The sequence below is a fragment of the Xenopus laevis genome, chromosome 1S (assembly GCF_017654675.1).
Source record: "Xenopus laevis strain J_2021 chromosome 1S, Xenopus_laevis_v10.1, whole genome shotgun sequence".
Classification (NCBI taxonomy): domain Eukaryota; kingdom Metazoa; phylum Chordata; class Amphibia; order Anura; family Pipidae; genus Xenopus; species Xenopus laevis.
The window spans coordinates 71,498,576-71,927,839 of NC_054372.1; the positions used below are offsets into that span (position 1 = coordinate 71,498,576).

The 429,264-nt window shown below is 38.7% G+C and overlaps 3 protein-coding genes across 4 annotated transcripts in view; 2 read left to right on the plus strand and 1 right to left on the minus strand.

The window, feature by feature from the left end:
• Positions 1-44,409: 44,409 nt before the first annotated feature.
• On the plus strand, positions 44,410-373,759 carry fras1.S (Fraser extracellular matrix complex subunit 1 S homeolog; the record flags this gene model as incomplete). Its single annotated transcript, XM_041578095.1, has 72 exons — positions 44,410-44,566; positions 63,238-63,269; positions 133,738-133,845; positions 136,166-136,258; positions 144,108-144,267; positions 147,783-147,916; positions 150,100-150,183; positions 158,036-158,137; positions 167,472-167,663; positions 171,534-171,623; positions 172,352-172,390; positions 176,634-176,781; positions 183,092-183,235; positions 183,700-183,834; positions 195,512-195,655; positions 197,163-197,297; positions 209,606-209,746; positions 211,585-211,758; positions 220,074-220,214; positions 222,281-222,424; positions 230,258-230,410; positions 232,121-232,264; positions 236,860-237,006; positions 241,280-241,420; positions 256,157-256,297; positions 256,609-256,749; positions 260,422-260,692; positions 263,979-264,063; positions 264,779-265,099; positions 278,537-278,690; positions 279,859-280,040; positions 284,956-285,069; positions 286,898-287,012; positions 288,706-288,843; positions 291,096-291,128; positions 292,711-292,842; positions 295,613-295,738; positions 296,973-297,220; positions 298,428-298,579; positions 299,031-299,193; positions 301,157-301,310; positions 304,028-304,291; positions 304,417-304,617; positions 305,525-305,644; positions 305,907-306,086; positions 308,330-308,454; positions 309,575-309,715; positions 312,057-312,284; positions 313,815-313,928; positions 315,391-315,541; positions 317,203-317,362; positions 328,726-328,894; positions 331,727-331,973; positions 334,678-335,022; positions 335,409-335,569; positions 335,849-335,996; positions 338,480-338,685; positions 339,318-339,474; positions 341,605-341,805; positions 342,642-342,829; positions 345,449-345,724; positions 348,248-348,480; positions 349,432-349,592; positions 350,931-351,145; positions 352,608-352,758; positions 353,708-353,815; positions 361,530-361,689; positions 362,612-362,728; positions 366,502-366,668; positions 367,331-367,536; positions 368,813-368,959; positions 370,912-373,759. Coding segments are annotated over 72 exons (11,787 nt in total), but the record flags the coding sequence as incomplete, so codon positions are not given.
• Positions 373,760-385,461: 11,702 nt separating this feature from the next.
• Positions 385,462-410,419, plus strand: anxa3.S (annexin A3 S homeolog). Its single transcript, XM_018243465.2, has 13 exons — positions 385,462-385,608; positions 390,389-390,420; positions 396,916-397,003; positions 397,267-397,361; positions 398,747-398,860; positions 400,902-400,992; positions 403,213-403,292; positions 405,955-406,011; positions 406,615-406,708; positions 406,839-406,934; positions 408,056-408,114; positions 408,196-408,318; positions 409,176-410,419. Exons 2-13 carry the CDS (start codon positions 390,406-390,408, stop codon positions 409,233-409,235), a joined length of 972 nt encoding a protein of 323 aa, XP_018098954.1. The 5' UTR covers positions 385,462-385,608; positions 390,389-390,405; the 3' UTR covers positions 409,236-410,419.
• Positions 410,420-413,743: 3,324 nt separating this feature from the next.
• Positions 413,744-429,264, minus strand: part of ptpn9l.S (protein tyrosine phosphatase non-receptor type 9-like S homeolog) — a 40,702-nt gene continuing 25,181 nt past the window's right edge. Inside the window, exons 5-14 of one of the 2 annotated variants that reach the window (XM_018234060.2) lie at positions 428,603-428,708; positions 426,067-426,177; positions 424,629-424,817; positions 424,165-424,337; positions 423,302-423,392; positions 422,400-422,469; positions 421,074-421,152; positions 418,701-418,851; positions 418,143-418,350; positions 413,744-415,266 (exon numbers count right to left, since the gene is read on the minus strand). In XM_018234060.2, coding sequence (XP_018089549.1) covers positions 415,043-415,266; positions 418,143-418,350; positions 418,701-418,851; positions 421,074-421,152; positions 422,400-422,469; positions 423,302-423,392; positions 424,165-424,337; positions 424,629-424,817; positions 426,067-426,177; positions 428,603-428,708 — 1,402 coding nt within the window. In that variant the 3' untranslated portion in view covers positions 413,744-415,042. Of the gene's footprint in view, positions 415,267-418,142; positions 418,351-418,700; positions 418,852-421,073; positions 421,153-422,399; positions 422,470-423,301; positions 423,393-424,164; positions 424,818-426,066; positions 426,178-428,602; positions 428,709-429,264 lie in introns of both variants that reach the window. The other variant, NM_001087734.1, reaches the window with a different exon arrangement.

A 429,264-nucleotide genomic window follows, 5' to 3' on the forward strand; every position in this document is an offset into this window, starting at 1 on the left:
GTTGTGAACATGTTTCAGGAAGAAGTTAAAGTTTTTATAAACAGAAAGCTTGAAGAGTATGAAAGCAGGGCATAAAGTGCAAAAAAACAGGTTCAAGGCAGTGTGTATTCTGCACACTTTGTCCTGGCATGAGCACCTATGTTTTTGTCACTTAATGCAACACTGTCTGCATTGCTGTATTCAGAAGGGGCAAGCTGGGGGATTCACATAGGCATTCTTCCTTTTTCTTTCTTGTATTGGATTATAAATATAATACAAAAATATTAGAAGCTGGAAACAGTAATATTTTTACAGAAGCTTGGAAGAAAAGAAGCAAAAACAACCATGACTATGCTGTTCCACATATGACAATCTTTAGACTGAAGACATGTCTAATGACTTTTTAAACTATTCACTAGTTATTCAGTATCTCTGGTTACTGGGGGCCTTCTAGTTTATATCAACAATTTTCTAGGTTGTTTCAAAGTAGATGACCAGTATTATTGTGTGCTTATTTCACTTGGTTTCTATGGTATCTCTTTGAGTGTTTGTCCCATTAAAGCCCTCCACACACTTTGAACTTGAAGTGGACTCTTAGCAGATTATCAAAAATCCACTTGACCAGCATTTGGCAAATGGTTCAAGGACAGTAACATAAAGTAATTAAAGTAATTAAAATATAATATTCTGTTGTCATGCACTGGTACAACCGGTGTGTCTGCTTCAGAAAGACTACTATAGTTTAAATAAACAAGCTTATGTATAGCTATGGGGGCAGCCATTCAAGCTGGAGAAAGGGCACAGGATACAAAGCATGTTTCCTTAAATATTTTTTGTCACAAAAAATCCATTGAGATTGCAAAATGTTAATAACATACACTGCACATGTATGCACAAAACCATTTGTTCGCAAACTTTTAGAGATTGTTGAGGTCTCAAATTGGTCATAAAGGATGTAGAGAAAAAGGAAATAATTTTTTAAAATTTGGGTAAAATGGAGTCTATGGGAAATGGCCATTCAGTGATTTGGCATTTTTTGTATATCGGTTTTCCAGATAACAGATCCCATATCTGTACCAGAAATGAATTCTACTAGGCTAGCACAAAAAGTACCATTGACGTTGTCAGCACTAAGATAAAGCCATATTTGCATTGAGCAGTTAAAACATTCATACAGCAATTCCTACAACCACAAGGGGGCTTGGGTCTTCATTCCACCATCTTGTCCATATCTTCCAGCACCATCTACCATAAGTGAGAGCACGGGATGATTAGGGTGCTGGTCATTGGCAGTTATAAAAAGTGGAAGGAGCTCCTGAAAATGTTTTTGCTGCGTGCCTGGCTGCCTTGTGTTATGCCACTGGTTAAACACATTCAAATCTTTGCTACAAATCAGATAAGAGAATTGGCATTTAGCATTGAGCAGTGCTAAATTGCTTGTAGAAATCAGGTGTACTGTCAAATAGAGCTTTCTGTAGGCTGCCAATCCACATAGGGGCTACCAAACAGCTAATCACACCACTAATTTGGCATCTAGCTCAGCAAATCTATTCACCCGACTCTCCTGAACTGAGCTTCAGGCTGGGCAAAAAGAATATAATGTTATATATAAAATAAGCTGATGCTCCATTTACAAAATGCCCAATATCCTCAGCAGTTTCATGATCAAATCTGGAATTTAACATTAGCCTAATTGCGTTTATTTTTTAAAATGGAAAGTCTTTTATCCTGTTCTCTTAATCAGGACGTTTCAAAACAAACGTAGAGTTCTTTAGTTAAAGCATGCTGTAAACACTTGAGCCCACGCTTTAGATGAAAAAAAGCATGTCCCTGCTTATACTTCTCAGAATAATTTGCTCAGGAAATGAGCTGGGGAGATTGAAAGAATAAAGAACATAACAAAGGGAAATAACAGGAGTCCAGCGAGTGAGAGGGAACATGAAAAGTGCTCATACGATTTTTGAAAATTTCATTTACAAAGGATTCACAATGGGGAAATTGTACTTTTCTTAATGACATGGAAAAAATGTGCACAAGAACCCCAGCACATAGAATATTCTGGAAACACTAGAGTTTCATATTTTTCCTTATTTTGCATAACACTTTCTTTTCCAAAGCTTAACATGGTACATAAAATAAAGCAAATGATGGGAAAGATCTTGCACAGAGTAGCACTATTTGTTTATCCACAATTAACACATACAGGTATAGAATCTATTATCCAGAATTCTTGGAATCTGGGGTTTTAGAGAAAAAGGGATTTTCTGTAATTTGGATCAGCATACTATGCTGTAGATCTGCTAAAATCATTTAGACTGAATAAACCCGTGGATTAGTTTGCCACCAATTTGGATGTATGCAGTGTAGTTATCATCAAGTACAAGGTATTGTTTAAATTATTACAGAGAAAAATGAAACAAATAATTGAAATTATAATTATTTACTTAGACTGGACTCTATGGGAGATGGCCTTTCTGCAATTCAGAGCTTTTTGTATAATGGGTGTACACGTAATGGTAGGAGAATACACAGGTCAGAACAGATCACATAGTATGAGTGAGTTCTAAATGTGTAAAGTGCCACATATAAAAGGTATTTGAAGTGGTAATGGAGCACTCAAAGTTAAGCAAGATCTTTGCACTTACAGTATATCTGTGCACTCACCTTAAAGGAACAGTAACACCAAAAAATGAAAGAGTTTTAAATTAATGAAAATATCATGTAGTGCTGCCCTGCACTGCTAAAACTGATCTGTTTGCTTCAGACACACTACTATAGTTCATATAAACAAGCTGCTGAGTAGTAATGGTGGAAATTGTAAAAAGGCTATATGGCACAGGATAAATAATAGATAACAGATAACATTATGCTCTACTGAGCTTATTTGCTATCTGCTGTGTAACTTGAGCTTTTTCTCCTTTCAATAGCTGCCCCATGGCTACACAGCAGCAGCAGTTTTACTTGTGCAGGGCAACACTGCATTTTATTTTTATTACTTTAAAACAATTTCATCTTTTGATGTCAGTGGTTCTTTAAATAAAATCCAACTTTGGTCAAAACACAGGTCAGGTCATTTCTTACTTTCAGATACATAGTTATATTTTCTGTTGGATGCCTTGGCCTAATTCAGCATTCAAGCTGAGGCTTATTCTTCTGTTAGGTGTGTGTTGGTTGCTTTAAAATTGGACCTAGCTACAGTTAGCACATGCCTCCCACTGCTACTCCGTGTTGCTTTCATATACAAGCTGTACATGCATCCTTTTTCTTAAAGTACAGCAGTAGTTTACACCCCCCACACCCTTGATGTATAGTGCACATTGAAAGTTTAAGGACAGATGTATCATAAAAATCATTGACAATGGTTCATTATAGTAAGGCATTTCAGATTTAACAATTTTATTTTAATTTAAAGTGCTGCATGTGCATTAACAAGCTAGGACGCTTGTCATTGTTCATATGCTTCTTAGGCCCCTGAATTGTAGATTCTCTGGGGTTTTATGTGTACTGTGTATTCATTTATATTGTGCACAGAAGTTAACTTATGACGTGCAGAGTATAGAGTAAATTTTATGTCTCCCAGTATATATATATATATATATTATATATATAATCCTCCTCGGACTGGAGCACTCATACAACAAAGGCCAACTGCCTGGGTGCAGGTTAAGAAAAATGTGTACAAACGAGTATTGGAAAAACCGCACACACAGGACTTGTATGAATGAGAAAAAACAAAATTTTATTACGACGTTTCGGCTCTGATACTAGAGCCTTCCTCAGGTGAAATACACAGTGCAAATAACAATCTATTTAAACATAAAATGGTGCCAAACATCAGCTTGTGATGTCATCAGAGCCTGGGTGCGTCACTAATTAGTGGTGCATAAATCAGTAGCACTAAGCAGCCGCTATTCCTATGTAGGTGAGTATCCCAAGTGTATGTGCAGCATACTATGCGGCAGTGAAGGTGCTGTGTGTGCTACAGCCGTGCTGTGATGGGACCCATATACTGGTGCTGTTTTAAAATCAATCGCCACTTACCCAGGAGGACCGCGAGGAGCAGAGGGAGAGGAGCGCTCGTCATGTCGCCTCTGTAGACAGGAGGCGTGTTCCATAAGGAGATGCTGCAACCCCTTTACCTATCCTTCCAATGCGCAACTTAGAAAAGGCGTGAGCTTACTGCCGGTGTGTACCGGTCTCCCCGTTCCTGCCCTTAGTAGGCCCCGCCTCCAAGCGGTGAAGATGTCACTCACAGGACCGTGAGTACTGCAGCCACAGGGTTTGCTTAGCCACTGTATACCCATGTATACTTTCAGCGCCCAGATGCCAGAGAAGAAGCGAGACCAAAGGCCCACCCCACTCGCACCTATTTGCGCTGTTCTAAATGCCATCTAATAGACCGACTTATGCCCCCATGGCTCCACCTTTTGAGCCACTCATATACAATGGAGGTAGGGGAGAGAGCTAGCGCCTGTATATACATATATTGATTTGTAAAAGGTTTATTCTGGGTGTGCAGTATCTGGATAGCGTCTTCCCTGTCAGAGGCCTACCTGTCAAATCTGCTACTCGTTCGGTACCTCCAGGTAATCAGGGCCTATCCACACAGTAACATAGGCCCTTGTAGGCAGAATGTGATGTGATTCTGTGAAAATAAAAACAAAAGCAACCATATGTTAACAGCCCATTAGAACATTTGCAACATATTATCAAGCAATAGTATCCTTAAGGCACACAATGTCTAATGGATATATGATAACCATATTGTCCTCTTATGGCAAAATGTTACTCTTTTTTTTTAAAAAAACAATTTCTGTGTGAATACATTGTATTTCCTTCTATGGAGTGGTCTATTTGTAACTACATAACACAGTAAGGATGTTAGCAGTGGATCCCTGGGTGTTAGTAGAAGGGAGACATAGGTAAGGTCTCATTTAACCCCTTGGGGGCTATTGTGTCCAAAGTGAAAATCCACATACTCTCCTTTTTCAATAGTAATACGTCTCTGTTGCCTCCTCTTTTAGGGGCAGGCACATGATCTATTATCATGTGCCTGAATTGAGGGAGTGTGTGTCCCATCTTCAGCCAATGTCTCGGAACAGGTTGTTCAGCCTTTCCTGTAGCAAGAGCGCTTCTGATTGCACTACGATGATTGTTCATTCGCTCCCGGTACGTAGTCGAAGTTTTGCCTACGTAATGCAATCCACAAGGACACCAAGCCATGTATACAATGTGGTCCGTGGTGCAGGTCACTCTGTGTTGTAACTTATACTTTACCCCAGTCCTGGGGTGTGTAAAATGAGTGCCTTGGGACATACCTCCACATGTCAAACAGCTGGCACATTTATAGCATCCAGGCTTTAGTGGTCGATCCAGCCAAGTGGCCCCTGTTTTAGATGTCTTGGTCAGGTTCTTTACCACCAACATATCGCTTAAGTTTCGTCCCCTCCTGTAAGCTACCATAGGTTCCTTCTTCCCAATGGTAGGTCTGCTTCTGTCTTGACTATTTCCCATCGATCCCTCAGAGCTTTCTTGATCTGTGGACTGGCATCCGTCCATTCTGTAACAAAAATAGAATCCAAGCCCTCTTTGGGCGTTTTCACCTGTTTCTGTAGGAGATCCTTCTGAGTGCCCTCTCCAATTGATCATTAATCATGGTATCGTCATAGCCCCTGGAGGCAAACTGCCTGGCTAAGTCCATCAGCTGGAGTTCTGCCGTTTCCCGATTGGAATTGTTCCTAATAACTCTTAGGAATTGTGAATGTAGAACCCCCCGGGACATATGCGGTGGATGGTGGGACCGCATACAAGTCCTGTGTGTGCGGTTTTTCCAATACTCGTTTATATATATATATACACTCTAGCTATAGATATGAGTTGTGTTCAGAATAATAACAGTATGTTTAAAATGCAGTGCTTTCAAAGTGTGCACGAGTCTGACTTTCTGAAAGTCAGCACGCAAAGCCTCAAGGGAAAAAATATGAATCTCGTGAGATTTCACCTCCCACCCGTTTGAATCATTGGGAGAAGGAGAACAGAAGAAGGAGGAGATCAGAAGACCATAGAAGCAATCTGAACAGCAGTAGCTAAGCATGTCAGTTTTACTCTGCTTCCATGATAGATTTACTGCCACTGCTAGCACCACTCTATTCTGCTCTAGTTTACGGAATGCATTTTAGGACATCCTGCAGAGAAATACCCTTCCTTCCTGCGATGTCCTATGCCTTCTGAATGGAGCATTGGGTGCTTTTACCGTCACTCATCGTCCAAATCTGCCGTCGCACCTCCATCGTCGTCCCTTCCTTCTCAGCCGTCAGTCATGCTAACTCCGCCGTCAGCCTTCAACCCTCAGCCTTCAGTCCTCAGCCCTGAGAAGAGGCAGGTGACTGAGGGAGAAGGATGAAGGGCTGAGGGCAGAAGACTGAGGTCGGAAGTCTGAGGGCAGAAGGGTGAGGGCGGAGTTCATATTCAGAATGCATAGGACATCGCAGGAAGGAAGGGTATTTCGCCACAGGATGTCCTAAAATGCGTTCCGTACTAGTTAATCTCTGTTCAGTGTCCCTGCATCCTCTTCATGTGCCTTCTGATAAGAGTTTTTAAAATATGTGTATGGGTTCAATTACCAGCCCGCATGCCCATCGCTTTCCCCTTGCATCCCCCCTCCCTATGCCTTCCAAAGTGAAGTTCAAGGCTCCGTGTTCCTTCCTACATAACTCTCTCTGACCCTTGCTAACGCAGCTGCAATCTCTCCTTTCCCATCCCTGTCCCTTCCGAACAGAGTATTAGTGAGAAAAGTTGAAAGCTCCAATACCCACCTGCATATTATATTAAATAATGTGGAAGGCAGTTGTGGGGGGGGAGCACAAGCATGGAGAAAGGAGATTCTGCATGTGCTTGGATTGACATTGTGGAGGGAGAGGTTTGGAAGGTAAAGGAGCATGGAAGCACATAAGGATAAAGGGGCATTGAGGGCTCATGGAAAACAGTGTTTTGCCTAATAGGACATAAATAATTGTACTTTGAAGGAGGGGGGCATTGTAACATTATCTTCCCGCTGTTTTCCTTTTGAATTGCTGCATTTCTTACTGAGGTCCTACTCCCCTCTCCATTTTTGACTATGCTTTTAACCCCCGGCATCACACAATCTACCTAGCCGCACATAATACTACAACACTGCTGAGGAAACACATATCCTTTTATGTGATAAACACTAAAAATACGATCCCCCGATATAATAGTCCTGCCAGAAAAGACTAGTCACCCTGCAATTTCTTTCCTTTTTGCCAGGGTTGGTTCACCTTTAAGTTAATTTGAATATGCTATAGAATGGCTAATTCTAAGCAACTTTTCAATTATTTGCCTTCTTAAGCTTACCAGCGTTTACTTTGTACGGCTACACATTTATTACACTTGAGACCCGTTTTTTCACAGAATAAAGGACCTCACTAATTGAACTTCACACTGCTATTAGTAGCAGGCCGAAGTGGCTGCACAGTAATTAATCAATAAAAACTATTCACATTGAAATACTACAGTGTGCTGGTCCATCCTGAAAGTTTATATGATTAATAATAGAACCAATCACTCGCTAGCAATTATATGGAGAGAATGCTGACACTTTTTTAACTATTTTAGTGTCCTTCAGTGTAGGACACATAAAACTCCAAGATCCAAGTAATTTTAGAGCCCAGCACCAACAATGAAGAGCGACCCTGTAGGAGAGCTGCCCCACAGAAAGAATTCGAGTGTCTGTAGCTGGAAGAGTGGTCCAACATGTACAGGAGCCCCACTGGTACCTTGTATAGAGAAGTAGAATCAGTATGCTACACAGTAGAAAAAAAATGCTCTTTGCAGCGCCAGGTGCAAGCTGAACCCTCTGCCAGGGTAAGATAGTTCAAATCCGTATGAAACAGCAGCACTCTGGTAATGTTTGGCTTCACAAAGGGCTGGGGTAAAGCCAAAAACATTGTGCCACTTAATTAAAGTTTTTTTTTCACTTTTTTGAAACCGGAGTGCTGCTGTTTTTTACTGATTTGCTGTATAGAGAAGTTTTTACTGGACATAATAACCTATATTCTCTTAGCAAATCCACACATTGTTATTCATTCCCCACTAGGTGGAGGCGGTGACAATTAAAGGTACCATCTATTCAATCATTCTTGTGGAAACACTTAGATCTGGTTTGTGCCAACAGATGAGCACAATACCAAATTTTGGAAGCCGGAAGCCTCTTTAATCATACAAGCAATAATAGCAGTCAGGAACCAAACTTGCAATTTTTATATTCAGCACTAGGTGTCATAATAAGCAAAGCTATAATCTCACCACATCCGTGCATAAACAGCTTTACAAGAACATTAATGGTCAGAATGCAAAGGAATAACATATTTGCTTTAACATAAGAAAGTAAATAGTCAGAAATGGATTGTACAACTTGAAAACTAATAAAAGTAATTGAGAAAACAACTTTCTTCAGTCATTTCTGGTATAACATTTGAATACATAAACAAAATGACATACAGTATGAAATAATCGCAGTCCTGAAAATGGTTGAATTAGCACATGTTAGTACATGCGAGCAGTAACGCTACGTCAAGGCTTCGACCTTGTTACTGGCCATTCACACACCATTCACTCCGGGCGTAACATGGCTCAGGGGATATACATTAAGATGTAAGATTATTCTAATGATAGAATATGATAGAATATTAGAGGCACATGTTCGAATAAAATATTAGAAAAGGCACATGTCTTTGAAGTTCACCCTTTGCTCATGTAGTAGTGGTTATAGTTCTAACTAATCCAATTGAAGGGAAAAAACCTTATCTAAAGCCATCGCCAATTTGCTCCAGAAAAGGGAAAAAAATCCTCCATGGATCACCATTGTACTATAAGCAGTAATACTAGGGGAAGGGTTCTATAGGCATATGCACGCAGGCAAAGCATGCTGTGATCTTACTCTCTGCTACCTTGTTGTTACGCCCTTGGTCTTTTCATATCTCACATTTACTCACACATTCACTCACCATTCGCTCAAAATAATAAAGACAATACTTACCCCCCTCAATGTTCTTAGTCAGTTAGCCAGATGTCTGATTGAACTAAGCAAGATGATGGTATGACCAGGCTTTGCAGATGATGGTGTTGCCTCCATGCAGCAGGTGGTGTTATATGGAAGTCCATGGATGATGGCTGCAGATCTCATGAGCCTAAGAAACTTACCTTTGCCAGGTGGAGCTCATGTATGAAAAACCTGGATTGTTTCTATCCCCCATGGTCTCATTTTTCTGGGGTTCCAGGAATGATAGTTTTCTGTCAGATGGCTCCAAATGCTGCTTTGATGGCTGCATTAAAGTGGAATATCACTTTTGTCAGGTTGATACAGAACATGGAGTATGGACAAATGGAAAGCTGCAATATGTACATTTAAATCATTTTTCACCAGGTCCACAGATCCTGAATAAATTATAAATGAAAACACTGCATTCTATGTATTTTGAGTAATTCAGTAATATTTGCTTTTAAAATATATCCAATAGCTCCATGAAATTAACTTAAAATGGTTTATTGCATAGAAAAAAATAAATACTACTTTGTAAATATATTTACACTTTTACATTACATTATGCAAAAAAACTGTTTTTTGGCAAAGGATCTCTTAAGGCCCAAAATGTTAACTTATATTTTAAACCTTAGCAATTCTGGAGCTGGAACTGCCCAATTGTTTTAGGTTTTAGGTTTGCTAAAGATCCAATGCTACAGAACCCCTTAAGATGTTTGGTTTCTTATGCATTAAGAATTCCATTACAAATACAAGCAATAACCTATAAAAGCAGATTTGAAAATTATGAATATTCTGTGAATATTTTTTTTAAATACATAAATGGGGTGCCAAATATTGGAAGTGAAAGGTTTGTATCAAATACAGCAAAACATTCCAGGTTGTGTCTGTTGTTAAAGCTTTGTATCTGTAATCTTAAATACTAACTGTATATAGTAAGATATAATCAGGTGATGTGGATTTGGTATAAATCTGGGGTTGATTTAATTTTTTATATGGATATAACCATAACCATATATAACCATAATTCTGGGAAAAAAAAACAGAACATACTGTGCAAGTACAAAATAAATGGCCAGTTATATACAGTAGTTACACAGTAAGTAAGTTCAAAAGCAATACATGTTCATCAAGTTCAACCTTTTTAAGGGGATTGTTCACCTTTCAGGTAACTTTTAGTATGTTATAGAATGGCCAATGTTAAGCAACTTTTCAATTGGTCTTCATTATTTCTTTTTTACAGTTGTTTAATTATTTGCCCTTTTCTTCTGATTCTTTCCAGCTCTCAAATGGGGGTCACTGACCCCACCTAAAAATAAACATTCTGTAAAACTACACATTTATTGTTATTGTTACTTTTTATCACATATCTTTCTATTCAGGCCTCTCCTATTCATATTCCAGTCTCTTAATTCAAATCAATACATGGTTACTAGGGTAATTTGGACCTTAGCAACCAGATGGCTGAAATTGCAAACTGGGCTGAATAAAAAGCTAAATAACTGAAAAACTACAAACAATAAAATGAAAACCAATTGCAAATTGTCTCAGAATATTACTCTCTACATCATACTAACAGTTAATTTAAAGGTGAACAACCCCTTTAAGTCTATACATAACCTGCCTAGCTGCTAGTTGATCCAGAGGAAAGTAAAACATCCCATTTGAAACCTCTCCAGTTTGCCTCAGAGGTGGAAAAATTGACCCCAAATATCTCCATCATCTTGGTTCTCCAATGACATTTAGTGATGTATATAATAGGGTTACATAACTAGGTGCTATATCATCTTCTTGTTACCTGCAGCTATGAGTATTGAACTGTTTAGCTATGATGTACTTACTCTCTCTAGCTTAATTGGAAGTGCTACTTTTGTGGTCTCTAGCTCCTCCCAATCAATTGACGAGTAAAATGCACCGAGGTGCTGGTGTGGCTTCTTCTTCAGGATCTAAAGATGAAATAAACCAATAGAAACAATCAACAAAAACAATTGTGAGCCTCAATTCTTGCAGGGTTGTGATACATCTCCTGGAAACTACACAATAAACTGTCCACAGAAATATAGACCACATTGTTTTATACATTTTTCCTGTGTTACAGCATAAACATAAACTGAATGTATTTGTTTAGGGATTACATTTCCCATGGTAACCCCTCAGGTTCAGCATAACGTTAGTAAATCTAGGTCAAGGTGAAAATATCATAATTGTTAATAAAGTGCACATTCACTTCCATTTGTCAACTGTGAATAATACCATTGCCTTCTACCACTAGCCATACTCATCATTTGCAGAAGCTGTTTCAGATCTCTGTCTTAAATATATTGATAATGGGTCAAACGCCCACCAATCCACTGCTGAGTCATATTCCTTGTCTTCTAAGATCTTCAATAGAAAAGAGAAAGATCCTATTATGACTGACAATTTAAACAATCTTGTCTAAGATGTACCTTTTCTATTGAAGTTTAGACTCCAACAGTTGTTTTTTATACATTTAATAGAATAATGGAATACTTTTGTTCCACTAAGACAGGGGTCCCCAACTGCCCTATTCTTAAAGGCAGAGCACACCTCCTAAGGCATACCTCACAACTGTGCCATTTTTCGTGGGACAGTCCCGATTATGAGAGCTCACACAACAGTCCTGTATTGTTACTGAAATGTCCCAACTTTCTCTTTGGTCTCCTGCACAGAACAGCCAAAAAAAGATACAAAGGTGCTAAAACCTTGTGGCAGTTGTACTCAGATACTTTTGTAACAATTTAAGATAACAAAGAAACAATTGTAACAATTTAAGATAAGCAGGTTTCTTGGGGAACTGTGACTTGCAGCTTAAAGGGTAATTCACATAATAATAATTATATGTAATAACACATAAAAACCACAGACGTATTCAAACTTTTATAACCTGAGAATTTTGTAAAATGAACATGGTAATTAGGATGTTTGGCCACAAAATGGGCATGGTCAAAAAAATTCCCAGTGTTCCATGCAACAAATCTTTTTGTCCCTCTTTCCATTCCCAAAATGTTGGAAGATATGCTAAGGCACCCAAGTGACTGGTGGGATAATAATTGCCCCCCTTGGGGAAAGGGCCCCTGATAACTAAGTAATATGGGGCCCCAGTTTAGGCTGTATTACATAAGGAAATGACAACTGCTTTGGCATATGGGCAGGGAATAGTTGCAAGGCTAAAGTATTTATCAAACAAGAAGTCATTTGAGTTCACATAACTCTTTGCTGACATTTCTCTGAAGTGCTAACTATATTAAAAACGGATTTTACAATAAAGGGGAGTTATTATTATGACATTGGCCCACCAAACACTGCCATATTTTCACAAGGGGATGATTTATGTAGCCTCAGGTACTATCTAAGATAGTTTTCTTGTTTTCATTAATTTCCTTATACTTACTGTTTGCTATAACTATGTACAAAATAGGAGGTGTGGAAGCACTCTAAAGGCTAATTAATAGCATATTTAAGTATAATGGAAGTGCTCGTTTTAATGCACATTCCCTGGTCCCCTGTCTCAAAAGTTTATAAAACAGGGGTTTTTAGTTACAAAGTTATGATCATAAAGTTGAAAAGCCACCATACCACGTCAAGGTAAACCCCATATGGCGGTCCCTAACTTATTTGCCTTTCGGCCATGGTATAAAAAGTCTTACTGCATAGTAGCAGTCTGTGTAATCAGTGTCTGTTGAACTTTGGTTTCAATGTAAAGGATCTATCCTCCCCCGCCAGTATGTGGCTTTTAAGGGAGAGGAATTGTCCAAACCAACGGCCATTTTTAAAAGTATAGGGCCCCATTAGTTTAAGGGGGGGTATGGGGTGCTATTAAAAACCACTTGAAGCTCAGCCACAGCTTCTACAATGTACAAAATAGGAGGTGTGGAAGCACACTAAAGGCTAAGTAATAGTATATATATATATATATATATATATATATATATATATATATATATATATATATATATATATATATATATATATATATATATATATATATTTGCTATAACTATACCATAAACTGGAAGTGATTGACTTACAGCCAATAGGCATCCAAAACTGCCCCTTTTACCTCACATTGAATGTAACATTGAGTTCTTGTATTAAATTGAGTTATAGAATTGTTAAGCATATTATAAGGGTAATGTTAAAGAGAACAGTGTGTAAATGCAAATCTGAAAACAAGAAAAAAATAAAGATCAAAACAAATAGATTTATACTGAACGATGAACAATGCCCTTCATGTGCAGGAAATCCAGGCAGCACATCATTTCTGCTTAGCAAAACCTTTTAAACGGGAGAAAATAATAATCAACTCCATAAAGATTATCAACCACTCTTCTCTTACTTTAGGAATGCTCTCTTTTTTAAACTTACATGCTTATTTATCACACATTCACCTAGAATTATTACTTAACCTAACGGTTGCATAGCCAGTATCTGACACTTCACATGTACAGAATATGGCAATTTACTAAATCCCCCCAGTGCCACTCCGTCCTCTGTTGCATTGTTGTGCAGGGAGATTTGGTTTGCCGACTTAGATGAGGGCTGAATCTAGGGCAATGTAGGCAAGAGGTACCTGCCAGTGTCTTCCCTAGTGTTGGGTCCCATGCATGTGCTTCTTCTGCTTACCCCTAGTTGAACCCTGGTTTCCCCATGTGTTACTTACAATACTCTGGTCATGTCCAGGCTTTCATATTTGTCCAGCTCCCTCTCAAGGTTAACCCCGCTGATCAGCTCCACTACAAGGAAGACATTCCGCTGGTTACATAGACAAATGAATGAGATTAAAAAATGGAAAGTGATGGTGCTAACAAGTTAAACAACACAATTATGGAAGGACATCAATGTTATTTAAAGGACGGTAGGATAAAAAGAATGGTTCCTGTATAACATCAGCTACCTGTGTCTGTATGAAAGGCATGAATACAGGTTCATAATATTAAGAGTACACCTTTATGAATTAACACCACATCCATTCCACCCCTAACAGTCTGCTCCATCATTTAATTTAAGTATTTGTAGTTAACAGCAGTACTTTTTTGTATGAACACAGTTTTAATTACATTTAAAGGGCCTTTTAACACATTTACAAAGAACATTTGTAATTAACGTATATCATGTATTTAGGTAATTTGTGGGTGGAGTAAACCATTAATAACACTCTGTACCTAAAACGTCACCATGTTGTTGCAGATGTATCTTGATTTCTTCCTTAGGTTTCTTATTGCCGTAGATGGCCAACATAACCAATGATTAAAAAAACAATAAGTATATATTGTAGGTGTAGTTCATCTTTAACTTGTTTAACTTGTTCATCTTTAATTTGTTATAGAATGTCTGATTCCTAGCAACTTTTCAATTGGTCTTAATTTTTCTTATAGTTTATTCATTATTTGCCTTCTTCTGAGTGTTTTAAGCCTTCAAATTGGGGCCACTGACCAAACAACCCATAAATAATTGATCTGAGAGGTTAAAGTTTTATTGTTATTTTTTATTACTTGGCTTTCTATTCGCCAGTGCGGTCCAACTGGCAGCCCTTGGGCCCCCATTGTGTGCCCCCCACATCAAAGTCTGGCTGCTATGATTGCTTACCATGTGTAAGCATTAAAAAGTTAAAATTAAAATCTGTACTGACATTAATTGGTCCCTGCATTATTTGTCCCTCTTACTTAGAAGATTCTGCTTTATTCACACCTGTAATTTGCATTGTTCACCCCTGTAAGACCCTGGATTGGTCACTCAGACTAACAATGTATAAGTGTATACGATGTTCAACTGTTCATACCTCTTTAAATGTCCTACTATATGTAGCCTGTGTGTGCCATACTCTGTCTGCCCTATATTACCTGTGTGGTCCATAATTTGCCTGCTCCACTCTGCTTGTGTGTGTGTGCCATACTCTGCCTGCCCCAATCTGCCTCTTAGTGCCATACTCTGCCTATGGGAGGTAACCCTGGTGGAGGTTTGCTCAATTACCGTCAATTCCGCCACTTCACCCAGAAAAAGTCCAGCCCTCGGTACCAGAGAATTTGGACAGCACTGCACTACATCCTTTTAAAGTTGTAGTTCAGCTTTAAATTCATTTTAGTATGATGTAGGCAGTGATATTCTGAGACAATGCACAACTGGACACATTTCTGCTACTTTTGCTTTAGCTCTCTTTTAGCAGCTATTTTATTGCTAGGGTCCATTGCACCATAGCAACAGTGTTTAGAGGCTGGAATATGAAAGTACCCCAGTCACAGATCTCCCTCAGTGTTTACTGTTTCCTTAATAACTGTGGTTATACCAATAACAAAACTCCTGCCAAAGAATTCATATTTAACTCTTCCTGTCTCCACCATGATTTTTTTTATTGTGGGTCGTCAGGTGTTGCTGGGTATTGTAGACCTTTACCCACAAGAGATTGATGATCTATTCTGACATGTACACACATGAGCATAGAACAGCTCTATGAAGAAGAACATGACTTCCATTTCCTGTGTGCAAATATCTATGACCTTATTGTCCCTCCATTCTGTTTTTATGGAATACTATGCAAATATAAATCTGGGTATTTGCTTAGCTTATAGATTACATTAATATAATCTTGAATCATTATTTCAAGATTTACATTTTATACATTCTACAGCAGTATGTACTGCTGTATATACTGTACTAGCATGGTTGCTATGGTAGTTGGACCCTGACAATCTAAAACCTCGAACTAGAGAGGTGAATAAAAAGCTAAATGACTCAAAAACCACAAATGATAAGAAATGAAAACCAATTATAAATTGTCTCAGAATATCACTCTCCACATCATGCAAATATTCATACAACTATACTGATATCACCAATTAAACACCTGCGGCACTCTTGAAGATGAGTTTAATAGGGATCACTGCTTGTTTCAAAAATATTAACTTTTCCGCTCTGTAGCTTTTAGTAATGGAGTAATCTCACTCCAAATATATAGAAATCTGTAGTAAAAAATAAAAGCGCAAAGAGACAAGGGATCTTTTCTAAGTGCAGTATTTAGTTATAGTTCAACATATCCCCCGCATACAAAGTTACACTCCCAGGATAAAAAAAATAGTAGACGCATATAAGTTTCTTATCTGTCCATATGTTTCACTCTCTGTCCCACTCTGTGTGTGTTTAGTGCTCAGAACCAGTCTTATATGCGATTACTATTTTTTTATCCTGTAAGTGTAAACTCTTTATTTCTTTTAATTTTTGTAACAATACAGGCAATTAACATTTGTGTTTAAAATTAAATTTGTCTCTGGTTTTGTTTACTCAGTGGCAACAACAGGTACACAACTTTGCAAGCTTTGGTAGATAATATAGATTTGTATATGCAATACATCATAACCTACCTTCAGTTTAGCTTGCCCAGGCCCTGACTCCCATCAGGAACTCCATATTTTTCCAAATTTAGTTGCGCTGCCTCTGGCTTCATAGGTAAGTTTAGGTTAATTCAGAAGTTTCTTGTGGGTGTGTTCGACACCATGCAATGCATTATTGCACATTTTTTAGCATAAAAGAGCAAGACCCACATTGCCCACATAAGTGGGCAATGGTGTTTTTGCTCAAAGTTTTACCCTACCTACCTGCTTGCCCATGTCACCATTTCTCTGCGGTGTCATTGATACGGAAGTCACATAAATTAAATTTTTTTTTTAAAAAAAGTTACATAAATTGGGTAAGTTTGGGGGCTCAATTATCTTGGTTTGGATCCCAATAACTACTCAGTAGTAATTCATATAAATAATAAAAATAATTAATTAATGTGCTAATTAAGTCACATACTTCATTGGTGATCAGTGTAATCTAGAACCCTGGAATGTGTTAATTTACCATCTCCAGTCCCAGTGTACTGCTGACCGCATAAAAATAAAATATTACTTTTTAATTTTTACAGGGATTACCTGAAAAAAAATAATTTAGTCAAAAACTCAGAAAACTTGGGAAGTCACATTTGTTCAAACTAATTTTACAGTATGCAGAAGTAGGGGGCTAGAGAGAAAGAATTTTGCATAAAGATCTGCCTAAATTATGTCTTATGTGGCAATTTACTTTGATTTATTATAGCAGTTTTTGGCAGTAAATTAACATATGCAGTACCATATTGATTTCTGTACTGGCTTAAGGAAAAAATGTCTTGACAGAGTGAAAATACAGAGCACCAACTATAATTACCAATGCACACATTTATATTTGTCTTAAAGGTAAACATTAAACTACAAATGTAATGAAACGATGACTTCATGAAGACAAAAACATCCATCAGAAATCATGACAACTTTCTGTCCCCCCCTCCAGCTCTAGGCTCCGCCCCAGACATATTGGTGGGCAGGGCCGCCATTAGAAATCACGGGGCCCCGTACAACAAAATTTTTGGGGCCCCGCCCACACTGACGACCAAGCTCCGCCCCATATCCCGCCCACATCGCAGTTAAAAGACCACACAGACATCAGCGCTAAAAAAGTAACCCCCCCCCACACAAGTTGTAAAAAGCTATTGATGGTCAGGGCCCCCTTATAAAAAAAATTGGGGCCCCAAAAAAAAAAAAATTAAAATTTTTTTTTTTAAAAACATTGGTGGCAGGGGCCCCCTGTTAAAAAAAACTTGGGGCCCCAACAAAAAAAATGTAAAAAAAACTAAAAAATAAACAAACATTGGTGGCAGGGGCCCCCTTCTAAGTTAAAAACAAATTGGGGCCCCAAAAAAAAATTTGAAAAAAAATTAATTTTTTTTGAAAAAAAAAAAAACATTGGCGGCAGGGGCCCCCTTATAAGTTAAAAACAAATTGGGGCCCCAAAAAAAATTTAAAAAAAAAATAATTTTTTTGAAAAAAAAAAAAAACTGGTGGCAGGGGCCCCCTTACAAGTTAAAAAAATTTGGGGCCACCAAAAAGAAAATTTATTTTTTTTTTAAAAAAAAAACCCAAAAAAAAACAATGGTGGCAAGGGGCCCCTTACGAGTTAAAAAAAAAATTGGGGCCCCAAAAACAAAAGTTTTAAAAAAAAGATTGGTGGCAGGGGCCTATAGAATATTAAAATAATACATTGGTGGCCAGGGGATTAAAAAAAAAAAAAACACAAACTGGTGTTCAGTAGAATTGAACTCATGGCTTCAGTACTTCAACTTCGCCTCCTTTCGTGACTTCGGGTCTTTTCACCGCTTCAGGACTTCGGCTTCGGCTGTTTTCGGGTCTTTGCGCTGCTTCAGGACTTCGGCTTCGGCTGTTTTCGTGACTTCGGGTCTTTTCGGCGCTTCGTGACTTCGGGACTTCGGCTTTTTCCGTGACTTCGGGTCTTTTCGTCGCATCGGCTTCGGCTTTTCGGCACTTCCGCATTCGGCACTGAAGAGGCAAGACGTACGGCTCGGGCGCTCGAAAGGGGGGCCCGGATCTTCAAAAAAATGCAGCGCTGCCGGGCCCCCCTTCATGCCCGGGCCCGGTACGCTTGTCCCCCCTGTCCCCCCCTGATGGCGGCCCTGTTGGTGGGCAATGCCCCCTACAAGTTAAAAAAAACAGGGCCCATACCCACAAGATAAAAAATAAAATGATTGGTGGTCAGCCCCCCCATCAAGTTAAAAAAAATATTAATGCCCAGCCCCCCCTCACAAGTTTAAAAATCGAAATATTGGTGGTAGGGACCCACCTACAGGTTAAAAAAAAACATTGGTGACCAGGGCCCTCCTTCAAGTTAAAAAAATGAATGGTGGCCAGGGTGAAAGTTTTTTCACTTACTTGATTCCCAGCCCCTACACTACCTGTGTGTACCATACTCTGTCTGCCCTGTGCTCCCTGTGTGTGCTGTACTCTGCCTGCCCTATGCTCCCTGTGTGTGCCATACTTTATCTGCTCCATGCACCCTGTGTGTGCCATACTCTGTCTTCCCTATGCTTCTTGTGTGTATGCCATACTCTGCCTGCCCTAAGCTACTTGTGTGTGTCATACTCTACCTGCCCTATGCTCCCTGCGTGCCATACTCTGCCTGCCCTATGCTCCCTGTGTGTGCCATACTGTGCCTGCCCTATACTCCCTGTGTGTGCTGTACTCTGCCTGCCTTATGCTCCCTGTGTGTGCCATACTTTATCTGCTCCATGCACCCTGTGTGTGCCATACTCTGTCTTCCCTATGCTTCTTGTGTGTATGCCATACTCTGCCTGCCCTAAGCTACTTGTGTGTGTCGTACTCTACCTGCCCTATGCTCCCTGTGTGTGCCATACTCTGCCTGCCCTATGCTCCCTGTGTGTGCCATACTCTGCCTGCCCTATACTCCCTGTGTGTGCCATACTCTGCCTGCCCTATGCTACCTGTGGGAAAAGATCCTTGTAGGCTTTGAGGGTGTGTTAGCATTTGGATATTGCTCTTAGGGGGCCCTAAGGTGTTTAATTATGTGCTGGGGTGCTGTGCTAAGGGTATGTTTTAACATGACTTAATGAGGACATGGTCTTGTGGCAACATGGGTGTTGTTTAAAGTGGGTGTGCCTTAAAAATAGGAAGTGTTTAACACTAGCTTCCATTATAGGCCCTCCACCACATAGGCCAGAAAAATTCCAACCCTCGTAACCACAAAAGTTGGACAGCACTGGTATAAATGATGCCACACTTGAGCCCTCCTTTACGAAGTCTGCAGCTTTCTGACAGCAGAGGGGCCTGGGTAATCAAGTAAGTGCAGCAAAGCAGATAGTCCACCTGTCCCCCCGATTGCAGCCCTGCAGACATCTGAATGATTGTTCTATACATTATGTACTTTATTATTATCCTTTGTGAACATGTTGATGCTATATAAAATATAATATATAATAAATAAAACATTGCAAAATTGCACATTATATTACGTATTCAATTAACCAGATTTACAGTATCTACAGAAGAGCAGTTTATTGCTGTCTTTGTTTCACCCAGTAAGCTGCTCTAAATTTCTAAAGCTGACCATAGATGCAAAGATCTGATCATTCGAATCCTCAAACGACTTCCCCATCTCTCGACATGCCACTAACCATTCAGATCAAATAAAGTAGTAAAAGAACAGATCAGCCGATGTTCTGCCCCTGACAGCAATCGTATTAAAGTTATGTCCGACAAAGCTGGGGACAGTCTCCCACTGGAAATCGTCCGATCAGCAATACATGCAGAAAAATTATCAGCAGTTTTTTTTAACCTGTCCGATCAACTGAACGTCAGATCTCCGTGGGACGAAAAATGTCGGGACTCTCCACACACGTTGAATCAGTAATATTTTTTGTAAAAGATTACATTTGTAAAGTAATGATATACTAGCCTTCATTTAATCAAGTGTCTTATAATAGCACAATCTGCGTTAAATGCTGATGGTGTTGATAAATGAAAGGAAATTACATTACATTGTCTACACTGTAACATATTTGCAAAAAGGCATATCACATAGTTTAATAGTATCTTTTTCAAATTGAACGCCGGCGCGCCCAAATTGGACGCCAGCGCACCCAATTTGGACACCGGCGACCAGAATTGGACGCTGAACCCCCTCCCAACATTTCACACAAAATGTCGATTATAATGCATAATGTACCCCCTACTGAAATTTATAAAGATATTAGAAGTGACCTCGGAGTTATGTGACCTGTATAAAAGCACTCGGCCTTCGGCCTTGTGTTTTTATATAGTCACATAACTCCTCGGTGACATAATATCTTTATAAATTACAGTAGGGGGGTAGATTATCCACTATATATACAAATGGCATTGAAAGTGCTTTAATAGTATTGAATCACCTACAGCATGTTAGTTTTAAAATGAATTAATATATTTATGGCTTATGATGAGGGATATTTTAGTATTGGGTATTTAGACCATTAGACAATTTATTCAATCTGCTTAATCAATTATATATATATATATATATATAATATATATATATATATATATATATATATTATTCAATCTGCTTAATCAATTATATATATATATATATATATATATATATATATATTGTTCAGATATTGTTTTCTTATTTTGTACCAGTACCATGTTGATTTTCAAGCCTTAGCAGTATCCGTATAGAATTGAGCTTCTGAGTACATCACTATTTATTTATTTTCTATAAAGCACATTCAATGCCATTTGTACATATATGTTTTTTGAATGGTTTTAAATGAATGTTTTTAGGGTTAAATGGTTTTAACAGGTGCGGGACGTTCTTCACTATTTGAGGGGTGGAGTGAGAGCTTGTAGCCTATGCTTTTGAGGAAGTGGGGTGAGGCCACGAAACGCGTCAATGTGGGGGGTTTTGATAAACTGTTTGCGGGAATTTCTATGATTTTTATGTAATTCATTCTTCAATAAACTTCATCTTTTAAGACCAGACACTGCCTGGTGCTCTGTGGAAAAAGATACTATTTGACACATAATTTCAGCGTGCGTTCTGGAGACGATTCTATGTGTCAGCACAGCGAGTCGTACTTTGACGTGGAGTGGGTGAGTGCTCTCCTTTTTGTGCTTTTCAAATCACATAGTTTAGACTGGAGGCTAGAGATGCAAAGATTACCATGAATGGAGATGTAGACACAGCTTTGTCCTTTAAAAGGACTGCAGGAAGGGTTTAATAAATGTAGATCTACTTTAAAATTCTGTTTGGATTTCCCATTATTATTATTACAAAAGAATGCAGAACACAGCAGCAGGACACTGACCTTTCCGGAATTTTCCCTATCAGTAGTTTCCTTCAGAAACGTAGGAACTATACCTAAGTTAAGTTTTCAAAACAATTGTACTTAAAGAATTTGATCAATGCACACTGCGTGACTAATGGGCATAACTGTCCCTGTGAAGCTTTCCAGTTCAAAAATAGTGTTGAATGTTTTATTAAAAGGGTACCTATCATAAGAAAAATCTTCCCCATTGGAGGTGCAGGCTAATAGAACCCATAGGATCGGAAACAAAAGGTAAAGGACCGCTACTGCTCATCGCATACACTTATCCAGGTGCTCTGTCAAGCAGTGTCCCCACTGCTAACATTCGATAGACTCAAGACAGGCAGACGCCACTTCTGGAAAAGGTTTATTGGGGTTGCTGCTGTGAAACCTAACGCGTTTCGGGAATAGATCCCTTTATCATAGGTCCTATGATTAAGGATCTATTCCCGAAACGCGTTAGGTTTCACAGCAGCAACCCCAATAAACCTTTTCCAGAAGTGCCGTCTGCCTGTCTTGAGTCTATTTAATAGAACCCATACTCCAGTTAAGGTAAACAATATTATACAGTATATATATATTTGGTCTAACAAATGCTTGTAGGGAGAATTATACTGCCCATACCAGGAGCTAACAGTTTAGGTGGGCTTGCTTATTATGCACATCATTATGCACAGTGCTTGCTATGTGTATTTTTTGTGGGCAAAATAGTATTGTTTCCTCTAAGGTTCTATTAGGCTGCACGTTTTGTAGGGGAAATAAGTTTCCTATGTTAGAGCCCTTTAGGCGGCTTTTGAATTTTTTCAACACAAATTAACAAGACACATGGTGAAGAAGTGTTGTATGTGTGCCCTTCACTCAAAGACTTGTTTGTACTGCAAAAGAAAATGTAATGCTAAGCAACATTCCAATATAAAAATGTTCAGTGGTTTTAAAGTTATTTGTAAATGTATATCTGGTGTATATAGACTGTAACCTGCTTAACTGCTGCCTAATATGGCTCTGACTCCTCAAGCACTTTTGCAGCCTACCAAACCTGAAGGAGAACTATTATATTGTTTTAAGAGAACAGCAAGGTATAAACAAATAATGCTTTTATTTGCAATTATATTTACAAATAATTAAAGAAAAAAGAAAAAAAAAGAAATAAAGTGAAAAGTATGTGTACAATGAGCTTGTAAATTCACCACAATCATAAGTGCTCATAGAAATTCACCATGAGTTCTAAAAATTTATGACCAAAATGATATTCGGATTAGGGTGTATCTATTCCACTAATAACATTTCAACCAGTAAATAATGACTATTCCATGCTGCTCACCAGATATCTAAAATGCTCTTGCATGTAGATCAATCAATGAACATGTGTAAAACATGTCTCTTAATTAGTAATAGGCAAATCTGACCCGTTTCACAAAAAATTCACGAAACGGCGAAAATCCGCCCAAATTCATTGAAGTGTATGGGTGACAATTTTTTTTTATGCACAACAAATTGTGCAACAAATTTTTTCACTCATTAGATTCTATGGTTATTTTTACGGTGAAATGTGGCAAAAAATTATGTTCAATACTACTCTTAATGACTTCATATTCACATATTTTGTGCTATACATGCTAATGAATGCAAATTGATGCCACTCCTCATGCCCAGGGCTTGTGGCTGCCACCTCTCTGTCTCAGCAAAAGTTGTACTTGCACTCTAGTGCAAGTCCTGGAGGCTGTGGGAGAGGAAAGCTGGTTCCAGTCTGCCCCTGTGAACCTGGTACAGGTTGTTGTATAAATGTTTTCCTTTATGTATTGCATTTAGTGTGTCATGCCTACTACCTACAACAAAGGCCTGCATGGTGCCCATGCTGGGAGTGTACCAACCACTGGTGCCCATTTACAAACTCAGAAGTGGAACGGTGCATTATGGGAAAGAAACATGTCCTTTTGGTTCTGTTTTTTATGCTTTGCTGCTCACAGGGCTGCACTACAGCCAAAATACAGCCTGTATAATAGCACAACCTATCCCATACTTTCAAGACTATTCCTTGAAATTAGAGGAAAGGACCTTTTATTTTTAGCTGCAGAATTTGTTAGCTGAGGAAAAAAAGTACCAACTATAGAAAGCAGTAAAAGCTGTGGAAAGCATTTAAGTAGATGCACCAATGAGGTAAAAACACATATTTGGTTTATTTTGGGATTGCTAAATTTGACATACAGAATGTATTTAGGAACAGTGACACCAAAAATGAACGTGTTTTAAAGGAGAACTAAACTCTAAAAATGAATATTGGTAAAAATACCATATTTTATATACTGAACTTATTGCACCAGTCTAAAGTTTCAGCTTGTCAATAGCAGCAATGATCCAGGACTTCAAACTTGTCACAGGGGGTCACCATCTTGGAAAGTGTCTGTGACACTCACATGCTCAGTGGGCTCTGAGCAGCTGTTGAGAAGCTAAGCTTAGGGGTCGTCACAAATTGTCCAGCAGAAAATGAGGTTGGCTTAATATAAGCTGATGTTACAGGGCTGATTATTAAATTCTGTGCTAGTTGCACTGGTTTCTGCGCTGCCATTTAGTAATTATCTGTATTAATTACTAATCATCCTTATATTGTGACATTTCTATTCTATGTGTACTGTATATTGTGAGTGGGTCCCTAAGCTTAGCAAGTGACAGCAGCACAGAGCATGTGCAGTGAATCAGCAGAAAATAAGATGGGGAGCTACTGGGACATCTTTGGAGACACAGATCTTTACTGCTAAAGAGCTGTGGTTGCCTTGGGCTGGTACAGAAGCACAAAACATAAATCTACAACATTTCTAGCTGCTTCTTTAGTTAAGCTTTAGTTCTCCTTTAAAGGAAAGACACTATAATAAAGTGGTGTCCTGCAGTGGCAAAACAGGTGTGTTTGCTTCAGAAAAAAACTATATTATATATAAACAAGCTGCTGTGTAGCCATGGGGTAGCCATTCAAACACAGGACACAGTGTAGATAGCAGATAAAGTCTGAAAAATCCCATTGTATGCTACAAAGTTTATCTGTTATCTGCTGTGTATCATGTGCCTTTTCTCCTTTAAATCTTTAAATGGCTGCCCCCATGGCTACACAGCAGCTTGTTTATGTAAACTATAGTTATGTTTCTGAAGCAAACACACCAGTTTTACCAGTGCAGCACAACTGTACATTATATTTTCATAGGTTTAGGACACTTCCATTTTTTGGTGTTCCTTGAAAGCTTTATTGGATTTTGCTTAGGATTTTTGTGCTTTTCTCCAGAGCTTCTAGAAACTGAAAATGCATAATTTGCTTTTTTCCAGGCACATTAACTATGTTTGTATTGTAACTCTTTTGACACCACTTCTGTTGGTGTTATACTCCACATGTGGCGCTTACCTAATGGCACGGGACAAACAAAGAAAGGAAGGCAGAAGTGCGGATTGTGGGCACGCAGGTCGGTTGCGGGTTGAGTTTTCTCAACCCGCACATCACTACTGCTGACCAGACAATACATTTGTCTGTATTACATTCTTATGCCAATCACACTTTTCTATGTGTCAATAAGTCTCCCCCTATGTAAAGAGGGTGACTATAAACTTGATTAAGACTCCTCTTTCCTTGAGGAGAAATAATCCACATAGGACAGCAATTCTTCCTAAGAGCTGTTCATTATTATATGCCCTTACTTGCTTAATAAAGCCTTGGAAAGCAAAATCAATTATACTAGAAAAGTTGTTAAAACATCCCTGCTTCCATTTAATTAAATTACTTACCACATTATTGCAAACATCTCTGAGCAGGTATTTTAAAATGTGATGCAAATTAAAGATTAATTCAATCATTGTGTTTGAACTTCCCAAACTAATCTATCTTCCTTGGTTGGGTCAACATGAAACAGCTTATAGGAAAAATGTTGTTTTCGTTGGGCTTAGAGAAAAGTTTCCAACTCATCTGAACTATTGAAAGTTGTAAAAAGCATGTTTCTTGCTAGATTGGTGCTTTGGAATGGAAATAATTTCTCTCTCCTACTTTTTAGAATTTGATAGTGACAGTAACAAGGGGCCCGCTCCACCCTCTCATGACATAATAACAACCATGAGCCTCCACTGTGCCTTGCCCCACAACTAGTTAAATGTATTTTAATAAACCACCCTCCTATTTAGGGGTATCACAGGAGGTTCATTGCGTGGCCTGCTTCCTACCCATTATGGCCTTCATAGTAAATAATGTTTTTTCTAAGAAAGCAGTGTTGGGTTTGTCATTATTATAACTAGATAAAGGTATTATTATTATGCCACATAATTATGTATATATTATTAAGCAGATGATCTCTCTTACTGCTACTGTCTGAAGATCATAGATGAGCGAGTTCACTAATAAGAAACCCTGATGAAGCACCTTGCCTCCTGCAACGTCTCATGAAAACTATACACACACATACAACAAGCCCTATTATTAGACTCATGTTGATCACAAGTATTTATTGAGCAGGCATATATACAGTATATTAATGCTTACACTCATTATTGCTTTTATTTCTTGCTTATTGAAACGTTTATTTAGGGTAGGATTTATCTGATTCAACATTAGTATGGGATTTATTATCTGCAAACATATTACCTAGAAAGTACTGTAAATAACTTATGTCCTATTCATACAGTTATTCATCATTTTAACAGGTTTATTATAAATGATAATGATGTTTCCAGAACAATTAACTATCTGAAGTGCTCTGACATAAAGTACAGCTCAGAGCAATCAAGTACCAGTGGTAAATGTTACAAATGCACTTTATTTATGAGTAGACCATTATTTTATGCATAAATGAACCGAATTTTTTTTTAATTTACATGTTATTTTTTACTTCTGAAAACAAAATGTTGCTACCATATGGGAAGAAAAGCTAACAAGAACCTTACTTTGTAAATGGAGCCTGTTAAATTCACTGTGCAGCTTTCTTAAAGCGGTGGTTCACTTTAAAGTTAACCTTTAGTATGTTATAGAATGGCTAATTCTAAGTAACTTTTCACATCTTCATTTTTTTTATAGTTTTTGAAGTATTTCAAAACTATTAAATCATGCTAAGCAGTTATTTAAAGGGATTCTGCCATGATATGACATGATATATCATATTTAAAAAATAAATATGCACTATTAACTGATGCATTTTGAAAAAAAAAAATTCCCCATGGCAGTATCCCTTTAACTCGAATACCTGACCGACTTAACTGGACATCCTGTCCCGTGCCCAAGGCAAACACATGCATAGATGAATTATTGAGACCTCCATCGCCGTGCCTTCCATGAGTCATGTGGCCAGTGTGAATGGTCTCTGAGTCCTGCATGAGTTCCTGAAGCCTTCCAATTACTAAATTAACTCATAAATCACTAAATAAACTGGGCATATTTTGGTCTATAATTTTCATAGGCCCAGGCCTAGGACAACATGATCTAGATTCCAAGACTACCTCCTTGTTGCGAGAAACCAGATAACATTTAAAATTTTAATTTTTTTCCCCTTCAGTGTATATTTTATCCTGCTGATGAGGTAACCAAAATCACCCAGTATGGTAGTTCTCTAAATTTGTAGTTGATACAGGGGCAGAACCAGCACCAGGGGAGTATTAATGCACAGGCTACCCTAACATATAGCTCAGGGGCCCAGTGTGATCAGGAGCCCATCTAGAGAGTTTGGGGGCACATGTGCACACATCCGGACCAGTGCCGGGCCAGTTGCCAGGGGCCGTCAATTTGGTCGGTGGCGGCCCCTAATAGGCGCATTCAATAATAGCCAAAAGCACACTGTCCCTCACAGCTGTGCGAGAAGAGAGAGGGGACTGGACTAGGGGTAGAAGGCAGAGAAGGATGTAGCCTAGGGGCTCCACATATCATTAATCTGCCACTAACCAGCAGACCCAGTCACACTCAGCTTTGCTACATTTAAAATTTAAATTACATTATTTTTCTTGCTTCATTTGAATACAAAAAGCCAATAGTTTTAGCTAATCTGTCAATATCTAGAAACGTAAAATTAGGATTTGACTTTAATTTGTATTGTATGGGTTTTTATACTTGGTTTACAGGTGACACTACTCTAATATTTTTGTTTAATCTTCGGTTTCTGAAAAACAAAAACGTCTCCCCTTATTGTAGAACCAACATATTTTGTCTTTGTTTACCAAGGGGTAACAAAGTGCAAATGCAGGTGCAAAGCTCACTCTTTTTGGTCCACAATGCACCTTGATTCTCATGAGTCTGAACTTGCATCCTGAGACTCAGATTTGTGAGCATGTAATTAGTGGCACTCTGGAATGCTAGCTAGCTTGTATGTGAAAGGCAGGAGCATCATGGGAAGCAAGTTGTTATGGTGCTTACAAGGTTGTGGTGTATATGAGCCATATCAAAAATGTTTTAGACACCAAAAAAAAAAATTTGCAGGAGTAGTGGTAGATATATATAATGTGATTTTTATTTACATGTGCATGCATTTACAAGTCAGAATCAAACCTTAGTTTGCATTTATTCCATGGCAGAAAAGTTACATTCACAGGCCTTTAACTAATTTAAAGTGCAATTCCCAACTTTGACCAGTAGATAAGAGCCATTGTGGTCAGTGTCGGACTGGCCCACAGGGATACCAGGAAAACTCCCGCTGGGCCCAGGTGTCAGTAGGCCCTCCTGCTTCAAAACATTTGGCATATTTCATGGCCATCACCTATTTCTATGAGACCAAAGAGACTAAATAGATTGAATAATAGATTATAATATGTAAAGAAAAGAGACTAGTAGAATAGAGGTTGCGTGAGGAGAGGAATTATAATTGTAGAGAGTGGGCCCCTGATCTAAGGTCGTTTGGTGGGCCCCTGGTCTAAGAATTTTTGGGTGGGCCCCTGGTGTCCCAGTCCGATACTGATTGTGGTGCAAAAAATGATGCTCTCTTTAATACAGATGACCCCCCCCCCAACCCTCTGGCACAGTAAAAGGTAAGCGTTGAGGGACAAGGGGGGGCATTGCAGGGGCCACCTCAGGCAACTCCTGCATTAAAATCGACCCATATGCCATTAGCCAAGGGTGTGTCTTGAATTTGAAGATACAGTCTCTTTCAACAGGGAGTCCTCGAGTTACACCTGACTTACATACAACTCAGACTTACAAACGGAGGCTATAATAATAATATACTATGGTTTGCTTGACTTTTATTAGCATTTAGCATCCGAAAAAAATTTGAAAATCGAATGAAAAATCCAAAAAAATCTTGAAAATCTGATTTTTTTTTCCCACAAAGCAAATTATCAGGAATATGTTATAATAAATAAGTGTAAAAAACCTAAGCGGATTTGATCTGAATTTGTAGCAGAAATATTGAGATAAATTCAGACTTTGATAAATATCCCCCTGTTTGGGGGGCCTATGGTTCCCAGCGGGAGAGTCGGGACCATGGAGGAAGCCTATAGGGGTCAAAGTTCAGGTTCAAGGTACCGACAAGGGTTAGGCAGAGATTCAAAGGCAGGCAGAAAGGATCAGAATCAGAGTCCAGGCAGGGGTTCAAAGTCCAAAATGTAACAACAAATAAGTACCCAGGAACGCAGTATAACAATTCCTATACTTGGGCAGTGTCTAGATGGCCAGGGCGCCCCTTTTATATATTCAAATTTGGCGCCATTGGTGATGTCACCGCATCAGTGTCAATGTGTCGGTGTCCACGCCGTCGTCATCGCGATGACGTCATTGCGCCGGCGCAGCTACCCACATGGCGGCCATGGGTGCCTCCATTTTGGGAGCGACGCCGGCCGGGAAGGGTGTGTTCCTGACAGTACCCCCCTCCCCACAGGGGGCCACTGGACCACTAAGTCTTGGTTTTTGAGGAAACTTAGTATAGAATTCCTTCACAAGACGGGGAGCATGAACATCAGAGTGTCCCTCCCAAGAGCATTCTTCTGGACCAAAGCCCTTCCACTTGATGAGGTACTGAAGAGATCCCCTGGAGACTCTGGAATCCAAGATCTTCTCCACTTCATACTCTAGTTGGCCGTCCACGGAGATGGCAGTAGGAGGAGACAGATCAGAAGAGAAGCGGTTGGAAATAACTGGTTTCACCAGGGAGACATGAAACACATTAGGAATCCGCATCTCTGGAGGAAGTTGAAGCCGAACAGCCACAGGGTTGATAATCTCAGAGATGAGAAAAGGACAAATGAACTTTGGACCCAGCTTGGGAGAAGGGATCTTCAGACGAATGTTCCTAGAAGAAAGCTATACTTTATCTCCAACTTTATAAGGTGGAGAGGGCTTCCTTCTGCGATCCGCAAAGGTTTTATGTACTAGAGAACTCTTTTCAAGATTCAATTTGGTTGCCGCCCAAATAGCAGACATATGAGCCGCGTGATCATCAGCGGCGGGAACGTCAGATAGTAGGAAGTCCAGTGGGAATGCTTGTGGATGCCGACAATACACCGACAGGAAAGGAGATCTTCCAGTGGAAGTGTGACAAGCATTATTGTGAGCGAATTCCGCCCACGGGAGGAGGTTAGACCAGTCGTCTTGACAGAGAGAAACATGATTCCTTAGGAATTGCTCAAGGGCTTGGTTCACTCGCTCTGCTGCCCCATTAGTTTGAGGGTGATAGGCAGAGGAAAATTGGAGAGAAATGCCCAACACTTTGCATAAAGAGCGCCAGAACCTGGATACGAACTGGGATCCTCTGTCAGAGACAATCTCCACTGGAAAGCCATGTAGGCGGAAAATATACTGAATGAAGAGCTGGGATAATTCCACCGCAGAGGGAAGTTTTCGCAGGGGGATGAAATGGGCCATTTTACTAAATCGGTCAATAACTACCCAGATCACAGTGTTCCCTCTTGAGGGTGGTAACTCAACAATAAAGTCCATTGCTAAGTGAGTCCATGGGCGAGAGGGGATGGGAAGAGGTTGTAATAGTCCACTAGGGCGAGAATGGCTTGCCTTGGAAGTGGCACAAATGGTGCAGGCAGCAACAAAGTCTTTGACATCCTTACAAATAGTCGGCCACCAAACGAGGTGTCTTAATAACGCCAGGGAAAGGGCATCAGCTTTACGATTCTTGGAGCCAGGGCGATAAGTCAGGATAAAGTTGAAGCGGGAAAAGAAGAGAGCCCACCTAGCCTGTCGAGGATTCAATCTCTTGAGAGCCTGTATGAACTCTAAATTTTTATGGTCAGTATAGATCGTGACCGGGATTAAAGATCCTTCCAGGAGGTGTCGCCACTCCTCGAGAGCAAGCTTGACTGCCAAGAGTTCACGATTCACCACATCGTAATTCCTTCTGGGGAGATGATGTAACCTAGGAAAGGGATCTTGGACACCTGGAAGACACATTTCTCCAGCTTGGCGAAGAGAGAGTTCTTCCTCAAACGAGAGAGTACTTCCTTTACCTGGGAGTGATGACTTTCTAGGTCCTTGGAGAAGATCAGGATGTCATCTAGGTACACGACCACAGACTTTCCCAAGAGATCCCGAAAGATGTCGTTCACAAATTCCTGAAAGACGGTGGGGGGCATTACAAAGGCCAAAGGGCATTATGAGATATTCATAGTGCCCATCTCGAGTGTTGAAGGCCGTCTTCCATTCATCACCCTCAGGAATGCGGATGAGGTTGTATGCCCCACGTAGATCCAACTTCGTGAAGATCTTAGCCCCTTTCAGTTGGTCAAAGAGTTCTGCAATCAGAGGCAAGGGTTACCGGTTCTTAACAGTGATTTTTTAAGTCCTCGGTTATCAATACAGGGACTTAGACCACCATCCTTCTTCTCCTTCTAGCTTTCCAAATCTATTTTCCTTGGTTGGGTCAACAGAAAGCATTTTACAGGATAAATGTTTTAGATAGGCTTATTAATTGAAGGTTATGAAAAAATAATGTTTCTTGCTGACTTAGTGCTTGGAGAATTCAAATTCTTCTCCTTTTTTCTACCTATAGACTTTAAGGGTAATTTAATAAATGGAAGTCAGTGTGCATAGTGGAAAAAAATGGGCCCAGTCGGCACACTACCTACAGTACTTTTTTTAAAGAATTGCTGCAGGTCTCTACACTCTGTTTTGGAGCACAAATACCTGCTCCCCTCCATGAATACAGCACTGCCTGCTTTCAGCAGCAAAATATTTAAAAGGTAAGTTTTCCTTTGAATTTTTGGTTAAAAAACTGACAGAAATGTTGACTTTGTTATTTATACCAGTGGCAAGATCAAATGTAAAATAAAACAAGAACAGTTCTTTTATTCTATTGCTCTGCAGTGAAAGAAAAATAAAAGGAAGAATGCATGTCCTACACAAGACCTCTATTGGGATATACAGGCCCTGCAACAATTCCTCTGAATAACCAAAAGTTGGGATGCAGTGTCACATGAGCCCATGAAACCATTCTTCTTATTATCAATGGATCCATGAGCCCCAAATAGATTACTTGTAAAAAAAAAGTCTTCTCTAGAGAGCATTTAATACCCTGTTATAAATCTTCTTCAAGCAATTAACTTGGACAATTTTAATCAAGTCCAAGGATTTTAGCTGTGAACTTCATTTTTGCTGGCTTTTCTACAGTAGCCAATTTATATAAATAAATGCTGATGTCTATAAAGCCCAAGTCTATTATACAAATACATATGCTAATTTCTTTTTCTGAAATCTAAAATGTTACTTTATTTGTCAGTTACCATATGGGCAATTTGAAAACTGAATCTATCTACATATGTTTTAACTAAATTGGAACACTGAATCACTAAATAAGTTGGGTATGTTTTGTTCTCTACTTTGCAGTTTTTTCTGGTCTATTTTTCTTCATTATGAGGTATACCTTCCATGGATTATTTCCACAGCAATTATCAATGTATTACAAAATGTTCAACCAAAAAAAAATGAATATTTCATAACTGGGGATGTATTAAAGGAACAATTCAGTGTAAAAATAAAAACTGGGTAAATAGATAGGCTGTGCAAAATAAAAAATGTTTCTTATATAGTTAGTTAGCCAAAAAGGCAATCTATAAAGCTTGGAGTGATCGGATGTCGTATATAACAGGACAGAACACAACTTCCTGCTTTTAAGCTCTCAGTGACTTTAAGGGGGGCAACATGGGACATACAAGTTCAGTGAGTTTGCTTTTGATCCTCAGCATGCAGATCAGGTTCAAAAGCAAACGGTTATCACCCATTTGCCCCCCCCTCAAGTCACTGATTGGTTACTGCCAGGTAACCATCAGTGGAAACGAAGAGAGCAGAAAAGTAGGAAGTATTGTTCTGGCTATTATGTTACACATCCACTCCAGCCTTTATACATTACATTTTTGGCTAACTAACTGTATTGAACAGATTTTTTTATTTTGCACAGTCTATCTATTTATCCAGTTTTTATTTTCATACTGAACAATTCCTTTAAGAAAAAGTGTAAGTAACACTAACCTACATGTAGTTGACAGGGAGACAGAACGAACAGGTGTAATTACATAAGAGCTAACTGTGCATAACAAAGCCTGGAGTCGGCACTGGTCATTCTTCTCAGTATCTAGATCTTTACACAATTATCCCTTATATCACTATAGACTGGCTATAATCTTAAAGCAGCTAATTTTCTCTGCAAGTTATTTTGTGTGTATGTTTTTACAACTTGTGTCTCGTGTACACAGTTCATGTTATTGACCCTCAATGCATTAAAATTATTCCATAATTCCAGTGCAGGCACTGGCAAGTGCAGATATAAGTTTTTATCACGATCTCCTACAAGTTGTTTTTGTATTTGATTGTAGTAATATGGGTGCAAGTGCCTCATACAAGCTGCAGCAATGGTGGCAGGGTTGGCAACACTGTTAGCATGTGATTTCTTAAATATAAATCAGATGTGTGTGTAGGGGCAACATGCACAGGCATCCCTGGAATTAACACCTTCTCAAAGCAGGACTCATGTGCATCAATTACCCTGTACTTTGAACCACGTGCCTTATTTAGCCAAGCAGACATAAGTAGTAGTTGAAACTATAGCTGAGCATGTATTTATGCAAAAATATTAAAGTATCTTTGTAAACAGCATTAAAAATCTTTTGTGTGCAATATCACCCTGTACCTTGCAGATAGATCTGGATATGTGGAAAAGCCACAAATGACCAGGCCTAAGGAAACACAATTTTTGGGCAGCATCTGAACTGTGGTGCAAGTAGGATTGGTGTCCATTGAATGAACACCTACAATGAACACCTAGAAGTGCCAGGGTGGGGCAAAGTGGCTAGCCGAGTATGCAACCAGTGGGTGGGGCACATGATTTTGAAATCCAGGGCTGCTAGTTCATAGCCTAACTAGTGAGATGGAACTAGTAGAGGTTGCTTGAGACCAGAAAATAGAGAATGCGAAGCCTATGAAGGAACCACATATGAAAAAAGAATATAAAAAATATGAGAATATGAAAAAAGCATATCATTCTTGCACATCCTTTCTTGGAAGGAGGGAAAATAAAATATTTTTTCTCCACGTGGTTTCCATCATGGATAAAGTCTCTGGACAGGTCATTAGTGGAATCATTGATATCTGGACAAGTCATCATCTTACTTAAGTAAAGGACGATGAGTAATGGGAACAATGAAAAAAAAGTGCCTATTGAGTTTGTTTAGCATACTGTCTTTTCAGAATTTGCATGTATTAATGTTTTATTAGTCTGTAAATATTGTTATAGTTGCCTCCAAGAGATGACACTTCATTAAGGCCAATATGATATCACGCAATTCTCAGATGAGTATACCGTATACATAGTTTTGACAAATAGGCACATGGATATTATTTTCCATGACCAGATAATAATAATAATAATTATTATTATTATTATTATTATTAAACGATCATGCATTCTAGATTTTAGCAGTAGACCCTGAAATGTTCCTGAATGTAGTGTAATTGAATACACATAAAACAATACATACTCTAAATATCATTAAACTCTAATAACATTACATTTTCCTGTCTGTAGTTAGCATCTTAAATTTTATACAGTACTGCAGCTTTGAAAAGACCAGTTCTCCATTTTTTTCATTACACCCTTTTGTTTACACAAGAGTATAATATAATGTAAAAACTCTGTATCTCTTATGTAGGTCCAGACGGTGACTGCTGTGCCAGGTGTAGCCAGGTTAGTATTATGTATATGACAAATTATCATAATTTATTTAGATAGCACCAACAAATTACAAAGTGCTGTACAATTAAGTTAAATTGCACTATCCCTTTTTAGATACCAGCCAGTTAAACTCAAGTCATATTTTACATGGTACAGTGGCGTAAAGAGTGGGCATCTTAGGAGGGGCCAAGCAAGCACTTTAAACTATCTGCCCCAACTCCTCTCACTGCCCACGAGTGCAAGTCTGTGTGCCTGCCTATGCAGTGAAAAGAGTGGCTATAGAGTGACTCCATGGTCCTGTCCCCTGGACCCCCTGCAGCCACAGTCTCTGCTTCCTCTATAGTTATGCCACTGATATGGTGAACAAAAAGAGCATACGCTAGGAGAAGCACAATACAGTAGTTCAGGTTTAGGTCTGTTATGCGGAATTCTTGGGACAAGGTGTTTTCCAGATAAGGGATCTTATAATTGGATCGCCATACCAAGTCTGCTAAAAATAATTTAAACATTAAATAAACCCAAAACGATTGTTTTGCCGCCAATACAGTTCCATGCAGTTAGGATCAAGTTCAATGTACTGCTATATTATTAAAGGATTTGATCACCTTCAAACACTTTTTCAGTTCAGTTGGTTTCAGATTGTTCACCTGAAATAAAGACTTTTATCCAATTACTGTCTATTTTTTATTTGTAACCATTTTTCTCATAAGTGTAAATTTTCACTTTTCACCTTCTTGGTGGTGGGGGAGGTGGACATAGGGTGCTTGCTGCTGGGGTGGGGGGCCCAGGAGGTGACGGGGGTGGGAGGCCTCTGGGGGGTGTGGGTCCCTGATGAGGCAGCCCTGGTGGGCCCGGACCAGCCCCAGTCTTATGTATTAATATTTCATTTAGTTTTTGATTCCAGTCTAAACTGTAGATCATCAGTCCATGTGTTTAATCCCATAATAAGCAATTAGGCCCATGACTAATGGATTAATTCCTAAACTCATTTTTGTTAAAAACGGACAATAAATTAATGAATTATGCTTTTCTACTGTAATGTAATGACATTCTCTTGTGCTTCATTCTTTGAAATGTATGAAAAAAAGATTGTCTGTTTTTCAGTAAGCTGTGTTGATAAATGTCAAAGTTTCTTGTAACACTCCCCTAAAGCCTAACTCTATTAAGCACAACATATAATGCAGACAAGAAAAGAATTGCAAAAATAATTATTTTCAGGCAAATGGAACTGTTACAACAGTTCTGTCATTGTTCATTATTTGCTCCCTCAAGACATTATAAAATTGAACTTTTTCCCTGAGAATGTAATCAAAAGTATATTGCAATGAAACACTTCTAAGCAAATTAACAACTTTTCACTGTTTTGAATGTAATTTCAAAGAATGTAAGAACAATGCTTTTTAAAGTTCCCAGAAAAAAAGAGAGATTGTGGTTGTACTTCTGTTTATATAAGAAACACATTTTTAAACAATTGTTGCATTTTCTTTACCTGGGAGATTGGCATTTTTTAGTCTTGTTTTTATAATACACCAAAATAAAAAAATTTTTTTACTATTTTTTACATAAACCAGGATAAGCCTTTCAAACTATTACTTGTAATTTTATAATAAGTAGTAAGGAGTAAACTCCATATAAAAATAAATAGGAATAATAGTGGAGATCATACTCTTGCCAATGCTATTTGATGATGTATTGATTCATGTATGGGGAATTTTTAGTTTATTAATTTTTCGTACTTCACATCCTGTTCTGCACTAAATAAATAACCCACTCTTTTCCATCCATTTGCAAAGCATGAAGATTTCAGACTGATTTGCAAGTTCCTCCGACTATTGACTCAGGGTCACCGTCGTGGGGAGGAGCTTCTTGTGTATTCATTCATGTTAAGGACACTGTCAGAGCTGAGCTGGACACATGCCTTTGTCACCCACAAGCAACTCACACTGACTGGAGGCTCATCTGAGATTTTTGAACAGGAAGCTCAATAGTGGAGAGAGGCTGGAGGGCCGAAATATCGAAAGTACAGGGAGTAAACAGAAGAATTGTCAAACTGGCCGGGGTCTAGGGCAGACGGCAGAGGTTCAGAAATGAAGGGGCAAAAAGTCACAACAGTTAGCAGTAGTAGAAGAACGCCAGGTAGGCTTGGGTGAATTCGACCCATTTCGTTTCCCAAAAATTCACCGGCGCCGGCGCCCATTAAAGTCTAAGGGCATCAACAAAATGTTGAAGCGCGGCAATTTTTTTTTGACACGCATCATTTTTTTGGCACGCAACGCCATACAAGTCTATGGGCATAATTTCCGCAGCGAAAAAGGCAAAATAATTCACCCATCCCTAACACCAGGTACAAGGAGCAAGCTTGAAAACCGAGCACTGTGGTTAAAGTGTCAAGAATTGCACCAAACGTGGTGACGCAACCACTGTTGCTCCCACTCCAGCTCCTGTTCTGGGAAGCAGACAGCTACCAATACACCCGAGTAACACTATGGTGGAACCTAAGATCCCCTTCCCTGAAAAATTCACTATAGTATAGAATAGTAATTTTTTTCCTTTTAGGAGGCCTGGGTTTCTAACCGGCTCTTCTCCCACAAGAAGTCCAATTATTAAACAACATTTTTTGTTATATGTAGTGGTGTATCTAGATGATACTCATGATATTCTGATTTACTCTTCTAGTTTACCTGACCATTGTGCCTATGTTCAGGAGGTATTACGAAGGTTAAGTCAGAAGCGGCTATATGATAAGATTGAAAATGCAATTTTGAAGTACCCTCTATTCATTTTCTAAGGTATATTATTTTACAGAAGGGTTTGAAATGGAGCCAACCAATGTGGATGCTTCTGAGTTTGGTGCAGGAACAGTTTTATATAGCAAAACCCTGTTACCAGTAAAATTCATCTTTGTGTCTTATTTTCTCCTACAGAGGTTAATTATGGTATTGGTAACAGTGCATTGCTAGCCATTAAATGGCATTGAAGAGTGGAGACATCTTTTGAAGGGCACTAAGCATATGGCTACAGTGTTTACCGATCATAAAAATCTCTTGCTGCTAAGTCTCTTGCTGAATTCTTCCTACCAAATATATTTAAGCTTCATGGGGCTCCATTGAACATTGTTTCTGATAGGGGGGTTCAATTGTTTCCAGATTTTGGTGGCCTTTTGTTATGGGAACTGATTTGTCTTTTTTTTTTCAGACTCAATCATTGGAGCAATATCTCAGGTGTTGTGTTTCCAGTAATTAATCATAATGGGCAGATTTCCTTTTCTGGACTGAGTTTGCATTCAATAATGGTACTCACTGTTAGGTGGAGATGCCCCTAACTTGAACAATATTGTCCTGTATCGCCGTTTTATCGACGATTTGTTGTTTGTATGGAAGGGGACTGGAGAGGCCTTTGGAGAGTTTGTGAAGGAGTTAGAAAGTGTGGAACTCAATTTGAAATTTACTAGCACCTTCAGTACCAATAGTATCGTATATTTGGACCTAGTAATATACATCAAAGATGGGGGAATAGCTACCACAGTCCACACAAAACCATGCTCAGGGAATTCCCTATTGAGGGCAGATTCCTGCCATCCTCGGCATCTCAACAAAGGAATACCTAGGGGTCAATTTTTACGATTGCGCAGGAACTGTAGCACTGAGGAGAATTTCATTGCGGAGGCTTGTAAGTTACGAGATAGATTTTTGGAGAAGGGTTATACTCTTGTTGTGCTACAGGATGCCTTTAGATCCGCCTTAAGTGCGGATAGAAAGGAATTGATTGAGAACAAAAGGAATAGGAGATGGAATAGCGGGTGTCAATCTGCGCAACCAGTCACTCTAAGTCTGAAGTTTAGTCGGCAGTTTGGCCAAGTAAGGGGCATTATTAACAAATATATGCCGATATTACATGCAGATAGAGACTTTAAGGAGATACTTCAGACAGGACACAGGATAGTGGCAAGGAGGGCCCCTACGTTGGGGTCTATCCTGGCACCGAGTCTCTATACTAAAAACCCACAGCCGGGTACATGGCTGCAGAGTAAGGGAATGTTTAAATGCGGAGCAAAGAGGTGTATAACTTGTTCCATTGTGCAGGTTACAGACAGCTTTGAATCGAGCATCACACAAGAGAAATATAGAGTCAAAGAATTTGTGAATTGTAACACTAAATCTGTAGTATATTTGTTAACATGTGATGCCTGTTCAAAGCAGTATGTAGGCTGCACGATTAGGCCATTGAAAGAGAGACTGAGAGAGCACATAAACTCCATAAAATCAGGAAGCGAAACCACGGTGGTGGCAAGACATTTTAAGGAGTGTAATAATAGCAACATAAGGAAACTTAAGGCACAAGGGATAGAACATGTAACTATGGGACAAAGGGGTGGAAACCTGCAGGCAAAACTGTTGCGAACGGAAGTGAAATGGATTCACAGATTACACACCAGGCAGCCGCAGGGGTTAAACTCCATTTTTGATGTTAGTTGCTTTATAGAATGAGCTCTGTGGAATGAAATAGGGATCGCAAAAAATAATTTTTAATCAAATGGAATAGAATAAAACTTAAAAAGGACATCCTTTAAATTAATAGAATATATTAATAATCATATTAAAACTTTATATCCACATATAACTGGAAGTGGTATCTTAAAAGTGAAACATACTAATATAAGAAAAATGTTTAAATGTATGCAACAATGTATCAAAGTGATGGGAATTTGTTTGCAGAATTAGAAATGTTAAACTGATTATTTTATGAATTTTTTCTTCTCTTTTTTTTTCTTATATTTTTTTCTCTTTAAATTTTGATTGTCTGCATGTGGTGTTAACCAATGCATAGTTTTAATTAGTTCACCTATGTGTAAGGGGAGGGGGAAGTCCCCATGTGGGTATAAATAGTGGTATGGAACTGAGCATGCTCAGGTCTCTGATGAAGTACATAGTTACGAAACGCGTCAGACCATGTGTTAGCATTTCTTCTTTTTAAACTGATGTAACCAATAAAGGATGAATTTTTAACCAACAACCCATGAGCGATCCTTTGACTTTGGAGTGCGCCGCAACGACTTGGATGTGCATTCAATAATGGTACTCACTCTACTCACTCACTGCTACTCACTGGGAAATCTCCTTTCTACTGTTTTTGGCTATTATCCTAGAGCCTTTTCATTTTTTGGACATTCCTGAGATGTTCCTGCTGTCAACTCTTTGGGGCAGATTTACTAAAGGGCGAAGTGGCCATCACTAGCGAAAATTTGCCAGAAATCCAATCTGCAGGGATTTCACCAATTCTCAAACAGGCGCAGACGACAATTGGCTAGCGTTCATTCGCACCCTATCGCCAGGCGACTTTTCACTCAGGCGAATGGTTGTTGCTCAGCAAATTCACTAATGTGTGGATTTTACTGAACGTTACTTATTTCGCCAGAGTTGATTTTGCCACCTCAGACCAGGCAAACTGCTAAAATGAAGCTAGATCTTTCTCAACCTTAAGCCACTTACATCATCTCCTGCCTGCCAAAAATGCATTAAAGTTGAAAAAACGCTGGCAACTTTTTCTTTGTTTAAGCTGGTTTGCCTGCAAAAGTCCTAACAAACATTTTTCCGCAGACATTTGAGGGCCATGGTACAGTGGGCTCATGTCTAGAGCATTATATGATCTCTTTTGTCTTTATTAAGGTTCCTTGGACATTTGTAATAAAAAGCCGCCACTTCAAGCATTTGCACCAACATCTCTAATAAAGATGTCTATACGACATATATGTACCCGCCCTATTCAAATTGACCTAAGCGTTAGATCACTTGCGACTTTTCGCTAGGCATAAACGAACGCTAGCGAATCTTCACTATGAAATGCTCGCACTGAAGAAGTATCACCAGCGAAAAGTCACCAGCATTCATCACCCAGGACGCAACTTCGCATTTTAGTGAATTAGAGTAGTGGTAACAAATTTGCGTCTGACGAAGTGGTGCAAAATGTGCGAACTCCCATTAAGACAAGGCTGGGTGCAGCCTTCTGTGTGTGTGTGCGTTTTGAACTACACATACACAAAGGATGCACCCACCAATCTCTCTACCTCATTCCAAATCTTAAATGGACAACACTTCGAATCAAACAGCTACTGTGTGAAAGATATATGCAATGTAATGCAAATGTTCCTTTACATTTTCATTTTCTGTTAATGACCAGGAGAAAAAAACTAAGGAACGTTTCACCTGCCCTAGTCTTATGGCTGCTTTCCCTTGCCATTAATGACCAGGAAAACAGAACTATGCTTCTTGTATTCATTATTAGGCTAGTTAAGGTATATTACTATAAGTCATGGTCACAACAGCCTTATAGGCATTAGATATACCCCTGGCTGGTGCAGTTTTTAAGCAAACAGGATCACCAGCTCAGGGTATTAAGTAAACAGTTATACTGTAATCACTTGTGGGTGCCTATGATTTGGCACCCCCACAGTGATTATACTTCCTTCTCATTTAACAGGTACTTGAGCCCATACACGGACCTTGCACTTAAAAGTACTACTGGTGAGCATGATGAGCACCACCAGCCTCCTCTGAAGGATAGTCTGCCAGTGAATGCACTGATGCTGCATCCATATGTTGTTATCCAAGCTGTTGCCAAAAGGGTTCCACTAGAAAGATGCTTCATTTGTCACCGGTGACCTCGCCAAACTGCACTGTTTAAATGCAGTAGCAAAGTCAGCTGGCAGATGGCCCTTGTGCAGAAATAATGCATACTTCCCAACTGTCCTGTTTTTCGCACGACATTCCCAATTTTCACAGCTCAACTCGCAGTCCCGGATTTTTACTTAAATGTCCTGACTTTCTGTTTGATCTCCTGCACTAAACAGCCAGAAAAAGATACAACGTTTCTGAAACTTAATTGGCTTTTGGCAGAGAGCCCATAATACGTGGCAGGTGCACTTAGATACATTTGTAATAATTTAAGATAAGCAAAGAAACAATTGTAACTATTTAAGATAAGCAGGTCTCTTGGGGAAACTGTGACTTGCAGCTCAAAGGGCCATTCACCTTCATTAGCAAAACTGTAATAACACATAAAACCCACAGAACTGTGTTCAAACTTTCATAACCTACCAAATTTTACAAAATGAACTTGGTAATTAGGAGGTGTGGTCACAAAAAATGGGCGTGGCCAAAAGTGTTTTTATCCCTCTTTCTATTTTCAAAATGTTGGGAGGTATGATAACGTAAAGCCATTTTAATGTTGTGTACAGTGGAAATGCCACCCTTATGTGCATGGTAATTAACCAGATTTGGCACATCAAGTGCAATTGTGCTAGAAGCAACTAAACATGTGCTCAAATTCTAGCAAAGAACACTGTATTGTAAGAAATGAACAGCAATTTTCATCTAAAAAGTGAATTTTGCATCATGCACTGTGTCCATCAATGAACCTTTTAATCTAATCAAATATGCAGTAGAAAATGCAGCCAGCAGATGGCCCTTGTGCAGGAATAATGTAAAGCCTCCTCGCATTGGTGCTACAGAACTAAAATACAAATTTTAAATACATTTTCATTTATTTTAAAAAAATTGTAACATTGGCTTTTGTACCAGCTGCAAAGGCTATATAGCTGCCTCTGGTTTGTGTATGTAGGTATGCTTTAAATGCTGTATTATATTTTGGTGGTATTAATACAGCTAGCAGTTAGGCAGGTTATATATAGACATTAAAGATTGAACTTAATGGACATGTGTGTTTTTTCAAATAACTTACTATGTTACTTTGGTGTATGCTACTTTACCTCAGGGCACATTGAATGACTTACTGTATATACAGATTGCATTTATAGAGGATATAGGGCACAGTATATAAAAGGACTTTCAACTGCTATATAGTAGCTTTAATTTTCCCAGCAGCAACCTGTAACTATTTTTGCAACTGCATTTGTGGTATGTTTTAGCTCCAGAAATCACCACAATAAATCAGTGGGAAAACATCCTGAAATCACCTAAAGTTGCCTTATGAGGAACGAGTGCCTAATCTCCTTGTGTGCCAGTACCTTAGTTTGGTGAGAAAGGTCTGGGGTTAATGCAGTGCTCATTAACCATTTTCTACAGTAATCATGAAAGTATATGTCTGAATATAGGAGAGGAACTCATTTTGCCCTAACCCACTACAACCACTGGACACACACCCCTGAGTTCTGCTACATATTCTGATATGCTGAGTGATATGCACACTATTTGCCAATAACTTTATTTGTTCCTCCTTCCCTTTGAGTAAAATCTCTTCACCCCTCCTGCTGGATTTACTCTTGCTGCCTGTCCATTCTCCGCCAGTATCCCCCCTCTCTGCAAGAAGTAAAACCTCCATAATTATTCTGCCAGGAACAGCAGTTCTCCCTCCCCTCCTCTGCAAATAGCTCACTCCTGTGTCCTGCTGCCGGACAAAAGAAACAGAATCTTTACAAGCTTTCTGACAGGAGAAAAGGTTGCACACAGTGTACACGTTTGCTTTGCAAAAGTACCATTCATTGGTAACCATAAGTGGGGGGGGGGGGGGTGATTTTTTTGGTTTGGGGAGCCTGAGGCAATGTCATGCGCAATGGCATCTGCACCAGAATGTTTCCACCCAGTACCATTCAAAATACTGTTAAATAAAACTATAATTCGTCAGTCAGTGAGCACAAAGGTGCACTGGAATGGTTAACGAGCACTGTATTAACCCCAGACATGACTGTAAGGTTAGCGCATTTTTGCCTTGTCTCACTCACCAAATTAAATCATGCCAAAAATAAATGGTACCTTTGTGCAACCTTCCCTCCAATTAGAAATCTTCTAAATATTCTTCTTCCTTTGTCCAGCTTCATTTGTGGCAGCAGGAGACAGGGTAGGGGATTTTTGCTATTGCAAAGGGGGGTGGAGAACTGTAACGTTACTTGCAGCAGAGAGTTTCTAAGATCAAGTTGTGGTGGACACTGCCTTGGAGACTGGACAGGTAGCAAGAGTAAACCCAGCACGAGGGCTGAGGAGATTTCTGTATTATACGAAGGGAAGGAGGAACAAATGAAGTTATCTGCAGTCAGTCACTCAGTACAGCAGTACCCAGGAGTATATGTCCACGTTTCCCCTGCAGGGGGCTCTCTACTGCCTCCTACCTCAGGATAATACAGCTGCAGGGCAAAGCGAGTTCCTCTTCTGTAGCCAGGCGCACTCCCCCTGCCCAACAGAGGTGAGCTGTCCCAGTGTCCCAATGGCAAGGAGTTAGGATACTGCGCGCCAGTCTGTCCCAGGAGAGGGAGGGGAGAACCTGGAAAGTTGCGAGCAAGAGGTAGAATTGCTCGACGATCCCGGTCAGCCCTGAGCGGCAGCTGTTGTTGCCATGGGTCTGGGAGTGAGGGCAACCTTGCAGTAGCACAGCCGTCAGCCATCTGATCTAGGAACTTTAGGGCGGGCTTGTTCACTGCCATTCTGTGAATGAGTCGGGGGGAAAGCCGAGGATCTGTATGGTCTGTATGGGCATAATTCACTTTCGTGCTGTGCTGAGGCTACTGTGAGTGAGCTGCACAATTTCTGCCACCCTGGATTCTAGCACCTGACTAAATATCAGCAGCTGTCTGGATCCGATGTCCTTGTGTAACTGAGCAGGTCCCTCCAGTGATCTGTGGCCACACTTGTACCATGATGGATTATAGGATACCGGGATTTCACATGATTGTAATTTTCTTTGGATTTACACAGTTCATTCTTCATTCAGAAGGTCAGTCTCAATGTTTTCTGTTTAGCATTGTTTCCTTTAGTGGAACTTTAACTGGGAATCACTTCCTAACTTTAGGTGCAAAGGGTTGGTAAGTATTCTCCAGCTGTAACCCAGAATAGCCATAACTGCAGCATTCCATCCTGAATCATACAGAACATAAGCCTATGTGAGCAGGTCTAGTTCACTAACTCCAGCCATTCATTAGAATCAGCATACTCTAAAATCCCTAGCATGCTCTTTGTATATCTTCTTCAAAGTTACTAAGCCCTGTGCCAGTTCCAAAATAGTACTACAGGTATGGGACCTGTTATCCAGACCTGGGTTTTCCAGATAAAAGGTATTTCCTTAATTTGGATCACCAGGGTCAGAGGGGGGGGGGTCAGGGCCCCACCGAGGCTACATCAGGGCCCCGTATCCCCCCCCTATGGGCCCCAAGGTCCCCACTCCAAAGTTGCAGAAATCTCCTACCCAGCTGGGCAACTAATCTCCCCAAATCTGTCTGTGTGTCTCTGCCCTAAGGGATCTGGCGTCACAAACATCCCCTACCCAATCGGACCCCCCCATTGTAAACCCCCTCCCCAGTCGCAAACTTCCCTTTGTCCATCCATTTGTCCCTGCCTGCACGTAAATACATAATGCGCTTCATCTTTGAACGATTGATGAGGCAGGCTGAGGTCAGGAGCGCAGGGTCTGCGGAAAGAGTCTGGGCCAATGGGGCCCACTGGGTTTTTTCCAGGCGTCCCGCCGGGCCAGTCCGACTCTGTGGATCACCATACTTGAACTCTACTAAAAAATCAATTAAACCCAATAGGATGGTAATTTAGGCTTAAATACAAGGTACTTTTTTATTATTAAAGAGAAAAAGGAAATCATTTTAAATATGTTAATTATTTGATTAAAATGGAGTCTACAGGAGATGGCCTTCTCGTAATTCAGAGCTTTAAAGTGGACCTGTCACCCAGACACAAAAATCTGTATAATAAAAGTCCTTTTCAAATTAAACATGAAATCCAATTTCTATTTTTTATTTAAGCATTCATAGCTGTTGTAAGCTCATTTAAAAATCTCAGCTGTCAATCAAATATTGTCTGCCCCTCCTCTATGCCCCTGGCATAGAGGCGGGGCAGACAATTACTTTCACTTTCAATTCAGCACTTCTTAGATGTCACTGCTCTCCCCACATTCCCCCGTTCTCTTTACCATCTAATTGTGTAGCCAGGGGATCGGGATGGACATCAGGTCCCCCATTCTGGTGCACAAACAAGATTCTGAGATGATACAAGGCTTGTCTTAATAACAGTCTCCACAAAATGGCTGCTGCCTGCTTGTTATAATTTTGAAATCCCAGAGTGAAGGAAACAAGATTCAAATAATTTATATAGTGTAATTAAAGTTCATTTTCCTTGACTAATCTGATAAAATAGGATTTGGAATAATTTTTTTTGGGTGACGGGTCCCCTTTAAGGAGAAAAAGGTTTCTGGATAACAGATCCTGTACTATAATAGAAAAATGTATAGTTATTATGGTGCACTTTAAACTCTTGATACCACCTGCCCTGAAAACACATGAAGGCTCCTGCTGATATGTCCTATGTCTGTGCGTGTACGTGGATTTTTCTTCAGTGTTTACTTTTAGCCAGTACTATTTAACCTATTTCTCCCCCAGCTGTAGAACTGAAGCTTTCAGCATCCACCTGTTGGGGCTGGTTGGGAATTGTAGTTTGACAGTAGCTGCAGGGATGGAGGTTGCTTATTGTTGCTGAAAATGCTGTAAATATGTGTCTCCAGCTTCTCAGAAATTAGTTAATTTTTAACCATTTGCTCCAGTCCTTTTAATCTCGTCTTCTCAACTCAACTTTGTGTTTTTGTAGGCAAGTCTAGTTATTTACCTTTTTTGTATTTTTTCAACAAAATCATTAATTTATAAAGGTTAATAGATGAAAAGATTAAAGATCAATTTATAATGATTGTTCATCTAGAAACATGAGCATATCATTTGATTTTAAACATAAAAATATGCACTTTAAATTGAACTAACATTATGTACAAGAGTCCTGCAGCATAACAGGTACCTGTACTGCAGTGTGGGTTGGGTATGTAGAGGTATGGGTTGAGTCTAGAATGGTAACACATTTTGCTCTAATTATCTCAAATCACTTGCCTCATTTACAGCCTTCTCCCCTTTAACAGATGTATGTCTGTGATTTCAGGGGGAACAGTGGTTCAGGTTGTGGGTAAAGACTATTGTGATTTGGCAGATTTAAAAATACATGTGCTAGGTGCTGTAGGTGCTGTCAGAATACAATTGTATGATTTTAAAAGTGCTGCATGATATTTCTGTGTAGATGAGTTATGTTTTGGCAGGGGCAATTCTAAAGCAGGAGCTGCTTATGTACTCAATTATGTGTTCAATGAACTTATGAAACTGGTGACGGGAGAATGTAAAAAAATAAGCAGTGGTAGTGTAAACACAGTTTCACAACATATTGGGTGAATGCTTGTGTGTTCAGCACTATAGATCAACATGTGAAATAGATTTAGGTGCATCTCTGTGTTTTATATGCTGTTTCTTAGTCGTGTGTTAGAGAGAACAGAACAGGGGAAAATTCCACTTATACCTGTTTAAATTTAGGTGTAGGCTTCCCTCCAAATAATTGATGAATGAAATGAATCAATTACTTCTGGATTTACCCAAATAATGAATCCTCCACAAACTATTTGACTGAATGTTGAGTCTAATCCTAATTTCCATATTCAGGTTCGGTCAAAAAAACTTTGCAAAAGGTCAAGTTCAGTTATCTAAAGCATTAAAGTCACACACACATGGCCTCTTACAGACGAGTGGTTGAAGCTGCGCTCCCCTGCGTTCCGTTATTCTGCTTTCAGCCGCAGGGGAGCGCAGGAATAGACGCATTTAGCTTTTTTCAATGGGGCTGTACTCACACAGTCGTGTGTAGGCGCCGAACGCAGGAAAAATGCAGCATGTTGCGTCTCAACCTGGGTTCAGTGCTTACACGCACCTGTGTGAGTACAGCCCCATTTAAAAAAGCTAAATGTGTCTATTCCTGTGCTCCCCTGCAGCTGAACGCAGAAAAACGGAATGCAGGGGAGCGCAGCTTCAACCGCTCGTCAGTAAGAGCCCTAAGAGTTTGGATTTGGCTATGCTAAACACAAAGTTCTGGAATTCAGCCAAATCCTATAATGAGGCATACCCATTTGGGTAGGTATAAGAGGCACCTGCCTAAGGTGCAACTATGGGGGACGCTGGGCAGGTACCTGTTAAAGGGTCACCAAACCCTAGTCAATGTTCACTCCCCTTTGCTGCTCTCTCCTCCCACCCCTGCCATCCCCTCTGCTGCTCTCTGCCCTCTGCTAGGCCGTGCCCTCTTCTTAACTACAGGCCATGCGTGTCCGAATTGTTGCTCACATGTGCTTGCATACAGTGGGGGGAGAGTGGGGTGCAATGTGGCCGGCCAGGTTGCCTATGGAAGCCCGTCGGCTTGGCCTGGCCCTGGGTATAGGTATTCAAGGCCAAATAGTTGGTTGACCAGAAGAGCCCACTTGACTCCTGGGCAATTTTTCCTGGTACCCAGTTTGGCTAGATCTAGAATCTGTGCTGAAAAAGTTCTGATTTATGTAGACAAAACTTTTACTTTTGGCCTGATTTTCAGGTCTTATTGGTATATTCACTCTGATGAAATATAAAATTAAAATTTTCCATATTTTTTTTCTTACCTACAGCTAGTTTGTACATCATTCATGAAGTGTCTTTGTTCAAATCTGGCAGTCCAACGGCAGAATTTGGAAGTGTGCTGAGCTTTTGTGTGTCTACAGAATATGTTAATTCTGCTTTTTGATTCCTGAAGCTCAAATGAAAACACAAATAACTAAATGCTGGGTCTAAAACCAAAAAGATTGCACTTTAATAGTGTTGCTATACATTTGGTTAAGAATTTCTCCTAAATTGTTGGGTTTGATAACAGTGCTTGTAATCTGACAACTGCAGCTCTTCAGCTCCATAATATAATTACGTTTATAGTACTTTGGTTTTAACACAGATGTAAATGTGAGGATTGGTAATTAGTGTTCTGTATTTCCACTCTGTTAAGTCAATTGTTCCTTCTGCCAGATAAAGAGATTAATATGATAATATACTGTATATATATATATATATATATATATATATATATATATATATATATATATATATATATATATATATATATATATATATATATATATATATATATATATATATATATATATATATATATATATATATATATATAATACACAAAAGCCATGAATATCTTGTAAATTATATCCTTAGTAGTGATGTAATTTCTGTCACAAGACTCACTGAAACCTCAGGTTGGTGAACAGTCTTATTCATGTGAAAATTTTTTTTTTTCACATGAATAAGAATGTTCACCAACCTGAACTTTATAGAACTAAATAACCAATCAATGGAAGATTGGACACCAGGGCACGGATTGGCTTGTTATGAAACACATATTTAATGTTTGGTTTTATCACATTTTGTATCATCCTTGAATACTATGCAACAATAAAAGATAAAAAATCTTCACTAAAGGGAGTGCTGGTCTGGAAACTATTGGTGTATACATGATTACCGTGCACCCCTCCTTCTATTAAAATTGGCCTTGGAGTGCGGATACTCATTCAAAAGTCATATATATATATATATATATATATATATATATATATATATATATATATAGTATTTATGTTTATATTTATACTGAAATGTAGCAGAAAATGTTATAATAACTCAAAGTATACTGTCACAAGAAAATGATTAGGCAAAACCATATATCTCAATCCCCCTGCACTGTAAAATTATGTTTAAAATATTTAATTTTCCCAGGTTTTTTTTTTTTTTCTGACTAAAGGTGATCTCAGTTTACCTGTAATGTGATGTGCTTACACTGTCAGCAGGACACTGGCATGGAGATGGTGAAGGAAGACATTCCAGGACCCTTGTGAATTTGCTTCTTGAAAAAAAATCTGAATTTCCAGATTAATGGTTTTGATATTTGAAATTCCTAGAAAGATTGTAAAGGGGAATGGACTTTAAGTTTGTTCAGGAATGGAAAACACATCCTGTGTGAGTTTTGCCTCAATACTTTACAACCATATGGCATACATTTTTTTTGCTTTAAAAATTTAAGTGACAGGAGTTAACACATAATTGTAGTCGATTATTTTCTCGACTAAGAAATGTTCAAGAGGTAGGAGTGTTACAAAAAGGATGGCGGTGGTGAGAATGGGAAAAAAAAAAAAATGGGGCGGTATGTAGGGTATTCACTTTCTCCACAGTACTAAGACTGTTGTATATTGATTAGACAATCACTATTATATTCTGGAACTTAGAAAACTTAGGGGCAAATTTACTAAAGGGCGAAGTGACCAACGCTGGCGCTCATTCGCACTCAATCGCCAGGTGAAGTTGGAGTCTTTTCCTTTTTTCAGGGTGATAGGCTGCAAAAACGTATGGCACATAAACTATACAGTGGGCTCATGTGTAGGACAATATAACAACTCTATTTTCTTTTATTAAGCTTCCCTAGGCTTGTGTAATGTATTTGCTGCAACATATACGTCCATTCAATTTTAACTTCCCGCTGTACGCTCTGCTTGCCGAATTAACGCTAGCGCAACTTCGCCAGCATTCGGCACACTGGACGCAACTTCGTTAGTGAATTAATGTTGTCTGAGCGAATTTTCGCCTGAAGAAGTGTAGCGCTGCCTGCGAAGCCATCGCTGGCGAATTTTCGCCGCTTAGTAAATTTGCCCCATAGCTGTTTAGATACATGCCAAATATGGCAGTGTGACTTCCTTTCCTCTTTAAACAAATGTTTCTTCATTATGATTACATATTTTCTATCTGTAATTAAAGGGCAAGTCAACCCCAAAATCAAAATGTGCATAATAATAGAAAACATAATTATAAGCATATCTAGTATAGTTAAATCTAAAAACAACTGGACTTGCTGAGTAATTATTGAAGACGTTTCACTACTTATCTGAGCAGCTTCTTCAGAACTGAAGAATAAGATGTAGTGAAAGGTCTTCAATGATTACTCAGCAAGTCCAGTTGTTTTTAGATTTACCTATACTAGATATACCATGACCTGTATGAATGAAAATCTTCATAGTCATAACTCTAAAAAACTATGCAAAATACATTTATTACAAATGTTCATTAATTTTAAAGTTATTTGTAAAAACACTTGGTTTTGAAAGTAGCATTTGCTTAACTCCTGCTTGTTACTTTTTAAACAATGTTGCAACAGTCTTGGTTCCCCAACAAAGACAGGTCTATTAATCAGCTGCCTTATCTTACAATGTATCAACAGCTGGCCATAGACGCAAAGATCCAATAGTACGAATCGAGGATTCGTATGATTTTCGGACTATGTGTGGAGAGTCGCGACATTTTTCGTCCGGCGGAGATCAGTCGTTTGGTCGATCGGACAGGTTAAAAGATTTCTGTCGGCTGCCGATAATATCTCTGCATGTATTGCCAATTGTACAATTTTCAGAGGGAGACTGTCACTAGCTTTTGTCCGACATAACTTTCTTACGATTGCTGTCAGGGGCAGAACATCGGCTGATCTGTTCTTTTGTACTTTATTTGATCGGAATGGTTAGTGGCAGGTCGGGAGATGGGAAAGTCCGATGATTCGTAGGATCGCATCTTTGCATCTATGGCCAGCTTTAGACATCAGGGCAGAGAAAAGAAAGAGACAGAGAAACACTGCTTTCAATAGCAATACATATACAAATAACTTAACAATAGAAAATTTGCAAAGGTCCTTAGAATTATATTTTCTTTTATTATTTTGGGGTTGACTTGCCCTTTAAAACTCATTACGTAACGGAATTAACTGGGTTAACCAAAAAGCCACTTTTTTCCTTTTTTTGTGTTCACATGTTATGGCAGCCTTGTGCTCCAAATTGCAGAAATGTTGCGTATTTGGAGAACCCCATGCCCCAAGTATCCTGGACAATAACACCCATAACTGTGTGCCTTAAAGCATGTAATTATTGTCTTTTTACCTATGAATTGAAACCAGTATAAAGCCTCATACAGTTGAAATATGGTAAACAAAAATATAAAAACTATAAGGCTACAGTTTACCCATTAGCATGCTAAAGTATATCCTCACTCAGTTCAAATATCAGATGAATAACAAATGCAAATATGTGTATCAACATTAGGCTTCTTCACGGTAGGTGCTATTCTGGTCATGAAAGAGAAGCTGGCATTAGGTGGAGAAAAACAAAGAAGGACAATAGAAAGGTGAACAAGCCATTGAAGAAGTTTGGTTGACTTGCAGTGTGTTTTAGGTTGAGGGCACATGGAGCATTGGCACTGACAAAAAACACAGGCTGAGAGCATGAGAGACATTATTCCTTGTGCATAATAGAATCATTATCATGGCTTTTGAATGTTGCGTGGTAAACTTCTAATGGTGACCACAATGTTGCCATAATTAACACTGTATAGCTGTCTCATTTACAAAAATAAATATTGATGTTTTTAGTGATTAAAGGCTGGGCCAGGGAAAGCAAGGTCAGAGGCAAATGAGGTTATATAAAAAAAAGTTTTTTTCAGTTCTAGTCACCCATAGTAATGAATGAATACCTAGCATGTATTGGTAACCTGTTTTAAGTAAAATATAGCAATGCATGTAGCACATTATTAAGAATTTTACATTGTAGGTTAAAAAAGTGTATAATTAGCTTTTGACACTTTATACTTCCACTGTAACCCTGCTTTTTCCCTATATCTCACTTTTATCTTGTTTGGTAGACCACACAATTCAACAACTGCCACACGGCTTTCTCTTTTGTACGCATTTTTAACTTTATTTATAAAGAACTCCTGTTATAAATAGCACTGTGCAATTTAACATAAAGTTGCACTCCTTTTGGTTACTATACTTTACTAAAATAGAATGGAGAGCTTAATAGAGATTGTTCATCGTTCATGTTGGTCCTTGCCTTAGTAAAGTTTATAAGAGCCATACCGTGCATTTACTATTGATAATTTTTTCAGAATTTAACTAGCATGTATTATTTTGGAGTGTGGGAGAAAATTTGTTTCTAAAAGAGGTCCACACAGACATGAGGAGTACAAGCTTTGGGAGCATCATTGCTAATTATTGAACCACTAGTTAATGTTTAAGTTTGTTTACACAATTAAAATCGTCGTAGCTAAATATATTTACAGTCATAGGAAAAAGTTTGGGAAGCCCTCTCAGTCTGCATAATAATTTACTCCACTTTCAACAAAAAAGATAACAGTGGTATTTCTTTCATTTCCCAGTGTCTCTGAGTACTGGGGTGTTTTCTGAACAAAGGTTTTTAGTGAAGCAGTATTCAGTTGTATGAAATTAAATCAAATGTGAAAAACTGGCTATGCAAAAAATTTGGGTACCCTTGTAATTTTGCTGAATGCTCAATACTGATTACTAGCAACACCAAATTGGTTGGATTAGCTTGTTAAGACTAGAACTAGGCAGATGTGTCCAATCATGAGAAAAGGTATTTAAGGTGGCCAATTGCAAGTTGTGCTTCTGTTTGACTCTCCTCTAAAGAGTGACAGCATCCTCAAAGCAACAAAGATTGTTCAGTATCAAGGTTAAAGCTGGCCATAGACTCAAAGATCCGCTCGTTTGGTGACATCGCCAAACGAGCGGATCTTTCCCAGATATGCCACTAACGGCATGGCTATATGGGGGGTAATACGAAGTTTCGGCCGTATGTACGATACGATACGCCAAGGGGCTCCGGCGGGTCGGTCGGGTAAAAATCAAACCTTCCCGATCAATATCGTGGCCAGATATCGATTGGGAAGAACCGTTGGAAGCCCCCATACACAGGCAGATAATCTGTCAAATTGGTCTAAATGACTGATATCAGCAGCTTTATCTGCCCATGTATGGCCACCCTTTGGCGGAAGGCTAAAAAAAGCGCTTTGCATGGCGGTACACCACATTCCAAGAAAAACACCTGCTACCTACTGTCAAATTTGGTGGAGGTTCCATCGTGCTGTGGGGCTGTGTGGCTAGTTCAGCGACTGGGGCCCTTGTTAAAGTTAAGATTTGGATGAATTCACCCCAATATCAACAAATTCTTCAGGATAATGTTCAAGCATCAGTCACAAAGTTGAAGTTACGCAGGGGTTGGATATTCTAACAAGACAATGACCCTAAACACACTTGGAAATCTACAAAGGCATTTATGCAGAGGGAGAAGTACAATATTCTGGAATGGCCGTCACAGTCCCCTGATTTGAATATCATCGAAAATCTATGGGATGCTTTGAAGCAGGCTGTCCATGCTCAGCAGCCATCAAATTTAACTGAATTTTGTATGGACAAATGGTCAAAAATAACACCATCCCGAATCCAGACACTCATCAAAGGCTATAGGAGGCTTCTAGAGGCTGTTACATGTGCAAAAGGAGGCTGAACTAAGTATTGATGGAATATCTCTGTTAGGGTGCCCAAATTTGCGCACCTGTCTAATTTTGTTATGATGTATGCATGCATGTTATATATTAAAAGGAAGTTGCTACTTTGAAAGCTCAGCCAATGATAAACAAAACTCCAAAGAATTAAGAGGGGTTCCCAAACTTTTTCATATGACTGTATATATATATATATATATATATATATATATATATATATATATATATATATATATATATATATATATATATATATATGCATTTTAATCAAATAATTTAATAAATCAGTAGACTTAAATGGTCCAGAACATTGTGTATAGCAGGTCCCATACCTATATACTAATTGCAAAGATTAGGTACAGTTTTCCGAATTCACTTTATCAGATGACTTGCAGCATAGCTTTGGGAGTCAGAGACATGAGTGCAGAGAATGCAAACCAGGCAGAACTACATTTACTAATAATTTTAAAACCTTAAAATTTGCTTAGAATGATATTTTCTTTAATTGTGCAAAAATAGTTTTTGGGTGGAGGACCTCTTTAATTTTTTTTAATACTTTGATCTACTTTACCTTTAAGCCCTTTTCATTTTAGCCTTAATTTATTTAGTGCATTAAAAGACTGAAACCTGTTGTATGTAGCTACTTAGGCTGGAGTCAGAATGGAATGCAGATCTGTTCATCTGCACTGCATGATCCTGCATAAGGCTTTTTGCTATGGTTTGCATGCTGCACAGAAATTTCATTAATATAGCTGTATATTAGGCACTGCACAGTGTATGTTTTACTGCAGTTTTCCACCTCCAGACAAAGAGGAGGGGGATGATAAGGTCAGACTCAGACTGTGCTGATTTTTCTCTTTTTGTTGTTTACTTTTTTTGAGCAGAGAGAGGGAGAGAGTGTGGTTGTTTGTCTTGCCTGGATACTAAGGTAGTTATATGAAAAAAGTCTTTAGTAGAGAGAAATGCAAATAATTATTTTCTCTTGTTATGTTATTGTACAGTGCTGTAATATGCAGCAGAAATTAAAATGTATTGTTTTAAACAATTATTACTGTAGTAGAAATGTAACTGATACAGTGCTGATAGAGTTACCAGAATAGGAAGGTTTTGTAGTATTCACTGCTATACATTCTCAAATTTGATTGGGATGTTTGGCTGATTTCAACAATTCTGCCTGACCATCTGTGTATGTGCATGTATGGACTGTAGGAGGGCAGTCTGAAGTCTTCACTTTTTGCTTTTCCAGTCATTTGGCCAACTCAATCTAACTAAACAATGTGCATGTGTATGTACAGTGTCTCCTACAGTATCCATCCACTCAATCCAAGTATCACAGTACCGTATGGTTCGGCATGTGCATAGCCACCTTAAAATCTTTCTTTACATATTGCAGTGCTAATAATGGCCACCAGGCAGAGGATCCATGAGAATCACTGCTGGCTGTGAAGAATAAAGTAGTCCTGCTCAATTCCTTAAATAAAGTAAGGGGTTAGTGATGATTAGTTTGGGCCAATTTGGGTGGGTTTGGCTTGAACTCATCCTTATGCTCTCCCTGCCCACAATCTTACACTGCTGGCTTCCTCTTCTAGCAGCCTCTATTTATAGATGAGCCTGCCCTCCTATGTGATGTCAAAGATTGGTGGGCTAGGCACAGGTCTGTAAATAGAGGGGACTTGCTGGGTCTGGTTGGGAGCAGGTGGGTTAGGGTTGGGTGTAGGTTGACTTTTTGTTGACCCACACATCACTATTGGGGATGTAGGCCACATGTACGCTGGAAACTAGTCTTATTTTGGTTGGAATGAATGTGTGTAATGTAAAATGCATTTGGGTGTTTGGTCCCATATCTACATAAAAACACTTGTATTCTCTAGCTTCTGGGTGTTGGTGTGTGTGCAGTACAACCCCGTCTGATTTGACTAGTCCAGCTGACAACACACCCAACATTTACTTTTTTCTTCAAATTAAATGTTCAGGTCACTCCATAGATTTAATCCCTACTTCACCCTTTCCTTTGTGAATTTAAGGATTCCGGGACGTAAAGGCCCTCTGCTTTCCAGAGAATCTGTGTACTACCCAATATGGAAAACAAATGGAATTTGAGTCCCAGAATCCATCCCTTTCCAATGAAAGATGAAAGAGAGGTTAAATGACTGTGTGCGTAAAGGAATTGGGAAATGGTTCATGTGAGTCAAAGAGGGAGATTATCATGTCATGTTTTTTTTCTTCTTCTTATGTCAGCGTCGGACTGGGATGCCAGGGGCCCACCAGAAAACCTTAGGCTGAGAGCCCCTATTCTAAACTATTGGAATCTCACTCAACTTCTTTATTCTCCTCGTCTCTTTTCTCTACATACTATACTCAATTCTTCTATTATCAAACCTCTCTATTCCCATAAAGAAATGAAGGAATGACCATGAAATTGGCCAAATGGTTAGAAGCAAGAGGCCCACTGACACCTGGGCCCACCGGGAGTTTTCCTGGTATCCCGGTGGGCCAGTCCAACACTGTTCTGTGGAATCAGGTATGTCTGTGTAAAATAGCTATGTGCTTTTTTTTCTTATATAAGCCCAACTGAATGAGTTTATGCCATAAAAAGGGCATTCATTTTCTTAATAGAATATGTTCCAGTATAATATAGATATCACCTATGGTCCAGAGCATAGAAACATTGTCTACCATGACTGAAGGTCACAAATCAATTAATGGAAGTGTCCTTCCCGAGACAAGGACTTTAGGGTAGCACATATATGGCAGCTATCTGCATAGACAAAGTCAATTCCTTTCGTTTGTGGGGTCAGAAAGGAACTTGTATGACCTTACCTTAAAGCAATGATTCTAGTGTTAAGCTGCAGCAAATTTCTGTACATCAATTTATGTTCAGCATTCTTTGGCATTAGGCTTGTGGCAGACCTTATTATCATTACTTAAGAAAACTTATTCTGCCTTTACAACTATCTAATGTTCTCTATGTATGATGCATTATCATAACGCCCAATCTCTAACAATGTTTTCTCTGAGATGATTGCGCTATTGAACACTGCATTTTTTCCTATGTTTTATTTTTTAAGTAGCTCCTCAGGGTGTGCAATCAGTGCAGATTAGGATATACCCACGTGATCATATACAGATCAATCACTCACAGTCATTTTAAACTGCAATTATAACTAAAGGAAGAATGGGGCCTCTACAGGGGAAGCGTATTCTCAGCATATAGTTTGAGTATACAGCTCCCAAACAATTCTGTCTGCAGGCATTTAGTGCACTTCATAGAGTTATTGCAGATGGTTAAAGGGGCTGTTCACCTTCAAACACTTTTTTCCATTCAGTTGGTTTCAGATTGAAATAAAGACTGTTTTCTATTATTCTCTATTTGTGACCATTTTTCTAATATTGAAGTGTAAAGTTTTCACCTTATAAACAGCTCTGGAAGGGGAGTTCGCTGACTCTGATAATGACCGATTGATACATTTAGGTGATACATTTTTTATCTTGCCCTGTTGAGCAAAATTCCTGAGTTTCATTAAAGGCAGCTGTTAGAATTGATACAAATAGTTGCTAATATTCCAACTACGTGTTGCAAATTGTAGCAGTTCAGAATCTGGAATACTGAGCTGCCAGAGGAAACCCCAAACTTTAAACTTAAATTTTGGGAAAACTGTAAAAAAATATAAGATGGAAAGTAATTTCTCAAAAGAGCTAATAGATTTTTTTTTTAATATTTAATTTTAAAATCTGACATGGGGCTACACATATTGTCATTTTCCCATCTGCTCCCAGTAATGTGACAGTCACTCTTTACTGCTGTACTGCAAGTAGGAGTGATATCACCCCCAGCATCAGAACAATGGGAAGGTAACAAGATAGCAGCTTCCTAACACAAGATAGATCTAAGCTGTCTGGTAGATCTAAGAACAGCACTCAATAGTAAAAATCCAGGTCCCACTGTGACACATTGAGTTACATTGAGTAGGAGAAACAACAGTCTGCCAGAAAGCAGTTCCATCCTAAAGTGCTGGCTCTTTCTGAAAGCACATGACCAGGCAAAAGGACCTGAGATGGCCGTCTACACACCAATATTACACTTGCTGGTTCTGGAATTAAATTTTATATTGTAGAGTGAATTATTTGCAGTGTAAAAAGTAATAAAAACAACATCATAAACATCATGACAGAATACCTTTAAGGTATCCAAATTACGGAAAGATCCGTTACCCAGCATTCTGGTTAACAGTTCCTATATCTATACAAGAGCAGTGATCTGATTCATTGTTATGGGTAAATATTTAGAAACTAGATTAGTCTTTAAACAATCAATTCTCCATTAACATAGGCAACTATTTTCTGCAGGGATAATTCCTATATGTATATGTATAGTTTTATTTATAAAACAAATTCTCCATTACTACAGGCAACTATGTGCCTAGGGCAGCACGGTTTTGGGGGTGGCCCTCAGGGTGCCTATTTTTTTAGGTTTTTTTTAAACTCTCCCCACCCTCCGCCACAGATTTCCATAAACACACCCTTAGGGGTATGTTAAGGTTCGATGCCCTGCCCTGGAAAATAATATAATGCTACTGTACATGCAGCAATTTTAACACTACAGTAATATTAAAAAAATGTGGAAATGTCTGTAATAAAACATGGATCCACATAGTGTGGATATAGTGGATATAGTGTGGATACACATAGTGTGGATATTCCTTAGCTGGCCAGGTCAAAGCCTGAAAATATATATTTTGTTAGTTTAGTGTTTGCGTTGGTTCCTTTTGGGTACTCCCATTTCCTCCCACACTCCAAACTCACATAAAAAGGGAGAGTTAGTTTGAAAACCACTGTATAACATTTTGTTTTGTGCAAAGCCACTTTTTACAGAACTTTTCATAACATTTTTCACCCCAGACTGCAGATTTTCTAAAATGTAACTGTTTCATTGTCCATAACAGTTTCATCGTCCATACATACAGTAGTAAGATCTGTTCATTTAGCGAGTTTGCCAAACAAGCGTAGCTCAGTGGCGGAACTACTGGGGGAGCAGGGAGTGCGAGCGGGCCAGGGATTGATTCATTGAGTGAAACAGGTGTTTGGTGAGGGTTCTACCACAGCACATGCATTTCAGGAATGGAGATTTGAAGATAAATCACAATTGTGATCAATAACAATCCACATGGCATTAATATATTTCAGTTATAAGACCAACTGACCTTCTGCTTAGGGAGAGAATACACACACTAACATACAGTACTATACACCAAATAAATTACAAATGATACAATCATGCAGTTGGCAATAAGTGTTTGGTAGACTAAAGAGAGAGAAAGGATTCAAGTGTTAATGACTTCAATATCGTAGGAAATAGGTCAGACTTAAATGCTCATTTATAAACATAAGTGCAAAAAATGCAAGCAAGCAAAATTGAGAAATCAATCATAAAGAATCCTTATTTGAATTTGCCTATTTTATTTTCTTCTTAAATGAGCCCAGTAGGGTAAAAGCACTTTACATGAGATATTGCAGTTTACTCTTGGCAGTGTGTAACCCAACATACAAAAAAATTGCACTGCACACAGACTTTGCTATACATTTTTTAGTTACCAGTGTACTGTATATACAAGATATATAGAATATACACTATAGCATTGATTTGCATGTGGTTGGAGAGGGTAGTTGATGGGGGAGGTGATTTCTTCAGGTGTTAATGATAAAATGAGTGTGTTATATATATTCTTTACATATGGGATTCCTATGTCTTTGTGCATGAAATGACCATTTTGTATTACCATTCATAAAGTAATATTAACTCATTTTAAAACTCACTGGAAAGTGAGAAAAGAGTAACCATCTATGGAGATTAGAACCATAATTATTTCTCTGAAGCTGTCTTGGTTAGCACAAGTTCTCTTTTCCCAATAGTTATCTGTGCTGTTTGATAGGAAGAAGCAGTAAATAATTCAGAGGATTTCAGGCAAAAATGTATTGCTGGACAGACACAGGTATATATAGCAGGGGATCCAAAGGGCATATTTATTGCCTGCCAAACATTGAGCATTGATTGTTTTTTTTGTCTTTTTATTTAAATTCCACAATCTGAAAGGTACATATGAATTTTACTCATTCTGCTAAAAGATAGCTTATAGAGCTAAAAGCATATAAAACAAAATATATGAATTTTAACATTCATATGTAACATTTGTAAATGCTCCATTACTTAGCAGGAGTTCTTTTTTTTTTCATTTACTGCTTTTGGTAGTAGATTGGTGTGTTGGGCAATTAAATGTTATTGCAGTCTATGAAGTTACTTTGCTTTACACAGCTTTTTTCACAGCTTTTATGTTCTCTCAGGAACAAATGCCTATTTTTTATCATTATAGATTATTTGTAGAATTCCTGCTTAGTTTATATTCCTTGGAGAGGGTACTCTGTGCAAAAAATGCTAATACACTAAATATCACTTACTTGTTGCTATGGTGAGACTAGACTGAAAAAAATGTATGGCAAAAATCTACAACTTAACATCTAAATTACTTCAGTATTCAAATGGATTTCTGATTTATGGGGTCTGTTGCATTTAGGATCTGAGGTTTTACAGATAAGGAGTTTTTCCATAATGTGGATCACCATGCTGTAACGCAGTGGTTTCCAAACTGTGGGGCTGCCATAGATCAGTCAGTTTGAAGACCAAGTAGGTTTTGAGGAAAATGCCTCCTGGAATATTAAATAATTAATTCAACTTGAAGATATTGTTGAATGGCTGAAACAGTAAATGTCATACATATAAAGGCTTTTTATGAGCTAAGGGCAGTTTTTGATTTAATGTTGACTTTCCAAGTGGTACTTGAACAAAAAAAAGTCTGAAAACCACTGACTTAAAGAGGCAGTATAATCCTTTGCTTAATATGATCACAATGAATAGGGTTTGTGCTGAACTATTGATTAATCAAATCTATGTAATAGCTTCAAGTTGTTTACCCTGTTTAACTTGAATTTTTACCCTGCTTAGCTCAAGAAAGGCTACCAAAAACATTTAAACATTGCAGAAATTCAAACCCAATAGGGTTGTTTTGCCATAAGTATGGATCAACATCAGTGAAAAAATCAGCCCCATACCCATTAGCAGTCGGAGACCTGTGGATAAATCTTTGCAACTGTAGGCAAATAATCACCTGCAACTGCTTTCCCACCGCGAATAGTCTATATTTTCTTTGGGAAAACATGTGTGGTGCTTTTCCAAAGTTACCTGCAATTGCCTCACAAGGAGATTTTGGGCAACTTTGAAAAAACAAAGGACTGCATATGCTTTACCAGTGGTGATCTACTTGTGGTTTTTGAGTTATTTAGCTTTGTATGCATCAGCTCTTCAGTTTGCAGTTTTAGCAATCACACACCTCCCACCATTAGAAAAACGGAAGAAGGACAAAAAGATTAGCTGCATGTATTGTGGAGAATTTTTGACCATGACATTTTATGGCCACATTCCTAATTACCAGGTCAATTTTACAAAACTTGGCAGGTTATGAACGTTTGTAAACAGTTCATGGAGTTTTAGGGCTATTCCACACGGGGAGATAGCCTTGCGTTTGCGGTCGCGGCGACAAAGCGCCGCGACCGGCGCAGGCGACAGTTTTGTATGGGCGCCTATGTAAAAACGCCTGTGCTAACCACACGAGGCGATGCGCTTTTCAACAGTCGCCTGAAAATGCCTCGCCAGGCTTTTTCAGGCGACTGTTGAAAAGCGCATCGCCTCGTGTGGTTAGCACAGGGGTTTTTACATAGGCGCCCATACAAAACTGTCGCCTGCGCCGGTCGCGGCGACTGGCGCGGCGCTTTGTCGCCGCGACCGCAAACGCAGGGCTATCTCCCCGTGTGGACTAGCCCTTAGGGCATTGTTATAACAGTTTTTCTAATGATGGTGAAATTGCCCTTTAGGCTAGGGCCACACGGCGCGATTTTGCCGCGATTCTGCGCTGGGCGAGTTGCGAGTTGCGAGTCGCTGCGGTTTTTAAGCCGAAATAGCTTTGTTAACTTTGGCGCTGGCGTCAATGCAAATCGCGGCGAAATCGCTGCGCTAATTCACACGCGGCGATTCGTTTTCTATTGTCGCCCGAAGTTGCCTCGCTGGGCGTTTCCGGGCGACAGTAGAAAAAGAATCGCCGCGTGTGAATTAGCGCAGCGATTTCGCCGCGATTTGCATTGACGCCAGCGCCAAAGTTAACAAAGCTATTTCGGCTTAAAAACCGCAGCGACTCGCAACTCGCCCAGCGCAGAATCGCGGCGAAATCGCGCCGTGTGGCCTTAGCCTTAAGCTGTGAGCTCAGTTTCCCCAAGAGACTTGTTTCTTGAATAGAGACTGTTTCTTAAATTCTTGTTACATTTGTGTCTTTGCTTATCTTAAATTGTTTTTTTTCTGGCGTTAGTGCAGGAGATCAAAGAGAAATTCAGAACTTTTCAGTAAAAATCCAGGGCTGCGGGCCGAACTGTCAAAATTGGGACTGTCCTGCAGATAACAAGGCAGTTGGGAGGTATGCAGTCTGGTTGCTAAGGTCCAAATTACCCTAGCAACCATGCACTAATTTGAATATGAAACTGAAATGTAAATAGTAGAGGGCCTGAGTAGAAACATGAGTAAGACAAAGTAGCAATAAAAATAAATGCCTTACAGAGTATTTGTTTTTTATATGGGAGAAAAAAGCAAATAATTCAAAAAATAAACCTGGCTCCCTGTAATGTGGCAGACATATGTTATAAAATAGTCACAGAGCCTTTGTACAGTACATGACAAAATGCCTGGGTTGCAAGACAGACCAGTAAGTTACCAAGCTCTGTAATATGATCACAGCATTTTAAGATTCTTGTCCATACCAGGATACTCCATGAAGGTAAAGTCTTGGCAGGGCTTGAGTATCTTGGTGTTGTGGGCAAAACCCCATATTTGCTCTTTATCTATCCTATAAGAAATGTTTAAAGGTGGTTGATGTTACTAATATATATGTATCAATAATCTATATTAAAATTGCCATTTTGGTCAGATTAGTTGCTGTCCATCCGTGTTCGTATGATTTCCTACAAACTTGCTGCTATCAAATTTAATGTATTTATGCTTCATGGTATTGTTTTTTTTTTAGTTGTTATTTATTCACAACCTCAGGATTTATTTATTTATTTTTTTGTATAGGTGCCTGTATCTATCAAGGTTCCCTGTTTGCGGTAGGTCATTTTTTTTTCATTTTTAATATATGACCCTTCCCTATATTTATTAATTGCAATGTCACTTAAGAATCTGCAGATTTGGTTTGCAAAGGAAAAAGTACATTTAAAATTATGCAAAGATTCTTTTCATATTTCAATATTTTAAAGTTTTATTTAAGAAGGATTTATGTCCTTAACATATTTTAAATACACAATGTGTGACAGGTCAGTATTTTAGAAAGTAAGCATTTTCCTGTATACCAGAACATGATACTGTATGTGCAACCAGGTCAGGACAAACATAAAAAAAAGAAAAAGAAAAATCAAGCCTGCCGATAAGCAAATGCAGTGATGTAATCCCTTCTCAGCTCAAGTTGAAGATTAAAGCAAATCTACTTGCTATAGAATTCAGAGCACAAGGTGAATTTCTGTATTCAAGCTTTCTTTTTTTTATCTTTTTGAATTTCATAAAATATATATCCTTTTTAGCATTTGATTTTACAGTTTTATTCCTATTCAGCTCATATTACATTTCTCTTAGTTTACTGATCCTTTGCACCAGGGAAATTCAGCAGTTCGCCCACATGCTTGTTGCAGAGCAGACTATTGCTTTGGACAGAATTAGTAGCTATATAATGATGCCTCATTGTATCCAAAGAAGACAGTTTGGCTGATTTACTTATGAGGAATAAGGTTACATTTGTTACATTATTAAAATAATGAATGATATATTAAAATGTTGTATCAAAAATAAAATTCAGGTATTCTAAATTAATAATATAACATTTGTGTTTATTGGTACAGAAATTTATTGTTCTGGACACTCAAAACACTCAAAACCAAATTCTGGTTAGTTTTAAGGGCAGGAATAGAACAAGAAATAAATAACAAGCTCAGTGGTGAAAATACAGTGAAGACGTTTGTGCCTTAAAGGGCATGTAAAGGCAAAAAAATAAAATCCCATTTTTACTTTCTTAATGAAAAAGAAACCTCCAATATACTTTAATTAAAAAATGTGTATTCTATTTTAGACTTTACATGCCCTTTAAGGACCACACACAAGCCAACAAATGCTGCAGACAGACCAAGAATTTAGCAGCTTATTGGGCAGAATATGGAACCCTCCAACAGGCTTTTCTGATTGATATCTGGACAAAAATCAGGCAGATGTCATTTGGGTAGGTTTAAAATGTTTGTGTTCCTTGCTCTAACCCTTGCATTCCAAGCATTGAGATCCGATTGTTGGGCCTACAATCAGATCAGCCTAATATTGCTCACCTCCACCAAAATAGTGGATCCTAGCGTTTATGGTTACCTTAAGTCAAAGTATTATTTTTCACTGATCAGAATGCAATTAAACTGATTCTATCAGACTGTTAATTACTTCTGAATGTGTGAGAAGTATACAGTAGGTTCAGAGGCATATGTTTTTAGGGAGGTTCATATGAACAATGGTGTTAAAATTTTTAGTTTTCTCTGTGCTATTGCCCCAAGAACATCTACATCAGCTGTTTTATTACTTCTACAGTGGAAGCGACTTCCTGGGCCTGCTGAAGGCAATTGGATAGTGGTCTATGTTATGTTTTCTGCCAGGGTTATCCAGGTCTGTTTTTGACAGCCATGACCATATTTATAGCTGTAGAAGATCTTTATGTCATGTTTGACTGATTCAAAGGAACATTAAAATGACAACACCAAAAGACAGATTATATATGCAAAATTGTTGTTCTGAGTAAGACAGACCAGACAGAATTTCAGGAATTATAAAACACTAAATCAAATTGTAAGTCTTTAAAGTCTGTTTGATTCCACAGGAAATGTCCCGCTCATTTGGACAACAAAAAAGATTTCACTGAGCATTAGTGGATTTTTTTTTGGAAAAGTTATGACCTTATGCTAACTATTACAATTAAGTCATTTGAGTTACATGACTGGTTTAAATCTCATATTTGAGATGTCACATTTATTTCAACATTATAGTTAGAAGAAAATTTACACTATAACATTTGAACATGTCTCTTGTCCCATTCATAGATACTTTTTCTGTGAGGAACTTAGGGTTATGGAACATATAGGTCAGAACTCACACATTGCTACCTTCATCTCTCTACATGTTGGGTATGTGTCAGGGAGCCGGGAGCTCCCTCCAGGGAGGTTGTCAGGATCAAGGAGGAAGCCCTCTTGAGGGAACAAGGTCGCGGTGTCCAAAGGGTTAAACGAAGAATAGTCAGGATCAGGCAAGAGTTCACAGGCAGGCAGAATACAAACAAAGTCCAAAGTCCAGGCAAAGGGTCAAGAAACAGATCAGGAACAAGATTTGGCAATAAGGCACACAGGAAACCCAGGATACACTTTAGGGAAAGTATTCCTATTCTTGGGCGCCATTCTGGCGTCTAGCTGGCGCTTTTATTTTCAAATTTGGCGCCATTCTGACGTCATTGACGCTCTTGCGCCGACGTCGACGCGCTGACGTCATCGCGCCGGCGCCGCTACCCACGTGGCGGCCATGGGCGCCGCCATTTTGGGAGCGACGCCGGCAAGGAGGGACGCGCCGCCCGGAGCTCCGGGCGGCGATCGTGACAGTACCCCCCCCCTCACGGGGGGCCTCCGGACCACCAGGACTTGGCTTCTGGGGAAATTTGGAGTGGAACTCCCTCACCAGACGAGGAGCGTGAACATCACGGTGTCCTTCCCAGGAGCATTCTTCAGGGCCAAAGCCCCTCCACTGAATGAGGTACTGAAGGGACCCTCTGGAGATCCTGGAGTCTAGGATTTTCTCCACCTCGTACTCGAGTTGACCCTCCACAGAGATGGCAGGAGGAGGAGATTGACCGCCAGAGAACCGGTTGGTGATGGCGGGTTTCACCAGAGACACGTGGAACACGTTGGGGATTCTCATCTCTGGTGGAAGCTGGAGTCTGACAGCCACAGGGTTGATTATCTCCAAGATGGGAAATGGACCCACGAATTTTGGACCCAACTTGGGAGATGGTATCTTCAACCGGATATTTCTGGAAGAGAGCCAGACATTATCACCCACCTTGTAGGGAGGAGAGGATCTTCGACGACGATCCGCGAAAGTCTTGTGAACAAGAGCGCTCTTCTCTAGGTTCAACTTGGTAGCAGCCCAAATAGCAGACATATGGGCTGCGGAATCGTCAGCAGCCGGGACGTCAGATAGCACAAAGTCTTGGGGAAAAGCTTGAGGATGCTGACCATACACCGACATGAACGGAGACCTCCCTATAGAGGAATGACAAGCATTATTATGAGCGAATTCCGCCCATGGGAGGAGATCAGACCAGTCATCCTGGCAGAGGGATACGTGGTTCCTCAGGAACTGTTCCAGGGCTTGGTTCACACGTTCAGCTGCCCCATTCGTCTGCGGGTGGTAGGCAGACGAAAATTGAAGTGTTATTCCCAAGTCTTTACATAGGGAACGCCAGAACTTGGCGGTAAACTGGGTGCCTCTGTCGGAGACGATCTCCACCGGGAAACCATGCAGGCGGAAAATGTACTTAATAAAGAGTTGGGATAATTCCACCGCAGAGGGTAACTTCTTCAAAGGGATGAAATGGGCCATTTTGCTGAAGCGGTCTATGACAACCCAGATCACAGTATTCCCACCGGAGGGAGGAAGTTCGACAATAAAGTCCATAGAGAGGTGCGTCCACGGACCAGAGGGAACCGGCAAAGGCTGTAACAACCCGCTGGGGCGGGAATGGCTAGGCTTAGAAGTGGCACAGACATTACAAGCAGCCACAAAGTCCTTTACATCCTTGCGGATATCAGGCCACCAGACTAGGCGCCTCAAGAGTTCAAGGGTCTTGGCCGGACCAGGATGTCCAGCTTGCCTGGAGCAGTGGGTCTGTTGCAGGATGGCCAGGCGAAGTTCTGGAGGGACGAAGGCCATGCCAATCGGAGTATCTTGAGGAGCCGAGGACTGCCCAGCCAAGATCTGGTCGGCAAATTGGGGATACAGAGAGGCAATGATCTTGACTGGTGGAATGATTGGTTCCTGCCTCTCAGGGTCACGGTCCACCGGAGTGAAGCTACGAGACAAGGCGTCGGCCTTCAGATTCTTGGAACCTGGGCGATAAGTCAAAACAAAGTTAAATCGAGAAAAGAAAAGGGCCCACCTGGCTTGTCTGGGATTTAGCCTCTTGAGGGACTGTATAAACTCCAGATTCTTGTGATCTGTGTAAATCTGGACAGGAATTTCAGAGCCCTCCAGGAGGTGACGCCATTCTTCAAGGGCAAGCTTGACTGCCAAGAGTTCCCGATTTCCGACATCATAGTTCTGCTCTGCGGATGAGAACTTCTTGGAGAAATACGCACAGGGGTGCAATTTTCCATCAGTGGAGTGTCTCTGAGAAAGGATAGCTCCGGCTCCGACTTCTGAAGCATCAACCTCGATGCAGAAGGGTAGTGCGGGATTGGGATGTCGGAGAACAGGAGCGGACGTGAAGGCCTCTTTCAAGGACTGAAAGGCTTCTAAGGCAGATGGAGGCCACAGGCTTGGTTTACCCCCTTTCCGGATGAGGGCCAGGATAGGTGCAATGCGGGAAGAGAACCCCCGGATGAACTGTCGATAATAATTAGCAAATCCGATGAATCTCTGGATTGCCTTGGTACTCAGTGGGAGAGGCCACTCCTGGATGGCCGACACTTTCACGGGGTCCATCTCAAATCCCTCTGGAGAGATAATGTACCCTAGGAAGGGGATCTTGGATACCTCGAAGACACACTTCTCCAACTTGGCGAAGAGAGAGTTCTTCCTCAGACGAGAGAGTACCTCCTTCACCTGGGAGCGATGACTTTCAAGGTCCTTGGAGAAGATCAGGATGTCGTCCAAGTATACGACTACGAACCTTCCTAGGAGATCTCGGAACACATCATTAACAAACTCCTGGAAGACGGCAGGAGCATTGCATAGGCCGAAGGGCATGACAAGATATTCATAGTGCCCATCCCGAGTGTTGAATGCCGTCTTCCATTCGTCACCCTCCCGGATGCGAATGAGGTTGTAGGCCCCCCGGAGATCCAACTTGGAGAAAATCTTTGCTCCTTTCAGCTGGTCAAAGAGCTCGGCAATCAGGGGCAGGGGGTATCTGTTTTTCACGGTGATCTTATTCAGGCCCCGATAGTCTATACAAGGCCGAAGGCCTCCGTCCTTCTTCTCCACGAAGAAGAACCCAGCCCCTGCAGGAGAGGTAGAAGGGCGGATAAACCCTCGCTGGAGATTTTCTTGGATGTACTCCTTCATAGCGGTAGTCTCAGCAGGAGAGAGAGGGTAAGTGCGCCCTCTGGGGGGCATGGCTCCTGGCAGGAGTTCAACCGGACAGTCATAGGAGCGATGTGGGGGAAGGAACTCTGCAGACTTTTTACAAAACACATCGGAAAATCCCTTGTAAGTGGAGGGCAAAGTCTTTAGTTCCGCAGTGGAGACATTCACCTTCTCGAGGGGTTTTGGCGGAAGGCAATGTTGCAGGCAAAATAAACTCCAACGAGAGATCTGCCCAGTGGACCAGTCTATGGTGGGGTTATGCAGACGTAACCATGGAAGACCCAATATTACTGGAGTAGAAGGACAGGGAATGATGAAGAAAGAAAGTTTTTCTTGATGCAGCGCCCCAAATTGTACAGATAGTTCCGCCGTGAACATTGTGACGAATTCAAACTCCAGGGGTTTGTCATCTATGGCGGTAATTCGCAGGGGTGAAGACAATGGAAGCAGGGGAATCTTCATGCGTTCGGCAAAGAAGGCGTCCATGAAATTGCCATCCGCACCGGAGTCGAGGAAGGCCCTTTCGAAGATAGACTTACTTGCCAGATGAATCTGCAAAGGAAGGAGAAGTCTGCGTGAATTTTCTTGATACTTCTCCTGAGGACCTCGAGTGATGCCCCCTACATGAGAAACCTGAGACATACCTCGGGGTACAAAACTCTTGGCTTTGGCAGGACAGGCGTTGGCAAAATGGGAATGCCCACCACAGTACAAACAGAGCCCTGCCATACGTCTTCGGAGTCTTTCCTGCTCGGAGAGGCGAGCTTTTCCTACTTGCATAGGTTCCTCCAGGGGAGACGTGGACACATGAGTCACAGGGACAGCGGGTGCTTGCAGAATCGGCCTTTGAAAGCGAGGGGCCAACATGGGAGAAAATCGTCTGCTGCGCTCTCTCTCCACCTGGTGTTCTCTGAGGCGGGTGTCCACCTTAATAGATAGAGCGATCAGTCCTTCCAGGGTGTCAGGAGTCTCTCTGGAGACGAGATCATCTTTGATGCGGATGGATAGGCCTTGGTAGTATACGGCCTTGTAAGCGTCATCACACCAGGAAGTCTCCGCCATCAGTGTTCGGAAGTCTATAGCGTACTCATTGACACTGCGGCTTCCCTGCCGGAGCTGCAAGAGACGGGCAGGGGCGTTCGTGACCTGACCTGGAGCATCAAAGACTATGCGAAAAGCTTGGAGAAAGTCTTTAACATCATAAGTCACCGGGGAATTCTTCTCCCAAAGAGACGTTGCCCACTCCAGTGGCTTGCCTTCCAATCGAGACATCACATACCCCACCTTGGAACGTTCACTTGGAAACTGTGTGGGTTGGAACTCAAATTGAATTTGGCACTGTGTGGCAAATCCCCTGCAGGCTTGTGGATCCCCACTAAAGCGAAGGGGAGGTGGAATGCGAGGCTCACCTGTCGGGTAGCGTGCGTTCATAGAGGCTGCCGCCATGGGGGGATCTCCAGTAGGTGGAGCAGCGGAGGGCGCAGAAGGCACTCGAGCAAGCAGGACATCGAGTGCTTGCCCAATGCGAACCTGCTGGTTTTCGTAGTCCTCCATGCGGGATGCCAGTCCGCGGAGTGCTCGTCCGACATCAGGTGTGGCTTCCTCAGAAGGATCCATGGCCCAAGAATAATGTCAGGGAGCCGGGAGCTCCCTCCAGGGAGGTTGTCAGGATCAAGGAGGAAGCCCTCTTGAGGGAACAAGGTCGCAGTGTCCAAAGGGTTAAACGAAGAATAGTCAGGATCAGGCAAGAGTTCACAGGCAGGCAGAATACAAACAAAGTCCAAAGTCCAGGCAAAGGGTCAAGAAACAGATCAGGAACAAGATTTGGCAATAAGGCACACAGGAAACCCAGGATACACTTTAGGGAAAGTATTCCTATTCTTGGGCGCCATTCTGGCGTCTAGCTGGCGCTTTTATTTTCAAATTTGGCGCCATTCTGACGTCATTGACGCTCTTGCGCCGACGTCGACGCGCTGACGTCATCGCGCCGGCGCCGCTACCCACGTGGCGGCCATGGGCGCCGCCATTTTGGGAGCGACGCCGGCAAGGAGGGACGCGCCGCCCGGAGCTCCGGGCGGCGATCGTGACAGTATGACTTTATTAACCTTGCCTATGTATTTGAATTTTGGTTCCCTCTGTAAGAAAGAACCAGGAAAAAACTTGGGTCCTGTCAAGTAAATTGGCCCCAGTCAATGAATAACAGAATACTAGCCAGTTAAAGTAACCTGCCAAACATTATTAATGGAGCCCGATCGCTGTAATTGGATTCCAGGAGTATATTTTCATATCACTAGGTATTTAAAATTAAAGTTTCCCTTGCTAAATCCTGCTGTCTAGAAATCATCCATTCCTGATGTTTAACTAAAACGTTATTTCTGTTCATCTCTCAATGTTTTATGTGCAGCAAACAGCAAAATATGATGCTGTGGTACTGCAACCACTGGATTGCTAAATCAACCCTGCTTAATGAAGACTGTACAGTAGCAATTCAAAGAATTTTTGTTTTAAAACAGTGTGAATGCATATTAAAATGAATTCTTGAGCCTAATGTGTGAGCCTATGATTAAGAAAAAGTATAGGGAGTAATAATAATGCTTGGATGGATAAAGCTGATCATAAAGTAAGGCATAATGAAACATTGATAAGATAATTGCTACAGGATCACTAATGCAGCAATAAAACAATTAAACTCCTTTGTGTGCTCTTATTATGCTTTTGATTGCAGTTTTTAGAAAGACATTCTTTAGAGATTGAAATCTAAAAATGTGTAGCCTGCTGCCTTTAGGGTAAGGCCAGACGAGGAGATTCGAATCTCCTCGTCTGGCCTTACCCTTAAGGGTAAATTTCTAACAAGGGACATTGGTGTCGCTTAATAGAAACATAAGAAACATTTTTTGATCAATAGCTTTAAAAAGCAATCTCAGTGAATAAGTAACTATTAATAAAATAATGGCTTTAGAAACACTACTAGAGTTTATATAAGTAAGCTGCTGTCTTGCCATTGAGCCATTCAAGCTGACTAGGGAAATATCTATGGTTTTTGGTTTTTTTTGCAAAAAAATCTGAATAAAAGTTACATTCTGTTTCATGACTTGTATAAACAAAATCAGCACTCCACAGAGAAGCCACTGTATAATGATTTGTTTTGATTATGCTTGTAGGGAACAGGAAATAGAATGCAATGTTAGTTTCAGTTTCAGATTTTGTTCTGTTTAGTGCAAGAAGTTAAACTTGTGGATACTCAAAGCTGTCTTTCTTAGGATTGCATTTGTAGTCCTTCACATATTCAGGGAAACAGAGCCAAGCCTTGCATTCTTCCGCACACATGCTTAATTGGCCTCCATTTTTCTCCCTTGCATAAACTGAACTGGAAAATGTATCTGCAGTGTAGTTTTGTCCTTGCTTTTTCAGTGGTGTGAAGAACAACCACACTTACTTGCTTATGCATGAGTGCCTCAGTCCATTCGAATCAATGCCTTAAAGGAACAGTTCAGTATAAAAATAAAAACTGGGTAAATAGATAGGGTAACCAGTCAGTGTAAACCAAGAGAGCTGAAAAGCAGGAAGTAGTGTTCTGGCTATTATGTTAGACATCCAGTTACTCCAGCCTTTACACATTACATTTTTGCCTAACTAACTATATTAGAAAATGTTTTTTATTTTGCACGGCCTATCTATTTACCCAGTTTTATTTTTTCACTGAACAATTCCTTTAAGGTCCATTCATTCTCAGTCCCCTTAACCTGCTGCTGTTATGTTAATATGTAACTGGTAGACATTGGTCTACCAGCCACCAATTATTGTTTGTGAGGAAGTTTTATTTTTTTTAATCACACTTTTTTTTTGCAATGGCAGCTTTTTTCACCCGCAATCTTTTTTTTTTTTGAAATTCTGTTAGATCAGTGAAAGGTATTCATGGGCAATAAATTAGGACGTTACAGATAGAGATCAAATGTAGAGATAATACAATGAATTAGGGTGGTTTGTAAATAGTCCAGGAGTCTGGATTTAGTCAGGTCACTCCTGTCTTTGCCCATGAATACCTTTCACTGATCTAACAGAATATATGCTGTGCCTTTCTAGCTTTCATTTGTATTTTGCCTGACGAAGGGGCCTTGGTGCTCCGAAAGCTTGCAATGGATTTTTTTTATTGTTAGCCAATATAGGTATCACTTCTACAATACTTTTGTATTTGTTTTTTTATTTGTTATAACTGTAAGGAATGTAATCTGGAAATGGAAGGCCACGGGCACAGTTGCTGTAAAACCCAGGTCTGGCAGGCCAAAAAAAATACAGGAGTGGCATATTCGGAGGATTGTGAGAATGGTTACAGACAATCCAAAGACCTGCAAGAACATCTTGCTGCAGATGGTGTATCTGTACATCGTTCTACAATCCAGCACAATTTGCACAAAGAACATCTGTATGGCAGGGTAATGAGAAAGAAGCCCTTTCTGCACTCACGCCACAATCAGAGTCGCTTGTTGTATGCAAAAGCTCATTTAGACAAGCCACAGTCATTTTGGAGACAAACATGTAGTTATTTGGTCATAACAAAAAGAGCTTTGCATTCTGGAAGAAGAACACCGCATTACAAGAAAAACACCTGCTACCTACTGTCAAATTTGGTGGAGGTTCCATCATGCTGTGGGCTATGTGGCTAGTTTAGGGCTGGGGCCCTTGTTAAAGTCGAAAAAGGTTGGATGAATTCAACCCAATATCAACAAATTCTTTAGGATAATCTTCATGCAACAGCCACAAAGTTGAAGTTATGCAGGGGTTGGATATTCCAACAAGACAATGACCCTTAACACACTTCGAAATCTACAAAGGCATTTATGCAGAGGAAGAAGTACAATGTTCTGGAATGGCCGTCACAGTCCCCTGATCATGTGATGATATTCAATTGTGGGGTATGTCTAATTCCTGCTAATTGAACTTACTGCTCCTAGCTTTTTGCATCTCACCATCCAACTCTGCTGCAAATCTTTGTATTACCATTGCCAATTATTCAATTGTGGGGTATTTCTAATTCCTGCTAATTGAACTTACTGCTCCTAGCTTTCTGCATCTCACCATCCAACTCTGCTGCAAATCTTTGTATTACCATTGCCAATTACAGTATTCAATTGTGGGGTATGTGTTAATATGCATCAGTTTTCATTTATCTAGCAATTTGTTGCTTGCTTTAGTGAATAGTTTGGTATGTCCATTTTATTGCTATTGATGTCTGTTAGATGACCAGACTCAGAGATTCTTCTGTCTTTAACTTGTCTTAATTAATCAATTGCTGGCCCTCACCCATGTGACCCTCTTGCTGTATATCAGGACATTCACTCTAGGGGAAGCATAGCAGGGGTGAGCATGGCAGGAGAGCTATGGCAGTCCATCAAGTTAAAGTACAGAAAGTTTAAGTACAACATATAGAGTTAGACAGCAGTTGGATAAGAGTTTGATTAGAATCTCCAAGCAAACATTGGACATCACTGCTTAACAATTCTTCTATCAACAAGATTAGACGGATTATACTGTTTAACTATGTTTAATTTGATTGCCTTCTTTTTCTCTCTCTCCTCTATACTTCAGCATATTTCCTCTGCACTCCAACATCCATCAAACTATCCTGAAATTGTAATCTCCTCTTCACTGCTCCCATCACCCTCTCTCAATCTAAGCACACTATCTTGTATTGTTAAATCTATTATCCCCTCTCATCCCATCAAACAATACAATACTCACACTGTCAAATCTAGGTCACACCTTGTCTCACTCTCATTATTACTGTTACTTGCAGCTGGGGACATCTCCCCAAACCCTGGTCCGACTCACTCATTTGTCTTTTCCAGTCTCTCAGACTTACGCACTTCTAATCCTGCAAACCTAATGCACGTTCAATCTGCAATAAACTAACAGCAGTCCATGACCTCTTTATATCTAAATCCCTTCAACTTCTTGCAATCACTGAAACATGGCTCTCCCCCTCAGACACTGCTTCACCTGCTGCCCTCTGCTATGGAGGCTTCTCACTTAGTCACACTCCTAGACCGGATGGCCGTCATGGCCGTGGGGTGGGATTTCTTCTCTCCCCCAAATGTAGGTTTCAAAATCTAACTACACCGACTTCTCTCTCCTTCACTTCTTTTGAAGTCCACAGCATACGTTTGTTTTCTCCAATCTCTCTGCGTGTTGCTGTCATATATCGCCCCCCTGGTCTCTACTCCACCTTCTTGGATCACTTTGCTGCCTGGCTTCCATACTTTCTCTCCAGTGAGACACCTGCTCTCATTTTAGGGGACTTCAACATCCCCATTGACAACTCTGCTTCTGCTGCCACTTCTAAACTTCTCTCTCTAACAGCTTCATTTGGTCTCTCTCAGTGGACCGACTCACCTACCCACATCGAGGGTCATGCTCTTGACCTTATATTCTGCCACTCATGCTGCCCATCCAACCTAATTAACTCTCCCTACCCTCTGTCTTACCATCATCTACTCTCCTTTCAGATACTGCTTTCATCTGCACCTTCACAACCATCTCTCTCTACCCAAATGTAGAGAAACCTTAATGCCTTTGAACCACAACAATTATCAACAGTATCAGCACAATCCATATCTCATATTAATACTCTCTCCTGTCCCAATATGGCAGCTTCTCTCTACAACGATGCCCTTTCAACATCACTTGACTCCCTTGCACCTTCTACCACCCGTCACAGCGGCCAGCTAAACCCCAACCCTGGCACACTAGTGTAACACGGTACCTCAGAAGATGTAGTAGATCAGCTGAGCGACGGTGGAGAAAGTCACAAACTGATCCTGACTTCATCCACTTCAAATTCATGCTCTCCTGCTATAACCAAGCTCTATCATTAGCCAAAGAACAATACTTCTCTTATCTAATATCTACTATGTCCTCCAAACCACAGCAGCTGTTTTCCACATTTAACTCACTCCTATGCCCCCCTCCACCCCCTCCACCTATTAATGTTACCGCCCAAGACCTTGCTCATTTCTTTAATGAAAAAATTGATCTCATTAGGCTGAGCATACCGTCCGACAACAATCTCAGACCAACGTGCAGTCCACTCACATCTACTTTGCACTCCTTCACCCCTGCAACTCTAGATGAAGTTGGCAAACTTCTAGCCTGCTCAAAACCCACCACCTGCTCCCTTGACCCCATACCCTCTCTCCTCCTCCACCCAATCTCTGATACACTCTCTCCTGCACTTACCCACCTATTTAATCTTTCACTCTCTACTGGTACCTTTCCATCATTATACAAACAAGCACTAATCACTCCTATCCTCAAAAAACCTTCCCTTGATCACAGCTCTCCCACTAACTATCGACCGGTCTCCCTTCTTCCATTCGCATCCAAATTACTAGAAAGGCTTGTTTACAAATGCCTGATCCAGCATCTCACTCACAACTCCCTCCTCGACCCCTTGCAATCTGGCTTCCGCCCATTACACTCGACTGAAACTGCACTCACCAAAGTAACCAATGATCTTCTATTGACAAAGTCTAAAGGTCACTATTCCATTCTAATCCTTCTAGATCTCTCTGCAGCCTTTGACACAGTTGACCACACACTCCTCCTTGACATTCTACACTCATCTGGCATTCGTGACACTGCTCTTGCATGGTTTACATCTTATCTGTCTGACCGTTCCTTTAACGTTTCCTTCTCTAACTCTACTTCTACTACTTTCCCACTCTCTGTTGGAGTTCCTCAAGGCTCTGTTCTTGGCCCACTGCTGTTCTCGCTCTATACAACTTCACTAGGAAAACGTATTCAGTCATTTGGACTTCAGTATCACCTTTATGCTGATGACACCCAACTCTACTTGTCTACTCCTGATCTTTCTAATTCTGTCCTTTCCCAAGTCACAGACTGTCTCTCTGCTGTCTCCTCCTGGATGTCACAGCGCCAACTGAACCTTTCTTAAACAGAACTCATTATATTTCCTCCAAGATCTTCCCCTGTCCCTCAGATATTGCTCACCTTAATCAACACCACCTTTAATTCCACCACACAGGCACACTGCCTAGGAGTTATTTTAGACTCACATCTGTCTTTTTCACCACACATTCAAACACTTGCAAAATCTTGCCATATTCAACTGCGCAACATTGCTCGAATACGACCATATCTCAGTTCAGAATCAACTAAAACACTGATTCAGTCTCTCATCATCTCCCGCCTTGATTACTGCAACTTACTCCTCACAGGTATTCCAACAAGTCACCTTTTTCAACTCCAATCTGTTCTAAACGCGGTCGCTAGACTCATTCATCTAGCTCGCCGCTCAACATCAGCTGCTCCCATATGCATGTCCCTTCACTGGCTCCCAATCTCTTCTAGAATCAAATTCAAATTACTTACACTCACATTCAAGGCCCTTAATAATGAAACCCCTCCCTATATTTCATCTCTAATCTCCAAATACACTCCTTCACGAAACCTTCGCTCTGCTTCTGATTTTCGCCTCACTTCTCCTCTGATCACTTCTGCCCATTCTCGTCTACAAGACTTCTCTCGGGCTTCTGCTTTTCTCTGGAACTCTCTGCCACAAGCTGTCAGACTTTCTCCTTCTTTCCAAACTTTCAAGTGCTCCTTAAAGACCCATCTGTTTAAAGAGGCTTATTCGATGTACTTTAATTAATCATTGCTGTATCAAAAATGACAAAATGTTTATATAATCCTAATGTCTCAATTGTACCCTAACCTTTTAGTTTGTAAACTCTAATCTCTTGGTCCTTCTAACACTATTGTATTCTGTAATCCTTGTTTGTTATCTACCATTTATTCCCTGTTTGCTATAACTGCAGTAAAGCACTGCGTATCTTGACAGCGCTATATAAATAAATGATGATGATGATGATGATGATATGAAGCAGGCTTTCCATGCTCGTCAGCCATCAAATTTAACTGAACTGGAGAGATTTTGTATGGACGAATGGTCAAAAATACTGCCATTCAAAATCTAGACACTTATCATAGGCTATAGGGGGCGCCTAGAGGCTGTTCGAAAAAGGTAGCTGAACTAAATATTGATGTAATATCTCTGTTGTGGTGCCCAAATGTATGCACCTGTCTAATTTTGTTATGATGCATATTGCATATTTGCTGCTTTATGTCACTGCTGAACTATTACTCTTTCCATAAGGCATGCTATATATTTAAAGGAAGTTGCTACTTTGAAAGCTCAGCCAATGATAAACAAAACTCCAAAGAATTAAGAGAAAAACTTTTTCATATGACTGTACTTGCTAATTTTTTCTGGCAAATTTTCGCAGGATTTTTCTTTAATAAATACTGACTATACAGGGTTCTGAAGAAGATTCTCGAGTATATTTGTGCTCATACAATTATCTGACTACTTTTAAATGTTGACTTTTTTCATTTACATTGACCTTTTTGCTGCCAGATAAATGAGAAAACCTCTGTGACTCAAAAAAACTAATTTCACAAATTAAAATAACAAAACCAAAAAGAAAACATTGTTCTATATTTATGTTTTGATTATTTCACAGCTTGAATGAATAAAACTTTTTCTCAGCAGTTTCTCCCCTGGAAAGCACCTCAAATTTCTCTTCTATGGAAATGTAGTACATTAAAGAATAGATTTACACACAAGTAAAACAGAATAATTTAGCCCGTGGAGCTGTGAAAAATATTTCCTGCCAGTTATATCAACAACTCACAAGAAACATTGCAAACATTTTCCTTTTTTAATTTATAGTATCATACATGTTTCAAAATTTCAGCTACTTTTGGCATTTACTTTTTCGAGGAATATGTTTTGTGAATGCACATAAAGCTGTTTTCAGTACTTAATATGTACAGCAAGGATGCATACTAATATCACTCAAGTGTCATTTGGGACCACTTTGGAGAAAGAGATCTCCCCTATTTGCTGAAAATTGTGTTTTGGTTTTCTATTGATAAATAATGGTAAATCATGGATTTTAGTTTGGCCGGACATTTTTTATTTAAAAAATCAAAATAAAATAAATCCATATACAGTATATAATGCACAAGAGCCATTGATTTCCTGTAAATAATAGCCTTATAAGTTTTCAAAAAATGAGGAGAGCACTTCTCAATAGCAAAAACGCTGTGGTTGTATTTATTTAAAGGCTACTACACGACATGTTTCGGGTTATTACATACCCTTTCTCAAGTGAGAAAGGGTATGTAATAACCCGAAACATGTCGTGTAGTAGCCTTTAAATAAATACAACCACAGCGTTTTTGCTATTGAGAAGTGCTCTCCTCATTTTTTGAAATTTTGTCACTGGTTGGGATAGCGGTTTACCCAAGCGAGGATCGATGCATTCCTAAAAAAAGATTGAAAAGGCAGTGCGGAGGACATCATTCGTTTATTCTGCAATAGCCTTATAAGTGTAATGATGTAGTTTGCGTCACATGCCTCACTGAAATTTATTAGGAGACATATTAGAAGTTAATTCTGTGTTCCAACTTTTGGCCATGTACTATATGGTCATGGAACTCCTCAGCAACGTATAACATCCTTATATTTCCAAAGGTGGTATATCATTGCCTATATAATAAGAAACATTGGGTTCAAGCCCAATCAACACAATGATTATAAGCAAAGACATGAGGTCGGAGGGCCCTGCCCTTGAGATCATTCGTCTCTAGAACACTACTTTACAACCTTTCAGCTTTTTCCTGTACCAGGCTGATTAATTTTAATAAAATAAGCCTTCTTGTGTCTTTCAAAATAGGTTAATTGATTTTGCTGTGATTGTTTAATGACTTGTGCCTTTTATTATGTTGATATTAGGTATTGCACTTATAAAACGTGACTGATTTGTATTTGCAGGTTTTTCGTCAGGAAGGAAGTAAAATTACTGGATACTTATTATAAGAAGTCAAGCTTTTGCATGTAAAAATAACAGTGATTATGCATTAAAATATAAAACTAAAGGAAATCATATTTTTCTGATGCTGCCATCTGTTGTTATTACCCATTAAAAAAGTAATGAATGGCTTTCTGTATCAGTAAATGGTTTATCATTTTGATTTGTCAGGAAATGTTTTCTGTTTTAATAGATATAGTAATTAATTTGTTCAGAGCTTTTGAGACCTCCTTATTGTAATCTTTTGAAAATGCTTATAATAGTTTTCAATAAAAAAAATATATGATTCGGGTCAATTAATTTCTAAAGAGTTTGTGCAGGTAATATATGTTTTGCTCCATTACTGATTTTAGAGCTTTAACTAAACAAAACTAGATTAATTGTATAGAAAATGCCTATGTTTGGTCTAAGTATGCACACAGGGACATCACTACTAGTATGTAAAATAAAGAGTTCTATAATTTCTGGAAATAAAAAACACATTAAAAGCTGCAGTACAGTTTTCCCTGAGTAATCCCTCATCTGCCCCTCATGAATAAAGCACTGTGGAACACAGACAGCACAGGGGGGAAATAAAGGTCTTCTGTGACAGCTAGCTAGATAAGCTGTTAAGTAAATGTGTGTGTGTGTGGGTGGGGGGGGGCTGCGAGACAGGGGGACAAGCTGTAGGATGGGAAATAAGCTTTGTCTCTAATATGGCATTGACGGCTCAGTTTATGTGAACTGTCTTCGTAAGTGTAAATATGTATGATGTTGCCTTTGAATTCTGGTGGATTTGTAATCATGGGGATGATGATGAAGGGTTTTGGAAGTTCTACAGGTGGAATCAGGACACCTTGTAACACAAATAGCAACAGTCCTTTAATCTCTATTGACATAACAATCCATACTCCAGTCTGCAACAGCTGGAAACTGACCATAGTGACTCAAGCATAGGAAAAACTAAACACTACAAAAGCTGGGAATACAAGGAATGACAAAGGGATGCCTTCATGCTTCAAGCTCCTGCCTGATATTATGTCTTGATTATACGTTAAAGCGATACTGACATGTTCCTATAAAAATCATAGGAACGTGTCAGTATCAAGTAAATGCTGCATCCAGAATAGTTCCCCTCAAAGCCCCCTTGCAAAGCCGCCCCCAATGAAATGCATTGTAAAATGATTCAGATGTATGAACCTATTAACAAAATTCTGTGCATCTGGATGCCCATAGAACTGATGTTTCTTTGCAGAGTATATCTGTGGCCCCAGTCTGACACAACTTGTTTATATTACATTGCCGTTTTAATGTTGGATAACTGTGGCACAGTGTAGATTATGGTAAAGAAGAGCTATTTTAGGTGGTCATTTTGTAACCTACTACTTATAGCTTATTTCTACTAAATGTTGCACATAGGAATGTAGAATTCACATTATTGGAATCACAAAAAAAAACTAATACCAGTAACACAAATAAAGACTAGTATAATATATGTAACCGAATAGTGAAGAGCATGGTCATCCACTAGCCTTTCTGGGTCACAAGAGGATTCCTATGCCTCAAGATCAGCAGTTATCACTATGAAGCAGAAAATATTAATATTGAGGGAAAACTCAAAAGAGTATAGACTCATTTTTCTACAGATTCATCAAGTGCAAAGGGCAATTTCAGATGCAAGTCACGGTGTTTTTTATCAATAATGTAGCTTCTCAGATAGTTCCGCATAATTCCAGCGTGCTTGCATTTGTGAGTGACTGATGCGTTAAAAGGACATCCGCCTACAATTCTTAAGGAGCAAGTGGTGGTAGCTTGAGGGTTCCCCTGCATCAATAGTCAATTGATACAGGATATTGTGGGAACCCAATAGCTATATCAAGGTTAGCATCAGTAGTCATACTTGTGCCACAGTGTTCTCCCCAGGTGGTTTTGGGCAAGAGCATTGCCCAGTTGATTTCCCCCACATGCCTGCTCCCCACATCGCATGCATAGCTCAAGTGCACTTATTTAAGCCGGAAGGCCTATCTGTTGTGTTTGCTAAAGTGCACAGTCCTATTGTCATATATAAACACCAGTTAATTTTGTACGGGTGGAGGGGTTTGGAGGCACATTTTTATTTTTCCCTCACCTTGGTGACTTTAAAGTATCTTTAATGAATAGCATTTTTTTTGTTGCCATTTTGTGCTCCAGCAACTGCCTTTCAGGTTGTAAATGTCCTCTTGTGACTCAAACAATGTTTTATATAATTAATGTCGTAATAATGATAACTGATATTTATATAGCACTGCAGTGTATAAGAACAAAAGTACTTGTGAATAAATCATCTAGCATAGTTCTCTTGGCTTTTGAAATATGTTGTATATCCCATATTTACTAGAGTAATAATTCAAGGTTTGGACTCGTGAGCTACTTGTGAATGCCTATTGCATGACCAGTGGCTCACCTGTTGTCCAAAAGTTGATCTACAGGGATGCTATCACCTAGTGTTTCCCTGCCAGCCAATATAAAGTGTTTTCCTTATGATTTCATGCAAAGAAACAAATGCTTTGTTTTTTTATGGTTTTCGCTGGCTGCATATCTATATAAAGGGCAAACCCCTAACTAACCACAAAAGCACAAGGGAATGCATCATAAAAACATGAAATATGAGTTTTTAGAAACAGGCTTATACTGCAAGTAGTATCTTGCAGTATGTGCTCAATTCTAGGTAGGCATTACATTTTTTAATATATTTTTTCCCCTTAAATTGCTTAAACATAGCTTAACATACTATTAAGCAAACCTCAGATCCTTATGCACAGTATTTCTCTTTCCCCTGAGCCTTACAGGTAAGGGGCCCATTTTATGAAACAGCAAATTTTTCTAGTCGAGTTTTTAAAGAAAAAAAAAACTTGAATACTTGCAAAATAATATTTATTATGCTATGAAACTGCTAAAAAATAGGATCTGGAAAAACTCCAGCTGTGGAAATCATGTAGAAGTCTATGGCAGGTGGTCCCTTTAACAATTGGAACATGTTTTTTACCTTCAAGATTCTCAATAGTTTTGGGCTGTTTGCGCTGGTTTTCGTTTGGTAATCCAAAAATTCAAGTTGTCAAGTTCTCTGGAGGACAATTCAAAACAGTAGCATATTCAAATTGACACTCGATTTTGTTCTTGTACCGATTTTTTTCAAGAAGTTTTATTGGTAATTGTTAAAGGGAATTCGGGTTTGGGAGTTTGGTTGAAATGTTATTTTAATATAGTGAGAAAAAGGCCAAGTTTTAGTAAATACCCTCCTTAATATTAACATTGCACAATGGGGTTTGATGCACTATTCTTTGCTAGAGAATGTCAAGGAGAATTACTTATGGACTAACCAGGCTATGATGCTAAGGCTATGATGCTTTGATATATGAGCAGCCATGGGGATGCATTTTTGCAAAAAAAAGCTTTACTTATATAAAACAATGTTTAAACTATTTTCAATTGTATGTGCTTTATTTGCATAGAGACCTACAGTGTTCAAGGGTTTCACTTTAAATTCTAAGCTCCCCTTTCTCCCTACTTAGCCAGTGAAATCTTCCACTAACAAGATCACATAGATAATAGCCTGTGTATATGAGTTAACAAGGAAAGAAAATTGTTCTTCCTTGCCATGTCACATGCACCACCAAGGACTGAAAATTTAATATGTGCTTACTACATAATCCTCATACAAGACCACAGTTTACATTATGTTAGTAATTATTTCAGTTTTCATCTCTTGATGGTATTATCAGTTGCAGTAGATATATTTACACTAGATATAAAGTTGATTTTAGTTTGCTTTTATTTCTGTTTCTTTGGATTTATATTTCTTGTAGACTGACCTTTGTAAGAGATTGTGTTAGGCACCACACTGCTTATTTTATAATAATTTTTAAGCATCTCAGTGTGATAGTAATCAAAACATATCTTTGGAATCTAAAACATAAAATAAAATACTTATAGTACATATAAAAAGCTGGAATGAAGGCAGAGATAGGCAGACTTAGCTGGCGAGTGAATTTGCAAGCTGTAGTTTTGCAGTGACTAGAGTGGCTTGGGATTTATATGAACTTGTAAATTTGAATTTCTGAAAAGACTCTGGTTTCAGACTACACTACACAATTTATGTGAGCAGTACACTAAACCTCTAGTAAAATGAATAGCTGAATATGGATTTTTGTAAATGGCTCTCAATTGCCTTCCTGCACTAAATTTTTGTGGATGGGGTTGTGAGTATTAGGGGGCTATAAGCAAGTTATTTTTGTTCATTTATTTGAGACACAGATAAGGTTGGATTTGCACCATTAAATACAAATACATAGGCCAATACAAATGAAATATAAAAGACAATTAAATTAAAAATCACCAAGAATATATGACAAAGGCACATAGTTGCAGGTTGTAGCTTTTAAGCAAGTCCTGCAACACCATAGGCATTGTCTATGTATATCTTCTTGTTTTACAGTAGCGGGTACAGGTATAGGATTTCTAATATGGAAATCCCATCTGTACCCTTCATTTGAATTTTCCTCTTTTACCCCATTAGATAATGCTATTTGGCTCCATACAACCTATACAATCTATTTCTGGGAAGAGTGAGAAGCAAATTGCACTTAGGGTTAGTCCACACGAGGAGATTCGTGGAGATTTAGTCGCCTGGCGACTAATCACATATTCTTTTGGGTGACAATCTCCCCGAACTGCCTTTGCGTGTCTTCCCATCCGCTATAATGAAAAGTCACCTGCGCTAAAGCACACGCAGCGCAGTGTTTTCCGAAGTCCCCCAAAGTTGCTTCACGAGGAAACTGTCTCTACTATCCCAAAAGCAAGTTCAGGCTTCTATTGTAACAATAACTGTACACTATGACAAAATAATAAAAAATCAGCAATTGATGCATTCAACAATTGTATTTGTTATCAGGGCATCAACCTACTGGAGAATACACAGGGTGTGTGTACACCAATGGGCCACACCATGAGTAAGTCTACAGGAGTAAAAGTCTTAGGTTTAGTCATTTGTATCACACTGTAAAAAAAATGTTCTCTAAGACTTACGGCCCTATTTTAGAGCTACCATTATATTTTTTCAAGCAGCACTGATGCATATCACCCATAAAACATAACAATTTAACATGCAATTTGTCCCAAGGATTAACGTTTTGGACCAGTATTAGTGCCGAGCATTACTGAGCTGCACTGAGCATTAATACCCCAGTAGAAATGGAATTGTTAGAGGAACACATTCTGACAAATTGACAAATATGCGAAAATGTTCCTAACAGTCAGGAAAATTTTAAGAAATCGGGAGTTCTTTAGTTTGGCCTTTAATAAATCTAAACATTCTTAAAGTTAATTTAAAGGAGGAATTGCAAAGAAATAGTGAAGGCAATAGTAATGGCAAACTGTCGTCACATAATCACTGCCTTTTGTTATAATACCTTTTCATTTTTTTTCTTTAAGCTTTGATAATGATTATATATATCCAGAGCCTTTGACAGTGACTGTAACCTTTTTGAAAATAAATTAAAAGAATGTTTTCCACAGAAGTACCCTGTTTGACACAAAGAACAACGATTTTTGCCCGTGACTCTCACCCTCAAAATATATATAATAATGTTGGCATTACTAGATCTTTATTACATACTGCATCATTATGAGTAGTTGTCCACTCCTGCCTCCCAGAATGATTACAAACAATGTCTGCCATGTGACCTATCACCTTCAAGTTAGGGCAGGAAACTTCTGGTAGGGACCAAGACATTCTATCACTCTTTTAGCCCATATCTCTGGCGGGGGAGACACTTTGCTATGATAGGTGCCCTTTAAGTTAACATATTCTTTAGGCATTTGAAAATTAATTTTCCTCTTATTTTTTAGGAAGCCAAGTACAGGATGAACAATTTTATTCACATTTTTCTAATTACAGCAGATAGAAGAGAAAGTATTTCTCTGCTTCTAGCAGCACTGAGCCATTAGGAAAAGTTGATGACTAAAAATCCTTTTAGGCAAGGCACAAGGTCAGTTATATATCATTATGAAAAGGACTTTAATGCCTTAGCATATTCCAGATATAATAATAGATAAACAGAAGCAGGCTTTCTCCTGCTATAATAAAAGTAAAATGTGGTCATTGTAAAAAAGTGGTTGCAAAGGTCACTACTAATCGGAATAATTCCCCTCTGACCTCTTTTCCTTAGAGAGACAATAGCTGGATTGTGGTTTTCAGCATGCCACCATTTCAGTATCCACTACAACTGTTTTAATGGCAATTAGAATGGAGCCTCATTTACATGCATTTTATTGCGAAGGGAACATATAAAACAATGCAATTCTTACAGACTAATTCATACATCATTTTGGAAAAAAAAACAGTGAAAGGTATGGGGTTGTCAAACAATTTGGGGCATGCGTGTGGAAATGTAGGATAACAGTTTAATAAAATTTAATTACATAGGTCAATAACATTAGCATATCAAATTAAAGGGGACTTTTTACCCACATATTAAGGGGGTTATTTATTTTATATAGTCGGATATTTAAAAGGAAAAATAAAATTGTTTGGAGAAAAAAAAACTCAATGGTGTTAAAAGTCAAATGATAAAAGTACACCAACTCAGACCTGCCAAGAACAGGCAGATGTCCCGTTAACAATTGGAAGATTTTCTGAGTTGTGCTGGGTTTCCTCACATTGCCCTCCTTCCTCTCTGTTTATAATGTGTAGCATGGGCATGGGCACCGAGTTTGTAGGCTCTGTCCATTTGAACTTAAAAATGCAGATTACTTTCTCTAATTGTTGCTTTGTTAAAACCGTAAAGGTAATCCGCTGATCCGATCGTGGGCCCTAGGGCCGGAATGGAGGCCGAATGGGCGGTTGATCACGGGACTGCATCAACGAAAAGATGCGGCCACGATCCGACGGGATTTTTTACCCTGCAGGATTGGCATCTGCCCAACTTATGGCCAGATATCGATCGGGAAAGCCCGTCGAAGGGCTCTACACACAGTCCGACTGTGTGACGACTTGGTTTGTCGGCAACTTTTATCGGCCCATGTATGCGAGCCTTAACCCTTTGTTTGGGTGCTGAGTTTATTAACTAGGATGAGCTTTGCAAGCATTCTTAGAGGCTGCTATTTGACTGGAGTCTATGGGGCAAATTTACTAAAGGGTGAAGTTGGCATCGCTAGTGAAAATGCGCCAAAACGACACTTCGCAGGGACATCACCAATTTATTAAAAGGCGTAGAGGACAATTCACTAGCGAAATAGCCTAGGGCTAAATTTCACACCCCTTCCCCAGGATAATCTAAGTTATCCTTTTCACCATAGTCTGCACCATAAAACAAAATCTTATTTGAGGAAACAGTATTTAAGGTTAAGTCAAAGACAATATTGTCCATATGCATTTATTATCAGGATCCCTATATATGGTATGGTTAAAGTCCTTCAGCTCAGCAGGTCTATCCATTGTTTTTTTTTTTGCATGTAATCTGTATGTTCAGTGTATGCACCAATTCATCGTAAGGTACTGTGGAATATTTTGGTGCTTTAAAACTAATAGCAGCATTGCAAAGTAGCATAACAAGAACATTCTGATACAAAAATGTAAGATGAACTTGTTCATAGTTATGGCCATGTTGCTGTAAATATATGAATAGATGAATGAAAGAATTTAGCAGTAGGACAAAATGGAGAGGGGATAAATAATAGCCCCATAGAAAATGTTTTCCAGTTCTCCATGGTGTGATTAGAAGTTAGCTTAGTAGAGAAGGTTAATGAAGACAATAGTTCACTACAGTTAGCGATTAGGTTGTTCCATGTGTCTCATGAATTGCTATTGATTGCACAGGATATCATTAGGGCAGTACTACTTTGACTAGGTGATTAATGTGGCTTATTAGTTGGAGGAAGTTGAGGAGGATATGCATGATGCGTCTGTAAGTGAGATGTTTCATGCTTCAAGGCAAGCACACCAAGATTGTGACACCGATCAGCTTCTTCACTGCATGTTTCGTTTGCTGCAGAATTCTCATCCATAAGTAAAGGTGGCCATAGATGTTAAGATTTTTCTCTCTAATTTGAAAAAAAGATAATAAAAATTAAAAAAAAAAGATTTTTCTCTCCCTAGCGAATTAGTGTGATCCGACGGATCAGTCAAATTATCTGAGACATAGAGGAGAGGCAGGCAATATATGATTGAGCAGAAACTTTTAAATGAGTTTATAAAAGGTATGGATGCTTTAAAGAAAAAAAGAGTTTTGGGTGACAGGTCCACTTTAAAAGCAGTTACAATATATGTACAGTATATAAAAATTGCCTTGTTCCCAAAGTTTAGGGGCCAATTAACTGCTCTTTCAACTGCTGAAAAGTTGGTGTAGGAGATGATATACAATTCAGTAAATAGATCCCAGTAAAACCAGCTGATGTTACTCTAATACTTAGTTCACATAACTTGTTACTTATTAATGTTCTAATAATTGAGTCAATTCAATGGCAGTCAGTGGAATTAATTCATTAGTGAACAGGGGACTGACCAATGACATATGCTTGAAATGTGTTTGACTGCTCAGAGCAGCAACGAGCCAGGCCCGCAATGTGCTCTAGGCAACCCAGTTGGTTGTGTTGCGTCCCACCCCTGATGCACGAGCAAAATTATACGCATACGCATGAGGAACAGCACAGCACCAGTGAGGAGAGTGGAGACAGGAGATCAGACATGGGGTAGGTGGCAGTCAAGGTATGTACCTGGCACCCCCCCCCCAGCTTTGTGCCCTAGGCACGTGCCTCTTCTGCCTAACCCTAGTTCCAGCCCTGGCTCAGAGAATTGAAGTAACCCCTTCATTAGCTTTAATAAATGTGTCAATTCATTAACACATTCCAACACTTTTAAGGAAAGTTTGCAAATCTTTCTGTATTCAACAATTCAATCTTTAATATACTGTATCTGCCCCTGGGTCTAATGTCGAAATATATCTAATCTATATATTCATTGTATACCTTTTAACACAAGATATAATTTTTTTCTGTCAATACCTCACGGGTGACTTGGTTGTCCAAAAATAAACTACTTACCTTATTTAATTTATTCTTGCCAGGCTCATTGCACTTAAAAATTAATTGTACCAGATGTATATTTCATTTGTAATATTTCCCTGACTTGGCCAAATAAATATTTGATGGAGCAAATACAATTAAATTCTATTAATATACAAGCATTATTACATTTGCTAACACCATTAAGAAGCTAGCTCATAACCAGTGATGTTACATAATTTATGTGTTAATATTTCAGCAGGCTACAAGAACATACTATGTCTTCAACATTCACCTCAGTAGGAATTTTACCAAGATAAATACAGAATGTTAAAATATAAAGAGATAAAGCAAGTGCGGCAGTTCAACCTTTAATTTAAACAGGGTTGGAAATCTCACTCTCTTTCCATTAACTTGAGAAAAGGAGGTCTTAAATCTGTCTTATAAGTCATTGTGGCAGTAGATCTTTTTTTAGGACATTAAAAAGGCATTAAAAAAAAGTGAAAACATGGTTTTGTGACATCTGGGGAAGCTTGCAGCAGTTGTGGGGCGATCAGCCTAAAGACTATTTAGGTGAATACTGGTCACTTGCTTTCCTATACACTCAAATACAGCTTGATGTTTAGGTAGGGATAGATTTGGGGTGAATATGTATTTGTTCTTGAAACTGTGGCTAAGTGACTGAGAAATATATATTTTCCTGTGTCTGTACCCTTTAATGAGCAATTGGAAGTCCTGATCACATGATGGATGTTCATTGTGTGACAAACACTGTACTAGATGGTTTGCTTGCTTTGGTGATCTTTACCTTATGAGGACTCCTGTTGCAGGGGGGATTTAGAAAGGGCTTGTCAGGAAAGGACCATGTCCACAACCCATTGCTGTCATGCACAATGGTATTTTCCAGTTAGCCAAATATGAGGTTGTTGTTTTATACTTATAAGTGGGCCAATAATATGCAGTGACCAATAATAATATGGAGTGACCAAATTGACAGGCTCCACAAGCCTATGTATGACTATTGAACCCCAACCAGTGGCTTGCGAGCAACGTGTTGCTCCCAGTGGCCTCAAATCAAATGCTTATTTGTGAATCCCTGCTTTAGATGCAAATAAACCATGTTTAATGCCAAATCAAACCTCCTTTAGGCTGCCAGGTCACATAGGGTCTGCCAATTGCCAACCAATAGAAACACGAGAGCTGTGCAAAAAAAATGGAAATGTGAAAAATTAAGAAGATTTGCCAATCATCTTAGAATACAACAGTCTACACCAGTGATCCCCAACCAGTAGCTCATGAGCAACATGTTACTCTCCAACTCCTTGGATGTTGCTCCCAGTGGCCACAAAGTGGGAGCTTATTCTTGAATTCCTGGCTTGGAGGCAAGTTTTAGTTGTATAAAAACCAGGTGGACTGCCAAACAGAGTCTGAAACTAGGTTGACAATCCACATAGGGGCTACCAAATGGCCAATCACAGTGATTATTTGGCACCCCAAGAAAATTTTTCATGCTAGTGTTGCTCCCCAACTCCTTTTACTTCTGAATGTTGCTCACGGGTTCAAAAGGTTGGGGATCCCTGGTCTACACTATACTAAAAGTACATTTAAGGTCACCTAGCCCTTACATTACTGACTGGTTACTGAAGGTTTCAATTCTGGTGCAGTTTAGGTGATATGTTAGTGAATGAACCACAATAACTAGCTCTGCAGAAGTGAGTGGTCTCTATTACCTGCCATTTACCTTTCATCTAGAATGTGGGATCCTAGTCAAACAAAAAGGGTATAATATAACATACCATTTACATATAATTTACTCTTTATTTTTTCTAATAAATTACTTTCTAGACTTTATTGGTATGGCAAGTATATTACACAAGATATTTAAAATGTTTAATTTTTCTAGAGCTTCCCTAGTGTAGGAATTGGTGCACAACATACAAATTAAAACTTTTACAGAGCCTCAAAAAGTTTTACACAGAGTTTTTTTTAAAGAATAAAGGCAAACTTGCCTTCTTTTGTGTTGTTGTTGGCAAAATAATGAAAGGATTATATTAAAAGAGATTACAGATATGTTTTATAAGGTATGCAGAGCATGTAGTTACTATGGTAAAAGCAACAAAAGATTACAGATTTAAAAGTACTTTTATACTTTGGCTTAATTTTAAAGGGCAGTACACTTACATTGTTCACCTAAATGTAATTTTTATTATAATATTTTCACTACACTGCATTTTAATTCACCTTCAACTTTAACAATACTCGTGTATTAGTATACCTATATATTAGTAGTCCAGGGACTTGACATATTGAAAATGCCATCTGCTGATTCACCATTTTGGCACAGTGCATAGGCAGACAAGGAAGCGAAGAGGAGCTGTATCTGTATTATCTGCACAAATTATTGTAGCAGTGGAAAGGCAGCCATATTGTGTGTCTATCCTCATATCATACACTTTGTAGTTGTTTGGTCAATGTATTGGCACTGGCTGCCTTTAGAAAGCAGAAAAGCCTTATACTCCTTAAGGCTGGATAGGGCTGTTGCACACCTCCCAACTGTCCCGTTTTGGAGGGACAATCCCTCTTTTGACATCTCAACCCGCAGTCCCTCATTTGTACTGGAAAGTCCCAAATTTCTCTGCACTGAACAGCCAGAAAAAGAAACAAAGTTTCTAGCTTAATTGGCAGAGAGCACAGAACAGCCACAGCAGCAAATAAGATACTTTTGTAACAGTTTCAAAACAAATACGTAATTGTAACAATATAAGATAACAGGTCCCTTGGGAGAAGTTAGACTCACAGTTTAAAGGGCAATTCACCTTCATTAGCAAAACTGTAATAACTGAAAAAAAACACAGAAATATGTTCAAATTTTCATAACCTGCCAAATTTTGTAAAATGAACATGGTAATTAGGGGGTGTGGCCACAAAAACTGCTCTGTGCAGTAACTTTTTTGTCCCTCTTTTTATTTCCAAAATGTTGGGAAGTGTGGCTGTTGTAACACACAGGGGCAGATTTACTAAAGGGTGAAGTGACTGACACTGGTGATTCGCCAGCGTTACCGCTTATAGGCACTTTGCCGATTTACTAACGGGTGCAGGCTTAACTTCACTAGGGAAAGAGACAGACGCTAGTGTTCATTCGCACTGTATTGCCAGGCAAATTTTCGCTCTGGCAAATGGACGTTACTCCTCAAATTCACTAAGATGCAGATTTACTGAAAGTTGCCTCTTTTGCCAGACTTGCCTTCGCCAGCTCAGACCAAGTGAAAGGCATTGGAGTGCATAGATCATCCTCAATCTTTTAGTGGAAATGGTTTCCCAAAAAACACTGCCATATTTTCCTTTTTTCAGAGTGATAGCCTGCAAAAGTGCTTACATTTTTTTTTGGGTAACCTGGTTCCCCATACATTTTCTAACATATGGAACACAAACTATGCAGTGGGCTCACGTGTAGTTCATTATAACAACTATATTTTCCTTATTAAGGTTCCCTGGACTTTTGTAATGTAATTTATTTGCTGCAACATATACGTGCATTAAACTTTATAATTTCCTGCCGTATGCAAATTAACCTGACCTCTAACGAAGTTGCAATAATTGAACGCTGGCGCATCTTCACTTTCATTGCAGACGTAACGATAGCGAAAATTCACCAGCGTTCGGCACCCTGAACGCAACTTCGCCTTTTAGTAAATTACCTCTGTCCGAGCGAATTTTCACCTGGCGAAGTGTGGCGACGGGTGTGAAGCTGTCGCTGGCAAATTTTCGCAGGTTAGTAAATTTCTCCCACAGTTTATAATCAGTTTTCTTGTAGAGCTGCTTGATGAGTTAAGATCATATTTTTATAGAAGTTGTTACAAAGACTGGAATTTTTAGATACATTATATATGAAATCTAGAAATGTGCATTGGGAAGGGAGAAACTGTTAGGTTAGTGTCATAGAAATTCAGGCACATAAAATACAAATCTGCTGACTTCTGCTCCTTGTTATGTAGACACAGTTTCGGCCTGTCAACACACATACAGGGTGGATTTTGTTTTGGAAATGTGAATGTATAGGTATGCATACATAAAAGGAAGCAGAATTCAGTGGACCTGCCTTTTATCCATGTGGGTTTCTATGCAGGTAGGGAAAATGCATAGCCTGCATCTAGCTTTAATTGCAAATCCTATATACTAACCGAAGGCCTATCTATGTCCCGAGTGGAGGGGAGGCAGATGCGCACGCAACTTCGGTTAGGATCTATGAGATGCGCGCGCAACTTCAGCCGAAAGACATAGATGCGGCCTTCGATTAGCAGATGTGCTGGAAGGTTAGGATCAGAACAGGTTAGGATTGGGGAGGCAGATGCGCTGGAAGGTTAGGATCTAGGGAGGCAGATGCGCTCACCGTCTCCTTCTGCCTCCCGCCGCCTCTTCTTTCCTGCTCACTCAGGCGGCGACCGCTGGAAGGTTAGGATCTAGGGAGGCAGATGCGCTCACCGTCACACTAGGGGAACCGGTTGCGTACCTGCACGAAAGTCTGTATAAGCGTCGGCCATCTTGCTACTCCTCTGCGACTTTGTCATCCGCCCACTGCCAAATCCGCCCACTAAAGTCTGTATAAGCGTCGGCCATCTTGCTACTCCTCTGCGAGTTTGTCATCCGCCCACTAAAGTCTGTATAAGCATCGGCCATCTTGCTACTCCTTTGCAAGTTTGTCTAATGGCGGCGCTAGCGTCACTCTAGGAGGGGAACCGGTTGCGTACCTGCACGAAAGTCTGTATAAGCGTCGGCCATCTTGCTACTCCTCTGCGACTTTGTCATCCGCCCACTGCCAAATCCGCCCACTAAAGTCTGTATAAGCGTCGGCCATCTTGCTACTCCTCTGCGAGTTTGTCATCCGCCCACTAAAGTCTGTATAAGCGTCGGCCATCTTGCTACTCCTTTGCAAGTTTGTCTAATGGCGGCGCTAGCGTCACTCTAGGAGGGGAACCGGTTGCGTACCTGCGTGGGTGGCCATTTTTAGCAAAACGGGCTATATTATCTCCAAAAAATATTGATGTTGACATGATAAACCACCAAGTGATTGCATTACTTCCTGGACAAAGCTGTGTCTTTCTGAGTACTGACTGTATTGATTCTGAAGACGAAAGTGAGAAACTTAACTTCCCATTAGAATATTTAAACACTATCAACAATGCTGGATTACCACAACACAATCTTATACTCAAAGTAGGAACAATAGTCATGCTGTTAAGAAACCTTAAGGGTAGGGGCACACGGCGCGATTTCGCCGCGATTCTGCGCTAAGCGAGTTGTCGCTGCGTTTTTTAAGCCGAAATAGCTTTGCTAACTTTGGCGCTGGCGTCAATGCAAATCGCGGCGAAATCGCTGCGCTAATTCACACGCGGCGATTCGTTTTCTATTGTCGTCCGAAGTTGCCTCGCTGAGCGTTTCCGGGCGACAGTAGAAAAAGAATCGCCGCGTGTGAATTAGCGCAGCGATTTCGCCGCGATTTGCATTGACGCCAGCGCCAAAGTTAGCAAAGCTATTTCGGCTTAAAAAACGCAGCGACAACTCGCCCAGCGCAGAATCGCGGCGAAATCGCGCCGTGTGCCCCTACCCTAACACTAAGCAAGGTTTATGTAACGGTACACGGTTGGTTGTGAAGAGCATGAGACAAAATGTTATCAAGGCAGAAGTGCTTACAGGATCCCATAGCGGTGATACTGTTTTGATTCCCAGAATTGACCTTACCAGTTCTGACCAGGAATTACCTTTTAAACTTAAACGACGACAATTCCCCATTAAGGCTGCATTTGCCATGACAATCAACAAATCACAAGGACAAACATTGGATAAAGTCGGCATTTACCTATCTGAGCCTGTGTTTGGTCATGGTCAACTTTATGTTGCATTTTCAAGAGTGCAGCGTTCATCTGATGTTAAAGTCAAGATTTTAAGTACAGCTCACCAGGGAGAACTCATTCAAGGACAGGAGAACATTTTCACAAAAAATGTTGTTTATAAAGAAATTTTTCAGTAACACTTTACTACCAATAAACTCAAAATTTAAGAATTCTAATAGCAGATAGGTAATAACAAGCAATAGGCACAGATTCACTCTACATCCCCACAAATTAGCGTCGCCAGTTGCTGCCTGGGGATGCCGAGTGAATCAGCACCCATCGCATTTTGCTGCCTCACTGTTGTTACCATTCTTTCATTAACGATTCTTTAGAGAATCGGGGGTTTACTGGTACTCTCTAAGGCAGAGCTACATAAGGATGTATGTTCTCTTTATTGACCACAGCTGTGAATTCATACTTATTAATTCAGGTATGACATTTATATTGCTGTGATACATCATAAGCATGCCCTATTGCTATTGTTTATTTAGACTTAATAACAACACAAATTGAAATTGCTTATATGCCTTTCAGTGTGTGTATGTATATATATATATATATATATATATATATATATATATATATATATATAATATAAGTATAAATTATCTTATTATTTAAAGATACTACTTAATTTTGCTCACAAGAACTTGTCTTGCAATTTGTCTTTATCTTGTAACATCCACAGTAAACGAAGTATAAAATAAACTCTTTAATAGTCCATTAATTCTGAAATTGCCTTGGTTTCATATGAGAATGCCTAATTTTTTCTTTCCTGCAGGATAAAATTGTCACACATTTAACTCAGCTAAAATTATTCAGAGCAGATGGAGTAATGGACCATTCACTGACATTGGGTAATATATCTGTAGCTAATGAGAGACCTACTGTAACTGTGTACAGTATCATTTTCAAGGAATACACACACATATTTATAGAAATTGCAATTTAAGGAAGTTTAAATGTCAACTGATCATACCAAAACTTTCTATTTGATTTTAGAGTATTCACGGTGTTAGTTATCCTGTGTTAGTGCAGGGTACTGGTAATTAAACATACTTGTTTTAGCAGTCTCCTGTGTTAAAATTTTAACTTTCCCAGATTATTGTCACTTTCTGGCTCTTATATTATTCTTTATATGGATTGGTACAAATCTCTTTTTGTCTGCTTATGAAAAGCTTCCTAGTAGAATGTTTTATTGAAGTCATGGAATGTATTAAATGTACAAATCTCAGAAATTTGATCCCAACTAGTTGTTTCATGGTTTTCTGGCTGTGAGCTTTAATTTGAGTCTTGTGCCTCAAATGATGAACTTTATACATTATAAAATGTAAACATTGTAAACCATTTGTTTTCAGGAGAACAGATTTGTTAATCTGGCAAGCAGTATAGACAAGGCTTTTAGTGCAAATGGTATATTTTAAAATGAATTGCGTTCAAGATTTGTGATGTGCATGGTTTAACTATGCAAATAGGCCTGTCAGGTGTAACTATTTAGCAAAGGGCCCTACTAATTAATCATTCCTCGCTTCAGTGATGCTCCCTCATTCTATGGACTCAATGAATCAGCATTCATTCTGCTTTATTTATGGCAGCAAAATGTTACAGATTGCCTTTGCATCATCGAATACTGATTAATATGTTGCACTTTAGCAATTTCTCAGATGACAGGGGAAACATACCATTAATAAGTACAAAGTTATACAGTTTGGTCGAAGTAATATTAATGTGAGTAATACACTAAATTGTATTGTGTTGGGGCATCTTTAATTGAAAAGGATTTGGGGATTTTTGTAGATAACACGATGTCTGATTCCAGACAGTGTCATTCTGTGGCTACTATTGAAAATAAAGTACTGTCTTGCATAAAAAAGGCATTAAATCAAGTGATAACAACATAATTTTACCTCTTTATAGGTCCCTGTTAAGGCCTCACTTCTAGTGAATTAAAAAACATTTTCAAAACACACCTGCCATAGAGTAATAGCAAAGATGTTCCAAATATGATTTTCATAAATTGTTTCTTATCACTTCTGTGTACATATCATCATTCAGACCAGTAAAACATTTTTTTTACTTTTTTTCTTATCCTTAAAATTGGTAAGAAGCTGTCCTAGGATCCTCAGCCTGCTAGTTGCCATCCATAGACTAGCTGCCATTATCAAAGATCTAAATGGAAAAATGCTGATATTTGCAGACCAAGCATAAAGAGAAGCCTTTTAAAATTACAAGCTATATATATCTAAAACCAAACATATTTTCCATATAGCCCTAACTGTCTTTTGGAATTCTGAATTATTGAACATTTTAAAAAATATGTACACCTTATTAATTACTGTGAACTGTGTATGTGTAGCCTGTATTTAAAAGTTGTATGGGTGAATGTATTAAAAGCCGCAAATAGCAAAACAATTTGCACAGATAAGAATAAAAATCCAAATTTTGCAATGTAATATTCTTCCTTAAACTGTTATTGCGTTACAAATTTTAATTGCGCATTTGTGAAATTGCCCACCTTCAAGAAGTGCTTGAAGGTGTCTTACCCCCATATGTAATAAAAGGCACTAGTTTTCCCAGCAGCAGTGATACTTTCCAATCAATAAGATGTTTGCTTTAAAATAGGTGACCGTTACCTGCTGATTGACAAACCTTCTTCCACTGTCAGAAGTGGTCACTAAACAGTTTCTGGATTCACAAAAGTTATACTAATTTTACTCAAAGGAAAATGTGTTAGCACAAAGGCATAACTTTTTGTATTGCGAATATTTTTTCTGTTACCAACTTTTATAACATCCCCCTAAATGTTTGTCAAAAGTATCCATACACCTGTCCAACATTTAATTCTCTAATGGGGAATCTAATAATAGTCACAAAAAGCTAAACAATTAGCACAAATAAGAATAAAAAGTCTAATTTCGCAATGTAATACTCTTCCTTAAACTGTCGCATTGTCAACTTTTAAGAAGTGCTTGAAGGTGTAGTAATCTTTTGGAGCAAACATAACTTTTTCACTAAGAAGTTCTATTACATTCACTGCGCACTGGCGCAAACTATAAAATTCGCAAACTTTATTCCACTGTCGGAAGAGGTTGCTAAACAGTTTCTGGGTTCGCAAAAGATATATTAAATTTGCACAAAGAAAAATTTGTTTGCACAAAGGCATAACTTTTTGCATTGCATTGTACATATTTTTTCCATTACAGACTTTTATTACATTCCCGCTAAGGGTATTAATATCAATGGTATTAATATGTATTTGGTTCTCCCTTTGCTTCTCTTTTCGGAAGGCTTTTTAATTTGGAACATTGATGTGAGATTTGCTTTTATTCAACATGATCAGTAATGTTGTTGGGGATCAGGGCTAGTTCACATTCCCATCTCAGAAAACGTACTTTATGCTTGCTACCAATATTATGCTGAAACGGGAAAGAGCTTTCCCCAAATCAGGAGGAACAAAATTGGCAATAATTGTATGTTGTATTGTTTAATGTTTGCTGTTAATAAGATTAGTGGTTTTTAGCTCAAAGTATTGAAAACAGGCCCAGACCATTATTACTCTTCCACTAAACTTTACTCTATTCAGACAGGTAGTGTTCTCTTGGCAAACCAGACTTTTTAAAGCAGACTGTCAAGTGGTGAAATGCCATTTATCACCCCAAAGTCCAGTGGTGTTGACCTTTAAAGAACTCCAGCTGATGCTTAACATTGCACATGGCCATGTTAGGTGTGTTTCCCTCTGATCAACCCCTACTAATAGTACTTATGCTGACATTGCTTGCAGAGACAGTTTGGAACTCAGCAGCGAGTATTCCAAATAAGGACATGTAATTTTAGACAGAGTGTTTGAATACTTTGGTTAAAAATGTGTCCAGATACTTTTACCCATATAGTTTATTTTAACTGCATTAACTTAAAAATCCTTATACATATAGATAACATATACATTTAAGCCTAATGTAGTTGTTTGCATTCACACTGCAGCAACCTATTACAGTATATGGCTAAAAATGCCATATTTTATATACTGAACTTATTGCACTAGCCTAAAGTTTCAGCTTCTCAATAACAGCAATTATCCAGAACTTCAAACTTGTCACAGGGGATCATCATCTTGGAAAGTGTCTGAGACACTCACATGCTCAGTGGGCTCTGAGCAGCTGTTGAGAAGCTGAGCTTAGGGGTTGTCGCAAATTATCAAGCAGAAAATGAGGTTGGCCTGTAATATAAGTTGATGCTACAAGGCTGATTAAATTCTAATATTTTCACTGGTTGCTGTGTTGCCATGTAGCACTTAGCTGTATTAATTGCTAATATTATGATATTTATATTCTATGTGCACTGTATATTTTGAGTCAGCCTCTAAGCTCAGTAACTGACAGCAGCAGAGAGCATGTGCAGTGAATCAGCAGAAAAGAAGGTGGGGAGCTACTGGGGCATTTTCAGAGACACAGATCTTCCCTACTAAAGGGCTGAGGTTGCCTTGGGCTGGTACAGAAGCCCAAAACATAATGTACAACATTTCTAGCCTACTTCATTAGTCAAGCTTTAGTTCTCCTTTAAGTGCTGCAGCCATTCTATATATATATATATATATATATATATATATATATATATATATATATATATATATAATATCAAAACAGGGGGGTTGTGGGAGCACTCTAAAGGCTTTAAAGTATATATATAAGTATAATAAATGCTATTGCATATGTACCCAAAATAGGGGTTATTTTGTTACAAAGTTATGATCATAAAATTGATAAGCCACCATACCACGTCAAGGTAAACCCCGAATGGCGGTCCCTAACTTGTTTTATTTTTTATGTGCATTCTAGCATTACCTGTAATCAATGTCCATTGAACGCTGTTTTTTCACTGAGGGCTAAATCCTCCCCAGCCAGCAATCAGGCTTTTAAAGGAGAGATATTATATATATATAATATGTAATTCACCTAGTTGTGAATTACATATGGCTACTCACTGAAATATACATAAATTCAATTGTTTAAATTAAAAAACAGAAAAGTTATCCCCCCCCTTCAAGTCACCAGCAGAGAAACAGGTAAGAGGGCTGAAAAGAAGGTGTTCTAAATATTGCATAAGGCATCTTTTTCCCCACATTTTGGCTAATCGACTATATACAAACCATTTTTTTGTTGAACCCATTTTTTTTCTTATGCACAGGCATCTTTTAACCCAGTTTTTTCACTGAACTATGCCATTTTTAGCCACATTAGTTTTTAAGGTTGATCCTTTAATGATGACTGTAACACTGAAAATGTGATCTTGTTAGTAAGTCTAAATATGTGTTATTACTCCTTTATAAATTGTATTAACCTGTTATGTATTTAAAGTGGACATGTCACCCAATCATGAAAAGCTGTATAATAAAAGTCCTTTTCAAATTAAACATGAAATCCAAATTCTTTTTTTATTAGAGTTTATAGCTGTTGTAAACACATTTAAAAATCTCAGCTGTCAATCAAATATTGCCTGCTCCTCCTCCATGCCTTAGGCATAGAGGCGGAGCAGACAATTACGTTCACTGTCCATTCCGCACTTCCTAGATGTCACTGCTCTCCCCACATTCCCCCACTTCTCTTAACATCAGGTCCCTCATTCTGGTGCACAAACAAGATTCTGAGATGATGGAAGGCTTGCCTTAATAACCATGTCCACAAAATGGCTGCTGCCTGCTTGCTATAATTATGAATTTCCAGACTAATGGAAAAAAGATCCAAGTAATTTATACAGTTTAATTAAAGTTCGTTTTGCTTGACTAACATGATGAAATAGGATTTGGAATAATTTTTTGAGTGACTGGTCCCCTTTAACAAGGACTTGCATTTATCCCTTGTCCACGGTAGAAATTGCTGTATTTGTCCTTAGACGGTTAATCAGAAGATCTCAGTTCATGGTAATTTGACAGTGACCTTAGGATAATCACAATATGCCTGAAAACACATCATGTTTCCTAGTTTTCATCAATCTTCTGACTTTGTGCTGAGCTGCACAGTTTATCACTGAGTTGCTGAGCTGTCCTAATCTATCGCTGACAGAAAGTAAACACAGCACTGGAACACTGTATCATTACATTAATATATGGCATTATTTTATGGCTGCTTTGAAATTTCATTTTCCAGGAATATCCTTCGTGGAAGCCATTATCCCGAAACCCATTATCCAGAATGACCTGAAATACATCAGTAGCATTTCCCATGGCATCCTGTTTAAAGTAGGAACTGGACAATTTTATTGATGCTTAAGAGGATAATGTGACCTATTTCTCATATGGCTGTGTTGTCTTACTTTGAAAATCTACAAACCTGAAATACTTTATGGCTGAGAATCTGCCCATGTTTATAACAGAGCATTCTATTATAGAGATTATAGACACAGATCCTTACTGAAAACCAGTGCATGCTACAATGTAGCCAGGACTGTATTTAGGTCTGACACTCTCCTAGGCACCGTCCCAAACATGGGCCTACTTGATGGTCGTTGCGAAGTGCTATGTTAGCCTACGGGGACCTTTTAGAGCAGTTTTCTAATTTTTTCATCGATCGATGAAATCCTTCGAATCATTCGATTTTACTTAGCTGAAAAAACTTCGAATTCAATATACGAATTCTAAGTATTTTAATTCGATGGTCGAATTTCGAAGTATTTTTATCTTTGAAATTCGACCCTTGATAAATCTGCCCCTAAGTGTTGAGTTGTTGAAATAAAAGTAGCAAAGGAAGTGAAACATCTGCAGCAGTTTTCATATATATCATTTGTGTATATATAAAAACACATAAACAAGGTGTTAAAGATAACTTATGAAGTAATGGTATACATTTAAGTATTTTAACATTATTATACATTGAGACAATATTTACACACCCATTTTAATACAATTTCTGTCTGTCATTCACAAACATAAACACACATAGCACTGGCTTGTCTACTGCAGCAGCTGCAAGTAAGCGTTTGTGTCAATAGGTGTATAGAGAAATACACAATTGAGCTTGGAGCTGCCTGGAAACAAGTCATTTTGCATAGCTGAGCAGGATGCCATAAATCACACATCATTGGATGTCCTTGGGCTATAAACTTTTACAATTCCTTTTTCTTCCCTCAACAGTATTTGCACCTCTCTCCTGTGATGGTTAGTGATGGAATGCTCAGATTTATTTTGTGCTTTTCTCTTGTAAATTACAATATTCTTTTCTTTATCCATCTCAGGATGGAGTTCATTTGATTTTTTTACTAGCCCATTATAAGAAAAAGAAAGTAAGAGACTTTTTGACACTGTTGTCTCTTGGCTTAATTCAAATAAAGCAACATTTACTGGATTGCAAAAGTTACCTTCTGTTATTAAAATATGATAAACTCTTGTTTTCTTGCGTCTCATAAATAAAAAATCCTTATATATTATAGTGCAGCTGATTTACGCAGCAGTCCGAAAAGTTATTCTGTTTTTGACCAGAATAAGTAAAACTGTTTCTCTGTAAGAGAACTGGTCATTGAGTCAAAGCTGTCATACAGAGCAATATAAAGCCTACCTAACCACCCACTGGCCAAATTGATGGGTATTTTGTATTTTTGGTTTATCTCTAGTAGAAGTAAATTCAGAGCAATGGACTGGCAGAGTAATCATTGAAGATGTTTCACTACTCATCCGAGCACCTTCTTCAGTTCAACTGACTGGTATGGGAAGTGCTCTGCATATAAACTCTTCCAGTAATCCAATCACAATGCTGAAATGTAACTATCCAGAGAGGTGGCAGTTGAAACTCACAGAGGTTGTGAATGCTTGTGAGCAGGACCGCCATCAGAAATCGCAGGGCCCTGTACGACAAAATTTCCTGGGCCCCCTGGGCTGCACCCTCCGCAAGCCCCACCTACAGGTCTGCCCTCCCCACCACACAGTAAAAAAACAAAAAAATATTGGTGGCTAGGGTTCCCACATGTTAATAAAAGATATAAAGATATTGGTGGTCAGGGCCCCCCATAAAAAACATTTGTGGCCAGGGCCCCTCCATTAAAAAATATTGGTGGCTAGGACCCCACATGAGAAAAAAAAATTGGTGGCCAAAATTGGTGGCCAGCTCCCCCCCCCCCACGTTATAAGAAAATTGGTGGCCAGGGACCCTTAAACGTCCATGCCTTCCCGAAGTCAGCAGCTCTTAGAAAGATGGGGGGCCCGGCTATTCAAGTAAGTGTGGTGTGGCCGGGCCCCCCTTACCCTCGGGGCCCCCTACAACTCTCCCCCTGTCCCCCCCTGATGGCTGCCCTGCTTGTGAGATTACTGTGATATAATTGCCAAGGTGTCTCTACAGGGCAAGACTCAGCTGTCTTTTTACACCTAAAAGACAAGGGACACTCCATTGAATGTAGCAATGTTCACATTTTGGTCAGAGAAGACCTCTTGTTTGAATGATGCATAAAAGAGGCTATTCATGTAAAGGTAGAGAAACCATCCCTGGACAGTCGGGAACCTCCTACCTGTCTGCTACATACAATGCTGTTCTAACATGTTTTACCTTTTGCAGTTTCACAAAACTTCACACCTCCATTCATGCAAATCTCACACCTGTCACTGTAATTCTATCACAGTAACCTTACAAGCCTTCACAAACTCTGTTGAACTGAAAAAGGTTCTGGGATGAGTAGTGGAACATCTTCAATGATTACTCAGCATGTTCAATTGCTCTAGATTTACTTCTACTAGATACTGTATACCATGACTTGGATGAATGAAAACTTTCATAGACTTTTTGATTTATCCATCCACATGCATAATCGAATGGCCTTTATATGTTTGCTTAGGCCAATGGTGCGAATAAGTGAAGCTTGAAAAAAACCAAAAACTATTGAAATCTGGGGAAGCTCAGTGGCAGTTATGCTTGTTATAAAATGTAGTGTGTAAATTAATTGTGATGAATATATAAATGATGAGGATGATAATGATAATTGACACTGATTCTTCATACAGAACAGCAACAACCGTCCCACTGAAAGAATGAAAAGCATTTCTGTCATATTTTACTAGACATAAGTTTGAAGGTGTAATAAATGTTTAAACATTAAACATTACCAGTATATTGTTTTCAGGCTTTTGTTTCCTTCTATGTAACTAGAGTAAAAGACAGTCATAAATTAGTAACACTATAGAAGAGCATCCCATACTGGGAAAGAAAGAATAAGATGCAAGACAGGGACCTCCTAAAAGGCTTTAACATAAAATTGCAGAGATGTTTTACTAAAGCATAATATAAAGATATCTACAGATATCTTTATTAAATTGAAAACAGAAGTGTAATCTGCCGAAATGAAAAGTGAATTTATTTTCAAACTGCACATATCACCAAAACAACAATCATTGTTATATTTGATGTTTTATTTTATAATAAGCGTATGTTGGATGAAATATAAATGATTCCCCATGAGCCTGTTTGAATCAAAATCTCCCAGCAAAACATAATCTGCAATATCCTATCATGTCAATCTTCCACTGTTATTATCTGTTGAAATACATCTGCAACATATGCTTATAATTTATTTAACAATATGCCTGACTCGTTTTTATTTGAAGACCCATTATATGAAACATGAAGAATTGCATTATCTTGCTGTGTGAAAGCAACTGGGGAAAAATAGAGAATTTGGATCAGAATTGGGTGGGTAAAGTTAATGTAGCCACCTGCTTCTACCCGATATATGACATGTAATCAAAGGTGCACAGAGCAAAATACTTTAGAGACTAGTTCTAAAAGGAGAAGTACACCCTAAAAAGGAATATGGCTAAACATGCCATATTTTAGATACTGAACTTATTGCACCAGCCTAAAGTTTTAGTTTCTCAATAGCAGCAATGATCCAGGACTTCAAACTTGTCACAGGGGGTCACGATCTTATGAAGTATCGCAGACACTCACATGCTCAGTGGGCTCTGAACAGGTTATTTGGAAGCTAAGATTAGGGTCATCGCAAATTATCAAGCAGAAAATGAAGTTGGCCTGTAAAATAAGCTGATGCTTCAATGCTGATTATTAAATTCTGATGCTAGTTGCACTTGTTTCTGTGCTGCCATGTAGTAATTATCTGTATTAATTACTAATCAGCCTTATATTGTGACATTTATATTGTATGTGTACTGTATATTGTGAGTTGGTCCCTAAGCTCAGTAAGTGACAGCAGCACAGAGCATGTGCAGTGAATCAACAGAAAAGAAAATGGGGAGCTACTGGGGCATCTTTGGGATCTGTGGTTGCCTTGGGCTGGTACAGAAGCCAAAAACATAATGTACACAATTTTTAGGCTTCTTCTTTGGTTAAGCTTTAGTTCTCCTTAAATCCTTAAAATGAAAGTTCTAGTTTATCAGGTATATATGATGTACCAGTGCACATAATAAAAGCAATTTGATTCAACACGAATTAGAATGCAGGTCCTTGTGAAGATTCTTTCGGCCTGCACCCGCAGTTGTTGAACGGTCCCGATTTACACTTGGTATCTAATATATATATATATATATATATATATATATATATATATACATATATATATATATATACATATATATATATATATATATATATATATATATATATATATATATATATATATATATATATATATATATTTGTGTGTGTGTATGTATATAAGAAAGGGCCATGTTTTAGTGCAGGGGTCTCCAAACTTTTTTACTCGTTAACCACATTCAAATGTAAAAAAGAGTTCTAGGGGGGTGCCAAATATGGGCACTATGTGGACTTGCAGTACACCTATTTTTTATGCAACCAAAGTTTGCCACCAAGCCAAGAATTCAAAAATAAGCACCTGCTTTAAGGCAACTGGGAGAAACATCTGAGGGGTCGGAGGGCAAAGTGTTGCTCATGAGCCACTAGTCGGGAATCACTGTTTTAGTGAGTAAGGCAAAATTATCTCCAAACAGTTGGGTATGATATCACTAATGGATCAGTTGAAGTTCAGTGACTTGGACACAATAGTATAAGACCCTTAGACTGAATAAAACCTTAGCTGGAACCTGTAAATTAAAATGCCTTGCATGTTCAGTGATTACCAGACCTGTAAGTAAGGAAATGATAGGTGTGCAAAGCATTGTGGATTGGGGATCTGATTATTGCAACTGTGTTTGAGTTTTTGGGGCGATCCTATTCACCCAAGTTTAAAAAATTTGATTTTCTAATAAATTTTGATTGGTCGAGATGGCAAAAGTATACTCGAAAGGCTGTAGCACAATGGAAAGAAGGCAGCTCTAGCAAGGAAGGTGTAACCTGTCAGCTCTTTCCCAGTTATTTCTGCCACTGCAGAGGGAATTATCACTGAAACAAGATTTCTTCAGAAAAGCTTTGTCAGACTTTTATTTCATTGCTGCAGTACTTAATATAAAAATACTTGGAAATCTTGTGGATGTTAACTGTCATGGAAGTTACTGTGTGATCAAGCAGAAGAAGAATTCAATGATCAATAAACCAGCATGGCAAATTAAAATAATGTACACTTTTGCAAAAAAGTTTTACTGCCATTTTACCATTCCAAATTAGTTTGGCCACCAATTAGGTTGTCAAGATTTTGAAATCATTTGTCGTGTAGTCACTTTGACTTTGTGACATCTTACAACTTTTTATCACATTTTAAAATACAATGGTTAAGGTTCCCACGTGGGACTGAATCATTGGAATGAAAAATTAGAATTTTTGATTATATGAGAATGCTGGCCCACATGGCACACTATGCTATGGTACTTCTTGAAAATGTGCAAAATCTCCCTTTGACTTGGCAAATGCCCGAAAAAGCCAGTGCTTACACTTTTAGGCCAAAACTATTTTCTGGAACATTTTGAGGCTTAAAATAAGCCAGTATTAACTCTTTAACACCATTTTTAGTGCATCCAAAACACTTTCCAGCCTGCATGTGCAAGATAGTATACTTTTGCCATCTGCTATTTTTGTAAATAAGCTCTTTGATAGCAATGTCCAATATTGCTATGGCTCTTTACACATCTATATGCTAATTCAGAACTGGGCCAAGAAAAGGTTTGCCCAGGGCAAGCTATTAATTGCATCCCATAGGGTGGTGTGACAAGAAGTCCATCCAGCGAGCCTCCAGGACCCTGAAGTGGGGACAGGCAGACAGAAGAGGTACAGTATATGCTTAAAGCCCCTCCAGCACAACACCCTAGAGTGACAATATGCCTTTTTTGGTTACCTCTAGTTCCGGCCCTGTGCTAATGTCTGTCAGGAGTGGCAGTGCCCAGTGCCGCACGCTGACATTGCAAATGGTGTGAAAATTTTAAATAAGAGAACACCAAGGTCAAGAGTTCAATGCCCGATCCTCCATGACTTCCTGGGTGCTCTATAATTATTGACTATTGGATTTTTGACCCCTGCCTTGTTCATACTACGCTAATCGATGCCTGCCTTACGGACTCCTGCCTGAATTCTGATTACGATTTTTCTGCATCACTATGGTACCACGTATTGGACTTTCACCTTTTTTTCAGTTATTACAGCCGGCAACCAATCGGCAGGCGGGAAGGCGTTGGCGTCACAGCGCTGCAACCAGCAGGATCCGCATGGAGAGACAGGGAGTCGCCATCTTGGACGTGAGTGCCAATTTCCATTACAGTACCCCCTTCCTTAAGGGGGGCCTCAGGACCACCACGGTTAGGGCTGGATGGAAACTGCTTGTGAAATTTTCAGATGAGAAGGGGAGCATGGATGTCAGAACTTCTCACCCAGGAGCATTCTTTGGGACCGAACCCCTTCTACTCAATCAGGTACTGCAAAGCGCCTCTGGAGATCTGGGAATCCATAATTCTTTTAACTTCAAACTCCTGGTGCCCATCAACAAGAACAGGAGTGGGAGTGGGGGAAGAAGAAGGCGTTGCAGGCTTGAGAAGAGACACATGGAAGACATTTGGAACCCGCATCTCTGGGGGAAGCTGCAGACGCCCCCAGAGACCGCCACAGGATTAATGATTTCGACAATTGGAAAAGGGCCGATGAACTTGGGACCAAGTTTGTGAGTATGCACTCTAAGACGAATGTTTTTTGTAGATAACCAGACTTTGTCACCAAGATTATATTGAGGGGAAGAAACTCTTCTCTTGTCGGCAAACTTCTTTTAAGAAAGAGAACTCTTTTCCAAGTTGGCTTTTGTGGCTTACCAGATAGCTAACATGTGAGTGGCTTGGTCATTGGCAGCAGGAACGTTCATGAGAAGGAGATCTTGAGGGAACACTAGAGGATTCTGACCGTAGACACAAAAGAATAGTTATCTCTCGGAAGAAGCGTGCATAGCATTGTTGTGAGCAAACTCAGCCCAAGGGAGGAGATCTACCCAGTCATCCTGACACAAAGACACATGGCCACAAAGAAATTGCTCTAATGCTTGATTGACTCTCTCTGCAGCTCCATTGGACTGAGGATGTTAGGCAGAAGAAAACTGAAGAGAGATGTGAAGCGCTTTACACAAAGATCTACAAAACTTAGAAACAAACTGGGAACCTCTGTCGGACACAGCTTCAGCCGGAAATCCATGAAGCTGGAAGATATGTTGAATAAACAGTTTTGAAAGTTTTTGAGCAGAAGGCAACTTGCAAAGAGTTATGAAATGGGCCATCTTACTGAACCTGTCGATCACAACCCATATGAGCGTATGCCCATGGGAGACAGGTAAATCCACAATGAAATCCATCGAGTCCAAGGTCGAGAGGGAATGGGTAAAGGAAAAAGCAACCCCTTGGGAGGGGAATGTCCAGACTTGGAGGTTGCACAAGTGGAACAAGAAGAAACAAAGTCCTTAACATCCCTTCGAAGAGAAGGCCACCAAACAAGGTGAGATAAAAGTTCAGTTGTCTTTCTAATTCCAGGATGGCCAGCTTGTTTGGAGCTATGGAACTAAGACAGAATGGTGTGACGGAGTTCAGGAGGGACAAATGCAACTCCCAAGGGAGTATCATAAGGAGCAGAAGATTGTGCTGATAACAACTGGGAAGCCATGGAGGGAAACAAAGCAGCATACAATCTTAGTAGGGGCACAATGGGTTCAGGATCCTCAGAACAAGAGTCTTCAGGAATGAAGCTTCTGGAAAGTGCATCCGCCTTCTTGTTTCTGGAACCAGGAAGGAAAGTGATGACAAAGTTGAAACGTGAGAAGAAGAGTGCCCATCTAGCTTGCCTAGGAATAAGGCGCTTGAGTGTTTGGATATATTCAAGGTTTTTGTGATCTGTGAAGATAGACACTGGCATAGAGGAACTTTCCAACAGATGTCTCCACTCTTCTAGAGCCAATTTGACTGCTAACAACTCACGGTTTCCCACCTCATAGTTCTGCTCAGGAGATGAGAATTTTTTAGAAAAGAAAGCGCAAGGATGCAATTTCCCATCACACGGAGATCTTTTTGATAATACAGCTCTAGCCCCGACATCAGAAGCATCAACCTCGATGAAGAACGGCAGAAGAGGATCAGGGTGTCTGAAAATTGGAGCAGAAGAGAAGGATTCTTTGAGAGTCTTGAAAGCTTCCAAAGCTTGAGAGGACCAGCATTGAGGTTTTCCCCCTTTTTGGATGAGGGACAGGATCGGAGAAATCTTAGACTAAAAACCTTTGATGAACTGTCTGTAATAATTGGCAAAACCAATAAACCACTGTATAGCTTTGGTGCTGGTGGGGAGAGGCCAATCTTGGATTGCCAAAACTTTTGAAGCCTTGTTGGGAAATAATGTACCCCAGGAAGAGAATAGAAGAAACTTCAAAGGAGCATTTTTCAAGTTTGGCGAAAAGATTATTCTTCCTCAACCGGGATAGGACCTCCCGTACCTGGAGCCGATTTTCAACTAGATTCGAGGAAAAGATTAAAACATCATCCAAAAACCGCAGGGGCGTTACAAAGTCCAAAGGGCATTACGAGATACTCGTAGTGCCCGTCACGAGTATTGAACGCAATCTTCCATTCATCACCCTCTCTGATCTGGATGCGATTATAGGCTCCACGAAGGTCTAGCTTGGTGAAGATTCTGGTACCCTTGAGCTGATCAAATAACTCGGATATGAGGGGAAGAGGGTAGCATTTTTTCACGGTTATTTTGTTTAAGCCTCGGTAGTCGATGCAAAGTCATAGACTGCCATCCTTCTTTTCGACAAAGAAGAACCCCGCTCCAGCAGGAGAAGAAAATTGGCGGATGAAGCTTTGGAGATTTTCCTGGATGTACTTTTTTATCGCTGTAGTTTCAGAAGGAGAGAGTGTATAAGTACGTCCTCGAGGAGGCATAGTGACAGGAAGAAGTTCAACAGGGCAGTCATAACACAGATGAGGTGGAAGTGTTTCTGCAGATTTTTTGTTGAAGACATCAGAAAAGGCTTGGTATAGAGAAGGTAGGGAGGAATTCGGGACAACGGAAGATATCTTGACAAGGGAATTTGCTGGAAGACAGTTCCGTTGACAAAAGAAACTCCAACGCGAAATTTGAGCTGCAGACAGGATTATGGATGCGCAACCAAGGAAGTCCTAGCACTACAGGAGTCGACGGGCAATCAATGAAGAAACAAAAGTCTTCCTGTATGCATGGTGCCCACTTTGAAGGATAATTCAAGAGATGTCTTAGAGATGAGGGCAGAAGAAAGTGGTTCATCAATGTCTAGGACTCGGAGTGGTACAGCCAAGGTTTGTAGAGGAATGGAGTGACATTCCGCATGTGCTTTGTCCAAGAAATTCCCAGCAGCTGGATCTGTACTGGAAGAAGAAAACGATGAACAGAGGGATGGGGAAGATGATTAATTCCGCCCAGGTAAGTTTCCCCAAACTTACCTAGTTGTTGGCATTTCCCGGGTTCGCAGGGCACTCATGGGCAAAATGTGATTTGCCCCCCGCAATAAAGGCAAATTCCAGCAGCCCTCCTCCGCAATTTCTCCTGTTCAGAGAGACGGGCACGTCCAATCTGCATTGGCTCTTCTGTGGGAGTGGGAGGAGAAACTGGAACAGAAGCAGAAGAAGGAGAAGCTGCAGCACTGGGGAGCAAAGGTCTCTGGAAGCAGGGAGCCAGGATAGGTTGGAACTTCCTCACCTGCTCCTTATCAGCTTGGTGCTCCCGTTGTCGAGTATCCACCTTGACAGCCAGGGCAATAAGATCCTCCCAGCGTGTAGGCAGCTCAAAGGAGATTAAATCATCCTTGAGGCGCATAGAGAGCCCGTTGTAGAAAGCGGCATGTTAGCTCTCATTGTTCCAACCAGTTTCTGCAACCAACTGTCTTGCTACAAGTTCCCTTGGCAGACTTATCACAAACTAAATGTCTAACTGAGCACTTCCCCCAGCAGACTTATCAAATATAGAGGTGGAAATAAAACACACACACATTGATCATCATTAAACAAGAATAATATATTGTAGAAAAGTAATACAATACCGATTGAAGACAACGCAACGTCTAGCCGAGCTTCCCTTGGCAGACTTCTGAGAGGAACATCAGCTGGGGGACCCCGGGCCCAAATCAAATACAGCGACTCCCAGAGCGCATCAATCGGCCAATGGTCCTTACAAGACCAATTATTCTACACAACACGTCTGCTTGTAGATGAAGTCCGGAAGCCCCCCCAGCTGAGCTCCTTTTTATATTGGTACAATAACAACGTAATAGATCATTACACATAGACATATAAAATAATAATAATGGCTACATGCCCAGGACATGGCCATGAGAATGACCATGAAAATGGAAATAACCATGTGAATGAAAATAATTGCTGTGTATAATTACTGTGTATGAGAATGACCATGAAAATGGAAATAACTATGTGAATGAAAATAATTGCTGTGTATAATTACTGTGTATTTTGATTATAACTATGTGAATAAGATATGAGCTTCCTCCTTAATAAACATATTTATATGTTTATGAGTCTATTACCTTAACTCCTACTATTCCCTGTTCTCCTGCTAATGACTGAATAACTCAACTCCAGTTGTTCCCTGGTCTCCTATTAATACTACTCCGGTTGTTCCTTGGTCTCCTGCTAATATCAGTACATCCATTTTACAACTAAGGAGCCATATTGAATGCACTTGATCACACTCACATTCATACATGGCCTGCCATGTCACATTTGTATCACACCAACTTGCGAAACTCTATGGCATATTCTGGCACAGTACGCGTTCCCTGACAAATCTGGAACAGGTGTAAGGAAGCGGATTCTGCCTGGCCGGAAGCATCAAACACTGTGCGCAGATCTCAGATAAAGGCCTTAGAGTCGTAGATTAAAGGATCCTCTTTCTCCCACAGAGGGGATGCCCATTCCAAAGCTTTTCCAGTCAGGCGGGTAATGATGTACCCCACCTTAGCGGGTTCCGAGATATATTGATTGGGAAGCAGCGTGAACTGGATCTCACATTGGTTTATGAAAGCCACAGGATCACCACTGAAGAGAGGAGGTGCCGGGATACGAGGCTCAGAGGCGTGAGCAGGAGCCACAGGAATAGGAGCAGATGCAGAGACCAGTCGCCGATGTGAGGGCGGACAATTTTCCATGATGGAAAAGCTTGACCAAAGTGGGTGTGCTGGGCTTCGTAGACCTCCATTCGTGAGTCTATTCCACGGAAGGCTCTTCCGAAATCGGGCTGGACTGGAGCCTCCTCAGAAGGGTCCATGGCCCAAGTATAATGTAAGGGCCCGAAGGCACAGTTGGAGTGTGGACCAAGGAGGAGGCAGGTAGTTTGACCAGGGTTCGAGGTAACAGAAGGTTTAGGCAAAACAGTTGTCAAAAGTCCAGGCAACAGTTCAATCCAGGCAGAGAAAGGTCAATACGTTTAAACAGGCAAGGTTGGTACACAGGAATCAATGAATATAAGCAATAATCGCACCCAGGAATACACAAAGCGAAACAGTGTCCAGGCTGCTTTAAATAGGCCTGTCTTGGCGCCAAAATTTGGGACGCAATGACGTAATGACACTGACATTCTGACACCGGCACACATACTCACGCCGGCATCCATTCCGACGCCGGCGAACAATCGGCAGGCGGGAAGGCACTGGCGTCACAGCGATGCGACCAGCAGGATCCGCATGGAGAGACAGGGAGTCACCATCTTGGACGCTATCTTGGATGTGAGTGCCGAAATCCATTACAGAACACCAGTGATTTTCTATTAATCAATTTGTCATTTGCATTGTACAACTGAATTTTTTAAATAAGCTATTGCCCAGATATCTGGAAGCACCAGTTCTCTTAAGCATTATACTCCTCATACTCACATCATAGAGCTTTATATTATTATTATTATTATTATTATTATTATTATTAACATCTATTTATATTTTGCATAGCTGTCTATATGTATTTGTAAAATATATCAGTTTCTGCTTTATTGTGGCATAATTTTTTCCTTTAAAATTCTGTGATATAAACCACTTGTTCCATTAAATTTTGTTCCAAGTGATGACCCAACCCAATGATGTTTTGCTTTTAGTGAAATGTGCCTACATAGAACTTTGGAGAGTAATTGGGAAACTGAAAAATGAGGTTGTGCTATATCATCTTACAAATGCTGGCACTGCATCAATTAAACATGTATCTATAAATCCCAATTACACAAAGGAGGATGAATGTTTTTTTATTAAGAATTGTGAATGCAATCTGGTTTAAGCACTCTCATTATGGAGAATAGATTCCTAAAAGCTTTTTTGTAACCATATTGTTATTAATCAGCAGGTTGGTCTGTTTTATTTCAGATCATTATTGTATCAGTCCTGAAAATGTATTCTGTTTAAGCTTTCTGATATAATGTGATTTTGAGAGGAAATAAGTGGCTGCATTAGCAGGTAGAAAATGTAAATCTGCCTTAGAAATAGAAGTCACATTTTATTTCTGAAGTTATGCCAAGTGTTCATCTCTTTGTTAATGCAATGTGCTAGGTCTTGTAAATACTTATTACAATATTGTTTCTGGCAAACTCCTTAGGCATTAAATAACAGCAAATACACAATAATGGTTTTGGGGAGGGTGTGATTTTGACTTAATACACTTTGGCTGTAAGGAGTTGCTGGGAGTGTTAATTACACTTTCTCTAATTTGGGACCCCCCCAAATGCACAGCAGCCACTATGTACTATCAATCAACATGTACTATGCGCCATAGTCCTGACATTTTCTGAAGCTAAAAAAAAGAGATACAGATACTCTGTTAACTGTTATTGTGGTTAAAAAAAGGATCTAGAGAAAAAGTAACTACTTAAAAATACTATGAAAAAATGAGTAGTCAGCCAAATGACCCTTATCTGCTCTCAATTGTTTGCCTTCATAAATTACATTTAGGAAAGACTACAGCCTTCAAGAAAGATACTAACGTTTGTCATCTAGCAGCAGATTATGGAGAAATATTTATGTAACATCAGACGTGAGGAAGATTGAGCATTTAAACTAGAGCATTTAAAAAGCTGAATGTAATATGTGCTTATTTACAACAAAAAAGAGTTGCAAAGCCATAAGGATATTTGCATGTTGAGCATTGTTGCCAGTGTTTAGTAGAACTATATAGAAGAGGGGCAAGAGGTGGGAGGCAAATGGGGGCCCCTGGAACACCCCTAGATTGCACCATATTCAAAATGTGCAAGCTAGGGTGTTACTGTGGAACTACATCCTAGATGCACCAAAACAGGAATTTGGTTTGTTGCTAGTTCACCAAATAACCAAGAGCTCAGGTTTTATTTAGCAAAAGCGATACAATGTGTATCGTAGTTTGCTCTGGGCATGTGGTTAGGTCACTGAAGTGAAAAATGGCTTTCTGAGCCAAAACACAATTTACAGTCTCAAGACTAATTGCAGGAATGCATAAAAATGTTTTGAAGTGACAAAACTGTAATGTCAAAGTAACTTTATTGGCTTGCCCGGTTGCCCCAAAGCTGGGTTCTTGAAGATTGATTTTCAGTAGATGCATCGACTTACGTATTAAAGTACTGTTTGTAGTGATGTTCAATCATAAAACATCATGTTGATGACTCAATAAAAGGTATTTCCAGAATAGCAGTCCAAGGGCGAATCGAAAAGTTTGAAAAAAGAAAAATTAATAGATTTGAATAAATTAAATGCAAGTATAATGTGCAATTTCTTTTTATGTCTTGGGAATATATATTGCTTTCAGAATCATTTACATTGAAAATGTGAAGGAAATAACATTAATGTTTGCTAACTGAGTTATTTTACCCACTGCTAAGATCTGACATATACAGTATACTGACTATTAAGAGTATAGATGGGTTAGAATTAGGTTTATTAGGTTAAAATTATTAATTGATTAATGTATTATTCTAAAAAGGAAATGTAATAGCCTGCAAAATTTGCTCCAAGCCTAATAACCTACAGCTTCTGATAAGATGATGGCCTTTGTGTGATTTTCTAGAGCTGGAGCAAAGATAGCATCATTTTTCTGGGAAGCTCCCTCTGCTTGCTGTACATCCAAGCCCTGTTTGGACCTCTGACACATATTAGCTGTGCCATTCATTTCCTTTGTAAACACCGTTATATTATGTCGATTCATAACAACCAATTGACTTTAAATAGCCATTTTAAAATCAATTAGTTTCCAAATTCATTGACTAACAGGGTATCTAGCAGTTCAGAAGAGGAGAATAGGGAGAAAAGTGTTTGGCCACATCTACTAATCCATAGCAACCAATAAGACGATCGGTTAATGCTACTTGTTGTCTAAAAAGACTGCTTATTACATTCCCCTAATTAACACCACAACTCCATGGACGTTTTTCGGTGGATCAGCACACAGCTGTTAACTAAATCTAAAAAAAAATTTGTTTTTTTCCCCAAAATAAATGTGTTTTGGTATACCTTTGAAGAGCCAAGAATCTTTATATCCAAGAAATGATAGGCCTGTAGCTGTTAAACTTCAGCTTGTCTCACTCTTAGCCATCTTCCCCTGCTACTGACATCTGTGAAGACCCGTCACACATCACCTAGGAATATCCGTGTGGTCCAAGGCTTTGCTTGGTCTTGTTCTGCTCTTTTCGTAATTGAGAAGCAAAATTTTAATGTCTTGCTAAAGCCTTTGTTTGTTAAGTTATATGCAGACAAATGCAGGTGTTCCGGCTAATTAGTAGCCATAGAAGAAAGAGAGGACATTCAATACTGCTCTTACACAGGAGAGCATTGGCTGAAATTGCTGAATAGCTCTAAATATACCCCTTTACATAGTGACAACAATGAAAATATGCAGAGCATATCTGCTGAAATCTGTCAACCATCCTTCTCTTTAGAGTAAATTGTAGATGGAACAGATCTGTGAGTTGCAGATATTGTAGTCAAATTGCTTCAGTGTTTATGTTCTAGCTTTTAAAATATTCAAAAGAGACTTTTTTTATTAACCACAGAATATATTTAAACCATGATGTCATACAAATACATCTTTGCAGGGTAGGCTTGGGGCCATGACATCCAATGAAGGGCAGTCTGTGGAACTTCTTTTAGACAATTATTCTTATCAAAGTTAAATAAAAGCTATAGGGAAAAAATATCCCCTTTTTTTATTAAGCTTGTTCTTTTGGGCTTATGTAAAAAGAAAAATGTACCAAAATGAATTCTGTACTGTCAGAAATAAATTTATATTTAAATAGATAGAGATTGAAAGGAAACCATTATAGTTTGCATCCGACTTGGAAGGACCATTTATCAATTTCCATCCCCTGTAAGAGTCATTCAAATCCTCTGTCATCTTGTTTCATGTTTAACATTTTGGTACATGAACTGCAAGTCTCAGAATCCTTGTTTTGGGCTTATGGCACATGTTGTGCCATTTTTACCACTTTTGAAACGTGGATTTAAAAATCCTTATTACATCCACACACACTACTGACAATTTTATCTGGAGACAACATTATAAACTACTTGTATGTTTATGGAGGGCGGAAAGCAGAGTACTAGGGCAAACTCATTCAGTCGCAGGGAGAACATACAAGTTCCTTTGCAGATAGTGCCTTAACTGAAAGTCAAGGCAACAATGCAAATTACAAATCATAAAATAGCTAATTATGCCCTATGATCAGTAAACAAAACCAGTTTTGTCTAAATTTACTAAAGCTAGTTGATAACATAACTGGCCTGAGGGTGCCAGTTAAAACCTATGTTTTTTTTTCATGCAGTTGGTATTAGCATATCAAGTTTGAAATATCGATTTACTGAAAACCAGTGGACACCTATAGCTACGATTAGTTAATTGCAACACTGATCACTCATTAATGTTGAGCAGTAATTTCCAATTCAAGTCCTTGAGATTATCTAACTGTATTAAAGGATATATGTGCTTAAGCAGACGTGAGTTACTGACAGTCTTTGCTGATCTGTTAGATCTACAAGCCATTAACGAGAGCTGCACTGAAACTTGCCCAAATGGATCAGATTTGGATGTCATCATAGTTGATGAAGTTTGACTAGACGTTGTTCTGTTTATTCTCTGTATCCTGTCAAGATTGTATAAAGGCACAAGGCCAAAGGTAGAGTGCTAAACAAAGGTCATGGAACTCCAAGGTGACTTCTAATTTCCCCATTGTTTACAATATGAGGTACATGTATGGGACCTATTATCCAGAATGCTCAGAACCTGGGGCTTTCCAGATAACAGATATTTCTGTAATTTGGATCTTCATAACTTAAGTCGACTAGAAAATCATGAAAACTTTAAATAAACCCAATGGGCTGGTTCTGCTTTTAGTAAGGATAAATTATATCTTAGTTTGAATCATGTACAAGGTACTTAAAAAGGAAATAATTATTTAAAATTTTAATTATTTGGATAAAATGGAGTCTATGGGAGATGGCCTTTTCGTAATTTGGAACTTTCTGGATAACGGGTTTTCAGATAACGGATCCTATACCTGTTCACTATACAGTGAATGATGCATCACAAGTTATATCACTAAGCATTGATTATAACTGATGACATCACTAAGAACCTTTATATAGGTCAAGTAACTCTGAGGTGAATTAAATATCATTATAAATTTTAGCAGGGGGAACATTATTCATTATAATTTACAGTTAAATTTAAAGGGATACTGTCATGAGAAAACATGTTTTTTTCAAAACGCATCAGTTAAACGCATCAGTCCAGCAGAATTCTGCACTGAAATCCATTTTTCAAAAGAGCAAACAGATTATGTTATATTCAGTTTTGAAATCTGACATGGGGCTAGACATATTGTCAGTTTCCCAGCTGCCCCCAGTCATGTGACTTATTATAAATGTATTTATGTCACTCATGGTTTGCAGGAGAAAGTAAACATGCACTTATGTACAGTATCTCCCCTGATAAAGGAGATTATACAAAATTTCTCATAAACAATATGCATGCCCTTACTATGCCCTTACTATGATTCATGCCATACTGTATCATTCATGTCTGTATTTTCTGCATACTGTGATGTCTGCCTTTGACATACAGTATATTAATGACTTAAGCCCAACTGTATTAAAGCCTGTCCAGGCAGCTAAAGCCTGTGTGTCAACAAAAAGTGCAAAGCTTAGGTAATGGGATGTTTCCTAGCATGCTGTCAAATATTTATTAAGTGTCGTCTGGCTGTAGAACTAAAGAGCATTCTACACCAGTCAGTGCATCTCTATTATTCCATTTTATACCAAACACAGGAAACTGAATTTTTTATGAATACTGCTGCGTGTCTGTACTACTACTACTAAGATGCTGTAGGTTAAGTATTATATTTTGTATATGTTTTTTTGTGAGAATGGAATCTGTGTACTTTCCTATCCTTGCACACTTCTATAGGTTATGTTGACCTTATACTAAATTTATATTGTGCGCTAAGGCAGAAGCCAGTGGCAAATTAGGAAATTGTTGACCAGTCTTCTAATTCTGAGATCTTTTTGGGCCTTCTTGCATGTTCTAAGACCTACTCACAGATTTTAAATGGTGGTAAGTTAGAGGACTGTGAGGGCCATTCCAAAACTTTCAGCTTACTTTTCTTGTAAAAAGGTGTGGGTTCCGTTATCCAGAAACCTGTAAGTGGACTCCATTCTTCCCCCTACACATACAAGTTTCCAGTGCCACTGGCTACCACACAACCCAAAAACATAATAGATCCAAATGCTGCTACCTCTTTACATACTTTTGGTGGTTGTGGCAGAGAGTTCCTTTCTCTCCTTGTATGCATCAATTAGCTTTGTTTTCAGATCCCAATTTAGTTGTTTAGCGAAGCCCATGGTTAATGAGTGGCAGCCCAAAGTTTGGTGTGCCAGGGATTTTATTAAAGAGATACCGACACCAGAAAATAACTTTTTTTATATTCATCATAACATTATCTTTGAATGCTATATATAATTTTGCCAAAAAAGTATTAACTGATGTTTTTGCATTACCTTTCAGAAATTTTAATGTAGAACCAATTAATAACAAATCTTGACCTAACAGGCAAACTATTATTCAGTGATATTTTTTTATTTCACATTGAACAAAGTTCAACATTACTTTTAATGAGGCCATGAATTAGTTATAACTATATGAATGTCTTCCTCTCCAGCAGATATTATACTGCTCCTACCTCTGTTGCACATGTATAATGGCTTGAAACCTATGTAAGATTTACAGTATAGATACATTTAAAGGGATACTGTCATGGGAAAAAAAATTCAAAACACATCAGTTAATAGTGTGGCTCCAGCAGAATTCTGCACTGAAATCTGTTTTTCAAAAGAGCAAACAGATTTTTTTATATTTCATTTTGACATGGGATAGACATATTGTCAGTTTTTCCAGCTGCCCCCAGTCATGTGACTTGTAAGAGTAAAACTTCATTTACTCTTTACTGCTGTACTGTAAGTTGGAGTGATATTATTTGCAGTAATTTAGAAATAAAAATGACATCATAAAAATCATGAGAGAATCCCTTTAAGGTGAAACCAAATCATTACAAAATTGTAGCCCGTGTATCTAGAGTAACCGCAACAAATACCAAAGATGATATGATGCAAAGGTTTATGTTAGCAGATTGGACACAAATAGGCTTTACTTGCACCTGTAGAGAATACATGGGTATTCATTCACCATCATTTCAACTGCGTGTGATTCTGTTGGTACAACATCAAAGTGCTTTAGGTGGAAAACCCTGTGCTTACTGTTTACACTTTAGCTACAAGCCTTTATTGCACCTTGTACCTCATGCACCATACTAGCTACAATTGGCAGATTGGCACATTGCTCATCAAAAGGGGAGTGCTAGAGGTATATATTAGCAATTCTATACCCACCCTTGCACCTAGCAGATATAAAGACTTCCAGATTAAAATATAGGATGGCCACTATAACAACCTGCTCTCAAATTTTGCCTGTCTTTTTGCAGTTTAGATGATATATTGTTTGCATTTTGTGGAAAATTTAAAAAAACAGACACAATGTTTGTGTATCTGTGCTCTGCAGAGCTGCTAAGCTTGCAACTTTCTCTCTTGGCCTTCTTTCAAATCTATAATCTGCCCTTTTAAAGGAAAGTAATCTCTAGATGACAAATAGCTCAGGGGAAGAGATTTTTGTCATGGAACAATTTCTTGCAAAACATTTGTTAGATTAAGAGCCTCAGATTATATTTTGGGGTATTTTATTTAATGTGCTATAAAAATGTCACCCAAGCAACTGATGCTAAGGATGCTAAGGAGGGGTGGGAGAATAGGGTATTTTATTTTATCTACTTAAGAATTCCAGTGCATGTTTTAATGATATAGCAGCCATAACATTTTCTGAAAACCTGTATTTTAAAGGGGTGGTTCACCTTTAAATTAACTTTTGGTATGTTTGGAAGGGTTAATTCTAAGAAACTTTTCAATTTATTTTTTTTATAGTTGTTTAAACTCCTTCTTCTTCTGACTCTTTTCAGCTTTCAATGGGGGTCACTGATCCCATAAAAAAAACCAAATTCTCTGTAAGGCTACAAATGCAAACTGAGGAACTGCTGAATAAAAAGCTAAATAACTCATAAACCACAAATAAGAAAAAAAATAAAATCAATTGCAAATTGTCTCAGAATATCTTTATCATACTTTGGTTAACTCAAAGGTGGACAACCCCTTTAATATGTGAGTTTAACAAAGCATACTATAACTTGTGTATATGTTAATGGGAGCTGCATCAGAGTATTGGCAAGTTTAAACTGAACAATAGGGGCAGAGGGACATTAACGAAAACTCTTGAGTGAATAGTAACAGGGTTTAGCTTTTATAGATTAAGTAACATTGGAGATAGTTACCAAAAGCTCATATTGATCTTTATAATAAATACATAGTTTAAAGATAAATCATGATTGTATTTATGGATTTTATTCTGTTGCTGCAAAAACTAACATCTGGATGAATTAAATGATTTTTTGTCAAAGCTCTCAGTTGATTACCAAATGGTTAACAGAGCCAAATTTAATTAAAACAATAGTTATGGTATGCAGCAGAGGCTCTACACTCTGTTGCCAACTCACAACAGTGTAGTGGAGGCCCTCAGTCTAAAAGGCTTCCTCTCCAATGAAAGTGCCAAAACCCTGGCATTGCCATATAATGCTAAAGGGAAATTAAAAAAAAGATCTAAAATGGTAGATACATCTATACAGTGCATAATTAGCTCTCAATCTTCTTATGTGTATCTTGCCTACTGCAATCGTCATGTTTATGTCAGTTCACAGTTCCTTTATATATTGTGTAAAATCTCAGTCAATGCAGAGAACAATCTGACACCTGCACAGAGCCATTGAACAGTCTAGCCAGACATCTAATTAGCAGGACAGAATGATGCACCTATAAATGTCTTTTACTGTGTCACAGAGTAAAGTAATGATTCTTCTCTCACACTCCTTTTATCAGAGCATAAACAGGAAAAGTAGAGCATGTCTGACAGATAATTTCAATTCACTATGAATACAAAAAAAATGTTTAGTGGTTGAATGTATGGTATAAAAATGCTAACCCATCACTAATTCTCAAAAGAACTTACAATCATTTTGTTTTGTGTTGCCTTTAGACTTTACAGTGTAGTCTTCCTTCGAGACACCTGATCTGTACCTTTGCTTTTGTTCTAATCTGGCAAGAGTTTCATCTTGAAATGCATCCAATAATTCTTTGCTGGGTTATAAAAGAGCATAGTCACTGTGTCCCTCTGCATGCGCAAGTGGATAGACCACTTTGTCAATATGTCATTCGGACAAAAATTGGCAGCTGATTTCTTCAAGTGTATGAAGAATACTCATTCCCTCAAGGTAAAGTCACGTGCTGCTTGTGGATGGTATCCAGGAATGCCTGGGAAAAAAGATGATGTGAAAAAAGGAGTAGCATATTTGATGAAGCAACTGAAGAGAACATCTGGCAAAGAGCTAGCTAATTCACATCCCTGACAGTAATTACTTGTATATAATAAAACACAGCCAAGGAATTTAATTTACTGAAACCTACAGTTCTGCAAAAGATGTGGCAAAGCCAAATATAATAAAATAACATAAATTTGACATTTCTAAAGTGTTTTTTTTTTTTAAAAACTTCAGTTTTATTTGCAATTTTTGAAAAAGAGAAATGGTCATGCAATGACATATATGATATCATAGTGTTATGGTTTCTCGCACGTAGTTGACATCTCAATTCGAAAAGTACAATTGCATATAAAACCAACATCAAACAGGTAAACATGTCAGCTATCAGTTACAGTATAGAAAAAAAATGGGAAAGAAAAAACACAATGTGTTAGTTTATATCCTCAAGAGTCTATTAAGGTTGGGTATAGGGGGCAGATTCACTAAGGGTCGAATTTCGAAGTAAAAAATACTTCGAAATTCGACCCTCGAATTGAAATCCTTCGACTTCGAATATCGAAGTCGAAGGATTTAGCGCTAAACGTTCGTTCGATCGATCGAACGATTTTTCGTTCGATCGAACAATTAAATCCTTCGAATCGAACGATTCGAAGGATTTTAATCCAACGATCGAAGGAAAATCCTTCGATCAAAAAAAGGTTAGCAAACCTATGGGGACCTTCCCCATAGGCTAACATTGACTTCGGTAGGTTTTACCTGCCGAAGTAGGGGTCGAAGTTTTTTTTAAAGGGAAAGTACTTCGACTATCGAATGGTCGAATAGTCGAACGATTTTTCGTTCGATTCGTTCGATTTCGTTCGTATTCGAACGAATTTAACCAATTCGATGGTCGAAGTACCAAAAAAATACTTCGAAATTCGAATTTTTTTCATTCGAATCCTTCACTCGAGCTTAGTGAATCGGCCCCTATGTGTCCATAAAAGTGTACCATTCACTCCAAATTTCATGAAGTAGATCCAAAGTGCTATCTCTCTCTGCCGCCCCTCTCTCCATGTTACCTCTAAGATTGTTTTGGGCTATGCATTCTTGCAACGTTGGAGTTGTGGCAGTCTTCCAGTATTTGGCTATGAGGGTGCTAGCCGAATTGAAAATATGAAACATCAATTTCCTAGTGCTTTTGGCTATTCGTATCGGGTAAATTTGTAGCAGGGCTACTTCCGGGACCATAGGAAGATGTTGTTTGAGCAGTTGAGAAAGCAACTGAAAGATGTGTTGCCAAAAGGTTGAGATTATGCGGCAGTTCCACCACATGTGTAGTAAAGTGCCCTCTTGTCCGCACCCTCTCCAGCAATTCTTAGGGTAAGTCGGTACAATTCTTGCCAAGCCTATCTGGGGTTAGATGCCACCTATAAATCAGCTTGATGTGGGCCTCTCTGTGATTGGTGCATTTGGTTGCTCCTTGTGGGGCAGTCAGTACTTTCTGCCATTGCTATATAGACTAGCCAACGATATAATAATATAGTGAATGTTTAGATAAACAATAATAGTAATTGATACTTGGTTGTTAGAGCTGGTGATCTATATTTTGATATTTACTATTTATATATACCAATCAATATATATTGTATTATTAAGTGCTATGCGCTGGTAGTTCCAGATCAAGTGATACAATCTGTTCCTTTAATTATTATATATGTAACTCTTTTAGCATACTGTTTCCACTAACATTTGTTTCGTGATTCTGTTACAGTGAATAGGAAATATATATGGATGATGACATTTCTTTTATGGGACCACGAAGTGAACGAAAAAACAGAATAAATGTATATAATAAATGTATAAGAATATGTGGGATGTTGTTATGTATATTAACAGTTGTGAAGAGATGATACTATATTTTGTATTAATATATTGGATATAGTATAGATATATGACACATGGTTTTGCACATTTAATACACACTATAGAAACACGGTATTTTATAAACGCATAATACTGATATTAATATAACTTGCACGATTTATGTTTAGCGTGTATTTAATACATGCACGATTGGAGTGTTTTTAAGGATTGGTTTTTTAATGATTGGGACTTAGCTCACATAGTGGTAGAGTCACACATAATACATATTTGTATAGGTGTATTTTAAAGACATATTTGTATAGGTGTATTTTAAAGGTGTATTTTATTCATTTTATGCAAGTGTATCATTAATTGCATCCATATGTGTAGGGGGTGGATACATTACAGTATTTAAAGGGGAGTTCACTCACTACGAATTTAGCTCTGAAGAAGTGCCGTCTGTTTTGGGCACGAAACGCGTAGGCTTAACTGCACTATGATTGCCACAGTTTGTCACATTGTTTGCGTGAATAAAAGCCACATTTGATCAAGATAATACGTGCCTTAATTCCTCCGGCTGAGCGCCTGCAGTTGCTGAGCTCATCTTGTATCGTAAGAGTTGGGATTGTTTGCGCCTGTGGAGCTCTCGCGGGATGCCGCTGGAGGGGAGACGTGATTTTTGGACGCCGAGTTGGTGAGCTCCGCTTGTTTTTTCCCTACAAACTTACTTTGTTCACGCCATTGCTGTATAGTATAAGATTTTTGGAGGTCTTGCTCCCATCTGACCATATATGGCAACTTATTATCTAGGTCTTGGGCCAACACTTGTTTATAACACTCTGAAATAAGTCCTCTCCCATTCCATGCTTTGTTGCATAGGTATTCCATATTAGTTTTGAGTCGACTCTTTTTATAGTCCTTAGTTTGGTAAAGGAGCCAGTGTGTAATCTGAAGGTAAGTATAGTTGTCTCGCGAATTTAAAGAATATTTTTCTGAAATGTTTCCAGGGAATTAGCAAAATAAAAGTCTTGGAGTTGTATGATGCCTGCTTCAATCCAAGATGATATCCGAGTCTGTGGAATAACTTTAGGCAGAGGTGAAATTGGAAACAGCGGAGAGGGGAATGACCCAAAATTAAGTCTGGTAGCCATATGGTGCCATATTTGCAAGGTATAACTGGTGGTAGGCAGGAGTAGGTTGATGGAGGGCCTAGAAGGTTTGTTGAGCCAGAAATATTGCGTAAACTGGTGGTTGTCAGCATACCCTAGCTCCAGATCAACCCATTTTCTGTGCCCTGATGGGGCATGCATTCGGATTGCCGATTCCAGTGCCGTAGCTGTGTGATAAGCCTTAATGTTAGGTATACCAAGACCCCCGGAAGTTCTAGGGTACTGGGTGATTTGGTATTTGATCCTGGGGTTTTTTTCTTGCCATATAAACCTATTAATCGTTTGTTGCAAGGTTTGGAGGTAAGTGGGGGGCAGAGAGATTTGAAGAGTCCTGAATAGGTATAAAATTTGTGGGAGAAGATCCATTTTGGTTGCCACTATGTGGCCAAGCCGTGAGATATGGTCATTTCGCCACTTAGTACAGTCCTGGATTACCTTGTGCAACAGTGGCTCGTAGTTCAACCTGTAAATAGCATCAGGATTTTTCGGCAACTTAACCCCTAAATAGGTAACATAAAAATCACGCCATTCAAAGTTAAGTGATTGTTTGAGAGCATCTAGGTCTGGTTGTGGTATGTTTATGGGTAGTGCCTGCGTCTTAGAAGTATTTATTTTGTACCAGGAGACCTGTTGGAACATTTGAAGGCAGCGCAGAACATTTGGAATGGTTACTGTTGGGTTGGTTAATGCCAGTAAAATATCATCCGCAAAGAGTCCAATTTTCTGGACTCCTGCTTGGGTAGCTAGGCCATTAATATCTGGGTTTGATCTGATTATATGTGCCAGTGGCTCAACCATAAGCGCAAATATAAGAGGCGAAAGTGGGCACCTCTGGCGAGTGCCGTTAGTGATGTGGAAGGCGTCCGAGACGGCCCCTGAAATATTAACTTTGGCAGATGGTGTAGAGAAGAGGGGTTGAATTTCCTGGATGAATTCTGGGCTTAAAGCAAAGTGGTTCAGAGTCTCCCTCATATATAACCAGTGGACCCTGTCGAACGCCTTCTCAGCATCCAAAGAAAGAAGGACTGTGGGTTGTTTGGTCCGTTTAATTATATGCAACAAAGTTTGAAACCTTCTCATGTTGTCTGATCCCTGCCTCCCCAGAATAAAACCCACCTGGTCATTGTCGATTAAGGATGGAAGCACATTAGCAAGTCTGGATGCTAGAATCTTGGCATAGAGTTTCAGGTCAGTATTCAATAGTCGAATAGGGCGATAGTTTTGGCATAAGTCTGGAGATTTGCCCGGTTTCGGGATTGTCACTATGTGTGCCAAGAGAAACTCAGGTTTAATGTAACCAGTGTCCTTGATATTATTGAACAGCTTGGCTAAGTGGGGTACCAAAACCTGCTTGAATTGCTTATAATATAAGTTGGAGTATCCATCTTCCCCCGTGGATTTAGCAGTTTTAAGGCCTAGAATGGTTTGTTCAATTTCCTCTTGGGTAATATCCTTATTCAGGGTTTCCAATTGTAGGGGAGTGGGACGTGGAAGTTGGACGGCTTTGAGATATTGGCGGATTGTCTCTTTTGTGGGTTGGGATTCTGAGGGGTCGTTTTTTAAATTATATAATTTAGAATAATAGGATGCAATTTGGTCAGCTATATTCTTAGGGTCCGTTAATTTGGCCTGGGGGGTCGAAATAGAAGCTATCCGTGCCTTAGCTTGTCTATGTTTTAATTGCAAGACTAGAAGTTTATTAGCCTTATTGCCTATAGTGTAGTAGTATTGTTTCAATAATTTCAATCTATGTTGTGTTTTGGCAAATGAAAGATCATTAAGCTTGGTTCTGGTCTCAGATAGCTGTTGAGTCAGAAATTGATGTTCCAATTTCCGAAGTTGCTGCTCTAGATGGATTTGCTGATTGGTTCCCTGGGATTTATAACTTTTGGCTAAGGAGATTATTTCACCTCGAATGACCACTTTATGTGCCAACCATAGGTTTTGGGGGTCCATATCAGGATGTGTATTCTCTTGGAAGTATTGCTTAATTTTATCTTCTATCGTTTGTTTAAATTCTGCCTTATTAAGTAGTGATTTGTTAAGTCTCCAGGAACTATTACACCGTTTATTATAGGATGGCCAAAGCTCCACACACACAGGGGCATGATCTGACTAGGATCTGAGGCCTATCCAGGATTTGGAAATTTGAGCTGTTTGGGGATCTGCTAGAATAAGATCTATTCTCGTGTGGGTGGCATGTCTAGGGGAATAATAGGTAAATTCTCCCGGGTTTTTAGCTCTCCAAACATCTATAAGGGCATGATACTGCAGGGTTTCTCTAAACTTCTTTGCCTGGGTATCTGAAGACGTGGGAGTCGAGAATGTGGCGGTTCTAAGGACATCTATAGTGGGGTCTGGCGTTGCATTGAAATCCCCTGCTACTATACACCTGCCCTTCTTGTGCTGCGCTAATTTCGTTAGAGTGGCTGATAGAAAATGGTTTTGGTGTTCATTCAGGGCATAAATGTTAATTAACGTGAAATCTGTGTTACCCAGTGGATACTGTAATAGCAAGTAACGGCCCGAGGGGTTGGCGACCACCTTAGACACCCGTGATGGCACTTTAGTGCTTATGAGGAGACTCCCTTGGTTTTGTTGGGCGAGTAGGCATGAAAACTGTGGGGAAATCTCTTATTGAGAAATGATGGTGGTTTAAGTTTGCAAAAATGTGTTTCTTGATAAAACAGAACATCAGCTTTCACGCGGAAGGCATCGTGCAATGCCTGGTTACGTTTGTGAGGGGAGTTCAATCCTCTGGCATTTAATGAATAGAAGCGTACCATTGTGAGTGTCGAGGTAGTCGCTTATGCCCCTGGGTATTGACAAACAGCAAAGAACATGTACATTTTACAAACACATTGTGATAAATTTTGAGTGATAGCTGAATAAAACAAATTAACCTAGACTTAAACTTCAAATAACCATGACAATGAAAAAGACCTTTGTCTAACTGTTGCTGGTTGTAGGTGGTATCCATAGGAGGGACCACAGAAAGTGACTCCTCGATCCTTGTCGTTGGAGTCTTGGGGGTGGCTAACTTAGAATGAATAATAGGGTAATGTAACCAAGTGTTCTCCTATTGAGAACCCATTTTTGGGTTGTATTACCAGATATCATCGTCGAATAGACAGGACTTTGATCCATACTTGTACTAGCCATTAGTATTGTAATCTCCTGGAATGCCTTGCGTTTCAAAAGTGTGGCTTTGGAAAGATCTGAATAGATCTCAATCTGTTGATAAGTTGGCGGACAATTCTCTTTTTGTCTGTCTGGCAGAGGCCAATAATTTATCCTTGGTTTGGAAAAACAGAAGTCTCACAATAACATCTCTGGGAGCCTTCTCTGGCGCTGCCCTTGGTTTGGGGATTCTATGTATGCGGTCTATAGAGAGTTCCAATGCGTGAGTGTCTGGCATTATCGCCTTGAGCAGGCCTGTAAGGTAAGTCTCTAGGTCAGTAGCCTGAACTGCCTCCGGTACACCTCTCAGTCGCAAGTTATTTCTACGCGATCTGTCTTCGAGGTCATTTACCTTGTCGCGGAGTGCGTCGGCTTCAGTTTGCACATTTGTACAGGATTCAAGGAGATCGTTGTGGGCCTCGGCAAACTCTCCCAACTTTTCCTCGATGTGGGCCGTACGCTCGCCAATATCGTGAATTTCTCGTCTGAGATCTGTCGCCAGTTGTTTTAGGTCTCCCTCGAGTGTTGTTCTCAACTCTGTCAGCTTTTATTTTATTTGTTGCGCTGAAGCAGGAGCCGCATCGACCTCTGAGGAGGACATGGCCGTCTGTGTAGACGAAGGATCTCGCGGCCTCTGTTCCAAAATGGCGGGGGGTGAGCCCCATGGAGGAGAACGTGATCGCTTTCCTTTTTCGGGTTCTTTTTCTGTCCCATGCCTTAACGCCTCGACACCATGGGTTTTGCTCACCCCTGTGCTAATGTGCCTGCTGTCGTAGCTAGCAGGAGATGGTCTCGGTTAGTCGGAGCATATTTAATCTGCATCCATCTTCTGAGCTGTCAAGCTCCGCCCCCCTTCTAAAGTGTATTTTTATTTTGTACTGGGTGTATGATCAAATTCTGAGAGTTTTCATTTTTTTTAAAGTGTCTCACACAGTGAGTCTACTGAAGGGTGCTCTAAAACTTTTTCTCCAGGGCTTCTGAAGAAGGGCCAGTTTGGAGGGCACGAAATGCGTTACTTCTATTAATCTCACCCACTGTTAATGTCACAAAGTGTTACTAAAAGCCGTCAAATCAATACAGTAGCAAATCAGACCTTTTGTCAGCGCCGGACTGCGGGTAATTCTGAGAGTTAATTTTATGTCTGACTCTGTTCGTGATGGAATATATGTGTGAGATATTTTGTATCACTTGTATAAAGTTTGTGTGTATCTTACTTGTTGGAAGGGGAACTGACTTGTGACATGCAAGGAATCTTGTCTGGGCATCAGGACGTGGATATTGATTGATCATTTTAAGCGAAAGTTATTCATGAAAACCATTTTAATGCCAGTAAACTTTATTTTGTTTATATGATTTTGTGACTGTACATTTGCTAAGGCTCTGTTAAAAATATAAAAATATTAATCCAGGCTTCCCGTCTTAAACCATTTTCTGTTTCAACATGTTCATTGTTTCCTTGCCTAGCATTAGAATAAGCATTCAGCACTGTATCCTTAATGCCTCGCTATTTGTTACCCTCTGTTGTATAAAGAAGGGAACAGCTGCAGCAAACTGTAAATCTTGCCACTTGAGCCAGATATCTACATAATTTCAAAAAGCCTAACATTATACATCAAAGAGAGTTGTTGGTACCCTAGTGCATGATGGAATGTATGTAGAGCCTGACCCTTGAAGCGGGAATTCTCAGGCTATTTTTGTACAGTATAGATGACTGACATAACCACAGCTTTCAGAGCATTATCTTTTATCACACAGAAGAAAAGATGTCTAAAGCCTGTCTTTATCGCCCCTTCCATTCATATGTTTGGTGCTTCTAAGAATAATGCATATAACAGCACTGTAAAATAGTGTTATTTATCCAATGACTTACATGTACAATATTGTTAGGCTCAGATGTTTGCAACTGAAATTATTTATCTTTGGTGCAGCTCAGTTTTTTCACCTAAAAATGAGAAGGCCAGGTCTTTTTGTAAAGGGGATAAAGAGTTATTCAGATGGGTTTCATTAGAAATTTGAAAGATTGGTTCTTAAACCCTTCCCATAGCCAACCATTTATTTTTAGGTAGTTTATTTTTAAGAAAGCGAATATACTGTATCACAGCATATAATCCTATAAAAGAGAACAATATGTCAGATGCCATGCTAGTTATCCTGCTACAAAAGCAAGCTATTTATAACATACCACAACACCAGTCAGCTCCAAAATAGAGCTTGTGTGTTGATAGATGAAATGCTATAATACCATTTTACTACAAAAGAGAGCCATGTGTAGCTCTAATGCAATGCTAGAAAAAAGCAGCAATTTGAGCCTAGTTATACTGTATATAAATAGCGTCAGCCTACTACTAGGCATTTTTTCTACACAAGGTGGCAGAAACAATGCTACCAAACTTTCTCATCTGCACCTTCTTCTTCTTCTTCTTCTGCACCTCTCTTCTGTGCTCATACAGAAGTTGAATGGCAAGATTCTTAGTGCATACATCCCAGTGGTCCCAATTTTTGTGGGTCAGCCTTGAAATGGGTGGGGCTTCATTAAAAAGTAGGCATGGGTATAGTACATCGTAGGGGTATAACTGGGCGTGATCGGGGTGGAATGGGGCATAGTCTAAACTGAAAATGTTGAGGTGTGTTAGTGTAGTGAGGTTACTTATTCCTATGTAAAATAAGCAGAATTCCTAGCAATCCTCCGCCATGTGCTAACTTCCTATGTATTTTTTGCCTTTATACCTAGAAATGCTAACATCTCCTGACAGATGAGTATATATGACATTTGCAGGAAAGCTACATCTCTTCCTGCCCTCCATCAGTCATTTATGTACATGTATTGACAGTGAAATATTGTTGTTTGTAATTCCTTTCATTAAATACTAACATTATATTTCATTGATAAAGTTTCTGTTTCTCTGTTCCCATTCTAGTAAGGGGGAAATTCCTGGTACAGGTATGGGACCTGTTATCCAGAATGCTCGGACCTGGGGTTTTTGGATCTTCATACCTTAAGTCTACTAGAAAATAATTAAATAAACCCAATAGGCCGATTTTGCCTCCAAAAAGGATTGATTATATCTTAGTTTGGATCAAACTTTCTGTAATTCAGAACTTTCTGGATAAGGGGTTTCCTGATAATGGATTCCATACCTAAATATAAATTGCTGATGTCATGCTGAGCCAATTGCTCTCTAGTGGTCTGTAACTTGCATGTCTAAATAACTTGTAAGTTAGATGTTGAGTGAGAGTAATATAATATTTTTTTAATAAATATGTAACTATGTCCCTAGTGTTTGGTGCTCTGTTCAGTTTGTATTAGTGTGTCCTCATCTCTAGTTATGCTGTTAGAAGCAACTCATGTCATTTTAGATGCTACACAATGGCATTTTTGATAATGGAGCCCTTAAAGGGCACATGTTGGCAAAAAATATCGTCCCGACCAAAGATACGAGCTAATAAAACCTGCCCTCCGGTTGGGGTAATAGTTTTTTTTTAATTTCCCCCATGAGCGATAGGACACTTGCGCTGAGAACTATCATTACCTCCAACCGGAGTGTGGGCTGTTAGTCCGCACCTTTGGTTGTTTGATTGGGGATGGTATTTTTTGGGCAACAGATGCCCTTTAAAGCAACATTCATATCATAGAAGATGTTCATTTTTTCACTGGTCCATTTTTAGATCCATCGCTGTAGCAAGATATCTGATGATTCTTATTGCTTTATTGAGGCACACCTAGTAAGACTGTAAACTATACGGTTCAAGGACTAAATTTCTCTCCTCACAAATACCATTGCTAGGACAATAGAGCCATGTTTCTATCATGCATTGGTTTCACATTGTGGAATTCACATTAGTGAGGTTCATTTCTCTCCCCAAAAACTTATTTAGATCAGTCATTATTGTATCCATTGTATTAAATCCTTGAATCTAAGAGATTTTATGTTATTTGTTGGAAAACTTTTTACATTGTTTGCATTGTGACAGTAGAGTAACATTTAAATTTAAAAGGGTTGTTCAAATTTTAGAATGATGTAGAGCTTGACACAATTTGCAGTTAGTCTTCAATTTTGATATTTTGTGTTTTTGAATTATTTAGCTTTTTGTTCAGCAGCTCTTCAGTTTGGAATTTCAGAAGGTATCTAGTTGCTGGGTTTCAAATTGATTGAATGATAATTAATAATCTTTTTTTTTATTGCTTTTAACAAAAGTACAAAAAAACCAAAAAAGACAAAGTAAAAAGGGAAATCAGTACTTAGTGCCATTAGACATTGGATATTTTGATTCCACGTTATAGGTCTAAGCATATTTGTATAAGAAAAACAAGTAAGCATTATATACAGCAGGAATTTTAAGAAGAACTGTCTTTTAAACTCAGATGGTCTAAACAGCATTGCCATACCAGATCAAATTTATTTGGCGCATTTCTTTGAATATATACTAGATGAGTCAGTGTAAAGTAGGATATTTTTCCACATGCTAACAGTAGGATATTCCCTAAAAGCCATTTAAGGGTAATATTTTTTTTTTCCAAGATCATTGATTCCCTCATGGATGCTAATATATAATGTGATTTCACAAGGTGTGTGATAATACAAAGAAGACTTGTTTTTTGGGAGACAGGGACCTGTATTGTGGTAATTCCACACACCTCTGTCCAAAATAAAGCAATCGCAGCTCAGCTCTACATTGGGGCGGGGGGGGGGTATTTACTCTAAAAATGCATCACTATTTTGTTAAAACAACATCATAAATAAAACAGTACCTTGTACTGATTCTAACAAAGATATTAATCCTTATTGGAGGCAAAACAATCCTATTGGGTTTATTTAATGTTTAAATTACTTTTTAATAGACTTAAAGAAGAACTAAAGCTTAACTTAAGAAGTAGGTTAGAAATGTTGTACATTATGTTTTGGGCTTCTGCAGCAGCCCAAGGCAACCACATTCCTTTAGCAGAGATCTGTGTCTCCAGAAATTCCCCAGTAGCTCCCCATCTTCTTTTCTTCTGATTCACTGCACATGCTCTGTGCTGCTGTCACTTACTGAGCTTAGGGACAGGATCACAACATACAGTACACATTGAATATAAATGCCACAACTTAAGGCTGATAAATATTTAATGCTGATAACTATGACATGGCAGCACAGAAACCAGTGCAACTAGCATCATAATTTAATAATCAGCCTTGTAGCATCCGTTTATATTACAGACAAATCTCATTTTCTGCTTGATAATTTGCAACAATCCCTAAGCTTAGCTTCTCAACAGCTGCTCAGAGCCCACTGAGCACGTGAGTTTCGTAGACAATATCTAAGATGGTGAGCCCCTGTGACAAGTTTGAACTCCTGGATCATTGCTGCTTTGGAGACGCTGAAACTTTAGGCTGCAAATAAGTTCAGTATATAAAATATGGCATTTTTAGCAAAATTCTTTTTTTCAGGTTTAGTGCTCCTGAATTATGGAGAGACCCCTTATCTGAAAAACATCTGGTTCCAAGCATTCTGGATAACGGGATAACTGGTTCCATACCTGTGTATAGAAAGGGATATCATTAAAAGAGAAAATTAAACAGAACTTTATGGGAAAGGACATTCTCATATTTTGGGTCTCTGTGGATAATGGCTTTCTAAGTGTCCCTTTAACACTATAGGACCCTTTTACTATAAGCAGGGCACAAGTGCTAGATCACTAAAGGGTGGAAATTTGTGAACATTTATCTAATGCACTCCTGCAAATAGTTGGTTTTGAGCAAAGCACTTTTTTGACAATCGCAAGTGTATCTTTATACTTAACACCTGCCCTTTCTTTGCTGGAACATACTCTGCTTTAAATTAAACAGCTTGTGCAAGAAATGGTGGAGGCCGATGCTTTGCAGATTTGCATTTAAACTTTTGTTTGCTTTCTTTTGTATTTCAGAATAACACAGAATGGAAACCCGATTCATGTCAAGACTGCATGTGCCATGATGATATTGTTGTATGTGAGACCACCTCTTGCCGAGACCCCCAGTGTGACTCCTCAAAGGTATTTTAAAAAATGTATTTGAGATATGGCCGGAAGAAATTTGAATGTTCTCTGCCTAGGTGTTCTCCTAGTATGCTTATAGGGGAGAGGCCCTGATATAACAAACTGGTAAGTATACAAAAAATTTGTGGTATAAGTCGGACACAAGAACTCTTCAGAACAAATATCATTCGATTGCTACCTTTTCTGGAAATAAATTCCAGCCTTCCTATATTATTATTTTTTTTCCCATTTAATAACATTGGTTTCTGTCATCAGTTTTAATGGCAACTCTAAGCCCGCCCCATGAACTCGGCTTACTGTAATCCCTGTCCTTTTACTTTTTCACAATTTCAAAGAAATTTTGGTATAAGTCGGACACAAGAACTCTTCAGAACAAATATCATTGGATTGCTACCTTTTCTGTAAATAAATACCGCCTTTCCTATATTTTTATCTTTTTTCCTATTTAATAATATTGGTATCAGTCATCAGTTTTAATGGCAACTCTAAGCCCGCCCCATGAACTCAGCTTACTGTAATCCCTGTCCTTTTACTTTTTCACAATTTCATGTTCCTCGGCAACCTGCTCTATGTACACTGCAGGCTGTAAATATTGATATGCAGTCACAAAGTAAATCTGTCTGGAGGGTCTTTTTTTTGCTCTATACCTTAGCACTGAAAGTTGCTAGTAACACACTACTGGAACTGTAAAATCCTCATAACTGAATTGGATGTTTAAAAATAATATGTTTTACCAATAGGCTTTATGTGTGACTTCCTCAACCTATTTTTTTTCATGGCTCCAGCCAACAAACTCAAGCTATGAATCACTGAAAGATTTCACTTGCTCAGATTTATTGATCCCAACATGAGTCAGCACTTTGCAACGCACTCCCAATTAACTGCATGGATCAGTTGTTTGCAGTAGAGAAAAATAGTGAGGAAGTGCCCTAATAAATCATTTATATATCAAATGTGAGAAAAAAGTAAAACCTATTTGTAAAAAAAGAATCATTAAAGTAGAATGAAAGGTTAAAGGGGATGCTACTGGTGATTATAATCACTTACCTGATACCTCAGGCCTTGGGTACTTCCAAAAGAGCACAAATGACAAGTGATTGTCTTCTTTCCCTTGTTTGTGCTTCGATGCTTTAGAGCCAACACATGAGCAATAGAGTGAAAAAGTATTTTTGCTAAAAGTTCAGCTTTTTACTCTACTGCCTATCTATGCCACATTACCTTATTCAACTTCAAAATGCAGACTCTGTTAAAAAATATTAGTATTACAAAATATAGGTTAAACTAAAATATAGAAAAAGTATGAAAGTATAAAATATGAAAAAAACAACTTTTCATAGCATAAATCATTTAAATATGTGGTAGTGACAATTTAAAAGAAACATGTCTTGTAATAGACAATATTATACAAGAGCAAATGCTTACTTGATTTTTGCTTTTGCTTTAAGGAAAAGCAATAGCTAGATCACAAATTGCAACCACATAAATAAGAACATCTTGCATAATAAGATAAATGTTCTTTTGTGAAGAACATTGCTTTCTTCCTCTTCTGATATAATTTTGCTTGCTTCTTAGAAACAGCAGTTAGAGTTCAAACATCTTTAAAAAGTGTATTTTATCATTGTCACTTTGTTTTTATATTGAAACAATTTATATTATCCTTCATTTACCTTAAGGTGGAATTTTTTATGCCCAACTTTTCACAATTTATAGCCTCTAATGCTGACATATGCAAATCTTTGCACTTCCTGTAGGAAGTTATGTCTGACAGTGAATAGCCCACTAGCAGTTGCAGCTTTTGCCTGTCATGTAAGGGGTGTACAGGTGAGTGGCCCATGGGCATCAGCTTGCATGCACACACAAGATGGAATTCCCTAAGGTGTTTTAAGAGCCATGTACTTAACACCTGCTTAAGTCAGGCATTAAGTAAAAGGCACACTTATGTCGCTGAGCACTGCATTCTGTACCTTGTGAATCCACGAGTCTCCCTGTATGGATCCTTATTGTTAAAATGTCTACCCATATTAACTGCGCTCTTAAATCTTTCCCACTGATTAGTTGTATGGGGCATATGAGCTGATTGCCAAGTTATTTGTCCAAAAACAGCTGCATTAGTCATCTGTCATCAGCATCTGTTTAGTGCAGTTGACGTAATGGAAGCACAAGCCTAACTGGTTGCTGTAGGCTACTACTGCAATGGCAGCATTTGCACTCAAAAGATTCCTAATTTCAATAGGATTTGCATGATACTTAAAAATTGTAGTATGCGAGTAACTACACTACATACTCAAGACATTTATCTGCAAAATGTTTTTCTTAGGGAGAAGGTTTACAGATTGAACCCAGCAAGTGTTGTCCTGAATGTGGATCAAGAACGCAAGGATTTTGTCAACATAATGGAACAACCCATGCTGTAAGTACTGTACAAGGACGCTGTGCTTGAAAAACTGTAGATGGGTGAATACTACATTTCCCTGTTTTGACTGTAATCTAATCATCCAATATTTGTTATTCACTCTGGTCTAGTCAAAGCAAATACCTCTGCAGTGATAACATGGATACCTTCTATCTAGTTACTGGCACAAAATGGAAACTGCTAAAATATTCTAAGCATTTCAATTAGTTAGTGTAGAACATTTTTTAGGGCATGGAATAATAACATGCCAGCCTTATGTAAACTAAGAGTATTTGCAGGGATTTACAGAGGCACGATTGCATAGGCAGTTGTAAGTTTCTCTTTATGCTATAAACTGGATTCCTTAATATAATAGGTTTACAGTTTATTTTAGTATTACACTTTAATGAAATGAAACTGTGCTTTCCCATTTGCTCAGCAGCAGGTTATTTTGAGTAAATAAAGCATAACAATGTCTTTTTGTTACTTGGAAGATCAGAACAAGCAGCTTTACTGGATCCAGGCCCGCTCCTGCCATGAGGCAAGGTGAGAACCTTGCCTCAGGCGGCAGCGAGCGGCTGGTTACAAGGGGCGGCAAAAAGCCGCCTCTAGTAACTTTAAGAACAGAACTTCCTGGTTTTAACGCTCAATGAAACCCCCTTAGACCCGCTCCGATGCTAATTTTTAAGTGCAGAGCAGGAAAGGAGGGGTGCGGCATCTTGGCTGCTGCCTAAGGCTCAGGATCAATAGCATGTAATGCTAAGGGGGTTATTTACTAAACCGGAATCGGAATTTATTAAACCCCGAGGATGGAGAAGTCCAAATTGGAAAAAAACGGCATCTCAGACTTGTCGAGATTGCATTTTAAATTTTTTCATATGCGCTGGGTTTCATGCAATATCCTGAAGTTTTCAGAGTTTGTAGCAGAAAATATCTGGCTTTCCTCATGTTCTCTTTTATACAAGAGATGGTGATCTATACAGAATTTACTAAAATAAGCATCACCAAAGGTAGATAAACCGAACATTCCATGAGTAATAGTAGAGTCTCTCTAGAAAAGCCTTATTTATATTAATTTGGAGTGAAAAGAAGAAGAAGAATTTTTTGTATTTATTGTCCCATTAGAGGGTTTCTTAAAAAATTACCGTATATACTCGCGTATAAGCCGAGTTTTTCAGCACCCAAAATGTGCTGAAAAACTCTACCTCGGCTTATACGCGGGTCAGACACCTAAACCTATTCATCCTGACAGACAGGCACGCTAATGGGCTGCTATTGGGGGTCCTTGTTCAGTGCTGAAACTACAGTGGTATATATATAAAGTTGCCGGGAGCGGGAATCAGTTCAGCGCCGCCCCCTGCTCATAAACGAGATCTCCTGTACCTCTGAGCCTGCTCTCCGATTCCAGGGCATCCATTCTGAGCTACCAGTAGTGCCTGTGTCCCGGCCGAACAGGCAGTGAAGACGGAAGCGCTAAGCGAAAATGAGTCACGCGTTCAGGAAATAGTTTGTGAAGTGAGTCGTTGCGACTATTTCAATCTTGCGCATTTCTTCCATTATAAGTACCGTAATAATGGTAATATCTGTTCAGGGCTGCTGTGAACCCAACAGGGCAAAGCAGGTGTCTGTAGGAGGTGGCAATGGAAGCCGCATGGTGATCCATGCTTCTGGGAAAGTGCATTGTCAACAAGCAACAGGTGTCTGCTATTGGAAGGCAATGTATTGTAAATACAATAGTATGTAAACTCGAGTGGGGTACAGCTGAGATTCTAGCTATTTGTATAACAGAGCATTCTGTCCCAGTGGCTGCACAGGTCCTAGCTGATCCCCATTGTAAGCAGCAGTCCTGTCCTGCTTTATGGCAGCTGAGATTCTAGCTATCTGTTATTTAGAGAAATTTTGGGAAACTTACCAGTTGCTGCTGCATTTCTCACCCTAGGCTTATACTTGAGTCAATAAGTTTTCCCAGTTTTTGTAGGTAAAATTAGGTACCTCGGCTTATACTCGGGTTGGCTTATACACGAGTATATACGGTAACAGAGCTTTCTATGTGAAGAAATGAACAACAATTAGATGTAAACAATTTTATCAGCAAAAATTTGCAACGAGGGCAGTTACCCATAGCAATCTATCACTGATACGCTTTTTTTCAGTAACCTGCAGGTAAAACTATAACTATAACTCCCACATACTGAGACACAACATGAACAATTACTAGCTAATGCACGTTATCTGGACATCATTTGTGGGTGTCTGGAATGGACATATTATGAAAAATGAACTAATTTAATTGCAGTTAAGATTATTTGAACCAGCTACTATAATAGAAGCTTAATGTGCTTATATATTATTTGTTGTAACTGCACGGAAAGCAATTGTTTGAGGGACCAGTTGGAATAATTGTATGTTTGGATTTAATTGGTTGCAACTACAACTCCTACATACTTAGATGAGCACAACGTGCACAATTACTAGCTACTGCATGTTGTCTGGACTTCATTTGATTGTTGGTGTTGGGACTGCACATATTATAAAAATGATCAAATCTATAAAGTGCAGTTAATGTAAGCTTACCTGTTAAAAAGTAAAATTTATTCTATTGGATTTCCAGCCTTAGCAGCACCTAGATTTGGGTTATCCAGCCTTTAAATGAATTGGCAGTGCATTTAGCCACCATTATTTATTTGATACTAATGTAACGCTTTCTTGGGCTATACTGCCAATTAGGAGTTAAGGGTGTCCAGCTAGGGAGTGAGCATGGGTTACATTGCGAATCTACACCCAGGGCAGAGCCTTTGCCAAATGGAAGCTTCCCCTTTAAGATGTTGTAAAACTACAACCCGCAGGCTAGTTAGTGCAAAAGTAGATGAATTGGACGCCAGGAGGTTCTTGGATGGTAAAACAGGTTAACAGATTTATTATGCACGAAAGCAAATGACCTCAGGTTTACGCACAATACTTGTAGGATACAGCAGATGGAACCACAATGGACAAAGTGGCCCACACAGTCAGATCAGAGCATAAGGTATCATCAGACAGGGGTAATAACTTCTCCTTTAACCGACGTTGCCAGTGAGGGGATCAGGATCAATCAGGTAGGGTACAGGCAGTCCTGAGTTCCCTGCTCTAAAGGCAAACAGGCCTTGTGGGAAGCTACTCCCTTCTACAAATCCTTGTTGGAGCGCCAACTGCTCTTACTGCTAAACCTCTCTGTCTCACTCTCCTAGAGAGTCTATTACAGGAGCTTACTATGCTAGCTGTTCCTCGTTCACGGGTTGCCTGGTCCCAACTTAGATCTCCAAAGGTACAGGTCCCTTTGGGGTAGATGGCTTTACTGGGCCTATGGTGATCCCAGGCTCAATGGGAATCACCTAGAAGCACAGAATCAAGAGCCAAAGAGGAAGAGGCCACTCCCTATACAGCACTATATAGCAGTGTGGCAGGGGAGTGTCATTACACTCTTTGTTCAATAGGCGAGGTGGTTACACTTAAACTGTTGCTAGGGTTTGTGCCCAATAACAAAGGATAAGAGAACTACATAGAAAAGGTAGGGGATTAACGCTATAGGGAATGTAGATCCTATAGGTCCCTACACTAATACAAAACCTGCAGATAGAACAATGAAAACAAACATCTGAATGGTTGTCACAAGTTACTGCCCGCGTGTAAAGTTGTCCTGTTTTGACTAATGAATTACTTTGTCTTTGTCTATTTTACCTTGTGATAATGATAATTGTCCAAATCAGATGGGTAGTAGAGCTCAGGTAAGCTAAGTACTAATAACCATCAAATTCAGACAATTATTTTCTGCACTGGAAAAAAAGTATGTATGTATGTTTTCATTTATATAGTGCTACTCGTATAAACGCAGTGCTGTATAGTAATACGTTTAAAGATGCTTTCTAAATCAACCCCACAGAATTACAGCTCTGAATAGCTCCAAGCAGGTTTGATCTGTTAATAAGTGCCAAGAGTCAAGACTGAGCTTATTGTCATTTCATCCATATACGTTTGTACAGTACACAGTGAAACGAAACAACGTTCCTCTAGGACCATGGTGCTACACACAACATAGATGCACTGGACAACAGACAAAAAGTGCAAAAATATGCAACTCCTGCAAGACAGGACAGCATAGTGCAGGGACAGGACAATACAGTGAACACTCAGCAGATGTAATATGTTAAGTAAATAATGCTAAACATCAGACATGATGGGTGTATCATTGTGACATGACAGTAGCAAGAACTGAGTACTCAGGAGCCTTATGGCTTGGGGGAAGAAACTGTTACACAGTCTGGTAGTGAGGGCCCTAATGCTTCGGTACCTTTTTCCAGATGGCAGGAGTGTGAACAGTGAGTGTGAGGGGTGTATTGGATCAGCCACAATGCTGGTGGCTTTACGGATGTAGCGAGTGGTGTAAATGTCCATGATGGAAAAAGAGAGACACCTATGATCTTGTCTATGAAATGTGTCAATTTGTTAAAACTTTTCTGACTGTCAGGAAAATAGTGAAGAAAGTTGTGATAGATATGAAAAAAGACTGAACTGGCGGAAAACCATCTGGCTTCCACAGTTCAGTACTAATAAAGTTACCTCTCTATTTATACAGGCCATGTGAAATACAATTCTTTTTTCTATTTAATCATCACAGTTATGTAAAAAGCTATATACTGTTTGTTTTTATTTATAACAAAAATAACAAAGAAACATGGTAATTGTTTCTGGAGCATAAGAGTGAAACCAATAGAGGCTGGGCAGCACCTTCATTCCTGATTAGCTTAGTGACTGTATCTTGGTTGGGAGTTCCGCAGAGACATAACATCTGGCCAGTTCCCAACTACATTTCCTATTATACCACATTAGTTATGTGCCATCATGCACAGGCAATATGCACTTTTGTATAAAGAACAACTTGTGTTTACAATTTGTAAGATATTCTTCTGCAGTCTATCAGCAGGACTTGACATCTGTTAACAATTTGTTATTTGCTCAGGAGGAATTATTGTGAAAAAGATGAAACTGTAGCAATAGCAGGGACTTTGCATTATACATCTGTGCCTCAGGCAGGTGCAAAAAAAAGGATCTGACATGACAGATTAGTACATTTCTGTGATTCTAGCTGAGAAAACACATAAGGGTTATCAGCATGTGATCAGAGTTCTAGCTGAAAAAAAAAAACATTTATTCATTCCATTTTTAAAATGTGTTTATGAATGTGCACATTGCCATAATGCTTGCCTTCTCCATGGACACCAGCCATATAGGTCTGTATGTTTGCAACCAGTTGATGATGTAGTTTAGTTGATGTCAGTGGAAACATAGTAAGCATTATGGACTAGAAATGAAACTTATTTCTTGTTTGATATTGGTTTTAGTAATCACACAATAAATTTGCTTTAACTATATTAGATGTTAGCAGATAATATTTTGTTTTGCACCTTACACCAGGAAATTAAAATGCTCTTTAAAATGTAATGTTCTCTTACTTTCTTACTGTGACGAATCATTATAATTAAATGCTTGCAGATTTTTGTTTTGTTAAAACTGGTCCTTTTATTTGTATAAAATGAGTTGGTTTCTCATGTAGTTGCCCACCTGAATTACACATGGCTATGTGCTACAAGGCAAAACATTAGTTTAATAAATAAATGTAATCAGATTTTACACTTTTTGTGTACACTTTTTAGTGTATTTTTTTGATTCTTTTCAATTGATTTTTAATTGAAGAAATATCAGTACCTTGAAAATATGTTCATGATTTTCTTTTAGCTATTACCCACAAAAAAAAACAAATAAAAAAAGTAGCTGGAAACACAATCTAGCTCTGTTTCACTGCTTATAGCTTTTCCTGTCTCTTATGAATGTAGTGTTAATTGAAGCTTCATTTTTGTTACCACACCGAGAAACTGTGTCTGAGCAGGTTATCTTTATGATTTCTGTTTGACCGGTCTTCAACTGAATGTTTTGGCCCATAAGCTGTGAACCTAGAATCTTAACATAGTGTGTGTGCAGCTGCCACATTCAGCTCAGGTAGATGGGCCTTATCACCTCTGTGGGGGCTCTATCTGTGTGTTCCTACAGTCCCTATGTTACAGTTTGAGGGCCATTAATTCTCCTGCTAGGAAAAAACAGTATAGTAAATGTAATGAAAGGTTATGCAACAGTACAAGCTTGAATGATCATGGTGCTCTTTTACTCTCTAGTCAGGTGAAATGCGCCTAATTGTTGATTGAAAATATTATTGGGTATACTGAGATGCCTGATTTTGTTTTGACAAATGGTTTGCAGGTTTTACTACTAAATGCATGTTCACTTGACTGTTTTAAATACAATTGAGTCCAACCATACCACATCATTAGAATGAGATTGCATGATAGAAAACCATGCTGAATTGCTCTGATCCACTTCCCCTCCCGCTTCCCTATACTCTCCCACATGGGACAAGACAATTGTGTAAGCAGTTCATGTTTTTTTTTTGCTCATTGCCATAATAATGTTCAAATAAGACCATTGTTACTAACCATCGTAACTATTGGACAATGCCGGGGAGAACTCCTCCTCTTCTTGCTTTTCTTTCTGTATTTTTTAATATGTTATGTTGGAAAAAGGAAATAAATAAATAATATGCAAAAAAAATAAATACAATTGAGGTTTATAAAAATAAGTTATATTTCAACCACTGGAAACTTTTTAGGTCTTAAGATGACCTTGCGTAAATAGGTCCACAGTGATCCATTCTAGCATAATTGACATTTTTAAAAATATCAATGGTTTTAAGGAAAGAAATATCTGTTTATCTCTTTCTATTTTCTGAACTGCTTGACATGACTCTTGAAAGATTGTTGTAAAATCCAGTTATGCTCCAGCCATTTCAGGTATCATAGGGGGCCCATTTACTTAGCTCGAGTGAAGGAATAGAATAAAAAAAACTTCGAATTACGAAAGATTTTTTTGGCTACTTCGATCATCGAATGGGCTACTTCGAGCTTAAACTACGACTTTGAATTGAACGATTCGAATTAAAAATCGTTCGACTATTCGACCATTCGATATCTTTTTTTGGTCGAAGAAAAATCGTTCGATCGATGGATTAAAATCGAGCGATTAAATCCTTCGAATCGAATGAATTGCGGTAAATCCTTCGACTTCGATATTCGAAGTCCAAGGATTTAACTTCGAAAGTCGAATATCGAGGGTAAATTAACGCTCAATATTCAACCATAAGTAAATTTGCCCCTTAATGTCTTGCATGTTCTGTGAACTATTCAAATCATTTGAGTTTTGACTGCAGTTGACATTTGACAAATTTTGTAGGGATGCACAAAATAAAGCATTTTTTTCTGTAAGAAAAGGCTAGTTCAACCTAATCTAAACCCTCAACACATGGCCTATTCAATCATCAAGTGACTTTAGACTGGATGACAGTTTATAATATGGAGGTCCGGTCTTTTATGGTGGGTTTAGTATACACCCCAATCCTAAAATTGTGATTGCGACAGACATGGTTTTCTAAAAACGACAGCCAGATTATATGATGACTTTAACTGGGCATCTTTGCAATATTACAGATATAATTAACTGAGCTTATGTGCACACTGGACAATATAGGAAGTTTGCATTAATCTTTAGCCAAATAAAATGTCTACAGCCCATCTCAATAATTAACATTGCACAAATGTGTTGCCATTGCTATGTCTCATAATGTAGTTTGTTAATAATGTTCATAGGTGTGTAGCCGACTGGGTTGGAACCATATCTTTTTAGGGACCAAGTGAACATCAATCATTCACATGGATTCTCTTCTGTCCCAAAGAAATTGCATAAAAACTCTTTTGATTATATAGTAAATATCCTTATTTTATAGCATGGAACCCAGTGGAAAGACTCTGAATGCACAATATGCTCATGTTGGAACAGCAAGTTTACATGTACTTCGAAGCCTTGTCCTAACCTGAGATGTAGAAAGGGGGAAAGTGAGCATGTTGCACTGGGAGAGTGCTGCCCAGTGTGTGTAGGAACTGGAGGTGAGTACCTATAAACTATTTTATCATTGTCAAGTCAATAACACACTCAAACACTTCTGCATTTTTAGTACCAGATTGCCCTTGTCTTATGCACCAAAAAGCACAACAGTAAAACAGTAAAATAACATAAGTCAGGGCTGATCTAGGGCGTTTCACAATGATTTTAGAGGAGACAAAGGGTAAGCACGAGGAAGTTGGAGGAAAATCACTAAAACTATACTTTTAAAGGGGATAAACACCCTAAAAAATTTTTTAGGAAAGGTGTAGCATATATAGATATTATACTAAATCTTCATGGTTCTGGTTGGCCAAGGCTTAGAATGGCAATAGCAATGGGCAAAGGTAACTGACTAGGGTCAATCCAGGAAGTTGTGCAGCAAAGTTAACAGGCTCCAATCACAGCATCCTAGATAATAAAGTTAGGCTTATTTTTGCCTCACCTTTTCCTCTAAATTATTTTTAATGTAATTGTTGATAGCATTATTCATCTGGCTCATTATATTCTCTGCTGTCTCTGACTACAGAAACAATATAGCAGAAGCCAGTTGATTTACAGAAATAAAGGTAAAATGACTTCTGTTACATGTGTTTTAAGAGGGAGAATAATAGAAATATTAGAAAGGGATATACAAAACTTCAATTGCAATTAAACTTAAACACTGATGAGTATTTAATTGATGTACACTGGAAAGGTTCTTTGAATTTTCTTTCACTGTCAAGCAGGGTGATTTATATTTTTACTGTTAGTAGCCATGCACAGAAGGAGAGATGAAAGTAGCAGTAGCAGGGTCGCCCCCTATAAAAGTCTTTTTAAAAAAAGATTGGCGCCAGGGCCCCCCTTACAAGTTAAAAAGGAATATTGGGGCCCCAGAGAATATTTTAAAAAAACCATTGGTGTCATGGGCCTATAGAGTATTAAAATACAGTCGAACCCGCATTTTACATTTTTCAGGGGACCAGGAAAAAATTATGTAAAATCCAGGAAAATGGAAAATCAGGGAAATGTATTAAAGTAACTTTTTCTTCAAGTAATGAAAGGATATAAGCACAGTTGTCCGTTTTACTTTGAGATAAATATTTACTGTGTTAATAACAAGGGTTAAGCATTGCAACAGTCATGTTACACTATGGGGGACATGTGCAAGGCCTCCTAAAGCAATAAGTGATTGGAGCAGGACTTTATAAGGGGCAGACTAATTATAATAATAACATTCATAGTGGGAAAAAAGCAGTTTTTGGGAACATCGGGACAAAATTTTTTTAAAATCCGGGGGAACATTAATTAAAATCAGGGAAATACACCCATTGAAATACCTTATAAATTGGTGGGACCACAAAAAAAAAATTAAAATGCAGGAAAACTTAAAATCAGGGTACTTAAAATCGAGGTTTCACTGTAATACATTGGTGGCCAAGGATTTAATAAAATAAAAAAAAAAACACATTGGTGTTCAGTGGAACTGAACTCGTGGCTTCAGGACTTCAGCTTCTGCTCCTTTCGTGGCTTTTTGTCTTTCGCGGCTTCAGGACTTGAGCTTCGGCTCTTTTCGTGGCTTCGGGTCTTTTCACGGCATCGGGACTTCAACTCCTTTCATGGCTTTGGGTCTTTTCATGGCATCTGGACTTCAACTTCGGCTCCTTTCATGGCTTCAAGTCTTTTAGGCCCAGGCCCAGTACAACAGTACCCCCTGAGTTGTAGTACCAGCCTGATGTGATCTGTGCCCACAATGCAACCTTACATTTGCTTTAACTGAGGCATTCTCCAGAAAAATACATAGAATAGAAAAAAAAACATGTAATTATGCTTATGTAAGGTACATGTTATATTGATTGTCTTGGCAGCCTTTAGTAGATATCTATCCTAAAGATGGTCAAATGACTATTCTCTGGCTTTCTGTGGAGAAAGAGTTTATTGAGGCAAGCAGTATAGTACTGTTTTTGTATAAATGCAACTATAGATATGGGATCACTTATCCGGAAACCTATTATTCAGAAAGCTCTAAATTATTCCATTATAAACATATATTTACAATTTTGAATTCCTTTTTAAAAAAGGATTTCCTTTCTCTTTGTAATAATACAACAGTACCCTTTATTTGATCCTAACTAAGGTATAATTAAGCCTTATTAATACAAAACAATCATATTGGGTTTATTTAATGTTTAAATTATATTTATTAACTTAAGGTATTGGGATTCAAAGCATGAAAATACACTTTATCCGGAAAAACCCCAGTTATTCAGCATTCTGGATAACAGGTCCCATACCTGTACATTATTAAGAAAAGAAATGTCCATTGTACATTTTGCATTCATTCTTTCCTGCTAAAGGAAGCATTAATGAATATTAAACCTACTTACTGTTGCTAAAATAAATGCACTTTAAAGTAACATAATGCTAGCAACCAAATGAAGAGGAAATGTTACTTTGAATGATAACATGAATTAACGTATCTATCTCTATAACCCTGAATAAGGTAATTCAGTACTCTGTGTGGGCAATTTGAGCAGTTGCAGAGCTATGGAAAACATTTCCCATGGGTGAAATTGAAGCAATTTAGAATTATGCTGACCACTCAGAGTACTTTATATACTTCAAAGATGTTAATCATAAAAAAATGAAAGTAATCATATTATTTCTTTGAACTGTGCCTGTAAGTGGCATAATTGTCAACATAAATGCTATCTTCTAGTTCAGACGCAGCCTTAGGCATATCTACGAGATTCATATGACTTCTTGCAATAAAAATCTATATTTTATGTATTTGAACAGATGAGATGCCTGGCTTAGCCCAATGCATGCCACAAAAAATATATTGTTAATTGAACAGGCAAACTCATTAATTTTCTCACCTATTTTCTCTGGCCATGTACTCAGTTGTGTTGACAGGTCTATCTAATTAGTAACACAGGAAATAAACCAATTGTTCAAATGAGATCCTGAATCCAATCAGGCACACTTAGGTTCTCAATGACATTTTCTATCAACACAAAAGGCAGTGTATTAAATGAAAAGGGTTGACTATGCATTATTTCAAGTTACTTAATAAAATGTTGATTAGAGCACTTTGTTTCAGGGGTCCATTGGGTGTTCACAATTAATTGGCCAATTGATGTTGAGGGGAAAATTATGGTATAAGAGTCAAATTGCTACTGATTGAAGCCATAGCGCTTATGTAGATAGCACTTCTGCTGAGGTCTGGGGGCACTCTGCAGCTTATCCAGGGTGAGGTGCAGAGGGGAGGGCATAAGTCAGGCCTGTCCTTACTGTCTCACATCCATTTTCTTTTCTACTACTGTTCATATAGATCATATCAGCAGAGCACCTGCATATGTTGTCCCATATTTAGTGGACTGCCTGATTATACACATTTTTGAATACTGTCAAGAGTTAAAAAATGCTCAGTAGGTCCCACTGATTCCATCAGATCACAGATTCCCTGATTTCTTTCAAAATAAAAAAGCTATAATTCGGGAATGGAGTGGTGATTATTATTTTTTCCCCTCTCATGCAGAGCCTTGTTCTTTTAATGGCAGCCAGGTACTGGATGGATTGGAGTGGAAGCTGAGCCATTGTTCTAGGTGTTCTTGCAAGAATGGTGTTATGAAATGCTTAACTGCAGATTGTCTTCCTAAAGTGTGTGAAAAGGTAAGGTTGGCAATGCTTTAAGTTTGACTTGTCTGTCAGTCCATTCATCAACTCTGATTGCACCTGTAAAATCTGTGTGACACAGTGATGCCAGATTTCTTAACAGAGTAGCTATCAAGGGTATGCAACAGTGCAACTTGATTGAGCTTGTCATTCCTTGTTCCTTGAAATGCAGGATTACATTATTCTTAAACTGTCAGTGTTTTAATGACTTGATTTTGTTTTCAACCAATAAAACAAGCATACATACTGTACATGGCTAAGAAACCTAAAAGCAATAGGGCCTTATTAACTGCACACAGTGCCTTTTTTCACATTATTGATTCGATATTAGACCTCTGCGTTCAGCCAGTGCATGTTTATATGACACTTTCTAAGGACCAAGGCATACGGGCTGTCATATGCTAAAAATATTGCCCAAAGCAGTGGGCTCTGAAGCAGAAATGTGTAACCCTAAAAAAGTCTACCTGGTTCTTATTTATTGTGAGTTGTATTGTTGCACACATAAGTAATTTATGATAATGTTATATTACTGTAAATTTCATACAGTATATAAATGTTTTTTAGAAAGTTCAGTGTTTTTTCTTGTTCAGCCTCACTTGAGTTTTTTCTATGTTCCACTTTTGTGTATAAATGTAAATAAAATCTGCCTTTCAGATTAAAGGGGTAGTTCAACTTTTTTTTTTTTCAAATCTTTATTTGTGATTTTTCAGGTATAGCTGGGGGTACAGAAAAAAGGGGGGCAACATTAAAGTGAACTTTTAGTATGTTATAGAATAGCCATTTCTAAACAGCTTTTCAAGCTTTCAACCGCTTCTGACTTTTCCAGCTGTCAAATGGGGGTCACTGACCCCACCTAAAAAAGAAATGCTCTGTAAGGCTACACATTTATTTTTATTGCTAGTTTTTATTACTCGTCTTTCTATTTAGGCCAACTCCTGTTCATATCCAAGTCTCTTATTCAAATCAATGCATGGTTGCTAGGGGAATTCGGAACCTAGCAATCAGATTGCTGAAAATGGTAACTGGAGAACTGCTGAATAAAGTGAAATAACTCAAAATCCACAAATAATAAAAAAATTAAAACCAATATCTCAGATAAAAGATAACTGAAAGGTGAACAACCCCTTTATAGATCTGGCACATGTCTTGCTGTAGATCATGGAGTCTTACTTATTAAAGGTGGGATTTTGGTGGTTTTAGAGGTTTTTGAAACCACTACTAAACTCACAAACTCTAAAACCACTTTTGACAAATTTATAAAAAGACCTGAATTTAAAAAGTGTGAACAGAAAAAAGAGCTGAATGATGTGGTAAAAAATAAGAAAACCTCAAAAACCTCAAGTCAGATTTGATTTAAAGCAGTCCAATAGGATCAGTGCAGCTCCCATTGACTTGTGTAGCACCTCGACAATGTATATTTGATAAAGTTTTGCATAAGAGGTTTTCGTGGTTTTTACACTTAATAAATATCAAATTTTGACCACAAACTGTTCCAGATTTGTGCAAAAAAATATTCCCCTGTGTTCATTTCCTACAAAACAGAGTACCAGACATAAGTAACCTCTCTGATGATAGTATCCCTTTAAAATGTAGCCTATTATAAACAGAGCACACTTTTATAGTATGGGGAGGAGCTGGCAATAAATTATGTTCACACGTTTACTGCCTTTAAAAAAAATAGAACCTGGTTCTATTTTGCTCTTAATATTTTAGGTTAATATATTTAGATTGTATGTAAAAAACTACTCAAAACATTTATATTTTAAGACACTAGAATGTATCCAGACAGTTCATTAACTTCTCTGAGGATAACAAAGCAAGGACATGTCTAGCTACAGCCCCATGTTAATTAAAGAAACAGAATAAATGTAACTCCATACACTGGCCGTCTTATAATACATGAATACAGAGACCTAATAGAATAAAGATGAGATGGTAATGAAGATGCACTGGTTTAATACAGTATTTCACCCAGGAGACATTTGTATTGCTATTTCAGGATGGCCTTAGGTAAAGTCTGTGACATATTAAGGTTGGAATTTTTAGTGCCTTAAAAAGTTTAGTCTTATATGCCTGTCTGAAGTAGCCATCTAATCATTTGTTGACGTGAAAAAAAATAGCTTTTTTTGCTCTCTATTCTTTCTAAATCCTTTTGACAACTAAAACGTAATATTTGTCAGGATGAAACATTGGCTGTTGTTCCAGGAAAGTGTTGTCCTGAGTGCCTTTCAAAATCCTGTCATGCTGGAGGAAAAACATATGAGGTAATGTCTTTGTCTTAGTCATTATAGCAACTTTGTTTTGTATGCCTGGCTTGTCTGATGTTACAGCTACAAAACTTCCTATACTTATAGGGGTTTCGCCCATTACTATTCTCCCTCTATACTTCCTCTCTCGGCAAATTAATCAACTCGTATGGTTTCCACTACCACCTCTATGCTGACAATACTCAGATCTATCTCTCATCTCCTGATCTCAACCCAGAACTCCTAACTCGCGTCTCCTCCTGCCTGTCCGCTATCTCTACCTGGATGTCGCAACGCTACTTAAATGAAACCTCTCTAAAACTGAAATAGTTCTCTTTCCTCCAACTTACACCAGTATCATCCCAGAAGTATCCATCATAGCTAACAATTCAACTATAACCCCCTTTTCCCAGGCCTTGGGATTATCCTAGATTCTGCCCTGTCATTCACTCCTCATATCCAGTCACTTATTAAATCATGTCACTTCACTTAAGGAACATATCCAAAATACGATCATTTATCACCCAAGATGCTGCCAAAATTCTTATTCACTCTCTCGTCATATCACATCTAGACTACTGTAACTCACTTTTGATTGGCCTCCAGAGACTGTCACCTCTCCAGTCCATAATGAACACTACTGTGAGGCTCATACACTACTCAACTCTTCTCTCATTACCTCCTCACATGTTCGCATTCAAGACTTTGCAAGGGCTGCACCCCTCCTCTGGAACTCTCTCCCATGGTCTGTCCGACTTTCTCCCAACCTTTCTGCTTTCAAGAAATCTCTTAAAACACACTTCTTTCTAGAAGCCTAACCTCACTCTGCTTAACTACCAAATGCAACACCACATACAGTACCACATTTCTCACCCACTTAAATCAATCTTGCCCACTCCCACACCTTGTGTATTACTCCCTTCCCTTTAGCGTGCATGCTCTTTTGCATAGGGCCTTCCTCACCTTTTGTACCGGTATTGATTGTGATGTATGTAACTCCATATGTTCTATGTATATAATTCATGTGATTTAGTTGTATAATCACATTTACTTTACATTGCTACGCAATATGTTGGCGCTATATAAATACATGTTAATAATAATAATAATAATACTTTTCCCAGCTCATCGGAATGTACAATTCTGTTGTAAAATGATTCAGAAGTTTTTTTTTACTACTGCAGTATTTTTATTTTTTAGTGTTCCTTCCTACAGTGGCTTGGATTTGCCATATCCAACACTGTTTATCATGAAAATAACAAAATTCACTGGAGAGCAATGCAAGTACAATTCTTGTGTTGGTTAATTAGAGATGCATCACCTTTATCAGAAGAAGAACCTACTGTATGTGGCCGTAAAAATGTAGCACTATGCATCTCTTAATAAACCAACACAAGAATTGCACTTGCATTGCTATTGTTATATTCAGCTGCGTCCTTTGCATATAACAAATAAGCACAAGGTACAGAAACAGTCAGTTATGGCCCATTCTGCACCTGTATCTTGTGGTGCGTAGGCCATAAAATGCATAGTTCAGAGATTTTCAACCAGCCCTTTTACAACAACTCCCAGCATGCTTTCAGCAAACACTTCACAGGTGGAGCATAATAGTTTCCTTTGCTTTACATTTTCTCTTGTAATGTAGCTAAATGTAAAAGGACTTTGAAAGAATGTGGATTTGTTGGCAATATGCTTTATATGAGACAGGAATGTAGTCGGGGTATAGGAAATCTAGAGTGCCCGTACATCTCTGGATGCCTCTCCACATTTTGCTGATAAAGGTCATATTTTCCACTGCTTCTCTTCCTATGAAAACCTTTAATAAATGCATGTTTCTGTTCCACTGAATGCTTTGTGTGCACTACCAACATTGTATATTAAGAACTCCACCAGATTAGTTGTTGGCAATAAAATTAACGTTGCATGAATAACAGGTTATTAGGAAGACATTCAGGGGAAGTCATTACATTGTGTTGCATTGCTTGACAACATAAATTGACAAATACAGTCATCCAACAAATTTTCCACGGGGGGGCAAGGAAGAAAATATATTACAAAATATATTACATAAATTACTTGTACCAATATCAACAGCTTTTCTATAAATATATAAAGTAGTAACTATTGCTCATGTACAGAATTGTCATTATTAGTGACACAAACTCATTGTTTGCCAGGACAGCACTTGGAGCAGCAGGACAATGAATTGTAGGGGTTAATGTGCTTTGTTGCAAATGCAAATGAGAGAATGATTGTAGGCAATATCCACAGCCAACCTGTACCTATACAATTAAATACTGAATGTAGTTACACACAGAGCCGACCCAAGGTAGTTTGGCACCTTAGGCAAGGGATCCAATCAACTCCCCCCCCTAGCATTTCTCACCTTACCATTACGCAGAGATGTAACTAGAGGGGGGCGGGCCCTGGGGCGTGATGCGCAGCCGGGCACCCGCCCCCCTCTGTACAAGATTTTTGGCCCAAATTTTCATGGCGTGCGGGCTGCCGGGGGGCCCTGAGGGGGTGCGGGCCCTGGCAGGTGAAAGTGCGCCCCCCGTTATTGCGCCCTAGGCGGCTGCCTACCCTGCCTACCCCTTGTTCCGGCCCTGGTTACACAGCTATTCACAGGTTCATTATAGTCTCTATATCACACACACAGTTTATCAGACCTTCTTGAACACAGTTGCACACAAAGAAACACACATACATATACACTGGCATTCACACTTTTTCACATAAGCTTAGCACACCTGACAGATTCACACTCCTCTGCTCTGGGAAAGAAGCTGGTTCATCAGGAATAGACACACACACACACACACACAGTACAGCGTCTCACAGAGGAAAGAGTTGGAGCTAAATCCGGACTGAGGCTTTGAGCAGTAGAATAAGCATTGGAATGGTCCATTATTTGAAGGGGTGCTGACCATAAGATGTAAGCCTTTTTTAAACTTATTGCTGGTTCTTAATGGTCATTTTAAGAAATGTGTTCATATAAAAAAAACAATGTATATATACATATGGCAAGAGAATATCCTTTATTATAAAGTACAAGTTCGTAAAGTACAAATTGGGTGGCAAGTACCTTCAAATGAAACCTCTGGGTCTAGTTGACCCAGACTTGACTCTTCAGCAGGTTTAACAACTGTCAGGGGCCCTATCGGTTCTCAGCTGGAGAAGTCCGGACCAAGGAGGAAGCTTAGTGTTAAAGTCCAAGTTCGTGGTACAAAATAGGGATCAGGAGTAAACATAGTCCCTGGATCAACTTGTATTATTATTTCCCATAACCCTGTATAACCCTGCTAAAAAGCAAAAGAGAGAGTACCTCCTTCAGTTGAGAACGATGACTTTCCAAGTCTTTGAAGAAGATGTCGTCTAGGTATACGACTACCGATTTCCCCAGACGGTCTCGGAAAATTCCATTCACAAACTCCTGGAAGACATCGGGGGCATTGCAGAGGCCGAAGCGCATTATGAGATATTCGTCATGCCGATCCTGGGTGTTGAATGCCTTTTCCATTAGTCTCCTTCACGTATGCGGATGAGGTTATACGCCCCACGTAGATCCAACTTGGTAAAAATTCTAGCCCCTTTCAGTTAGTCAAAAAGTTCAGAGATGAGAGGCAAGGGGTATTGGTTTTTAACAGTAATTTTATTAAGTCCTCGACATTCAATGCAGGGACACAGACCACCATCCTTCTTTTCTAGGAAGAAGAAACCAGTCCCCGCCGGAGAGGTAGAGGTACGAATAAACCCCCGCTGGAGATTTTCCTGGATATAGTCCTTCATAGCGGAGGTTTCCACAGGAGACAGGGGATAAGTGCGACCTCTGGATGCTATGGTTCTGGGAAGAAGATCAGCAGGTCAGTCGTAGGAACGATGAGGAGGAAGGAATTCTGTGGATCATTTACAGAAGACATCAGCGAAATCCCCGTAGACTGCCGGCAGAGGTCGAAGATCGGTAGAGAAAACAAATACCCGCTGGATGGGAGTAACTGGTAGGCAATGGGTTTGACAGTATAAACTCTAATAGGAGATCTGATTTGAAGACCAATCAATGGAGGGGTTGTGCAGACAAAGTCATGTTAACCCTAACACCACAGGAACGGAGGGGCAGGTAATAATCAGGAACGATAGTCTCTCTTTATCCAAAGTCCCAACCTGCACAGGTAATTCTCATGTCATCATGGAGATAATCGCAGAGGAGAGTGGTCTGTCATCAATGGCCGTAACCCGCAAGGGAGTAGACAAGGGGTACAGGGGAACACCCATGTATTTGGCAAAGGTGGGGTTCATAAAATTCCCTGCAGCCCTGGAATCAAGGAAGGCAGAACCGTCAATAGTCTTAGCTGTGAGATGAATCTGTAGAGGTAGCAGAAACCGGTGAGGATTTCCTTGGGGAACAGGTGCAACACTCCCCATATGAAAGTAATTGAGTTGCACTTGCACACCCTGGCCTTCAATTAGGATAATCCCTGGTGCACAGCAATGGAGGAATCGGCGTCCCACCTTGTAACAACGGATCAGAAGAAAATTCACTGGCACACAGGTACTGCTTGCAGGGTAAACCCTTGCTGATTTATTAAATGGTTTGCAGCAGGCACCCCGGTTTTACCTTGACGAGAGGAACCTCCTGGCTTCAATGGGCACAAGTTGGCAAAGTGGGTCTGGCCACCACAGTACAGACACATGCCAGCCGAGCATCTCCGAAGTTTCTCCTGCTCAGAGAGACGTGCTCTTCTGATCTGTATAGGTTCTTCTGGAGAAATGACAGGAGGTTGCTGGGATGGAAGGACTGGAATGGAGCAGGCTGAGATGGAGCAGGCAAGAGGGGTCGTTGGAAGTGTGCCGCTAATATTGGCTGGAACCTCTTGCTGCGTTCCTTGTCGGCTTGGTGCTCTCTAAGTTGCGTGTCGACCTTGATCGCAATAGCAATCAGATCTTCCAATTGCTCGGGGAGGTCTCTCGAGACCAAATCATCTTTGAGTCTGCTCAAAAGGCCCTGATAGAAAATTGCCCCATAAGCCTCATTATTCCAACTAGTTTCTTCCATCAAAGTTTATTGTGTACTCACTGGCACTGCAGCACCCTTGTCGGATGTGCAGGAGACTGGAAGAGACATTAGCGAACCGACCTGGAACATCGAAGACAGTTCGAAATGACTGCAGGAAATTCTTGGCATCAAAGGTCAAGGGCGAATTCTTCTCCCAGAGAGCAGTCGCCCGCTCTAGTGGTTTACCCTCCAATCTATTCATCACATACCCCACCTTAGCCCGCTCGTTCGAGAACTGTGAGGGGTGGAACTCGAATTGGATGATGCACTGAGTCACAAAGCCTCTACAGGCCTGAGGATCCCCATTATAGCAGGCGGTGGTGGAATGCGGGGTTCACCAGCCAACGAGTCCGCAGAAGGAGGAGTCGCTGCAGTAGGATGATTTCCTGCAACCAAAGAAGCGGATGGCATCCGAGAAAGGAGAGTGTCCAGTACTTGCCCAATGCGGATCTGTTGACCTTCATAAGCTTCCATGCGGGATGCCAGTCCCCGGAGAGCTCTTCCAACATCAGGCGTAGCTTCCTCAGTGGGGTCCATGGCCAGATTATAATGTCAGAGGCTCTATCTGCTCCCAGCGGGAGAAGTCCTGACCAAGGGGGAAGCTTAGTGTTAAAGTCCAAGTTTGCGGTACAAAATAGGGATCAGGAGTAAACGTAGTCAATATTCATGCAGAGTTCAACAGGCAGGCAGAACAGTAGCAAGGTCAAGGTTCAGGCAGGGTCAGAAGTCCAGGAATCAATATTACACAAATTATAAAGCACCCAGGAATGCTCCAAACAAATCCTATAATCAGGCATTGAACGCGTGACCTAGAAGTCTTTTTATTTTGAATTGTCTCACTGACTGCATGACATCATCAATGGCGCTGCGCCGTTACCCACGTGGTAGCTATAGGCGCCGCCATCTAGGATGCGGCGACGAAGAAAGCGGACGAGTCTACTGGCGCTCCTGACAATGACAAACTATCTGTTACCAGCTGCTCACAATAAACACAGAAGTAGGCAGAGAGAAGTCTGTGATTAGAGAAGAATCCCTCAGTGAGCCACAGATCCACTAACCTGTATCCTCTCTATACTTTCTAATGTAGTCAAATAATAATAATAATAATAAAAAAAAAAAAAATATATATATATATATATATATAGGTACGGGATCCGTTATCCAGAAAGCTCCGAATTACAGAAAGGTTGTCTCTCAGACAACCCAAGGTTTATACATCCAAAATGTGCTGAAAAAAAGTCTACCTCGGCTTATACTCGAGTCAGTGGGCAGTAGCTGAGATTGCAGTCACTTTTAATCATTCCTATACCAAAAGTTCGCTTGGGGAGAGACTGCAATATCACACAGCACCCTCTGTTGGTTATATGAAAGAATAACAGTGCGCCCTCTGTTGGTTATATGAAAGAATAACAGTGACTGCAATATCACACAGCGCCATCTGTTGGTTATATGAAAGAATAACAGTGCGCCCTCTGTTGGTTATATGAAAGAATAACAGTGACTGCAATATCACACAGCGCCATCTGTTGGTTATATGAAAGAATAATAGTGCGCCCTCTGTTGGTTATATGAAAGATTAACAGTGACTGCAATATCACACAGCGCCCTCTGTTGGTTATATGAAAGAACAGTGACTGCAATATCACACAGCGCCCTCTGTTGGTTATATGAAAGAATAACAGTGACTGCAATATCACACAGCGCCCTCTGTTGGTTAAATGAAAGAATAACAGTGCGCCCTCTGTTGGTTATATGAAAGATTAACAGTGACTGCAATATCACACAGCGCCCTCTGTTGTTTATATGAATGAATAACAGTGACTGCAATATCACACAGCGCCCTCTGTTGGTTATATGAAGGATTAACAGTGATGGCAATATCACACAGCGCCCTCTGTTGGTTATACGAAAGATTAACAGTGATGGCAATATCCCACAGCACCCTCTGCACATGGTAGTGGGACAATGCACACAGTAATCCGTTTGGCAATTCTCTGTCACCATCAACTTTGCAAAGAAGTCCAGTTGGTCGCTGGGGGGGTCGCTTTGGCGGAATGTGCGCTGCTGGGAGACAGGGCTGTAGTTGTGTCTAGGCTTATACTCGAGTCAATAAGTTTTCCCAGTTTTCGTAGGTAAAATTAGGTACCTCGGCTTATACTCTGGTCGGCTTATACTCGAGTATATACGGTATATTTATTTCATAACTGTTTAAGGTAGTAATGTGATACTTTATACTTTTATCATCAAGGGAGAAACCTGATCATTAACATGATCTTCTTCAAAAGCTTGATGACACACAAGCATTGTTTTTATTTGATTGAAATATTTACCAATGCCATAAATATCGAAATGCAAACTTTCTATAAATCGTGGAATTGTTTTATGACATCTTTTATAAAATATGTGTTCTGGCCTCCAGTACTATTTGTGTACAGAAAATCCTCCCTGGAGTCCAGATGGCTCAGTCTCAGTGAATATGCTGACCTGACACATGCACCTGTCCTGCTGATTAATCCATCTGTGCCCTTGTGTGGATAGAAACTGTTTTCTTTAGGTTGATTTAAAATTTATTATGGATTCTATTAGAGTCAAAATAGCACAGGACATGTTGGATTTAGTGGGGAACTATGTGGACCTGTTTATTGATTAATGTAATTTAAAATCTGCTCTGGACACAAGATCAACAGTGATTTTAAGGAGCTATACAGTTAATTGTTCATAAGTTGAATTAGGCAGGCATTTATTGGGAAGAGCAATGAAATATTTCTACACTTTTTAAAGGGTATATTTTACAAATTTTTTGTTTTCTTTGAGCAGCATGGGGTGCAGTGGAAAAGAAATCTTTGCACTACTTGTAAATGCGACAAAGGACTTGTGAATTGCCACACAAAAACCTGCTACCCTGTTACATGCGACAAGGTAATGTATTTTTGTGCACTTAACAACCAAGGGGCCCAGGTTGGTGGGATAGTAAGCAGTTTGATCAACTGCTTCCGGAACATTTATGCCAGTCCTGCTGTCCTCCAGCAAAAATAGTAAATGAATGCTTTTTCACCAATTCCCAGCACCCAGCTTAGTGAACAGAGGTTGTAGCTGGGAGAAGGTCTGCCATGGTACTTACTTGCATGTTTCAGAATACTTCTCCAAAAATATTTTTTTCCTCAAGGTATCTCTGATTAAAGTTGTCTTTACCTCTGAGGGAAGAATTAAATTATTATAGAAGTATACTAAAGGATGATATCCTTCAGGAGGAATTTGCCTCAAGAAAGCAATGCTTTTACATAGCGTCCATTTCTAGACACTATTGTTAAACTGTTAAATATAAGCTCTTAAGTTACTTGTAGCATTTAATGTGCAAAGAGTGATTTATGTAGCCATACAGACATTAGTGTTCTACCACTTCCACCATCTCCAACAGCAGAAGTCTTTATGAAGTTGTGGTTCACAAAAATCTGGGATGATGCAAGTCTTCCATTGCTTACTGTGTACCATGGTCAAATAACAGCAAACATAGTATAATCTATAATATATATATATATATATATATATATATAGCCTCCCAATAAGCTCGCACACGTCGATAAATAACTCATGCGGGTGCAGTGTGTAGATTGTCTTGTATACGGATCCAAAGTTCCACGCACACCGTTTCAAGGAGTAAAAATACTTATTTATTTAGCATACTTGATGCACAAACATCAACGTTTCGGTTCCTGGACTTGAACCTTTCTCAAGATGTCTTTCCATATAAAAATGCAATAAAGTTGCAAATATTTAAAACCAATTAAATCCCACCCCCCATGACATCACAACACTCAATAGGTTAATTATAACATGTATCAATATGTTTCACATTTAACATCCCCAAAGTAGCATTTAGAAAATACAATGTGATTCAAAACACTTACCTAAAACCTAAGGTCGTGATACACTCAAATGAAGGACAGATGTATAATTTACAAAACTTAACGCTGATCTAAAAAACAAGTGAAAGAACAATATTCATTGAGACCGTTTGGTGTAAGAGTACCGAGAGTTTTTATCCAAAAGGATTCTCGTTGTAGTAAAATCTTAGAACGGTCACCACCTCTTCGAGGTAAAGGAACATGATCAATTGCCAAATATTTAAAAGTAGGCAACCCATGTCCTGTCAGGCTTACCGTCTGATCCAACGAGGAAGGAGCCGGAACTTGTAGCGTACGAACCCACAAGCGCCTCGCACAACACTAACCCACCTGGAGTGGAACAGGGAGAAGTGAAGTGACGAGTAGCCAATGAGACTAACCGAAGCGAAGTACAGAGGGTTCAGGCAAAGCGAAGTCAGACAGGCCGAGGTCGGGGCAGGCAGCGAAGAGTCATAACGAAGTCAGGCAAGAAGATCAAGGCAGGCGGCAATAGACAATCCGGGAACAAGCTGAGGTCAAACACAAAAGATCAGTAGAATTCAATGCTAGGGTTTCAGTCAAACAACCTAATAACCAGGCAAAGAGTCACAGTTCAATTTAGGATTAAATAGCGCTTATTTGGCGCCAAACTGGCGTCATCACGCTGGCGTCGCACAGCTGACGTCAGTGCGTCCGTCATCGGCGTCCGTCGCTGACGCCCTTGCGTCGGCGACCGTCGCCGGCGTCCAACGCTGCGCACCGACGCGCATCGGTTCCCCGATGGGCGCGCCTGCGCCTGCGCCGGAAAGGACGTGACAGCAGATCCTTACATTGCCCCCCGTCAAGGAGCGGCCTCAGGACGCAACTGGCAGAAGGTTTATCAGGGTAGCTCTTGTGAAAATTCTTCAATAGCTCAGCAGCATGAATGTTCGAAACAGGTTCCCAAGAATTCTCTTCCGGACCAAAGCCCTTCCAACTGACCAGATATTGCAGATGCTTGCCCCTAACACGGGAATCCAGGATCTTCTCAACCTCGAATTCCTCTTGACCGTCCACAACAACAGGAAGAGGAGGTGGAGTTGTACGGCCAGGAAAGTGAAATGTGGAGGCTGGTTTTAGTAGAGCAGAATGAAAAACTGGATGAATACGCCAGGTAGCCGGGAGTTTGAGTTGAAAGGCCACAGGATTAATCTGCCGAGTAATAAGAAAAGGACCCAAGAACCGTTGGCCCAACTTCTTACTGGGGCAAGACAACTTGAGATTAATAGTAGATAACCAAACGCGGTCCCCCACCTTAAACTCTGGATCACTTCTTCGCTTCTTGTCTGCATAGCTCTTGAAATTCTGTTGCGCTCTCCTCATGTTCCTCTGGAGTTTCAAAAAATTATCCGCCAGGAAGTTTAACCGATCCTTGACTGCAGGAACAAGAATATCGGAAACAATGGAAGAAGGGAAGGTGACAGGATGTAGACCGTAATTTGCGAAGAAGGGAGACTGATTGATTGAGGAATGTTGGGCATTATTATAGGCAAATTCCGCAAGAGGAAGGAGATTAACCCAATCATCCTGGAGATACGATGAGTAACATCTCAGATACTGCTCAAGAGTCTGATTTGTTCGCTCCGTCTGGCCATTGGTTTGAGGATGAAAAGCCGATGAAAGTGACACAGAAATTTTAAGAGCACCACATAAAGCTTTCCAAAATTGAGATGTAAACTGTGGACCACGATCGGATACTACCTCATCGGGAAGGCCATGAAGTCTTACTACTTCCTTGATAAAACAATCAGCTGTCTCAGGGGCAGAAGGAAGTCCAGGCAGGGATTTAAAATGAGCCATCTTGGTCAGGCGGTCAACGAAAACAACAACAGCGGAGCAATCAGAGGAGGGTGGTAAGTCAGAAATAAAGTCCATAGACACTGAGCCCCAAGGACGAGAAGGAACTGGAAGGGGTTGCAGGAGGCCAATAGGACGAACATGAGAATCCTTGGACCTGGTACAAACTTCACAGGAAGAGACAAATTTCGAACAGTCCTTAGTCATCCCAGGCCACCAAAACAGTCTTTTAGCAGAAATAATAGTCTTCTTAATACCTGGGTGACCTGCCAGTTTAGAATCGTGAATGCTCTTAAGAACCTCCAACCGCATCTGTTCAGGAACAAAGATTTTCCCTTCGTGAAGAAGAAACCCTTCTTTGGGCACGAGAGAGGGTTCACAAACAGTTCTAGATGCATCTTTAATTTGATCCACAAGAACAGACTGTAATAAAAGAAAGTTATTTGAGTTTAGAATTGTGTCAGGAGAAGAGAGAATCTCATCGTCAGAGGAGAACATGCGGGAAAGAGCATCTGCCTTGACATTCTTTGACCCGGGCCGGTAGGTGAGGTGGAAGTTAAATCGCATGAAGAAAAGGGCCCATCTTGCTTGTCTAGGTCTTAGTCTCTTGGCGGAACGCAGGTACTCCAAATTCCTGTGATCAGTAAAGATGAGAATTGGGTGTTTGGACCCTTCGAGGAGATACCTCCACTCTTCTAATGCCAGTTTAATAGCAAGTAATTCACGATCTGCCACATCATAGTTACATTCACACTTAGTCAATTTACGTGAAAAGAAAGCAACTGGATGGAGTTCTTCTTGAATCCCAGACCTCTGTGATAAGACAGCGCCCACAGCATTTTCCGAGGCATCGACCTCTAACGTAAATGGAAGAGCCAAGTCTGGATGACGAAGAATTGGAGCCGACGTGAAGAGTTTCTTCGAATTCTCTCAAAAGCCAACTGAGCCTCTGGTGACCAAGAGAATCTTTGATTACAACGTGTGAGTTCCGTTATTGGTAAAATAATTCGAGAAAAATTCTTAATAAATTTCCTATAAAAGTTTGCGAATCCAATGAAGCGTTGAACAGCTTTCTTAGAGGAGGGAATCGGCCAATCAATAATTGCAGAGATCTTAGAATCCATTTGAATTCCTAAAGGGGAAATAAAAAATCCTAAAAAGTCCACAGATGTCTGTTCAAAAACACATTTCTCAACCTTGGCATAGAGCTGGTGAGTACGGAGGCGGGCAAGAACTTTCTTCACATGTAATCTATGCTCTTCCAAAGAATTAGAAAAAATTAGAATATCGTCCAGATAAATGATGACGAAAATATCAAGAAAGTCTCGAAAGACATCGTTGACAAAATGCTGGAACGTTGCGGGGGCATTACAAAGTCCGAATGGCATGACGAGATATTCGAAGTGACCATAACGGGTACGGAACGCCGTCTTCCATTCGTCCCCTTCCCGAATTCTAACTAAGTTATAGGCCCCTCGAAGATCAAGCTTAGAGAAAATCTTGGCCTCCTTAAATCGTTGGAACAACTCTGGAATAAGAGGAAGAGGGTAACGATTCTTGACCGTGATCTTATTTAAGTCTCTATAATCGATAAACGGTCTCAAAGAACGATCTTTCTTTTCAACGAAGAATATCCCAGCTCCGGCAGGAGAAGAAGATTGTCGGATAAATCCCTTGGCTAAATTTTCATCTAAATAACTGCGTAATTCCAAGAGTTCAGGCTCAGTTAAAGGGTAAATACGTCCAAAGGGAATTTGAGCTCCTGGAAGAAGATTAATGGGACAATCATAAATGCGATGGGGTGGAAGCCTATCGGCCCCTCTCTTGTTGAAGACATCAGAGAATTCCCAATACGCCAGAGGAAGTAGATCATGAATTTCAGAAGAAGGAGAAAGGGAACAAACCTTGATTGAAGAAGACGCATTCTCTAACGTACATTTAGAAAGGCACAATTCAGAAGAAAATGTTACACCGCCCGTGGCCCAATTGATAAAAGGATTATGTCTCTGTAGCCAGGGTAACCCCAAAATGATAGGGAATAATGGAGACGTCACCACATCAAAATTCATCATTTCACCATGAATTTTATTAATTACAACAAAAAGTGCAGCAGTCTCTTGAACCACAGGACCCGAGGTGATTAGTGAACCATCCGCCACACGAAGTGCTATGGGGTTCTTCTTGGATTGGAGAGGAATTTGGAACTGAAGAGCAACTTCTCGGTCCAAGAAGCACCCACTTGCCCCGGAATCAAGTATTGCCTGGAGATCCACCACCTTGTCTCCCCACTGCAAGGATAGAGAAATTGTGAGTAGAGGCACAGAAAAGTTGCAACTATTAGAGTCTTTTTCATAAGTCTCCTTACCCGAGGGACGGGTCGGACAATTCCGAAGAAGATGGCCCGCTTGACCACAGTATAGGCAAAGATTAAGCCTGCGGCGTCGGAGACGTTCTTCAGGGGTTAAAGCAGACCTAATGGCTCCAATCTGCATCGGCTCTGGGGCAGTAGTAATAGTGGCAGTAGGGACTGTAGATGACATCATAGGAGGCATACGGATCGGAGGTGGAGCAGAAGGTAAGAGCCAAGTAGGAGACACAAGACCAGCCTTTTCAGCCTTTTCCTCCTCCCTACGTTCTCTCAGTCTTTGATCCAACTGAATGGATATAAGGATAAGCTCTTCCAAGGTGTCAGGAATGCCTATACGGGCCAACTCATTCTTTAATTCAGCCGAAAGGCCCAGACGATAGCGGTTCTTCAGAGCTGCAGGATTCCACTCCGTATCCTCAGCCCACTGGCGAAACTCCAGAGTGTAGTCCTCGACAGGACGGGTACCTTGCTTCAGGGCATGCAAGGCGGCTTCGGCAGTAGAGGTTCTGTGTGGGTCATCATAGACCACTGCCATGGCATCAAAGAAAGAGTCCACTGTGGCCAAAACAGTACTTTGCCGATCCAACAGACGGAAGGCCCACGTCTGGGGCTCGCCAGTCAGGAAGGAAATGACAACCCCCACTCGTGTCTGTTCATTTGGATAGGTGTGGGGTTTAAGCGAAAATAACAACTTGCAGCTGCTCCTGAAATTGCGAAATAACTTCCGGTCTCCAGCAAACTTTTCAGGAAAAGCGACTTTCGGCTCCGAAATTTCGGAAGTGATCACCTGTACTTCAGCTGGAGCAGAAGAAGAGGATGCTGCATCGGAGGAAGGAGTTGCAGCCGGAGGAAGTGCTCTGACGTGTTCCTGAAGCTGGGCGTAACCGCTCTGTAGCTCTCGAACGGCTTGAGTTAAAGATGACAGTTGTTGCGTCAGGACAGCAAATGGAGAAGGCCCTTCGGTTGGATCCATGGCCTGGTTATACTGTCAGGCTTACCGTCTGATCCAACGAGGAAGGAGCCGGAACTTGTAGCGTACGAACCCACAAGCGCCTCGCACAACACTAACCCACCTGGAGTGGAACAGGGAGAAGTGAAGTGACGAGTAGCCAATGAGACTAACCGAAGCGAAGTACAGAGGGTTCAGGCAAAGCGAAGTCAGACAGGCCGAGGTCGGGGCAGGCAGCGAAGAGTCGTAACGAAGTCAGGCAAGAAGATCAAGGCAGGCGGCAATAGACAATCCGGGAACAAGCTGAGCTCAAACACAAAAGATCAGTAGAATTCAATGCTAGGGTTTCAGTCAAACAACCTAATAACCAGGCAAAGAGTCACAGTTCAATTTAGGATTAAATAGCGCTTATTTGGCGCCAAACTGGCGTCATCACGCTGGCGTCGCACAGCTGACGTCAGTGCGTCCGTCATCGGCGTCCGTCGCTGACGCCCTTGCGTCGGCGACCGAAGGCGCCGGCGTCCGTCGCCGGCGTCCAACGCTGCGCACCGACGCGCATCGGTTCCCCGATGGGCGCGCCTGCGCCTGCGCCGGAAAGGACGTGACAGCAGATCCTTACATGTCCCTTTTCAAGATAATGTTTGGCAACAGGTTTGGTAGTTTTATTGTCCCTAAACGCAGTCTTGATGGCCGATCTGTGTCCATCAATGCGTAATCTGAGCATCATGTCTGTCTTGCCGACATATGACAACCCACAAGGACAAGTAATTAAATAAATGACATGTGTAGTAGTACACGTTATATGATGTCGTATCAGAAAACGATGTCCAGTATGTGGGTGCACAAAACTTGTGCTTGGAGTCATATATCGGCAAGACAGACACGTTGGGCACCTAAAGCAACCCTGTTTGCTGGAAGATAACCATGATGGTTCTGGCTTTGGGGGTAGATAGCACTGCACTGGATCACCCACTACTAATAAATCCCTAAGATTACGACCCCTTCTGTAACCAAACATAGGGGGATTGGGAGAGATCTTATCTAGTTGTGGGTCTGCTTTTATAATTTTCCAATTTGATCGTACTGCCTGGCATATTGCAGGAGAGATGTTATTGAATTGTGTAGAGAGAATTAATGAATTAGTATTACGTTTAAGTTCACTTGATTGCTGGATCTTTTTAATTGCCATATCGAGTGCTCTATCTAGATCATTTTTACTATAACCCCTTTCCATAAAACGTTCAGTCATTTGTGATAATTGTAAATCACAATTGGACGAAATTGAATTATTTCTGAGAACTCTACAATATTGTGATATAGGTAATGAACGTTTGAGGGCAGGGGCATGGCAACTCGATGCATGCAAAAGAGTATTTCGGTCTGTTTTTTTGCGGAACAAAGAATATTCCACAACAGACTCTCGAATGGTTAAAAATAAATCAAGAAATTCCACCTCCCTGCCACATTTAGAAGTAAATTTGGTGGAAGCAGAGCAGTTATTTAGTTCTGTCATCATATCTTTGAAACCTGCCTCACCCCCTCTCCAGATCAATACAATATCATCGATGAATCTTTTATACATCACTATATGTTGGTAAAATTTGGGAAAAATGTTGGTTATCTCAAACTGGTGCATATAAAGATTTGCATATGAGGGGGCCATCGGGGCCCCCATTGCCGTCCCTGAGATCTGTTGAAAAAAATCCCCCTCAAATCGGAAATAGTTAAAATTTAGGCACATGGTCAGCAGTTCCATTATGAAACCAATCGGGGGACCATCATAATCATTAAATTCCCTAAGGGATTTCTCCACCGCCTTTAAACCTTCACCATGTGGAATGCTGACCACATCTATAGTGACCAGCAACAAAGTATCATCCTTGGGTAAAACAAGATTCTTGATACACTCTAAAAAATGTGGAGTGTCGCGTATATAGGATAAGGTTGTTTGAACCACCGGCTGTAGCATCTGATCTAAATATGTACCCAAAGGATGTAATAGACCATTTCTTGCTGACATAATAGGTCGCCCTGGGGGTGAAGTTAAGCTTTTATGGATTTTCGGCAAGGCATATAGAATCGGACAAATAGGAAAATCCTGGCGTAAAAAATCGTGAAGCGTTTGATTAATCCACCCCTCATCAAGGGCAGCTCGCAGTATTGCATCAATTTGATTTTTAAATATAGTTACAGGATCTTCCTTGAGCCGTTTATATACCTTACCATCTGCCAGTTGAGATAAAAGTTCCCTTCTGTAGTCACTGTAATTTAAAATAACAATTCCCCCACCTTTATCCGCAGGGCGGATGACTATGGAGGTATCCTGTTGCAGGGATTCAATTGCTAAGGTTTCTGCCCTTGTCAGATTCTTATGCATTTTTTTGGGGTTAATACAAAGTTTATCAACCTCATGATCCATTGCTTGCTTAAACAATTTAATTGCCACATTCTGTGTAGGGGGACAATAAGTGCTTTTCAATCTCAAATCATTAACAACATTAGAGTTATCCCGATTATCACCATAGAAATGTTCTTTCAAATTTAAAGTCCGAATAAATCTGAACAAGTCAATGTCCCATTTGAATCGGTCAAATTTCGTTGAGGGTACAAAGGTTAACCTTTTTTGTAAAAGAGATAACTCCGCATCAGTCAAAGTATGTGCCGAAAGGTTGAATACTGACGTGGTCAATGTTGACGCGACCTGCCTCTTCTTACCCCTCCTCGTTGGATACCTTTTCCTCGGTTTGTAATGGGGGGTAATGGAGGACGCGCTTCTAGCGTATCCGACTCTAAAAAAGTAGGGGCCGGGACCTGTGTGTCTATATATTATATATTATAGTTATTAAGTTTTTTATTAAGTTAAAAAAAGACACACGTCCATCAAGTTCAACCTTTTTAACTCTATTTTAACCTGCCTAACTGCTAGTTGATCCGTTGGAAGGCAAAAAAAGAATCGGATTAGTCCCTGGATCAACTCGACTAGTACTATGAGCTATCTTCCATAACCCTGTATTCTCTCACTTGCTAAGAAGCCATCCAACCCCTTCTTAAAGCTATCTAATGTATCAGCCCGTACAACTGAACCCCACAATTCAGAACCCCTTCCGAATATTTATGCGGAACCTCCTTTATTGTGTATAAAGTGTTATGTCATATAATCTGTAATGTAAATGTGGGTGCCAGTGGAGCCACAGATTTTTCTTTTTCTCTTATCAGGGCCAGACAAAGGTAAAGCGTGCTGGCAAGTGCTGTGAGCAATGTCTGCCATCTAAAGGAAGCTGTCTGTATGAGGGCTCAATGCGGTATCATGGAGATCTCTGGAATGGAAGTTCCTGTGATTTCTGCTTGTGTGATCGAGGGAAAGTCACCTGCCAGAAAGCCCAGTGTGCCAAAGTGGAATGCTCATGGGTAAGGGAGCTGATTAAATTAGCAGCACAGCTAATTCCATTATTTTAGCACTGACTTGCATGTCCTGCAACTAATTGATAAAGAAAGATGTTATAAATGTAATTTTTTTCATTGGTTATTTGTGGCCAGTGCAGAGGAATGCATAAATTAATAAAGAATTTAGTTCTCTCAGTTGGAGAACAGGCTGTAGGCAAATTAGGTGGATTTGTCTGTCCTTGCTTTCATTTTCCAACTTGTAGTAAACTAGTGGTTGCCATGGGTAACTGCACTTGTGCGATATAATACTGAAATGTGTAAATCTGCTCTCAATCCCTCAATCAAGTCTGTTTTTAGAAGTCCATACAAAGAAGGTGCATTTCATACAGTGGTTGAATTAAATGCACCTTAGGGCACATCACACTTCTGATACTACTGCTGTGGTTGATATATGTAAATGAGGCACCAAATATCATCATGATTGATGTTATGCTCTCCAAGTAAATGAATACGAGTATAAAAAGAATATTATACTGAGAATGTTCTTACACAAGTTCATTATATTAGAAAAGTCAAATAGCCTTATCAGGCAAGCTATCATGCAATTATCCCAGTTACTGCTGTATTTGTCTAATATCAAGTCTATTAGACAAACAGAGCTATTCCTTCATTTACACAGTCCAGAAGCCTATTTATTTCTTTGACTGTGTAACTGGACAAACGACAGCATACCAAATGAGCATACTGTAGCTTTGCTTTGCTGCACAAATTCTGTCCACTAAATACTGCATAGCTAGGATAACACGGCACCCGTTCTTTTTCTGTAACACTTAAATAAGAACTTTGATTTCACAAAGATTTATTATGATAATAATGTTTTCATCCAGCTGTCAGTATTACTGTTCTATTAATATTCAGCGAATAAACCAAACTTCAGTGTGCGACAGGTAGTGCTCACTTTGTCATCTGCATTTATGTCACACGGTGAAAGAGTTATTCATCTTGCTCTTACTTTCTTCATGGATGTATCACAACTGTTATTCATCTTTTTAACATTGCTTTTTATATTAAAGGAACTAATTGTCACTTTTCCAGCTTTGCAAATATATAATATACGAACGAAGACCATTTGTCGATCAAGCTACTGAATACACGTGGCTATTATACTAAAAATTCTCAGCAGATTAATTTTAACCCAGGTATAAAGTTTAATTCATGATTAAAAATACAAAGCAATGCATGAATTTAAAGTGCTATTTTTCCTCCAAAAAAGTTTTCCTAAAATTCCAGAATTAAAAAGTAGCTGCCTTAACTTGCTTGTTGGGCAGCAATACATATTCTAATAAGCGTGCATATTTTTGAAATATATTCTTGGAATCACTTTTGTTCAGCGTTAGAAACGTGCTTATCTCATGTCAGTAGCATTTGTAACACAAACTGCTAGCGGAATGCTGGAATTTCTATTATGGCCAAGCTTTTGGTTCCCACTAGTCACTTGTAAATAATCGCCTCTGAATTTGCCCCATGTGCAGTTGCCCATGCAGTCCTAATGTTTCTGCATTGAGAGATGGGAAAATGATTGTGATTACAGCTATAAATTTGCAGGAAACATCTTACTCCATTAGAAGTATGTGTTTTTGCCTGCACACATCCACAGAATACCATAAGCATTAATCATTACACATGTACTGTAAATATGCCATATCGATATATAGTGAAAGAGCCTTCCGAATGCTAAAAGGTTCAGGATGTATTTATGATGGAAGGTTTGTTTTCTCTACTCCTCCAAACATTCTTCAATAGTAACGTGGAAATACATTACAGAGGCTCATTAACTTAATTTTGTGTCTCCTCCCTTCTTTTAACGTGCATTCCACTCAGGGGCGGCTAAGCCTCCCCAAACCAACAGTGTCAAACTTCCAGAACAGATTGACAATGTAGAAGACGTTTCCCTGGTTCACACGTCACACAGACTCATTGCGAATCTCCATAATGGAAAGCTGTCAGTGCAGCTGGAGACACTGCATTTGCGAAGACTGAACCTCCTTCTACCTTTCTATTGGATAATAAGCAGATGGAACGCTGAGCATCCGCCTACTTTGCGATTGGTTAGCTTGCATCATGAACAGCTAGTTACTGTTGCCTGTCCAATAAGAATGTAGTAGGAGGGGCCAAGTTGCTACCTGCTTCCAAATAGAAAATTGCTTTGCTTCTCTACTTAGGTAAGCCAGCTACCACTTGTTTTGTTGTAGTCACAGTAAACTACTAGAAAGTTTAGGAAGTTTAGGGAAGCTTGTATTGACCACCAGTAGTTTGTTATGTTTGGTTACCCACAATTCATCTGTGACAAATAGTCAGCAGGGCAATGCCATATGCATTAGTGGCCAGATGCATTTCACAGAACAGAGCACCATCCACTTCAATTCTGCTTCTTTCACTCACCATTGATCTGAGGCTTATGAATCTGCTTGAGAAATGTGCTGATATGACCCCTCTCCGCGAAACATCTCTGCCTTTCCCTAGGACAGCTGATCCAAACTTCACCAATTATTTTGTTTTATTATTTTATCTGGATTTGCTTTGTTAGAGTAATTTCAACAGCTGTTCTGGGGATCCTATTACTGCAGCCAAGTTTAAAAGGCAAAATTACACTCTCCAAATAATGTTGCTCTAGAACTCCCACCTGTGGCTAAAAGTAGGCTGCAGCATTTTGAGAGTTATAGATCAACAATACCTGGAAAGCTTTTCCCAATTGCTGTAATAAGACAATGTAAAGTGAACAAAAACAAAGTGAAAGACAGATCAGAGAGAGGAGAGGGAATTGCCAAACATCTCTGAAAAATAGCATTTTGATTTATGTATTTTATTGTTGTTTTAGGTGTATTATATGTAAGATTCACAGTATTTTCTTCAGTGTGTGCTCCAAGTGGCACTATATCTATAACTGGCTCTGTATTTATTTGGACATATTCTGGGGGTATGACACATTGAATTGACACTTTATTTCTCATATGTTGTATTGCCATTATGCATGGAATTGGTATTGTAATTTTTCTCCTATGTGACCTGGGTTTAATTTTCAGTATATGGTTATGTTGGTCATATTCCCAAAGTTCAAGGGGCTTTAATATGATTTTGCTTTGAGGCCCAGTGTCTTCTAGCACTAGCACTAACACTGTATTCTGCCAAATGTTCTCAGGGCATTATCCATTAATATGGCAATTTATATATCCTGCAGTGTGTTCAGGTGGCATTCTATATGGCAATGGTACTGCATATATTCTGCCACATGTTTAAGGGGTAATACACATGATATTGGCACTGCATTTATGAAGCATTCTGGGTAGTGATTTGACCCGTTTCATCAAAAATTCACGGAACGGCAGAAATTTACCAAAATATATAGAAGTAAATGGGCGAAAAAATTTTTTTGATGCACAAATGGAGTCTATGGACTTCATTTTCACAGTGAAACTTGGCAAAAAAATTCGCTCCTCACTAATTCTGGGGTACTATGCATTTGAAGAACAATGTGTTTTTTTTGCTTGGGTGAATTTGCATGCAGTTTGACTATAAAACCAATAGTAGAGGACATGCCTTTAATTAGCCTCCCCAAACAAAAAAATGACCCTCCACCTATGATTCTACTCCTGATCTCTTTTTGACCTAATTTCCATGCTGCTAACCACTGCGTCTAACTATAACAGATTTGTAAAGGTGTCCATGGGAACTGTCATGCAAATGATAACCAACAAGTAAAATAATATATATTTGCATTTATATATATATATATATATATATATATATATATATACACACCACAGTCTGGCTGCTGTTTATGGTAGCTGCATTTATACAGCACATTGCTTTTACATAGGACATTTTCTCTCTTAGGGGAAAGAACTAGTTCATTTGGATGGCAAATGTTGTCCAGAATGTAAGCCAAGTACAAGCTACTGTATTTATGAAGAACGTGGCAGTCAGGTAAGAAATGAAATAATTAAACATTCTCAAAGTGGGAATATTTGTTGTTTTATTTTAAGGGATCACCATCCAAAATATGTTTTGCATAATTAAAGAAAATGTTATTTTAAGCAACTATTCAGTCTACATTGATCAAACTTTTTAATTTTCTTAAGTTATTTGGAAATGTAGTTCTTTTCTAGTGGCTTTGAATCGTGAATAATTTTGCAAGCAAGCTGATTAATAGACCTAACCGTTACATTACTTAAGAGTCAGATCTAGAACGCAGAAAAGGATAAGCACATAGCTTTCAATTGCAATTTCTATTTTCATGTAACTTTGAAACCACTGAATTAGAAAGTTGCTTAGAATTTTATTATGAAAGTAACTTTTTTGATTGGAGACAACCCTTGCTTTATAATTGCCTGAAGTTCAGCTGACATTTTAATCTTCTAGTTCGGTCAGATCTGCATTATTATTTTTATATTCTACTGCAGTCCAACCTAAATTAACCTGGGCAAACTTACTATTCATGTACAGTGTAATTGCAGGGTAGCTTTGCACAAATGGGTTGACAATGTGCAGCTTGTGGCACAGCATTACTGGAAATCTATCTTCAAATTTTCATGATAAAGTTTGGAGACTAATCTGTATTTTCAAATAGCTGAGCCATAAACCTTATTCAAATATTTGCCATTAATGTGCAAAGTATTATTTTTTCACCAAATAATTTTTTTTCTGATTTTCAGAATTCTGATTCAGATTTGAGTGGCATTAAACATTTGGTGGTAAGAAACTTATATATGTACTTATATCAACAGTTGGCCTAACATGGTAATACTATGGTGTATTATTATTTCTATTCTGAAAAATTATTCTTTAGTACATTTCAAAGCATTTCTCATTATTATACTATTCCTAAGAAAGAGTGTAATTGTGGGAGCATAAACCATTTAGAGAATCAATGGTGGTGTGCAGGGTGTATAATATGTATAATATGAAATATTAACCATTCATCTAGTCATTCCTGGTGTCATGGTTAATTTTGGGTACAGAAGTAATGCTTTTTTATTACTAGGACTAATAGTTTACATACATTTTTGCTTTTATATGTATGTATATGTAGAGCAACAGTGATGTGGTAAAGTAGCATACCACATCTACTCTAATTTTCTGGCCTGTTGTCTGCATCTGACACAATTTTTCATGTGCATCATTAATCTTGTTAGCTGCACTCCTGTCAGTGTACTAACTTTCATATAGTAAGCAGGCATTTCCTATGCACTATTTGTAAGTGTATACATGCACGTTATATTGCATGTCATAATGAAGAAAACTGCAACTGCAATACACATTGCCTGTTAACACCAGAGGCAAATAGAAGGGCCATCCAAGGGTAAATCGATCCGGGAGCAATTAGGAAGCTTGCACAAATGAATGTGGGCAGTGCTGTCATTCCTTCCTTGACCTTCTTCTGATTTACCACAGGATCCAGAGGAGTATATACCAGAGCAAGCACATCTCCTGTGCCTGCATACTATACATTCTCATTTCCTTAGAGATTAACCCCCAATTTAAACCTGGAAACATCATGCTGTGTGCATTGTGGGAGAGCACAGTTTACTGTTTGTTGGTGTGCGACTCCAGTGCAGATGTGTTTAGGGATGCACTGAATCCACTATTTTGCAACCCCCGAATCCTTTGTGAAAGATTCGGCCAAATACCGAACCGAATCCGAACCATAATTTGCATATGCAAATCAGTGAGGGGAAGGGATATTTTTCAACTTCCTTGTTTTGTGACGAAGTCACATGATTTTAAGGATTCGGGTCGGCCAGGAACAAGGATTCGGCCAAATCGGAATCCTGCTTAAAATGGCCAAATCCTGGCCGTATACCGAACCGAATCCTGGATTCGGTGCATCCCTAGATGTATTACATGAGGTCAGGGTCTCACCTTGCCTCATCTGTGCTGTGCCCACTTGCTTTACTAAAATTAAAAAAATATTACTAGTCATACATATTAGGGTCCAGCAGTATGCACTCTCAAGCTGCCAGATCATTATATAAGGGCACATGTACCATTAGTTGAACGTTTCAAATGGAGATCTTTTTTTGTCCATAATCTGAATTAGGTAGCTTATTCTCCATTGTGATGAATAAGGGACCGGCACATTTTCTGCCCGATCCAGCAACCGAAAAACACTCCTTTCTTGCTTCTCTTTTTTCCTTCAGAACACATGAGGTAATTGTCCCAAATCCACTTTTCCCTAAGCTTCTTACAAAATAATAGAATGATTTGGCAAAGGAGAGCAGAATTAATTAATGTAGTTAGATATCATAGAGCGTACAGGGCAACCAGAGACCCAGAAAAACATGCAGCGACACTTTCCCCCAATAGCAGTTTTAGTTTAATGTATGGTACAGATCAATTCACATGAAAGTTTTCATTAGAAAGACATAAATATGCAGACGGGCTGCTAGGCTCTTATATATCATAAAATTAGTCCATGAAGAGAGATGTTTAAATGTACTGTAACTTGCAAAACATTGAGAATATATAACTATGCAGTCACTGATCTAATTTTCACTGATCTAATTATTCTCCAGGTACAAAAATATTTAACCCTTGTTCATTTAACATTTGTGGCAGAGGCCATGTCTCAGTGGAAATAAACCGTATAATTTGTAGTTATTTACATTCTACATATATTCTAGTACTGGGAACACCTTAGGTGTATTATTCATTAGGCACAACTTGGGAAAATCATGCTGTTAATGAATTCATTGAATTTTCTAGAAACCAGGGGCATTTTTTATGCTAATTATTAAAAATTGCACAAACGTGTCATGTGCTTTCTTTTACCTAAATGTGTACAGAGTTACTTATTATTTTACATATGACTTCATTCTTTTTATAGCTATATTACACCACATATGATGTGTCAGTTGCTGTCATTCTGGTTGTAGATGTCTGTCTATATATAAAAAAGTAATGAGGTACAATGAATCAGCTACCCAATCAAGAGAATTGTAATAGTCTTCAGCTCCTATGAGGCATGTTAGCCATTTTGAATGCAGACAGTTATGGTACAGTTACAGTAGCCAGTCAGCAAATGCATATACTATAGTATTTGATTAAGTTAAGGTGAGGGAAGATATCTACTGCATATAGAACAGAGAGTTGTAAAAAAAAATGCTTTGTAAAGGAACATGCTAGAATTGATTCAGCTTTAAGCATTTTAATATTTTTTACATTTGTGTGATTGGTTTATGCTAACAATAATAATAAGCATGTATAATACCTGCTGCTGTATGTTACTTAAATCTAAGAACATATTAATAAGCTGGTTATGTAAATAGAGTAATCGGGCAAGTTCAATAGCATACCAGGAACAGCTAGAAAAAGAGCTACTTCCCAGCGGGAGTAGTCAGGACCGAGGAGGAAGCCCAAAAAGAGTTAAAGTCCGAGTATGCAGTACAAATAGGAATCAGGCACAATTGTTAGTTAAAGTCCAGGCAAGAGTTCAAACAGGCAGACAGATAAGGATCAGAGTCAGGATCACAGCAGGAATCAAAACCAGGAATCAGACAGACAATAATACACCCAGATACTCACAGGATTGAAGACCTATAATTCGGCAGGGTTTCAGCGTCCAGGGCGCCATTTTATTACAAAATCCCGGCACCAGCGATGACGTCATCATGCAGCGACGCCGCACACATGTGTTCAGCATGGGCACTGCTATCTTGGATTTTCAGCGCGACCGCCGGGAAGGTAAGCAGCGCCGTCGGGTGCTTCCGGCAGTCCTGACATTGGCATTTGCTGTTCAGCCACAGCTTGCGTCATACACCAGTTACAGGTTAGAAATTAGAATTCATTTCAAACCATAATAATTTGCATTCCATTAACCACTTTACTCACTACTCAAGCTTTAGGTGGCTGTACAGTATGGTATCCAAAAAAAACTAAGAGATGTTTCCCTTTTTATCTTACAGTATAATCAGTCATACAGAGGAAGACAGGTTCAATTTTTTACATCAAGAGGAAATGTAGTAAACCAGAATGATTAGGTTTTCTTTTAAATTTATTCAAAGGCTATCCTCAGTACATGCAATGAATGTGTGTTTTTAGTAGGATACAAAGGTATAATTGCAGAATATGCTTTAGATCAGTATAAGGGATGTGTTGTTTAGAGTTTTAAATGTGACTCACCTCTAGTTTTCTCAATAGATACAGGTTCATTAAATAGTGCTCTGACGATATATACTGATACATATATATAGTCATAGGAAAAATGTACAAGGGACTGGTCTTTTTTTCAGACAGCTGCCAGACAATTGAATCAAGGTCTATACTGACAAACTTGACTATCAGAATTTGTGACATTGTTTGAATTACCATTAGAAAATATAAAAGTTATGTATGTAGCTAATAGATGGTATTTAATCTGATTGCTTTCCCTTATATAGACAGCAGAGTTATGGAGTTATGGAGTTTTAATAGTTGTTTTTTACTAGATTTTACTAGATTTCAAAAATAGTATTCAATTAATACAACTGTATGTCTATGTGTGTTTCTGTTGACTTTCATTGAAGCCAGCTGATCTGCTACACTTATACGGTAATGGAATGGAATCAAGTGTGGCCTTTGTTAATTTCCGATCTTGTTGTGGACACTTGAAAATAGAAATACAGACTTGTCCTATTACCCTGATGAGTAATTAGCAAAATACAGTGGTTGCAAAATGCAGTATATAGAAAACTTGACTGAGAAATGTTGAATCTCACACTTACACATATTACTGCAAATCTACCATCATGTTTTAAGTGATATATCGGCCTTGTATGTTTGGGCATTAAAATAGGGGTGTTTACAGTGGCAAATCCTTGGATGCTTGAACATATCTGTTTATCCTGGCATAATTTGTTAGTCTGATGTAGCTGACATATTTGCTATAAAGCTCCAAGGTCATGGGAAAATGTGCTATGTAAATAATTAATAATTAACAGATTTATGCTTCAATTTCAGAATGGGGAGAAATGGACAGAAGGGGCATGCAGACAGTGTGAGTGCCAGCAAGGCCAGGTTGTTTGCTTCTCACAATCGTGTCCCTCATGTCCTCTTGGAACCCTTGCTTTGCGAGTGGAGGGAGAGTGCTGCCCGCAATGCAGAACAGGTAGCAATTTATCCTATTTCTCTCTCCACTTTCTCCCAGTGGACTCAAAGCAGGTGCTTATTTTTTAATTGGAGGCAGGTTTTAGTTGCAGAAAAAAACAGGTGTACTGCCAAACAGAGTCTCCTGTAGGCTAACAGTCAGCATAGGGCCTACCCAATCACAGCATTTGGCATCCCCATGGAATTTTTTATGCTTGTCTTGCTCCACAACTCTTTTTACAATTGAATGTGACTCATGAGTAAAAATGTTATGGGGATTTGATTATGTAGCCAGTTACAAGCCAGACATACTCCTACTGCAAGAGATGCATCTGGTAGGGCAAAAATTGCTGGCACTTAAGAAACGGTGGGTTGGGTATGCCTATCACTCCCACTATTCCACTCACTCCAGAGGAGTTTCTGTACTGATCCGTAAAACTTTACAATTTGAGCTCCTAGACCTAACCACTGACCACTATGGGCGATTCATAGTTCTCCACTGCAGGATAAATAACCAAGAAATGGTACTGGTTAACTTATATATGCCACCCCCCTTCAGTAGGGAGACACTAGACCTAGTATTTACCAAGGTGTCACTATGCCTCCCCAACCCGCTCTGTATTATTGGAGACTGGAATACGGTAATGGACCTTCAAAATGACAGGCACACCACTGCAACACACCAACCTGGCCCACTAAAACAATGGAATGAAGCTCTAGGGCTATTAGACATCTGGAGGCTTAAAAACTGCCTGGGAAGGCAATTCTCCTGTCATACGGTGGGGAAACATACCTTGTCACGGTTAGATATGGCCATCGCATCTTCAGACTTTACACAATGGGTAAAAGACACCAATTACCTCCCAAGAGCCTTGTCAGACCACGCCCCCCTGCAACTGCTGATTAGCACTACACCAAGGCAGGGACACTCTCTTTGGAGACTATCCCCCCTGTGGCTCAACAGCACAGAGGTGATGGAGGCATGTAAATCTGAATACACTGCATATTGGGGTGTTTATGCAGGAACCAGTAGCTCTAATTTGGTCTGGGAGGCGTCCAAGGCAGCCGCTAGGGGCACACTCATCTCGGCAATTGCTGGGGTACGCAAATTGGCTAAACAGGCTGTCGCTGAGGCAGAGGAGAGGGTCTGGGAAGCAGAACGTGCATACGGTGATAGGGAGGAGGATGCTAACCACCAGGCACTAGTACTTGCCCAAAGAAACTTAGAACTAGCACAAACGGTTATTACCAGGAAAAAATGACTGTATGCAGCCCGAGATCCTTTGACCAAGGAGATAAAAATGGGAAGACTTTAGCATACCTAGCAAAAGCGGTCCAACCATCTACACTGATTCCCAGGATCAAAACAAATGCAGGCATAAATACCTCTGACCCAACAGACAGGGCAAAAATATTTGCATGCCACTTTGCCGATCTATACACCTCATGAGTCAACACCGACACCGAACTAGAACAGTTCTTACAAGAAATCCCCTTTCCTAACCTTTCCAGAGCAGAATCCTCCTATCTAGACAGCCCAATTACACTAGGAGAGGTAGTATACGCCATTGGCAGTCTCCCATCAGGGAAGACCCCCAAGCCTTGAAGGGCTTCCGGTAGCCTGGTACAGACTCCTTAGTGAAACACTTGCCCCGCAACTTCATACCACTCTTCTAGAGGCTCACAATACAGGCTCCCTCCCTCAGTCCTTCTACTCCGCACTGATTGTGCTTATACCAAAGGAGGGGAAGGACCCGGACCTCTGCGACTCCTACCGTCCCATTTCACTTATAAACACAGACGTCAAAATTCTCTCCAAACGCCTTAACAAAGTTATAACCTCGATTATCCACCCAGACCAAACAGGCTTCATGCCCAATAAAAGTACGGCTATAAACTTACGCAGATTACATACCCATATGCAAGCCACTAATACGAACGGAGGTATCAGACTTATAGCGGCATTAGACGCCACTAAAGCCTTCGACTCGGTTGAATGGCCCTGCCTATTGAAAACCCTAGAGAAGTTTGGCATAGGCCCTACCTTCATAGCTTGGCTTAAACTCCTCTACCTAAACCCAGTTGCACATTTCAGAGTCAATAACACTCTCTCCAGAGTCTTCCCTCTTACCCGAGGCACCAGACAGGGCTGCCCCCTCTCTCCCCTCCTTTTTGCCTTAGTGATCGAGCCCTATGCCATTATGGTCCGACAAACCCCTGAAATTAATGGACTCAAATATGGGAAATTAGAGGGAAAAATTGCACTTTATGCAGATGATCTTCTACTACTCCTAGCAGACCCACATGACTCACTCACACTGGCGCTCTGCCTAGCTGACAAGTTTGGCACATACAGCGGTCTGGTTATAAATAAAGGGAAGTCAATCTTATTTACTCTAGAAACTGCGCAGAGAACAGGTGCAATTCAGGGGCTGCGGTGGGTATCCAGCTTTAAATACCTTGGGGTGATTATCTCGCCAAGCACACAAAACTATGTTACAGACAACATTGATCCAGTGATACAAGGTTTCAAAACCACTGTCAGCCAATGGGCCGGCTTACCTCTAATGATCTGGGGCAGGGTCAACCTATTCAAAATGGTATACCTACCCAAATTCCTATACTTCCTGCAGAATGGCCCAATATGGATACCCCCGCAGTTCTTTAAACGCATTGATGCTATTCTCTTCCCCTTTATTTGGGCAAACAAACCCCCTAAAGTCAACAGGCTAACACTCCAGGCTCCATTGGATAAGGGGGGATTACCCCTTCCGCATCTGCAAATGTATTACTATGCAAGCCAACATAACTGGTTTAACCCCGACCCGAAAACACACTCACAGCTTTACACGCCACGCTGGCAGGCTCTCTCGAAGCAATTAGAAATACGCCTTACAGGAAAGCCAAAGACACCCCTGAACTGCCACCCACACTAAGCTGCCCACAAAGAGCCTGGATGCTTGCCACTAAAGTTCTTTCAAAAGCTGCAAGCCTTCCATCCCCCTATACTATGGAGAAACTCCAATCTGCAGCACCTACTTCATCTACCGGACTGTAAGTTCTGGCCAAAATTAGGGGTCAGACACCTATCAGATCTCTTAGTTAACAGCACCTTCCCAACCCTTACCCAGCTAGCGACTAAACTGAACCACCCAAACATAGCTTGGCAACGATATTTGCAACTCAGACATGCATTTGTGGCCCAATTTGGTAGCCTGGGACTCTGTACAAACACCCAACCGCATGAAGACAGGCTTTGGGACCCAAATCCACAAAGCTTGTCTCTGGGCTGTACAAGATGCTAATATCCACCATCAATAGTCCATTTAACAAAGCAAAAAACAAGTGGAATGACCTTGTCCCTGCTCTAGATGATGGTATGTGGGAAGATGCAATAGGGTAACTTTCTAATCTCTACAAAAGATAGGATAGTGCAATTCCATATCATACATTGTACATATATTACTCCAATTAGGCTCAAAGCCATGGGCAAAAGTCCCGATGGAAACTGTCCCAAATGCCAGCACCCGGACGCTGACTTCTTTCATTTGCTTTGGTCATGTCTACTGGTACAAAGATTCTGGGCCAAGGTGATAGCCTACCTGACTAATGAAATTCTGCTCCCTGGAGCACTAACACCAGAGGTGTGCCTACTGGGACTGGTGGACAAATTGGCACCTCTAAATAAAACGCGGTATTTACTAAAAACCCTTCTATTTTACGCCAAAAAGCAAATTGCCAAGACATGGATGAGCCCACAACCCCCTACAGTAAAGCAATGGGTAAAACTGATCAATACTAGGCTCCTGATGATAAAACTAACATACATAGCCAGAGTGCCCAGAAAAATTTGGGAAAATCTGGGAACCCTGGTTAGAGCTCTGTCCCGAAGTAGACCCAGAGTCTCAATAAATGCATGTATATGAGAGAACATATATGTAATATAACTATTGCTTTTTCAGCAAATTGAGTCCTATATAAGCACGCTCATGTGAGAATTGGAAGTAACATGTAATATTCACATTAACCTAATACGTGGCAGACTTTATGCTCCGATTGTGTACCTTATTGCCTTAATCTGATATGTTGTGGTCCTGCGTGACCAACTGCACTTTTCATCATCAATGCCTACATTGTCTGTTATTAAGTATGTTGTTTGTTCAAAACGCAAAATAAAAACCTTTTAAAAAAAAAAAAAAGTTATGGGGACCCCTGTTAACCTATACACATTAAAGTGGACCCGTCAAACACACATAAAGTTTTATAAGTCCTTTGTAAATTAAACATGGAACCCAAATTATTTTCTTGATTAAAGCATCCATACTTATTATAAAGATGTTAAATATCTGAGCTGTTTATCAAGATTTTTAGGGGGATACAAAATTTGACAATTTCAACAAAATGGCTGCTGCTGTGTGATTTTGTAATTCCAAGACTGAAGAAAACAAAATTTAAATAACAAATATAGTTTACATAAAGTTTATTGACTAACTAACTTTATGGAAAGGAATTTGGAATTATTTCTTAGGGTGTCAGGGTGTCAGGTCCCTTTTAACATAACTTTATTCAAGTTGTCCCTTCCCTTGTAGAAGTACACACAGGGGCAAATTCATTAAGCAGCGAAAAATGCACTAGCGATGCCTTCGCTACACTCCGCCGCACTTCGCCAGGTGTAGTTTTGCCAGCGCTACGCAAATTCACTAAAATGCGAAGTTGCACTAGTGTTAGTTCGTCATGCAAAGCGAAGTTACGCTAGCGATGCCTAATTTGCATACGGTGCCAAGTTAAAGTACAATGGACGTATGTGTAGCACCAAATACATTACATTACACAAGCTGAGAAAGCTTCATAAAATAAAATAGAGTTGTTATTTTGCCCTATACATGTGCCCATTGTATAGTTTAGGTGCCATATGTTAGGAAATGTAGGGGGGAAGGAGGGTACCCCCAAAAAAATGTATGATCTTTTTCAGCCTATCACCCTTAAAAAAGGAAAAGACGCCAGCGTTTTTTGGGACTTAGAAAAAATTTCTACTTTTTTTGAAGTAAGCCCTATCTACTCTATTGCACTTCGCCTGGTCTCAGTTGGCGAAGGCAAGTCTGGCGCAAGAGTTAACGTTTATGAAAATCCGCAAGTTAGTGAATTAGCGTAGTTACGTCCCTTCGCCATAGCGCAACTTCGTCTGGCTTAAGGGTGCGAAGTAGCGCTAGAGTAGGTCCACTTCGCTAGCGATTTTACGCCAGTGCCTGTAAGTAACGAAATGACGTCACGCTGGCGAATGTGCGCTAGCGTTAGCCACTTCGCGCTTTAGTGAATTTGCCCCATAAAGCTGTACTCCTGTTAAATAATTTAATGTAGAAATAGTGTAATGGTAGCATAAGAAATAGTTGGTTTGTCTGTAACTCCATGGGGCAGAATTATTAAAGGGTAAAGTGCTAGCCGTCACTAGTGAAAATTCACCAGAAATGTCATCCGCAGGGACATCACCAATTTACTAACAGGCATAGACGACAATTCATTGAAAGAGACTGGCGCTAGCTCAGTTTCGTGCCCTATCGACTGGTAAATTTTCACTCAAACTATTGTTACGCGGCAAAGTCACTATGTGCGAATTTTACAGAGCGTTACCTCTTTCGCCAGAGTTTCCTTTGCCACCTAAGATCAGGCGAACTGATGAAGCTTCATCCTCCTCAATATTAAGTCAATGACGTCATATCCTGTATGCCGGAAACTCATAAAAGTTGTAAAAAAAAATGTTATTGTCAAAACAGTCAAATTTGACTAGGGAATTATCCAAACTTTTTTAAAAAATCAAATTTGATTTTCGAGATTTATCATAGTCAGGCCCATTAATAATTCAAATTCATTGTAGCATTCCTGGCATTTGAATAGAGTTTGGTCAAATTTGATTCAAGTTTTCTGTCGGTAATAATTATTAATACATTTCCCCCAATCGAATTTAGATTAAAACCGAATTCACGTGAGTTAAAAAAACTCACATGAATTTGAAATTCGAATCTTGATAAATGTGCCTCCCCAAGTGCCATCAATTTCTAAAGGGTGCTTAGAAATTAAACTCTAGATTCATTGTTCATAATCTTGGTCTTTGCACCTTCTGACATAGACTAATACATCTAATTGCCTCTTACAAACCTATCTTATTTTCAGCAGCTGTATATAAATGCTATCAGCAATGAAAGAGAAAAAAAACAAGAGCTATATATTTTATTATGCTGCCCTCATAGTTATGTATTTTTTCCACAGAGAAGAATATGAATCTTAACATTAACATCTCACTCTTTTATCACTCACTCTTTTATATTTTGTGCTAGATCACTGCAACCCAGACTGCTTAACCTGCTCTCAGTCTGTTGAAAACTGTGACATCTGCCGTGATGAGGCTCATTTGCTCCAGAAGGGACACTGTGTGGTCAACTGTGACCCAGGCTTCTATCAAAATAGCAAAACATGTCAAGGTACAGTAGAGAAACTACTGAAGTCTTCTTCACTGTACCTTCACTTTTAATTTTCTTTAATGGAGAATGTTACGACTTGACTGTATTATTACTGTACAGGTATGGGATCCGTTATCTGGAAACCCGTTATCCAGAAAGTTCCGAATTACAGAAAGGCCGACTCCATTATAATCAAATAATCCAAAATTTCCTTTTTCTCTGTAGTAAGAAAACAGTTGCTTGTACTAAGATAACTAAGATATAATTAATACTTATTGGAAGTAAAACCAGCCTATTGGGTTTATTTAATGTTTACATGATTTTCTAGTAGTCTTAAGGTGTGAAGATCCAAATTACGGAAAGACCCGTTATCCGGAAAGCCCCAGGTCCCGATGATTCCGGATAATAGGTCCAATACCTGTACTCCTTTTCAACCTCCCTATTACCATCCAATTGTGTTATGTTAGTTTGTGCTGTTTTGACAGAATGTACAAAGTCCTGTTCCAGCTGTAACAATGGATTAGAATGTACGTCCTGCGTGGGTTCCCTGCTGCTGAAACATGGCCAGTGTGTCCCCACCTGTGGAGATGGCTACTTTCAGCAACATCATAGCTGTAAAGGTAAAATGGCAGAGAGCACAAATGATTTTAAGTGTATGTGTATTTCTTACGATTATAAATTATGTATTTCATTTTAGTATTTTTAGTATTCATCCGATGAGGTGTTAACCCCAGACAACAGGCCGAAAAAGTATTTTCTTGATAATCAGCATTTCTCTTTAGAGTTTGGTTGGCTTTTGCCCTGATGAAATTTGGTCACGTCTTTGCTTGGCCACAGACAGACACATGTAGCATGCTGATAAAGCTTAGCAGGATTTTTAGTGGTAGGGCTGTTGACCCCTTAAAAATACTTCCATAATGTATTTTCCACTGGTACAGATATAATTTAGGAAGGTTAATTACATTTAGCTCTTATTGTTATTGTTATACTTTATTTATGTAGAGTATGCATCTTTTTGTGCATCTGTTCATGTTTCTTAAAATTCTTCTTTTATGTGGTATCAGCATGTGAGACAATAGACTACATTTCTGTAGATTATGTATCTGAATCTTACACACTTTGAAAAGATTAAAGGATTGCACAGATATTCTACTTGTTTTACATTATCTACAGTACATTTTGGAATGAATTCACTCTTTCATATACAGTACATTATAAACAAGGCCCTTGATTCAGTCCCAGTTTCTAGTATAATATCTCATAGAGGGGGCAAATTACATTATTTGACTTTATATTCCTGCTAGTAGATACTGAAGGCAATGTTTGTAGCTTATATCTTGTCTGTGATTGTGTAAGCAAACCTACCATTGCTGAAAGTCTTTGGGAAATTTTGTTTTTTGGTTCTCATGGGAATAAATCCAATTTGCTTTAGTTCAGCTTGGTTGATCTAATTGCATAATATAAAGCTGGTAGAGGATGCTTTGAGTTCCAGAGTGCTTATAATTCATTGTCAACAACCTGTACAGGAATACAAATAGTATTATACAGAATTCTGTTTTCCTTAAGTGTTGGCTTTTGATGTGACCAAAGCAATTACAAGCATATAACATTTACATAGTAGGATTGTTTATTATTGGCAGTTTTGTTGCTGCAACTTATTTCAGCTTACATCAATATTTAAACTTCAATTTTATTCAAAAATAAAGATCATCTTTAATAAAACTAGGGATGCACCGAATCCACTATATTGGATTCGGCCGAACCCCCGAATCCTTTGCAAAAGATTCGGCCGAATACCCAACCGAATCCGAACCCTAATTTGCATATGCTAATTCGGAGTGGGAATGGCAAAACATTTTTACTTCCTTGTTTTGTGAAAAAAGTCACGCGATCTCCCTCCCTGCCCCTAATTTGCATATGCAAATTAGGATTTGGATTCGATTCAGCTGGGCAGAAGGATATGGCCGAATCCTGCTGAAAAAGGCAGAATCCTGACTGAATCCCAAACCGAATCCTGGATTCAGTGCATCCCTAAATAAAACTTTTACAGACCAGGAATTTCAACAGCTGACAAACAATGGTGATAGGCCAAAGGGGTATACTTATGAAAAAGTGAAGTTAGAGGTTGCCACAGTCCTCTAGAGTGAAATTCTGCCACTCTTCATTCATTTCTATGGGATTTTTAAAAGAGTATTTATCAATGGGTGAAAGTGAAAATCCCATAGAAATTAATGGAGAGTGGTGGAATTTCACTCTAGAGGACAGTGGCGACCTCTAACTTCACTCTTTCATATGTATACCCCTTTGGCCTATCACCATTGTTTGTCAGCTGTTGAAACTCTTTGACCCCATAAAATTAAAAAAAACTATAAATAATAATTATTATCATTTCTTTTTTCTAGTGCCAGTGCTTTGCAATAATATTATGCAAGGTGCAATGACTATTGACCACAAGAAAGAGAAGTGAAATTGATACAAGTAACTATTAGTCTAAGAACACACACTTCAAACAAACCAGTTCAGTGTGATGCCTGTATATTGGAAACATAATTTTTTTAAAAACGTAACCTTTAATGAAAAATTGCAAGGGGCAATGACTATATATTCAGAAAGTATATAGAGGGATTAGGACCCCGTTCACATAAACTATTATTGCCATTGTGAGCCCTGGAGTTACCACGATCTAGAATGCTACTTAAAGGCATGCTGCAAACTCCATTTGTGCTCATAAATGAGCCCTTATATGTAATAAGGCAAAGGGAATAGTTTTAACTACAGAATTACTCTGTATGCCTTTAACTAATCATTTGAGTTATTTAAGACAAACAAAAGAATGCTATTTTGCGAGTCCAGGTCAAAAAAAAAAAGACACAGGGCGTGGCTATGTAGGGCGAGCGGGAAGACGTGTTCGGCTAGAGCTCCGTGTGGAATTCATCCTGACTGACTACCCTGTCACATTCTTGACCCGCATCTCGCCCTCCAGACCCTAGGAACTTTTGCCAAGACTGTCTTATGAGTACCCGCAGCCGCAACCGCCGCTCAAAATCCCTCCACACTGCCCCTAAGCAACATCACAGGGGCGAGGGTGACGCCATTTTGACGAGACGCGCGGCCTGCACCCGCATGGACACACACGCAGGTATGTCGGAACCATCCGGCGCAGACACAAACAGCCCAGCCGATATCTCCCCTGAATCCAGCATGCTGCTGGGGGCCATTAAAGAATCCCAGACGGCGATAGCGGCCAAGATGGACGACCTGCGTGTCGAGATCCAAACGGAGATCGCCCTGTTCCGGGCCGACATGGCTAAAATCCGCAGCCGGGTTACAGAGACTGAGCACCACATCAGTGAGGCAGAGGACACTCTGCACCAGCAACAGCCGGTCATCGTGGAGTTACAGCGCCAGGTCAAGCTGCTATCGCAGAGGGCAGAAGACGCTGAAAACAGAACGCGTCGCAACAATGTCCGCATTATAGGCCTACCGGAAGGTGCTGAAGGCCTAAGCCCGGCCGACTTCACTGAACAGCTGCTTAAAGAGCTCCTGGCACCAATTGCCCTGTCTACGGCCTACACGGTGGAACGGGCCCATAGAATTCCCACGAGGCAAGTTCCAGGGGCTATGCCCAGACCTTTCATCCTACGCCTCTTGAACTACCGTGACAGAGACGCCATCCTGCTGGCTGCGCGGAAGAAAGGGGAAGTCAAGTACCTCAACGCCACTCTACAATTCTACCCCGACTTCTCTGCGGAAGTCCAAAGGCAACGCCGCACGTTCCAGGACGTGAAGAAGAGGCTCCGCGACAAAGGCATCAAATACAGTATGATGTACCCTAGCAGGCTCCGGGTCGTTGATGGCCAGCAGGTCCGGTTCTTCACAGACCCTGAAGAGGTCGGGCAGTGGCTCGACAAGCGCTAAGACCGACATGGTGTGGCACGGTAATTTCCCAGGATGCTGCCATCGGCCTTGGCGGCCATCACGAGGCAACCCAAGCGCCAAGAAACACTACTTTCTGAAGGGTGAAGTTGATTATTTGGCTCTAGCCGTTCACTGTTGCTAAGTGACAGTCAAACTAACTTTCTAGATAGTTACGGGGTGCCTCCCGCTTCGGCAGTTAGTTTAGGGTATCGGGACTCTTCGTGTTCCAGAAGGGTCAGGGAGGGGGGATTCTTGGTAGAAGCCAAGAGGATTGGGACTCACAGGACACGGGATAATCTCTACTGTTTTGATACGTGTCCATGTATTATTTTATGTTCTTTGATATGTCTTTCACTACATGTTTCTCTTTCTACTCTTTTTTCCTTCTTTTTCAACTCTTTTCTCTCTTTGCACTCTTGAGGGGAGGGTCGAACTCCAGGCAGGGGAATGGGACTGAGCGGCTCCGACCATATATCCACCACACACATGACGGACCTAAGGATCGTTAGCTGGAATGTTAGAGGGCTAGGTGACAAACTGAAACGCACCCTTGTCTTTGATTTCGTCAAGAGGTATAAACCTGATATACTCCTTTTGCAGGAGACCCATTTAACTGGGCAGAAAATTTTGGCATTAAAACGGGCTTGGGTAGGCAGAACCTATCAATCCACATACTCAACTTACTCCAGAGGGGTGGCTATCCTGGTCCACAAAAAACTAAACTTTCAGGTGATGCAGGTCAAACAGGACCCCAACGGACGATATGTCATAGTGCAAGCCCAGATTAATGGGCTCCTTCTTACGTTAGCCTCTATCTATCTACCCCCTGCATCCGACAATCTACTTCTGACCCAAATCACTACTGCCTTAACGGGATTCACCCCTGCTCCAACTCTGCTCTTTGGGGACTTCAATGCGGTACTGCAACCGACAACTGACACACTCTCAGGAGCACATTACAGCAAGCTTCCCCTAGACACCTGGGCCAGCACTAACAGCCTCACGGAGCTTTGGAGGTGGAAACACCCTTTTAAAAAAGAATTTTCCTGCTACTCGGCCTCTCACAAAACCCACTCCTGCATTGATTTGGTATTTGCCCTCCCTGATTCCCTGCCGCTCATACAAGAGGTAGAATACCTGCCGAGAGGCATATCTGACCATGCCCCGCTTACTCTAACACTTAGATTACACCCAGATCCGCCAGATAGGATATGGAGGCTTCCCCCTCACTGGGTGGGACACACAACTGTGGAAGCTATAGTACACCCCGCAGTTTCTCAATACTGGCACGTAAACCCAGATACAGCGGATCTCTTTACGGTATGGGATGCCTTTAAGGCCACTGCTCGGGGAGCCTATATTTCGGGGATTAGCAAGGCTAAAAAATCCCGTGCCCAAAAGATAGACTCCCTGGAAGCGGAGACTGCCGAAAAAGAACAGGCTTACCTAGGGGACCCCACTGAAGGGTCAAGGAATGAGTGGCTCCAGGCAGCCCGTCTCCTGTCATTGGCCTCCATAGAACGTGCTCAGGCACACATACTTAGACAACAATACACGATTTTTGAGACCGGAGACAAGGCGGGGAAACTCCTAGCAATGCTAGCCAGGGAAGACAGACCCACAGCCACGATTCCCATTATCAAAGATGCCAATGGCACCTTGATTACGCACCCCCGCGGTGTCTTAGATGCTTTTAAACAGTTTTACCAAGACTTATATTCATCCAAATCTGTGCAAACTGAAGAGGACATTCTTACATACTTGGGAGCCGCTCAGTTGCCATACCTCTCTGACAACAGCCAGGGACTTTTGGAAGCGCCCATAACTCTTGAGGAGGTGGAGGAGGCTGTGAAAGCTTCCGCCACTGGCAAGGCTCCTGGTCCAGATGGGCTTCCAGCCGAGTTTTACAAACATCACATACAACTGTTGGGACCCCACCTAACTGACCTACTGAACGAAATAGCCAGCAGGGGTACCACACCTATGTCAATGTCGCAGGCCTTTATATCCTTAATACCCAAAAAAGGGAAAAACGCACTTCAGTGCTCCGCTTATCGCCCGATTTCCCTTATAAACTACGACGCTAAATTGTTAGCTAAGATACTGGCCAACAGGCTCAAGCCGTATATGAAAGATCTAGTACACTCTGATCAGACGGGGTTCATACCCACTAGAGCTACTGACGTAAACATCAGGAGGCTCTTTACCCACCTCCAATTGCAGCATGATAACGCAGGAACTCGGGCGATAGCAGCTCTGGACGCGGAGAAGGCGTTCGACTCGGTCGAATGGCCATTCCTTTGGCAGACATTAAAACGCTTTGGTTTCGGTCCACGGTACCTCTGCTGGCTCCAGGTGCTGTATAATTCCCCCACAGCACAAATTAGAGCGAACAATATGCTATCCCCCACCTTTGCACTGAACAGGGGCACCAGGCAAGGTTGCCCGCTTTCACCCTTCCTGTTTTGCCTAGCGGTGGAGCCTTTGGCAGAAATTATAAGAACTAAGTCGGACATTGGCGGCCTGATTAGGGGCAACCTAATTGAAAAACTTGCGCTTTACGCAGACGACCTCCTTCTCTTCTTAGACAGTCCCAACCACTCACTGTCCAACCTACTCAGTGTTATTAATGAGAACGGTAAATTCTCGGGCTTAAAAGTAAACTGGGGAAAATCCGACTGCCCTCTCCAGTGGGTGGACAAATTCACATATCTTGGGATTCAGGTTACACGAGACGTTACCCAATATAGGAAACTCAACATTGACCCTATTCTTACTGACATGAAAACTAAATTCTCAAGTTGGGCTTCGCTTCCTCTCTCGCTGTATGGCAGACTCAACCTGGTCAAAATTAAATTTCTCACTAAATTCTTATATGTTTTCAGAAATACACCGGTTTGCCTTCCTAAATATTTTTTTTCCCAGGTGAATTCACAGTTCCGCTCTTTCATATGGGGCAACAAAAACCCGAGGATAAGTCTCACCACCTTGCAACGATCGCCCCAGGCAGGCGGCCTGGCATTGCCCAATCTATACCACTATTACTTGGCGGCAGTTCTGGTGACAGGCAGATGGTGGTTTGAGTCAGACTGCTCCAATTCGGCGGTGACGCTGGAAGCTGCCATCTTGGGGTCAAGGGAGGCCCTGCGGCTCTTGGTATACAGGGGACGGGAGGCACACCCAATGGTAACCAGGTCCATGACCACCACTATCACAGCCTGGAAGATGGCACAATCTATTTTCACCCCCAAGGGATTGACTGTGTACTCCCCTCATGCCCCACTGTGGCGCAATGTGAACTTCCCTCTTATGCTAGACATCCCCGACTATCATATCTGGGCCATGGCCGGCTTAAGATTTGTGAAAGATTTGTTCCCCCAGGGCCAATTACTCGACCGAGACCAAATACACACCTCTTTTCCAGTTAATCAAGCGGCATATTTCCGGAGCTGCTTACTCCAACATGCGAAAAAGCAATTTGTCGGTCCTCAGACGCTGATTCAAGCTTCTGAACTGGAAACTAAGCTACAACTCCAGGATGTGCCCAAACCTCTCTCCACCATTTACCAAACCCTCCAATCACAGCAAGAGAGACAGGAGCTCTGCACTTATGGCAAATGGCTTCAGGACATAGGGGATTTAGACCCTGATAAATGGTCAGAAATTCTCAGATTACTGACTCAACCCATGATAGCCAGCAGAGACAAGCTGATTCAGGTGAAATTCCTCCACCGATCCTATCTAACTCCTGAGCGCCTCCACCACATCACTCCAACCAGAGACGACAGTTGTACTCGAGGCTGCGGCCACCCGGGTACTTGGATACATATGATATGGTCTTGCCCCAAACTAGTGACCTACTGGACACAGCTGATTGCCTTTATATCTAAAATAATGGTCCTCGAGATACCCCTGGACCCAGCATTGGCGCTGTTGGGTCTGACAAAGGGTATTGTTGATAATGGGTCCGACAGAACATTGCTACAATTGCTACTGTACTATGCACGCAAACAGATAGTCTTGAAATGGAACAGGCCTGACCCACCAACTCTTGCAATCTGGAAAGAATTAGTTAACAAGGCACTGCCTTGCTATAAGGCCGCCTACCTTGCTAGAGGCTGCGTGGACAAGTTCATCGCAATTTGGATGATCTGGGTGCTCAACCCTGAAACTAACAGCCCGAATGTTTTTTAAGGTCTAGCTTATATGCATTGCATTATTGTATATGATTACTCTGTACGTTCGACCCCTCCCTCCACTCCCCTCAGCCTCACTTTCTTTTCTTCTACCTTTCCTTTCCTTTTCTTTCTTCTCTTGTGATAAGTATCTCTTCTTGTGGATACACTGTTGTTAAACTCAATAAAAAGAAGTTTAAAAAAAAAAAAAAAAAGACACAAAGATTTGATTTACCCTTTACATATTGTTACTAAAACACAAAATTAGTAAACCAAAGAAGTGTACGCAGCACTAACAAAATACATCCAGAATGCTTGTGACTTAAAGTGGGAAATATGCCCATGGCAGTTAAGTCATAAAATAATACACTCTATAATGAGTCCAGAGCACTTAAAAATAGATAAAGATTATTGCTTGGGTGAACAAACTGATGCTTTTCCATTTCCTGATAACCATGCGTGTACTGTGCTTTTCTTATTAAAAGACCATTACACAGTTACATAGTTCAACCCCTACACATCAAGTTCAATCCCTCAAAAGTATTACTATCATGTATTTATAAAGCACAAATTCCACAGCCCTACACATTCTGCATCGCTCTCCGAAATGATCCCCAGCGCATATATTAATTAATACAGACTAATCAATATATATTTACAAATATATACATACATATTACATACGTGTTTATTCAACTAATTGTAAATCTAGAGATTATTGAAGCCTTGCACATTATGCAGCTCAGTCATCTCAGCAACCCACCCTTGACTTGAATCTGCCATTCCAACATCACCCAGCAGGGCATTCCATAACCTCACGGCTGTCATTGTTAAGAACCATTTCTGTAAAAGTCTCTCAAGCCTAACATGGTGGCTTCTTGTTTTTGGTCTGTTGTATGTGAAAAATAATACCCTGCTATCTGTCTTTAATGTCCTCTAATTTAATTATGTACCATACTCAATGGAAGGATTTACCAGGAGTTAACAGAAATTACTTTTTCATCCCTTGAGTCAAGAAAGAAAGTTTGCAAGAAAGTTCTTTATTTAATTTAGTAGCTGCTGAAAGACAGTATCTAGAGTTGTACTGTTTGTTATCCACAAAAGCCACCTAATCATTAAGGAGGCCTCCAACAAAATAACATAAAGGGACCAATTTATTATGCTGTGTGAAAAAAGGTGACAAAACTTAGCGCACATTACCAGGCATTGTGCATTTATCAGGTTTTGTACTACTGAGGTCAATGCCTATAGTTTTCAGGCTGAGAACAGAATAATGGCACCACATTAAAAGTTTGCACATCTCTTGGTACATGCCAGACAGCAAAAAATCCTGTGAAATAAGTGGTTTGGCAATAACGGTGCTTAGCTCTTTTGAACTTCCTCCTTAGTCAACCAGCCATGAATACCTAAATTGTTACAAAGGAAACCTTTGCCAAAACAATGGAAAATCTTAGAGAGAGGTGCTAAGTTCAATAGTAAGCAGAGGTGCAACTATGGTATGCAAATATGCCATAGTATGTCATATAAGTAAGCAAAAATATGCAGACAAAAAGTGCTTCCTGGTGGGAATGACCTATGATTTTCAGTAGAAAAATAAACACGGTGAGGTGGTTTTTAACACAAGGGTTTTGATGTAAATAAGCACTAGCTCAGTGAATTTTATGGGAATAACCTACAATGTGTTCAGAATAAAAGCAGTCCAATATAACTAACTGGATCAATTGCTGTTTTTGGTTGATATTATATTTCTACATGGGGAATAATATAATAGTAGGTGTAGTAGAGTAATAGAAAACCATCAGACCCAACAGTCATGGCATGCATGCTGCTGATTCTGTGTAACTGAATCATTTATTGAGGCTTGTTCCAAATAATAGCAGTGCTCAAAATAATAATAGCTGGTTCTAAATAATATCAGTGTGGAGTTCAATTAGTGAGATTATTCATTCTGTGCAAAAAACAGTTATCAATTATGGCCCTTTTTCAAGGAATTGTTCAGAAGAACAGCATACTTAGATTAAAAAGTTGTGCGTATAAAGAAATGCAGAAAATGATTGGCTGCTCAGCAAAAATGATCTCAAATGTTTAAAAATGGCAACCAAAACTGAAAGATGTGAAGGAAAAAGGAAAACTACTATTAGAATAGATTAACGAATAGCTAAAATGGCAAAGACTCAGCCAATGATTCATTTTCTTCACTTTCTGTAAAGGAACAACACAATTTTTCCTTCATGTTTTGTTTTGGAATTAGAATAGATAGATGAATAGCTAAAATGGCAAAGCCTCAGCCAATGATCAGCTTCAGGATGATCAAATAAGGTTTAAAGTTACCTTTGAGTATTGTTACAATTAACATTGAATTCAAGCCACGGTACACTGTACAGACAATGAAGTATGGTGGTGCAAGCATCATGGTGGGGATGTTTCTTATACTATCGTGTTGGGCCCATTTATCGCATAACAGGGATCATGGATCAGTTTCAATACATCAAAATACTTGAAGAGGTCATGTTGCTTTGTTGTCCTTGAAATGGATGTTTCAACAAGACAATGACCCTAAACACACCAGTAAACAAGCAACATCTTGGTTCCAGACCAACAAGATTGACATTATGGAGTGGCCAGCCCAATCCTCTGACCTTAATCCAGTAGAAAATTTGTGGGTGACATAAAGAATGAGAGGTTCTGAGTCAAAACCAAGAAATGCAGAAGAATTGTGGAATGTGACAGATGCCAGAAATTGGTTGACTCCATGCAACACAGATATGCAGCAGTTCTCTCCAAAACAAAGAGCAGAGATCTGCAGTATTCCAGATAGAGCAGATGGTGGGGTGCCAAGTGGGAATGAAATGGCAGAAGGCACCCTGCCTTCCATGTTGAGCCCAAATATATTTGTTCATACACATACACATTTCATAGGACCCAATATTATATTGCAAGATATAAATAGAATGTATTTTATGTGATTGTCTGTTTATGCAACTATTAAAAGTCAACTAAGGGCACACAGGATATATTTACTGGTGTTAAAGTTTTTTTTCCCCAGGGGCTGATAATTAAAATAGCACAATAATTCTATAAAGAGCTGGCTACAGACTCAGCAGTCACAGCATGGATTTGTGATCTTGGCATATGAAGCTATTTTCTAACATGCCAATTAGTTTTACAGTTTATAGTTTAGTTTGCCTCTAGGTTGCACAATTTTTTAACGTCCTATCTGTTTAAATTGTGTAAAATAATTGCTCTTTATTTAAGTATTACTATTTTAATATGTATAGAAACCCAGATCCCACTTGTTAAGTTACAACTTTCACTTTCCGGTTTGCTAAGGATGATGGGAAATGTGTGTAAGGCAACATTATTCTATAATAATTAATTATAATTAATTGTATGTCATTTTAGATAAGAAATAAATCGAAAGATTTTTTTTCTTGTCAATAGTAACCATTGTAACCATTTACCATTTATCTGTGATAAATCAGCAGCACCTATCTATTTCTCTTAGGTGCAGATTTATCAAGGGTTGAAGTGAATTCGAAATTCAAAGTAATTTTTTGGATACTTCGACCATCGAATAAGATACTACAACTTCGACTATGAAGTAAAATAGTTAGAATATTCAACAATCGAAGTACTGTCTCTTTAAAAAAAAACTTTGACTTCAATACTTCGCCAAATTAAACCTGCCGAAGTACTATGTTATCCTAGGAGGACCTTCTACAGCAGTTTTTTGAAGTCGAAGAAAAATCATTAGATTTGAAGGATTTCATCGTTCGATCGAACGATTTTACTTCAACCGCAAAATGGTCTAATTCGGTGAAAAAAAAACTTTGACTTCGATATTCAAAGTCTAAGTAAAGCCATTCGATGGTAGAATTTCGAAGTATTTATCACTACGAAATTTGACCCTTGATAAATCTGCCCCTCAATGTCAGAGGACATTGCTATAACAAAGTATTTCAAATGCTTATCTTTTTAAATGAAAGAAGATACGAGGAAGCTTGTGCCAGTGAACAGCCAACAAGACCTTGATGCAGTCAGCTGTTTCAACTATCGCGTGAAGCAGCCTAGAGATATACATGTTGTTAGATGTTTATGTGGATTCAGGTCATGTTCCCAATGTATTATACGCTTACTTGCACCTAATGTAGATGTTGTTCAGCTTGGGATAAAAATAGTATCTTTCTAACTTTTCCTCATTCAGCATGCCATGCATGCTGTTTAGTGTGCCATGGTGCCTCAGAAGGTGATTGCATTATGTGCAGGGACCCCTCACAGGTGATTCAAGGTGGCAAGTGTATAAGCAGCTGTGGCAATGGATTCTACAAATGGAATGGAACCTGTGCAGGTATATATGCTGTTTTATATTAATATATTACCCTATGTGAACCTTGTAAGGTGAAACGGGTATAACTGTGCTGATAGCACCTTCCAAAAATAAATTCCTCTATTAATATAGCATGAGTAATATAGTTAGAGTTGTTGATATACTTATCTGGCATCACTTAAGTGTTTTGTCCTTGTATACCGTGCTAGCATTTTTTTTTCTTGCAATTCACGGACCAGCTGTAGGGTAATAGGAGATCTAAGTTATATGTAATATGTAATAATGTGTATTAAATTGCACAATTATAATTTGTGCATTTTATCAACTAGCAATCTAGATCTGGCATATCTAAGTACTGCCTTAGCAGTCTCAGCCGTTACCATTGAGTTTCTTTCATTTGTAAATTGTGGGGGGTTGAAGTTTTTAACTGAGAACAAAAAATTAACAAAACAGAAAATGAAACTAACAAATGATGCAGAAAGAGAAGAGCTGGATTTCAGCATAGAAAATGGCATTTATTCATACTTTTTGAAGAAACAGGTAACTGTGATGGGTATATTAGGGGTTGCTGTGTTATGTGGGCCTCTTTATCAAATTTTGGTTTGGAAGCCAGAGTTCCCCTTTTAAGATAGGTGGGTTTGATGGAATTATTGCAAATAGCTTGTGTGCATTCTTCGTAACAGTTTGCTTTTATTTTTACAAGGATTTTTTTGACAGGAGGCAAAGTAGTGTTTAATTCATATTCAGGCATCTTAGGGTGAAAGTGAAAGTTCACCCTTGGATAAATACACCTTTAAGAAATGAATGGAGAGAGGCAGTATTTCTTTCTAACGGACTGTGGTGATCTCTAACTTCACTTTTTGATAAATATAGCCCCTGGAATGCCCTTGCTTGTGTACCCTATCTGTTTCTTAGGCTTCAAATGCCTAGGGCAGGCATAGTTACATAGTTAAATCGGGTTGAAAAAAGACAAAGTCCATCAAGTTCAACCCCTCTAAATGAAAACCCAGCATCCATACACACACCCCTCCCTACTTTTAATTAAATTCTATATACCCATACCTATACTAACTATAGAGCTTAGTATCACAATAGCCTTTGATATTATGTCTGTCCAAAAAATCATCCAAGCCATTCTTAAAGGCATTAACTGAATCAGGAATTACAACATCACTCGGCAGTGCATTCCACAACCTCACTGTCCTGACTGTGAAGAACCCCCTATGTTGCTTCAAATGAAAGTTCTGGCAGACATGAAAGAAAGCAGAGCATCACAACCTTTATATTTCACACATACATTACATTACATTATGCAAACTTATTCTGCTTTTTTTTTTTTAAAAGGTTATATGACATAAAAATAAAAAAATAAAAACTGGGTAAATAGATAGGCTGTGCAAAATAAAAAAATGTTTCTAATATAGTTTGCCAAAAATGTAATGTATACAGGCTGTATGTCTAACATAACCTTTTTTTAAAGGTTATTAATATATATATATATCTATGTGTTTTGTGTTTTTTGGTAAAGCCTGTGACTCTAAGTGCCAGACATGTTCACCTGACGGCAGATGCTTTACTTGTGCCAAAGGCAGAAAGTTTCACAGAGGTACCTGTGTTTTGGAATGCCCTGGTGGCTATGCAGATTCTTCTGGATTGTGTATAGGTAAGACTCCATTTGTCACGGATACTGTCAATTGGATAGTAAAACAAACACTGATTGAAGGACCTTGAGTGCATTCTGAAAAGAGTATTTGTATGGATATCATATTTGTAAAAAAAATGATCTGTAGATTCTTTTTGTTTGTTATATGAATGGCATCTATATCTGTATATGTACTGTATGTATAATATTTATTGTATAGTGCTACTTGAGAAAAAGCACAAATATGGGGTCATCACAATAATAAATACAAATGAGTACAAAATACAATAAATAGTTATAATAAAGATTAATATCTTAAAATCAAGGAGGCAAGAAGATGGTGGTCCCTGCCCCGTAGAGATTACAATCTAATGTCATCACGACAGACAGACAGAGAGATTTAGATTAGTGATGTGCGGTGCCAGCCCGATACCCACACCCCCATTTGCACTGCTGGCTTCCGACTTTATAGCTGCGTGCCTGCTCACCCCGCCCTTTTTGTGATGTCATCAGCGGGGCGGGTCTATAAAAGGAATTTGGAAGTCGTGTGCAGGCAGGCTCGGGTGGAGGGAAGGCGGGGTCGGTCCGACCCATACATCCAGGGCCGCCATCAGGGGGGGACAGGGGGGACAAGCGTACCGGGCCCGGGCATGAAGGGGGGCCCGGCAGCGCTGCATTTTTTGAAGATCCGGGCCCCCCTTACGAGCGCCCGAGCCGTACGTCTTGCCTCTTGCGTGCCGAATGCGGAAGTGCCGAAAAGCCGAAGCCGATGCGCTGAAAAGACCCGAAGTCACGGAAAAACCCGAAGTCACGAAGCGCCGAAAAGACCCGAAGTCACGAAAACAGCCGAAGCCGAAGTACTGAAGCAGCGCAAAGACCCGAAGTCACGAAAACAGCCGAAATTGAAGTCCTGAAGCGGTGAAAAGACCCGAAGTCACGAAAGGAGGCGAAGTTGAAGTACTGAAGCCATGAGTTCAATCCTACTGAACACCAGTTTGTGTTTTTTGTTTTTTTTTAGTCCCCTGGCCACCAATGTATTATTTTAATATTCTACCACCAATCTTTTTTTTAAAACTTTTTTTTTGGGGCCCCAATTTTTTTTTTAACTCGTAAGGGGCCCCTTGCCACCATTGTTTTTTTTGGGGTTTTTTAAAAAAAAAAAAATAATAATTTTCTTTTTGGTGGCCCCAAATTTTTTTAACTTGTAAGGGGGCCCCTGCCACCAGTTTTTTTTAAAAAAAAAAAAATTTTTTTTTGAAATTTTTTTTTGGGGCCCAATTTGTTTTTAACTTGTAAGGGGGCCCCTGCACCAGTTTTTTTTTTTTTTTTTTTTTCAAAAAAAATGTTTTTTTTTCAAATTTTTTTTTGGGGCCCCAATTTGTTTTTAACTTATAAGGGGGCCCCTGCCGCCAATGTTTTTTTTTTTTCCAAAAAAAATTATTTTTTTTCAAATTTTTTTTGGGGCCCCAATTTGTTTTTAACTTGTAAGGGGGCCCCTGCCACCAGTTTTTTTTTTTTTTTTTCAAAAAAAAATTTTTTTTTTTTTTCAATTTTTTTTTTGGGGCCCCAATTTGTTTTTAACTTATAAGGGGGCCCCTGCCACCAATGTTTGTTTAATTTTTAGTTTTTTTTACATTTTTTTTTGTTGGGGCCCCAAGTTTTTTTTAACTTATAAGGGGGCCCCTGCCACCAATGTTTTTTTTTTTTTTTTAAAAAAAAATTTTTTTTTGGGGCCCCAATTTTTTATAAGGGGGCCCTGACCATCAATAGCTTTTTACAACTTGTGTGTGGGGGGGTTACTTTTTTAGCGCTGATGTCTGTGTGGTCTTTTAACTGCGATGTGGAGTGGGCGGGATATGGGGTGGAGCTTGGTCGTCAGTGTGGGCGGGGCCCAGGGGGCCCCAAAAATTTTGTTGTACGGGGCCCCGTGATTTCTAATGGCGGCCCTGCATACATCACTAGTTTAGATTTTATTTAGAAAAAAACTTTTCCCCCAGAATTCTGTTTGTGTAAATTGCAACAGAGCTTTACATAACCTTTTACATTTCTAGCACTTTTTTCACTGGTCTGATATAAATAAATGCCATTTTAATAATTATATTTGTACTAAATTATGCTTACTTTGCTTTAGACATATGCCCATGCACATTTTGCATTGATAGAAATTAGCAATCACTACCCAGTGTTCATTACAAATTTTTTTACTTAGTGAATAAATGTCACTCCAGCCGTAGAAGGCTTTATAATGTTAGATTAGGCATTAACCACAAGATACTGACACATAGCATGTTCTTTCATTATGGAGTAGCTGATAGCTCAGCACTTCAGCAATTCATTTGCTTGCAGCCAGATCCTCAGTTGTCAGTTGTCTTATGTTGCCCGTATCTATCTGGAAGATCTCCAAAGCTATTTGTTTCAGATTTACAAACCATGTTTGGCTGGCAAGCTAAAATGCCTTCATACTACTTTACTCTTCTTAAAGGAATTGTTCAGTGTAAAAATAAAAAACTAGGTAAATAGGCTGTGCAAAATAAAAAAAATGTTTCTAATATAGTTAGCCAAAAATGTAATGTATACAGGCTGCATGTCTAACATAATAGCCAGAACATTACTTCCTACTTTTCAGCTCTCTTGGTTTCCACTGACTGTTACCCTGGTTACCAGGCAATAACCAAGCAGAGACTTGAGGGGGGTCACATGGGTCATATATGTTGCTTTTGAACCTGAGCTGAATGATGAGTATCTGTCAGGCTTACCAGTATGATCCAGACGTAGAAGGAGTAGGAACAGAAGACAATGAACCACAAGCGCCTCACACACCCACTAACTCACCCGAGGTTGGAAACGGGGAGCAGGGGTGTGGAGAGTAGCCAGTGAGACTAAACGAGGTACAGAAGGATCAGGCAAGGCGTAGTCAGGATATCCGGGTCAAGGCAGGCAGCGAGAATCGTCAACGGTAAACAAGCAGAAGGTCAAGGCAACAAGCAAGAATCGGAGTCCAGGTACAGGCAGGGTCAAACACAATATCGTCAGGAAAGTATCAACGCTAGGGTTTCAGTTATAAACCTAATAACCAGGCACAGAGCAGAGACTGGAGCAGGTTTAAATAGCGCTAGTTTGGCGCCAACTGACGTCATCAGACCGCGTCCGTTACGTGCGTCCGTCGCGCGCGTCCGTTACGTCGCGCGCGTCCGCTACGACGCGCGCGTCCGTTGCGTCGCGCACGCCCCGGCGCCCGCGACCGTCGCCCGCGCCTCCGCGCCGGCGTCCGTCGCCCGCATTCGATGCGGCGCGCAGGCGCACATCAGTTGCCTGATTACTGCACCTGCGACCACACCGACCAGGGCGCAACGCTGACACAGCAGGGACCTTACATTGCCCCCCATCAAGGAGTGGCCTCAGGACACGACAACCAGCGGTCTTGTTAGGATGCTCTTCGTGAAATTTTTTCAACAGATCTGGAGCGTGAATGTTCTTGACTGGCTCCCAGGAATTCTCTTCAGGGCCATAGCCCTTCCATCCCACCAAGTATTGTACTTGCTTGCCTCTAGTACGAGAGTCCAGAATTTTTTCGACCTCGAATTCCTCTTGATTATCCACTAGAACTGGGAGAGGAGGAGGAGTCGTACGACCTGGAAACTGGAAGGTGGAAGCAGATTTCAGGAGAGCCGAATGGAACACCGGATGAATACGCCAAGAAGCAGGAAGCTTTAACTGAAAGGCCACAGGATTAATTTGACGAACAATAGAAAAAGGACCCAGGAAACGTTGGCCGAGCTTCCTGCTGGGAGAAGATAACTTAAGATTAATAGTAGACAACCAGACTCGATCACCCACCTTGAACTCAGGGTCTTTATTCCGTCTCCGATCAGCGTAAAACTTGAAATTCTTCTGGGCCTTGGACATGTTCTCTTGCAGTTTCCGAAAATTGTCAGTTAGGAAGTTGAGGCGGTCTTGAACTGCGGGAACCAGAATATCAGCCACTATAGAAGAAGGAAAGGTTAAAGGGTGGAGACCATAATTAGCAAAGAAAGGAGACTGGTTAATGGATGAATGGTGGGCATTATTGTAAGCGAATTCAGCAAGAGGTAGAAGGTTTGCCCAGTTGTCTTGAAGATGAGAAGAGTAACACCTCAGATATTGTTCTAAAGTCTGGTTGGTTCGTTCCGTCTGGCCGTTGGATTGAGGGTGAAAGGCTGAAGAAAGGGAAACAGAAATTTGAAGGGCGCCACACAAGGTTTTCCAGAACTGAGATGTGAATTGTGGCCCTCGATCCGATATCACCTCCTGTGGAAGACCATGGAGCCTAACAACTTCCTTGATGAAAACGTCTGCAGTTTCGGAAGCGGAAGGGAGCTTGGGCAAGGACTTGAAATGAGCCATCTTGGTCAAACGGTCAATAAATACCACTATGGTAGAACATCCATCAGACTGTGGTAATTCCGAGATAAAGTCCAACGAAACAGAGCTCCAGGGGCGGGAAGGGACAGGAAGGGGTTGAAGAAGGCCAAAGGGTTTAGAATGAGAGTCTTTAGATCTGGCACAAATTCCACATGAAGAAACGAATTGGAAGCAATCTTTGGCTAATCCTGGCCAAGAGAACGATCTTTTAGCTGCGATAATAGTCTTCTTGACCCCTGGATGTCCGGCCAATTTGGAGTCGTGTATACTTTTAAGAACCTCCAACCGCATCTCCTCAGGAACAAAAATCTTGTCTTTTAGAAGAAGAAATCCTCCCTTAGGAACGAGGGCTGGTTCCATGATGGACTTGGAAGCGTTCTGGATTTGTTTAAGAAGGGTCGGCTGTAGTAAAAGGAAATTGTTGGATTTCAGGATGGTTTCAGGAGAAGAAGGTATTTCGTCATCGAGGGTAAACATACGGGATAAGGCGTCGGCTTTAGTATTCTTAGATCCAGGCCGATAGGTAAGGTGGAAATTAAACCTCATGAAGAAAAGAGCCCACCTCGCTTGTCTTGGTCTCAGTCTCTTGGCGGAACGAAGGTACTCCAAGTTTCTGTGGTCGGTGAAGATAAGAATAGGGTGCTTGGAACCTTCCAGAAGATACCGCCACTCCTCCAGTGCCAGTTTAATGGCGAGTAGTTCCCGATCGGCCACATCGTAATTGCACTCACATTTTGCCATTTTACGGGAAAAAAAAGCTACTGGATGGAGCTCCTCTTGGATCCCAGATCTTTGGGACAAAACAGCGCCCACCGCAACTTCAGAGGCATCGACTTCCAGAACAAATGGTAAGGATAAATCAGGATGACAAAGGATAGGAGCTGATGTGAAAAGTTTCTTTAAGTTTTCGAAAGATACTTGGGCTTGAGAGGACCAAAAAAATTTCTTATTCATGCGAGTCAGCTCTGTTATTGGTAGAATAGTCTGAGAGAAACCTCTAATAAACTTCCTGTAGAAGTTTGCGAAACCAATAAAGCGTTGAACTGCCTTCCTGGATGTGGGAGCTGGCCAGTCGAGGATTGCCGAGATCTTCTTTGAATCCATCTGGATGCCTAGAGGAGAAATAAAGAATCCTAGAAATTCAACAGAGGACTGCTCAAAAATGCACTTTTCAATTTTGGCATAGAGTTGGTGAGTGCGAAGGCGAGCAAGAACCCTCCTCATATGGATCCTGTGTTCATCTAAGGAACTAGAAAAAATTAAAATGTCATCCAGATAAATTATAACAAAAATGTCAAGAAAGTCCCGAAAAATGTCATTGACAAAATGCTGGAATGTTGCGGGAGCGTTGCAAAGGCCGAACGGCATCACCAGATATTCGAAGTGGCCGTAGCGAGTACGAAACGCCGTCTTCCACTCGTCTCCCTCACGTATCCTGACCAGATTATATGCTCCCCTCAGATCCAACTTAGAAAAAATCTTGGCCTCCGTTAAGCGTTGGAATAACTCTGGAATTAAAGGAAGAGGATATCGGTTTTTGATCGTTATTTTGTTCAAGTCTCTATAATCAATACAGGGTCTTAATGAGTGATCTTTCTTTTCGACAAAGAATATCCCTGCCCCGGCTGGAGAAGAGGATTGACGAATAAAACCTTTGGCCAAATTTTCATCGAGATATGAGCGAAGTTCAGCTAGTTCTGGTTCGGACAACGGGTAAATACGACCAAAGGGTACTTGGGAACCGGGCAAAAGATTAATTGGGCAATCATAGATGCGATGAGGGGGTAGAGAATCGGCACCTTTCTTGTTGAACACATCTGCGAACTCCCAATAGCTTTGAGGAAGAATTTGAAGAACTTCGGATGAGGAGGATAACGAACAAACTTGACTAGAAGAAGGATAACTTTCGAATCTACATTTAGATTGACAAAATTGCGAAAGAAAGGTTATTTCCCCTGTGGCCCAATTGATGGATGGATTGTGTTTTTGTAACCATGGCAACCCCAAAATGACAGGAAAAAGAGGAGACGTGACCACATCTAAATTCATCATTTCCGAATGCTTTTTATTGAGGGAAACAAAAAGAGGAATGGTTTCTTGCACCACTGGGCCCGAAGTAATTAAGGAACCATCAGCCACCCGAAGGGAAATGGGATTCTTCTTAGGTTGGAGAGGAATCTGGAGTTGGGAAACGATCATACTGTCCATGAAACAGCCACTTGCTCCGGAATCAAGGATGGCTTGGAGTTTTGCTGTTTGACTTCCCCACTGCAGAAAGAGAGAGACTGTCAGTAAAGGTACTGGTTTGTTACAACATTTTAAGTCTTTACTAAAAAAGTCTTTACCCGTAGGACGGGTTGGGCAGCTCCTTAGTAAGTGACCGGCCTGGCCACAGTAGAGGCAAAGGTTTAACCTGCGGCGACGAAGGCGTTCTTCCGCAGTGAGGGCAGACCTGATGGCTCCAATTTGCATTGGTTCCGAGGACGAATCTGAAGCAGAGGAAGGCAAGGGAAAAGGTACTTGGACTGGAGGAGGGGCGGTAGGTACAACCCAGGTATGAGGTATCAGGCCAGCCTTTTCAGCTTTCTCCTCTTCTCTGCGCTCTCTGAGTCTCTGGTCGAGCTGAATGGCAAGAGTGATGAGACCCTCCAACGTATCTGGAATTCCTGTACGAGCGAGCTCGTTTTTCAGTTCAGGGGAAAGACCCAAACGATATTGGTGTTTAAGGGCCGCAGGATTCCAATCCGTATCTTCGGACCATTGCCGGAACTCAAGCGTATAGTCCTCCGCAGGACGAGTTCCCTGTTTGAGAGCATGAAGGGCGGCTTCAGCGGTGGAGACTCTATGAGGGTCGTCATAGAGAATCGCCATGGCATCAAAAAAAGTGTCCACAGACGCTAATACAGGGCTCCGTCGATCCATTAAACGAAAGGCCCAGGTCTGGGGTTCTCCGGACAGAAAGGTAATAATAACCCCTACTCGTGTGTTCTCATCGGGGTATGTGTGAGGTTTCAGAGAAAAAAGGAGTTTGCAGCTGCTCCTGAAATTACGGAAGGCTTTCCGATCCCCAGAGAACTTTTCGGGAAAAGCAACTCTTGGTTCCGAGATTTCGGAGGTGAGAACTTGTACCTCAGTGGGACCAACGGAAGCGGTAGCAGCTACAGTGGATTGGCTTGCGGTGGATGGTTGGGCCCTCAGCTGGGATTGCATCTGGGTATATCCGCTCTGAAGCTCCCTCACTGCTTGTGTCAATTCCGACATCTGTTGGATGAGTACGGTAAGCGGTGAAGCCCCTTCAGCTGGATCCATGGCCTGGTTATAATGTCAGGCTTACCAGTATGATCCAGACGTAGAAGGAGTAGGAACAGAAGACAATGAACCACAAGCGCCTCACACACCCACTAACTCACCCGAGGTTGGAAACGGGGAGCAGGGGTGTGGAGAGTAGCCAGTGAGACTAAACGAGGTACAGAAGGATCAGGCAAGGCGTAGTCAGGATATCCGGGTCAAGGCAGGCAGCGAGAATCGTCAACGGTAAACAAGCAGAAGGTCAAGGCAACAAGCAAGAATCGGAGTCCAGGTACAGGCAGGGTCAAACACAATATCGTCAGGAAAGTATCAACGCTAGGGTTTCAGTTATAAACCTAATAACCAGGCACAGAGCAGAGACTGGAGCAGGTTTAAATAGCGCTAGTTTGGCGCCAACTGACGTCATCAGACCGCGTCCGTTACGTGCGTCCGTCGCGCGCGTCCGTTACGTCGCGCGCGTCCGCTACGACGCGCGCGTCCGTTGCGTCGCGCACGCCCCGGCGCCCGCGACCGTCGCCCGCGCCTCCGCGCCGGCGTCCGTCGCCCGCATTCGATGCGGCGCGCAGGCGCACATCAGTTGCCTGATTACTGCACCTGCGACCACACCGACCAGGGCGCAACGCTGACACAGCAGGGACCTTACAGTATCAGTTGCAAACTCACTGAACAGATATGTACCAAGTGGCCCCCTTTCAAGTCGTTGACTAGCTCAGAGTTATAGAGCTGAAAAGCAGGAAGTATTGCTCTGGCTGTAATTTTAGACATCCAGTCACTTCAGCCTTTATACATTACATTTTTGACTAACTATATTAGAAACATGTTTTATTTTGCACAGTCTATCTATTTACACAGTTTTTATTTCAATACTGAACTGTTCCATTAAAAGGGTCATCAATATCCCTTAAAATAGCCACATTGCAGGCTGATCTCATAGATGCTGTAGGTAGTGTCACCTCTGCTATAGTAATATTGCAAGTGGAATCCAGTGCTTTTTATTAGCAGGGATAAAAATAGTATCATTATTTCCCTAACCTGTAACTTTTATATGTGTATAACTATAAACGTACATACAAACAAAACTGTGTGATGTCAGCCTTCTTGGAAAATAAGATAATTCTTTCTTTCATTTGGGAGATGGGAAATTTAGCAGAAACCTTTAAATTATTGCTATGCCAATTACAGCAGACAGCCAAGCTTGTACATGGAAATGATTTAACAATTTTTTCAGAATATGAGATATTTTTCAGACAGCTTTTTAGGTTAAAATGCGTTTACATTAAGCCCCTTTTGTTTTTAGCAAATAAAAACCAAAAATGAAGTTAGGAGGGACATGATTCACAATGACAAGCAGTAAGTATAAGCTGCTGCCACTAATTTAGTGTCATTATTTGCAGTACAAGTGACAAGCCACTGCTTTGAGCTCATTCATTAATCTATAAAATTCATTTTCTCATAGTTTCAGTGTCTTGAAAGCTCCTGTGCTAATGTTTATTTACAATTTTACCTTACCCAGGAAATAACACCAACAAAGCACAGCACAGTGCATTTACTAAACCTGGACAAATTTGCGCCTGGTTAATAACCCATTGCAACCAGACAGTGCTTTCTTAAAACAACTGCAGAAGAAACAGTGAAAGCCAAATTTTGATTGGAGTCACTGCTCTAATTCAAATTTGCCTGTTGTATGCAAAGTCCCATTTTGAAGTTCAGTGCGATATTAACATAACTAGTGTATACAAATAATAAAATTATGACATGACCTTTACAAAATAACAGTTTCGTCTTGATTTAACGATAAGAACGTTAAAATTACAAGCATTTACTCTGCTGGTTGTATACATTCTGAAAGGGGTAGTTTAGCTTTAAGTTCACTTTTATGGGGAAATGTAATAAAAGTTAGTAAAATATTCGCAATGGGAAAAGTTATGCCTCTGTGCAAACAAATTTTTCTTTGCACGAATATAATATACCTTTTGCAAACCCAGAAACTGTTCAGTTACTACTTCCGACAGTGGAAGAAGGTTTGCGAATTTTATAGTTAGTGCCAGTGCGCAGTGAATGTAATAAAACTTCTTTCTGAAACAGTTGTTACATTTGCTCCAAAAGATTACGACACCTTCAAGCTCTTCTTAAAAGTAGACAATGCACAATGAAAATTCACAATGCGCAATGAAAATTCGCAATGCAATAACAGTTTAATAAAGAATATTACATTGCAAAATGCACATTTTTATTCTTATTCGTGCAAATAGTTTTGCTCTTTGCAAATTTATTACATTCCCCCAGTAGTATGTTATATAATGTCTTATTCCTTGCAACTTTGCATTTAGTCTTCATTATTTATTTTTTTATAGTTTTTGCATAATTTGCCTTTCTCTTCTGCCTCTTGACAGCTTTCAAATGTGTGTGACTGACACTAGCAATCAAAAAAACCCAATTGCTACATGAGGCTACAATGTTATTATTGCTGGAAATTTTTATTATTCATCATTCTTTGCAAATTTATTACATTCCCCCAGTAGTATGTTATATAATGTCTTATTCCTTGCAACTTTGCATTTAGTCTTCATTATTTATTTTTTTATAGTTTTTGCATAATTTGCCTTTCTCTTCTGCCTCTTGACAGCTTTCAAATGTGTGTGACTGACACTAGCAATCAAAAAAACCCAATTGCTACATGAGGCTACAATGTTATTATTGCTGGAAATTTTTATTATTCATCATTCTATTCAGTCCCTCTATGATTCATATTCCAGTCTTTCATTTAGACAACTGCCTGGTTGCTAGGGTAAAAAAACACCTAACAAATCAGGTAGACCAAGTAGTGCCGATCGGGCCCAGAATATCAATGTATATCATATTAAATGTTCATTTAAAGGTGAACTACTCCTTTAAACCGAAGGCTGAGACTGAGGGCACATGAGACGCAGGCTCAGTTTCTCTTTGCCTGGTTTTTCCCTCAGGCAGAGAGGCCCCTCAGTTGTTCCTCTGCAAATACAGGCACAACATTGGCATGAAAAGACACACTGAGCTGATATTGGTGTGAAAATGCAGTTTCCCATTTCTGCACTAATATCTGCGAAATGTGTCCTCACACAGGTCAGTACTGTGAAATCCAGATTCACTGCATGCTTTCTCATAGAATCCATGTGGTGTTCTGCTAGGAATTTATTAAATTGCTTGATTAAGTGCTAAAAGCCTGTATTGGGAATTTTTAACCTAGGCCTCACAATCAGCTGATACTATTAACCTAGAGGAATGTCTTCCTTTAGCTGATAAAAATGAGATTTATTGTTTAATCAACTACGCAAATTCACTAACGCGTGCATTGTTCTGAACGCTACCTTTTACGCTAGACTTCCTTCGCCACCTCAGACCAGGCGAAGCGCAATAGAGTACATAGGGATTTCTTCAAAAAAAGTTGAAATTTTTTCTAAGTCCCAAAAAACGCTGGCGTTTTTTCTATATTATGGGTGATAGGCTGAAAAAGATCGCAACCTTACGCTACCGCTGAGCGCAACTTCGGATTTTAGTGAATTTGCGAAGCGCTGGCGAAACTACACCTGGCGAAGTGCAGCGAAGTTACGCCTGGCGCAACTACAAATCTTAGTGAATGTCCCACAAATAGTTTTATGTCATAAAAGTCTTGTTTTCAGTTTGGTCAGCTACAGTAACCTATAGCAACCAGTCAGCAGCTGGCATTTATTGGTCATCTGTTGAAAAGCAAACATCTTTTGTTTGCTTTGGGATACTGCACCTAGGCAAATTTAGTAGTGCCTTGTAATATTGGTCCCCAATAAAAAAAAACAAATCTATCAAGAAATAGTAAATGAAAATGCAAGTAAACGTGTTTCTCCCACTGTACTGAGAACAAAATCAGCAATACTATATATATATATATATATATATATATATATATATATATATATATATAAATATATATATATAGTGAATAAAGTACCCCCTCTTGTAAAATATAAGGATATTATTAACAAAATCAGCAATACTATATATATATATATATATATATATATATATATATATATATATATATATAGTGAATAAAGTACCCCCTCTTGTAAAATATAAGGATATTATAAGTTACCGAGGAGTTTCATGACCATATAAAAACACGAGGCCGAAGGCCGAGTGTTTTAACACAGGTCATGGAACTCCGAGGTAACTTCTAATATCCTCATATTTTGCAACTGGGGGTACTTTATTTATTATAATACACAAGTTTCAGTGAGTCATGTGACAGAAATGACATCAGAACTCACCGTTTATAACTGATTACATCACTAGTCACCGTTTATAAGGATATAATTTACAAGATATTCATGGCTTTTGTGTATTATACTGTATATATATATATATATATATATATATATAGCTAATCAAGCAAAACTATTTCATTATTCAGCATACTTGTTTATGTTTGTTTCTGTCTCTTGTCGAAGATGCATCAATTCAGTAGTAAAATAAGCACTGTTAAGTTAAAACTAGTTATGGTCCACATGGGGCTTCTATCTGTGTTTTCTCTTTTGAATTTTTATTTGATCTCAATGAACCATGTTTAATTTCCAAAGTAAAGGGTATGTTCTACTTTTTTTCCCCAGCCTGTCACAGAGAGTGTGCATCCTGTTTTGGTCCACTAGCCAACCAATGTACTTCCTGTTTGCCTCCTCTTGCCTTATTAAAAGGGCAGTGCCTTCTTGACTGTGGTGAAGGATTTTTTTCTGATAAAAGTGTCTGCTATGGTAATAAATATATACATTTTAATAACAGTTATATATGTTTGTAAATATGTATATTTTAAAGTGCAGATATGGGGTCCCTTATTCAGGATCCCATTATACAGAAAGCAAAATTACGGGAATGCCATCTCCCATAGGGTCCAGTTAAATCAAATAATTCAAAATATAAAACTTATGCAGTACCCCCTTGTAGTAACAATTACAATCGAATTATTTTGAAAATACTGCATTAGGTAAAAACATGCTGAATAACATCCATATTTGCACTTTGCACACTGCACTTGAGATCGTATATGACCCTTTATGTTTCAGAAATACACTTAAGTGCATAATTAACATTATCACTGCATCAATGCTCAATGTTAAAAAAAAAAAAATCCTGACCGAATTCCAGCAATAAATAGTTGCAATATAGTGATGTGCAGGTAGACAAAAAGTCAACCTGCACCCTACCCTAAACCGCACGTTTGTTACCTTCATACGACCCTAGCTTCCATATATATAGGCCCCCTCCTGCCCCAATGTGAAGTCACAGAAGGGGCACAGCAAGCTCACAGCGTGGGATGAGCACATGGGAAGGTTCAGCCTGCATCCCCCCCCCCTCATGGCCACTAAAAGTCGTGTGGAAATCAGCCTGAACTTGGTTGGCCTGCACATCACTACTGCAATATTTCATAGCAATCCAAACTTAACTACAAATATGACACATAAAAAGAACTCCTGCTCCATAGGTTATGATACAAAAGCAACAATAATTTGCTAAATAGAGTTTAGTATTTTTGCTGATATGGATACACACTTGTGATACTGTACAATTTACATCTTTTCTCATAAACTGTGCTTAATAAGTCTATATGAAGCAGGGTGACCACAACCAAGGTCCCCTTTATTCCCAGGTGTAAGCGGGTAGGGTCATTTTACACTATGATGTTGTCAGTTAAATATAGTCTGGTCCATGAACATGTGCTCTAAGATTATATGCTAACTAAATCCAAAACAGTTAGACAGAACAGTAGATGAATGTAAACATGATTCCAGCTAATGTAGCTATTTTGGCCCCTTGGTGTGCTGATCAGCACCAAGTAAACTTATAAACATCATGTTAAAATATTCATTAAAGCAAACACATCTAATTATTTCATGTTGTACTTCCTAAAACCTTTATCATACCAGTGTTACCAAGCTAGGACAAATAATACTCCCCTGAGCTTTCTTATCTTATGTTCTTTATTTACCATTTGATTATGGATAGGCAAATTATGCCTCCTTGGCTGCACATCCTTAATAAATTTCCATAAAAATCATTTGCAGCACCGCTCCTGCCATGAGGCAAGGTGATATTTTTCAGGTTTTAACCCAGAAATTCTGCTCCGCTAGTGCAGAGAGCACTATTGCACTAGCGATGTGCCCCCTTTTGACCTGCTCTGATGCTTATTTTTCATTTTCATTATTAGAATCAATCAGTTCTGCTAGGGGCCCTTGAAGACTCAAGCTAGTGATGGCTTTTGCTTCATATACATCTGGAGATGTATGGTTTTCAAAGTTAATTAACAAGGAATAAAAGTGGAGGGTTATTTTAGTGTTTATAAAATATTAAAGTGTTAATGTGTTCTGTATAAATAACTTCGTGAAATACCTATGCAGCCATTTGTGGCAGTCAAAGATCAGCACAGACTAATTTGTATAGCACCTTGAGCCTAAAGGGCTTATATTCACTTTACAAAAAAAACAAAGAAAGCTGTTTGTATTAACAATTTTTCTTGCAGTGACATAGGTTAGCTTTAATACTTTTTGTGTTTGTTTTTCCATTGAAATTATGTTAAAACATCTTGCATCTCTAGCCTGCCATCCATCTTGTCGTGCCTGCCTGGGCCCAGAACACTTACATTGCACAAAATGCATAAAGCCAGAGCAAGGGCTGCAGACAGTACAAGAATATGGAAGAAAGCCTTATGGGACATGTCAGGCTCATTGCAATCTCAATTTCTATATGGACAGTGTTGGCATCTGTCAAGGTAAGGTTAATTCAGCGCTACTGTACTTCTGGAATTTGTATTATCCATCTTCCATTTATATTCCATTAAAGACACAAATGCTTTTGCAATCACTATGTTTTTAACACATTTCACTGGTTTATAGGGCAGACATAGATAGTATATACAGTAAATACACGGTAAATGGCTGTAGTTTCAATTGAAGCTTCCCTTATTTATGGGAATTGTGTTATTTGCATGTCCTTTGTATATGATGTGTATTTATAGGAGATGCTTTTACACTCTTATAACTTTTATAGGCCAGAGCAGTTAAACTCAAGGTCTAATGGCTAACGACTGGATTGCATAAATAGCATTGGCCAGGACACTCAACTAAAATAGTTTTTTTCCTATAAATAAAAGGTAAAAGCTGATTTGTCTGGCCAGATGAATCTGCTCTCATCTCAACAAAATATGTTAGCGTGCCTTGCAAATCGAAACTACTACAAAGAGAAAATAAATGTAAATAGCAAAAGTAAGTTTACATCAAGTCTGACTAATATGCTCCTTGCTGTATTAAAACCACAGTATTTAGTACATCATGAATGAGTGATGGCAAAGCACTCTTACCAGGATCTAAGGTTTTAGTTCTTAAAGGAGAACTAAACCCTAAAAATGAATGTCTAAAAATGCACCAGCCTAAAGTTTCAGCTTCTCCATAGCAGCAATGATCCAGGATTCCAAACTTGTCACAGGGGGTCACCATCTTGGAAAGTGTCTACCCAGTGCACCGCGTGATGTATCAAGGCCCGGCGAGCAGTCTTCAGTGCTAAGAGATGTGCTAGTTCCGTGCTAGTTCCGAGTCTGGCTGCCACAGTCGGCTACAGTCGGATGCAGAACTGGGTTTATTAAGTGAAAGAAAGCTTTAAGGAGAAAACAGTCAGCATGACATATAGGTAACTTCAAATGAAGAATCATTTTTTTAAAAGAAGTTGTTTTGGTGTCAGCTTCCCTTTAAGGCAAGCCTTGCATCATCTTGTTTGTGCACCAGAATAGGGGACCTGATGTCCATCTCCATGCACAGGTTACACAATTACATGGTAAAGAGAGCGGGGGAAATGTGGGGAGAGCAGTGACATCTAGTAGGTGCTAAATTGAAAGTGAAACAAATTGCCTGCCGTGCCTCTATACCTAAGGCATAGAGGAGGGGCAGGCAATATTTGATTGACAGCTGAGATTTTTAAATGAGTTTACAACTATTGAATTAAAAAAATTATTTTGATTTCATGTTTAATATGAAAAGAACTTTTATTGTACAGCTTTTTATGTCTAGGTGACAGGTTCACTTTTACAAAAGTTGACAGGTTATGAAAGTCTGAACACATTTCTGTGGTTTTTATGTGTTATTACAGTTTTGCTAATGAAGGTGAATTGCCCTTTAAGCTGCAAGTCTCAGTTTCCCAAAGAGACCTGCTTATCTTAAATTGTTACAATTGTTTCATTGCTTATCTTAAATAGTTACAATTGTTTCATTGCTTATCTTAAATTGTTACAAAAGTATCTAAGTGCACTTGCCATGTATTCTGGGCTCTCTGCCAAAGCCAATTAAGTTTAAGAAACATTGTATCTTTTTCTGGCTGTTCAGTGCAGGAGATCACAGAGAAACTCTGAACATTTCAGTATCAACCCAGGACTGCGGGTTTAGCTGTCAAAATCAGGACTGTCCAGCGAAAAACGGGACAGTTGGGAGGTATAAAGATCCCATGCCTATATTTTGGTTAGAAATGTAGAAATTAGATTATATTTGCTAAATCCACTGAATCCTGGGTCTGTGTTTCCTTCAAACACACTTGTAAACACAAGTGAACTGCACATATTTCAAGTGACAGGGATTATTTACTGAGGAGGGACCAAGGTACAAAAATAGTGCCATGTTTACATAACAGACCATTTTGAAATAATTGTGCCTGACAGTAAATGATGCTCTAGAATAGAACAACTTTCACCCAGCATGTCAGAGGAATTCATGGGGTAGCCCATGGGCCTTGATATGTACACATCTTTACTTGTAAGTCATAAAAGAGGTGCAAGTGGTGCAAGTGCAAGGTGCTTACAAAGCAAAAGAACAAAGGGAACAAGATGTAATATGCTCTTTGCACTGCATAACACTCACAGGTACAATGTTTATGCTGGTCTAAGGGCCAAATTTTGCTTCTCCTACAGTCTCCCCTTTTTTCGCCTCATTTACAGTTGTGTTCTGAATAATAAAAGTCTGACATCACTAACCTGATCAATCACTGTTTTTGGTAGAAATTGTATTTTTACATGGCAAATAATATATAATGTATAGGTGTAGTAGAGTAATAGAAAAGCAACAGACCCAACAGTCATGCATGCTGCTGATTCTGTGTAATTGAATCATTAATTGAGGCTTGTTCAAAATAATAGCAGTGTTCAAACTAATAGAAGCTTGTTCCAAATAATAGCAGTGTGGAGTTCATAGTGAAAAAACAGGTTTCAATCATGGCCCTATTTAAGGAAGGAAGGCAGCAAATGTGGTGCATTCTGGTTATAGTGCATTTCTATCAGAAATGGATTGTCCGATTGTTCAGAAGAACAGCAGTAGAAGAACAGCATACTTAAAAGTTGAATGGAGAGGGGAAACATACAAAGAAGTGCAGAAAATTATAGGCTGCTCGGCTAAAATAATTCTTTTTAAATGCTTTAAAATGGCAACCAAAACCTGAAACCCTAACCTGAACTTTAAAGACGTGGAAGAAAAAGTAAAACTACCATTCGAATGGATATAAGAAAAGACAAAATGGCAAGGACTCAGCCAATGATCAGCTTCAGGAAGATCAAAGAAGGTCTAAAGTTACCTGTGAGTGCTGTTACAATTAGACGACACCTATGTGAAGCTAAGCTTTCTGCAAGAAGGCCCCTCAAAGTCCTATTGTTGAAAAAAGAAGTGCTGAAAAGGTCACAATTTGCCAAAGAACACATTGACTGACATAAAGAAAAATGGCGCAACATTTTGTGGAATGATGAAAGCAAGATTGTTCTTTTTCGGTCTAGGGGTCGCAGCCAATTTGTCAGACGACCCCCAAACAGTGAATTCAAGTCACAGTACAGTGTGAAGACCGTGAAGCATGGTGGTGCAAGCATCATGATATGGGGATGTTTCCCATGCTATGATTTTGGGCCTATTTATCGCATACCAGGGATCTTTCAATAAATCAAAATACTTGAAGAGTTCATGTTGCCTTAGGCCGAAGAGGAAATGCCCTTGAAATGGATATTTCAACAAGACAATGACCCCAAACACACCAGTAAAAGCAACATCTTGGTTCCAGACCAGCAAGACTGACGTTATAGAGTGGCCAGCCCAATTCCTGGACCTTAATCCTATAGAAAACTTGTGGGGTGACATCAAAATCAAGAAATGCATAAGAATTGTGGAATGTAAAAGGTGTCCGGTAACAGAAGTCGACTCCATGCAACACAGATGTGCAGCAGTTGGTAATATAAATAAATATTAGTTCAGTGATTCAAAGGAAAGTAAAATCTTGAAATATTTTTCAGTTTATACAGTGAATGTTTAAGTTTGTAAAGAAGAATACAGACACTGTTATTTTTTGGAACAACCTAATATTCCCTTTTCTTCACTTTCTGTAATGGAATAACACAAATCCTATCCATTTTTGTGGTGCAGTGTTCCAAATGCATTTGTGTGTATGGAAATAAAAACTATTATAAGGATTTTGAGCTATATTCACTTTTTTAAAACACACTGCTATTATTCTGAACACAACTGTATGTACTCGTGGACGCAAGAGCTGGAGCACTAAAGGGCATTATAGCTATAAAAATATTGTGCATGTAATTCTTGAACCATGACACTAAGGGGCACATTTACTTAGCTCGAGTGAAGGAATAGAATAAAAAATACTTTGAATTTCGAAGTATTTTTTTGGCTACTTCGACCATCGAATTGGCTACTTCGAATTGAACGATTCAAACTAAAAATCTTTCGACTATTCGACCATTCGTTAGTCGAAGTATAGTCTCTTTAAAAAAACTTCGACCACCTACTTTGCCACCTAAAACCTACCGAGCATCAATGTTAGCCTATGGGGAAGGTCCCCATAGGCTTTCCTAGCTTTTTTTGATCGAAGCAAAATCATTCGATCGATGTATTAAAATCCTTCTTAGGAACGAAGGAAATGCGGTAAATCCTTCGACTTCGATATTAATTAATTTACTCTCGATATTCGACCCTAAGTAAATGTGCCCCTAGATGCACATGCAGTTGCATACAGATCTATATCCTCAAAACAGCATGTTGAGTGAATCATTCACTTGTGTTTTTATTCTACTCAGCAAAACAAAGCAAAACAGTCTATATAAATGTATTTGTGAATATTACCTAACATTACCTAAATTCCTTACCCTTGTGCATCTTGTAACATGTAAATTACAAGAACTTTGCTGCAGAACATTGTTTATTTATTACCCACTGGTCAGAGAGATAGACCAAACATCAAGAATAAAAGCAAATTATTCATAGTCTGAGATGATATCAGTACATTTTGTTATTTCAAATTAACAATGTTTAAAATGTTGAAATCTGGTCCTGCTTTTAAACTGCATTTTTTTCTGGTTGTGGCACATAATGCTGTTCTGAAATGGTAGTGATTAAATGAAGACATATGGTAAATGTCCAGATTTGTTCAGACAATATTACTGGTTTTTACCATAAAGACAATGCCATCTCACCGGGGGGCTCTTACTGCATTAAAATAATACAAATAGAAAATGCATTTGCTGATGTCTCATATCTGTGAGTGAATGGAACATCAACAGTAGAAGAGAATACAAATCCCAAACTTATGCTCAGAATTTTTTTTTTTTTTTGTGAGTCTGCTGGTGGTGATGTACGATACAGAATATCAAATGAATAATTACCCTTTAAAAGTAAAATCAGGATTTAAAATATTTTGCTCATAAAGAAAGCTTGATAAATAGTATCTCTATTGGGTACTAGAAAGTTATCAAAGCACCATTTTATTAAAAAAATATAATTGTAAAAAAATCTTATCTAATTAGTCAGCCTTACTGAACCCATGTAATAAGCAATAATTTGTTCTCATAATGACTGTCTCAGTGTGAGATCATTTCAGTCATTATATTACAACTCATAATTTGTACAATAAAATACAGATTAGACTAAACAGGGTGAGGCAGGAATGACCAGCAAATTATTTCTTTAATTGTTCTTAAGCAAGTAAAAAATAATGTTTCAATTTGTAATTTTAGTGCCAAACAAATGGATTTTAAAGTTTGCTCCTATACAGAATTAAACCCTCTGCGGTATTTGATTATTTAATTTTGATTCAGTGTTAAATTCATCATTATCCCATGCTGTACTGTATGTACATAAAACTGAAAGTGTTTGTAGAGGGAAGAAAACGGTCATGTCAGCAGATTTCCTCCTTTGTGCTATGTTTTTTTGATCTTTGCATGTTAGAGCAGCCATGTGTTCTCATTAATCCAAGCTTTTCTAATCTGCCTCTGAAGTTAAAGGAAATTTCAAGAGAAAGCCACTTTAAAACCCCCAGCACAATTGATAGGGCACAATGCCATAAGAGTTCTTACTTTAACAAGACCCTACAAGCCCATGGGTTGGCAGCAACCATCAATAAGATTTTAATGGTCCCTAGCTTGCCAAACACTCCTCTGACTTCCTTTTAAACATCGTTATTTTATTATAATCCACTCCAAACCATTAAACATATATATCGAAACTTGAACCTGCTCCAAAGTTTTGATTTGAAAAAAGGCATCCTGAGAATTTATATCCACAGAATTTACAATGATCCATAAGTCTGTGCCATGTTCCAACATTTGTCTTCCCATATAAGTAAAATAATAGAGAATCCATATTACTATTTGCAGAAGAGCCTTGCAGTCTATAGAAAGCCAATTCATCCGTATAGTGCTTTTCTTGCTTTGTTGCTGAATTAGATATTGAACTATTTCCTGTAGTTCCCCTTGCCAGATAGTCTTTGATAAATGTTGTTCAGCTGAGTTCATGGCCTAGCCGTTTTATAAATGCAAAAAGTAGCAACTGTCCCAAATTTCTCAAGCTTAACAAAACACACAGTTGGTGCACAGTAAAAATGATAGGATGGAAATAAGATGATGACAAACACGTTGTGTGCTGTAATGTTAGATGAGCCAAGATAATAACACCCTGAATGGCTCATTGAATTTCAGTAAATGCATTAAAATCATTGAATTGTGTATAAGCACACATCTGTGTATGCCTGCACAAAAACTACCACTTATATTTCCAAATATTTTGTTTGTATTATAAAGTTTGTTTGTATAATTGAATAGATGATTGCCATATGATAATGATTTCTCAACTGGGCAGGAAATAATTGTTAATGTTACATATTTGTACTAACTAGTAGCATAAGTTCCTCTGACATTCCATGTCATGCACAGGTGCCTCCTTCTAACCACGCAGGCTCTGATCTATGGTGACATCTATGTTTTCTCTTAAGAATTCCCAAGGTTTTCAGCAATATTGCAGGGTACAGGTCCACCTACCTCTGACATTGTAGCCTTATTTGCATTGAAGAACTACTCACTACTATTTTGTAAGCGGGGGTGCTTTTAAAAAAATTGAATTCATTTATTTTAAAGATGTAGCATCACATTTCCCAATGGCTGATATGTTTGCTAGTATGATATACCAAAAACATTATAATGTTATAATACCCTTCACTTATTCGGTTATCCCTATATTTTACAATAAGAGCACATTATTCCTTAACTATAAAATGTGATTATTTCAATTATTATCAATGCAGAGCCATACTAATTTATGTAGCAATATTTTTAATAGAATTATTGAGAAGTGGTTGTGAAAAAGGCATCACTGTATTATGAAGATGATTTCAAATGTTTGCTAGAATTGTAGGCCAAGGTAACATGCTCTGACATGCAACCTGTGATTGCAATCTCTAGTTACAATGCTATACTATCCTTTGTGTGAAGGATTTAGGGCTTACACTTTAAGAAAAAAACAGGGGCATGTTTATAATAAAGGGTTTGCTAAAGTTGTTGAAAGAAAGATCATGCAATTACTCAAGCCCTTTTAAGCAAATTATATCAGTCCATATCGATAATAAAAAATGTTCAGTTTAATGGCTCTTGACTGAAAAGTGCTTTAATTTTCTAATTAAAGGATACAGATCAGTGTAACTGGGGACAGTGCAACTATAAATAGCTTACCGATTGATTAAATTGACATTGATAATATATAAATATTTTAATTGTATTCTTATATGAAATATTTACATGTAACACAAATATGGAGATGTCATGTTAGATGTTAGTCAAGGATAATGCATGAATATATAAATGACAGACATCAGTAACAGATTACAAACTACAACCAGAAAAGGGTAAGTATGGATAGAGGTAAAGTGAGATTAGGAATTGGGGGCACTAGGTATTATCTTGTATTATCATCAGGTATTTTCAAGCTATTCTTAATGTTATAAGAAGAGTCCCTTAGGAGTGGGTATGTTTCCAGTGCAGTGGACTCAATGTTTTTAATTTTTTTTAAAGATACAAAAATATAGTTTGAATCAAAATATAACAATAAACATGACTGTTGAGTCAAGAAGGGTCACTGGTTTTGTTCAAACTTCAGAAGTTTACAGCAGTATATTAAGATTAACAGGTGAGCAATAAATGTTACGGATACAGGAGATATGTCTGATACACTAGTTTCAACATCCGTAAGATACACACATGGGTTTGATTCCCTGTCAGTCCCACTGCATAAATTCCAGGATCCCAAAAGTATATTGGTAAATAGCAGTATTGGCAGGGGATTCAGTTAAGCCTATTCACTAATTATCCATAGTTTATAGTTTACAGATTGTTATCTTTTTAAAGAGACCTAAATTGTATCCAAATAAGAAATATCCCTTACCCTGAAACCCCCAGGTCCTGAATTATGGATAACGTACCTGTGTGTATATATATATATATACATATATACATATATATATGTATAATAATATATATGTATAATATATATATACATATATATTTATATTGTAGGTGCTGTTCAGGAAGAGAAGATATCTCTTTTAAGGCTAAGATAAAAAGGTATATATATATATATACATATATATATATATATATATATATATATATATATATATATTTATATTGTAGGTGCTGTTCAGGAAGAGAAGATATATCTTTTAAGGCAAAGATAAAAAGGTATATATGCTTGAGAAGATGACCTAATAAGCCTTTGTTTTCTTTTTAAGAATGCCACCTTTCCTGTAAAAGTTGCTCTGGTGGAGATAATAAGAACTGTACATCCTGTCCCTCACAATATGTGCTACACAGAGGAGTCTGTTTGCAAAGATGCCCTGATGGATATTACAACAAGGAGTCAACTTGCTACAGTAAGTAGTCCTGGAAGTCATATTATAGTATTATATAATATAATCATTTGAATTGAGACTCTCACCATATACTCTCATGTCTTTGTTGCACACACAAACTTATTAGGTCCATTTTCATTGTACGCCAGTTAACCTGTCAGTATTTGGCTGTGTACAGCCAAATCAACTGGATTAAAACATGCAGACTATGGTAGCATATTAATATAGATACGTAGATAATGTTTTCTCACAATCAAACCCATAAGAGAAACGCTGCACAGATATGGGATCCGCTATCCAGAAACATTTCCAGAAACCTTTTTGAGAAAACTACAAATTACAGCAAGGCTAACTTCTATACACACTATTTTATCCAAATAATGCAAATGCAAAAAATGATTTCCCTTTTCACTGTTATATTAAAACAACACCTAGTTCAAAGATACTGTATAATTAATCCTTACGGAGGAAAAAACTGCCTTTTTAATGTTTATTTTTATGTTTAAATGATTATCTAGTAGACTTAGGGGCAGATTTATGAAGGGTTGAAGTGAATTCGAGGGAATTTTTTAAGTAAAAAAAAAAATCGAAATTCGAAGTAATTTTTTGAATACTTCGACCATTGAATAGGATACTACGACTTTGAATTTACTTCGATTTGAAGTAAAAATCGTTTGAATATTCGACCATTCAATAATCGAAGTACTGTCTCTTTAAAAAAACTTCGACTTCAATACTTCACCCAATTAAACCTGCCGAATTGCTTTGTTAGCCTATAGGGACCTTCTTTTAATGTTTATTTAATGTTTAAATGATTATCAATAGACTTAGGGGCAGATTTATGAAGGGTCGAAGTGAATTCGAGGGAATTTTTGAAGTAAAAAGAAATTTACATTCGAAGTAATTTTTTTGAATACTTCGACCATTGAATAGGATACTACGACTTTGAATTTACTTCGACTTCGATTCAAAGTAAAAATCTTTTGAATATTCGACCGTTTGATAATCGATATACTGGCTCTTTAAAAAAACTTCGACTTCAATACTTTGCCCAATTAAACCTGCTGAATTGCTTTGTTAGCCTATGGGGACCTTCTGAAAACTTTTTTAAAGTCTTTACACATCGAATAAATATCCTTAGATCGTACACTGAAATCATTCGAATCATTCGGTTTGAACGATTTTTATTCGATCTTAGGATTGCCAAATTCGGTGAAAAAACTTCAAATTCTAAGTTTTTCAATTCAATGGTCGAATTTCAAAGTTTTTTGTACTTCGAAATTCGACCCTTGATTAGTCTGCCCTTTAATGTATGAAGATATAAAAAAAAATATGGAAAGACGCGTTCTCCGGAAAACCCCAGGTCCGAGCATTCTCGATAACAGGCCCTGTATAACATACCTGTATTTTCCTTCCCAGCAAGCAGTCAGTCCTTAGTACTCTTGCAGGGTGCTGGGGTTGAGCATGGCTGTTGATAACTAGTATTTGGTAGTTATGCACATATGACGTTTCGTGCATTTTAGGTCTTTAAGTGCTGTGTGTTCAACAACCTTCTGTTTCATCATAGATGAATTGTATATATTAAAGGAGAAGGAAAGGTTAAAACTAAGTAAGCCTTATCAGAAAGGTCCATCTAAATATATCAGTAAACCCCCAAAGTGATGTTGCTCTGAGTCCCCTGTCAAAAGAGACACTGCATTTCTTTCCTTCTATTGTGTACACATGGGCTTCTGTATCAGACTTCCTGCCTTCAGCTTAAACCTCATTGCCCTGGGCAAGAGCATGCTCAGTTTGCTCCTCTCCCCCACCCCTCCCTTCTCTACTGTAATCTGAGCCCAGAGCAGGGAGAGACTCAGGCAGGAAGTGATGTCACACCACATTAATACTGCAGCTCCTATTCTAAACAAACAGAGAGTTTCTAGAGCTGTTTACTCAGGTATGGTAAAACATTTTACAGAATAAATATAGCATTCTAGCTTGCACTATTGCAGCTAATCTATTGGCAATAAAATGCCTCTGTAGCTTTCCTTCTCCTTTAAGCATGGATACCTCTTTCCTTACTTTGTTATTAATGGGTTTCTATACAGTATGTCATCCATCTTGCAAGGAATGCAGTGGGCCTTCTGATGCAGACTGCCAGACCTGCCATCCACATGCTGTTCTTAGTGATGGAAGCTGCAAAACCCACTGTACAGATGGGCAGTACCTCAGCCTAGTGGGTTATTGTGTGGGTAAGTAAAGATGAATGAATAAATGAAGGGCTTTAGAAAAACTCAGTTTCCTGTGATTTGGGGAACACATTTACACAAAATCTTTCTTTTTGGAGAACCCACAGAATATTATAACATGCTTTGTCTGGTGTTAACCCAACACTCTGGGATAGCTCATTACCAGCAGCACACTCTTCCAGTAAACTTTAATAGAACCTTTAAACATAGAATCTATATTGCTGATCATGTAATTTCTTGACAATGATATACTGTATATTTTATGCCATTGACAGGGAAAGGGAACAAATCTACACTGTTAAAAAGATTGGCCTATAATATAAGCTGATGCTACAAGGCTGACTATTCAATTCTGATGCTCGATGCACTGATTTCTGTGCTGCCATGTATTAATTATCTGTATTAATTAATAATTAGCCTTATACTGTAACATTGAAATTCTATGGGGTATATTTATCAAAGAGTGAAGTTAAAGGTCGCCACAGTCCTCTAGAGTGAAATTCTGCCACTCTCCATTCATTACTATCCGATTTTTAAAAGAGTACTGTATTTATCAATGGGTGAAAGTGAAAGTTCATCCTTTGATAAATACACCTTTCAAAATCCCATAGAAATCAATGGAGGGTGGTGGCATTTCACTCTCGCAGACTGTCGTAATCTTTAACTTCACTCTTTGATAAATATACTCCTATGTGTACTGTATATACTGCGTCAGTCCCTAAGCACAGCAGTACAGAGCATGTGCAGTGAATGAGCAGAAAAGAAGATGGGAAGTTCCTGAGGCATCTTTGGAGGCACAGATCTTACCTGCTAAAGTACTGTGGTTCACTTGGATTGCTACAGAAGCCCAAAACATAATATACAACATTTGCACCCTACATTTTTAGTTAAGCTTTAGTTTAGTTAAAGGTCCTTATCACATTTAAACATCACATTTGTTTGCTTGGAGGAAAACATACAAGCTTTATATATTTATTTTTATATGCAGTGATTTTTACTGGAAGATATATATTAAAAAATTATCTTGTATACTTGCTAAAAAAAATTGTATTTCCATGCAATATTCCAGGGTGTATAAAATAACCAAGCTGTTAGCTAGTAATAGTTTCCTAGTGTTTCCATTATAAGCACTACAGGTCATAAAAATAATATTATGAAGTCAGCTAGTATATAAAAGCTTATTACTTTTCTTATGTCATGTTAATAGCCTAAAGATACAACCATCACTAAGGAAAGATAAGAAAAGGTTAGCAGGTGCCTGACTCCATCTGTTCCGTAAATCTTCCACATTTGCATGTGTGTTATTATAGAAACATCTCTGAGCTGCCTATATTAAAAAGGATAACAAAGCAGTAATAGGGAACCTGTGTAACACCCATTCTTAGGCTTAGAAAGATGTAAATAATAAATGAACTTACAGCTGTTTTTAAACCACAATGTTAAACATTTAGCAGCTGTTTGTTGTACAGTTTGTTGTACAGGTACACGTTGTACATTTTCTTCAGAACTGGAGGCAATTCAGAAAGGCAAAAACCCTCATTTAAATGGGTTGGGAGAGATTACATAAATCAAGGATGTTCATTCAGCAACCCTTCAGTTGAGTTTAAACGGCAATTTCTGGGATGTTCATTCAGCAACCCTCTTTGACTATAAAAAAGTGGGACCACAGTTCAATCGCAGCTGGAGAAGCACAATATATTGTTATATATTATATAACAATTCATTTTATACATATATAGTACAGTAGTTTTTATATATAACTCCCACAGGGCTCTGGTCTGCTGCCTGATTTGGAATGTGTATTATGGTACAAGCTTTCCAGCAATATGCATTCAAAGTAACATATTAGAATAACAACCTTGCTGAATAATGTGCTGTGGTCTGCCAACTGCACAAATTATATCACATTCATTGACTAACTAGAGCAACATTTCCAAGAATGCTTCTTTCACATACTTCCTTAAGGTATATGATACTGTTTTTTTTAAGTCTGCTGTGCAATCTCCTGGGTCAGATATTATGTGTCTTTCTTTACTCCCTACCCCTTTATAGCTCATGGGTCTGCTTCCCCTATAGTGCCCCAGAGCATCTTTTTGTAAAGTCTGGAGAAAGGTTAAGAGGTTGTTCTGTGGTGTAACTGAAATTGCATGTAAATGGTCCCACATCAAATTAAACTGTAGGGCCCTCAAAACTGTTGTACTAAAATGCTCATTACTTAGGGCCCCATGGGACGCTCTACCCTTCTGCCCACCTGTAATTATGCACATGCTACTTTAAATGAATGTGTTTGTCAAAAATAACCTCAAGGAAATCACTAGACACTGAAATCCAGCTATAATATATTGGAATTCTGTTTATTGTACTAATTTGTCAGACTTCAAGATTTAAATTGTAAATTTCTGCTGTTCTTTCCCCTGCACATATTATGTCACAGTCCAAATTCTGGTGCTCCATTATGAGCAGAGGCGTAACTAGCAGACCCTGTGGCTGAAGGGGGGCATAGGAGGTATAGGGGCCCCATGAGGCCCTAATTCATATACAGTTTTAATAAATATTGTTAAAACAAGTCAACCTCTAGACATTTTGGGGGCGTGAAAAATAATTTGCTGTGGGGCCCAGTAATATCTAGTTACGCCACTGACTATGAACCTAAATGTTCAGGGGATTGGAGCCCTAATAAAAAGGACCATTTGAAAAACAGTTTTCTGCTTTGTCATTGAGTCTCATATTAAAAGATTTATTTAATCTGTGTATACTATATCAAAACATACTTTACTTCAGGACAGAACAAGTAATTATTGTTGTACCTATCTTTGTTAATAATTAGTACTACTACATTAATCTGTAATTTATGCTAATGCAGCATGTTTTAAAATGAACACATCATTTAAAAAATGACCAACATGACCTATAATCTCACACCAAATAGACCGCTCAAAGCTTACCCTCCCATTGGCTGTTCCAATACCTCCTTGTTGGGTGCTCAGTCCGCAGCTTCCCCACCACGTTTTTCACTCTAAAAAACAAAAAAGTGGACAGCACTCCGTTCAACGAGATAGCAGGTTTATTGCAACTCCTACAAGGATCTCACACCCTATGCGTTTTGGGATTCAATTTCTTTAATCATAGGCCTATGGTTCCCCTTTTACCTTGGTTCCCCTTTTACCTTGGTGCAATTTCAGCTCCATATTTCCTCATGTGGTTTTGCCTATAATAGTGTGAGGTATATATTATTCACTTATGTGACAAACATCAGGATTTTTTTGGGGGGGGTGTAATATCATTTGTTGAAGCAAGGAGATGTTTCCTGTCAAAACTGTCATGGTAAATTATAAAGTAAAGGTGTTTAGTGTTAGTACAGGCTTTACCTTCAAATTGAAAATATGAGTATGAGTGTCATAAATTTATTATGTGAGTACAATTGTCAGATGTGGAAAAATGGTAATACTAGTTTGAAGGAATTACTGTGATTGATACAACTAAATTATTCTGCAAATGAATTGATTATTTAGTGTAAGTACTCATAATTATACCTTATTCATTTTGCCCTTTTTTATATATATATTGCAGGTCTTTAAGTTGCATGATTGTGATGCTATGTTATTTACTGCATGTTGTATACTGTGGACCTATAATTAATAACAGGACATAGAGTATACATAATATATTCATTGAGAATGCAGCAGCCATGTTTGAGAATGCTGTGTAGGCCTTGGTGGCTAATAAACTGAACTGGGCAAAAATAAAACTTGATCGTCCCCAGTCTTTATGTTTTGTTAATGCAGCAGATTTTTAGCCACAAATTGCCACCTGGGCAAACCAGCTCAGTACTATTGATTGCCTTCGGAGGTTTTCTTCACTTCATCTTTTACTTTTCCTCTCATCACAAAAACGAGCACTGTTTCCCAAAGAGGCTCCTTCCCAGCGACTGTATCTTTAAAGTCACATTAAATCTTGTTTGAAAATCATTTTTTTTGAAGTAAACAAATCAATAGTAGAGTTATGCTCAGTATTATTCATTTTGCACTTCGGCTATATCAGAGAAACCTTTCTCCACAACAATCACTCTCATATTCTATAAAACTTTATTTTTTGATTTGCTCAGGCTGTAGGGAAGGATAACTATCTTCCTTCTAGAGCCTTCCTCTGGTCTGACTCCATACTTGTTTACTGTAGCTAGCAAGGAAGTCACTAGACTTGATCATTTCCCTCATTAGGTACTTTTCATTTACGTATGATATGACTACAGCAATATGTCTACTTGGTAGCAAAGCAGATTACAATACAATAAAAATATGAATTATAGTGGATATAGTGGATGTTTCATCTTTCTGTAGATACTTACTGAAGCAAGCACCAGGCTGGGAAAATGTTAATGTGCTCTCTAAATGCTATAAAAATATAATTGTCTGCCTTTGGAAGCAGAACCTTCTCACATTCAGTTCCTGATGATGTATATTACAGCCTATTTTTATGACTGCCAGTGGAAGAGCGTGTTGAAATGTGTGCGCATATTTTTTCTTTTTTTTTTGTAGAAGCTGGAGTACTTTATAATTTAGAGGTGACTCAAAAAGTCTAAAGTGCAAAAGCATATGGCATCCCTACTTAACTGAATAATAAAGAAAGAAAACCACTGTTGCTATTTTTCTACCTTATCCTTTTCATATATAACCAATGTCTTTCTTTTCAGGCCCTCGCCTATTCATATTCCAGTCTTTCATTCAAATCAGTGCATGGTTGCTAGGGTAATTTGGTCCCTGGCAACCAAATTGCTGCTGAAAAAAAAGCTAAACAATGCAAAAAGTAATGAAATCCAATTGAAAATTGTCTCAGAAAATTACTATGTTAATTTAAAGGTGAACAACCCCTTTAAGTTTAAGATTAGAGAGAGAATCCTAACCAGTTTCCTAGTAAAGTTTATGCGAATTGTATTTTCTTCTCCAGAGTTGGCTTTTGTTTTAAATTGGGAAATTAGAGGCCAAAGATCTAAAGATAAATTAGCATTTATTTTTATTGGATAACGTTCTGTCGTTGCCATTTCTCTCATAACAATCTTATGTTATATATACCCATTATTTACAATAAAAATAGACCACACACACACACATATATATGTTCCTATAAATACTATTATAATTATGTTAATTTTAACTATAAGCTGCAAGTGACTTTAGACACATCTAAGGGGCAGATTCCCTAAACTGCGAATTGACTAACGCTAGTGAGGATAGACGCTAGCATTGCTTCGCAATCTAACACCAGGCAAATTTTTGTTCTAGTGAATGAATGTAACTCCGCAAATTCAGTGGATGTGGATTTTACTGAACATTACCTCTTGCGCCAGACTTGCCTTCGCCACCTCAGACCAGGCGAAGTGCAATGGATTGCATAGGCCATTTTTTTTGGGTTCAAGGGTTCTCCCCTACATTTCCTAACATATGGCACATACCTGTACACTATACACTGGGCTCATGTGTAGGGCATTATAACAACTTTATTTTATTTTAGTAAGGTTCCCTGGCCTTGTGTAATGTAATGTATTTGCTGCAACATATACGTCCATTCAACTTTCACTTCACATAGTATGCAAATTAGCCAACGCTAGCGCAACTTTGCTTTGCCTGGCAAAGTAACACTAGTGCAACTTCGCTTTGCTTGGCGAAGTAACACTAGCGCAACTTCGCCAGCATTTGCCGCCCTGGATGCAACTTTGCATTTTAGGGAATTAGTGTTGTCCAGAAGAATTTACGCCCGATGAAGTGTTGTGAAGTGGGCGAAGCAGTCGCTAGCGAATTTGCGCCGCTTGGGGAATTTGCCCCTAAGTGTTTTCACAATAATGCACATTGATTATTATTATGTGGCCATCTTATACATAGGTATACCAAATGAACAACCATAACCGGGTGCACACAGTATAGAAGGAGACAGGGTCGGACTGGGGGGCCGGGGGCCCACCTTTACTGCTGTCCAGGGCCCCCTGACCCCCCCTACCGTGATGCGCACTACACGCCTGCGTGATGGCGCGGCTCTACGCTCCTGCTTGAAAGGCGCCGCTCAGGGCTCTGTATGAATGTCGCTGCGCGCATGCGCAGATGGCGCAGCACGGCGCCAATAGAAATATTTTTTTTTTTTAAACAAACTTGTCAGGAGAGGGGTCTGGCCTGGCGGGGGCCCATTAAGGGTCGGGGCCCACCGGGTTTTTTCCCCGTCTCCCGCCGGGCCAGTCCGACACTGGAAGGAGATTAACTATTTGGTGGGGTTAACCAATGTTTCTAAAGTCACAGGTAGATCTTTTATGTAAAACATAATTTTAAATTTCCAAATGGTTGGCATATTGTAGGGTAAGCTGACATTATGATTGTTCTGAGGACTGTTTTAGCAGAAAACTTTCTCCACAATGAAAGTAACAAAACCCAATATATATTTTATAGTTCAGAGACTCAGTTATCAGCGAACATGAAGTGGAATAATAAGATTACTTGTTAGGGAAAGACGGTTTATATCTACCAACAAACCAAGTGTAGCTAGGGGCTACTTTTCTTTTCACTTGAATGGGAAACGCACTTCCTATGGCAGACTCAAGCAACATCTTTCTGCATATATATCTGTAGGTTGTGCATTTCCTATTTAAAGTAATGGCAAGTTGCTACAATAGTGTAGGGCATTTAGACTGCTATGTTCTCCCTGAGAGTGCAGCAGAAGGGAAAAACCCAGTGTGCCAGAGTACTTAAAACAAAACTTGAGTCTGGCTGGTGCAAATGTGGTGTCCATCTTTTTGAAATAGCTTTTTCCAAGTAGTGCACATGGTATAGAAGTGCAAATGCATTTGGATGCCTGATTGTTCAGAATTGCATGACATATTATGGGTTGTTACGTTACTGAGTACAGGCATGGGAACTATAATCCAGAATGCTCAGGACCTGGGGTTATCCAGATAATGGATCTTTCCGTAGTATGGATCTTCATACCTTACGCCTACTAGAAAATGTAAACCTTAAATTAACCCATTAGGTTTTGCTTTCTATAAGGATTAATTATATAGTTTGGATGAAGTACAATGTACTTTTTTATTAAAGGAAAACTATACCTCCAAATTGAATGCTTAAGCAACATATAGTTTATTTTAAATTAAGTGGCATATTAAAGAATCTTACCAAACTGGTATATATTTGTAAGTAAATATTGGCAATCTACATCTCTTGCCTTGAACCACCATTTCGTGATGGTCTCTGTCCTGCCTCAGAGATCACCTGACCAGAAATACTACAACAAGAAGAAGTGAGGGAGCAAAAGACAGAACTCTGTCTTTTAATTGGCTCATGTGACCTAACATGTTTGGTTTATTTGTGTGCACCGTGAATCCTACGATCCCAGGGGGCGGCCCTTATTTTTTAAAATGGCAATTTTCTATTTAGGATTACCCAATGGCACATACTAATAAAATAGTATTATTATGAAAATGGTTTATTTGCATAAAGCAGGGTTTTACATTTGAGCTGTTTTGTGATATATCGTTTTAGAGACCTACATTGTATGTGGGGTATAGTTTTCCTTTAAGAAAAAGGAAATTTGGATTATTTGGATAAAAATGAGGTCTAAGGGGGATAGCCTTTCTGTAAGTCTGAGCTTTCTAGATAACGGATCCCATACCTGTAGCTGCTTCTTGGTTGCTGGGTAGAAACAGACTTTATTGTTCTCTATTGAGGAGTCAGTGGTTCTATGGGAAAACAATTAAGCAGCAAATACAGTAGCTGATATTACTATGTGATGTAAACCGGTAAAAAAAAATGTAAGTATTTTAAAAATACTATAACATTCATTCATTCATTTTTTTAGATTGTCAGCCTCAGTGTCAATATTGTGTTACAAACCTACAAGACACAGGCAGTGTTTGCTTGAAGTGCCAGTATTCTCAATACTACTTTCTTGAAGATCGATGTGTATCTGAGTGTCCAGCTGGATTTTATACAGAGGGAAGAAACTGTAAACGTAAGTGGGTTGTAATGTTGCCAAGAAATAAACAGATTTATCAAGGGTCGAATTTCGAAGTGCTAAAACTTCGAAATTCGACCATCAAATTGAAAAATTCGATAGTCAAAGTTTTTTTTGTTTAAATTTAGCTGTTTGCGATCGAATTACAATTGTTCGATTGATCGTAGAAATCGTTTGAATCGAACGATTTAATCGATCGAATGAACGATTTTCAAAAAAAAAACTTAGACTTCTAAAAACGTAGCCAAATGTTGGCTATAGGTTCTAGGAGGTCCCCATAGGCTAACATTGCAATTCGGCAGGTTTAAGGTGGCGAAGTGTCAAAGTCGAAGTTTTTTAAAGAGACAGTACTTCGATTTTTCAATTCGAAGTACCCAAAAATTACTTCGAAATTCGACGTTTTTTAATTCTAAAATTCAATTCGACCTTTGATAAATCTGCCCCTAAAATTAAATCTTTGAAAACTGAGGGTGTTAGAAAAAGAATATATTTTCCTCAATTTATTGCAGACATCCGAGGCACATATTGAAAATATTGAAATTTTGAAAATAATTTAAAATAATCAACAGTCCAACTTTATCAATTTGATCAGAATCTGTATTTAACATATCTTAACAGACCTACTATGGATTTAATAGCTCAGACCCCCAAAAAAAATCTACTGGTTTGAGGTACTGAATTCCATAGAAGGTTATGGCCAGTTTTTATAATTAAATTGTATTTTTCTGCATTGGATTTGTTCACTATCAGTATTGATTGAAGATAATACAGTTCTATCCATCTATTACAAATTGATCTGATTATTTTGGATCTACTTTTATTTAATAACTATTGTTCATTGTTATTGCTTGATTAAGAATCACTAGAGAATCAGCCTCTATGTTCATATAAGTTCAGTTGCAGTCCATTTTACTAATATAATTTTACTGAAATAGACTTGAAGTCACACAGTCACTAAGCAAATGGACACATTGGATACCCAATATAAAAATACTCCTTTACTATTTAAACATCATTTATTTTACACTCCTTACTCCTCACCAAATGTATATTTTAAACTCTTTCACTTATTCATGCACTTCTGCCCTTGCACTGGCTGTGATCTGTGCTCAGCTCTGACAGGCAAGGACATGCTATATAGTCTGTGCAAAAGAATCTCAACATTACACTGCAATGCATGGGCGTGAAAATACTAGAAAAAGAACAATACAATGTATTAAGACAATATATTGCTTCTTTTAGAATACAAATTTCATTATATGCTGACTGCTAAAAAAACTGTCAATACTGAAGTGTAGTTGGCACATCGTGCCTTCATTTGTGTTTCTTGCAGAGAATCCACATCCAAAAATATAATGTATTAATAGTACAGTACACAACATTGTAAGTGAAGATTCCTAGCAAATGTTATTATTTGGGGTCAGTTTGTAAGCTGACATCGATAAACGAGGAAAAAAAAAAAAAAAAGAATAGTGTGAAGCAGAAAGGATTTGACTATGTGTATTTCTCCTGGACATGAAAATGTACACGGTGATGAGCACAGATAAATTTAATTGGTTTCAGTGGGATCTTTTCCTTGATAACTATGGTGGTGGTCAGACTTTATACCTGCAAGACTTTAGTAAATATTGTTCCTTAATAGCTTGAACCAAAAAAAATACAATTTGCTTTAAGTACACTCCATTAATTTGACTGTTTTCTCCATAGGATGCAACTTCTCCTGCAAAACCTGCAGTGGACCAGGGATGGATTTCTGTACTTCCTGTGAGGATGGTCTTGTTCTGTCTTACAATAGCATGTGCGTACAAAGCTGTTTCCAAGGTTATTATAGAGATGGGCAGGTCTGCAAAGGTTTGTACCTTCACTAAATTAATCTTTTTTTCTATCAAATACTGATGCTTATGTATCAAAATAGGAATGTGTGAATTTTTAATTTTTATTTTTAAATGTGAAAACTCACTAAGCTTGAATTTGCTTAAAAAAACTCACTTAAAGGAAAATTATACCCCCAAAATGAATACTTAAGCAACATATAGTTTATATCAAATGAATTGGCATATTAAAGAATCTTACCAAACTGATATATATATATTTAAGTAAATATTGCCCTTTTACATCTCTTGCCTTGAACTACCATTTTGTGATGATCTCTATGCTGCCTCAGAGATCACCTGACCAGAAATAACACAGCTCTAACTGTAACAGGAAGAAGTGTGGATGTAAAAGACAGAACTCTGTCTGTTAATTTGCTCATGTGACCTAACATGGATGGTTTGTTTGGTTTGTTTGTGTGCACCATAAATCCTTCGATCCCAGGGGGTTGCCCTTATTTTTTATAATGGCAGTTTTCTAGTTATGATTACCCAATTGCACATACTGTAAGGTTTGAAGGACAGAAGCCAACATTTAAATACAGAAAAAAGTGCACAACCTCTGCAGAGAGATGTAAAGGCAGCAAAAAAAAAGTTCAGGTTCATGCCAAAAGTCAAGTGCAGATTGCAGACAGAGAGTATCAGGAACAGGCCAATGGTCAGGATGCACAAAAGTCGAAAAACCAGCCGAGGTCAATACCGGGAGAGCAATATAAAAGTGAACATGGACCAGACATGAGGACTGAGTTAAAAGCTTTTCACTTATTTATCTGAGTTTCTTTGGGGACAGAACATAACCTATATAGGTTACCTGATGCTAATCACTATTCTAAAACATTAAACCGTGTAAGTGTCATTTGTTGTATTTCAAAAATTAGCAATAAACGCAAGAGCAATATTTCTGACTTGTGATTATAGTGACTAAACCAGAGTTTATTCATTCTTATTAGCTGGACAATACCAAAAACAAAAAACAGCTTCATCTCAATATCAGTACTAGAGAGAGTACTAAAATAGTTTTGACAGTCTGTTAACAGATGTGTGGAAGGATATCAGTCCAGTTATAAATTTACAACTGTCCTGTGACTTCAGTGTGCCATTTTAGCAACAAGTCTGTACCCCCAGATTACTGCTCACAACCCTCAACCAAGTACTGTATCTGAAGCATGAACAACTAATATGGTTATAGGAAGCATCCACATAACACTAAACTTACTAAAAGGAAAGTCATCTTACTGTATATTTGTGTCCAAATGAGCAGAGATGTTGGTAAATCCATTTAACCAGTGGTCATACGGGCCTAAGTAGCCATCATCAACCATAGCTGTCTAATGTAGTAATGAGAGGGATTAAAAGACTATAATCCCGTATTGAACATTTTGGCTCACAATTTGTGGAGCAATGTAGCCATAATGGCTGGAAATGTAAAGACAGATCTGAAACCAGAATAACTGAATAAGCATTTTCGCATTATCGTATAACTAGGCAGAGGATCAGTGATGCAGGGATTTCTTTGTCTCGAGTTCGTGTTTATCTGAACAAGGAAATTGTGCGCCCTAAATGCTTGCAGTGTACTTATTAAAAAATTAAGCAGCAACTGTATCATTTCCATAAGGCATTTGTTCAGTTATTCTTAAAAAAACAAACATTTATCTGCATCTGCATTTATCAAATTAGTGTCATTCCATGGCTAATTTGTTCCAAAATATCAAATAACTTTAGGTTATCAGTGAGAAATGTCAGGTATGCATTCAAGAGGAACAGGTAGAGATAATCATGTTGAAAGACAAACCAAGACTTCTGTTATGAGTAGCCAATTACAGGAAAGATTTAGGTTAACAGAGGCAGGACGTGATAATTGTATTTACCTTGTGTTTGAAGATAAACGTGAGTGGTTTTTTGAAGCTGCTCAAAGCAAGTGCCCTAAAATAATCTACAAAGCACTTTTAATCTCAAATGAAAAGAAATCTTCAGGAAAAACAGTTTTCCTAATATTCCAAATTGTGAAAAAAAAACCCCGTCATTCTAAATGCTTTTGTATATGTTCTGCTCATCTTACAAGATTGGTTTTAATAGAAAATGACCACACACAATCCTTGCTAGGATCTGCAATTTTTAATATTGGTTCTGGATACCTGATCTAGCTTAGAAATTCTAGAATAAATTTATTTTCTGTCTGCAACAGTGTTTTTTTTTCCCGATGATGATTAGAAGGGTACATCCCTAGGGAGCAATGAGTAAATTAACTAACCAATGCAATCCAAAGGGAAAATCAAATATGCCTGATAAACATCTGACCAATTTTTGGACAGTTATCTGTCGGGTGGGTCCATTGGAGGTCCCCATACATGGGCAAATAAACTGCTGAATCAGTCTAAAGGGCCCGAATCGGCAGAATGAATCTGCCTGTGTATGGACACTTTTAGATTCCGATATTCATATTTGCAGGAGCACTAGGTATGGACGGTTTAAAAACGGTATCCTACCTTCATAGTGGAGGAAGGATACCATTTTAAAACCCTCCACACAGGCTTTTAGTATTTTACTGACCAGAATTTATCTTATTCTTTATGTTTTATGTTTTTGCCTGCCAATTTTAGATGTATACAATGAGGTGTGTGTGTCTTTAATACCCTCTGCTTCACCTCGGTGATTCATCTTCTTAAAACAAGCCTTGAATGAGAAAGCTTAAAAAATTCCAGGTTTAACATAAAAGGATTGCTTACGCATACTAAACATATTTAGCTTAAAATGATGCTCAGAATATCAGATAAGTCTTACATTTTGTCCGGCTCTACAGAATAGAAGTGTAATGTACTTAACAAAGATGCAGATGCTGAGGAAAAAAAAAGCATGTGTGCCTGTTTCCAGGACATAACATTTTATTCTTTTCAGTTACTATTTTAGGCAGCAACCCACAGGGCCTAAGAGGCAGAGTTTATGAGAAATACACTCGACAGCTTAAATATAGTATTTATGAGCATGGTACGTTTGTAGTGCATTTAAAATCCCCCAGCAACCAATGTGACTGAGTAATAAGACCATAGTGCACTTCCCCTTAACTCATAAATAGTGTAGGATTCACGTACAATGAGGGTCCTTGACATGGCATGTGAGCTTACATATTCTGGGCAAAGTATGGTACTAACACCTCATTTTTTGTAAAAATTATTTTTAAAGGCAAACCGTTTGCTGGCAATTTTTCTCTTTTTCTTTGTGTAGAAATATTGGCTTTTTTATCATTTATAGCAGATGGTCACCTCCAGAATGTGGGTTAGGCCGAGTGTTGGCACAATGGTGTTTATAGCAGCAATGACACAGCAAGAGTTAAACCGAGCACTGGCAATTTCTTTCTATGTTTTGAGCTTAAATATACAGTATCCCTTATTAGACTTTATATGATTTGCAGTGATTTTAAGTGTTCCATAGTTCAGAAAAATAGTACAGGATAGCTGTGTTTATTCCTATTAGTGAGATCAGCCATTGTTGCTGTACAAACAACCCCACTGTTTTATCTAAGCAAACTCTGTCTGTCTGCCTGTCTATCTCTCTCTCGCTCTCTCTCGCTCTCTCTCTCTCTCTCTATCTATCTATCAATCTATCTACCCATCTATCATCTTAAAGATACCAGGGGTTGGTATTTGTATTTGCTGGTAAGCCATTTAAATGAAGGGGAGCTATTGCAATTAATTCAAGGAATGCAAAAATACAGAAGTGCTAACATGTCCAGTATTTCATGGTGTTTTAGTTCCTCTATGGCTAGAGAATGTAATCATGTCTTCATCGTGTGTTTGGCTTCACTGGCTCTCTAATGGAAATATTAATGAATTACTAAGTGGCATGAGATTCCTTTATTGCTCAATATAAATCATTATATCATAAAATCAATATATCATCACAATCTTTAAAGTAAATCAGATAGATTTGTTGGGTATGTAGGCTAACAATGAAATCATAATGAAATGAATAAGGTTTTTCTCATGCATAAAAGTGTCAAATTGCCTAAAAGAAAATCACAGTTTAAAATAATTAAACTTTGCACAGATTAAGTCACCATATCGGAACCATCCTACCTGTAGCAGTCTAGTTTTTCTGCTACTTGATCATCATTAAATGTGATACCTAACCGGTCTATGAAACACATTCATCAGCAATGTAAAAAATAGAGGGTCATAGAGATTAAAACTAGGAGTGTGAGGCCAACATGAACATTTAGAAAGGATATAGCAAGAGGAATGGGCACCCTGAGCAGATTCCCAGATGATGTAACTGGGAGAACTACATCAAATTAATTTGTAACATGCTATATACATTAAGAATATCCAATAGTAACAACTGTATAACATGTGCTAGTTCAGTATATACAGTAAGTCTAATTTGATCACTTCCATTTAAAATGATCTACTGTATAGAGTAGTAATTACTGTATAGAGTAGTAAATTACTTTTTCCACACTAGGAGTGTCAAAGTAATTTTAATTCACTTGTTTCACTAAATGCTTTATGTGAAGTGGAATTTAAATTATTGAACTTGTAAGCACTGCTGGTAAAAAAGATATTATTTTTCCCTACACAGCATGTAACAGTCAGTGTTTAACCTGTGACTCAGAAAGGAGTTGTACTTCTTGCAAAGATCCAACCAAAGTGCTTCTTTTTGGGGAATGCCTGTATGAAAGTTGCACTCAGCAGTATTATCTTGACTACACCAGTGGAACCTGCAAAGGTAAACTTTATGAAGCCAGTAGATGATGTAATTTTAGTATATTTTAATGTATACGTTTAACCATAGAAAAGTCAAATATATGTCTCCACATCAGGATCAAATTAACAAATTCAGGTTTATTGTTATAAAAGAAGCTCATTGCACACACAACCAGTGGTGCTCTGTAATGCACACTATGTAGGACAATTGGGAAAAAGTCTTAATAGTTCCTCCCATATAGAAATATGTAGTTGTGTTTTACCTTAGATGGCATTGGTATTTAAAGAGCTTTTCAAAGTTCATAAACATTTTTTCTTATCAAACTGTGGACTATTTCTTGTTTTCAAAAGAAATATTAGGTTGCTTTACTTGCATATTGTTCCCTAGACTCACTACAGACAGGTCACCCTCATGTTGGTCCCTGTACCAAATTAATACCAGGTTAAGGCAGCTTTGACTACATAACAGTAGGAAAAATACAGCTTTTTAAATAATGAAGAGTTGCTTTAAACGTATATAATTATGTTAAATGATGGTTACAACATAAAGCATAGTTATAGGCATTGCTGTGCTATGCACCTTGCACCGAACAGAAAATGCTATGACAGAACAGCACAGGTTTTGCTCTCTGAGTGTCTGCCAATGCTTATTTTTATTTTTAATTTTAATTTCAGTTGCTTCTACACTGTTGTATTTCTTTATTGACAAGATTCTATATAATAACACTAGATCAGAGCATGTGTCAAAAGAAATATAGCAACATTAAAAATTCTTTGAAATCTTTGTTAACTGCACTTTTTTTGTTTGTTTTAATAGAAGTACTCTAACCTGTACTATGATAAAATAACAAAGCACTGTTAAATGTTTTTATATAAATGATTTAATAAAAAGGGGTAAAAGTATGACAAGGCCCCTACATGGCAGTCAAACTCATAAATATACATGTTGATGGAGACAGCCCATTGTTGATGAGTTTGGTCTGTACAAAGGGACATATAATATTATATAAAACAATAACTGAGCCCCCAGCCCCACAAAAGCAAACCTAAGGCAGGTGGGCAGAAGAAGGTTAATGATAAAGGATTGTATGTTCAAAGTATGCTATGCCTCACAATTTACCATGTGTTTATGAGAGAAGAAACTGAAGATGATATGCACTTACATGCTGTTAAGCATTACAAATGAAGTCTTACCTCTGCACATTTTTCCTAGCTAACTCTAGTCAAAACAAGGTGGGTAGATGACCTAACTAGGCAAATACTATCAGCCTGTGCTAAAAGGCATAAGCATTCCATCTGCCTTGGCACCTTGAATGCTGTAAATAACATAACTCTCATTATTTTCTGTATTGAAGTCATAAATAAATCTTGATTCTATGACTGATATTCTTAATTTCAGTATCTTCCCCTCCATCTTTTCGGAATGCATAGAATTCTGACCGCAGGAGAGCTAGACAGCTTTTGAATTCTCCTTTCTGCTATAATTGCTAACTGGCTTGTATAGTTTGAAGCGTTGCACGAACAATAGAATAAAAAAAAGGTCTGTTCTCCACCAGGAGAGAATGCTTTCTGCAGAATCAATCAGTAGAGGGTAATAAGGATGTGCAAAGCCAAAGGAGTTCAGAGTACACTTTTTTATTGTTTTCTTGAAAAACTATCCTTTGGTCTATTTCTCTTTTGAATTACAATCTTCAAATTTTTCATCTCCAGTGGAGCAAACACAACTTTGTATTGCTATTAACACAAGAATATTAAATATTTATGCTTTATGGCACACACATACAGTGTTGAGGGGCAGAAAAGTATCTACGTTCATGCAGCTTTTGTTAGTTTATGTTTGTTTTTTTGATGGGTTAGATTTCGTAGCACTTGTGTTCATTACAAACACTGGTCTAAGGGTTCAAGGAAAAGGTACTTAAATCTGTATTTCTAACTTGATTTGAGGTTTAAAATTATACTGACAATTCAAAACTAATAGTGTGTTGGATTCCTGCTATATAATGCCCCCAGTGCAGTTACAAAATGTGTGCACGTAACTTTACACTTATGCTGGCCATAGACGCAAAGATCCCATCTTCGAACCATGTGTGGAGTGTCCCGACATTTGTCGTGCCTTGCCGATCGGTCGTTCAGTTGATTGGACAGGTTAGAAAATTACTAATCTCTGCATGTATTGCTGATCTGACGATTTTCAGTTGGAGACTGTCACCAGCTTTGTCGGACATAAATTTTCGTATGATTGCTGTCGGGGCAGAATATCGGCTGATCTGTTATTTTACTACTTTATTTAAACTGAAGGCTAGTGGCAGATCGGGAGATGGGGACATCCTATAGCTTGTCCGATATTGCAGGTAAATCTGCACGTCTATGGCCACTTTTACATTCCCAAATGTTTGTTAAAACCTTTTGGCTGTGTGTATATGTGTTGAGTCCTATGTGTGTGATGGTGATGAGTCACAACCAAAGACGTTGGTGGAGAATAAGAATAAGTCTCTTACTTAATACCCTAGAGGGCACAGAAAAGAGAGTGAGGTGCAGGCAAAATTTATTTAGGTTTGTGATTCAACTATTTTTTGTGTTTGAAAAAGTAACGGGGAGTCATATTTTATCTGATCAAATATTATATTTTAATAAAATAGCTTCAGTGCATCCCTAGTTTAATTAATGTTTAGATTTTTTAGGGGACCTCGGTACATTCTGGATAACTAATCCAATACCTGTATAAAAATGAAGATTTGTTTTGTTGATAAATATCAGTTTTTGTAAGACTTAGTGGAAGGGAAGTGATAAACAGAGATGCCTATTTTTTATTTATTGCTTTTAACAGACAGAAATCAATAATCAAAAGTTATTTTTATCCATTTCATAGTAACAAAGTAGTAGCATAGTTGAAAGGTTCAAAAAAGACACACTTCCGTCAAGTTCAACCTTTGAAATCTATATATCACCTACCTAACTGCTAGCTAGTTCCAGAGGAAGGCAAAAAAAATTAATTTTTTTAATTAACGCCTCTCCAATTTGCCTCAGAGGGGGAAAAAATTCCTTCCTGACTCCAAGATGGCAATCGGACTAGTTCCTCGATCAACTTGTACTATGAGCTGTCTTCGATAACCTGTATTCCCTCCCTTGCTAAAAAGCCGTCCAGCCCCTTCTTAAAGCAATCCAATGTATCAGCCAGTACAACTGATTCAGGGAGAGAATTCCACATCTCTCACTGTAAAAAACACTGTAAAAAACCCTTTCCGAATATTTAGACAGAACCGCCTTTCTTCTCAGAATGGGTGATCTCATGTCAGCTGGAAAGAACTACTGGTAAATAACATAGTTATCATATCACCCCTTAAAGGAACAGTTGAGTGTGAAAATAAAAACAGGGTAAATAGGCTGTGCAAAATAAAAAATGTTTCTAATATAGTTAGTTAGGCAAAAATGTAATGTATAAAGTTTTTATACATATCCAGTCACTCCAGCCTTTATACATTACATTTCTGGCTAACTAACTACATTTTTTTTTTTTTTACATTTTTTATTTTACACAGCCTATCTGTTTACCCAGTTTTTATTTTTAAACTGAACAATTCCTCTCCTCCAGAGTGAACAACCCCAACTTGGCCAGTTTTTTCTCATAGCTAAGATTTTCCACACCTTTTACCAGCTTCTCTGCACCCTTCTCTGCACCCTCTCTAATACAATAATGTCCTGTTTGAGTGATGCAGACTAAAACTGTATGGCATATTCTAGTTCGGCCTTACCAGTGCTCTGTACACTGGAAGAATAACCCCCTCCTCCCGTGAATCTATGCCCCTTTTAATACAGCTCAAGACCTTATTTGCCCTTGATGCTGCTGACTGCCAAGTTTATCATCTACAAGGACTCCAAGGTCCTTTTCCATAATGGATTTGCCTAGTGCAGTCCCATTAAGGGTATAAGGGGCTTGGATATTTTTTACATTCCATTTACATGACTTTACATTTATCAAAATTGAATCTCATTTGCCACTTAGCTACCCAGTCATTCATGAACCAGTTAAATAAAAGTGGACCCACTAAGAACCTTACTCGAAGTAGAGAATGTACCATCAACAACCACCCTCTGTACCCAATCTTGTAGCTATTTTCCTATTTATGTGCAAGCAACTTTATTAAGCCCAACAGACCTTAGTTTAGAAAGCAGTCATTTTCTGGGTATTGCTATGGGCTATGTGACTGTTTATCCATGGAATGGCATGTGTAAGGTAATGCCTTGTTAATGTGCATTGACTAATAAATATAATTTTGTTTTCCCTGTTTCTACAGAATGTGACTGGAGTTGTAATGCTTGCAAAGGGCCTCTGAAAAGTGACTGTCTGCAGTGTATGGAACACTATACTCTGCATGCTGGAGCCTGTGTAGAACATTGCCCATCTGCCTTTTATAAACATGGGGAGACATGTCGAGGTAAGTGTCATTTTTAGGTTACAGAACAGCCATATAGTTGTATAATTCTTAATATACCATAGTAACCCTGCACTTGTTTAACTGTCATTACTATTAATTCTCAAGTCAGCACATTAAGGGGCAGATTTACTAAGGGTCGAAGTGAATTCGAGGGAATTTTCGAAGTTAAAAAATTCGAAATTCTAGGTAATTTTTTGGATAATTTGACCATTGAATATGATAATACGACTTAGAATTTACTTCGACTTCTATAAAAAAAAATTGTAAAAATCGTTCGAATATTTGACCATTCGATACTGTCTCTTTAAAAACTTATTTGCTGATTATTTGCTGATTATATGTTTTTAGGGTGTCATCCTTTTCACTGTGGAAATAATTTTTAGCACTGCATATACTAAGCCACTAGTAGCCATCACACATCAGTTGTTTATAGAGAGAGAGATGAAAAGGTCTTTACGTGAAAGTTTTTTTAATTCGATGGTCGAATTTCAAAGTTTTTTGTACTTCGAAATTTGAAGTACAAAATCTGCCCCTTAGCATCCTTTGCAAAAATCCCAAATGTATCATTCTCCTATAGTTTTAGATATGTACAGGGTAAATATCCATATTGCTTTACTGGTACAAATAATGACACACAGCAGGAAATTGGAAATAATGCTCTCCATGTTGAGACCATTTAGGTAGGCTAAGGAAAGGCGCATAAACGCTATTTGTAGTTCTAAAAATAACCATGAATATATTTCTTTACACATATGTGCATAATTCCCAAGACTGAAAAAAACCATGATAGTTTTTTTGTTGCACATATGAAAATGAATTCAGAGTGCGAGGGTAGGGTAAGAGAGAAGTAATTCCATTTATTGCAGGGAGCTGAAAGACAATAGAAACATTCTCTTAGTCCTGCACATGGGAACTGGTGCATCAAGTAAAAGTTTCTAAACTAAATAAACATATATACTTCTATACAAACAAATCAATATACAGGTCATATAACATTATGCTGTTTTAACAATACTGTTCTGGAAATACAAATAACATTAAATATCAGTGTGGCTTTTATAAAACAGTATTCTTTATATGAGACAACATAAAGGATCTGTAATCAGCATAAACTACTGTGCAACATGTGCACTGATTCTGCAGGTGTTACTGTCTGTCTGCTGTAGCTCACTGCAGGCTGTGTATGCTTTAGACAGTATTAAACTACTTTGCAGTGGCATATAAACGGTTTTTAACAAGTTTGTAAAACATTAAACTAAGGATTACTACCTGAAAGACAATAGGAACATTCTCCTGCACATGGGAACAGGTGCATCAAGTAAAAGTTCCTACCTTGGCTGTGCACCTTAGTTCCCTCTGCAGTAGCAGAGCAGGAAGTGTTCCTGGAAAATGCAGTCTTACAGGAAACATATATAAGTAAGTGCTGAACTTGTTTTATTGCACAAATTTTATTAGGGGGTGCTTTACTTTATACCTCTTACACTAACTGACTTATATAAAACCATTTCCTTATTATTATGTCAGTTTTAGTGTTATAGAAATGAAAAGAAGTAAAACCCCTCTCTATTCAATTGAACACGAATTAAAGAAAATTCAAATATTAGTGCAGCAGTGTCAGAGTTTATTAACAGTTTCGTTAACGGTTACTAACCCAGTGTTGCTTCAATTATTGGGCAGCCATTGCTGGGTTACCCAATAAAGTGCTATGTGCTAGGTGCTAATAATTCATTAGCAATTAAAAATCATGTAACAGGATTAATTAATATTGTGCTATAAAGTGCTAGTGCTTCAAATGAAATTAAGAAGTTAACTTAAATAACCAGGATTAAATTGACCCAGGTGAGATTAAAGTTAATTCATTATTATATATCACACATTAAAATCCATTCATTATAGAAGATTGTAAATAACTGATTAACTGTTAAAAAGTAAACTTTACTAAATTCATTAAAATTGCTGCAAATCAATTAAGGTAATCTTTGAAGACTGCATAAAAATTGGTGAGTAATAATTAATCCATACACCCCCGTTAAGGTTATAGGGTGTTAAAAAACGTTTGCATAAAATTATTCAAAGGAGACCAGCATTGAAAGAGAAAGGAGGAATAGGAAAATTGTTAGAGGTGGAGAAGTCCCAAGTTCTAGCTGCCTGTATTGTTCTAAGTCTGGGACCCCACACGGAGGAGAAAGTAGGTCACTGGGGACTGTAGTCTCAATTTTACCTTGCTATCTTATAATTCGGAGAGCTAATCTTCCCTATAAAACTACAAATCCCACAGTGCCATTGGATAACAGGTAAGATTATAAAAGAAGAATCAATGCGGTCGCAAAGGTTTAAAATCAATAGGAAATTATTTTGCAATAGTAAAAATAAGGAAAGCGCCCAGGAGACTTCACAAAAAGCGCTTCCCAGTGTGCCAACACGTGTTTCGCCTGCTGGCTTTGTCAAGGCAAAATCTAAAAGTGACTCGTTTGGTTTGGTATCTTTATCACTTCCTGAATACAAAATCTCGCGATACTTGAAAATTAGATCTCGCGATGAGGTCTCGCGATACTTGGAAATGGGATCTCACGATGAGATCTCGCGATACTTGGAAATGGGATCTCACGATGAGATCTCGCAATACTTGGAAATGAGATCTCGCGATGAGAATGTTCAAAAATTACCACAATAAGATTTTAAGATGGATACGCTATATTGATGATATCCTGATACTATGGTCTGGCATGGAACAGGAAGCTCTGGAATTTATAGACAAGCTTAATATTAATAAACTTAATATCAAACTGACTGTGAATATCTCTAAACAAATGGTTTCCTTCCTGGACCTATCAATTATGATAACAGAGGAGGGCAAATTGACTACTGACAACTACAGAAAAGAGACAGCCACTAATTCCTTGCTAAGTTTCTCTAGTCATCATCCGTATTCTGTGAAAAAATCACTCCCTATAGGGGAATTTTTAAGACTAAAACGGAACTGTTCCTCTCATGTTCTCTTTAAAGAACAAGCGGTACTACTTAAAAACAGATTAAAACAAAGGGGATACTCCGGTAAACTCATAAAGAGAGCTTATCATAGAGCTTTAGGGACTGAAAGAGAACAATTGCTCCATCCAAAGACTAGGTCTCAGCAAGATAACACGGTCAGGTTTATAACTACATATAACTCTAACAGCAAGAAAATTAATCAAATTATTAATAAACACTGGTCGGTTTTGAAAGAAGACACGGTTCTAGATACTGTTCTACAAGATACAGTTTCTGTATGCTACAGACGTAGCCCTAATCTGAAAGACCTACTATCGAGAAGTCACTTCCAGACACCCAGCAGACCCAATATCATTAAGGGCTGCTTCCCCTGTGGAAATTGCAATATGTGTGATCACATGATCAAAAGCACAAAATTCAGTGATAGATTTAACATTAATCATACAATCAAGGATTACATTAATTGCAGAACCAAGGGAGTAATTTATGTACTGGAGTGCCCTTGTAAGAAACAATACGTTGGGATGACAACACAGATGCTCAAACTCAGAATACAACAACACTGCAGTTCAATCAGAAATGCGGATAAAATAGGTAAATCAGATAAAATATTATCCACAGTTGCAAGTCATTTCAAACAATATCACAATATGAACCCCTCCAATGTTAAATTTTGGGCTATAGAACAGATCCAATTGGGAATCAGAGGGGGTGATCTGGAACAAGAATTACTCAAACGGGAAACACATTGGATTTTCAAATTAAATTCAGTTTCACCCAATGGGATCAATGAAAATATACTATTTAATGCTTTTCTTTAATAAACATGATTCAGGTATTTGGTTTAACATATCAATTCCTTCTTATAGTAGACACTATTCCAATAAACATGATTCAGGTATTTGGTTTAACATATCAATTCCTTCTAATAGTAGACACTATTCCACTAACATTTTATTTAAATAATCTTGGTAATAAATAATAATAAGTTTTACTAACATCTCTTCCTCAATAAATACCGGTGGTTGTTATAGATACCAGTGAGTTATATATCGATTTAACCAAATACATCTGAAATGTGACCGTCGCTTAGCAACGATATACACATATCTTCCCCAATGTAACTCTCGCGAGATCTCATCGCGAGATCTCATTTCCAAGTATTGCGAGATCTCATCGTGAGATCCCATTTCCAAGTATCGCGAGATCTCATCGTGAGATCCCATTTCCAAGTATCGCGAGACCTCATCGCGAGATCTCATTTTCAAGTATCGCGAGATTTTGTATTCAGGAAGTGATAAAGATACCACACCAAACGAGTCACTTTTAGATTTTGCCTTGACAAAGCCAGCAGGCGAAACACGTGTTGGCACACTGGGAAGCGCTTTTTGTGAAGTCTCCTGGGCGCTTTCCTTATTTTTACTATTGCAAAATAATTTCCTATTGATTTTAAACCTTTGCGACCGCATTGATTCTTCTTTTATAATCTTACCTGTTATCCAATGGCACTGTGGGATTTGTAGTTTTATAGGGAAGATTAGCTCTCCGAATTATAAGATAGCAAGGTAAAATTGAGACTACAGTCCCCAGTGACCTACTTTCTCCTCCGTGTGGGGTCCCAGACTTAGAACAATACAGGCAGCTAGAACTTGGGACTTCTCCACCTCTAACAATTTTCCTATTCCTCCTTTCTCTTTCAATGCTGGTCTCCTTTGAATAATTTTATGCAAACGTTTTTTAACACCCTATAACCTTAACGGGGGTGTATGGATTAATTATTACTCACCAATTTTTATGCAGTCTTCAAAGATTACCTTAATTGATTTGCAGCAATTTTAATGAATTTAGTAAAGTTTACTTTTTAACAGTTAATCAGTTATTTACAATCTTCTATAATGAATGGATTTTAATGTGTGATATATAATAATGAATTAACTTTAATCTCACCTGGGTCAATTTAATCCTGGTTATTTAAGTTAACTTCTTAATTTCATTTGAAGCACTAGCACTTTATAGCACAATATTAATTAATCCTGTTACATGATTTTTAATTGCTAATGAATTATTAGCACCTAGCACATAGCACTTTATTGGGTAACCCAGCAATGGCTGCCCAATAATTGAAGCAACACTGGGTTAGTAACCATTAACGAAACTGTTAATAAACTCTGACACTGCTGCACTAATATTTGAATTTTCTTTAATTGGTGGTCAATTGAATAGAGAGGGGTTTTACTTCTTTTCATTTCTATAACACATTATTTTGGTAATCACACCTCTTTCGTTCGGAAAACGTATTGCTTTTTTAGGAAGGTACACTGAACAATTCTTTCTTTATAAATTTGAATTATAGGGGGTTGTTACCTCTTTTCTCTGTTCAGTAGAGACCGTATTTTATCAATAATGGCTACAAATATTTGCATAAGTAAAGATTACGTTGATCTGAATAGTAAAAGACTTAAGGAACTGAACTCAATTTTTGAGCTGGAAACCCAGGGGGAATTACCTAATAAACAAGATCATAGTAAGATCTTCGATACCTTTAAACACCTGATGATGAAACAATGTAAATCATGGTGGAACTTACAATTCTTTAAAAAATATTTATCCAAATGTTTAATTCCTAGGGGTCTAAGAGTTCAAGTCTTTCCTACATTTGAAGCTCCAAGTGACTCGTTTAAACAACAATGGGAAGCTACACTAAATGAATGCTCTTTTAATTTGATGAAACTACTCATAATTGAGGAAGAGACTAAACTAACTCAACTAGATGAACAAATTCTACATATACAAGGGGAACTAGGTAATATAGAACATACCAGGGAATTTGGAGTACAATATGAAACGACAATAGATACTGTTCACCAGTTAGAAAAATCTGTATTGGAAACAAAAAAATCCAAACTCAACAGAGACATCAATGATTACGCTAATCAACAAATTTATAGATGGTCACATAAAGGGGGTAAAACCCATAATCAACAATTTCATGGTAATCCTTCTAAAGGGTTTAAAAATAAAACTGGTCCCTTTCAGACGAGAATAACATCAAATACCAAACGTCCTATCCAAAATGGTATACAAAACAATACCATTAAAAAACGACCCTGTAACCAAGTCAATTCATATGACAATACAAGAATTGAACACAATAATAGCACTCAGAGATCACCCAACGATACAACTATTCAACACGATAGTACAGTAATAGAACAAACTCAATCATCAAACCTTACCACTCCCAAATATCCGATTTTTTTAGGGGTGGGACGGGAACTTGCAGACACGTCTCACACTCAGGAAGGACTAAATACCAAAGAATTAGAACAAATGACAGAGAGGAAGAATTTGAGAGACAAAAAGGTAGTGAGTTATGCACAAACCAGGAAACAACAGACCAAGAACAAGAATTAAGAATCATTAATCTTTCCAATTATACTCTGATGCCAGCACATATAGAACTTCTGAACAGAGGTTTCTCCTTCTCTCCTACATTTCAGGCAGATCAGTTTGACGTTGTTAAAGACCTGAATTTATTTGCAAGAAAACTCCTCCTAAAAAAATACTTCCATAGGGAAGACTCTATTAGTCAAGTATTCCCAACTTTGATAGAAATGGAAGCAATTAATAATTTGGAGGATTTATTATTAGAAAACGGCAGTATTGATATTGAGGCTAGTGATAATGAATTACCATCTAAAATGGACTCATGGCGAGATAACTTGAGGGTCAAGTCAAAATTCACCCCACCAACCTCGATCTGTCCGAATGTAGGGATCTTCGTGAATTTAGTCATGGGCGATTTAATGCAAATCCAGCCTCATATATACGAAAATAATCTATCTGTTCAGGAGAAACGAGCTATTAAAGAGATGAGAGATTGGAAAGATATACAATTTAAACAATCAGATAAAGGGGGAAATGTAGTATTATGGCCAAATAATATGTATTTGGAAGAGGCTCATAAACAACTTTCTTCACCAAGTTATAAAGAAATTCTTGGAGATCCTACAGAGAATTATATACAGTTATACAATAGGATGATTAATGATGCTTTTAAAGATAACATCATAACCAAGAAAGAAAGTAGTTTTTTAAGTAATGATCACCCTAGAGTTGCCACCTTTTATCTCCTGCCAAAAATACACAAAAATAAAGAAAAACCCCCAGGGAGACCCATTATCTCTGGTAACGGTAATCTAACCGAAAAAGCCAGTCAATATATTGACTTAAGAATAAGACCAATTGTGGAAAATTTAGACTCATACGCCAGAGACACCATGGACGTGCTTAATCAGATTAGTGAGATACAAACAGATAGCAACACCCTTCTAATCACCCTGGATGTAGAATCCCTTTACACCTCTATTAGCCATCAGCTGGGGTTGGAAGCTCTAAAATACTTTTTGTACAGCTATTTAGGTGAATCTGATGAAACCAGCTTTTTAATTAAAATGATGGGGTTCATCTTACATTTTAATTATTTTACATTCCAAGGGAAATTCTATCTGCAAACCCAGGGGACCGCCATGGGAACTTCCTGCGCTCCCTCGTATGCCAACCTTTTTTTGGGGCATTGGGAGGAGACCGTTGTGAACAGTCAAATGTTCAAAAATTACCACAATAAGATTTTAAGATGGATACGCTATATTGATGATATCCTGATACTATGGTCTGGCACGGAACAGGAAGCTCTGGAATTTATAGACAAGCTTAATATTAATAAACTTAATATCAAACTGACTGTGAATATCTCTAAACAAATGGTTTCCTTCCTGGACCTATCAATTATGATAACAGAGGAGGGCAAATTGACTACTGACAACTACAGAAAAGAGACAGCCACTAATTCCTTGCTAAGTTTCTCTAGTCATCATCCGTATTCTGTGAAAAAATCACTCCCTATAGGGGAATTTTTAAGACTAAAACGGAACTGTTCCTCTCATGTTCTCTTTAAAGAACAAGCGGTACTACTTAAAAACAGATTAAAACAAAGGGGATACTCCGGTAAACTCATAAAGAGAGCTTATCATAGAGCTTTAGGGACTGAAAGAGAACAATTGCTCCATCCAAAGACTAGGTCTCAGCAAGATAACACGGTCAGGTTTATAACTACATATAACTCTAACAGCAGGAAAATTAATCAAATTATTAATAAACACTGGTCGGTTTTGAAAGAAGACACGGTTCTAGATACTGTTCTACAAGATACATTTTCTGTATGCTACAGACGTAGCCCTAATCTGAAAGACCTACTATCGAGAATTCACTTCCAGACACCCAGCAGACCCAATATCATTAAGGGCTGCTTCCCCTGTGGAAATTGCAATATGTGTGATCACATGATCAAAAGCACAAAATTCAGTGATAGATTTAACATTAATCATACAATCAAGGATTACATTGCAGAACCAAGGGAGTAATTTATGTACTGGAGTGCCCTTGTAAGAAACAATACGTTGGGATGACAACACAGATGCTCAAACTCAGAATACAACAACACTGCAGTTCAATCAGAAATGCGGATAAAATAGGTAAATCAGATAAAATATTATCCACAGTTGCAAGTCATTTCAAACAATATCACAATATGAACCCCTCCAATGTTAAATTTTGGGCTATAGAACAGATCCAATTGGGAATCAGAGGGGGTGATCTGGAACAAGAATTACTCAAACGGGAAACACATTGGATTTTCAAATTAAATTCAGTTTCACCCAATGGGATCAATGAAAATATACTATTTAATGCTTTTCTTTAATAAACATGACACTATTCCACTAACATTTTATTTAAATAATCTTGGTAATAAATAATAATAAGTTTTACTAACATCTCTTCCTCAATAAATACCGGTGGTTGTTATAGATACCAGTGAGTTATATATCGATTTAACCAAATACATCTGAAATGTGACCGTCGCTTAGCAACGATATACACATATCTTCCCCAATGTAACTCTCGCGAGATCTCATCGCGAGATCTCATTTCCAAGTATTGCGAGATCTCATCGTGAGATCCCATTTCCAAGTATCGCGAGATCTCATCGTGAGATCCCATTTCCAAGTATCGCGAGACCTCATCGCGAGATCTCATTTTCAAGTATCGCGAGATTTTGTATTCAGGAAGTGATAAAGATATCACACCAAACGAGTCACTTTTAGATTTTGCCTTGACAAAGCCAGCAGGCGAAACACGTGTTGGCACACTGGGAAGCGCTTTTTGTGAAGTCTCCTGGGCGCTTTCCTTATTTTTACTATTGCAAAATAATTTCCTATTGATTTTAAACCTTTGCGACCGCATTGATTCTTCTTTTATAATCTTACCTGTTATCCAATGGCACTGTGGGATTTGTAGTTTTATAGGGAAGATTAGCTCTCCGAATTATAAGATAGCAAGGTAAAATTGAGACTACAGTCCCCAGTGACCTACTTTCTCCTCCGTGTGGGGTCCCAGACTTAGAAAAATACAGGCAGCTAGAACTTGGGACTTCTCCACCTCTAACAATTTTCCTATTCCTCCTTTCTCTTTCAATGCTGGTCTCCTTTGAATAATTTTATGCAAACGTTTTTTAACACCCTATAACCTTAACGGGGGTGTATGGATTAATTATTACTCACCAATTTTTATGCAGTCTTCAAAGATTACCTTAATTGATTTGCAGCAATTTTAATGAATTTAGTAAAGTTTACTTTTTAACAGTTAATCAGTTATTTACAATCTTCTATAATGAATGGATTTTAATGTGTGATATATAATAATGAATTAACTTTAATCTCACCTGGGTCAATTTAATCCTGGTTATTTAAATTAATTTCTTAATTTCATTTGAAGCACTAGCACTTTATAGCACAATATTAATTAATCCTGTTACATGATTTTTAATTGCTAATGAATTATTAGCACCTAGCACATAGCACTTTATTGGGTAACCCAGCAATGGCTGCCCAATAATTGAAGCAACACTGGGTTAGTAACCGTTAACGAAACTGTTAATAAACTCTGACACTGCTGCACTAATATTTGAATTTTCTTTAATTGGTGGTCAATTGAATAGAGAGGGGTTTTACTTCTTTTCATTTCTATAACACATTATTTTGGTAATCACACCTCTTTCGTTCGGAAAACGTATTGCTTTTTTAGGAAGGTACACTGAACAATTCTTTCTTTATATGTCAGTTTTAGTGTTACAGTTATAGAATCTATTATCCGGAATGTTTGCGTTCTGGAGTTTTACGGATAATACGTTTTCTATAATTTAAATCACCATATGTTAAGTCTACTAAGATACATGTAATAATTATGCAAACCCAACGGGAATGTATTGCCACCAGTATGGAATTACACTGCTCAGTTACAATCTAGTACAAAGTACAGGTATGGGATCCATTACACAAAGGCCATCTCTCATGGGGCAAATTCACTAAGATCCGAAGTTGCGCCAGCGATAGCTTCGCTGTACTTCGCCGCACTTCGCCAGGCGTATTTTCGCCTGCGCTACGCAAATTCACTAAAATGCAAATTTGCACTCAGAGAGGTGAATGGTAGCAAAGTTGCGCTAGCGTTAATGCGTCAAGCAAAGCGAATTTACGCTAGGGATGCCTCATTTGAATACGGCTCCAAGTTAAAGTACAAAATGAACGTATATGTAGCAGCAAATACATTACACTACAAAAGCCTGGGAAAGCTTCATAAAATAGAGTTGTTATTTTGCCCTATACATGTGCCCATTGTATAGTTTAGGTGCCATATGTTAGGAAATGCAGGGGGGAATGAGGGTGCCCCCCAAAAAAATTTATGATTTTTTTCAGTCTATCACCCTTAAAAAAAGGAAAAGACGCCAACGTTTTTCGCCCCCTTTGCCAGAGTGCAACTTCGTCAGCGCTAGGGTGTGAATTTGCGCTAGGCTATCATCATCGCTGGCGAATTTTCGCCAGGGTGACTGATAGTAAATTTGCGAAGTTGGGAAATGATTTCACACTGGCGAATTTTCGCCAGCATTAGTTACTTCGCCCTTTAGTGAATTTGCCCCATAGACTCCATTTTAATCAAATAATCACAATTTTTAAAAAATATTTCCTTTTTCTATGTAATAATAAACAGTACATTGTACATGATTCAAACTAAGATATAATTAATCCTTATTGGAAGCAAAACCAGCCTATTGGGTTTATTTAATGTTTACATGAATTTCCAAATTATGGAAAGATCTATTATCCAGAAAGCCACAGGTCCCTAGCATTCTGGATAACATGTCCCATAACTTTACTGTTATTATTGCAGAGAAAAAGGAACATTTTTCATAATTAAAATAATTTGCTTAAAATGGACTCTATTGAGATGTACTATAATTCAGAGATCTCTGGATCAGCTTCCAATCCCCTACATGTACCCTTTTACAAACTTAAATACTTTTTATAAACGTTAAAGTTAGCAATATATAAAAGTGTAAATATTCCCTTAAAATGTAGAAACTTTGGAATATCTGACAACATATTTTTATTGCCAAAATCTTACTCCCAAAGCACCCTTTAAAAATAAGTTACCTGCTTTTCTACAGAAGCATGTTTTATATTTTATGGGCAATACCAAATATTAAAAGTTAGGATTTCTGCTGCTGTAACTTATTTGCTGATTATATGTTTTCAGGGTGTCATCCTTTTCACTGTGGAAATAATTTTTAGCAGTGCATATACTAAGCCACTAGTAGCCATCACACATGAGTTGTTTATAGAGAGAGAGAGATGAAAAGGTCTTTACATGAAAGAGCTTGTGAAATTAAATGTCCTCAGCTACAGCAAATTTGCTGGGTAGCAGTATAGTCAGTTGCTGAGAGTGCAGTTTTCATAAACTCTAAAATCACAATACAGTAATATTTGTGTCATTATTATAATTTCTGTTGTGCGTAAAGCTCTATTTGCCCCACACACTTCTTTTGTGCAAATTGAGACTTTTTCACAAGACAAATTGTAGGGCCATATTGTTCACAGAGAGCACAAGTGACAAATTTCTAATTAAAAATGGAAATTTTAGCTATTAAACTTACCAAGAGCAACCAACCCGTATCACTGGTAGGGATGCTTTGGCATCCCCGGTGATTCTTCTTTTAACTGTCTTTAAATGCCCTGGCCTGGTATCTTATAAAAATCAATCATGAGCTAGATTCTTAAAATATAGCAACATGTTTTGCCATTACTGGATGGATTAGTATATATTATGGACTCCCTTTTGTTTGTTTGTAACACATTTTTCAACATCCATGTTCCAGGTCCAACAAAATCTTTAGTATTTTTTAGCCAATTCTGCATTAAAATAGTTGTTCATTCTATACATAATTCTGAATTCATGTTAATTAAAATGTGCCAATGGCCAACCATAATTTATCTCTTTTAACAAGACCTTTTACATTCTGTACCTAAAAGGCAGTTTCCTGCATGATACTGTATAATCAAATCATCAGCCTCTCTCTCCTCTGTCATTTCTTGCCTTTGCTTCTTGTTTTTCATTTAGTAATGCTTTTCCATTTACTTTGCTTCTTCATGTATTTATTATATTGTGATAAAATTTAGCTGTCCAATGCTGGCCTCTAATATTTTCTTGTAAGTAATCACTTTTTGTTTATTCATTGCACCAATCCGTTTATGTTTTTACTTTATGTATATGAAGGAAAATATTAATGCAATCCTAATAAATCTGCACCACCAGATATTTAGGGAAAGGAATGCAAGTTATATCTCTTATACAAGTAAAATGGAAAGAAGTCTTCCATTATGTGCTTTTATGCTGATTCTGAAATCTATCAAAAAGGATTTTCCTCACAAATGGCAATAGCAATAATAACGGCAATGTCTTCCCTCTGGAAGAACGTGAGATCAAATTTTCACAATGCCGTATAGTACATGGCTATTTGTAATACTTACTCCCATTATTATTAGTAATATTATTATTATTGATAAAAATTTTATTAAAAAATTAAAATGCAAAAAAAAAAAAATTAAAAAGGCGTTGTTGACCTTTAAACTAACTTTTAGTATGATGTAGAGAATGATATTCTTAGACATTTTGCAATTGGTTTTCATTGTTCATATTGTGGTTTTGAGTTATTTAGCTTTTTATTCAGCAGCTCTCCAGCTTGCAATTTCAGAAATCTGGTTGCTAGTGATCAAATTACCCTTGCAACCATGTGTTGATATAAATAAGAGACTGGAATATGAATAGGTGAGGCCTGAATAGAAAGCTGAGTAAAAAAAGTAGCAATAACAATAAATATGTAGCCTTAAAGAACATTTGTTTTTTAGATGAAGTCAGTGACCCCCATTTGACAGCTGAAGAATTCAGAAGAAAAAAGCACATAATCCAAAAACTATAATAAAGAAGGCCAATTAAAAAGTTGCTTAGGATTAGCCATTCTATAACATGCTTAACATTCATTTAAAGGGTGAACCACCCCTTTAAGGGTGAACAGTGTTCTGAAACAGCTTGAACATGTGGAATGCAGGGCCTACCCTTGATTTGGTGGACAGAGGTCAGCAGCATGCTAAACACAATAAAAATATTGAGTGGCACATTTATCAAGGGTCGAATTTTGAGGGTTAACAAACCCTCTAATTCGACCCTCAAAGTTAAATCCTTCGAATGCTGCGATCGAACGATCAAAGTAAAAATCGTTGATCGAACGTTAAAACCCTTCGAATCGAACGATTTGAACGATTTTAAGTCCCCATAGGCTAACATTACACCTCGGTAGGTTTTAAGTGGCGAAGTATGTAGTCGAAGTATTTTTTAAAGAGACAGTACTTCGACTATCGAATAGTCGAATCGTTCGAATCATTTGATTCGATCAAAGTCGATCGAATTTTGATCCATTCGATGGTCGAACTACCCAAAAAAATACTTTGAAATTCGAATTTTTTTTCATTTGAATCCTTCACTCTTAGCTTAGTAAATCTGCCCCTAAATGTAATACATATACGTATGCATCCTTTATGTAGGTGCTGTATTTTTACCATATTTTCATGAAACCAGCCTCCATTATTATTAATGTAAAAGAAAAGCTAGAATGAATGGGTGGTGACAAACAACTTCTTGGTTAGTGTAATCACTTACCTCCAGTCCAGCGTAGGAGGTAAATGTGTAGCAACTACTTTATTTCCTAGCACTACTCCACCATTTTCTTCCCATTACAGAACATTTTCAAGGGGCACTCTGGCACAGGACCCCCTTAAATGCTATGTAAAAGTGCAACTATATAACTTGTATATACGTAGTTAGAATGTATGGTATAATGGCATTTTACAGTTTTTCTAAATATTTCACTATAAACTTTATATTTATGATACTTTATTATAAGCATTGCATCACCAGCAGTAACGTACCTAGCACTAGCGGGGCCTGGCTGCAGGAAATACAGCTGGGCCCCCCCCAAATGCAATCTTCACTGCAGATTTTGGGCATGCATGAGGCTCCAATGGTCCCCAAGGAGGTGCAAGCCCGGGTGCAATGGGCTCCAAGGGTCCAGGCCCCCCGTAATTTCACCATTGATCACCAGGGTCTTTTGTTGTATAGCACTCTATAGGTTTTTGATTTTTTTTTCATAGCCGCTGCCTAGGAGTATTTACCTGCAAGTAGTTTTATATTGTTCTTTTCAGTGTTCTGTTATCTGAGTTTATCATAATGTTTGGATGACACTTTGTCTGTCTCATGTACAGAGTTTACTGTTTTCTTGTTTCCTCCCATGCTTTTCAGAGTGTGGAGAACACTGCCATGTCTGTAGTGGGCCCTTTCAGTGCATTCAGTGTGAGGCTCAATTTTACTTACTGGATGGCCAGTGTGTTAGTGAATGTGGAAAACAGCACCGGGTATCCCAAGCTGGCAGAATTTGTCTTGGTAAGTCCTCAAAAAATCTTTGGTTAAGTAGACAGGATGTCAGTGAAAGCACAAATATACTGAGCATAGTGTTACCTAAATCAGCTGAATCCTTACCATATAGGAACCTTTCCAGTTCTGTTAAAGAAATCCCAATTTTTAAGAAAAGCTTTTTATTATCTGTAATCTCCTCCTCTCTCATATCTGTATTTCAGTACATAGAACATGCTCTGAATACTGCTTTATGTGGTGCTGCCAAATAGTTTGAGGCTACTCAGGGGTCCTGCCAGTATTAGGGTTCACATTTGTGTTGCCATTTTCTTCCTACACAGTTTGTCCGCCTGGATGCCTGGACTGTGATGAATCTAAAAGATGTAATCTGTGTGACGGGAAGACTTTTTTGAAGAATCAATTTTGTATGTCTCACTGTGGTACTGGCTTCTCTGGCAATCCTATAAACAGAAGGTGTGAAGGTAATCAAATGCATAAAAGTGACCATTACAAGACCACTGGAACCATTTAAATTAAAATGAACAATTTCTACAATAAGTTCTAAAATGATTTCACATCACTTTCCAAACACTTCCATTTTATATATATAGCCAACGTACAGTATCTCTTTGTTTAGAAAAATGGCAATTATGGAAAGAAATCACATTTACATCTTACATGTTTCTGCAGGGAAGATTGCTTTTAACTCAAAGGTACAGTTACTTTTACCCCTTCCAGCCATGAAGTGGTGGCTGATGCAATATTTGTCTGGGTAGGCTACCAACAAAAGGCTTTTAACTTGAGAAGTATAAATAATATTCTGTATATGTAAATTGTAACAAGCTGAACTCAAGGGAGGGTGTGGTGGATCAGGGTGTCCACAAACAAGCCAACTGTCCATATATGTATATAAAAAAATTGGGACTTAATCCCTTAACCACACCGCCCCATATTGTATTGTAATAAGTAAACACATTTCAAAATATCAATAAAAGGCTATATTTATTTACCACCATGCCATGTCGTACTGGTTAAAAACAAATTAAAAACAAGCAGCGCTGCATGTAGGAAGAGGGATCCCTCTATTAAATATATTACAGGGCAACCCTTTTGAAATAAAAACAATAACAAAAGTGGTATAAAGGTGATACCTTTATTGGCTAACTAATATAATCATAGCAAGCTTTCAGAACATTTTAGTTCCTTTTTCAAGCGGATTACACTGAAGCTGTGGTGTTCTCTTGTATATATACAACATTCAGCTCATAGGTCAAATGACCAACAAAAAGGAATATCAATTTATATGTAAGGTGTAATTTACGAGGGGATCTGCAAGAGATAAGCAGATAAGGTACAAGATAATGTGGGTCAAAGAGGCTGAGTATAAATTAGGGCTGAATTATTGGAGTGTAGAATCAAAGAAATTCCATATGATCTCTTAGTCCATATCCAGACACATTGGTATTTGTGACCTGGTGCAGTCCTTTCTTAGTCCACATAATTCCAAGACCCAGGTTTAGTCCATTCTTCAGAGAATTGAAAGTTTCCATTAATTTGTATTCCCACGCTTTTCTTTCATTATCTGTTTTAAAATTGCCCTTAAGAACCAAAACTCTTAAATCCTTTATGGAGAGATGAGGGCCATTGAAATGATTTCTTATTGGTGTGTCCAGTTTTTTATTGGTTATAGTGAATCGGTGGTGTGTATTTCGCTTTCTCTGGCTTTGCCTTGTCTCTCCTATATATATAGTCCCCCTGTTATGCATTTAGTGCATTGTATTAAATACACCACCTCGGAAGTAGAACAGTTGTAGTGACCATGGATGCTGTATTCCTCTAATGTGTCTGGAATTGACAAAATACCAATTCCAGACACATTAGAGGAATACATTATGAGTGGGTATCTCGATCAGAGTGTCTGTATGTGCCCCTGTTGTAAAATCCCCCTTGGGGTCTCTTTGTGCCTCCATTTTTATCATGAGTATTATTGGAATTGTATTTTTTCTTATTCCATAAATAAACATGTTTGTTCTCATAATCAAAGATGTCCCTTTCAAACTTACTTTTTGTCTGCATAATTTCAATGTTCAGATTATCCATAAATGATTTCAAGTCTCTATCGAGTTTCTTGAATTCCTCATTGGATTCATATATCCTCAGTTGTTCACAGAGGTGTTTTTGTTGTGCCTTAATAGTCCCCAGTTCCTCAATATTGTGCTGTTTCAAGAGAGACATGAGTATGCAAGAACATTCATTTAATGCTAATTCCCACTGCATTTTAAAGTCTGGGGGTGTGTCTACAAAAGAAGGAAAGAGCTGTATCTCGGGATAATCTGATGTGTCAGATATTCCTACAAACATATAACATTCCAAAATATGTTCAATCTTCTACGTAACAAATTCTTACTTTTTACCATTAAATGTGAAAGTGTAAGAGAACCTGTATTTGTCATAGAGGTAGTTCCAGAAAAGACTGTCTTGGCCAAAAGGGCCCATTTACTATCATCTGAGAAAAATTCCATGACTGTGTAAGAAAGAGAAGAACAGTGGAGAAAAAAAAACAAAAAAAAACCCTGATAAAAGTCTTAAAGGGTATAGGTAAGACCTCAGTTGTAGACTAGTCCCGAAATGGAATATGTAAATTGTAACAACAACAATATTCTGTATATCTCTCTTTGGAGAGGCTATGACCCAGAGTATAAAAGAATAGATAAGAATACATATTTTGGGGCAATGTGCATTTGTATTTGAATCTTGTACGGGTTTCAGTTACCTTTCAGTGCAGCACTTTTATCTGCAGCTAAATTATCCTTGGGAATTGATTAAAAAATTAATTTTTTGCATCTTCATGGAAACCCTATAAGCTACAGCTTTGTTGATAGCTTTTAGGTCACAGCTAAGGCATGTTTTTTTGTACAATTTAAATGCCTTTAGAGTCCTTGAACACACTTGTGATTTTTTTATATAAATGAACAAGCTATGGACTTTTATCAGAAAATGCATACCTTGGCAAGGTTGCCAAGAGGTACTTAGTAAACAGACATTCAGATAGGCTGTGTGCAATTCATGCTAATAGCTTATTTTTGTTACCATATTTTTATCTAACAAGCCACAATGAATATGAGGCATAAGCAGATTCTTTAAATTACATTTTTGCAACTATCTACTTTTCTCTAAATAAATTTGGACACATTTATTCAGAACATATAAGGGCCGATTCACTAAGGGTCGAATATCGAGGGTTAATAAACCCTCGATATTCGACTAGGAATTAAAATCCTTCGACTTCAAATATCGAAGTCGAAGGATTTAGCGGAGATAGTTCGATCGAACGATCGAAGGATAATTCCTTCGATCGAACAATGAAATCCTTCGAAACGAACGATTCGAAGGATTTTAATCCAACGATCGAAGGAATATCCTTTGATCAAAAAAAGTTAGGCAAGCCTATGGGGACCTTCCCCTTAGCCTAACATTGACTTCGGTAGCTTTTAGATGGCAAACTAGGGGGTCGAAGTTTTTTTTAAAAAGACAGTACTTCGACTATCGAATGATCGAATAGTCGAACGATTTTTACTACGAATCCTTTCGAAGTAGCCCATTCGATGGTCGAAGTAGCCCAAAAAAAACTTCGAAATTCGAAGTTTTTTACCTTCGAATCCTTCACTCGAAGTTAGTGAATCAGCCCCATATTGTATTACTAATAGCATCATTTGAATGCATTTCCTGCATAGACAGTTGAAATATCAGCTATTAAATTAGTGATCAGTAAAGACAACCAAAATCACTGGGAACTATTGTTACTTGAAATGGAAGCTGTGATGGGTTAATTAAAAGACATGACACACTGAGATGTCTTGGCTGAAAGAGTAACCTCACAACAACACTGCTGATATCATTCATTTGTTGAATTGAATAAATCTGAATAAGTTTCTGGCTTCATTGGCTTTATATAGAGTTATATTGTTAGACAACTTCACTGAATACATTAACTAAAGTAGCTCGATTTATAATACATCATTTTTTAATTTAATAAAAACATTTAATAAAAAAAGTTATTCACTTTTTGTTTTAAATTGATTTATATATTATTGATTCCCCATTGATCATCACAGTTCAGCTGTGCAACATTTAAAAAAATGTTTTTTTTTCAGTGAATGTCCATGCCCCGTTACTTGTTGTGAATGGGTCGCTTACAGTGGGAATTGATGCAATGAGGCCTTTGGATTTTTCCTTTATGAATGTGAAAGACCAGGATAATGAGGACATAAGCCTCATGTTTCATGTAGTAACTGTCCCCACGAATGGATATTTTGTAAAATTCTTGGATGGCAAAGAAGTTCACCTCAATAAAGATGCTCCATTCAGTTGGAAGGATTTGAAAGAACAAAGAGTGTATTTTAAGCACAGCAGAGACAAATCAAGGTAAGAGTTTAAAAAAATTGGCAGGGCAATATTGGTTATTTAGATGCCACAGACAAATTCCATAGGCAAAGTCTTTTCTGTCCTATTATGTACTGTCAAAGTCGGCCTAAACAAGTTTCCCGAGGGTCCAGCGGGCTTCAGTCCAGCCCGCACATCACTACAGAAACAAAAATTGCAGTGTAGCAAAAACAAATATATATAATAAAAAATATATTTCATCCTTGGCAGAACAAAGTAGTGTTGCCAACAAAATTCAGTCACTACTAATCTAGCTAATTACATATAACCCCGTTAACAAAGCAACATTGCCAGCATAATTAAACAGCTACTAATCTCCATATATGGTCTTTAGAAGAGCTAATTATTACTTACCAAGGAAAAGACACCCAAGCCCAGTGGTGCTGCCAGCTCATCTCTTTAAACACCCTTTTATAAAAATTCTGATTCATTGATTCATGACAAATTAGAAGTTCATTCAGAGACACAAAACATAATGTTGCTGCAGCATGCATTTATATCTATAGGATACAGTGGGAGGAATGCATGTCCTGTTTAAAATAAGCCAGCAACTCTCAACATGTGTGTGATATAATTGTATGATGGTGTGTCTGATGGTGTTTATGGCTGAACTTTTATTCTGAGGCTTAGATAAGGGCATTATTCCAAAAATAAAATATGAATAGATTAAAGATTTAAATCTAACAATATATAAAGAAAATACAGCAGTCTGCTGAGTTAACAAAGGACAAGGTGATACATTTTTACACAGTGCAGTACCTCTTTCATTAGCCAGTCGGTCTAAGTGAAGTCATCATCATAATCTTTTATTATGTACCGTCAGCTAGGTATGCAAATATTTTCAATAATATAAGTATCAAAGGACTTAAAATTAATCACAAGATCTCACAAACAAACGTGGTTTGGTTTCTGTACTGTATTCTGTATTCAGGGCCATTCAAGTTTTTAATTTCAATTAATACTCACCCTTATTTGCAGGGGAAGTTGTGCCCCAGAGCCTACAATATTCAAGTGTAACAAATTTGCTTTTGAATGGTTACTTTAAAGAGTGGTGGTAAAAAAATGTATTCAAAGTAAGTGCCACCTGCATTTTTGCAATGTGCTGTACTTATACTTTTTGCGACAGAGTGGGTCCTTGGATTGCCACAGGACAATAGGCCCACGTGTTATCGAATGTCTTCGATGTAGGAAGCCCCCATTCCAGTGCTGTCAGTTGTGGAGTTGGGCTCCTAAGGCGTCAAAGCAGCAAGCAATTTCATGGCTATCTTACAGGGGCATAACGGAAGGTTTGGGATCTGGAGGTTGTATTTGACAAATCATTGACCTTAATCTTATTGGAGTTGACAGGCAGTGCAACTGCTGTCACTCATAGAACTGGAGGAGTAGAATTTACTAGGTAACTACTGAATGGAAGTAAGGGCTGGTTTGGGTATATATATCCTGTGAAATACTCAAATATTTATCTTCACTCATGTTATGATCGTTCTATAGTTTTTGTTTTTTTCTTTTTCTTTCTGAATATATTCTTGAATTGACTTGATATACGGTCGCAGAATGTTGTAATGCTTCTTGGTTTTCATCCGTGGGTATTATTGAAAGTGTAATGTTTCCCATTTGATGATATTGTTTTATTGCATGTTTTATCTGGAAGCAAACAAAATGTATGAATACCAAATGTTACGATGCGACTTGTATTCTCAGTTTTTTCTTACAATAAAAAATTATTGAAAAAAAAAAAAAGCAGCAAGCAATTTAAAAATGTATTTAAGATTTGATTAGCATATTCTGCAGGAAAATTACACCTTATGCCTCACTTAAATCCACTCCCTTATTTACATATTTTTACGACCTCTTGTTATATAATTTCACAGTTTCAACTCTTGTACCCCAAATATATTCCATGAAATCTATGTGCATGATATCCATAACCCAACATTTTTCTACTTCTAACCTCATTTGCCATTTCTTAGCCATTTAGCCAACCAGTCCTGATCTTTATTAGGGATATTTGGGAGTCCAGCGCAGCTCATGTGACTTTTTAGAGTGTGGACTATGGGCACTATGGGCAAATGGTTATCTAGGACAATCGCTTTAAAAGGGCAAATCACAGTACACACAAATTATGGAAATTACAGTTGGATTTCTGTAAAACTGAAATTTTCACCAAATGAAATTAAGCAGTCCATGGCTGAAGAAATGTAACAGTTATGTAATCTGTATAAACATCAATTTGCTTTTACTTTATTTACTGTTAAACTCAACATTGGGATTAGGTTTTATGGAAGGTTGAGAATGCTTTGCTTTCCCTAAAATAAATGTTTAAACACAACTGTATTTCTGTATTATTTATTCGACATCTGTGCTGTCTGATCATTTTATGCTGGTGTAATATAACAGCCCCCCACCCACACCAAAACCTTAGATCTAAAAAAGAAACTACAATCTTTAATCAGGGCCGAGGGGAATGAGGGGAAAGTATGCCTAGGTTGGGATACTGGGTATTTCAGTGGTGCTTTTAAAGGGATACTGTCATGGAAAAAAAGTTTTTTTTTCAAAAGGAATCAGTTAATAGTGCTGCTCCAGCAGAATTCTTTACTGAAATCCATTTCTCAAAAGAGCAAACAGATTTTTTATATTCAATTTTGAAATCTGACATGGGGCTAGACATATTGTCAATTTCCCAGCTGCCCCAAGTCATGTGACTTGTGCTCTGATAAACTTCAATCACTCTTTGCTGCTGTACTGCATATTAGAGTGATATCACCCCCTCCCTTTTCCCCCCAGCAGCCAAACAAAAGAACAATGGGAAGGTAACCAGATAGCAGCTCCCTAACACTAGATAACAGCTGCCTGGTAGATCTAAGAACAGCACTCAATAGTAAAAACCCATGTCCCACTGAGACACAATCAGTTACATTGAGAAGGGAAAAATAGCAGCCTGCCAGAAAGCATTTCTCTCCTAAAGTGCAGGCACAAGTCACATGACTGGGGGCAGCTGGGAAATTGACAAAATGTCTAGCCCCATGTCAGATTTCAAAATTGAATATAAAAAAATCTGTTTGCTCTTTTGAGAAATGGATTTCAGTGCAGAATTCTGCTGGAGTTGCACTATTAGCTGATGAGTTTTGAAAAAAACATGTTTTCCGATGACAGGATCCTTTTAAGGGGACTGTTGGGTGGAATATCCTGTTATTATGGCATTAAAAGGTGAGTTTTAGCTGGTAACACAGAATTACCATTTCCAATGGCATTCCTTTCTTTCTATTAGGAATGGGATTTTTGCCTTAAAAGTCAGTGACGGACAATTTTTTTCACAACCGAAAAACATCAATATACAAGCAGTCTCAACAAAGGTATGTTTACATTATATAAATATATATATATATATATATATATATATATATATATATATATATATATATATATATATATATATATATATATATATATATATATGTAACTATGGACAAAGTTCCTTTTTTCTACATTGCCTAGAAGTTGTTAATTTGCCGTGAGTGCTTTCTTTAAAGACATTACATAAATATTGGTGAGCTCTCGGCCAGTGACAGATGGAATGGTGAGTACCGATGAGACTATATATATATATATATATATATATATATATATATATATATATATATATATATATATCTAAACATATAATTTAGACACTGTGTTTTACCATTATATATACTACATTTACCATAAGTGAAAAAAAAATGTAAGGAATATATTTGCCACATTATGCTCAAGACCATGTTTCTCAAAACATATTATAATGAAGAAGGACTTCTATAGCTTTTCCTTAAGTAACACATGGGAAAAGCTTATAGTATTTTTCTGTTATTTAAAAGGATACATTGTGTCCTCCTCCTCCCCCTTGGGTGTAAGTAATGTTTTGACAAGGCCCATAGAAGCTATATCTAGTAAATATTTCCATCTTGATGGATGGTTTATTGCTTCTTGCCTAGTGATTTGACATGATTGTTGTTTAGGTTTAGCCTTTTTACTATTCTAGTTACTATTTTAGGTTTATATAAATCTTTGCCTTTTTTGCTTTTGCTCTAGGCAACTTACATCCTTAAGAATGAAGTTCTTGCGATTGCCAGGGGAGAAGTAGGACCTATATCCAGTTCATTGCTGGATCTTCAAGATGATGACAATCCCCAAGATGTTGTATTGACTGTTTTGGAAAGTCCAAGAAATGGCCAATTAGTTATCCTTCCTGGGAAATCTTCTGCCCACAAATTCAGACTTGATGACATTAGAAATGGAATAATTCACTATGTTCATGATGGATCAGACAGCCATTCAGATGTAATTCTTTTCCAAGCCAGTGATGGATACCATTTCTTGAATATTCTTTTCCATGTGGAAGTTACCGAAAAGGTATACCATATTTAGTTCTCTTTTTTATTTAGATATTTAACATATTTTTTTGTTGTAAACACCATAACTTGTCACTGTGGTGGTAAATTCCAGTAACAGTTAATTTGCAGGAGAAGCAATACCTATAGTGCACATTTCCAAGCACCTAGTGTAAGGAGCGCTCGCTGGCGCTCCTTTACCTCGTCTGCATCTTCCTCAAGATGGCAGCGCCCAGGGGAATCACGTGGAACGTCGAACGCCAGCGCGCAAATCCGGGCGCAGCGTCATGACGCTGGAGTCAAAACGTACGGCGTCAACATGCAACATCATGTGACGAATGACGTCATCACAAATCTTTTGGCATAAAAACTTGACTATAAAAGGACGCCAGAGGCCTACAGTCATTGCCAGATTATTGGTTCAACTTTACTGACCTTTGCCTGGAATTGACTACTCTTCTTCTTAACCGCTTGATACCGCGATCTGTGAATTGGAGCCTACTGCTTTATCCTTGGTTCGCAAATCTAACCAGAGCCTTTGGGCTCTTGACAGTATAATCAGGCCATGGACCCTTCTGAGGAAGCCCAGCCTGTTTTCGGAATGGCGTTTCACAGCATTGCCAACCGCATGGAAGCCTATGAGGCCCAACAGACTCGTTTGGAGCAAGTCCTAAAGGCCATCCTTGGCAAGCTTCCGGTGGCTCCACCAGACGCTGCTTCACTACCACCATCAGCTCTGTCACTACAATGGAGAACCCCAGTCCTTTCGGGGACTTGTGAATCAATGCCTCATTCAATTTGAATTTCAGCCTGCACAATTAATTTCTGAACAAGTCAAGGTGGGGTATGTTATTACTTGTCTAGAGGGTAAAGCTGTGGAATGGGCATCTCACTTTTGGCAAAAGAACTCTCAAAAGCTTTCCTCCAGTCCTTCCAGCCCGTTTTTGATGCCCCAGGTCGAGTTACCACTGCCTCTTCAAGACTGCTGCTGATTCATCAAGGGAGTCAGAGTGCCAGCGAATATGCCATTGACTTCCGTACCCTCGTGGCAGAAATAAATTGGAATAATGAGGCTTACCATGCTGTTCAACTTTATTGTGTTCCTGGGTGTGTTATTCTGCTATTGTGATTCCTGATCTTGACTTTGGCCTGTGTCGTGACTAAGAACCTTGCTACATGAACTGACCTTTGCCGGACTTGACTACGCTTCTTCTTAACCCCTTGATACCATGATCTATGTTTTGGAGCCTGTTGCTTCCTCCTTGGTCCGCAACTCCAACCAGAGCCTTCAGTCTCTGACACCTGGAGCTTGCTGTGAACACTTACTTGTGAACACTTTCAAAATTATAGCCGGGTTTCCATAAAAGCAAGACAAAATAAGAGCAAACCACTGTATCATAAATGCAATATGCAGGTGCCCAAAAGATTTAATGAGTGTAGCATTCCACACAAACAAAGTTCCAACTAAACTTATTTTTTATTCTTTGTGTTACTGAATGTTTATTTATGCTATTTAAACCTTGTAACCTTGCAAACTTGTTGACAAGGGGGGCCCTGAAATTTTTTTTGCAGCTTTGTTTATACCATGAAATACCAATATTGTAACTCGTTTCTTATTCAAGGGGATAGATGTGAAAATTGGCCATTTCCCCAATTGGAGAACATGCCTCAAGCACTATAGATCATGGGCTTACAATAAATATGTGCCAGTGGTATGTCTTGGTAAGCAAAACATCAGACTTGACCATTAGGAGGCATGCAGGGCACATGTGCGACCACCGGCATGCAACGCGCATTCGCAAACACCAGCGTGTTGGGGGCCAATACATTGTGGGGGCACGTCAGGGCCGGCGGAGGCCCATAAGGTAGTCCATCTCTTTAACCAAGGTCAGACTGGAGCATTGGGAGTCCAGCAGTTCCCAAACTTCAGGGGGAGGCGCGCGGGGCGTATGTGTGAATGGCTGCATGCGGGGCACATGTGCGAATGCCGCCATGCAGCGTGCATGCGCAAACAGCACCACATTGGGGGACCAGTAGATTGGGGAGCACATCTGATGTCTGATGTCGATTTACTAAGTTCGAATGGTAAATTCAAATAATTTTGAATTTAAAACCACCAATTTGAATGTGAGATTTTATCAGACCTTGACCCTGGAAACAGTTCTAATTTGATACTTCGCCACCATTGAACCATTTGAAGATGTTAATAGCCTTCTTGACATTATAATTTCCGAGTCGTTCTATTCGATCAAATGTTAGACGTTCAAGTTTTTTTTATAAATAACCTCCCATTCAAGTTGTGAGTACATTCAAATTTAGAGTTAAAAACATAACTCATAACTCTAAAATTGAATATTTGATAAATAATCCCCTGAATGTATAGTGCATTGCTCCATTAACTTATTTCTTATATATTCCATTTATTTCTATAGCACTTGTGCCGTCATTTTTTTTCCTTTGTAACAGTTTATGTTATGGGAGTTGTATAGTTGACGGGTAGGGCAGAAAAGTCACTTGGCCTGGAACTCCAGAATCAAAGGACATACTATATTACATTCCACGTATGGGATCCATTATCCGGAAACCCATTATCCAGAAAGCTCTGAATTATGGAAAGACAGTCTCTCATAGACTCCCAAGAAATCCAAATTATAGATTTTTTTTTCCCTTTTTCTCTGTAATAATAAAACAGTACTGTTTACAGGATCCAATCTAAGATAAAATTGATCCTTACTGGAAGCAAAACTGACCCACTGGGTTTAACTAATGTTTACATGATTTTCTAGAAGACTTAAAAAATGAAGACCAAAATTACGGAAAGATCTGTTATCTGGAAAGTCCCTGGTCCCAGCCATTCTGGATAATAGGCCCCATACCTGTATACTGCTTTGAAAGTATGTGTATATCTAGAATGAAAAGCAAGCTTTATTCTATGCAGACTCTCTCCATTAGTGGAAACATTTATTCTTATACATTTTGTTCACAGATTTAAGTTAGTTAATGCTGAAAGTTTTTCCAACACCTTCAGCCTTCAGAAATTAGTTTCTATATATTGATATATAGGTTTTCCATTGGAAAGCTTTGCATTGGTAGCATCATCAAACAAAAATGAAACACCTCCCTGGTTTCCAACATGTACAGTAGACATCTTTGAAAAAAAAATCCTTCAAGCAAGTTTAAAGGGGAACTCCACAAAAACATAACTTAAACTTTTTGAAAAGTAAACATAATTTCAAGCAACTTTGCAATATACACCAATTAAAAAATATGCAGACTTTTCATGGTTTTTAATGGTTTTTGACAGTTCCCTAAGCCTAGCCCTCTGCTCTCCTGCTGATCTGTCTGACTACTTTGCTGAGCTGGCTGACTACTGTTACTTTGTATTAACAGCCACCTGTCCTTAGCCTGCACCCTCCAACCCCCACAATTCCCTGCACACATGATTTCAGTAAGGAACAGAACATCACAGTGCAATGCATTGTGGGTTATGTAGTTCCTGCGTGTTGTCTGTAAGATGTGGAGAAGTTGTTAAAATTTGTATCAGTGTTTAGTCCCTCTTTCCCTGCCAGGTTTTTAAATGATGCAGAAAGATAAGAACTGTTAACCAGCTGGATTGCAGCATAGAAAATGGCATTTATTCATACTTTTTGAAGAAACAGGTAACTATGATGGGTATATATGGGGTTTTTGTGTTATGTGGACCTCTTTATCAAATTTTGGTTTGGAAGCCGGAGTTCCCCTTTAAAAGGATACTGTCATGGGAAAAAAATTTTTTTCAAAATGAATCAGTTAATAGTGCTGCTCCAGCATAATTCTGCACTGAAATCCATTTCTCAAAAGAGCTAACTGATTTTTTTATATTCAATTTTGAAATCTGACATGGGGCTAGACATATTGTCAATTTCCCAGCTGCCCCAAGTCATGTGACTTGTGCTCTGATAAACTTCAATCACTCTTTACTGCTGTACTGCAAGTTGGAGTGATATCACCCCCTCCCTTTTCCCCAGTAGCAGCCAAACAAAAGAAAAATGGGAAGGTAACCAGATAGCAGCTCCCTAACACAAGATAACAGCTGCCTGGTAGATCTAAGGATAACACTCAATAGTAAAAACCCATGTCTCAATGAGACACATTGTTACCTTAAGAAGGAAAAACAGCAGCCTGCCAGAAAGCATTTCTCTCCTAAAGTGCAGGCACAAGTCGCATGACCAGGGTCAGCTGGAAAATTTACAAAATGTCTAGCCCCATGTCAGATTTCAAAATTATTAGAATATAAAAAAATCTGTTTGCTCTTTTGAGAAATGGATTTCAGTGCAGAATTCTGCTGGAGCATCACTATTATTAACTGATGCGTTTTGAAAAAAACATGTTTTTCCATGACAGTATCCCTTTAATTATATATAACATGATGTAGCAATCTCAGAGCAAAGAATTAATTAACCAATTTTTTTAAGCAAGTATGTAAACAGCTTTAGTAAGTAAATACTTAAGTTGCCTTTTTGTCACACGCATATAAATTGTTGGCTAGTCATCTTAAGCCATCTTTATAGTAGCACCAACATCCTCCACATTTATGGATTCAAATTTTTGTCAGTAATTAGTTCTCTAGACACTGTGTCCTTGTGTTTGATACACAGTAAATATTTCCTTTAAAACCCTTATAAAGTATTTATACAGAAATTGGGGAGCTCACGCCTGAATATACATCCAATTGAAAAGAGTAATGTTCATGAATAATGAAAGAAAGCAAAGTAATGCACAATGCTGGGAAGGCCCCAGAAGCAGTTTTGCAAACAGATACAATCAGTGGCATGATATTACTATAATTGATCTAGACTTTCAGTAAATAACTTAAGTAAATACTAACTCTGTATTTCAAAAGTATGCTGTCTACTTATGAATCAAAAAAGTTAATATTAATGGGGAGCACCATCTAGAAACGGTTATATAAATAATAAACTGTTTTATACAAAAAAATATGTAATTTTAACCAACTTTCCAATAGGTCACATGAGCCAATTAACAGACAGTTCTGTCTTTTGCTTCAACACTTTTTCCTGTTACGGTCAGAGCTGAAGCAGGGGTGATTCTGGCCTTTTTGCTGCCTGAGGCGAAAGCATGGCAATGCGCCCCCTTGCCACACCCCCCGTGTCATGCCCCAAGCCACGCCCACACGCACCATGGCTTTCTCATACAGGATAAGTAAATTACCCTATGTGTTACCCTGCTGTCCCACTGAGACACATACAGTTGCATATTCCTTCTGTACAGTACAGTACCTGATTGGTTCTCAATAAACTCTGCCTCACTGCCTGCCCTGAGTGTGCACACTAGATGCAGCAGCCAGCCACCACCAGACGGGTTCCAAAGTACAAGAGCACCACTGGTAGCTCCAGGTTTCCCTGAATGCCATGCATCAATCACCTCGGCGCATAAAGAGTCAGATATACACATCACTCTCGCACCATACGCCAGAAGTTAATCCTATTTCAGTTGTGTCTGATTCACATTGAAGTGCAAATGCAACTGTCAGTTTTGTTTTACATATGGCTGTTTTTAATGATCTGCAATGTCCAGGGGTGTAGTTTCTCTTTAAGGCTGCAGAACGCAAAGACCACATTTGTGAGGCTGTCAGGGCTAAAGAATAACTGAAATACACCAGTATTCAATTTTTAATGCTTTCTACTTTAAATCATATCTGAGGTTTCACTTGCTAACTCTGGCTTAATGATAGAAGACTAGATTTTCTGTCTCTTTCTTCAGTTATTTCAGGTCATGGGATCTTTGAGATTATGTCGACCCGTGGGGAAGCTAAGACATACAAAATTATTTATTTAAAAAAGTGACTTTGGAGACTTTTATTTTTTTTTTTTTAAAACTGAAAGTTTTATTAAGCAGTTTCATATATGCAACATCACATATGTGGGTATATATAGTATGAAAATAGGAGGAAGGGGGGAAAAGAAAAAGAAGGGTGAAGGGAAGGGGAGTAAAGTAAAAAGTCTGTAGATATACAGTAGGAGAAAAACACAAGCAGTTTGGCTGCAGGTCCTGCATTCAGAAAAGAGAGTCCATAAGTGAGAGTGTCCATCATACATCCATGGCGAGGGTGACTTAGAAGTTGCATCCTTCAATACGTTGAGTCGTGCCAATGTAGTGAGGATTCCCCCCTAGTCGGAGTTAGACGTGCAGAGCCAATAATAATTGTGGATCATGTTCGTGGGCCAGCCAGGGTAGCCAAATCGCATCGAAAGCTTCCATGTCTTCCTTAAGCAAATGTGTAAGTTTTTCGTTTGCTGCGATGTACATTATTTTAGCTCGCAAGGTTGCTAAAGAGAGTGTAGGTTTTTTCCATTGGCTAGCAATGATGAGTCTGGCTGCCATTAAGATGTGTTGGCTCAGTTTATGTGCAGCATTGTTAAATTTTTTTGGTTTCTTCCCTAGTAGCAAAGTAGATGGGTCCTTGGGGAATGTGGAATGTAGTACCCTAGAAATGAGGTGAACCACTGAGTCCCAAAATTTCGAAACCGTGGGGCAGGACCACCAAGTGTGTTCCATTGTTCCCTTGGCAGAGCATCCCCTGAAGCAGTTTGGATCACTGGAAGGGTAAATTTTATGGAGACGTGCTGGTACTAGGTACGTTCTATGAAGCAATTTGATAGAAGTCTCTCGAATCGAGACACAGGTACTGCCTTTGTTAGCTGTTAGACTGCATATTGCCCATTGCTTTGTCGTAAGTGATGTTCCCAGGTCAGCTTACCATTTTAGCATATAGGGGAGTTTTAGGATATGCTAGTCGGGGTGAATCAGTAATTTGTAAAGAAGGGAAATCAGTCCAGGTGCTAACGGTGATTGCATGCAAAAAGTTTCAAAGCTGGATGCAGTGATCGTTTTGTGTTCATTGTTTTTCAATTTGAGGTTGGCAAAGTGTAGAATTTGGTTTGCTCTATATATTTCTTCAGTGGGTAATTGGTATTTATCCCGAAGTAGTGAAAGTGTCATCAGTTTTCCAAAGCTAGTTAAGGCTTTTAGAGTAGTTATTCCATTGGCAGTCCACCACGTAAAGGGACGGTGATAGAGACCCGGTTGGAAATTGGGGTTATTCAGTATGGAGCATAGTGGAGATGGAGAGGAGATTAGATTGTGTTTCGTTCGTAACCTCGACCAGAGTTTGAGTGATTCCAGCGTTAAGGGTGAGGCGTTGAGCAGGTCTTTGGTACCAATATTCGGGAGCCACAGGACTTGTGTAATAGTTTGGGGTAGATCAGGTCGTTTTCAATTTGTACCCATAGCGGTGTCGCGTCCGTTGCATGGGCTGGGGCGAGCTGTGCTATCCTTGCCGCCCAATAATATTTTGTCAGATGTGGGACTGCCAGTCCTCCATTTTCTTTGGTCATATACATTATCTGTCGTAAGATTCTGGGATGTTTGTTGTTCCAGATGAAGTTTTTAATTTTAATTTAAAGCTTCTGGAGGTCCTTCAAGTTGATGGAAATGGGCAGAGACCTGAATAAATAGAGAATTTTCGGTAGGAGCACCATTTTAATGCAGTGGATTCTTCCGATCCATGAAATTTTGTGTTTGTCCCATGTCAGGAGATCTTGTTGTAGGGATTTTATCAATGGGGGAAAGTTGGCTCGGTATAGTGACGGTAGGGTTGCCGTTAGTTTAATTCCCAAATATTTAAGATATGCTTTTTGTACTGTGAAGCCAAAATTCAGTTCTATTAGTTTTACTGTATGTGCAGACATATTGCAGGGTAGCATTTCAGATTTTTCGGTGTTGATGTTAAGGCCTGATATTTTCGCAAAGTCCTGCAATGTTTTAAGAAGGTTAGGCAAGGATAGCAAGGGGTTGGTAAGGTTAACCAAGAGGTCATCTGCGAAAAGCGATAGTTTGTATTCTTTCCCTTTCACTACAGAGCCCTTGATGTCGGGATTCTGTCTGATGGCTCTCGCCAGTGGCTCCATTGCTAAGGCGAACAAAGTAATAGAGAGCGGGCATCCCTGCCTCGTGCCCCGTTGGATTTTTATGATACCGGGCAAAGAGGTGGTAGGCAGAGTGAGGTGAGCCGTCGGGTGGAGATAGTAGATCTTCACCATATTGTTTATGTTAGTGCCTAGTTCCATCTTGTCAATGACAGAGAATAGATAGGGCCAACTCAGTGTGTCGAATGCCTTCTCTATATCTAAGGCGAGCAGACACGTGGGTGTGTGGGATCGGTTGGCTTGGTCAATGATGTTGAGGATTTTCCTTATATTGTCTGGTGCTTGACGAGATGGAATAAAGCCGATTTGATCTCTATGGATCGTCGTGGTTAAAACTCTGTTAAGCCTCAAGGCCATTATTGATGCCAAGATTTTTATGTCTACATTAATTAGGGAGATAGGTCGAAAGTTCTTCGTGGAGAGAGGGTCTCGGTTCGGCTTGGGGATCACAGAAATCTTCGCTTCGTTCATTTCTGGCGGCAAGGATAAGCCTTGGGTGACGTGTTTAAAAACTTGGAGAAGATGAGGGAGAAGTTGGTTTTGAAATTTTTTATAATAAAGGCCAGTGTAGCCGTCTGGTCCTGGAGCTTTGCCTCTTTTGAGACGCTTAATGGAATCCTCTATCTCTTGGCAGGTGATATCCTCGTCGAGCATTTGGGAGACTTTTATTTTAATAAGAAATAACACTGCAGGATTTTGGAGGGAAACTATTCTTCATCAGGCCTTGGCATGATATAAGCTTGGATGATGTGTTTATAGCAGTGTCCTGACTTCTTCCTTTATGATTTAATTTACAAATCTATTTTGCTGTTTGTTTCTGAAAACAATGCTGTTTCAAAGATGCTGCTTTAAGTTTTCATAATATCCCTTCTGTTCTTATATGTAATCTACTGATTCAGTTGAAAGTGTGTTGCAGAAGGGAGTAGATCCAAGTTTTAGATGTTATTTATATATTTAGATGTTTATTTATATAGACTCCTGCTGAACTGTGGCTAGATGGTGGATCACTGCTCTGTTCGTCTTAAAGTGGACCTGTCACCCATACACAAAAATCTGTAAAATAAAAGTCCATTTCAAATTAAACATGAAATCCAATTTCTATTTTGTATTCATAGCTGTTGTAAGCTCATTTAAAAATATCAGCTCTCAATCAAATATTGGCTGCCCCTCCTCTATGCCTTAGGCATACAGACGGGCAGATAATTACTTTCACTTTCCATTCAGCACTTCCTAGATGTCACAGCTCTCCACACATTCCCCCGTTCCCTTCACCGTTTAATTGTGTAGCCAGGGCGTGGGACTGGACATCGGGGTCCCCCATTCTGGTGCACAAACAAGATTCTGAGATAATGCAAGGCTTGCCCTAATAGTGTTAACTTATGAATAAGCACAAAGATAGGTATTGAAACGTAACGGAGCTCATCTTTCTTGGTAGCACGGCGTCTCTCCCTTCGATAGCAGCTCTCGCGGGATCCTCCTCACCTCGTTCAGGAGGTCACTATAGTACACAGATTTACCCCGCTGTACGGCGCTGATCAATGGAATCACAGGCGACGTATGTTGCTCAATAATCTTGTGGCTTTATTTGGCACATCTAGTGAACATGTGGCAGTGGGTTAGTGAGGAAACCTACGCATTTCGTGCCTTAACTCTCCTGGCACTTCATCAGCGCCTTACAGCGGGGTAAATCTGTTGCCCTAATAATGTCCACAAAATGGCTCCTGCCTGCTTGCTATAATTATGAATTCCCAGACTAAAGGAAACAAGATTTAAATAATTTATATAGTGTCATTAAAGTTCACTTTGCTTGACTAATGTGAATCATTTTTTTGTGTGACTGGTACCCTTTAACTTGTTCAGGTGGCTGGAAGCAATGGCTAGAAGTTTATTTACCTCCAGTCCAAAATGAGAAACTGGGGTGGAGTTTCTTTCTTAAAAACATATGGATTTCTAGTAAATGGAAAAAAAATAATGATGTTAGACAAAATTATGTCTGATAGCAGATATTCAGTTATCTTATGGTTTTGATCAGACAGTGGTGTGAAAAACTATTTGCCCCCTTCCTGATTTCTTATTCTTTTGCATGTTTGTCACACTTAAATGTTTCTGCTCATCAAAAACCGTTAACTATTAGTCAAAGATAACATAATTGAACACAGTTTTTAAATGAAGGTTTACGTTATTAAGGGAGAAGAAAAACTCCAAATCTACATGGGCCTGTGTGAAAAAGTGATTGCCCCCTTGTTAAAAAATAACTTAACTGTGGTTTATCACACCTGAGTTCAATTTCAAAGGTTATAAAGCCATTTCTAAAGCTTTGGGACTCCAGCGAACCACAGTGAGAGCCATTATCCACAAATGGCAAAAACATGGAACAGTGGTGAACCTTCCCAGGAGTGGCCGACCGACCAAAATTACCCCAAGAGCGCAGAGACAACTCATCCGAGAGGCCACAAAAGACCCCAGGACAACATCTAAAGAACTGCAGGCCTCACTTGCCTCAATTAAGGTCAGTGTTCACGACTCCACCATAAGAAAGAGACTGGGCAAAAATGAAAGAGCAAAGATTTCCAAGGCGCAAACCACTTTTAAGCAAAAAGAACATTAAGGCTCGTCTCAATTTTGCTAAAAAACATCGCAAACGCTTGATTGCAGTTATTGCTGCTAAGGGTGGCCCAACCAGTTATTAGGTTCAGGGGGCAATTACTTTTTCACACAGGTTTGGATTTCTTTTCTCCCTAAATAATAAAAACCCTCATTTAAAAACTGCATTTTGTGTTTACTTGTGTTATCTTTGACTAATAGTTAAATGTGTTTGATGATCAGAAACATTTTGTGTGACAAACATGCAAAAGAATAAGAAATCAGGAAGGGGGCAAATAGTTTTTCACACCACTGTATGCATTGCCTTCATACTACAACTAAAGGGGGGCTTGGTATTTTTGTAGCCATCTGAAATGTGAAAAAAACAAGAACCAAATATTTTGCCTATAATAGCTATTACATATGTGTTCTGGCAAGGCATCTTTCTGTAACCCTTATGGTGGGGTCTTCCAAGTCAAGGTTGAAGACACCAGGTAAATAATTTGTTCCAAAAGGACCATCTATTATGTAAAGGGACCTTTTGAGCAAAAAGTGAAAAAAAATAATTCATACAACAGCCCTTTGAAAGGGTCTCATATATAAGGAAAATTGTACCTTATCCTGTAGTAGCATTTACTTACCAGTGGGTAAAGTGAAGTTTTGGACTGAATTTACCATTGGCAGCATCACTGATCCGACTATCTGATGTTCCCTGATGAAAACTTGTTATTTTTTATTATTAGTTTAATGTCATGGTTTATATTTAAATGGTTGCAAAACAATATGTTGATGTGGTTTGTTGTCTTGAAAGGAAATGTGCATAAAGGGGCAAATTTACTAAAGAGTGAATTGGGTTTTTTTTAGTGTAAATTTACCAAAATGACAATTTGCAGGGGCATCGGCAATTTACTGAAGGAGACAATTCAATAGCGAAAAAGCTCGGTCTTACTGCCTAAATTCTTATTCACTCTCTCAACATATCATGTCTAGACTACTGTAACTCTCTTATTAATTGGCCTTCACCGCCAGAGACTGTCACCTCTCCAGTCCATAATGACTGCCATTGCCACCAGGCTTATACACCTCAGCAACCGCTCCTCCTCTGCCATGCTGCTCTGTCAATCCATGCACTGTGCTTCTCTACTGACCTGCTTCACATGCTTGCATTCAAGACTTTGCAAGGGCTGCACTTCTCCTCTGGAATTCTCTACAACAGTCTGTCTGACTTTCTCCCAACCTTTCTGATCTCAAAAGACCTCTTAAAACACACTAATTTAGATAAGCCTTTCCTCACTCTGTTTAACTACCAAATGCAATACCGCATGCTACATCTCTCACCTGCTTATTTTTGATCTTTCCCACTCCCACACCTTGTGTCTCATTCCCTTCCCCATTAAATTAAATTAAAGCTCTTTTGCACAGGGCCTTCCTCATCTTTTGTACTGCACTGGTTGTTATGTATGTAACTCTGTATGTTATATGTATGTAATTCATGTGATTTCTTGTATTAGCACATTTATTTTATAGCGCTAATATGTTGGCACTCTATTATAATAATAAAAAAATACGCTTGAAGTAAGCCCTATTTCTAAATGGACTTAAGTTAAACTGGCTGTGGACATTCTAATTGGCAATTAAATGGATTACAACATCAAAGGCAGCTAATAGCATTAGTACAGAATGTTTGATTTTTTATTCTTCTTCTGAGTTACTTACCATAAAATCTTTCTCATGGGTATAAAAGATGCATATAACCCTCTAACCTTGAATTTTAATTACTACTTGTTTAGAATGGGTGCACATTTCCTTCAAAGACAATAAACCATCTAAAGATATTGTTATGCAACCATTCAAAAGTTAACCATCCCATTTAAAGGAATTGTTCAGTATAAAAATAAAAACTAGTTAAATAGATAGATTGTGCAAAATAAAACATTTTTCTAATATAGTTAGTTAGGCAAAAATGTAATGTATAAAGGCTGGAGTGACTGGGTGTGTAACATAATAGCCAGAACACTACTTCCTGCTTTTCAGCTCTCTTAGTTTACACTGACTGTTTACCCTGGTTACCAGGCAGTAACCAATCAGAGACTTGAGGGGGGGCACATGGGTCATATCTGTTGCTTTTGAATTTGAGCTGAATGCTGAGGATCAATTGCAAACTCACTGAACAGATATGTACCATGTGGCTCCCCTTCAAGTCGCTGACTAACTCAGTTTTATAGAGCTGCAAACCAGGTAGTAGTGTTCTAGCTATTATGTTACACACCCTGGGATAGGAGGGCTGGACTTTTGTTGTCTTATATCAGGTTTGGTTGTGCACTTCACTCTAATCCTGATGAAGGGAGGGTGAGTGTGTACCCCCCCCCAAACATTGACCTCCCCCCCCCAAACGTTGACAGTTTGGTAATTGAATCGATGGGGGTAAGCTCCCCAGCTGCATATAAGTGCTTATATGCGGCTTTGTTCAAAATTCTACAGTACTCCAAGGACATATCCTCCCAAACAGTACACCTGCACTACCAATGCAGTTTATGGCTAAATGACGGGTGTGAGGTGAACCTACCACATTATTCCACAGTTCCAGTATGATGTGGACATGAGTGGGTGATGTACCCAAAATCATTAGTGTTCAGATGTCATTGCCAGTGCTCTCTGTCCGTATGGCATCTACAGCTGATTCTTTAGGTGTAAGTTTGGTATGTCAGTTGGGACAGGATGCTGTGAAAACTGTGCAGCTTGCTGATTGCTTGCCTTATTATACCAAGCTCTAGCTTTTGACCAAACAGGGGTTAACCATGTTTTACCTGTATTATTTAAAATAAATATATTTGGTAATAATTAATATCCTGTTATGATATCCCTGTTCTTTTTCCCATTGCCTGCAGACCAGCAAAGGCCTTCAGCTTGTGCTAAACTCTCCTGTGTGGGTACCTGAGGGAGGAATACTGCAAATGTCCAATAAGTTATTGCAAGCCAGGGCTCCTGATTCCACCAACTCGGAGATCAACTATACAATCATTAATGAACACCCACGGTTTGGTAAGAACTTTTATCTCATCTTTATGACTACACATATATCTTAATTAATGGGCTTAAATTAAAAGCACTTTTTCACAACATCACACAGAGTTATTGCTATCACGGAGTAACTGCTATCATGGAACTACCTGATGAACTAGTATTTAAACTAGCCATACATTAATAGATAAGCCATTGATCAGATCCTAATACATCCCTATTCAATTTGGTCATCTCCTGAGGAGATTTTTAGCCAAAGGCAGAAAATTATATATATTAAGCTTGTTTATGACATTTTTTTTCTGTAAAATTATGTATTCGTATGGAAAAATGTATTGATCTTTTTCGCTTTAAATCAGTTATTTTTTATCAAGTGGCAGAAAAGGCCTTGGCCACAAAAAAACCCCCAAAACAACAGGCATGGCATCTTTTTTTCAGTATGATTGAGAGCATTTGGATAGCAGATCTTTCCATGATATTTTAACTAGTGGCTGTCTTTTTTGAAAACTTATCTTATCTTAAAAACTCCAGATCCTGAACATTCTGGATAAGAGGTCCCAAACCTGTACTAAAGACTAAACAGCAAACCAAAGAAACCATTGATTATTGTTGTAAGGAAGCTATGGAAATTGCATCACAGTATTTTAAAGCATTCTGGATAAGGGTATACAAGTAAATAATTATTAATAAATAACAAATAACTTTTATAATGTAAGTGCATTTATTTTGCTTGACTAACATCATAAAATAGGATTTGGAATTATTTCTTAAGGTGACAGGACCCCTTTCAGTTATTTGTAATTGTAATTGCACCTGAAAGCAGTATATGTCTGGTTGATGATAAATGATTAAAAGACATGGGAGACCTGGCTCATATTACGCTGATTTAGGCATCATACCCAGAAAACAGAAAGGAATAAACAAAAACAGTTAAAGACACATCTGCATAAAACTTTAATGTAATGTATATTGTAAAGTTTCTTAGATTTAAATTTTCTTTTATTATGTAAAAAAACAAATAATCTATTTTTGTGTAAAGGGCAGCCTTATCATTACTGTTCATGTATGCTACATAGTTTAGCAGTAGAAATGTTGCCAGTAACTGAAATAACTACTGTAGCTAGCAGAAAGGCTGTGTTGCTTGTAAGTAACCCAATTTAATGAATAGTGATGCTTTGTTGCCCCAAAGGTGATGTCTTTTTACTAGTGCCAATGCCCGCTGATGGCCCTGCAAATGGATGGCAGCGCCTGCCTGATGGCAGAGTTGCAACACAAACTTCTTCGTTTACACAACAGGATATCAATGATGGACTTGTGTGGTATATACAGTCTGGATCTCATTCACAAGGGAGAGACTCATTTACCTTCCAGGTAGGTACCCATTGGTAATTGCATGTAAAGTAATACATGCTGGAGAACGTATGTTCTGCTCATATAACAGCTTCCAGTCAGGTTGTTGTTTACTTTTTAAATGCTCTCTAACATTTCATTCTGGTTTGTGACCAGCCTACCAGTCAGTGACCCCCACATCTGAGAGCTAGAAAGAATCAGAAAATAAGGACATATGATTAAAAAAATACTATAGACTAGTTGCAAAGTTGCTAGGAACAGGACATTCTCTAACATACTTACTTATCTTAAAGGTGAACCTTCTTTAAGGATACATGATATTTTAAATGATTCTTATAATCTTTTGAGGTACAGTAGAAGATTATCTGGAAATGAAAACGTGTTATCTTGTACACAGACATGCGCTGAGCTATTATTATATTATATATATATTAGATATTATATATATTTTTTGTTTTGTAATTTACAATTTATGTTTATTGTCAGTGCTCAGCTACTTGGTTACTGGGGTAAATGGCTCTGACAAGCAAAAAGTGAACAATCATTTTTTAAAGCCTAGATTTTTATTTTTATAATCTTTTAATTCATTTGTTTTCCTGTTTATCTACAGTATGTTATACAAAACCCTGTCTGGTTGTTGGAATCAGTCACCTTTAGAAACAGATACTGTAACTGTTTAAATTACCAACTGGAGAGCTATTGCACAAAACCAAAACTAAAGATCAACTTAAATTGCCTTAAACTACTAAACTACTAATGTCTCCCTTCGATTTTAACCATTTGGTATTCAAAAGAACATGAAGCATTTAAGGGAAACATTTTTGTTTTCTTTTACATTGGGAATTGTGAATTACTTTTATTCGGGTATACTGTATATTTTCAAAGCAACTCATAACTTAAAATCATCTTATTATTATTTTTTTTTAAATAATTCTGCCACTAGGTGAAGTGTGCAAAAAAGCCTACATCAAAGTGCCAAAAATGGCATCCCAATGCCTGTTGGAAGCAGCACATAAATACTTCCTGAAAATGCACCAGTTGGGGGTAAAATTTTCTAGAGAAACACCAGAGGCAGTGTTTTCACTTGGATGTTCCTAAGCATCAGTGAACCATTGTTGGTCAATAGTTTTTTTTATTATGGAAACACAGTTTTTTAGTGTCCAGAACAACTACATGTCATGGGTCCAGGGTGGGAACTAGGGTCTAGGCAGAAGAGGCCCGGGGTGCAATGATCACAGGGCATCTACCTCTAAAATTGTCTTCTGCCCACCCCTAGTCCGTGTTTACACCCCTCAGTCTTACTCCCCTTCCTTCCCTCTGTCACCCACCCCTCCGTCGCTCTCCCCTCCCCATTGTCATTAACCCCCCCTCCACTGTTTTCCCCTCACCACCCCTCCATCGATCTCCCCTTCGTCACATTTGGGTGCGTGCGGGGAGGAGGTGGGGAGGCCGGTTGGGTTGCCTAGGGCACCCGGCCAGCCTGACTTGGCCCTGCATGGGTCTTGCCTATTCCTGATGGCAAAACATAGCACATCCTTACAAATTAAAGCAACTTGCCCCAGTGGCATTTGTGAGTTGAATATCCAGAAAAAGAAAGCATATTATTAAAGTACTGTATTAAGACAAAAATCATGCTTTTTCTGTAAAACTGATTTCCTTAAACTGGTCATTAAACAAAAAAGCAAAATAAGTGCTAGAACAAGACATCTGTTTCTTAGAAGAATCTGAGCACACAGAGTTCATCCTCATCATTATAAGAAGGACCCCTTGATGATTGCTCTTGTGCTATCCATCAGTATGGGTGATTAAAGTAATTTGCTGAAGATAATTTAGTATGGTAAAGAGTGAACTGGGAGCATTTGATGCAGATGTAAGCAAGGCTTTTTAACTTTCCACTAAATTAATGTCATTATGTCTCTCTAGTCAGAGTCTGCAGTGGAGTTGCTCTGTAGCTATAAAAAAAGAGAGCAGGAATATACAGTATTTATCGGAAGTAGAGCATGAGAGTTGTAAAGAACAGAGCCAGAGAACTCCCCGCAATCCTACACAAAATAGAGACTTTCGGGAAGATAGCAGGATTTATAATCAATCTAGGAAAATCTGAGGCCCTGCGTCTACAGCACACCTCCCCATCAGATTGGGCGAACCCATTTCCCTTTCAGAAAGCCACAACACATATAAAATTTCTCGGAATCCGACTGACACAACATCACAAAGACATGTATAAGTCCAACATTAGACTTACCATAGATCAAATTGAACAAGATACCCGCAAATGGATAAATACAAATCTTACATTTTCAGGTAGGATTCACTTTATTAAAATGGTGATTTTCCCCAAATTGCTTTACAAATTACAAATGTTACCATATCGCATATCCTCCGCAGACAATAAGCGACTGCAACACATTTTCAGAACCTTTATCTGGAACAAAAAACGTCCAAGAATAGGAGTCGCAACCCTTCACCTGCAAAAGCAGGATGGTGGACTCAATCTTCCAAACATATTGGAATATAATGACGCAGCTCTCCTTAGATACGCGGGGGATTGGCTCCACCATCGACACATATATACCACGGCCCTTTTCGACGAAACTTTAACAGAGGGGAATTCACTTAATTCACTTTTGCATACGCCACTTCAGGACGTTCCTAAAGACACACAGGATAATCCTTTATTTATTCACACATACAGAACCTGGCACTCCATCCGCAAAAAAGCTAACCTTTCCTCCTTTAATTCGATCAATCTTACGTGGTTAAATAATAAAGCGTTCCCCCCCGGCCTAAACAGTATTCCTTTTACATCATGGCAGACGAAAGGTCTAAAAAACATGAAGGATATGCTTACAACTGCCAACATACTCCAACCAACCGCGACCCTGGTCCAAACATACCCCTTTTTGCAACTTCACCTATTCTCCTTATTACAACTTACGCACTTCCTCGCGACTCAATTCGCTAAATTAACAGATGTAGATAAGACCAACCCAATTGACTCGATATGGCCAAAACATGACACAATTAGATCAACTGCACATATCTACAATCTAATCAGGACGACCATTGATGTGGACAACACCACCACAAGCTTTACGAGATGGAAAACAGTCATCCCACATTCAGATAACGTAGATATTCTTCGTTATCACACCCGAGTGATGAAACTACTACCGGCTAGCACATACCAAGAAATGTCCCTACAAATATTGCATCACACCTATTTGACTCCTTTGAAGAGATTCCATATTGGCACGGCGGTCTCAGATAATTGTTTAAAATGCGGGGACTCGAGAGCCGATATAATACACTGCCTTTGGTCATGCCCACTCATGCAACAGTTCTGGAGGGAAGTCGCCAGTTATTGGAAAACTCTGTCGGGGAAAACTCTAACCATTCACGCTACTTGGGCCATCTTTAGCAAACTAGAGCTTACCTCCTATATTTCCAAACCAGAACGGGCTTTGGCTGAAAGGCTGGCTGCAGCGGCCAGGAAAGCCATTTTACATACCTGGTTGTCTCATCTTCCTCCACCAATGTCCTTGGTACTTCAGAAACTGCAATATATATTTCACTTAGATTGGATAGAAACCTTAACGAATAAGGAAAGCCACACGGACACATTTTTTGATACCTGGCTGACGCATATTAACACACTTCCACCGCACACTAAACTGCTGACCGTTCAATCTTTTCAATATACTACATGGTATGACAGGGAGCTACTGCTAGGGTCCGATCTGGTCTGTGAGGCGGACCAACAGCTGATGCATAGAGATGATCAACAACAATCAACTTTAATGGGACCCCCCAGGAGCCACTCCCTTAATCGACTATTAACAGGCTCTCTGTGAGTACGGACCTTTTCCTACTTCTCCCTACTGTTGGTAATTAATGATGTGCTGGGTCGTTCTTCACCACATATAGATGGCAATATATTTCTCTGGTCCATTCTTTCCTGGTCACTTGACAACGGCAGGGAATGCTTACTATGGCTCTTGCTTTCTACTCCTTTGTTCTACCCTTGACAAAATATTGTTATCTTATTTACCTTTTTTTTTTTTTTCTTTGGTCATGATTTTGTTTTAATTTCTTTTATTTGTATTCTGGAAAAACAAATAAAAACATTTGTGAAAAAAAAAAAGAACAGAGCCAGGTGTAGAAAGGATATTGTGTTGAAAGAAAATAAGTATTGTGCTGCTGAACAGCGTACTTTTTTGGGAAGTTTATATCATCTCATTTATTTTGCTGTGTACTCTCCAATGTTTTCAGGTGGGATTAGAGAGATTCCATTCTGAATTTTCATTAAAATCATTGATTGGTTGGGAGAGACGGGGCTTCTGCCCTATGCTGTAACACTTTTGTCATATAATTAATGAGTAAAAGATCCAGGATACTCCAGAGAAAATTATACTGTAATAAATCTGATGCATCATTCAATATTCATTGTGAGAATGCCTACTGTTACTCCCTTAGATGTTACATATTTGATTTTTTGGTCTTTATTGAGAACATAGTTTTCCATTGGGATTCACATGTTGTTTATTCAGCATAGCCCAGGCAGGAACAAACATTTATAAGTAGCCTAGCAAAATATTTTATATCCATAGGTTTGCAAATGAAGCTCAAAGTGGAACTAGCAGGAGATATGGGTGGCCAGACAATCCAAAATCAAAAGGTGTATTATGGCAGATTATGTAAGACTATCGCTGTTATAAATGTCAGTAATTTGCAGATACAGATTTTCATTTACAAATATCAATATTTTAGTGTATACTGAAGGTCAAACCAAAACCACTACAGTAATAATACAGCTTCTGTTTAGCCAACATAACTACAATTTACCTGCAAGTGACAGTTGTATTTAAATGATAGAAGGGATTTTACAGATTTGAAGTAAGGAAGCCTTTATAATTTCTGATGAATTTTTTGGCAGATTTCGAGTGCAGCTTCTCAGATACCACAGGACAGTCATGTCTTCAGCATTGGTATTGTTCCAAACCATCCTGGGGCCCCTCAGTTGTCTCCTGGATCATCTCTTCATATGACTGTAAGAAAAAAAAAACTATTAGATCTCTTTATTTACAAGAAGCGCATCCCTGCCTGCATCAATTGCAACAGCTCTTATGTATAGTGGGCAACACTTGTACAGCACTGTAGAATATGTTAGCACTTTGCTAATAATAAGAATGATTTCTTAAATTAATGATTGACATGACTAACCAGAATCAAGTTCTTTCATTATTTTTAGTAACATGTATTTATAAAACACCATCTTCCATAGCACTTTACAATACAGTAAATGGGTGTATACATTTTTCAAATTTACATACAAAACAACTAATAACAGATACAAGAGGTTAAAATGGCACTGCTTAAAAGAGCCAACAAGAAGTAAGTACTGTAATGGAAGAGAAAAGCCTTTAAACAACTAGATGTTATTATCTGAAGCACTGTTTCAGTACCATGCTGTTCATCAGCTCTGAAATGACTACTTACAGTACATGGTAGAAATACAATACTTGTTAGAAAAATACATAGGGTATTCACAAAATGAAACACAGAAATAAATTGCCACGCTCAGTCTAACCTACTCTGTGGCGTCGAACAGCTGCTAGAAATGCCCCTGTGCCAGCGCTCGGTCCAACCCACAATCTGGAGTTGACCGGCTGCTACAAACGACAAAAAGCAAATGTTCGTACACAAAAAGAAGAAGAAAAATTGTCAACGCATGTTTTGCTTTTGAAAATAATTATTACAAAAAATGAGGCATTAGTACCACACTTTGGCCAAAATATGTAAGTTCACGTGCCATGTCTAGGCCCCTTGCTTTTAACCAGGTGGCCTGTATGTGCTTCTTGATAATTTTTTGCTACTTCCTTTCCATACAAGCACAAACAATCAAAAAACATCACCGGTACACTGAGTAGCCTCTATATAAGGATCTGGGAAAAGGGAGGGTTTGTTTATACAGAGGGAATCTTACTGGACTGTTCACAAATTTTAATCGCTTGTGAGTACCAGAATTGGAATGCGATTTAACTTTCAGATTCAGATGATGGCTTGTTTGTGCAAGAAAACTTTTAATTCATTTAATAATTAAATTAGAAGGCAAAAAATAAAATCAGCACAAGCCTTATTCATTGATCTAATGTTGGAAAGGGGGCATAATGCACTTTACATTGCTTAGCAACTTAGACTGCTTGTCATACATTTACTTGTCTTTCTTAACCCTGAGCTCCCCAACTAATAAAATAAAAATGAGTCACTATAAAATGGCTTGCAAACTTTGTGCATGATAATTTCCATGTCCATGTATGTATCTGATACATGCCTGTCCAGCTGGAGGCCTGGCCCTGGGAGCTGATATGGCTCTCCAATTATTAATATAATCTGATCCATAGGCATGGTATAGTATATACAGTAACTAGCCAACTACATTAAAGATCTTTGACTTACTGAGAAAATCACAACTTGTATTTTAGTATTCCTTTAACAATAAGAAGAGTTGTTTTCCTTCAAAAAGTTTAATGGAAGGCATTGATTTGGTGTATAATATTGCAGTTTTACAATTTTTAGTTTACATTTTCTCTCATTTATGATTAAATGAAGGGAACATTTCTAGATTTATAAAGCCAATGTTCTGCAATGAAAAGATGAGATCATACGTGTTGAAATAAATAAATCACACATTATTGCTTTTGAAATTGATTATTCAGAAATAACCTAGCATTTCCTTTGGCTTCATGAAATGTATCTTTGGACTTAATCCCTGCAGACCAATCTTATCTGCAACAAACATATTTATGCTCCAACAACTTTACAGAGTGAAAATAAACAGGTTTGTCCACCAACAGAATACAAACTTGTTTTTCTAGGCATTTGAAGACCGTTTGACAGTGATTGGATCCCATTATCTTTCCTTTGTTGATGCAGAGAGCCCAAGCGAAAAAATAGTCTACAATGTAACTGTGCCCTTGCGGCCAAATGAAGGTGAGGAAACTAAACTAATTCCATGTGTGATTTGTATTTGGATTATGTTCTCTGGCATGGGTATTTTCCCATTGTGTTTTAAAATTGCAAAATTTAGATGTGCAAAAAATTTAGATGTGCAGTGCAGGCTCAGGCTGGCAATCTCTGGATTGTGGCAAATGTCAGAGGGGCTGCTGTAAGATGCAAAAGACAGTCAATATTTAGTGGGCTGGTGGGGTGCTGTTTGTGCCTCTGTGTATATGATGTGCAAGGGCCTATTTTAAATCCCAGTCCAGGCCTGGTGCAGTGCCATGTTATTTATCCATAATTGAGCAGTTTTTTCCAGAATTCATACATATATAGTAACATAGTAAGTTGGGTTGAAAAAAGACACATGTCCATCAAGTTCAACCTTTTAACTTTTACCTACCTAACTGGTAGTTGATCCGGGGGAAGGCAAAAAAATGCTTTTTGGCATGAGTAATCCAAAAACCAAAAGCAATCTTAAATGGGCCACTAATTTGGAACAAAGAAAAACTTTGGCACCTAAAAGTTTGCAGAGTTTTTCTCTGTTAAAAAACAGATCAGGGGAATTTACAAATATCGCTAAGAAAAAACCTCCCTTAGTCTTATTCACAGGTTCGGGGACAAATGGGCACATTTGTTCTCACTGCAAGTTGCTGACTGCATTTAAGAACACAGGTAACCTTGTGAGTCGCACCAATGTGTTCTCAGTTTTGCATACAGTTTTACACTTGCACTTGCATTAAGAAATGAGTCCTGCATCCTCATATTCTACCAATGCAAATGCCTCTGTCAGTTTAGTGTTTCATCGGTTTCTGGCACAAGGCCAATTGTAGGTTTCCATACTGACCACATAGAAGTCCATGCTGTACATAAAAATAGCACATACACTGTACATTTTATCATACAATAATTGCAATTATACGTTTCATAATAAGACTAAACTAAAATGTTCTGATCTGCAGTGCTAGAGGTCACTGGAAACGTCAGCAGAGTTGGATTCAGCTCATGCATTACTGTTTTAATGTGAGCAATAACTAATGAAAAAATTAGATTTTTAAATTGATTCACTCTTTCTGGAAAGGCAATCACTAAACAAGCAGCATGTGGTTTATATTAAACTGCTTGTGAAAGATGATACTGAAAGGAATACACAGCTATTTTTCACATTGGTTGTTACTAGGGTTGCCACTTGGCCGGTATTTTATCAACCTTTCCGGTAAAAATTATGGTTGATCCCAATATTTATAGGAAGGCCGGTATTTTTCTCCAGGAAAGATGGTAACCCTAGTTGTTACTGTGCGTCAGATCTGTGCGGTTAAGACATAGATGTTTAGGTGACAGTTAGTTTTTTGTAGTGCTATAAAACACATAAGAATATTTCGCCACAGTACTGTTAACTTTGCTTTGAAACTAACTACATCTATACTTCATTGAAACCTATGGGAAATACTTGATTTCAGATCAGCTGTAAAGTGGGTGCAGCTATTAAAAGTTTGCTTACAGGATGGAGAAGAGATAATACCATAAACAATGATTGACTCTTTTGATTGACTGAAAATTTGGGGAGGGAGCATTGTCCATATCTGGCTTTGACACCTACTTGTCAATTAAATAAACCGATGATAATATTGAAAATCATACTCGTATCTAATACAAGATTCCTTATATTTGTCTATGCTGGTTATAGGGACCCTGGAACACAAAGAGAGGCCCCTCTCCTCAGTGCCTTACTTCACACAGGCAGATATTAACCAAGGCAAGATTATATATCAACCACCCAGAGCTGCAACACATCTGAGTGAAATTGCTGAGTTTTCCTTTGCAGGTAACAATAGTACTCTTATTGTATACATATGTGTGTTCTGTACTGAGCACATGGGGTTTCCGGATAAGGGTTCCATAATTTGGATGTCTTTCATTTCCCAGGAACATCTGAGCACTGTGGTGTTTTCTGAAAAAATATTTTTAGTGAAGCAGTATTCATGAAATTAAATCAAATGTGAAAAACTGGCTGTGCAAAAATTTAGGTACCCTTGTAATTTTGCTAATTTGAATGCATGTAACTGCTTAATACTGATTACAGTCAGCACCAAATTGGTTGGATTAGCCCGTTAAGCCTTGAACTTTATAGGCATGTGTGTCCAATCATGAGAAAAGGTATATAAGGTGGCTAATTGCAAGTTGTGCTTCTGTTTGACTCTCCTCTGACAGTATGGGATCCTCAAAGCAACTCTCAAAAGATCTGAAAACAAAGATTGTTCAGTATCATGATTTAGGGGAAGGCTATAAAAAGCTATATCAGAGGTTTAAACTGTCAGTTTCAGCTGTAAGGAATGTAATCAGGAAATGGAAGGCCACAGGCAAAGTTGCAAAGTTGCAGAGGCCTGGCAGGCCAAGAAAAATACAGGAGTGGCATATGCGGAGGATTATGAGAATGGTTACAGACAACCCAAAGATCATCTCCAAATGCCCCTTAACACACACGAAATCTACAAAGGCATTTATGCAGAGGGAGAAGTACAATATTCTGGAATGGCCGTCACAGTCCCCCAACTTGAATATCATCGAAAATCTATGGGATGATTTGAAGCAGGCTGTCCATGCTCGGCAGCCATCAAATTTAACTGAACTGGAGAGATTTTGTATGGACGAATGGTCAAAAATACCACCATCCAGAAACTGATCAAAGGCTATAGGAGGCGTCTAGAGGCTGTTACATTTGCAAAAGGAGGCTCAACTAGGTATTGATGTAATATCTCTGTTGGGTTGCCCAAATTTATGCACCTGTCTAATTTTGTTATTATGCATATTGCTTATTTTCTGTTAATCCAATAAACTTTATGTTACTGCTGAAATACTACTGTTTCCATAAGGCATGTTATATATTAAAAGGAAGTTGCTACTCCTTTCATAATGATAAACAAAACTCCAAAGAATTAAGAGGGGTCTTCAAACGTTTTCGTGTGTGTGTGTGTATAAGCTCTACGGGGCAGGGACCTCCACCCTTTTGTCTCCTTGACACTAAGCACTTAATCTGTATTAATATTTTAATATTTATATGTATTTTGTACCTATTTGTATTAACTATTGCAATGTCCCACTGTTTTACTAATTTATTGTTCCGCTGTAGAGTGCTTTGCCCTCAAGGAGCTCTATACAAATACAAATATAATATATATATATATATTATAGATAAGATTCTTTATTTGTCACATGCATAGTTATACAAGTACAACATGCAGTGAAATGCATCCCTATCCAATTTTTTAGACTGTACAAAGTTAAAACATACTAGTTAAATACTACAACTAAGTACTAAAAAAATTACCAGAAAAAAATTCAAAATGTTTTTTTAAATTAAGCAGAGCAGCAGAGCATATGTAGTACAAGATGAACCATGTTATAGCTATATATATTTGTCTGTGTCCATCTATCTATAGCTATATATGTCATGTTATTTGTTACTTTTTTCTTGGGAATCAGCAAATAGTCAGAACATCCCAATAGCATGTGTTAACCACTGGGAGCCAAAGAGAAGGAAGGGAAAAACACAAGCAAGAGTACACAAGGGCATAGCACTGACACTGAACTGGTTGCTGTTTAACACAGATGGGCTTATTTACAAGCAATGAGCAGATTTGTATAAAAAGCATAAATGTATACAACTCTGTGGATCCTTTTTTAAAAAAATAGTTCACTTTATTAGATAAAATGGATTCAGCCAATTACATGTTTACATTCATTGTTCTACAGCTAACTGAACAAAGCTCACAAAACTGATTGGTTACTATGGGTTATTGTTTCAAGTGTTCATATATAACATACTATATATATATATATATATATATATATATATATATATATATATATATATATATATATATATATATATAACACCCTATTCAGCTGGATGCATTTCTTTCTACTTGCTTTGTTCCTTTATACCTAATTTCACAGTTTTTTCTTGTTAATTAAGTAATACACTATAACTGCAGTAAAGCACTGCGTATCTTGACAGCGCTATATAAATAAATGATGATGATGATGATGATAATACACTAATTATTTCTCTTGTAGGACTTCCGGAATCTGTGAGATTCTTCTTTACAGGTAATGTAGATTGAGTACCCATAACCTGAACATTTTATTTGCTTGTCACACAGTTTAATATTCCATTCACTGCAGAAGTGCAAGTGGTCTTGTGTTCCAGATGCACAAATCACCTTTGCTATATCTGTAACAATTTTTATTGTTGTAAAAACTCAATCTAATTTACAAATAAATGTTCTCCAGAGTAGCAATGCAAACTGTATTTCAATGGGATATGTAGTCAAAGAGGTTGTTAACCCTTAACACCTAGGGGCCCATTTACTTAGCTCGAGTGAAAGAATATAATAAAAAAAACTTCGAATTCCGAATGATTTTTTTGGCTACTTCGACCATCGAATTGGCTACTTCGACCTTCGACTACGACTTCGAATCAAACGATTTGAACTAAAAAACGTTCGACTATTCGACCATTCGATAGCCGAAGTACTGTCTCTTTAAAAAAAACTTTGCCACCTAAAACCTACCGAAGTGCCATGTTGGCCTATGGGGAAGGTCGAAGAAAAATCGTTTGATCGATGGATTAAAATCCTTCGAATCGAACGATTCGAAGGATTTAATCGTTCGATCGAACGATTTGCGCTAAATCCTTCGACTTCGATATTCGAAGTTGAAGGATTTACATTCGGCAGTCAAATATCAAGGGTTAATTAACCCTCGCTATTCGACCCTATGTAAATCTGCCCCATAGTATGATGTTTGTGGTTTTTGAGTTATTTAGCTATTTATTCAGTAGTTTTCTAGTTTGCAATTTCAGCAATCTGGTTGCTAGGGTTTAAATTATCTTTGCAACCATGCATTGATATGAATAAGAGACTAGAATATAAATAGGAGAGGGTCCGAATAGAAAGACGAGTAATAACAATACATTTATACCCTTAGAGAGCATTTGATTTTTAGGTGGGGTCAGTAGCCCCATGTCAAAGCTGGAAAGAGCCAAAAAAGTGAAGCAACAACTAAAAGATTATGTAAAAAAAAAAAAAAAAAAATGAAGGACAATTGAAAAGTTGATTAAACTTGGATATTCTAAAACTCACTTAGGGTTAGTTCACACGAGGAGATTCGGGGAGATTTTGTTGCCTGGCGACTAATCGCCTCATCTTCTGAGCGACAATCTCCCCGAACTGCCTCAGCATGTTTTCCCATAGGCTATAATGAAAAGTCACCTGTACTAATGCACACACGGCGATGCGTTTTCCATAGTTGCCCGAAGTTGCCTCTGTGAGGGATTCTGTCATGATTTTTATGGCGTAGTTTTTATTTCTAAATTACACTGTTTACACTGCTTGCAAATAATTCACTCTACCATGCTACAACTTGCTACGTCATATAGAATAAACTGTCATTTTGCCTACTCTGTCCCTGTCAAAGCCTGAGAGGAATGTTTCACCTTGCTAACTGGATTATGGGGTTGTTTTCTCTGTAGGGTGATATGTTAAGCCCTGTGTGTTTAATAATTGAATGAAAATCATATGTATTTGTATCACTTTGCTTAGGAAAGCAGGAGCAGGTCCTGCTGTGTGTGTCATTTATGTGCATAATGCATTAGTAAGCTTTTATTAATGCTGAATGTCCTTCTTTGCAGTCTCATATGGGGAATTCACCACAGCTGAAATGCCATTTACCATCCATTTGCTCTCCTCTGGACATCAGCCACCTGTCTTCCAGCTGAAATCCCCATCTCTGGAGGTCACTCAGGGTGGCAGAGCTCCCATTGGTAAGAAGCCACTATTAGCTTTTAAAATATATTCTCTTTTTTGTTTCTTAGCAAAGTTGTGATTCTTTAGCAGGCTAGGAATGCTCAACCAACAGAAACACACAATATTAGAGAGAAAGAGAAAGGCAACAGGAGAATATATTGTTACACAATTACCCACAGCAACCAAACTAATATTTGCATGTATTTTCTAACTTGTAATTGAGAGTGGCAACTATTTGCTGAGTGGTGGTTATTGGTAACAGCACTGGTACAATTTATCAATTTCATTATTAAATAAATTCTTCTATGACTTACTAATTTTCATATTTGTAGCCAAATTTTAAACTTGACCGTTAATATTAAAACCCATAGTCGAAAAAAATTGAATGCAGAGAGTTTGAGCTGGGCAGTTTATAGTTCTATAGTTGCCATTATTAGTATTAATTTGTGTGTATCCATGTAAATGATTAGCCAGTAGATTCATATAGAAGGGAGACTTTCTTTTGAAACAACATGCAGGTGTCTCAGATCAAACTCATATACCAGCAAGTAAGACTTAAATGGGTCAGTTATTAGTGGGGAAATATTACTTATTACAGTAGACACTGACCTGGGCCTTTCATTAAACCAAACTGATAACAGCTGCTGCACACTGTGCATAAATGTGTGAAGGGATTGTCAGTCCAAAATTTCTCTTACTGATGGGAATTGTCATTTACAGGATCATTCTGAGACCACGTAATATTTTACTGCTCCTTAACATAGGCCCAAAAATGAGATATTAAGATATTTCCGGGATCAGACAAAAACAGGTAATTTTAGAGTAATTGTTCTGACTTTACACGGGCCCCATAATACAACAGAATATTGCTTAGAATTCACAGTTCAGGTATATAAAATCCTCCCGTAAGTTTTTAGCCTTCTCCCTTGCAAAATTGAAGGCTTTTACAGTTGACATAGCTCTGCATTATACAAACTGCATGCTGTTTTACCCAAAACTGCCAACGCAAAATAGTTATTTACAGTCAAGCAAATCCATTACACAAATCATATATTTTAATACAGTGCTTTTCCTGACTACGGTATGATCTTTGTTCCCACTAATATAAAGTCAAATGTATAAAAAATAGCATAAACATGAAAGAATATGAATGGCATTCACATATATTATTTAGGCTCCTTGTGCTTTATTTTAAGCCACAGTTTGATTTGTGTAGTGAATTCAACATTTCTGGGGAGGGGGGTTAGCCCTTCCTTTGTCTGGAAGGGCAAGGAGGATAAAAGATGTGTGTAATTTATGTTCCTATTTCTTCATGTTTATACTAGTCCCAAATACACTGTAACATTTAAATGTTATTTCTCAAAATGTATGTTAATAAAAAGAAGTCAAAAAGAAGCCATAACTTTCAAAAAGAGAACACCATTTGTGGAAATGCAGGTAAAGTTGCTGTACAATGTTAGCCAGTAAAAATATTACAGGGCAACCCTTTTGAAATAAAAAATAACAAAAGATGTACAAAGGTGATACCTTTATTGTCTAACTAATATAATCCATAGATTATTAGATATATAGTGAATAAAGTACCCCCTCTTGTAAATTATAAGGATATTATAAGTTACCGAGGAGTTTCATGACCAATACGGCCGAGTCTTTTTATACAGGTCATGGGACTCCGAGGTAACTTCTAATATCCTCATATTTTGCAACTGGGGGTACTTTATTTATTATAATACACAAATTTCAGTGAGTCATGTGACAGAAATTACATCAGAACTCACCGTTTATAACTGATGACGTCAGAACTCACCATTTATAAGGATATCATTTACAAGATATTCATAGCTTTTGTGTATTATATTAATATATATATATATATAATAGATTATATTAGTTAGCCAATAAAAGTTTCACCTTTATACAATGTTTGTTATTTTTTATTTCAAAATTGTTTCCCTGTAACATCTGTGGAAACAAATTCAGTAAAACACTCATTAATGTAATTTATTTGCAAACTGCAATTTTAAGTGCAAGTGTTTATATGTACCACATTGCAGCATTTTTCCCCGTTTAATTTGAGTAACATTGGGAAATTTGTGTATCTGTACTTGTGTTCATAACTGACCTCTAGTGTCCGAGTCTGTCACTTAGTAAGGAATTCAAGTAAAAATAAGTGTTATGGAGAATAGGTATTGGTACTGGCCCCCTCCACCACCAGTTACAAGTGTACTGAAAAAATAGAACGCCAATACCTGTATCAAAAGTGGGGTGTTCCCAGGTTTATTGAAGTGCTCAAGACACGCAGGTTATGATCAAAAGTTTCAGGACTTGAGGAAGGGCACTTGAGGAAGGGCAGCTGTTGTCCCGAGACGTTTGATCATAACCTACGTGTCTTGAGCACTTCCATGAACCTGGGAACACCCCACTTTTGATACAGGTATTGGCGTTCTATTTTTTGAGGAATTCAAGTAAATCAGTCATAGGTCAATCCATATAATCTTGTCTAAATTTCTTGTATTTAGCAGTTGGTTTTTCAGGTCTTGTGAAATAAAATGGTTAGAAAGTCTTATTTTTTTTTAAGAAGCTTTAGCGTTGTTCATGTTTAGCGTTTGTTCATTTTGTTCACAAGTCCCTTGTGAAGCCCTTCAGTGTTTGATGGGTCTGCAACTTATAACTGTTATGCCTAAATAACCTTATGATGCAGCATTGGTGCTAGCAAGCCTGAAATACAGTATATGGTAAATTCAGCTGGTGTATGTTTTAATAGAGGTTTGTTTGTCTCTGATGCAGGAGTTCAGCTAGCAGTAACTGATACATACACTGCACCAGAAGACTTGTTTTACCAGCTAGTGGAGCCACCCCGACATGGCCTCCTAATTAAATCTGAAGCTGGTATCCCGGATCCCTTGAATCCTGGTAAGTTAAATTAAAGATTTAGTTAATGATCCCTTGAATCCTGGTAAGTTAAATTAAAGATTTAGTTAAAGATCCCTTGAATCCCGGTAAGTTTAAGATTGCCAGTTTAAAGATTGCCAGTATTTATCATGCTGTCACTAAAGATTGGAAGCCAGGACCCCTAGAATCTTTGTGGATAAAAGTTTTATACCTATATGGGGGGTCTTAAACGTTGCCAAGAGAAAAACTGCACAAATAAGAGTAGAAATTCACATTTCACAATGTATCATTCTTCCTTAAACTGTTATTGCATCGCAAATTTTAATTGCACATTGTGAATTTTAAATGCACACTTTTACTAAGTGCATAAAGGTATCGTAATCTTTTGAAGCAAACAAAAGAACTATTCCAGTAAGAAATATCATTCAGTTCACTGCTCAGTGGCGCAAACTATAAAGTTTAGAAACCTTTTTCCACTGTCGGAAGTGAATCCTAAACAGTTTCCTGGTTCGCAAAACCTATATTAAATTCGCACAATGGAACATTTTTTGGGCAAAAGGCATAACTTTTTGCATTGCAAATATTTTTTTCGTTATCGACTTTTATTACATTCCCCCAATAAAGTCTTGTACTCGTCTTATAGTCTTATACATAATACTATAAACTGAAAACAAATGTTTTTCATTTTCATTTGAAGTTGGGGTTTTCACCCTACTATTGATAAGAAAACAAATTTTTAGAAGAGATATGTTTGAATGAAAATGGAGATCTGTAAAAATTAAACTTGTCATGTCTCTACACATCACTTTTCTTTCTTCCTTCCTTACTTTAGCTCATTTTATCATGGTTGTGTAGTATCTACTGTACATTAAATAATGTGGTGGAGTGCTAAGATATAACCTTTTCCATAATGCTTTCCTAGCTACAGAAAACCATCTTACAAAACCCTTCTTAAAGTCTTTGCAGAAATGTCACCACTGACCATAGACCTAACCACAAATTAAGCAGAGAGAAATTCTGTCTTTTGCAACTTTTGGCATTTACAGTACCTCGTAAACCATGACACTGATCCAGCAATAATAATCATTGCCAATAATTGGCAATGGTCGCCTTGGTATCTAAAAAAACTCATGTCAGTCTCTGATTCCTGTACTGTAAAAACTCACTGTTCATAGTTACCATACGTTTAAGTTCTCTAGTCAGAAAACTAAACAAAACATGTATGCTTACATTACAATGTTTGTTTTTATAAAAGGGGATACATTCACATATGAAGATGTGAACAGGAATGTGCTACATTACGTTCATGACGGTTCAATCTCTACAGAGGATAGCATAGGGATTGCAGCAATAAATGGAATCACATCAAGCACAACAATTGTGAGGGTAATAGTCTCACCAGCAAATGACAATGGACCTCGTCTTTTTCCTGGCTCTCTATTGGCTATAACCGTGGCTAGTAGGAAGTCTGTTACTATAAGAAGAGCAAATCTTGCATACATGGTATGTTTCCCTCACTTTATCTCTTTTATTTCTAGGGTATATTTTCTTGGTAATCAAAGCTACTTGATTTAAACCCCAGATCAATGGTTGCATAGTACAGGTATGGGATCTGTTATCCGGAAACCCGTTATCCAGAAAGGTCTCCCATAGTCTCCATTATAATCAAATAATCCAATTTTTTTTAAATGATTTTCTTTTTCTCTGTAATTATAAAACAGAAGTTTGTACTTGATCCAAACTAAGATATAATTAATCCTTATTGTAGGAAAAAACATTTTATTGGGTTTACTGAATGTTTAAAGATTTCCTAGTAGATTTAAGGTACGAAGATCCAAATTATGGAAAGATCCGTTATCCAGAAACCCCCAGGTCTGGATAACAGGTCTCATACCTGTAAAAAATATGGATGAACCAAATCCAGGGTTTGGTTTGGGATTCGGCCTTTTTCAACAGGATTTAGATTCTGCCTAATCCTTCTGCACTGCCCAACCTAACCCGAATCCTAATTTGGGAAATGACTTTTTTTCCCCTTCCCATCCCTTATTGGATTTGGTGCATCCCTAGTACAAAATGCCTTATGTCTATTTATTTGGGAACTTTGTTATCTGTAGCAAACTATAGCAAATTATAGCAAACGTTTTATTTTTAGTTCTTGTACATTTACTTTTGTGGAGTTTTTGAGATATTTAATTGGCTTACTCAAATTGAATTAAAGTAACCAAGCATAGCTGTTATTTTATTATTTGTGCTTCCTTTATATATTTTGTGTGTCTCTGCCAGTCCTGCCATTACCTGGAGAGTTTATTTATTTTAAATTATTGTATTATGTATTTTGTATTTATTATGACGGGGGGGGGGTAACATATGTCTACTCTTCACTTGTTGATAAAGTTAATTCTGCAAATTTTCCTTAAACTGAAATGATAAGTGTAACAGGGCTTTATTGTACATACAAGCTAAACATAACCCACACACTGAGCATCAACTGCAATAGATATCACACAGGGTATCAGTTTGTAATTTTTGCTAATAAGTAGATATGAAGCTATATAGCATTTAACTTACATTATTATAAAATATTTTTATTTATTTGAAAAAGAAAGCAAGAATGTTGTTTTAAAAGAGTATAGTTATAAAGCAGGTTATGTCTCCTAATGCGCAGATTCCACTGCAAGTAAAAGATTAATATTCTTTATGGTTTGAACAGGATAACAATTCTCCTGATTCAAGCATCAGGATCCAGTTGGTCTCCCTGCCAATGTATGGTATTCTCACCAAGGCAAAGTCAGGTCAATCTGCTGAAGAGCTCTCAGAATTCTCCTCTTTTAGTATGGAAGATATAAACAATGGCAACATTAAGTAAGTTAATATCCAGTTCCCAGAGATGCATTGCCCTTTATGCTGCACTAGACAGTGGTGTAACTAGAGTGCACTGGGCCCCCCTGCAAAAAAATCTTCAGAGCGGCCTGGCGCTTTCCAATCCCCATCCTCCCTGCAGTGGTTAACTTTGAATGTTTTGTTGACGTAGCTTTTAAAGATAAATCTGCAAGTTTAAGATCATTGACTTTCAGTGCATCAGCCAACTTACATGTTATCTACTTATTGCTCTCTTCTGTTTTATTGCTTTGTTTCATCTTCAAAATTGCAATGGTTTCGGTCGCTAATAACAATTACTTTTTTGTATGTCATATGATATTTGTATGTTAGTATTTTACCACTATTATGCCTGATGATATAAAAATAAATGAATGAAGCATAAATATATATATGTATGTTATGTATTATTAACTCTCATTTGTGTCTCTTTCAGGTATACTACAATTATTGAATCTGACAGCCAAACAATCACAGACATTTTCCACTTTACTGTATACAATGCTCTCAACTTCCGTATGGACAATCAGATGTTTACCATAACAATTACATCTGCTGAGCGACAGCTTCCTGTCACTACATCTGCCTCTGGAATAACTGTAAGTCCTAATGGACCATAACATACTGCTCAAACAGTGCATCCAACAAAGCACAGTCCTATACATTATAATTGCCAACCTTAATAAATCAGTGAAATGACAAACTATTAAGTTTATATTACTCAAATTTTCTTTTAAATGAGAGGGAAACAGAAGGGCTTAGTTTATTATCATTTTCTTTTATGCAGATTAATAGAAAGTGTCATATTGCTTGCTTGTACAGTGGCAGAACACATTCTGATCAACTTTTTAGTATGTTATAGAATAGCCAGTTCTTAGTTCAACTGGTCTTTATTTTATTGCTGTTTATAGTACTGGTATAGTACTGGTATGGGATCCGTTATCCAGAAACCCATTATCCAGAAAGATCCAAATTATGGAAAAGCGGTTTCCCATAGACTCCATTTTATCAAAATAATCAAAATCAGACTCAACTTTTTCAGTCCAAGATTTTATGGAAAACAGAATTTACTATGTCCAAAGTGTTCATGACAACAGCGAGCCAAGCAGTGACTACTTTAGTTTCTTCATGATGGATGGTACCAGCCAGTTTGAGACCTACAACCTAAGCATTGCCATACAGGTTGGTTTGGGATAGTAGCCTTTATATTGGAAGGTTGCAGTCCAGAAATCTTTTAGTCTATAATGTTTTTCTATAATATTTTGCATCTTTATATACTTCACACACACACACACACACACACACACACACACACACACACACACACACACACACACACACACACACACACACACACACACACACACACACACACACACACACACACACACACACACACACACACACACACACACACACACACACACACACACACACACACACACACACACACACACACACACACACACACACACACACACACACACACACACACACACACACACACAGTTTGCACCTGAAAGTGTGTGATATAACCCAAACATTACACTGCCCCACTGTGCCCCCTAGTTTTTTATAGAAGCTGATAAAAAGCTTTAAGTGCTTATTGGGACTAATATGTCAGTGATCTTGCTGTTATCTTACCTAAAGACTATTTTGCTTCCTTAAATTACATAGGATTTATTATCCAGAAGGGTTTTCCAGATAAGAGATCTTTCTATAAACTGGATCACCATACCTTAAGTCTGCATCTGCTAAAAATCATTTAAACATTTAGGGGCACATTTACTAAGGGTCGAAGTGAATTCGAAGTGAATTTTCGAATTCAAAAACTTTGAATTTCGAAGTATTTTTGGTTAGTTCGACTATCGAATAGGCCAAAATTAAATTTAAATTGAAAAAACTTTGAATATTCGACCAATTGAAAATCGAAGTACTGTCTTTTTAAGAAACTACTAATTCGACACTTCACCATTTTAAACCTGCCGAATTGCTTTGTTAGCCTATGGGGACCTCCTAGAACCTATAGCTAATTATTTTAGTTTTTAGAAGTCGAAGTTTTTTTTTTTTAAATCATTCGATATCGATTTTAATTCAATCGAAAACAGCTAAATTCGAACAAAAAAAAACTTCGACTATCAGATTTTTCGAAATTCGACCCTTAGTAAATGTGCCCCTAAACTAATAGTATTATTTTGCCACCAATATGGATTTATACAGCTCAGTTACTATCAAGTACAAGGTACTTTTTTATTATTAAAAAATTAGTTGGTTTTATATTAAATAGAATTAAATTAGAATTATTTACTTAAAATTTACTTTAAGGAGATGGCCTTCCTGTAATTCAGAGCTTTCTGGATAACAGTTTTCCAGGAAAGTAATCTCATATTTGTATATAAATATATAGCAGCTTGTTAATTTTTCTAGAGACTCATCTGTAAATGTATATAGTTATTAAAAACAGAAATGAAATGGTTCCAATATTACAACAAATTAATAATTGTCTTTCACCATCTTACTTTGTACCTTTATTATCTTAAATTTGTAATTCTTTTTTTGCAGAACAAGAATGACGAACCACCTAAGATTGTTGTTCTGCCTCTCAAAATTCATGCCAAATCAGGAGCAGTAATACAAAATAGCTGCTTAAGTGTTCAGGACATGGATACTCAAGATAATGAGCTTGTTTTTGCTGTAATTAAAACGCCAACAAATGGTATGAATTTATTTGGAATATTTGAACATATTGAAATAGTGGTTTATGTTAACGTTCAGCTTAAAATGACCTATTAAGAGGTTATTTAGCATTTTTCACATTAATGGGCACAAATGTTGCATATATTTATCCACAATTCACATTGTGCTTGTGTCTGCTCCTTTTCATGGTATCACCTTTGCGTGTAGCTTAAGGTTATCTTCAGTAACTGAACTAGGTGGGGATGGGCCCTGGTACAGGTCATGCAGCCCGGCCCACCCCCCTCCGTGCCGATTTTTTTTGTTGTGTCTGCAGCCGGAATACAGCGTGCGCAAGCTTGCACAAACTACCGGGGGGCCCTGCTGGGGTGCGGACCCTGGTCCAATTGCACCCCCTGCTCCCCTGGTAGTTACACCACTGGTTATCTTGAACAAGGGGGCCCTGGACACCAGCAAAGTAATGAGTCCATCATCCTTTCTTTAAAAAATGCTGTTTTTTTTACTCTTTTCTTGTCGCATTAAACTCCAGACCATAAAGTCTTAATCATCTTTTACTCAACTTCTCTCCTGAATAATACATATTTGATGTTTACCCCCAAACAGTTTTTTCCCCAATCCAAACCCAATGTAAAACTTTTTGTCACACTGTATAATGTAGTGTATGTACAGTGTAGCGTATATATAGTTAGGCCCATAAATCTTTGGACAGAGACAACCTTTTTCTAATTTTGTCCCAATGAATTTTAAAGGAAACAACTCAGATGCAGTTGAACTGCAGACTTTCAGCTTTAATTCAGTGGGTTGAACAAAAAGATTGCATAATATGTCAATTGCATTTTTTAACACAATCACTTCACTACTCAAAAGCAATTGGACAATTGACTTAAAGGCTATTTCATGGGCAGGTATGGGCAATTCCTTCATGATGTCATTATCAATTAAGCAGATAAAAGCCCTGGAGTTAGTTTGAGGGGGGGGCTTGAATGTGAAAGATTTTTCTGTGAACAGACAACCTGCGGTCAAAAGAGCTCTCCATGCAGGTGAAACAAGCCATCCTTAACCTGCAAAAACAGAAAAAACCCATCAGTGAAATTGCTACGATATTAGGAGTGGCAAAATCTACAGTTTGTTTCATCCTGAGAAAGAAAGAAAGCACTGGTGAACTCAGCAACGCAAAAAGACCTGGACATCCACAGAAGACAGCAGTGGTGGATGATTGCAGAATCATTTCCATGATGAAGAAAACCCCTTCGCAACAGCCAAACAAGTGAACAACACTCTCCAGGAGGTAGACATATCGATGTCCAAGTCTACCATAAAGAGAAGACTGCATGAAAGTAAATACAGAGGGTGCACTGCAAGGTGCAAGCCACTCATAAGCATCAAGAATAGAAAGGCTAGATTGGACTTTGTTAAAAAAAACATCTAAAAAAGCCAGCACAGTTTTGGAAAAACATTCTTTGGACAGATGAAATCAAGATCAACCTCTACCAGAATGATGGCAAGAAAAAAGTATGGAGAAGGAGCTCATGATCCAAAGCATACCACATAATCTGTAAAACATGGCAGAAGCAGTGTGATGGCTTACGTGTGCATGGCTGCCAGAGGCACTGGGACACTATTGATGATGTGACACAGGACAGAAGCAGCTGAATGAATTCTGAGGTGTTCAGAGAAATACTGTCTGCTCAAATCCAGCTAAATGCAGTCAAATTGATTTGGAGACTTTTCATAATACAGATGGACATTGACCCAAACATACAGCCAAAGCAACCCAGGAGTTTATTAAAGCAAAGGAGTGGTATATTCTTGAATGGCCAAGTCAGTAACCTGATCTGAATCCCAATTGAGCATGCATTTCACTTGTTGAAGACTAAACTTCAGGCAGAAATGCCCACAAACAAACAGCAACTGAAAGCCGCTGCAGTAAAGGCCTGGCAGAGCATTAAAAAGGAGGAACCCCAGAATCTGGTGATGTCCATGAGTTCAAGACTTAAGGCTGCGATTGCCAGCAAAGGGTTTTCAACCAAGTATTAGAAATGAACATTTTATTTTAAGTTTTTTAATTTGTACAATTGCTTTTGAGAACCTGAAATGAAGAGATTGTGTTCAAAAAAGTCATTAGTTCCTCACATTTTTATGCAATCTTTTTGTTCAGCCCACTGAATTAAAGCTGAAAGTCTGCAGTTCAACTGCATCTGAGTTGTTTAATTTAAAATTCATTGTGTAATGTTCAGAAACAAAATAAGAAATAAAATCGTCAGTCTAAAGATTTATGAGCCTGAAGGTGGCCATAGACACACAGATCCTATCGTACGAATCGAGGATTCGTACGATTTTCGGATCGTGTGTGGCGTGTGCCGACATCTTTCGTCCGGCGGAGATCGGTCGTTTGGTCGATCGGTCAGGTTTGATTTTGACCCGCCCATGGCACATCGTAATCGGATCGTTTGGCCATACGGCCGAACAATCAGATTACCCCCGATATAGCCATGCTTGTTAATGGCATATCGGGGAAAGATCTGCTTGTCTATGGCTACCTTAACAGTATCTACAAGAATGGATAAAGGGACTTTGCAGTAAAGGTCAACCAAAAATTCATTCAATATTGGGCATGCTTAGTTGTATATGTGTCATATTTACATTAAAAGTAACTTACTGTACCATGAAATCTATTGTAAATAATTTCAGGCTTTATTATAATGCTTGCAATTAAGATAAATTGTATTATTTTCCTAGGCCACCTTCGAAGGAGGCAGTTTTATTCAGAGCCCTTTGATAATGGAAGGGTTCTTATGCAAGGAGCAACTTTTACCTACCAAGATGTTCTGGATGAGCTAATTGTTTACACCCCAGAGCATATGACTATTGCATCAGATGAATTCAGATTCTCCCTATCAGATGGAGTCTTTACTGAGAATGGAAGGGTTCAGATTTCCATAGAACCTCAAAAGAAGGAGCCTCCAAGGATGACTATAAACAGAGGCCTACAAATTTCAGCAGGTACCTCCATTTATTAATAGAATATGTAAACAATATGAAGGAAGAACTAAATGTTTTGATTTCTAATATGCACATTCATCTTTTTTTAATAAAAAAATATTGTAACACACTTTTATTTTCAATAGGGTCAAAAATAGGGTCAATAGCTACAATCACTGATCAGTATTTAAAGGGAACAGATATAGATTCAGATGTCGCTAAGCTTAGATTCATCATAAAGAAGGATCCAACAGTTGGGAGGCTACAGATGTCAAAGAACAACAACCTGGTGCAAATATCTGCAAGGGGCCCAGTTAGTAGCTTTACCCAAACAGATATTAATAAAGGTAGGTTGAAGCTAATATTTTATATGTTTTACTGCTTTAATTAATGTTTGAGATTTTGAGCAATCAGGTAAAGGTAAAGGACCTTGGCCCAGTAAGGCAAGTTTAGTCCACTGTAGAATATATTTTTTATATAATTTTTTTTTATTGTTTTATAACACATGAAACATAATACAAAAACACATGCCATAAGAGCTATGGAGTTATGTTACAGAGTATTTAAACAATATACATTTAATCAACATTGCATTTACTAATTTAGCTGGTGTGCCCGTCCTCTTGATCTCTGAATAAGCGTCCGTTCACCTGCACCAGAGTCAGTATAAAACCTTTGGTTTCTTAGCATATGTATTGTAGATGTCCTAGGTTAGAGAACATTGGCCCCCAGCCCTGCTTCCCACCATGGACTCCAGATTTTTTCAAGCCTTTTTATGAAATCGCTGCCCAATAAGATGAGCTTAATAAGAGGTGGAGTTTGATTTACCAATGTGATCCAGTTCTGTACCGTGGGGAGTTTGAGACCCATCCATGTCATTAAAATAGTTTTCTTAGCATAGTATAAGAGTGTTCGGTATCTGGTTCTGGCATGAGTAGTGTTTATGATTTCATCTAAGACTACCAGTATGCACACCTTTGGTGTTAGAAAGTTAGGAAAGTCAAGTTTGAGATTTCCACTGTAGAATATTTTTACTAATATCTCATAATCTTATTTTTACACATTCTATAATGTCTTTGCAACATTAAAAATGTACTGTACTTTATTCCCATGCTATTTGTAGGCTAGTTTCTGTCATTAAGCCAATAATTGATGACTTGCTCGAGGTCCCAAGAGCTGGTTCAATCATTAAACAATGTTTCTCTACTGGACGAGTGTGAAAAATAGCATTATTTCATGGCTGTTTTGTTGCAGGGTTTATTCAATACAAGCATGAGAAAGGAGACCCAGGTGGAAGCTTTGCCTTCAAGTTTGATGTGGTTGACCCAGAAGACAATAAACTGATTGACCAGTCATTCTACATTAGCATAATTGGTGAATATTCATCTAAGTTTTGGTCACTTTTATTTATTTTAAAAAAAAGTTCATTTAGTACATAATAAAATGAAACACAAATAACTCTTCTACTGTAGTAGAACTTATTTATGGTTATAGTGCTTCTCTAATACTGTATACTGTACATACTTTATCCCCCTTTTTTCTGTAGCATACTAGGAAAGGGGCAACATTTGTTATACTTTATGTATGTACTAAACAATATTGACTAACCCATATGTTGTTTTTGGCACATCTGCAGAAGATAAATTTACACCGTCCATAACTGCAAATATAGGTCTTACTTTGGATGAAAACTCTTTGAAAAAAATCACCACTCTACAGCTGTCAGCCACTGATCAGGACAGTGAGCCTCGAGAGCTCTTCTTTCACATTACTAAGCAGCCCAGTCTTGGTCACCTTGAGCATGTGGGAACTCCAGGTACTGACAATTTTCTACCATGTTGCTGGATCTTCCAAAAATTTTGAAACAAATTGTTAGAAACATTCTAGCAGATTTTGTTTATTGTAGCCACAGACCTTTTAAATAACAATATAGTGAACCCATACCTTTGTTTAAAGGAGAACTAAACCCTGAAAATGGATAGAAATTATTTTATATAATGAACTTATTGCACCATACTAAAGGTTCAGCATCTCTATATTAGTAATGATTCAGGGTTCAGGCCTTTAAAGGTGCCACAGAAGTTTCCCATCTTGCGTTCTGTTAGGAGCGTTGATGACATGCACATGCTTAGAGTGCTTTGAGAAGCTAAGCTTAGGGGTAGTCGCAAACCATGAAGCAAAAAAAGAAGTTTGTCATATAAGCTTATGCTACAGGGCTGATTATTAAATTCTGATGCCAATTGTGCTGGCTGAGCTGCCATGTACCAGTTATCTGAATTATTCATTAATTAATTATTAATTAATACTAATCAGCCTAATATTGTGACATTTATAATATTTATATTCAGTATATTGTGAGTCAGCCCCTTAGCTCAGGTAACTGACAGCAGCACAGAGCATGTGCAATGAATAATCAAAAAAGAAGACAAGGGTGTTACAGGGGCATATTTGGAGGCACAGATCTTCCCTGCCAAAGCTGTGGTTGCCTTGGGCTGGTACAGAAGCCCAAAACATAATGTATAACATTTCTGTCCTACTTTTTTAGTTAAGTTTTAGTTCTCCTTTAAGGTAAGGGTGGCTTAATGGATGCCCTTGGTGTAGAGGTCTTAAGAACATTTGCACATACCTGTACATACCAAATATGTATATAAATCAGATACTGTGCCTTTTAAACTTGTGGTTGAATTGCTGGTGTCCTGAGGCATTCATTCAAATGAATGAGCAACAAATGACTGTATTGTGGCACCTGACTAAGGGGCCCATTTACTTAGCTCGAGTGAAGGAATAGAGGAAAATAAACTTCGAATTTCGAATGTTTTTTTTGGCTACTTCGACGACGACTTCGACTTTGAATCGAACGATTCAAACTAAAAATCATTCGACTATTCGACCATTCGATAGTCGAAGTACTGTCTCTTTAAAAAAGAACTTCAACCCCCTAGTTCGCCACCTATAACCTACCAAAGTCAATGCTTTCTAAGCTTTTTTAGGTTGAAGAAAAATCGTTTGATCGATGGATTAAAATCCTTCGAATCGAACGATTCGAAGAATTTAATCATTCAATCAAACGATTTTTCGTTTGATCAAACGAATTGCGGTAAATCCTTCGACTTCGATATTCGAAGTCGAAGGATTTCCATTCGGCAGTCGAATATCGAGGGTTAATTAACCCTCAATATTCGACCATAAGTAAATTTGCCCCTAAGTGTTAACAGAGAATATGACATTCTGTATCTGCCTCAAATCAACACAATTTTGGAGAAGCAGATTCTATTTTATGTTGATTTGGTTTAAAACTGGAAGTGTACACCAGTTCTATTCAATAGGTTGATGACAGGCATATGCTAAATAATGTCTTTTCACATTTCTGCCTACCATAAAGTAAAATATCCTTGTTAGTACTAGAATAATCAAGACATGGAATGACCTAAATATAACACATTATAGTGATACATTTGTTTTATTTTTGTAGAGTTCTCGTAACCCCTTTGTAGAACCATCAAGACAATTTTTATTCTGATAACCTTTTTAATAAGGTTTTATTTTTCCAATGATTTCAGTTCCTGCTACTGAACATTTAATGACTTTTCTATATTCTCTTTGGTCAACTGGTTACTGTCTTGTAATTTTTGTTGAGATTGATTCTTGGAACCCCACTGAATAATTTTGACCTTGTTTGTTACCATACAAGTAGTCTGTTTGGGATCATTATTATTACATCTCTCTTTGTACAATATGTAGCACTTCACCTTTAAGTAAAGATTAAGATTCCATCTGTGCCCTGCACATTACATTCTAAATGTAGCTGCCAGAGTGGTATCAGTACATCTAGTTAATGCAGTCTTTGCTTCGGCAAGGTATTTTATATAATTTTCTTTTATTTAAAGACTGGATGGAAATCAGGTAATTAAGTATATTAATTCATTTTCTTCTTTCTTTCTTATTTTATCTCAGATCTCTGGTATTTGGCATGGATTGCTTCTTATTTATTTATAAGCTGGCAATTAAATCTGGGACTGCCTAGCTCTCTTGCTGAACCTCATATCTGTCTCTTTCTAGGAAGAAAAATTAGCAGCTTCAGCCAGGCAGACCTGGAGTCTCGCAGCATCCAGTACATTCACACCAGCGCAGAGGAAAAGCATTCTGATGATTTCACCTTTACAGTTTCTGATGGATTCAATGAGGTGGAAGAAAGTTTGAGTTCTTTTCTGTCATACAGTGCTTTTCTTATTTGCTTTGGATCTATCATTCAGCAGATAAAACATGCATAAAACATATTTCCCCAGACAACAACATTTTTACTTCATCTATATTCTGTAAGATATCAGCATCCATCTTATCCATCAGCCAGCATAGCATGTTGGTTTCTTATTCAGCTTTCTCCTTGAAGATACCTAACCTTGCATACTGTATCATCAAATTTCAAAATAATTATGGGTTAGGGAATGCTTACAGGGGTCCTATGCTTTCTATTAAAAATCTTGACATATAGCTCTGTAATGAGAAATACGAAGAAGTGAATTTATAATTGTATTGATCTTGCTTCCACGAAAATTTTAATGACTTAATTAGCAATTTCTTTTTAATTAAAACTTGGCAATTCCCAGAGTGTCCGGCTAATAATATAAACATGTGCAGCCTGTGTGAAAATTTCAAGGAAATTTGGGTCAGATTTGTTTGTCATATTTCATGAACTCTCTGGGACACTTTTCAGTCGGAAAAAAAACTGAAATCAAGCATAGTAAAATATGAGGTTAAGCTTACTCCTACTGACTGTTTTAGGTCATAGCACAAAGTGTCTATAGATGGAATTTGAGAAATGAAAAATATGTTTCTTTCAAAGACATATATAGATTAATATCTTTATATAAATATAAATATATATATATATATATATATATATATATATATATATATATATATATATATATATATATATATATATATATATATATAAATAAATACACACACAAGTATGGTGGGACCTGTTATGCAGAATGCTTGAGACATGGGGTTTTTCAGATCTTTCTGAAAGTTGGATCTTCATACCTTAAGTCTACTAAAACATCATGTAAACATTAATTAAACTCAAAAGGCTGGTTTTGACGACTATGATTAATTATATACAAGTTACTGTTTTATCATTACAGAGAAAAAGGAAACCATTTTTTAAAATTCAGAGTTTTTGGATAAAATGTAATCTATAATTCTAAAGCCTTCTGCATAACGGGTTTCTGGAAAACGGATCCCATATGTATTTTCATGTTTTGTTTAATAATATTTATCTTTTCGTTTCCTTCAAAGGTATCTCAAACATTTTATATCACCATTAATAAAGTGGATGACTCTTTGCCTGTGGTGCACAATTTGGGCATGAGAGTGCAGGAAGGGGTGCAAAAAACCATCACAGAATTTGAGCTAAAAGCAGTGGATGCTGATACTGAGGTATGGAAAATGGTATGAGGACGGAACAGTATACAAATGAACAAAAAATTATAACTACATATTAAAGTTAGTCACGGTCACTGTACACACTGAATCACAAAAGCAGAGTGGTTCTCATGAAATTTCAGGCAAATTGAACACAGTAAATAAATTCATAATAAAATTCACAAATAAATTCACCTTTAAATTAAAACCGAGCCTATTTCAGTACTTTTAGGCCAGCACCTCAGTTTGAGATTTTTCTATTTAGGGGGCCAACACTAACTCCGATCAAATCCGATTGGGTTTTTTACGCGTATTTATTATTACATTTTCCCGAAAATTTGGTTTGTGGGAAAAAAAATCAGATTTCCAAGTTTTTTCTGGATTTTTTTCATCCGATTTTCACGAATTTCACGATTTTTTTGGAATTTTCACCAGAAAACTTCTGGGTATTGCACGAAACCCAGCGCACTTATATGCAACCTCGACAGGTCTGAGATGCTGGATTTTCAGATTCTGACTTTTCCATCCTCAGGGTTTAATAAATTCTGAAAAATTTGTGATTTTTTAAAAGTCCTATTTTATAAAAACAAACCACAAATTTATAATGATTTTTGCATTCAGAGTTTAGTAAATAACCCCATATAAATTAAAATATAAGAGACTTATGTTTACAAACACCGAGGCTACTATGTAGGCAACCCTCCAACAATAAATTAATGGAAAGCTGATAATATTCCAGTTAGGTCATAGTTTTACAAGCTGTGTGCACAATTCAGAAAAAAATGAAAGTGACTGCAATCAAGCTTTTATGTTCAAATTACAGGACCATTTAAAGCAAAAACAAAAGCATTACTGGTGCAAATTACAGTGTGAATACATCATTATTTTTAAAACTAGATAAATATCTTTCAGTTTTTAATGATTAAAGTCGGGGCGGAAGAACATCTACCTAAACCATTCCCTAAGAGCATGCTGAGTGTGTGTGTGCATGCAATGTTAATAACCTGTTTTTGCTTGTGAGGATTTCAGTAGACGTATAGGGGCAAATTTATAAATGTGTTGCGATTTTGGCTGAAATCCCAGCAGTTTTTTCCATGGTCATTCCAACGCTAGATGTTGAAGAAATCAGAATACGCTATTTTCTTGATAGTAACTGATATTTTTATTATTCTCAGGAGCAAATTCTGTTACATAAACAAGTCATAGGAACAGGGAAAGAGACCATTTTGAGAAGGAAAATTTAAGCAGCTATATATATTCAGTAAATATTCATTTATATACCACACTCCCAAAAATCTAACCAACTACTCCTTTTTATAATCTCTTTTATGTATACAGTTTCCTAGAGAAAGGTACAGTCATTCATTAAATATTAATATCAAAACAGCTCCGTATTTTGACATGACAGCCACAATTACAGTGTAAATGTTTCACTTTGGGGATGAGGGATGTTAGAAAAGAGGGGGAAAAAACTTTCCTATTTCTCTACACACTCGAATATTTAGTGTTTAAAATTGCAGTAGGTATTCCATTGAGACCATATTTCTGTATGTTTGACAATCTGGTCAGTTAATAATCAGTTAAGCACAAAAGATTCTGCATTGTGCTTATTCTTTCTACTATCCCATGGGCAACCAACTAATTTTTAAAAAATGTTCATATACATAGTAATACATGATTCTTTAAACCTTCTGTACAAACTATAGTTGCCCCAAGATCACCATTAAAAACTATGATTTATTTGGAAAAATATATTGGTACTGTAGCTCTATTTATCAGAGTAAATAGAATACAATATGGAGAGCTATTTAAAACATTTCTCTGAATACTGCTATCAAAGAATCTGCTTTTAAAGTATTAACACCATGGTACATATCATAATTTTGACCCTTACTTTCCTCCAGCATGCTGATTTTTGCATCAGTCTTCCAGCTAATAAATAAATCATTAACAAACCCATTCAAACCAATATCTACTGGGCACTCCTAGCTCTCCCAATAAGGGCTCGAAACAAGTCCCAATGTAAGCGTCTTCAGTCCAACCAAAACTGTCTGCAAGATAGTATCAATATAGTATCAGTATCAATATCAGTATCAATATCAAATGTGTTTCGGAAAGAGTCACTGCCATAAAGAATTTGCTATATCTTTTAGCTTTTCTAAACGATTGAATGGATAAATGTAGCAGTGTGGCAACTGTGGACTATTTATGGTCACTCACTTAACTGAATACATCATAATTCCCTATAAACATGTTATACTAATATTTCCTTCTGTTTAAATGATTACACATGTGATTAATGCTATTACATGATTATCTATGCTGTACTTTTCAAAAATGCATTTCCCATGTACAGGCGGAATCTATCACGTTTACCATCATTCAGCCTCCTCAGTATGGTGTGATTGAGAGGAGTATCAATGGGCAGAGCTATCGACAGGCCACTACTTTCACTATGGATGACATTTACCAGAACAGGATCAGTTACAATCATGATGGAAGTAACACCCTTAAGGATCGATTTTCTTTCACTGTTTCGGATGGTACTAACCCATTCTTCATTGTGGAGGAAGGAGGCAAAGAAGTAAGTATATCTATGAACTTGTGCTATCATGAGAGAAAATTGCTATATTTTTTTAACATTTCTCCGAGAATATGCAAGAAAAAAATTAACAAGTAGGAGTATACAGAGCAGGCAGCTTTTAAAGGAACAGTAACATCAAAAAATGAAAATGTTTTAAATTAATAAAAATATAATGCAGTGTTGTCCTGCACTAGTAAAACTGCTGTGTTTGCTTCAGAATCATTACTATTGTTTATATATATATTTATAAATAAGCTGCTATGTAGCAATGGGGGCAGCCATTCAAATGAAAAAGGCTCAGGTTACACAGCAGATAGCAGATAAGCCCTGTAGAACACAATGGTGGTATCAGTGATCCACTATTAATACTGTATCATAAAGCCTTTTTTAAATTTCTGCCATTGCTACACAGCAGCTTGTTTATATGAACTATAGTAGTGTTTCTGAAGCAAACTAATCAGTTTTACCAGTAGAGGGCAACAGTACATGATATTTTCATTACTTTAAGACTTTTAATTTTTTGGTATTTCTGTTAGTAGTTTAGCAGCACAATAAAGGCATATTATTTATCACAATTTCCCTCAACCCCTTCCAGAACTGGACTGAAAGTTGAGTGGGTTATGTGACTTGTTAAAGGAACAGTAACACCAAAAAAATTAAAGCAAAAAAAATTATAAATATAATGCACGGGTAAAACTGGTGTAGAACCCCCATTTTATGTTTTTCAGGGGACCAGGAAATAATTATGTAAAATCCGGGAAAATGTAAACTCAGGGGAATGTGTACTGAAAGGATATAAGCACAGGAGTCCATTTTTCTTTGAGATACAATATTTACTGTGTTAATAATAAGGGTTAAACATTGCAGCATTAATGTTATAATATTGGGGGCATGTGCAATGCCTTTCTGACAGTCACATATACAACCTAAAGCAATAAGTGATTGGTTCAGGACTGCATAATGGGGAGACTAATTGGAATTGACCATTTACAGGCAGAACCATGGCAAAATATACACCAGGTTAGTATTTTAAACTATGTCCTGTAGGGGAAGTGTTTAATACCTGCTTTATTCCAATAGCATTCAAGGGGAGCTATTTAGCTGTGGGTGCCAGGAATCTGTATCATCTATATCAGCTCCAGGCTTTTACCTGAGATATAAGGGTATTTTGTTATATATAGGGATGCACCGAATCCAGTATTTTGGATTCGGCTGAACCCCCGAATCCTCTGTGAACGGTTTGGCCGAATACCGAACCGAATCCTAATTTGCATATGCTAATTAGGGGTGGGAAGGGGTAAACATTTTTTACTTCCTTGTTTTGTGACAAAAAGTCACGTGATTTTCCTCCCGGCATGTAAATTAGGATTCGGATTCGGTTCAGCCGGGCAGAAGGATTCACCCGAATCTGAATCCAGCTGAAAAATGCCGAATCCTGGCCGAATCCCGAACCGAATCCTGGATTCGGTGCATCCCTAGTTATATTCCACTGAATTCAGAAACTAAGCAAATTTTGAACTAATGTCTCAGATTGTAACTGCAGCCCCTCAGAGGTTTAAGGTGGAGATTCTTCCAGTGGATGACGGAACTCCAAGAATTGTCACCAATCTGGGTCTCCAGTGGCTGGAGTACATGGATGGCAAGGTAACTATATTTCCCCTTAATATCACAGTGGTGACATTAAAGCATCCATTGTGTTAGATGGCACGTACAATATATCTAACCCTAAATTTAAATAAATCCAAAAAAAACTGTGTGACATTTTGCATTGATATCTCTAGTGTTATTAAAGGGGGTTGTTCACTTTCCAAACACTTTTTTCAGTTGAGCTGTTTTTCACCATAAAGAAATACTTTGCTTTCCATCTTTTATCTTTTACCATTTTCCCAAAATGCAAGTTTACATTTTAATGTTCCTGTCTCTGAGGTTTCAGTCTGGCAGCTCAATAATCAAGGTGCTGAACTGATTTGAACTGTTACAATTTGCAACATTTAGTTGATATAATTTGTTGATGCATTTCTCAGCAGTATCTGTGGAATATTAGCAAATATTGTATCAATTCTTACAGCTGCTTTTAAAGCTGAACTAAGCCCTAAAATGAATAGAGCTAACTATGGCATATTTTATATACTAAACTTATTGCATCAGCCTAAAGTTTAAGCTTCTCAATAGCAGCAATGCTCCAGGACTTCAAACTTGTCACAGGGGGTCACCATCTTGGAAAGTGTCTGTGACACTCACATGCTCAGTGGGCTCTGAGCAGCTGTTGAGAAGCTAAGTTTAGGGGTTGTCGCAAATGATCAAGCAGAAAATGAGGTTTGTCTGTAATATAAGCTGATGCTACAAGGCTGATTATTAAATTCTGATGCTAGTTGCACTGGTTTCGGTACTGTCATGTAGTAATTATCTTTTGTAATTACTAATCAGCCTTTTATTGGGACATTTATATTCTATATGTACCCCTAAAATCACTAATCTCAGTAAATGACTGCAGCACAGAGCATGTGCAGTGAATCAGCAGAAAAGAAGATGGGGAGCTACTGGGGCATCTTTGGAGACACAGATCTTTACTGCTCAAGGACTTTGATTGCCTTGGGCTGGTACAGAAACCCAAAACATAATGTACAGCATTTCTAGCTTTATTTAGACTTAAGTTCTCCTTTAATGAAGCTCACGTTTTCTGCTCAGCAGGGCTAAAGATAATTATTGTATAAAATAACCCAGAGCTGCGGTAGAAGGTGAAAAATTAAACTTTACACAATATTGGAAGACAGTAACAAATAGAAAATTGAAAGTAATATTTCTGGTGAAGAATCTGAAAGCAACTGAGCTGAAAAAAGTGTTTGAAGGTGAACAACCCCTTTAACTGTACTATACAGAAATATATAAAATGCCACTACAGACTTCCTTGAAGAAAATGCTACAAGTTGTAACTCACAGCTGCTTGATGTCTACAACAATAACCATAAAATGATAACCCTTTTAGTCGACTTTATTAACTGCGGGGGTGAATCATGCACTGTACAGTCACAAATGTTTCTTCTGGTGTATACAATTCAGTATATTCAATGGCATTAAGTTAACATGATGGGTACATTATTCACAGGCAACCAACTTTATTACAAAGAAGGAACTAATGACTATGGATCCAGACACAGAAAACAAGAATCTGATCTATGAAATATCAAGTGGGCCTTCACATGGCCATTTGCAAAACAAACTGAAACCTGGTGCTCAGCTCACTTCCTTTACACAAGGTAGGAATGGGAATTTTCCATATCATTATTTGCTTTGGTCTCTGCAATGACTTAAAGGAGAAGGAAAGGTTAAAACTAAGTAAGCCTTATCAGAAAGGTCCATCTAAATATACCAGTAAACCCCCAAAGTAGTGCTGCTCTGAGTCCCCTGTCAAAAGAAACACTGCATTTCTTTCCTTCTATTGTGTACACATGGGCTTCTGTATCAGACTTCCTGCTTTCAGCTTAAACCTCATTGCCCTGGGCAAGAGCATGCTCAGTTTGCTCCTCTTCCCCACCCCCCTCCCTTCTCTACTGTAATCTGAGCCCAGAGCAGGGAGAGACTCAGGCAGGAAGTGATGTCACACCATGTTAATACTGCAGCTCCTATCCTAAACAAACAGAGAGTTTCTAGAGCTTTTTACTCAGGTATGGTAAAACATTCCACAGAATAAATATAGCATTCTAGCTTGCACTATTGCAGCTAATCTATTAGCAATAAAATGCCTCTGTAGCTTTCCTTCTCCTTTAATCTAGCAATTAGCAGCTATGTAAAAAAACATTTAACAATAACTGTCTCTAGCTCTGGCAAAATCCAAGACCATACCCCCAAACTGCCTCTAAATGCATCCTGTCATGGGAAAACATGTTGTTTTTTTCAAAAAGCATCAGTTAATTGTGCTACTCCAGCAAACTTCTGCACTGAAAGTGCAGGCACAAGTCACATGACTTGGGGCAGCTGGGAATTTGACAATATGTCTAGCCCCATGTCAGATTTCAAAATTGAATATAAAAAAATCTGTTTGCTCTTTTGAGAAATGGATTTCAGTGCAGAAGTATGCTGGAGCAGCACTATTAACAGATTCATTTTGATTTTTTTTTTCCCATGACAGTATCCCTTTAAGGTAAGCACAGTGAACAGTGTCAGATTAAAGGGAGTAGCCCAAAATGATGTAATTTTCAAACCAATGGTGTTTTGATGTATGTAAGACAGAAAATAAGCATTATGCTTCCTGGGATATCTAGTATAGCAGAAAATGTATACATGCTTAAATCTCAATATCATTTGCCTGCAGTCTCTCTGCTCCCCCATATAATAGAAATTAGAATACATTTGGAGATTAAAATGTTTTTGTTTCTTATTACTTTTTTTAAAACATAACTATCTCAGAGCTTAGAAATGCTTCCTTTATAAACCAATATAGTAAAGCCAACCTAATATTAATAAAAAGCACAGCATTCTGTATACTTATGCAGTGTCCTGGGTTTGAATCCTATCTGCATGGAGCTTGGGAAAAATCCTTTATGGGCATGGGGAGAACATGCACTCTTCACAAGCATACAGGCAGAATTATACCACATGCTGCCCTAGGCACAGTTCCTCCTGCCTTCCAACCCTTCCATTAACCTGACACATACACAGTAGTTTATATTCACATGCTGATCTTGTAAGGGAAGGGAACTCTCCCTTTTAGCTCTGCTGCCAGATTTCACAGCAAGTGCAGAAAAAATGTCAATCAGTCATACTAACCAATGAGAGCTCCCTGTACAAAATAATCGATGCCTGTATGTTTTACTAAGCAAACACTTTTTATCATTGTTAATGCTTACCTGATAACTATGCAATTTATTGGGATGCCATAAATAAATTTACATTTACATTTTTTATTTTATTCCATCAGAGGACATAAATCTGGGTCTGATACAATATATTCTACATGAAGATAAGCAGAAAGAAACAATGGATAACTATAAGTTCCTTGTGAAAGACAGTAAACCTAATGTGGTCGACGACAACATGTTTCATATCCAGTGGTCTCTCATTGGCTTCACACATATGAGGTAAGGACAACATTTATAGTATTTGTTGTGTTTCACAGTGATGTGTTTTTGTCTGCTCCCCTAAAATAGATATATTTATGTAATGGAACTTTAATGGAAAATGTTCATATCCCTCTCCAGAAATAAACCCTTTGTTGAATATGACCCTAAATGTAAACAGAAAAAATAAGGGTGTCAACTTCTTATCAGCAAAGCATGTATTGGAGAATAAAAAATATCACACCTCACACCTTCAGACACAGAGGCATTATCTTTAGGGCTGTGTGTTTCAGGCAAAATCCTAAGGTCCAAACAGAGTAATGACAGTAGAAGAGCAACAAACTTGCTATGACCTGGGGTGGGGGTGGAGGGTAAGGGATCTGAAAAGCACTGCCTAAGAATAACAGAAGATTCATTTAAAATTCCAATACAATAATATGTGAGCAATTTCAAATCACTGGTTTCAACCCTTCAGATAGAAATGCAAAGTTTGCAGCACACTCGCTGGGTGATCTGATGCACAGACAAAGAAAGCTGGTTAGGATGCTGGTAAAATGGAGGGATGTGAACATGTGTAGTGTTCAGTGAAACCTCAATTTTACATCCCCTGTTTTTAAGTTCTCCCTCATTTTGCAGTTTGTTTTATTTTGGTCCTTCTTATATAAAATTGATCATGTATTTCCCTGTTTTTGATTTTACCTGAATTTTACACTATTTTTCTGGTCCCCTGAAAAACCTAAAATGGGGGTTCTACCATTACATTTTTGTTGACCAGGGCCAGAACTAGGGTTAGGCAGAAGAGGAAGCTGCCTAGGGAGCAATTATAGGGGGGGGGGGGGGTACTGAGCAGATACCTCTAAAATTGTCTTCTGCCTACCCCTAGTCCACCCCCCTCAGTCTTACTCCCCTTCTTTCCCTCTGTCATCCACCCCTCCATCGCTCACCCCTCCCTCCCCTCCATCGCCCTCTCCTTCCTCTCTCCCCACTGTTGCTTTCCCCTTCGTTGTGGTAGGACACACGCGTGCCAGATGGGGAAGTGGCCGACCAGGTTACCTAGGGCCGCTGGCCCAGCACTGTTGTTGAAGTAAGATGGGGTACAGTAACATAACTAGCTGGGGGTGTGCCCGGGTGCAGGCCCTAAGGAGGTGCGGGCCCTGGGGTCCAATTGCACCCCCTGCTCCCCCCGGAAGTTCCGCCACTGATGGGGTATATTTTTATAATGAAGAAGTGGAATCAAAGCCCGAAGAAACAATATGTGTTCCTATTTCATGCAAATAAATCAGTAAGTAAGATAAAAGAAACTGGAAGAAAATGTTGGGCTTACACTCTACTAAAAGTTAAAATAATTCATTATTTCTAGACCTCTTGCAGCCACTGGCACATACAGTTCCTTGCTTAGCAATATACTTACCAACTCCTGCCCAGGCAATAAAAGACTAAATCTGTCAAGCTACCACTAAAGCTTTTATTGGAAAGAATAATTTCTAACATGAAATATCATCAATTCTTGCTCGAGTGTAATAGCATATTTTATTTAAGCAGCTTAATAAAAAGAGGTTTAAAAGGCAAGTAAATCTTGTCTGCACATTTTTTCCCCTCCAAGGAATGTTAGTGAGTGAGTGCTTCAGGGATTTGATATAAGAGGCAAAAAAGTTGGGATTGAATTAATTATGAGAAAGCACAGCGGAAGCCTAGAGTGAAATGGAAAGTACATATCCAGTTGAAGATGCCAAAGTAGAATTTTTTTACCTTTTTCAAGTACCAGTAGAATTTTTATAACTTTTTCGAGTACCAGTCCAGAGCTAGATTTCCCAGACGACATCTCCCCAAATCCCTACAGACAGTGCACAGTTCTGACTAATCCACAGACTCTGATACCGCAAATGACACTAGTTCTGACAAACCTTTTTTAGGGGTAAAAACATGATCCAGAAAAGGGAAAGTACGGCAAAGGGAGTAGGAGACAAAGTACTAGACGCGGTGGCCATAAATCCAAAGGGAAAACCCACCAGGGGCAAGAGAGTGTAATATTTAATTTGCGTAAACACATTTTAACCCCAGGTGAAATATCTCTTCTCTCTAAAGGTCTGTCTTTTGTCCCCACCAATACCCCTGACACTATTGGTGGACATGCATAGATTCCAACGCAAGCTTAAACTAAAGGAACACTTTAAAGATGCACCTGCCCAGGCACTATTTAAAAGTAGAAGCTCCTTTGAACTAACAAATACACCCGCACCCATCAAAACCTTTGTGAGCATCCTTACTTTTGACATAAAAAAGGGATGGGGTAAGGTCAATACACATAACACCTTAATTCGGCAGAACGCCCTGCCATTAAATCACTCAAAGCTGACAACAATTTAGTTGTAAGGCCCACTGACAAGGGGGGGTCCATTGTGTTATTGAACTACTCCTATTACAGGGAGGAATTACTTGGTTTACAGCTGGAGGACACCAGCACGTATAAATTATTGCCAAATTACCCCACTCATACTTTAAAAAGGGAAATAGATGAGTTTCTGACACTGGGGAGAAATGCTGGATGGATTGACAATGATACATATAGCTACTTGACCACAGACTACCCCCGTACGCCCATTATTTATACATTACCAAAAGTACACAAGTCCTTATCCTCCCCACCTGGCAGACCCATAATATCAGCAGTTGGCTCTCTATACCAACCAATTTCCACTTTCGTTGACCACCACCTGCAACCATTGGTCCACACAATGCCCTCCTATACGCAAGATTCTAGTCACATCATCAGGAGACTAAAGGTACTGGGGGATATACCCACCAAATGCATACTTGCCACAATGGATGTAAAAAGTCTCTATACAGTCATACCACATGACCAAGGGATTGTATCCTGCAGGAAGGCACTGCTATCTACACCACCTGGAACAGTACCTATAGAATTCCTACTGCACCCTCACCAGGAACTTTTTTAGATTTGAGAACTCTTTTTATCTAAGTGGCTGGGACTGCAATGGGCAGTGCCCTCACACCCTCATATGCCAACTTTTTGTTTATGTTGGAGAAAACACCCACATAATTCCACGACTGGGGAACTCCATATTGATATACTTTCGTTATATTGACGATTGACGATCATTTGGACGGATACAGAACCAGCACTGTTGGCATATCAGCAGCACTTGAACAGTCTGGACACACCAATCAAACTCACCTTGAATTATGATATGTCAAATATCGATTTTCTTGACCTAAACATTTTTATCCTGGACTCCAAACTAGAGACTTGACTATACAGGAAACCCACAGATCGGAATTCAATACTGCACGCTGCAAGCAACCATCCACCGTCAACAATTAGAGGCATCCCTTACTCACAGTTCCTCAGGGTGATCCGTAACAACAGTGCAAAGAACACAACAGAGACAATTACAGGAAATGTTTAGTCGGTTCAAGGAGAGGGGATATTCGGAAAGAACTCAAGAAACCAATTGGCTAACACAGAATAAAAAGCTGGGATGTTATAAATGCCCGAATTGTGTGATGTGTAGGTGCCTGTTAATTGGACCTGATTTTCCGCACCCCCATACTGGCAAAAGGTTCAAAGTCCGTCACAGACTTACCTGTACCTCATCTTATCTTGTTTATATCATTACTTGCCCATGTGGACTATATTACGTGGGAAAACTTGTACGACTAAGGGAGAGAATAGCAAACCATCGGTCTGCCATCAGCAGGGCTCTTAAAGAGGGTAAGGCTCTACAACCAGTGGCAAAACATTTTCTCAACAAGGGACACTCTCTCCCTACATTCAGGTGCATGGCAATTGACCATCAACCCCCCTTGGTAAGAGGGGACGATAGCTTGCTACACATCAGAATAATGTGGCAGAGTGGGGTAACAGTAGGAGGCACCCTGTGTATAAGCAGAACTTTCCCATACAAAGGGGCATACATAACATGGATAACAACATTTGCCTTTGTATCCACATGTATATACTGCTTTGCATAACAAACGATCAGTGACAGGCAACGTATACAGGTGTCGTGGCGCCATTTTTAACCCTATTTAAACCCCCAAACACTTGTGCACTGCTTTTCTTTTCCTGACGAAGGCTCCTGTGCGGAGCCGAAACGTTGGATAACCAATAAATCTCCACTTTCATTTGAACTATTGACTTGATGTATTTCCTCGGAGTGCTGTCAATCCCTGCATTTTGTCTATGTAGCGCTATAGTAAACTGCTTTGTATTTAGCAGTTATAGCTACTTTCCTTTGTGGGCTGATACCACAGATGAGCTCTCTTTCTCAGGGGCAAGCCCTCGCAGCGGGGTGGAGGCAGGGTGTAGTGTAACTGTAACTAGGTGCAATAGCACAATGAGGGGCGCCAGTAGTTCTTTAACGGTTGAACATAGAACTGTATTTATTAAACAATAGCACATAGATCATTCAGCACATTGATCCACAATGGAGCATAGAATAACACAGCAGCATAAAGGAAGCATGTACTCACAGCACGTATAGGCTGAATCCCTACAGGCTAGGGAATACACAGCAGAGAGTAAGTTGGCAGCTTGTATGGGTATCGCCGAATATACAGGATCTCTTTGGTTGCTCTTAGGGGAAACCTACCATCCCTAATCTCAACACTTTAGTCCCTTTCTGGGTCATTGATACCCTGGGATCTTAATCCCACTAATCTCCTCGGTGGAGCCTTGAGCTGCTCAACTATTTAGCCTCTCTATCACTCCTAGAGTGATCTATAATTGAGTATAGCTATCTAATTACTAGGACCAAGGCACCTAGGGTCGACACTACCCATTCCCTTCCAGCCTGCTTGGCTGGGCTAAAGCAATGAACCCAGACCTCATGATTCCTAAACCTTTTATACTCTGGCACAGTGCCATTTGGTGTACACTGTGAGAACTACAGGGGCTACACAAGTACAAGGTCCCCATAAGGACCTTTTAGGCGTCCATATAACTAGGGATGTGCCTGTCTGTAATGTGTAAGTGTGTCTAAGATTTTTACATCCGTACATTCTCCCCCTGGTGAATTCAGTTTCATTCATAGGCAGGTAAACTTTGTCAGTAAACACCTACAAAAGAAGGTACAAGTTAGAAATACTGCATTCCAAACACATCAGTATTCTAGTCCATCAAACAGTCGAACCCACAGTCCTTTTTAAATGCACTTAGGAGGGTAAAGGGAAAATTGGATGAACCTACCAACGGGCAGGTGTTAACTAAACAGTCCTTGGACCTAACTCCAAGTGGAGTAAAAGAAGAAAAATCCTTCCCTGTAGTCACTTTGGAGGGACAGGAAAACAGGTAGCTCAAAAACAATAGCAGCAGACTCCCAATGGAGTATCATCAGGGGCAAAAACAATTTCCTTCAAACAGGCCTCCACCCACCAAAATTATATCATGTGAAGAAATCTTGCCTTGGTATCTTCATAAGGGATATAATATTTGGGATGGGGTTTGTCCACCCATTGTCCATCGCCCATGTAGACTTCCAAGTTGAAGTACTTGGTAGGGTTATACTTTCCACAGCTCTTCAACGCATTCTTGAGAATGGTGCGACCATACCACCACTCTTTCTCAATGGATCTTAAGTACTGCCAATCCTGCTCATGCCTCACCTTGTCAGGGTTTGTGAGGCAACTGTGGTGCATCTTTTCCTTCTGTAGGATCTCATCGATCAGCCAGTTCTCGTAAGATGCAGCCACCTTTTCGTACACCCACAGAGGAGCATAGGGCATAAAGTAACCCCAAGTTCTATGCACATGGAAATTTATCACTCTCTGTACTCTAGACACAGAAGTGAAAACGTTGGGATCTGCCCGTCCTGGCAGCACGCAGAAATCTTTTTCCTCCTCGGGGCCTATGATGGGAGGAGCATAAAGCTGCAAGGCACTTTGGTAGAAGGGTCCCACTCAGGTTCAGCTGTGGGGGTATTCTCCTCATACTCTTCCCATCCTGGAACTGGTCCTAAGGGGTTGTCTTCCTTAGGCTTGGGAATAGCAGCCAGCAAATTTTTTTCCCTCTCCAGGGATATCTTTCCCCACTCATAGTGGTATAGTTCTGCAACACAAGTGCTTTCTCCTGGTTCACTAGGAGTTTGAGGCACCATCACTTTGGGGCATACAGGCTTGGTTGGTTCACTCGCCACAGATCTTTGGCTTTGGCACCGAATCTGTGCAGGAATTTCCAATATGGATTCGTCAGCACTATTCACACTGGAGGAAAACAACTTCTCCAGCAAATCCTCATCATCTTCCAATATTGGAGGGTCTCTGATAGTTGGAGCTATAGGTGCAATCGGTCCCAATCGATTAAAAGCAAACTTGCTCCAATCAATATCATGGCCTATGACTGGAGTTGGAGTGGGAACAGCAAGGGCTGTATTAATTGTCACAGTCAAATCCCCTCAAGGCCACAAATCACTCACCAACACTCTGCGGGGTGAAGGATCTTCCTTGGGACGTATCACTGAGGTAGCCTTCCGATCAGTCCCAACACGTTCCTCCTGTGAGGCATGGGACACGGTACAGTCCATTTTCACCGTTGGTGAAGTATCTGGCTCAGTAGAATTTGACACAACAGGGACTGCTGTGGCTCCTTTAACACCTATAGGCGCACGGGATACTTTAGGATCATCGGGGGAGGATCTTCTTTCCCAACATCAGCACAGGCTGCAAGCATTCCTCCTCCGAGGGTACAGAAGCAGCGTCAGGCCTGCAGGCCGCATCAACTTCGAGCACGTGCCGCGCCCTTTCCAGATAGTCCTCTGTGAGCGGTAATGGTGCGGGAATGCAGCAAGCGGGGGCCCCTATAGCAGAAGGGGTAAACACTTCTCCCCCTGGGGCAGCCGACACTGATGTAGGCACGATCAATGGTGTAGGCATCAAGCACGCCAGAATATCACACGAATTTTCAGGCTGTAGCAAAGGAGTAGTGGAGCACACATCTGTCGTCCAGCCGGACGGTACTGTCGGTACTTCACGGACGCAGCCGCAGTCACGGGCACATCTCCCTCGAGTGGAACCACTTCGGTTGGGGAGGCACATTCTGGGATGAGTGGAGTCTTACTGGGTGACCCATCTAGTACAGCTTCGGGTATGGGTACGAAGGCCGGTTCTAGGGCAAGTTCTGGGACAGGTTCTGGCGAGGGGGTCGCAGCCGCTGACACCCCCGGGGCACCCTCGATCTCTTGGTAGATGAGAATAGTTTTGCCGCTCACCTTGTCCCGTGTCTTCTCCACCAATGGAGGTTGATCAGCCCGGTTGAAGGGTCCCATCCATAAGCAGGCCTCGCATTGCGAACACACGCCATCCGGGTCCTTTAAGGCGTTGGGCGCTTCCATATCACACACGCCACAGGCCGGAATCATCATTCCCCCTTTCACTTGGGGTAAAGGTACCTTGGTACACATACTGTCGCTCGGGCCCCACCCGGGTAGTAGCACAGGGCAGAGGCTCCATTTTAGGCTCCGGAACCTCAGGTTCAGCAACAGATTCGCCAACAGGTTCAGCAATAGTTTCGGCAACACACCTCTCTGACTCAGCCGAGTCCAACAGCATGGAAACCAAACTCAATATAGCGGCAGTACTATCCTCCAGGTTGGGACGTCTCGCCATGATTCGGGCAACACCCCCTTGGGATAATCTGGTACACCCTTTCTACTTTTTCGCGCATTTCCCTTCTTAACCCATGCAGGGCAGGGCGTTGGCGCGGGAAGTTGTGCAGCACAAAATTCCTTCACAGCAACTTTTCCTACACGTGGGGGTATAGATGGTGGTGAAAGTGGTGGTGTCGCAGGACAACTGTCCACCAATGGTTCTGTTCCCAGGGCCAAACCAACATGTTCCTAAACTAGCAGAAAGTCATTAAAGTCTTTGGCATTAGCAGCTAGGAATGGATTAAGCCCAGGGGTAGACATTTTAAATTCAGCGTAGCCTGAATCCTTGGTGCTGCAGCCCTTTTTCTCTCCCCATAAGCTGGAGCCATAATAGGATTCATCTACCATTGTGTCTTCACACACAGGAGTCTGATTAAGCATTGATGTAGGGCAGTGATCCCCAACCAGTAGCTCGTGAGCAACATGTTGCTCTCCAACCCCTTGAATGTTGCTCTCAGGGTCCTCAAAGCAGGTGTTTATTTTTGAATTTCATGCTTGGAGGCAAGTTTTAATTGCATAAAAACAAAGTATAGTGTCAAGTAGAGCCTCTTGTAGGCTGCCAGTCCACAAAGGGGCTACCAAATAGCCAATCATAGACCTTATTTGGCACCCCAAGGGACTTTTTCATGCTTGTGTTGCTCCCCAAAACTTTTTACATTTGAATGTGGCTCATGGGTAAAAAAGGTTGGGGACCCCTGATTTAGGGGGACTACATATGAGCTGGGCAGACTTAGGCAGGCTCTGATACCGGCACGGACACCCTTCTTCAGAGACTCCCATAGGGTAAACCCGGGAAGGCCATGTATCACTGTTAGGTACAGCAGGGACCCAATACAAGAACCGAACAAATCCTTTCTCATCTGAAGGTTCTTGTGCAACATACTCAAAAGCATCAAATATGGGGTTGCCCATTAAGGAGTGATTCACAATATCTATGGGACACCCCTCAGGGACATTATCCACTACAAACGTGTAGTCAGGATCCGCTCCCATTTCTAAGGGCCAGTCCCACAATGCAGCTTCAGACAGGGGAGCCACAATGCTTTTAGGTGATTGAATTATGTGAGGGAAATACACGCTCACAATATGATCAGTAGGCACACCGCTCAGGGAATAAGAACTGCAGACTTTCCCCGCCTAGGTGTCCTTTTTCCTACTGAGTCCGCACACGCAGCGCCTGTCACACTAAGCTGCGTGCAGTGTTACAGTTTAACCCTTACAGATCCCCACGTTGGGCGCCAAAATGTAGCGCTATAGTAAACTGATTTGTATTTAGCAGTTATAGCTACTTTCCTTTGTGGGCTGATACCACAGATGAGCTCTCTTTCTCAGGGGCAAGCCCTTGCAGCGGGGTGGAGGCAGGGTGTAGTGTAACTGTAACTAGGTGCAATAGCACAATGATGGGCGCCAGTAGTTCTTTAACGGTTGAACATAGAACTGTATTTATTAAACAATAGCACATAGATCATTCAGCACATTGATCCACAATGGAGCATAGAATAACACAGCAGCATAAAGGAAGCATATACTCACAGCACGTATAGGCTGAATCCCCTACAGGCTAGGGAATGCAGCTTGTATGGGTATCGCCCAATATTCAGGATCTCTTTGGTTGCTCTTAGGGGAAACCTACCATCCCTAATCTCAACACTTTAGTCCCTCTCTGGGTCATTGATACCCTGGGATCTTAATCCCACTAATCTCTTTAGTGGAGCCTTGAGCTGCTCAACTATTTAGCCTCTCTATCACCCCTAGAGTGATCTATAATTGAGTATAGCTATCTAATTACTAGGACCAAGGCGCCTAGGGTCGACACTACCCATTCCCTTCCAGCCTGCTTGGTTGGGCTAAAGCAATGGACCCAGACCTCATGGTTCATAAATTTTTTATACTCTGGCACAGTGCCATCTGGTGTACACTGTGAGAACTACAGGGGTTACATAAGCACAAGGTCCCCATAAGGACCTTTTAGGCATCCATATAACTAGGGATGTGCCTGTCTGTAATGTGTAAGGGTGTCTAAGATTTTCACATCCCTACATCTATATATATATATATATATATATATATATATATATATATATATATATATATATATATCCACATGGATTGAAAAGAATGATTATTTTTGTTGGGGCCGGTGGCCCAAATGAGAGGATGTTGCAGGAAAAAGCCAGTGCCCCTCATACATGAAGAGGAAATCAGCTGATAACATTTTCTTTTTGGACTGAATGTCCAAGATCCAATCGGACTGCATTGTGGTCTGCCCAGGGTGACAGGTATCATGGCAAAAAGCATTCAACATAATCTGGCAATACATGGCCTACTTTAGGGCTAAACTGCATAGGAGGTTTTATACAAGCTGGATGGAGTCACATGGGTCAAATATATTGGGAATGATATAAAAAGCTGATCTATATACTATATGGAAGATTTGCACTCCAACACAACACACCTGTCGGATGTTAACACTGCACGTCTTCATCTGATAAAAAATAGAAATAAAATCTGATGGTGTCTGACCAACACCTTTTTTTTTTATTGAAATACATTGATTGTCGGATGTAGTTAAATAAACAAATCACACCATCCCACTTTTTTCTGATCCAATTTTACATTATAGCCATGGGGATCAGATTTTGTACAATCCCACAAAATCTGATCAAGATCTCCCATGTAGTTTATCCCTTTGTTTTAACTGGATTTCAATTTTTTCAATATAGATTCATCAGCATTACAGAATGTAACATGTATAGACTGATTAACTAAGCATTAAAAGATTAAATCAATGAGCCTGGTAATGATGGCTCTTTCCAAGAGACTCTATGAATCAAATACTTTAATCCTGTCAAATAAATCCTAAAATATGCACTAAATGTTTCAAGCTAAATATAATAAAAAGCATATCAGAAATATTTTACTCTCTGTATATTAGTATTAATGTATTCATTTAATGGGTAAATCACTTTCAAGTCTCCCGCATCATTCACTGTGATTTGGTTTCCTGCTGAGGAAGCTAGAAACAGGTCAAAATGATTCTAGCAACTGTGTTGGACCAGGTGGTTGGACCCGTACAGCACGAAGTCCAAGAGGTTTTTTTATATCACTGACCTGCACTGATAATCCTATTTCAACTGCAGAGTGTTGCAAAGTCCTATAATTATTTCCAGTGATGCCTTATTGCTGGCAGATGCAACACACGCATATACACACATAATGCTAACAGTATGGGGGTTATTTATTAAAGTCCAAAAGCCAAAAACTCTAAGTTTTGTGATTTATTATACCCCAAGTCTGAATCTGAAAATCCAGCATCACAGACCTACAGAGGTTCTATATAAATCAATAGGAGAGGTTCCTATCCTATTAGTAATTTTCTGTGATCTGAGCTGGAATTTAAGCCGAAAATCTGACTATTCCGAAAAAAAATCGAGGGATTTGGGAAAAAAACTCCGAAAAAAATGGTATTCGGATTTTTGCTACATTTTTTCAATTAAATAGTGCTTTTTGTTATAATAAATAAACTCTAATCGTGAATTCTAGTTCAATTCTAGTTTAATTAAATAACTCAGAAAAATTTGGATTTTGATAAATATGCCCCTAGGATTCACACTCATAATTAATGATTGATCCTGACAGTTTTGATATATGTAAGAAGGTCTCTTTGTTGAGGAAAAAAAAATTATGTTTTTTGTAAACCACCTATTTTCTTGTTTTTAGCTACAATGTGAGTGAGAAAGCGGGCTCCATCAGCATCACAGTAAAGAGAAGTGGAAATCTGAACCAGTATGCTATAGTGCTGTGCCACACAGAACAGGGAACAGCCACGTCAAGCTCCAGTGTGGGCCTGAAACATAGGCAGCAGGATTATGTGGAGTATGCAGGACAGGTAAATACTATATGGCCAACCAGTGAAAGCAAATAAAGGTTTTAGGGCAAAGAAAAATACCAGCAGCACACGCTACCCTCTTTAGCAAGAAAGCTAGGTGTGTGGTACAGGGTCAACACCTTCATCAGTAAATTGTGACAACAGAGCAGTTGCAAGCAGGGTAAACCCCTGAATATTTTTAAAGTGAATGCAGTTTACCCCACTTGCATCTGCTTTGTTGTACTGGTAAAGGAAAAATCACCCAGATGTCCATAAGCCTTAACAGGTTGTAAATAACATGATATATGAAATATTCTTATTAATCATAGCAGTGTTATCTGTGTTCCTCTTGCAAGTACTAAAGTCCTGTTCCTGTAAGTGACCAAATATTGCCCATGCTTTTACTCATTTTAGCCTGGTCTAATAAGAGTTAACTTGCTGGGTAATCAGCTTTTTAAAGGGATACTGTAATGGGGAAAAAAATGTCAAAACGTATAAGTTAATAGTGCAGCTCCAGCATAATTCTGCACTGAAATCTCAGAAGAGCAAACAGATTTTTTTAATATTTAATTTTGAAATCTGACATGGGGCTGGACATATTGTCAGTTTCCCAGCTGCTCCAAGTCATGTGACTTGTGCTCTGATAAACTTCCGTCACTCTTTACTGCCATGCTTGTGGCTGCTTTACTTGAAAATGATAAGCGATACTTAAGGTGGCCATTGACTCACAGATAATATCATACAAAACACATTTTTGAATGATATTCGGTGCGTGTATGGTGGTAAAAGAGCCGACCGATATTGGCAGAAGACTTGAATATCGGCCGAAGACATGGATATAGGTCGGCTCATCGATCAGGCTGGACAGAAAATTTTGATGGGGTGCCTTTGAAGACTGTCATTGTTAGTGCTGAATCATCAGATACAGGTAGAATTTTATTGTTTCTACCTGTATATCTGATGATTCAGCTCTAAACGTGTGTACTGAAACGAACAATCTTTCTTGGAATGATCTTTTCCAAGAAAGATCGTAATTGTTATGGCCACCTTTAGGGTTAATTTATCTGTTCCTTCCTAACTAAAGCTAACCTCTGTGACAACTCCACACGCTGCTTCCCTGACACTTCAGAACTCCGGGGAGGGGAGATTGTTTTGAATTAAAGCAACCACTGACTGGCCGTGCCAGATTGAGGAATTCATGCAGGCTGAAGTCCGTGTGAGTGGAGAGAAGGGGGAACTGCAGAGCAGAAAATCACGATTTTTATGAAAAGGGTACATCATTTTTTATTGAAGTACATTGAAGATAGGTTTATTTTTCGACAATGGCCCTGTTAAAGAAATTTCATTTTCTGATTTTACATCCCTTTTAAAGTAATACTGACACTAAAAATGTTCTTTTCAAAATATTAATCTACATTAAAAGTTAGCAGTTAGGTCATGTTGATAATTTTTCACTGATAGTTTTGCTTTTGTACGTAATTGTTACTTGAAGTTCCTTAACCCGTCCCTTCTCAACCTGTCAGTTAGAGTTTCTAATGCTAACAGACTATTGCTGCACAAAGATGGAAGCCCCTCATAGAGGAACATGGGAGTAAGAAAGGTAATGAAAGAGCATCAGGCAAAAACTTTTATGTCAAAATTATAAATCGTATGCAAAGACAATATTATGATAGATAAAAAAAGGTTATTTTCTGGTGTCAGTATCTCTTTAAGTCTACTAGAAAATCATGTAAGGGTAATGGCACATACGGATATTCGGGAAGATTTAGTCGCCTGGAAACTAATCGCCTCTTCTTCTGGGCGACAATCTCCCCGAACTGCTTTCCCCTGCCTTCCCGCTGGCTATAATGAAAAATCGCCAACGGGATGGCACTCGCGGCTCTTCGTTTTCCGAAATTGCCTCACGAGGCAACTTCGGGCGACATAATAGGATGGTTCTGCTTCCAATAAGGACTCATTATATCTAAGTTTGGCTCATGTACTAGGTACTGTTTTATTGTTACAGAGAAAAAGGAAATAATTTTTTAGATAAAATACATTTTTTAGATAAAATGAAGTCTATAGGAAATTGCCTTTTTGTAAGTCAGGGCTTTCTGGATAACTGGTTTCTGGATAACAGATCCCATACCTGTATAGCATAGGATTAGCAACAGAAGACATCCGAACAGGAATAGAAACAATAAAATACCATTTTCAAATGCAGTTTTCATTTCTCACGGAATTAATCAAGTGTGTGTTACATAATTCTCTTATGGAAAATGTATTTCATGCTTCATAGGCTCCTTGCAAAAATAATGAAAACAATTTAAAAGGTGCATATCACTTGACTGTAAAAACTTTGATTGTAACTTCTACAGGGCAGGGACATCCTGTGTCTTTTTGGGTACTTTTCTCTATAAATAAAGTAATACATTAATACAAGTTTTCACCAGGTCTAGTAAAATATAGCAACAAATTGAAATGAGTCTATCATTTTCCATTCTACTCTGGCTCTTTTCAGCCTCCGTGAAAATTACAATGCGATTGCTAGATTCCCTGACCTTAGTGGGAACATTGTATCATTATCAGTTTATCAGTTATCTTTCTATTCCATCAGCTCTTTTTCTCTGCATGGCTCTGCCTTTTAAAACAATGTCTCTTATTTTAAACAATTTAATGCAAGTTACATAAATGTCAAAATGATTTTTAAAGAAATAACTCTAGAAATATCTCTTCTAGCTGATTTGAGCGCCATTTTTGTTAGTTGCAACCGAATCAAAAATATCACCCATGAATGCCTCTCTTTTAATCACATTTCCCCTTAAAGCATCAGATGCCTTTGTACACACAAATAACAAATTTTTTGCTTTTTAGGTGCAGTTTGATGAACGTGAGGATACTAAAACTTGCACTATCATTATAAATGATGATGAAGTGTATGAGAACATTGAACAATTCACAGTGGAGCTCAGCATGCCTGTGTATGCCCTACTGGGTCACATCACTAAAGCCACAGTTAACATTAATGACACGGAGGATGAGCCCACCCTGCAGTTTGAGAAGAAGATATACCGTGCCAATGAAAGTGCAGGGCTCCTGTCTGTTCCCATTGAAAGAAAAGGTCTGTCCTAGATATGTCTTGGCATAAATTAACAGTCCTGAGTGAGGGGGTATTACCATAAATATGGGGGCAAATGAAAATGTAAACAAATTATAAAATAATAAAAAATCTTTGCTTGGGTATCTTCCAGGTACTTTGCCTTCCCAACCATGCTCTAACAACATACAAGCAGGTTAATATGAGTCATGATAAAATTAACCATAGTGTAAATGTGATAGCACTTGTAAAATTGTAAGCTCCACTGGGGCAGGGATTGATGTGATGTATATAGTTTCAGAAGAACTTCATAATATGTAAGTGCTGTAAAATTGAAAGATAATAATATCCTAATGCAGTATTGCTCCAGCACAGGTATGGGACTGCTTGGGACCTGGGGTTTTCCATATAACGTATCTTTCTGTAATTTGGATCTTTACACACTAAATCTACTATAAAATCATTTAAACATTAAAAAAACCAAATAGGCTGGTTTTGACTGCAATGAGGATTAATTATATCTTATTTTGGATCATGTAAAAGGTATGGTTTTATTATTATAGAGATAATGGAAACCAATTTTTAAAAATTGCTTTATTTTGATAAAATGGAGTTTATGGGAGATGGCCTTTCTGTAATTTGGTTCTTTCTCGATAATAGGTTTCTGGATAACAGATACCATACAATGAGGTTACCTTTTATAAAGGCTTCCCTTACTCCAGTATTAACTTTCTCTGCTCTGTTTTTTTAGCATGGCCTCCCTTTTCTCAGTAGTGGGCTAGTCACCCAATGAATATGTTATACACCTGCATTGGAAATCCTTGTTACCTATCTGCCCACACAGTGTAGCACTACAATGAGTGTCTTAATACTCACATACCATTTCCATGTAAGGGGGTCTGTATCATATACTCTGTACATTATGATTACTGTCCATTTGATACCCAGCTATGTTTTGGGGCAAAAACACATCAGGTATTTTATCAGCATTACTTTGGTTGTAAATGAAAACACAGCTGTCTGCTGTGAAAATGCAGGGGACTATCCTTTTAGGCTAGAACTCCACGATGCGTCTGGAGCCGACGCGTCGCTATGCGACAAAACGCATGCAGGAAGTGAAGGAGAAATCATAGGTTAGAACTACATTTATCCGACTGTCGGGTGAAAACTCAGCGCGCTTCAGGCTCGTCGTGGAGTTCTAGCCTTAGATTAATAGTTGCTGCAGGTAAAGTCACTTTTATTATCTCTACTACACGTGTTATAGCTTCTTGTGCAAATTATTCAGTTCTCTAAAGAGTTTCACACATTGGCGTAAATAGATAATACTGAGCCCCAAAGCAAATTATTTTTCAGGCCCCCAAAATGTTTAGAGGTTGACTTGTTTCTCCAATATTTATTGAAATTGTATATGAATTAGGGCCTCATGGGGCCCCTATACCTCCTGGGCCCCCCTGCAGCCGCAGGGTCTGCTTCCTCTATAGTTACGCCCCTGGTTTCACATACATGTACAGCTGTAGTTATAGGATATCCCATAAGCGCCATCTAGTGGGAGTATTAAGAAATCGGATATAAATGTATAATCTTCTCATTTGGTTATAACACTACATAGTGATATAAGTTGAAAAAAAGATACCTGCCCATCAAGTTCAAACTTTTTATCCAAATGAAGCTGCCTAACATCTGATTCTTAATACAGTGGTATTAAACTTATAAATACCTCGAATTTACAACAATTTAATTACCACTAAATGCAGTGGTATAAAACTTATATTGCGCCATATATATTATCACCCAAAGTTCTTAGCTACTGTTTATTTATTGATACTTTACATTTGGTGGAATTCTCAAACATATAATATTTTGTATTTGCATGATGATTCCCTTGAAAGGTCTTGTTATTATACTTAAAGGGGTTGTTCACCTTCCAACACTTTTTTTCTGTTCAGTTGGTTTCAGATAGTTCAACAGAAATACTTACTTTCTATTTTCTAATTGTGACCATTTTTCTAATAGTGAAGTGCATTTTTCACCTTATTTTTTGTAAACCAGCTTGGGGGGGACGGGGCTGCCAACTCTGTAACAGTTCTGAATTGATACATTAGTTGGTCCATTTATTATCTTTGTCTCTGCTGAGCTGAATCCCTGAGATTCATTTAAAGCAGCTGTTAGAATTAATACAATAATTGCTTATGTTCCACAAATACTGCTGAGAAATATATAAACTAATGTAGTAAATTGAAAGTTCAGAATCTGCTCTGGATCACTGAGCTGCCAGACAGGAACATTAAACTTTAAACTTCAGTTTTGGAAAAAACTGTGAGAAATAAAAAAAAAGATGGAAAGGAATTTAAAAAAAAGTTTTTATTTCTTTTTTTTTTCTTTTTTATTTATATATATTTTTTTTTTTATTTACTTTAAATATAGTAACAAGACATTTCAAGGGAATAATCATGCAAATGCAAAATATTATATGTTTGAAAATACTACCAAATGTAAAGTTTAAATAAATAAGCAGTAGCAAAGAACTCTGGGTGATATATGTGGATATGTAAGTTTAATAGGTATAAATATAGTAAAGTATAACTATAACAAATGTATAATATGAGTTCTAGTTAACATTTTAATAAAACTTACCTAAAGAATTTCTTTTTATTCATGCTTATTTCTTTAAAAATACCACTTTTAAAATGAAGTGACTGTGATAACACATAATTCTCGTCTATCACAGGTGATCCTACCAGTATTGTGTCTGCCATTTGCTACACATTGTCTAAATCAGCCAAAGGCAGCAGTTTCTATGCACTTGAATCAGGCTCTGATTTTAAGTCCAGAGGAATGTCCAATGAACATCGTGTTGTTTTCGGACCTGGAGTTACAATGTCAATCTGTGATGTGAAACTGATTGATGACAGTGAGTATGAGGAAGAGGAAGAATTTGAAATAGCTCTGGCTGATACCTCTGAGAACGCAAGAGTAGGAGACATTGCTGTAGCCAAAGTTATGATTGAAGGACCCAATGATGCCTCCACCATCTCCCTTGGAAATGCTACATTCACTTTTAGTGAGGATGCAGGTAGGAAGGAGCCTGTAATTAATTATGGAATTATTTGTGTTTACTGACATAATAAAGCTAACTGCAGTTTGCTAACTTAGGAATCATTTGTTATTGTTGGGGGGGAGGCACTAGTACAGGGCTTTTCTGCTGATGCTATCTGGTACAGTAAGACACCTAGTGATCTTTATGTAAGATATTTTAAACACATTTAGTTGGGAAGGGATGTCAAAGTTGTTTCCGTCAATCTATCCTGAAACACATTACTCAGCATCTGTAGCTTTCTGTTTCCTAAGGATACTTATTTTCGCATATTTGACTTGAGGGTATCCCTCTATCTCAGATATAGTAACATTGTTCATCATATCTGTCAGCTGTTAACATTATGTCTTTCTATTATATGCCAGGCTCTGTTGAAATACCTGTAATAAGAAGTGGACCAGATCTTTCTGTTCCTACTTCAGTGTGGTGCGCAACCCGCTCGTCTGATCCTCCTTCTGCAACTCCTGGAATTGATTATGTCCCCAGCTCCAAAAAGATAGAATTTAGGGAAGGGAAAACCACTGAGGTATATTGTTTAAATACAGTATATTTCTGCATACAGACAAAACAAATATGAAATAATGAATATTATACTTACAAACACAATGCAGACGAGTGTGCTTCCTGGTGTTGGGATGTATTTGAAAAGTCTGTGGTTTTGTTGTTTGCAGTTCTATGTATGCAAGGGGAGAAAATACTCATACCAATTGCTTGTTTACTCCTAAACTTCTCCTAATCTTCATATACTTCTATACAGTTGGCTGATGGTTTAATGTCTACATTTAGACTCTTATCTTTTTTTCAGTACTGTACTTTGACTATAATGGATGACACACAGCACCCTGTGATTGAAGGACTGGAGACATTTGTGGTTTTCCTAAGCTCTGCGCATGGGGCTGAACTTACCAAGCCATTTCAGGCTACGGTGAGAGTAAATGATACAGTCCAGGATGGTAAGTTGAACCAAAGTAATGATGCCAGATATTCACAAAATAAATTTCTACTTATTACTTTATAAAAAACATACAATGCAGTTTAATTGTATGTGCTTGTATGTTTTTTTCTATTATTGTACAAAGGTGTAGACAGTAGAGCCCAATTACTATAAGTGATAGGGCAAAGATGTGGAAAGATATTTAGTGGAACATGCATTAAGTAAAGGGTTTCCTTGTGCTTCTTTATTGCATAACAGGAATGACTTACAAAAAAGTGGTATTCCAGCATACCACTTATAAAGATGCTTGCAAGTGACAGGCACAACTCCTAGGGGGCAAAGTGCAGTCATTTTCAAAAGAGACCAAAACCCTTGTTAAAACTCTATGGGCAAATTCACTAAAGCGCAAAGTGCCTAACACTAGCGCAAATTCGCCAATGTGATGTCGTTTCGTTACTTCGTCGATTTACTAACGGGCGCTGGTGTAAATTCACTAGCAAAGTGGAGCTACTCTAGCGCTACTTCGCACCCTTACGCCAGGCAAAGGGACGTAACTACGCCAATTCACTAACTTACGCATTTTACTGAACGTTACCTCTTGCGCCAGACTTGCCTTCACCACTTCAGACCAGGTGAAGTGCAATAGAGTAGATAGTGATTGCTTCAAAAAAAGTTGAAATTTTTTCTAAGTCCCAATAAACGCTGGCATCTTTTCCTTTTTTAAGGGTGATAGGCTAAAAAAGATCGTAAATTTTTTTGGGGGTACCCTCCTTCCCCCCTACATTTCCTAACATATAGCAACTCAACTATACAGTGGTCACATGTATAGGGCAAAATAACAACTCTATTTTATTTTATGAAGATTTCCCAGCCTTGTTTAGTGTAATGTATTTGCTGCTACATATACTTCCATTGTTCTTTAACTTGGCGCCGTATGCAAATTAGGCATTGCTAGCGTAACTTTGCTTTGCTTGACGAATTAACGCTAGCGCAACTTCGCTACCTTTCGCCCCCCCGAGCGCAAATTTGTATTTTAGTGAATTTGCATAGCGCTGGCGAAACTACGCCTGGCGAAGTCTGTCGAAGCTGTTGCTGGTGCAACTTCGGATCTTAGTGAATTTGCCCCTATGCCTTTTCCATAGGTCTCCCAACTAGTGATGGGCGAATCTGTGCGAAAAATTTGTGAATTTACTGCGACGGTCTTGAAACAGCGAAAGATTTATGAAACACATTGAGGTCAAATCATTTTGATGTGAATCAATTTTGGCGCGAGTGACAATTTTTATAGGTGCGACTATTTGGTCCAAATGCATTATAGTTAATGGGCATCCCAATAATTTTGACATTTTTATGTGCACGCCACTTTTTTGACACAATCAATTTTTTTTTTTGACGCGCAGATTTTTCACTGTCGAATTGTTGCCACAGTTTCACTAATTAATTTGCTTGCAGCAAAATGTGGAAATTCGCTGCAAATTTGTGTCTGGTGAATTTATTCACCCATCACTACTCATAACCCCTTCCCAAACTGCAACACTGGGGACACTCTGTACTGCCCGGTTTACCTACTGCTTCATAAAAAGCAGAGTGGAACAGCACATGGCAGATGGCATTCTGCACCACTTGATGTCCTCTTCTCCTCAGTTATCGACTATAAGTATGCATAGTAGAAGCCAGATCATTATCAGGCTCCTGGCTCAAGGAACAGGACATCAGCTGAAGCAAGACAGACACCGTGACATGTTACATTGGTGCCATGCAAATTGCAGTGTACATCTAGTAAAGAAAGAAAGGGTGGGAACATAGTTGCTTATGTGTTGAACATTTGAATTGCTCCAAGTATACTATAGTATACTATATACCAGGGATCCCCAACCTTTAGAACCCGTGAGCAACATTCAGAAGTAAAAGGAGTTGGGGAGCAACACTAGTATGAAAAATGTTTTTGGGGTGCCAAATAAGGGCTGTGATTGGCCATTTAATAGCCCCTATGGGGATTGTCAACCAACATTGAGGCTCTGTTTTGCAGTACAACTGGTTTATATGCAACTAAAACTTGCCTCCAAGCCTGGAATTCAAAAATAATCACCTGCTTTGATGCCACTGGGAGCAACATCCAAGGGGTTGGAGAGCAACATGTTGCTCGCGAGCTACTGGTTGGGGATCACTGCTATATACTATAGACAGCACCAGTAACTAAATAGAAAGGGTGTTGCATGATTTGTAATGGTTTATTTGTCATGTAAGGCACTGTTAATAACACAACACTAAATTAACCCTCCTTAACTGCATATTGTTAGCCTTGCCCAATTCTTTATTCTTAGGGATCTTTCTATTTTATATTGCTGGGTGAATTATATTATTAATAAACAATAAACCTCTAAGCTGCTATTGCTGTGTGTGTTATCCAATGGTTCTGTGCTCTCTACACTCAAGAAAATAGTTTTATTGACAAATACAAGATGCTCTATTAAAGCAATGTTTGTGCTTTTCATTATACAGTACCCAGCATGCAGTTTGGTAAGGAGGTATTCACAGTAAAGGAGAAAGATGGAGTCTTGCATGTGCCTGTGCTGCGTACTGGGGACTTAAGCAATGAATCTTCAGTACGCTGTTACACACAGTATCAAACTGCGAGAGTAATGGATGACTTTGAAGAAAGGAGAAATTCCGATGACTCTCGAATTATATTTTTGAAAGGAGAAAAAGTAAGTGCATGCTTATGCATGCAACTTTCAGTACACTGATTTTTAGGGGCAGATTTACTAAGCTCAAGTGAAGAGTTCGAATAAAAGAAATTAGAATTTCAAGTATTTTTTTGGGTACTTCGACCATCGATTGGGTCAAATTCGAATCGAATTTGAAGGAAAAATCGTTTTGACTATTCGAACATTCGATAGACGAAGTACTGTCTCTTTAAAATATACTTCGACTACATACTTCGCCACTTTAAACCTACCGAGGTGTAATGTTAGCCTATGGGGACCTTCCCCAGCATTTTTCTAAGGTTTTTTTGATCTAATAAAAATCGAAGCATTTGCGCTAAATCCTTCGAAATTCCATATTCCATATTCTAATTCGAAGGATTTAACTTCGAGGGTCGATTTTGAGGGTTTATTAACCCTCGAAATTCAACCCTTGATAAATCTGCCCCTTAATGTATTTTATTTTATGTGCATATTATTATAGCATAGTCCTCTGTGGTCATGCTATTTCCTTTGTAAACATGTTTTCTTGCATTATTTGTCCTACTGTAGTGGCTTATCATAAACTTTTTCTTTGTTTTTCATTCAAAACTTAAATAACATTCACATCTATATATTGATGACTCTTGTGACAGGTGAAAAATTGCACTGTTTTAATAAATGATGACTCCGTATTTGAGCCAGAAGAACAGTTTAAGATTTACCTTAGCAATCCTCTTGGAAGTCACTGGAGTGGAGCTAGGACTGGGAAAAATTACATAGCTACCATTACTATTTCCAATGATGAGGATGGTGAGTGCCCTATATAAAAATCGACAACCTGAAACTCTGATCTGTCCAACAACTATGAAGTACAAATATCTGTGTCCCTGCTATATAAAATGCTATTAGAGGTCACCATATACATGTTTTGCGATGTAGTAGATGAGGTGACTCCTTGGGTCTCATTGACCGGCACAGGTTAAATAAAATTGCTTCTGTACAGTAATCGATTGCTGCCCATCAAACAATTGTTCTTTATTCTGTGTTCTAAAATTAGGGCCTTCATGCATTTAAAGGGGTTGTTCACCTTCAAACAATCTTTTCAGTTCATTTGGTTTCAGTTCACCAGAAATAAAGACTTTTTCCAATTACTTTCTATTTTCTAATATTTAATATTAATTTTACACCTTCTAAAGCAGCTCGGGGGGGGGGGGTCGTTGACTCTTTAACTGTTCTAAACTGATACATTTAGTTGATACATTTCTTATCTTTGTCCCTGCTGAGCAGAATCCCAGAGCTTCATTAAAGGCTTCTGTTAGTATTGATACAATAGTTGCTAATATTCCACAGATGCTGCTGAGAAATGTATCAACTAAATATTGCAAATTCTAACAGTTTAGAATCTGATCCTGGATCACTGTCAGAGCTGTCAGACCGAAACTCCAGAGACAGGAACATTAAACTTTAAACTTAAATTTTGGGAAAACTGTAAAAAATAAAAGATGGAAAGCAATTGAAAAATGTTTATGGTGAATAATATGAAAAAATCTGAGCTGAAAAAAGTGTTTGAACAACCACTTTAAAGGGGTGTATTATTCATTATGATACATCATTCATATACTATACATAAATGTTTATCACTTACATTCACAGTATTTCTATGGTCATGCTAATGCTGATATTTACAGTATTACATAAACAAAGCAGAATATTGCAGGCATCATACCATAAAATTAGGGCAAACACTAATATGAACTTTGCTGCTACATCTTTTGCCTTTTTTTGGTAAAATGGAAAAAATAATCAGAGGTCAAATGTTTTACTTCTGTTAACTACATTATACCCTATGTACACTACCTGCATATTTTATTTGTATCTGCAATTCTGCACTGACATTTTGTAAATGGAGGTTACAGTCTACTTTTTTGGCGGGAAGTGACAAGTGTATATAAGTGCTTCTTTTCTGTAATACAGGGTATCTTTTAGTACACATATTTTACACCGCCTCATTTTCTAATAATTATGTTAGAGATTTGGTTTATGAAGCCATTTACTGCTACAATAATCCACAACATAAAACTGGAATTTTGTCTTTTATTATATTACAAAACAATGTAGTGGAAGGTTTTACCTAGGGAAGGAGGATTTTCTTCTTAGGGCAATGTCAGAAAGGGCTGTTTTAGGTGCTTGAAGCTCTGTGTTTTTGGAAAATGCATAGAGAAGCTTTTTCGAGCTAGCATCACCTACGTTCTGGCATCAACACTTGTTGGGCCTTTTTTTTATTGTTAGGCATTTTTAATGTTAGTCTATGTTTTGGGTCACTTAAAAATGTGACACTTAAAGGTATACTAAAACATGTTTTATTCAAAATGCATCAGTTAATAGTGCTGCTCCAGCAGACTTCTGCACTGAAATCAATTTCTCAAAAGAGCAAACTGATTTTTTATATTTAATTTTGAAATCTGACATTGGGCTAGACATATTGTCCTTTTCCAAGGTGCCCCCAGTCACGTGACTTATGCTCTCATAAACTTTACTGCAAGTAAAGGTAACCAGATAACAGCTCCCTGGTAAATATAAGAACAGCACTCAATAGTCCAATGTCCCATTGTGACGCCTTCAGTTACATTGAGATGAAGAAACAATAGCCTGCCTGACAGCAGTTCCATTCTGAACTGCTGGCTCTTTCTGAAAGCACATGACCAGGCAAAATGATCTGAGATGGCTGCCTACACACCAACATTATTACAACTAAAAAAACACACTTGTGTAAGGAATTAAATTTGACATTGTAGAGTGAATTATTTGCAGTGTAAACAGTGTAATTTAGAAATTAAAACTACACCATAAAAATCATGACAGTATCCCTTAAATGTGCCCAAATCAGCTCACAATTGCCCTTAATTACCATTAACTTTTATTTACATCCCTTCCATGTAGCACCAACTATTGAATTTGATGAAGCTACATATCAGGTGAGAGAACCTCAGGAACCAGATGGTATTGCAATGTTAAAGATTAAAGTGGTCAGGAAAGGAGATCAGAACAGGACATCAAAGGTTCGCTGCAGCACACGAGATGGGTCTGCTCAGTCTGGAGTTGATTACTACCCCAAAAGTCAAGTTTTAAAGTTCAGCCATGGTAAGTCATTAAATGAAGCCACACAGAATGATAATTGATACCTTTAATTTATTCTGTAAAATAGAAAAATTTCATATTGTCTATGTATCCAAAAAGAATGTGAGGATCTCCAATAATGAAAAAACAAATATAAAAAGTAGAAAACATTTATTAGGACATTTTATTAGGACATTTATTAGGACATTAAAGGTTTTATGTCCTAATAAATTTTTTCTACTTTTTATATTTGTTTTTTCATTATTGGAGATCCTCACATTCTTTTTGGATACAGTAGTTTTGATCTTGCACCTTGGGACTGAGGTGAACTGTGAGTGTTTTCTCCTTTATTCTTTCTTATAATTTTGCATTTTTGATCCAATATTTATTTATTGAGTGGTACCATAGATGTTTGTTACAATGTGGCAGTAGCACAAACCCTGTTTCTATGATAATTGAGTTTGTCTCTTTGGCTGCCAAAGAAATTAGTCCAGCACCCGCAGTTTTAAATAAAACAGCCTTTATTGGTGCAAGGGCAATGCCCTTGCACCAATAAAGGCTGTTTTATTTAAAACTGCAGGTGCTGGACTAATTTCTTTGCCAGTATTGCCAGTGGAAAGTGGCCATTGGAGGACGTGCACCCAGCCAAGGAAGAAAGTGAAAGTCGTGCTGACTACTAGTCTGCTAACTGTCTCCTTGGCTGCACCATTCTGCTGGTACTGCATCTTCACTAATCAGTCATTTTGCTGAAATTGTCCTACTAGCAAAGATGGCTATATGTGTACATAATTATGCATGTGTTCCTTCTTTCCATAAGAATAATGTGTAGCGGTTACTGAGCATTTTCCTTCACTTTCTAGGTGTAGACCATATCTTGTTCAAGGTGGAGATTCTGTCCAATGAAGACAGGGAGTGGCATGAATCATTTTCACTGGTTCTTGGCCCAGATGATCCCATTGAGGCTGTTCTTGGTGACATCACCACAACCACGGTCACAATCCTGGACCAGGAAGCCGCAGGCAGTTTAATTTTACCATCCCCTCCTATTGTGAGTACTACTGACTGACTGAACAAAAAGACATTCAAGTATTTAGTTTGCACCTATTCCTGGCAGAATGTATGAAATACCCAGTATACATTTTGTTTTTAGTAGCCTTGCTGCATGTATCTGTTATCAATCAGTACCATCCATCTTTGAGTGAGTATGTGTTATGATTAATTTATATTTTTGAAACATCACTTACATCACTTTCAGATCACTTATAGCAGGGTTTCTTCAAGATGAATGAATCAGTCATACGGGCTGATACACTAGATAGCTTTAAAAAGGGGATGGATGGGTTTTTAGCATGTGAGGGAATACAGGGTCAGGAGTCAGGAAGGAATAGTTTCCCCCTCTGAGGCAAATTGGAGAGGCTTCAGATGGGGTTTTTCACCTTCCTCTGGATAAACTAGCAGTTAGGCAGGTTAAAATAGAGTTCAGAGGTTGAACTTGATGGTCCTGTGTCTTTTATCAACCTAACTTACTATGTTACTATGTAGTATTTCTTTGTTCACTATGAATAGAACTTGCACTTTTTGCCTATTGTTTTATTTACATAGATATTAGTATTGATAACATTGCTATTGATATAAAAAGGAAACAGGGAAACTAAAGCTATTGCATGTTTGGTTATTGCAGGTTAGATAATTAGATATGCACAGATAACCCTCCTGCATACTCCTGCTTACAAAAGGGGGAGGTTTACTGTATATACTGGTGATGGTGAAAAACAGTAGATTTGTAGTGATTAACCATTAAAAAAGGTAAAATGTATGTTTAGCACAAGTCCTGATCATTGAGATCATGTTGAACAATGGGGGTATCAGAGCACCCAAAGTAATAGTGATGGTCTGCTTTGTAACCCAAAACACTGCTTTAGAATTAATACTTGCTATTTTAGTTGCTTTTGCCTATTGCAATATGTATATATATATATATATATGTGTATATATATATATATATATATATATATATATAATATATATATATATATATATATATATATATATATATATATATATAGCAATATGTTCCAGGGGGTCATGGAGACCAACATTGAACAGCACAGGGCTTCAATTTTGGGTCTCAACCCATAGGTAATGTCACCGGCTTACAACATAGATGTTAGTGCTTTTACTGATGTAATAAAAGTCGGTAACGGAAAAACTATTTCGCAATGTGAAAAGTTATGCCTTTGCTCGAACAAATTTTGCTTTGCGCGAATTTGATATCGCTTTTGCGAACCCAGAAACTGTTTAGCGAACACTTCATACAGTGGAAGGCCGTTTGCGAATTTTATAGTTTGCGCCAATGCTCAGTTAATGTAATAAAACTTCTTAAGTCGTTATGTTTGCTACAAAAGATTACGACACCTTCAAGCACTTCTTAAGAGTGCACAATTTAAAAAAAAATTGGTGCGAATGTTTTGCTCTTTGAGACTTTAATTACATTCCCCCGTTAGTGTTAACTGGCAAGTTGGCTTAAATGTGTGGCCACTGTACTATAATTTGCCAGTGGCTCTCCTAAGAATTCTGTCTGATAATTAGCTCACCTTAGATAATCAAATGTCAGCAAGACTTGTACTCCTTCATTAAGTATAGCATTCAGGGCAAAGATTTAGGGGGTTATTTATCAAAATCCAAAAATTTCTGAAAACTACTCTGACCAAATCCACACAGATTTTTTCCCCTTATTTATCAATACATTTTCCTGAAAAAATCTTCTTAAGGAAAACACTAGATACAATCATGAAAAAAACTGTTCGATTTGATGCCCAAATACCGAAAACTTTTTCAGATTTGAGAAACCCGGCACAGATCAGGATATATTCGGGACATTTCTTGTTGACTTCTACAGGGACTCAGAAGGTCTGAGTTGGAGAACTTTTTTATTCTGACTTTTAACACCCTTTGGGGTTTAATAAATCCCAAAAAATTCGAAGATTTTTTTCCATTTAAAAATTGTTTTTCCCCTTTAAAAGGCCAATGAGAAAAAAATCTGACTTTAATAAATAACCGCTGAAGTACCAATAAATTACTATACCATATAATGGACCTGTAAGGATCATCAGCCATTTATACAAAGACAAACTTTTGATGGCGTTCACTATAGTTATTAGATTTGAATCATTACTTCCTTTCTAGCTAATTACCTTTTAATTTACTTTCATTTAAATATATGTTTGATTATGTGGAGATTATCCTTGTGTTCACTTTTTGCCTACCGCATATTCCAATCTTTTGCTGCCCTTCAAGCAATAAATGAATTGCAATGAATACCTGTAAATAATATCTTACAAAGTCATTTATAAAAAATAAAAAAAGTGATTATTTGCCATTATATGCCTTCACTGAAATATCGAGGGACCTTGATTCAGATGGTGATTCTCCACAACTGTTCTGGTGTATCCCACATAGTAAACCTGGACCACACATGGGTAGCAACCAAACCTCTATAGTTATTGTGCCTGAAGGAACAGTGTAAAATAAAACTGGGTAATTAGACAGTGTAAAATGTTTCTAATATAATCTATTACTATTAATCTAGGACTCTCCTTCAGGCTAAGTAGAAAATTAGGGCATTACCTGCAAAAGACTCTCTCCAGTTCATTTTGCTTCTCTACAGGTTCTGTCATTATCTGATTATGACCACGTGGAAGAGGTCACCAGGGAAGGTGTGAAAAAGTCTCCATCTCCTGGATATCCATTGGTGTGTGTGACACCATGTGATCCTCACTTTCCAAAATACACACTGATGAAGGAGCGTTGCTTGGAGGCTGGCATCAACCAGTCTACAATCCTATTTATCTGGGAAGTAGCAACACCAACAGATTCCATTGGGGCCAGATCCCCCTTTGAGACAATCACTGACACAACTCCTTTTACTGGTGTCAATCACATGGTAAGTTTAATAAAAATGATTTCATTATTAATTATTTAAAGGGTTGTTCACCTACTACTAATACATTTTTAGTATGATGCAGAGAGTGATATTCTGAGACAATTTGCAATTGATATACATTTTTTATTATTTGTGTTTTTTTGAGTTATTTAGCTATTTATTCAGCAGCTCTACAGTTTGTAATTTCAGCCATCTGGTTGCTATGGCCCAAATTACCCTAGCAACCATGCACTGATTTGAACAAGAGTCTGGAATAGGAGCAGCCTGAATAGAAAGATGAGTTATAAAAAGTAGCATTTGTTATTTAGATGGGGTCAGAGTCCAACAAATAAGTCAAATAATTCAAAAGCTATAAAAAACTTTGCTTAATTTTGGCTATTCTATGACATATTAAAAGTTAACGGAAAAGTGAACCACTCCTTGCTTGGGGCCCCTCCTCTTACAGGATTCTTAGGGGCAAATTTACTAAAGGACGAAGTGACTAACGCTGACAAAAATTCGCCAGCGTGCCGTCATTTCGGTACTTCATTGATTTACTAACAGGTGGAGGCGTAACTTCGAGAGAGACTGACGCTGGTGCTCATTCGCACTCAACCGCCGGGCGAAGTTACGCTCTGGCGAAGGGACGTAACTATGCAGATTCACTAAGATGCGGATTTTAATGAACGTTTCCTCTTGCGCCAGACTTGCTTTCTCCACCTCAGACCAGGCGAAGTGCAATAGAGTAGATAGGACTTCCTCAAAACTTAGTTGAAAAACACTGGCATCTTTTCCTTTTTTCAGGGTGATAGGCTGCAAAAGAGAGTAACATTTTATTGGGTTATCCCCCTATGTTTCCTAACATATGGCACATTAACTATACACTGGGCTCGTGTGTAGGGCATTATAACAACTCTTTTATTAAGCTTCCATGGGTTTGTGTAATGTAATGTATTTGTTGCAACATATACGTCCAATTAACTTTAACTTCCGGCCGTATGCAAATTAGCCAACGCTGGCGCAACTTCGCTCTGCTTGCCGAATTAAAGCTAGCGCAACTTTGCCAGCGTTCGGCGCATGTTAGTGAATTAGTGTTGTCTGAACGAATTTTCACCTGGCGAAGTGTTTCGCTGTGTGCGAATCCGTCACTGGCAATTTTTCGGCGCTTCGTAAATTTGGGTTTTTAATGTGTTTTAATATATATGTGTTGACATGGTTGACTAATGAATATCGCCATTTCAACTGTACTCATTATTACCAATCAAGTATCGTATTATTTGACTTTCTAGGGTATGAAGTCCTATTGTGTTTCTTGTTCTACATTATGTTTATTTAAGTAGTGATACCCTCGATTATAGCCAATTATATCTTATTTATCATTGCTCAGTAATTTTTGTTAGTTTAGCAGACCCCCCCTCTCCTTTCCTTCATCAGACTCCTCATAATTACCATAATATTTATTTGAACATTACATACTGTAACATAACTTTGTGTTATAAATAATCTATTTAGGGAAGGTGGATTAAAGGCACTTTGCTTGCTACATTTTTATTTTCCCAGGAGGCAAGTCCAAAATGCTGTAATCTTGCTAACTGTTCTTACAGTTAGCAAGAGATATTTAACTATAACTCCTCCATTTTAATTTTATAATCTTCTTGGATTCCAATGGTAAATTCGAATTTTAGAATTTTTTTTTTTTTTTTTGGTCGGAGCTCACAAATTCGAATTTAAAGGAGAAGGAAAGCTACCGAGGCATTTTATTGCCAATAGATCAGCTGCAATAGTGCAAGCTAGAATGCTATATTTATTCTGTAGAATGTTTTACCATACCTGAGTAAAAAGCTCTAGAAGCTCTCTGTTTGTGTAGGATAGGAGCTGCAGTATTAATGTGGTGTGACATCATTTCCTGCCTGAGTCTCTCCCTGCTCTGGGCTCAGATTACAGCAGAGAAGGGAGGGGGGCGGGGAAAGAGGAGCAAACTGAGCATGCTCTTGCCCAGGGCAATGAGGTTTAAGGTGAAGGCAGGAAGTCTGATACAGAAGCCCATGTGTACACAATAGAAGGAAAGAAATGCAGTGTTTCTTTTGAAAGGGGACTCAGAGCAGCATTACTTTGGGGGTTTACTGGTATATTTAGATGGACCTTTCTGATAAGGCTTATTTTGTTTTTTCCTTTCCTTCTTCTTTAAAACCAACAATTTGAATTAGAATGTGAGATTTATCACATCTCGACCCTGGAAACCGTTCTAATAAGACTATTCTCCACTTAAAACCTCCCTAGTTCATGTAGAAGTCAATGTCAGAGGTCCCTTGAACTATTTGAAGATGTTAATAGTAGCGATGAGCCTAATTTTTGCCAAGTTTCGCCTCGAAAATGACACCCCATAGACTCCAATGGGAGAAAAAAAAATTGTGCATCAAAAACACGTCGGGACTAATTGATCGAATTTTAGAAATTCAACTTTTTTCATAAATACCATTCGAATTGTGAATAAAAACTAATTTACCAGAGTTTAAAAAATGAATCTTACCTTTTATTGTCTAGGTCCTGGACAGCATTTACTTCAGTAGGCGGTTCCATGTACGGTGTGTTGCCAAAGCTGTGGATAAAGCGGGACATGTTGGGACACCACTACAAAGTAACATTGTAACTATAGGAACAGATAGTGCAATCTGCCACACTCCTGTGGTATCGGGAACTGCCCGAGGATTCCAAGCACAGTCTTTTATTGCCACATTGAAATACCTGGATGTGAAACAAAAAGAACATCCCAATAGGTCTGTTGAACTCAGAGATAATGCTGTTAGAACTACTGTGAAATTTATAGTAATCTTTGACTTAAGGATAGATGTATACACTATATAGTAAAGTTAGTTTTAGGGTATGAAAATACAACTGATTTACTTTAAGTAACATTATGCAGCTAATTTACTTCAACAATGGGGAAGAGCTATAAGAAAACACAAGTGAATGCTTTAAAAATAAAAAGCTTGCCAGGTTTTAATTGGTGATCAGAGAACCTTAAGGGTAAGGACACACGAGGAGATTCAGGGAGATTTTGTCACCTGGCTACTAATCTCCTTGTCTTTTGAGCAACTATCTCCCTGAACTGCCTCAGCGTTTTTCCCCATAGGCTACAATGAAAAGTTGCCTGCGCTAATGCACACACGGTGATGCGTTTTCAATAGTTGCCCAAAGTTGCCTCAGTGAGGCAATTTCAGGCAACTATTGAAAACGCATCACCCTGTGTGCATTAGCGCAGGCAACTTTTCATTGTAGCCTATGGGGAAAAACGCTGAGGCAGTTCAGGGAGATAGTTGCTCAAAGGACAAGGAGATTAGTAGCCAGGTGACAAAATCTCCCTGAATCTCCTCGTGTGTCCTTACCCTTATTGCTTAAATTCTTGCAAAATGGCATAGCTGTAAAATGTAAAGTATCCAGGTATCAAGGAAGTCAGCCCTAGCATAATAATAAATAATAATAATAAATAATAAATACCACTTTTACATAGATGCCTGTAAGCCTCTTAATATACAGTATGTGCATGATATTACAATTTACAATTGCTGGGGAAGAGAAAAGACTACTACAGTTTTATAAAAAGTGAAAACTCATTATAAATGTACCTCCTTGTACTAAGATTTACCAAGAACACACACAACATTAATTCCCTGTTGGGATTTATTCAGATCCACACATTTTAATCTTGACTTTATTTATTTGTTTAGGATTCACATTTCTGTGCAGATTCCACATCAAGATGGAATGTTGCCTTTAATTTCAACGATGCCACTGCACAACCTCCACTTCCTTCTTTCGGAGTCAGTTTACCGACAACAGCATGTTTGCTCCAACTTGGTCACTGTTCGTGATCTTCGAGGCATCTCAGGTAATATAATTATTTATATTTTACTTATAATATGCCTTCTGTCTGCTGTAATCTGTGAGCAATGCCTGAGATCAATGGATGTGAAGGATCACAAGCAAAGTGCAAAAAATGGGCGCAAACCTCCCAGATTTTTGCAAAACTGAGCCCTGCACCTCATTTTTCTGAATTTCCACAGATCTGCTTGTGTCCCATGAATACAACACTGCCTGTATTCAACAGTGCTCGTATTCATGAGGGGCAGACGGGAGAAAATAAGTTATTGTAGAATATTGGATAGGACTGACTTTCATTTCAGATGCTTTTACGGTTACCACCTAACCGGTAAAAAAATGCTTGATGGAAATGTTAAATAAGGTTAAAAACAGGTGGCAACCCTAGATGCTATGTGCACATTGCAGCCACAAGTGCCTTTTGCATGAGTATTAAGGGGTGCAATTTTGAAACCCTTAGGGTGTTATTTATCAAAGATCGAATTTAGAATTTATGTGAATTTTCTTTTAATAAATTGTAATGTTCTCACAACTCGCATGGGAGGTTATTTATGAAATAACTTGAATAGCTAACATTCAATCGAATAGGAACAACCTGAAAAATCCGAATCCGAAAACGGATTTTAGGTGGCGATATTCGAATTAGAACTGTTTCCTTGAGGTGTGATAAATCTCACATCGAATTTACATTAGATTTGCTCCTTTTAAATTAGAATTTGTGAGTTTTGACACAAATCCCATTCGAATTTACCATTCGAACCTTAATAAATCTTCCCCTTAGTGTTCTAGCAGTTGCAGCCAGGGTCACTTAATTGACACAAGCATATATGAGAGCAATAGAGTGATATGAACTGTACTTAGTTCATTTGGTAACTTTCAGCAGGTTTTTTTAAAAATTCTCTTTAAAAATGTAGTAGAGTTACACATTCACAATCTCACCATTTTCACTTAGGAAACTTCTGTTCAGATTTTCTATTTTAATTAATATTTTCAGGTACTGTGCAGAGCCTTTGCCTTACAGTCTGTTGGTGAGGTTCAACCCTGAAATCTACGAGAAGCTACCATAACTTAGCAATGACTTCTGTATGTCAAAGCTGAGCCCCACCACTGCTGTCCATGTACGGCAGGTGGTTTCCTTGTTAGCCTAACACTTGGAAAATTTGTAGGTGGGTGTAGAAGAAAACATTATAGCTAGAGCTGGTCTCTAATTATTTTACAGTTCAAATCTACATTTCTGAACATGTTCTTCACATGGTAGACAATGAAATACTCCCATTCCAACATTTTTCTCTACAGTCTTCTCTATTACCAATAAATTGAAAATATACTATTATGTTTGCCTGAACAGAGGCTGGATTCCTGGATGAGGTGACATATGACAGCATAGCTGTTGGCCCTGGCTATGATCGGCCATACCAGTTTGATCCAAATGTCAGAGAACCAAAAACTATCCAACTCTACAAACACCTAAACCTAAAGAGCTGCATATGGACATTTGATGCCTATTATGACATGACTGAACTTATTGATGTCTGTGGAGGAGCAGTGACAGCAGATTTTCAGGTAATAATTCAACTCATCAACTCAAGGGTAATACTTGCATAATAGCTCTAGTAGTAGATTTCTATACATGTATAGTCTCTTCAGATTGTTGTCTTATTGGCCCCCACTTCCACAGATTCTCTCTTATACACACGAATGTGCCTTAGACCCCTGTGATAGAGGAATACATTTCAGAGAAAATAAGTGGTAATCTGAGTGCAGAACAATGGCGAGTAGGATAATATGTATAGAAATTTGTTTCATGGAATGGCTGTGAGTGACACAAGGGATGTCTTCATGTGGGGGCATAATGCCAAAGTCTCCTACTAAGAACCAGTCCTTATACTACATATACTGAATATCTAATCACTTTCAGGTGGTTCACAACAACGTTTTTCTTGACTAACTTTGGAGTTGATTTACAAATACAAGGGGGAATGTAATTAAAAATAGCAAGTGTTATTCAAAATTGCATTTTTGCTAATGTTTAGCACTGCTCACAATGTAAAATTATTCGCTAGCAAATATTACATTGCTAAGAAGTTTCATTAAATATTTCTTCACAAAATACGCTTTGTGATTGCAAAATTGTATTACATACACTGGGAATGTTCACAAAAGTCATTGCGTCGCAAACTTTGTGAGGAAGTCGTTGAGGTTTGTATCAGTCAAAAAGGACACAAACATGGTCTTTGCAAATTTTTCTTGCGCTAACAAAACATATTACAGTACAGTTGCCAATAGCTTCAGTAATTGTTTATGGACCAACATCTACATGCATTCATTTTCTACATTCAGCAACAAGATAGAAAATTAAAGACCTCATTAGTTGGCAACTGAAATTAATTAGAGAGGCCTACTGCAATTTTTCAGACAGTGTACAAAGTGCAAAATAATGAAGTTATGTGCCTGATTTTTGCAGTTTGCACACTGTTTTCTTGTTTCTAAATGATACTTATAATATACAAGGGATAATTTTTGAATATAGAAATATAAGTGCTTCAGTTTTTTATAATTATTAGTTAGAATGGCATTAGAACCTACAGATCACCAACAATCTGTTTTATGTTATATATGGTCTTTTTACCCAAGCCTGTATCAAATGATGAAATTATAATATAAAATATCATGTCAATGAATCCCTTATTATAGATTGTAAAGTAAAAGGTTTATGCTGTAATAGTAAAGCTGTGATGTATTGGCTGTTGATCCAGTTATGTGATCATTTTATTGGGACCAATATCTTAGTTGCACTTTAAAATGATGTCACTAACACATTCTCTGTGCAAAACAATGTGTCCTCTTCCCCAAGCTTACAATTGCACAATTGTCTTGATAAAGCACCTGTAATGTTCTTATATGTATTAGAAATTGTTTACTAATTTACTTACACCTGTCTGCTCCTCCATGAGGCTGTTTGTCAAAGCAATGAAACATATTTCTATGTTACTTTGTGACTAACACATCTGCTACTTTTTTCCAGGTGAGAGACTCTGCTCAGTCCTTTCTGACAGTCCATGTGCCTTTGTATGTGTCTTACATATATGTGACAGCGCCAAGAGGATGGGCATCCTTGGAGCATCACACAGAGATGGAATTCTCATTCTTCTATGATACTGTTCTCTGGAGGACTGGTAGGGTTTTTTGTTTCAGTTTTACTTATAATAGCCTGTAAAAAACTGCCTATAAATGGTGCTTGGTGATGTCATTAATATATGAGTTGTTATTGATGTTATTTACGCCACATAAGTTGAAATGTGTGTATTAACTTTGAATTAATATATTCCGTAACTAAACACATATGATTATAAGAATTCACAGCTGAAAAGAAGGATGTTATGGAGCATGCAGTATCATTGCTAAAGAATTGTTATCAAATATATGCATTTTTTTTTGTTTTTGTTTCTTTATTAATAAACCATGCAACCTCTGTGCATAAACCTTTTAAAGGAGAAGGAAAGGTAATTTGCAATACTCAACTATAATTGTTGCTTGTGTGCACCCCTCCTCAACCGCATTATTTTCACTGCCCAAATCGGTCTGGAGCTCTCATACCGTTACGTCGAAGTTTTCAAACGTTCTATTCTTTGCGGCCGCCATTTTGGCCGTGTCAACGTCATGTCCTCTCTCTCCGAATTTGAAATGCCCATGCGCTAAATTAAGCCCTCCCCTTGACCTCGCGCGTCACACACAGCTAGCTAGCTCAAGAAGGCGTGTCTGCTGCTTCTTTCCCTGCTGCTGCTCAATATGCGCATGCTCAGCAGTACTACAGAGAGGAACTGCGCATGATCCAGGTCGTGAGTCGCAATGGGAAGATAGGCATGCTGGGAAAAACGCTTCTCCTACTCTACACTATCAGAGGAAACGGATCAACAGAGCTGCTACAAGAAAGCACACAGAGGTACATGTAACACACCAGCAGACTTTTAGTAACACAGCTGCTTTTTTAAAGATAATTCATGTTTGGGCTTTACAGGTCCTTTAATGAACATGAACATATACTTTGCTCTTTTCATACAGATATTATAGTGAAATATAATGAGTAATGACCTGAAATAATCTTTTGCTTTTCTTGATAAACAGGGATTCAGACGGACAGTGTGCTCTCTGCAAGGCTTCAGATTATTAGAATTTATATCCGTGAGGATGGCCGTCTTGTCATTGAGTTTAAAACTCATGCCAAATTTAGAGGTAACAACATAGTTGTACATAGTTCAACTGTTTTCCAGCACATGTTTAATCTAAGTGGTTTGTTTTATGCACTGCTGTTATAGTATATTCATGGAGGCAAAAGAAAGCAGTATGGTAGCTCCTATATATGAATAAGCAATATGCAAAGATGATGGTGCTTTGTGCATAAAAATAAACTCACATTAATGGTAAATGTAACATATACTTAACAAATGCTTAAGTTTTCTAGCATAGCAATTATGAACTAGATGGTGTCGTTTCTGAAGAAACCACAAGATGTTGGCTTTGAAACGCAAGAGGTGTTGGGGCCAGTCGCCCCTGGTGCATAGAGAGTACACAAAGTTGGTAGAATCTGGTTTAAAACGGTGAAAATCGAAGCAGATCAAATTGTACCATTAAAATCAATCCAAAAACCTGATTGGCTGTTTTTGGCTCCACCCACTTTTAAAATTTGAATCCCAGTCCCCCTGTGACCGACTGTGCCAAGTTTGATGTCCCTGCCATTAACTGTGAAAGAATGGCAGCAACTTATATATTGACATTGATTAGCAATAGGTAACATTTGATTGGCTGTTTTAAGCTCCACCCAGTTTTCCGAATTTTAACCCCAGTCACCCAGTCATGGTCTGTACCAAGTTTGGGGTCTCTGGCTTTAAAACTGTGAGAATGGCAGTATTTGAAACTTTTACATTGAAGTCAATAGGTAAAATCTGATTGGCTGTTATTGGCTCCGCCCACTTTTCCTAAATTTTGACCACAGTCACCCAGTGAGTAATTGTGCTGAGTTTGGGACACTTGGCATTTACGCCGTAATAATAGCAGCAATTTGGCGTTTTTCATTCAGGTCAATGGCTGAAATCCGATTGGCTGTTGTTGCCCCGTCCCCTTTTTTTCCTAATTCTGAACCAGAGTCACCAAGTGACTAACACTTTAAGGTTTCGAAATCATGACATTTAACGTGAAAATGGCAGCAATTTTATGTCTTTCTATTGAAAATCAATGAATGACATTTGATTGGTTGTTGGTGGCTCCACCCACTTTTCCTAACTTTGAAGTGCAAACACCCAGTGAGCACATTTGTGATATTCGAGGTCCATGACATCAATAACGTGCAAATGGCAGCAATTTTCATTTTTCCCATTTAAATCATCAAAGAAATCTGATTGGTTGTTTTTGGCTCCACCCACTTTTCCAAATTTTGATCCCGGTCCTCCAGTGACCAACTGTGCCAAGTTTGAGGACCCTCCCATGAACAATCTAAGAGCGGCGACAGCTTTAACTTTTCCCATTGAAACAAATGGCTAATATTTGATTGGCTGTGGTAGACTCCGCCCACTTTTCCAAATTTTAACCCCAGTGACCCATGGTGCCAAGTTTTGGGTCTCTGGCTTTAACACTGTGGGAATGACAGTGTTTGACATTTTCTCATTAAAGTCAATAGGAAAATCTGATTGGCTGTTTGTTGCTCCGCCCACTTTTTGGAGTCCCCAAAATGTGACAGAACTTTTCAGGTTGACCCCATGACTAAGTGACCCAAGTTTGGTGAGTGTAACTTTAATGCTGTATGAGTGGCAAAAGTTTCAAATTTTCCAATGAAAGTCTATGGGAAAAAATGGGGTCTTTGGGGGCCGCCACAGGGCCACGGATGGTGGGATTGCTTAACAGAGCACAAGCAACCTATTCGGGTATGAGCTGAACAAGTGTGCAAAGTTTCATAATTGTACTCCTAAAACTCTGGGAGGAGTAGCGTTTAGAAAATTGCTAAAATTTCATTGGCTGTCAGTGTTTGACATTTTCTCATTGAAGTCAATAGGGAAAATCTGATTGGCTGTTTGTTGCTCCGCCCACTTTTTGGAGTCCCCAAAATGTGACAGAACTTTTCAGGTTGACCCCATGACTAAGTGACCCAAGTTTGGTGAGTGTAACTTTAATGCTGTACGAGTGGCAAAAGTTTCAAATTTGCCAATGAAAGTCTATGGGAAAAAATGGGGTCTTTGGGGGGCCGCCACAGGGCCACGGAGGGTGGGATTGCTTAACAGAGCACAAGCAACCTATTCGGGTATGAGCCCAACAAGTGTGCAAAGTTTCATAATTGTACTCCTAAAACTCTGGGAGGAGTAGCGTTTAGAAAATTGCTAAAATTTCATTGGCTGTTGGTAGCTCCGCCCACTTTGGGGTGCCCCCCCAAAATACATATTTTTATTCGGGGTGGCACCAACAATATGCGGTCCGAGTTTGGGGAGTGTAGCTTCAAAACTGTATGAACGGCAGCGATTTGAAAATTTTCCCTGTCAAAGTCAATACGAAAAACGGCGTCTTCGGTGGTCCGCCGCACGGGCGCAGTGGGTGGGATCGCTTACTAAAGCACAAGCAACGTACTTTGCTATAAGGCGAATAGGTGTGGAAAGTTTGGCGCTTGTACCCCTAAAACTGTAGGAGGAGTAGCGTTTAGAAAACCGGGGGGCGCTAATAATAATAATAATAATAAGAATAAGAACGAGCTGAACTAGTAGATCAAGATGTTGGCTTTTTCAAAGCCAACATAATAATAATAAGAACTAGATGGTGTCGTTTCTGAAGAAACCACAAGATGTTGGCTTTGAAACGCAAAAGGTGTTGGGGCCAGTCGCCCCTGGTGCATAGAGAGTACACAAAGTTGGTAGAATCTGGTTTAAAACGGTGAAAATTGAAGCAGATCAAATTGTACCATTAAAATCAATCCAAAAACCTGATTGGCTGTTTTTGGCTCCACCCACTTTTAAAATTTGAATCCCAGTCCCCCTGTGACCGACTGTGCCAAGTTTGATGTCCCTGCCATTAACTGTGAAAGAATGGCAGCAACTTATATATTGACATTGATTAGCAATAGGTAACATTTGAATGGCTGTTTTAAACTCCACCCATTTTTCGAATTTTAACCCCAGTCACCCAGTCATGGTCTGTACCAAGTTTGGGGCCTCTGGCTTTAAAACTGTGAGAATGGCAGTATTTGAAACTTTTACATTGAAGTCAATAGGTAAAATCTGATTGGCTGTTATTGGCTCCACCCACTTTCCCTAAATTTTGACCACAGTCACCCAGTGAGTAATTGTGCTGAGTTTGGGACACTTGGCATGGACGCCATAATAATAGCAGCAATTTGGCGTTTTTCATTAAGGTCAATGGCTGAAATCCGATTGGCTGTTGTTGCCCCGCCCCCTTTTTTCCCTAATTCTGAACCAGAGTCACCAATTGACTAACACTTTAAGGTTTCGAAATCATGACATTTAACATGTAAAAATGGCAGCAATTTTATGTTTTTCTATTGAAAATCAATGAATGACATTTGATTGGTTGTTGTTGGCTCCACCCACTTTTCCTAACTTTGAAGTGCAAACACCCAGTGACCACATTTGTGATATTCGAGGTCCATGACATCAATAACGTGCAAATGGCATCAATTTAAATTTTTCCCATTTAAATCATCAAAGAAATTTGATTAGTTGTTTTTGGCTCCACCCACTTTTCCAGATTTTGATCCCGATCCTCCAGTGACCAACTGTGCCAAGTTTGAGGACCCTCCCATGAACAATCTAAGAGCGGCGACAGTTTTAACTTTTCCCATTAAAACAAATGGCTAATATTTGATTGGCTGTGGTAGACTCCGCCCACTTTTCACAATTTTAACCCCAGTGACCCATGGTGCCAAGTTTTGGGTCTCTGGCTTTAACACTGTGGGAATGACAGTGTTTGACATTTTCTCATTGAAGTCAATAGGGAAAATCTGATTGGCTGTTTGTTGCTCCGCCCACTTTTTGGAGTCCCCAAAATGTGACAGAACTTTTCAGGTTGACCCCATGACTAAGTGACCCAAGTTTGGTGAGTGTTACTTTAATGCTGTACGAGTGGCAAAAGTTTAAAATTTTCCAATGAAAGTCTATGGGAAAAAATGGGGTCTTTGGGGGGCCGCAACGGGGGGTGGGATTGCTTAACAGAGCACAAGCAACCTATTTGGGTATGAGCCGAACAAGTGTGCAAAGTTTCATAATTGTACTCCTAAAACTCTGGGAGGAGTAGCGTTTAGAAAATTGCTAAAATTTCATTGGCTGTTGGTAGCTCCCCCCACTTTGGGGTGCCCCCCAAAATACATATTTTTATTCGGGGTGGCACCAACAATATGCGGTCCGAGTTTGGGGAGTGTAGCTTCAAAACTGTACGAGCGGCAGCGATTTGAAAATTTTCCCTGTCAAAGTCAATAGAAAAAAGGCATCTTCGGTGGTCCGCCGCACGGGCGCAGTGGGTGGGATCGCTTACTAAAGCACAAGCAACGTACTTTGCTATAAGGCGAATAGGTGTGGAAAGTTTGGCACTTGTACCCCTAAAACTGTAGGAGGAGTAGCGTTTAGAAAACCGGGGGGCGCTAATAATAATAACTAGAGGGTGTCGTTTCTGAAGAAACCACGGGATGTTGGCTATGAAACGCTATAGGTGTCTTGCCCAGTCGCCCCCGGTGCCTAGAGAGTACACAAAGTCGGTAGAATCCGGATTAAAACGGTGAAATTTAAAGCCAATCCAATTTTACCATTGAAATCCATTCAAACAAACTGGCTATTTTTGGCTCCGCCCACTTTTAAAAATTTGCATCCCAGTCACCCCTTCACCAAATGGACCAAGTTTGAGCACTCTTACATTAACAGTGTAAGATTGACAGGAATTTAAATATTCCCATTGAATAGCGTTTGGTAAAATGTGATTGGCTGTCTTAAGCTCCGCCCAGTTTTCTGAATTTTAACCCCAGTTACCTAGTCATGGTCAGTGCCAAGTTTGGGGCCTCCGGTTTTAAAACTGTGAGAACGGCGGTAATACAAAATTTTACATTAAAGTCAAGAGGTGAAAACTGATTGGCTGTTTTTGGCTCCACCCACTTTTCCTAAATTTTGACCGCAGTCACCCAGTGAGTAATTGAGCCAAGTTTGGTACACCTAGCATTTAAACTGTGATAATAGCAGCAGTTTATCATTTTTCTTTAAGGTCAATGGCTGAAATCTGATTGGTTGTTGTTGCCCCGCCCCTTTTTTTCCTAATTATGAACCACAGTCACTCAGTGACTAACATTTCAAAGTTTGTGAATGCTGTGATTTAATGTGTAAAAATGGCAGCATTTTTATTTTTTTCTAGTGAAAATCAATGAATGAAATTCGATTGGTTGTTGGTGGCTCCGCCCACTTTTTCTAAACTTGAAGTGGAAACCCCCAGCGGCCACATTTGTGATATTCAAGGTCCCTGACATCAATACTGTGAGAATGGCAGCCTTCTTAATTGTTCCCATTAAAATCAATCAAAGAAATCTGATTGGCTGTCTTAAGCTCCGCCCAGTTTTCTGAATTTTAACCCCAGTTACCTAGTCATGGTCAGTGCTAAGTTTGGGACCTCTGGTTTTAAAACTGTGAGAACGGCAGTAATCCAAAATTTTACATTGAAGTCAATAGGTGAGAACTGATTGGCCGTTTTTGGCTCCACCCACTTTTCCTAAATTTTGACCGCAGTCACCCAGTGAGTAATTGAGCCAAGTTTGGTACACCTAGCATTTAAACCGTGATAATAGCAGCAGTTTATCATTTTTAATTAAGGTCAATGGCTGAAATCTGATTGGCTGTTGTTGCCCCGCCCCTTTTTTTTCCTAATTGTGAACCACAGTCACTCAGTGACTAACATTCCAAAGTTTGGGAATGCTGTCATTTATTGTGTAAAAATGGCAGCATTTTTATTTTTTTCTATTGAAAATCAATGAATGAAATTCGATTGGTTGTTGGTGGCTCCGCCCACTTTTTCTAAACTTGAAGTGGAAACCCCCAGCGACCACATTTGTGATATTCAAGGTCCCTGACATCAATACTGAGAGAATGGCAGCCTTCTTAATTTTTCCCATTAAAACCAATCAAAGAAATCTGATTGGTTGGTTTTGGCTCCACCCACTTTTCTTAATTTTAATCCCAGTCCCCCAGTGACCAACTGTGCCAACTTTGAGGAGGCTGCCATTAACCGTCTAAGAGCGGCAGCAGTTTAAAATTTTCCTATTTAATTGAATGGCTGAAATTTGATTGGCTGTTGTAGACTCCGCCCACTTTTTGTAAATTTTGGCTGCAGTCACCCAGTGACCCACGGTGCCAAGTTTGGGAGCTCTGGCTTTATTACTGTGAGAATTACAGCTGTTTACATTTTCTCATTGAAGTCAATAGGGAAAATCTGATTGGTTGTTTGCGGCTCCGCTCACTTTTTTGGGTCCCCAAAATAGGACAGAAAAGTCACAACACCCCATTCCCGAATAAGATGAACGGTTTGACACCTCATTCATGGGTCTGCGACAAACTAATTATTCGATAAATTCCCCATTATAAGTCAATGGGGCAAATTTGGGGACCTCTCCTGCCCCGGGGGTAAAACTTATACCCTCGTGTGGGGTATCATCTGACACAGGTCGCAAACCTCTTCAAATGTGGTAAATTTAACGTTTCTACAAGATTCCCTCTCTGCGCTAGAATCCGTCAAAAGTTGGCCTCAATGTTAATCTATGGGACTTTTCGGGGTGGTTAATTGCCCCCGCAAGGGGCAATTAACCACCCACCCCTTAGAAAAGTCATACCACCCCATTCCCGATTAAGCCGCACGATTTGACACCTCATTCATGGGTTTAGGACAAACGGTGCGGGACTAGTTACGCGCCAAACTTTCATACGGAAGAAGAATAAAAATAAGTTTGCAAGATAACAGTAGTGATGCTTTGCTTCGCAAGCACCACTAACAAGATAACAGTAGTGATGCTTTGCTTCGCAAGCACCACTAATAAGTTTGCAAGATAACAGTAGTGATGCTTTGCTTCGCAAGCACCACTAACAAGATAACAGTAGTGATGCTTTGCTTCGCAAGCACCACTAATAAGTTTGCAAGATAACAGTAGTGATGCTTTGCTTCGCAAGCACCACTAATAATAATAAGAAGAACGAGCTGAACTCGAAGAACAGTATGTTGGCTATTTCATAGCCAACATAATAAGAATAAGAACGAGCTGAACTAGTAGAACAGTATGTTGGCTTCTTCAAAGCCAACATAATAAGAATAAGAACGAGCTGAACTAGTAGAACAGTATGTTGGCTTCTTCAAAGCCAACATAATAAGAATAAGAACGAGCTGAACTAGTAGAACAGTATGTTGGCTTCTTCAAAGCCAACATAATAAGAATAAGAACGAGCTGAACTAGTAGAACAGTATGTTGGCTTCTTCAAAGCCAACATAATTACAGCTGCAAAATACAGTTTTGATCACACATGGACGACTTATAGGTGATTTCCCCCAAAGAACAATGAGTTCCATGTTCCCAAGAAAAACATTTCACATGAAACATAAGCTAAGCCTTAATTCTACAACAACAACAAGTGATCAGTAGCAGGTTTCCCCCTGCATTGCTACAGTTATTCTGGAGGGAAAAAATTGAACAGTTTTGTATCAGGATATGAATTAAAATATAGTTGCAGCATTTTAGTTTGTAGAGATGCCCTTTGGTAATGGACAAATATATTTTCCCAGTCCATTTCAATTTGTGGTGAAAACTCTTTTTTTGATTGAACAATTTGGATTTGAATTGATATACTGCATATATGTAATTTTCTTTAAATATACCCACGGTTTAGAAAATAGAAGGTCGAACAGAGTAATGAGTGATGTGCTTATTACATAGGTCAGTTTGTCATGGAGCATCACACCCTTCCAGACATGAAATCCCTCATTATGGCCCCTGACCACTTGGGTGGAATTGAGTTTTATTTGCAGCCTCTGTGGAGCTCTCAGACCTTTGACTCTCCATATCAGCTGTGGAGAGCGACCAGTTCATACAGCAGGTAAGACTTCTGCAGCTTGGGTAAAAACATCTGGCAAGGGCGCCTAAATACATATATTGGATTTTTTTATTTTATCACTAATTTATTTATAATTCGCTAAATAAAGCAAAGAACTGATAAGATGGCCGTCTTGGAATTTTATTAAGGCGGCACTTAAGCATTTATGTAAAAAAATATTGTGGCTGCTTGGCAAATTAGGCCGTATTTATTTCAGGGACTGTTTGTTCAAACTGTTGCCCATGAAATGCTGTCAGTGCCAAACTGCCAAACTGAAATTCTAAACATTTTGTTGCAGTGTAGTAGTAGTCACAGCATAAGAATAAAAGCTTTGTAATAATGGAACACAGAATCTGATTTACAGGATTATTACAGTCTTAAACCATTCAATAAATACACAATGGCTGGTTGCATCAGTGCCATTTTGGATGACGATTTGTGTATTTAATGTATGTGTCTAAAGCTGGCCATAGATGTTTTAAAAGATCAGATCCTGATCGTGAGACCACGATCTTCTCAGAACGATCGTACGATCGTACGAATTTACCATCAACTAAAAAGACCAATTTACCAGGAAAACAAAGGGGAGCTGCCTGCTTGGCCCTGGAAACATAGAGAGATTGCACTGGGACCGACAAAGATTTTTTGACCTGGCCGATCAATTTCCCGACAGATGTCGGCCGAAAAATCGTAAGATGTACGATCATTCGAATACCACTAACCACACGATAATTGGTCGGGCTTCCCTAAAATCGGTCGTTCGGCAAGAAGAATCGTCGCGTCTATGGAGAGCTTTAGGCAGCGTGTGTCATATATCTCTATGGAAAGTAGTGACAATTGGACTTTGTGAATGCTACAGTTTATTTCCTGGCACTCATCATTTGTTTCACAGTACATAATTAATAACTTATTTGTCTCTTTACAGGAAAGACTATTCAGGAGAGTACACCATTTATCTGATTCCCTGCACTGTGCAGCCTACACAGCCATGGATTGATCCTGGAGATAAGCCCCTGGCTTGTACAGCTCATGCCCCAGAAAGGTAAAAAAACTGGTTAAACTTGTTTTGTGATTAGACTTATTGTTTTCTATATAGTTACTTTTTAATACAGTTGTGTATACATAAAATAATATTTTAAATATCAGTTATATATACAAATATTTATGGTATTTGATATGATAATCTTTTAAAATTAGTGGACCACAGTCTATGCTCACCAAGAGATGTTCAAAACTTCTACAGTTAGCCAAATGATATACAAAGTTCGTCACTATCAAACAACTGCATCTGCAACCACCTGCAACAGCTGAAGTGCTCAATCCCAGCCAATGTAATGCTCTTTTTGCCAGTACTGTCCGCAATCTCTCAGGTCCACACAGTCAGAATGAAATAACAGTTTGCTGTTTGAATGTACTTCCAACATCTTTAATGAATAACAGTTTTGGGTCATTGATATCACAAAGTTTTACAGTAAACTGTATGTGCTGTGATTCTTACAGAAGCATGTCCATACAGTAGCTAGCTTATGTTTGGATTCAAAGCTGCTGCATCAATGGTCAGTTGCAAGTGCCAATGTCTGGAAAGTACCGTATTTCCAGATACACTTTGCTGAAGGGTCAGTGAAGAAGTGGCACGTGTTCACTCATTTATGACTGCAACATAACATGGCATGCTAGGGGGATACATGGCAATCCTGCTATGCTTAAAGCACCTTAAAATAAATTATATATATATATATATATATATATATATATATATATATATATATACATATATATATATATATATACAGTAGTAATGGATCAGCGCACTCATTTTAGAAGTGATTAAAGTGTCTTTATTGGTAACACAGCATTGTTATCCGACGTTTCGGTCCCACCTGGGGACCTTTCTCATCCTTGAGAAAGGTCCCCAGGTGGGACCGAAACGTCGGATAACAATGCTGTGTTACCAATAAAGACACTTTAATCACTTCTAAAATGAGTGTGCTGATCCATTACTACTGCATAATATGAACATTGATCGTGCACCTCTACTCTATTGGAGATCGAGTGCGGACACCCAAAGCATTTCTATATATATATATATATATATATATATATATATAGAAAGCTAGCGGGATGGAGTGCACGACCAAAAGTTGATCCATAGCCTAGGTGCTAGCCCGGAAGATATGTAGAAAAGCTGCAGGGATTGACAGCACTCCTAGGCAAAAATTCACAGCAAGTCAACGTAGTAAATAAAGTGGAGAATTTATTTGTGGTCCAACGTTTCGGCTCCACACAGGAGCCTTCGTCAGGGAAGAACAGTGCACAAGTGAAATAAAACTTATATAGGTAACAAAAATGGCGCCAAAAACACCTGTATCCAGGTGCCTGTCAGTCATCATTAACTGTACATACAGGTAAATAAACACACACAATGCGCTGCAAGGGTTTCAACCCTAAAGAAAGAGGAAAGAATCCTTACCCCAGTGTGGTCTGAAGTGTAGCTGTGGAGACAATAAAAATCAAGATACAAAAGCCAGCGATCGACCCGTCCTGCTCCCTGCAAACAGTAGACCGGAAGCGCATGGAACTCCTCTGTGAGGAGCGTCGCGTACGTTGCTAAGCAACCCAGACGGCTCTGCACGTAGCCCAGCGCGCAGCCGATGGCAACCTTTAAAGGTACCAGAGACTGCAGTGCTTCAGGGCTTCAACAGGTGAGGGGCACTGCGGAGTGGGGGAGCCACTGAAACCAACAGCTCCCCACTTCCGCAATATAGCCCAAATACCCGAATGCAGGCGATCGTCTGTGCGCGAGCCACTCTATGAGGGGCGTTGCGAGCGTTGCTAGGCAACCCATGAAAAACTGTGTGTAACCCAGCAGGCAGCCGATAGCAACCCAAAAAGGGATAAAATGCTGCGAGGCCAGCAAAGTGGGGGGCGCCACGGGGTGGTGAGCCGCTGAAACCAGCCGCTCCACCACACCGCAAATAAGCCCGGTTCACTTAATAAAGGCCAAAACAAGAGGGAAACTACTTGCAGGGTAGGGTGTCGATCTGGGGTATATAACCCAATCGAAATGCTAATGTCCCACTCAGTTTAGCAAGACCACACATGTGGAAAATAGAAGGGGGTGCAGCAAAGTGGGTGTAGAAAGAAAAAGTGTACTGTTCAAAAGTATATTCAGGGCCTCTAGAAGGACGACAAGAATGGCATTAACAGACAATAAAATACATTAGATTAGTCCAACACACAATGGTGAAGACAAGGTGAGAGAAGCATATATAATCAGAGAAAGCAGCCGAGGGGCAAGGTTTCATTTAGTCCACGGGGGGTAACCGTATCAAGCCTTAGGATCCAACGTGACTCTCTCCTCAGAAGGGCTTGATCTCTATTGCCTCCCCTTATCAGCGGTGGTTGGTGGTCGATAGCCATGCATCTGAAGGTCGGAAGTGTATGCCCCTTGGAGAGAAAGTGTTTAGCCACAGGCTGGAGTGCCTTGCCCTCCCTGAGTGCCTTACTGATTGCGGAGCGATGGTTAGCGATTCTTTCTCTTAGGGTGGTACAGGTTTTACCCACATAATACAGTCCGCAGGGACAGGTAATGATGTAAACCAGGTAAGTAGAGGTGCAACTTAGTCTATACCTAATTTTGAAGCGTTTGCCAGTATGAGGGTGAGGGAAATCCGGCCCACTCAGCAGACATCTGCAGGTCACACAGTTGGGGCATTTGTAGCAACCCAATTTCTGATTAGCAGTTAACCAGTTGGGGTTTTTTCGGTCGTGTTCTTTGAAGTCGGTGCGTACCAGTAGATCTTTTAAACTTTTTCCTTTCCTGTAGCCCAACATAGGTTTTGGGGCAGCATGGAAGGAGAGTGATTCATCCATGTTCAACATGGGCCAGTTCGTTTTGATGCTGGATGATACTTGCCGAGAGATGGAAGAAAAGGTGGTAGTAAAAATTAAAGGCATTACTGTGTTTTTCTTTTTGTTCACCTTAGTCAATGCATCCGTCTGTGAGTGTTGCAGGGCTCTATTTAATTGGCTTCGCAGGAGGTCATCTGAGTACCCTCTTTCTTGGAAGCGAGTAAACATTTCTTCAAGTTGTGTTTCTGCCGTTAATTCTGTGCTGTTATTACGTATCACTCTGAGAAATTGTGAGTATGGAATTCCTCTAATTGTAGAGGGCGGATGGTGACTGGCCGCATGGAGAATTGAATTCCTGTCTGTGGGTTTCTAATCTGGATTCCAGGATAAAAATGTTCAGATCCAGAAAGTCAATATTAGTCTTATCATAGTTCAGAGTGAGTTTAATAGGCGTGTTCAACTCGTTCAGGTGTTTGTGGAAAGCCAAGAGCGCTGGTTCGGTGTCAGTCCAAATGAAAAACAAATCATCTATGTAGCGAAGGTATAGTAACACTGAATGTCCCAAGAGTGGAGTTATATGGGCATCCTCGAAGTCCCTCATGAAAAGATTTGCATATGATGGTGCGAGGGCACTGCCCATCGCGGTCCCTGCTATCTGCAGGTAAAAAGAGTTCTCAAACCGAAAAAAGTTTTTTATATATATATATATAATATTTTTTTTAAGTATTAGAACAGGTACTAGAAATAGATTTCTGGTTAAAGAATAATTAGATATTTGTAGGAATTATTTTTGGGACATAAAAGCCAAATGCAGGACTCCTGGAATTGAGGCAAGATGAGCTACTACACTGTTGCCTTTTTTAAGTATATATTAAGCACTTCATACCTGCTCAGTAACATGACAAATCAATGTAAAGTTGTTAAGACACATAATTTCTTACAGTGCTTTCTTTTTTCCACTAGGTTTCTTATTCCTATAGCCTTCCAGCAGACTAACCGCCCTGTTCCTGTCGTATACTCATTAAACACTGAGTTTCAGCTTTGTAACAATGAGAAGATCTTTTTAATGGATCCCACCAAAACTGAAATGTCCTTGGCTGAAATGGATTATAAAGGAGCATTTTCAAAAGGTACATTGCTCTTTATTCATTTCTCAGGAATGTGTATTGTGGTGTTTATACAAAGGGTCTCTATGTGTCACTGTGCACAAGAGTTATACTGTGTACATAGTACTTTCTATACTGGTTAAAAGTATTAGAGTTGAAGTTACTGTTGAAGTGTAATGGCTGCATGAACCTGCTAATAAAGCACTGTTATACTCTACTCATCCTCAGCTACCAAAACATAACATGTATCCTGCAGCATACTACACTATGACTGCCATTGTTCAGCTGCACTATAATGACCTTAGTGTTGCTAGAAATTCAGGGGAAAGTAGCTGAAAGAAATAATCAGCTAGCAGACCTTGCAGTTCAGTCATTTTAGAATCCTAGCAGCTATGAATTCTGCCCAGTGGTTTTATAAATTACCTTGAAAATGAAATGTTTGGAATTAAATAGTTATTAGAGCCTGTCTCACCCCTTTAAAAACACACACACATATACTTTTCAATGGCCAAGAAACATTTAATTTACATACATATGGCATGGCTACATTTTCTCTTTCAATTCATTATTTTCTTAATGTACATTAGTTTTGGGTAAATGATCATTTATTTGCTCCCCGTATTCTTGTTTGTTAATCTGAACAATATCACTATTATAGTTAAACAATACAATGCTTTATGCTGCAGGTCAGACTCTTTATGGTAGAGTCCTCTGGAATCCAGACCTGAACCTCAACTCAGCCTACAAACTTCAGCTTGAGAAGGTTTATCTTTGCACAGGAAAAGATGGATACGTGCCTTTCTTTGACCCAACTGGGACAATTTACAATGAAGGTCCCCAGTATGGTTGTATACAACCTAATAAACACCTGAAGCACAGGTTTCTGCTCTTGGTAAGTAGACATTTGCACACAACAACAAATAGATGCTGAGCTAATTTAATATACAGTAGTTTCCTGACTGAGGACCAAACCCAGATTTATTAGAGCATACTTATGTTTTAACTGTAGTCCACAGGGGTGCAGACCAGTTATTTTAACTGCAATATGTATAGCTACAATATGAATGTAAGCTGGCTTGACATTTCTGCAGTTAAAAGTGAGCAGTGTAGCAATGTGTTGTGTATTATCCCGCCGTTTTTTACACAAATAATAAATATGTCCCGAAAAGTCTGTTTGGCTAAGAAAGAATTCAAAAAATTGGGGAAGAAGGTTTCATCCAGATTTGTGATATAGTTGAACAACATCTTTACATAAAAAAAAAAACCTGAGTGAACAAGTAAACTGAGGGCCTCCTTGGTCCTGAAACATGAGGCTTCAAACACCCTGAACAGCCCTCCTGCATAAACTCCCAAAGTGGTTTCTTTCAGAAAAATACTTGTTAAAGGTATACCTCCCAACTGTCCCGATTTTGACAGCTCAGCCCGCAGTCCTGGGTTTGTTACTAAAATATCCCAACTTTCTTTGATCTCCTGAACAGCCAGAAATTATACAAAGTTTTTAACTTAATTGGCTTTTGGCAGAGAGCCCAGAATATGTGGCAGGTGCACTTTGAAACTTTTGTAACAATTTAAGATGAGCAAAGAAAAATTGTACCAATTTAAGCATTTTGCACATGTGCAGTTTGCGCATGCGCACGACCAGCCGGCACCTGGCCGGCCTGGCCCGGCTCTGGCTAAAATCTTTTCATGGCCGGCTGGCCAGAGTAGTGAGAGAGGTTCAACAATGCTCTGCATTCCAAAGGGGAAGGAAGCAGTGTAGGGACTGTTTCTCATCATGATTAAACTCAGTTATAAATAAACATATAAATAACAGCCCTTGTACTTCAGAAAGCGGAGCAACTCTGGCCGGCTGGGCCGCAGACTGTCAAAGGTTTTCAGCGCTCAGCTCCCAGAAGGAGCTGAGAGAAATGCTGAATGAGTTGCGGAAGATCGATTATTTTACAGAAAGGGTACTGATTTGCTAACTGGACTAATTTAAAAACATGCTTGTTTTTTAGATGAAGAAGCAGTAGTTTATTATTAGAATTTTTTTTTTTTTTTGGCTTTACATACCCTTTAAGAATCCTGTGCCTCTTGGTACTGCTGCTTCAGATGTTTTTAAAAGAAATGTTTGTAGATATTTTCACTCTTAAAAATGCCCACGCTTCCTGATTATTTGTGCTGTACAGGATCGCAACCAGCCTGAGGTGGCTGATAAGTATTTCCATGATGTCCCTTTTGATGTTTGCTTTGCATCAGATTCACCAGATTTTTATTCCATGAGCAGTATGCCTGGAGTAGATGGATTTACAATGAAAGTTGATGCACTGTACAAGGTATGTTCCATATACTGTACATTCTATTGGTCATTTGAATACTCTTTTAGTCATTTATTTACACTATAATTTGAATATAATAAACACCTTTTGTACTGTCTTTGTCAGGTTTGGGCAATATAAATGAAACTTCCTGTATAGCTCTTAATGTGCTAGAGTTCAATAACGGCACTCTATAGGGTGTTATTTACATTTCTCATTCATGTCAACCTCTTGGTAATTTAAACACCTAGGGGGTTATTTTTTAAAATCCAAATTTATATCATTATTTTCTGAAATATAATTTCACAAGATTCACACGGCTTATTTCCTTTTATTTATCAATACATTTTCCCAAACAATTACTGTAAATTACCCCCTTGATGAAACTGACACAATTGAGGTGGGTGATGAAGGTAACAAAGCTCAAACTGTAATTGCCCACACTGAGTTCCGAGCTGTGGAAAGTCCTGCTGCATTAGAAGAGCCACCTGCCCCATCACCTGTGGCTGTGATTGGGCCTTGAGTTCTTTATAGCCATGGGAGAATTCATGGCTTTGGGAGTTATTTATTTTTTGCTATAAAATCCGAATTATTAGTGAAAAAAAAACTCGAATTTTTCAGGATTTATTATACCACGAGGATGGAAAAAGTCAGAATCCTAAATTCCGGCATATCAGACCTGCCAAGGTTGTATATATGTTAATGGGGGAAGTTCTAAAGATATCCTGATCTGCACTGGGTTACGTGCAATAATCCAAAGATTTTGTGGTTTTCGGTTAAAAATCCGAAAAAATCTGATTTTTCGGGCGGAAAATACAGAAAATTTATACAATTTTCACAATTTTTTTGTGCGGATTTTATTTCTTAAAATAATGAGATAAATTCTGATTCTGATAACCCCCTAGTGTGCCTCAAGTCTACATCAATTTTAAAATCTAATTATGTTATCTGTCTTGCTATTTATTTATTATTTGGGCCCTTCTTACAGAAAGTATCAAAATGAGAAATATATATTATATTGTTTTAATTGTGGTTCTGAGTCTCTGAAGTAATTCAAACACACCGGCTACATATAAGCAAAGGTTTTATTACATACGTATTACAAACAATAGATGAAGAATATATACTTTACCGAATGAGCAAACTGAGCCAGAACCCCCTCACTGCAGTCCTGACTAGGAGATCCCTTCACAGTCTGCAGATCGAGGCTCAAACGGCTTCAAAGGTCCTGTGGCTGCACGCGTTAACCCACAGGCGAGATCTCAACTGACCGGATGGAGACCCCCAGTTTATTTATGCTCAAATACAGTAAGCTCATTTGGTGAATGAATTGATTAATAACAGATCTTGCTTCCCATGCGCTCATCAGGATCTGGCCAGACTCCCAACAAGCACATCCGAAGCAGAGATCCTATCTTAGCTAACTGGTAGCTGAATAGCATATTGTGCCCCTATCTATAATAAAGAAGAATTTGATCTTATCAAAGGGCTTCAGAAATCATAAGCATATTAGATAATACATATGAGAATAATGAACAAGTATTAGGTCATTGAATTGAATACTTCCCATGATTTCTCTTGTACAACGTTTCATTATACAGGATTATGGATTATAAGGCAGCCTTGTATACTATGATACAAAGCTTTGTTATACACAATTATAAGTCATAAAGCTGTCTTTTTACACTATATTGGGCTCAACATACAACATTGGGTTCAACAGTAGAATAGTTCTTTGTGTTATATTTGTATACAGTTCTTTATCAAAGTATTGCGATGAGCTATTGGGTTTAATCAGAGTATTACCATGAGCCATTATTGAAGAAACTCCTATTAATATATATATATATATATATATATATATATATATATATATATATATATATATATATATATATATATATATATATATATTTATTTATTCATTTATTTATTTTTTGTGTTCTCAAATCTATGTATGTTTTTTAAAGGTGGAAACCGGACATCAGTGGTACCTTCAGGTGATCTACATTATTGGCCCAGAGACAATGGCAGGGCCAAGAGTTCAGAGGTCTCTAACCTACCATCTTAGACGTAACCGCAGAGATATAGTAGACAAGAACGGCAGACTGACCCTGGATGATTCTTTGATTTATGACAATGAAGGAGATCAAGTCAAAAATGGCACCAACATGAAAAGTTTAAGTCTAGAAATTGAGGCTGCTGCAGCTTCCTCCTCACAGACTGGGGCTTCTGTTGGAAGTGCCTTTGCAGCTATAATGCTGTTAATGCTAATTCTATTGACTGTTTGCCTTATAACACAGAAATGTAGAAGAAATAAAAAGAAAATGCTTCCCAGGGATAAGGTAGAGGAATACCCACTCAACACAAAGGTGGAAGCATCTAGGAAAAACATAGACAGGGTAGAAAAGAATTTCAACAGGCAGCATTTCACTGTCAGAAATATCAACCTTCTCAATGAAAACAAAGACACCTATGAAGTGAAAGGTGTCAAGGTGAAGCAAGTCAATCTTGAAGTTAAAGTACACAACAATCTACATGATGGAACAGAAGTTTGATGCCATAGTCACAGCCTAACACTTATCATTATTTGTATATTTTTTTATAAAGTGTAATAATAGAAAAAAGCACCAGTATTTTTATAATCTGGGCTGGAAAAGGGAAAAGTAATGGATGAGTGTTGGGTGGGCAGTATGTGCTTCAGCTCACAACTGAACTACCTCGTTATGCCCAAGATGTCAGATACAGGGGCACGATGTTCTGTCTTTCCCACTGCCCTAACAATGCACTGCACATGTTGAACACACTGCCACCATAGGTCAATTATTTGCCATGTTACATGTACCCCTTTCTGATGACCACGCACGAGTCTACATTGGTCTCATCATTTTTTTACTCTTATCAAGTGCCTCCCTGCATAATGGATTATAAAGAGGGGGAAATTGGGAGACAAAGAAAATGCCAACATTTTCTAGCTCACTAGAATGAAGGATGACAAAAAGTACATTTAAAAAGTCACCAAGAGAATGGGGAATGTAACAGGAGGCATTTTGTTAGATTTTCTTGAATCGGGCAAATCCCATATACATTTTTGCTATTTTTTATACCTGTGTTTCACTGAATGGACTGTCCTTCAAGGAACTTGAGCTTATGCTTTTCAATGTCCCCTTATGGAACCTACAGGCTCATCTCAAAGGAATCTGTAGAATTGCCTGGTGCACTTTGGGTTAAATGTCTGCTCACTAGGCACGCATGGGTTGTAGTCGAAGAATGATATACATAAAGCACACATGGTGCACAGAGAAAGATATAGTACCATAAGTCTTTCAGTGTTGCTTATATTTGCAGTCAGTCTTTGTCGCCAGTGCAGTGACCTCATACACTACTTAGGTAGAAAAATACCCGTGTGGAAGAGCCCTGCATATGTTCAAAAACTATTTACACACAATACCCTATGTAGAAGGAAGGTAGCCAGGAAATCAAAAAATTTAGGATTTGTCTCACATTAGAGAACACTCATAGACTGATATGATTTTAAGTGGTCAGATAACCTTCTGCTTCAAACTCTCATTTTCTAATTTTCTACTCTTAAGAAATTGCATATTGCATTGTATATCTATCTATTAATGCTGGAAGTGAATTAATTTGTCCTTGACGGAATAAGGCTTTTTGTTAAAATTGGAATTTATAACTTCGTTATTAAAGAAAGACAAAACACAAAAAAGTTGTGGCTTTATACAACCCCACATGTGCAATACAGGCAGCTTGTTTCAATGCCCATAACGTGCATGTTTGGCAGTCTCAGCAGCTCTAGCCACACTGTCATAGGTGATAATATTTAGGGATGTTTAGTGACAAGTCCCAGTACCACAATTTATCACAATTTATTATTATTATTATTATTATTATTATTATACCACAATTTATTAATACGTTTACAAATTTCCATTGTTATTTTGTGGATTACAGAATCTTGTGTTTTTGATATTGAGATTTTTTTTGGCAATGCTTTGGCATGTATTATTTTCTCCATTTTCATTGTTATCAAAGACACTGGTATGGACCGAAGAAAGTATTTTTTATACATGTTCTATGCAATTTGACCCCTTTTTGGAGGTGAAACTTGATTTCCAGACTACAGTATAGGGTGCCTATGCATTTCTATATTTATAGCTTATATATTTGGACAGTAAAACATAGGCAAGCACTGATGGAGTCTGAGAAAGAAGCCACAATTTTGGCAAAAAAGGAGAAAGAGAAAAAATATATATATAAACTGTTTGCACTTCACAATTAATGTTGACTACTTGTATGTAATATTTCAACCATTGTCCAAAATAAGTTATCATTTGTAAATACACACTTGATATTAGAATTGTTGGTGTATTGCCTGGACAGTCAAACAAGCAGATTAAGAAAAATGTTTGTAAAGGAGCTCACCATTTTCTATTTTCTTGGTGCAACTCAGTTGTAGATGGTTCAGCTAAAATATTCCAATAATGTTCCTCCACATTACAAAATATTTGGTATTTTTTTCATATATAAATGCTACATGACAATTTCTATGGATAGAAGATCTACCCTTTATATGGTGTGTGTAAGGGCAATATAAATGTTTTTAGCATTGTGCACCTCTGTATGAAATGCAACATATCCGTGACACAAGTAAAGGCATTCGCTGGTGGTCTGTAGAACATTTCCCTTCGTCAGCATGTTGTTGCAGATGTATCCTGATTTCTTCCTTAAAAAAGAACTAAAGCATAACCAAAGAAGTAGGCTAGAAATGTTGTACATTGTATTTTAAAATTCTGTACCAGCCCAAGGCAACCACAGCCCTTTAGCAGGGAAGATTTGTGCCTCTGGAGATGTCCCAGTAGCTCCCCGTCTTTTTTTCTCCTGATTTACTGTACATGCTCTGTGCTGCTGTCACTTACTGAGCTTAGGGGCTAACTCAAAATATACAGTACACAGAATATAAATGTCTCATATATAAGGCTGATTAGTACTTATTAATTAGAGATAATTACTACATGGCAGCTCAGAAACCAATGCAACTAGCATCAGAATTTAATAATCAGCCCTGTAGCATCAGCTTAAATGACAGGCCAACTTTAGGCTGGTGCAATAAGTTAAGTATATAAAATATGCCATTTTTAGCCATATTTATTTTTAGGCTTTAGTTATCCTTTAAGATCTTAATGGCAACATCTGGTTTCCTATTGCCATAGGTGGCCAACATAACCTGTGATTTAATTAAACCGTAAGTATATATTATAGGTGTAGTTCATATTTAACTTTTGATTTCTTATATAATGTACAATTCTTAGCAACTTTCCAATTGCTCTTAATTTTTTATAGTTTATTAACTATTTGACTTCTGACTATTTCAAGCTTTCAAATTGGGGTCACTGATCCAACAGCCCATAGAGAATTGCTCTGAGAGGTTACAATTTTATTGTTATTGTCATTTTTTATCACCAGTACTGTCCAACTGGTGTCTGGTGGGCTCCCATTGTGTGCCCGCCCCCAACATCAAGGTTTGGCTGCTGTGATTGCTTACCATTTGTAAGTATTAAAAAGTTAAAATTAAAATCTGTACTGAGATTAACTGGCCCCTGCATTGTTTGTACCCCTTACTCAGACTGTAACATTCTGCATTATTTACACCTGTAATACCCCCTGTATTGTTCACACCTGTAAAACCCTGGATTGTTCACAGCTCAGATTCAGAATGTACGTGACTACAAAGTTCAACTGTTCACACCTTAACTGTGCACTGCCTTCACAAATAATAAAAAATGAAGATTAATTGAAAATTGGCTCACAATATCACTCCATACATTGCGTTTAAAGTTAAATATTAAAAATAATGTTTTCCATTTTTTAAACAAATCGTTAAACTCATCCTGCCAAAACCTTCCGCTACCCAGCATGGAATGGAACTTGTAGCTGGTTAGGCTTTGTGGATTAGGTCCTGCAGGATCCACTCAATGTCTCTTCTGGTTGCCTAGGGGAGAGCTACTCCCTATTACAAATCCACAGGCTGCTCATGCTATTTAACCCCTCTATCTTACTCTCCTAAAAAATACAATTAAATTATCTAACCTGTCTCTAAGCCTCGTTCACTGTGTCACTGCACCCTGACTTATCACTAGAGGCACTGGTCCCTCTAGGACAGAACAGCTTTACTGGGCATGTTTATATTAAATGTGGGTTGCCAGGTGGTGCTGGGTATTGTAGAACTTCAGAGTCTGATTATTTTTCTAGAGAAGAATATTCCCGAGATCTTTACCCACATGAGATTGATGATCTATATTGACATGTACACACATGAGCATAGAACGCTCTATGAAGAAGAACATGACTTTTCATGTGTGTATTATTATGCAAACATCTATGGCGTTTATTGCCGCTACATTCTATGTTTATGGAATATTACATAAATATAAATCTGGGTATGAGTTTAGCCTATAGATTTTATTTATATATTACATTTATATAACTAGAATCACTAGAGTTTTTTGCATTCTGCAGCAGCATGTATTCTCATTCATCCCAAACTCTTAGCAATATCTGAAGCTAGCCACATGTAGACTGAGTTAGCCAATGGGCTGCCCTGCAGGACAATCAGCTGGATATAAGTACAATATAAATCAGCCACCCATGCAACATGATATAACTAATATACATGAACTGCAGTACATGTATTTTCTTTCCAGATGTTGGTGCAATTGAATAAGATTCAAACTAGCTCAGCAGAGGTAGCCTTGCACACTCACTGAGAATCACAGAGTAGACAAAAATGTAATCCATTTTTAAATGAAATTGTACCAGTGTTGCCATCCTAATTGATAAACCATAAAGGAACAGTATGTCTACATTTATTGTTTTTCAGTAAGAGTGAGAATAATAGACACTGCTGCAAGCTTTCCATAACTAGTTATTTGATGTACTCATCAATTATTGTATAACATAATTACTTTATAAGATATCATCCCTTTATCATTTAAACTACTTTAGAAATAATTTTGTCAGCCTCATTCATTATCAAACTCCTGATGATCTCCCATGGGGCTCATAATCTACTGTGGGATTTTCTGTACAATTTAGGATTTAATTTCAGAATATTAATGTGCAATTTGCTCTTGCAGGTCTGGAAAAGGATGAAAATACCAGTCAAACATCATATCCCACATTCTATATAATGGAATATATATATTAGAACCAATACACAAATCGATTAAAGAGGTGGTTCACCTTTAAGATTACTTTAGTAAGGTAAATTCTAAGCACTTTTTCTTAGACGCGTGTAAAAAAAATTGCCACGTGTGATGTTTGGGCTGATTTTGGGAAGAGTTTTGGCATAATGGGGTCTTGAGATCAGGGGTGTGACTATTCATACTCAATATATCCCAAAACTCTGTAATTAAGTTAAAAACCTAGTTTTTTTTTTAACATTGAGTTAAAAGAATAGGCATACAGACCAAGCGGTATTTCATACCCTCTGGTACTTATCTAAGAAGTGATGCAGTTTTGTTATTTTCACTAATTTCCTTATACTTACTGCTGATATTGGTTTGATTTAATTATACAAATAACTATACAATAAATGTGATCTGCCTTTGTAAGCCAGGGCCTTTATGGCCTTATCCCAAATGCTCGCCTGAATGTGCTGTGTATTACTCTAAATCTATGGCATGGCACAGTCTGACTGGTCAGATGGGAGATATTTAGTTTTGGAGTAAATAGATAACAAATTAAAGCTCAGCACCCATGAAAACCCCTGTGTGAATGTTTTCCCCTTTTTCACAATGCACTGCTCAACAGTTCTCCAACAGTTTAATTTGAATGGTCAGATGCCAGGTGTGTGCTTTTTAGGAATAATCAGATGGCAGGTTAAAGCTCAGCACTTTTGAAAAACTCTAGGTACTTGCTTTGTTTTTTTTTCTGTGCTACTGAGTAGGGATGTAGCGAACTGCCGATTTGGTGTTCGCGAACGCCGTTCGCGAACACCGGCAAAAAATGCGAACGTTCGCGAACAGTTCGCGAACTTCGAACACCCGCTAAAATCGTTCGAATCGAACGATCGAAGGATTTTAATCGTTCGATCGAACGATTTTCATTCGAATCGAACGGTCGAAGCATTCGATCGAATGCTTTTCATTCATTCAAATGCTTACAATCGTTCGAACGAATGGAAATCGTTCGATTTTTAGCGGTCGAAGGAATTCGAATGGTCGAATGGTCGAACGATCGAACGCGAACTCAAAATGCGAACGTCGCGCAACGTTCGCGAACATTCGGCGGACGCGAACGGTCGAAGTTCGCGCGAACAAGTTCGCCGGCGAACAGTTCGCTACATCCCTACTACTGAGTAGTGCTACCATACTATGGAATGGAGCAATCTGACTGGTCAAATGACAAGCATGTGATTTTGGGGTGATACTCAGCACCTTTGAAACCCATACATACATGTTCTACTGCATTTGACCACACACTATTAAATAATCAAATTGGTCTGTGAGTGTTGGACAAGTGTATATAAATTGTACAAACACCTTCTCACTCATATACCGTGTTCTACTGTTGTACATGTGCATTCTGGGAAGAGTCTCCATGATGTGATTCTATATCCTTTTTCTTCTTTATGTTTTGAGGAGACTACAGTATCAGACATCCTTGCAGCATCATCCTGATTGGTAAGAGTCCTGACTGTCACTGCACCTCCACATCATTGGACTGGGACACCGGAAAAAAACCTGGTGGGCCTTGGCTCTGATGGGCCCCGTCGGTAGGGTTGCCACCTTTTCCCTGAAAAAAATACCGGCCTTCCTATATATTTATAATTTTTCCCTATTAATAACATTGGGATAAACCATCATTTTTACCGGCTAGGCCGGTAAAATACTGGCCAGGTGGCAACACTACCCGCCTGAACAGAACAGGTCCATGCCCCATTCTGTCACTGCTGCCCCAACCTCCTTCTCCTGCCCCAGTCACGCATGAAAAGGTACATGCACATCGAGGGCTTTGTGGCAGAAGGTGGAGGCCCTGTGACAGAACCCCTGGTGGACCCCAAGCCCTCCAGTCTGGCCCTGCATCTCCACATTACACAATTACTCTGCTAACAGTGAGATATGAAGGGCCATTTGGTGCTTGGGCTTTTGTTTTTAGCTGGTACCTGTTGATGTCCTTGTAGGTGAGAGGATGATCTATGAGAGGTTTCATTGCATTTGGCATACTGTGTGCTATAAAACAGTTCCAAGGCCTTGTGCATTTATATGGTCAAAGGACTTCTTGGTTACTTCTTTTATCATTTTATTTTACAAAGCAGAAGCTCAGAAAAATGCACAAAAAATTAGCAAGAAATAATGGGTGTTTTTTCACTGTGTTTTACACAAACTGCAACTAAGCCAATAGAGAATTTTTTGGCTTTTTTTGATGCTGCATTTTCTGCAACATTTTTTACAGTAAAACTTTTTCATGGTTCTCAAAAAAATTAGCTGATGGTGAAATGCTGAATTTTACTGTGAACCCATGCCTAGCGAATTACTATATTTTGCTCACACTACTGGTGTATTATTTCCCTTTGTGCCCTCTGCCACAAATTAGTTGTTGGATAGGGCATAGACTTACAGTATCTTCCAGGGGTCTCTAATGCAGTCTTAATTCTCCAGTCAATAGTCTGACAAGTATGCAGTATACTACCTCAGAGTATATAGCAATTCTGGGTGTACTGAAGTTTAGCACTATGCACTTCTGTTGTTGTGCACTCTCAGAAAAACTGCAGTTGCGCACAATGCCAAATAAACTTTAAGTCATAAGACATGTGGGAGACCAGTTATAGAGAGACCCATTGTGGCTTCCAATCACTGAAAGGCTGAAAAAGTTCAACATTTTCAGTAACAGAGACTAAGTAGGAGGTATGAAAGAATTATTTGTAATTTATTATTTGTAAGCTTAATTTTTACATAGCACTGTGAAAATGTGGGACAACACAAAACCATAAAAATGGTAATAGTAAAAATAGCAAAGAAGGCCTTGCTCATACACCATGTATTTTTCAAGATGAACATTTACTTGTGCATTCCACTTCGATGACGTTATTATGCATTCCATGGCAAGGTAACACAAGTTAATGGTGTCCTTTCTTCTCTATGTGATGAGCGAAATTTTCCACCAGATTTCGCTGTAAAGACACCTGTAAACTCAAATGGGTGAAAAAAATTGTTGCACGTCAAAAAAATAGTTTTGTATCAAAAAAAATTTGCCACCCATAGACTTTAATGTATTCAGTGAATTTTTTGCTGTTTCGTAAATTTTCGGCAAAGCTGTTTCGTAAATTTTCGGCAAAGTGAAACAGGTCAGATTCCCCCATCACTTCACTGTATTGTGCTAAATGAAGGTGAGAGTGCCTGGACTTTAGGCATATTCACTGGCCCTATGGGGGGTCCAATCACAGTGTGGGAACCATTGCTCTAAGGCAATTTACCAATAAATACTTGCGAAATTAGTTACTGAAAGGTAGAGACTACACATAAAATGTCTCCGCCCACACTGATCAATGCATGTTACACTTCCAGTATTTAAACAGTAATTACATTGTGCAGCACCATTGTCCTAGCTGTTCATTTTTCTTCTTCATGTCCTTCAGTCTCTTCTGTTCTCTTTCAGAAGCCAAATATTTCTGTGTTTTGTTTTTTTTGGAGGAAACTGGAGGAAGACCATACAAAGACATGGAGAACATGCAAACTATATATGCTACTCTTACTGGAATTGAACCCAAGGCCCCAATACTACAAAACAGCTATGTTAATTCCTTTCATAACTATTGTTTATTACTTTTTCCATCTTTGTTTTCCAACTACACTTTTGCATTTCCTTCCAAGGACCCCAACTGCCATGATCTTATATGTCAGGGATTCCTTAATAAAGTCATGTAAAGAGAAAACATTCCATTGAATCCATCCATCTATACATTACCTTGTCTGTACGTATTCTAGGACTAAAGTTGGCCATATATGTTGCAATAATCAGGATCATGTAGGTTTGAAATCATAATCTGCCAGTGCCTCACATTGACCAAATTAAGGTTACATCGGTTGATGAGGATGTGTTGAGAATCTAGTCTTCATGTCCTACTAAATATTTGGTCTGTGAAATTTTCTTATACAATAACTGGACACATAAATTAACAGCAGGGAGGAGAGAATCCATTAAGTGTTAAACCATAATGATTTCTATGCTTACCTCATCAGCATAGAAAAGGACTGTACAAAATCTGGCACTGGCAAGGTTTGATAGGATTAAAGCAACCCAGACACCCGTATTGCCCGTATTTCTTGCCAAGAAATTGCTTTGGACCTGTAACTGTGCACCCAGTGTCGGACTGGGACACCAGTGGCCCACTAAAAAACCTTAGACCAGGGGCCCACCAAAAGTTTTTAGACCAGGGGCCCATCCTCAGTACTATTTTCTTCCTCTCCTCACTCAACCTCTATTCTCCTAGTGTCTTTTCTTTACATACTATAATCTATTATTCCACCTATTTAGCCACTTTGTTCTCATGGAAATAGGGAATGGCCATGAAATAGGCCAAGCATTTAGCAGCATGAGGGTCCACTGACACCTGGGCCCAACAGGAGTTTTCCTGGTATCCCGGTGGGCCAGTTCCACACTGTGGGCACCAGGGCCAAAGAAAAAGTGGTGCCAAATCTGGGGCAAAAGTTGAATCCATTAATGGGATCCATCCATGGGAATGTCATTTTTAAAGGCCAATGAAGCCTTTTTAAAGGACAATGAAGCCCAAAATCACTGGAGTGATGCCAATTTCTCAGGCAACATCTTGTGATTATAAGCACTAACGTGGCATCCTTGTCCAGCTCTCGTCTTCATTCAAAGATTTACTAAATTTGGGTAGTCTATGCAGGGTAAATACGTGGGTTGCGGTTAGGGTCGGGAGATGTGTGTTCGGGTCAGGTCCGGGTCTTAAAAATTGGTTCCGCAAAGGACTCTAGTCTATGCTATTTTAGATGTTCTTCCCAACGATCCCTATCCTTAATAAAGAGGATGGTCCATTACTGTACTGCCTGCAGGGCCGTTCATGCCATGAGGCAAGGTGAGCACCTTGCCTCAGGCGGCAGTGAACGGCCAGTTACAAGGGGCGGCATAAAGCCGCCTCCTGTAACTTTAAGAGCCGAATTTCTGTTTTTTAAACCGGAGATTCAGCTCTGCTAGTGCAGAAAGTGCAGTACGCACTCATTGCACTAGTGATAACGCCCCTTTTGACCTGCTCCAACACTAAACTTTTAATCGCGGATCGGGAGAGGGGGGCGGCATCGGAGTTGCTGCCTCAGGTGGCAGCAGCCTACGGATCGCCCCAGACTGCCTACACAGCACAGAGCAGAGGATTGGGTATAATTACTAGAATGATTGAGATACTCCGCAGCACTGGCCCAGTGGTCCCAAGTTTGTGATTAGATTCACTGAAGGCTGTCTTAAAATGTTGTTTTTTTTACTTTTTTATGTAATAATAAAACAGCATCTTGTAATTAAGCAGATAAAATCATGGCGGCAGACAAAGTACTTTACTGATCTCGGTGGTAAAAATATACTTGATGCACATATTACATAATACAGCAAGATAGAAACAAAAAAGATAAATATAAGGAAAATAAAGGAAATAAAAAGATAAATATAAGAAAGGGGGCAACTCAACCTGCTGTTTAAAGGCCTTAAAGTAATGTAACCCAAATTACAGAAAAAACTCATCCCTTAAAGCTCCTACAACTGTGTCCAATGTAAACACCAAAGTTGTACCAATAAGTGTAAAAGTGCATAGTTTTATAAATTTTTTTTAATGTAGGTGCTCACTGAACACTTCACTGTCATAGGGGGGAACAGCGGGTACAGCTGTACCAGTTTTTTAAGCTTGAAGGGGGACCCAGTGGTGCTAAACTTACTGGATTTGCCAGGCTCCCCTTGAGTCGGGAAGCAGCATGAAATTTCCCGGAAGGGCAAAAAGACTCGGAAAGGACCTAAAGCTGACGAATTGAGCTGAAGAAGAGGAGAAGGAGCAGAACAACAGGATAATGAAGAAGACCTTTAAACTCAAGTTCCACTGAACACCAATTGTTGTTTTTTTTTGTTTAAAACACCAATGTTTTTTTTTATGGGGGACCCTGGCCACCAATGTTTTTTTAACTTATAGGGGGCCCTGGCCACCAGTGGTTTGTTATAACTTGTGGGGGAGCCTGGTCACCAATGGTATTTAACTTGTACGGGGGCCAAGGTCACCAATGGTTTTTTATAACTTGCAGATGGGGGGCCTGACCACTGTTTTTTTAAAACTTGTAGGGGGTGGCTGGCCACGGTCATTTCTTATTTCTTTATGGGAAAAAATGCTTAATAATGGAAGAATAGACTAAGTAAATATAAAAGACTAGGAGAATACAGAGGTTGAGTGAGGAGAGGAGGAATAATAGTTTGGAAAGTGGGCCCACGGTCTAAGGTTTTCTGGTGGGCCCCTGGTATCCCAGTCTGACACTGTGGAGATCGTCAAAAGCACCAAATTTCATGGTGTGCACCTGGCAGAGAACCTCACCTGGTCCCACAACACCAGTTACTTAGCCACTTGCGGAAGGGGGGCCTGACCACTGTTTTTTTAAAACTTGTAGCGGGTGGCTGGCCACCAATTACTTTTCTTTTAACTTGTATGGATGCCCTGAACACCAGTGGCTATTTATAACTTAGGAGGGGGGATTTGGGCCAGGCAATAGGCCCCAGAAAATGTTGTGGTATTTGGCCCCAGTGTCGGACTTGCCCACAGGGATACCAGGAAAACTCCCGGTGGGCCCAGGTGTCAGTGGACCCTATTGCTTCTAACTATTTGGCCAATTTCTTAGTCATTTCTTATTTCTTTATGGGAAAAAATGCTTAATAATGGAAGAATAGACTAAGTAAATATAAAAGACTAGGAGAATAAAGAGGTTGAGTGAGGAGAGGAGAAATAATAGTTTGGAAAGTGGGCCCACGGTCTAAGGTTTTCTGGTGGGCCCCTGGTATCCCAGTCTGACACTGTGGAGATTGTCAAAAGCACCAAATTTCTTGGTGTGCACCTGGCGGAGAACCTCACCTGATCCCACAACACCAGCTACTTAGCCACTTGCGGAAGGGGGGCCTGACCACTGTTTTTTTAAAACTTGTAGCGGGTGGCTGGCCACCAATTACTTTTCTTTTAACTTGTATGGATGCCCTGAACACCAGTGGCTATTTATAACTTAGGAGGGGGGATTTGGGCCAGGCAATAGGCCCCAGAAAATGTTGTGGTATTTGGCCCCAGTGTCGGACTTGCCCACAGGGATACCAGGAAAACTCCCGGTGGGCCCAGGTGTCAGTGGGCCCTATTGCTTCTAACTATTTGGCCAATTTCTTAGTCATTTCTTATTTCTTTATGGGAAAAAATGCTTAATAATGGAAGAATAGACTAAGTAAATATAAAAGACTAGGAGAATAAAGAGGTTGAGTGAGGAGAGGAGGAATAATAGTTTGGAAAGTGGGCCCACGGTCTAAGGTTTTCTGGTGGGCCCCTGGTATCCCAGTCTGACACTGTGGAGATCGTCAAAAGCACCAAATTTCTTGGTGTGCACCTGGCGGAGAACCTCACCTGGTCCCACAACACCAGCTACTTAGCCAAGAAAGCCCAACATCACCTCTACTTTCTGTGCAAGCTGAGGAAATCCCATCTCCCACCATCCATACTCAAAACCTTCTACAGAGGGACTATCGAGAGCATCCTGAGCAGCTGTGTCACTGTCTGGGCTGGGAACTGCACTGTCATGGAGCGCAAGACCCTACAGAGGATAGTGAAGACAGCAGAGAAGATCATAGGTGTCTCTCTTCCTTCCATCATGGACATTTACACCACTCGCAGCATTGTGGCTGATCCAACACACCCCTCACACTCACTGTTCACACTCCTGCCATCTGGAAAAAGGTACCGAAGCATTAGGGCCCTCACTACCAGACTGTGTAACAGTTTCTTCCCCCAAGCCATAAGGCTCCTGAATACTCAGGGACCGGACAGATCTCTCTCTCTCACACACACACACTCCATCTGACCTTACTAAATACCACCACATTACACAGCCACTGTACGCCATTGTATGGATGAATAGCCATTGGATACAGTTGTTCCCTATGAGCACATCTGTACTTTGTCATGTTCTTTATCATGTTCTTGCTACTATCATGTCACAATGATACACCCAGCATTATTTACTTAACATATTACATCTGCTAAGTGTGCACTGTCTTGTCCTGTCCCTGCACTATGCTGTCCTGTCTTGCAGGAGTTGCATATTTTTGCACTTTTTGTCTGTTGTCCGGTACATATATGTTGTGTGTAGCACCATGGTCCTAGAGGAACGATGTTTTATTTCACTGTGTACTGTACAAACGTATATGGGTGAAATGACGATAAACTCACTCTTGACTTGACTCTTGTTGGGCCCTGTGATTTGTGATGGTGGCCCTGGTCAATGGGTACAGTGAATGTCTACAGTGAAGTTTAATTAACAATCTTCTGTTTGAAGAGAAACAATGTAAAGTTCCTAAGCGTGAATTTACAGGGTGCTCAAGCGCTCCCTAATATAGGTTTGTTCCACAAGCGGACCTCACACTACCTCTCACACAGCGTCCTTCCTCAGAGTGGTGTAAGCAATTCAAGCTGCAGTTACGGCTATATTAACAGCTAGATAAATGTTGACACAACAAATGCCCTGTGGCTGTGAGTTTGAAAGGAATGGCTAGTCCTGAAGACAGTGGGGCTTAAAGGGATCCTGTCATCGGAAAACATGTTTTTTTCAAAACGCATCAATTAATAGTGCTTGTCTAGCAGAATTCTGCACTGAAATTCATTTCTCAAAAGAGCAAACATATTTTTTTATATTCAATTTTGAAATCTGACATGGGGCTAGACATTTTGTCAATTTCCCAGCTGCCCCAGGTCATGTGACTTGTGCCTGCACTTTAGTCGAGAAATGATTTCTGGCAGGCTGCTGTTTTTCCTTCTCAATGTAACTGAATGTGTCTCAGTGGGACATGGGTTTTTACTATTGAGTGTTGTTCTTAGATCTACCAGGCAGCTGTTATCTTGTGTTAGGGAGCTGTTATCTGGTTACCTTCCCATTGTTCTTTTGTTTGGCTGCTGGGGGGGGGGGAGGAAGGGGGTGATATCACTCCAACTTGCAGTACAGCAGTAAAGAGTGATAGAAGTTTATCAAAGTACAACTCACATGACTTGGGGCAGCTGGGAAATTGACAATATGTCTAGCCCCATGTCAGATTTCAAAATTGAATATAAAAAAAACCTGTTTGCAATTTTGAGAAATGGATTTCAGTGCAGAATTCTGCTGGAGCAGCACTTTTAACTGATTCATTTTGAAATATTTTTTTCCCATGACAGTATCCCTAATAATCGACAGTGCGCGCACCGTGGATTAAGAGGCTGCTGCGCTGGCGGACTGAGTTGTACAGAGTTAATGGGAAGTGGCTGAAGCCCAGGGCGCGGCTTGTTTAGAGTAATTGTCTTTGCTGCGCTGGGAGAGAAGAGCTGCTGCTGTTGCGCTTACTTCGTCCTGTTCCCCTCCTTATTGACGTCCCGCTAGGTGAGTTCCTCCTCTGTGGGTTCGCTCAGTGGAATTCTTGTGTTCCGCGGTCTTCGCAAACTTTATTCTGCTATTGGGAAACTAGGTCTGTGACCATGACGCACCGAGCACACAGGCCGGATAGGGAAGCCATAAGGCTGGTGTAATATGCGCTGTTAGTTCATGTATTTGTTCGGAAGTTAGTAGGATCGTGTCAGTATCTATGGGAGAGTGATTGCATTTCTTATATAGTAGAGTAATGATAAAAATACTAGGCATGTCTACTGTGGCCCTTGTGATCTTCTTGGCCATTATATTGCCTTTACAACTGAGACAATAAATGTACATAGCAGAGCCCTGTGGTTCTTTCATTTAGAAGTGTGTGGACTACCTTTGTTCCCTCCACACCACCTACTTCTCTTAGAGTAAAACTAAACTATCGGGCTGTAGAATCCGGGGTTAGCTATAAGCCAATTTAGCCAACTTGTCACTGCAAGAGCTTGGGGAACCCAACTTTAAAATCTTTTTAATCTGTTCGCGTGTCCACACAGAAAAATGAATGCACTGATGCACTCCTATTGCCTTATGCAATAAGTATCAGGCTAAACAGTGGTGACAGGCAGCACCTGACTCTCTTCTAGATATAATGGGTTTACCTTTAAATAAATGAAATGTATGTGCATAATGCTTCACGTAACAAGCATCAAAGCTCATTTACAAAAGCTTGAATATACAGGGTTCTGCACACCTTGTCCTGTGTGTTGATCCGTAGGCCTATGGGTGGATCCTGTACAGAACTGGCCCATGTAGTGACCAGACAAAGGTTACAAAAAGCTGAAATACAAAATACTAGTAAGCCACTCCTTACTTACCAACTTAAAAAGTGGGAGGCCCCTGAAAAATCCATGCAAGCTAAAATGTCTGCAATTAGTGATAATTAATTTTTAATTGTAATAAATACAGTAGAGCTGTATTTCCTTGGGTCCCTAGATGTTACTGAACTACAACTTCCAACATGAATTAACATTTGAGCTGTAGTCCACCAGCGTATGGAAATTGCAAGTTTTAAGACAATTGAGAATTGCATTCTGGTAAAAAAAAAAAAGAACTTTTCTTTGTTGCATGTTAAAGGAAAACTATACCCCCAAAATGAATACGTAAGCAACAGATAGTTTATATCAAATTGAATGACATATTAAAGAATCTTACCAAACTGGAATATATATTTACATAAATATTGCCCTTTTACATCTCTTGCCTTGAACCACCATTTCGTGACTCTATCTGTGCTGCCTCAGAGATCACCTGACCAGAAATACTACAACACTAACTGTAACAGGAAGAAGTGAGGAAGCAAAAGGCAGAACTCTGTCTGTTAATTGGCTCATGTGACCTTACATGTGGTTTGTATGTGTGCACAGTGAATCTTACGATCTCAGGGGGCGGCCCTTATTTTTTAAAATGGCAATTTTCTATTTATGATTACCCAATGGCACATACTACTAAAAAAGTACATTATTATGATAATGGTTCATTTACATGAAGCAGGGTTTTACACATGAGCTGTTTTACTCAGTATCTTTTAATAGAGACCTACATTGTTTGGGGGGTATAGTTTTCCTTTAAAAGAATACTCTTGTGATGTGGTATTTATGTTTTTTTTAGGTGTAGTGAATGAGTAATGTAGGTTTTACTTATAAATATTTGTGTGCTATAATCACAGACATATATTATTGATTCTTTACAATAATAGAGTGTGATTTTCATAAAAGGTTTTTCGCCAGCTTTGATCTAGTTATATTGTTGTTAAGTTGGGTTGTGTACATATCCTGTAGATGACAGAGGAATGCTATTGCAAAAGAAGTTTTAAAAAAGGCTAGAGAAAAGTCAGGGTGTGTGTAGGTGTGGTAACTATCTTGCTTCATATCCTGCTGAAACCATGAACAGGATAGGAAGACTGTTACAGTTAGGAATGTTCGCTCAGAATCTCTGGCTCCTAGGCAGGGATTGTGTGGAAGGAAAGGCATCAAGTGGAAAGATTTTACATTGCTGCGCTATGTGTACATCTTATTATATATGAGTTAAACTGGATGTTGCTGAGGATAATAAAAACACAAAAGTTCAAGAACAATACTTTTTACATATATGTCATAAAATTCCAAAAACCCATGTTTTTAGAAATACATTTTGCTGGAAAAAAATTAGTCACTGGTAAAACATGGGGCCAGGGAGTGTGCATTGATCTGCCCCCTTTTTGTGTGTTTGCAGCAACTGTGGTCATATTGCTAGAATTTCCACTATAATTAAAATGGCATACCCTCCCAAACAATTTTATGTAAACTTGCTTGGAGTTCTTTGAGTTGTTCTGATATTAGCATTTTTACACTGTAATATGGTTATATGTGTGTTAGGAGTGTCCCCTGCAGTTATGTCATAAGCCTGGTCCATGTGCTTGAAAGGGGAGTGGGGAGGGGTCAAGGGGCCGGGGTTGGGGTAGGATGAGGTAGAGGAAGGACTAGTGCCTGATCCGCACCTGCCACATCCCCCTACCCGAAGCCGCTACCCGACCCGGACCCTATAATTTAAACTTACCTTCCGAGTCAGGAGCCGCAAAACTGGAAGTGGCGTCACCCATGCTCCAATTCTTCCGGAAAGGTACCGAAAAATTGGCTACAGCACTACAGGGGCCGGTGGGACCAGTCTCGTACATTCGCCAGATACCCAGGCGAGTTACCCGTGGACTACCCACATGGTCAAGAAATCAGGGATTTTCTACCCAGAACCAGACTGCTTTGTGGGTATTCCGCAGGTACTCGAACTGGTGCATGACGCTAGGATTAAGTATGTGTCTAGTGCCCCTCCCGTAGGCATGTGCCTACCCCTAGTTCCCGCCCTGCACCTCCTTAGGGACTGTTACAAACATCATTATGTGTTTGACGCGTGTTAAAACGCAGGTTTGAGCACGAAAAAACACATTCACTAATTGATTCCATTATATTCTGCCAGGCTGTCCTCATGAGCGTTCTGAGTTGCATTTTACTCAGTTTGTGCTTGAATGTGCATGCTGCATTTTCTTGCGCTTGATGCACGTTCAGCTATCAGTAGAATAGAGGGTTGCATTTAGGATGGAAAAAATGTGCTTAGCTGCGGCAAAAAAAGGTGTTTGAACGCAGTATATGTGTTTTCCACACTCCGCGTGTGTTTGAAAAACGCAGAAGCAAACGCCTGTGTGTAAGAGCCCTAAAACATGTCTGCTGCGTTCAGTTGCTTTTTATGACAGGAGCTCTAGAGTTCAGCAGAAAAAGCAAATGCCTCCTGCATTGGTAAGTTAAACATCTGCCATTCCTAGTGGTGAGTGGATACAGAGAAGCTGACACAGAAAGGATGAGGAGATACAAAGAGCTGTAGAAACAAGGTTTGTGCTACTGCCACATCATAATGAATAAATGTGGTACCACTTAATGAAGTAAATAAATAAATATTTAAATCAAAAAATACCAAATAGAGTAAAGAATGAAGGAGAAAACACTCACAGTTCACCTCAGTCCCAAGGTGCAAAATCAAAATTACTGTGTCCAAACGGAATGTGAGGATCTCCAAAAAATGCGAAAACAAATGTAAAAAGTAGAAAGGTATCATGTCCTAATAAATTTTCTACTTTTTACATTTGTTTTCGCATTTTTTGGAGATCCTCACATTCCGTTTGGACACAGTAATTTTGATTCAAAGAGCTGGGCTAATAAAGAGTCACTCAGTCAGTGTGCTGCTTTTCATACAAAAAACAGTGGCGGAACTACCGGGAGAGTAGGGGGTGCGATTGGGCCAGGGCCCGTACCCCCAGGGCCAGAAATCGGACGCCCGCATCGTCCGATTTCCGGTCAGATAATCTTGTACGGGAGCGGGGGGCCCGGCTGCACATCCCGTACCAGGGCCCTCCCCCCTCCAGTTACGTTACTCTCAAAAAATAAAATATTTTCTCAATTGTGCGCCTCCTTTTGCCAAGATTGTTGTACTCTAGATAGGTGCCTGTCTACCATATTCTAGTCCTGATAATTTGCCCATGCACTACTGCTACTTACAAGACTTTTATTAAAAAATCTGTGATTTTCATCCACTATTTTTATAATGCTAATTTATTTTAATTCTGCCATTTTATTAGTAAAAATGTACGCATTAAGATAGCAAAAAGGGCAGAGAAATAGAATGTAGTGAGTCTTCTTTGCTACTGGATGCATAGGTAAGGGCAATGAAAGGTAATTGGAATAAAACAGAATGTGCCGTGACCAGTTATGGATCAGCTTCAAGTATTTAGTCTGAGATCTGTCTTGAAATGGGGTGGACATAGTTGGCATAAGGGGTAGGTATAGGCTTGGAAGGCTTCTGTGTTGTCTAACATATGCTCACTTCCACATTGTTCCATGAACCCCTCATTTTGCAGTGGAGAAGCTACACATTGCTGCTATATCAAGAATGATGTATTCTGATAATGCATCCTTGTTGAAATTTGTATTACATAGCATAGCAGAAAATAACAAACTGCAAAATGTCTTTTAATGTAAGTGTATGACCCGCATGTCTTATATTATGAATATTTGTGAATTTGTACCTAAATAATGTACAGTAGAGGTTTATAAAGGGTCAAAACATTAATAAAAAAGTAACCTGGACATAGTGAAAGATTTATATATATTTTGTTAGGTTATTGTTAGGTAGTTTCAGCTATTTATTTTCTGCCTGTACCTTTGAATTTTAAAGAAAGTTTTCTTCTGACTGCAAATGATAAACATTTTTCTTTTTTCAGACACACTTTAAACTGCTATGGCTTCAGTGTGGGTAAGTCTAAACCTAATTATTTACTTCTCACTGTACAGCTCCAATAAGCTGTGGGTGGTTCTGTGCTTTTTAAAGTGTGCTGGGGGCCTGTCATATTTGGTCAGTTTTGCAAGGGGTATTAAATTAATTACAAGGACATTACTTGTGCAGTAAAAAAATGGCTTGCCTTTATCAGATGTGTAAAAATATAGTATGTTGCATTCTTCTCTGCTAAATTCCTTTTTAGATATACATTTGGCATCGGTTGTTTTTTTTCACACATGCATATGAGGTACTATATTTGCTTATGTAGTTTGTTCCTTTAAATATGTTGTTTGTACCATTGCTTATATAATTTATCAGCCCACCTCTGTGGACACAGAGCGTTCGCTCCGCTGCTTTCCACCTGTGTTTTGTAGGCAGGAGGAGAGAAGCAGGTCTGCTCTCTTCTGCAGCTTCCCACTGACTGCAGGTACATGGAGAGGAGATTCACCCAACAATGCCTACTTTCATGTTTTTTTGGCCTATCTCTGCTCCACTTCGTGTAGCTGCACTCATGTAGCAGCGGTACTGTCAGGCTTACCGGTGTGATCCAGGCGGAGAAGGAGCTGGAGCTGAAGATTTCGAACTCACAAGCGCCTCACACAACCACTACCCACCTGGAATGGAACAGGGAGCAGGGTTGTGGAGAGTAGCCAATGAGACTATCAAACGCGGTACAGAGGATAAGGCAAGGTCGTAGTCAAGAAGTCCGAGGTCAAGGCAGGCAGCGAGGTTCGTAACGCATTACCGCGCCGAACAGGACGCATGCGTACGTTCTTACATTGCCCCCCATCAAGGAGCGGCCTCAGGACGCGACAACCAGCAGGCTTACCAGGATAGGTTCCATGAAATCTGTCCAACAACTCAGGAGCGTGGATGTTGGATGCCGGTTCCCAAGAATTTTCTTCCGGACCATAACCCTTCCACCTCACCAGGTACTGGAGCCGTTTGCCTCTTAATCTGGAATCCAGAATCTCTTCCACCTCAAATTCCTCTTGACCGTCAACCACCACGGGAAGCGGTGGAGGAGCCGAACGCCCAGGAAATCGGAACATCGAGACCGGTTTTAAAAGAGCAGCATGAAATACAGGATGTATTTTCCAGGATGCTGGAAGTTTAAGCTGGAAGGCCACAGGATTAACTTGGCGGATGATAGAAAAAGGACCCAGGAAACGTTGACCCAACTTCCTACTGGGACAAGAAAGCTTAAGGTTAACAGTTGATAACCACACACGGTCACCCACCTTGAACTCTGGGTCGCCTCTCCGCCTGCGATCAGCGTAAGTCTTGAAATTTTGTTGCGCCTTCCTCATGTTTTCTTGGAGCCTTTGGAAATTATTCGATAGAAAAGTTAATCTGTCCTTGACAGCGGGAACTAAAATACCAGAAACAATGGCAGAGGGAAAAGTTACTGGATGAAGACCATAATTTGCGAAAAAAGGGGACTGATTAATTGATGAGTGATGGGAATTATTATAAGCAAATTCCGCAAAAGGAAAGAAGATTGACCCAATCGTCTTGGAGGTAAGAAGAATAACACCTCAGGTATTGCTCGAGAGTTTGATTAGTTCGCTCGGTCTGGCCATTGGACTGAGGATGAAACGCAGAGGAAAGAGACACCGAAATCTTGAGTGCTTTGCACAATGATTTCCAGAACTGAGATGTAAATTGTGGTCCCCGATCCGACACTACTTCATCCGGAAGGCCATGGAGTCTTACCACTTCTTTAATGAAGGTATCGGCAGAGGCGGAAGGAAGTTTTGGTAGAGCTTTAAAATGTGCCATCTTGGTTAAGCGATCAACAAAAACAACAATGGTGGAACAATCACAGGACAGTGGTAAATCGGAAATGAAGTCCAAAGAAACTGATCCCCATGGACGGGAAGTCACAGGCAGAGGTTGAAGAAGACCGATAGGCCTGGAGTGAGAGTCCTTAGATCTAGAACAGATTTCACATGAAGCAACAAATTTAAAACAGTCCTTAGCCATCCCAGGCCACCAAAATAATCTCTTGGCCAAGACAATAGTTTTCTTTATACCTGGATGACCTGCCAATTTAGAATCATGACTATTTTTAAGAACCTCCAAACGCATTGATTCTGGGACAAAAATTTTGCCTTGATGAAAAAGAAGACCTTCCTTAGGCAGTAACGATGGTTCAGAAATGTTTAAAGAAGCGTCTTTAATTCTATCCACCAGGGTTGATTGAAGCAGAAGAAAGTTATTAGAATTTAGAATTGTCTCAGGGGCCAGGGAAACCTCGTTTTCAGAAGAAAACATTCGAGATAAAGCATCTGCTTTAACGTTTTTTGATCCAGGTCGGTAAGTAAGATGAAAATTGAATCTCATGAAAAATAACGCCCATCTTGCTTGTCTGGGTCTAAGCCGTTTAGCTGAACGTAAATATTCCAGATTCCTGTGATCAGTAAAAATGAGAATCGGATGTTTAGACCCTTCGAGGAGGTACCTCCATTCTTCAAGTGCCAGCTTGATAGCGAGTAATTCACGGTCAGCCACATCGTAATTACACTCATTCTTGGCCAGTTTACGAGAAAAGAAGGCAACAGGATGAAGATCCTCTTGAAACCCAGTTCTCTGAGACAACACAGCACCCACCGAACAAAACTTTTGATTACTGCGCGTCAGTTCAGTGATTGGAAGGAAGACTTGAGAAATTTTTTTTTATAAATTTTCTATAAAAATATGCAAAGCCGATAAAACGTTGAACGGCCTTTTTAGAAGACGGAATCGGCCAATTAAGAATTGCAGAAATCTTCCTTGAGTCCATCTGGATACCCTGAGGAGAAATACAGAACCCCAAAAAATCTACAGATGATTTTTCAAACACACATTTCTCAACTTTAGCATATAACTGATGAGTGCGTAGGCGGGCCAGAACCTTCTTCACATGAACTCTGTGTTCTTCCAAAGAATTAGAAAAAACAAGAATATCATCTAAATAAATGATGACAAATATATCGAGGAAGTCTCTGAAGACGTCGTTAACAAAATGTTGAAAAGTTGCAGGAGCGTTGCAGAGGCCAAAGGGCATTACCAGGTATTCAAAATGCCCGTAACAAGTACGAAAGGCTGTCTTCCATTCATCGCCATCTCTTATTCTGACCAAATTGTAAGCGCCCCGAAGATCCAATTTAGAAAAGATCTTAGCCTCCGCCAATCGTTGAAATAGTTCGGGAATAAGAGGAAGTGGGTAACGATTCTTAACTGTGATCTTGTTCAAATCCCGGTAGTCTATACACGGCCTTAATGAATGATCTTTCTTCTCGACAAAGAAAATCCCAGCTCCTGCTGGAGAAGAAGACTGTCTAATGAATCCTTTAGCCAAATTTTCATCTAAATAAGAACGAAGTTCCACAAGTTCTGACTCAGATAAAGGGTAAACTCGACCAAACGGAATCTGGGCCCCAGGAAGAAGATTAATAGGACAATCATAAATGCGATGAGGGGGTAACTTGTCAGCCCCTTTCTTATTGAAAACGTCCAAAAACTCCCAATAAGCCTGAGGAAGAAGTTCATGAATTTCCGAAGTAGGGGATAAAAAACAGACCTTTTTTGAAGAAGAAATACAACGAGAAGAGCAGAAATTTGAAAGAAATTTTACTTCACCGGTAGCCCAGTTGATGGATGGGTTGTGCTTCTGTAACCAAGGTAATCCCAGAATAACGGGGAATGAAGGAGAAGAAACCACATCAAAGTTCATCATTTCAGCATGCCCTTTATTCAGCAAAACAAAAAGAGAGACGGTCTCTTGCACCACAGGGCCTGAGGTAATCAGAGACCCGTCAGCCACCCGGAGAGCTACGGGATTCTTCTTAGCTTGGAGCGGAATCTGGAACCGTAGTGCTACTCTATTGTCCAGAAAGCATCCGCTGGCCCCAGAGTCAAGGATTGCTTGGAGTTCTACCTGTTGGTCTCCCCACTGTAAAGACAAAGAGACTGTCAGGAGAGGCACAGGAACATGGCAGGGGGTAAAGTCTTTTTCGAGCAACTTCTTACCCGCTGGGCGGACCGGACAACCCCGAAGCAGATGGCCTGCTTGACCACAGTAAAGACAAAGATTCAGTCTGCGGCGTCTGATGCGTTCCTCCGGAGATAAAGCAGATTTAATAGCACCAATCTGCATAGGCTCTGGGGCTGTAGCGAAGACAGGTGGAGGCATGGCTGAAGGAAAGGTGGACGGCATCCGAACCGGAGGAGGAGCGGATGGTAACATCCAGGTCTGAGGTGAAAGACCCGCTTTCTCCGCCTTTTCTTCCTCTCTACGCTCTCGGAGCCTCTGATCGAGTTGAATGGCGAGGAGGATGAGGTCTTCCAAACTGTCCGGAATGCCAGTACGGGCCAATTCGTTCTTTAACTCAGAAGAAAGTCCGAAGCGGTATTGGTTCTTTAGTGCGGCAGGGTTCCATTCTGTGTCGTCTGCCCACTGCCGGAACTCCAACGTATAGTCCTCAGCAGGACGGACCCCTTGCTTCAGGGCACGTAAGGCAGCCTCAGCAGTAGCGACTCTGTGGGGATCATCGAAAATGACCGCCATTGCATCAAAAAAGGAATCCACCGTAGCCAAGACTGGACTGTGGCGGTCCATGAGACGAAAGGCCCAGGTCTGTGGTTCTCCCGTGAGAAAAGAGATGATAACCCCGACCCGGGTTTGCTCAGAAGGATAGGTGTGGGGCTTTAAAGAGAACAGCAGCTTGCAGTTGCTCCTGAAATTCCGAAACAGCTTCCGGTCTCCGGCAAACTTCTCTGGAAAAGCCACCTTGGGTTCAGAGATCTCCGATGTGATAACTTGAACCTCTGTTGGCGCAGGAGGAGTGGCAGCAGAAGTGGAAGGGAGAGCCACTGGTGGATGAGATCTGATATGCTCCTGTAACTGAGCATATCCACTTTGCAGCTCCCGGACCGCTTGCGTCAGAGAGGACAGCTGCTGGGTTAGGACGGCAAACGGAGAGGCCCCTTCAGCTGGATCCATCTTGGGCCTGGTTATACTGTCAATGTAAGAACGTACGCATGCGTCCTGTTCGGCGCACACGCCGGCGCGCATTACCGCGTCTGCGCCGAACAGGACGCATGCGTACGTTCTTACAGGTACTTGTCAGTGCAGTTACATGGAGCTATGGAAGAGAGCAGATTTGCTTCTTTCCATTGCTTATAAATGTAGTCTGAGAGCAGTGGAGTCAGTGTCTGTCCAGGACCTAAAGATTGGCATTGGAATCGCACCCGGCCCGAATATGCCCGCTCGCAACCCAAACCAAACCCAGTCCCCTTTATTTATAGATCCATGCCCGACCCAGTTTTAAAGTCACAAAAGGGGGTAGGGCAGGACTGTGGCAGAGGCGGAAACCAGCATTTTAAGTTCGCGGGTAGAGAAAGCAGAAGGAAAAGCTCAACACGAAACCTGCTTGTGACCCGGAAAAATTGAGGAAGTCCATCCAAACATGCCCAACTGCACCCAGGTGTCAGGCCAGTCTGAACATCACTGTTTCACAGTATTGAACATTTGCAAGCTAGGGTTTTAGCCTTTACTTTAGCAGCTGGGTGAATCTCCACATTGCAGAACTTGATAAAGAAAAGGTATATTATTTGATTTCCCAAATCTGCAGGGGGGTTGTATTTTTTTTTTGGCTTTTTCTGATATAAGTGTGTTAAGTTTGCCATATTATTCTTAGAGAACTAATTTTAAAAAAAAAGTTTAACAATTTTATTTTGCATGATTTATAATGTAGCCCAGTCCTCTATATTTCCTGGTGCTGTTTTTAGTGTTTAGATGTAAATTCTCACTTATTTTCTGCCTTCTTCGTATACTGTACTGGATTCCTTTAGCTCTTCTCTTTGTTTATACTGGTGCTCCAGCCTTTCTGGTATTTGCACCACCCCAAGCCTGACATTGAGTTTGCAGTAGGGAAGGAGAAAATATGTGTATAATAGAGACATGGATGGGTCTAATTAGGTATAATGACACTCAAGATTTGCAGCCACATTTTAACCGCTACCTGATTTGTCCCACAACTACTTTATCTGCAGACTGATCCACATTAAACTGCCTTTAATTTAACTCAGGGGTTCTGCTCAGCAGGGACCCCTGAGTTAAATTAAAGGCAGGAAAGTTCAGGCAACTTTGGAAAACAAAGCGCTCTGAGTGCCATCCAGTCTGCGATTTAAATTCTAGCTGGCGGGAGGCAGTTCGGGGAGATTAGTCGCACTAAAGAAGAGGTGATATATCTCCGGGCGACGAAATCTCCCTGAATCCGAGCGTGTGACTCTGCCCTAAAAAGTCGGCGACCCCTCCCCCTCGAGAGGCTTAGAAGGTGAAAAGTAAAACTTTACACTTCAAATAAAAATAAAAAGTCAAATAAAAACAAATAAAATGTTTTTATAATCTTGGTGTGGAGTAACTCTTTGAGTTCATAATTCTTTATCAGATTGCATGCCTCTGTGATTTTATTTTACAAACAGGTAGGCAGCAGAGGAACTGTGAAAGATTTCCCAGGCTTCAGTGCTGGCAGAGATGCTGATGCTATCCGAAAGGCAATCAAAGGATTGGGTATGTAGATTTATTAGGGTTGGTCACCACAGAAATAAAAAGCAATAAAAAAACCACTTTCACTTTTTAGATGGGTCATGGTGCACATTAAATATATCATTTCATTACTGTATATATTTGTATAGTAGGCGTTTCAATTTGCACGGATTATCCCACGTTGAGAAAATGGTTACTAACGTAGGTGTGGTGAAATATTAGGAGGGTTACATTTGTTTGTATCTTGGTGAAATGCCCAAGCTTATGTTTTATTATTTCTTTAATAGGAACTGATGAAGATTCGTTAATCAACATTCTGACACAGAGGTCCAACACGCAGAGGCAGCTAATTGTAAAGGAATATCAGGCAGCCTGTGGGAAGGTAGCTTTTTTAATATTTCTTAATCCTCAAATGTGGACAGATGTATTAAAATATGAAATTATAACAGAAAAAACTTTCCCACTATCTATTCATTTCTATGGGATTTTTAGAATCAAATGGTGAACTGTAACTTTCACCAAATGATAAATTAAAATTTTAAAAATCACCCAAGATTGAATAGAAAGTGGGTGAGTTATTCTGTGGGAAACTTTAATCTCACATTTTGATAAATTTGCCCCAAGTTATATACAACCTAGCACCTAAGTGCCTACATCTAGGTACATAAATAACATTTTGCAGATTAATTGCATATGACAGCCTAGAAGAAATAGTATCGCTGTGGTTAGCAGTATATTACCCCAGGTCTAGTTTACTTAAAGGAAAACTATACCCCCAAAATGAACACTTAAGCAACAGATAGTTCATATCATATTAAGTGGCATATTAAAGAATCTTACCAAACTGGAATATATATTTAAGTAAATATTGCCCTTTTACATCTCTTGCCTTGAGCCACCATTTCGGGATGGTCTGTGTGCTGCCTCTGAGATCACCTGACCAGAAATACTTCAACTCTAACTGTAACAGGAAGAAGTGTGGAAGCAAAAAACAGAACTCTGTCTGTTAATTGGCTCATGTGACCTAACATACAGTACAGTGAATCCTACGATCCCAGGGGGCGGCCCTTATTTTTTAAAATGGCTGTTTTCTATTTATGATTACCCAATGGCACATACTACTAGAAAAGTAAATTATTATGAAAATGGTTCATTTACATGAAGCAGGATTTTACATATGAGTTGTTTTATGCAATATCTTTTTATAGAGACCTACATTGTTTGGGGGGTATAGTTTTCCTTTAAAGAAAGGGTGCATGGACTTCATGTTAGCTATTGAGTTATGTTTCACTTTATCTTTTAATAAGTTATTTTATAAATGTCTGTTTAATAAAGATTTTTCTTGTTAATTATTTTTTTCATTAGAGAAGCACTCTGAGATAAAGAGCATTATTTTAAAATAGTTTTGCTGTTAGACTATTTTATCTTTCATGTTTTGTCCTGGAACTCTGCAACTTGGAGTTTCAACTGCTGTCTGGTCACTAGGGCTAAATTACAGAACTAACGCGGCAGTAGTTTGGAATGGAGTATCAATATGAGGTGACTTGAAAAGAGAGACACAATTAAAAATAAAATGCAACCACAGTGTTAACTGTTTTTTTTGCTTGTTGTCGTCACTGACCCCTGACACACAATTTTTTCAATTGCAGACTGGAAATAGGCAGAATAGTTATCCAAAAGTATAAATTATATTAAGCTTCTTAGAATAGGTCCATAGAATAAGCTTAATATCTGCCATGCTGTATTTCAGCCTAGTTTATTTTGCAGGAGCTGAAAGATGATTTGAAAGGCGATCTTTCTGGCAATTTTGCACACATCATGGTGTCCCTAATATTGCCTCAAGCTTATTTTGATGCAAAGCAGCTGAAGAAAGCAATGAAAGTAAGTTTGCTTTGCATATATTCTTTGTGATCTCAGTCTCAGGTTCCCAATAAAAGAATGTATAAAAAATCTATATATCACTTGCCAGTATGCCGACAGTTGACTTTAAGCAATATCAGTATGATGAGAAACATAACAAAATTGTAATGTACTTAACACACAGCATAAGACAATGTCTGCCACATAGAACAATTCTGATGTAACATTATGGCTGTCCATAGTAAAACATATCCATCAAGTTCAATCTTTTTTGTCATTTACTAAATAAAAATGACTAACTGCTAGTTGATCCACACAAAGTAAAAAAAAATATGAAAAAGCCAGGATGGCAGTTGGACTAGTTCCTGGATTAATTTAGTACTAAAGGTATTTTAAGTAGCCCTGTATTTTTGTGAACAGGCACCCAACCCTTCTTGAAACTATCAATAGTCACTTCAGGGAGAGAATGCTATAGACTCTTTCCCTAACTGTTTCTTCTCCTGTCTAAAATTGTTTAGGGTTCACTCAGGGCTAGCCCTCTTACCTGGTTTGAAGGATGGTTGCAAAATATTTGCTCCTGGACAAGTTTTTGTTCTGAAACTGGAGATGTGTTGGGCGCCTGTGCTGAAACACTCAGAAAAGCTTTACTGAATAACCAGGGAAGCAGAGCATATATTAGAGGAACGAAAGTGTTTTAATGTAATGAAAATATAATGTTGTGTTGCCCTGGGCTGGTAAAACTGGTTTGCTTCAGAAACTACTGTAGTTTATATAAACAAGCTGCTGTGTAGCCATGGTGGCAGCCATACAAGGCTCAGGTTACATAGCAGATAACAGATGCACTCTGCAGAATACCATTGTATTCTATTACAGAGCTTATCTGTTATCCACTAAGTAACCTGTGCCATTTCTCCTTTTTAAGCTTCAATGGCAGACCCCATAGCTGCAAAGCGGTTTGTTTACATTAACTATAGTAGTCTTTTTAAAGCAAACAAATAACTTTTACCAACAGGGCAACAGTACATTATATTTGAACTTAAAACAGTTTCATTTTTTTTTTTTTTTTGCTGTTACTATTCCCTTAAGGCAGTACATGTTAAAACTTGTCAAACAAAAATTGTACTCACCGCAGTTAATACATTTCTTTTCCACTGCACAAGGCACCTGTTGGTTCACTTGGATTATATAGTACAGTATCTACCTTTATCACTCTAACTTGGTGTCCCTATTTTAGTTGCGGGTTGCTAATTATGGTGGCTTCTGAGTTAGAGTACTTAGTCCTATTTATCTTCCGCTGCTACACTTCTAAACTAACAAAATCAACCCATAAGTTGGTCAGCCAGATTTGGGTGCCTGGGTACCCATTCCATGTTTGTACAAAGGATTTCCATGTACCATGGGGATTCTAAAAGAGTACTAAACCTTTCCCTTACCTTAAACTCAATAGTGGTATAGAATTTATTTGGGCAGTTTGACACTTTTAAACAGGGTCTTCCGTACATTTATTTCAATAGTTGGGAGAAACACGGTGCTCCAGAATAAATTGTAAATGACTCGCTAAATAGTTAATGTGGTCCAGGTGCACCAGCCCCAGACCCCCAGCTTTAGGGAGCAATATGGCAAAGGATGTGAAGAAGAAGCAGGGCCGACACTCAAACGGATCCACAGGACCAGAGAAAATTTGTTAAAATATAATTTTATTTATACAAAGTTCAAAAATGTATATTTGCATCTCCATCCACCCTACATGTTTCACATCCACTTAGGGCACTTAGTCATGGGTTTGTCGGCCCTACTTCTTCACATCCTCTTCCGTACATACAACATTACAGTTTTTGCAAAAACCTGAAGTCCATCCTTTTGCCTAATTCTTTCGTTTTCCAGACTTGCATGCATGTTTTTATGCAGATATGTGGTTTATTCCCTTCTCTAGTTCTGTGGAATATTTTATATAAATAAAAGCTCATAATAATAATAATGTACTTCTCTTTGGCAAGGCTAAAACTGCATTTTCAGTGATCAAATGTATTTAATGTCTGAATTTTTATTTTGTCTAAATAAGGGCACAGGTACAACAGAAAGCATCTTAACTGAAATCCTAGCATCAAGAACCAGCAAACAAATGAAAGACATAGGTGATGCCTACTATACAGGTATTTGTCTAATATCGTTATGGCAAGCTGAGCTTAAAGCTTTTAGATGCTATCTTCAGTATTATGACTAAAGCATTTTACAGCACCCCTTAACTCTGCTGGGAGCTGTAGTGCTCTGACGTATGGATACTGAAATTCTCTCAAAGGGATTCTGTAATGGAAAAACACGTTTATTTTACAAAATGCATGAGTTAATAGCACTTCTCCAGCAGAATCCTACAAACATTTTCCCAGGTACCCTCAGCCATGTGACACATGCTCTGATAAACTTCAGTTACAGTTAGTAATTGGAGGGATGCCACCTCCTCCCTTTCCCCCAAGCAGCCTATCAACAGAACAGTGGGAAGGTAACAAAATTAATCCAAAAAGAGAGAGCATGACCCATAGTTTTGCACCCCTACTATATCATAAAGATATGAATAAAGATGGGATATAAAAGGTCAGATTGAACTGGATGACTGATCTCAGATAGGGAAGAGCATACTGTACAGCTAATAGTGCCTCCCTTCCGCCCATCCACCGACCAATTATGGATTCACCGTCTCCCTGCCTAATAGAATTAAAATTGTAAGCACCTGACACGCGTTTCACTCGCTGTACGTGAGCTTTATCAAAGGATAACGGTTTGGTTAGCCTTTGATAAAGCTCGCGTACAGCGAAGGGTGGGTGGAAGCGGGAAGTTTTTGCACCGTTAGGTGACAGAATTCAACGCAGCCAGACTATTCTCCGGTAACAGCACCTTGCATCACGTGTTCATCGAGGGAGCTGTGCGGGGTGGTTAACGGGCAGGATCTAAGATGCTCATGCGGTTACCAATATACTGATAAGAGCGAGCTTAATCTGAGATCTATCCAGATAAATCTTTATTCATATCTGGCAATCTTAGATATAATAACTGGCACAGAGTCTCATTCCCCATCACTGACTCTCCCTATAATTTCACTATTATCTGTACAGCATGCTATGGAGGTCATGTTTGCACTAACTGAGATCAATCATCCAGTTTCAATCTGACCTTTTATATCCCGTCTATAAGCTGATGACCTGTGAGTTGGGACAGCTTTTCTCTCCTAATTTCCTTTTAATTGAAGAATTTTGGATATACTATTTTTAACAATTATGACTAAAGGTTAAGTTTTATCCTTTAATCAAACATTTTGAGAATTTTCTCTCTCTATTGCCCCACAGCTTAGGAAGTAGACCAGTTGATTCCCTCCAAAGAGTTTTTAAGGGCAGATGACAAAACATCTCTTGTTTCTTCTCCACCGACTAACAAGAGAATTGGCAATAGGGAAACATACAATGTGTGACTACTTTCCGAGGTTCACTGGCAAGGAACTTCGGGTCACGTATGTTTCCCCAGCAGCGATTCACATACCCGCGAGTACCTGCAAGATTTTGCTGCTTACACCAATATAATGAGTTTCTGCCCTGTGGATGGGCAATGTGCATTTCCTATAAAGTATACAATATGTTTGTGGTTATATCATATCTACTCACACTACAATATTTTCCCCTATGATACAAATGTATTTTATGCAAATAAGTGAAAATGTAATCAGCAAAAGAAAATGTATTAAAAAGAAATAATCAAATAAATAATGGGTGTTTTTAGAGATTTCCTTATTTGTAAGGACAATTCCCTGGATTTTTTTCATAGCCTGTAAGAAATCTGTCTCCAAATATTCCCCTATATCAAGCACAAGTTTACTGGAGAATGGAAACATGGCAAATACAATGGTATCCTGACAAAATAATTTTCTTTTTAGGGTCTCACGTTTTAATATACTGTAAATTCAACAAATAATTTATTTAGGCACCGTTTATGATCAATTTATACAGGAGTATTGGCAAAAAGAAATGTGATTAACTTAAATATAAAAAAAACCTGTATAGTGCAGCCCACTATACAGGTTATTCAGTAACAGAAGCAGTGTTTGTCAGGGTCCAGGAACCCATTGCAACTAGCAATCTAAAGAAGTTGGAATACTGAAAACAAGCAAAAGCAGTTGCTCTTGATTATTAGACCATTTAGACTTAGCTAAGTTTGATAAAATTGCAGCTTTTTTTTAATAGACCAAAATATTTACTTAGCATGCATTTGTGTTTAAGCATCATTTGTTGTTGCATGTGCATTTGCCTTGTTGGCATGACTTTTGAAATATGCTGCAGTGGAACTCTGCAACATTACATCTAATTGTACTACTCTCAATTTTGCAGTGTATGGGAAAAGCCTTGGAGATGAAATCAGTTCCGAAACATCTGGCGACTTCAGGAAAGCCCTGCTGTTCTTAGCCAATGTATGGGAATCTAATCAGCGCTGTAAAACAATCAGACAGGGGGGTCATAATATAGTGGGATGGCCTACATCAGGCTTTCAAAACTAATTCTCACTTCATTCTGGCCTAGTCAGATGTACATGTTACAATATGTTCCAAAGTCATTTAATGAATTAATGTTGGCAGTGTGCTATTCATTAGCAACCTGTTCTTAGCTTTGGGCCACAAATGTTGCTTGACTACAGTTTCTTGCATAAATGCCAGACATTTAGTACAGGTATGGGATCTGTTATCTGGAAACAGTTATCCAGAAAGCTCCAAATTAAGGAATGGCCATTTTCTGTAGAATCCATTTGATCAATTTTTAAAAATGTAATCAGTACCTTGTACTTGATCCAAACTAAGATATAATTAATTCTTATTGGAAGCAAAACCAGTCTATTGGGTTTATTTAATGTTTACATGATTTTCTAGTGGATGAAGGTCCACTTTTTAGGGTGTCATGTTTTTAGTGGATGATGTATCTTATCTGGAAAACCCCAGTTCTCAGGCATTCTGGATAACAGGTCTCGTACCTGTACAGGTATAGTATCTATTACAAGCAGTGTACTGTTCTCTTCAATACATTTTTGCAAGTAATTAATTCTGACAAGTGTCAGACATCCGCATTAACCAACAGGATAATATTAGCATTTGGAAGTGAATAAGGGTATCCACCCATTTTTTCTTAAGTATCTATTATCCGTAATGCTCCAGACATGAGGTTTTCTGGATAAAGGATCTTTCTGTAATCTGGGTCTACTAAAACATTTAAACACAATAGCATTGTTTTGCCACCAGAATGGATTTATGCAGCTTAGTTAGGATCAAGTACGGGTCTTTCTGTAATTTGGATCTTCATACCTTAAGTCTACTAGAAAATCATGTAAACATTAAATAAACCCAATAGGCTGGTTTTGCTTCAATAAGCATTCATTATATCTCAGTTGGGATCAAGTACAAGGTACTGTTTTATTTAGGGATGCACCGAATCCAGGATCCGGTTCGTGATTCCTCCTTTTTCAGCAGGATTCGGCCAAATCCTTCTGTCCGGCCGAAGCCGAATTTGCATATGCAAATTAGGGGTGTGGAGGGAAATTGTGTGACTTTTTGTCACAAACCAAGGTAGTAAAAAATGTCTTCCCCTTTCCACCCCTAATTTGCATATGCAAATTTTGTATAACATGCAAATTAGGATTTGGTTCCGTATTCGGCCGAACCCTTGCAAAGGATTCCGGGGTTCGGCCTAACCCAAAATAGTGGATTCGGTGCATCCCTAGTTTTGTTACAGAGAAAAAGGAAATAATTTTTACAAATTTGGATTATTTCATTATAATGGAGTCTATGGGAGACAGTCTTACCATAATGGACTTAAACACATCATTTTTTAATTTCAACTCCTTCATCAATGTTCCCAATTCTTTTTCTAGACTGTATTGCTAGCTCACTGATTGTGTTCAGAATAATAGCAGTGTGTTTAGAAAAAAAAAAAGCAAATAAAGCTCAAAATCCTTATAGCATTTATTTCCATACAGACAAATGCATTGGGAACACTGCTCATTCTATTCCAAATCAAACTACCCTGTTGTCTGAACAATGTCTGAAACAACCCATTTTACTCAGATTTTCAGAGAGAAATGCACTATAACCAGCATGCACAACAATTTGCTGCTTTCTTTCCTTAAATAAGGGCCATAATTGACACCTGTTTTTCACTGAATGAATCGAACTCGAACATTATTATTTGGAACAAGCTATTATTTTGTACACTGCTATTAATAACAAGCCTCAATTAATGATTCAATTACACAGAATCAACAGCATGCATGGCATAACCGTTGGGTCTGTTGGTTTTCTATTACTCTACTACACCTAATAGTAAATTATTTGACACATAGAAATATAATTTCTACCAAAAACAGTGATTGACCAGGTTAGTGACGTCAGACTGCTATTATTCTGAACACAAATGTACATTGTCTGGACACATTTAAAATAAATCCCACCTGAGCTTTGATGTCAAAAACTAACCCCAATTTTTTGAGGATTGGTTTATCTGAATGTGTGCAACTTGTCTGTAGATGATAAGCAGGGAAGATAGGAAGGCACATGTACTAAGGAAAATATTTTCCCATGGATTAATTTGAATACATTTCTGCCAGCATTTTACATGCCCTTCTGTGTTTGTGCTTCTATGAGCTGCATTTATTGGTTCCAGCATTTCAGGGTACAGGTATGGAACCTGTTATTCAAAATTCTCAGGATTTTCGAATAACAGATCTTTCTGTATTTTGGCTTATTATACCTTAAGTCTACTAAAAAATCATTTAAATTTTAAATAATCCCAGGAGGCTTGTTTTGCTCCTAATAATGATTAATTATATCTGAGGGATAAATCACAAGGGACTTTTATTATTACAGAGAAATAGAAATTAATTTTTTAAAATGTCTAATTATTTGAATAAAATGGAGTCTATGGGAGACGGCCTTCCTGTAATTCTGAGCTTTTTGGATAGTGTGTTTCTGAATAACTGATCCCATACCTGTATTTTGATTTGTGAGAAAGAAGCATTCTTGCTGAATATGAAAAATTAGTGGCCAAACCCTGTATATTTATTTTGCTTCTCTGTATTTTATTTGGAAGGCCAGACGTGATGAAGGTATAAAAGTGGATGAACAGCTTGCTAAAAAGGATGCAGAGGTAAATAAAGTTAGATCTGCCCTGTAGCTTGGAGGCACTGGTATCTAGACTTCAGGTTGTCCAGAATCCTGTGGTAACTGACTTTACTTTCAATTTCAGATTTTGCCTTGTTTAGTGCAACATTGAGTGATGTCCTAATTAAAATAAGAGGCACAAAGTATACTAGAAAAAGCCCTATTCATTGGACTAATGTTCAAAAAGAGAATATACTCCATCATTATATGTTGCATTAAAATCTCTTCATGCACATCTTGACAAAAGTTTACTTTTTGATCAGTGATAGAAATAATGAAAATGATCTAAAAAGATAAATGTATTATGGGCATTTTAAAAGAATAATACCATATACTAGCCCTCAGAAGACAATATTGAAAAAGGACATTATTTTCTTAAATGTTCCAGTAGCCCTTAGCATTTTAGTTGCATTTTAAATCTGTGCTTTACCAAAGACATACAGCAGGGTAGCTTATATTCATATGCAATACAATCTATTCCAATAATGTAAGTCCTTTGTGTTAAAATGGGAAATACAGTATGACATTTCTACTCTGTTGTTAAACTATAAACAGGAACTTACCTGTCATGCACAATTCTTGTTTTTAGATTCTGTATAACGCTGGTGAGAAAAAATGGGGCACAGATGAAGACAAGTTCATTGAAGTTCTATGTCTGAGAAGTTTTCCCCAACTCAAGCTAAGTAAGGGCAAACTCGCCTAACCAAACTGTAAATTGGTGTCTTTAACATTGCAAAGAAAAGTTTTTACTTCTATGGTTCTATAACGGTCTAAAGATCAATGGCTTATGAATTTTTATTTTTTCCTCCCCAGCATTCGATGCTTACAAAAGTGTATGCAACAAAGATATTGAAGACAGCATAGACAGTGAGGTGTCTGGGCATCTTGAGGATTTGCTAATTGCCATAGGTAGGTTATTAAAAATGGGAACAATTTGGAATCTGTTAATATCCCACTTACCTTAGAGAATATTAGGACTTAAAGTGGACCTGTCACCCAGACACAAAAATCTGTATAATAAAAGTCCTTTTCAAATTAAACATGAAATCCAATTTCTATTTTTTATTAAAGTATTCATAGCTGTTGTAAGCTCATTTAAAAATCTCAGCTGTCAATCAAATATTGTCTGCCACTCCTCTATGCCCTGGGCATAGAGGCGGGTCAGACAATTACTTTCACTTTCCATTCAGCACTTTTAAGATGCCACTGCTCTCGACATATTCCCCCGTTCTCTTTACCATTTAATTGTGTAGCCAGGGCATGGGGATGGACATCAGGTCCCCCATTCTGGTGCACAAACAAGATTCTGAGATGACATGAGACTTGCCTTAATAACAGTGTCCACAAAATGGCTCCTGCCTGCTTGCTATAATTATGAATTCCCAGACTGAAGGAAACTAAATTCGAATAATTTATATAGTGTAGTTAAAGTTCATTTTGCTTGACTAATGTGATAAAATAGGATTTTTAATAATATTTTTGGGTGACAGGTCCCCTTTAAGATTTCTGTAAGTGTTCAATTAAAACACGTTGGCAGAGGTAAGGTTACACTTAAATTTAGCAGAGCAATTATCATTAGCTATGAAAATAAACTAATTCAAAGCAGTTTTCAAATACAGTTATGGGACCTGTTATCTAGAATGCTCAGTACCTGGGGGTTTCCAGATAATGGATTTTTTTGTAATTTGGATCTTTCTGTAATTAGGAGCTTTCTGGATAATGGCCTTTTGGTTAATGGATCCCATTCCTGTATTTAATATAATAAAATACAAACTACATAAATAAATAAATACTTAATCTGTTTAGTACTTCGTGGCCTTGGGTGAATTAAAAGTGCATAAAAAATGTGAAAAAAGGTTAAGGGAAATTTGGGAATGATTGAATTCCTTTTAACACCTTCTGATTGTTACAGTTTAGATAAGCAGTTTCTTCAGAATCAAGTTGCATTTAAACATAGAGACAAATATTTTCATGAAATGTTGCTTCTGTTTCATTGTAAAGGAAATTAAAATTGTATGTTCATTTTACAGTAAAATGTGCAAGAAACATGCCGGCATTTTTTGCTGAAAGGCTACACAAATCCCTCAAGGTAATTTTACAGCATCTTTGATTTTAATAAACGATGTCTTTTTTTTATACATATAAACCGTAACATGTATTTTAATTTTAGGGTGCAGGAACAGATGAGTTTACTCTGACTAGAATAATGGTCACTCGATCAGAAATTGACCTTTTGGATATCCGTACAGAGTATAAGAAGCTTACTGGATACTCCTTGCATTCTGCTATTAAGGTATTTTTAGTTGTAAGGGTAATTGTACACAAGGGGGCACATTTACTTAGCTCGAGTGAAGGAATAGAATAAAAAATACTTTGAATTTCGAAGTATTTTTTTGGCTACTTCGACCAAGACTTCGAATCGAACGATTCGAACTAGAAATCGTTCCTATTCGATAATTAAGTACTGTCGACCCCCTACTTTGCCACCTAAAACCTACCGAACATCAATGTTAGCATATGGGGAAGGTCCTAATAGGCTTTCTAGCCAATTTGTGATCGAAGGAAAATCGTTCGATTATTCCTTCGATCGAACGAATAGCGCCAAATCTTTCAATATTCGAAGTCTAAGGATTTAACTTCGACAGTTGAATATCGAGGGTTAATTAACCCTTGATATTCGACCCTAAGTAAATGTGCCCCAAGGTTTTTCTCGTTGCTTTTTAATACATACACATGTTAAAAATATTTACTTTTGTGAATTTACTTGGTTGTTGTGAAGTATGCCTTTGGTTAGTCAGTGCTTGCTAGTGTACAATGGGGGATATTCCTTAAAGGGGATGTAAAGGCAAAAAAAAATAAAATCCCATTTTTATTTTCTTTAATGAAAAACGCACATTTCTCCGATATACTTTAATTAAGAAATGTCTACTATTTTTAAAAGAAACCTGACTGTATGCAGTGAAATTCCCCCTTCGTTTTATTTGCTCTAACTGCAGGAAACAGGATAATATTTAGTGGCAAAAGATGTTTAGGATATCGCTTCCCTTTCCCATAACTATATTTTGTATTGTTGTCCATTATGATTACAATGTACAGCTTTGACTTCCTTTAGATTTAGATCATATTTGTTCCTATGTCATTTTCTTGCAGTCGGACACTTCAGGAAATTATGAGGCAGCACTTTTAAAGCTCTGTGGAGGAGATGACTAAATGGAAAAAAGAATACGAGAAGAAAATGTTTCAATGCAAACGTGCATTTTAAAACAAAAATATATAGTCTTAACACTTGTTCTTTACTGTATTTCATTGCTGTTATTCTTGCATATTGTGAAATATGTCCTTTACAGTTATAGGGACAAAGCCCAATTTCTACATCCAGTTTATACCCCTACTACAGTACAGACTGTGAGCTGCAAGTACATCACCTATGCATCCTTAGCATGCAATATATTTTCAAAATATTTCTGTGCTGTAGCTTAATAAGACTTTTTTTTTTTATTTTTAACATAATAAAATCAGTGTAGGGCGACAAAAGCTGTTTATACACAATAGGAGGATTGATACTGGTATATTTTGTACCCCGACGGCTTCTGTAGTTCCCCATCACTGTTAAAGGGGGAGATAACCTTTGAGATGTTAATGTTTTCACAGTTTTAAACTTTTAATTTTCCTCTCATTGTTAATTCAGACTAGCAGCCCAGGAAGCCAGGCATGTGCTTTCTCAAATGTTACAACTAACTCATTAGTTGCTGGCATTCATTTTATGCTGCTGAGAAATGTAGCAAATTGACAGATTACCTTAATATAGCTCACACACAAAGCAAAACAACCAACCTTTGCATACTGTAATATTTTAATATGTATGATTATATCAGTAGGGTTTTTAGCATGATAACCTACTGCAGGCAAAGCACCCAAAAGTGCCAATAGTCTTGGATTACTACATGTACCATTTATCTGCCAGAGTAGACGAAGAAATGGCAACTACTCTTCCTTTCTGAATGGAATGAAAAGCCATGATGTCAGTGTTTTACTAGTGGGAATTGTCCCAGACATCGACCTGCTTATGCAGTTATTCCCTTATGTCTGTAATGCTCAGCTTAAGTCTACACAAGTGCTTTGTGGCACAATCATATGACAACGTTGGCTATCAAGACAAAGTACCCTAGGCCCCAGTGCATATTTTGAAAAGCACCGAACCAGGGCAGGAAGTAATTAGAACCACTTTTGTTTGCCAAGTTGTAGGGCACCCCTTAGTGATTCCACTTTTTGTTCTTTAAGATGTGAAGCTAACTGGCTGTCACAGGGGGTGACACTATCAGCGACGTCTTTTTCTCTAATTGCCATTCTAGTTTGATGATCCCAATGCTTTATCAATATACAAATTTATATTTGCCTAGTTTTTTGTGTACTTACTCCATTACCCAGTTGTTACTTGTTTCCCCTTTCCATATGGTGCAATCAGTATCCTCATTTTGCTTCTGTTCTTTACATGCAATCTCCCTTATAGCTGGGCACTGAGGAGATTAGTGTACAAACCCTTTCTGAGAGCAGCAGGAGAGGAAGAGTGTTTTAAATGGAATCTATGGTGACAAAAATAATTTACTTGCAGTTTAAAATGGCTAAACATTTTGTTTGTCCTGCTTTCTCCTCAGCCCGAGTTCATAATGATGTTCTGTTTGCAGCCAGCTGTACTGCTAAAGTCATTTCAGCTCTGTGCTTCAATGCACAAAAGTGCTTTTTGGCCTTACAACAAACAGAATCTTTGCTGAGAAACAAACCGCAGCAGTTTTCATACTTCCTGGCAGTGGGGCACAAAACAGGGGTTTTTAGTTACAAAAGTATGATCAAAAATTTGATAAGCCACCAGACCACGGTGGTAAACCCCATACGGTGGTCCCTAACTTGTTTACTTCCAGGTCATACTATAAAAAGGCTTGTACCTCTGCATAGTAGCATTACTTATAATAAGTGTCTAATGAACCTTGGTTTCAGTCAGTTGGCTAGACCGTACAGGGTTTACCTTGACGTGGTATGGTGGCTTATCAACTTTATGATCCTAACTTCGCCTTTGCATGCTCCCACAACCCACTGTTTTTTGTATACTCTATAGATGTGTCTGATAGCAACTGAAGCCACACATCCTACTAAGGAAACCAGTGTAATTGGCATCAGAATCAGCCCTGTAGCCTGAGCTTATATGACAGACAAATCTCATTTTCTGCTTGATGATTTGCAACGACCCCTAAGCTTCTCAACAGATGATCAAAGCATGCCGAGCATGTGAGTGACACCAACACTTCTAACAAAATCCAAAATGGGGAGCTCCTGTGACAAATTTTAAAAATGGTATTGTACTGTATATTATAATATAAGGTAGATGTTCAAGGAAGAACATTAATTTATATTCAGAAGTTGATCCTATTCACTGTATTCCAACTCAGGTACGGCCGATTTACGAACATCGGCTGCAACTGATATATGCACATGTAAGTGATTACTTTTGAACCATCAACTTCAAGCTAGCAACGAGTGCAAATCTAGCAGCTGGTTGAAAGCTATTCACAAATAGACTTGTAATTAGCTTGTAGTTAGTATGCAAACCCTGTATTCGATGCAGATTCAGCATTTGGGAGAACCCAAGTGCCTGGTCATGTGACCTTTTTGTCACAGGAACATGGAAACAAGTGTTTTTTTTTATTCTGCACGCTGTTCTTTTTAACCCTTTTTCTCTACTTTGCATATGCAACTTAGAGATCAGATTCAATTCGGGATTCGGCTGAATTCTTCATGAAAGATGCGGCACCTCCCTATTTTCAGCTAATATACAGGCATGGGACCTGTTATCCAGAATGCTTGGGACCTGGAGTTTTTGGATAATAGATCTTTACGTAATTTTTATCTTCATAAATTAATTTTACGACAAAATCTTTTAAACATTAAATAAACCTGATAGGCTGCTCCCAATAAGGATTACTTACAATTTAGCTGGGATCCCGCACAAAGTACTGTTTTATTATTACAGAGAAAAAGGAAATCATTTTTAAAAATCTTAATTATTTGCATAAAATGGAGTCTATGAGAGACGGCCTTTCCATAATTTGGAGCTTTCTGGATAACGGATCCCATACCTGATAAGAAGCATATGAAAACCAGTTATTTGCGCATGACTGTTACGGTTTACAAACATCAAAAAAAAAGACATTGAGCTGGTTGCCCACAAAAAACAAGAAAGAAAAGCAAGTTTAATTCTAGGATTTCAAGAGAAATACATTTTACATCCATACTGGGGGTGTATAACAACGGAAATAAACTGGGGGGGGGCACAATCTTTAACAAAGAAAAAAAAAACACTTGCATTTTGCTAGTAGTTTCTATTTCATTTTATTTTGTATAGATAATTTTGCTTTAATATACTACATAAACACTGAAAACTGGAAGGAGAGTGATCCAGAGCTCCTGGTCCATTCATAGACACCAACTTTGCCTTTGCAGAGATCACAGATGTCTGAGAGATAGTGCAAAAATAATTAACCTGAATAAGAGCAACCACCATCAAAGTAGCTGTATTGGAAGCTACTGCTGTAAGTGGTCGCTCCTACATAGCACGAGGTGAGGTAATGCAAAATAATGGATTTTCATTAGATCCTAGATAAGAAAGAATATCACATTTACACAATAAAGTGTGCATGTACACAGGAAAATAGTTACGAAAATGTTAGTGTTTTATGTTCCATGCACATAACAGAAAGGCAATCTACACTGACAGTGTCCAAGTATTGAAGTAATTGTTCAGTATAAAAATTAAAACTGGGTAAACAGGCTGTGCAAAATAAAAAATGTTTATTAAAATATAATTAGTTAGCCAAAATGTAATATATAAAGGCTGGCATGACTGGATGTGTATCATAATAACCAGGACACTACTATTTGCTTTGCAGCTCTCTTGGTTTCCACTGATTGGTTACAAGGCAGTAACCAATCAGTGACTTGGGGGGGGGCATATGAATCATAACGGTTTCCTTTTGAATCTGAGCTGCATCCTGAGGATCAGTTGCAAACAAACTGAACAGTTATGTGGCCCCCCTTAAAGTCACTGACTAACTCAGCATTAGAGCTGAAAAGCAGGAAGTAGAGTTCTGTTATGTTAGACATCTGTCCACTCTGGCCTTTATAGATTAAATTTTTGGCTAACTAACTATATTAGTAGGGATGCACCAAATCCACTATTTGGGATTTGGCCGAATACCAAACCATATGCAAAATAGGGGCAGGAAAGGAAAAAGTGGGAAAAAAAAATCTTTTGTGATGGTCACGTGATTTCCCTACCCATCCCTAATTTACATATGCAAATTATGATTGGGTTCAGCCAGGCACAATCCGAATCCTGCTGAAAAAGGCCGAACCGAATCCTGGATTCCGTGCATCCCTATATTAGAAACATTTTTTATTTTGCACAGCCTATTTACCTAGTTTTTATTTTTACACTGAACTGTTCCTTTAAGAATAAAAAGCTCTGTTCCATTCAGCCCTTAAACCGTGTAAGTACTGGTCATCCTGAAGCAGGGGCAGTGTAGGTAAAATGAATTGAGCAAGCACAGACATATTGGTCAGAGGACTTGGCCATTTCTAGCCACCCTTGCCCTTTTATAGCATGGATGTTTTCAACTTTGGAAACATACAAAGAGAATTAGGTTAAAAAGACAGCATTTTTTTAGTTAAGGAGGTAATTATAAGTAGGAGAACTTCAGTTGATTTAAGGCAATAACGTTATATTAGTTCACAATTTTTTTTTGAGAACAAGCAATTAAGGCTAAAGAAATATTTCTTATATATATATATTTTAAGTTCAGCCTACAAACTTTCTATTGGTTAGCCAACATCGTACCACCAGGTCCTATAGGAATATATGGCAAAGAAAATATATGCAGACCCAAAGTATGAATAACCATTGATACTAAATAAAGTAGAGTTCTAAATACAGTAGAAAGATTCATCTTTACATTGCTACTGTCATACAGACGTACCAACCAAAAACTGTAACACTGTTATGAAGAAAACATTTAAATAAATCAGGCAATAAAGAACAAACAAAAAGAAAAATAGCTGGTTAAAGATTCTGTACAAAATTCGGTGAAAAGGAAAACTGTAACTCTACTCCTCGCCAAAAAGGAAAGAATGAAAGCCCCTGAGAATATAAATACAGGCATATATAGTTTTTTTTTTTTTTTTTAAATCTGGATAATTTATGGGTTGTGCTACACATAAAAAGGCACATCAATGCAGGCAATGTTTAATTTTATGCAAACCCTACACTGTATATAATATCAGGATTAATTGAAAATGACTTTCGTACATACACACCTTTCAGCTTTACATTAGAACAGAAACAAAACTGCCCAAAATATAGCTTAAGGCCTTTGTTAATACCCCCACCCACCCAATAAGGGCTTGGGTAAATAAAATTTGCATAACCATTTTTAGCCAGTAATTCATGACTAAAATGGCAACAATTTTCCTTCTTACAACCTTTAATGCTTATTTTTTTACTTTTTTTTTTTTTTTTTAAATAGACAATTTCCTGTACAGAAAAATATACAATAATAATGCCAAAGTGACCAGGTAAATGGGCTTCTACTTGGTAGCATTGGTTCATTGAATGTCAGGCTTACAAGCATTCTTTAAAGAACACAATACAATTTACATAAAATTGATAAAAAGGACTAAACAAATCTACAAGATACTAAACACTTTACAAAGGGGTCTGTGACACACTGTACAGAATTCATTCTGCAGACAACAGCAAAGAAACATTTCACTGAACTTCAAGTCTAGAAAACGGTGTGCAAGTTATTCCATGGCATTCATGCTACAATAAATTATGACACTTTCCAGTGTTTCAGTAGCTCAAACCCCTTATGTTTGGCAGATCCTTCCAGCACCAATGAATATAGAATAGACCAGCTGATGGCCGCCGACACACCACATACAATTCTAAGTATCACAGGAAGGAATTCTCACTCACTATCGGTCTCATAGTCGGTGTCTGACCATTCCACAGGAGCAATAATGCCTTTTCTCTGTGCGTATTCAATGATCGCCATGTAACAAAAATAATATTGATCCCATGTTTGTATGCTGAAAGCACGTTGAGTTCTCATTCTCTTTACAGTCTGCAGCACATCTACTGTCCCAATGTCTTCTAGTCTGGATAGACATATATCCAGAGTGCAAAAGGTACCTGTTGAGCAGAGAGGTGAAAGATCATACAGATTTTAAGTATAAGCAAGAAAAGAAAAAGTAGTGCCACTCAGATGGTTTTCACAATTGAAACACTTTGCTTATAAGGAGGTAGGCACCAAATCCACAATTTTGGGATTCATATGAAAAATGTGGCCTAATACTGAACCCCAATTTGCCAGAAGAACAACATTTTGTACTAGTTTGTGTGATGAGAAGATCTTAAAGGGGAACTATATTCAAAATGAAAATTTAAAATAAGGTTTATAATGCTGAAATAATAAAGTTTCCAAAAACAGGTATGGGATTCCTTATACAGAAAGTTCTGAATTATGGAATGGCCATCTCCCATAGACCATTTCCTTTTTCTCTGTAATAATAAAAGAATACCTTGTACTTGATCCAAACTAAGATATAATTAATTCTTATTGGAGGTAAACCCAGCTTTTGGGGTTTCTTTAATGTTTACATAATTTTCTAGTGTACTTAAGGTATGAAGATCCAAATTACGGAAAGATCTGTTATCTGGAAACCCCCAGGTCCCCAGCATTCTGGATAATAGGTCCCATACCTGTACAATCAATTAAATACTCTGCATCATTTCTGAAATGATCAAGTTTATCTTCACTATCCCTCACTCAGCATCTGTTTCTCTTTTATCTCTCTTCATGCAGCAGTTGGATGTTAGATATTTATTGACAGTTAGATCCAATATATTTTATAGGGTGGCATCCTTTCCTAGCAGATGAATTAGAGCTCACTCAAATAACCGATTCCAGTGCAAACAAAATCTTAAAATAACTTCATTTTGTACAAATTCTGCATGTAGACAGGATATCTTAGTTTTATTTATTTTAATAGAGTGAGCTTGACTACATCTTCTAGGCAAAAGGAGCCCCCCCCCCTATATGATATATTGGATCTGTCAATGAATATCTGACACCCAACTCCTGCATGAAGAGAGAATGAAGAGTAACAGATGCTGAGATAGGGATAGTGAAGATAAACTTAAATATTTCAGAAACAGCACGGAATTTGTAATTGATTATATTTAGAAAACATTTCACTATGGTGAAGCTTATATTAAATTATTTTTTAAAAAAAACACGACATAAAAACGTCACGTGTGACCTTGCCCTAAAAATCATGAGAAGTCTGCATATTTTTCAATTGACATGTACTGCAAAGTTGCTTGAAATTATGTTTTGTTTTCAAAGAGCTTAAGTTATTTTTGTGTGGAGTTCCCCTTTAATCTCCACCTGTATGTGGTCAGTGTAAATAAGAGCTGCTTTAAGAACCAAGGGGAAAAATTCTTCCATAAACCCATGCAACGGATACAATGAACTGTTAAAGACCTGGAGCAAGACAAATGAAGTGATGGCTGAGTACAGTAAAACTGGTTCCATTTTTACCTTGATATGTAATTTCAGCAAACTACAATATTCATTGCATTTGCTTTAAATATAGAACATATTAGTGTGTGAAAGTGATCTGGCAAATTCAAGATCAAACTTTCCAATGCCTTGCTTTTTCAATAACTAGAGAGGAACACTCAAACTGTGAAATAAAAAAACTAAAGGTTACTCTGTAATGGTTGTTAGCAACAGGAATCATCATGCTGACCAAGGCAATGGGCAGAAAGTATGTCTTTCCTGCTGCTACAACTCCAAACTTTTTATACTCATAAATTATGATTATGGATAAAATGGAAAACACACCTTAAAGCAGTGATCCCCAACCAGTAGCTCGCGAGCAACATGTTGCTCTCCAACCCCTTGGATGTTGCTCTCAGGGTCCTTAAAGCAGGTGCTTATTTTTGGATTCCAAGCTTGAAAACAAGTTTTGGTTGCATAAAAACTAAGTATAGTGCCAAGTAGAGCCTCCGGTAGGCTACCAGTCCACATAGGGGCTACCAAATAGCCAATCACAGCCCTTATTTTGCACCCCAAGGGACTTTTTTTATTTGTGTTGCTCCCCGACTCTTTTTACATTTGAATGTGGCTCACAGATAAAAAAGGTTGGGGACCCCTGCCTTAAAGGAACAGTAACACCAAAAAAAATGAAGTGTTTTAAAGAAAAGAAAATATAATGTACTGTTGCCTTGCACTGGCAAAAGCTGTGTGTTTGCGTCAGAAACACTACTATAGTTTTATAAACTGCAGCCATTCAAGGCTGAAAAATAAGAGACACAGACTACACAGCGGATAACAGAAAAGCTCTGTAGTATACAATGGGCTTCTTCAGAACTTATTTACTGTGTAGCTTGTGCTTGAATGGTTGCCCCCATGGCTACACTGCAGTTTATTTATATAAACTATTGTAGTGTTTCTGAACCAAACATCAATTTTACTAGTGCAGCACAGCACAACATTATGTTTTCATTACTTTCATTTTTTGGTGTTACTGTTCGACACACACCGGTATTTGTTGCCCAGGTTTGTCCCAGCAGGAAACAATGCTACTGTGGGCAACAAATATCTCGAATATGCCTTCTTTTTGCATTGAATGCAAGTAGAACACATAACTGGTGGTGAGTTATGTATTCCTTGTGGACATCTGAAGGTAAAGCCAGGGGAAGGCATTTCTGGTGATATGTTGCCCATGGTAGCACAGATTTAAGACAGACAACAAAGCTCCCCATATGCACTGGCATAACAGATGGCATAATTCTTCATAAATTAATGTGTCTAATAACTGTTAAAAAGCAGAGAACTGCTTTGTTGCTGTACACTGTACTACACTCAATACTCAAGACAAATTAATAACATTCTATCACATTAGACTCAAGGTGCTTATGATTGAATAATGTAATTCCAACAGTTTATGTAAAAGGAAATTATACTACAATCAAAATAGCATTTTACAGAATACAATTACCTGTTCTGCCAATTCCTGCACTGCAATGAACGACTATTGGTGGCCCTGCAGGGTGTCCTGTCCATTCCATCCCTAGGTTTTGTACAGCCACTGCCTGGTGCTGCTTCACCTGGGATCTAAAATCTAGCATGGCAGAGGCAGATTTAGGCACACCAAAGTCAGGCCAACTCATGTACTGGTAATGAGCAACACTTCGACTTTCATCTGTCTGAAAGAAATAAAATATTAAAAAGTATACCAGCATGCCCTCCAAACCATTACAATGAAAAAAAGTACACTGTACATGACTATGGGTAACTAGACCATTCAGCTTATAGCTTATATACATCTTTAATTGCATGGGACTGCTGTTTGCCCAATTATATAATTCATCCCTACAAACAAAACAAAGCACTCTACCATGTTACTTCCAAAATGAAATCTATACCCAAACATGACTATAAGCAGCCAGTAAAAGACATTTATTCACATAACACACACAAAGCCCTCCCACGTATGTGATATAGAGGAAAAATAGCTACAAGATCTGAAACATATGTTCATGTTGGAAATAAATACCTGTTTATTGTACACTTCGAAATGTGTAAGCTTGAAGTCTTGGAAGAGATCTATGTGGATGTTCCGAATTATAAAGTGCCCAGTATCTTCACTTCTTCCTGCTTCCAAGGGCCAATACTGGCCACATTTTATCCGTCCCCTTTCTATTACCCTTGATGAAGAAAATAACAAGTTAGCTATATATATATATATATATATATATATATATATATATATATATATATATATATATATATATATATATATATATATATATATCTATATCTATATCTATATCTATATCTATATCTATATCTATATCTATATCTATATCTATATCTATATCTATATCTATATCTATATCTATATCTATCTATATCTATATCTATCTATATATATAAAATTTTCGAAAAAAGTTTCTGGAGTGCTGGTCCATTTTGAAAACTACATACTACGTTTGACCAGAGCACCCATCTTGGATTGTGAAAGACAGAGTGAGTGCAGGTACTTGTAGAACAATTTATATATAAATGCCGTGCTTTCGCTGAGAAAGGCCGTGTTTTAAAAATAAAACTTAAATTTTAATTTGTGAGAGAGAGGGGGGGAGGGGCCTGGGTGCTGGTTATAGCATAGTATAATAAAACCGCACTCCAAGGTCTAGAACTAGTGAAAATAGTGGAAAATTTATTTCAACGTTTCGGCACACTGACTCGGGCCGTCTTCAGGAAGTATATATATATATATATATATATATATATATATATATATATATATATATATATATATATATATATATATATATATATAGATATAGATATATAGATATAGATATAGATATATCTTCACAAGGGCAGCACCCTGCTGATATCATGTTCCCTGGGTGCAAAAATTCAAATACTTCAAGAAGACCAGCACACCAGGATTTTTGTGTATCAAATCAAAGTCCACGCAGGGAATAGACGTCGGATATATCTATATATATATATATATATATATATATATATATATATATATATATACACACATACATATATATCCAGAAGAATCTGCACTCACAGGTCTTACTTATTAAAAATAAATTTTATTTTTGAAACATGGTCTGATGTTTCGGCCGACCCACGGCCTTTCTGAAAGAAACTTCAGGATCCTGATGACGGTACCTTGAGGTACCGAAACGCGTAGATTTTTATATGATTCAGTAAAGGACTTCTAACAACCTTTATGCCGTGAGTGCGCACGCACGCACACACACACACAATATGTAATGAAGAAGGGTAATGAGGAAGAGTTTTACATAGGAGCGGTTTTATGCAAATACTTTTAGAGAGACCTATATTGTTTGGGGCATGGTTTTTCTTTAATGGAATGCGATACATGTCCAATACAGGTTTCATTCTCTTTCAGTCACAACGCCTATTTAAAAACTAAATACCATTTGAAACTGTAAAAAATGTGAAGTTAAGAAACCCTGTCTTAGAGGATGAAGAGAGCTGAATTGTAACTGCAAGCTCTTCTGTCCCCATTGAGCACAGCAACACTTACTGGTTGTTGCCACAGGACTGTGTTGATATGGGAGTTATTTAGAGACACACGCTCAAGCAGATTTTAGTTTGAGAGTGGCATTTCATTTTCTCGGACAATACATTTTTCAATAGAATGTGTTAATTATTTTAGCTTTTTTTAGTCAATCTGTAAGTTGTAATGGAGACGCTGTATCATAGAGCTACTAGAATAACCACACCTGTAACGCTCATTCTACTGATAACATAGTCTGCATCAATATCACTTATATTATTCTTACATACATCCTACAGGAAGTACCACTGCCTTTTTATTTTACCTTTATGACCTCATTATATCCATCAACAATATTACTACTGCTACTTGGGGAATTATTACTTCTTATATATGTGCAATTGTCAAGAGATCCTCCATGTGCCTCCATATATGCAGCCCGGAGTCTCCAAACAACTTCATAAAAAGAGGTCAGTCCATGTTCCTTCTTTTTAAACCGAATACACTATGTCTGCTCCTGGGATTCTCTAGATAAGTACTGTAAAACAGTAATACTACCTACCAGTATATTATTGGGGATTTAGTACTTTTTTAAAATATGTATTACCAACAGATGCATGCTAAGAAGCAGAAATGAAAATGCAACTATAAGTGTGCAGAGGTAATTACAGGGGATGCACTTGCTAGGACAATGTTTGCAGAAAAACACACCTACAGATCAATATTCAGAATGTATGTTAAAGATTTAATCTGTTATTCAGGGATATTTGTTGGTGGGATATTTGTTGGCAAATATTTTTTGCAAACCAGGATCATCCCTTTAATACAGCAGATTTCTTTACTATAAAAATGATTACAAAAGAAATACATTACACATACCTTGTTGTCATTACAATGATTAAAACCTTCTGTTCCCACACCATTCGCCAGAAATCATCAAATGTTTTTGGCAAAGGACCTGTTGCAAAGGACATTGGGGGGGGGGGGTTAAACCAATTACAGCTAAACTGTACCAATAATACAGGGAGCTGTTATAACATGTCAACTAGCCTTTGCTGTGCTCCAGTGGTAATGTTTAAAATCACAATCACTACTGTACTCCCTTAGTGGCAGATTTTATAGGGAGAGCAGAGTCAATGAAAATATGTCAAATATAATGATAAACTCCTGCCTTTTAAGCCTAGAATCCTCAATGGAATGCTATATTTTTTAAATACCGATGCAATAAACTAACTGATGCAGACAGATACAGTTTGGTAAACTATTTTAACAGACACAGAAGTAGTACAACTTATCCACCTTGAAAAAAAAAAAAAAAACTGAAAAATAAATGAGTTTATAAAACTTCCTTACAGAGTTTGTTATGAATGTAAAATACACTAGGTAGGACCATGTTTCATGTTCCCAAGTGCTCCCAATTTATTGCTTATATGCTTGCCATTGCACTGTCAACAGCGATGTATTTAAATGTATACCGGTAAATGCACCCATGGGAAACACCAGTTTCTAGAAACTTAGTTATATCAGTTAGGGGCCACTCTTCTGTTTGCCAGTCAACACATGCCCAGTAAATGAGCTGCACTGTGTGTGTATGGGGGGGGGGCAATCCTGTTTTGTGCTAAGCAGTGCCAGGCCTAAGGGTGAGGGTGCCCAAGGCAATGCCTGACACTTGAGCACAGAGAACTTAGACATTCAGACTAGCTGAAACTAGGGGAAAGCAGGAAGAAAAGGTACATGCCCAAAGTTGCACCCTAGGCATGTGTCTATTCAGTCAACCCCATGTCCCTTGTTCCTGACTGGTGACAAGGGAGGCATTACAGTGGCATTTTTGTCGCCTACAGCAACCAATCTGGTCATCTGTTTAAAAGCAAACTGTATTGGTTAAAAGCAATTTTATTGATTATGGGATACTCGCCAGATACAATATCCTTGTGTGTGGCTACTTGTTCAGCCTCATTACAGTGCAAAGAGGTAAACAGTGGTATATAATCATAAATAAATGTATTTCTTATGGTTTTTTTAATTAAGTTTTTCTTCAGTAGCTCTCCAATTTAGAATTGGACCCTTTACTTGGTTGCTATGCACACATTTATCCTATAAACCAGGTAGAGTTTTGAAATATACACATGAAGTTCAATAGCCTAAATTAAACTAAAATGATCATGCCAACAATAATAAAAGTAAACTTTATGTTATATAGCTCACCTTGTGTTGCAATGTAAGCATTCTTTCTTTTATAGCCATCCATGAAACTGGCATTGATGTAGTCAGTTGTCTGTAATAAGTGCACATAGGTTTTAGGAAAAATATCAAAAGGACAAAAAGCTGGTCACAGCAACTCATGTGACAATGGACATTCTCGTTCATAGAAAAACAACCAAATTCATTTGAAAATAGACTTTATAAAAGGACTAGGGATAGGTTAGAATATAAACTTACAAGAAATGCATACATTTGTAAATATATTGCAGTAGTATATTTTTGCTATTTCTTGATCTAAACAGGGCAAACCGTAATCAAAACTACTCTATGTTTGATCCTTGTGAGGTATATAGTGTTCATCTGCTTGTCTGTGCACTTGTCAGGTAGATAAACAGATTACAAGGATCAAACATACAGTAGCTTCAATTACCTTGATAAGCAGCACAAAATATATTTTCAAAACAGAAAAATGCATCAACCTCTACTTAATAGAAAATGGGAACTGGCAATAAGGATATGAACATGAATTATATCCACCTTATAATCAATGAAATAACGTGATTAGCCTATATTATGAATATTAGCAATTAATCCAATATCACACAGACCAATTGACTTTTTCCCTTTAAGCCCCACTTGGCAGTTCAACCTTTGGCAAGACCACTCTTAGCTCATAACAAGGTTGCATACAGAGGAAAACATTGATGTTTCAAGGCATACAAACAATATCTAAAACAGAATATTTTTCAACATTAATGTCACCCTAATTAACCTTCAAGCTAGTGTTTGGGCTTCCCCCCAAATCTTAGCACCATTATCATTCCGACTAAAGCACCCCAACTACTACACAACCCTGTTGAATGTAGCTACCATTTAAACAAAATTAATGAGAAATCTCAACTTACCTCATCTGTACCAACAAGTCCCAGCTTAACTCTTGACTGGTCTAAACAGAGAACATCACTGTACCTATTTTTTACTTGATTGTGGGACTTCCTGTAAAAAGGAGAGTATACATTTAGGGTTAGATTACCATCTACTATAACAATGCAATAATGGATCATTTACTGCTTACTGCAACAACAGAATATTTAATGCCCAACACAAACAAGGAGAATTGAGCTAGTCATCAATTGAAGCAGGATTTTGACTGCCAAACTCTTTTGGTCATTAGGTGTGTCCCATCAGTCAACAAGAACTGAACCAGCACAGAAGATAAATACAGAAAAATAAATAACTAATGCATTTTAGTGCTGCAAAGAGCATTGTCATGAATAAATATATAGCCATATAAATATGAAGTCTCATGTCCATAGAAAATATGACATTTTAAAGACCGTGGAGAGGCATATAATTCTGTTGCAGCTGTAGAGAGGGTCATAACTGGTCCAGTGTGTCATTTGTTCTGATAATGATGACTGTCATATCAAACCAGATTTAACAAAGACTAAGGGACTAAGTCAGTAATTTGCTAGATATATTGCTAGATAGGCATTAAATCAGCAGCTCTAAGCACTTCCTGCATTCAGTCAACCCTAAGGTTACGGACTCTCAGTTGAGTCAAAAGCCTAGTATTAGCTGTTTAATAATGGAAATATTTCATAACTGGCTAAAAATAGAATGTAAATCGCAAAGGTGCTCAAGTTTGCATTAATCAAATTTTTGGGTTTGGAACCCATTTAAGAAAATTATTATCACACACTCATGTAATGAAGGTTTTTCCAAATAATTATTATTACAGTACGCTACGCACTGAACACAAACTTACTTTGAAATATCAAATGAGCCAACAGGTGGGTCTTTTCGTATTTCTTCATATTCTTGAAATATGCCCCTCTTTTTCATCCTTTTGACATGCTGAACCAAACCAAGCACCATCATTCCTCCATCTTCTGGCATATGTAAAGACAGCTCCATGCCCGGGGGCAGTGGTCGTGATTTCTGGGGTAAAGGTGGGATGGAGGGGTTATCAGCAGGCTGCTTATATAAAGGTGTGTCCGGAGGGGTCTCTGATTGTGGCGGTGGCCTCTTGCAATTGGTGTTTGTACTGGAATTTTTGTCATAACAGTCATAGTTTCCACTACCTGCAGAACCATTCCAGCGAACACAGCTGCTTACTCTGTGTACATCTGAATAATTTTTAGTCCTATTTTCATGGTAATGATTATGTATAAGTCTGGTATTATCAGTCACATTCTGCTGGGTGCAGTTAGAATTAAGTCTGTCACTCACAGGATTCTGATCCGACGCATAGATCATGAACAGATGGTCCATGCAATCTCCATTTTCTTGAGTTTGCCTGGAATTGACACACGATTGAATCCAAGCCACATGGCTATATTTTGAGGTGCCGCCCAAATGCTCAGGTAAGGATTCTTTTGGTATGTGGTTTACCAGCTCATGGGCTTTTACTGTTCGCACCTAGGTTCAAGAAAAAGCAAATTGAGGAGTGGCAAATTGTTGTGTCTTGGGGAAACCTTTGTGCATACTACATATTTGACTTTGTAATGGATGTTCCAAAAAACCAGATGATTGGAGATACAGTATGTTGAAAAAGAAGATTAAAACATAGTAAAACATATACTGTGTTCAGCTTCTGTTTATTCTGTCTATTTTATATATATATTTTATACTAAAAATGTTTCTCAAAACATACAGATTACTTTTCTACTGATTACTTCTATTTTTACTACATTCTGGACAATTCTATGGACATAACCATTTTGAGTTCTACAGGGTCATTGCTACAGCAGCTGCAGAAGATGCAAATACTTAGGCATTTCTAAAGCTGTATAATCACAGTTTAAAAAAAAAAGTATTTTGGTCAATGGCAATGTCTTGCACCTCACTGTATTACCACTAGGGATGCACCGAATCCAGTTCGGGATTCGGGCTTTTTCAGCAGGATTCGGCCGAATCCTTCTGCCCGGCCGAACCAAATCCAAATTTGCATATGCAACTTAGGGGCGGGGAGGGAAATCACGTGACTTTTTGTCACAAAACAAGGAAGTAAAAAATGTTTTCCCCTTCCCACCCCTAATTTGCATATGCAAGTTAGGATTCAGATTGGTATTCAGCCAAATCTTTCACAAAGGATTTGGGAGTTCGGCTGAATCCAAAATAGTGGATTCGGTGCATCCCTAATTACCACAATCCACAAAGTAATTAGAGAAGAAACCCTTTGATTTGCATTGAATAAGTAATTCTAGGGCTATTGCACTCTGCTTTTTACTTCACAGTAACAATGATCTCTTTAGCTGTTTAATTCACTCAAATTAAGATGGATCAGAGTGGAAGAGAAAACATGAGAAGCCAATAAAGAATTATATATACCTGCTCCCAATTATTTAAAAATAGTGGCTTGAATTCAAGCTAAATTTATATGCTGGTTAAAGTACAGGTGCAATCCTATAAAACCCCTCAACAAAAAGGCTTTTATGTCCAAGTTTAAAAACCTGGGACGCAGTATACAACCTAATGTGTTCCATTCATCTACCCCAATTCATTTACAGGAATTAACTATAGATGTCAAAATAGCGATCATAACAGCGCACTTTGAAATGTGTTCAGAAATTCTTTAACAATTTTAATTTAACAAATAGCAATTTACAACATAAATAGAATCAGCCTGTCATATTTAAATGATAAAATATATAGAGTAATACTCTACCCGTTCCCGCAACTTTTCTCTGACAAACAATCTCAATACAGCAAATGGAGCTCGGAACCAAAGTGGTGAAGAAACAATAAAAACACACTTAAGACGTGCAGGAAATGCACCCTGAAAAACAGAATTAGGATATTCTTAAACATCTTAAATAGGCACTGTAAAATAATATGTTTATTTGGAAGAAACCAGAAGACAAGTTAATTAATCATTCCACATCTAACAGTGTCTTTTTTTGCCTGTAAACCGAAAAGATAATTCAGGGTGATAGTACAAGGTGACAAAGTGCCTCAAAATACCATTTGCCTTCGTATGGATGGAAACTGCATAATATCCCTTTGCATGCAGTGTAATTGTGCAATAATGCTCCGTTTTGGAGCTTAGATACAGCTGTCCTGTGTGAATACTTTCAAAAGTGTGCCAAAGCATTAAGTAACCTTTAAATTACAAGTATATTTACATTTAACTATAAGTTGTAAAATATTGCATCTTCTCTTTGAAAAATAGAAAACCTTAAAATAATAATCTTTATTACAGAAAGGGGGAGGGGGTTATTTTGTTGCTACTATAATGGTATAGGATCTATGCTCCAGAAGGCTTGGAGCCTGGGATTTTTCATACAAGGGATTCTTCCCATACGATGGATCACCATACATGAAGTCTGCAAAAAAAAAAACACATTTCCAGAAAACCTACACCTTTGAACAATGTAGGTCTCTATAAAAATGTATTGCATTGCTTCATGTAAATAAACCATTTAGATAAAAATATATTACTTTTTAAGTAGTATGTGCTAATGGGTAATCCTGAATAGAAAATTGAGACTGGAACCATACAATTCACAGTGCACACACATACATGTTAGGTCACATGAACCAATTAATGGACAAAGTTCTGTCTTTTACTCCCTCACTTCTTCCTGTTACAGGGAGAGCTACATTATTTCTGGTCAGGTGATGTCTGAGGCAGTATAGAGAATATCACAAAATTCTAGATCACGATAAAAGATGTTAAAGGGCAGTATTTAACATTAACTATATTCCAGTTTGGTAAGATTCTTTAATAGGGCACTATCATCACACTTCCTACTTCATGGCTCTTTACTTTTCAGTTAAATACACAGGTAGGGCCTTTATACTATTTTGTTTTTTTCCTAAAGAACATTTTTTGCCAATTACAGTATTTTTTCACTGTATAATATATTAACTTTTTTGTACCCTTTTGAAATTATTTAAATTAGCAAATATACCTTTGACTAATGACTTAGGGGAGGGTATTGTAAGTAATGCATCAGTGTTTGCAGATGACACAAAACTATCCAGCCCAATAAATTCCATCCAGGATGTGGCATCCTTGCAACAGGATCTTGACAAACTGGCAATCTGGGCAGCTAAGTGGCAAACGAGATTCAATGTTGATAAATGTAAAGTCATGCACCGGGGATGTAAAAATATCCAAGACACTTATACCCTTAATGGGACTGCACTAGGCAAATCCATTATGGAAAGAGACATTGGAGTCCTTGTCGATTACAACTTTTGGCTGTAGCAAGCAATGCCAGTCAGCAGCATCAAGGGCAAATAAGGTCATAGAGGGGCATAGATTCACGGCAGGAAGCGGTCATTCCTCCAATTTATAGAGCACTGGAAAGGCCCCATCTAGAATATGCTATACAGTTTTGGTCTCCATCACTCAAACAGGACATTATTGTATTAGAGACGGTGCAGAGAAGGGTAACTAAGCTGGTAATAGGTATGGAAAATCTTAGCTATGAAGATAGACTGGCCAAATTGGGGATGTTCACACTGGAGAAGAGGTGTTTAAGGGGTGATATAATAACTATGTATAAATATATAAGGGGATCATATAATAATCTCTCTAATACTTTATTTAACAGTAGTTCGTTCCAGCTTACACAAGGTCACCAATTCCGTTTAGAAGAGAAGAGGTTCCGCCTAAATATTCGGAAGGGTTTTTTTACAGTGAGAGCTGTGAAGATGTGGCATTCTCTCCCTGAATCAGTTGTACTGGCTGATACATTAGATAGCTTTAAGAAGGGGTCAGATGGCTTTTTAGCAAGGGAGGGAATACAGGTTTATGGAAGATAGCCCATAGTACAAGTTGATCCAGGGACTAGTCCAATTGCCATTTTGGAGTCAGGAAGGATTTTTTTTCCCCTCTGAGGCAAATTGGAGAGGCTTCAGATGGGTTTTTTTGCCTTCCTCTGGATCACCTGGCAGTTAGGCAGGTTAAAAAAAGTTAAAAGGTTGAACTAGATGGACGCGAGTCTTTTTTCAACCTAACTTACTATGTTACTATGTATACCTGCATATGAAATATCCAGTAAATCCTATCCACTGCACAAGTGCTTGGAATCACCAAAATTGAAAAAAGAAAATGCAGCTGTGAAAAGCCAAAGTTATAACTTTGATCCCATTACAACAATGTTAAACTAGTTGATTTTCCCAATAATAACAGTAATTATAGCTATAAATACATTTGGACTGGCTTTTTATAGAGTAAAATATCAGTCACTCACCTTCAAAAGGTTCAGTATTTTAACACAAAGCTCATAATCAAAGTTTCCGTAAGTGGAATTGATCATATCATAGATGAATATAAGTCCATTCCGCTGAGTTTCAACTCTGGAACAATATAATCTGTTACTAACGTGCATCTAAAATTTTAAAGAGCAATCTGATCTATTTTTTTCCCTACAGAAGATAAACAGAAGGAAACACTACTATAATTCTAAAATGAAATGACCGTTAATATACATTGTGCACATTTGTTTATAATTATTTGTTATATATAATGTAAGTAAGTCTTTGGACACTCTGATGAAGGACAAAACTGTGGTTTATAAACCTGCGGACAAAGGTGGGGCCTTGGTCATTATGGACAAAGGTTACTACACAAGAGAAATTTTGGGACAGTTAAGTGATGAACATACTTATGTACGCTTACAAAAAGATCCTATGAAATTGCAAGTTTGATTCTTGATTTGGTAACACGATACCATAGGGAGGGGGTGATTAATGAGGATTTGAAGGAGTATTTGATACAACAATTTCCATGTACAGTGGTGTGAAAAACTATTTGCCCCCTTCCTGATTTCTTATTCTTTTGCATGTTTGTCACACAAAATGTTTCTGATCATCAAACATATTTAACTATTAGTCAAAGATAACACAAGTAAAC

Bases quoted from the DNA above. Each gene is read 5' to 3' on its own strand.
- anxa3.S (XM_018243465.2), top strand. The intron at 403,293-405,954 runs GTATGGGAATCT...TTTATTTGGAAG, and splicing joins CCCTGCTGTTCTTAGCCAAT to GCCAGACGTGATGAAGGTAT. The intron at 406,709-406,838 runs GTAAGGGCAAAC...TTTCCTCCCCAG, and splicing joins TTTTCCCCAACTCAAGCTAA to CATTCGATGCTTACAAAAGT.